The 576,716-nt window shown below is 39.2% G+C and overlaps 2 protein-coding genes and 1 long non-coding RNA gene across 23 annotated transcripts; 1 reads left to right on the top strand and 2 right to left on the bottom strand.

The window, feature by feature from the left end:
- Positions 1-119,285: 119,285 nt before the first annotated feature.
- SNX13 (sorting nexin 13) lies at positions 119,286-192,262 on the bottom strand. 7 transcript variants are annotated; one of them, XM_054190319.1, is made up of 26 exons: positions 192,007-192,261; positions 169,182-169,294; positions 163,125-163,227; positions 158,202-158,291; positions 157,788-157,909; positions 155,247-155,368; positions 154,985-155,086; positions 154,286-154,374; positions 153,767-153,850; positions 151,198-151,336; positions 150,596-150,684; positions 149,648-149,747; positions 148,475-148,668; positions 144,414-144,518; positions 142,724-142,856; positions 141,971-142,008; positions 137,348-137,417; positions 134,495-134,667; positions 132,441-132,548; positions 131,402-131,512; positions 129,912-130,073; positions 128,623-128,694; positions 126,390-126,535; positions 124,577-124,645; positions 123,364-123,476; positions 119,286-122,852 (listed from the first exon to the last, which is right to left on the bottom strand). In XM_054190319.1, the coding sequence occupies exons 1-26, from the start codon at positions 192,016-192,018 to the stop codon at positions 122,605-122,607; spliced, it is 2,907 nt and encodes a 968-aa protein (XP_054046294.1). In that variant the 5' UTR covers positions 192,019-192,261; the 3' UTR covers positions 119,286-122,604. The 7 variants fall into 7 exon arrangements, 6 of the variants coding, with proteins under 6 accessions (XP_054046294.1, XP_054046295.1, XP_054046297.1 ...); XM_054190320.1 differs by having other exon boundaries at positions 134,495-134,634; XM_054190322.1 differs by having other exon boundaries at positions 192,025-192,261.
- Positions 192,263-228,443: 36,181 nt separating this feature from the next.
- LOC128905017 (uncharacterized) lies at positions 228,444-247,957 on the bottom strand. 2 transcript variants are annotated; one of them, XR_008464723.1, is made up of 7 exons: positions 247,640-247,957; positions 246,694-246,852; positions 242,548-242,673; positions 234,580-234,765; positions 233,991-234,111; positions 231,180-231,266; positions 228,444-228,556 (listed from the first exon to the last, which is right to left on the bottom strand). It is a non-coding gene; the product is annotated as an uncharacterized LOC128905017 (long non-coding RNA). The 2 variants fall into 2 exon arrangements; XR_008464722.1 differs by lacking the exons at positions 228,444-228,556; positions 231,180-231,266 and having other exon boundaries at positions 231,411-234,111.
- Positions 247,958-248,141: 184 nt separating this feature from the next.
- LOC128905016 (histone deacetylase 9) lies at positions 248,142-542,087 on the top strand. Of its 14 annotated transcripts, XM_054190338.1 has the most exons (14): positions 248,142-248,318; positions 286,635-286,747; positions 446,501-446,563; positions 499,105-499,346; positions 500,286-500,436; positions 502,608-502,734; positions 504,696-504,817; positions 519,752-519,883; positions 522,509-522,624; positions 528,319-528,441; positions 531,076-531,123; positions 531,565-531,775; positions 532,156-532,373; positions 540,848-542,087. In XM_054190338.1, the coding sequence occupies exons 2-14, from the start codon at positions 286,729-286,731 to the stop codon at positions 541,166-541,168; spliced, it is 1,893 nt and encodes a 630-aa protein (XP_054046313.1). In that variant the 5' UTR covers positions 248,142-248,318; positions 286,635-286,728; the 3' UTR covers positions 541,169-542,087. The 14 variants fall into 14 exon arrangements, with proteins under 14 accessions (XP_054046313.1, XP_054046315.1, XP_054046312.1 ...); XM_054190340.1 differs by lacking the exon at positions 446,501-446,563; XM_054190337.1 differs by lacking the exons at positions 248,142-248,318; positions 286,635-286,747 and adding an exon at positions 310,596-324,607.
- Positions 542,088-576,716: the final 34,629 nt, after the last annotated feature.

The raw sequence follows: 576,716 nt of genomic DNA, 5'->3' as shown, positions 1-576,716 counted from the left end.
TTCATTAGTATTTGTCAAGTGCAAGAAGTTCTGAAAGTCTAACTTCACCCCATTTCATAAAATAAAAGTATTGCAAGTGTACCAACCTGATATTGGTTAGCCATAGTATTGCTAACAGACACCTCATACCTCAAATCTTGGCCAAAGGTTTCTATTTGCACAGAAAAAGACTGGCAGTGCCCATAGGTTTTGCTTTAGGCTCCCAGGTTGTTTTCCATGTTTTTCATCTTTCTAAATGCAGTCTTTTTACAAGGTTCCCTGAATTCATTCTTTCCGTATGTTTCTACTTGGCTTTTGCACAATTCCCTGATGTTGCAGGGCTGGGTTCTGCCCCAGGTGCTGTCAGAGAGAGGGGTGGGCTATGCCCTACCTGGTGCCACCCCCTGGTCCTGGGGCTCCCAAGACTAGGAGAGTGCCCTCTGGGCACTCTACCCCACCCAGGAGGCAGTGTCACCCTTGCTGTCCCTGCCACCTCCAAAGAGCCACTAGAGCCATTCACCCTGCCTCCTGTCTGGCCTGAGCACCTATGGGAGAATTAAGTCACAGTTGCACAAATGGGCAATCCTCAACAGCCAAATTAGTGCCAGGCAACTGACAGAGTGCATTTGAATATCTGGAGCCCAGGAGGCTCAGAAAAGACAGCCAGATGCATGTGAGGCAACTTAAAATGGCCAACAGGGAATTCCCAGGCAAGAGTAGGATTTAGCTCTTTTCTAAAAGGTGATTCATCTGCAAAGTACTGAGTAGAGGGACAGAGGATTCCTTTAATGTATACTTTATAGCCACGAATTATTTTCTGAAGTAAGGTAGATGCAGAAGTGTTGTTATAAAAGCCAAGAGAGGAAGGCTGTCATCGTAGTGAAATAAAAGCATTGAATCCTTAGGTTCAATTCCTCTTTACATGTGATTTAGAGCAAGGCTTTGAAATAAAATTGATTTCTTCCTAAGAGAGCTCCTTTACACTTAAACCATAGAACAAGCTTAGCAAAGTTTTTTTATTTTTGTTGAAGGTGATCCACTTTACACACATTAGTAGCTGTATGAGCAGAGGTTGGGATCTAAATATAGTAATTTTCACACTTTGTCCAAGCTCAATGAATATTTAAGTATTTTTTACACAGTAGGGCAAGGGAGACTGGGAGGATGTTGGAACTGAACATCTCTAGCTTTGCAGTGGTTAGAGGATCTAGTTTTAAATCCCACACACAGCTCAGGCAGAGGAATGATTTGTATTTCGATAGCCCCATCCTGCCTAAGCCCTCTCAACGTGGACTTCTCAGTGATGAAGGACAGAGGAAAACATGGGCTTTAATCAATGTGTTTTTCTTGATAAGCATCACATAGGCTCCTAAAAGGAGTTGAGAGGGAAGGCATACTAACATATTTCTGCAACATGCAGTGCTTAGTCATGAGTTACACACTTGCATGTTTTATGATGTCAGGATTTAGACAGAAACATACAAGAATTTAGGCCCTGAAGATTTTAAGCATCAAAAGTAAGTCAGGAAGGAGTATGAGCTGAATGGACAGAAAGGTAAGTTTAATCAATCTCTCCAAACTTTTGTAGCTTGAGTTTGTAACAGAAGAAAGATGTCTTGATTTGCAGTCACTTGCCCTAGTGAGAAATCTACACTGAAACAAAAATCCATTTAACCTCTGGCAAGAACTCTTGTGGTTTTCAAGGAAGAGTAAAATTCTCAGCAGGTTTATAGGAAGGCTGTATCTCCTCATTTGAACTCTTTGGCTGCCATATGTTAAAACTATACACACAGTCTTGTGTAAAATCTTGAAAAACACAAAATTAAAAGCCACATAATTCAGAAGTTAGAAAACAGAAGACTTAAGGGCTGTCTTTGTGACTATAACCCAGCTGTTTTGTGCGTATGCATTAAGGTAGGATCCCAGACCACCCTTGCGTTGTCCAATGCTCAGCATGGATAAGGTGTCCCTAATAAGTATGCATTCAAATTATTTTTTTCTCCTTGTATTTAGTGTGTAGTCCCCAGATGTATTTACTGCAAACTCTTCAAATGCTAGTCAGGAAAGAACTGATTTTTTTTCCTTGCTTTTTTCTGTGATCCTCAGGACCGTAGTGCCTATGTGGGGTAGTGTCTGTATATTTCCCAGCTCAGTGGAAGGTGGAAGTGCACAGCAGGCTCTAGTGCTGTACCTCCAAGTCTCAACTGACAGGATATTGGAGGACCTGGACTTCTTCAGCAGAGCTGTTTCATCACCATCCTGTACACTTAACAAGTAATCGGGTCTTGGAAGCAATTAAATTAGTTAGTTGAAATCCCTATTGCCATATATACATGGAGGGTGGTGGCTTTTAAGATTACTCTTTTGCATGTTTCAGTTGGCAACCTTAATAACTTCATCGCAGCTCAGCAATTTTCTAGCTTGCATGTTTTTCAGGACAAAACTTTGAGACGTAGCTGGTCCAGGATGATGCCTTCTTTTAGCTATTTGAGGATCCCGTTGGGACAATTTTCAACTCCAAGGTCCCTCGAAGGGAGTGGTCTCCACGTCTTCACATGGATAATGATACTTTCACAGTTGCCTCTTCTGCAACGCTGCCAACAGCAATGGGGACAGACTCTGTACATGATCATCTCGTAGCTGCCACTCATAGCACCTTCCCTCAGCTTCAGCAAAGAAATTGTCGTCATCAAACAAAATACTCATCAAGCGGCAGTTTAAGATCCCAGCACAGATGAATTTTCTTGTCTTTTCATGCTGCTTCAGATCAGCCGCGCCCGTTCCAGCTATTTGATTCTTGTGAAATATTTTTTGTGATCCTTGAGCATGTGATAAAAGTAAACTCGATGGTTTCTTTCGTTTCTGATAAATCTTTTCATGTTTGACCAAAGTACCAGACACATCCTATAAATTTTCCTCACTACTTTCCTTGACAACTGATGAGTGGACTTCAAAAGGCAAAGAGATTTTTTCATCTTTAAGCACCAATCCAAAGTAGAGATGCTCTGAAGAGTCCACAATTTCTTTCTGAAAATTTTTTCTGAAGGCATTTGGGTTTACAAAGCTTAAAAAAAGAGTAGCTAAATTGTCTGGTGCATCTCATTTAAAAACAAAAGCCTGTTGCTTCTTCTTTAGTGTTCTCTCAAAAAAGCATGAAAAGAGTTGCTTCCTCAGGGTAGCTGAGCTCAGAGAACCGCTGGAGTTCCCTCCTCTGCCTGTGGTTTTTGATATCCCCTCTGTTCCTAATACATGGGCAAACTTAAGACAAGGGCACAGTGAATATTGCTTCAGAATCTGCCTTACCCTGCGGAGTAACGGTGTGGTCTGGAGAAGAGGTGGCAGCGTGGCCTAACCAGAGGTGCTTTCTCATTGTATTTGTAGCTCTCTTCTGGCCTGAACTCAGGGACAACAGAGTCATGTAGGAGTTATTAGCATGAGGTTGGAGGGTTTCAGTGTTATTTTCTTCAGGTCAAGGGTTTCACGTATTAACTTCAACTTTTCCTGTGGAAAATCTCGTGCCAATGATTCACCGAACAGAGAGTAAGTAAAGGGACGGATTAAAGGACATATCATGTGAACTGCTTGCTATGTACCTGGGGTCTCCTCTGCCACTGTAATTAATGGTCCTATAATGAAAATGATGGTCAGACTCACATAGGAGAACATCAGTCCTCTGCTTTTACAGGAGGAGGAAGTCAGGTACACTTAGAGGTTATAAAAACTGTCCGTTGCCTGACCCAGTTCTCAGCTCGGCACTGCTAGATCTGTTAGTGCATGTTTTGGTTTCCATTTCTTATTAATTCCCTCTTCCATGTCCTACAATGTATCAGACAGATTGGCCTGAAGTACTGACGATTGCAGCCAGCTGGTTCCTGCATCTGACTGAAGTGGCTCTGAGGGCTGAGTCCTTTCCTCCATCCCCTTGCGGAGGCCCTGAGCACTTGGAGGAGGTTTACCACCCTTACTGAGACTCTTTCCTGAGAGCTGCCATGAAGGGAAAGAACATCTACTGAGGGTCGGGGCCTACAGACCTTATTGGTTAAGGGGGTTAATTCTCTGTGTTGACCATAAATCACTCTGAAGTGCTGCAAATTACTGGCAATTAGAGCTGGAGTCCTGTGTATTCTTGCTTCTTACTATTAAGACCTAATGAAAAATGAAGCCATGTTTCCTTGCAAATGGATGGGGAATGCATACTGAGCCAGACTTTGGGACTGAAACAACTGTGTGTCTTACAACAATTTTGGGAAGCTGGGCTTAATCTGGAATTTTCCCCATAGTAATTAAAATTATTTCTCTAAGTGACTTGAGTGACCCTTTTTGTGGCAACACTTGTGTTGCTACGGCAAGGTTTGTATTAATATTAAAAGGTGCTGTCAGACCGCATGCCTCCACTGAGACATACAAACACTTGGAGGTGGGAAATGTGCCAAGATATTCTACACAGTTAGGAAAAGGAATGTATGGTTAGTCATTGTTTTGCTCAGAAGGAAGCCAGGAGAGATACATTTGTACCTTTTGTATGCACCACTCTTCAAGCAGCAGAACAGAGCAAGGCCCAATACTGCACAGAGTTGTTTGCAAATATTACACAAACATTTGAAAATTCAAATGGTTTGACAGGAATTTTTCATAATTACAAGTGTCTACATTTACTCTCAAAAGAGGGAGCAAGACAAAGCTCAGAAAGGTGTATTTTCAATCTCAGTTATACCTAAGAAACTTCACTGACTTCACCGGGTTTGCAGAACATTTTGAAATGTATCAAAAGCCTATGAAAGCAGAAAATAGGAAAAAAAAATATTTTGTAATTATTCTAGAAGGTTCTTTGCAATATTTGAGGATCAAATACTGCTTTTTTAGCTCTCTATGATCCCACATTTAGGAAGAAATATTTTTCAGCCTTACTGCTCTTTAAGCTGAACACTTTCTGTACTCTACTTTCTTCAGGTTTCCATGAATGCCAGGCAGCATCTGTGGTTCTATCTATGGATACATTTCATATAAGTTCCATAAGCAATAAAGGGTTAAACAAATACCAGATTCAGTTAATTGTTTTTGAGAGGCACGCAACCTGATTTTGAGTTTGGCCTGGAGGCATAAATCTGGGTATTGCCCAGACTAGCGATGTGATGGATGGCAAACACTTCTGTATTTACAGTGGCACAGTGCCCAGCCTTTATACTGTCTGCTTCCTCCTCTTCACAGCCCATGAGGTCTACAGTTATTTTTCAAAATTACAGTCCTCAAATGATACCAGAATGCCAGACTATAGCTGCGACATACACGTCTCCAGCATACCCTCTTATTTTATGGGAAATGTCAGTCTCTAGATAATGAGCCCCAATAAGCTCTAATTAGCAGAAAGCCTCATTATATCCCTAATAACAGAATGGCCAATTGTAAATCAGTAGATGAGGTCATTATTTTCAATCAGACTCTTCCGTCAAACACCAAAACTTCATAGCTAAGATAGCAGAGACTTCTTACAAACCACTAATTCTCGTTCACTTCATAAGTAGTTTAGCAGAGTTCACATGAAGATATGAATCATTCTATTTATCTTCTTTCATCAATTTATTTTATAACTGTTCCAAAGAAAACTCTTTTATAACAGTAATTTACAATGTAATAAACTTTCCAGCATATATTTGTACTATTATTGTTGCAAAATGAAGATCTTGTGTTTTTTTTTTTTTCTTAACTGTTTTTGAGGAAGTGAATATTTGGATCGTGAATAACTATTTCAGTCCCATTAGCAATAAAGTTCAGAATCCCTTTGGCTAATTCAATGAACAATTCAGCAACTTTATGAAACAGTAGTTTCTGCAGATGTACTTCTGGGTGGAACAGAGATGCGGGTAAAAAGAACCTTTTTGTTTAGGTAACAGAGTTTAGCCACTTTTAACACTTACAGAACAGTGAGGCTTTTTTATTTACTTTCCCACTATTGGGTGAGAATGGATTTCCTTAAGAACACATGTCTTTAAAATGTGTACCATCAAAAGCACACTGAGGATTGAAACTCTTTTTAAATGCACAGAACAGATGCAACAGTGCCACTGACTAGTGTGATTCAGCTGTGCTTTGCAGAGAGCCAAATAGGTCTCTGAAAATAGTGCTGTTCCCATGCTTGTCTTGTCCTTGAGATTTCAAATATAAAGGCCTATTGACATCATCTGCTGCATTGGTTTCTGTTCTGCCATGCTAGGAATTGAAGAGAAATCATGACAACGGAGATTTTAAAGTTAGTAGAAGACAATATCAATGAAAGAGACTGGAGGGTGAAGTCTGCTCTTAAGTTTTATGCCTACAGAGTGTGTGTCTGCATACAAAATAATCCTTGCCGTAACAGCATTAATATCAGAGTTTAAGCCCCTTCTTATAAAATTTTTTGACAAACAATAACTTTTGGCTACCCACAACCTGTGAGGAACATATATTCTTTTTATAACTTACAAGGAGATTCAATATGAGATGATTGCTTCTAGTATAGGGTTGGAGGGGGAAGTTCTACATCAGGATTTTGCATCAATGGTTAATAAAAATGCTATTCAATGAAACTTCATTAAAGTGACTTCTGCTGAGTAGAAACCTCTGTTACACATAACTGGAGTTCTTTGTGCATTTCTACTACTGTAATGATGGAGGAAGCAAACTTACAAATTATTTGTTTTCAATAAAAACAACAATAAAAGTAATATGCAGCAACTCTTTAAACTTTCACTTAAAAACTATTTTTAAATTATATACAAAACATCTGTTACAGATATTCAAATATGTGGGACTGTCTTCCAGATGTGAAATGATGTTTATCAAAGGATGGAACAAAAAGCAGTTATCACTGAAGTAGGTCAAGAAGCAGGTCTCTGAATTACACAGATCTACCAGCGCTTCACAATAGGCGAGGGGTTATGAAACAAACATATGATCATGGTCAATATAACTTTATTTGCCTTATGAATAGGGTACTTAAGAGGACACATCACTAACTGAGGCGAGCTGGGATTCAGTGGAGTACGCTGTAAATAACAAGCAGCCTTATCCATACAATTTGCGCTGTGAGTACATTTCACTCGAAGAGTATCTGTCATGTTAACATGGAGATTAATCGCGGTGTTTAGGCACAGCTCCATCTTGAGTCACGTCTTCCCTGAAGGAAGGAGAGATGAAAATCCTTCCCAGGACTTCTGAGCTTGTGATGTGAACTTGGCATATGCACCAGCCGCAAGCCTGTGCTTTGTCCCTCTCGGTGGGCTGGTCCCTTCTCGGTGAGACTATCAACACCTTCTGTGAGCCTAAACCAGTAGACCTCAAGACTGAACACAGCCCCTACTTTATAGCCGTGCTAACTAATGTCACCCTTTCTACAAAGGCTTTCTCTTAAGATTTGGGCTTCCAGCCATGTCTTTAAACTGCTTATGTATCCTCTCCTCTGGAATTAACTGTTGTCCTTTGTTTTCTGATTCACTGACGCATCTGTTTTTTCTGTGCTTCTTTTATGGAATTCCAAGCCGTACGGTATATGCAGTTTTCTCATACTGTGTGTGCAGCCATTTATTTTACTGCCATTATTACAGAGTTTATTTCTCCCAATAAATGGATGTCAGAACTTTAAGAGGGCCACAGCATCAGAGGCATTTTAGGATTCTGAGATCATCCTGATTCAATCTTTTCCTGTTCAGAAGATAGTGCAGACCAGGGCTGTCAACTGACCCACTAAACCTCACAAACCTTTCATAATGTATTGGTGGTCCCAAAAGTCATGTGAAGCTGTAAATATTGTGTGGTTTCAATGTAGCCTTTTCTGATGTTGAAATCGAATGTGAAAGCTAAATGAAAATATCAGGAGCCATGAGGTGAAGGCTCCCTTCGCCAAAGCTAAAGAAAGTGCTTGTGTGGGATCGTGAAAGGAAAACTTCTGACCAGGCACTGTTTAGCAGTGCACTGCAATAACAAGCGATGCTAGAACATTGCATTCCAATCAAAATTACTTTGATCTTTGCTTGCAAGCAGAGATATTCTGTGTCCAGATAGATAACGATGTACTAGAATTCCTACCATGCACCTCCAGAGCTCCTCAGTCGGCATTACAAGCATCTAAACGAAAGAGTCAGCCTTCTGGAATTGCTCACCATTTCACAGCTTCACATCAATTTAATATTTAAATGCCTCTTCTTTTCAGTAAGGTATAACAATGGAGAACCTACTTGACTTCAATCAAGTAGATGTGAGAAAAATAGTGAGACGTTGTCCTTCTGACAGATTAATAGATAATGTGTACATTTTCCCAGTTTGAGGTTTCAAGCTTTACTGCTTCCACCTGTGTTGCCACACGGTTCTTGACTTCACAGCTCCATATTTTTTTATATTCAGCCCGCCTTTAAAGCAACACTGTGTATTTACTCCTGCTTCCCATGGTACTTCAGTAAATCCACTCCATGATTTGGCAGAGTAGGATGATTAGGTATTGTTAGTATATTGAAGCAGTAAGTAGAGTTGATTTTAATGTCTGAACAAATCTGCTTTGGCAGAAAGCCAGAAAAAAAGGGAAGGAAACAAGCTCATGACCTCCAGGCAACTGCTGGCAGCTCTTTGGGGAGGCTGTTGGGTCATGATAGTGAAAAAGTCATCACTATAGGTTGTGGCATTTTGTCTCTGTGAAAAAATTGTATTTTCAATTTATTAAATTGTTTTACATGCAACAAGAATTCAATTACACTTCTAAATATAATTATAAAACAAATTAAAGTCTTGATACATAAAGCAGATATCATCTATATGCCAATTCTTCCCGTGCAGTGATCCTGGTATCTGGATACAGGAAGTATAGGGTATTGCTTCAGATCAAAATGTATGCTACTTTTTCTTATACAGCTATTGAATTTTTAAAGATGACTGATGGACTGTGAAAATACATTCTTGCAAAACAGAATCTGTATACCTTTGCATATAATTAGATAAGCCAAACTCCTATTTACCCAAGGAGAAAGAAAAACACCTCCCAAAAATGTCCTCCCTCCCCAGTTCAAATGAGTCATATGATTTCTAGCAACATCCTGGTTTTATTCAATGTTCCATCTGTGTTGACTAAGGCACCAAGAGGTCAAGTGACTTCAAGGGTGGCTTTCCCATAAAGGCAGAGCCGGCAGCTGTCTAATGGAGAAAAACATAAAAGCAGAATAATATTGCTTGACACTGGAGCACTTAAATAACTTCAGGCTGGGAGGAGATGACATTTTACCATTTCCCCAGAGCAGTTAAGTCTTCAGAGATGTTGCTAGTGAGATGACTACAAGCAGTGGGCTTTTCACTGAGGTGGCAGCAGTAGTTTTGCATTTCCTAGCACGGATCTCTGATCTCTAGGCAACGCAGTTACATCCGTAAACATTTACCTGGTCTGCACCTATCCTCTTGATGCAAAAGAATATCTTCTCTTTAAAATCAGTTTAAAGAGAAGAGAATAGGCTCATCACTCCTCATAAAATGTTAAAATTGCACATAAAATTTAAAAAATCCCAAGATGGAGCCGAAGCCTTTCATTTGGATTATTTTCTCTTTGATTCTTCTAGCAATGCTAGACACATAAAAGTCAATATTTGCCAATATCTACCCCGTGGCAGAGGCTGAGGTAAACAGTAATCCTTTCAGCCTGAACAGAGGCATAATCTCTGTGTGGGTGGTAACGTGCAGAATGTGTTGAATCAGTCCAATGCTTAACTCCGGGCCCGAGGGCGAGTGCTCCTGGCGAGTACAAAGACACTGGCAGCGCTGTTCATACAGACACTGCTCTGCTGCCTTCCTCCACGGACTGCTCTCAGAACAACATCCAATGCTACACAGTGCTTTTATCAACACGGATGAGATAGACACCACCTGAATGAGAGCTTGGAGCAACACTCTCACTGAAGCATCTTGATCTGAACGCGCTTTTTTCTCATGTCCATCAGTTGTGGGTCACATCCTGCTATGTGGCCAAGACAAAGCCAAGAAGCCCAGCAGAGCCTGAGTGGGAACATGCTCTTGGGGCAAAGGTAGGCCAAGTGGCCCTTGCAATAAACCTGGCCTTGTCAGCCAAAAAAGGATGATGACATCCTGAGTTATAAAATTGTTTTGAACAAAGTAGGGAAGAAGGATATCAACTGTTAATATCTCTTGTAAAGGGGACCGGAACCATCATGTGAGCTGTGCCCTTACTCCTGCCGCAGACAGGGCATTGCATGGGAATTCAGCACAGCGCGCTCTGTCTCCTGGCTGAAACAGCTGCTCTTCTGTCAACTGCGAAAACAAAATTTCACACACACAATTTCACTTTCCATAGATTTCTAGAGGTGTTTTTTCTTTTTTAATTTTGGGCATCACTGCACTCCATGCCCAGGCCTCGGTACAGCAACAATATGAGACCGCAGCATGAAGCGAGCAAGAATGCAGATACCAGTGAAAGAAACTTCCCCTTGTAAAACAGAGATAGTGATGGCAATTTATTCAATGGCAACATTACTTAGAAAGTTCCCACTAATTGGGGCAATTACCAACAATATTCGTAGGCATCAGTCCAAGAATAATACTTTTGATCTGGACAATTTCACTTTAAAGGGCCAGGAAGGAAAAAAATATTAGGCAGGACAAAGTGGATCTTTGAAGCAGTGCATGAGAAAGGAACTACGTGACATTCCCTGGCATTTCTAACTCTCGCTCCCTGGCTGCTCTGTTCTGAGACCATTTATATAAATAAGACAGAGTAACTTTCTGAGAAAACTAATTAATGCAGCTGACTTGTCTCCTGGAAGTGTGTCTATGTGCTGCTGTTGCCTTAAGACCAAAAGTTTCTTGGGTCAATGGACTCCTCTACCAATATGGAGTGAACAAAGACAGAGAAGAGGGTACAAGCTTCCTAAGATGGAAGTTTGTACCATTACAGAGTGGTAAGTCCAAGAAGAAAAGGACTCAACATTTTTCAAGGAGGCGTGGATAGAGTTTCAGGACCTATACCCAACATGGCAATCTAGAAAATTCCTCATAAACTTGGCTCTAAATCTGCAAATCCTTTACTCTTTGATTTTGGTGTTCTTCAGACATTTAAAATCCAACTTTGTTCTCTTTTGAAGAGTACTTTGCCAAATTTCTCCTCAAATTAATTATATAAAGATATTTTTCCATGTAATACTCATGAGAAGAATAATTTTCCAGACCTTCTTCTCTGGCAGGAACAGATGCACAAAAAATAGTGGTGATGGCGCCTACTACTAGTTTAGAATGTTTCCCTAAAAAGTGGGAAGAAAGGTTAAAATTTTTACTTAACTTGAGGAGTGACAAAACTGCATCTTCTGCCTCTTATAAAAAGACTATTCAGCAACTTCAGAAGTTTTTAGGCCAGTACATTAAGATACAGTGAAACCAAGGTTTGCTTACACTCATGCTAAACTGAAAAGTGATGTTAGTGCATATGATCAAATATTCTAGTGTAGGGCATTGGGAGGAAATATTCAGTTTTGAGTCCAGAGTATTTGGTTCAAAGATCGCCATCCCTGAAACATAATCCTGGAAACAAAGACTGTTTATGCACACTGAACGTCTCACTATACAAAATGTATATGTAGCTGTATATAAGGGAACCAAAGCGAAGATTCGGTGCCTTAACGTTCTTGCTCATCTTCTTTCCCCATGAAACGGCAATCCTTTCCTGACATTAGCAGGGCACAAAACAAGAGGACTGGAAGTTCCCTCACCCAGAATGTCCCATATCTGTTTGCAAACGTGCTCTCCTGATATGTGGCTTTGAAATCTTTCACTCAGAGAGATCTGATTTACTTCAGTTTTTAGTTCCTCTGTGTAATCTTTAGCTACTGGGTCATTTGACAGGTAGATGTCAAAGGTACCCACTGATCCTTTCAAAGAATACTTTCACTGCCATACTTTTTGGTATCTGCATCTTTCATCAGACTGAGCACAGAATTTTTAACATGAAAGCCTAAGAAATAGTTGTCAACTACTGTTGATGCAACATTCCTTCTGCCACTTCCCTTACCCTCTCTAACAGAGCTTTCTTGTGCTATTAATTAAGAGTTCTGCTTAAAATAGATCCGCTAACCTGAACCAGATGCTTACAACGTGAGGTATTCTGACCAAGAACTATGTGAAAGCTGTGATTTTCATTAAATTGTTCCCGTTTCATTCATTTTATATCTGCTAAATTAATAAAAAATCTGGTAAGGAATATTGCAATATTTTAATTAGCATATAAAATAATCTAAGTTAGACACTGGAGTTAAACACTTAAAATATTTATGAACACATGTTATGATATCACACTTACACAAATAGACAGTCTAGGCACTGAGAATAAGAAGCTTTACTAATTCCCTTCCAAATTCTGTTGCTTATTATATCTGCTCTTGGACACCACAGAGGAAGCTTCCCCTCATTTACAGTTTAATATATAGGAGATTGACCTACAGTAACCAGGTATTATGTAAATGGACAAACCTTGGGAGCTGGAGTGAGATTGTCGATTCAGACTTCGATGGAAGATTTTCTTTCTGTTTCTATTCTCCTTTCTTTTTTTAAAAACGTAAATCACTGGTTAAGAGTCATTCAGCAGTAAAATAACATAATTCGACTACCATTCTTCCTTATTCTGAATGTATCTGTTTCTCAGAAGGGTTGAAATGAAAAATTCTTTAGTTTTTAGAGATTTGGGAAACAGCTTTCTTCGAAGTACTGGTAAACTGGAACACTGGTGAACAGATGTGATATTAACAGCTGGTATTGTTACAAGACATGCAGTGTGGTCAGTCATCAGGGAAAGGGTTAAATGACGTTCAAAATCAAAGTTTTATTGGTTTCTGGTCTGGTTAAGTCACCGTAAATGCCTACATTTAACAGCACCACAAGACAATGAGATCTGAGTATCAGCTGGTGTCTGCGCTTCACCTTCCATATGATGCAAATACACCCCAGAAAACAATTTAGAGCATACTGCATATGGAGAGCCAGAAGTGACATGGGTTTCCAATTACCCTAAAATGAACCATATGTCTAATTAAATATATATGTTTTCTATTGATCTCCACACTAATTGCTGAAAACAGATGCACATGTTTCATCTAAACAGCAATTAGCTATGGGTAGCTATAATCTGTGATTCTCCCCCATACATCTTTTTCTCACCTGCTGCTCATCTTACCCGTTGTGGAAATATTTTTTTTTCAGGCTATAGGTTTCTTTTAACTTGGAATATGCATGAGTTCTCATGCTTGTTCGTATGTCGCATATCATTAGCTTTCCCTGGTAGGAAGAAATAAGTATTTTAAAAAGTAGTGATACGACATTTCTCCAGTTCTGTGGGAGACATCTTAAAGATTTCCTGAGGGTGGTGCTAAGCACATTATGAAAGTCACCCCTGCAAGATCTGCCAAATTAGGAATACACAGAAATGCTGCAGATGTTTGAATGGAATTAATTTTCTTGGGGATTTCTTGATGAGGAAGATTTCTATAAAATTATTTCCCTAAAACTGTACAGAAGTAGGAGCGACAAAAGCTTTCAATGCATTTCCAGTTCTAGCAAAACATTCATAAAATGTTCGTCTTAATAAACTGCCATTTTTTAAAGCAAAAATACAAATACAGCAGCAATTCTTTCTATTAAACTAACCTAAGAAAAGTTATGTCTCACTGGTAGACACAAAATCAACGAAAAACACTTTTCAGGAAGAAATTTTTATAGAATTGAACAAATGAACTCCGAAATCATGCTTCCCAGCTGCATTCTTAAATACACTTGGTTTGCAAATGGAATTTTAAGTGATGTAAATCACATTCTGAATAGCATAGTATCTTTAGCTGCAGTACTCCAGCTTAGAGCAAAGATAACTTGTTAGAGTTTTTCTTCCTTTAAACATGACTGTATATTAGTGATTTGTCATATCCATTTTTCCCCCATAATTTTTAAAATTATCTTTGTAGGTATTGTGCTGTTGAACATCCTCATTCATTGAAAACATTTGGAAAAATGAACAGCATAATTTAAGTCAACTTTTTAAAAAGTTTTCTGTTAAATTTTCAGCGATGTTCTTTTTGTAAGAAAAAAAATGCTGCTTGAAAATATTCCCCCCATAGAAGATTTTTCTTTCAGTGGCCCATGAGATATGTGTGTTGCTTCTTAGTAGTGTACTTTTCCCAAAGGCATTGCTCTGTATTGCTTGTACACTAGGTGTATTTACACATGAACGGGTATTTTTGCCATCTGCGTTGTCTCATTTTAGGCATGTGGTTTAAGTGTGTTTCAATGAACTAACGAGGGGTTTATCTTTTCCTCATAAAGGGAAAGGGGAGAAAGGTGAAAGCCTTCAGGGGGTGGGAGAGGAAAAGGGGGAGGAAGAGAAGCAGTACCTAAGTGAGATGTTTGAAACAATTTAACCAGCGTCAGTGTTCAACATGACGTCAACCACGTTCCCTGTATTTGTAAATATTCCCAAATGTAAAACTTAAATATGGTGAAACACAGATTGAAAATCAATTTAAGTTTATTATGAAAGTAAAACAAAAAGCCATTTTTGAAGGCCTGTAAATTTGCAGGTAACTTGCACGTTTGCTGAGAAGGTTCCTGACCTGAGATCAGAATGTCAAGGAATGATTCACAGAGAGTAAGGACTTCACTTGACGAGTAACCTACGTAACCAGGAATTTGATCAGTTATACAGTTTTCCTTGTCTCTCTTTCAAAACCCACATGTTGTTTTATCCAGTGTAGACAGAGGCGAGCCACACTGTTTTAACCCTGATTTGAATGCAGCTCAGACAACATTCAGTTTCTGGTGTTTGGTTTGGTCTGCTTTTTAGGAATTAATATATTCATAAAATCTCTGTCAGCATTGCTGAAGAGAATGAAAGTCCCAAAGAGTTTCTCTCTCCCGCTCACATGGCCATTCCCCATTGATAATCAGATTTCTTTTTGAATTTTTGAAGAAGGAATGAATTCTACCAGCACCATTATCAGGAGAAGTAGGCACACACATTTCATCAAGTGCGTTCATATAGCAAGACATTTGTAACGTGAGTGAGGATGGTGAAACTAGTCACTAGCCTGGTAAACTAGATTCTTTAATATTACCTTTTTAACCATGATGGAGTATTTTATTTGGCAATGCGTATTCATTTCAATAGCTGAATCTTTTATTACAGCCCTGAGAGATGGAATTGGGAGAGAGCAGCATTCGGCCTGACAGCATGTAGAGAGAACAAATGAAAAAGTAAAAGGTTTAAGTAAACAACCAAAACCACTTCTAAGACATTTCCTTGTGGATAGATTTAATTATGCAAAACCAGCTGGGGGTAAAAGGAATCTCAGTAAAACAAGAATAATTTTTTTTTGGCTGAAACACTTTAATGTTTGATCATGCTGCTATTGTTACTTAAAAAATTATTTGCATTATAATACATTTTACACTTCAAGGAAAGATATGAGTTAAATACAGCACTTGCAATTCATATTTTTTCCAGAAAGCTAGTTTCTTGCTTATGTTATGTAATGCTTTAAGGGATATATTTGAGAACCATTTTTATTTTCCTTTGCCTAACATTCGGAGTGGAATTTCCAAAATGAAAATAGATCGGACTGCTTTGTTACCATACTCTGATGAAGACTTCCTTTTCTGAAACAATTAACTCCCTTTTGTTCTGTTTACATTCATGGGTCATATTGAGTAATGCCATCTGCTGACAGAAATACTGATGAGTGAGTCATACAAAGCAAAAGCTAGGGCAGAAGATAAGAAATACTCATGTTAAAGACAGACTAAAGGCCAAAGATCCTGCCTCTGTCAAAGGACTGAAGCCGATATTTAGAGAAAGAATGCATGAAAATTGTAAGAATATATGTCTCATGTAAATGTAACAGTCTGTCTTTGAGGCCCTTAGTAGTGTTTAATAGTCTTTGATGGATTTTTCTTTCAAATTTATTCTGTAGGATAAATCTTTCTGATTTGGATAAATCTTTCTGATTTAGACAAATCTGGTAGCAATTTAGGATTCCGTACCAAGTATATCTTGTGCTGAGTACCACACTGTAATAGTGTGTGTGAAAAATAATGGCTTTACTTATTTTTACACCTATTGTCTTTTCTTTGAGTGTCCCCACCCCATCCTTTCTTAAGAGAAGCTGTTATTACTGCTCAATTATTTATTAATTTATTAATAAATTATTTATTAAAATTACTTATTGCTCAGTCATTCATGAATTTCCATAACATATGTAAGACTTTTCCCTACCTAGAAGTTATATCCATACTTAGGAAAACCTCCCAAGTCCATCAGTAGAATAACAACTGTTAAAACTACAAATTCAATAATGATCAAAACTGCCCTTTTGCCTTGGGCTAAATGACGATCCTACTTAGATCTCTGCCCATGGGTGGGCAGTGCAAATGAGGCAGTACTGGTGTGAGAAGGATGAGGATAAAAGCAAGTTCAGTAAAACTGAAAAGACTTTTTTTCAGGTCTCTATGAAAATTCGTCATCAGATATACAAGATTTTTTTCAGCAGTGGTTTCCTTATGTCTAACTAGATGTGCAGTCTTGTGTAAGTAAAACAGCAGAGTTTTGGTTGATAACATCTGACCTTAAAAGAATGGTTGGGGTTTTTATTGATTTTTCTGCCTAGACTGCATTTACAGTTGGGATGATTAATTAATTAATTTCTAGTTCCAGAAAGAGATTATTGCTGCTTAAACTGATTAGCACAGAAGTATTTTATGGCTTTCCAGCAATTAATCTTTATAGCTAAACTGACGTAGGAGTATCTTTTTCACTCTAGCATTTCTAGTTTGTACAGAAGCAGTAGCCGACTGTTACTGATGCCAACTAAACAATAATTCAATTGTATCAGAAATGTAGTGTGTAGAATGTCATGGGACATTTCTATCATTTATTGATAGGAAAATATATTAATGGCACTGTGAGTTACTTGTAGACCTCTTTGTCATATACTGTATAGCTACAACTTTGTGCACATTTTTGTGTAGATACTATGGTAGCTTGCTGCCACAATGTCCTCATTTAGAGAGTGAAAACATACTTAACTGAGCTGTAACACACAATCTCCTCATCGTTGAGAAAAACTCCATGGAACCGGTGGTAGCAATACAGAACAAGCATATTTACAAGAAAAAGAAGTTCTTTGGGTCCTGAAAAATAAGAGGAAAAAGAAAAATGGGAGAGACATTGAAATATCACCAGGTTTAGTTTGAATGATCATGACTTGCTGCGGTGCTGTGTTATATACAGATTAAATGTGCATTACACAACATTGTTTGTAGGAACTGTGCTGTATTGGATAACGTCTCTGCATTTAAGAAGGAACAGAAAATTCCAAAAGGCTCAGCTCTTGGGAAACTGCCTTGCACTGACCTAATTACTTCATTAAGCTTGGATTGAATGGTTGATCCTAAAGTAGATAAAGCTGGAAGCAGGAAAACAGAAAATTCTCCCTCTCTCCTTCTGTCTCTCTCTCACTCTGGGAAGAAACTTCATTAGGATTATGCTTTGTATCCCAAAAAAACAATCTTGCCGTGTGTTTCTGTTCAGTAAATTGGCATAGGTAACAAATGCGTTACATTGTGCAGAGCTGTGATAATTCATGAAAAAAGAAACAGACATAATCTTCACTCTGAAGAAGGTGGCTGCAAACAGGAAGAAGGTTTGTGTTTTGTGTTGGGTCTTGCTGTGTTTTTTATTCATGTACAAAGGAAAACGTGGAGAAAAGAAGAGAGATGAATCAGGAGAAAGGGAAAGAGAAGATGGGAGGAAGTGCTCGGGCTGTCAAAAAATGTGAAGTGTGAGGGAAGGTGGGGAGAAACCGTGAGCTTTCAATAAAAAATCGTAACATTTGAACCCCATCATAAATGCCATAGAAAGGCAGTGAACAAATCTGGTGAGAAAAAATGTATTTCCCTCCTTTAGGGGCAAAAATTGAGAAGCAAAGCAGGGAAAGAGCATGATATTTCTGTTGTCACTAATTATAGGGCAAGACAGTCCCCAGTGAAAGCAAATTCTTTCTGTGACCACACCAGTATCCTTTGAGTGATCTGAAATCCCCCATCAATTTTGGGATTAGCAGGATAGCAAAGACTCTCAGCTTTCTCTCAGTGTGCCCGAAATGTACCCAGAGGGTGCAGAGTCTCTTTCAAGAAGATTTCCAAATCTTTTTTAAAGAGTAGTAGGGCACCAAAACCAAAATTGTGCCGGTGAAATAACTAGTCTTAGCTACAAAGTTCTTCGCTTTATCTCTGAATTGTTCAGGTTTCCCCTTGCAGGCATGTGACCTTGATAAGCTTTTGTCAGCTGTATTGGACTGTAAAACCTGATTTTCGCAGACATGTGTAACTAAATGAACGTTAACCTTTGCTTTGAACTAAATCAATAGATTGCTATGATCGTGGTCTTCACAAGAAACACTTTTCTGAACTCTGTCTCATAAGAGATATAAAAACAAAGGCTGTAGCACTGCAGTCCTAATCTTCCTAATACCACAGCAATTTATTATTCCTTTGCCTATGTGTCCTTGTTTGCCCTCTTACCTACAGTGTTGAAGTGGGAGCTGACATTTAGCTGTCTATCTGTTATGATTCCCAACAACACCTGGTCAAAATCTGGATTTTTATCTCATGGGAAATGTTGAAGTTTCTGTAATTTTTGTTCCAAAATTGAGGCTTCATGAGAAATAAGAATACCAAAAATAAGTTTTCACAAGTTTTTTTTTCTGAATATTCTTTTCAGATTCTCTAAATTTCATTTCAGATGCTATTTTTGTTTATGTATTGACAGAAATGTTTTAACTTCACCTCATACCATACTGTATATCTTACAGTCACAGCTTACCACTCCTAATACTGAGATGTTAAAAGATGACACTATATAATAGCTGAAATAGTCTATTCTATCTTTAAAGTCATTAAAGACAGCTGCTATTCAGTGCTGATTGAAACATCTTATCTCCTTTTATAGATCAAAGTGTATAATGTGATACTGACATAGTCTGGCATTTGGATATTCTAAATAGATGGTCTTCAGATGATCCCTATGGATCTCAGATTTAAATTCCACTGGGAAGTAAATCCCATGATCCTGGCTTTTTCTAGTTTTCAAATAATTGTAATATTCCTTTCAGAGGACAGGGTCTTCCAGAGAACTGTGAAGGATTTCAGTGTAAGGGCTTCCTAACACCTGAACTGACATTTTACAGGTAGTTGGAGAGCCCAGTGAAATAACAGCTTGTACATAGCCTTGCAGAAACCTCTCAAATGTGGAGGAAAAATGGACAGTAAATCAAAAGGGCGTTAATCAGTGGCTGAATTTTCATGTAGAGGCTTTGCAACCATAGTCCTCAGGCTGGACAAAACTGCCTTGACTGAATTTCCCCCATAAAAGTGGTACTTTTGAAAGATCCATGAAAAAAGAATTGAAGTTCTACAGGTGGAAAATAAGCTTCGGTTTTGCTTCCAAGTAAAATTAATGTTTTGAAGGCAGGCTGGATTTAGAAAAGTCCATGGGGTTAAAGATTGAAGGAATATCAAAATAGTTTCAAACCATTGCTGTGCTAGCCAGCTTTCTACTGTATTTAGTATACCTAACAAGGACACAGGTAACTGAATAGACTTTAAATCACGTTACTTACATCTCAGATGCAAGTAAAGAGGAATGATACTGTATTTTATTTTTTTTATTCAGGAGTTTTCTTAGGGATCTGCATAAGAAAAAACAGTTACCAGACTCCAGCCTGGCTGGGTGTAATATTGCAAAGGGCTGATGGCTGAAAATGCTCCGGAAGAATGTGAGTAAACAAGCATATTAATTCAACTTGTATAACTGTATATTCAGGATCCAGATGCTTGAGAGTGAACTATTAATGGCCGACTTGGTTTGTATATTTAGTTGTGTGTTGGATGTTTCATTTGCTGTACTCTGCTGTCCACTTGGACTTGAGGCACAAACAAAAATGGGATACTTATTTTAATGTAATAAATGGAGACAATAAATAAAAAACATAGTACAGTCTCCTGCTTCCCTACTGTTTTCCAAGAACAGAAGTCTCCTGAGAGTAGGACACTTTTCTCTAATTTTCTAATCAGCCACATTTGTGGTTAGTTGAGCTGTTTCCATTTGCTACCATTTATTTTTATTATCCTTGCTCGCCCATACAAAAGAGATATTTTGTGGGGAAAGGGCAGGAAAAGAGAAAGAGAGCGTTAAGGGGGAGAGACAGACAGACAAAAGATAGACAATATCATATTGCAGAAATCCTGGCTCCCTGATGTCACAGCTTCAGCTCCAAACGGGTACTATATTCTGAAAACAGACGTACTATTTTTTACTGTATTAAAATTCAATATTCAAAATAAAAATATTCAATATTTACTATATTGAAGTGAACAGATTGTCCTCAAAGAATGTCAGATACAATTGATACAGAGTTGAGTAGAGTAAGGAATTTAGCTCAATTGAGAAACAAAAAACTTTCCACTGTGACAAGCATTAATGTTTCCTTGAAGTATGCACACTGTGTCCAATGCTACTTTATAAGATGAAGGCAGTGTCATCGACACAAGCTTTTGTGTTTCAAAAGTCAAAGAACCACCCTGAAATACGCTTTTAAAATATGCCTTGTAAGATTCATCCACAGAAAGAACATTTAATTGCATTACTTCAGTACAAAAGGACATTAGCCAATGCACTTTCCAGTACTGTGTGTAGACATGGGCATTTGCAGCTTCATAACATTCCAGCTCTTGTAGAAGTAAATAAGTTCTACATGTTCCTTGTATAATTATTTTAGTATTCTGTAGGTAGCAAACATCGTAAATAAATAGCTGTGTAAATTTGGTTGGATACAGGCTGCAATTGAGTCATTTGGACTGAAAGTTGCTTTTCATTCACGTCCTGTGAAACTTCACGTTCATTTTATCTGCGAAGTTATTTATGGGATGAGAAGCTGTCATGATTACGTGCTCACAGAAGTGCTCATGCCAGAGGTATGCAGTGGTCATTAGAAATACTTCTGTGGGTTTGGGAAGCATCCAGTGGGGACAAATAGGTAACTCACAAAGAGAAAATAGAGATAAGTCTGCTGAGTCAATTGCTAGCTAATAATAGTTCTCCCTTTTCCAGTGGCTTATCCCTTGCTTTGCACGTATTGCTGGTTAGGCTTGGGTTACATATAAACACAAATGTCATGACCCATGTGTGTCAAAAAACTGAGAAGATACTATCATTGCAAATGTAGCTTTAAGCTCCTTTTTCATAAATACAGGGAAGCAAAAATAGAATTGCCATGGATAAACACATGGAGATGTGAAATCCTCACTGAGCACAATGGGGCCCCAAGGCTGTAGCATCAGCGAAATCTGCCTCTTGGTGTTTTGATGGGCCCAAAATCCTGTGGCTGCCTGGGCATTTGTGTAGAGATTTTTCTCTAAGGGCGGGCCTGATTGTAACCTGTTTCCGCATGATCTGGTTACATTATCAACGCTCTGGAGAGAGGAGGTGATATATTCGTGCTCCGAATTTCTAGTCAAGGATCACTGTCCAAAAGAATTGGGAATGACTGACAAAAATATAGGTAAGCAGATAGGTAGTTAATGGATAGTTTGACTGATCAATCACTGCTACATCAGAGCACCCAGAGGAAAATCATGCGAGCACCCACTGCATGTATATACAAATACCACACAATTCTAATGATGAGTTCTCTGAAGCAGCAAAATTATTTTAGGTGGCACAAAACAGGGCGCATAACCTGGAGGACAGACAGGTGGAATGGGTGTTTGGGAGGTCAAGAGTAATGACGAAATTAACAGATTGTCCTCAAGGAATGTTAGATACAATTGATACAAACCCAAATAATATAATCTCATGTTGTAAGAAGCACAATAGTCACCTTAGTATACTGTCCTGGTCTGGGGTGAAGCAGAGCCAACTTTCTGTTCATTACAAAAGGCTCTCACTTATGCTTGTTGCTGTGGCAACCAGGGTCACCTGACATCTTCCTAGGAACTTGATCTGGTTTTGTATATATTTATTTATATGGTATCGTTCATTATATCCTTTTTAATTTATTATTAATATTTCATTAAAGTAGTTTAGTTTTTTTCTAAACTCATAAATCTCTTTATACCTCTTCTTCCTCTCCTTGGAGCGAGAGGTAGGGGAGAGCATCTGTTGTCTTCTCGTTGGACAACCTGGCCCAAACTGTGACAGATTAATTGGCCTGCGCTGGAGGGGAAGTGGCTGGCAGATGTTGATGGGGCAGAGGACTGAGGTGTCTGAGGCACAAGTGTTGAACAGAAATTGTGTTCAGCTGATTACTGTTATTGCATCTGCAGAGACATCACTGTTTTCCTTCCAGCTACTACTGTGCAGACAATTGCATAGAGTTTATTAAACAGTGTTCCAACTCAATCCCAATTTACAGGTGTAAACGCTTTCATTTGCATTCTGTTACATTTCATACGGTTCAAAGCAAAACTCTGTGATCTGGGAAAAAGCAACAATTCTCAGAGTGTCAGAACTTTGATCATTGCCATCTTAAATGAGTAGTAGTACTCAATATTGATCTTTTTTTTTTTTTTCAGGAGGCAGCGGTGGGCATGGTGGAAGCTCTACCCTTGAGTTGACATTGAGAGGTACTATTTTATACCATCTTGCTTTCTTTAAAACATACTACTGTAAAAAGAGATGTCTCCGATAGTCCCACAGGCACCTCATGCACAGCAAAGATTGCAATTTATGAGAATATTATCAGAAGTCTCACTGGCTCTTCATTAGATCATCTGTATAATGCTGTTCACATCGCTTCATCCCATTTCTTTTTCTCTTCTGCTGTGATTTTTTTCACCAGTATATTTAGATTGAAAGTACTGATACAGGAATTGTTTAATCATGGGATCCCGGTTACTCCTGGAACTTCACGAATTACTACCACCCTACAGAAAAGTCTCTGCACAAAGCACAACTTAGCTGATAAAAAGGACCACTGGGAAGAAGAAAAGTACCACTGGTACTACAGATCGATAAGTGTGCATCTGTTGAGTAGTTGGTCCCCTCATCTGGTACTAAGGACCTGATGCCCATGTTACGTGTTTTGGGACTTTTTATTTCAGGCTACCTCTAGCCTGGTTCAGTAGACTGAACGACCAGTGATGGTTGGACCATGTCAGCTCCACTGCCAGAGCATGTAATTGTTTAGTTTCATCCAAAGGAATACAGTTTCAGAAGCCCTGGAAACACTGCTCAACAAAGTACGGCAGGAGGGGACAATCAGGAGACTGACTTCAACACTCCCGATCTGAACAAAATTGCTATGTAAACACACATTGTTTCCCCGTTATATTTCAGGTACTGCAAAACCCCCTTAGTTTCTGAAAACATATGCTGGTAAGACAAATGCTGCCAGAGTTGCCATAAATCAACTGTCCATGGCAAAGAATCAAAATAACCTTTTCTAATACCAGAGAAGGCAGACCGCTTTCTGTGTTACTTACTTTTTAGCTTTGAAGAAGAAATAAACAAAGCATTAAACCAGACTACCAGCTGCCCCAAAAGGTCATACCTGCCAGTAACATATCTCGGGGGCGGTAAATTTCTCAGTAGATCATGAGCAAACCTGTGCTATAATCATCAAGGTCTCTTCAGATGTTAAAACCGAAAATTGTTGGGGATTTTGTGGAATTACGAACTCCCAAGAATAAAGTGAATTTTATGCCTGGCAGGTTAACAATGCAGTGTGCTAGTGAGTCTCAGTAACACTGCGCTAATTGTGCTCTCTCTGGTCTATCCCTAAAATTCCAAAGATTTTAAGCTAAGCCCACTCCACCCTGGTCCGTAGGCTGCTTACATAGGCTGCTTGAGAATAGCCATACCACCTCTGCCTGCGATTCTCATACATTAAGCAGAGTCTGGCAGGGCCATAGCTTCAAGAAAAAATATGAAAGCAAATAAATGGTTTGGTGCTGGAGGCCTTAAACAGGAGTTTGGGAATCTGGATTGACGCCCTTGCTCTGCTGCAGGGTTCCATGTGGATCCTGGACCCAAACCCTTAAAGGAGATTTAAGATTTCTTTCATCCTCACACTAGAGCTTTCTTCTCTTTTTGAAGAAAAAGTTAGCAGACTTAGACGTTACCTCCATCATCAATCTCTAGTAGAAATAGGGAAGAAGCAGTGTTAAGGTCTATTTAATGTCATCCCTCCCCAGCAGTCACTTTGTATCTATCCTATCCTGGCTTTTGTCCTTTTTCAGAGGAGATTTTAAGCTGACACTCTAATAGCTCTTGACTTTATGAATTCCATGCATTTTTTACAGGACAAGATGTGTCATTGCTTCATTTGGCTTATTTACAGCTCTGCAATGCTGCACCTGTTGGTGCAAGACACTCATGGCTCCTTCTAACCTTTGAGGAAATTCTCTTCACCAGGACCATAACGGCAACAAGGAGAGAGACTAGAGAAAATACACTGAGTTGCTCAGAAATTTAGTGACATGCAGCATATAAACACATGAAAGGAAGGGAGGTATCAGTTGTCAAGGCTCCGTTATCTGAACTGTCCCTTTCTAAGCTAAGGGTGACAGTTTCATCTTGACCAGCAGACAGTTATTTTATACAAAGCCTGTCTTCTGGTTTGGCTCTGAAAAGTAGAATTTCATTTATTTGTCCATTCAAAATTCTCATAATAAAAAGTTAATGTGATTTACTTTCTTCAACTGTACTGGGTTATTCAAAGACACTTAGGCAACTGCCCCTTTTCCTAGGGTTTCAAGGATGCCTGCAGTTTGCTAGGCACATGGTGAAAGATGTTATGCAAAAGTGTTATTATAAAGCTAGAGCAGTAGCCCTTCTAGCCTGAGTGGCTAACCAATAGTTGTTTTTGCTGGGATATTTCAATTAGAAGAAAAAATGGTGCTAGACTTGGACGTCTTTGAAGGAGCCCTAGTTAGAATAGAAACAATACTACTAAATTCTAGCAGTGGAAAGCACAAATGGAGCAGAAATGTTGCACCTCTAATGTGGTTGGAACAGCAGAAAAAGTCCTTGCCTCCTACCAAGTTCTGAGGCTGAGGCATATGGCAAAAATGTACAAAATCCTTCTCCCTTGGACCTACAACGAAACAAACACTTTCTTAGCCTTCAGCCAACACCTCCGCCCCAAAGCCCACTGTCTCCAGACAGGCTTTTGCAAGCTTTTCTGAAGCTCCCTTCTTTCCCTACTCTGTTCTCCAACTGAGAAACTTCTTTTCTGCATATACAGTTGAGTAAAACAATATTAAGCAATATCGTTCCACACAGATCATCTGAATTGGCACTATACTTGGTATTTTATTTGTGGAAGCATAACCTTAGCTTGCTCTTTCTGCTACCTAAAAAGCAGGTTGAATTCATTAATTCTGGAGAAAGATAAATCCACCTTAGCTTCATGTTTTTTGTTCCAATAGGTCTAAAAGCAACACACCTTGATCATCTATTCAAACAAAGAGAAAGAAAAATAACTTAATAGACTATCAGCGATGAAAAATAAAGCACTGATATATATGCAGTTTTTTCTGGAAGTGTTTCACCTTATCTTAATTCAATTCCTGTACAAATCACTTTTTTGAGTGTGTTCCAAGCCCCATGGTAGTTTTTCTTTTGGTTACCAAGAAAGGGCCACGCTCAGTGTAGTCCTGAGAAGAAACTACAGTTTCTGTAAAATTTGTGAGCTGGAATGTATTCTGTCCCTCCTACTCACTATTTTATGACACTTTCTCTCTTTACTGGAAAATCCTGCAGCAACTCTTCCAATTTTCAGTGGAGAAAAAAATTTAAAAAAAAAGTCTAGAAGCTCTATCCTACAAGCTTCTTAAATTTTGGATTTGTTTCTCTGGAGGCTTTCCAGAAAGAAAATAAGGCAGATATTTTTAGCATATGCCCAAATATAAGTACTGGACTACATTTTATATATCACAGGCCTGTTTTCTATAAACTATCTAGAAAAAAGAGCACAATACTCAACAGGCAGTTAAAACTCTATGATTATGGTTAACGTTTCCACTATCGAAGCAGAGCCTTGCAAATCCAGGATCCATACAACCTCACAGTTTTCAGATCTGTGTTTAAATTTAACTGACATGAGAATCACTGCAGATTTCATTCACTAGTGCCAATGCCATTTCCACAGCCTTTTGGTATCTGAATGGATAAGTAGCAGCCAATATTTGCATGTAGCTACAGTCCAGCACGGCCTTTCTCAAAAATACCTTAGCACTTTGACAGCTACATGTTGCAGTAAAACATTTTAAAATACCACTGTGTATGGGGCCCTCTTTCCTTAAGACAGACTGTCTTTGGCAATGCCAGCACTGCCCTTCCTGCAACAGTAGCTCTATCTGAACCTCTAGGCTTCATACACTATAGATATTTTTCCTTTATTTGGACAAGGTCTTTTATCTAGAAATATCCAAATATTTTACAGCCATCCTAGGAAGAGTATCCCTTTTCATCATCTCAGGTACAACTACCTGATGGTCTGGCTTACTGTTGCTACTTTTGCCTCATTTCTTATAATCTAACTTTAACTCCTTTTTCCCCCAGAAATCCTGAGATCCTGATGGGATGCTGAATTTGATAGCAGTTGCCTTAGTCAAAAAATCTGCTAGTCTCGCACTGTCTGATTAAATATATCACTTTCAAGAAAGTTGTGTGGAAAAAAATCCATTTCATGATACAAGTGCTCTGTCAGAGCATCTTAGATATAACTGATGGCTGAGACGAACTATCTGGTCTTATGCTAGGACCAGTGACAGGTTTTAGCCAAATACAACCACCATACTACGTCCTCACAGTGCTTATAGTGAACACTGGATTTATCTCTGTGAAAGCAACATGAAATACAGGTCATGTCAGGTGCATCTAGGAGTAGCCCTGGATCAGATTGTGAATTTTCAAGGACATCTAAAGAAAACAGCTGCAAAAGCAAGGACATCTGTGAAGTAGATTAGCTGGCTTAGCGCGGGGTGCCTAAACACAAACCTTTCTAACATCCGTACCAGCCATCTGTTACTCAGCCATTCTAGCCTGCTACTGATTGTCGCACACAAAGCTGGATGATAGCCAGTTCTATTTAATCGTGCATTATATCATAAACCTGCTGATCCAGTCTTTTCCCATCTCTGCTAGTGCTTTATAACCTACCACCACCGCACATGTGGTGTGAGCGTATAACAGTCAGCTCTGCAGAGGAAGTCCTGGACTACCATTTTACATGGATCCATCCAGCTCACCCAGACTGCCTCAGGAATCTGTGGAATCTCATTGTTAACAGGAATGGCCTTTATTAGCTATAACTAACTTGTAAGTTTGTTCAGTAGCAAATATAAACCTGATTTTAACCTGCCACATATGGGCCCTGGCAAACAAGTTATGCCAAGGTTGCTGTAGAGCCTACATTTCTACATGGTCCTCTCAAGACTGGTGCCAACGACTACAACAAATTAACAGTCTGTCTTGACAAGACATATATTAATCTAAAAAAGGAGAGAAAGGTTGAAATCACCCCAACCAGTTTCAACAACTCATGGAGAATACCAAATTGCCCATGGCAGGGGGCTTGGAACTAGATGATCTTTAAGGTCCCTTCCAACCCAAGCCATTCTATGATTATACAGTTGTGGCAACTAGTTTCCATTTTCTTTGTTAAAGACTGGGTTTGCTTCCAATGCACTGCTACAGGAGTCCAATCTCTGAAGAATGGTCTGAACTTTTTTTGCAAGCTGCTTGGCTGATGTTGATCCTAGTTACACCAGTGCCATGAACACTAATGGAGACTGATAAAAGGAAATGTTAAAGCAGTTAAACTCAAGTTAAACTCATGTTAAACTCAAGTGCAGCGAGTGTAACGTGTAACCCACTAGTTAGTCAGTGGGTTGTGTAGAGAGCCCCAAAGATTTCCCTTGTACAGGACACAATCTTTACTTTTGGCACCTCTAAATGCTTTTTAGCTGGTAGGGATCTCAAAAAAAAATTGTAATAGAATTGTGCGTGCATGTGTATCATTTAATGAGAATTTAAGAGAACAGTATCACGCAAAGCAATTAGCAATTAGCAAAGCATTAGCAAGGTAGTACAAGACAAGCACATTTAGATCTTATATGTTGGAAAATAGGAAAAAAGGCATTCTGTCTCCTACATGCTCCTTTCTGTGCACAACCTGGGTTGCCACATGCCCGTCTCTGATTTCAGGGCGAGCCAGGGAGCTGCTCGTGTAGGGCTGACGTGCAGGTGCAATATGCTTCCCAGTTCCAGGGCTTGTGGCACCAGACTTGATGTAGGCATATGTACCATCTGCACTTAGGGGAAGAGGGAAGTAAGATCCAGAAAGATTTTACCAAGTTATAAATTTCTGGTGGAAAATGGGCCTCTGTATCCCCAAGGCAAGAACCACAATTGATCCTTGCAATAATAAAGATTTGGAGATAGCACTTCTTTTTGTAGTCAGTCAGCCAAGTTAAGTCTGTAATCAAAATTTATATGCAGTGCCATATGAGCCTTCTCCCATTCTGGGATCTATAAAAAGCATCTCAGTACTATCATCTGTTATGATAATATTAAATCTTTTGGAAAATGGTCTGTGGAGCAGAAGATGTTTCAGAAGAAGGAGAGATGCTTCAGAAGATTGTAGAGGGAGACAATGATCTTTTCTGCTAATCACATTTGCAGATTTGTTTAGTCCTGCTGCATGCTTATTTTGCAAACTGCATGACAGAATACAAAATTGCCTCCCTTATGACAATTCCTTCCCCTCACACACATTCCTTCCCTGACCCAGAGACACCAGTGATCACAGATGTAGAGAAGAGCTAGTCCTCTCCAGCATTTTGCTGGGCAGGGAACGGAGTGCCTTCTAGCGGGGCAGCCAATGGGGGTGTGAGGTCTGCCTCGCAGTGGTGAGCGATGTGTAGAGAGCCCCATCCTTTCCTTGCTCTGGACCAGGGGCAGTGGAGGCTGAGGCATTGCAGGCTGTTGGCGCACAGGCCAGGGCTCTTCTGAAGCACCTGGGTAAGATGGAGACGTGATAGCAGTGAATACCCAGGTGAAACAATTATGGTAGAACTGGCACCTTCAGTTTTTCCCTTTTCAATACTCCCAGCACTGACATACTATCAAACATAACTTATTCTTACTTCATTTAGCCGCTCTCCCATTCATTACAGACACAAGAACAAGATATATGCTTATGTATTTTATTGCAAAGGACTGCAACACCAGCTGAGCATTACAGGAGCCATTACAGTCCACTCGTGTCCTCAGAAACAAAAAAAAAATGCTGTTGGACAACACCACGCTCCTCTTTAAGAAGTGCCTTTATAAATCTACCCTAAAGACTCAGAGGTACAATCAGACCGCTCATTAGACCTTTGACAGACACTGAAAGAACATTTACTGCATACGAAGATTAAGTAAGATGTGCTTTGTCAAGTTTTTTTCTATTTAAGTGGACTGGATGAAAGACAGGAAGTTTCTCCGGTCTTGTATTTTCATACAGTAGATTAGAGAAGAGTTAGTTCCGAATTTCCACTTAAAATGGCCCTTGGAATGCATAGCTAATTTCCTGCAGACATGATTCTTAAGCTTTTATGTAGTGTTGCAATAAATCTTTCAAAAATATGTCCAAATAACTTTCAGGCATAGGGTCTTTTCCTTCCTTTTCTTTTTTGAGTTCTCTTTTTGAATACAGCCATCAAGGTAAAGTCACAATGAGGAACTTACTGTCGTTCTGCTAGATAACCACTTAAAACTTGTTATACAGATTTTCTAAAGAATATTACACAAGACAATGCAGAATAACTGCATGTAGAAGACCTCCATAACAGCACTCAGTAGTACTGAATTTATCAGAAAAGGTAGGAGGGGTTACGTACTAGACAACTGTATTAGAAATTGGGGTGACAGTGATCCTAGACATCTCTGTTTTCTTCTGGATAACCGCAATGTAATAGAGCTACACTATGAAATCTCACGAGCCATTTGCACAGCTTCACTGTGTGAATCCCATGATAGTGTTGCCATGGGATTCCCCAAACTGGATTCCTGCAAACATTACGGTCACTCCTAATTGGGGCTCAGCAATCAAAATGAGTGGAGAATCAGGCACCTTAACACGGGCACTTTCTGTGGTATACCCTTTTCATTTCTCCCTAGCATTCAGAATTGTTGCATTAGCGTGTATCTCTGCCTATTTTTCCTTGGGTATCCACTTCCCTTTCCCTTTACTAGTTATCCTACTCTGCCTTGTCCTTTTACTGTGAGATTTGGTGAAGCACAGTTCCACATTTTGTTTATCTACTCTCTTCACAATTGTATAAACTTTGATCATATCCCGCCCCAACCTTCTGCTCTGAAGGCTGGAATCCCAGATGGCTTAGTCCCTCTGCAGAAGGCAGCTGCTTTATCCCTAAAGCGTTTTAGTTGAAGTCTGCACCTTTGACTTCACTGTCCCAGTATCTTGAAGACCAGAGCTGCAAGTAATAATTAAGACAAGGGTGTACGTGATTTTGTACAGTGACAAAGTTACTTCTCTAGTCTTCATCTCATTACTCAACAACACCTTCTTGGCGTTTTTGACTGCTATTGTAAATTGAACAAAGATTGCTGAGGATTTTAAGTGGTGACTCAAAAACCTCTTTCCTCAGTTCCTGTGCCTTTGGTTCATGTGCCTTCTCTCACTTTTAACAACAATCTTCTGAGTAAAACTGAGCTAAGATGACACAGTTGTGAAACTGCTTCTTCAGTACTCTTTAATGTGGAACCTTTTTGAATATCCAAGTTTTGGATGTCCAGTGGCTTTTCTTTACCCACGTGCTTATTCCGGGAGTGACAACTGGCCGATGTAGTGAAGTTGCCTTTTACACAAACCATGCTGGCTCCTTTCCAACAGCCTCTACTTGTCCATGTGCTCCTTCATCTGATTCTCTGTTATAGATGGTACTGTCTCATCATGGAAGGAAGGCAGACTCACTGGTCTGCAGTTTCCAGGAGCTCCTCCACAGCCTTGTTTCCGGATGGCAAATGCGCAAGCAAGTTGCCAGTGTCTGTCATAGATAGCACAACCTGGCCAGCAGGTCTGAAATTTCACATTTGATTTCCTTCAGTGTTCATCCAGTCCGATTGACATCGAAAGTGTCGATTTCATCTAATAATTCCTGTACCTGAACTTTATACTCCTCTGACCAACCTGCTACAAGAATAAGTATTAAATGTGGGCTTCTCCTCAGATTGTACAGCAGTTAGGTCTGATTCAAAAATTCACTGAGCTTCTCTGTTATGGTCTTCTCATCCCCAAGTACTTCGTTTTAAACCTTTGTTGGCATATGGTTCCACTGATTCCCTAGCTGTTTTTCTTTTCTGATGTAATTAAAGAGATTTTGCTAACAGTTTCAACATCCTTTGAGAGAGCCTCTTCAAACTCTTTTTTTTTTTGCTCTCATAATTTCCTGTTTACATTTGACCTGCCACATTTTACAGGCATTCCTGTTTCCTTCATTTGACAAGATATTCAGTTCTGACACACTGAACTTTTTCCAGTGATAGCCTCCATATCTTTTCCGCTGAGGCACTAAGGTTTTTAATTGGATTTTATTTTTGGATGAGTTTAATTTCCTCTTTAATTATGGCACGCATTTTACCTGTCCTGTTAACATAGTATTAGTAAATCGTCTAGAAGTATATCCCTATCACAAGCAGAGGTCCAGTAGAAGTGAAAGAAAGAATAAAAGAAAGGGAAGGAGGGAAAACATTTAGAATGGTAGCATAATTCTTGCAACACATGCTTTCTTTAAATAGCGTTTATGCAGATGGCAGAGTGAAATATCTAATGGCAACATATTTATTTCTGAGTTCACAGGTCATTATCTAGAAGGCAAGTGTGTCTTCATATAAAAAGGAGTTGAAAAAATAACAGTTGATCTTGAAGGCATATTGAATTTGTTTTATTTTTGTCTAAGCAAAGTTGTTGTTTACAGTAAATCTATATTTTCCACAGGCTGAGGACCATCCATGTTTCTGACAGGTCTCATAGTAAATGGGATGTAATATGCAAATATGTTTAAAAAAAAGGCAATTTATCAAAAAAAGAAAGTTATCCGTTTGTTTTTAATGATAAAATAGCCTTTCTTAAGGATTCTGAAGATCCTAGGTATAGTAACAATAGTAACACAGGATAAAGCCCTTTTTGTTTGTTCTGTGAATGTATTGAATATTCTGATATTACATGACTGTGTAATTTTTTTCTTTCCACACATGCATTCACTTTTTAACTTTTTGTTTCAAATTTTTGACTACTAGGCATGAAGCCGCCTCTTAAAAGCTCCTGTAAGTGTAACTTGTTGCAGAAGTTGACTTCAGGTTACACATTCACGGCTCACAGACTCTTGGTGCTTGAGCTTAGTGAATGTGGTTAGTGATATACTCCATGAACCTTTAAAGATATGTCCATGAGATATGGTTATAACCATTACCATTCAGAATTTGGTGTTTAATGGCCTCTGGATCGGACCCCCTAATTGCAAAGACGATAATCTTTTGGGCATGTCCAAATTGCTGAAATATAAGATGTTCAATATATCTGTTGGTGTCCTGTGGTGTAGATGCAGTAAGTGTCCAACAAGTAACCAGATGTTGAACCTTTCTTATATGCTTCACTAATGACTTGTTTAATTCATGGAAAGCCATATATATGTTATAGTTGCATATAGGCATTTGATGAACTAGGTCTCACTGGGGTGTGAGCTATCTCAAAAATAGATAAAAACTGAACTGCTTTTAGTAATCAGCTTTATTTGATGAGACCAGATGGTCAAAACAATGTTTTCCATAGATAAATGAGGAACTGGCAGAGGTTTTAATGTTTGTTTTGTGGTGGTTTATCATTTGTTATTTTTAAGATTCTGATAGTGTCATTTACATGTAATGGTGGTGATAGAAGAGTATCAGTGACAAAATTTATCCCAGCTGTACTTGACTTCAGAGGAAAATTTGGAAATCTCCTATTTACCGTCTCAACTCTCCAAGCAGTCAACTCATTGTTGCTCAGGTAACAAAGTCCTTCCTCATCTCAGCAGTCTCTAGGTACTAAAAAAGTAACTTGGAGTCACAAGCAGCTGCTTAAATTGGTCAGGAAGGCGTAATTCCATGCAGATGGGACCTGGACTGGAATGGGCAGGCATGGAGAGTTTCTACCCCTGCCCGACCTCCACAGTTATCCCAGTTCCTTTCAAAGCCACAACTTACTGCCTGGTCCTAAATTTTTGTAATCTTCATCGCAACCATCTTACACTGTTCTTTGCACTGTTCTACACAGGCCTTTTCCTGGGGTACTCCTCAAATGGGCTGTTATACTTGCACGCCAGACACTGCTTCATGCTGCTATGCAATGTTTTGTGAGCTCTGCCTTCTCTGTCTGTCCAGGCTGGATTCCTACTACAAATCACCAAATGTCAGAGATGAGGCAGTTACTTGAAACTTAAATGTGGTCCTCATGTGGCCACACATGAATTCTGTAATATTTCCTACCATAAGCTTTTGCCTGAAATGATAATTAATTCAACCTAGCCGCAGAGACATATGATGCACAGACGGAACATACCGGTACTGAACAGAAAAAAGATGCCATTCAATATCATGTCCTTTATGGGCAACTGATAACAATCTACATGATACACTGATAACATGGTCCCTATACAAAACACATGGTGGACTTGACAGCCATTTATCTTGCCACGCTTTTTTAAATCCCTGTCTTGGGATACAGAAGCTTGAAATATCCTCCATTAAGTAAAAATAAGGGAAAAAATACTCTTAAAAGCAAAGAGCCAGGAACTTTACCCTTTATTGGTGACCTTTAAAGACAGAACTAATAAGTGGTTCTGAAAGAGTAGCACTCGGGTAACATCAGTGATCCTTTCTCTTAAATGTCACTTGATGAAAAAAGAATCACAGTATATTTCCAGGTTCATAGAATAACGGTATGACTGTAATAATATGTTCAGGTTAATATGCTGTTACAGAAATATGACACCATATTACAATTATGAAATACACATCTGATTCCAGAAGCCCTCTGTATTTTCTAACTTAGAAGCAATCGCTTCTGTATACTTCTCTACTATATACTTCTATCTTGCTTACATGTTACTTCATTTTGTCCTTGAATAACAATGCTGATTTGATTCTCAGATGGACTTGTTTTAGCAACTGATTTTAGAGTTGATGTTAGAGCTATATAATCTATACATTAACAGTCTAAATATTCACCTGGATGTCCCACGTGAGCGAGGAAGAGACATTTGGATTTTTATGACAATGACAATTTGCTAATGACAATTAATTGGTTTCTCACATTATGTTACACCCAACAAGTCAGTACTCATTGTGTCCCTAAATCCTTCAGAAACAGACCTAGATTTGTATTGATTTCTTTTTCCAGCACCTTCTCTGTATAAATGCATTTCAGCCAAAGAACTGCCAATAAGCTTTTTGATATTCATTATTTGCGGGTTGGATATATGGTTATAGCTACAACAAATGCTCATCCAGTTCAATTTAGATTAGGAATGTGCTTTTTAAATGTCTCGTGCAGTTTCCCCACATTTTGTGCTTTGGTTCACAGTACAGAACCAGAGTTCGTGAGCACATGAGCTTATTGATGAAACTAAATCAGAAGATGATGCAGATGCACAGGAGAGGCAGGCTGGCTATAGTGCAAGAACTACACAGAGAGGCCCATTTTAATTTCCCTCTACAAATGCCCCAGGAAGTGCAGAGCTGTGCCACGTTCTGGGCACTTTCGTCTTCCCTGGCGTCCCCCAGGTCATATGTAGAAGTCACCACGGGGAGATGTCAGATAGAGGCCAGGGGTGGAAGTGTAGGGTAGTTGAAGGGACTTTTTCCACCATCTGAGTAGCTGGGGAGAAAACAGAACAGCACCTTTACCCATTTTAGGCTCTGCAAGTATCAAAGCTACAAATCCTTTAGCCTTGAAGCTGTAGCTACTAACGAAATTTCAGACACATTGGTGAGAGGTAGAGAGATGTCTTTTGTTTGGCAGGAATACCAGCAAGGTCCCTGCTTTACCTAAAAAGAAAGACTTGCATTATTGGGAAAAATTGTTGGCTTAGATCACTTTTGTTTTAAAGGAGTAAGTAGCCCCTCGAGTAAAAGATGTGATAAGAGACTAAATTTGGATCTCCAATTGCAGACAGCTGTTAAATAAGTCACAAGTGAAATGACTTTGGCATTGTTAATTCTTGAAAACAGATACAAGCTGAACATTGAACATGCCTGACTTCAGCACCTAATTTTTCACTCCATCTCTGTTTTCTGGGAGTCCTTAAACAGAGCAACTTCAATTTTAAATTTATAGTCTCCTGCCAAGAATTGATTGAAAAAATATGGTTTACAAATAACACTCCCTAGGTATATTTTAACAGTAAAAACTAACGTTAAAGTAGAATAACTATTATACGACCAATTACATTTTATTAAAATTCCTTTGAATAGTTTCGAAAACTAAAATCTTCATATTCTACAGAAATTATTTTCTGCTAAATTACTTATCATCTATCTCTCTTATTAGATATACTTTGGTCCATTTCTAAGCAGCAAAAATTAAGATTTTAGAACCATACTACAGGATAAACCATAGGTACTTGCAAAGAAAATTATATTTTCATGTACATAGCTTTTTATATCTCAGATTTCTTGAATTATTGCTGGAGCGCAGGCTAGGAGCTTACCACCACCACCACCATTGGCTAGTGACCTTTTATTTGGATTTTCATTTTTCTTTTCTCTTTCCTGTTTTCTCTTACTGACCATGAATACTTCAAGCACCTGTGAACTTGAGTATCTCCTTTCCTTTTCAAGTCCATCTTGGCCAAATCCTTCCCGTGTGCCCTTCTGACAGAAGACAGTTCGGTGTGCAGGGAATTTACCTAGGACCTGGAAGATTTCTGTTCTGCTCATTACTCTGCCCCAAATGGCCAGTGGACAAATTACTTGGACCTGATATGCGAAATGAGGACAATAAGCCTTCCTGCACACCAGGGTACACGCAGAGAGTAAAGACGTTCAAAGACATCTGCCTTCCCAGTCCTTCCCAAACTCAGCTTAGACTCCTTTACCCAACATGGTGCTTATGGTCAGCTGGTAGTCACCAGCTGGAGCAGATAATCCACACTGCAGAAGCCAAGATCCAGTTAATCAATGTCTTTGGAAGGTCAAAATATATTCCAAACCATAAAAAGTGTGAATTTTACTCTTGCACAAGAGGTGGTTTTTAGGACTGTGCACTAACTCAACCAGTGGACCAGCAGTGCTCTCCTCTGAGGAAGCACCTTTCAGAACAAATATCTCTGCAACTAACACCTCTGACAGTGGTTTTACAAAAGGAGACAGATGTGGCCAGATGCCTTTTCTGAGAGAAACCCACTGAGGAGCTGGAAGCCTTATCTCCTTCAGTTGTGCCCACTTGACTCCTTCTTGTCAATGAATCCCTTTCTCTTATCAAGCCTGTTTCGGCTTTCAGGGGATTTGACCTTTCTGAATTATACACAGAGCTCTTGTGTAACAGCCCTTATATCAGTGTGTTTACCATCTGTTCTCCCTTTTCAAATGCAGACATGTGTTACTGTTTATCCACTATGTGTCACCAGTTTACTACAACAAATTCAGTCAAGTGGAAATCAGGTCAAGGTGAAATTTATTTCAGGCACTTTTGTTCCACTTCCTTTTACAGTTTGCCACATGCTAATCATGTGAGTTCTGAACGAGGATCAAAAAATAAATAAAATTATACTCTGGCTTCTGACTGACATTTTCAATGGATTGTTTCATTCACCTTTTGGAAAACCTCATACTGTACTTGGCTTCACTGAAAAATGTAGCTGCTGGAAATTTTTAGCAGATTGTTGGACAATATGGAGGGCGAAAGCTGAACCCTTAATGCAAAGCCAAAAAAAGGAGGTATAGTCTTTGAATTTTAATGCTATACACTGGGGAGAGAAGTTGTATACTTCCCCTCCTTTCTCCATGTGTATTGAATGCGAGAGATGTAATGCCAAATCCTGCAAAAAATGTCCACACCCACTGTGTAAAAAACTTGCCACCACCCTAAAGATAATGCAGATTTTCCTTTCATTCCCTGGAAATACACCTTCGTGTTGCCTTTGTGTTACTGAACAATAAAACATTATTAGCTAGAATTTATATTAATTATAATTCTGGGGTCATGGGGCATAAAGATGGGTTCAGAAGTGATATGAATTCAGAGGATGTGTAAGAGAGGATGCCTATTACCCCTGGCCTCCATGACCACTGCCGGTGGGAGGAGGTATGGTGGGTGTATTCAGCCCTCCATCCCTTGGAGAATACCCCAGAACGTTGACTTGGACTGTGCAAATTGGCCTTAGCTATGGAAATTTCATGAACTGCTTTCCCCAGAAAAAGCAATTTTGCAGACCTTTAAGTACATACCAGAGCTATTACTGCTGTACTTGTGCAAAGAATCCCTTCCTCCTTACATAAACATAAATTACTTGTTTCTGTAGACCCCTGAGAAAGTTTAAATCTAGGCAAGCTTTAAGACATTGAAGTTTAGTCAGCGAACACACTTTTTCCTTAAAACACACAGTTCTTTCACATGATAATACTTCTCAGTATTAGCTTTTCAGCAGTAGTCCCTTTTTATAAAGGAAAAAAAAAAAGGACTCACAAAATGTTTTATTTGCCCCCAAATGGGGACATATTCTGTTCACTTGTTTTATTACCATTTCAGATGTGTTTCATGGCATTTTATTGACAATCATGTTCTAGTCAGCAGGTCAAAGGGCTTTTAGCAGGTAACAGTAAATGCCATCAACCCCAATAACAGCAAATGGAATCCTGAGCCACCAAGACAGCTGTACTTTCCTCTCGCCTCTTCTCCCTCTCTTCTCCACAAAAAGATTGATCTACAGTAAGATTGAGCAAGGATTCATTTCTGTGAGTAACAGACCATGGTTATAGACCATATTGATAAACTTAGTGGGACAAAATGTAAATTAATTGGAAATACGGGTTCATATTATTTGCCCATATTGCATAAAGACTCACATTTTTGATGGTTTGCACCTGCACAAACGCTGAATATTTTCACAGGGCTGCATCCTGCTGCTTGTAGATGTGACCCATGTTGCAGATCATATGTTGCCATTTTTTGAGACACCAACAAAATGCACTTGTAGTTAAACATTATAGCAGACTCGAGTTATTTTTTCTGTTATTAAATATTTACCTTTCAGTAATTTGGAAATGAATCAGCTATCATGGAGTTCCATTGAGCTAGGGAATGTAAAAAAATACAAAGAAATTTTTAGTCCTCATCCGTATGAACATGAGATCTATCTTTATACCATGGGGCCTTTGTAATCCCACCAGGGGGAATGGAGTGCACAGGCTGCATATGGGGTTTTCATGATGCTTCCATTTCAAACAATCAGTATAAGTCTAGAAATCAGCTGATAGTCCCACAGGACACCCTGTGCTGTCAGTGGAGATAAGGTCTCCTACAGGATGATGCAGAATGAGAGCCTACACATCCTCTCTTGATTTCTTAGTGAGACCATCCAGACTTCCTGGTACGCACACATCTTCTGTGTGGTCACAGATCTACTGTCAAGGAGCCTCAAAAAGAAATTTTGGTGCTACTGGAGTCAACAGTTTTGCTACGAATTTCAAGAAGGACAGGACTTCTTTGCAAGCCTTTTCTGCTCCATCTTGTGTTCACAAATTCCAACCTGTGGGCTGGTCTTCAGAGAAAAGCCGCCTGTCATGGTACTGGCTTTAGTACCCATAAGTTGAGGATTTAAATTTTTATTTCCTTTCTCTAGACCCGGTACAACTCTTACTAGATGAGTTTTCTCTTAGCTAGGGAGAACTGAGTAGGAGCTTTTAAACATGTTAAATACATTTTTAGATACTTAGTTATGCTATAAGTTAATTTATGTTTGATGAAGAGCTGCATTTTTATAACTAGAAATTAACTCAATGCGTGGAAGAGTTCTTACAGAACTGTGAAAATCCTGTAGATTTCAGCAATTTTTTTAATCAGAAATAAAGAAATAGCTCTAAGCCCACCACCAGCTCAGGGAGGTCTGATCAACCGTGATAACTAGAATTGATTTCCCCTCTTTTTCCCCAGCACTGCTCACTGCAGTATGGATGTTTAGGTCATAGCTCTGTGTTAGGTTGTTGGGTTGGGAACCCGGCGCTCCTCGAGACTCTAGTATTGTAATGGAGAAACATAAAACAGATCCAAAATCAAAGCACAACTAATATGTATTTCTGCCATTTCCTTATCTAAGCTGGATTCCTAGACTGCCTTCATACGTGGAATAAAGCTGTAAAACGAAAGTGTGCTATTAAATATTTGACCTTTGGAACCTGGTACCAGTCTCTCAGCTCAGTACAAAGGCTCACCTTCCTCTCCCACACCCTCCTCTGCACAAATGGGATCAGCATCCCTCAACTCTGATCAAGACCTCCATAAACCTCAGCTCTGTCAAGTTCCAACCAACTCCAACCATTTATCACCTACCAGGTACCTGACAGAAGAGCTTCTTGCAGTAGTGTCTTCCTTTCTAATATTCGAGCCTTCTATCTGTGGCACTGTGAGTAATGCTCAGATCCCTCATTAAATCCCTTCCGAAGGATTTACAAATTAGTGAATGTTTTCCTAATGAATATGTGTTAAAAATAACAGAAAATATAAACAGCCGCCTTAAAATGTAGATGTGTTTGCAAAGGTTTCTGCACTTCTACGTACTTGATTTTTGCAAAATAGTTACAGGTCCAACCTAGTAAAGAGTCTTTTGGCTCAGCTCCAGAAAGCTGACAGTGTTCCCTTTCAAATGTCAAGAAAAAGCAGTAACTTTACATTATGAGCGCGATAATAATAATTTAAAAAAAAAAAAATATTTAAAAATCCCAAAAGACTGTTTGGATAAAATTGCATGGTCTCTTACACAATAAGAGTACGTAGGTTGGGCTTATACAAAACAGTTCACTGTACAAAAAGTATTTTATTATTGTAATGAATAGAAAGGTTAGAATTATCTATCCCATAGAAATATTTGAAAAATGCCTGTGTTACTTCCATGGTAATGTGGGTAATGCTAAAAACTAATAAAGCTCAAGACACAAATCTCTTATCATAAATGACTGCCAGAATAACTTAACTTGTGCGTTATTTTGTAATATGATATAGAATGACCTTACATAAACCTTGTCATTTATAAGATGACTCATAATAGTTCAGCTGCTTTCAGTAAGTTTTAGCATTGGTTATTTCACTGCATACACTCCCATTTATTAAAATTTATTCCACTGCTCGTTTTGCGGAAGATAATTGCAGATGTGTAGTATAAAACAAATCAGATTCAATGAAACATGAGCAAAATACCCAATGGTGGAACTTAATTTTTTTCAGAGATATAAACATATTCTGAATTTTTTTTCAATCATCCTTTAGTCTGTTTCCCACTTTTCACCTAACACTCCTGGAATTTTAAGGTGATCATTCATCACCTTTTCTTTGTTTTACCTTCAATGTCGCCTCATATCACATTTCTGCGCGACAGAAATAAAATAACTGCAATTACCAGAGAAAAAGATGTTGCCTATTGAACAAATTCATTCTGTGTATGAATTTAGCCTGTTGTTCATCGCTAGAGAGAGACATGGATTATAATAACTTTGTTTAAGAAAGCACAGTCATATCTGGAAGGACTTGGTAAAATGTATTTGGCCATTTCACATTTAATATGCTTCATTACTCTTATCTCTTATGAACATCAGCTACAGTTCTCTCACCTTCATTGCCAGATTTCTCCTCCTGTGGCTGAATATTCCCATCACGTGAATCCTTTCCTCTATTCTTTTTCAAATTATCTGTGTAATCAATCCAAAGCATGAGTTTTCACTTTTCCCTCTACAAAGCACGAAGGCATTTATTGCATGCTCCGAGAATGTGACCCTGGATCAACAGCAGAGCTCACCTAATCAAGACTTCCCCATAAGCAAATTTACTGAATCAGGTCTCTGCATCAGGCCATAACAAAAGTTGGTCAAAACCAATGTTTTCCTTTTCGTGTGCTTCAGTGACTTTCAGCTCGGGTGGTTTGTAGGCGAGAAGGAATGCAGCAGAGATGGCGGTCCTCAGCTAGGGCGTGGGGTTTGCTGATGCAGAGCGGGTGTCTCCGTCCCGACACAGAGTCCCTGTCTGAGTCTGGGGCGGCCAGTCGGAGCACATAATACACCTGCAGGACACCACACAACTCTCAGCAGAGATGTTACCTGAGAGGCTGGAAGCAGTACAGCTGTGCTGGCGTGCAGCGCTGGAGCCGTTCCTGCGGCAGTGTCAGAGCTCTCCTGTTTGAAGTCCCTCGGGTATCCCCGTGTGCCTGCGCTGTGCATCATGTGCTCCCACACAGGTGTCCTGATTTCCTCCTCTGCACTTAGAGGCAGCAATTCCCAACTGCAGCAGAACAGAAGTACATTAAGACTGATGAACTCGCACGCTGTGGTAGTGGAAGCCCAAAGGATAGCTAAGGTAACATATGCACAGCGATACACTGCTATTTTCGCAAAATAAGGACGTTAGAGAGCTAGATAGACGTCAAAGTAGAAAAAAACAAGTGAGCTTAACTATGGTTGATTTGAACAGCAGCTCTGAACTTTTTTTATTTTTTACCGTAACATTCTGTTATATTTTTCAGAACAAGTTCATCCTCCTTGTAAGAGAAAAGAGGAGAACTAAAGGAAACAGAAAACTTCCAAAAAGCCATCGATCAGTCCCAGAAACAATATAGAAATTAAGAAGCAAGCAATACATTCAAATAGAAAAAATGCTAACATAATGAAAATGTCTGTAACTATGGAGATAATATACTTTGAAGCAACCTGCTTATATCAAAGTTTCACTTACTGGATTACTTCAAGTATTTAATAACTTGTAGTACTGCCAAAGCTCAGACTAAACTATAGTTATTTTCCCTGTCAAAAACTATTCAGCTGTGCAATGTCAAGCCACCAGAAGTGTTCTTTATTGCATCCATATGAGAAAACCTAACCGCATTTCATTTTTGTAGACTAACAGTTTTCTTTTTGTTAGCATGCTATGAATGTATTCAGAGATCAAAAAGCAGTTATTTAAAACAAAATGCTAGAATGGTTCAAATTAAAAATAAATCGTATTCATTTGTTTAACTGGGAAGATGATGAGCAATCTAACCATGTGATTGTATATAACTCAAATTAATGACATAGCAAATGAACTTACAAAATATAGGTGTATTTGTAAAGACTTATCTTAATTATATCCATTAATAATAATCTTCCAGCTTTCAGGATGTCCCAAAGCCACTCCAACATGATAAACTGATCACAGAATAATATTGTCTGCAAGTTACTTCGCATAAATATGAAAGGATCATCTGCTTATATGGTCAGGCCACCTTGTGAAAAGAAATATGTCATCTGACTTTCAGAATGCACAAGAAAAGTTTGCATGCGCAGAACGTGAAGTTCTCCTTTTTGAAGTTGTACTTGATTTTTAGCTTCTATGTAGTAACTTATTAAGATGCTTTTGAAAGTGTCTCTAGCCCTGGTAGTTCAGTTCAAAATTAAAATATTGTATTAATGCAACCAATAAAATTAGAAAAACTATGTATTTTAAGATTTTTCTTGCGAGATCTTGATTGAAGGCAGATGAAGCTTTCTGAAAGTATGATCTGTTGTTTAACAAGCTGTTGAAATTATACAGTCCTCTCACCTGCTACTTTGGTCCAATATTTCTCTGTTCACTTAAGAACAGTCTATATTTGCTCTGATATATTAGAAAGCATTAGCACTTATGCATTCCTAATGCCACACTGACAAAGCTGTGGGCTGAATTATGGAAAAAAATATATCTTCAGTTCTGATCCTGCCTACTTTTCTTGTTGTCACTTATTTCATCCACAACTGATGGACAAATGCGTGCACTATCTTCACAGATTCATTTCGGTATCACGATGGAGAACTCTGGACCTCTAGCTACAGAATAAAAATTAGTAGAGGATTGCCACTTTGTTTATGTATGAAAGTCTAAAATACTTTCTAAGAAAACCATGCCTCCACAGACATCCAGATAAAGCATTTTTTTAAATGCCATTCATGTATCTATTACACATTTTCATGCTTTAATGTCATTGCTTAACCTATCTGTCTTTTCTACAGAAATTCCACATGCGGTGGATTACATTTAGCCAACGATAATTAGCACTTTTGTTGTACACAATGTCTTGCACAATAAAAACTCATGGAGAGTGAGGTCTACAGAAAAAAAAGGAACAGAAAACACCTTTAGAGACTGCAGGCAGAGGAGCAGAAGGACCATAAAAAAAGGAAATCTTGAGATAGTAGCTACCAAAAGGTAAAAAAGAACAGGGACTGGTCTGTGTGCTGCCAAATGGAAACCATAGGAAGAAGGCATCAAGAAAAAGTTAACAGCAGCATTTACAAGAAACATATGGCTTGTAGTGAAGGCAACACACAGAAGGAATGCAAAAACTGGTGAAGAAGCTATAACAGCTGATATCACAGAAGTAGACGGAAACTGCCAAAAGAGAAGATGGTACCACTGATATTTGTTGGGACAGACATGCAGAAAAAGACTTGTCAACACGAGGATTTTAGGTAAAAAAAATCTAGCAAACCTTTTACTACATTCATTTGTAATGAAGTTGACAAATAGAATTGTATAGACATTCATCGTTCAGTAGCTATTCATTAGGTTCTCTCACACTTGTGAAAATACAGATACTCCACAGATATCTGGATTTGCCACAAACCTGCTTTTGCATTCAAGTTAGACTTTCCCTGCACAGTTCTCAAGAATTGCTTCTTAAAGTCTACTCTAACTGAATTCAGTGGAGAAAATCACATAAATTTTAATGTGGGGTTTTTTTTCCAATGAGGATATAAAAAATGTCTCTTTCCAGTCCATCTTCTGGAATACATTTATTTTTAAAATGTTTTTTTGGTAGACTATTTTAAACACATGGGCAGCCTATTAGCTTTTTTATCTTGCTGGGTTATTACCACAGAATTAGCAATAGCAGAACCATCTATTGCATATTCAGTATGCAGTACAGACCTCTGCTGAGCCCTAAGGGAATATAATCCAACAAGGAAGGAAAAATATTCCTCTTTTCTTTTTTCCACAGGGTTGTTTTCATTTCCTCCTGCCTTCCACTGGAAGACATCAGACCTTCCCAAGAGAGGACAGCTTCAGAGCGTGAAAGCCAAACGACCTAGAACAGAGAGACCTGTGGTGTTATTCTTTTTCATATCCATTCAACATCTCCTGCATGTAGAAGTTATATACAGGAACGAAGGAGAAGTGTTTATTAATTATTCCACCTAATAGCAGCCAGAAGCTACACTGTGAGATTGTATTTATTTTATTGTACGTGAAGACTTGAGCAAATGAACCAATATTAATGCAGGTAGGCAGGAAACAAAGGCAACCGGCAGGTCAAAAGTGCAGTAGGCTTGCCATGCCTGTCTGCATAGCCTGTCCTCAGCACAGAAGACAGGGAACTGCGATCACTGGCAAGAAACGATAGGAAGCAGCCAGCCCTCAAGTATGATTATAAAATAGCCCGTCTAAATGTTATAACTAAACTTTCAAGTGTCTGAAGTAAATGTTTAGAATAGTTCTGGTTTTCCTCCTTGATATTTCGAAATTCTAGGGTGCTATGCAACTTTATTTTACTTCTACATCCCTATCTCATGAAAGGTCACATTAGCAGTATAGGATTACTTGAATAGTACAGTAAATGAAATTATCACAAGTTATTTTTACATATGCTGTTATTATTTCAGAAAGCAGATGTTAAATTAAAAAACTTTAACAAAGGCAACGCCATGGTCAGGTACAAAAATGCAAATGTTGCATGAGAACAAGGATTTAAGCGATGGTGTTCTGGGGTCACAATTCCCCCAGCATTGGCTTCATAGAAAATAATTCTTGTGCAGCTTCTGCCTTCAGAGCTTGCTGTGGAGAACGGGATTAATTCCATGTAACTTTCACTATTTAAAAATTAACTTTTAGCTCAAATCGCTGTCCTAATTAATGAGGAGCTCCGTACCCCCAAAGGCTTCATCTCAAACTAGGAGCCGTGAGTCACTAATTCCGGAAGCAATGTCATCTGCCTGTTTCCTCCAGTAAGTACCAAGGCAGGACACCTAGACGTGTAGCTCAGGCTACCTATCTAACTTCTGGATGCCCAAAGTGAAGTGAAACAAATCCCCTAATTTAAATATATAAATGCAGTTAAATGGCATGAAACGGCCTCTCCGTCTTATTTTATATTAGGCCTCATGTCAGCAGGATGCAACCGGGCATGCGACTTCACTGTGGCTACTCACCCTTATGGCAGATAAGGGTTTAGTACTGTTTTTAAGGGCTGGGACTTTGATACAGTCTGGGGAAAAGACTATGGCTACAATATGGCTAAATGATTCTGAAATCTGGCCAGAACAAGGCAATTTAATTTCTAGTTTCTAAGAAACAAGCTTTCTTGTTGTTTCCCACAGAAGAACTATCACCTTGAGTGAAAAGTTTCAGAGCTTGTCTATATACAGCTACAAGGAAGAGCCATATAATTTAGAAACAGTCTGACACATGCAATCATCTCCCCTATGGTTGTGCTTTTTCAAGCTGATAAGAGCAAAAGTTATATAGCAAAAGGCTAAAGGTATTTCCTCCCCAAACAAGACAAGATATATTTCAGTTCTACAAGTCTTTGACTTTCCTTAAACTAAGTATGACTTCTGCTAATGATCAGAAGTTTTTTCCTGTAAAGTAGTTTAAAGCTTATCCGTTTCTCAAGCCTCATTTTTTTTTGGGGGGGGGGAAAAGACAGTTAGACTTTAAGAAGATAAATTAGACACATTTTTGAGAAGCCAAGGCAGCTGATTGTAGTTACACTACCACAAACCAGCATTTTCCATTTTATATTCAAAGGCATGAATAATTTACCCAACAGACTTTGATATTTCTTCAGACTATTAATTGTTAGCTGACCAATCTAGATTCCTCTGTATGTTGGGTTTTTTAAAAGTATTTTCAAAATAGCTTACTACAAAAATTAGCCTCAAAATTACTTGGGATCTCTTCTTTCTGTGCTTGTTCTACAGAACTGATTTCAGTAGGGAAGAAGCACGCATTTGAAAATCCAGTGTTGTGTGTATCGTGAGGAAAAAAGCTCTGGATGGAAGACTTAATGGAACTGAAGAACAGAAATGACTCTTAGAGCAACAGAACTAGGAAATTATCAGTGCACCATAAAACCTTAGTGAATTGTTACTAACATTGACTAAATTTTCAGTCTTCGTGGTATTTTAGTGAACAATTAACAGCCATCCAGTTAGTCATAAACTGCAATTATAAGGTATCATAAAAATCCAAACAAACCCAGTATAGTAATTGCTTGTATTTATGAAAATATTTCTGAATCATCTAGGATATCTTGAACCGATAACCACACAACAAACCTTCTTTTTAGAGAGGTTTTTGGCAAAGAAGTTTAATTTCAGAATTACTACTGTTTTCAAGCATCTATCAAATGGATCGAAAGAGAAGAATGCTGCTGAGCAAAATATTAGTATTCATTTTGCCTCAAGAGTTATACTAAGCCATACCTCCTGGGACATTATACCAGTCTGTAGGTCTCTGCAATCAAGCGTTAGCTCGCCCACAAACACAGGAAACTACATAGTGCAAGGCTGGGAAGTTATGAGGGTAAGTGATCCATAAGCAACTGTTGCCCAGAGCACACTACAAGGAAATGCGGATGTTGGCAAGGTGACAAAATTAAATATACAATTTGACTATTCCTGAAATATTACACAGAAAGCACCCAAACTAGGTGCATTTTCTGCATTCTCTAAATTACAACATATTTAAATCTATCAGAAAATTCTCCAGCACTGGTTTCTCTCCCACTGTTATGCATGGCTGTGTAAGTCAAAATGAAGTGTTTAAGAAAGACAGTAATATGCATCTTTATAATATAGTCCATGATATATATGTATACGGACATATATTTATATATTCTAGATATATATATTGTACATAAACCTGCCGTGAATTGTTGAAAAAGTCCGCTGATTCCTTTGTCACAAATATTTGGATCTTTGCTTTTAGCCTGCTCTCGTAGCAGCTGCTTGTCACTTAAGAACTGTTTTGGCAACAGAACCCAGACTGGCCTGAAATCCTCTTCCTGCTGGGAGGAGCGTGATCACCCCTTCTAGCCTGGCAAAGCTGAAATCCCAAAATGTGACAGGGAATCTCTGGAGGGTCAACTGTTCAAGAGTGGCTCACCTCATCTGCAAACGAGAAGGAAGATGAGGAATTCTGCGGAAGGTGCCACAGAGGAGGCAAAGGAGGCTGATGGGTTGAATACCCAGTGCAGGGCACTGGAGCCCTAAGATACATCCGCAGGCCTGTGCTACATCGCTGCTGTTATTGTGTGAGGAGGAGGGGTAGGAGGACAGATTGTTCTCTGGAAATGCTACTGTGTCTGGCTGTTCATCCATCCTACCACTGGCCTGGCTGGCTCTGCTTGCCCATTGCTGGAACAACACCGCCTTGGCACACACATCAACTAACATACCAGAGGTCATAAAGCACAACTTAAACTCTAAAGAACAGTACCCACTCCCACCTGATCTAGATGCAAGGAAGACCTAGGTAGATGAAAATATGACTCTCCTATCAGTGGTAACATCACACAATCAAAGCCTGTTGTGGTTTCCTGCATGTTCACCAGCTGCAGGTAACAAGGGATAACGCACTTCCCAAACAGAAGTCGTCTCTTCAAATACCTTTCTGGTTATCAATCTAACTCCAAAGTGATGATAAATAGATTAATAGAGGTTTGGGTTTTCAGCTTCAGATACTGTCTTCTCAATGCATATTGTGTAAGTTGCTGAAACTTCACTGAGTTTTGGAGAGATTTCCAGAAAATTCTTCTTTCCTGTTCTGAAAACTTTCTTGGCATGTCTTGCACCAGCCTCTTCTTGGAATTTTATGTTCCAGGCTGAGAGGAAACCAGAATTTTCATGTATTCAGCTGGAAGACGCAATTGCGTCTTCTGTATGTGTTTCATAGCAAGGGATGCTTTTAGTTCCCATGCCCCAATTCACCTTAAAAATACTATCCCATTGATAGTATTTTGATGAGCAGATATCATGTTATCCTGCCAATGATGGGATAAAAGTCCCAGACTTTTCTTTTTGAATCCATGCAGGGAAGTGGCTGAAGTTCAAACCATAAGGGTAAGCCTTAAGCAAGCCATCCCAAACCAATCCCATGGTACAACAGAGCGGGCATCCCACAGTTTGCCAGGAGGGCAAGTAGAGAGCCTGGAATTTTTCTGACATGACTCTATCAAATTTGTACTACTAAGAAATCCAGAAAAGTAAAAGGTAATATTACTGACCACAGAACCACGGTCAGGTAGAAATGAAGATCATTGTTAGACTCCATGTTTATAAGAAGAAAACAAAGTTTGATGTACGCTGCTCTGCTTGGAACTTGACACAAAGGTGTTTCTTCTAGACAGGAGGTCTCAGATTGTTCTAAATTATGTTAATGACTTTCCTCCACAAAGACTTTTATATGAGCAAAGCAACAAAAGTTAAACTTTAATAGCTTTTAGTGAGCTGTTGGAGGCCATTGGCAAAGGAGCGCACAGCTGGAAGCACAGAGAATGAGCACAAAGTCTGTACATAATGTGGGGTGGAGCGGATCAGCTGGTCTAAGTCAGTCTAACTCTGACTTTATAGAAGGATTTCAGTTTACACCAGCTGAGGACACAGCTCTAATATCAAGAGGAAAAAAAGAAAAGGAGAGGAAATGCCACCTTCAGAAATTAAGATAAGGAATCAGCAAATTTACTCCTGCAAGTAATGTTTACAACTGCATTTAGCTTTTGGACTTTGATGGGATTACTCACTAATCTTTAAATGAGCAGATCAGGGCTAGTACGTTTTAGATTAATAATTTCCATGATGTTTCCTAGGGTCAGTCCACAGAGCCATACAATTAAATTTGCCCAAAGCTACATAAATGAATGAACTCAGAAAATAAAATCTGTTCTCTGGGTAATGTAAATAAGAGAGGTAAAACCACTGATCACATATGGGGACAGAAGTGTAAGGAAACAATTAAAGATTTAAGAAACACTTTAAGTATGCAAAACATTAATTCTTCCAGGGACTGTCTTCCAAGGACAACTCAAGGAAGCAAGGTCTATTTTCAAAATAAATGTTAGTTCCTTGGCCTGAAGCACAGAAAAACTTTAAAGAAAGAGACAGTCATTGGATTACCACAAATTTTCAGGATTACTGATTTTTTCTGCCAGATAAGTCATTGAAATTAATTATTAGTTGTGACAAGGATGTGATTTTTAAACAGCAATGCCTCAGGATTTCACTTTTTGACCTTTGATTGGCAATGCATTTTTCTATGTTTTCTTCAAGAAAAACAGTTTAAACAAGCGCCTTACCTTCTAGCAGTTCCATCAGGATTGTGAACAGCAATGACTTTACATAAGCAAGATCCAAGAAATCTTGCTGTAGAATGTCATTCGGAAAAATTCTGGTTTTTTCCTTTCATGAACCTGGGGCTTCGTTAAGTTCCCAGTCACACTGGTGAACATACCAAGTTACTCTAAAAAATCCAACCCATGTAAGCACCAGAGAAAAAAGCCACCGGACAGATGTTATATGAATAGTATGTGCTGATGGCATCTGCTAAGCAGGTCACCAGGAGCCTCGCACCCACCTGCTCACAGCTTTTCAGGACACCCTGTTCAGGATCAAGTCCTGATGACAGAGTTGGGATGGGATGGGATGGGATGGGATGGGATGGGATGGGATGGGATGGGATGGGATGAAGAGGCTCAGAAGTCCCTTCCAATCCCTATCATTCTGTGATTCTGTGAAGAGATGGCTGCCAACCCAAAGGGAACCCAATGGATGTAAGGAGGACTCAGCAGCTGACATGCTTTATCCCATGTCATCACAAAGACTCCTAAACAGACCACCTGGATACACATGTCTTAGTGCCTGCATGTTGACCTGTATACACACACCTTGGTGTGGGAGAGATGGACTGAGTATAAATGGGTAAGATTGTTCTTATTTCAGTTTAAATTTTAAATGAAATTATCTTCCCCTCTCACCAGGATTTGCATTGAGCTTTGTTAAAATGTTGCTACCGTAATTCAACAGTATTTCTGATGGCGAGGCCTGGGGCATTCTTATTTCCAAAATTCAGAACCTCAAAACTCACTTTCAGTAGAGACTTGCCTGGGAGGCACCGAGAGTCCACACGTATCTGCATTCCTGCTCGTACGGCTCCCCATACACCTGTGCTTTTTCTGCGCCTGTCCAGGTCTGTGTGACACCTGCACTGCCCATCAGGTTTGATCTGAGACATGTGCTCTGAAGAGAGGAGGAGGCCGTGCTGGGGTGGGACAGCTTTAGGGAATCCTCTCACCGGCGTGGCAGGATTGCATACGAGGTCTGCAGCCTTCCAGGAAGTGTTGGATAGATGAACTAAATCCTGATTTACCCTACACGTGCGTAGCATAGATGTCCATGTCCATGTCCACCATGGATCTAAGACAGCAGTGCGGAGCATCCAGCACGCTCCTGAAGCACAGGACTCAGCCCTGCACTTCTGGTAGAAAACTATTCTGCCACTGCTAGTGCTTCTGAAGTCCTGGGCTGCCCAGCATCCAGACACAAAAATAGCATGTATCTAAAGCTGGATTTGATAATATCAGTCTTTTATCCAACTGCCAAAGGGCTAAATCACTCACCCATGCCGCTGCTCTCCCTACTTTGCCAGAAAGGCATACCTTCTGAGCAAGCACTGTAGCATCCTGGATAGACGTCTTCCTTACGCAGTTTTCTCAGTCCCTGTTTTTGAACCTGTGCCTTCGGGTAGAACTACCTAAATGATTTTTGACAGAGACAACGAAATCCAGATTTCCACTTTCTCTGGGTTTTGTGACATTGAACGTCATTATAGCCGTCACTTTTGTGAGACAACAAATTTTTAATTAAAATAAACCAGCCTCAACCAGGAGAGATATATTCCTTCCAGTCTTTTTCTGTTTCTTCCTCTGCAGTTATGCACGTGGATAGAATTATCATTAAGCTTATTGCATTTGTTTGGAAGATGGCAAAGACTTGAAATTCAGCAAACAAACAGTAGAGGAAATTAATTTGATTATCTCACATTTGCATGAGTGTTCAAATCACTGAATTATTGAATTAAAGATGGGCAGTGTAGTACCACCATGGCAACTACACAGGAAACAGGTAAACATGAAAGGCTATCCAATACTGATCCCCCAGCAAAGCAAGGCATTTCCCTCACCCCATATTAAGCATCTATCTTTGTGAGAGTTTCCTCCTGTCTAGAATAGTCAGTTGTCCACTCCAAGTTTACTCCAGTTCCCACAGTTTCACTACTTCAGGTGCTAAATCTACCCTAGTACATTTCACTAGAAAAACCTAGTGAAGGTTTTTCAGATTTTCATTTATATTTTCCTATGGACCATAGTGTAGATGTACCTGGAGAAGGGACCACACGTCTCTTCAAAAACTTAGGTCCGTGCTTTTACTAAACAGCAGATGGACAAAAAAGTTACAAAGGAAAGCAAAGACAGATCCACCACTGCCAGACAAACTGATCTTGAGGTTAATTAGTTCAGGCATCACATCATGTATATCCAGCTACGTTTCTGCTGACCCCCAAGCTGGTTGCTATTGACAGACCAAGATATGGTATTATGCCACATAAACGTACCAGCTTGTTTGGTGATAGTTTCAGCTTTCTAACATGGCATTGAATTATTTCAGTCTATCCATAACCTTGCTGATGTAATCAAATACCAGAGACTGTGGTATTTGAGACTCTCTTTATCAAATTCATCATCTTTTGAGCAAGTCCCCAAAGCAAAAGTTTGATCCCTTCACTGGTAATACTGCACTACCTGGCTGGAAAATTGCATTTGGCTCCTGCATCATAAGTCAACTTCAATCAGCATAAGCAACAGTCAATCCTAGCATAAGATTACTTTAAAAATCAAATATGAAACCACTCCTCAGGACATAACTGTTTCAGAGAAATGCTGAAGATCTAAATTCTGCACTTACAGAAGTCAGAGGGTTCAATTTTTAAGCCATACATTTCTACTTACTTGGAAATCAGCCTTAAAAACATAAAGATAATAAAAACATAAAAACATAAAGCACAGATTTATAGAATGGCACGGAGCAATTTTTAAGTTAAAGGAGGCAATGCTGATTATCAAGTCTGATCTGCAGGTTTTTTGGGAAGAATGCTTTTTTAATAAAGGTATACTTTGAGCAATCTCAAGCAAATTCAACTTTTTGTTTCACACAGCGGTATTAAAATCCAAGAATAAAGCTAAGAAAATTCATAGTTATAGTTTACATAATTACAGCTTGTGGTTCACAGAAGACCAGAATGATGGCTCTCATGTAAGCTTTTTACATTTTTCCTAATTAAAATGGGTCTAGCTTTCTCATAACTCTCTGCTGGTGGTCTGGTTATGTGACCACAAACCCATTTTATTCCCTTACCTCATTGCTGTGAGTGCCAAGTAAAACTTGTTTGTAGGTCTTCTGGAATGCATATTACAATTACTGCTGGACTGCATAGTTTTTTAGTAATTAAATAGATCTCTCAAAGCTCACTAAACCTGGCTTTGCAGCCAGAGGGAAAGTAAGTGGCTGGCATGTAGCAGAAAATTAGAATGGCATGCAGCAGCCCAAGGAAAGCTACACAGAGGAGGAATGGGAGTAGGGCAAATGTTAGATATGGAGAGAATATCAGAACATCAGCTAGGAGAGGGACTGATCCCAGAAGTCACAGAGCTGGCTGAAGATGATAGAGAAACACATTCCCCTTGTTTTGAAAGACGCGCAAGCAGGAGATCAGACGGACCCAAAACACCTCCTAGATCATCTCAGTAGGTGTGTAAAAGGTGCAATTTTAAAAGAAGTGGAGTAGTGAGAGATTTGTAAAATGGACAGAGAAAAGTTTAAGTCTAAAAATGATTAGCTGCGAGAGAAAGGAACAAGTCTGCTTCAGCTTACTGCCTGCGACCTCCCAAATGCAATATAATCTATAGAAAAATAACATTTGTTATTGGCAATGTAATAAAAGATAGTTCCCTTCCCAAGTTTGCTTTTATTTTCCACCCTCTTTTTTCTAAAGCCACAGGTTTGGAAACATGCAAAGTTGCAAAAAGGGAAGACAAAAGGAAAATGTTAAAGATTATTACTATAATAATAATTATTAAGAAAATAAAGTGCGATGTTAAATAAGCATTAGGAGCATAAAATGAAAACACGCTTTCAGAAAAAATTTTAAATAGTTACTTTGACACAGAAACAATGTAAAATATTTTTTATCCACAGGTCCATTCTTGCTCTTTTCTTTTTTCCTTTTTTTTTTTGAGTGATCTATGAAGGCTCAGAACAATCATAAAATATAAAATAACTGCATGAAGGTGAAAACATTACATTTCTATGATTTAATATGTATTTGTAGACAGAACTGTTGAATCTTTTGGAGTTTATAGCAACGGGTTCAGATACTGTAAAAAGCTGTTTTAGGAGCTCATCAGCTAGAAATTTTTAGATTCAGCGGGTGAGATTCTGGTCAGCTTATTTCTGACATCCAAATCCAAGGACCGGGGGAGCTGCTCTGCAAGGTTCTCTTTGCAGCTGAAAAGCCGTTGTATTAAAAATATTAACATGATGGACATTCCTTCTCCTACGCTGCCACCATTGACAGAATTTTTTGGAGCCAAGCTGTGTAATGCCATCCAGCTAAGTAAATCCATAACCTTTTCATTTTTGTACTGGCTTCTATTCCATGCCATTGCCAAGTCCAAGTGACTTTGGAGTTCTCACTTAAAGCAGAGCACCCTGCTACAGAGAAATAATAGTTCAGTTCAGTAAGTTCGGGACAGGGAAATAAAATAAATAACATAGGACAAGAGCTACCTTTAAGTTGCTGTGTTTTAGACTATTGTTGTTGCAGAAGGTCCATACTTGTTTGATAGCAGGATTAAAAATAACTACAAAATGCTGTGATGCTGAGAAGGCAGTTTGTGTCTTGTTCCATGTCACCTCACATGTACCGCTCTCGAACTGGCAAGAAGAAAGTTTTCACAAAGTAGAAGTAAATGAATTCCCAGGTCAGCTCAATCTCTGCCACCCTTGCACTTTCTCAGATGTCTCTTCTGCCAGTTGACTCTCAACAACTGCTCTCTGACGGATATTTCAGTACTTCCAACCAATCTCAGGATATCTGCGCCTTAAAAATCCGGTGTCCCTTTTTTACATTGGAAGGCGAGAGACGGAGATTTAATTAATTGTGTTTGCAGAAAGTTTCAATGGCAAAACCAGAAGAAAAACACAGTCATAGGTATTTTTAGCCTCCTGCTACTATTAGTGCAAAACACAGCGGCACAGCTTGTGGTACTTTATGGACCTGATCTCCGCAAGGGCTGGTGGCTGCTTCCGGCAGCTGGAGTTCTGGGTGCTCACCGTCTCCCAAAACCAGACCTTTTTTTATGCCTGGAATAGAGAGTCCTCCAAATCAAAACCTTATCTCGGCTCTCTGTGTCCTGATCTCCATCACTGCTTTGCATTGTCACCACTCAAGAAACGGCTTCTTGCTTTTGAGCTTTTGAAACCATTTAAACTTAATTGGGCTTTCATAGAGTGCTTTGACTCTGTGCTGACACTCCAGGCTCAGTTACCTCATGGACATATTAAAACCCAAACAAAAGCACAAATCTTAAACTCTTCAATTGCTAAACAAAACCACTCTCAGAGGAATTTTGAAGATGTTCACAGCCTTTGCAGTTTGGAAAGGATGGACCGCCCATCAGCTTCTCTCAAGCAAGCCTGAATCTCTCTCTGGCTTGAACACATGGGGGCCAGCTGGCTGTCCTTGACAGCAGGAGTTAGTTTGCATCCACTTTCTATAATATTGGTTTAGATATTTGTCTGAAGGACATTTTGGCATCTGCAAATAAACATCACGTTCAGGAAAGCCTGTGTGTACACAGTCTCAGTCGTTTATAGAAGAGCAGGATGCTTCTGAATAAAATGCTAAATTTAGACCGAAACTTCTCATTCACCAAAAAAAATCTGTTTAAATTAAAGCTTTTTCTTTTTTTTTTCCCCAACCATTTTTAAATCTTTCCTTTTGAGTTTACCAAACCTATATGATTTTCTCATTGAGCATAATAGCACAAATTTTTCATCCAGAACCGAAGCGAAGGTAAGCAGTAAACAGATAGATAATTATTCAAATGACTTTTTTTTTCAGCCAAGATGTGTCTTCTGTTAAGTACTTTTAACTTTTCAATTGAATACTGGGTGTTCAGTGTTCTTTGAACTAATTTTGGTGTAACTTTGGGAACAATTAAATGCTTGCTCGCTAAACGGGTCATTCTAATGCCAGACTACAAAAATTAAGAAATAAGTCATTAAATGTACTAGTAGGTGTGCATAGCTGACAAAGCAAAAGAGCTCCTTTCTTTGATGTGAGCTTGTGGTTTTCATTTCTCTGCTGCCCCGAAAATTTGTTTTTTCTCACAAAAAAAAATTTCCAGTTGATGTAACACTATAACTGGATATTATTATGTTATATGGTTATATTATTATAACTGGGTATATTACAGAACGTAAGCATAAATAAGGACAGATTTTGTGAGGAGAAGCAGATGTTGGGATGATAGGAAGAGGATGGGACCAGGTAGGTGTAAAGAACCTCTATACTCTTTACAGAGAGAGTGCTCTTTGGAAGTGGGCTGTTCTGTCAGGAACATTGATTTTAAAATCATGCAAAATGTAAATATTTGACATACCATTGAGAATTTTGAAGTCTTAGCTTCTGTGGTTATGGAGCTGCACAGAAAGAAATTTTACATTTCTGCATGCCAGTAATGAGTTCAAGCACATATGTGTCTTGAAAAGAAGAGAAAGAGCTATTGCAGTGCATAGCATGGAAAACATCAGCCCTGAAGCTGTAATGGGGGAAGAGCTGTCTGCAACCACTATGACCAGTTGTGCTAATGCTACTGTACAATCTTCTCCTCTTCATCTACTTGTTGGACATCTATATGTCCTTATTCCCAATGCAAAGTTCCTTCTTTGGAGTCCCTACACAAGCATGCAAAGTAGAATTAATTTAAGGTATTTGTTGGACCTGGAAACAAAAGGTACCAATGCTGAGAGCGTTCTGAGAGAAGAATTTTTTTTTTTCATCTGTTGCAAGTATCAATGGAAATTTTAAGTGCTTTATGTATGTATAAAATTTCAGATGAGCATAGTCCTTCTGATTTAATACATAGTACGGTGAAATGCCAGACTTTCCCCTTCCACTAGCTCACACAGATATAATCCAGTAAATCAATTTCTTCTTTGCATTAATCATAGAAAATGAAATGGATCAAGAATGTATTGCTGTTTCCGTATTTGAAAGCTGAAGCCAGTGAAGTTATGTAGCACTATAGTCCGAAATGATCATTACAAAAATATAAACCCCCTACGTATTTCTCATTACAAATAATCCAAGTAATACAAATCTGCTTTTCTGGAATGTACCATAGACCAAGAGCCTATCAAGTCTGACTCCAAGAAAAGAAAGCATAGTAGAAATTACAAATAATATTCCTCTGTTACCCCATGGCTTCTTTTTAAAGAGAATTTGTTCTAAATATATATAATAAGATCTCTCAGCAGCTGATGTGGCATTTCACTTCTGAACAGTCAAGCCATCTGTATATTAACGCCCCAGGCAGCAGCTGTAATTTCATTAGGCAAAAAATAATTTGGGTTTGCTGTCACTGATAACTGAGAATAATTCTAAAGAAAGTAAATGGACAAGCTGTATTTGTGTGGTGAAGAGGGTAGAATTAAGCTGACAGATGACATGAAAAATATACTGATTCTTTTGGGCTAGGGCAAAACCTCAGCTACCCTGCCTATTCTTAGTTTTAAAGTGCTGAAAGTTGTAAATAGTGACACTGAATCTTCTCTAACAAAAGTCCTTGGAGTAAAACTTTGTGGTTTTGGTGGTGGGTGAATAGGTAGGATGGTGCCCGCCTCTGCTGACAAGGTGCAGACCTGCAGGCATTGGCATTTCATTGCGCCAGAGCGGTGAGGAGGGAAGGGCGGCCGCTGCTCTTGCTCTCTGTAGCTCGAGTCAAGGAGCGCAATATGTGTTTCTCTACAGCTACATTGTGTTATTGGCCTTGGTGGTCACAGCTTGTTCAAATCCCCGTGCCCTTGATCTCAGAGGAGGAGAGCCACGACTGCGCTGGGCCTGTCTTTGTGGCGTGATGGGCCAGGGAAGAAGAATTCCTTTGCCTTTCCATTTCCACTCCTGTCTTGCACAGTGAGTCTAGAAATAATCTTATTTCTTCCAGGTTTTTTTTCCTTACTCATCCTACTCGGCCACCATAATGGAGATCTGCTGTTATATTCTCAGAGATGACGAACAAAAATTTCCTCTCACTCAAGAAACCATTCACTTTCCCCATAATACCTCTAGAGTCTAGGTAACTTCTGGTTAAAATTAACTCAATTTATTAGATCTAAGGTATAAAAATATAAAGAAGAAAAGACTCAACCAGAATTCTCTTGCTGCTAGTCTCATTTAATGATACTATTAATCATAATACAAAATTTCACAATGTTTTCTTCTTCTGGTGTGTGGGCATGACTCCAGTCCTTGAAGAAATGCTGCGCTGTTTGTAGTTAGGGATGTCAGACTTTTAGGAAAGCCATTGCATGCAGGGGAGTTTGCTTTCTCCTTTCATGTCTGTGACAGGAATTTAACTCTTGAGGCAGAAAGGCTCTCTGTAAGGCAGGCATTCCAATGCAGGATAACATTCCTGAAAAAAAAAAGGATTCCCTCTGTCTGGTTTCACCACTTCTACCTAAGTCAGAGCCTGTATACACATAAAGTAGATGGGGCTGAAATACCTATGCTCGATACCAGTGATTTCTCTTGCAGTGGGAGAATGGACCTCTAGGCCCTTTATAATCTGATGCTGCACAGAAAAGAGGGCCTAGTATAAAGTTTAATTGCTAGTAAAGCCTATAGTAAACATTTGCAATATTATCCAACTCCCTTCCCGCAGTTCTGTACAACAGACAAAACCGTAGCAACTTCAAGTGTCAAACCAAGATGCAGAAATGCTGTCACTGAGGTAAGTTAAATGCTGTGTGTACCTGACATAGCATCACCAGGCTGAAATTCCCTGTTTTAGAGAGAGATGACAAACTCGCAGGTTAGTTCTCTGCTACCTGAATCACAACACACTTTCCTAGTAACTTTGAAAAAAGAAGAGTCTGGCTGTCACAACTTGATTCTGTATTATCTTGAGACCTGGCAACACTATTATCCTCAACATTTCATAGAGATACTTCAGACCTTTAAGAAACTACTCAGCACCTCTTAGAGTCAAGCACGGACATGTTTGTTGGCAGCCACACAGAGAAATCACACATGTGTTAGGAACATATGGCCTTAACGGGTGCATATTTAGCCATTTTCGCTTCCTAGAAATACGAGATTGGTTCTGACCTGGTGAAGCAGTGAGCTGTTCTCTTTCTTTTTCATTTTGACAGACGAGGAGATATCCATGCTCTTCACTGCCTGGCGATATTTGCAGTAACACCTGGATAACACAGGAGCCTTATTCTAGTACAAGCGATACAGATAGATGTTGAAAAGGGTAGTCACATAACAATCAAGGCTTGCAATCCTGCATCCTCAATCTGAAAACTTCTATATGTGCCTTGCCATACTGAGCTTAATGAGACAGCTTACCTAAGCAATGTTACGGACATGCATGTGAGCATGACTCACACCTCTGATAGATATGTAGGTGGAAAAAAAAAGTCCTGAATAAATAAGCTAAAAGGCTTAACAGTCAAAGGCTATAGACCAGCCCATCCTCCAGGCCCTCCTTCTCTTTGAAAAACTGTCATAATTAATTACAACGGAGCGCATGGAGCTTTGTTTGAACGGGCACGGTCACTGGCGTGGAGGGGGAATGACTGGTACCTGGCAGGGCAAAGCAAGGATGTTGTAACTGTGCCAGTCATTAGGAATGAATCAGTAAATGCAAAAGAGAAGAGGCAGCGTGATGGCTTTTTATGCTGTGTGTTTTGGGCACGTACAAGACTCTTTCAATACATCAGTTAAAGGTATGCTCAGATTGCAATATCACCTTTACGACCGCAAATTCCTTCTGACGGCTGAAACTTCACTAAAAGCATTTCATTTAATAAACTCATCAGTAGAAATTCATTTCTTACTGTACTTACACAAGACTTCACAAATACAAGGAATTTTCTTGAAAATGGTGACAAAAAAGTTTTAAGTCATATTTGTACAAAAGCTTCCTTTCTTCATCAAGCATGCCTAACAAAACGGGAAAAAAACATGTCATGGAAGATTTTTTGCAGGGGAAGATGTTAAATAATTGTGAAATAGTCCATTTATGGAACCTTCATTTTCCTTTAAGTAAAGAAACCCAATTTAAAGAGGCCCTGTGTTGATTTGTATACATTGTACAGGAGCCGGAGATTCCTGTGGTGGTGTGTTTTGAGCAGATTCTCATCTCGTGGGTGTTTGTGTGGACGCAATGCAGAAAACAAAGCTGTGGTGATTTATTAAATGTTTTCTGGGTATGCAGGTCTCTCTTCCCTCCCTTCCTCTCCTTCCTCTGACCAGGCAAAGGTCAGGAGGAAAACAAGCATGGGGTGGAAGAAGGAACTGTGGCAGTAGCGGCTGGATCCCCAGACAAAGGCAGAAACACTACCGTTTGCCTCAAAAGACCAAAACAAAGCCAAACCCTCCTCAGATATGCCTCCTCAGCACCCTCCACGCTAAGGGGGTGAGCAGGAGTGTTGTTCGGCTGTTGTTCACTGGGCAGGAAGGGCACTCAGTGAACAAGAGGTTTATTTGCCTCCAAGAGGAAAGCTACTGAAAACAAAAGCACCACTTTGCCACGGAGACTGGCAGACTGCGTCCTTCCCACACCCAGTTTGCCCAGGTACTTACTCATACACATGTACGCTCACATCTGTCCTGGAATATTACTAAAAGAAGGAGGAAAAAAACCAGCCAGCCAAACAAATCCCAGTTCAGCAAAGTGGCAATGTTTAACACCCAGATGATTAAGCCTTCAAAGTAAAACAGGTGAGATGAACAGCCTTCATCAAGGCACAAGCAAAATTTTTTGGTGAAAACAATTAGTTTCAATCAAAAACCATATAATTCTTGGCATAAAAACAAACAGCAGACCGTGATCCTACATTTGAGATATGGGAAATGGAAAAAAAAAAACAACCTACAGGTGATCTTCCCTTTTGCCTTGTGGCAGCTCGCAGGGGAACACAGCGTGTTGCTTTCCCACACTAGCGAGCAGTCCCTCACGCATTTGCTGTACTGGAAGGTCACACAGCACTACCGGAGAGGGAGTAAGCCCATGCTGAGATGTGGCAAGCTTTCAATGATGGACATTTTCCATACAGCCCCATCAGTGACTATAGGGAGCTCAGGTTACTACATTCTCATTTTGATAGGATACATGACACCATTCCTGCTCTAAGTGATACATTGCACGTACCCACGCACTTGGAAGCTCTCTTGAGCTGTCAGTTTGAAGAAAAATGGAAAGTTCATCAATGGTCCAAAAATGCTTTTTGTGGGCCATCGTTGTTTATGTTGGACTGTTCACTCCAGGGGTTATTTTGGAATGTGCTTGCTTTGAGGTTTGAGGTTTTTCAGAAGAAAAACCCTGGTTTATATTTACGTTTAAAATACTCTTTTTTTAGAAAAAACGGCAGAATCATTTGTTTTGTATATTTATCTAAGATGCGCTGTATTGTTGTATTTTCAGTCCTTTATCCTGCTGTGTTATATCTTTTTGTTTAATTCTTTGGTCTAAAACATATGGTATGGGCCACTGAGGGATTCTATTTGTCCCTTTCTCACCTCACTCCCACCCACCCCCCCACCAGAAAATGGAAGTTGTATTGTCTTGAGTAAAGGTCCTAATTTTGAGGAAAATACAGGATAATATGATATAGCCCCAGCCACCTACAGAATTGTTTTGGATCATAAGACTTTAGAAAACAGTGAAATCAAGAATCAAAATAGTTTTCTTTGGAAAAATGAATTATACTAAATACCATAAAAATGTTTGTAACATTTTAAATTATGCCTGTTACCCAAGAGATTATACGTCCCACTTCTTAACTCATGGGCTGGAGTGGTAATTGTAGTTCTCTTGGTAAACAGTAAAGGAGTCAGTGGGCTGTGATTCGATAAAGACTTGTGATCTTGTTTAGCAACAATAAATACAAGACATCTTAGCCACTCTACAGCTTCTGATTCCCTGTGAAACAATTTTATGCATGAATAACATTCATTTACCGATGGATACAAGCTTTTAAGTCTAATATTCATGAATTAATATATCTAGCTACTGTAGAAACACAAATACAGATTTCAGGCAATCAGAGTGCTACAAATAGTCTTAAGAGTCATTGCTAAGTAATTATAGAAAACTGATGACTAAATAACATCCCTACTTGAAAATAAATGTTTCAAATTTCTACTTAAAAGATTAGAACTTAGAAACACAAGGGTTAAATCTGCTATACTACAGCTTGTCTAGCATTTCTGGTGCTGCAAAGGAACAGAATCACAGACAAATAAAAAGGAGCACAATGTCTCTGTGTTGTCCACTTTGCAGCCCCAGCACAGAAGGGATGCAATGATCACGCTTATGGTAGGTACAAAGTGTGAGGGATGTTTCTCTGCTTCAGTCTTCTGGAGAAGACACCGCTAAGCAAAAATTAGCAAAGCCCTGAGTAAGATTGTTCTTACCTGTACTATGGGCAAAAAGGGGGGAAACTAAGTAGACAAAAATATTCTTTCTTTCTACATTCTCTTCCACTTGCCAACAGAAAATGGCTTGGTCAGAGCAGAGGGTCAGGGTCAGTGTATGCTTTTATTTTGACACAAAACACCATGGCCCATTTAAGCTTAGGGGAAAGGCATTGCATTCAGATGGATTTTTAGCACAGACCACAGAGAGGCTATTCTGTACTTTAAATTAACAAGGACATGCATTCCAAATTGTGCTGTGAACAGGATCTGGCTTTGGTGGGGAGGAGAGGTTTGTTGCTCCCACAACAAGGACTTATGAAACATTTTAATAAACAATAAGGCTTTGTCTGAAGAGAGAGCCTTGACAGCCAGTACGCAGAACTCAGATATATGCACAATACATTCAAACTGAACTGCCGTTGTATTCCGAGAAACCATGGCAGACTAGTGGATGAAATCCTTATTTGCACAATTACGCACTTATTGAAGTGGCCTTTCCCATAGTACTTTCACAGGAGGTTTAACTCCATGCCAGTCGTGTTTTCTCCTGTCTTCTACCCTAATGTGAGCATTTTTTCAAACTTTAAGTAACAAGGGATCTTGTGTGGGAAAATGTTTTCTCATTATACCTTGCAAAGAAAGGACCTCGCTCTGAAAGATTATATTGTCATTAACTGCTCTAATCCTAGTTTCTATGTGTATGCCTACTCCAAGGAATACTGTCAAAATTTTATGAACCATAGTTTTAATTTGTTCATGTTACTGAAAAACCTCTTAGGAAAATATTAATAATATAACAACCGTAAATTTTGTTCCTAACTCTTTTAATACAAGTGACAAACAATTTAGACAACCATAAATTAGTTTTACCAAACCTCTGCACCATTCTAGGCTTTGAATACCCACATTTCTGGCCATACATGAGGTACATCAGGCTCAAAAAAGGCTGGAATGCAGAATCAGAACTCTGGGTACAACAGCACGGACATTTGCTTAATGGTTCACATATGGGGACATACTATGCCAGAAGACACTGCTCTCTACCTCAGCATTCTCCTAGAAAAGAAAGAGGCAAAAAAATTCTGCTTTGTACGCTTACATGGAGACTGAAGGACATGGAGACTCCCTTGGAGTTTGATTCCAGATTTCATGACTCACTAATGGTGACTCTTTCAGTTTGTTTTCCAGACTATCTCATTGTTTACTTCCACTGAAGTTGCAGGCAAAATTTCCATTGACTTCAGAGGAAGTCGGATGGCGCCAGTGAGGTTCTTATAGTTTAAGAAAGCTATCCAAATTTGTCACTAGCTTCAAGAATTTGGTTTGAAAAGTCCTTTTATATGTGGGTTGATTACTGTGGTAATAAATACAGCCACTTGTATGTACCAAGATATTTTAGCTTCTCTTCATACTGTAATTATATGTATTATCTTACATCACTAATTAAGTTCAAATGCTCTCTTCTTAACCCTGTCATTAATAAACTGTAAAAAAACTGTCCAGAACAAAAATAAAGAAAAAAATCCACTGTAAAGAGTGTAATCTGGTTTTTTTACTGCTGGCTTTCAGATGATGCCTCAGGGACTTCATTTGGGTGGTCAAGTAATTCTGCCTGATGAGTAATAAACAAATAATTCTACACCCAATTCTGTTTTATTCCCACTGAGTGGTAGCTCCTTGTGCAAGTAGTTCCACTTCAGTATTTAGGCATGCAGTTAATCCTTGTTATTTATATGGATAGATACCACTCCCTGAAACAAGTTATATTAGTATTAGGCCATGTGTAAAAAAGTAGAAAATTGCCCAATAAAATGTGAAAAATCCTATGTTGAAAAGATAGACATTATATTCATGACTCAGACACCAAACTAATTACAATTTTCAGTTAAAAATAAAACTACGCAACATCATGTCTTAATGCGTTGGGTTTTTTTCTAAATTTGAGAGAGACATTCATAAAATTCGCATACCTGTTTTTTGAGTAACAGTGATTTTTTAATAGGTGGATTACCGCTGCTGCCTGGCTCTTTCACATACTCAGGTACTAATTTTAACAAGAGCTTTTTTTGGTACTAAGTATATTTCACTGAATGTTAAATGTTGTTTTATATTATCTTTGACCGGTAGCTGTTTAGCAATACTAACCAATTCTGCTTTACTTTTCTGGCAAAAATCACTCATCAGAGAACTGTTCACATTACTTCTGCTACCAATATCAACCCATAGGAGCCATAGGATACACAGAGCTTTTGGACACAGTGATATTGCTGGACCTGAATATCTTAAAGACCTGTCAGGCTTTGCAATTTCAAGGAAAGAATATTGTTTATTTGGGAGGAAAAAAAAAAAAAAAAACTGAAAAAAAAAGAAGATATTACTGTACCTTCTGGGCATTCACTCCAAAACACTGGTGGAAAAACTAGAAAGAATTCGTTTATTAGTGGTTTAACTAAAAACAGAGTTTGGCAGCTAATCTTCTAGACACCTAAACATCATCAACTACTTTTCTTCTCCTTTGGAGCAAAATGTATGCCATACTGCAGAGAGCAAAATTCAGGATGTGAAATATGTATGCATACATTTTGATCTATGCATACTCAAGGGTTTTTTACAAAAATATCACTGTAGCTCAAATTCAATAGAAAAATGAACAGTTCAGTCTAGGAGTTTTATCTGCTAGTATTTAGGGGTGAGATTTTGACCCCTTTATTGAAGTTATCCCATCAGAGTTAGCAGTGAGGTTTAGTCAGCATTGATGAAAGCTGGAGCAGGCAACAGGGGCTCCTGGGTCAAAGCACCATGGAAAACGTATTGCTTGTGTGTTTTGTTACCCTTGTAACCTGGCTGGGTTATAACTGCAGGTAGGAAACGCAGTCAGCCTCACTTTACCTAAATATTTAAGCATCATAAAAAGTGCTACATCTGAAGATTGTTTCCAAACACTTCCCCATTTCATCGTTCATGCAGGCGTACGCTCGTACACAGCTATACCTCCGTATACGCTGACACGCAGCACAGCCTCAAAGGGTCCTGCTGCAAATTTCCTTTTATTGGGAATTTATATTAGCACCCTTAAGTAGTGTATAATTATTATTACTTTTTCAGATTTCAGTTCACTCAAATCAAAGATAGTTTACCTAAGAAACAAAGATCCTTACTGCCACTTCTGGCAAATTAGTGAACAGCATCTTAACCTCTGATTTCACAATCAGCGTAAGGAATTTTGGTTCAGGCAATTGCCTGTCTTGTTGAACTTCAGAGACTACATTCGCCTCTGCTTATTCTCAGGCACTTTAAAAATTAAATTTGGAAAAGCTCATGCGGCTGTGGCTGGCACAGTTTTGGCTCAGCATTGTGACACTGAGTGCTACCGTCTTGTCTTGGTTGCTTCTAATCAAAAAATTCCCAGAATAAATCTCAAAGACTGCCAGAAAGTATGATTTAAAAGCACAATACGACGTATAATATAAAAGGAAATGAAGTATGTTTTATTGTGCCTTAAGATAACTTTCCATTAGAGTAAAATTTTTAATACTCCTTTATGTTTCAGGGCAGCAGCAACTTTGAAAAATACATTATTTATACTCTTAATAACTCATAATTATAATAATAAAAAGATCAGGAATGAAAATTTTATATCAAAAAGGATAAGGATAATTCCCAGGAATTATATGCATTTGAGGACTACTGTAGTAACTGGCACCTCTGCATTAGCTGTAGAGATGCCATACTCAGGCACAGAAAATACACATTAAGCAGATAATGAAAATCCTGTTTAATACTGCAGTAATAAAGGAAGACAAAGTGAACCAATGGCTCTCCACTGCTTCTGGGCAGGCACTGTCTTTCCACAGCACGATTCTCCTGAAGGGCCCCTTTTTTGTCATCTGACAAATTGTCTCAGTGGAATGGGGGAGAGCACGGTTACCAACCTCTGACACCCACAAAATATACTCCTCGCTTTGCGATCAACCCAACGGCCTGTTAAGCTCTCGTCCTGAAGCTTTGGTAGTTTAATTTATCCAGTGTGATTTCCATCCAATATTTTAAAAGCTTAAAGCACAGACTGTGAGCTATCGGTGGAGGATTTTTTGTTCCTAAGTATGAACCGGGGATGGGTGTGGGGAAAATCTTTTCTTCTCTGGTGCTCTGTTTTCTTGCTGAATTCACTGGGAACAGAAGAAGTTCAGAAACTCTGAAAACAAGCCTCTGTTATTTAAGCCACTTAAACTGTTGCAACTCTGAATCTCGTTGTCAAAGTGCATTAATTCAAATTAGCATAATAAATTGTACGTTTTTGTGTTTGGCCCAAGAGAGCCTTTAAAGTCTATTTGGCCTATGGATTCCTCAGATGCTAACTATTACAGTTTGTTCCTGTAAAGTAGTCTATGAATAGAACAGCAATGAGGAGGGTTTGACAAGAAACAGAAGTATGTAATACAAAACACCAAAACGCTCACATTCTCCCTCACCTCCACCAAGGGTTTCTTCTTTCTTTCTTTTCCCTCACTCAGGAAAGTAGAATTCTGGAGCCAGCACCCACAGCCCTTTACAAGCCTGTCTATAAGGGCAGCAGTTGCTTCATTTAGGACAGAGAGCAGAAAGACTTCTTTTTTCCCAGATATAACCGTAAATCTCAGTAGAAGGCATCAGTTCCAGCTCACTGTGCCACAAGGCTGACTTTTGCATTTCATTGGTTTCTTTGAAGACATCTGAGCAGATGAGGGGAGTGATTTGGGACATAGCTGTGCCCTGTGTTGAAACTCGTTTTTTTGCTAAGAGTTCTGAAGGCATCCTTGCAGACCGTGTGAACCAGTCACACCACACTTCTGGTCATTTTAGATGGTGCTGCTTCTTTTAAAGATGCTACTAACGTCTCGAGTGATCGGTTCTGACCATCTATTATTTTTCCTAAAGAAAACCGTGCAAGGCATGAAATTATTTGAATTTTGATGTCCACAGCTATTATACAGTGCTGCTGTCAGCTCCAATGGGAGTAGAGGCGTTCTATCAAAGAAAGGCAACTCTGCTTTAAGGTCTGTGTGCAGGAACACGAAGGCATGTCAGTACTAAAGAAATAAAGACATTTGAACTAATCAAAACAACATAGTTAAAAGACAGGTACTATGTGGTAGTTTTGTCTCCTGGAGATTCACTTGAGTGCTGCGGAAACTAAAATGTCACAAGATGTGGGTATTAATGGAACAGAACCAATGAGACTGGGAGAGATGCACAGACCCTGAACAACCAGGGGTAAAATGCATAAACGGGCACCCAGCGAGAGAGTTGCTGTCTCCTAATAACCTTCTTTAATAAACAGCAAGAGAACAAGATGCAGCACATGACTAAGGAAATTCCTGTTATATTCTCTGTCCTGGGAAGTGCACAGTATTAAAAGATGCATTTAACTACAAACAGAGCTTTTTAACGCAAGACATTATCCTCAAATAGACACGTCCAGAAAGAAAGATGAAGGAAACATTTGTTCAGCCACTCAGATTATCTGTATGCTTGATAAGGAAGAAAGCCCTGCCATCCTTCACATGAATAAATAACTATCATGATCTGATGCCTAAAATTCTGTCAAAATTATAAATATTTTATATAAAAATGTTTCAAGGCAGGTGGTGCTTCAACTAAAAATACAAAATAAATGTGATTTCATTTCAATGAGACACAACACCATGATTGAAGACATTAAAATGGAAAGTAGAAAATCATTTGGGTAAGCTGGTTCAATGAGAACGACATCAAAGAGCCTATTACTGTATCTCAAGTTAAGAAAGCATGCTGTCACTCTAACAGACTGGTTTTAATTTGTTCAAACCACTCTGTTGGGATGATTTATATTCCAATATTTCTGGCAAACATATTTAGAAGAGTTAATTATCTTTCCTGAAAGGCACAACAGGTTTTCGTTGACTGAACTGAGTTGCAGATTATCTACGTGTATGTTCAATAACTTTGAACAAGCTATTTAAATTGGATATTTTAATTAAGCACCTCCAACCCAAATCAGAATTTACAAATTCCAGTTTAAAAAAGGCCTTTTATCTTTCTTTTTTTCTCATCTTGCATGTTCCATTCACTGCTTAGTTCTGGAGGAAATTTATGGGACAGAATTTATGGGATGGACTGAGAGCCATAGTGACCCCATGGGAACAAATACTCTGCGGTAGTTCGCTGCCCCTTCAGCCACACCAATGCAACCCTTTATTAGAAGGGTTTTTTTTGCTTTGGGTTTTTTGTTGGTTTTTTTTTTTTAAATGTAGATCATTTCAGTAATTCAGCTCACTGAGTAGCCCCACATGCTGCTGCTCTTGTGCAATGAGGATGAGGTTTCTCAACAGCTTAAACCAATCTAAACTGGCTTTGCCGCCATCCTCCCTCCCTCCCTTTCTCTTGCGATCCCCACCCCTCTTACGCCGGCGCTGATGGTTCCCAGTGACTCGGAGCTGGTTCAAAGGCCTTTACAGAAACCTATTAGGGCTTTTCTCTCGGTGCCAGGGGTAGTACAAGAGAGGCGGTGGGGGAGCCAGAGCAAAGTATTAAGATGAGGCCATGGCTGCGCTGACTCAGATTGGTTTAATTTGTCACAGAAGTGCAACCTGAGGGTATGGTAAACACTAGCATGGGGGATACAAGGCGCCAGGGCAGAAGGGGGGAACTGGAAACTTCTGAAGACAGCTTTTCCAGCAATGCCAACGGCTTGAGTAATTTCAGCCACAGGGCTAAGATTGGCATAGGTGGAGCCTGTAGCTGCTCGGAGTATGTCCTGTCACAGCTGGGCCCCCTGCGTGTCCTGCTGCTTATTGCAGTAGGGGAGGGAGTGGTGGGAGGCAGAGGACCGGCGGATTTGCCACAGCTAGGACACTGTCCTCTGAAGGAAATCTCTACAGGCCATGTTCAGACAGTTTTTAGATTCTTTCCCTCTCTGAAGTAACCAACTTATTAAAGACCCTGCCTGTTATATCACTTTATGAGTTGGATTGCTGCTTGTCTTTCTACTCTTCCACCCACTGCATCTGCAGTGTATTAACAAGTACTAACGGCTAACCGTATTACTTGGATTCTTTCTTACTGGGATAGTTTTTGTGCCTTTTGTGAGCAGAACTGCAGATCAGAGTGAACGTTTGGGACCCGCATTCACCCAGTAAAGGGAATTTATGTTCAAGCAGTGAAAAACGCAATCAAGCCGGCAAGGGTAATGTCATATCTGATCACTGGAGGAGGACTGCAGATTCCCTTTACAGACATAGCACTGTTAGAACTGATTCACAATGAGGGTTTTAAACCATCTTTTAAGCACTACATTTGAAAACAGGGATTCCCCCATACTCTGAATTTATGCCTTCAGCGGACAGTGATTTAAGAAGCATTTCAGGATTGAAAGGGATTTTCAGAAATTTCCTAGACAACTCATCAGGGACAAAATCAACAGTATCATGGAGGAATTCAATTATGTTCCGTACAAATTAGTCTAAAAACATAGGGAAGCAAAAAAAAAAAAAAAAAGGCCAACCAAAACACAAAAGGATGGCACTTATATATAAGCTGATTGTTTTGGAAAGCGTCCTCCTCTATGCAACTCCAGAGGAGCTACCAGAGAGTTTATGGAAGGTTCAACATTTTTATTAAAATCCTTTTGGTCCATTTCAGAGGACAGTGACCTCTAGGAATTATTATGGATGCATACTCAGAAAAATGTCTGAAATACCACTGTACACTCCTGCTGCTCAAATAAGAGGGAAGAATGATTTAACTGCTGGCCATGACCAAACGTGGATGACAATAGCTAATGTGGGATTCCCGTCTCAGTAGAAATTTACTTCAGCATCTGCGACATTCAACAATAGAAGGAAATAGTGGAAACCAATAGCAGGATTTCCTTTGACAATTCACTTTTATTCTTTCTTCCCTTAAATCCCTTTATTCTTGCCTAGTAAAAATTGTATACATCAGTAGCAGCTGGAGGGAATGCAACTTCAGGCCTGAAAACACTTCAATCCATCAGCAACGAGGTGTGGCAGCTGGTCAGTCTGCTGTCACGCAGGAAGGAAGCTGTAGCCTTCACTTTGAGTCACGAGAAGCAGCCAAGGAGGGAAACATCCATGCTTAGATGGTGGATACAGTAGGGTCAAGCTCTGGAGGAAAGTTCTGTGTAGAAGATACCATCGTGCAAAGCTGCTCAATCACCAGTTTCCAGCAAACACCAATGTATATCTATGTTCACAACAAAAAACTGAGATACTATCTGTGTCTGCATTTTCAAGTGGTGGATTGTAATAGGAGTGTATCTTTAGAGAGAACATGTTGTTCCTGAGGACCCAGCTTCTCTACTTTCCTCGTTCCAGAGGATTTTGCTGCAGACTAGTTCTAGTCTGACCCAATGGGTCTGAAGTGGTGCAAGCACATGAGGAGCCTGGATTGATCTCATCTTCTGATTCAAAAGCTCTCCATTTTGGTCCACATTGTAACGTGGTCTTGGCAGAAAGGAGATATGCTGACCTTGCAAAGGAATTACCGGCGGTGATCCTTGGAAAGATGGATTCTATCACTCCCACTGGGGTCACATCAGAGGAGTGACTTCTTGTCAGGAGTTGTGAGATCACAGCAAATCTACTGCTGAGAATACACAAGCAGCTACAGCAGGACACAAGCTCTCCGTTACAACCAAACCCACCTGTGTAATGGGGTATATAGTTTAACCACATAATAAGTCTCCAATGAAAGTCTCCCCTATCCATCACCTTTACAAGCTTTTTGAATTTTCTTAAGAATGAAAGCTAAAAAAAAATTTCACCAGACAAAAATATCATGTTCAGAGCTGGTGAAAATAAGTATTCTCTTGCTGTTCCTTTTCTAGTCCAAATTTTATTGTAGTGCACCGTAGTAGTACAAGCTGCCTGGCTTCCTCAGGAAGTTAGCAGCAGGCTCCAAAGAAAACACTTGGAAGAGTTCAGAAAGACTACTGTGAAGAAAACAATCATGTGCAATAGCATCTTCTACCCACTGTCAAACAGTAGTAAGCCCAAACCTTTGGAAATGCAAATCATCATTTATTTTCAGGAGACTGCAGGAGAAGCAGTGCTTTTCAGAGGAAACCTGAAAAAACAACCTGGCAAAACTCATGCCGTGCCCATCCTGCTGGCACATGCCATACAAGAAATAAAAATGAAGAGAGACTGATCTTCTTACACTCTGACCTGGCTATGTTTGACTATATGCTGTACAAAATATAGTCAAATACCCAGAAATGTTATCAAAACAATGTTAATGTTCTTGCTTGTATATACATAGGCAGAGGAAATCTAGAATTATGGCTGAAACTCCAGCCTCAACCCACACAGTGATATTCAAAGACTTCTTTTAGAACACTTTGGATGCTTATATAGTTAGGAATATGTGGGCCTAGTTAATTGTGAGAAATCTGTCCAAATCTGCATTTCCTTATTTACCAAGCTCCTGAAATCATTGGGTGTTTTTAATTTCATTTTTGTGTAAATTTTTTCCACACAGATAATCAGATGACTAATCAACATCAGGGGGTCAGTTGCTGTCATTATTTCTTCACCGAATGCATGTAAAGACACAGATTTAAGTTCTTAATGCATCATACATTGGGGGAAAACAAAACAAAACCAAAAAAAACCCCAAAAAAAACCCAACAGGATCAACTGAATTCAGTACAAAACACCATTGATTTTACTGGAGCTGAGATTTTCTTGTGGTCCAAGAGCAAAACGGGGAATGAGACCAGGTCTTTCTCTTAGTCTTTTCTTTCTTGCTGTGCCAATATCGTGATATTTGACTCTGTTGCTAGTGTCTAATATATTTCAACTAGCATGAGTTTCATTATCATAAAAATTCGTACTTTAAGAGGAGTTATTTATTATTATTATTATTTTAGTAAAAATCCGTTTGTAATGTTTATGAAATTGCATCATGGCTCCCTGGCCCTTCAGACTGCGTGTTACCAAGACAATCCTTGAATGACCATTCTAATTCCTTTTAAACAAGAAATTTTTCTCTGTCATGCTACATCTCTTCCTTTTGATCATTTCCGTAACTGATGACTTTGAAAATTTCCAAAGTAAGATAAAATAACGAAAATGGTGAATATGTGGGTTCAATAGCTATCAAAAGAGAATTTTTTATGCCTTATCAGCTTCAATCTTTTGAACAGAACATGGTGTTCTTTGGTTGGGAGGAAAAACACGGGGAAAATTAGCACACTGGGACTGAAGCATGTGTACGAACATAAGCACATGCTTTACTGTTAAGTCATCTTCTGCAGTCTAGATTTGATTAATGAAAGCTGTTTTCCTCTATCAGTGATCAAAGCTTCCATTAAAACTAAATGGCTTATGTAAAAGTGGATGAAATCGCAATTCATAGCCAGAAAGAAAAACACAACGTGCGCATGCGCACACGCTCGCACACACCACCACCTTTCGAAATCTTTCTAGCTGTCTGATCTCAGAGCAGATCTGTGGATAACTCAGATCTGATATGATTGTGCTGAAATTGGACACTTCATAAAAGGGCTTAGAATGAGCAAAAGGGAACATGTGGCCCAACTCTCCTCTCACACTCATATCAGTGCAAATTAAGACTAATACTGGATTAATTCTTTTGACAAGTTGCAGAAGTTTTATGAAAGAATCCAGTTTCTGGGAAACCCAAGGCTTTTGCAAATTTGTGTTAAGCCTGGCAGAACATTTCGAACTAATTTTTTTTAACATAAAAAAGTGTTAAACAAATCAAAAGTAAACCCAAACTTTATGGATCATTTCTTTGTCCTTTCTGCAAATGGGAAAATCGTACATCAAGTTGTCACTTCCATTTCTGCAGTGAAAATTTAAAAAATGCAAATGGATAATTTAATGTAATGCCGAAGTCAGTTCCACACCATCCTGACTGTACAAAAGTAATAATGCACTCTCTTTCCATGGGTCAATTTTGCTTAAACCGTAAAATTAGTTAATATTTCCAGATTGTTTCATTTCACAGATCAGATATGGCCTCCAGCAAATTACATAAATTCCTTAAATATTTCTTGCACTTATACAAAGGAAATTATAAGGAGCTTTACAAAAATTCATACTCATGAGCCCTGATTAAAGACAACAGATTCCCACTTGCAGTGAGTACACTTTTCATTGCTTGAACAGCACAAAGTATACTCAGTTCATTCCAATTTATCTTCACTTCAATTTTCCATCTCCCTTCTAGGAAGCTTCAAAGGGCTCTTAACATAAACTATGAATCAAAACCTAAGTTATATTGCCATTTATGCTTGCAATAACCTTTCAGTCATGTGGCAGTGAATGTTTTGTTGCAAATAGAGCTCAGTGCGCTCACCCAGACCCTGTTGGCCATCAATTCCATCTCTGACAGACTACCTAATGTTTCACATCTGGCCAAAAGGGAGTTAAAATGGCAATCCTTGAGCTAACTCCTTTTGAGTTGAAATGACATTGCGTTTTCTTTACTTGCGAACAGAAGCAGATGCCTCTACTGAAAACTGTGCTAGCTCTGAGGGCAGGTTTTGGTGATGGGCCCATCTCTGCAAATACCTTTCCACTGCAGACTCAGTTTATTTGCTCCATGTTGACAACTTTCGGGCTTTTTCAGTTTAAGATTGGTGTGAATTGGCAACAAAATAGTGAACTATTTTGGAATAGTTTCCAATAAGCTTTTTAAAATCTTCATAAGACTATAAGTAGTACTAAATTCTAGCCTTAAAATCTTTTCCTCTTTAGCTTAAACTCCAGCTGTGGTAAAATATAATTTTCATACACTGATGGTTTGTTAACAAGAGACTCGCTGTGATGGTCTGACCCTCTTATGAATTATAATAATAATAATAATAGTAATAATAACAACAACAACTTCTTGTAAAAGAAAAACGCCCATCAGCTTACCTGAGAATCACACAACATTCGTGATTGCTGAGGAGCTGTTAACATACAGGATTGATGTTACGTGTATGCATGCACACCCACTTTGCCTTGTTCACTTGAGCGATCTTCAACACTATTATGATTATTTGTTAGTGTCACTTGACAGCCAAGACTGCATGATGTGGCCAGAAAGCTGATCCAGTGTCGTCTAAAGTCAACAGAAATCTTCACACTCTTTAAAGTATTACAACTTGATTTCTTTTTGTCTTTGGAAAATATTTGGAACTTTATCTTCTATGCTTAGTCTTCCCTGGAAGAGACTTTTTAAGTGATATATAGCCCCATGAACTGTAGCGTGGACTGCTCTCTGTGATGTTTTACAAGCTGGTAAAATGGCTGCTCCCACTGTGATTTAATTTTCTTAGTTATCTGTCTATCAGTCGAGGTTAGACTGATAGACAGCTATCCAGATTAGACAAGCAGATATCTAGGATGAGGGGAGGGAGAGAGTAAAAATATCAATCCTAGATGGACGGGATGAATTAATGGCAGCGTTATTAGCTAAAGATTTGTTTAGTTTGGGCACAGGAAAATCACTTAAAAATCCTCTCTGTCTTTGAAGGAAAAGCGGAAGAATGACCACAGCTTCAAGGTGCTAGTTGGATTTTACCAGACAAAATGCCTATTGAATATTGTCGTCACACAGATAAGTCACTGGGAAAAAGCAGGAGTGAGGTCACAAGGATGAATTATGTCTTGCCAGTTCTCATAAGGAGAGAAAGGATATTAAGGATATTGCCAGGCCTCCACTGTTAATGAGTTCTCAGACCTTTCCCGCACACTGTGAAGGGCTAGGTCATTGTGTTGGAGCCGCAGTGCGTTTCCTTCCCAAACCTGAGGCAGGAAACAGGAGCACAAGGGAACAAAAGAAGAAAGAGAAGTCCAGAGATAGTTCCATTATAACCACATGTGACGCTGCAAAATATTTCCCTTCTCTTCCTCCATAAAAAAGTCTAAATTAAACTTAGCTATGAACCTGGACAAGAAGTGGTCTTCAGTCCTCCTTGGAGTTGCCTTCTTTTACTCCACGTTCAAACTTTTGTCATATGATTGGTATTACTTATTCTTTCCTTTCCTGCCCAGCAAAAAGCCTGAAGGGCCTGACAAGCCAGCCAGGAAAAAGACACAGAGAGAGTGGTAAGTTACCAGAAAACCCTCCTGATTAGGTCCCTCTTATTTCAAAGGGGATTCAACTGATTTATTGCTTAAAAATATAATTTTTTAAAAAACCGCTTTTCTTTTCCTCCTTTTCCCTGAGAAAAACACTAGTGCTCATTTTTTCCTGGAAAGATATCCACCCCAGTCTATCAAGTGAAGATTAATAAATCGCTGTTATTGCTAAACCAAAGGCACTGGAAGAATGCTTGCACTCCAAGCCTCCATTGACTCCAGTAGGCTTTGCACTGGGACCTCTAGGGGAAACATAATATGAGACTAAACAGGTTTTCCAGTAATCGCATTTTTTCATTCTTCCTAGTGCAATAAGACACACCAAAGATCACTCATTATGAACCAAGAACATTTTTAGATTTTCAAATATATTTTCCCCAGTTAAATGCATATATAAACAGCTTGAGGATACATTTTAATAGTTCCCCTCAGTATTAGTCATTGAAACACAAAAAAAATTAATTCACACTTTCACTGAAATAGTTAAATGCTGAAATTTAAAAAAGGATCTTTCCATAACAGGATTGGGAGTATTACCTCTGGGCTAATGCATACAGTAAAGGAAATTAAAAGAGGCTGCAAAGCAAAAGTAAAAGTAGAGCTGGCTCTTACTGAAGTGAATGGCAAAATTCCTTTAAACTGCAGTAAGACAAAACCAAGCCCCAGCAGCCTGGATTCGCTACAAAGCCAGGGGAGATTTTAAAACATAAGTAATAAAAATAAGGAACAGCAAAACAATTATTAATACTACGAAGGTAGAAATCACACCTATTCATATTTAAAATACTTCTCCAAATGGCTATATTTTGGTTATTTTTTTTTTAGGATTAGTATGGATGTTATTAATACAAAGCAAGGATCTATTTTCTTAGTCTAATTGTTCTTTTTTTCTTCACAGTACACATGCAGCGTAAATGCATTCATATTTGTATATATCTTTACCATGTGTGCCTGCAGAGAGGGAAGGACCACGGTTACATGGGCAGGAAACAGAAAATGTTCCATTTTCCAAGCTTATCCTTGCCTTCAAATCATTACAATGCCAGATTTTATCAGGAACGCTCCTTTAAAAAAATTAAAGAGAATTTCAGTTCCAGATGGAGTCTACAGTGATGTTACAAAGATAATATAAGGAACAGAAAGTGGAAACAGATGTGTCATTTTTGCAGAGATGGATTACATTAGTGTAAAACTCTCCAAATGTTATGTGAGTTGTGACATCTGCAACAATATTTTCAGACCTGGGTAGATCTCTTCCCCTCCCGCTGTGGATTTCCTGGTTTGGACGGTCACTTCTTTCTTTACAGCTTCATAGATTGCAAGGGACCATCTAGACTGACCCTCTCACAGACTGCAGGACTTCCCAGAATTAATCCCCAAAACAAGCTTGCCTGGAATTGCAGCAATAGACAGCACATGACTCCACTTGCTAGTCATACTAACAAATTTTTAGTTGCTAGACTGAAAAGCTGAAACCAAACTTCTCAGCAGAGCCATCCTCTAAGCCCGCTCGCAGGATTGTCATCACTTTTGCACAGTCATTAGCTCCTCTGTTGCATTGCTGTAACTTTTTATTCTTGGACGAATGACCTTCCTGTATGAAAATAAATGATTCTCTCTCTCTCTTTTCTTCCATCAGTACTCTGAGCCCTTCTCTTCGTATCATTTCCTTCATGCCCAGTCTCAGTGACCTCCAAAAACCCTACCAGAAATAACTTTCATATTTTCTTTTGTATCAGTGATGAAAATGTTAGCAATGTAAAGGCCAAGAACCACCTGTCCTCTTATTAATGACAGCTCCCTGACATGCTTACAATTTGAGACCTCATGCTGAGGTTTTAATCTATGCTACATTACCAATTGTCCTTTTCATGTCTTGACCAGAATGCCAAATGTCAAAATACTTCGGTGCCATTGTCCTTATCAACAAAACTTTTCTCAATTTTTTAAAAATATCAAAAGCTGTTTTCTGCAAACCCATGTCAATTGATGCTGACATTAAGACCATCCCTTCATATTTCATGCAAAAGTTCTTCAGCACCTTCCCACAATTCCTCCAGATATTGTCATCACCCTCTTGATCTTTTAAAATATTGGTACAGGATTAATTTTTCACAGTTCTAGGTGAGAAAAAATATTTAGATGGAGACTTATCAAGTTAGCTAATTTCAAATTACATAGTTTGAATGGTATGTATTCGATGTCCTTAAATACTGGATTACTGCTGTGAATATCTCTCTTGGCTCTTTCCCTGTACTCAGGACATCACCACTTACTGAGCAGTTCTGCCCCTTTGTGTCCTTATAGACAATTCCACCACTTTCTTCCAGCAATGGAGCAATACAATTATAAGATTTCTTAGTATATTTTAAAACTTCCCTCTTACACTCCAGAAGTAATCTGGAGTTGTCTCTTTGTGTGCTTTTATTTTCCCTTAACAAGTGTTGAATGGTTCCTACCTTCTGACTCGTACCACTATCAAATTTGTACTTCTTCCATTTTCATATAAATACGCATTTTTCCTGTTCGTTTTAGGGTTTGGTATTTTTGGTTTGTTTGGGGGTTTTTGGGGGGGTTGGGTTTTGTTGGGGTTTGTGTGTGTGTTTTGTATCTGTTTCTACTTTCCCTTTGAGCAGGGTTTGGTTTTGTTTTGTTTGGGTGGTATTTTTTTAAAAAACAATATGGCCTTCTCTCTCAATTGTGGCTTTTGGAGCATTTGGTAAAATATTCCTAAGCAGCTCCCAATTATCATTCACATTTTTCTGTTTAAATGCTTTCTCCCAAATGATTTAGTTCTTAATTGTTTTCAGCTTCATGAAACCGCTCTTCCAAAGCACTAAGAGAGGGGGTGTGTGAAAATTTTTTTACAGTTTTTGCTAGTTTGAACACTGTTCTAATGTCATATACCTAATATAATATTGCTGAAGATGTATGGGTAAGCATTAACTGTAGTAGTAACACTGTGTTTGAATTTTCCTTTACCTGTCAAGGTAAAGTGCAGTAGAGGTCTCAATATTCCAGAAACATTTTCAGAATTAAGAAATGGGTAAAAGGAAAATCCTACAACTATAATGTTCAAAATAGGCATTTAAAGCACCAGTCATTATGGTCAGTCCTGTCACTTGGTGCTGCAATATTCTTAAAAGAAAAAAAAAACCCAAACAATTAAAAACAGGGTTTGATTCATAATTTGTTACCAGATAAGCAGATGAATGTTCTTCCTGCAGGACTGGTCAGTTCTTTTCAAGAGACGCACTCACCACTGCACTTCAGAGTTCCACCGTTCCTCTGAAATATTTCTCAAGTATCTTTACTTTTGCTGGATGCTCGGTGAAAAGGCAGGCAGGGTTTTCAGTAGAACAACCAGTCTCTTTAGGGAGCTGGGGGGAATGGGGTTTGAGAGAGCAACAGTACACCAGTTGCTATATTCAAAAGCAATCAAGTTTATATATTCAAAAGAACAATAGAATAAAAAGTTTGATTTTTCAAATGCACTTAAGTGCTCAACTACCTCTGATCAGCAGGTCAATAATCAAGCTGTGTTATCAAGCTCAGGTGATGGATGCTTCAGTTTGCTCAGAAAAATTACAAGTGGATGAAAATATATTTTTTTTATCCAATCCCAAATTTTTAAATCAATTCAGTGGTAACATGGGGAAAAATAAGAAACTTGAGAAAGAATAACATCCTTCTTTGTGCTTGTAGTCAAAGTTAAATACATTTGAAGCTGATATTCATTGCTGACCCGCTAGAACAAGCACAAAAATATCTCCCAAGTGTTAAATAGTTCAATTATGGGCTTTGTTTAATGATTCAGAGCACACTTTAGATCATTTTTCCAATGAGCTCCTTAACTAAATAATTACTATTCTCTTTTTAACAGGATTAAAAGATATCTAGTAACTCACATGAATTACAAGAGAATTAGTTGAAGTAGTCACTTGAAGAGATTCAGTGTGGAACAGGCAGAAGTAATTTGGATGCCAAGTTCAATTTCCTTATTATTGTAAGGGAGTTGGTGCTTCTGAAACTAATGACACTGAATTGAAAAACTGTCAAGACTATACTGCCAAAGAGTTAATACATTTTTTTGGAAGGGGTAAGGGATGGTCGCTTGTGAGAGATGTGCCAAAACAAGTAGCATTCAGGTTTAGTGACATATCAAAAGTGTTTCCAGACAACTTTTAGATATGTAGTTTGGATTCCCCTTCTGACATAATCAACCGCATCTCTCAGGGCTGACATGTTTTGTCTGTGCCTGGTCAGTAGTAATGCTCAGGAGGGGACCTGGGTGGTTGGGGGAGGGAGAGCATTTGTTTTAAAGTGTAGGTATGGAGATATTTATTCTTGAGTGGCAAACACATTAACACATCAACCACTGTGCTCAATGCTGCCAGTCAAGAGCTATTTCAAGAATAAGAACAGACTTATTCTGGCCAGCCACTTCCATTTTGTGTACCAGAAGAAAGGCACAAAAGTTTTCCAAGCAATTAGTTTTCATTTGACTTATCATGGCAAGAAGTGAATGATTTAAACAGGTAAGTAGAAAAGTTCAAATAATGGCTTTTCTCAGTTTGATGACTGATTAGAAGGAAAGAAAACAGTGCAGAGTGGTTAGAAATAAAAATGGTGGTTTGGCATTAGTTTATAAAAGAAGGTGTCACAGACTAAAAAGAAAGTTTGATGGAGAGAGTACTTCCTTTGAAGTGTCTGTAGTAAGAGCCTCAGAAAAAAAAATCAGATTTAAGAAGAATAATTAACACTTTCCTCTAATAGCTCAACAAGTACAATAATGCCCACACCTATAGGGACATTGTTTCCATTTATTAATGAGTTTTAAATCTACATGACCCAGTTCCTTAATAGATGTCTGAACAATCAAGCTATAGACTGGTGTTGGAGACGATACCCTCAATCTCTTATTGCTTTTCCTCACTTCATATTAAAATAGAAAGTATTAATGGAAATAATCACAGATCAGAAATCTGCTTTCCCATCTCCCAAGGTGATGGACCTAATTACTAGGCTGGAAAGTAGTTTTCTGAAGCACAGTAGTTTCTGTGCTTCAAAAAATATTTAGATAACTTACATAAAGCAAAACACCACTGATAGAAGAGGACAGCCTGTATCAAGATACTTTAGAGATCACTAGAGTACCCTTCCAAGTGCAGATTATCCATTTCATGTGCACAATGCTGTTAAAACTCTTTAGAGTTGAAAAGTAGGATCAAAATCTCCCACTTTCTAAAAAATTGAAGATGAGTCCTACGCCATTAAGAACCCTAGAAATTACATGCCCAGAAACTAAACTTTCAAAGAACTAAGTCGAGGAGAAGTCTAATTTCTTGACCCCAAACATCATTAAGCAGAAGGCAGACTACTGTCAGGAGTTTAGTCAAACTAGATGAGCTTCTGGTGCACACCCAGTCATCATCTCAGGCAACCGAGAATGCCTTTTTGCCGGTCACCACTGGGGTCTGTTGCATCAGGTACGCTCCCAGAGGCTGCATCAGATTTCTAGCTCTCCATCCTCTACACATGGACCGAAATTGTGACTTAGCTACTATTGCAAATCTTGCCCGCCACACATTTAGCTGAAGCTTTGCAGTTATTAAAGCAAATTACCGGTTCTGCATACTCAGATGTGTTAAGAAAGACCAAGTAAAACGCTGCAATATTCTCCCAGGCTTCTGCTAGATTTCCACATGCCAGATGAACACAGCAGCTTCACCTTATGCTGCGTCTCTCCACTACTGAGGCCAAGTGCAATGGTTGACGGTCTTCTCTTCCTGCAGTGTCTACATTATTAACACCAGCTCAGGAGTTGTGCTCTACGCTGTCTATTTCCATTTTATAGGCATTACTGTGAATCCGCAGCTCCCTGGTGGATTACCTTCCTTCCTCAGCAGCTGCATGCTAGATGGTGGTACTAAGAATCCCAGTTTTTAAAAAAGGAAAAGGATGCAGTTAAGTATATTTTGAGGTTCCAATCACCTCCGCGGTAATAGAGCAGCAGTTTGATTAAGGACAGGATAGATGATAGGGGAGGGAAGGAGATGGAGATGTCTAATGATAGCGAGATACAAGGAGAAAAAAAATATACATACATAGAGATAGATATACATGAGTAAATAAAAATGGAAACCAATAAGAAGACAAAATGAACTGAAAATACAAAGAAACGCTGGTGGGGGGGAAAAAAAGAGCAACAAAGTATAAGAAAACATTCAATCAATCAGATTTTTAGCTGTCAAGCTGAAATTAAATGTGAAAAAAACCTTTTTCAATTAAAAAATTCTGTTTAGATAATGCTTTTCTTGGGAAAAATTACGTTATGAAACTATTTCTTTCTATTGCCTTTAAAAGCTATAAGTTTTTTTCTTCCTTCTTTTTTCTTTTGTCAAAAAAAGGCTCTATCAAAAGATATTACAATTTTTCTATTGGTGCAGGAAAAGAAGAAAAACAATTCTTAGCTTCACTGAAGTGAATGGCAAAACTGTTTATGACCATTGTGGTACATAAAAGTCAACCATGCTTTTACAAAAGGTACAAACAGAACATTTCCAACCTGATCAAGCCACTAAAACCTGAAACATTATAACAAAAGGGGGGAAAAATACAACCGATTGAAAGAGTTTAATTAGGAGATCCTGATGGATTGAGTCAGCTCTCCTTCTATTCAAAATTTAATCTTGTGTAAATCTGAAGCTGACATGGAGAGAGTAATAACGATTAGGAGAAAATATAGACCAAATGCCCTTCTGATTACATTCTCATTTATGTATTGTTATATGAGTCAGCTGGCTCTCAAATGAATTACGCAGTGGGAGAGATTTAAGAGAAGTAGCAACTCATCTGAATGGCAGCATTTTTCCAGAATAAAGAGGAAAATGGATTTTATTTACAAAATCTAAGCTGCTTCAAAGTGGCAGAATATGTCTGCGAGAAAAAAAAATCTATGGTGAATATAGTTAAGACACTGAAGTTTTGCAATTGAAAAAGCCTCCCCTCTAAATGAACAAGACATATAGGAGGTCTCTTTCCTCCACTGGTAATGGGCACAGACAGCAATGCAGTGTCAGAGCTGCCCCTCTCCTCGTGCCAGTGACAGCAGTGATGCTGCTGACGAAAATGAGATTTCCCTGGGTGCACACAGTGTCCAAAAACCAAATAGGAAGGGACAGTGTCAATGAGGTTTTTAGTAATCATAGGAACGCTGAGGAGATTGTCAGGGAAATGAGGGTTGTGGGGAGACAGACTGCGTTGAAGACTGAAGGAGATGTCTGGAATTTTTGGAGTCAAGGGCAAAAATTCTCCTGGCATCTCCAGCGCCAGGAGCTCACCCTCAATGTGTAAAATGGTGAATGTAAAACTTACTGAAGAGAGCAAATCATTTCCATATCAGAAAGAATTCTGTCAAGGCATCACTCCCCCTGATAAACCTACTACGATGATTTAAAAGCAAATCTTCTCATTGACTACTACTGGTGTTGTAAATGAAGGTTAAAATTACCATGAGAAAGAAGCTTTTGAAATTATGAGATGCTTGATACTGTAACATGTTTACTTGTGACAGGAGTCACAAGACTTTTCCCTAAGCTGAATAATTTGAAATAAATTTCAGAGCACAGCAGAGGTATATCAATTCTGGTACATTAAGTTACTATGGAAAACCTCCTTATGCACCAAGGGACCGATATGGATGAGGGTCTTCCTATGATCTAACACAATTGAATAACATATCTGTAGCCGTTCTTGACCAGAATACACACATTAGTCACCCTATTTTACCTAGTAACCAATAAAATCTGTAAGATGGCAGTTAGGAACACCAACAACCCAGAAGAGAATTAGCCTGGATGAAAAGCTTACATCCCGGTTTCCAAAAGCTAAAATCTACGCCAGCTTCTTCCCTCTCTGCTCGTTTTCCTCTGCTGAAAAGTGACAGTGATTGATGTCTTCTCCCACCCAAAGTATGCTGCGGTTATTGCTCCTTATGGTTAGAATTAAGCTAACAGCCCAGCTCAAACACTCACCCATTTAGATGAAGTATTTATTAGCCACGAATCCCTCTGTTCTTACACCACCTCAAAGTTCTTGTGTACGTCACTGAGGAACACAAAGGGAAGGACTCTGGCATTCAGTCGGAGGCTCCAGCACCAAACCCTCTAATAAGGCGAGCAGGCATGGAACGGCTCCGAAGGCCCAGATGTTTAAACCATATGAGGCTGCAGAAGAAAATAAAGAGCAGCTGAATTACAAAGGAGGGAAGGATACAATGTTTGTCTATGGTTAAACTACTGTAAACTTTGAAATCTGTATTATGGAATCCATTAGACAACCCATAACTTTGATTTAAAAGTAATAGTCGTAAGATTCTTACTTTGCCATTATTTATGGTATAATGAGAAGGTACGTTACTAGAATCCCACAGACTAAATAGATGGATTTCATTAAAACTGTCCTGATGGAGAGTAAAATTGAAGGAAAAAGGAAATAACAGTTTTTATTTGATACCAATTTATTTTCATAGAGCACTTTGCACAGCAGAAACCTAAGAAGATGAAAAGACGGGGAAGACTTTTCCCTTTCTTCCATAGTATAGTGGAGCTTTTTAATGGTATTTGAAGGGCGGAAATGACCTACTTCCAGTTGCTTCTATATTAAGAATCTGGCTACATATCCAAGACTTGCCTGAAGAATCAAAGCAATGTACAAATTCAGATCAGGATTGATTTGTCAACACATCGGTTAAATAGAAAATTTGTTGCTAAGAATGTGCTGTAAAAATGAGTACTTGAAAGTCTGCCCTGGTAGGGTCCTTCAGGGACATACCTTCGATGCTTGCTTTGCCTCCCTGCCTGCTCCCTCCTACTGTCCCTTCCTCTCCCTGCTCTGATGGCTCTTCTGAGGAAGCAGAAATCGCAGGAGAATTATGGCTTTGTGCCCTTCTTTCAGGTCAGCTTTTCACTCCAAAGGGCCCACAGACCAAGTCTGCACAAAGTGGAACCAGGACTGCCATGGGCACTGCACTTTTCACGGGGTTGTCTCTCCCCGCTGGCCTCGAAGGAGCCCCATGAACTTACTCACTCACCTCTGTCCCAAAACTTCTCCTGACAGAGTGGGCTCTCACAAGGCAGAGCTCCTCTAGGAAGACTACCACGACCACAGCAAAGAGATTGCCCTATCTTACAGATTCAATTTCAAAATAAGCATCAGGTGAAGTCTGATGGACTGGCAGAAGCCCAGAGATTTTGTCTCCTGGCTGGAAAACCAGCACCACGCCAATGTCTACACAGGGCATGCAGCAGAAAGGCTGATCTCCTCTCCTTCCTCCCCAAAAATGTTTTCTGGTGGTTTATGCTTGTGGTATCAAGACAGATGATATATCACGTAGCATCACTTCTGGGGCTGCACCCACCCCATGCAGAGTGTAGGTGGGAGAGGAGTGAATGATCCAGCATTTGTATATGACTATCTCATGGAGACACAGGAAGGACACAGGCCCTCCTGAACTGTTAACTCCAGTCTCGTATTGTATTAATTGTAAACATAATATAGTCTATAGTTAGTTTTACGGTAAACAGAGGGGGTTCTTTCCCCAAAGTCCATCTGTTTGTTTTCCAGCTAAAATGGCCACTTCCTCCATCCTAGTTCTGTGCTGCCACTTTCCTCCACCTTAGTCATGTTTCTGGCATGCTACAGTTGGCTTCCCCAAGCGTGCTCATGCTTTTTCCACTTCCAGCCCACGCTCACCACCTCCCAAAGCCAAGAACCAGAGCTGGGTGCAGCCTTCGGGTGAATGCTCAGTGCTCAGCCAGCCTCAGGTCAGAGGTGCTAAAGCTCTTCTGGCTTCACTGGAAACAACTCTTCTGTTTTATTCTATGCCATAGTTCCTTTTTTCAATGGCAGATTATATCAGCACCTCATTAGTAACCACCATGACTCAAGTTTTCTTCTCTTCACTTGTTGCCTACCGATGCGCTTCTGGCTTACTGTTCCTAGGTGTGAGCCTTTGCATTTCATTTTAGTATGTCTATCCCCTTCGGATGGTGGAGCCCTCATGTGCGTCCACTCATAGAGCACTACATTCCAGTCCTTAACCGCATCAGAAGCATTTCCCAAATCTATTTCATCCCACTCATTTCGTAATGGCCTCCAGCGCGTTGTGCTGAGACCCACAGCCCAGAGGAGGCTGAAGTCTGCAAACAAACCACATCTCATTGAATACCTGGAAAAGTAAATACTTTTGTTCGCAGCTTTTCATTATGAAGTTGCATCCACTTATGCGCACATGTGCTTCTCAGATGTACCCCTGTGTGCACACACAGAATGTGAGCATTAAAAGAGTAGGCTTTGAAACTGCTCAGTCATTTTGGTAATTTCACACTCTCAGCTATTAAACTAATGGCCTGAGCAGACGAATTTTCTTAGGGATGACATGTTCTCAGACAGACTGTAAATTCAAATTATGAAGAAACTTTGATGCTCCCATTTCTTGTTCCTATTCTAATGTTTTAAACTGTTGATGTTGATTTATTAGGAGTTAAAGAATCATTGCAAGAAAATAAGAGCCATGAAGTCCTTTTCACTAGTCTATTTTTAAATCTACAGACTTCTTGACCACCACTGCCTTACAGTGACACCTTCTGGAAAATCTAGGAGGAGAGGGAAAGCTGCTCTGTAGAGGAAGAGAACTTGTGTGGTGGGACAGGCATGAATCAGCACGGATCAGCTTCAGAGCACTCATTCCTGGCGGACTTCTGATGTTAAAATACCTGTACAGTTTTATAGCCATCCTACAGCTTCAGCACTCTTTAAGAAAATTAATCCATCACTAAGTCCTTCATCTGGTCATATTTGTTTCCTTCCATAAAAGAGTATTCAAGTGTCGGGTGGCAGTAGCATCATGCTCCCCTTAGCATCTCACAGAGATAAAAACAAACAAAACCAGAAGAAATTATTTTTGCTGGATAAAGATTTATTCTGTTTCAAATCCTCTCAAAAATATTGCTGCATGTTGAGAGGGACACTTGTGTTAATACTCAAAGTCTTTAAGGGAGAATAATAGTCAAAGTACACAGATGCAATAGAACAAGAACACTTGGTTAAGCAGGCAAAACGGGAAAAAAACTCAGAAATCCGCGAGAGGAGAGTAGCAGAAGATGTGAAAATATATTTTCCATTTCTAGACTGCAGTTCAGCTGCTGACAATCCACTGTCATGGCACCGCTCCCAGTTTTACCCGCTGTTCCCTCAGCGTTTAACTCAGAAAGGAGTTACGCCAGCACCAACGGTAGTTTCTGAGGCCACTTGCAAGACATTGTCGCAAGAGTGGCTCTGTTGTGCCTCACTAGGCTTACAAACAAGAAAGGCTTTGACGTTGGTTGTCATTTAAGCAAACACAAGTTTTACAAGTCTGGGATGTGGGGATGGCCACATTCAGTTCGTTAGCAGCGCTACGCTGAAGAATAGCCTGTACAGGAATGGCGTAGGAGGACAGTTTATTATAAAAAGCTGAAATCTAACTGAAAGCAGAGCCCTAGGCCCCCACAAAGAGTATGGCAGAGTGATTTTGCAAATTCTCAGCTACGGACGTCACGAGTAGGATCTCCAAAATGTCTCAACATCCTTACTCACGTTGTCGCTGATGACCCCAGTGCCGTGAGCCTCCATCAACTTGTATAACAGTGCTAGCCGTAAATTTCCAGCTCATTAGTTGGTATACGTAAGCATGAAATCAGCACAGCCATAGTAATTTAAACCAGATGAGGGTCTGACCTTTAGTTTGGACACAGGATCATGTGGGAGAGGAAATTGTATCATATGGTAAAGAGCCATTACAGCTATCAAAGCATTAGTCAGGTGAGCTCGGCTGTACTCACAGGGGACTGAACCTTATGCCCAAACCCACCAGGCTGGCTGGAAATGACTCAGCCCAGAGCACAACACGCTGTGTGCTTCTGCCAGCAAGCCCTCACCCTGAGAGACGGGGCAGGCTGGCACCACGGCGTGGCAAACCCTGGCCTCATCTGCCACCTGTGCAGATAGGCTGTGCCCAGAAGTACCTGCTATGGGGACATCCCAGATCTCCAATCTCCAGAGCAGTTCAGGCTGCACAATTGGCCCGTCTGGTCCCAACATGGAACCGGCACATGGCAAAAATCTGCGTTCAGTCTCAAGAAACTGAAAATCGTTCCAGTGCTGCCAGCAAGAGAGGACTTCAGTCTTCCGGAGGCTGCTGAATTCACAACAGAGATCTTCCCAATGCTGATTATCCCAATTATCCATTTATTTCCAATGGTTTCTATTATCCTTCATGTTTTGGTAGTTGCTTTTTCTGATTCCATCTGAAAGAGATCTTTACCAGTCCCAAAAATAAATTGTATTTACAACACAAAAAGGAGTCAGGGAGACTTTGCTATGCAGACACACTTTCCAAAAGAAAAGAGGAGAAAAATGGATGGAGCAATAAAACAAGATCTCATATGATGGGGGCTGATCACAGATTTGGTCTAAAACCCATGAAATTTCCCAACTTGTGATTTCCATTGCTTAGAATCGATTTTGTTAGGTCTCAGCCAGCCTCACCCAGAAGGTGAGGTCCTCAGCGGACAAACCCCAAGCAGCTGGGGATTTCAGAAATACCAGGTACTGTAGGATTTCCAATAAAGTAAAGAGTTGTCAATCCTGATTTTATTTCTATATAAATCTAATCTCATTATGTCTGTGTTGTTATTCCAAAGCACGTGTCCTCTTGTACCGACTCACTATGAAGGAGGTCAGAAGGTTGGGTATGATAGATGTATTATGGACAGCATAAGATGGAAGGAGACGTAACAGGTACTCACTGGAATTCACAGGAGCAAAAAGGGAAGGAGGGAGAAGCAGCAGGAATGATCTGAGAACAGTGAGGAGAGACCAGCACAGTGATTTAAGCGAAAGGGGCTTAGAGCTGGAATGCAAGTAGATGACTATCTTAGAATTTGATTTTCTTTTTTAAAAAAATGGTAATCAGATTTGTCACAATAAGCTCAGACTATTTTTTGAAGACTTGCAATAGCTGCTCTCACTGAGAAACACCACTGCAGTAGAAGCATGAAAGAAGAAAAGGCTTTTTGCGAAGAACAGCTTAAGACAATGACTATGAGGTTTTCTTTTTTCCTCAAGATCTGATGAATGTGAAGCAAAAATTACTCAAGATACAAGGGATGCACATATTTTTCACTGCTAATTCTGAGAGTCACACGGCTATAAGAAGTTTATTTCAGCCTAGATGTAAACCACTGGTCTTGAAACCACAAAATTAGAGAGAAAGAGAGGAAGACTGAGACACAGAGAGAGTGAGCGTGTGCATTTGCAAAAGGACACAATATGCTGGCTGGTATTGCTCGGCAAAGGACAGGGAGCCTTCTGTACTCTATACATCATTATGATAAACTCCCCCTCATAAAATATTTAAATGCAAGTTTCTTTCCAATTCAAGAAGCAATCTTCAAAAGGGACCCTTTTACTGTAATAGTAATCCATATTAATTTACTACAACAATAACAGAAGTCAGTTTGCCAGTTGGTGTTTTGCTTTTACTATAAAGCTTGAAATGGAAACTGTGGCCTTGATGAAAACTGTAAAATTCCAGTAAATGGGATTAGTCATCCTTTTGTGTGCCCCAGTTCCACATATCAAATAACAAGCAGTGACACTCTCAGCTACCAAGTGGAAGCAAACATACTTCAAAAAGGGAAAAAAAGCCACAGAGAGCATGAGTAACATTTGACATTTTCATGTCCGGAATTTCTGTAAATGTCTCTCTCCCAGAGGAGAAATATCTTCCAAAATATTTAGTTCATTGTGGTATTTCTCTTTGATAGAGTACAGTGAAATCCGGAGGGGGAAACCCTTAATGAAAACACCTCAGTATTTAATTGACTCTTTGCAACCTGGGACAGTTCAAGATTAGCATAGCAGATGGCATAAGGGAATGGATTTCAATCTAAAAGATTCCTGATGGTTATGGAGAACTTCACTGCCTGCTTTCTCCCCATCCAATAGAGCCCTGGGGCTTTTCATTTCATCCTCAGGAGAAGAATTATGTTGAACAAGAACCTATTGATCACACCAATATTGTATGCCTAATCACTTTGCTTTTGATGGAATATGAATTGCATTGGTCTCCAGAAAGGATTAATGTTTCCATCACAGAGCTCAATGTCCCCAGTGGAAACCTTATATATTCACATTCTGCACATGTTGGTCACACGGTGTATTGAGTCAAGGCTTGATGCATTCTGCTGCTTGTGCAATCCCAAGCAAGGCAACTGGATTGAAAAGGTTGCATATGTAAGTTTCTGAGTTAGTTGTCTGTTGGTTTTGAGTAAAGCACCCAACTTTCATAAGATTTCAGCACACTGAATGGATCTTAAACAGATTTCCAGTGCAAACATGCTGCCAAGAACGTTGTATAACAGGGTTTTATTATTCTAATCCATGGTCAAATTACAGAACAATAAAAATACATTTAAAAAATGTAGTTACAAATTTCAGCACTTGGCTCAAAATGAAATCAACTGTAGTAAACCTAAATCCTTGCAAGTACTTAGTGCTTTTGTTATTCTAACTTCATGCCATGGATCAGAAATAAAAATCCCAACATAATACCTCACTAACATCAGTTAAATCCTCACAAATACTGATAACTCCACAGCACTGGAAACACCCTAAGTCATTTTCTCTCCATCTTGCAAGAAAGCCACGCTCCACAGCAGTCCCACTCTTCAGCCTGATGAAGAAGGGTCTTCCTCCAGAAAATCAGCCCTGGATGATAATGTTGGTATAAAAGTCAGAATGGGAGAGCTCTGACCTCCAGGATGCCCATGGCCCATTTCTAAGCGGACAAGTGAAGTTCAGAGTGGAATCTCTTCTGCAATGGCAGGATGTGGCCACAAAGGGCCACATCCCAGTCTTCCCACCCTGACTGACTGACCCAACAGTCAGGTGTACAGGTGAAGAACTGACAGAAGCCCTCATAAAAATGACCTGCTCTGCTTCTCTTGGGCACCCACGGCCACAGCAGTAGGTTTACATCTCAAAATGCTTTTTTTTAGAATAATAATCCCAGAAGGGAGACGATCCCGTCTTTATCACTGATATAGATATTGGTTGTGCTACATTACTGTCAGCAGGAATGTGAGTTGCTTTTTGAGATGAAGGGGAGAATCCATAATATATAACCAGGTAATTCTTTGCACATTGCATGTAAGTATTCCCCATTTTTAAAAGGGAAAAACGAGGACCTGGGGAACTACAGGCCAGTCAGTCTCATCCCTGTGCCCAGTAAGATTATGGAGGAGATCATCCTAGAAACTATGCTAAGGCACATGGAAAATAAGGGGGTGATTGGTGAATGCCAACATGGCTTCACTAAGGGCAAATCGCGCCTGAAAAATTTGGTGGCCTTCTACGATGGGGTTACAGCATTGGTGGACAAGGGAAGAGCAACTGATATCACCTACCTGGACTTGTGCAAGGCATTTGACACCATCCCGTGTGACATCCTTGTCTCTAAACTGGACAGACATGGATTCGACAGATGGATCACTCAGTGGATAAGGAATTGGCTGGCGAGCAGTGACAAGTGATGTTCCTCAGGGGTCAGTACTGGGACCAGTACCATTTAACATCTTTGTTGGTGACGTGGACAGTGGGCTTGAGTGTGCTCTCAGCAAGATTGCCAACAACATCAAGCTGTGTGGTGCAGTTGACACACTGGAGGGAAGGGATGCCATCCAGAGGGACCTGGACAGGCTTGAGAGGTGGGTCCGTGCAAACCTCATGAAGTTCAACCAAGCCAAGTGCAAGGTTCTGCACCTGGATCAGGGCAATCCCAAGCACAGATACAGGCTGGGTGGAGAGTGGGTCCAGAGCAGCCCTGCCAAGAAGGACTTGGGGGTGTTGGTTGATGAGAAGCTCAACATGAGCTGGCAATGTGCACTCGAAGCCCAGAAAGTCAACTGCATCCTGGTCTGCATCAAAGGAGGTGATTCTGCCCTTCTACACTGTACTGGTGAGACCCCACCTAGGGTACTGCATCCTTCTCTGGGTCCCCCAACGTAAGAAGGACACGGACCTGTTGGAGCAAGTCCAGAAGAGGGCCATGAAGATGATCAGAGGGCTGGAGCACCTCTCCTGTGAAGACAGGCTGAGAGAGTTGGGGTTGTTCAACCTGGAGAAGAGAAGGCTCCAAGGAGACCTTATAGCAGCCTTCCAGTACCTAAAGGGGGCCTACAGGAAGGATGGGGAGGGATTCTTTATCAGGGAGTGTAATGATAGGACACAGGGCAATGGTTTCAAACTGAAAGTGGGTAGATTTAGATTGGATATTAGGAAGAAATTCTTTATTGTGAGGGTGGCGAGGCACTGGAACAAGTTGCCCAGAGAAGCTGTGGATGCCCCATCCCTGGAAGTGTTCAAGACCAGGCTGGATGGAGCTTTGAGCAGCCTGGTCTAGTGGGAAGTGTCCCTGCCCATGGCAGGGGGGTTGGAACTAGATGATCTTCAAGGTCCCTTCCAACCCAAACCATTCTACGATTCAATGTTTTTGTGGGCTTCAGGTTAAAATTCGCAGTATTTCACTGTTTGGTTTGCAAAATTTTATGTCATACATTTTGTAGACGCTCTTTCCCAAGAAGAACTAAGTTGCATGAAAAAATTAAGGCACCCTTCTCTGCATTCACTCACAGACCATGACAGACAATGCCTGTGGATGAAAGGACAGCTGACACAGTCTGACCAAGGTAGTTTATACAACAGTAAGAAAAGGCTGTGTTCTCCAGGCTCACAGCAATTGCAGCAGAGAGGGCGGAGGGAGCACACACGTGCTGCACAAAGCCCGGCAAACCCGAGTGGGGCTGCAGGCAGAGCTGGCATCGATGCCAGCAGAAAATCCGAAACGCCCTCAAAGTTCTCCTTTTGAGCTACAGATGGCTGCCAACTGTTGAATAGCTGCAGAGAAGAGGAGGAGGAGGAACAGGGAAACTTCATCATTTAACAGCATATAGCTTTGGTAGGAATAATTTCAGGGAGAAAAATGCAGGAAGGAAGAAAATACATGAAACATTTTGCCTTCCCTCCCTATTTTAAAAGGAAAACAACATGGCCATTTACAAACACCAGGTTTCTGTACCAGCTGAAAGACCAGCAGTAACAGAACAGCACAGATTATACCCTTTGTTAGATGGGACAAGGGCTGGAGTTTAACTGCCCTGCAGATATCCAAAGGAGACTCTTCAGAATCTACAAAATACAAATGCACAAACCCCAGAAATGTTGACATTTAAAGAGAGCAAAAGCATACAAACAGATGACTCGAGACACCTGAATCAGAGCACGATTACCAAATGAGACACAAGACCTCTCGGTACACTCCCCTAGGCTCATAGCATCCACTGATGAGAAGATGTATCACCCATTAAGCTAAATTAAGATGCACAAAGGAAGAGTGGCTTCTGGGAAAGAATTTCCAGTAAAGCCACACTGGCATGAGTAGTGCAGACCACGTAGTCTGACACAGAGCAGACCCACCACAGAATAAAAATTAGTATCAGACCTTCATGCTCCCCAGGCTGCCTGCTAAAGGAGGCCAATAGGTATGGCACAGAAGAGAAAACCCTGAGCAGCATGTTGCTGCTTTTCTAAACATGATGATATGGGAGATTTAAACTCATATGCTGATGATTTCCTCATTAGAACAGCGCTATTGCGCTATTTGCAGCCTAAATTACTACTCAGCATGTGCACTATGTCCCTAATCTGGCCCTTAATAGGAACATATTGATACACACTCCACCAGATGGAATGCGTTACACATTAAATATAAAAGTTGTTTTTGTTTTTAGAAGTCTATGTAACTTCACACACACACAAAAAAAAATCCCGCAGACTATATATTAATCATGTTTACTGATCTCTGGAGAGTATTAGTACACTTTGAAGTTAGCCTACTGTGCCAAGCCTCTGTCAGTTGAAGGCATAAATTTTCTTCTTTGCTCCTCGTATAACTTTTTCTTTCTCTTCCCACCACCCCCCAAAATGAAGCAAGGTTAGATTGGAACTAAATGCATTTTTATCTTAGCCTGCAAGAGCTTACTAGATGTGTGAATAGGTGACTTCACTTTGAAGGTACGTGTTCTAGTACCCAAGCCATCTTTTCCACCCAGTAAACTTCTCAAACAGGCATCTTTTCTGAATTGTTCTGCAACAGAATAAAAGCTTTCCAAAAGCACAACTCTACCCATTAGCACATCATTAGATAGCCAAGCTTCAAACCTAAGGCCGCAAGTTACCTTTAGAAAGCAATGATTGTAAATAAAGCATCTGAGATATTGTTTCCCCCACATTGTGAGGCATACTAATAACACACCTCCTTTAACTGAATAGGTATTTTGAGTCAGAATACAGAAAACATAGGTTCCAGTTGAAAAAAAACAGCTGCAAGAATACAATGAAAAGATGAGCGGATAAAACTTAGCACAGAGTCATGCAGCATTTCCTTCCTTAAGACACAATGCCATCTAGCAGCGGAAAAGGAGTTATCTCGCAGCCATCAGCTGGGGCAGGCGTGCATGGACACGGCATCAGCCAGCCAGCTCATGGGTGATGTTCCCAGCTTCTCTCTGCAAATCCTGGCAGAGTGGGAATATCTCTTGAGTGTCTCAACAAGAGTCACTGAGAATCATTATGAATACCGTGTATGAAAGCACTTGCTGGACACCAAAGCATAAGCATAGCTTGATAAGAGCAGCTCAGGAAAGTCAGTCTAAACTATACATGCTTTCACTGTTAACACCATCCTTAGCAGAGCAAACAAGTAAATGCAACACTACAAAAACATAATCCCTTTCCTTCGCTCAGAAAAGAAACATGGACTGCATATAAACAAGAAAGGCACACAGAAATCTCAGCTGTAGCTAGCGTACAAGTCAAAATTAAGGAAGGAAGGCAAATTTGCCTTTCAGTCACATCAGCATAAGTGATTATTTGTGGCTATGCATAATCAATATCTATATCCATCTGCATTGCACTTGAAAATTCAGGCTTCTGATTTTGACCGTCTGAACTGTACTGAAGCAAGCTGCCGGCAGTAGCCTGAAATCAGTGATGAACATACATGACCCTCAGTGTATTTTTCATAGCAAAGAATGACTGCAGTCACTAGTTGCCATCTGACTTCAGTTGTTTAAGATCAAAGATAGCGCTCTCAGCTGGAAAGGACAAAAATCAAATAGCCTTGAAAGCTTATTGAGAGTCTTTTTCCTCTCCCTTCCAAAAAGACAGCCCGCCCACAGCTAATCAAACAGAAATTGAAAGACAGAGCACACAGAAAGCAAAAGTGCCTCTTAAGCTGCCAATAGCACCAAAAATAGCAAAACTGGCAAAACACACTAGTGCATTTCAAACATATTAACTGCTAACTTTATTTATTACTTATTTATTTCAGTATGAAGTGGTTTTTTGCAGAGGCAGTGTTAAAAGCCAACCTGGAACAAGTCCTGGTGAGTGAACTTGCTCCTTCAGGATGGACCCAGGCCACCAAGCAGGGAAGAAGAGCCACTGCTCTGGGTGGAGGAATCACGGAGAGGCTGGTAGTGTCCAAATGAGGTCTTCTCTATGCAGCCACGCATAGAGAAGGCATACGCAGCTGCTCAAATCTGCGTTTCTTGACTGTTAATAGGTTGGGAATGTATAAGACACAAGAATGGGAGCACGGGAGGGGTGTTTAAGACAGGGATGTGACACAAAAGATTGCCTCCGCAGCCCCAGAAAACTATCATTAACTCGACAACACCTGGAAAGTCAGTGGTTTGCCTCACAAATGGGCAAGTAAATGTCTTTTATCTGACCATGCAGCCAAACAAATAGAGCCTTTCTGAGTCTCTGAGTTGTGCGATCCCATGCCAAGACCTGTGCTGGCTCTCAGGAAGAACAGTTTTGAAAGGGATCTATCTCCATCCCCTTGGAGCTGCCTGTTCTCTGCTGTGCTTGTAAACGGTGGGTGCCAAAACCTTACCCCAGCCCCGGTTCCTCACCATTTTCTACTTTGCTTTTTGCTGGCATTGTCTGGGGAGAATAATAATTCAGTAAAGCATTGTTAAAATATTAAAGGAAAATGCTACATTCATTTTGAAACTCTGAATAAATCTTAAGACTTTCTAGCCCACTGTCTTCCCATTACACCCTAAACACACGTGTTGAAGGGGAAAAATTGTATGAGGAGCATACCTGCAAAATATATTAGTAGGTCAGACTAGGCAGTGTTAACACGATCGTGTCATGAAAGATCCTGCTATCAAAACAAATGCACATTATTCACAAGGAAGTATGATTAAGGTAACAACAAGCCACCTGAACTCTAAAATCCAGTGCTTTTTTTATTTCTATCTGAAATTTAACCTAATAGCGGTATGATTTAGTGCATTAAACAGAACAGCCTCTTGGAAAAAAATGTCTGCCAGCGTATTTGCTGTTGCACTGACACAAAATCTCTCTCCCTATTCTTGGCACGTCCAGAGTGCACATGCTCTTTCACCCGCAGCCCAGTATGGATAAAGATAAAAGATCCGAGACACTTTTTAAGGCTTTAGAATTTGTTTCTACTTTGAATGGGTTAGTTATCAGGGCTACAATACAATTCAGAGGCAGTTTTCTGATGAGGCTGAAATGGCCACTCTCCTGGGCTGGGAAAGGATGTTACTTAAAGGGTTCCATTAGTCACCAAAGCGTTTTTCTCTTATATGTGCAAGTTTTTGACCTTGGAGGTCAGCAATGGACTGTGCATCTGTTGTTGGTTGGTTTTCCTGAAGACTCGTGTCTAAGCACTTGGGCTGATGTTTCCCTAATTGCATTTCCTTTCTACAACAATTTGCCATGGCCCCGTTCAAGAAGGGGTTCATCCAGCCTGGAAGTGCTTTTTGAGGCACTGGAGACAAAGTCTGCTCCATTATTTCTGGCTGAGAAAGACCTGCCAAGCAGAGCAATAACAGACCTTCATGCCTCAGTAAAACTAACCAAAGGGATCCATTCAGAGCAGGGGTGGTACAAAAAAGAACAATGATAATATACAACTAAATCAGAGCCACCCCACAACAGGGTCCAGTCAGCATGTACCGGGCCACAAGGGAGCGTTTATTTGCACTCAACTACAGGCAGGGTCCTCCTAGCATATGAACAACGGTATAAGAAGCGAATAACAGCAATGACTACCAAAATCAACAAAAAATGCAAGAAAGAAATGAAGAAAGTTATTTCCTAAATCATTCAAACAGACTACAACTACAAAGAAAAAATTCTTCTTTAAGAATCTCTCTCTCCTTGCAAAAGACAAATACATCAAAGCAGGAAGCAAGCAGTGTGACGCATCAAGGTTATTGATGGTAAGTGTTCTTGTTTCCAGTAACTATTTTGATCTCAAATGTGTGTTTCAGATGGCTTAAACAGAAGAAAGAAAAAAACAAAAATACAAGAAACACTTCATCTAAATACAGAGAGGCAATCTTTTTTTTTTTTCCCTTGTTTTTCCTCCATGTTACTTGATTCACTCTCTTTTTTTTTGCCTCCATATTTTAAAGCAAATACCTTCAGAAACCTGTTTCCATTCACCCGGGTTGTGATGTACAAGAAAGGCAAAACACTGAGTATCCTCTATGTATCTTCTGCAGGGGTGTAAGACCTAAAGCTTTACAGTGCACATCCCTGTGCAAAGTCATATTATCGGGGTACAGCGGAGAAACTCAGTTTCTGCTTACCCCACCAGCTGAGCATGTCACTAGTAGTCAAGATAGTGCCTGAAATCACTCAGGATTTCATCATCTTAACAACAGTCCCTCAAGGAAGATAAAGCAGTCCCCCAGATCACCTTGGAGATGATAGATACAACATAGGGATTAATACTTCCAATCAAAATCTGAGTTTTCAAAGTTCCTTTTCCTTAACAAAAAGAGAAAAAAAAAATCCAGCTGCACTTCATTTCCTGTTGTCATATCCTTAAACCCTGCCAGTGAAAATGTCATTCAGGAACAGCATTAAATGCACATGCTAACCCTGTGTGCATGCTTGAGCATAAAACAAGTTTATACAGAGACTCAGGATGGGAAACTTTTCAAAGAGGTCACAAAAAATAACTCACACTGGCTGTATGAGAAATTGCGTATCTGAAAAAAAACAAGGTCCGTGATGTAATATCTATCACCTTGTGGCAATATTTTGCCAAGTAGCCAAGCCTTTCACAGTAGCATAAATACAGTCTGCTATTTAAAGTCCAAGAATTTCAGACTTGAAATCCAAGGAAAATATATTTACTTCTTAAAGCTACTCTTTTACACTTTATGATATAATTGTAGGTGCTGTAAATTCATCTAGTAGAGGATTGTACAAATTGGCTAATTCTTCCTTGTTCACAAGGTGGCACTATTAGTCCATCAGTACCACGCTAATAAATTTAGAGCTCATCGGCACTTTCTCCTATGGTTGTTGCAGCTGTTTGTCTGAAAAGCAAAGTTATGTTTTTAAGCTTTCTTTAAGAGCTCTTCTGGGTTTTAACTTGGCATGTTTTGTCATCTTAAGCAGGAGAGCAATTTTTGAAAAATGGCTGCAGAAATTAAAGCCGCAAAATGCAGCTCATACATACATCACTTTATATTTGCAATGCTCTGAACGGTGATATGACCACATAAAATGAAAGATCCAGCATGGTGGGGGTAGAGGAACAACTAACGTGTGTCTGAAGCTTCACTTGAAGTGTTTATACTTTGCACAAGTTTCCTGTGAAGAAAATACTGAAGGGGGGGGAGATTTCAGAGGCAGCAGAAAATTTTATCCACTTCTAAACATTCAGTTGTGGAGCTTGAGCTGTAATAATAACACAAGATACTTACTTTTTTTGTAAGCATTTGGTTATTGACTACTAAAACTTAAAGCAATAGCCCACATAGTAGAAGTTTGCGCATCTTTATTGAGAAAACAATGTGAAAATGGGGGGAACTGAAGGTAGACCCTGACTTTTCTTAATCTGAAGAGCTAATAACGTGGGACGCAATGCCTAGAGCTTTCCACCAAGGACCATACGCTAACAGGGAGGGCAGATGTGCCAGCCCAAGGGTTTCTCACTAAAGAGTGCAGTAAGATGCTCTGAAACCCAGTTGGAGCTCTAACATTGGTTTGGTCGGTAAGTCAACAATTCACAAGGCTGATTAGAAAGAGAAAGGCAGAAAGAAAAAGCTGGCTTTGCTGTGATGGCAAAAGAAAGCACAGCCCCTGCTGTATGCCTGTGCTCCAGACCACTTGGTGGATTACTCTTCCTGGAGACTCCTGCAGCTTGTCCACAGGCTGCGGACACGGTGGATGCAGCCAGGAGCTGGCACGGTTGGTCCCCAGAATCAACCCACAGAGAAGAAAGAGGCAAAGGAAAGGCAAAATAAGAAATATCTGGGGCATTGCTCAGTCCAAGTGAAGACTCAACAGTTGCCCGTGAAAGACCGGTCCCTGCTCCCCATGGGAGTCTTCTTGATGTAAACGTCACAGGTTCTGCTATAAAGCTTCTTTCCACTTCCACAGGAGAAAGGGCCTGTATGTGCAAGGAACAGTTTTTTAGAGGTCTGTGGTCTAGCTACGAAATAGAGCTAATGCCAGAGGCTGCTGTAGGGGAGATCTGACGAGGAGAGCCCATAGTGCCAGGGCAGGTCTGACAGCCACCCAGCACCTAGGGAGGAGGTGCACGAGCTCTTGCAAGTGCTTATGAAGGTCATGATTCATGTCTAATCGGTGCATCACAGAAAAGAAAGGTCCATTCACGCATGTGTCCCAGACTTCCCACAGGACAAACTCCAGCCTTGCTTAGAGACTAAATCATGCACCAGGTTTCCGAATGACCAAGAGGCCTTCAGGATTACGTTTTCAAAGGCACTTATCGGTCTGGCTACTTCTGAAAATCTAGATCTTAGGTGATGAAATAGGAGATGGGATAAATCTGACTCTTAGAAGGTGTCAGAATCATAAATATTAGAGATGAAAATCCCTGTTAAATCATCCCTTCTGTATTAAACATAGTTCCAGTGTTTCCATGCAGGGCCTTTTTTTAAAAGCACGTATTAATATTCAGGGGAATGGGCGCTTCTGAGTAGTTCCTGAGGTCCTTTAAAAGTATTTATTTGAATGTTTTTCTTCCTCCAGTTTGTCACTTGCTCACATATCAGAAGTTTAGAAAAAGGCACAGAGGACCACTGTGCTCACAAGCAGCTCCCTGAATAGTCCCTCTGCAGCTGTAACTCAGCAGGAGGGCTAAGCTGCTTGCATGTGTTAATTAGTTGGCAGCTCTCCGCAAATTTTCAGCAGTAACTCTTAGTGCCATAGGTCTGTCTCCAGGCGTACACTTTCATTTTGCTGTTTCACCCAGCAAATCCTGTAAAAGGAAGAAGGAGCGCTGGGTTTAATAGGAGTTAATGCATTACTTTACAAGCTCTTCGTGGTTGGGAGTCTGAAGTCTTCCTTTCAGTGACGTAACTGAGACAGCTGCAAAATGCTAGTAATGACCTCCCCTAAACGAGTCAGTCGGTTCAGTCCAACTCCCAGCGGACAAATATCAGCAGATATATCTACCCGTCAGCTATTTGACTCAGCTTTGGGAAGGAAGCGCCGTATGTGAGCCTTGTCCTGATGTAGCTCCACACAACCAGCTGTACCCGAGTGAGCAAGCGCGAGGTTAACCCCACGACTGCGACCTTGCAGCCGCAGCATGACTCGATGTCCCTGTCACACTAACCACCGGAGAGCCTTAACAGCCTCCGACATGGCATCAGTTCATTAAACGTGGAACCTGGGCAACTTTCTGTTCTGTTTCGTGCTGCGTCAGCAGCTCATTGCATCGCCTCAGCCAAACACATGATCACCCAAAAGTGTAAGAAAGATGGGGATTTTTATTATTTAAATTCAAAGCAGTATCTGCAATGAACAGTTAGCTCAACTGGTTCTTTTTCAAAGCAAGATTTTTAAAAGTGCTTATTTTATACATTACTGCGTTAGTTTAAACACATTTTAGAGTATCATGCTCGATCTCCTCAACACTGAGCGAGCACTTTCAGACAGGTCATTACCCAGCACCTTCCACATGTTATGTGCACTGCAGGAGGCTATCTCAGTTTTCAAAAACAACGTTAGGCAAAACCAGTCACCTCTGAGCACTGGACAGGTCCAGTTTCCAAAATCTTGGGAATTTTCTTTTTCTCTGTTTCATCAATAAGCAGCAAGTAATTAGCGCTCTCAAGATTACTTTTACCTCCCTTTCTTGGATGTCCTTACCAAAGCACACGCTGAAAAGGTTTCTTTCATGAGTAAGTTTTCTTCTGCAGCTTTTCCTTATTGCAAGATAACATCATAAGAGGACTTCAGTCAGTTGTATGTACTAGATATGAGTTCAGTTCACTTGAAGTGACATATTGTAACCATCAATCATATCTAATTATGTGTACTGGTGCAAAATAAATACATGGGGTAAAAATAAAATACAACACACTAACATATTCAGAGGTCAGTTAAAGTAAATGGAGTTTTCCTAGGTTTTTTGGATGATACAGCATTTAGCCACTTCCCACACCTGTTGGATAAGCATGTTTATCCTTAGTTTGGATGTGTGGCTAGACAACTCCCATGCAGTCTGTCTGCTCTTCCCTTACAGTTGAAAAAAATCAATGAAGCAACTTCAGCCGTCATCAACAATTCTGCATTATGATGGTATAGCAAAAGCGCCATTTCAAGTGGCATTTGAACAGCAGAAAAAAGCTGCCAATAAGCTTGGCCCTTCAAGACAACAGGTCAGGAAGATTAATTTATGTGTTTACTCAAACTGTGCAAAAAGTGCAAAGAGCCAAACACATTGCTTATCTCTGTTATTAGCGTCCCAGGGGAGACATCAGTCACAGCGAGAACCAGTAGCCAAGAAACAGCACAAATGTAATTCAGCAAGCAGGGAGAGGACCAGCCAGTGTCACCCGTACACGTGGCCAAGGCAAAGGCACCCACCAATGCAGAGGACCCACAGCGGGGCTCTCCATGCATAGCGGAGCCAGGCAGCATTGAAAAATACTCCCTTTAAAAGTATTAGGGCTATACTTTGTTTATGAAATACTGTGTCACAAGGTCTGTAGCCTCACTTGCTTCAAACTGACTCATGCCAACTATTAAATACATGGCTTTAAAAAGAGTATCTGCCGTAGGAGAGCAAATGTGGCTTTGCTTGCTCCACTGGAAAAATACTGGACTCCCTGATCAGTGAAGTGATTCAGTTCTGATATTGCAGTTTCTGCTTTTTAAGGAAGTGTCCTTTGGTTTGGAGCGGAATAGGACTGCAAGTGTTTACCCATACAGCTATACATGGGGCATTGAGATATTATCACAATACTAAAAGCAATATTTGCTAGAGTCATTTCCAGGCATTAACCTGGGGAATTAAAAAGAAATTCTGAAAACAAAGCCTTACTGGTAGACAGCCACATTGCTCACCATTGGATTTTCCAAGAGATAGATAGTTTAAGGAGATCAAACATGAAATATCTGTCCTTTCTTATCCCCACAGGAATATTCGAGGCACTACAATTATTTTCCAATTTTTAAAACAGCAAAGACAGCTTTAACTGGTTGCACTTCCCACACCTATAATTACTTAATATCTTTAAATTGTTTATTACGTATGCCCCCACATATTCTACGGCTTTCTAGGGAGCTTAGATCTGGCTAAAGGTGATGAACGCCCTCCCTGTGATTGCAGCACCTTCCCTGCACGTCTCTCCCTGGGGTATCATGGACTCATCACAGTGGGGGAACTCAGGCTTTGACCAGCCATACAGTTAGCCCATAGCTGGAAAAGAAGGTATTAATATTTACTGTCATCATAGGTCCGTTTAAAAGAAAAATAATATCCCGAATTGCAACGCATTCCATTCAGCTCAGTTTCCAGGGTCCTTCCAGAAGGTGGCAATCTTGTTCCATATTTGTGCCACTGCCAGCCAGCCTCCTGCAGCAGGACTGTGACCTGTGTGCCTGCAGAATAAAGAAAAAACAACTCAATTTCAAACTGGCAGCTACAGGCTTATCATAGGCACAAAACCAAAAGAAAAGGAAAAAAAAAAACCTCATCCCTAGAGATAAAGATATTATAAAGTTGAGCGTTTTGACTGAAAACAGTATAATTTTAAAAAGATTTTCTTGGTAGGCAGAATTATTTCGGAACTGTCCTCTTATTTATAATTACTTTTCAGGACTGAGAAACTGATCATAGGCCTATTTTTATAGGCAGAACTTTTTAAGTGGAAGTACGTGGAAAGGAAAGCTTTTGTGCCTTTACTGCAGGTGCAATTTGTCTCCCCCAGAAAACGAGCACAGAGGAGCTCTGCACAGGAACGATGGTTTTGCTTCCTGGAAGAACCTGGAATAATACAAAAGTAATACACGTCTGAACACACAAAAAAGTTATTTGAATAGTTATTTTGAAAAAAAATGAACACACCAAATCAGTTCAGCCCTGGTTTGCAGAGAAAATGAGAATAATTTCCCATGAATAAAGGGGAAGGAGTTACTTCTTGCACAGGGCCCAATCCGACCTGCAACACGTTACTCAGTGAAGGAAATGGGAGATTTACCACAGCAAAGTCTGCAATCCCCAGTGAACTGGAGGAAACACGAGTCCAGGATGATTTTTCACTCCTCAGGTCTACTCCTGTCTCACAGCTTTTCTGTGTGTTTTGGGATAATTTGGCCATTCTGCCCTTCCGAGGTCCTGGATGCAGACAGAGACACAAAAGCGTGTCACAGAAAAGAATTTTACTGGGAACTTTTACAGGCATCACAGCCACTGGCCTGGTTATAACTTTTGCCAGTGTGTGCACTCTCTGGAGGGATTACTGTAACACAGGCAATACTTCACATAATTTGGTATTTTGCACCCCGGAAATGTTCTCCAGACTGAGGACCTCTTGAAAAAGAGCTCCCTCTTGCAAGCTGTGTGTAAAACCCAGAGACTGGTCTCTACAGAGGTCTAATCATTAGTAATAAACCATTTCTGATGTTAAAGATTTCAAACTGTTTAATGTTTAACATTAAAGCTTGTCCACAAACAGCACCAGACACTGAGGTTTCTCAGGAGCATCCCATTATGTGCCCAGTGTCAGGATTTCCCATCGCTCTACTTCGGACATGCGCCAAATTGGGCTTTTGGTGCCTTGATGTACTTCTGCAACTGTAGAGGTGGCAGCTGAAGTGGGTTGTGTTTTCTCCGAGACTCAGCTGCGCCTTGCAGAAATGCTTTTTCATCGTCATGTAAATTTTTTCAAAGATTCTCCCTGACACTTTAAGCAGTCACACTTTAAAGGAAATAAGAGCACACAAAAGTAAAAGAAAAGTATTTCTGGTTCTTTGAGGTATCATCCATTCAAGCCATGCTGGGGCTGCTGAACCGCAGGGGTCCTCATCTCCTGGCTCGGAAAATACTGGGTTAATGGTTGACACGCAGAGGACGTGTTTGTGCTAGTGTCTGTAAGAGCATCAATCTCTCGACCCTCGGCAAGTGGCTGTTGTTCCGGGCAGCAGTAAAGCACAGTAACTGTAAAGGACAGAAACAAGAATTGGGGCAATAAATTATATGTTCCAAAGCACAAAAATCATTATGCTGTGCACAGACATTTGCATTTAGTGTAATGAAGTGAGAGTGAAGGCCCCAAGACCAAAGGTTGTGGAAACCTTCAATCCGCAGCCATGTTATTGCAGCAACCACCCAACTCAACATAAGGCTGAAATAAATCACTAAGATAAGAGAAGATTTCTCCAGGAGACTGAAAAACACTGGAACATCTGGAAAGGAAAAAAAAAAAAAAAGATTTAGTTGAATGTGTGTTTTGGATGCTTTGTAGGAAAAATATCTGCAAGAGACTGTCTTGTCTTTAAGCACTGAACATTGAGACCCAGGACATTTCCTGGGGATTAATAACTACCTAGAAGAGTTAATGACGCAGAGAAAAGCTAAGGGTCATTAAAACCAGTCAGTCATCAGCTCATCGGGAAATGCCCTCTGCTGAAGTTTGTTACGGTTGCTGCTATCACCCCTCCTTCTCAGTAAATAGAAGAAAAGAAAAAAAAGTAGCAGCAGATTTCTGTCTGCACAGCCAGAAAGCCCTGCAGCCATGCTTCTGCAAGGGGAAATATTGGGGGGGCACCACCATCGCGCTAGGCTTTCCAAAAAAGACGATAAATATTCTCCCCTTGAATTTAGACTGCACCATATAGGCACTTAAATAAAATAGCACTTTTAAAAAGCATTCAGCTAACAAGGTACCGATGAGGTATCGAGAGGAGAATGTCAGTAACTGGGCAGCACGTTAACGTGTGACAGAAGTGGTCTCTCTCCTCGCTGTTAGAAGAGCCCCAGGGGCTACAGGAAAAGGATGGAGAAAAATCTCTGCCACTTCTCTATGTGTCCCCAAAAGTGAAGACAGCACAATTTAAATTACAGAGGAGTTGGAACTGGACCACAAAAACATTTCTAGGCCTGAGAACATTTTCTCCTTCCCTTACTTTTGCCCAGCAGGCCCCTGCCCCTCTCCCGCTGCAAAGCCCTCCCTGCGCTGAGCTGTGCTGGCCATCAGCCCACACATGGGGGATCAAAGGGACACCCCAGAATCCGGGACACCCCAGAGTCCAGGTCAGCCCCGGTGGCTCCATCTCACCCTGGGATTATGGCACCTGTGTGAAACAGAGACCTGCCATGGCACAGCGGGCACAGCTCGGGCTGGGGCAGCGCCGGTAACGCACCCAGCCCCCAGCCGAGCCTTATGAAAAACAGTGAGAAGGAAGAGTAAAAGCATGACCTAGAATATACAGTGGCAGTGTACATTTCTTGCAAAATTTTGTGTAACCATCGCTTTCTTCTCAGTTCCCTTAAACTCCAGAGTGTGGAGATGCACGAGATGTTACATTGTGAAAGAGATTGGATACACCAAGTCAGGCAACCACGCAAATCTTTGCAAATCAAGTATTTCTTCCATGAAATGAGGTGTGTACAATTTTTAAGGAATTTTACTAGTTTTTAGTTTGGGATGCATACAGTATCTGCACATTTCAAACATGAAAAGTGGTTTTGTTCAGTGCCCTTAGATTAGGTATAGTCACACCTGGAAAGTCTTGGATGTCTTTCAGTAAATGCTAAATATCCATTAGTTTAAGTATTACTTATTTAAGAGGTTCTTTATGTAAAATATTAACTTTATTAATAAGTGCACTTAGAGTTATTAATAGCACTTTTAGCTGAACAAGGACAGAACAGATTTCTGTCTTAAGGCACCCAAATATTATCAGTTATTTGTACTCTCTGATTTGGCAATGAACATTAGGAGAAATGTGCTTATCTGAACATTTCATTTATCTGAGAGTTTGCCAGTAACAAGGGCAAGTACAAGATAGGCAACAGCTATGGTCACATATTTCCTACCTTAGTTATATTCCATGATATTGTTGCAGGAGCCAGCAGCCAAAAGCAAAGTCAGGATTGCTCTAGAAAAGACATTCTTCCAGGGAAATCTGCGTGTGTGTTTAAGTTAAAGTAGTCAGACATAAAAACTTGAGGCAGAAAAGTTTCCTTTAATGAGTAGATATCTAATCTAAAAATGCATTTTTACAAAATCTGAACTGTAAGAGGCGAGGGGGGGTGCGTTTAACAAAGATAGCTTGAACAAATAGCGGGTATCAGTTACGGCCATCAAAGGAACTTAAACATCAATTTTAATTCTCAGCCATGCAGAAAGATCCAAGCAGGCATAGATGGTTGAGGCAGTGAAAAAACCACAGGCACTACATGACCGGGGTCCTCTATATTGTCCTTAAGGCAAGAACAACCAAGGACTGCCCAAGCCATCTCCTTCAGCAGCAGAGGCTTCAGATAATTTTCATAGAATCATTTAGGTTGGAAAAGACCTTTAAGACCATCAAGTCCAATCATTAACCTATTACTCCTTAGTCCACCACTAAACAATGTCCCTAAGCACCACGTCTACCTATCTTTTAAATACTTGCAGGGATGGTGACTCAACCACTTCAGTGGGCAGCCTGTTCCAAGGCTTGACAACCCCTCCAGTGAAGAAATTTTTCCTAATATCCAATCTAAGCCTCCCCTGACGCAACTTGAAGCCATTTCCTCTCATCCTATCACTTGTTACTTGGGAGAAGAGACTGATCCCCACCTCGCCACAACCTCCTTTCAGGTAGCTGTAGAGAGCGATAAGGTCTCCCCTCAGACTCCTTTTCTCCAGGCTAAACAACCCCTGTTCCCTCAGCTGCTCCTCGTTAGACTTGTGCTCTAGACCCTTCACCAGCTTTGTTGCTCTTCTTTTGCTGCATGGTAAAAGGTCTACTGGGTTCTTCCCCCTCCATGCTGGGGTGGGCAGTGGAGCTCTGTATGAGCAATTTAAGAAACACAGGGCAGGAGTTGTTCATCTCAGACAGAAACATTCATTATAGACACTGCAGTATCTATGCAGTAGTGACGTTCTGTAACAGAGAGGCAATTCATTTGGAAGTCTCATTTTATTGATTTATTTGGGTAAATTATTCAGAGCCGATAAAATAAATCTCTGTATTTTCTTCTGTACAAAATCTTGCTGCACTTTCAACTGGGAAGCTTCCTTGCCTCAACATTTGGCTTCTCTCAAGAAAAGTGTTCCACCAAATTTCTCTTCCTCTCCATCCCTCACAGGAAAAGGATGCACCACTTCTCCTTACAGACTTTGTTTAGATGTTACTCCTCATCACTTTTCAAGATGTGCTGGGGCTGAAATACTCAGGATAGCAACTTCTCTCTTACTGCAGGAAAGGGAGAATACTTATTTTTAAATGGTCCTACCTTTGAACCAAGCACCTTAATCTTTGTTTTTAACTACAGAATTTCTCTGCACTTAGAAAAATAAAAGCTTGTCAGGAGACAGAATGATCTTAGGAAGTTCAATCCAGCCCACTCTCACCAGTACTAATTAGGCAAATGTATTTCCCCAGTGCTTACTTCCCTTCCAAGCTTCACTTTTATTTTCTCTCTCTCAGTGTGACAGTCTTCAGCAGATGCAGCAGCATCCTTCCTCAGAGAGAGTGGAAGAGAAATTCAGCAGCCTTCACAGATTAACCCACTCACGATGGAGTTTTACCAGTCATTTCTGTCATCAGCAATAGGCACACAAGTAAAACTATTTGCAGTCTCAGTCCTGTGATACCTTTTGAAGGGGTAGGGTTCAATTTAATGCTTGAAATAAACATGGAAAATTGAGGCAAGTGAGAGGGAAGACTGCCAACAAGTCAGAAATCTCTTCCAACATTTTATACAAACCTTTCGTTTTCCGAGTTTAGCTGGAAATCTGTCAAAATAGGGCCTTACGATCTGCACATTTTTGACTCAAAATAGTGGCAATCAGCACAAAACAAAAGTAAATACAGGTAAACAAACCAAAAAAAAATAGTTCATCTAATAGTTCTATTATGGCAAACCTGCAAGACTTGGAGAGAGGAAAAAGACTATATGGAAATTCAAAACATAGATGCAAAACATAGAGAAGCCTCCAATGTCACTGGCATAATATTTTCAAATATCATGGAGGGTGAATGTCAGCCAAATGAATCTTTGTCGCTCGGAAGATGGATCTCACGCCTCACAGAGGGGCGATCAGGAAGGCAATGTCATGGGCAGACCCAGGTCTCCTTCCAGCTGCAGCAGCAGCCGCCGGGCTTCACCTGGGCACCAGACTCTTTGCACCGTGTTTGCTTGAAGAAACGTTTGCCGTACACAGAAAGTAGGTCTAAGAGGAGTATAAAGCAGTACAGCTGGTACAATTTCTTGAGGGGAAGAAAAAAAGAAAGTCTACTGCAAATCAAAAGGGAGAGGGGTAACATCACATTGCCGAAACTGGCAAAGAGGAATTTGCAGACTTTGTTATGGGATCTCTCTGCAGCTCAATTTTTTCCTGTTGCAGTTACTGCTTCTGCAGGTTCTGGGGGACTAAAAAGACTCTGAAAGCAGCTACAGCAGGAAAGCAGAAAATGATAATAGCCTCAGTTAAAAATATGGTCTTCGTGACAGCACTCTGGAGAAGTAAGATTGCACTTGCCAAGGCCAGGGAAAAAAGCAAGCTACAATAACCTGTATGATGATAGCCTTGACACGCGTTAAGTTTCAAGCTTCAAGCAGTCACCGGCTGTGACAAGAGTGACTTTTCTAAAAATTCCTCTTTAGTCATCATGTGCAAGCAGAGACTAACTAAAAATCAAAACCTTGAAGACTAAAGATTGTTTCTTCTCAAATATCAGCCCTCCATCCATGAAACACGCGCAGAATGAGGGTAACGTTTTAATAGATACCAGTTCTCTTGCCCCCCCAGGAGTTTTTACAGCTACATGGAGGCAAGAAAACGATAGAGAAGGGCAAGAGAGAACAACCTGCTGAAACTAACTAGGATATTGGGCCGTCCTTAATACAAACAAGGCAATTGTTTTGGGGTTGGGAAAAACAAGAAAGGGTTCCTCAAGCTTGCTTACAGAGTCCCTGCGAGCTGACAGGGCTGACAGCGCAGCCACAGCTTCCATCCAGGTCTTTGCCCTTTCCACCTACAAGATCGTGTGCGTGATGCCTGCTCTGCCAACACCATCTGCATCCACAGACTGCACTGACCAAAAGTGCTTCGAAATTAAATGCTTTTCAAGTTTTTCCCATGAAGCCACACACACACAGAAAAAAAAAAAAAAACCAACTTCATGCAGCTTCTCAGTTTAGGACCCATTTTCAGAAATATGTTTTCAATCTAACTTATTATTCAAAGACAACTGTTACCATGTTCACTCTGAAATAACTTACGGAGAGGAAAAGGAGCAGTGTCATTCAGCACAGGGAATGTACTACTATACAGGGCTTTTCCCAAATTAAAATGGCAAAACTTGGTAACAGCAGCCATATTGTTGCAACAATAATAACAAACTAGTAATAGTGATGATGAGTTTTGTAAGACAATGAATTTATCGGGATCTAAATATGCCGAGCTAACAGGTTTCAGTGGTAGTCAGAGCTGGTGACTTAGATTGGCTTCCGTAGAGCAAATTAACAGCCTGTTTAAGAATATGCGCCACCACACGCAAACACCGTAATTTTCAGAAATTCACGGAGCTGACTGAAGACAAGAAACATTTGCTCAGGGATAACAGGGCTGGGCAATTTTTTTTCTTTCTTGACCTGGAACACTGAGATCCTCTACAAAGGGAAGCTCCGGAGATAACACTGGCTTCTGTATCTTGCAAATTCATCATCTTTCAGTCTGTCTGTTAATTTTGCCAGACAGCCATGCATCTTATTTTTGAAGATAGCTGTTCTAGAGAGGAAGGATTAAGCTATCATAGCCTGAGGTCCAAGAAATTAAATTTGCTACTTCTCTGAACGTCACTTGGGGACTGCCTTAAACTTTTCTGGGGCACGGGGGTGAGATGTTGGATTTCTCCAGCCCTGCTGCTTTTTGTGTGCTTGCACATGGGAGGGAAGGAGAATGCAGCCCTTACACGTGACACGCAGCACAACAGCCAGGCAGCCTACCCTTCTGCAAATACCATTAGGAACTTTTCTGTTCAAAAAAACAAACTTAAATCAACATTAGCACCGTAATCATTGCAAAGCTGCTGAATGGGCCACTCTGTTACCTAAAGTCCGTTTTAATCCCAAAACAACATAGTTAGGATGGGAAAGACTTTTTAAAGCTATTCGAAATATGCATACTCCGTTTCAGGCCCAGGGAATCGAATTACCAGCCTGTAAGTGAGATAAGGCAGCGAGAGAGCGCGGAGACCCCGGGCGGCCGCAGGACTCGGGTAATTTGCTCAGCTCAGTCCTTGGTCCCAGCAAAGCCCCCAGTAACACCAGCTGGAACGTGTGCGCTGCAGTCCCGGACAGCTGGGAGGAGAAAAGGCCAGTCACAAATTAAATTAAGAGGTGTAATATGGTGTGAGAAGAAAAACAAATTGAGATCGTGAAAACAGGTGCCAACTGACATTTACTCAATACTCAGTCACACTTTCCTTTCTCTCTATGTGATTAGCAGCTAAGCCGAATTAGGATAGATTTCATGCTTCGGTGACCTTCGAGAACCCCCCTACGGAAAAAGAAAAACACCTGTAGCTAGAAGGGTTTTTTTCCAAAAGGGTAAAAGTGCCCAACTACTGTGGAGCTGGGTTGGCCAGACTCATACACTAAGACAAAAAAATATGTGTATATTACACAACTGCAATCAGTTGAATTTTTTTTTTTTTTTAATTAGTCCAATAAGTAGCACTAAACACAGGGCTTTAAAGTAGCACCAGGTTGGCAAACTAATGGATTTAGTTATCTGCATCATTCAAAGCTGTCTTAATAGTTGTTTGGAGAACAGAGGCTGGTGCTGTTTCTGTGCCTCTGCAAGCAAGACTGTGATTATGTATCACCCGATTTGGGCCTCCGTGAAAGAGAGGGTTTAGCTGGGAGGGAGCAGGAGATCACCCTGATACCACTGCAGCTGAACACCACTCCTCCACCGGAGCTATAGCTGGTCACACCGCACGGTGGGAAACCAAACTCTTCTCCCACTGCCTGGGCAGCTTTTCCACTTAACCATGGAGGCTCCCATGGGCTCCGCACTGAGCCCGGCTGCTCTTGGATGGAGGGCTCACTGTAGGTCTCTCAAGGCTTCTCCTGCTCAATGCAAGCTCCACACAACCAGGTCCTACTCTGAGCTTCTCTCCTAGCAGGGAAGCTACTGCAGATTTTCGGCAAATCGAGCTGCAAACACACCAGTCGTTTCTCTTGAGCCAATTCCGATGACAAGGAGGTCCCTGCCACAAACGAAACCTGCTGGTAGGGTAACATTAAGTAAAAGATGTGCCAGGTCTAACTGCTAAATCCAGGACAACCTCCTCGGACACTCCCAGCCTCGGTAATTTCAGAAAAGTCTCCTTTGAAACAAAAGGATTTACAGATCTGGTAAGCAGGGTCTGTAGCCACAGAGCAACTTTCAAAGCGGACATTTCCCTCTTTCCCAAAAATGCCAGAGTTATCAGAACAAATTATTTTGGTGGAGCTTACCAACTGGCTACATAAGGATATACCCATCCTGATCATGCTTGGAACAAATATTCAGCCCCATCCTGTGGGGCTCAAACACTCTCACTCCTGTGCCCCCAAACCTAACTGTGAAACACGAACCACCCCCAAACAAGCTATGATGCACAGACCCCAAGTGCTTTGGGGGAAAATAATTCAAGCGACACCTTCCGCTCATTTTTAAGCTGACTGAATTTATGTGATAACGTGAAGTTTTGGGGCTCTGTTAAACACAGCAGCGTTGAATTAACATTTTTTTTCCCCCAACTGTCCACAGCTGAACAGATGATGGCAAGCGCGTACCGTAAGACCACTTGACGAAAATGTCAGGGGCTTTAGAAATAGCTCACATTCTCTGGCCTTCAGTTTCATGATCATTATCATAATAAAATGTTTTTGCTTATTCCTTGCACACCTGCTGTGTGTCAGTTTTCCCCCATCGCGGGTCCCTTACTGCACGCGCTGCTCATACTGACGTGTACAGGCATTTTCTTTATGCCAAGCAGGTCTTAGGCGCTATTGGCCCATCACACACTGATAAAAAGGACAGCACATAAAACGCTTTGTAAAGAGAGAGGAATGTAGACTGGGAACACGGTTCAGGGTTAGATTAAATGAGAACAGAGGTCTGGAACTTGCTGTCATGAAGTTTTGGATCAAAATTTGTAAATACTTCTGAAGTATTTGTTTTCATCTCATATGACCAACTATTCTTGTGAAACGTCAGCAGCAAATCAAGCCAAGAGACGGACTCCTTGAATTTTGAAGCCATAAACCATAACCAAAACACTCTGCAGGGAGCGGGAAGGATGGATGGAAGGGGTCTAGATCCAAGAACTCCACCGCCTGACTTCTTTTTAACCTCTACAATTCAAGGGGGGGTTACATTTGGAGTTTCAGCTCCTTTAACCCACTTCTTCCTAATTGCTCTCAGTAACTTCATTGCCTGTCCGTGAGTAGCTTATCACACATGTCATTCAATGTGCACTTGCAGTACGCAATCTCCTCCAAAATAAATTTACTTTTAGAAGCACAATATCCTGGTTGCAACTAAACCAAACCAATCCGAGGCATTAAAAAATGGTTAAATATTGACTATATCATTGAAACAGAACACGCTTTAAATAGTGTTTTATCTGGTTTAAATGTATTTGGAACTGTTTTAAATTTTTGTAAGCTTAGTTAGTTTAACAAAAACCAGTCTCTCATACATATTCCTACACTAAGTAAATAGCTGCTGCAGCAAAACCTACTAAGCTCAAACAAGACTAGAAATGTCTGGTTTGCTTCAAACATGATTTAAAAAAAAAAGAAAAGCAATAGAAGATTTTTTTTTTTTTTAACTTGACATGTTACACTAAGCAAATGCCGAAAATCTCAGGTAATTATCCTTGCAAGATTTTCCTCTTAGGTCCCATGAATTCAAATTGCCTAAAAGATGCAGTAGGCTATTAGCATTCAGCAATGGAATTTATCTAATGTGTGGGATTGTTAAAGAGAATATTCACTGAAACAAAATTCTTCCAGGCCCATAAGAGATAGGCCCAGAAATAGAAGTCTAAATGTGATTTCTTTCCCAATTAACTTAAGGAACTGCCGCCACGTAAAAGGCAAAAGCATACATGGTTGAATCAGGCCCAAAGACAGCAACTCATGAACGCAGGATTTGCATTACTATTTTGTAATCAGCTTCTGTTAGCAAAGATTTCCCTCGGTGTCCTTCCCTGCATTTACACTGAAAAAGCATTTTTTAACAACTCGGGTATTCCCATGCTCTGAACATCTGTGATTCCCACAAAATGCCATTCTTTGCCCACATGTTCCTTACAGACACAACCCCTCTACCTTTAGGCCAGTCCAGTGCTGTTTGAGCAACGCAGGGATCCATGGCACCGCCCACCGTAAAGGTGTTTACACTGTCCATATTCCAAAACCAGCTTCTTGGAAAACATTCTAAGTATCAGAAAACACTCAATATAACTGAAAAAGATACGCAAACGTATGCCAGTCTTTTTTAGCCACTTCTAATATAAGCGTTAGTTGCAAATATAGAAGTACTATGATGAGACTTAAAAAACTCAGGAAAAACAGCCAACCCAAAAGAAGTCTTCAAAGCAGAGGCTAACGTGGTCATGTTTTTTATTTTTAAACAAAAAAACCCCCAAAAGCATAATTCTTTGTTTCCCCATGTTCAATTTAAAAATTGTGAAGTTCCTCAAAAGATTGACAGAAGGATCCATTTGTACTTAATACTTTGCATTGCAACATATACATAAAAAAATTTTATATGAAGTATAAAAACCCTAATGTTATAAAACATAGTAAGGGTGTATATTTTAGAACTCCTTGTTTTGCTTTTCCTTGGAAAAAAGGAACATGGGATTTGCTGAGTGGAAAAAAAATTAATCAGAGAAAAACTGTACATTACCTCTGGCAATTCCCAGTGGTGCTACTTAACCGTCTTCATCTTGTAACAAAAGGACGAACATTTTCTAGCTAAACTGACTAGCCAGCAGAGATTTAACTCATTTTTTGTGGTCAACAAAAGCAGTTTACAAAGACTACACAGTTTCTTTGGAGAGTAACTCTCAATCTACAGTAAAACCTACACGTAGTTTATGGGAAAGGAAACAGGAGCATTTCTTGTGAAATAGTATTTCTCTCATGTGAAATCTTAATGCAAAATGTTTGTCTCAGAACCACACGTGCACACAATATTAGAGATGCACAAAAAAATTAATAGACCAGTAAAGAAACTGCCATTCACAACCTGCAAAGTTCAGTTATTTACAGTGTAAATTGGCATAAGCGGTGTGAAAGCTTAAAAGTGTTAGGGTGGGAAGGGAGGTTGGTGGGGTTTTTTTATTTCATTTAAGCTTCCAAAATAATTCTGAAGTTGAAGGATATTTCTGACCCATCTCAATTTTTCTTCTGCAGTGCTTTCTTTTCAATTTATTCAACTCCCTAAATTAATGGAAGCAGTGAGAATATTGTACTTTACATGCTGCCTCTAGATGGGTACAAAGTTTTACTGTTTGTTTTCTGAAGAAACTGGTTAATGGACCTCTTACAAGAGCACATCTCTGTCAGTTCAGTAAACCATCATTTGACTCAGCATAAATCATCAGTACAATAGTTTTCAGTTAAAATAATTTTTAAAATTAAAATGTAGCTGCTTATGGATTCTTATTAATTCTAGTCCACAATACTAAAAGAAAAATGTTATGGTAGACATAAAAGTGCACAATTTCACGACTGAAAATCAGGTTAAGGATTTTTCTTTTCAACTTGGATAGCTGTAGTTGTGACTATCATTTTATTTACATATAATAGCAATCCAGTTTTCTTAACTATGGAGTTAGTAGATGGTCTTGCATATAGGATATCACCCCATCACATTTTCTTATGCCATTTACAGTGAAGGGTGTAACTATTGTCTTCTCTTTTTGCATAGAAGACATCCCCAGAAAGGATGGAGAATGCCTGGGCAGAGCAAGGTGTGGTAAGAGGAGGACTGTGTGTTCACTAACACCACTTCATCTTCTCTTACACAAGTTTGCAAGAGCTACTCCGGTTCTTCTGTCTCCCCTCAAACAGGTCACTGTGCAGAGAGCAGTACTCTAGCTCTGGATTAGAAGCTAAAAACCAATGCTGATATGATTCTGGGGTGCATCAAGAAAGTGATGCGGCAAGATGGTGTGGCCAGCAGATCGAGGGAGATTATCCTCCTCCTCTACTCTGCCTTGGTGAGGCCACACCTGGAGTACTGTGTCCAGTTCTGGGCTCCCTGGTTCAAGAAGGACAGGGAACTGCTGGAGAGGTTGCAGCAAAGGGCTACAAAGATGATTAGGGGACTGGAGCACCTCTCTTATGAAGAAAGGCTGAGGGATTTGGGTCTCTTCAGTCTGGAAAAAAGATGGCTGAGAGGGGACCTTATCAACACTTATACTTAAAGGGTGGGTGTCAGGAGGATGGGGCCAGGCTCTTTTCAGTGGTGCCCAGGGACAGGACAAGAGGTAATGGGCACAAGCTTGAGCATAGGAAGTTCCATCTAAACATGAGGAGGAACTTCTTTACTTTGAGGGTGGCAGAGCACTGGCACAGGCTGCCCAAGGAGGTGGTGGAGTCTCCATCTCTGGAGACATTCAAACCCACCTGGACGCGTTCCTGTGCAGCCTGCTCTCGGTGACCCTGCTCTGGCAGGGGGGTTGGACTAGGTGATCTCCAGAGGTCCCTTCCAACCCCTACCATTCTGTAATTCTGTGACTTAGCCAGCTGAATTCAGCCATGTTTCTATTTTATTTCCTCTCCAGAAATATTGTAGTGAATTAGAAATGTGTCCCCCTAGTATTATCAAGAAGTGACAGAAATGACACTACTTAAGTCAAATGGACATGCATGCAGTACAACTGATACTGATGCTGTTGTTGAGAACTGTTCAAGATCAATCCTACTGTTTTAAAGATTAGAGTAGGCAAAATCAAAACAAAGCAATCCCTCCTCCCTCACCTTTTGAGACTGCAGTAACCCCCCTACAATTTACACAGGCTCGATTTGTGTTACAACATCCCTCATTATCCAGTGTTCTCAATTCAATATGCTTCGTAGAGTGGAGAGAAAATGACATGGCCCATCCCAGAGACTTCAGATTACACAAATCCCAGAGACACAAGGAATCAGTCAAACTAGTCATATATATAAGACCTCACTTTGGTATCTGCTCATATTGATTCCTTCAAATTCTTCCCTTACCTTGATTAGAAGAAACCCAATTATAAAGAAAATTGCTGAGAGGAGTTTTATGTATGAATTCTACAAATTGTAGTGAATTCCATTTTAAACATTAAATAGTTTGCTATTAATCTTCTACCCAGCAAGTAAATAACGAATCATTTCAACCAGTGCTCAATCAATAGTGGCAGCAATAGCACAGAGAAAAAAACCCACAACTTTTAATACAAGTTTAAAGAGTCAGATGCTTGAGAGTGGCATCTCTTTACATAATACTTTAATCAGGTTTTCTTTTGGTTTCTTTTGGGTTTTTTTATTTATTTTTGGTGGGCTGGATAAAAATGCTGAAGTTTCCCTCTCCCATCACACACATAAAAAATTTGACAAATGTTTTCCTGTCTGGTACCCACCTGCACTCTAGTCCATACCAGCTAGTGATAATCTGTTACGATAACCAGCTGTGATTACCATGCGATTGATTCTAGTGTTTGAATTGTAGTACAGCCTTTGCCACAATACCAAAAGTTTAAATGAAGAAATCAAATGACTGCTCCAGTAATTCTGTTTATGTATTCTTACTTCAATAAATTATTCCGTATTTGGAACAAATACTATTTGATATCCTCTTATAGCATCATCCATGTATTTTACAGCTGTCCCCAATACTGTCAAGCCAAAAGAGTCCACCTACACAAAGAGCTGCCTAGTGAGTTACTACTACACTTATGGCTGAAGACGACACACTCTCTAGAGACTATATTCTTGGTAATATCAGTACTATTGAAAAAAAATAAAATAGGATGGATTCTATAGCAAGTGAAACAGCACAAATGTTTATCTGTGGAATCACTTGGAATCGCTCAGGTACTGCAAGGAAGTTCTTTCACTGGTGAGAGCCCATGCCTTGGTTCTAAAGAACCCTCATCAATAAAACCCACGCTCCTGCAGGCTGCATTTACCTTATTAGCAGAATGGTTGTGCCATCACACGTTCCAAGACATTTTGCACAACTGCTAACTGGAAGCCTCAGCACCACTTAAAACCTATTGGTTTTAATTGGTATATTGGTTTATTGGACATATAAGAAAAATAGTTTTCTTTTCATATATATGACATACATGAGAACCTTGGGCCGATGTTCCCTTTACACAGCACTGCAGAGTCAGCAAAACTGGTGAATTCCAAACGGCAGGACATTTCAGTTCCACTTTGCATGGATACAATTACCCACCACAGCAGAATATTGAATGAAACTCCTATCCTGTTCTGTCCAAAATACCTCTTGTGTTTTTATATTAGGTATAAGCATGCCTTGTCTGTTTTACAAGAACGATGTTAAGGATTACTGGCAAGCCACTGATTTAAATTAACCTAGATAATAGAAAACTGAGCGGGTAAGATGTGAAAGCAATTTTTTAAACATAAAGGAATGTTTTGTATGAAGTCGTGAAAACAAAAAGGAAAACACTGTCTTTGATAATCAAATTCGAACTTCACTTTCAAACTGAAAAATATGAAACCCATAGTTTGAGGTGACTTTGCAAAGAAAGTTTTGTAGCTACCCCAGTACTGACTGGCTATTTTAAGAAAGGGAACAAAAAAAGTTGCTTTCAAATTCTGACTATTCTGTGCATGGATAACCAGGTAACTTGCACAGTCATCTTGCACATGTTCTAAACAAACAAGAGTTTCACCAATTCTCATAATTTTATCAGAATCTCTTAGCTAGTAAGTTGGTAACAGAAAATTCCATCGCTATCTCTTGACTGAATTCAGAATTAGCACATTTTTTAGACCCAACCTGAGAGAATTCAGAACACAAAGATTCAAAAGACTACTTGCTACTCGCTTTTAACACTCTTATGGTAAGAAAGAGCAAGTCCGTTTTTGAAAGCTACATTCCTTACTCCCAACAAATACCTCTTGATTGCCAGCAAATTCAATAGTCTAGTTCTCTACTCAACCCCAACCTCAGAATTAATTTATGTACTATTCCAATTCTAAAATGTCAAAGGAGAATTCCAGTTAGCCCTTGCTGAACTAGATATCAAATAATTTAACTGACCCGTGCAGATTATCTCAACCCCAACATGTCATAGTAATTCAAAGGGACACGGCATGGGAAACAATTATTGGACATATTTGAATATGAAAGTATTCAAACATATTTTGGGGGGGGGGGGGGAGGGGAGTGCAGTGGCATAGATGTTTCCAGTGTTTCATGAAAATAAAGCTTGATTTCTTTCGAAATACATACAAGCGAACACGTTGTTTTCATTATATGATTTCCTTTCTTCCAAGAGATAAGTCATGAAATTTGTAGTTAAATCAATGCAGAGTGATGCTAATTACTAACTTTACAAAAACTTCAGTGAATTTCACACAATCACTAGACATCAAAACAAATATAAACCAGATAATGGGATAGACTGGACAGTTAAGTAAGCCAGAAGCATATTACCCTCACTTAGCAAACTGCAGGTATTTTTAGGACTCTTAAAGGAAGTTTACAATGGAGTGAATTTCTTGCCATTAAGTTTTCCTAGGATAATGGCTTCAACAAATAAGACTTTGCAATCAGCTAGTGAAATTCCTGAGACGTGTCTATATCCTGTGGCAGAAGTGCCTAAGTTAGTGAAAATGGTAAACACTTTACCCTAGGGTCAAAGCACTAACATCTCTGTAGCTCAGGACATCTTTTTGATGAATGTGAAACAGCTGGAATAAATATATCAAGGGTAACAATTGTGCTCCCATGGTAGATCCAGCTGCTGCAAAAATAAACCCAGGGGGAAAAAGCCAAAGAATAAGAAAACCCAACAGTATAAAAAAACCTCCTACACCATACAACCCCACTGTTTTTGCATATGTCCTTTTAAAATACAAGACTCTCTGCAAACAGTGGTTGAAAATGAATGTAGAGATTAATTTGTTAAATGCAAAACCAGTTTATAAACTTTTTTAAAAAGTAATCAAGGAATGACTGTTTTATTTAAACAGCACTTAACAGCAATATTTTTAGCTTTAGTGATTTTTTTTTTCCAGACTTGAGGAGCATTCGTACCTGCTAGAAAGAAAGTTATTTTAAAAATAAGCAGAGACTCATAATAATCCTGTTAATACTTTATTAGTGTAATTTTTTAGCTTTCTATTGGACAAAACATAAATGCAAACTCCAAAAAAAAAAAAATTCAGAGTCCTCTGCCATTGAGTAGAATTGACCATGGCAGCCTGTTTCATGTTCATTCTTTGTTACGGAAACGAGAGGAGGGGGAAGGGAGGGAAAAAGCATCAATAGAACAATTAGGCACACAGCTGACACTTACTGTACAATGATATGCACAAGTAATTTATAACAGCTATATTCATGAGATGTGCTCTTCAGATTTTTCCCTTGTAATATATGAGCTTTGCTCAAATGAGCAAAGATCATTGAGAACAAGGGAATTAACAAAGGAGTAACAAATAAGACTTTTAAAACAAGTCCTTAAATAAACTAACGCAACAACAGAATGCAAAATTGTTCAGCTGAGAAGACATTTTTAACCTAGACTTCAAAATATTAAAAATTCATTTATTTTACAGTTATTCAAATACACATGCATTAAATGAAAATATTGCACAAAATTAAAATTTAGATTGTGGAATTCGTATATTTTTATTTTGGTACACGTTCTGGTAGCACTTAAAATTTACTGTTTAATTCTAGCAAACACCAGCAGCACAAGCTTGAGGATGAACCAAAGGAAAAATTCAATTGCTCCTTTTCTCTTAAAAATAATTAAGGCTAAAACAAGTGCATTTGTTGACAATGGCACAATTTTCAGCGGCCAGTCGCAGCACCCAAAGGCCAGAAGATACACCCAGACACTTAAGTGCTGTATATTAAACATTCAGTTTTGGACATTTGCTAGGATAATAGGCTGCATGGGTTGACAGGGCAGGGATTTTAAATCATCAACATGAAAACCATTTAAATAAAGATACGTACAAACTCTTTTTAACAAAAAATATTCATTTCTGATGATTCTTGCCAGCCAACAGGTACCACTGAATTAGGAAGCCACATTCTGTACTTAAATACAGAAGACAAAACTTCAATACATATATACATATGCACACACACGTATATAAATGTGTGTATAGGTATATATATGTAATAAATTCATTAAGTAAAATGACTAATAAACATGGCATATTATGTTCATTCACATTCCTAGAGATATTATTTTATTTTTGTACAGAAATGTACCAGATAATTAAAAAAAAAGATCCCAAATTTGTACATGATCACTGTTCCCTTGAAATTTTTCATTGGTACCTACAGATAGATAAGAGGTTCCACAGATTTGACGGAACAGCATTTGAACTTCCCACTTTCACACTGCATAACAAATTCAGTGATTTAGAAAGACATAAATTAGATTTGGTAGGATCAATGATATATTTACTATATCGCCAAGAACAATTGATGAACGATCCTTCATCAGTCAGATGTCAGGTAGGCCTGAGCACCCTGACAACGGAGGAAGATACAGGCATGTAAACAATAGGAGCTGGCTATGTTGATTACTTCACACAGAACTCAATAATTTTGTTAAATTCAACAGCACTTAATCAACACGCTTCTACAGAACCTGCAGAGAGGAAGGGGGAAGGGTTCTTACATATTTACCAACTTGTCTTCCTAGAGATTATAAAAGAAAGGGATTTCATTTACAGTATTTAGTTCTGCAATAAAGAAAAAGAAAAACCAAGTGCACTTGAGCCCATGCATACTGTATGAGAATGTTAACAGTACAATATGGTCATCATTAAGTAGTATGATAAAAGGCTACATTGCATTAATAGAGTCCATGAGAAAAAATGATCTATATAGAGGCTTCAGTCAAATTAACTAGGTCCTTTGAGAGCCTTCTATCTTCTCTTAGAACGCTTTCATAAAAGGTCTGTGTTCCTCCCTCACATAAAAGAATCATTTGTTCCCATAAAGACACAAATTACTGTAAGGATCCTTGATCAATAGCTGTATCTTACCCTGCGTTTAGCGTTCAGGAAAAAAAACGGACTCTATAGGATTACTTTCTATTCACCCGGATAGTGGTGCTCAAACAGTAGGGGACTACGAAAAAGAAAACACAAACTGAGATATGCTGTGGCCAAACAGGATTAATCAGTTGTTACTTTATTTTTAATTAGTCAGAAATTCTTCAATGAAACTAAAACAGATGGATGTGGGGGCCTTGATGTCAAATTTTTATTAAAATTTTACACTATGCAAAAAATAAAAAAATTATTTAAAAAAATATTGTAGTTTTATCTCCTTTTTATTTTCATATATACACTGAGATGCATTCAGGAATTTCCAAGTGTTTGTATATGACTAATGAAATCCTTTACCTGTGAGGAACCAACTAATTCTATTATTTTTCCATATGAAGCTTACACACTAAAAGGTAAGGAATCTTTCAATTAAGCAGGACATGGTCTTTTACACCCAAAAAAAGTTTCAAATTTTAATGGGGAGTTGTGTGTAAACTGTGTCTTAGTGCAATTTCCTCATCTTCTAACATGATGTCTATCCTCTTTGAAATATGCACCCCCTTCCTTCTACAACCATCACCTTGATATATGTTCAAATACAGCAATTGAACATAAATATGATGCCCCTTCTCCACTGAAGTTACATGCAAAAATGTATGTCAGGTGCTATAAGAGCAAAATATGGCCCTTAATGCTACAGAATAACCAGAATAAAGGGTTTATTTCTACTGCACCTCTGCCTTTACTAAACCCCCCATTAGATCTAACGTTAGTTTATTTTTCAAAACACGAAAGGTGAAGTAAATGTAGCACAAAAGCTACATTATCTCAACTTTTCTTCAATACATGTACTTTTATGATGGGGCTATAACTGCTTCTCCCCTCTCCTATGAGCCTGCTATTCCAGAGACTGCTTTTCCTTTTAGCTTGGCCTTTACAGGAATGTTAAGAGAGCCTCAACAGCCACAACATAGAACAATTCCACCTGATTCTCACACATTGCACTATCTCCCAGTGCCAAAACACCCTTTTCTTCCATTGTATCACCATGGTTGTGCTTTACTTGAACAGTCTGGCACTTTTCATTGCTGGCAAAACATCGACTCAGGAACGGAAGGAATCAGCGTTCTTATATATTGGGCCAGTATTCTTCTCAATGTTGCATGAAGACGCACCAAATCATTTAAGACACACAAACCCTTCTGGTAGTGGTTGAATTACAAGTGAAGATGAGAAGATCCACAGGTCTTACAGATGCATTAATAATCTAATATGTGACACTAGAAGACTGGTGCAGAAATAACAGCATGTGAGTTTGAAGCCCCAGAGAATCTGCCCAAGAAATTAGTCCTGGACAAACATACACCAGCTTAATAGGTTTGAAGTGTCACCTTTTCTGCAAGGAAGGCGCTTGAGTAGAATGTAGTCTCTGCTTATACCTCTGCATCTGCTTTGACCGTGAATGCAGTTTGTTGAAGAGCTCATGGAACTTATTTTGCGGAAATAAGGTTTCTAAGAATCTCTCCAGAAACACGTACACCATTCTCTTGTTCAGTTGAGCATGCTGGAACATTTCAAAGACCCGAAGAATGCCTTTCCGTGTTGTCTCAGCACCTATGATGTGCTTCAGTTCATCTACAAAAATGAAAGTTACACAGAAGTTTAAGCTAAATTCTGTTTCTGTGTTAAAAATAAACTGAATATTGTCTTTCAAATTATGTAGCTTGAAATTTTAGGTAACAGTGTCTCTATTATACGTAACACAATTAACCTAGGAGTTCTCTTACACCAGAAAGGATTTCTGAAAATTACTTCACTTTTACACTATATATGTGGAATTGTGTTATTTTACATGAAATCATGCTGTATTGGAATATAGGTATTTCATGCACTGAACTTAATCCTCAAGTGAAACAAAATACCGGTTTGGCTCTAAGAGAATTACAGTTACGTTTGTGAATTCCAAGAGAATTCACAATACGTGTGAAAATGTTCAGCGCGTAATAATTAAAAACGTTTTTATTTAAATACACTTCATACGCCAACATTTCTTTTCAACATTTCAACAATCAACAAGAATACTGACATTAATTCCAGTAACAATATATGGTAAGAACTATTAGGCGTCACTCCCAGACTCACTTACCTGGCATTACCTCCAGTAGTTTGGTTTTCCCTGCCACTCTTGTTCTCATTCTAATAGCTTTGTCCCTCCGTGGAACAGTCTCTGCTAGAATGCCGTTGGGCCAAAAAGCATCTCTGCAACAAAAGCAAGTCTGTCAAAATACATTAAAATTTTATCAAGTGAAAGGCTCTTTTTAATCCCTCAAAGCTTTCTCATAAAATAAACTCAAGAAAGTAATTTGCACACAATCTAACACACACTTCAAATATTAGGAAAGGGGGGGGGGAAAAAGGGCAAAAAGAGAAATCAAAAGCAAGAAGCACAATACACTCAATCTACTAGTAGTTACCATATACTTTTTTAGCACAAGAATCAGATGAAAGAAAATTTTAAGAAAATATTACACACCAAAAACATTCAAATACCACACCGTTGTTACGTAAAATATACCTAAGATTTGCTTTTACCTATCAGTCTCTATTGCCAGTGAGAGACTCTAGGTTTAGGTCTTTTAATTGCTTCATTAGATCTCTGACAGTAGTTAAACTATCAACAAGCTAAAGCTGAGATGAAGTAGTTTCAGTGTAGTATAAAGCCCAATGCAAAAGATTAAAAAAGTATTTTGCCTCAGTGAATGACATTCTTTTTCGGAGTAAGAAGCACACATTCTTACTCAGTTTTATTAAAGAATAACACAATATCCGTAGCGTATGACCCTGTGGCTCTTGTATGACCGGGGGTGGCTCTTGCCCAACAATACTGCAGAATCCATTAACAGTTTTAGGCAATGGAATGGACAGAACCTTCAATACTTTCAAACTCGGACTTCATTTCTGTTGTATCTGCCTACATGCAAAACATGTTAGTTTAGACCTAGGGGTTTTTTTAGTAAAAACTGTTTGCCTTTTAAGGCAAGGCATGCACATACCTTCAAGGTAAATAAGACACTTCACGCAGTAAAATGATTAAATTCATAAGTATACCCGTACTCTAGCTCTTCTAGACTGGTTAACAAAAGAACTGTTTAAGGAAGAGGTGAAAATTCAAGAATATGCCTCTTGATGTGACAATTACTTTTTCCTCACTTTACCCACGTAAAAAACAGCATATGGTCCATCTGGAATTCTGTACAGTAGTAATAATTTCCTCACATAAAAACAATAGGAAGGATACAAAGATTTTCGACATCAACTGGCAAGTACTTCGTATTTAACATCTATGATAAAAGACATACCTGAAGCGTTTCACTGCATCGGCTACTTGCTCAGGAGATGTCATCCAATCAACATGATCAACTATTTTTCTAAAAAAATCAAAGCAACAAATCTATCTCATTTAATTTTTAAAACAGAAAACAAATAAGTATAGCATTTTAAAGAGCACTCTAGGGCAAACAAAGTATAACTTCAGCTTTCTCCAACTCCACAAGTGGATTCTATAAAACTGCACACTAGGAAGGCAAACGCCGATTCTCAAGATAAAAATCTAAGCTCACTGATCGCTCCTTTTTATTTTTGAGTAAATGTATGATGACTAAGCAGGCTGGAAAACTGATGTTGCATCTCCCGGCAGCGTTAGATAAATGTTCTGCTTATAGAGTGCTCCTCTTCATGGAGCACTCTTCAAGTTCTGTTTCTGTAAGCAAAGAATCTACTTAAAATCTCAAATTACCATACTTATGTAAGCAATTACTCCATAATCTTTAACAGGGGATACAGACTAATCACAAACTTTGACCTTCATTCATCAACACATACACACAGATCAATATCCAAATCTAGGATGTTTACAGAAATGATACAGACGTATGTGTATCACCATAATGCCCAGGATTCTTTCCTTAAATATAATTTGAATTTAGTTTTCTAAGAAACAGGAAAGCACAATTTTGATGCAGAATGCCATTAAATGCCAAGAATCTGCTAGGACAAGGTATGATTGCTGAACTAGAGGAAGCTGTGAGTATCTGCAAAAGCCTTAAATGCAGAAGCAAAATACTTCTGCACACATCTCTGCAGTAAGAAAGCAGCAGCCTGTGTGCAAACTCATCTAGTTATACTACAATCTGAAAACAGAGTTGTTAAAGAGGGCAGCATGTTTCTGGAAGCACAGGTTCTCAAGATAACTGTCACCCGGCCACAAGGAGTTATTTCAAAAACAACTAGTGCTATTATTAATACATGGCTGCACCACTACTGGTACAACAAGACCTGCCTATAAGTTTAACAGTGCTGATGAAAACATCAAAAATACACTTGTGAAGGGTAAAAAAAGTAATGATACAGTGAGGAATGTCCTGAAAAAATAATAGGAAATTACTTCCCACCTGCCAGAAATTAAGTTTTTGATTCATTGAAATTTAGTGCCCATCCTCTTTCTAGAAATTTTTTTGGTTTATATTTCTCTTTTCATTTCAGGAACAAATTATTAGAAGGGAAAGCCTGGAATCAGTAGATTTCTAAGCTGAGGACAAGAAACATTACTTATTTAGCACTACAAATTGGCTTTGCATTTGCATGAAAAACGGTATATGTGAATTACAGAGAACATGGGGGGCAGAACAGACCCCATAACAGTCCTTCCCCCCCGCCCCAATCTTTTAAAGTGTGAGAGCAAAAACCTAACATGGCAACTCAGTACAGTTCACGTAATTTGACAGTGCCAGTGTTAATGTTTGTGGCATCAGAGAGATGTGAACAGAAATAGCGCAGAAAGTAATAAACAGTATTAACAACAAAAAGTACAGTGTAAAACACGGCAAAAAGCATAGACACCACCAACACTAAGTTACATTCACAGAAATGTGAACTTTTGTTGCTATATGAAAGCTCCTTTGGAAGTTCTCTGGCATGTAAGAGTTACTAAAATTTGTCTTTCAGCAATGTTTTGTTGTTTGTGTCCGTTTTACACCACATTTGTACTTGATTCTCTTCAAAGGGGAATGCATGCAGATCTATACCACAACAATTTAGTAAAACCAAAAAGGATTTATAGACACAGTCTACATAGTATCACTCACACAATCGCTCCACATAAAAAAGCAGTACCTATTAATTGTGTCACCATATGTTGCTCTAATAAGTTGCTGAAGCAGATTTTTTATATTTCTTCTTAACCACTGATTTCTTTCCTTTAAATCAAAGACTTCATCCATAAGGAGGAGCATTACTCTCAGTGGAATATTGTCGTCCACCTGATCAAGTGAGTAAAAGTATAATCAGTAAACTTTTATTTCGGTTCAAGAAAGCTACAGGTTTAGTAGCTACTTCACAGGTCAAATGTTTCAGTACAAGCAGAACAATGTCAGGAACACTTTGCTCTGTATTTTACTGTAAGGTGAAATCTTCCCTAAATCCTCTATGACACCACGAATAGCAAAGAAAGACTGAAAATTAAACTAGGTTTAAATCCACTGAACTTTTAAAATAAGACAAAAAGAAAACAGTTATTTCAACACAGCTGAACACAGTCAATACAACTAAATATGTCCTAAAGAGAGATCATGTCCCTGACTCTTACTTGGGTGGCTGTGCTTCCAACTGCCTAATGTGAACGCTCTGGAAGGCACTGTTCTTTGGCATCTTTTCCTTATGGATGCACTGCACCAAATTCAGAACCTCCTAAGAACAATGACACTTCACTGCAGTGAACTACCTTTTATTTAGATATCGTTCCAATCTGCATGGCTATTAAGTTCTTTTATGCTTGTAGGTTAAGAAAAGCATCATTTTACTATTTAATAGAAGATGTTACACAGATTAGCTTACAAAAAACAACTTTTACGGAAATCCTAAACCAGAGCATTCAGTAACTATGTAAAAGTTTTTTAAAGATGGATCGCGTAGGCTTGCAGTAACTGTCCACATCTTTTCAAATATGAAAATTTGAGGGAGAGTTTACTAAATTCTGTAGAATGAAAGTATTAGATTTTCATCTTAGTTTTTATTAATGTTTCCCTTACAGAAACAACAGCAGCTTCGCATGGCCTGCTTATATGCCAGAATATGAGCCAACATATTGTTATGTTGTGGCATAAAAAGACAGCATTTGGAGTCACAGCTGTATTGCACAAGAGACCACAAATATTTATCTCAAATACAACAAATTAATTTGATTTTTTGACTGACTATTTTTTGTCTGATTGAATGACTGTAGTTTGTGAACAATGCATCTTAAAAAAAGCAGTTGAGAGCTGAAAGGTTTTAAAATATTTGAAATCTGCCTTTCAGAAACACTTGGTATGTTAACTTAGAAGCTATCAAGAATGGTAGCTCCTATTCATTTTACAGAAGATTAGTGAAATATTTGCAGAGACGCTGCTCATATACTTGAATGATATTATTTTGTTTTGCCTGTGCAAAACAGAAGCCTCAGAAGTATCAAAGATATACATTTGTAATTACAAATTTACAGATACAGTCTGATATAGTGAAAAATAATGAGGAAAAAGAAAACGCAGAAGAACTCAAGGCTATGATATTTGAGCAAAAATACATCTACCAAGCCATCACAGCAGTTATGTACAGGAAGACAAACTGGAATGCTTTGATGTAACCAAAAAACCTGAAACGTGAAGGGCAGAACAGGTGCAGATTTATGACCATAGCAAATTGCATTTAATCACTGCTAATCTTATGGCCTTTCTGTCCTACTTAGAGATAAAAGTTTTCTTCCAATTGTTTCCACATATATGATCAACGTTTCAATCACAACAATAGCAAAATACCATAGCTTATGACAACATCAAGAGCTTGAATTTCACTTTCACGTTTCTAATATTACTACTTTAGACATTTTAGGTATCCACACACTAAAAGGTTATTATTTAGGAAAACATTCTGAAGGGTTTTTTCCATAAAAACATAGCAAACACTACTTCTGATCCATTAAAACAAATTCCCGCTGAAAGGTCACATCAGAAATCAGAATCCATAAAATGCCAACGGAAATGATGCTAACAGTCTGGTATCATACTATCTTTGAAGAGACAGAAATTGGAGAGAGGAGGGAAAAAAACCCCAACCAAAAACCCCCACCCACAAAACACATAAGTAGCATGTGCACTCTAAGTTACTCCACTGTTGTGCAACACATTTTAGTACTAACAAAGATGTTAATTTTAGAAGGAAGCATATGAATTTTTTTTAAAAGTTAAAAACTGGTTTTAAGTATAATGGCATAATATCAGAAAACAATAAATACGTAGTTTAACATAAAATTAGTAGCTCATTAATTTGGTTGTAGAGGAGCCCAATTTGAAAGGGCAAATGTCAGACTCACATTGTCATCAATTGGTGCTGCAACACGGCAATGGTCAGGATCTGAATAGGTTTTCTGGATCAAAGGAGGCACCTACAATGAAAAAATGTAATGTTTATGAAGTAAAACTTACTTTAGAACAACAATAAATCAGATCAATTTTCATAATCACTTTGGTTATGAAAATTAAAACCAAACATTTGGTCAAAAGACAGTTGCATACTACCGCAGATAAATATACAGTAATCCTTTCATCTTCCAACAAATCAAGCCTGTAGGGACTCTCCTATAGCTATCAAAGTTATCAACATCTTTAAGACAATCCACATATACTTCCTCAAGTGCCTAACGCTTCAACTGAAAAACACCTAGAAATTCATATGGGACTGATATTTCTTCTGGTATTTCCTTAAGTCATGCCTAGTTACAGACTTCCAGGTCAGTATAACTGCAGATATATTTTTTTGTCACACATCAGGGAAGTTACCAGCAATGAGAAAGTCCAGAGCCAATCATTTTATCTCCTAAGTAATGAGAAAAAACAAACAAACAAAACCACCCACCACAAAAAACCCCATACACCATAGGTTTATTATTCCCTTTCATGGCTTAAAGCTTAGTTGACCTTGGTTGCTGTTCTACATCTGCCACATGTAACTGTTTCGGTAACAGAAAATGGAACAATCCCTGATGACAGACCTTACAGCTACACACAGAAAGAGGAGGGCAAGGGAAAGGAAGGTAAGATGGACATGTTAGGAAGATTACTACTTTCATAGGACTTCTAGATAGCAGGCCATGCTACCATTCCCTACCTCTAAGGTATTACATTTTAGGAATATAGGAGATGAGGAAAGATGGCAGAAGAGACAGCAAGAAAATTTAATTAAAAACAGAATTCAGCAAGGAATAAGCAGAAAAGAAGTTATCTCCTTATTCTAAGTTTCATAATATATGGGTTTTTTTCTAATGAAACCAGCAGATGCAGCAAACTAGCTTTATGAGAATGGGTGGTAAAAAACTAAGAAAATCAGTGACTCTCATTCTTGCCAAGTGGCTGCATTGAATTAAGTGAAGGAGGATTGCTGTAACAGTCTGTAGATGCCAACTTAAAATGCATTACTTAATAGAAAAGAGAACTCCATGTTTGTAATATAATGACTGCTGAACCTTATTAAAAGGGTATAGGTATAAAACAAGATTGCTTTCCTGTCTAACGACTTGACTCTTCATTACAGTATACAATGTGAGTCGATAGCTAATCTCCTATTAATTCACTAGTATGTATTAACTACCAAATATTTTCTTACCTTGAAAAATGATTGCTTTATGTCTTGTCCCAATCTCTCTGACATTTTACCCATGTTGTCTGACATTTTAGTCATTCCCTCTGCCAGGCTGTCAGGGAGAGACTTGACTGCATTTGATACATTTCTCATAGAGTTACGCAGTGGGTTTACAAATGTGTCCATCTGAAGGGGAAGATGTTTAACCAGAACTGTATAATCTATGAGGACACCAGTATATTAATACACTATGAGTGTATTAATACACACTGTTCCAGAGAACAATAATATAAAGCACAACTCAAATTGCTTAACTTCATCACAGAATGCAGAATAAAGTTTTAGCTTCACTTTCATTTATTTTCTCGTTCCTTACAGCCCTACTATAACTATTCACATCTTTCAGCAGATCTTTTTCCTGAGTCATTTCCATTTCTCATCCCTCAGCTTTTTTTAGCTTGAATTTATTTTCCTTTTCTTCTTCATTCAATGCCATTTCTCCCTTCCAAGCTTGCTACTTCCATATGTTTCACTTCTGCTTTCAACTCTTCATCTTTGAAACATGCCTCTTAAACAGCACTGGAGTAATATCCTTTAATATCATGACAAGTATAATTAAAAACATAAAGTAGTTCCATAGAAACTGTTACAATTTCTCTTTCAGTATATAATCTAAATCCAGTCTAGAGGCACAAATACTAGTGTGATGCCCTTACAAATTAAGTTTATGAAGAACCTGATAAACTGGAAAGCAAGTCTCACTCAGTCATTACATAAACCTTGATAAATATTTAACTGTTTCACTGTTCGATATTTAAGGAATATAGGCAGAACAACAACTTGAAGTGACAATACAGTTGCAAATGCTTTTTATACCAAAATCACTAGAAGTTTAGAAATAGCTATATTTGCAAAGCAGATGCCCACACAAACTGGTCAACTGAACAAAAAAAAAAAAAAAAAAAAAAATCACTTGTCTGAAGAGAGTTCTGGTGGCTTAACAGAAAGGATGCACAGCTCAGAGCTCCGAATTTGACCAATGACTCTGTATGGTTACAACAGCTAAATACATAACAGCTGCTTTTGAAGGGAAATGCATTTCATCTTTTGGGCTGAAGAGTGGAGAGCATGGTAACAGCAGCAAATACAGAGTAAAGAACTGAAAAAAGAAATTAGAAGGAACGAGACTACGAAAAAAATAAATCACAGATGTCTGACAGAAAGTAACTTGCAATGAACACGCTTTTAGAGTAGTCTTGGTGCAATACACTGTCTGATTTGAAAATTTTATTTCCTTGTCATACAAATACATTTACCTGTTATAAAACCAGTAAATTTTTCGTTCCGTATGTTCTCAGATACTTTGCCACTCATATAGTATTAAAGCAACTCACTTGCAAGTTGTTTTGAAAGTGCTTTATAGCTGTTTACTATCAGCTCAACATCTTCATTTAATGCAATCATTGCACTAATGAATGCTCTGAAGTTCCCCTGACAGTGCAAAACATTCTTACCTTCCGTGCAAAATCCCCCTTCCCTTTGCTGTAGGCTTTATTCTCCAGGAAGTCATACACATAATGGGCTAAAGCTGGAGAAGCCTTCATCATTTCAGGATTTAACAAGAGCTGAGTGAAATAATTTTTAAAAGGTGTTTTTTAATAAATAATGAAAAAGGCCATACCATCCAGTTTAGTAAAAGTTTATCACGCACAAAGACATTACATCTTGCAATGTATTTTCTCATTCATTCTCTAAATTTTATTGCAACATTACACTATTCTCAAGATGGAAACAACATGCCATAATTTTAACTAGTATGTTAATTATAGCATCTCATAGAAAACCACACACCTTTATGACCACTCATACTACTTCTAAAACTCCATGAAAAAAAAAAAAGTAATGTCTGTGATGGAAAAAAATAATGCTATTAAAAATGGGACATACATCTCAAAGGAAAAAATATTAGCACTCTAAACAGAACAATCAGATTTCACAATGTTTTATTCACTTTCATTATTTATTGTTAGCATGTCCCTTGAGTTGGTCAACATATTTTAGTGCTAAATGACCAGAAAGTCCCTATGAAGTAGGACAACTGAATTTCTTTAGTTGGGCCGATAGAGGCCTTATCTGAATGGAGAAACTGTGTGGTTGTGCTACACCACCGCAGCGGGTGCCATGCCAATTCTTACGCAACAGCACAAGAGAAAGTAACCACAAACATGAGTGTAATGGAAAAAAGCGAAGTGGGATAGAGTTCAAAACCAGCACAGCTGGAACCTTACCAGCTCAGAAGAGCTGGGACAGAACTGGTTGAGAATAAACCAAAACAGCAAAAAAAAAAAAGCAAACTTATTAGAATATACAAAGTTCTTATGGTATACTATTTAGGATTGCATACAGCCTACAACACAGTTTTGGTTTTGGTTTTTTGGGGGGTTTTTTTTGGTTTTTTTTTTTTAAAAAAAAGCATGCTAACAAATTTTCTACCTGAGAAAAAAAAATTCCAACCTAAAACACAATCAAAAAAAAAACCCCACAACAGCTTACCTGCAAATATGCATTTAAATCTTTTTTCCTCTTCTCCAAAAATTCTCTGTCCATATTGTTAAATGTCTTTTTGCCAGGAAGTTTCAGTATATTTGCAAGGTTTTCAAACTATAAAAAAGAGAAGATTTTTTGTTCTGTTCTCAAAAGAGTTTCAAATCATCATATAAGCTCAGAAATGACAGGGGTCATTACATTCACCTATTCTTACCTACCATATCACACCTGACAAATAATTTATGAATCAAGCCCAGAATTCAGATTCCTTGGAGAAGTAAAAATGAAAGATAGGCCATCAAGAACAATTGCACAAAAATTTTCAGGAGACTGTCAAGGGTAAAATTTAATTTCTGAACACACATGCAATACTCACTTTTGAAATACAGACTAGCAAAATGTGCAAATTATTCCTGTCATCACACCTGCTCAAAAAGATTTAGGCTGAATATTTATCATTATTATTTGTGCAAAAGTCAGTACGGTTATGAGACTACATCAAGAGAACTTGCACATCTTTCTAAAACATCTTCCCCTTCCTCTCTTCATCAAACCTACTAAGGAAATAATTAAGTTTTCGTCCCTGGCGTGGACAGCAGCACCCAGTTTACACACAGGTTATCATACCAGGCCATCACCTCTGCCTTTTCTCCAGGTAATGGCACAGTTTGACATGTCTTCCACTGTTCCAGTTTTACAGAAAGAACTAGTGTTCCAAGGAAGCAACAGGGAAAGAAGAGTCCCTAACACTTAAGAAGGCTGAACATATCTGCTACAATGCACAAAAATAAGAAAGCGACAAGAATAAAACTCGAAGAATCAGGATTATCCACATATAGAATCCAGACTTTCTGTAAATAATGAATAATATTCTAAATGGGGTAAAGAAAGAAAGGTATAGTATCTAGGCTTTAAGAAACAACCTGGAAATACTTAATATTTTGAAAAGTTTTTACGTATTTTTTTTTTCCTAGTCATTTACCAGTAAGTCAGTTTTAATGACTGCCGCATATCAGCACAACATTAACTCACTATAAGGTCAGTGACCACACACCTGTTTCAACAGGTTATAGATTCTTCAAAACAGTGAATTAATTTAAAAAATAAAATAAAAAATCAATTTGAAGAGAGTACAAAAATTGGTATTTCAAATTTATTGACAGCACACTAAGATAATCAGAAATTCAAAGGGAAGTCAGACTTTGTTTATGATTAATACAAATATTCAACACAATGTTTGCTTTTTTAATAAAGCCTTTTCCATTTTTCCTCCTGCTGGGACTTTACAATGCTAACCTACCTGCACAGAATTTGTTCTCTGTGCCTCGCTATTAATAACAGAGTTAAGGGATGTAATCCAAGACTTCTGACTAGTTCAAAGGTTATGCAGTCAAATCTGACTTCTCCAAGGGCTTGGTTTAAAAGCGTTTCACCCTCCTCTTTTAAAAGCACTGCATTTTCAACACTTTTTCATGTCAGCAGGTTCTACTGTGTACCAGCTGGTGAATTACAAGTCTATTTTTTCTTCTTTCATTTTAGGAAGGTTAAGAGTCTGAGAATACAAGTACAGCAATAAAAGGCAGATTGTATAGCAGTACACTGAACTGCCAACAGCTGTCCCTTTTGAGACCCCACCGATCCTTAACATTTCGCTTAAAACTTGAATATCTATTTCCCAAACTCAGTTTTTATTTCTTAATCTCTGTGACAAATATAACAAATGAAATATGCCACTGTTTGAGACCAATAGCACTTCCATACAAACATTCTGAAGTAAAATTAAACAAACGTGGGGTAAAAGCTTTCTAAGTTCCATTTCCTTTTGTTAGTGCAATTATATAGCCATCAGGTATTAAACTATATAAACGTGCACCTGTAAACTGCTCAGTACCAATAATGTATAATATAAATGGTAAAAAAGTACACTTTAATGGAAAAAACCTAAGTGCTGTAACTCCACATCTTAAGTCACTTTGAGAAAGCCAATACTCATGCCATCCCATCACACAGAAAAAGCACCTTTCAAAGAAACCTTAGAAGATTTCTATGAGATTAATTACCTGCTCAGTGATCCTCATGTGAAAGTCATGGAAGTCACTGTAGCGTCGGTATGTCTTCCATGTCTCTTCGCTGTTTGGATTTCGCCGATGGACTGTGATAGCATACAGTGCATATGTCTTGCCGTGATCATTACACACTCCTGCCACAGCATATGGGTCATAGTCAGCATAGACTAGTAGTTTAAAAACAAAAATAAAAAAGGAACAAACAGAAAGAAGGAAGACGAAAGGACACAAACATGAAGTGAAGAAATGTCTGGAATGACAGACTTGAGAGACAAAAATGGACATGCAAGCAGAAGAGTAAGCCATCCCTTTATCCAAAACGCCGTATAAGTGATGCCCTCCAGAAACTTATTACGCAAACTGAAATATAGAGATTAAGCAGCCTTAGAGTTAGACAAGTTTCACCGACATGCAAAATATAAAAAAGAATAGAAAAGATTTCTACTGTTAAGAATAGCGAATAGATCTTTTAAAAAAATAATTTTAGCCTAAAGAACTCAAGAATGAAAGACAACTGTGAAACCAGAAGAAATTCCAGTCTGCAAAGTACTCTAATCATATTGCAAAAGTTTATCCATCAAAGAAACTGTAAATACAAAAGACAGTGCCAGAAAGCTTTAAGCATGTGGTTTTGTTATTAACATCAGCAGTTTATTATTAATACAAAAAATACTACCCACACTATTTAAGCCAACAGAAACACTACATACACACACATATATGTATGTATTCTGTATGTGTGTGTACATATGATATATTCTCTGTGTGTACACACACACACATTTTATGGAGAAGTCAATCTACAAGTGGAAAGAACACCACAGATAGTCATCTTAAATAGAAGCAAACAACTTTTTGTTTTACACTGAATATTTAAGTTCTCTTGGACATTCCTCCATCACAGAATTCCTCCCAGTATCAAGTTTGTTTCAAAAACTTCAATTTAATCTACAGAATAAACTAGGACCAATATTGTTTACACTGCACACTGTTTAAATCGGTAACATGTTGGATCTCTATGTATTGAGCCAATACCCAGTAACCACAATTTTCCAGTGGCTAGATGAAAATACTTTTTAATCAAATTCTGTTAATTTCTCAATATACCCAGATTGCATAAAATACGCTTTTCCTGACAAATCATCAGCTGCAACTTCTGTTGCGCTTCCAGCCTTGACTTCTCTCAAGTATAATGCTGAGGTCTAAGCAGCCAGGGAGCACCTCTAAGATAGGGGCAGCTGCTGACAACGTAAGAGTTACACACTAGCAAGGTGCACCATGGGCATGGAGCATCTTTTCTTTGCCATCTACCCCCTAGAAGAACAATGTTAAATGCTGAACCCTGAGATAAAAGAGCAGGCTGCCAAAATACTGTCCAGAGAATGGAGCTGGGAAACCCCACCCCAAAGATGCTCAGCAAGGCCTATTCTCTAAACTCACGTTGATCTACCATGCAGCCACCAGACCACATCTCAGGGGGCTGCTAAGTTGTACCTTTAGGAGTACCACTTAAGGACGGGAGCAGCAGCAGAAGAAAGAAGTTGTCTCTGCCACCTCTTATGTCACAGCTTCTTAATCAGCATTTATTTTACAACAAGGCAAGGTGAATCCTCAAAGACTATAGAGGAGATCTTGTATACATCCCACAAGCACAGTAAAGGGTAGTAATCGGCAGGGGAAAGGAGCCTGTACACAGATGTAAGATGCACCTACTGCCTGTAGCATCCAGAAAGCAGAGACTTTTTTTTTCTAGTTCAAACATGAGGTGAAGAGAAGAATGTCCAGTTTAATCCTTTCTTACAATATGAACGCGTACATATCCCCTGGTTCAACCGGAGTATTATGGATTCACAGGGTCAAGCTGATAGTTATCAATAAACACTTCCATTAAGATTATTAATTTAACATAATTTGTGTGGTTCGAAGTTTACCTTTTTCTTAGATTAAAACAATGAAACTTCTAAGTTTAATTCAGAAAAAAGAATCAAGTGGCATTTTAATTAAAAAGCAAAATCGTGATTCTTAACTTTTAAATGATTTTTTCCCCTCTCTGAAGAGTGACTACACTAGACTTGGGATTGCACCATGCTCTCACACTGTGTTGGAGTAACAGAAATTAATTAAAATATCAAGTAGTTGAATTCTTGCCCACAGCTCATATGTCTGCTATATAAAGGCATAGACTTAAGAGTCTATTACATAGTAAAGTCTACCCAAAAAAAGTATCTGAGGATTCATTCACAATTTAATTACCCAATGCAATCTCATCTAACTGGACTATCTGTCAATACTATTTGAGAAGTTTTTGTTATTTACTCTCAGGTGACATTTTTTTATTACTAGGCAAATTATTTCAAAAGATAACCAAAAACGCCACCACTGTAAAGACTGAAGCCATTACTTTAAATTAAGCTAAGTCAGTAAGGAAGCAGAAAAAAAATAGGGGAGAATATTATAGTAAGAGAAGTAATCAGTCAGGAATTAGAACTGTGTTACTCCAAAAAAAAAAAAAAAGAAATGGCTTTTAGAATTTGTTCTTTAAATACTTTTAAAGATAAATGCTACTCAATGTTAAGTTTAGTGAATGATTCTCCTGAGACAGGAAAAATAATAATACCAAAACCAACAAAAATTAAATCACATTTTAAGTACAGATATATAGCCTACAACCTACGGCACCAATTCTGTAAGGATTTCCATTATAAGGACTTCATGGGAAATACGAATTCAAATGTTTTATGAGGTTAAAAGAGTGAAGGGATTAGGATTTCAAGGGCCTGTTACATCAAAAAACTCAAACTAAATGGTGTAAAACAAGTAAGCAGCCATCATAACAGATTCACTTACCAGTATCTGAGATGTATGCATGGAGTTGAACTGTCTCATCAGAAGGGACATTTGAAAGGTCATCTAAGGACTGCGGGGCAGGGGAGAGAGGGGAGAAAGAAGAAATGGGCGAGAGAGAATAAGATCATAGATACACTTTATTTGAGAGATGCTTTTTGATTAATCTATTTCATTTTCAAACTTTCAATTCCCTACACTAATAGAATAGCTTAATGCACTGTAACGGTGCAAGTAAGTGTTGGTATTACCTGATTACTAAAGCCTTGCTTTTACAGAGTGTAGGGTCCTTCATTTCCCCTACCAGTTTCCCATAGCTCTGTGATCACTTTAACTTATTTGCCACTTTCATTTGATATCTCAGTTCTAACAGAAGTACAGCTACAAATAGTCTTTTACTAAGTATAAAAGAAAAAAAAAAAATCCAAGAAATTCCTAACTGTGGAGATACAGATGTTGTGTAACAGATCTTTTGGTTTTACCTTCATACCACTCTGTTTTCTTTCAACTGACTTAAAGCACTATGCACAAGTTACAGTGCAGTAAAAGTTGAATAATTTCTCTGCTGTATGTAAAAAACTGCAAACACTTTTCTCAGAAATGTTTTCCCTCGTAAAAAAACAAGGGGGTACATCCTCAGCTGGCTAGTGGCCTGTCTCCCCGTTTAGTAATTATTGGGATCAAAAGAAGCCTCATGGGTCTTTTAGAGAAGCTTTGCTGTTACTTAAAATTAATACATCTGACTACTAAGATTTAACATAATAAAGGTCTGCAAGACTGTGGAGTGAAGAACTTGGATACACAACTGAAAAATGGAGGATGGGCCACTACACGCGTGATCCTAATCTTAAATTATCAGGTTTAAAAAAAAAAAAGATAACAGCTATTTAAGTAGAATTCACAGGCACTGGGATCCTAGCTACTTTATATATTTTACCCCAAAATTCTGAAGTTCTTCAAAGATACACATTCAGAATAAATATGCACCGATCAGCTACCTTTTATAATTTAACCAAGCCGGTTTCATAGTGAGTTGCCACAAACAGTTACCAAGAAGGGGATCTACTGGGTAGCAGTGCCATACCTGTGTCAAAATAAAATCTCAATACGTGTCAATCAAGTTTCTGAACTCCTCCGTTTCCTTAAATATAAACCAATCTTATGTGATTACAATCAAAACACAGGTTGGACTTGAAAACTTAAATTATTTAAAGACTGCTCTTGCCCCTTCTTCATCTGAATCTTTATTATCTCCATGATATTTCAACATAATACTCCACTCCTGCCTTCCCAAGCTCTCTAGAAAGAACAGCTTTCCTCTGCCTCAACCATCCCAATCACTGCCTCGCTCCAACCAACCCACTGCCTAAATATCCACCATGGAAGGTGAAGGAATGTCTAGATACTGAATAAATGGCATCATTAAAAAGGTCTGAACACACTAACTATGCTTAAACACGTATTTAACACGTATTAACATTTAGGAGTCTCCTAAATATCTTACAACACAGCTTGTAGACTTAGAGTACAGAAGTCCCAGCTTGAAAAGAGGCAGAAGAAAGACAAGCCCATTTGGGAAATCTGTTTTGCCACAGCATGCTATAGTGCTAAAAGTTTATGTTTGTTCAGTGGTAGAACAGATGAATTAATGCAAAAATATTTTGAGAGCAGACATCATCTTTACCTCAAGAATTCCCAAATCTGCAAGTTACTGAATGCTGGAGAGAATTCTGGTAAAGTATCACCGGAAGTGGACTATTCCTATAACCTTCATTAGACACTTGCTTTTGGTCATTGTTGGATATAGGGCTAGACTTTCGCTGACCTAGTCCATTCTTAAGCAAGTCACCCTTGGAGAGCAATAAGCCTGTAAGGTGTTTATACTGCAGTGTCCAAATTTAAAAGTAGAATATCACCCGAGACAGATGAACTGCAGGAATTTATGGGAACCTGGAAAAGCATTTGATACTCTGAGAGCTCTAGAATTTGGTTATCTGTAAGATGGAAGGGATGTTATTAAAGGAGACAAGTAACAGTCAACTGCTCTAGTATTTTGCTTGCTATGAAATACTTTAAGCTACCGCTGCATTTTTTAAAAGGCACCAATATTTCTCATTTTCCTGCCTCCCTTCATTGCCACCCTGAGAGTTCAGCTTTCTTCTTGATAACTGAATGGGGTTCAAGCTGACATATACTAATGACTTCCAGAAGTTCAACCCAGCCATTTCTGCTGCCATTCAAGGTCATAGATAAGTAAAACCTGTGTAACTCCTACTTACTCAACGCAAAAGCAATATGTAAAGCTCACATTATGGATCCATTTTGATGAAATCTGCAAGAGTCTATAAATATTCTAAAATTGTTTTATAACCCCAAAATATGCCCGACTGGTTTAATATAGACGATTAATGTGTCAAATTAAAAGGCAGAAATTAAGAAGATATTTTTGTAAAGTAATTTTTCCTCAAAATAGTTTTGAGTCTCTCTTCCAAATAATCTTAAAATACATTCTTACAGTGAAAGTATAAACCGCAGGAGATGTATTTTATAATGGAAACTTTAGGAAGCACTCAACTGCTGTGGCAAGGCACTACACAGCAACAATTAATACAAGTAAATTAAATGGTTAAAACTTGAATAGATAACCAACAGACAGTTTGTATTTAATATGATCTAATATCTTTGACATTAGGTGTAGTCACAGGAAGACAAGTTAATTAAAAAGCAAAAATATCACACCACAACCCGATCTTATTTAATGCATTGTCATTAGCTGAAAGTACAGAAATTCCCTGACCTTCAAAGTAACCTTTCCAAGGTCTATTTTTCTTCATGTAACTGACTAACACAAGGGAGCTAAACTATGTGTACTCTTGACATGGAATTCAGCCAGGAAAAACTAATCTACCAATATTCAAACACCTGTAAAAGCACTGACAACCCTGAATAATCTGGACTACAGAAAGCAAAAGTTCTTCTGCATAAACAGAGCTTTATTACACGCTCCTGCAAGAATGTTCTTCATTCTATGAAGATATTAAATGTACTATTCTGCAAATATACTTTTCACAACAATAAAAAAATCAAGACTTTGAAGTATCCCATGCAAATAACTGTATTGCAGCGGTGCTTGATAAAGGCTGTACGACTTTCTACCTCAGTTTAAAAAGGCCACATGAAACTAAGCAGCAGATAACTGCTAGCCAGATGAGCCACTGCAATGACAAATCCCCATCTGTAAAATATGACTTTGATATGTCAAAACATTCTTAGAAAAAGTACTTGAGACACTTGAAAAGTCTTTTTAAGAGATTAGTCAATTAAAAGAATCTCTTGTGAAGTGTTACCAGAATTGTATGTAAGTTTATAAAAATATGGCTAAATTAAGTTTTCCTTCTGCATCTAACAGGAGTTTGTGTAAATTGTATCAGCTGACCACCTCCTTTTTTCTTCCTATTTTAAAATGTAAACAAAAGGAAAACAATAGGGGAAAAAAATTCCCAACTTCAAAAAAAATAATAAACCAACCCCACAAACAAACAAACAACCCCCACATGGAAACACATTTATATTTATTTTAAATGTGTTCCTTTACAAAATAAACCCTCTTCCTCTGCATGCAAGCATGATCTAACCAATGAGCTGGAACTCCTAAGGAGCTACAGCATCTTCCAAAAATGAATTAGAAGGGCCTATGAATCCCATAAGCCAGGAAATTGCATGCAGATTGCAAACATTTCTAAAACTAAAAGATTTGGAAAAATATTCTCATATGCACAATTGAACCTTGCATATCTTTTGCTTTGCTACATATAGTCTGAAGAAACAAGTAAGAGGGAGGGGAGGAAATACATCAGAATTTTTTATGATTTTTCCTTTTTAAATACCTCTGATTTGATTTTCAGTTTAAAACATTTTAAACCTAATAAGATCTATACAGAACAGATTATTTGGAAAGAGTCTGGTAGAAGTATACAGTTCTCTTCCTATGTATGCAGAAACACATTTCAAATATCTAGGTACATTCACGTAACAAAGAAAAGGTTCTGATAAACTGACGCAGTCAAGATCTGCTTAAAGAAAAATACCAAAAATCACTTGAAATTGGTCAGACAAGAAAACAAAGATTCATATTTTGTATAGATAAACTCAAGATACTTTTATCTTTCCAAATCAAGTCCTAACTAAAAAAAATAAAAAAAAAAATCAACCTATAAAAATCTAATTAAATGTTTCATTTTACCCTCTACTTGAATTTTATCCTTTGTGATTTCAAAGGATTTGCTTTCACCTATCATTACCTAACTCCAAATTTATTCCTATTTAAAAAAAACATGCAGGGATAAGAAAGTATGCTTTGCACAAATTAACTATAGATTATTACTTTTCTGTGAGAAACAATGCAACATTCCATTAAACATAGCGGAAAGTACAAAAGGGACGGTTTTATCTTACAGACTGATTGATACCTTCTGTGTGTTTCAATTTGATTATAGAACTTTTTTCAGAAATTAAGCTGCAGTGAGGTAAAACCTCTAGTTTACATTATTTAAACTATTTTATAAAACTCTCCCTATGGCTGAAGGAAAAAATTAATAATAATTAAAAAAAAATACAAGCACTTACCAGATTAATGCTGCCAGTAGGAGACCCATTAAAAGATTCTGGGAGCAGTGAGGAAGGGAAAAGGAAAAAACAGGTCAGAAGATTTTCTTGAACACAGGGCCACACACAAGAAATTAAAAATGCAGAGACAAACCGCTATGGAAAATAACGCACAACTGTGGCATTGGGCAAAATGTTGCACCCAACATGTAAGTACTCCAAGTTTCCAATAAAGACACCTGAAGGAAAACATTTGTAAGTTTATACACCTATAGATATGAATTAAATACACCTGAGATCATTCCTTTTTAAGCTTCATGAAATCACTTCAATAAGGAGTCAGTTTAATATTTAAATAATTTGTACTTCAGCTAATAAGAATGCTTCAGTTGCTTTGAAAAGCCGTATCTCCAATGTACTTTCTCTTTCCAGATGAAGAATAGTTATGTACTAGAACAACCCAACAGGTTGAAGAACCACAAATATTTTTGAATAAAAAATAAGAATGAAAGTGTTACATGCTTATTTTAGCGACACATTTGTTACCAAGACTTGACAAAAAATTTACTTGAGATTAATCAAGTTACTACAGAAAAAAATGACTCCCAACACAATTTACAAAAAAAGCACAAGGAGGAAACATTAACTTAGAAACTAGAGGTACTACAGGAACTTTTTGATTTCTCAAAACCAGTGTGAATAATTTTCTTATTTTTATTTTAAAGCAGAAAAAGAATGGTCCCAGGAAATCCCCCTTACAGATAAAGAGCTCACCTCCTTCACCATCATCTGATCCTCTGAAACTAGGATCCTTCAGCATATCCAGCTCAGCTAACATACGCACATACAACACATTCTGCTTGAATGAAGGGTAGAATCTTTCATCTCGTAGCATCAATTCATACACCTTATTGAAATATAAACGGCAAATTTAGAAGTACTTACTACATTTTTTTAATTAATCAGACAAGCTTTCATAAATTCTACTTGACCAACATGTATCTGTGCATTCAATTATGTAGCTCTGGGTTTCCTTTAAAATCCTAACGCAAGTTCGTGAAATTTCAATTCAGGCTTACTCTTAACACAAAGGTTATGAGAACTAATTGTGCTAGAAATATAACACGGTCTCAGAAAACACCTTTCTAACTAGTGAGACATGGACGTATAGGAAGGAAAGTAGCATGTTCGCTGAAAATGTTTCCTTCCTCTCCTCATAACCCTTCCAATTGCTCTATAAACATATTTGGTCTTCACCTATTTCACAACAGATTCTCTCTGAGAGTCCTTGTTTGCTGATAAACTATAAATGCAGACCTGCAAACACTTAGGGGGAGAGGCGAGAAGAGGGAAAGGAAGGGAGGGAAGACACTGCATACTACTTTCCTGAAAATTTCCACTTCAGCCAATACAGTATAAGCCTACGTCATAAAGATTCAACCGCACCACCTCAAAAAGTTATCTATATAGCCTATGCAGTGGCAGTATATATACATATACACACATGCATCTACATGTAGTGGGAATTAATTCGTAATATGTTTGGATATTCATGTCAACTCTAGAATATTTTAACTATTTTTTTTTCATGGAACGCTTTGTACAAGTGCTATCACCTGGTATGAATAGAAAAAAAATCATGCAGGTCTGAGGAAACCAATTTATTTTATAACACATGAGAAATTTATGCTCTTCAGCAGAAATCACATGCAAGACCCCTGTAACCTACTTCAAGCAATACAGATTTCACAAGGTGTTTTCATTAGTCTTACATGTGGGCCTCAAGTACAACGCAGTGATTTTAAGTTCATATCACTAATTTTTAGCAAGAATAAGAACATTAAGTTAATGACCTAAAATAAAACCTCTCAGACTGGGTATATAATTTAGTGCCAGAGTATTAATCATTCACTTTTTTTTTTTTAACATATATATTAGGCTTCACTGATAAAGTCTATGTATGCAGGTAGTAAAAAGTCTGTTTTATTTTCAGTACTTGCTGCTTCTGAGTGCCACACTGTGCAGACTTGAAGAAACAGAACAGTCAAATTAACTTCCAGAAAGAGACATAGAATTTAACATGGGAACATGCTTACATCCACCTTTGAAAAAAAAAAAAAAAAAAAAAAAAAAAAAAAAAGAGCTAAAACCGGACCAAAACTGCACCACTCAGTTATTTCCACACAGGCACATTTTCTTAAATTGGTGCATAAACACAAATAAGAATCCCATAATTCTAAATTTTGCTTCATAATTAATTTCATACAGGACACCTACTCTTCCTGTCTTTGGCTAAACAGAAGTTGGCAATTTAGAGTATGATTTTTGTAGAATAGAAAAATGGTAAAACCGGTTTTAGGTTTCAGATATTTGAGTTCCTTCCTCCTTTATCAATGGCTGTAGTGAAGTTTAGTACTCCATAGCATTAACAGTTCTTATGAAATACAGGATGAATAGAGTATACCTTTCTCTGAATGTCATCAAAGATTTCAGGTGTTGGATCCTCATGGTTCAGTGTTTCTGCCAGTTTTGCTACTAAGTTGTCATCAATATTAACTCTGGGAGATGCCTGTCATAGAGATCTAAGTCAACTTTTGCAGTATAAAAGAAAGCTTCTATTTTCACAAATAAAATCCAATACAATTCTAAGTAAACTAAATTCCTTCTTAATTAGTGTCTCTAAAACTGTCTAGAGCACAACAAAGTCAGACCCTCTCCCCACCAAATTAAGTTCAGAGTTCATATTAAAACTCAGAAGTTTCAGGATTAAATACCAAAAATCACCTCAAAAACAATTTATGCACAATATTTTGAAGCAATATCTAAGGCAGATTCACTCAGACTTAAAAATAGATTTTATTTATTTATGAATAGAAAGACCTAGATTTGGTAATGAAGATTAAGTAAAAAGACTAAATGGATGAAGTCCTGAAGCATCTGAGGAAAGGCTAACAGTTGGCAAACTCTGCCAGTTTCTAGACCGATTACCAGTAGCTGTAATCGTGGTAGCTTTTTATGCAGACTCTATTACAGCTACCAGCATACTAACTATATCAGCCATCAGATTCCCAGTCATCCTATTACAGCTACCAGCATACTAACTATATCAGCCATCAGATTCCCAGTCATCCCTTGGTATGACATATTGCAAACCACAGCTTATTAAGCATTCCTGTAGATAGGCCCAAGTTCACACACTTTCCCCTTTTTCAGTAACAGAGAGCCAGCGCTGCACCAGATCCAACATAGCTCACAATCTATTCAGCACAGTTGAGGCTGAATTTATCAGCTTTGGAATAGCTCTGGTGTTAGATGGCTTCCGACTTCAAACTGGTGAGCATTTTGTCAGCCCAAGAACCCATCAGAGCAAGCCTTGCACAGTTTAAAGACGACTACGTCGATAGATTATTGAGGTGAAAAACCAAAGTGAAAGAAAAGATGCAAAAAGAGAAGCATCCTGTAGGCAATCTAGGAGACTCCTGGAATGCACTGAGGATAACTTCTTAAGCCAGGTAATAGACAGCCCTACCACAGGGGATGCAATTCTGGACCTGTTGGTCACAAATGCAAGTGAGCTGTCAGTGAGGTCAAGGCTGGAGGCAGCTTGGGCTGCAGTGATCATACACTGGTGGAGTTCACAGTCCTAAGGGATATGGTCAGGTGAAGAGTAAAGTCAGGACTCTCAATTTTAGGAAAGCAAAATTCCATCTGTTCAAGGAGTTAGTCAATAGGAACCCCGGAAAACCGTCCTCATGGACAAGGGAGCAGAAAAGAACTGGCAGGTCTTTAAGGGCACTTTCCACACAGTGCAAGAGCTCTCGATCCCCAGGCAAGAAAGGATCGCAAGAGACCTGCACAGCTGAGTCAAGGCCTGCTAGCCAAACTAAAAGGTAAGAAGGAAATGCACAGGCAGTGGAAGCAGGGACAGGTATCCTGGGAAGAGTATAAGGACACTGTCTGGTTGCGTAGGGATGAGGTCAGGAAGTCCAAGGTGCAGCTAGAGCTGAACTTGGCAAAAGATGCAAAGAATAAAAAGAAGGGCTTCTACAGGTACATCAGCCAGAAAAGGAAGGTCAAGAAAGAAAGCAAGCGTATCCCCCTGCTAAAAAAGAACGGCAAACTGGTAGCAACAGACAAGGAGAAGGCTGAGGTACTCAACAACACTTTTGCTTCAGTCTTCGCTAGCAAGCTCTCTTTCCACACCTCTCAAGTGGATGGACCACAACACAGGGACTGGGGGAGCAAAATCCCTCCCACTGTAAGAGAAGATCAAGTTCATGACCACCTGAGGAACCTGAACATACATAAGTCTACGGGACTTGACGAGATGCATCCCAGAGACCTGAGGGAATTGGCTAATGCAGTTGCCAACCCACTCTCTGTGATATTTGAAAAGTCATGGCAATCAGGTGAATGACTGGAAAAAGGGAAACATTGCACCCATTTTTAAAGAGGGCAGAAAGGAGAACCTTGGTAACTACTGACCTGTCAGCCCCACCTCTGTGCTCGGGAAGATCGTGGAACAGATCCTCTTAGAAGCTATGCTAGGTCACATGGTGATTCAAGACAGCCAGCATTGCTTCACCAAAAGAAGGCCTGCCTGACCAACCTACTTGCCTCCTATCATGGAGTGACTACATCAGTGGAAGAGGGAAGAGCTACAGATGTCATCTGGGCTTCTGTAAGGCCTTTGACAGTCCCCCACAATATCCTCTTCCCTAAATTGGGGAGATATGGATTTGATGGGTGGACTGTTCAGTGGATGAGGAATTAATTGGTCACATCCAGCGGGTAGTGGTGAATGGCTCAATGTCCAGAAGGAGATCAGTGATGAATGGCGTCCCTCAGGGGTTCAGTATTGGGACCAGTACTGTTCAATGTCTTCATCAATGACATAGACAGTGGGATGGAGTGCATCCTCAGCAAGTTTGCAGACAACAGCAAGCTGAGTGGTGCAGCTGACACACCTGAGGGACAGGATACCATCCAGAGGGACCTGGGCAGGCTCAAGAAGTGAGTCCGTGTGAACCTCATAAGGTTCAACAACGCCAAGTGCAGGGTCCTGCACATGGGTCGTGGCAATCCCTGGTATCAGTACAGGCTGGGGGACAAAGGGATTGAGAGCAGCCCTGCTGAGAAGGACTTGGGGGTACTGGTGGATGAAAAGTCAGACATGAGCTGGCAATCTGTGCGCACAGCCCAGAAAGCCAACCATATCCTGGGCTGCATCAAAAGAATTGTGGCCACCAGGCCAAGGGAGGTGATTCTGCCCCTCTACTCCACTCTGGTGAGACCCCACCTGGAGTACTACACCCAGCTCTGGAGTCCTCAGTGTAGGAAAGACATGTGCCTGCTGGAGCAGGTCCAGAGGAGGGCCACAAAGATGAGCAGAGGGCTGGAGCACCTCTGCTATGAGGACAGGCTGAGAGAGTTGGGGTTGTTCAGCCTGAAGTGAAACCTTATTGTGGTCTTTCAGTACTTAAAGGGGGCCTACAGGAAAGAGGGGAACAAACTTTTTAGCAGGGCCTGTTGTGATAGGACAAGGCATAATGGCTTTAAACTAAAAGAGGGAAGATTTAGACTTGATATAAGGAAGACGTTTTTTTACAATGAGGGTGGTGAAACACTGGCACAGGTTGCCCAGAGAGGTAGCAGATGTGCCATCCCTGGAAACATTCAAGGTCAGGTTGAACAGGGCTCTGTACAACCTGATCTAGTTGAAGATGTCCCTGCCCATTGCCAGGGGTTGGACTAGATGACCTTTAAAGGTCCCTTCCAACCCAAACTATTGTATGATTACAAGAGATTTGAGGGATAAGTTGTTAAGGGAAGCTTTTCAGTGACGTCAAAAGGGGATTTTTATGCATACACAAATTCAGAACAAAGATGTTAACACAAATTGACAAGTGTTTTCTGCCACAGAAGACACTGTTATTACAAGACCATTGGAAGCATTCAAGCTTAGCCTATTGAAAGATACCCAATGGTGATATTTGAGCAATTTATACAGACAATTGTAGAGAGGCACGGGAGGTTATTTCGTTTGAAAACCCAGTCTTGGTTCCAAGTTTGTACAAATATTGCATTGCATCTTTTTGAAAACATTTCTTTCAGGGAACAGGTGGAAGGCAGGGTGAAAGGAAAAGAAAGGGGAAGGGACAGCATATTGAGGGACCAAATTTCTTATTCTGTCTTCACATTTTCTCTAGTTTTTCTCTATTCTAGAAAGTCAGCTTCTGAGGGACACATGAAGTGCATTTGACAGGATAGTTAGTGCCAGTATGAGCCATTTTAAACGGAGAGAAAAAAAACAAACACAAAAAAACACAGAGGAAAACATTTTCTTACTGCTTCACATAAGGAGAGAGAAGATACACAAGTAATAGGTTAAGTGTCAACTTATAGACCACTTGTGCTACATCACATCCATTTCATATTAATGTAGCCATAACTACCAAAGAAACATCTGTACAAAGAATAAATTCCAAACAAATTCCAAACAATGCAGAAATAAGTTATGTCTACCTTTTCTGATAAATATTGCTCATAAACTCCAAATGCAGCTGCTCTTAATAGACCCTTGGTTTGATTAGTCTGATGTTTTCCATCTTTCTGCCGGCTTTGAAGTACCTCCAGCTGTTGCTGTGCCGTAACCCTGTATCCTTCTACTGTCATCCAGAAAAACAGATGTGCTTGGCCACCAGTCTGCTGCATGTAATCTACAGAAAACAGCCACCACACAACCACAGTTATTGTTCTGCATCTCAGAGTAAGAATTCTCTATGATGTTAACCACATGGAACTCCAGGATCTGGTTATACATCTGGAATACTTGTCATCTAAACTCAAAAAATAAGAAGTACTGTATACATATCAGTGATAATCGGTAAACAGAATTGGAAGCAAATTCTAGGAACTAAGCACCAAATCCTAAAACGCACATGTAAAAAGTGAATCCATCATTACTGTCTGGATGTAACGGGTTTGTACAGCATGATAAAAGTTGAGAGGAAGTTCAAATTGGAATTCTAACAAATCATGTGCATCTACAGCATCAAAAGGACTATCATCACCACCAAGACTGATCAATATTCTTAATAATGACCATCAGCAGCCCAATTAATTCACAGAATACAATCAAGCATTAGAAAGTATTAAAAATCAATTATACAACTGTAATCCATCTCTCAATGTCTTGATTATATGATAAGCCTAAAATAGTACACGAATTACTGCTGTATTTTAGCTTCTCAAATAGACAACCTTCAGTACCCTTGTAATTCCCTAAACTTCAATCTAACATCTATAGTCATTAGTTCCACAAGCTTCAGTGAGACCGGCAAAAGACTAACAACTGCAAGAAGTTTCAGAGTCATTCCAATTATAAACCTCTAAGCAATTCTTGCAATGATTCTGTTCTAAACAGAACAAACCTGTTACGTGACAGACCAAGACACATTGCAAGGAGAGTCTTAGAGTATTGAAACAAGCTTAATACAAGCTTTTGGAAGTACTGAGTATGGTGTTCTGAACAGTTAATTATGGACTGATTTGCAAAAAAGTTTTGGTTCCCTCTGGGAAGGGGCCTATACACACTTAGCTCTCAATACACACCTATATTCAGTGTTTTCAAGTGTACAATCCTGTGAGTTAGCATATTCTTTATAAATAAAAAAGATCAGATAAATTAACACTTACCCATAAAAAATTGTAGTGCAACATTGTCTACCAGAATATGGTCCAGAGGGACTGTGCAAAGTTTTCCAAAGTTTGCTGCCAGTTTCACAGTATCTATTTCCTGTAAGACACAGTGCAGTGTGTTCACAGGTGTTATTTTTTTAAATCACCTTTTAAAACTTCTGCTTACCACAAAGCAGACGTAATAAAAAAATATTTTACATTCTAGATAATAAAGAAGCCTCTCAATGGTTAGTTATTTTCACAATCACTAATAAGTGAAGATCTAGACCATAAGGTCATGGTCGCATAACTGTTTGTCTTCAACATAGATGATTTCTGCTGCATGGGAAGCTGGCTTTTAACACTGCTGTTCATGTAATACTATACAGGTCAAATTAATCCCAAATCCCTCACCAACTGTGATAGTAGCATGAAAATGAATTATAAGGATGAACTAATTTCAGAATTTGATGGGGTGCAGATCACCACAACTTAAATTCATCTCTGCCCAACTTTCTTCTGTTAATATGCCATTTCTTGGTACCTTTATCAACAAGAAAAGAGATCTCTGACAAAGAATAAGCTTGAGGCACACCAGGTATGCAGCGGAGCAGCAAAACAGAACTGAATCTAGGTGTATAAATACAAAGATGCTTTGCATCTGTGTAACATTTTGGTTTAACTTGTGTATTGAGAAGGTAATAATAGTTTTAAGATGTACTGACATATCTGAAGTGCTAAAGACAGAATTGAAAAAACTCCAAACATCTGAACCTTTAGAAATTCTTTCCACACTTAAACCACAAATATAAGACTGACTTCACTTGTATATGTATTCCTCTAACTGCATACTCCAAGTTGTGTTTCAAAATGCAAGAATTAAAAAGCTAGACCAAACTAGTTAGCCATTTGCAACTTCACTCTTTTGGAACTAAAAAAAAAAAAAAATAATTCTAAAACACTTACTTTTCCTGACTGCAACCTCTGAATTCTTGAATCACATACTTTAATAACATATAATAAACTGTTTATTTGATTTTTAATAGTGTTGATATCTGAAAGCAAAAACAAAGAGGATTAAGCAATGCAGATAAGCAAATAAACTCTTCTTCTGAAATGTTCTAAAAGTATCATTCAAAAAGGGACATACCACCTACAAAATACATCAGCTTTGTACAGGAGGGTTTTTTCCCCCCCCCGTTTAAATACCTTACTGACAGAAGTGAACAGGAAAAAAAATATTTTTCTCTTTCCTTTTTCAGATTAACTGTTAATTGACCACCCATTAATACCTAAAGTATTACTGAAATTCAGAACCACCAGCCAGGCAAGTTTCAATTCAGTAGAAGTATACATACCTAACCAATTAGTCTATATTTTTTTTTAAAAAAACACACATATGAAGACTACAGTTTTAACACATCACTTATAAATTATTTATTTTTAAAATAACAAAAGACTTCATACCATGCTGCATCAGAATTTTTATTTTCTAAAGTTTTGGAATATTCTTTGGAGATCACGCTGGTAAATGCATTTCATATTTTGTAAAACAACACAGCACTAACCATCTCCCGCTGTATCTAGAGATCGAAGATACTGCAGTTCTTCACTTGCTTTATCTTTCACTGCTTCCAACTCTCCAATATTATCACTTAATTTAATAATATTCATAAAGGCCTCATAGTTACAGTTGGAATCACGAATCTGAAACAGAAAGTTTTACAGTGTGAATAATGCAAAACAGGTAAAAGCACATGACCTGATTTTTCACAAATGAATTATTTGTGCAACATTTTGGAAACACTTTGATGTTTCTAAACCTTCCTTTCAATACCAAAATTTTACATGGACCAAGAAAGAGGATCCATGAACACAGTCAAAACCTATTTCAGACTGACATTTTCTGTTTTCAAGAAGTATAAAGACACATGGGAAGTGTGTCAACCTCCTTAATGAAGACCTTATCCAAAAGCCAATCAACCTCCTGCTATTACCCATCTCCTTAGCTAAGTAGGCAGAAACTGGTGAGACCACTGAACTGGTTTCAGCTTTGCCAAGGTCTCCTGCAAGTATACATTCTTCCAATGTAATGGTTTCTCAAGATACAGAATCACTAAAAGAATTAAAGCATTCTCCAATGTAACCATAACCTACTGGGCGAAAAAAAAAAATAGGAAGTGACTGAATTAATTTCCTCTCTGAAAACCTAATTCAGATACCCTTGTAAATACAATTAAGCTATTTCAATATATACTCTTTTCCCAGTATTGGCACAGGGTGAACCTGCTCTAGAGACTCAAAGGAATTTGTGAAAGTGACAAAAGCCTGCTGTGCTGCTGAGATCACTGGAAACTGTGTTGTGAACCCAGCACGGAGATCAGGGGAAGGTTGGCAGCTTTACAGCATGTGCACGCAGGTGAAGTGGGTTGAGTTCTAGCGATGGCCGTCTTTACCATCTCAAACCAAAAAAGTCACTTCACCCACATCCTTCATAAACGCTCGCTTTGAGATGGAAATGTAATACTTGGTCTGTACCGCAGAAGTGCACTGACATGAGCTGCATGAGCAAAGACAATGAGAAAAGTGTAAACCTCTGACCAAAGTTAATAGAAAATCTTCCTACAAATCTGCTTTTAAAAAAGTAATAGTAGCAGCAACACTTGAACTTCAAACATTTTGTAAATATGTGAATTTCACAGTGAGGAGACAAGTTTGAAATAACTTATAATTTTATATTGAAGCTTTACATTTTATTGCAAGAGAATTACTATCAAACTAAGGTGTGCCTAGGAACATGGAATTAAGCTTCTCATTTTCAGAAATCAAGCTTTTTTCTTCAAATCTGATTTTATGTCAAAGGTTCCAAAAGGAACCAGAATTTGTGTCATCTCTACTTCTGTCTCTAATTTCTGCAACAATTCTCATTTCATAAGACTTGTATTAAGTTTTTGCAAGCGTTTATTCTTCCTTATCTTTCCCCCAGCACATTTACTTCCTCATCTCAGAAAGCAATTACGAAGATTAATATTTGGGACATCACCATCATAACAGAAAGCTTTATAAAAACCACAGAATGCTATCTTTGGATGCAGCCGGGGGCAGTGCTCAGTAAATAAAGAATGAGGCCAAGTTACAAATAAAGAACATGCGTAGGAGGAAAGGGGAAACAAAAATTGAAACGCTTGGTCCATATGAGCAGCAGTATTTTTCATGTTAAAGTTAGGTCCTGTAAGAAAAGCAGCGTGCAAACTTTTACAGAAGTGGAAATGGCTGGAGTAAAGGAAATACTGTACATGTACACTCGAATTTATTCCGTATGTAAGAATTTTTACTGTGAACTCTGAGGGTGTTTTCAGCATAGTACTTGAATGCACACTCTAAGACTAAAATATATGGATAAATGTAGAGAGAACATGGCGAAAGAAAAATTAAAACTTGACTCATGACCTACAAACGATAATAAACCATAAGTTTCAACTTGCATTGCAAAAAAAAATACAAGTAAAATTAATTAAAGTGTGAATATTCTATTTATTTTAGTTTTACTATACGTATTTGTTTAAAGGTTTGTTGGGGTTTTTTGCAGGTGCATTAGAGAGATATGGAAGTAAAGATTCTGTTTCTTCCCATTCAGTTAAATTATTAAGGGTTACCGCAAATATCCCTAAAAGCCCCCACCCTGAAATTCCTTAGCAGAGGCAAAAAAAAAAAAAAAAGAGTCTTATTACTTGTCATTGTGGAGGCCTCTTAAGCTTTAAAGGACACACTGAAAAAAGAGAGTCAATGAAAAGTCTTCCAAGGTTACTGCCATACTTCCTGAACAGCTAAGTAAAACAGTCAGAGGACTCAACTTTACACTTTGCCATACATCTGTCATCAGTCAGCCTACTTTTGCCAAACCGCAACGCAGAGCACATATAATACAGATAGAATACGTGTGTGTGTTTATGTATGTGTGTGTGTATATACATAAAAAATTTAGTATAGCAGCCGTAAGTTTACTATCTCTGGCAATATGTCCACTGGTAACTTTTCTACCAGGTATCTGTCTGCTATGATTACAGGAAACACAAGTAAAGCTTTATATGAATGTATTTGGGAATTATCTCTCATTTTAAACATTAGAAATCTTACCATCCATATGACATACTGATTAATATAATCAGGATCACTGAGCTGGTTTATTAATGGAAGAAGAATTCCTCGGGAGAGGATTTCCTGCAAAAAAATATAATAAATCATTTTTATATGTTTATTCATAAAGCTAATATAATTGCAACAATTTAGAAATCATTGTGTAGAGGCTAAACAAAAAAATGTTTAGCTACAGGAGGGAAGAAAAAAAAAAAAAAATCAACAGGCACTAACACATTCCCTTCCCAATTAATGTTAGAAGATGTTAATATCTCAAGAAAAACAACACCCATCTTATCAGGCTTTTCTAATGTTGCTAGAGCAAAAAGAAACTTCAAAAATGTTTCACACAAACTGTTCTCTGCTATTAAATACTTTTCAAGATTGTAGTGCATTTAAAATAACCTAATATTAAATTAGATCAATTTCACAAAATAAAATAAGAAGAGCAGCTCAGATCCGAAATTTATGATGGCATTAAAACAAAGAATTGGGATGGCCTTTAGAGTCTGTACTTACCCTGACAAAGTATCGCATGATCTTGTTCTGGAAGTCTCCAGGAGGTAGCAATATATACAGTAAAACCTCACACAGATCCCTTAGGAATCCTAGGGAGGAGAAAAAACAAAACCAAAAAAACGCTTAACACAATTTTATATTACTTCCCATTTTACCTGATGTCATAAAAACTAACAGATAAATCCAAAAAATGAAATTCAAATATATATTCTTATAGTCCAAACATCACTGTAACACCTTTCAGACCAAAAATACGCAGCACTGACGTAAACCTGAGACAGATCTAGAGTCTCAAAACGAAGAAAAAAGAAAGCCAAATTCCAAGAACAAAAAAAACTAATTCCAACGTATTTTCCTTATTTAACACATACAGGGCTTTGTTCCCCTCCTTCACACTTTGTCCAAAAAGATAAAACTGATTTTTTTTAATGAAGGCTATGGAGTAGTGGTAAGAAAGGCAGATCTAACAAAAAAAATCAGTAAAAATTTGCAAAGCCATCCCCTGCCTCCCAGAAAACATATTTCTACTTTAAAATTCTTGCAATGAAAAGAGGAATAACTAAATACGTACATAGTTACAGTATAGCTTTGAAAATTACATGCTAAGATTTCAGTATATTTCATATTGTTAACACAATTGTTAGTATTTTAATTTAGACTGCTATACTAAAATCACTTCAGAAGATAATATTGACAGACCTTCTTCATCTTTGGGAGAAGTGCAGACTAGATCACGACAGACTTCTTTTTCCATTTCAACTTCAACCTCAAAGAATGTATCTACAAGGTCCTCAGCTTGGTCTATACAAAAGAAAATAAAAAGAAACATACTTTTTTGTAAAGATCAGAACCTTGAGAGTAAATTTGAATTATAAAATAAAGATAACTATATTTCACATATCTAGATACCTGCCTACTCAAATCCAAAAAAACCCCAAACCTATTTAAATCATTACATTACCTTTCATCTGATCACCTTTCTCTGCTATTCTTTGCTGAGCTTTTCTGAAAACTCGAAGATGAGTGCCAAAGTCATCAACAAGTCGTGTAGTGAAATAAGGCTGCCAGTCTGTTTCCTTTGACCTACCAGAAAAGAACCGCCATGAAAAGTAATTATTTTATCCTAAATACAAAGAGCAATAATAAATTTCTACTTCTCCTTCATCCCTGCCAATAGCCATACTGATAGTAAACATTGAAAAGCAAAGAAATAAATCTCCTAATCACCTATTCACTGAAAACAAATAAAATGTTGAAAAAACACCACTGTAACAACACATTAATATTTATGCTTTATAGACTTTAAGGTCAACACTAATATCTGGAAATAGTGTTCTGATTCATGATATTGACAAATATCTGTGAAAAACACTGATATAAACAGCCTATGAACACCTACAACCTAAAACTAAAATACACTCCAGATCTTTTCCAGCCATACTTTCTATCATTTCAGAAGGCTCCAAACCAAAACAATTTTCTTCTGAATTTGTAGTATACGCATGAATGAGAAAACGCGCATTTCATTTGAAACTACAGCAACATAATATCATCAACAACTGATTTCACAGCTTGTATGAGAAGTAGATAGTGCGACTCTCCAGTAGTGTACGTAGATTTGCATCAGAACACTGTCACTGTTAGATTTGCATAAAACCATTTCATTAGTGGCATGAAACAGATGCAGAGATATTCTTGTGATGGCCTTACTAGCAAAACTGAAACGGCACTTGTGCGTTATAGGTTTAACAAGCTAGATGTTAGTGATGGCTTTTACTCTGCATTAAGTACTCCACTACCTGAATTCTGTCAGATATCTACTTTGTTATAGCGGAATCCTTCTACAACACTTCCTTTTCTGTGTTTATTCTCTCACCTGCTCTTTCTTCCCTCAAAATGGGAGAAAGAGATAAGGAACTCTGGAAGAGAGGGAAGCCTACTGCAAGATCTAGATGTGGAAATAAGAAGCAGAGCTGTCTCAAAAGGCAGTCAACCAAAACCATCAACCAAAACCATCAATAATCCAGATCCACCATCGGCACAGTCAGCAAATCATACAAAAAACACTAGGTGGCAGCCTTACATCAGTCTTCCAAACGGGCAGCTCTCAAGGAAAAAAAAAAAAAAAAAAAAATAGCTCACTGTACTCATTCTCTCCAGAAGCTCACAGGATATATGAAATTAGAGATCACGGTACTAATCTAAGACTTCTACAGCTATATCCAGCTACATTTATGATAAATACACTAGATCATTTAATAATAACAAACAACCGCAGCTCCCTGTGAAACTGATTTGATTTGTACAGAAGAACACAACTGCACAAGAGTGGTAGCTATTTTTGAAGAGCCGGAGTACTGTAGGAAAAAAATAAATTTGCTATAACTTGGCTTGCTTTGACACAAACTCAGTGCCTGATATTGTTTAATGAAGTAATATTGCCAAATAGACAAAAACACTGAAGTTGGGTAGCCAGGTCCATTTCACATAAGCACAGGATTGCTTGCTGTAACATACAGCTATATTTAGCCTAGTGTTCACTATTTCCAATGCCGTTTCCTAGGATTTCCATTATTTCACACTCAATCAGATTTTATTGTAATGAATTTTTCCTAGCATTAAACTTAGCTCTCCATCTTTGGCGTTTCTTGCCAGCAAAGCACACTGGCCTACATTTTCAAGTCAACAGAGGGAGGAGATAACACCACCTCAAAATTGCTAAGTTTTGTATTGTATTTAGGTGACCCACAACCCCTTCTGAAGAGAAAACAGGTAACAGTCAGCACAGTGGGATGAATACCTGAAATCATTACTTAACAAAGAAGCAGATGGATATAAAGGCGTGCGGTAGCTGGGATGAGAAATAAGATGATCCCTAATTTCCCAAATTCCCTGACTTACTCCTACTTGATTAGCCAACAGCAGAAAAGACATAGGACAATCAGCAAACTAGCCATTTGTTCTGAATCAAACCTATTTTTAAAAAAGATTTACACGTGTCACATTATTTCATTCCCCAGATAACCATTCCTTAAAAAAAAAAAAAACAAACCCTCACTGTTCTTACATATTGAAGAGCAATACCACTTTTAAAAATTATCTGAGCTGATACAGATATTTGAATTAAAAGCTTTCAAATTGACTCACCTTGGAAACAGCCCTGCTGCTTATATGAAAACAAACCTGCATATAAAAAGGTGATGATTTATGCAACTCAATGCTTAAGTTGCAGAAAAAAAAATATAAAATCTATTCGGCAACATTAGACGTTAATCTGAATTTTGAAGAGGCCATTTTGCAAAAGACCATGACTACAAACGTTAACTCCACTCATTCCTTAAGAGATCAGCAAAGGCTGTAGTTCTTAGATTATTCTTTCTGTAAACATGCACTGAACTATGCCAACAGATAAACTTAATCATTTATCTACTACCACACAACCCACAAAGGTATTTGTCCACTTGCTTAGGCAGTGTATTGATGTAAATACAAATAATCTTACCTGGCAGAAAACTGAACAAGTGCATACTGAAGAGCCTGCCTGATTTCCAGAAGAAATGATTCATCATCACTTAGCGTGTAATACCAATACTGCACATAGTCTCTCAGGGAAAACTGGATTACCTGAAATTGGAAAGTAAAAAATAAAGATAAACTAATGAATGAAACACAGCAAAATATAAAATAGCTTTTTGTGGATGATAATGCAACAGCAGTTATCTTAAAAGGTTAACATAATGAACCCTACTCCCCTACCATTATGCAATATCCTGGCCCACCCTCGGTGTTTTTTCACTTACCACTCTCAAATACGATAAAATTTCTCAACCTCTATTTGTCTCTTAAGTCCTTAGATATTACATAGTCAATACATGCAAAAATAAAAGTAGGTTAAATAGTCCTGGTTAGAACTTACCTGTTGCAAAGGCTCATCAATTATATTCGCACCTGTCAGTCTTCTGTCAATCTTAATAGGTCTGGCTTCACGTTTCATTTCTTCTATGCACTTGAAAGAGATTAGGAAACGTAACTTTGTAGGTTTTAACTATAATTAAAAATCAGCTCCACTGTTTATAATATATGTATCCTTCCAGTAAAAACTTTATACAACATTTCCCCTATTATTATGATTTATAGAGTAGATAAGATATAATCATAGAATCACAGAATGGTTTGGGTTGGAAGGGAGCATTAAAGGTCATCTAGTCCAACCCACTCTACAATGGGCTGGGTATCTTCAACTACATCAGGTTGCTCAGAGCCCTGTCCAGCCTGAACTTGAACGTTTCCAGGGATGGGACATACAGAACCTCTCTGGGCAACAATAATATCTGTATTTTTCATTATATAGTAAATAATGGTGAGGAATTAATCTGAAAACCTACTTCTTGCTTACTGTAAAGGAGCAGGTTTGCTAAAATACTTGATCAGAAGGAAGTAAATAGTTATAAAAGGAGGGAGGGGGGACACACGACAGCAGCACAAGATAGTTTGCGGGTAAGACCCCAGTTCCACACTTGATTATGAACTTCCTGTGTGACCTCAGGCAGGTAACTGTTCTGTTTTTTTTTTCCTCTACGCTTCTTTATCCATCTTAGTTTATTCTATATGTCAGAAGAGAAATTACTTTTTGTACCATCACTACTTGACAGATGAATCTTTAAAAAGTAATTGATAAGGGGGTAAAAAAATATTTTATAGAAGGACTCGCAGCTCAGAGCAGTCAACTCCAACGATGACTTCATCAGAGCTGACTTTTGGCCAATGACATACTGAAAAAGAACACCCGTTACCAGTGCTTCTCCGAGTGAACTAATACAGTGTCTTTGTACAAACTTAACTTGAAATCTGCAATAAACCTCTTTATTTTCACATAAATAACAATCCAACAACCTACACCATTGTTCAAAAAAATCAGGTTATTTTATTCTTTGATCGAGAAAGTGATGACTGTATTGTAAAGATAGAAGAACTAACAAAAACCATGAATGAAAAAAATTATAACCGCGTGGTCCAGTGTTTCTATTCTACGTGGCTCTCCCTAAGTATCTCTCATTCAAACCAGTTAACAGTGAATGGCAGTGAAATACCCGATGCCAGAAAACAATTCTCCTCCTACTTAAACAACTCTGTAACACAACAAAAAAGTATTTTGTTGCAAAATTCTGTATACTTTTTAACTTTCAAGACAAGGGAACAGTTCAATGCTACTTGAATACGAATAAAATTGATTTACATTCAAACAATACTACAGCTACATAGGAATGAATTTGCAAAATATTTTTTGTCTCGACGGTGTCAAAAATACAAAAAAAATACAGAATGGAATGATTAAATATTTTTACTAAGCACAGCACAATTCAAATTGCCAAACAAAATTGTTAAAAGAGAGTTTTGAAGTTTGAGGACTACATGCATAAAACCACATTTGGAAAACAGAGAAGAAAAAGCAGCAGCAAAAAAAGCAGCAGACAGAAGAAGGAGAAAGGGATACAGAGAGAATATGCAAGGTTATGTGGTAAAAATCTGAATGTTCATCGGCTCATAGGTTTCAGGTTTGGGTCTGGACTTCAGGAAGTCATCCTGTCCAACCTCCTGCTCAAAGCAGAGCCAACTATGGGGTTAGACCATTCTTTCGTATTTTTTTCCCTAGTGAAATATTTATGTACATGCAGTGACTGAGTAGACTTCATACTTTTTCTTCGCTGCACTAACAGATGTTTTTGAAGTCCTTTTTTGAAACTACGCTAGTTAACCTAAAGATGAAAAACGCCTTATTTGGACTGTGCTGCTATTTCCCAAATCACATATTTGCCATCACAGGCTTTCATGAATGGACAAGACACGGGATTTACAAATCTGCATCTAATCCATAACATAGTATATGACCAACTGACTCAAAATAAAGACTCGGGGACAAGTCAGGGATCAAATATGCAACTAGCACTTAGAACAGTGATAACAACTTACAGTAATTTGACAATATTGTATCCAGCCTACAGAAACTCCCTGTCTTTTGCATGAAGCATGAGACGTCAATGATGATAACAACTGGACATTCCACATTTCTGGTAAAATTGGACAGAATCTATAATTTTTATGGAAAATGGCATTCCAGTTGACAGTTCAGAAGGCTCTAAACTTGCCTTTTACTCAACATTATTTTAATACAAACCTGCAGGCAATTGTGTATCTTACAGATACAGTACATTATGACATCAAGTACATTCCTGAGTTATACAGAAGGCTTGCAAAATAATAATCTTTATGTATGTATGTAAAGAAAAAAATATAGCAGAAAGGTAAATAATTTTCCAAACTTACATATATTTCTCCCTAATATTGAAGCATTCATCATATATTTGCTAATAAGTATAGTAAGTGACAACTCAGGAAACTGATCTGCACTAAATCCTTTGTTGGAGCTGGTACATTCTACACATTATTTCCACCCACAATCTTGGTGCCCTGAATTATAACTTATTTCTTTAAAATCAAGCATTTGAATATTCATCTTTAGCCTAAAAAAAAAAAAAATAATCCACAAACAAACAAAAAGCCCTCAAAACAATCAATAACACTCTGACTGCCCTTGGGGAAAAGAGTTTCTTAAACAGAACATATTCTCAAAATACAGTATCACAAATTCAATTTATACTTGGTTCACAAAAGAAGCATAACCCATGCACTTGCCACTTGAATGAATACTAATTGTTCAAGACCACTTAGGGCCACAATGGTTTTAAACATGAAAACAATTTCAAGTTAAAAACATTACTTTCCAATAAGGATAAGTCAGCAGAAATTTAATACAGAAATTGCAAATAGGAATCCCAAGCAAACCACACATTTGGTTTTGGTTAGGACTCATCTCTTCTTGCACTGCTACTGAAAAGCTCAGCTAAACTAGCTAATGCTCTTTTAATACAGTGGCAAAAAAGAAATACAAAACACTATCGCAGAAGGCAAACAGATTTTAGTTGATGAACAACTTCAAACAACATTTGGTAAGCCAGCTAAAAACAAACACTTTCATACTCAAAACTTAAATCCAGAGGTTAGTCTAAGACAGGTCAGTTGAGAAAAGTAATGTGTCAATAATCCACACTCAAACCAGAAGTCAAACTATGGAATTTTTAAGGGTTACACAATAAAAACCCCCAACATTTTATTCTTTTATAAGGCAACCAGAGCATACATATGCACTGAGCTCAAAGAAGTAACATGAATGTAGAAGTTTCAGCAATGTAGAGGAAATTTAAAAGACAGAAAAACTTCTTGTAAATATGCTCTCAAAACATGAGACATAAGCAACACTCCACAATCCATATCATACAGAATCACAGAACGGTAGGGGTTGGAAGGGACCTCTGGAGATCACCTAGTCCAACCCCCCTGCCAGAGCAGGGTCACCGAGAGCAGGCTGCACAGGAACGCGTCCAGGTGGGTTTGAATGTCTCCAGAGACAGAGACTCCACCACCTCCTTGGGCGGCCTGTTCCAGTGCTCTGCCACCCTCAAAGTAAAGAAGTTCATATAAGCACTAAAGTCTGCATAGCACCAAGAACTTTAGTCTCCTAAAATGAGGTTTCATTAACAGAACAGAATCATTAGTTCATTGCTGATTTGCCCTTTTTCAACCTTAAACTTCGTATTTTTCATTTGGTCCAATGACGTTACTTTATGGTTTACAATATACTGAAGTTCCTGCTTTATCTCAACAGATTCAAAGACTTAAGGGAAAAGGTCACTTACGAGTCACAAAAAAAAGTTTTGTGATTAGAAGACATACCGCTGAATCACGAAATATGTTTATTTCTATATGCTACTGATAAGAAAGTTGAACCACTCTCCCTGCTTTCACAGATAACATGAAGTGTGACCTTACAGCTAAGAAAGGGCAGGATGTTTCAGTCAAAACAGCTGTAAGATTAAATATAACATAACTAGTAATCTTTGGGTTAAAGTGTTTTCTCTATTCTGATGAGTGCAAACTGATTAGGCCAAGATATTTCTAAATTTCTGAGCTGCCAAAATGTATCAGTTCATAAACCAGAAATTCCTATAAATTCTACCTCTTGGCTATTAAGAATTTATTCTGTACTAAACAGATGCAGACTTATCCAATTAGGAATCCTGAATTTAGGTCCATCAACCAAAATGATGTGTCTGTTCACAATTAAGGAAAAAAAAAAAAAAAAAAAAAGAAGAGCACTGAAAAGGGGATCCCACTGCTGCTCCATATTTCTATATACATTTCCAAGATTTTCACTTGGTCTTAAAGACAATCAAAGACAGCAACTTCTACATCCCTGAAGTACTGTAAATCTAGACTTAATAACAGCTCAATCTTAATTAGGCAAGCAACTTTCTGACCACAAACAATCAAAAGAATCACAACTGGAGAGACCAGTGAAGGAGACTGGAGATCCAGTGAAGGAAGAATCCTAAATAGTCGTGACAATTGTGCAAGAAAAAGCATGAAGGAGCTACCATTCCCCCCCAAAAAAAAACCCAATACACATAAGCAGTGTAGAAAGGAACGGTTTAGTAAGTCCCTCACAGACAGTATTAGCCAGTTATATCTTACTCATTTCTTATAATGAAGCCAGAAACAATACTTGAAACAAACTTTCCATAAATGCTTAAAAAGCTTGTATTTCAAAAAGGAAGTGTCTTGCACTTCACTTGCACATTGCAGCTGACTAAAAATATAAAAGCAGGCTTTTTTACTTTGGGAAAAGGGACAATTCTTAGATTAAAAGTGATTATTAGTGTTACTCTAATTTTCAAAGTTATAAAATATGATCTAGAAGTTGAGACCAGTAAACTCTCCTTACCTTAGGGATCCCAACTGATGTACAAGGAAGAAACGAATGTTCACACTGCTCAAGGTATTTTTCTGAGTTGCTTTTTCCAAATAAAAGAGTAACCACAAACCCCCTAAAATAGAAAAAGAAAGACCAGCTAGAACAAGTCATCCTTTTCCCCCCCGCTCTAGAAAATATTTTACAAGTTATAAAAATGACAATATATGAAAGTTCTCACTGTTTACTCTTGTGGTGCTCTTTCAGAGTGTAGCACGCTGCTCAAGATAACTGACACAGTACTAAGTATAAAATTTCACAGTCTTGTATTATAAGTCTTGATACACTCTTATCACATAGCAGACCTATATAGCAGAGTCTATACTACACAGCCCTGCTGCATGAGGTGAACCTGTGTCAGTATGTTATCTACGACCACAAATATCAGTACATGGAAAGAGGGGACATAAGCTGCTCTGGTTGTATTTATATAAAGATTCTTTTACTTCAACACTATGAAGAAATAGATACATTTAGACCATTGCATTGTGGCATAAGACACAAAAACACAGACCAAGAAGAAACTGATGTGTAGTAAGTGCAGTAAGCAACTACTGACTGTATACATTTAAACAAGAAGTAAGAAAATTTTCAACTGGGACCTTATTTTAAGCTGTAAAAGAAAATAAATAAATAAATAAACCAACAAAAAAAGAAACCCCAAACAAAACCCCAAAACCAAAAAAACCCAAAAAAAAACCCACAAAAAACCAAACCAGCAGTCCTGCCAGGCTGCATAAGAACAGAGTCGAGAAAAAAACTCAACACTAGGTGTTGTGGTTTTGGGGTGCTGTGAGGTTTTTGGGGTTTTTTTTGCTTTGTGTTTTGTTTTTAATTAATTCATCATGTAAAATCTAAATAAATGCACTCCTGGACCATTTAGAATGTTAGATCACAAATTCATTACCTTCTTCCTTCACAATTCTACAATGACATTTAAATTATGACTTATAGTTAAGCAGGACAGGAGTTAATTTTATTATTGTTTTCTTTATGATATAATGAAGGCATAAGGGGAAAAAGCAACCATTACAAAAACTTCAACCTTGCTACAACAGCAGTAATTTATTTACAGCTTATGACACTAGGGCACAAAAACACATAAACATAAAGCTGGTTTTACTAAGAAATAAATGAAAACCTAGAGGCTGTGCCAATTATAGCATAACCAAAGTATGTAGTCTTTGAAAAGTCAAGCATAAAAAAAATAAATGAGCATATGAAGTTACTGCTGCTCAGACTAGCCTTGGAATGGCTAAACACGCATAGTTTCTAACCCAAATTTCAAAGCATTCAGTTTAAAGGCCAGGTGACCAACATTTGTGACCAGAGGAACTCACAAAGTTATTGCAGGCTTGAAACGTGCTGAAGTAATACATTCTATTAATATAGATTGCTGTTGACATGTGATATTCTTACTTATAGGATCAGAATAAAATTCCTAACCAAGGTAAAATACGCCATTTGAAGGTTTTAATTCCCGAACTGTGAACCTTTCTTTTTAAGTACTCTAGAGGCTCAGTAACTCAAAAGCAGGGAGGTGGTTATTATCAGTAGCGTGATAATGCATAAGAAAGTTTCACTTGATACTCTGATTCTCTTACAGTTATCTGTCTGCCAAACACGTGTACTTTCTACATCCGAGGACAAAAAATAAAAGCAGGTCTAATTGCTCTTCTGCTCCAGATATTTCCAGACAGCTTTAAAATCATAATACCAATGGTGCTAGTAGCATTATAATTCAGTTCAAGGACAAAAACTTGCTTAGAAAAATCTCAATATTAGTTTAATATGCTTAAAATAATATGCTTAAAAGTTAACTAATGTTTTGGTTTGGGGAAGGGGGGGTATTTTGTTGGGGGTTTTTATTTATTATAAGGTTCGGATTTTCTTTTTATTATCTACCACTTTTCTATTAGAAACCCCAGTCATCTTTTAAAGAAAGCAGCATACTCAAAATGCCTTTTTATTGGGCAAAAATCAGTTTTAACTTCAAGCATGTATGAGCAACCTGGGGGGAGATGGGGTAAGGAGGACGGAGATCCTTCTTTTTTTTATTCAAAAGGATTGAAGCCTTGGAAATAACTACCTATGTATTATATATCTGTTGCCTCTCAAATGTTACGACATTTCTAAAGTTAATGATTTATTAAAAAAAAAATAATCACAGATTCATAGAATGGTTCGGGTTGGAAGGGACCTTAAAGATCATCTAGTTCCAACCCCCTGCCATGGGCAGGGGCACCTCCCACCAGACCACGCTGCTCAAAGCCCCATCCAGCCTGGCCTTGAACACTTCCAGGGATGGCGCATCCACAACTTCCCTGGGCAACCTGTTCCAGTGTCTCACTGCCCACAGAGTAAAGAATTTTTTTCTAATATCTTATCTGAATCTACCCTCTTTCAGTTTAAAACTGTTACCTCTCGTCCTATCGCTCCACTCCCTCTTAAAGAGTCCCTCTCCATGTTTCCTGTGGGCCCCCTTTAAGTACTGAAAGGCTGCTATAAGGTCTCCCTGGAGCCTTCTCTGCTCCAGGCTGAGCAACCCCAACTCTCTCAGCCTGTCTTCATAGGACAGGTGCTCCAGCCCTCTGATCATCTTCATGGCCCTCCTCTGGACTTGCTCCAATAGGTCCATGTTTTTCTTACAGTAAGGGGCCCAGAGCTAGACGCAATACTACTATGCTACCAAAATAGTTTAAGTATATGCTCATTTTCTTAGATACCTCTAAGTACTTTCATTTTTAAGCTAGAAATGTTAGGAGCTTCTGCCTCTATAGCAGAAATTAATATATTTTATTCTCTAATTTAAAATCTTGTGTGCATTAGAGAGGTATACGTAAGCCTGACCATTCAGCACAAATGCTCCTCTAATTCAGAATATTTAATGCAGTAAATGAGAAATCATTTTAGTCTTTTGTCTATATGAACAGAACAGAAAAAGGAAAAGACTGTATTTTGCTTAAATTTTTGTTGCTAAATTTTCCCAAAGATTATTGGGAGACCAGTTTTTCACAGGGAGAGATTAACAACAGAACAAAGGTGACAGAAGGAAAAATAAAGTCCACAGATTTATCTTTTTCCCCATCAAGTCTGAAAAATAACAGCCTCAACTGAATGCTTTGTGAAAGTCAAAAAGCAGCTTCAGAACCATTCCTGATTTGGTTAGCAGTTAGAATCATCGGTGTAGGCAGCCAGTCACATATATATGGATGTGACGAAGTATCAATAATTATGTTTTTTGACAACAGAGCAAATTCCTTTAAATGGCAAAGCAATTGATGGTCCAAGAAATTTCAATTCTCATAACATCAGAACTATAATGCTGTTGGCAAAGCCACAATTCACATTATTTTTATTTTACTTCCTTAGGATTGAAAGGGGGAAGGTGAGAAAGTAAGGTAAGAAATGTACATGGTACAAAGGAAAGGCAGACAGTAAGACAGGCGCAGCACTCAGGTTAAAGGTTTTGCACCAATACTTGAAGCAAAAAATATTTCATGAAAATTAACACTTTCTCTTGGCTACACAGGTTAAAGAAACAACATCTATCTTTTGCCTCCTGCTTTTGGTGGCAAGAGCTCAGTTCCCTAACTGATGAGTTACCAGATCCTGAATTGAAGAGGGATGTACTAGAAAACAAAAAAAAGCTAACATTTTATAAATCAGTCTTGAAACAAAACAAAATTAAACAAAGACAACTTTTGATTTAAAGCTTTTATTAACACACACAAATGGTTTCAGTATCCTTCCATGAACACAACAATACACTTACTACAAGCTATCGGTGTAAGAGGAAACTCACAGTTAAGAGCAAATCAAAAAGAAATAATTAGATAGCACATAACAGAAGTGAAATTGTACAAACAGATTAATTATGTTGATACACCTATGGCATCAACATTGTTTTCCTGCACAACTCACTGGTCTATACTTTACTAGGGGTGCAACCAGCTATGAGTCAACATTTTATTTTGTAAAACTGCAAAAGGGGACAGAAGTGAACTCTCAGCTACTCGGAGTCAGAAACTATTGATACAGGCCACTGGTTTTTGAGCAAGTATAAAAAGTTAGAAAACTGCATGCCAAACTTGATAAGAACTCCAAGTTTCAACATGAAGTTCTACCACAAAAATCCATGTCCAAAATTGTTATTTTGCTCCAGATAAGGGTACAGTAAGTATTAAGGAAACTACTATAATCATGAACCAAAATAATTTTTTTTCTTAATTTATATAAATGATGTTATGATATATAATTGCTAATCCAAAGTGAAGCAGCTACTTCATAACATTAATTTCTGTTGGTTTCCAAGAGAAAAAGGACGAAGTATTTTGCGTAACTTCACAGGAATAAATTCAAAAAGAAAAAGCAGGCAAGAATAATTTACACATAAATCTATTTGACCTAGTTAGCACTCACAGATCTGTATGCTGAATGTTAAAATTAAAGTAGGTGTGTCACTGAAAAAGATTAACAGTGTAAAAAAGGGCCAGATCACAGCCTTAGCCAAGAAGACGTGTATATTAAAGTAATGAAATAATGACATTCTACTGGAAGGGCTGAGACTTCATATCTATCTCCATAAGTAAACACGTAATAGGAAGATGGGATACAAATTCTGCTTTAACAGATACACCACCACAAGATTAATTTATTCTTAAGATCAATGTTCACTGACTACCTATGAAAATGAACCAAAGCAGCAAAAGAATCACAGCAAAGAGATATCAGAGCTGACTTGAGCGTGAGTGAGCATGGCAAACCGTAGCTGACTTCAGACGTGCCCCATGAGAGACTGCTTTGACTGACAGCTTTGAAAAGCCAAACAACTGAAACTGAGCAAGAAGAAAGGATAAGCTTCTAAGAAATTATTATATCTCACATTATTTTTCATACTGCAAATACTAAGGAAGTGTTAATACAAAACAGTAAGTGGATGAACTCTTGCCCTTTGGACGAACTTTTTGCCTTCTGCCCTGAACAAACAGACAGCAAAATATGCCATTTAAACATGTATCGAGACTCAGCACGACAAAAGCACTTACTTAAAAGTTAGTTTTACTTCAACTAAATCCTTGCTCTAATAGACTGACTGATTCCTCAGAGATGGAATTCCAAGTTTAATATAGCTGAAGCCCGAGCACATCAGCTCTAATTCTAGCCACTAAACTCTTGTTACTTTTTTTTTTTTGAGACTTACAGGAATATACGTACTGTACTGTATCCAATAAGAAGGTTAAAAGCGTGTTTCAAAAGAAGGGAAAAAATTAAATAATATTAAAGATAGCCGAACCACCCCATTATAAGTCAAGCACATCTTGGAGAGTCTAGAAATGTTACTGTCCTGCATGTTAGTCTTATGAGTGAGAGGAAGGAGGAATATCCCACTAATAAATTTACACTTGGCATTAAAAATAAAAGTTGTAATGGCTACAAGGCAGACATCATAATATACAATGTAATAATGGTGCTAAAGACTACAAAAACCATCATCTGTTTGCTCCCTTCCTGTCTATAGATAAAATATGAAATGCATGCAGCTGCCGAACTGATCTACTCGTTCAAGATGTAGCATCATTTCCACACACCTCATGAATGAAGTACCTTAGGCAGGGAAATGAGACAGTGATAAAGAAAGGGGACATAATTACTTATAAAGTACCTGGGAAAAGAATTTACATAGTAATAGGAAGTATGAACTGCAGTTAACATTGGTTTTGTGTGAGTATTTGTCCTCCAACACCTGTTATAAATAGCTACTTTTTTTTTTTTTAGTATCAGAAATCTTTTTCTTTTGCCTGGGCAAAAGTAGTATAAGGACCATTCAACACCCAAAAAAAAATTACTTTTGATAAAACTAAGATTTCAAGAAAAAAAAAAAACTGGGCTTATAAAGAGCTGCTCAAATGTGGAAATATGCACTACACAGAAGTCACTTCAGATTTTCAGAGCAAACTATTTGCTAATATACACATTAAAATTTTACTTGCATAGTAAATTATACAAAACACAAAGTAGTATACTTACCCACCCACAAAGCAGAGGATATAAAATGCAAAGTAAAATATAGCGAAGGGTCCAAAAGTTACTAGAAAAAGCACAACGCCAAGACTTCCCCATCCCCATATGGAAAGACTGGTCTGTAAACAAGAACACATGGAAAAGGGATAATTAATATGACATTCGTACAACTTTAAGTCTCTAAAGCAATATTTGTAGTTTCTACAAAGCTTGGTATATTTTAACTAGATACGAAATAAGCTTTGCTTGATGAAATAAAAGTTATCTTTATTTTTTAAAAGCCTATTGCTATCAAGTTATATTGCGGGCTGGTAGTCCAGTTTAACTAATATTAGAGCACTTTTCTTTCAAATATTGTTAGTCATCTCCCACTTCAGATACAACTATAACCCTCTAAAGTATCATTTCTTTTTCTTCTCTATTCTCATTTTGTTGTTTCTTGAGATCCCCTTTTCCCCACCCGCCGTGAAATTCTCCACTACTTCCAAGAAAAATGCAGGCTTTGTAACAGAAGAGGGAGAGGTGAATACAACCTCATTTTACACAACTGAACATATAATTTTCCACAGCCAACCACCACTATGTGTCCTTTTCTCCAGGCAAGTCACACATGGGTCAGCAAGTACACCAAATATTTGGTACAAGTTTACTATTACTCTTTCCTTAAAATAAAAGAAAGGGAAACTTAAGGAACCAGTTACTGTATCTAACAATTTTTATCACAGAAATCAAGAGCATTCAAACAGTTTTCCAATATACCTAAATACAATTCTGTTTTAAAAATCAGGAAATTTAATATATATTTAATAAAAAAAAAAAAAGAGGGAGAGATCACAGATGAGCATTTTGTCCACGCAGGCATTATCGCATTCCTAGAAGAGACCTGGCTTAGCAGGCAGGACAGACACTTTGGCAGTGGGGGGAGACAAAGGTTGTTTGGGAAGCCCATGGTGCAGCTGAATTCAGCCACAAGAGCATCATCAGTGGGGCTGGTGGGATTTTGGGGCTGATTGCTCACCTAACACAGCAGGCAGAACTAACTGCACCTGCGCTAGCAGATTCACCAGGAGTACAAAAAGAGCAGCTAGATTCAGGTTATTATGTCAATGTAAGTTACAGTATAAATGCATTCATATACACATACACACTTGACCTAGCTCTCTAGATAGATGTGTGTATGTACGTATATATACATATATGCGGGATGATCTAAAAAGCAAGGCAGTGAAAACCTATCTGAACTGAGCTACAATAGTTTTGGACCTTCACAATACTGCAATGCGGTCAACGAAGATGATACAAACTTAATTCAATCTAGTCTCTAGTTCAATATGGAAAACATGTTTCAGTCAAGTCCCAAGAGTGTGAAACCGATGATGACAAGTATTTATAGGCCACCAAAACTGTTCCAGCTCTAAGGTTATCAACTTTGCTTTTTTTGTTGTCTAATTTACACCTTTCCTGCCAGTGATCAAATGACACCCTGATGGGAACTCAGACAACTGCTATGTCAACAAGTAACACTAAGAAAGTATTTAAATAAACCCGTCTTGCAGTTTGACATTTAGAAAACAAGCAGAGATCGAACACCATATTTGCAAAGAGCCCTTTTTTAGCTTTTAATATGGAGGACAGGAGAAGCTTGCTTACAGCTCCTATTTCTCTACAAGGACTATTTAGATTTCATCTTTCCACCTTCGGCATGGGATTCATAAAAATCAACTTCTTGGCAAAAAAGCTTTTAAAATCCTATAAAACATGAAAAATAATATAAAACAAGGCTCCTACATAAAGCAGCTTCATTTCTTTTCTGAGAGCAAGACATCAGACTGCCCAAAAGCAAAATCATAGCTCTAAGGAGAGACTGTTTCATAGACGTAAATTGTAATCATCAGAATAATTTAATTCTTCCTAATTTATTATAAGTTTAATGGAACATTGAAATGAAATTCTATTTTCTTCCTCGTTAAAGTTTCATAGCAAGAGATGGAGAAGCTATACTGGCTTTTTTCATGGTGTTTAAGGCTGGAAAAAATTACACTCTTCTGCATATTTATATGTTCAATTAAAGTGCTGCAATTCAAAAACTGGATTGCAAGTGATTCAATTCTCTTTAAGCTGAAAGAGTGCTTTATTAGATGATATGAACCATACAATCCACACATCTAAAATGCTGAAGATCAGTGCCACAATAAATAAATAAAAATTTGTCCACAGCTGAGTGTGATTTTGTTGACTCATAATAAGTAAATACAGTAGATAAACTGTCTGGGGGGTGGGAATGAGAGAGAAGGACAGGGACACCAATCTAAAAAAAACTGGCAAATACAACTAAAAAAGACATGAGCTCTCATTATACATTTACATTTCAATACACAAAGAAGATTCCTCGTACTCACCCTCAGAAATACATTTTATCACTTCTGCAGGGCACTACAAGCAACAGGAAGATATGTATGCAGAAGATAACATTTAATCGTGGGGGGTTTTTGTCAGAAAAATCAGTATGCTTAATGGCATTATCCAAAAAAGTTTAAGTTCTAAATATGGGATAAGCAGTCCAAATGACTTAACAAAACTTAATTAAACTAGATAGCAGGATGCGTATTCAGAGTTGGATGAATGCATAATTAACAAAGAAAGTTCTATAACTCCAATAGATAGAACAGCGACCTTTTGTCCTATGCTCTAGTTTTGCAATTTAGCATATGGCTAGAGAGATTCAAATCTCATTTGGTATTTTAATAGGATTTCTTAAAACTCGCACAACTTGGTACACTGCAGTAAGTACAACAGATACTGGCCCAATTCTTGTACACTTTAGATGGGTGGTTTATAGCCTTATGGATTTTGAGACATTCAAAGGGATCTAATCATCAGCATGGTTCCATTTAGGCTGACTGCAAATAAAATTTCCCGGAACTTCACACTTCTTAAAAGGACTTCAGCAGTATGACTCCCAGACAAAACCATAAACTTTGTTTATAAAGTTCCTTTACCGTGTCAAAAATCAACTATTAAAAGGAAAAAAAAAAGTCCAACTGTTACATAAGTTTAAGGCTATGCAGCTGGTCAGTACTGTGGAACTAGCTCAAGTACTTAAATCCGAACCTCACTACTTACAAGTTAGTTTTACTTTATTTTTAGAATAGTCACAGATTTACTCAAGCTCTTCCTAGCCTTACTAAAGTTAACTGGCAGGAGTGAATGCTCTTGACAGAAAGAACAAGCCAGTCTTCTGCAGAGATGGTATAATGCTGGCATTTAAGTAGCAACTACCCAGACCCTTTAAAAGAAGCTGACATGCCCTATGCTGGGAGGGCAAACTTCCAAACTGAACTGCCATAGTACTATTACCGAATTTCAAGTAACTAGGGACAGTAACCTAAATGCTAAAGGAGGAATATAGGCCTTAATCCTGTGGTGGGCATGTATGGGTACATACTGTATGCATACACACACATATGAAAGATCTTTACTCCAGATCAACCACCATTCCACCTCATCATTTTGTCCACTTTTGCTTACCATCACTACAGACGCCATACGTTAGTCCCACCATCACCACTTCTTATCTTTCACGTCTGAATTCTTACAAGGAAAGAGTTGTGCAGTGTACTATTAAGGTCACATACACAAGGGGATAACATAGCATCATATTCACACACAGTTATTTTCTTCCCATAGTATGGAACTGCTTTAGCAAAATGAACTACAACTGCAGTAAAGGGCAGCCTGTAAGCCCAAACAGTGCACTGAAGGGACACACCAAGGTGAATATTCACATGAGCTTGATTCAGCTCTTACAGATAACAAGGCTATGACCTCTCAATGACACTTGCTTTTTTTTTTTTGACTAGGCTTTGTCCATTTTTCCCACAGTATACAGCCAACTACTAGAAGTACTACATAAAGAACTTGCTTTCTTATATACATCATCTTTTCCTTTCTTTGGCTTCTGCCTTATAATTAACGCAACATTTTGATGATCCTTGTTGCACACTGTTACGGCTAACAGTACTGAGGGAAGACTGACTACGCAACTTAACGCGACCATTCGCCCGGAAGCTTATGTAAATCCACAAGATTCACTGCCTAGAAACTGTGTACTAAGGCCACACAGTCTGAAAACAAAAGTTTAAGAGAAGAAAAATCCCACTGTAATTTAGTATGCATGCAGTTACGCATAATATAATTTACTAGTTATGAATTAGCTAGGGTATTTTGCAGATGAATCACAGAATCACAGGGTTGGAAGGGACTTCTGGAGATCATCTAGTCCAACCCTCCTGCCAGAGCAGGGTCACCGAGAGCAGGCTGCATAGGAACGAGTCCAGGTGGGTTTTGAATGTCTCCAGAGACGGAGACCCCACCACCTCCCTGGGCAGCCTGTGCCAGGGCTCTGCCACCCTCAAAGTAAAGAAGTTCCTCCTTATGTTTAGATGGAACTTCTTATGTTCAAGCTTGTGCCCATTACCTCTTGTCCTGTCGCTGGGCACCACTGAAAAGAGCCTGGCCCCATCCTCCTGACACCCACCCTTTAAGTATTTATAAGTGTTGATAAGGTCCCCCCTTGGTCGTCTTTTTTCCAGGCTGAAGAGACCTAAATCCCTCAGCCTTTCTTCATAAGAGAGGTGTTCCAGTCCCCTAATCATCTTTGTAGCCTTTGCTGCATCCTCTCCAGCAGTTCCCTATCCCTCTTGAACTGGGGAGCTCAGAAGTGGACACAGTACTCCAGGTGTGGCCTCACCAAGGCAGAGCAGAGGGGGAGGATGATCTCCCTCGATCTGCTGGCCACACTCTTCTTGATGCACCCCAGGATGCCATTGGCCTTCTTGGCCAATCAATGGGAACGTGGCAAAGATTTAATGTACCAACCACAACAGCAACGATCTACTCCAGTAACAAAAACAACTATGTCTTACTATAGAGTAGCTTCAATAGATTTCTTTTTTGCTTAATCCAGCTGACCTGCTTTCAGAGCTTTCTCCGAGATCTCATCTTTAAGCAAAATCCTCAGCCTTGATGACTCACCAAGGTAAGTATAGGTTTGTTGCTTGGATTTCAACCAATGCTGTCAATTTTAGCTTGCAACTGGCAGTAAGGTACGTGTGTTTTTCCCGTTCAGTGCAAAACCACTGCTACTCCAGAAGCCCGGCCGACAGGTAGCCCTTTTCTTCCTATTGTCCCCTTTGCCACCAAACAGCAGACACGTGCATACCCTCTCACAAGGCTCTGTGTGCCACCATCCTCCTACTGCAGGCAGTAGCTCCTGTTCCAGGGACTCTGCTCTCTCCACCATTCCCCCACAGGCTCAGAGTAATTGTGGTGTCAAGTCTGGAGAAGACAGGGCCGGAGGGGAAACAAGGAACATTCCTACGGGAAGGCTGGGCTCTGGAACATCCACTCGTCAGTCTTCAGCAGCACACTACTTAAACCTTACAGCTCTAGCATTCAAAGGGCCCATACCGCTTCTGATAGTTGCCATTTGTGATTATTTTCAAATTTAATAGTTACAAAAGAATAATTTGAGCTTTGAAAGAACAGCGTCATTTAGAAAACAAAACCATGCTTGTTTGCCCACAATTCTTCTACTGTGTATATCTGGTTACATTCGTCCATTAATATTTTAAAAGTGACAGCAGCTGACCTGTCTCTAACTAGAGAGTGATAAGCAAATTGTTCTTTGCCATTTGGGTAGTTTAAACTAGTTTCTTTTTTAAATATGATGTTTTGCCAAATGTATTTAATGCCACCTCAGGGCTCACATTGAAAAAAGTCGTCAAGGATTGCATATACGGTAGATGTCAAGTTTAATTTTGTTAATTCTACACATGTGCCTTTTAATTTGACTTCCATTTTGAGCGTAAATGGGACATGTTAATGTAGAAACCTTTCTATAATTAAGGTGAGTGTCATTTTTGTCAAGTGATTAAAAACATTATTTTAGGATTCAAATTACTGTCTCTTCACTAGCATGACAAGTAAAATTGGAAAGCTGTATCAACTGGAGTGCCAATTTCATCTGCAGTGAAATTGTTATGTTATAGTACTACAAGAAATATTTAACAATTGTGAAATAAACCATTAACATCTTTGTAGTCACATTCTCCTATCTGCCAAAGTTATCGCAATCAAGTGAAAGACATGTCAAGCGGGGTTTTGAAAAGAGTTCTATATGTCCTTGTTTCCTAACATCATCTAAGGTCTCTTTTTAACCTCTTCCTTCTTATCTTTTTGCTGCTTTTCTTTCCTTAGCCCAAACAGGCAATGCAAAGGAACACCCTAAGCTCCATTCCTACTTCAGACTACATAAAAATAATTGTAGTGAATCTACACAAATTACTTCAGTACTTACAAGAAAACTTTGGTTTTTTTTTTTTAAAAGGAATTTTATACAGTCTATTTTGGTTTTATTGTTCGAAGTTTAGATATTTTTTTTCCCCAAAGCAAGCCTAAAATATTGAAGTGTATAAATACATACTAATCAACCTTAAAATAAATAAAAAAAAATTTACACAATTAATGTCAAGTTTTAAGAAGTCCGGCCAACAAAGTTTCTTCTGGATAAATGCAGTATTTCTGCTGATCCCTCCTGGTTACAGAGGCTGGAAACCCTCCTCTCCTCTGCTAAGCAAGAGTCTGGCTGTCCCCTCTGTCTCACCTCCTCCTTCTCAGCTCGATGCACACCTTGTACGTCACATGGCTTAACTGGTTAACGGTTGGATTAATTCAAGCGCAGTCACGTCTAACTGTATTTAATTTAGATTTTTCTGCTGCTTCTCACACCGCAAGGGACAGAAAAGCTTTGGGGATCATTTTCCCCTACGCTCCCCCACAGTTACACAAGGTGGTATAACAAAGCTATAATGGACAGGCAATAACTTTTCATTTATATTCTAAAACCACAATTACTGCACTGTGTCAACAATTCATGAATCAAATAATGAATTCATTTTTAAGAGTGCAAAGCTTTAAATGAAAATATATGCTAACATTTTCTTAAAGTACATAACATTAAAGTACTCTATGTAACCAAAGAGTTTAAAAGCTATTGTGTTCATGCTACTTCAAATCCAGTATTTATCCAGAGAGCAAAAAATTCCACTACCAAAATAAAACCTGCCTGCTTGCTATAGTCAGAATATTACTATTAAAATAAAAACAGAAAAAATATGTTCCATATTTTGATACAATTGGTTTGTGGAATAAAACTGATGAAGAAAAATAACAGTCTTCTGATTAACACTGATAATTGTTCTATTAGAAGCAGTAAATATTTTCAACAAACTTTCTTTTCAAGCAAAAAAACAGAGTAAAATTCAGCCTGGATTCAAGAGTCAAGGTATTTCCCCCCCCACACACACACCTGCTCTGCCAGCATTGCTGATCACAACACAAAGTCAGGAAGTGGATTTTTTCATTTTAAACCAACCTTCATTTTATTAACATTTATTTTCAGCACTAACAGCTATTTTATTATACAACAGAACTATAAGCAAGAGACAGAACGGGACTCATTTAACATAACCTTAATTTGAAAGTGGAATCTTACTATGAAAAACAAGAGGCTACCTTCACAGACACATGCACTCTTTCTGATAACACGCTTGCACTAAAACCCACTCTGAACTGTATTCTAGTTTAAAAGGATATGGAGTTTTGGTCAAGTTTAAAAGAAGCACTTGAGCATCTTGGATAATAATGGGAAATAGAAGACACAAGCCCACTTTAAACTACTTTCTTAAATACAGAAGTGACATAGTTATAACTCATTTTTGATACAATTTCAAAGGAAGTGATACTTTTCCTTTGTAACAATCCATATTGACTTTTATCTAAGATAGTTTAGCCATGTGGACAGAAAACAGACAAAAAGAATTAAAGCATTTTGGATCACCTTAGGCGATCTAAACAGGGTCAGGATTATTGCTTGACAGGATCACATAAAGCGATCCAAAATGAGAAAATAAAGTAATCCCTCTAACTTTAGCTTGAATTCAAGCCAAGGAGATAATCTAGACTGTTCTATGTTCAGCCTCTGGATAAACAGATTATGTCTATTTCAATTTTTGCTAGTGCAAAAGACTGACAAAGGGGAAACAGGGGGAAGTCCCCAGAAGCTTTATCAAGTAAAAAAACCAGTCTGTTCTCCTAAATGGCTAAAAATAATGAATCACATGTTCTTTAGTCAAGAAACTGCTTTTGCATATTTCATTTGTGATTACCACTTAAGAACATTTTAAACTTTTTACTTGCTTGCATAAAACTGCAGCAAGGAGTTACTCAGAAGTTCCTTTCATCACTATTTTCTTTCTTTTGCTACTAAAGAAACCTGATCCCACTAAATGAATTTGAAGAATCATCAACTTTGCTTCTAGAACAGTTTCTACCACTTAAGACTCCCAGTACTTATCTCGACAGAAAAACATTCAGTCTCCTGCCATAACAGTCAGGTCTAGTATGCCATCTCTTTATGTTCCATCTAACTAAAACCTTGGAGGCAGAGCTCAGGGCTACTGCAGAAACAGTCACACAAGACATGTTTCTAAAAAGGTTTCTTCATACCTTAACAACTACGCATTTTGAAGGTAGAAAAGGAATTTCTTTAGTTTTAAGCTCATGTTCCATGCTAGTGGTAACTTCAACTGAGCATCCTTTCTGCCAAGCAATAAGCAGATGCCTATTCCTTGAATTCAAGTCTCCACTATACCGCCTAATTTATGCCATTACCTATATCAGCTCATACTTAGTAAGAAAACACATATCAAGATTTTATAAATATATAAATGGTTTGGGACACAGACTTCTGTTCAAAGGCAACCTATCTTGTCCATGATCTTTAGAGGGAGGAGAGAGTGCAAAAAGATGGGTTATAAGAGGCCTGATGAACAATGATCACTTTTCTTAAAATAAATCCATTATTTCTTCCATGGAGATACCACACTCTTTCAAAGCTGTTGCTGTGTGCAAAATAGTTTGCACAATCTGAAACTGATAGAATTAGCTAAAAAAGAAAGGGGAAAAAAAAAAAAAAAAAGAGACACACAGACACATAATACAGTATTTACTTTAGGAAACCTCAGAAACTTCAAACAGTAAGAGCCTCACAAAAATAGAAAGTGAAATGCTCAGTTCTTGCAAATAAAGAACTGTCAAAGATATGAAAGTATAAAATAAATTCCATAAAATTATGAACATTTTAGAATTGCACACTGCAGCAGCAGTTATTGTGCTTTGTTTTTTCCTAAACAACTTAAAACATGTGAAGCAGCAGACAAGAACTTCAAATTTTATCCTGAAAAAGAATAAAATTTGTTTCCACCACTTGAATACTTGCTTAGAAGCATCTATAAGCAAATAAGTATGTTCAAGCCAACTCCTTAAAACCAGTAGTTTCTTCTAAAAAGACTGATAAACCATATATTTCAATGACATATCTGCAAGATGTGCGTGATTTTTTTACTGAGAACTGAACGTATTATGTGTTTATATATATTTCATATATACGTAAATACTATATATACACACACACACTCCAGTACTTAACGTAGAAAGACTTAGTCATTAACTTCTGAATAATCTTTTAGGACCTTGGCTTCCTCAGGCTACAAAATTAGTCACCTGAGAGCTTTGTTTATTTCTGTAATCCACTGGTAATATTATATCTGCTATTTGCTACTTGCAGCACAATTTTCAGAGTCCTCTGAACCACAACATCATCCCACTAGCTTTAAGATTAAACTGCTCTGATGGCAGTATAGTATTTCACTGTGGCACATACTTTTACATTAATAAAATACCACAATTTAAGAGTTCACAAATAAGAATACCCCTCATGTAGATGAAAAAGTTACTTTAAAAATATTAAGTTTGCAACATAACTTCAGAATATTTTTATCTGAGACTGGACATAAAGAGACACTCTAATGGCCTTACTAGGTGAGGTTACGAGTGTGAAGGAATACAAGTGGAAGAAGCTAATTCACATTATCTATCATAATTGTCAGAAGAATTGTCATACTCCTCCAGTAACAGACACACTCAACAAGACTAAAAATTAATTTCCACATTGTCCCTAGCGATCAAGGCTGTTGGCTCTAACTACAGTCAGTCACATTACATATCTTTGTGGAGTTATTTTGGTAAATGAAATAATGTGGTTAGAAGATCCCCATCTCTCTCCACCCCTGAGAAAAGTAAATTTTTTTCTTTATTAAAAAGGAGGTGAAAAAACAACAACATAGAGCTCAGTAAGGAAAACCACACTGAGTTTTTCTGCTGTAATGTCAAGTGGCACCTTGACTGCAGACAGTCCTGCAACCAGTATTATGGAATCCGGAAAGCCAAACCTCAACAGAAAGCCAATATAAATGATTTCTCAAATTATACTGGCAATAGAAGAGAATCTGCAAGAAGGAAGGTCCAGGTCAGGAAGGAAGGAAAATACATGCCAGTCAGCCTTACCTCAGTCCCTATGAAAGTTGTGAGCAACCAAAATAGATTTACCAAGTGCAAATCATGTCTGACCAAACCAATTGCTTTCTATGATGAGGTGACTGATTTTAAGGACAATGAGGAGGGCTTAGATGTTGTGTACCTTGCCTTTAGCAAGGCCTTTGACGCAACATTCCCCAGTCTCCTTATTACAAAATTGGTGAAGTATGGGCTGAATAAGAAAAAAAGATAAGTGAAAAATTGACTGTATTGCTGGACACAGAGACACCATCAGTGGTGCAAAGCTCAGCAGGCAGCCAGTAACTAGGTGGGAACCTTCAAGGATCAATACAGGCACTGATGCTGTTTAATGTCTTCATTAATGACCTGGGTGATGGGACAGAATGCATTCTCAGGAAGTTTGCACAGAATACCGAACCAGGGAGAGGCAGAGCTACTGTTCAGAAGGATGCCAACAGGCTAGAGAAACGGGTTGACAGGAACCTCATGAAGTTCAACTAAGACAAGTATAGGCTTACATCTGGAGTAGAATAACCCCGGGCCACAATACAGTCTGGGAGCCAACACTCTGGGAAGAAGCTCTACAGAAAGGGACCCAGGGGTCCTCATGGGCAGTAAGATGAACACAAGTTGGCAGTGTGCCCTTGTAGTAAAGGCAGCGAACAGCATCCTACCCTGTATCAGCAGTGTCACCAGCAGGTCCAGCAAAGTGATCCTTCTTCTCTGTTTGGACATATAAGACTATCCCTGGAGTCCTGTGCCCGGTTTTGTTGTTCTCATTACAATACAAATCCATCTGGAAACCACTGTACAGTACCCAATTCCACCACAAGGGTTTTTATGCCAAAATAAAATAAATCCATATACTAAAGCCACATACTGGCTACACTGGCTGGCAAAGGAACGGCAGATTTACGTTTATTGGTGCTCCCAATTAATATTCTGACACCCTTTACGTGACTGGGAAGTAACACAACTTTTAAAAGTATTACCCCTCTCCTCCATGCCCTGGTGCTCACCTTTATCTTCAAAAATAAGCAAGAGCAATAGTCTCCCACACACCTACCACCAACATAATAAAGGGCAACTACTGCCTAAGCACTGGAATCCAAAGAAACATCTACTGACATTATATACATGGAGTTGCCTAGGTTGGAACAGACCTTTCAGATCATCGAGTCCAACCATCAACCTAACACTGATAAAAACCATCACTAAACCGTATCTCTAAGCACTATGTCTATCTGTCTTTTACATACCTCCATGGATGATGCCTCAACCACTTCCCTGTTCCAATGCTTAATAACCCTTTCATTTATTTCAATACTTTGAGGGGTTGTTTTGTTCTTTTCATTCCAAGACCTCAACCAGTGCCACTACCATGAATGTAGTTTCAGTGCTTGCAATGATCACTCCTTCACTATATCAGATTTCTCTCCTCAAAAATTTACTGAGAGTTCCTCAACATATTTAAACGCATCATAATTAACAAACTACAAAATGAAATGGATGTAAAAGTAGAGGAACCTCAAAGATCAGAGTATGCACCACAAAGCAGCAGTCTTCAGTAGCCAAATAACAAGTAGATCCCAAGTTGCAAATACAGTGCATTTTCAAGAAGAAAGCTACATCCACTGATGGAATAATAGCACCTTCCTCTAAAGGCTGTTTCCTCCTTAAGTTTAAACTTGCTGCAGTTATTTTAAGTGCTGTAAGTCTTCTCCAGTCACAAAATACATGAACTCTGATACAACCACTATTTCACTACAAATTCCCAGTAGTATCTGAGAGTACATCTGAACTCCTAGAAGGCCAAATTTCCTATGAAGCATGCTGACTGGATGAAGACAAAATAACATGAAAACAGATGTTAGACAAAATGACGAAGACCTTTAAAAAGCTAGAGCAAGCCTCAAAACTTCCAGTTCCCTGCAACTATTTTTCTGGACAGAATATCATCCAGCTGCATAAAATAAAGCAGATTAGTTCAGTGTCTCCAAATTATTCAGTAGTCCACAAAGACCATAACTTCTTTCACGAGCAGTTGATGCCTAACTCTTGGCAGAACGGACAGTGACAACAAAAAAAGCAGCACTTTGAAGCTATGGCACAAAATGCCTTTACTTAGGAGGAGAAAAAGTGTTTAAATATTACTGCTTTTTTCCAGTGGGATAAATGTAATGGGAATATTAATAAAACATTCCAAATCTTTCCCCTTCATACGTTTAACATCCCCTTTCCCAGTCCCTCCTTCAGTCCTTATTTCTTGTCTGCTTTTCCCACTCACTTCGAAGAGATCTTTGGTTCACCATTCCTTTTGGGAAAGCATGGTTACTGTGTGCATCTCTTTCGTGGTCCTCTGTGCTCTTTTGCCTTTTCCTCAATACTTTTACTGAGGAAACCATTCTGCCTGCTGCCTCCGCAACCCCTAAGAAACTTCAGTTCTATCCAAGTGATCTGCTACACAATGCTGCTGACAGGGGCTGCAGCATGTAGCTCAGAAGCAAACACATTTCTGTAAGTAGAGTGGAGCCTTCTACAATTTCTTCTAAGCCTCTGCTCCATAACCTCTGCCCATCTGCCCTCTCTATGGAAGCCAAGAGCCTGTTGAGTATCCCAGATGAATCTTTTAGCCTCGAGTAGTCTTCCTCTCCTTCCTCACAAAAAATCTGGGCCAAGAGTTACTGTGCCAACTACGTCCTGGATATCCAAGAATGATGATGAGAAGCTCAACATGAGCTGGCAACACGCACCTGCAGCCCAGAATGCCAACCACATCCTGGACTCCATCAAAAGAAGCATGGCCAGCAGGTCGAGGAAGGTGATTCTGCCCCTCTTTTCCACTCTTGTGAGACCCCATCTAGAGTACTGTGTCCAGTTCTGGGGCCCCCAACATAAGGGGAACACGGAGCTCCTGTTGGAGCGGGTCCAGCAAGCCATGAAGATGATCAAAGGGCTAGAGCACCTTCTATGAAGACAGGCTGAGAGAGCTGGGTTGTTCAGCCTGGAGCAGAGAAGGCTCTGGGAAGACCTTACAGCAGCCTTCCAGTACCTAAAGGGGGCCTACAGGAAAGACAGAGAGGGACTCTTTATCAGGGAGTGTAGCGATAAGACAAAGGGTAATGGTTTTAAACTGAAAGAGGGCAGATTTAGATATTAGGAAGAAATTCTTTGCTGTGAGGGTGGTGAGACACTGGAACAGGTTTCCCAGGGAAGTTGTGGACTTCCCATCCTTTGAAGTGTTCATGGCCAGGTTGGATGGGGCTCTGGGCAACCTGGTCTAGTGGAAGGTGTCCCTGCCCATGGCAGGGGAGTTGGAACTAGATGATCTTTAAAGGCCTTCCAACTCTAACCATTCTATGATCTCACAGATGCATATACGACATCCTGCCCACTGCGACACTGAAGAGGGAAAGCAAGCACAAACACCTGCAAATGAATTTTACATAGAGGGACAGTTCTATGAACTCGGTGGAACACCGAATTCTCAGACATCAGGGCATGGAATATTTCCAACAAATTTCAATGAATTTGGAGAGGGTAGGAAACCACAGAAACAGTGCATCAATTCCTGCCACTAATACTTCAAGATTACACACTGAAACTAATTATAGATTAAACTAATTAAGTCATTTGAGTATCCAGCTCTCAGGGCAAGTTTACAGAAGATATCTAAAAACCTCAATCATTGCCACTTGCTCAAGAACATCAAGAACAAAAAAAGCTAGCTTTTTTTAGCTTTTACTAGCTTTTACTTTTTCTGGAGGCACAGATGCATTCAGAAGTCACAGAAGGAATGATGACATTCCCTGTTTTCAAAAGGACAGGAATTATTTTGGATATTGATTCACTTTAGATCTAAAGAGAAGGAAATGCAGGAGAGCACTATGCACATCCCTCACATGCAGCTGTTGACTTGGCAACTTCTCCTGAGTTCCCACCCTCACACCTCTCCAGAAGGCTGGTTCACCAAGACTAAACAATTCCTCATGCAGTTGCGGCTTAGCTGCTAGACCTGATACAAGAAGCAGCGTCACACCAGTTGTGTCTGGTGGGAGGGAGAAAACCTCTTTAGTAGCAGCCCAAACTAGATCCAGTTAAGTCAAACGTCCCTTAATTCCTTTATGCATGTAGGAAACCTAAAGAAAAAATATAGGGCCAACCCAGTGGCAGCAGCAGGAAAGCAAAGATAAAGATATAAGGAAGAAAAGTAAAGAGGAAGGAAACACATAAGAGTAACAAGTAATAAACAAAAGAAGAACCATACAGACAGCAAGGTCTGCATTCATAGACTGACTTAGGTACACTATTCCACACAGCAGCAACGCAGTTATTTTCATCACTGGAAAACAGAAAAGTGCCTTGCATAATGCATCAAAATACAGAGAACAGTTATGGGGCAAATCTCGAGAAATCCAGAAAAAAACTAAGAGTGCAAGTATAACATTATATTGAGATTATTAAAACAGAAAAATAATTTCAAATAGAAAACAAAAGAAAAGAGGATATTGGTAAAATAAAGCACAATTAAATAGTAATGGGCAACAGCAGACCATCATTAATTTAAGTATTCAATAAAGGAAAATACCCATAAAGCAATACACGAACTTAGAAACATTCATAGAAACATGAAGTTTGCCTTTGGTCTCACTATTGCTAACTTGTAATCTTCTCAAGAATTCTTTAAGAAGCTACAGCAGGACAACTGCCAACTGAAAGACACAGGACTAATACTATTTAAAGTCCAGACCTTAAAACCAACAAAGAAATAAATAAGATTTATTTCAAAGTTTTAGTCACACGTGCAAGTTGAATTAATGCAAGCATGAAGCACAAAAGAAAAGGCAGTGTAAGACCATAAGGCAAGGTGTTAGTACTAAATGCTTGTACACACACCCAGCAAGGGTGAATTATGTTTAACACAACTACTACAGAGTACTCGATTTAGAATAAAATATTGACTGTGAAAAGGAAAACTGTGGTAAGAGTGAAAATTTAAAATACAGCCTTATTCTCCTAGTCTAGCGTTATAAAGAAATACCATCTTATCAAAACAATTAAAGTTATATTCACACAAAACAATTTGTTTTCCACAAGAATTTTAAAGTTATATGTAAGTAATAAAGAAACCGTAATAACTAATTCCCATTTCATTATATGTGCCATCGGATTAAATCTGTTGAGACATTAAATCACAAGATTTAAAGTTTCCATAGTACATGATTTTACTTTACAAAGTTAATGAAATTTCAATTTGTTAGCATTGTGATCAGAAATATTAATTTGAGTATATAAACTATGAAAAAAGTGTTTTTCTTCCAGGTACGTTGTAAGAGCTTAGCTACCTCAATCAAACATAGATTTCATTAAATATTAAGGTATCTATCAGTACCAAATATGCCAAGATATAATGGGGAAAAAAACCCAACACTCAGCATAGCATTTTAGGGAAAAAATTAAAAAAAATTGCACACCAAAATACAGATGCAATTTCAAGCACAAATACTTCGTTCAGTGGATAAGAAATACACATCATTATTACTGATCCTATTATTTTCAAAATATCACAAAAATCATTACCTGTGCTTCAGAAAAGTGGGGCGATACGATTTTATAAAATAATACAACATTTGGGAAAACTGAAAATAAACAGAGTTTTGAGTTATTAAAAAGGACACAGAATGCAAAGGTTTAAGTGAAGAGGTGCCAGGCCTCACTTAGAAGAAAGGACACGAGACTCTGAGACATGTCTCCTCGTTGTTAGAATAGCAGCACGGCAACGAGCAAGGCTTCATCACGTCAAAGATCATTTTGATGATCAGCAAAACTTTAAAGCAATCACTCTTTCTACAGTTACACAGGTTGGATACTTATTCCCTAAAGCATGTACACCACCAGATTTTTAACTCACCCGTGCAGTCTGAAATGCCAAATGCTGAATACAGGATGACTGGGAACATCAGGCAGATTCTTTCCCATTGCTTTCGGTACTGATTAAGAGCTACAAGAGAAAGTATCCCAAGTCCAAGGCACTGTTTCATCATCACTTGTTTAGCTCTGGCAAGAATTTCATGGTGAATTTCTAGAGAATTTTCTACTTGGCCTTGTCTGACAGGACAGGAAGAGTAGAAACACAGAGCATCCTACAGGATATGTAGCAATTGAAACTTCCTGCTCAAATTCGTTGCCTTATATCACAAGAGACAGCCTAACCTACACTGCATCAGAGGCACCAGCAGAAGGGCTGAGTACAGTTATTTCTTAGAATTACAGAAATATACTGAAGAACAGGAATATGTGATCTTAAAATAGCGATATTTATGAAATAATAGCATTCTGACACAAATAGATTTGATTAAAATAGAACTGGGATCACCTCGTTCCTCCCAGAAGCATGGGATTAAGGGAAGAAAGGCAGAGGAACAGACATTAAAAATAAAAAAAAATTGCATTGTAACAGAAGCACACCTGCATTTAAGCAGCTAATACTCTTCAAGGTAAGCCCCCAAATTCATGAACACTCTTAGGAAAAAAAAAAAAATATGTAAAGCTCATCTTCCTACCCAAAACTCCGTCTGCAACTGGATACTGAATTAAGCATTTTAGACATCAGTGTTACAGAAAACAGGTACCTGTGAACTTTTAATTAGGCCTTATTACCCCTCACTTGAATAAACACAGCGCTATTTCTATCTGTGAAATAAAAAGCGGTTCTTGATATTTAATATTTCTGATTGTCAAAAATTCTTCTAGCCAAGTCAAGGCACAGAAAGGACATCATACAGGCCATTTGATGAAGGAAGGGACTTAATGGAAAGTAAGCAAGCAGAGACAGGTTTCCCTCCTTCTCCTGCTGGCAGCTGGTGGATTGACTAACTGGTGAGGTTCAAATCAAATTGGTCTTAATGAATCCCGTACCGACGGTCCAAGAAAACACGTACAGCAGCAGGACTCAAGAAGGCCCACTGGTGAAATAGATTCAAAATAAACTACTGAACTAACCACTATGGTCCAACTCTGGGAAATCCTGGGATTTTCAGAGAATCCCACTAGAACGAAACTAGTTAAAAATTTGTGCGGCTTTTTAAATGTTTGTAAAATGCCAATGTTAAAATAAAAGAATAAATTTGACTCGTGATGTTTTAACTGCAACACTGAGATCACGCTCCCTTCCATAAAGAAAACAGAAAGCCAATCAACACTGTAACTTCTTCAGGAATACACCTCCCCTCTCTGAGGATTTTACAGCTACTTCTGCTTAAGAGCAAGAATAAAATCTTTAACAGGTATTCCCAAACTCTGACAGGGTAGGAATTGACCCCTCTTCCAAAATAAACAGTAGTTATAATGAGAGTCCCTTAGCTGGACATACCTAGATCTATGCTTACTTATATTAAAAGTGCCTGTTTCACCTCATATATATCCTCACAATTACAGAGTCATCATTTTAAAGTGTAATACTACAGAAATTCTGTAAACAAGGTTAGAGTGCTCTTGTTAAAACATTTCAATCTGTTTACATGATGAGATAATGCCTCATTTTTTCAATTCAGAAATCAGACATTACTTATTGGGGTAGGGGAGGGAGAGAACAAGCAATTAAACCCAAGATCACAATGCCTTCTACTTCTTGAAGTTTCTCTCCCATGTAACTGCAAGTGCCAATTGCAATTGATTTTCTATTATTCCAGCCTTGGTACTCTCAGCCAAGCAATGGTGAAAAGTGCTAATGGGACTTCAAAATATTAATTCTTTAAGCATTGCCATACAACACCAGTGGTTTCTTGTTTCTAATAATAGCAACCCTCCTAATGCTAGTTCAAATGCTTTGTCATCTTCATAAGGGTGGGGAGAAAGGGACAAACATATTTAAAACAGAGATAATTCCCTAGAGTGCAACCAGACAGAGGAAACCAACATTTGGAACTCCTTCAGCTATCTAACCAGGCGACCTATTACTGTTTTTATTGAACCAAGGAACTTTATACTTTTCTTCTTCCACGCTGTTTTGGGGAATGGTCCAGACTGACATTTTAGAGTTGTTGCAGAACTCTGCATTCAGCCTCAGCAGTTTAGGCACAACTGTAAAATCTAAGAATAGTCGTGAGCATTTAGACACTAGCTTTTACTAATAGCCAGCAAAATATTTAAAAACAAATACTAGGAACACATGATATCCATTCTTTGTAAAAGGTTAATTTTCCTAATTTTTCCATTCCTCACATAATTTTAACTGACACTCCACAGAATATAGAGTCATTAAAAGAGCTGCCATAGCACCAATTACAGACACAAAGCAGACCAGTGACAGCGTAGGCTCCATTTACAGAATATATTGAAGGAGAAAAAGAGGCTTTTTACCTCCCAAGGGCTTGCAACTGATCCTCCAGCTAGATCTCATCTGGCAAAACAATGGCACCAAGGCAAAGCCCCAGCATACAAGTTACACAAAAGGACAGAAAACTAATTTCTTTCCACACCCTGACTAATTGTCTACACACTTGAAGCTGTCTCTACCAGCAAAACATAGTTCAGTCACATGAAGCATCAAAGCAACCTTCCACAGCCATGTATCAAGCAACAGAAAAAATTTAACAATGCTATAGTATATGAAGCAGCTAACTGTGCCCTGCATCTTTCAGAGCTGGACTGACATATACATTACAATGTGCTACTGTTTCAGTAAGGCTAATTCATTATTATTCTAAAGCAAGTTAAAACAAGCTGCTGAGTCAACCTTTATTCTTAAAAAACAGGCTAATTGGCTTGGTTTTGCTCAAAACCAATTCTCAATGGTTAGCAATTATCAAAGTTTAACAAAAGAGTTTGTTAAACATCTCTCATTAAATAAATTAAAAAAAAAAAAGTAGGCTGTTTAACAGAAAGGAAATACAACATGTAGTTAGTGAGTTATCTTGACCAGTTGCAATAATGATAAATACCAACATGTCAGAGCTCATTTTGTATGGCGCGTTTTAATTGTGGACAAGGGGAAAAAAGTCTTCCTACTTTGTCAAATTTTAAAAGCCTTCTCAACTGTCACCTGTCACTAGTACTGCAACAAAGTGCTCTTGCTAAGCTGAGAATTAAGTTGTCGAAAATTTAGCTGCTGATAAATTCAGAATGAAGGCCTCAATAAGCATCTCAAAGCAATTTAATAAGCAACTGAGGGGGGAAAATGGAAAAAGAAGTCTACTCCTCACTTTAGAAAAAGTGCCTTCTTTAGAAGCAACGCAGGCTGCAAATGCAGACGGAGCCCAGGCCATCAATTTGAAAGACATTCTAAAACCTCTTGTAAACTATGTCCCATCAAAATCCTGTTTAATGTTTGTTCCCATTAGAATTTAAGACGCTACTGAGCAGCGAGACACAGTTGTAAAACACCAGCTGCCTCGCCGTGGTCAGGGCAGTACAGTTGCTACCACACAAGAGTCAAGAATGGTAAAGACAGCTGCCTGAAAACACAAGAGGTGGACGTTGCAATTTGTGTCCGTCATGGCCTCACCAGACGAGAAAGTGCTGAAACAGTAAGTTGCATGGAAACAGGCCGCACTGAGTCTTGAAAAGCAAAGGAGACATCTGATGAACAAGAAAAGGGGAACAAGTGAAAAGATACAGAAAGGCCAACCCAGCAGACTAGGGAAATGATCACTGCAGCAGGACTCTGAACACACGCAGACAGAATGTATTCAGCATGGCTGCAGAAATAAGTTCCCACAATCAAGATGATGAAAAATTGGGGAATGGTGTTTGCTAAGTAGGTAAATAAGTATATGTGCTTGGCACCCAGCAGCATGATTTCTGATGCAACTAAAATAAGACGACCCGCAGTAAGGGCCAAATAAAAACCACACGGTATTTTTTCCTGACGGGAAGTGCGATCTTCCCCTGAAATTACTGATTACAAGGTCCTAATCCTAACTGCAACCACACAATACTGGACTGAATCTGCTGGGTTCTGCATATATGGATACAGTCAAAGGGTGTAGGAAACTGAGAAACTATGTTATGTTTTAACTGCATGATAACGATACATGTAGAACCAGATTCTGCCTTTCCCTTAAGAATAATATTGTCAATATTGTTAAATTATAAAACTAACAGTTATAGTGGAGGGAATGTTTCTACATTTTTAATGGCTAAAATAACCAAAGTGACAGTGATCGTGGCTGTTCTAGACAGTAGCAAACTACACAAGTCTACAAATATGTAGCACTTTTTTTAATCTCATTTTACTGTATGTTCTTAAATAAAATAGTTACTTTGAGAGAGGGAAAGAAAACAACAGACTTACTGGTTGTCTAGTGTTTTCCCTACTCAAAGTTATAAAGATAAATTCAGGCAGCCTACAGACACACGCATTTTTCACCATTGCCCTACTCTAGTGTCAGTCTGCCATACATTGCAATTCAATTTTCACATACAAATAAAAAAAAAAAAGAGAGAGAGATTTAGGTGTTTATAGAATACTATACATATATCACCAGGCTTGGAGCAAACTGCATCTTCCTGCAAAGTGTGGAAAGGGTTCATGGGTGCAACTGCACGTGGTTTTCACAACGTGTTTCAGCCAGCAAGTCACCATTGGAACACCCAAAAAGCATGCTGGAAAGGACTCCTCCTAGTTCCCATGCCAGGTGGGTCCTCTGACAGCCAAGAGCTGTCTGGCTGTTTGGAGAACTCCCCACAACTGCCTTTCAGGCACACAAGCAAAGACTGCAACTTTGCTAGACCCCTCCAAAACTTAAAGGGATCTCCTTGGCAGAGACCAAGCCTGGAATACTTCACCCTGAAGCATCTTATCTACAAATATTTTTATACACAGGAACTAGAAGTAAAGCACATCAGAACCCAGTCCTCCAGACACCAAGGCTAAGTACCATAACTGTTCACTCGCATAAGCGCCAGGTTTTACCTCAAAAAGCCAACAGAGCAAGTGTCATCCACACTGCTACACCAGTGCTACTAGAAAAAAAAAAATTAATTCCAAGACAATAAAGTGTCTTGGATAGGCACACACAGCCATCATCAAACAGAACAAACAGTCCAGTATGAGGCACCGACCCGGAATGTTCCATGCCACCCTTAAAATAATCTAAATTACTACGGTTAATGCTTACCCATCACACTCACCAACCCTATTTAATGGAGATTATCAACCCTGATCACCCACCAAATACCCTTCATGCAAAAATAGGTCATGTATTTTTACGGGTTTAACTCACTCTGCAAATTTTACCCTCCACGGGAAATCTGAGAGCTCACAGCACCACAGAACCACCTTCCCTATGCCAACTTCGAACTGATGCAAAATGAAAGCTTCAGGATGCTTTTTTAGCTACCATTCAGGAAAGCAAAGCTTAAATTTTTCATGTGTCAGTAAGCAAGCCTTCACCTTTCAAGATTTAAGGCAATTCAGTTTTGGACAAATAACCTTCAGCACAGGATGAAATGACAAATTATAAAACACAGGTAACGCAATCATCATGTTGGAGAAGCATCCGTATGCCAGACACCTTGCTGACATAGTAAAAATAGAAAATCAATCGGTCTTTGTAGAGAAAACTGAGTACAGGAGAAAGTCTCATCTCCAGCAACTAGAACAGACCTCCAGTTTCCCCCCTTGAGAGCACCTTTGGCCACCGTAGCCATTTCTCGCCCACACTCACCCTCAAATACCTGCTTGCCTCACGGCTTAGCTCTCCAGCTGCTTTGGGACAGAGACCCCCTCCCAGGGAGAGGCGAATGCAGGCGGCCAACTTCTACCAGTTACCTACAACCACAAATTCCTGCAACAGCAAAACTGTTCGGTTTAAGCCCGTTTAAGAAGAAAGCGAACACGGAGCCCTGACGGAGCCACCGCCGATGAGGAGGCCGGAGGGGCTGAGGTCGGAGCCGGCGTTCAGGGCCCGGGCGCGGACATCTCTCCACCGAGGCCTAGGGCGGCGGCGGGCCCCTTCCTCACCAGGTGTGCTCCGCCGGGGCCGGGGCCGGACGCGGAGGAGCGGCCCCAGCGGCCCCTGGCCGGGCAGACGGCGGGCCCGCCCCGCCCGGCTGTAACACGGAGCAGGCACGGCCGGGCCGGGCTCCGCCGCGGCCGCTGGAGCGTCCCCTCCCGTCCTGCCCTGCCCCGCCGGGGAGACAGCGCCGGGCCCAGGGAGGAGGGAGGGGTGATAAGAGGGGCGCGGCGCTGGCCTCCCCGGCCAAGGGGGGAGGCTGCCCGCTGCCTCGGCAGGTCGGAGGCCCCGGCGGAGGGCACAGCCTCCTCCCCGCCGCGGGCCGCGGCGCGCAGCCGCCCGCCGGTGAGGACGGAGAGCCGCTCCCTCCCCTGCGCTCCCCTCCCGCACCCCGCCGGCCGCGGCGGGGCTCTTACCTCTGCTAACATTATTACCCCGCTGCGCTGCGGCGCCTCGGTGGCTCTAGCCCCGCAGCATGGTGAAGCCTCGGCGGCCGCGCGGAAAGCTTCCCGCCCCTACTCTGCGGGGAGGCGAGGCGAGCGCCGCCAGCCCCCTGCCGCCTCCCTCAGCGGCCGCCCGCTGCCCCCAGCCCCGCAGCCGCTCTGGCAGCTGGCTCGGGAGAGGCCGCCATCTTGGGGAAGCTACGTGCCGCCGCCGCTCCCCGCCCGGCGCGGCCGCCCATTGGGGTTGCGGGACGCGGAGCCGCCCCTGCCGGGGCCGGCTCCCTCCTCTCCCCGCCCCGCCGCGGCCCGGCCCGCTCCGCCGCCGCCTACCTGGGCCGGGGGGACCATGGGCAGCACCCTCTGCCAGGGTCCGGCGCCGGGGCTGCGGTGGGGCGGGCGGGAAGGCGCCGGGGTCCCACGGTGGGGTCTGGTTTGGGGGGTGGGGGCCGGAGCCGGAGCCCGTCCCGCCCTGCAGCGGCCCGAAGGGAGAAGTTGAGGGCAGCAGAACTTGAAACGTTGTTGTCAAAGCCGCTCGGCTGTGGGGTTTTTGGTTGGGTTTGCTGGTGTGTCCTCTCTGAGCTCTTCAGTGCCAGGCAGCTGTTCTGAGGACGCTAAATGAAGTATTTTTAAAAAAATTCTGACCAAGCAGCATGCCTCTCATCCACCAAGAAATGTATGCAGTGCTGCGTGTCTTTCCCTCTTCTAGGTGTGAAGAAAGACATAATCTATGAGTCTGTTACCTACAGTGTTGTTAAGTAGTGGCGTAAATTGTGGAACCGAAACACATCTCCTCAGGAAACCGGAGCCACGTCCGCACCAGCCCTTCTCACCAGGCCACGTACCCCCACAGCTCGGTATTTGGGTACACAGAAAGGATTCCTGCCTTTTCCCTCTGTTTTCCTTTAAACACTGTTCTGTGGGGGTTGGTTTGCTTGCTTGCCTTTTTAACTAGACTTTAAAGTTAAAAAGTTAACCTTAAATGCATTAGGAGAGTAGAAACAAGATGGGATTTTTTTCTGCGTTGCCAATACCAGAAAACACATACCAACAAAGTAGTAATGTTTAGAAGTGACGATAGAGGAAAAGGAACACTATTATAAGGCTAAGAAACCTAACCTTCTTTAATTACAGTGTTTTTTCTCCCTGAGTAAAAGCAAAGCCCCTTTTCTCGCAGAGGTGCAAAGGGTGTTAGGCAGACCTTAAGGCTGGTGGGTTTTGTAGAAGTTCTCTAATTTTCCCAGGGATTGTTAAATACTTAGCACTTCAAGGTTGCCCACTTCTTAGTTTTATTTGTGAGTATTACCGAGTTTCAGTTTTACTCATACAACTGTTTTTCCCCTGTCAGAGACCCAGCTGTTAGTCATGTGGATTGCCCTTTCAGAAAAGCAGACCCTCAATATTCATAACCGTTTATTCGCCTTTTCTAAATAATCAAAAAATATTAACTTTTTAAAGTATCTAGTAAGCTTTGTACTTCTGAGTCTGTGTTTTTCAATGTTTCATGCTAGCATTACTCTTTCCGCCAAGCTGATCCGTCAGAGAAAATCCAAATCTCACAGCGCACAACTCTATTTTAAACAACAGGTTTAACAATAACAGAACCATGCAGTGTTCTTGCACATGGTATTTCAGCATCTTGATAGATTAAAAATTGTTTAAAAACATTGAGCAATGGGAGTTGTGAAACACCAATTCCATTGTATTGCTTTGGTCCCCTAATATTTATTTACAGAATTCTGTAGGGGCTTATTTGGGAGACTGTCATACGTGTATACACAGCTGTGGTTCTCCGTTCATAGCTTTCATCACACTTAATTTAGCCACATAGTGCCCTGTGCTCAGGTCTGTGGTAGAGGAAACCCTGAAGGGACCCATAATATAACAAAGTGCTCAGTAAATCATCAGTTGTGCAATTACGCAAAAACATCAACACATACTTGGCTAGGTAGAAAATGGAATCAAAATACTTAAAACATCTCCTTTTTGCCACTTCACTTAGTCATAAATACATTCTCTGGGCAAGGCACAGTATCATGCACTGATAAGCTAAATTACTTAGCTTATAAAATGTAAGGGTTGAACAGGAGGTAAAAGTCTCATGATGTTTATGAACATATATAAACTACAGTAGTTGAAGCAAGATGATGGCCTAGCAAAAGAAACTGTCTCTTGGAAGCATATTTCTTTACTTTGTATGTTTAGGCACATCAGGAAAGGTTTTCAAAAGAAGTAATCACCTTTGAAAACTTGCTGCAAAACTGTATATATCCTAAGTGTTTTAGATGTAAAAGAAGAGCAAATCTTAGGCAAATCTCATAGCAAGATGAAGTCACAATTAGTACTTTCTACTTGAATTTGAATTTGCCTCTACTTCTGCTTAGGATTTGGCAGCCCAACCAGCGTACTAGTCAGGGAAGCACCTTCCGTTCTTGTACTGCTCGAATAAACAAACGTACCAATACTTTTGCTAAAAACTGTTCTCTGATTTTACACCTGTCAACATAGCCTTAATATTGTTGCAAAACAGTTATTCATATTATAGTCCATTGTTCTAGTTTTTGGTTAGTACCATCTCAACGTCAAAAGGGAAAGTTAGTATAAACGTAACAGCAGGAATGAGGCTGTGAGGAAGAACTGAACCACACAAAAGTAGACTCAAGGCAGAAGAGGAGGCAGCATCGTAAAGTAGAGGTGAGAAGAGGCAGCAGCTTGGAAGGAGGATGATATGAGGGACTTCTTGAAAAACTAGTCTGCTGGTAGTAGCACAAAGGAGGAAGAGAAAAGAAAGCTGCCCATCACTGAGGAATTAAAGAGTTATGTTGCCCGTTCCCGTTCTTGGAATAAACTGAAAAAATGCAGGTACAAATTCTTTTTGTTTCTCTGTGGAGAAGCGTGTTTCTAAATGAGTATGAGCAGGTCTGGAAACAAGGCTTCAACTGTGATTGAAAGGTTTATCAATGGTAGGCCAGAACCACTTGAACACTTACTTGTTTCCCTGAGGCTGTCTTCAAGTGACAATAACGCTATTATATTTGGTGAGTCATCCATAAGAGAGTCATATTCCTTACGTTTTATCCTTGTGCATGCATTACACGTACAGCTTGGGACAAGCGGTGCAAAGAGCATCCGTACTCTACAGAAGCGGTGCAGCCACCTCAGCACCATGCTCACCCAGGCAGAGCAGCAGGCTCGTTATTTTCTTGTCGCTTCCACAAACCCACAAACACTCTGCGAAGAACTGTGTTAGGGTCAGGTATATATATCTGTAGTCAAATGCAAACCTGGCATTTTTGCACCCAGTCCTTAAAATGCTCTGAGAATTTTCTTTCTCATAGGCCTAGACAAATGCTTAATTCAACTAGGAGTACCTTAACACTGATGGCTGTAAATACCTTCATATTTCTAAGACATTTCCTTCCTGTTGCCATGTTTTAGTGTTCTTTGCATTTATTACAGTTTTCACTGACTATAAGCAAAGAAAGTTGTCTGGTGGTCTAGAACCACATTTTGAAATCCCACTGCACTGGAAGTGTGGCGGGGGTATCTACTGAAATTATGGATGAATGCAGCATCAAAATCTGAAATAGAGCAGGAGGAGGTAGGGATAGCACGGGCAGGCTCTCCATCTAGAAGTTTATAAAAATTTTTGTAAAGTGAAGCATAGTGAGTGCACTAAGTTAAGAGGCAGAGACAAAAATATAGTTGTGAGGGGGCGGATGCAGCACACACAGAAGAAGGGGGACAGGCAAGATTTAGCAATAAAAGAACAACTGTGCCAACTTTCAGTGAAGCACAAAAGAGAGCAAATTATTTTCCAGCCCTGAAAGGAGGGCCGTCCCACAACCTAAATAACTGTTAGCTCACAAGTTTATGAAAAATTAAATTGGTGACCCTAATTGCCATCACGATAACCTCCGAAACAGCAGTAACCTGCATTTGCAGAGCAAAAGTATACGTTCTCTTGATGTATACAAGAAGACAAGGGAAGACTAAGGAAAAGGGAAACAGACTGAGTTGGGGGAGGGACAGACTGAATGAACAACAGATTAATTTTGCTTTACTAAGCAGTTTCACTGGAATGGCTTTGAGAGTGTTTCTAACTTCATCAGCAAGCCTTAACTTTTGTGCCTTTCTTTACAGTCTAGAAAAGATCTTTTACAGAATTATTTCTGTGTACTATAAGTTAGCTCTGATTGTCCATAACCAACCGACATAAACCAAAATTTGGTTTCTGTTCTCTTGTTTAAGTTGTTCGTAGCTTACGCTGGCAGTATGGTTGGAGTTCGCTTAAGGTTGTTTAGTTTGGGATTCGTTTGGGGGGGCGGAAGAAGATGAGGTGAAGGAGGTCTGAAGAATTTGTAGTCATTAAATGTTTCAAGTGTTAAGCCTTATTGTTAAAAAAACAATTCTCTATGATTGCATTCCATTACATTTCAAGTAAGATCAGATGACCCAAAAAGTCTACATAGCAACATGACTGAAAGGGGAACTCAGAGCATCTTTTATGCGTGAAATTTGAATATTCTGTTATTTCAGGATGTTGCCTGTTCTAAAGTCTTTGGTCCGAGCTGCCCGATCAGAAGTATCACGACTCTATAATTTACAATTAAAGATCTCATTCACTTTCTGCTTTCACAGCATTCACCTGAGATGCAGCAGAGACAGAAAATGCAAGGGTGTCGGTAAAGGGGCCACTGTAGACAATATGATGTGAATGTTGGGCTTCAGATAAATGATTACTGAAGAAGCATCAGGTGTAATTCCTGCTTCATCCTTTGCAATAAGGATTCAATATCTGCCCGGTGTTCATGGTCTCAGAATCATTTATTGGAGGCTGAAATTTCTTTTAAAGCTGTTGCTGGCTCACATGTCTTCACTGTAGTGAACTTTCCGCTATGCAAACACCTGTCTCCGGCTACGACAGAGTTTGCTTTAGCAGCTTAATCCTAGTTGTCTAAGCAAGTACTAGAATAAAGATAAACTATATTTCTTAATACAAAGGAAAGTCTCTCAAAATTATACTGATGTCTCTTCCAGAAGTCTATAATGACATGACTAGAGTCATCTCAGAATTGTAACATAGATGTTAGTCATCAGCTGCTTAACTTCTGACCGTGGAATTTCTGTGACAATAACACACAAAACCAGAAGGCTTCCTATATTATTTGCACACTGCTGCTACAGAGGGGAGCAAGGTAGGATACAAAACTGTTTAAAAAAGTCACCATAATTCTTAAAATTCCTTTTGAAGCAACGAATGCAATTCTTTATCTGAATGATACACTAATTTGGAGATAAAACTGTTAAACGGAATTTTTATTCTGCATGGTACGTTTTTATTCTGTATGGTACATGATCCCATTCCCTCCTTTCAAGTGGGTCAGGAGTCATGAGAACGTATCTGTGGTTTGAAGACATTTCTGTTGCTCTTTAGCAACATTACCCATGCTTGACCTGATGACAGCAACTACCTGTTGCAAAAGGGTTTGGATGGTTTCTCTTTGGAGATTTGAACTCCTGAATGTGTCTGGCAGGTAGATCAGCCTATGTGACGGGCCTACAGGTCTGAAAAGCACCTCCTTTTCCTGTCTTCTTGAGCATACATATGGCCATTTTTGGAACATATTGTAAACAATTTGTGTACATGGGTTTGAGTTTTGTTTGGGGACAGAGACCCAGTGGATTCAGTTTACTTTTCTGGTAAGAAGAATTTGTTTGCATCATTATATCGTGGTTATCCTTCCAGACATTAGGTGTATGCGACATGCAGATGAAGTTTGGGCCTGAATTTTCAGGTTACATGCTGCTTTAATAGTGATTACAGTGATACTGATACTGTGATAAAGTGTTACGGTGATACTGAACTTTGCCAGTGACTTAAGACCAAAATGAAGATATTCAATGGCATGGAGAATGCAAAATGGGTTATATCGAAAACATTTTGGTAGAAAATGCCCATTTAGTAAGGCTAACAGGTAGCAAAAGAAGGACGAGTAGGAAGCAAAGCTTTTCGCTATGCATTAAAAAATTTAGCTTTATTTACCATATTGGTATTCTGCAAAGTTGGTGTCTTTACATAAACTCAGATGAAGATATCATCCTGAGAAGTCTGAGAAATATGACTAACTGTACTGCAGTTAACACATGATATGGGAGGTTCTTTAGTTAGGAAATACATTTAAAAACCAAAAGCTGAGCAGAGGCGAATTAGAAGTGATTCTAAAACTTTTTCCTTTTTTTTTTTCTTGTCTTTAAGTGATGTTTTCCACTGATTCCAAAATGCCTAATCCATCATCAACAAATTTTCTAAGACAGTTAATCTGTTTATGGGGGGTGAATGGTAGAGAGGGGAGAAGATGAGAAGAACGGAATAGCACTGAGTTAAATAACTATTCTGTCTGCAGTATCAGCAATCCCAGGTGTTCAGAACCATTAGCCAAGCTCTAAAAATCATGACATTGGAAATGAAAGTTGTTTACATTTTCCCTGTTTCCTGAACCTCTAAGAAGCAGTCAAGTCATATTTTCAGGCTTTGCTTTGCAATCAAAAAGGCTGCAAACTCTTTTTAAAGCTTATTTTTTCCTGCATTGAATGTCATGGCTCCGCAAACTTTAAGAAAGAAGCCAAATATTGTAAGTTATAATAAATTTGTAGGACTTGGCAAAAATTGTGTGGATACTGGAGGGCTTATTATACTTTTATTCCATTGTGCATCACTGATGTTTGTGTCTTCTCTCAGGGTGAAGGAGTTTATTAGTATTGTATATGCTGTCAAAGCTGAAGCTCTCACTGCTTAGACCTTTGAGGTCACTTTGCAAATTGGCTTCATTCTTCTGGTCGTTTGTTTTGCTTCCCACTTACAGCAGTTTGTTCATAACAAAGACTGATGCAAAAAACCTCTACAAAATGTAGAGACTTAGTTTAGTCATTGAGAAGAGAGACAGGAAATCCAAACTCCTGAAATGAAATGCTGCTTGTAGTGCATTAGGAAGAGGACAATACAGAGGAGTACAACAATCACTGCTTATTTGAATGACAACGTTTTCCCTGGATTTGTTAAAAACAGACCCAGAATACACTCCCCTATGTACTTTTCAACACAAGTCAGTTGCTGTTCCCCTGAAGGAGGATTAAAAACTGGTCCTATGTCAACCTCAAATTGCTTTTCATGTATTATGAGGACTACCAGGTCCCTCCTTCACCAGAAAAACCTGTTCCTCAGGCACTCCTCTTCCTCATAGTTAGACGCATAGTCAGAGAGGCCATTATGAAGACTCTTTAACCAAGTGGGTTTTATGTACAAAATATGTCCTTGACTAAAGATTTGGTACTTCTGACTGTTCCTATGGTTTGTTTGGTTTGTCTTTGAGATTCTGTTTTTCTTCTCAAGTTTTTCACAAGATTTTTTTTTAGTGTTACTTTCTGAAAGAATTATTATTTCTGATTGTAACAATCCCTTTACAAAGTAGGGGACCTTCTGCAAGACCACTGCAAGCAATTTAGGATTAAATTAAGGATGATTACATTCTTAACTTCAACTCCTACTCACATGTTGCCGGTATGCCCCTTTGCCTTAACACACAAGAATGTCTCATCTGTCAACCTGAGACACCTAGACAGGGAGTTGTGAGGTGGAGCCCCACTTTCCTGTGTGGGTTCTTCCTTCACTTATCTGGGAGGACTAATTGCCACTTGTCCGTTCTCATAATTTGCATCCAGTTCTCAGAAAGACAGACAGGTTTCTCCACAGTTTATTGTGAAAGAATTGTGACAACATATGCCACTGCTGCAGACATGAGGACATCAGCAACACATCTAAGGTCATGAAGGATCAGTAAAGGTATAATCTTAGATAGGCCTTTGCGGAGTGACTCACACAACTGAGTATTAATCTCTGCAGCAAAGGCATATTCTAAAGTAGGACAGTGAAATTCTCCATATTAAATCCCATAATTTCTTGATAATTCCCATTCTCTCTTGAAACAGTTCCTCTAGAAATGCCAACTTGAAAAAGGATTTGTAAGCCGAAAATGCATGTTTTGTCTTTCCCTTCCTCCTTGATGTCAGTGAATTTAACAAAGGATAACACTTTTTGTTCAGGCTGAGCATGCAGTACTTCAGGCTTATTTATGCCTCATATTACAAGCAGTATAGGTGCTGCAGTCAAATTATATCCTCCCATTAAACCAACAACACAATCACATAGATCTTATTTAGAAACACTGAATATAAATATCACTTGACCCAGACTACTCTGGAGTCAAAGTTGAGATTGCGAAGTTACAGACTAAGCTAAATTCTCTCAAACAGCTATGCACAGGAGTCTGCAATGCAGTTTTGAGTTGAAATTCAGATCTGCTTAGTCATCATACTGATAAGAGATTTTGGATTTATGCAGATTGATTAACAGCCTTTTATAAACCTGTTCTTGCTAGATTCCCACAAGGATCACCATTTCGCTTTTGAGGTATGAAATAACTGCCAGTAAAAGCCTGATTTACTCCAAACTCACCAGTGCTTTGGAGGTAAAAAAACAAAAGGAGAAGCGAAAAGAAAAGATGTATTCTGTCCAACTCTGATACATGACTGCTTTTAACATTCTTATGTTGAATTTTTATTCATCTATTCAATTAAAAACTTGCCAGTCAAGAACAGTATTAGCTACATCAAGTTCTTCCTCAATACAAGATGCAATTAAAAACTTATTTAATATCTGCAAGTGTTTTCAGAGTTAAAACCCAAACAGCAGATAATTCTTTAATCTAAGCTCAAAATTATCAGATGACAGTGACAAAGAGCAAGGCTGGAACAGAGATTTTCCAGTTATGAAACATGAATCAACTGCACTAGATCTTTTCTTGCACCTTTCTGGAGCCATCCAATAAATACACAGTTAGAAAATGTATCGGGGAAAGAATCAAAACCAAGTTAGAATAATATATTTATTGTGCAATTTTAAGGTTTTTTTTTTTTTAAAAAGAAGATCACAGTCCCGTCTACAGCCAGCTGTGGAAAATAAACATCTGCCCTACAAAGTTTCCTAGTATTCACCTTCATCCATCTGTATTCTCTCTGCTCATCCAGTGCCATTTTTTCTGTTGTTCCTTACCCTACGATATCTGGGCTTAATACTTCTTTACTTCTATTCCTCCATTTTTATACTGGGAATATGCTTCTCTCCTCCTTTCTGCTCCTAGCCCCCTAGTGTGGCAACATCTCCACATTCCTTACAGAAATACGTCTCTTTCTCATGGCTGAGCATGGATATGGGCTGATGTCTCCTGCTTTGCACCTGGGGAGGGTATGGTCCCAGGGAAGTGAGCAAGCTGCCAGGCTTCATCCATCTTCTCTTCTCCCTCACGCCAGAGGGAGTCTGTCTCCAAGAGGAAAGGCACTGTGGGATAAGGCTGATGGTACCTACCAAAAGTACTTCTGGATCTTATATACAGTTATTCTCACTAGTGGGGAAAGGAAATGTCTGCTCTGTAACTTTAAACTGTAGAGCTTTTCAGTAAAGGTGAAATAGCTTTAAATAGACATATCGAATATATGTTGCAGTTCATTATTCTAGCAGGTCCTGTGGTTGGTTTTGTTGTTTCACCAAAAGCTGAGATCTGTGGAGTCATGTGTCTGAGCCACATGATGATGAAAGATTCTGCTCTGGGCGAGCAAGTTTTCAACCTTCCTCTTGACAAAGAATTGCTTACGTATGTGAATCCTAAAGCCTTAGAAAACCAGGGGAGTACAGAAGATACATTTCTGATCTGTGATACAGACGCCCCTTGATTCAAAACCCTCCATCTTTGCTGCTCCTAAAGCTTTAAGCCTTTGAAAATTTATGTATCTCTTAACTTCATTACTAGAGTAACTTTTCTAATCACTCTACACACAGAACTCAAGCAAAAGTGTTTAAGTCTCCCTAGGATTGTGACCAAAACACATTTAGACATCTTCTGACACCTGCCTACTGATTGGGATTGGGTAGCTTTATTCCAAACAGCGCTCCACAAGCAGATTAATATTTCAAAAGACAAGTCATGAGTATTCTGCTCCGAAATCTGGAGATTTCCAGAACTCAGAAGACCTCTTTATCACTTTAGCATTCTGTACCCAAAAATAACTATAAAGAGACAGAGCTTTGTTCCCCAAGGACATTTATTTCTGGGATAAGGAAAAATACTTTTCTTCTCTTTCCTTAGGTAAGAGCTGTGAGTAGAATTGAATTAATTCATTGGGATGCACATAGCTAGGACTGGGCTAGTTACACAGAAGCTGTCACAGCTTTGTAAACTCCTTCTTAAATCTTTATATTAAATGTCCAGAGAAGGTTCAATTGTGGAATGAATTACAATGAATTGGAATGAATCTAGAACAAATTGGTTTGCTGCACTGGAGCTAGAGAAAGCAAAATTACATCTATTTCCACAGAACATTTTTCTTTTTTTCTCCTTTGTACTTAACATTCTCATCATGAATGTAAAGTACATAGCTGCTGATTAAAAGATTGCAAAAGGGATGTGGAAAAAAATCTTTTAAACATACAGAATGAAATAGTTTGAGTGGCACTTTGTGATTTGTTTTCCAATTAGGAATGACATTTAATTTTAAGAGTTGAGCTGTCTTTAAGGTAACATTTTGTTGGTTCAGGTGCATATGGCTGCTACTGTGATTACTAACTATAATTTTCAGGATTTTAGGCACAGAGTAGGCTGCATGCTCCCTTGTATCTTTTTACAGTAGTCTCAGTTTTAATGTACAAGACTATACTTACTGTTGTGAGTGACACAACCCCAAATTTCTTTTTGGTTCCAGTTCTTATGTATTTCTAGATTGTTAAGAAAGCTGTAAGTTTTAGCTCTTCACTGATTTCACAGGTGTTTGGGGTATAACAAGAGAAAACACAGTTCCTTATGCATATTAAAAATTGTCCTAAGGTAGGTTTTGAGGTGTATAGGTTTTTAGCATTGTTTTGACAGTTTTCGCCTTAAAATCCAATGGTCAAACTTTCTTCATAATGAATATTTGTAAGTTGTTTAGTTAAAAATGACAACAGTTACACGGAAAATACACTTTTTTAAAGTTCCCCAGCTGGATGAAATGCTTCATATAAACAAGTAAAACTACATCTCTACTGCTAACTTGCAAACAAGAGGCCTGCAGTGATGGCTACATGCTCACGTTGACCTGACACAAATTGACTCTGTCTTCCCAGTTGCTCACTCCCATCGTCTTCCTGGTGCTGGTACAAGCACTGAGGCTTTCAAGAGGGCGCAGTCAGGCAAGTTCAGGAGCATATGCCGCACATTTGGCAGCAGCATTTAATCAGCAGGATTTAATCACGTTAAACTGACTGTATAATCATGACCTGATTCTGCAAAACCGTAAGTTCGAGTTTTGCATCTTAAAAGGCTGCACATTTTAATCATGTTATAACTTACATGGGTACTTATATGGGTAAGCACATAGCAGGAGACTTATGGAAAAGAAATCTATTTCCACTTCAATATGATAAAGCTGACAGTAGTACTGAAGGAAAACTGTGATGAGTGAATTAGTAGGCTGGATATGTGCTTTTTATACAATATCAAAAATAGGTGTGCCATGAAGTAAAAAGAGGAAGGACAGGGAACCTGATTATTTCCTGTTTTGCTTTCAGAAAATTGTTTACTTTGAAATGCTTGCGTGTCTTTAAAAAATGCTTTAAACAAACTGCCTGGGTTAAATCAAAACAGTAATTATGATTTCGTGAGTTATTCTGTGTCTTTTAGGACTGAGGCTTTGATCTCTGACATGCGGTATCATATTAGTTAGTACAGGCCACCATGATGTTACTTGACAAACAGGGAATCTTTCATTATGCTAGGACGTGCACATCGTTAAAGTATCTTGCTGAGTATAAAAATAATCGTTTTTCCTATATAAGCTTAATGCTGTATTTAAATTTTGTTTTTCATGAGCAATAGGGAAATTTTCTGAACAAAATAAATAGCGAGCTGTTCTTTATGTATCTGCTGTTGTATAACACGCAGATTAGCGATGAAGGGTTTGTTTTAAATTGTATTTTCGGACTGATTTTTCTAAGATAACAAAGTTGCGTGTGTGGGCGCATATGTATGTGTGTGAGCATGCATGCATGCACGCATGCATGTTTATTTCTCTGTTTTCCATTAGTACCTTTGAGCCCTTTGGCTAATTCCAACCAAACTAACTTAGGACCAGAGTTCTAAAAATAAATATGTTCCTACAAGGCTTGGAAAACGGCCAAGTAAAATAAGGAAATCTTATCAGTGTCCTGATTAAACGAAAGGTTGTAGTGTAGGTGCGTATGTTATTAGACACTAGAGAATCTACCTTGAGGACACCCTGTATTAATATCTCAGATGTGGAAAAAAGGGACTTTCTTGGCTTACGCCTAAACTGGATGGTGCACGTTGTGGTATGTTCAACATTTATAGCTGCCTGGTTTTATGTCTTCTTTCTTTACCAACCTTGGGAGTATTTCCAACTCCTCCATTCAGCTGCAGCCTTTGATGTTACAGACCTAAGTCCCTAGAATACCCGGCTTCATGAAACTACTTGTTGAAGAGTTTTAAGGGATACCCGATGCCGCCATCCAGCCGGTGAAGATGTTTGTTGCCTGCAGACAGCAGTGCCAAGCAGACAGAGCCTGGTACAGGAACGTACATCCAGCCCTGCTACCCTGTCTTCCACCCTCTGGGATCCCCCTGTGCTTCATGGAAATACTCTGCAATCAGATAGCTAACTGAAACGTCTAAAGATAGGTTTGCAAAAGCTTCTCACCCCGTTTTCACCCATGAAGTCGTAGGCCAATCTCCATGGACTAGCAGAGACTTAGTGCTGCCTGCCACTTTCAAAAGTCTCCAGAACACTAGATCACGTAGCTTACAGGAACTGAAAGTGCATGAAACTTTGCAAGATGTGCCCCACTTGGTATTTTACAATGTTTGGGGTTTTTTTTTCCCATTTGTCAGATACTTCCAAGCAAAATACTATATGGCAATATAAAAGTTTATGCTTTCTCTTGAGTCTCATATGTGTCTCAGGTACTTTTGTCAAAGCTCTTAAACTTACTAATTCTTATATGATCTTGATTTTCTTTAAAAACAAACAAACAAACCACAAAACTTAAGTTTCTTAATTTTGTGGTTGAAGAGAAAACTTTAAGAAGTGATGTAATGACAAAAAAGCAAATCAAAAGAAATAAAAAAAAAAATCCCACAACCCCACATTTAGAAAAATAATCTCAGATTGTTTGTAGACTGGTCTCATGATTTTGACTCATGATTTTGAATGTCCTTGTATATTAATAGTGTATCTTAACTGGACAAAGAAGTCAAAGGGGACAAAGGGGACATGCAGAACGCTCATAGCAACAGCAGTACTATGTTGTTTTACTATGTAAAAGTACATACTACTTTTAGATTTTTTTGTTTGCTGTAGCCTAGAAAAGGCGCTCTCCGTTTGGCATAGGATAGAACTCTTCTATAAAAATGTGTTGTAAGTTGTAATTTGGTCTTTTCTGGTTATTCTATATGCAAATATATTCAAAATGTTTGATGAAGAACTAAAGTTTTCTTCTCTGTGAAACCGCATGTAGTATAAAAACTGGGAGGAGAAGAGACGCGTTTATTGTTACTCTTATTTTAATAGACGAGCATTTGATTTGGCAATGGATTTTCCAGGTTCTAAAAGGCTAAGAAAATATAAGGACAAATATTTACCTCTTTTAAATTAATTATGGAGGAAATTTTGGGAAATAATCATCATCCCTGCATGAAACTATTGCTTTAAAGGCAAACAGCAGTCAAAAATAAGTGGGTTATGTAGCTTGTTTGTATAGTGTTGTACATATATGGTAAGAATTTAGAAGCTTTTATGGGGTTTATGATCTTCTATGGAGCTTTTTGGGAATGCTGCTATTTCTAAAATATTTTGCTATAGAAACTCACGTGGAAGACCAATGATGATATATAAAACAAACTCTAAAAACTTTAAGTATCTGTGAATGTATTCCATAGTTTAATAATAAAACATATTTATAACCAAGGTGTTTTATAACTAAATATGTATTTAGTTAAATCCAAAGGCTAAAAAGCACAATGGAGGAAAGTTATCTTATTAAAGATATAGCTTCTTGCTATTTCAGGTAAGGTATGAGATCTCAAAATAAAAGGGTCGAGGCTCCTGTAATGTCTTTCCACAAGACCTAGAATTACAAAACTTAATATTCTTGATAATGTTAATTTAAAAAAATACTTTCAAACCCTAGTTATGAATGATAAGGAGTAAAATAAGCTGTTTTTAAAACTGGAAATTAATATTAAAGTTTGGTTTCGTGTGGATTTATGACCTAGTCTTTCATACACTCTCGCAATGATTCCAGGTTGCCCCAGGTCCATATAGCACACCCACTGCAGAACTCTGGTCTTCTCCAAGACCTTTGCTGACCTCCTCCCTAGCAATATTTCCAATGTCCACCATGATTTGCAAATATAACCCAAATACCCCAACACCCAGCGTATCCTAAATCTATCTTATCTTACCTGCTGGCTGTACATGGTATGGCTAGCTCAGTTACGCATGTGCTGGCCAGCTGGCCAGTGTCTGTAGAGCAGCCAAGCACTTCTGTTAAGTAGGATGTAAAATATCTGCACTCTTCATGTCTTTCTTTTAATGAACATTAGTAGCAGCTCTCTTCTCTCCCTAGGTGTCATTTTTTTTTCACTTGAGGACGTATGCCAACTGTGAAACCTCAGTGCTTTTGTTGTCACTGATGCTACTAGGTTCCAAGTTACCAAATGGGGAGCTTGCAGAAGCATATATTTACTTACACTTACTTTACTTATATAGCCATTTCATAACCATCATGTTCTGAGGAAAGCACGTGAAAAAGAGCCAAATTCAAGTTTAAAAAGTCACATTACCTTCTGACTCTTGTCCGCATTTTTTCATAGTGGTTTTAATACAAAAACCACGACCAATTATGATATACAAGTAATTCTGAGCATGTGCTTTTTGAGGCCTGTGCATTTCAGCATAATGCATTGGCTCCTAATGTGATTTTGGGTTAATTATATGATTCTGAGCTACTACTAGTGGAAGACTAACAAATGCCGAAGAAGAATGAGCCTCTGAATCAGTATGTCTTGTGCGAAGTCCATATTCCCTGGATATATATTCAGGGATGACCTTTTAATGTATGGCTCCACGCATATAATACACTAGGTCTGCCACATTTCGTGCCACAGTAGTTTTGCCATCCCTGGATTTTGAGTACAGGGTGTCACTGATGAGCATTTCAGTTGTGAGGCTTGTTCTACATTGTCTCTGACAATCCAATTATAATTATGTTTATTCATGAAAATCTGTAGTAGTTTCTGATGCTCTCTCAAGCTTCTAACATTAGTGCAGTTATACCTTAAGATTCTTTATTTTGCCAGCTTTATAACAACCTGTCTGAATTTCCTGTTAGTCACATTATCTTCTTTGTTTTTCCCGTATAAGCCCCAGGAGACATAATTTAGTGTATTTTATCTTCCATGGTGGGGGCTCTACCTTTATGTTTAGCTGAAGAATTGACTAAAAATTAAAAATAAAAACCTCTACAATCAAATGAGGAAGCTACTACTAGGCGTATAAATTTAAAAAATTATTTATAAGTCAGAAAGGATACCTAATACAGTTGCTGTCTGTCAGACAGACAACAATGCCAAAACCCACACTTATTGTAAAATTTGTGGCAAAATGTTTTCAAGAATTACTGTCTTTTATTCATCACCACAATCGTTTGGTACAAAGTCTCTTGAAGACTAAAAATTGCATTCTCTGCTCATAACTAATGGGAAATCAATGAGTATTTTCTCCACAGTCTTTGTCCTAGCTGGTGTTGCTAATGTTCATAAACGTATACCCATGTTCAATTATTTTTTCAGGATAGTTCTGTTTCTGAGAGGAAGTTGGAGGCTGTCTAGTTGTTTAATTGTATCAGTTGAGCCGTTCAAGGCAATATTTTTGAGTTACTTTTTTTCAGCAGGATAACTGTAATTCGCTAACCAGAGGAATTCTCCTGGTGAATGAAGACAGATGGTTCATGTCAAGGCCCCGAGTTCACAAAGTGGCTGCAGCTGCTGTGAGAGGACTTACCTGGGACCTTCACACGCACAGCTGCTGCCACTGGCCCAAGACCTCCATTTAAGCTCTGGCCCAGGCCATCAACCTCTGAGCTCTGCTTTAAGTGTACTTCTTTCTAGCCCTATTTGTTGGGGTGTTGTTTGGTTTACATTTTGTGGGTTAAACTTGGATTTGTTACCTTGCTTTTGCCTGATGATGGCTGGGTAGTTGGTGGGACCTGTGGCGTGACTGTCCCTGCTCTGCTTGCCCTGATGTGGTGTGGTGGGACTGTGCTCTGTTGGTGAGGTCCTGCCTATGCTGTGCTCATCCTCAGCTCCTCATTAGGCAGCCTGGCTCTTGTTGCTCTGTTGCAACTTCTGACTCAGTCTGCTGGCCACCTTAACTTCCTGGCGTGGATTTTCTTTCACTTCTTCAAATACAAAGTCCCTCTATAAAAGGAGAAACATGGTGAGTCTTCATCTTAGAATTCATTGTACCAATTAATAATTGGAAGAGGGATGTGCTCTTAATTTTGGAATAGTATTGGGAAATCTCTGCTCATCTGAAAAGTTGCTGATACATACAGAAATCTTAACAAACTTCTTTCCTGGCTGTAACTATTAGTCATTTATTTACTTAAGTGTCAGCTTAATATACTGAGTGTTGCTCTTTAAAGCCCATTACCATATATTAAACAAACTGGAAAGTGTTTTGTAGTCCAGGATTGCATATTCCTATATGCCAGAAGCAACAAATGTTCAGTTTGGCCTGCTGAGTTTTATTAAGAGTATAACACCAAAGAAAAACTTGGCATAACCTTGTCTTGTCTCATTTAAAATTTAAGTCCCTTACCATTGACTGTAATTGATGCAGAGCTATGCCAAACCCATCAGTTTTCCCAGCGTGCTACCAGCCTATTTCTTCTGAAGCCCTCTTGCTTGACACCTCAGACTAGAGCAAATAAAACCAGTTCCCCGTCTAGAAGTCTGCAACTAATTTATTGCATGATCTAAGTTTCTACAGTAGCATATGAGAAAATGGAGGAAGGAGGGGTGGGGAAAGCAGTATGAGTGAAATAACCAAGAACATGCTTTGCTAGGAGATCCAAAGATGATTCTCCTTGTATTTTAAAAGGTCTGGTAGTTTTTCACTCCTCTGACAGATGATGTTGGTTTTATAGTGGGGCTGTGAATTGTCATGCTGATCTGTTTACCATGTGTAATTCTGCAAGAAGTGTTGCAAAGCCTGGTGCAGTGTTTTGGTTTGGAACGTGCTAGAACATAAGATGAATTTTCCTCTTCAGTAGAGCAAGTCAGGTTGCAGAACCTAATTACCCATTCCGAGACTAGAGCTCCGCTTCCTGCAGAAGTGCTTTGTGACTGCCAAAGGTATTTTGGGTTAGCAAAACTAACTTCTGTCAATGAGGGATCGTTTCAGTATGAAACCTATGGGTTACAAGACAAGCATGAAAGGAATGGTCTCATGGGGAGCAGCTGAGAACTGCAGCTGCATAACCAAGAAGTTTAAAGTATTTTACACATCATTCTCCACTGACAAGTGTAACTCCAGATCAGAGCTTCATTTTTGTTTGCTTAGCGGCAGTTCTATGCAGCAGCTCTAAACCTATGAAATGCCAGACAAGGGCAGGAAAACATGGTTGCTCCGTTTCTAAGACATCTAGATTGAATTATTGCTAAGCACTCGTTCCAAAAGCTATTTCCCCTCCTGCCGCACGTGCTGGTGCTGTGGTCTCTGCTAGCACCCTGTGGTGATGCTCAGCAGGGCCAGGAGCACCCAAGCGTGGCTGCAGGGCTAGGAAATGGGGCTGTGACTCAGCCTGCTCCTTCCAGTCCTCTTTTACCCCAATTCGGTGCCAGCTCAGGCACTCTTTATTGAGATTGTTTATTAGTTTTAGTTTCTTTTTGTTGCAAGATACAACTTTTACTGAATCAAAACATGAGCTATTAGCTGATAACAGTTTACTGATGGGTGCTTGGAGAAACAGGACTTGACTTGGTTTGTGAAATTTAGACATAAGAACTTCTTTCCTCAAGCAAGGACTTTATCCAAACTAATCCTGCATCTCTCTCAGTATTTGGTGTATGCATTAAAAGTATTAGAATTTCTGAAGAAGGACTGTAAGGAAAGCTTGGTATGCGTTTGGGTATGTGTGTTCTTCATTGTAAACTTACCTTTATCTCTTCGCCTATTCAGTGACAACAGAAATAAGAGCAGGTTATTAACTGCTGCTTTTAGCTAAGCTCTGCAATTTGACTTTCAAATTGCAATACAGAGGGTTTCTGCTGCCAGAGGCACATTCAAAGTGAAGCGTCATCTCTCTTCAGTGCAGCACTATCTCCAGTGTCACTTGTGTGATTGCTAACTTCATCTAGGACCACTGAAATGTACGTGACTTGTGGATAAACTCAACTGCAGCAAAGCAAATAGTGTTTGGCAGGTAGAGACATGGATACTTCACCCCTTCTCTTGTCTTCCAAGATGGGACTGAGTTTCAAAATTCCAGACTGGGGAGGTTATAGGTTGTGTTTGTTTGCATTAGAATTGGGTCATTAGTTTATTTCTATACCTCCTGTTTCTTGTCTTGCAAGTATTTGGGCTGCTTATTGAACAAAGGCTGCCTGGGCTACTAATGGAGTTAGAACCCAGCCTCTGCATAATTTAAAAAAAAAAAAAAGGCAATCAGTTAGAAATTTAAATTTTGAAGAAATTCACTTGTCTGAAGAAAAAAGTATGCTTTTCTATAATACTTTTCAGTACTTTGACAGTTGCCCATCATTGAACTTTAGAGGTGCACAAGTATTTGAAGAAGCTTGTCTGTAAATACTGTAGGTGGAAGCAGTTCTGCAGCTGAGAATTTTATAATGACCTGCTTCTAGGGAAGAATCATGCATTTATGGGTTGTCCAGATAACACTGCTTATTCCAGGTATCTGAAGTCTTCAAGACTGACTGCTATGATAAATATAATTTTTGTAACTAATCAAGGTATTGACTTGGACCTCATGCTGTGGATCATCTACAAAGATAAATGTACTTTTAATACAAAGTATGTATTTGTGACTCTCTGGAAAGTATCACATACTGCATCCCTTTCAAATAATACCAAATGATGATTCTGAATATCCCAGGTACACTCAGAAGGTAGAACAGATTCCTTTAATTACTGCAGAAAAGAAATATCCCTTATAATATTGCCTCTTTGTCTTCTATATTTAAAGAATGCCAGTGATAATGAAACTAAACAAACCCTTCTAAATGTGTGAAATGGGTTACCTGCCATTACTGTGTGTCCGAATCTTCTTTTCAGCCTGGTCAGGATGATAGACAGGTGTTAAGCAGAGGGGTACAGACAGTCAAACAGTATTTAGCACTTCTCAGAAGAAGCTGGAGGAAAACAGAAAGTTTGATGTATTTGAGAAAGGGATCATACCCTGTCTGTGTATCTTAGTGGCAACTTAGAGTGAGGCTGCTAGGTGCTTCGTCAATACAAACATGAAAGCTTCTAAATGAATATATGTGACTAATTTTTTTTTTTAAAGGAAAAATGTCTTCTATAACTGACACTTTTATGCAAGGAAAAAGTGTTTTCACTGACATGAATGTTTCTTGCATTTCATTTTGGATGGTGAACTAGAAGGCCAAATTTCAAAGACAGTAAGTTTGAATATAAAATTCATTCCAGAGAGGTCCATTCCAGAAGAACTTAAGTATTCTTGCTGAAATTAAGAAGACCTTGAACCCTCATGTGCAGGTCTGCTGGTATGTAGTTTTACCATAATATAACTTGCTCAAATGTGACTTTTTGGGACACAAACACCAAGAAAATGCAAAAAAGTAAAACTTACTAGTTACGAGAGAATGCCATAATTATTTTGGATCCTCTGTATCTGACTATGAAGTATACTTGACAGGTTTATTAATGGGATTGTTATTAAAATTAATGCAGTAGCTTGCCTTTACCAATAAGAGAGACCAAGCCTTCAAAACTAAGATTTCTTTACTATGTTTGCCAACAGCTCTGCCTCTGCACATCCCTAATAACTTAGATGCCATTTAACACCTTAAACACATTTGACTCTTGATAAAGGTGGAAGTCTAACTAGCATGGTCATTTTCCCCATTATACTATTAAACAGGAGCACATGCTGATAAGATGCCCTTGAGCATTCTCTTCTCCAGGTTGAACAGTCACAGATCTACGTCTCCCATGTGAGGTGCTCCAGTCCCTCCATTTTTGTGGTCCTTCACTGGACTTGCTCCAGTGTGTCCATGTCTCTCCTTTACTGGAGAGTCTTGTCCCCAGAACTGGACATTAGGTGTGTGTGCATCACCAGTGCAGAGCGGAGGGTGAGGATCACTGGACACTGTCCAGCTACCTCAGCACTCCTGGGTGCATCCCATCAGGTCCCATGGACTTCTGTATGTCCAATTTATTTAAATGTTCCCTAACCTGGATGGATGGTCAATTGTCATTGCTCTAAATTTTCCCACTGTCCTGGGCAGACAGACAGGGATTTCTGTGAACAAGTCTTACCTGTGAAGAAGGCATTTAGTACCTTGGCCTTTTCAACGTCTTTTGATATTAGGTCCCCATTCCATTCAGCAAGAGGCCCACACTTTTTCAAGTCTTTCTGTTGTGGCTGCTATCTTGGCAGAAGCTCTTCTGGTTGCCCTCAGATTCAACTCCAGATGGGCTTTGGCTATCTTAACCCCATCTGTGCATGCTTGAATAGTGTTTCTGTATTCCTCCAGGGTGTCCTGTCCCTGCTTTCACCCCTGGTTTACGTCCTTTTACATGTTTGAGTTTTGTCAGGAGCTCCCTGGCAAAGGCCATGCAGGCCTTTGCTTGACCTCCTGCCTCTCAGCTGGAGACATCCTTGAAAATCAACCAGCTCTCTTCAATGCCTCTTTCTGCTGGGACTACCTCATGGGATTCTTCCAGGCAACCCCCTGAACAGGCCAAACAGGCCTGTTTGAGAACCAACAGGTTCTCCTTTGTCCAGGTGATTCTGCTTATTTGCCTTGTTCCCTCTTCTCAGGATCCTGAACTCCATAATGTCATGGTCACTGCAGCCAAAGCTACCCACAACCTTCACATTCCCAACCAGTTTCTCCTTGTTTGTCCAGCAGAGCACCCGCCTTTGTTCATTCCTCAGTTGCCTGTGTCAGGAAGTGACTACCAGTCCCCTCCGGAAACCTCATGGATTGCTTGTGCCCTGCTGTGTTGTCTGTTCAGCAGATAATGGGTTGTTAGCCCTTCCTGATGAACATTAGGGACTGCAAATGTGAAGCTGCTTCAGTTGTCTGAAGACGCCTCATCTGCTTCCTGAGCAGATCTGCTTCCCAACACAACATCGCCCATGCTGGCCTGCCCTCCCTCCCTGGGCCATAAGCTTTAAGGTGACTCATTGTCCATCCCAGGGCAGAGCTCTGGGCATCCCGGCTGCTCTCCCACATGAAGGGCAGTTCCGCCTCCTGGGCCTGTCCTTCCTAAAAAAGCCTGCATCCACCTATGACAGCTCTCCAGTCATGTGAGCTATCTACCATATCTCTGTGGTCCCGATGAGACTTTATTCCTGCAGCTGCACACAGACTTCTGCTTCCTCCTGTTTGTTCCCCATACTGCATGCGTGTTAATGTTTAGGCACTTGGGAAGTGCCCGGTTGAGCTGCTTTCCAAGAAAAGGTGTAAGAGCATTCCTAATCATGCTTCTCCCCATGTTGGTTCTTATTTCCCTCTTCTGCCCCGTTTTGTTGTTTTGAAGGTCTGTCTCATTCATGTCCTCCTGCAACCTTTGCTTGACAAACCTGGTCCACCACTTCCTCACCTGATTGTTGGTTGTCAACTCCCTGGTTTAAATGTCTCCTCACCAGGCTGGGCAGCCTGTTAATGAAGATCCTTTTTTTTTTTTTTTTTTTTTCCTTTCTACCCATCCTTGAGAGGCTCCCGTCAGTTGTTGACCCACAACATGAGTAAGTGCAATTCAATTTGCATGCCAAACCTGGGGGCGTACCCACCTTTATTTGCCAGAAATGAGGTCTCAGAGGAAGTCTCTAGAGTGTCAACACAGTCTTGGCTGTTTTTTCAGCCTTTGCTTACATGCTTGCTACCAAGAGCGCTTCAGATTCAGTTAGTTGAAATTTACTGCTTTCTGGTACAAAGTTTCTGGATTCTTCTCTGTTGGAGTGAATTTCTTACAGATAACTATTTTTATTGGATGTTTAGTCATTTTAAAAAAACCATTGTGCACACTGGATTTTTCAAAGTGCATATATTTTCTAATAACTTAGAGATGAGGATTTTCATGATTGGATTTCATTTTAATAGGTCATCTGAGTGGCCACAATCTCTTAATTTAAAAGGAGGCAAGGATTAGGAAAGAAATACCAAACAAATTTCTGTTGAGGGCAGAAGTAATCATCTCTAGTTTGTTATAGATTTGCCTCTTATTCCTAATGCCTCCCTCCACTGCAACAGCCCCAATTATCTCTGATATTCCTTTGAACCTTACCCTCCATACGGCAAAACAGACAAAATCTAGTATGTGTTTTTTCTAATGTAGAGTTATGCACGAGCTGATCAGTTGGCTGTAAAAGCTGAGGGGTGTGTGTGTGTAAAATGGCGTAATTTTCTTGGCTTTTCCTTCATAGGTGGCTATTAATTTAGGTTTATTCCCTTTACTGAATCATAGATTTCTTCGAAGCTTGTAGGAATTGAAATTTTCTTTCCAGTTTGGTTTGTAGTGCCCAATGCAGTAAAATCTTACTGGGGGCAGGCTTCCAGACTTGTGAACGTACAGCATGATTTAGTTAACCTGGGTGTATCAGAAAACCAGCTTTCAGCTAGGATACGTAACAGTCCTGTCCTACGTGAAAGTAGAGACAGGTGTTAGTGTAAGGGAGGGTATCAAAGTGGACTAAGTTCCGCTTTCTTTTCTGCCATAGAGTTGTATGCATCTGTAATGTACTTCTTGTTGTGTATCTCTAATGGGGAGATAATTTTTTTAATATAAAATCTGCGTAAACTGCTATAGGAAGTCAGATTACGGAAATCATCAGTGTCTGCAGAAGCTAGGCATTCACAGGACAGGACACTGGGCAATGACCACCTGCGGGATTCACTGCTGTCCTCAGCTGTCACAAGTACTCTCACGCAGAGATTACTCTTCTACAGCAAAACACAAGACCTCTCAGCATTTTAAAGGTACTTGTTGTACCGTGTCTGGCTGGGATGGAATTAGCTTCCCCGTAGCAGCCCCTACAGCGCTGTGCTTTGTATTTGTAGCCAGCACGGGGTTGATAACACAGCGGTGTTTTGGCTGTTGCTGCGCAGTGCTCGTGCAACATCAAGGCTGTCTCTCCATCCCCCTGCCAAAAGGCCAGCGGGCTGGGGGTGGGCAAGGGGGTGGGAGAGGACATAGCTGGGACAGCAGTCCCGGTCTGACTAAAGAGGTATTCCATACTATATGACGTCATGCTCAGCTATAAAAGTTAAGGGGTGGGAGAGTGGGGGAATGTGGTGATTTGGGCTGGACTGGCCACTGAAATGAACGACAGATGCTCTTTTACTTCTCTCCCCTTTAGAGAAGGGAAAACATCTCCCTTCAGGGAGAGAAGGATGAGAGAGAAAAGAGACTTAGGAGTTTAAAAAAGAAACTAAACTACTTTAATGAAAATATTAATAAAATAATAAAAAGGAGGTAGCAAAATATATACAATATATACAAAACCAGTATTGAGCTCCCATGCTCATGATCACATCACTGGCAGGCACTGGGAAGGTCCCGGATGGGACTCACCAACGGATGGGAACTGGATTCTGGAATGCACAGATCAGGATCAAAGGCAGATGAACAGAGTCCTCCTTGAACACCGGCCATTGAAGAAAGAGGGCTGACCCTTTGATCTCTCAGCTTGTATACTGAGCGTGATGCAGATGGGATGGAATACCCTGTTGGCCAGTTCTGGGTCACCTGTCCTCTCTGCTCCTCCCCGCAGATGCAACCACTCTACGCTTTTTTTTTTTTGCTTCCGACCCTGCAATGGGGCAAATAACAACTGAGGTCAGCTAACTTTGTTATCGCAATAAATATAAGCAAGAGTGTCTCTCCATACCATTCCTTGGTATAAAATATAAATTTATATTTATTTATTTAGGTCTTATCACTGCTAGAAGCCAATGGTGTCTATAAAATATGCTGTTAATTTCAGACAGTTCAGTTAGTTAGAAGAATTTTCAGTAAAATTACTGAGAAGAAAATTGGTTCTGTTTTACCTCAAACCAGGACAGGCAGGTGGACGTGGGGCACTTGTTATGAAGGTATTTGTCTTCTGGAGAAACTGCTGCGTATACTGAGGCCCTGCTTCCCTGGGAGTGGCTGGACATTGCCTGCTGATGGGAAGTAGAGAGTAAATCTTCTCTTTTTTTCGCTTTGCTTCCATGTGTAGCCTATGCTTCTTTCATTAAAGCACCTTTATCTTGACCCACAAATTTTTCATCTTCTTTTCTCCCCCGTCCTGTTGAGGAGGGGATGCGAGAGAGCAGCTTGGAGGGCACCTGGCAGCCACCACACTTACTAAATATAATTAATGATAGTTTAAATTGAAATGTGAAAATAAAGTTCAGAATTCTTACAGCAGGTATAGAGAACAGAAGATATTTATTGGCTTTATAATGTGTCTATGATGAAACGAATGACCTAATGAATTTGTGCAGACTTGCTAATACGTATGCAGTCCCAATGGACTGAAAGTGACCGTCAAGGAAAAAAAAAAGGCACCTTGTTTTCAATAATACTTGCTCAGTCTATTGATCACCATTAATAGCACGAGAATAACATATGCTAGTAATGATCTCTAGTTCCTTAGGGATTTTTAAATAGATTGATACCCGTCAAGGCATTAAGCACATCATCACATTCAATTTGTAAGCTATGACAAATCTGTATTCATTTTATCAGTATTCAAAGACTATACTCACTAGTGATACTTGGGTCCTGAATATTGTAATATTAAAGCTGTCTATCTTGCATATAAATATAACCAATATTAACATCAAGGATTTAACTCTAGGTGGCAGTTTTATTCCATCGTTTTTTTAAAAAATACAGGCTTAGCAGCAGCATATTTATCAGCAAGCTTTTGTAAATGTAACATAAATGCTGAAAGAGGCAGCAAATCAAGCTGTGACAACAGCTATTCTGAATTTTTTAAATATATTTATTTCTTTAGCCAGGTCACAGTGTAAATGGGTTTTAGAGTATATGACTCCTATATACCTTCCTGAAGGTTAGTCTTTTCGATAAATCTGACATGGTTTGGAAGGGCTTGATCCTAACTCCCAAAACCCTCTGCCAGTTCTTCTTTTACCAAATTTGGGGTCTAACCAGTTGGTAGCTACTGAATAAATTGTCTCTATTTTTGCTATTGCTACTTCAAGTATTTGATGTTGGCTGCTGCTGCGGAGCAGCCGGCACTTGTGTCTGTAGCCCCTTTTGTTCTGGCTTTCTGCAAGCCATTTGCACCAACGCTGTGGGGTCACAGTGAACGGTTTTGTCTCCTTGCACTTTGTGGTGGGTTGACCCTGCCAGGACGTCAGGTGCCCACCAAAGCCTCTCTTTTCACTCCCCTCCTCAGCTGGGCAGGGGAGAGAAAATATAATGAAAGGCTCGTGGGTTGAGATAAGGACAGGGAGATTGCTCAGCAATTACTGTCACGAGCAAAACAGACTCAACTTGGGCAAAAAATAATTTATTACCAATCAAATCAGAGTAGGGTAATGAGAAATAAAAACTAAATCTTAAAACACCTTCCCCCCACCCCTCCCTTCTTCCCAGGCTCAACTTTATTCCCTATTTATCTACCTCCTCACCCACAGTGGTGCAGGGGGACGGGGAACGGAGGTTGTGGTCAGTTCATCACACATTGTCTCTGCTGCTCCTTCATCCTTGGAGGGGAGGACTCCTCATGCTCTTCCCCTGCCCCAGCGTGGGGTCCCTCCCATGGGAGATAGTCCTCCATGAACTTCTCCAATGTGAATCCTTCCCACAGGCTGCAGTTCTTCACAAACTGCTGCAGCATGGGTCCCTTCCATGGGACACAGTCCTTCAGAAAGAGACCGCTCCAGCATGAGTCCTCCACGGGGTCACAAGTCCTGCCAGAAAATCTGCTCCAGCATGTGTTTCTCTCTCTCCGTGGGTCCATAGGCCTGCTCCAGCACAGGCTCTCCATGGGCTCACAGCCTCCTTTGGGAATCTACCTGCTCTGGCGTGGGGTCCTCCATGGGCTGCAGGTGGATATCTGCTCCACCATTAACATCCATGGGTTGCAGGAGGACAGCCTGCCGTGCCATGGTTTTCACCATGGACTTCAGGGGATCTCTGCTCCAGTGCCTGGACCACCTCCTCCCCCTCTTTCTTCACTGACCTTGGTCCCTGCGGAGTTGTTGCTCTCACATGTTCTTGCTCCTCTCTCTGGCTGCTGTTGTGCAGCAGGTTTTCCCCCTCTTAAATATGTTACCCCAGAGGTGCTACCACCGTCACTGATGGGCTCAGCCTTGGCCAGCCGTGGGTCTGTCTTGGAGCCCGCTGGCACTGGCTCTATCGGACATGGGGGAAGCTTCTAGCAGCTTCTCACAGAAGCCACCCCTGTAGCCCCCTGTGTAGCTACCAAAATCTTGCCACGCACACCCAATATACACTTGCTGAACTCCTTGTGAAACTGCTTCTTTTTTAAGACACAGGAATTATAAACAATTAATTTAGGAGGAATGAAGAATCACTGAGTGATTGTGTAATAACGCTGCCTTGGTCCCAGATCCAGGCAGTGCAATTCTGGAGGGACTCTTATCAGGCCACTGACATTTTAAAGCAAAAATAACCTAAAAAAAAAAAAGATTGGAGCAGCTAGGAGTGGTCCAATATGTAGGCACTATGACGAAAAGTTACTGGCAGATTTCTCTGCACTAGAATTGCTAAAGATAATGAGCGTTCAGCATCATTTTGGCTCTTTCAATTTTGCTCTTTGCCTTTTGTAGTGGTGAACATTTGTCATGTAACAGGCAGAGTCCTCACGGCCCAGATACACCCACCTCAAGAATGGTATCATGAGATAAGCAATGCTGCTACACTGACATAGATGATGAAAGCCAGACTCCAGTTTCTTCTAGAGGTCAGGTTTACTGCAGATACCACTAAATGCAGTTACATATTTGGGGAGGCGATCTGTCTGAGCTACGTAATTGAAATAAGGCTTGTCCTAAGCAAAGTATATTCCCAACTTATTCCCGACTGAGCTCCACAACCCTGCACACAGATTGCTCAGCTCATTCTCATAGAGGTTTGCCACCAAAGTGGTTTCAGATGGGCCTGATAAGATGAAAAACATAAGCATCAGTGGATTGATGGATGTAAAAAAGACTTTTTCATGTGAAGAAGAAAATCACAGGCCCATAATATAATTCAGGCTGTAGGAGAAGAACCCTGCAGGGTTCTAGTCCTACCTCCTGCTCAAAGCAGGGTGAGCCAGGAATCAGCCCAGGTTGCGCCGCTCTCTGCCGAGAGGTTCATTTCACAGACTGATGAATGGTGTTGGGTTGCACGTGCAAAGGAAGCCAAAGGAGAGGAATGGACATCCTTCATGTTAACAGGAAGTAATTTCTGAGACTGACAGTATAATTTATAATTGAGAGAGTCGGTGGATATTATTAGGTGTTAGTCACAAGGAAAATTTCCCTCTTAACAGATTTTCCCTTTCCTCCTACATACACCTGAACTCCATGAAGAATTTCAATGACAGTCTCAAATGATGTACTGTGATACTGCAGGCATATGCATTTACAATGCAGCAATGAACAAGAATTGTGATTTGCAGTTGGAAAATTAAAATTTTAAACCAAATGACCTGGGGACGTCACTACAGAACTTCTTTGCAAAACCATCTACATTGGGAAACATCAATTAAAAATAAACATAAAGACAGGCAGGTACAGAGGAAGGGCATATCCTGTCGCAAACAAAACTCCAGCAGTTATTGCTGATGGACCAAACTCTGGTCTATCTGCTAAGCTGGATATTTAATACATGAACTAAAACAAAATTTAGGCCAAGAAACTGCCTGGTCACAGAAAGTGTGTTTTGTGACACATGGCTAAAATAAGATTAGGCAATCTAATGTTCCCTTCTAGGTAGAAAAAGATAAATCAGTGAATGCTTCAGATTTCATCTACTCACTTTGGAGGGAAGTCAATACAGAGTATGATATATTCTCAAGCACTAAGCATTTGGTAACTGGAAAAGATATAGATCAGCCTGGTCAATTCTTTCTTGTGTGTGAAGCTATAGATGATTATACACTACTTTCACAGAAATTACTACATAAATAGTCAAAGTCTTGGTATGATATGGTTCACCAAAGGAAATAATCTAAATAGATGACACCTGAGGAAGAATAAGAAATGCATAGTATGGAGCTTAGAAAGAAGAATGAATAAGAAGGCAAGAAGTAAAATTAAAAGAAAATGTTTGAAGTTAAGTTGTGGGGTATTAACTTGGTATGCTTTGAAAGTAGAAGCTGGAGGAGGAATTAAAAATATCAAGAAGGAAACTGGGTAAACTTTTAAAATTTTGCTTTTAACTGATTCAATAGCAAACAAACCTGTCCTTCTGTAACTGATGCCAGCGACAAAACATTTAGTGACATAAGCAGTGGCCAGATTAGTCTCGCTGACTCCAGCACCTTTAACTGAGGTTGGAGCAAATGTGTGTATGCTCCACCTAATCCATATGCAGGGTGTACCATATGCTAGCTGTTTGGTTCAGAGTCGATTGGGAAAAGTCCCCAGCTTAGACTGAAATCTTATTTTCTTGCTTGTCATAAACTCCTTGTGGGACAGTAATTCAGACCTAATATACTTTGGATGGTGTTCAGTATTGCTAAAATTAGCTAAATATTCAAAAGCTAAATATTGCTTTCAAAAGCGACTAAACGTTTAGGGGTTAGCAGAGAGTCTGAAGAACAGTGTCCCTGTCTGCGTTGCAGCTGAGCCAATCCTGTTACACAACATGGGTTTTGCTGATAAGACTGGCAGTTTCTAATTTTTAACTTAAATAGCTTTACAAAGACAATTTAAGTTTTGGGGAAGCTATAGCTATCGTTTCAAAATACGGTGTTGCGTATTCATAGATGTCCAACCCATAACCATTGCCTAATTGAGGTGAGTGTGATGACTAAGGAATATAATAGATTGCTGCAAGAGAATATGGGAAGTAGTCCCAGGAATTTACGTATGTGATTTTCGCTTTACGAATCAGAAATACACTGAAATCCTTGCACATAATATAAGTGCTTTAAATAAAGTAAGGAAATTTTCTATTAAACAAGTACTTGTACGGTAATATGTGTTTTCATTTTAAGTATTGCTCTACTTGAAGGCATATTAGACTGTACACAATCTAGATGGACTAGAGAGACCTGGGAACCAAACTGACACATTGAGTACCTAAAATCTAACCTAATTTACAGTGTTTCTGTAACTCTTGGTTGGATGCATGCAGTCAGCAAAGTCCAGAGAGTGGAGATTTGGTAACTAAATCCTGATGGATCTGCAAAACATGCTTTATTCTCCCAAACACAGCCTAAGAAACCCAGTTCAGATGTTTACAGAATGTTCCCATTTATTAGCTTCTTTCTCTGAAGGTTCTCACCCACACAGCAGACGGCAGCGTGCTTGGCTGTTCACCGATGTGACGCTGCTGACCACGAGGGCTTAAGCTACATCGATGGGCTTTGTACAGAAGCAACCGAGACCCACGCGCATACGCTGCTCCACGACACTTCCACCGTGGGGGAAGAGTAGCAGGACACGAGGTCTAACAGACAGCTGAAGGAGCAGGGATGTCTCTGTTTTCACAGCAATTTGCTAAGCAAAAATGTATCACTGTTTAAATTATAGCTTAAAATCCTAAATTATGCTTAAAGTCTTTCCCTATTCTTTATAAGCACATATCAGTTCTTAAGAATGCATGTAACTGGACTTTGTCTCAAACAAGACAGTTAAGTAAAAGGACATCTTCCAATAGGTGAAGGTCTTCCACCAATTCTGCCCAAAACAAGCTCCAGCAAGTCTAAAACAAGCTTTCCTATCTTTTTTTTTCTCACTTAAGGTGATTTAAGTCAAGGCAAGATATACAATCTACTTTTATCATTAACTCTTCACGTGCAATCATTATCTCTCTTTTCAAAATCCCCATTCTCTTCCATTACAACCAACTGAAATACCAGACGTCGAGAACTGTGAGTGTGGCCCTGGAGGGCTGCTCTGGTGCCTCCTGAGCACTGACAGCACCACCGCCTCTCGTAATGGTGTCATTAAAAAAGGTTGGCACTTTGGCTCCAATGCTTTTAAAAGCTTTCCATGTGGTATGGCACCCTCCTGAGGTTCAGTGACTGCTCCTTTTTTGTTGTAATTTTTGTTGTGAAAATATCAAAATGCTGAACTCAAAGGCTTCTGCCTCAAAAGGACTTTGTTACCAGAGCTTCTTCCATCTCTTTTTCCAGATGCAGAAATTGAGTTAACTCCCTTAGATGAATGCCTTCTTACATGGGTATATATACTGTCATCTAATTTTTTTCCTCAAAAAGACATGCTCTGAAAAAGACTATGGGACAGTTTAGGCTGCTGAGTGCAGGCTCAAGGTGGTGCTTTTTCAGTTTTGGCGGGTGTGCGTCTACATGGGAACGTGCTAGAAACTTCATCCCTGTAGCAGAAAGCAGCACGGTAAAGCATGATTTGCCACGGACTGGATTTCCCTGCAATTATCTTCACAGAGAAGGGCCCGGAGCTGGTTTAGTTTAATGAATGCACTCTCATTTGAAAGCACTTTAAGTTACAGGTCACAGCCACTCTAAACATTAATATTCATTACAATTATTTTATTGTTTTATCACTATTATGACTCCTCAAAGCAATGTGAAATTAATTCTGTTGATTTCAGTGCTGAAGTTGCAGTATTTCTATTGCTAGATGAAGAACAGAGTGATTTTTATTTTTTTTTTTAAAAAAGAGGCTAGCTAGGAAAGGCACAAAACTCCATGGAAAAATTAATTGTTTTTAAAGTAACTTGGGTAATTATTTGTATACTCGTCTGTATTTTAAACCGCCTTGCTTTTTCCCTACATCTTACATTCCGTTAACATGGGAACTCCCTGACTTCACACTCCTGTATAAGCACACATTAGGAACTTGTCATCGATACCCAGAAATAAATAGTCAGTAAGGTAAACTCAGCTCAAATCAACAAAACAAGTCTCCCTCTTTCTCCCCCGTACTTGACATATTTACTATAGCTACCACTGTACCTTTTCCCAGGCTGCAGAAGTCTTCCAGAGGTGCACATCCTCCAAGAGATTTCCAGATGTGCTAATGAGAAACCTCATTCTTTGAGCAGACTCATTTTCCATGGCTCTGAATGAAATTTAGAAAAAAAATTGTCTGTGTTCTACAAGAACAACAAAGTGCATAGCCTGAGACAGCTTTCTCTTCTCTTGTTTAAACTTGAGGACAGAAATGCTACGCTACGAAACAGTAGTCTTCTGTCCTGACCACCACTCTTATCATTAGGCTGTCTGTTGCATGTAATCCCGTGTTCTCTATGATGAACACAAGAAACTGTAATAGACGTAATCTGCCCATTAGATGAAAATATTCTAAGTCAAATAAAGCTTGTCATAGTTTTCTAGATTGATTCTCCTTTTTTTTTTTGTTACTCTTCTAATATAAATTAATAACTTGTATTTCATGATTCTTATGGAATGTGGCTATGTTCCTCACAAGCTTAAGCTCTTACTGGTCTCAGGGCTATCTTGAAGACAGAAAAGCTTCTAAGAATATATTTTTTTAAAAGTTTAATTCCAAACTATTCTTTCTTTGAACAGTAAATAATGACATTCTAAAAATGAGACATCAGCTGTTTTAATAAAGATGGCCTTGGGCATTTCCTAACTCTTGTTACAGATACAGACGATAAGGAGGAAATGTCTCTGAAGCAGTGGAAGTTATTGGAGAAATACAGGCTTTAAGCAAAGAAAAGCTTGATCAAAATGTAGTAGTTGTTATCCTTACAGAAAAGCAAAAGTGGATTCCCAAAAGAGAAAAGTCTGGGATGTGAATTGGGCTACAGGAATATATCAGAAATAGTACTAATTAAGAAAAAATACCTGAGATAATTCAAGTGTTAGGTATCAAAACATTTTGACTCACTTTTAAAAATTACCTCCGCCCCCCGCCCTCCCCCAGGAATTATTCATCCAGTAGTTTCTCAAGCATCCCGGGAACTGCTCAGTAATCATCAGCACCCAAAGCCTTAGGAGTTCTCTAGTACTTGGGTACTTAGGCCTTTCTGAAAATTTCGGCCTTAAATCAACATCTCAAAGATTTAAAGGGAAGTTATTTTGCTGAAATAAAGCAGATACGGTAACAGTGCTCCTGGCAGTGTTATAAAGAGGAATAGAGGCAACCTTGGGAGGCGATTTAATCAATCTATCTGAGCAGAGAAGGAATATTATGCCAGGTCTCCTGCAGTCTCTATTGCTGTTAATTGATTCCAGTGTGATGTTTGGCTTTTTCATAGCAGCATGAAATTGCTAACTCATGTTCACCTTCTAATAGGATATATCTCGTAGCTCTTGTTTCAAAGTAACTTTGCCTAAACATCCCATATTTTTGCACTCTTTTTGCCCAAACATAATATTTTCCCTTTTGTAATTGTATTTTTTTTTATTTATTTTTTCCCCAGGTTTCCCTGATAATTTCTCAATATAATTTTGGGTTATGCTCTTCTCCTCCAGCATACTTATGGTTCCTTGTAGGTCTGTCTTTTCTTCAGGTATAATAACTGCACTCTCTATTCCACCATCCAAACCGGGAAAGACATAGACTAGAGCATGAGACAGGCCACCTTTACATCTGCTACGTCCCTTCATCTTGCCAGTGAATCAGTGAAAATGCATTTTTAGGTATTTTACCACAGTTTGCATCAGCTTCTGGCATTTTCACCAGAGGACTGATGAAAATGTCTCCCCTCATTCTATAAAAAAGTACGCTGGACAGTGTGATTACATTATTACATCAAGATTTAGGAAACCAGTTTCATATAAGAGCAAGGCCTGTTGTAAAGGAAAACAGATGGGTTGGTCCAAAAATGTAATTTGCTTGTAAAAATTTCAGTTGTCTGCAATTTGTTTTGTTTTGGTTGTTGTTTTTTTTTTTAATATACAGTTCTGGGTCATAAATAGCTGCTTCTTTGCTTTATTTTGTAATTATTCTGAACAGTGAAGTTAATTTAACAGCTCTAGAGTTTATCAGCCCTTCTTTCATTTTTTTTTTAAACATAGGCATTGCACATATCTTTTTTTACAGTACTCTAGATATAGTCTAGTATATCTAGATAGATATATCTATATCTATAGATATGTATATATACTAGAATATATCATAGATATCACATCTAGATATATCATAGGTATATTCTAGTATACTTCATCCTTCATGAATTCCTAAACACACTTAAAAGTTTTGCAATTGTGTTGATTAGATACTTATGTATGTGAGGAAGTTCATCAGCTTGAGAAAATCTGAAAATTTTTATGTTACCTAAGTACTTTCTTACCGATTCTTTCCCTACGCTAAAGCAGAAAACTTACTCCTCTGTTATTGGTATTAATTTTCTAGGCCTTTGCTATCAGTTGGTCTTAGTAAAGACATTTAATTAAAAAAGACTTAAAGCACGTTGACCTTCTTTGTTCAGGAGCAGACCAATGCTCGGTCATCACCTTATTATTGCTTATAAAATTATTTCTCATGGCCTTTGGTTTCTCTTTTTATTTGCATCTGTGTTGTGTTCCTAATTTTTGCACTACATATTTGTGCTTTTCTGTTCTGATAATTACAAATTAGCCTAGTTGTCACTTTCTCCCTTTCTTATATTTGTATTTGATATACATTATCTGAGAAAACACCTGTTCTGTTTAAGTTTGGTTGGTTGGTTGTTTTTTTTTTAAATGCATCTTGGATTGGTCTTTTTTTCCTTAGATTGATTTTTTCCTTACATTTCCTTAGCTCACTGTGATTTTATCAATCCATCTCTGAGTCTACTGAAGTGTACCCTCTTTTGTTGTTAGTTTCCATCCTTCACTTTCCAAGGATTGTGAACTCTCTAATTTCACCATTTTCACCCAACTTGACACAAACAGAAACCTTGATATTCTTATTAGTTACTCTTTACTGCTCTGCATTAAATTTGGAAGCATCAGCCTTTTGGCTGTCTTCTCCATTTTCTGGGAAAAAAAAAATAATAAATGTAGACACACATTCCATTAACTTACTAGGAAACCTGTGTTTTGCTATCCTAAAATAACCTCTAAAACGCATAGTTCTTCCTTGTGAATATGAGTAACAGGTTACCTGTATCACAGCAATAGTTATATTTTGGTAAAGCTACTTTCGTGTTAGATTCCTTCATGGTAAGCGTTATCGTAAAAAAAAAAAAATGCAAAACAGGTCTGTCCAGTGATTTGAGTTTGTTTCACTCCAGTGTGCAATTTGACTTACTTCTGGGCAAAAGACTCGCAATAATATTTTTTAAAAGATAGCGGTGTTATATTCATGTGGAAAAAGCATCCCCCACCCAACTCATTTAACTACTTATTTAAAAAGCCTTAGCCATAAGAACTGAACTGCTAGCGTACTTCTCACCGCATCACTTATTCATGTGTGTGAAATACAATCTTTAGACAGATCTAATGGCTTGTGGAAAACGAGCATTGAATTACTGGGCAGTGTTGCTACATTACTGTAGTGTTCATTTCAGAACATGTTTTACTTTAGGTAAACTTGCATATCCTGAGCTGTTTTGTTCATGGAGCTGAACGTTACAGAAGAAGCCTTATGAGAAAACAACAATGAACAGCACCATTTAGGCAAATGGTTAATTTTATCTTTGTTTTGCCAAGTCACAATTCATTGTCCTTCTTGATGGTGCAAAACTAATTGGCTCTTATCACAGTTACATTACCTCCAAAGGCAGATAAAATTAATGCAAAGTAAACATCACCATGATCAGCGACTGACTGATTAAAAGGGAAATAGACTTGCATGAAGTTGATGCTGTAACCCACAACAGGCGCTATCAGAATTATAAATCAAGAAGTTCTCCAGGTTATCAGCTACTGCTCCAGTTCATTATTTTGTATTCTTTGCTTTACCCTTGGGTCACCCTTAATACATCTGCTCTGCAGTCATTAATACGGCTGATGAAAATAAACTATGGAAGAGCAATGCTGTATTGCATGACTAATTACTCTATCAGGTTACTTGTTTACAGCTTGTAAAAAATGTTTTTGTTCATATAAATAAATCAAAGCCTGCTAAGCTCTGTGCTGTATGTGAAACACTATCTATCTGACTGTGGAACTTCCAAGGGGAGTCCTTCACTTTCAAGAAATTGTACGTTGAACTGCAAACTCTCCAGCCTTTATTTTCTTCCATTCAATCCCTTTAATATTTGCCACGTTTACAGGAAGGATTATTTGCCATGTTTGCATCTGGGAATTATGTTATTTCTTTCCTCAGAGAGTTCACACTTGAACAAATCTAGATACTAAATTCCGTCTCAGAAATCTCAAATAACTTTGGCAACAGGCAATCGCTGTTGAGTTTGAATGGATCAAGGAGCACAGGGCATGACCACTGAGGGGTCAGAACCATCCTTTGCCTTTTTAAGTTTAAAAATGAAAATTCCAGTGACTTTATTTAACCCCAGTCTTCAAAAGAGAGTGCAGAAACATTCTTGGAAAAACACACATTTCAACCCAAAGAGAACACGTTACATGTAATCAAAAGTTGCAGTTAGTTTATGTGAAGCAAGTAAAATTCTAGAAAAGATCAAGGAAGATTTATATTTACATGGGATTTGTGTTATTCTGTACAAGAGAACTGATTTGGGGGAATACGATTCTTAATTAAACTGAATGGCTTAGAGTCTCTTTTGGGGAAAACTGTCTAAGAGTTGTTAAAACCCACACAGAAGCAGGAAGAGTTCAGAAATTGTGGTCTACAAGCCCATGCACTGACATTTATCAACTGGACAAATATGTAGAAGACTACTCTAAAGAGGAAAGAAATGACTTCCCCATGCACGCTGATGATTGTACAAGTCTGGAGCTTAAACTGTGAGAGAGGGTGCTCATATGAATGTGTACATACCTGGAGGACAGGGGAAAGAGGAGCTTCTCTTCAAATTATTCCTGGACAAGACAAAGCCTGTCTCTTTCTCATAAGCTTCATCACAGAGGATCCAAACAAGACATGTTTGTTCTCTAGCAAAGAATACACCGGAGATGACAGGCTTAATTAGATGTATCTATAATTAATATTTTCTGTTATATTTAATATGTGGAATATTAAATACCTCAAAGGGGAAGTATTCAGGCACTGATGTGGGAGCCTGAGTGAATATAAAACATTAGGCAAAGTGGGAATTGGGAGCCTCCATTCTATATGTGAATATATGGAGCAACAGAGAGAAAGACAGAATCTAGAGTATGAAGTTACTTGAGGAACACAATGAAATATCCGCATGCAGCTTTCCAAAGGAACAGTCTGTAATGACTGCAGGTGACACTGTTTATTTTACAAGCAATTTTTCATTTCCAGTCCTTCAAACCACAATCTGAGTCTCTCAATTTCTTAAAAAAATAAAAGGTATGTAATTTTTTACAATGTTTTACCAAAACATCTTTGTCTATTCTCGTGTAACACGGTGGGTGGGTTATGTTGCCCCCAGTAAACTAATTGTGTTGTGTCTCGTCAAAGGCAGAGAATTAGTATATAAATGGGGTGCAGGCAATCTGGAAGCAACTAAACTGTAGGGGTTATGTTTTGTAATCTGAGGGTCTGCACAGTGTTGGGTGATAGTTCCCAGAAGCTCACCGTGGAGGCTATGTTGTCAGATACTGGCTTTGAGATTTTTTTGCTAGGCATAGGGAAATCTCCCTCTTGTAGATGGCACTGAGTCACCGAACTGCCTTGGCCCTTCTGCAAAGCAGCAGAGGAAAGTTTAAATTAGACAAGTTCACTCCGGGGGTAAGGATTACTAAGTACTGGAATAGATGCCATGGGAGGTTGTGTGATCATCGTCTTTAAAGGTTTGAGAGCAACAGTAAGACAAAACCTCTCTCAGGGGACGACAAGGCACAGCTGATCTATTTTTCTGTGATACATATTGTACTTTCTAAAATCCAGCACCCAACAGCATTTTACAGAAAAGAAATTTCATTCCACTTAACATTGTTGACACGCGGTGTCAGAATATTCACTTCCAGTTTACTGCTTTTCACATAAAAACCTGAGCCTGTGATAACAATGAACTGAATTCTGCTATCCATGAAACTATTTTTCAATTAAACAGTTTCACCTTAGAGAGAACAACTGCAGAACAGAATTCAAAACAAATTCGTTGCCAGTGTATTTGCATAGTCATCTTTTCATAGTCACAGAGCACCATCGTCACTGTGTTTAAGAGCAATAAACAACCACAGCTGCATTCCCAGCACTTGAATGGGTAAACAGAAGGTGAAACTTTTTTTCAAACAGCAGCTAAGTCATCCTGTAATGAGGGGATGAACGTGGGGCAAACATATTTGAGAAACATAGACATTTCAGATAAACTCGTTCTAGTTTAAATGCAATTTCCTACTTGTTAATCCATTATTGGCCCATTCTGAATTTGAAAATCTTATTGGTGTCCTTTTTATGTATTTCCCACTTCCTTTGCTCTTCTGCAGGGGATTAGAGTGTGAGTCTCTTTCTCTCCCTTTCCATCAAGATCAGCTTTTTTATCTCACACGGAGAAGCTCTCTTGCAAGGACGTTTAGCTGCGGCCTCTGACAAGCACCAAACCAGAGCTGCCCACAGAGCTCCTAACAGAGAGCTAACGCCGGGCCCTGTGTGCCGCTCTGATGGCCATTAGCATGCTGGCTCCATTTCATTTAAAGTTAGCATCTTTGTATCATAGCAACACAACAGAATGCTAAGCACGGATAATACAGCGGTGTTTTGTTCCAAAGAACAATTGGAAAATTCCTGAATTGACTTTATGTTTGAATGATCTTTATGTGCAAATTCACGTAGCAGCTTTCCCCCATCAGATACATAAATAACAGTAGTCTAGCATTAAGCCAGTTTCTAGATGAGCAAAATGACCTCCTTCTGTCTTAAAATGTGCGACTGTATCACCCGCTCTTCAATCATGCGAGGAGGAACAAGTTCCACGATGTTATTGTGATGGGGGCAGGTCAGCTGGTTATTTTTAGCTGGAGCTAGCACATTTAGCAAACTCCCACAAGAGGAAACATTCTTTACCTGCAGCTGATTAGCATTCAGGGCTGCACAACTCCATCCATTTAAGCGTCAAAACAGCTATTTTAGTCTTATTTTTACAAGCAAATGCTTGCTGCTCAGTATTAGGAGAAAGGTGCACTCAGAAGAAATGGCATAATATGTTTCTGATTGCAAGAGCTAAATGCAAATACTGATGACTAAAGACTCTACCATTGGAGTAATAAGCACATAAACATTTGCACATCTACCCTCTGTCGTTAATGGCTGTAGCCATTAAAACTCTCCTGCAGTAGGGAATGGAATTTTCACCGTATTTTTTAAGGTTTCTTTTAAATTTTTCTTACCTACATATTTAAAATTTAAGAGAAGCTCCCATTCAAGTTCAAGCCCCTTTATTTAGCCGTAGTTAGGATGATATTTTAGGATAGGCAGGTTGTCTTCTAATTGTGCTCCTTGACCTGGCTGCATAGGTTCACACAGCAAAGAGTTCATCTGTCTCCATACTTAGCTAACCAGACACAGGTACCCCAGGGGAGAATCCCAAATTAGCATCTGGAAAAGCACGGAAATATGATCTACAGTTTAATATTAATCACATACCTCAACAGAGTCATGTGGGGGAACACTCTCAGAAGGAACCTCACAAAAACTCCTTCTGGTCGCTGTCATTTCCTGGATTTATTCCCACTGCAGGGTGAGATTCTGTCTGAATTAGTAGATAAATCATAAGGAATAAGGTAATAAGGAATAAGATAAATCATAAGGAATCATAAAAACAAAAAGACAGAGGGAAAACCCAATGCTTCATTTAATTGCTATACTGCACAGGTGTTACAGTTGATTGGAAAGGTAAACTTTAGGCAAATTTTAAAATTGTTTGTTGTTTACTAATAAAAGATCAGAACTTTCTTTCCTTCCCTTCAAAAGAAAGGCAACCTACTTAGAATTTGTAAAATATCTTTCAATTTCTCCCTGTAGATACTCACTGATAATACTTATGACCATAAATTCTGAGTTTTTGAAACCTGCCATCAAAGGGGTTCTGCCATTCACTTTGCAGTTGTTGAAGGTGCTGAGCATTGCATTGCATTTATTAGAGACTTCCTGAGGTCCCAGCATGCCATTTTCCATTCCCATCCCATTTTAAGATTTCCTGAAATCTCCTGCCTCTTTCTGTTCACTTCCCTGTCATGAACTCGCTTCCCTTTTCCTAGAATCCCAGCCCAGTATCCTTTTTTTTTCCCTTGCCAAGGTTTCTGCATGCATTCCAGGTTCTTCTTTCTTACCCTCACTCCCGCACAAACTACTTCCATTCCCTCCTCTTGTGCCAGCATTTCTCTATTCCAACTTCCCTCTGCCATAGGGGTTTTTTTAGGTCATTCAGAATGCTAGTGTTTAAAAACCACATAGTGCAGATCAATAGAGAGACAATGAAACTATTGTTTCTCTGGAAGGCGTCACTAGCTGGCAAAACCTGAGACATCCATCTGTCTTCAGATAGAAGCCAATGGATATCAGAAGCTAACCACAACGTCAGCATCTAATTTGTCCTATATTTCTAATATTTTCTCCTCCAGCTTCCATTGACCCCAGTAGCCACTTAAGGGTAGAACTCAGAAGTTCTACTGTGTTATATAAAACAGAGGAATAAAAGCATGTAGGCAGGAGACTAGCTTTGCTAAGTAAGCAATATCTCTGAAACATGAGAATGTTGGAAAGTTCTTAACAGATAAGGGATATATAATCTGAGACAGACGCAAAGAAACCCCACCCAACCCCCTCATTATTAGTTGCCCCAACTAACTGACTCCAATTTTTGGGCAGATATTAACTTTAAATGAATCTAAATGGAGCAGTAGTAGTAATTTCATGTGCCCAGATAACTAATTCAGGTCTCTGATCCATTTATTTACTTGCTTCCTGAAATAAGTTTTCCATTGTTTAAGTATACTCCCAACAACATATACTGGTTGCCAGTATCTCGGTGTAAACGTATAAAAGCTGACAGATATATAAACTGGTTCTATTCCCTCAAGCATCTTCTGATGTCTTATTGAACGCCATGCAACATTCATGGATGTTGAACTGTCCTTTTCAGTTATATTTAAGGAAATGTATTTGACTAATGGCAGTCATTAGTTTGTGAGACTCTTCCTGGTTCCAAACTGGCTATTTGGTGGGGGTCAGATTATTATTTTATGACTTACTCTTTGAGCTGAAACTGAGCTTTGGACTGACTGCAGAGTGTGGCCATCCTATCTGACATCAGGTTTGTAGTGTGGCAGCGCTACAGGCTTGGGGAAGGCTGGCTGAAAAGCTGCCCCACAGAAAAGGACCTGGGCATGTTGATCGACAGCTAGCTGAATATGAGCCAGCAGTGTGCCCAGGTGGCCAAGGTGGCCAACAGCATCCTGGCCCCTATTGGCAATAGTGTGGCCAGCACAACTAAGGAAGGGATCGTCCCCCTATACTCAGCACCGGTGAGGCTGCACCTGGAGTACTGTGTCCAGTTTTGGGCCCCGCACTGCAAGAAGGACATTGAGGTGCTGGAGCGTGTTCAGAGAAGGGCAACAAAGCTGGTGAGGGGTCTGGAGAACAAGTCTTATGAGGAGTGGCTGAGGGAGCTGGGGTTGTTTTGCCTGGAGAAAAGGAAGCTGAGAGGAGACCTTATCGCTCTCTATGACTACCTGGAAGGAGGCTGTAGAGAGGTGGGGGTCCATCTCTTCTCCCAAGTGACGGGCAATAGGACAAGAGGAAATGGCCTCAAGTTGCGCCAGGGGAGGTTTAGACTGGATATTAGGAAAAATTTCTTTACTGAAAGGCTTATCAAGCATTGGAACAGCCTGCCCAGGGAAGTGGTGGAATGGCCATCCCTGGAGGAATTTAAAAGATGGGTAGATGTGGTGCTTAGGGATATAGTTTAGTGGTGGTTTTGGCAGTGTTATGTTGATGGTTGGACTCGATGATCTTAAAGGTCCCTTCCAACCTAGATGATTCTATGATCACCGTGGGCACCCATTATGGGCAATTGTTTGTGTGAGAAGGAATCAGCAATGATTGTAATTTGAGCCTTAACTGGCAGTTAAATAAAGAATATAGTGTATAGGAGTCTTGCAATTAGGACTCAACAGGTGGAGAAAGTTACTTAATGAAAACTTGTGCTCTCACTTGTACAGCAAATCTTTTTCTTTTGGCTACCTAGGTCATTTCCCAATCAAACTCCAGTCAGGAGGAAAAGTTTAGTACATTTACTGATGCCTCTAGCCAACAGAGGAATAGTTTGCTATGTTCTTCCTCAAAAGCAAGATGTCAGTACAGTACAGATACATCAGGTGGCAAACACTTCTCGCCAATAGTGCAGCTGGCAAGGGCAGGCCAGGCAAGCAGGAGGACATCTGGATCCGGAGACACCTTCTATTTGCATGCAGTCCTGCTTCCGTGTCCCTGCTGCATCCATCACATATGAAAAAGTACCGGTTCTAGTACCAAAGCTCTCCAAAGCGCAGATTGTTGTTTCATTTTGTGAACATTCCTGTGAATAAAATTTGATTGCTGGGTTGTTTTTGGTAAATAAACACAGAAGAACCATGAACGCTGCCAGAGTGAATGAAAGGAATGCTGCTGGGGCGTTTGCTCTAGTAGGGGTGACTTTTAGTGCTCAGTACTTCAAGAAAGCAATTAAGACATAAACTCTTAGGCCTGGTGAGAGTTTGTGTACTTCTGAACCATCAGGAGAGTTAATCGGTTATGCATTAGTTGCAGTCCCAGATACACAGACTGTTATTGCCCAACAGACAGGTCTTATTTCCCTCATCCAAAACATTCTTTCTGCTCTCAAGCCAACAGCTCCCATCCCATGACGACCAACAGCTCCCATCTCCATCCTGCAGCAACATTTATGGTTGCATCAGGATGACCATACGCACCAGACTAAAACTACATAATATTTATTCAGAGTAACAAAACGGTAAAACCCAGGATACCCTTCACACTTTTTCACCTTGATTCCTGTTGTGATATTCAGCGGAGTGCCCAACAAAACCAGCTCGACATTTAGAAATTTTCAGTGGTGTCAGTATTTTGGTAGACGTCCTTACAGTGTTTCTGTTAAATCGCTATTGGTTTCCTCAAGCTAATCATTCTTCTTTTAATCTGAAAAGTTCCAACTTCTGTCACTGGAAAAATACTGAAAAGAAAAACAGAACAAAAAAAAATCCTTAAATCTGACTCGCAACCCCTAATGAGAAAAGAAAAAAAAAAAAAAATCTGTCATCTCATTCAGAAGAAAGAAAAAATGCTAGGTTTTTTTAAGTGAAATAAATGCTTTCCCTAAACATGATCGCAGTTGACAAAATGCTGAATGTTTAGGTGGCAATTATAGCTCTTTCAGAGACTGTCAAATCTTGTCACAACACATGTTATAAATGAGGACAGATTTAGACATCCTTTCTGACAGTTATGTGTAGGATGTGGATGGTTGGCAGTTAAATTTCAAATGCAGGGAAATTTTCCTTCCAATAGATCTTTGCTTGTTTATTAAGAGGGAGTTACCGTGCGCTGAATCTTGTATCTACCATGTGCAGCTTTTCATCCTTACAGCTTTTGACATTTCACTTTAACTTTCTTTGTGACAGCCATCTGAACATTGTTTTAGGTGAAAAGTAACCTACGGTGCTCTGGAGATGTATGAAATTTTTAAAGCTCTTGGTGTTTTCATACGGAGACTGGAGTAGGAAATGTGTCATATTATACATGGATGGATAAATAGCAAGAAAGCAAATAACAGAGACTGCAACAACACTGACTGAAGGGAGCAGCTTCATGATGCACACAGAAAATGGGATAATGCGCTAGCCCACGTTCACCATGTGAGACGTGCAAAATGTCGATGAAGTATTAGCAATAATAACGTGCATCACAAAGCGCAATTCATGTGATGATAAACTACTTGTGTGTCATTAAAGGCCAAACCTAACATGAATTTCGAACAGAGGTCAAATGGTATGGGGAGAAGAGAAAGAAGAGGAATCGCACCACCATGCACAAGAGTCCCGGCTGGGTCAGACACAACTTTTTTGGAAGCTCCGAGGTCAAGCATGCTGGAGCAGCCTTGATCTCACATTTTATGAGGGCGGCGTAAGCCTTTTCGACTGCACCAGCCTCAATCTGCTAACGAGCACAGGCAGTGACAAGCTTTGCATTCAGCCTTTCTGCAAAGGTCAATAAAGAGGTGGGAAAGGGAGAGGCAGCATCTCCCGGTTAGGTGACATGCTATAGCTCCTTTAGCCCCTGCTCCAAATTCTAATAATCCCTTCAAGCTACTGGAAACATCTCCCGGAAGAAACTGGTAAGAGGGGAAAAAAAATGTTTACCCATTTTGTAGTCCTTTTACACTTGAACATGGCAGGCTATAGACTAACTTTTATGAATGGTGGTGTATAAAACCCCAGTGAATTAGCTAAGTGTAACGCTAACATTTCAGAGAGATAGTAAAGAAGAGATGTCATCCACGATATCAGGACCTTGTGACTCTTCTATTTAGCTACAGTAGTAGTTTAGCATAACAGTCATTCACGTGCATGCTGTTAAGCAGATATTTGCGTAGTTTGCTGGACTGGGACCAAACTGCTCGTTGCGTTGGAGGACTGAACCCATAAACTGGAACACTGTGGGCAGCTATACCTTTTGCAGAGCTGAAGTTTTTGTGCTTTCTATTTGCGTAAGAGTGACAGTGTTACATAACTAGCAGATAGATGAACTTGTGCTCATTCCTAAAGATCATAAAATATGCAGAAATATTTGTGAAATTCTGTCTTGAGTAATAGAGCTTAAGCCCTTGAATTCTGAATGGGTAGCTCTCCTGTTTCTGTCTGGTTACAGACCATTCACTTAGCCCTAATGACATGCATCCAAATAAATGCTTGCTATTTCACAAATGCGAAAATAAATGTACTGTTTCTATGCTCCAAGACATCAGCATTTATTGCCTCATTTGGGAAAACAACAGACTTATTTGGTTCATTTATACTCTATTCAAATACTGTTTTGAGAACAGGGACCAGCATCTTGCATCTCAGAACTCTTCATGAATAGGGCTATCGATTCCCAGACATCCCCCTTTCTACCCACTTGTATGAAAAATATTAAAGATTACACGATGTCTCAGGTACACACAATTAATTTGCCCATAAGCTACTAAAATGCAACATATCCACAATTTTTTTTTATTTATTCAATCCCATTCTGAGCTGAGTTTTTATGTCTCTTCTTGACTTTAGAGGTTGATTATTATGTGTGAATAAATTCTACCTGACAGTGTCTCTCCTTTTCAATCATTTAACCAATGAAATACTGGTAATAAAATATTAAATGTTTGTCTATTTGAGAAGTATTTTTGAGTATTTTTAACTTTAAGGAAGTGTCATATTTGCACGTATGCATTCAGAATAAAAAAAGATTTAGCTACTTCAGAAGTAATCTTCACATTATTGGTTTGTAATGGGAGTACATGATCTAATTTTACAGCTTTAGGCAATACTGATTGTGATGGAGCCTATCAAAAAATTAGGAGTACCAACAATTTCATCCCTTTTTAGTGTCAGAAAACTAATCTTTAGGATTATAATTGTTGAGTATAATTGTTTGAGGTTTTGTCAGACTTGTTCTCCTATTTGTATTCACATATTTCTAATTACAGGAAAAAAAGGAAAGATATCTCCCATAAGAATAAATAAGCAACGTATTGTCAGATAATATTTGTAAGGGAGCCATTGACTGAACTTGAGAAACATTAAAATGCAATAGCAAAACATCCATGTTTAGATAGAAGCACTTTAAGGCTTCTTTCGATAAATGGCTTTCCTTCAGGGCAAATACATCTTGTGATGCCCAGAGATATAGGTATTTCTAAACTCTACCAGTTCAAAATCCTGACATCCAAATTCTTACATTAAAGAGATCCATATGTCCTGGATAATGGCACTGCCTTTGATGGTGGGCAGGGGAAAGGCTATCATGCCGTTATTTCACTATTTCTGGTTTTGGTGTCAGGGCAGTGACAGAGACCATCTGGATAAAAGCAGTATTCTTCAACACGAAGGAGAAATTTAACCCCTGCAGGTACAAGTTCCTTGACTAAAGTGAAGACACAGATAGGCATCTGGAAGCCCTTTTATATTGTCAGGGTGCTGGGGGCCCTGCCAAGCCTTACTGGCCCTGCCTGCTCTCCCTCGGAGCAACCCCCACCCCGACCAGAACCCCATCACAGCCCCCCCTGGGGCTGGCAGTCCCTGCCCCAGCGAGACGGTAGGATGCAGAGCTGCCACAGCCCTGCCCTGCCACCCCCTGCCGAGTCCCTGCTGTCCCAGCCCCAGGCAGACCCCAGCCCCATATATCTGGAAGGTGTCCTCCATTAGGTAAAGAAGTCTTCAGACTTCTTCAATTCACCTTTCAAGGTGAATTAACAGCAGCATGAGGAATCACATCTCCAGCAACTGCATCTGCTCTCTGGAAAGCTCTACGTGAATTACATTGTGAAACCAGAGCAAAAATGACCTGATCTAAAGTTGCTGAATTTCACTGAAGTCAGACAGAAAAACACGTAACTGTAGGTTTGGGTACTTAATTCTACGTACCTGTATTTGAAAGGACTTGGTGTAAACCACCACTCTAGCATTCCATACTGAAGAAATGACTGTGTAACTCTTTACCCGCCAGCTGCCCACAGCTGGGATCTGGAGGTTCCTTTGTATTTCAGCTTCTCAGCCTGCCATTAAAAACTATCTGCAGTTGCTGATAATCTGCTTCCGTGTCACTGGCCAAAGCACTGGCCCAAAAATCCACAGGGTGGTTTTAAGATACTCATGCTCACTATGCAACCAAATCCTGACAAGTTGCTTGTTTTCTTCAGGATCTGTGTGAAAATATAACAGCCATTCCTAAACTGAGCAGTGTATTGGGACAGGTTGACAACTTAAACTTAACATGACGCCAGGTGATCTCAGTGAGAAGGAAAAGAGCGATAGACAAAACAGTGGAAAAATGTATTTAGGAAGTTTGGTTTTAGACAGAACAACAGAAAAAAGCAAATTCACCAAACCTAATGATTGCCAAAGATAACCATGTTTGAACTGTTTTGTTCAGTCATTGTCTGAGGAGTCAGAGCAGACCCGACATATTCTGGATGTTTTTACAGGGACTATTATTGATCACTTTCGCATTGAGATAGTCAGAGGTAGCGACCGGTCAATAATGTGCAGAAGCACTGAGATGCTAAACTTGATACCAGTCCTCAGTTTCTGCTAAAAAAAGGACTTTTCTGCTTTCAGAATGCCCGTGAATGGACCAAAATAATCCTTATTCAGACAGTTTTATTGGCACTGATGGGCTTCTAAAGGAAATTATTTTTCCATGGACTGATAATAAGGATTTCCCATTCTTTATCATCCAACATGGAAAAATGCTTCTTCATTCTGTTTCAGCAGTTCTGGCAATATCCAGCTTTGCACTACAGCCTGTCAGGCATCAGCCACGGGTACAGGCACAGGCACAAGTGTAACAGCATGACAATTTTTATAGGATACAATACTGAAAAAAACTTTTAATTCAAGATTACCAAATATTCGGTCATCACTGACCAGTACAGCAATCCACAACATCAGCTTTGAAGACGAAATAATGGGTTTGAGTCATCATCATGAAGTAGTTTCTTCATAGATTCTTTTATTATGCCAAGAACTGTCTGTACTCTAAAATTTTACTGGTATCATGCTGTCAGAACATAAAAATAAAACTACTATAAAACAAATGTGCAAATACCTCTATAAGGCTTTGGCAATTGGCCAAAATGTGGCTTGCTAGAGAATGGACAATTGTCCTTCCTAGTCAAGAAACTGTACAAATCCAGACTTATTTGGGAAGGTGTGGAGGAAAAAACTGAGAACTGGAGTGCTTTTATTTTCTCTTACATATATGCCACTGACAAACAAGTAAGATAATAATTGTTATATTTAGCTATAGCTTTGACAGCTTATGTGACATATAGGCTGAACACTCACATAGAAAAGTGTATGTATTGGGCTTTTACAAATTGCAGTAAATAAACAGAAACTTTCCAATCAATAAATCCTTGCATAATATGAAACTTTACAGGTAAGTTTAAGATTTTCTGGAGTTTTAGTTACAGGGATTACTTAAGTTGCATGGTTGTATTCCTTATTTCATTTATTTCATTTGAATAGACTTAAACAAATAAATGTGTGTTGCATGAATTCTGTAACAAATAATGCTACTGGTATTTCATTAGTCTTACTTTTTTTAAAGACCTGAATGTTCTCTAGTAGCTACATTGTATGCAGAAAAGATTTAGGGCAGAGATCATAGTTCATCTGTCTTACATACAAAGACAGAAATATAGAAAGAACTGGCTTCCTATATTTTTCTTCTTACATAATTCTAGTGCTGTGACTCGGTGGAATAGGAGGAATTTTAAAGGTTACGTACAGGTGAATTTTTTTATACTCCTGAATTCCTTTTTTTCGAGGAAAAAGACTGCAGGAAGTTGAGATAAACTTTCTCACTTCGTGCAATGAGAGAGAAGCTCTCTCTCCAGCTCTCAGCTGTAACCTGGAATATATCTGTATGTGCATGCTTAAAAAATATTACAGACACATTTATATATACTTATGTATAAATATGACATACATATATATGATATACCTATATGATCGAGATCATATATATGATATATCATACATATGTGTGATATGTGATACATATATATCATATATATGTGATATATATTATAAATTTTATATATGTAAGATTTTATGCTGTACTGCATAATTCTTCAATAATCATTAGCACAAAAATACATAAGCCTCCAAACCCCAGAATATTTTACTCCTCCAGAATAGGTGGTATTCAGTGAACAAGTACATTTTTCTCTTTGGTGTACAATACACTGAGTGAAATCTTTCAGAAACTGGGCATTCATGCAGTACAGCAAGTATGTGTGACCTCTACACAGTTATTCCATTACATGCAAAAGAAACAGTAGGCTGGTAAGTTAAACATGGGCCTCTTGTCAGCAACAGTTCCTCAATATCTTTAGCTGAGAGATAATAATTGTGGTAAACAACCAAAAAGAAAGAATGAAACACAGTAGAGGACACTAAAAATTAGAGTGGAATATTTAAAAGAGGCTAATTACTAATGTGGTTTTTTTTTTGTATGTAAAAGACATCACTTGCTAATTCCCCTTTCTGACTTTCCCCTGAAATCATTTTGGCATTCTCAGATTTGTCAGGAGCCTCTCAACGTGTCTAAATCGAATGCATTAGTGTTGTCAGTGTCCAATTCATCCTGCAGTGCTAAAATTGCAAAACACTGCAATTTTAGAAAGAGTAACCATTTGATAGTCTTGCACACAATACATTGCCTTGATGGCATATGCATTTGTAAATGGATACTGTCTTTACAAATCTAGAATTTATGTAAGAGTAGTCATGTCTCTCCTCGGTGGGCTGTAAATGAGATGGGCTTTTTTCTGTCAACTTGACTGATAAAAATTCCCCTGTAAGACTTCATGTAATAAAAAGAAACCTTGTAAAGAATGAATGTAATACATTGGACACCCCAGGGGATCAATCCCACCTAATTTTCAGCACCTACATTTGAATGAAGAGTTGCTCTCTGGAGGTATTTCTTTCTATTACTGAGGGTAATGCGGTCACCCAAGTTAGGGCAAATGAGTTTCACATTTCGTGTGAGCACAGGATGCCGTACAGATTGCTGTTTGTAGGATGCGTCTGTTGGAGGATGCTGGTACAACACGAGACAGAAAGAAACATTTGTTGACATTGATTGGAGAAGGGAAGGCTTGATGCTGCAGGCACTGAGGCTCTCTGACTCCCGTTGGCTTGGACAAGTACTGATGGTGCTCTGTACCTCAAGTGACTGCAAGTTTAGCATGTCGCCTTCCTCCTGTGTGCTGAGCGCCTGCTGCGAGGTGCTGAGCAACCTCAAACCTCATTAAAGTCGTTCGATAGAGCCCTGAGATATCTCATGAGATGAAGTTGCACTATTTATACTCCGAGAACATATGCATACTGTACTATTAGTGCTAATATTTTTGTCAGAACACTTTTTTAAAGCAAAATGTGAGAACATTTGTGGGCAGTAATCGCAAAACACGGTTGACAGCTCCTTCCTTCTCTTACTCAGTCACAAACGTTTTTCCTTTCAACAGATTATGAAATGTAAATGGAACTGGTCATTTTCAGAAACTAGTGTTATTTGGTTGATAATACGTGAATACCAAAAGGGTGCTGACAAGGTTATCAGCAAGTAGAAACTGACAATAACAGGGCGCCTGCAGCCCTACCTTAAACTGAAAGAGGAGCTTTGCTGCCCAACAGCAATACCTGTGAGCGGGAGTGCATTCTGCATTTGCAAAAGTTCATAAAAGACATGGGGGACTAAGCCCCCCTTTTCCATCACCACCTGCCTAGGGAGTTATACATCAATTTTTATTTCACCAGTAGCCTTCCATAGTCACGGAAGTCAATCAATAATAAGAAATACATATTTTAATGTTAATATCAAATGTTATTACAAAATATCCTCTGTCTGTTTCATTATCTGTTTAACAGTGGCACGGCCACGGCAATGGAATCTATCTTTAAGTCCAAGACAACAGAAACATCTACAGCACACCTCATCTACCCCAGCTGGAAAAGCCAAGACCAAGTCAATGATAACCTTTCCTCACAGCTGAGAACTGTGAAGGAAAATCTCTCTTTCCATGGACATCATGGTCCATACTGCCCTGGTACTAAGCTATGGGATTTCAGGCAAGAAAAACTACTGGATATTGACATTCAGAACATGAAGTAAGAAATTACAGGAAGGACTAATAATGTCACCAAATTGCTTTGTCCCCCAGAAAATGACTTGCTCAGATACTCACATGGAGCTGTTCATTGCACTTGATCATCAATGAATCATCATCAGGCCCAAGCTGCCAGCATCGAGCTTGTCAACAGAGGCTCCCAGCACCAACTTCTGCCTGTTCTCCATCACAACTCTGTCATCACTACAGAGCGTGGGATAATAAAAAAAAGAGATAAAGCAGAAAGCTGAAACAAATCCTACCTAATGAATCATTATAGTGAGAAAGATTTGTGTAATTTCAGGCTCATGCTTTCATTCAGAATCACATATTATCTGCTAATGCAGTTAACTGTAATAAGTGTATGACCAAACCAGATTCAGTCGTCCACCCGAACAAGCACGATCTGGTCAGGTTTAATGACAGGGTGTTCCTCTGAGAGTTCCTCTTCTCAGCTTAAGCACAGCGTGTTTTTAAAAGAGTAGTGCAGTTAGGAGCTCAAGAAATTCACCTATAACATTCTTTACCTTCTAACAATGATTATGAGCAACGAATCAGACACACAAAGTGCAAAGGCCAGGCATTTTATTTTTGGAATTATTAAGCACTTTTACAAAGACTAATGCATTTGGAATTTTGTAAGCTAGATATATTTATGATCTGTGGGCAGTTGTTGATATAGTTATGATCTATCCTTGTTTGGATAAAATCCATTTTCTATTCAGGGTAAGTGAAGGAATACTTTAATGCCTGCTAACTTAGTAGTGGCAAAGAATAGAAACTACCTTCCAAATTGTGGATCAGCATGACAAGGCTGAAAAAGTGCTCAGTCCTGTGAGCTGAGATTTGTACAATGAGGTGTGAATACAAATGCACTCCTTTGGTGGAACTGTACGTCACATGCCAGAAGAAACAAGGACATCAGAAAATCAAGGAGACAGCAAGAAAACACTGGGAATATGTGAACAGGGCACAGAGTGACAGAACTTGCTGCCTGACTTGAACGAGACTCTGGATATGGCAGTCGCTGGAGTCTCTCATCAGATGACTTTGGGAAAGACACCTGGTTCAGAAGGAGCAAAGGACAAGGTCAGAGATCGGAGCAGGGTTAGGACACCTGAGGGGTCACTTGCACCAGTATAACGGGACATACCAATGCCTTCAACACAAAGTTTAGAAAATTTGGCACCCCAGCAGCAGAAAAAAATGGGGAAAAAAGGATCCGGATAAAACGCAGGCAAGACCGCAACAGAGGTGTTTAGGATGAGGCCAGAAGAAGACCCAGGATCAAGAGTGAAGGGCAGTACAGGAAAGCAAGGACAGGGCTTGGCTTCAGCTCCAGTTAGTCCAAAGCTAATGGGAAATCCTTCAACAGACATCCATCTATCATATTTCTGAGAAACAGCCCACAAATTTCCAAATACTGGCTAACCACTGGCACTAAAAAAAAGGGGTAATAAGATGTTTATTTTTAACCACCTGAATAGTCCTATCTAATGTGTGTATCTACACATTCCTGAAAGCCCAGTCTCTGAAAGAGCTAATGACACATTAAATTATCTCCAGTGTGCAGGAAATATATTTTCATAAGACACTTAAGTCTATATAAAACTATTTTTTTTTAATGTTAGTACAAAACTCCCTGTTATCTTTCAATTGTGTTGATTTATTTAGATTGCCTGCTTCTGTAGCAGTTAAGTGGTTATTTACAAATTGCGCAAACCTGTCTGATCAGCTAAACCGCTGATCTTTTTTCAGGAAAAAAGCAAACACTCTGTAAACAAAATCAACAATTATACCCAATCTCAGACATGTAAAATTTTAATGTTTATGAGCCACTGAAGAAGATACTTACTAAAAGGCTAGCAGTGTTACCCAAAAGACCTTTTAACTAATTCTCAGTCAAACTAACAGACATCACAAAGAAGTTACACACCTTCCCACCACCAAATTTCAATGTTTTTCTTAGAGAAGACAAATCTTAACATTTTAGAGAAGGACTTAATGCAAGCATTCTTAGTAAAATACAAATAATTGCAACAGCAGATACTCTTGTGAGCATTAATACATATATAAAGCATACATAGAGAACTGCACAACACTGTTTAGAAGGGACACATTTTTTAGGGACGTGCTGCATGGATGATCTGTGCAACATGCTAGGTATCAGTTTGTTAATGCCATTAAAAAAAAAAAAGTGATCTGAAGCATCAGAAGGATCTAGCCCTATAAGGTGACAGATGAGAGGTAGCTGGTATTGATTCTTACAGAGGAGTACACCATGACTTGAACTTCTCTGAAATTTGAAGATAAAAAGCAGAGCCGTAAGTTCCACTGAAAACTGGACAAGAAATTAAGGAACAGACACCGGCTAAGTTTTGGGGCGTTTATTCATCTTCCTCAGCAAGTAGATGGCTGCCTCCTTGAACTTCAAGCTGAATTTAAGAATCATCTCTGTAAAGTACGTCTTGTCACTCTGCTTTGGATGTGACTAGAAGCATAGGTGTGTTGCAAGATTACACCCGAGAAGAATAATTGAAGCTTCTTGACTGCCAGACATAATGAAAAGGATGTGCTGTCTGGCAGTTGACGAACAGAAATACATCCAAAAGGACTGATCATTTCAGCAAAGAACTGGCATATAACATCAACTAATGGGGCAGACTTTGCTTTTTTTCATTCCTCAATGGTTTTCATGGACCACAAGTTAACAAGCACGTGTAAGCTGGAAGTACAGTTTGGTCTTGTTAAATGTTCAGGATTTTTTTCTGTTCATCTCGATGGGTTTCACTTTTTGTGAAACAGTGGTTTATAAGCTGGATTGGAAAGGGACATAGCCAAGCATCATCTTAATTTTCATGGTCACACGGTACAGAACATCCTACACATTTCCTTTCACTATCATAGTTAGGGAATTGCACACTGCTTGATGAGCCTTAAGTACTGCTTGATGAGCTGTTATACCTCAGTGCCTCTTTTATACCTAAGGTAGTTTCCAGTGAAGACATGGAACTTCCGAAAGCTATTTTTCCACAGTATTAATGATACTAAAATACTTGTCAATGTGAGAAACGGTTTACTGAATGCTACAGAATTTTGTATGTATTAGTTTTTTCAATGTTCTCAATATTTTCAGTGTTTGTATTTGACTGGGAAAAAAAATAAAAAATGTTTTTTCTCCTAGTGCCTTCACTAGACACTACCTTAAGTGAGGAACCATGGGGAAGACAATTTTTCTGTTCCAGTGTGGTTTCCAAAACCTTTTGTGACCCTCACAGAAATTACCTTACTGATCTTATGTGTAATAAATATGCAAGCTTTTTCCATTCAAAAATCCAGTTATTGTAAATTAGAGTGTATGTGAAGGGCATCATAGCCCTAATGGTCAGCAGACACCAGTTCACAATGCGGCAGAGATGAAGCTGCAAGAATGATGCAAGTCTCTTTTTAGGGATAAAAAAAAGTTTTAAGGATTTCATCTCAGGTTTTATAAATTAAATTTATAAATTATATTGCACATTCTTTTCTCACCTCCATGACTTTTCAGTAAATATTTGTAATCACTCAGAAAGACAGTGATAAAATGGGGAATTCTGTATTTGAAAGAACAGCTACACATATTCACTCCAGCAAGTCAGTCAACTTTGTAACATTTTTGGTCAGTAGGCTTAGGAGTAGATAATGTAGTAGAGGAACAGCAATAGTAGATATTGCAAAAGCAAGATAAAGGCTGATTGAATATTACCACCATGCTCCCCTTCATTGTATTTACTAGCACTGAGTGGAAATGCCTAGGGCAAGCACAGCAGTAACCAAAAACATAGAAATGTCTCAGAGTTGCCCGTTTTTTCCCAGTATAAATTTATCAGTTCCCAACACAGCACTGGGACAGTGACTAGCCTTTTAGAATATAATTATAATGCCGATGCTTCCTTTCAGTAGACAGAGGACAAGAGCACATAATGAAACAAAAGTATGTATCAGTTTGAAGTGTATCGATCTGTCAGAGAAACTGCTGTGTGATTTCATTAGCCAATTTGGACTTAGATCTGTCACGTGGCACTCCATGACTTAACATCTAGCAATGCCACTGAAACGAATTCCCAAACTAAAACACTAAAATTAATGAGATTCCTCTCCAAGCCGAAACATATGCAGGCACGGTTTTATTTCTAATTTTGAGAAGTGAGATTTATTTTGAGGGTCACAAAAAACACTGCTTACCACAGTTGAGTTTTCATCTGTCGTATCCCTTGAGCAATAAATGACATCCAGGCCCAAGTTCCACACCTTTAGCTACCAGCTTTACCTTCTAGTCTTAACTAGTTCTTCACCAGTATTGGAAGCAACAATTCTAAATATTTGTTTCAGAAAAGTTAAGATCTGAAAACAATATAGTGGAAAGAGTAAGCACAATCAATCTTAAAAAATGTAAAAAAAAAAAAAAAAAGAGAATAAAACACAGCATGAAACTTCTACGGTAATAAGTGCAATATATATAAATACAAATCCAAATTTCAAAGCCATTAGGCAGAGGATAGCTAATGGGTTTTTTTGATTGCTTATATTTCCAAGACCTAAACTGCTCTGAGGCTAACCTTTACCTGGAAGGGGAGAAAAAAGAGAAGACATTCCCTTCTCTCACAGGTAATGAAAAAATCTACCCATAAATTTACATTATAAATAAATGTGGTTAAGGCAGATTCCATAAACTAAAGTGCTTCATATGCCGTATAAAACAGCATTAGGAAAAGGGAATTCTGGAGACTGTTAATCATTACCAAAGACACCTAAGGTGGGTTCAGAAAGATGGGCACCCTCTGGTTGAAGATACCAAGAAATACGCAGACTGATGAAGACCAGGCAGGGAAAGCAGCACCGGAGGAACGCGCGGTCCTCAGAACGTGACAGCCCGAGGACACAGACAGACCGACCCCCGCCAGGACCTCACAGCAGCTCCTACGCCTTCTCCCCGTGGCGAATGGCCACAGACCCGCTGGCCGCAGCGGCCCGTGCCGTCCCCGACACCAGCCCTCCCTCCTCCCCGCCGGGCCCCGCACGCCTCTCCCTGCGCTGAGGGGAGCCGGCTGAGGGGCAGGTGCATCCCCTCCCCTGCGGGCCGAGAGAGGCTACCGGCACAACGGGTGGCAAGGGGCTCCGAGTAACGCACCGGCTCCTCCGCCAGCCAGGCCCCGCGGGGAAGCGGTGAAACCCCCGCGGGGCTTAGGCCCGTCCCGGCGGGAGCGACATGCGGGCCCTGCCTTCCCAGGCCGGCGGCGAACCCCTTCCGGCCGCCGCGCAGGGCCGCGCTCCGGCGGCTGCCGGCCCCCGCAGAGCCCCGAGGCGGAGCGGAGAGGCTGGGCTCAGGCGGGGGGTCCGTGCACCGGTGCGACCGCAGCGCTGCCTGACCCCGCTCGCCCCGGGAAACCGCGAAGTCCCTTCGGTTTCGTGCCGGGGACCCTCCCTGTCCCTCTGCCGGGCCAGGCGCCCCGCGGCGCTGCCCGGCCCCCAGCGGCCGCAGCGGGGAGCGCGGCGCAGCCCGGCGGCCTCCCCCCGCCGTCCCCCCCCGCCGAGCCGAGCCGCTATTTTTAGTAAATCCTCCTCGCGTCGCCACACGGGCTGCCATCGCAGCTGCCGCCGCCGCCGCCCCGCCCCGCCGCGCACGGCACAGGCTCGGCCCCGCCGCCCGCCGGCGCTGTGGCCACCTAATCCCCGCGGCAGCCGCCGTCGCCGCAACTTTTCCTCCCCGCTCCGCTCCTTCCCCCGGCGCTCTGGTGGAAGATGGCAGTTGTGGGAAAGACTGGAAGTTGCAGCCCGCGAGCGAAGGGATAAGGCGGAGGCGCGGGAAGGTGAGTGGCACCGGCCGGCTGCCGCTCCGATCCGCCCGGCGGCGGGCGCGGAGCCGTGGGGGCCGCCCGGTCCCGCCGCCCGGCCGTTTGCCCTTGACTGGGGGTGGTGGGGGGGGATTTTTTTGGGAAGGTTTCGGGAAGTTGGGCCGTGTCAGAGCGGGCAGGGAAGGTGGCGGTTCGTGGGGAGGTGGCGGCCGCCCCCTGGCAAGTTTTGTTTGGCGGGAGCGCGGAGTGGAAGAGGAGTTTTCCGTGCTCCTGCCCTGCCGGGCGTACGGCTGTGAGGGGGGTCCCTTTGCCGCCCCTTCCTCCTGTGGGGCCGGGGCCGTGTCGCGGGGTGCCGGGGGCACCCAGGGCGGCTCGGGGGCTGGATGGAGCCTCTGCGGGCTGAGAGGACGGGGCGGGCTCCCCACGGCCGGCCGGGGAGCTGGGGGAGGGCGTCGGGGGAAGCTGCCCCGCTGGGGGCCGGAGAGCGGGACCGGGGGGCTCCCCTCAGGCACCCGGGGGCTGCTCTCGGGCATCGGGGGTCTCCTCTCGGGCGCCGGCGGGCTCCCCTCAGGTACCAGCAGGCTCCCCTCAGCCACGGGGGGCCCTCCCCGTGGGGGCCGCCGGGAGCAGCGGGCGGCCGGCGGGCAGGTAGGGCTGCATCCCGCCCCGGCTGCCGTGGCCAAGAGTTCCGTGTGACTGTATTTTTGGGTGGCGGAGTGGCGTGTCTGCATCCCGGCGAAGCGACTTGCAGGTTAGCGCGGCCGGGCGTGGGACGGGCAATTTGCAATAAGGCTTACAGTTGTTTTGGCACACCTAAAATGCCTGAATTTTCATCTGGAATGGAACGCAATCGGTAATCGTTCGTGCTTATCGCTGTTCAAGAAAAAAAAGCAGGTGTTACTTGTATCTCACAAAATGCGTATTCATCTTCCATAGATTTCCACTGAGCCCATGGCAGTTTGTATTTTTAAGTGCTCCAAAGAGGTCTAAACTCACTGTTAAACTACGTGAGAATTTAAGAGGGGAGAAATAGTTAAAACAAGCTGAACGTTGGGAAAGAAGTAGCTAAGCGAATTGTGGAGACCTTTTGACATATGAAAATGCATGAATGTTCTTTTCTGATGCAAAAGCTGTTGAGAATCTCTGTCACAAACAGCACAGAACAAGCCCCGACAGGGAAACTGAGGAATTTTAAACATACTTGTCTTTCAACATTGTCAGCTTTAGTTCCTTGACATTTTGTTTTCTGTGACAGAGGAATAGTTCTGTGACAGTTACTCGGGATTTAATTCGCAAGCTCACAAAGGCCTGTAAGCTCTGCCGAGAACTCCTGAAAAAAAAAGGAAGGTATTTCACATTAAGGTTTTTTAAATGCCCTCTCCTGTCTCCCCTAGCTCATCTCTCTCCCCACCCCTGTCTCTCCAACAGCTTCCCTAGATCTGTTGAAGATATTTAAAGTGATATTTTTATTGAATTTTTCTAAATTTTCTCTCATGTCCAATGCATTTCTGTATCAGTGGCCCCAGCCCACGTGTGTTTTGTGCCCAGAGCACCTACTTTGTCCAGAGAGAAATGGAGGCTTGTCCTCTGTCATAATACCGTAGCAGTCTTGGACGGCAGTTCCATCCCTTCATACACTTAAGTTGCATGGTTATTTGTATAAAATAGATAGGTCTCAACTATAGATAACTTTCCACTGTCAATGATGCAAATAATACACATCAATAATAATACAAATAATTATGAAAGCAGAGATGTGATCCAAAACACTGCGGAAAAAAACATGTCATGGCCCCAGAGAAATGCTGCAGTCACTCATATTTACCTACCACTGGTGCCAGCTTCTTCATATAAATATTGAAATAGCTCTCTTTTGTATGAAAATGTCATTGTCAGTTCAGAATTCCGAAAAAGAGAAAAACACACTGTTATACTTCTTGGCAACAAAGTTGATGCAAGTACAGCACCATGGTTAAGCCTGCCCAAACCACTGTTCTCGGTGTCAGATTCCTTTGTATTTTGGTATCAAAGTCTTATGTGAATATTTAATAAACCCAAATATTTTCAACCTGACAATAAAAGGCCGGTTTTGAAAACAGTAGTGTTTGGTTTTCCATTAATCTGTTTTTCCGCAAATAAAGAGCAGTCTGCAGGATGAAATGGGAATAGTAGTTTGTAAGCTGTTGTGTATCTTCTGTTTACCACCAGTTACCAGTTTAAAAACAAAAGTGAAATAGTGTCTTCACTACTGGAAGTCACAGTACATGCTTCGTTTGGTGCAGTTGTTCCTATTAGAATTTTTCTGGGGAAAAAAATGATATTGTGATTGAGTGGCATATATATTTTCTAATTTTTAATAGAATATAACATTAAGAAGAGATTCAGTTACAAAAACTATGTACTTTCTAAAAAGCATTTAAAGTGGAAAATAATTTTCATTTGTTCATCTCACTACCAGAGATAGTCCCATAGTAGTTGCTGTTAGAAATGTAATTTGCCTCCTGAAAACATTGATCAAATTCATGTTTACCCATCATGAAAATGATATGAATCCTGGTATAGATTACCATGAATACTGAGTAGTTGGAATAGTAGTTTCTTAGTATTCAAATAAGGCTTAGTAGGAGAAATGTAGTTTTGAAAATAATCAACTCCTGTTGTGTAAGATCAACTATAACCAATGAAAAATGACAAAAAAAGTTAGGATGTAGCCTAGTCATCTCCAAAACGGTACATTAAGCACATATTTACGAGACTGCATGTACCATTGTCATTTTATATTCATCAGTATTCAGACTAGCTAATTTAAAGCTACTTAGGGGTGTGTATATACAAACTGCAATAGAAAGTACTTCTGGTTTACAGTGTAGTCATAGCTGAATCATGTCGCTGACAGAGCTTAGTATGTTTCAGGAGTGAGGGTTTTTTACCTTTTACCAGAAGAGTTTTGGGCCAGATTTGCTGAGGACTATATGCTATGTCCTGTATGCATACTGTTAGGTGAAATTAACTTTCCATAGAGATCGAAGTTAAAAGAATGAGTATGTATCAGAGTTTTACAGTCACTTCAAGAGTGTATAAGAAAATGTTCTTTCTGTGGCTGCATTTAAGTAGGAAGGTACATAATACATTTGATGAGTTAAATTAGAGATAACTGTCATGTAAAGACACAACATTGGACTGTTCTATGATAAAAGGTATTTGTCATTCTTCACGGTTTCAGTAATGATTTCCAGAGAAGTAAGCATTTTTTTCAGAGGAAGTTGCATTGCTGAATCACTTAAGGTTAGATTGTTTATTGAAACTGATATGTGGGTAAGGCATTTTAGAGCTAACATTACTCGATGAAATCACCCTTCATTTGCTCCTTTTGGTTTTGAGGTTTTAGATTAGGATGATCATGTATGACCAAAGAATTTATCCCTTATTTGATGTAATTTACTTGGAATGAATGCATTATATTGTGAACGACAGCACATGCTGGGTAAGGCTGCACTAGTGTTGACTTTATTTTTACAACTTTTATAATATTATGAAGTTTATTTGTACATCCTAATCCATAGCTTGATCTTCAAGCAGGTTAAAAATTACAGCAAAGCAGTGCTTAACTACTGCTCAAAAGCAATGTTTCAATATTTTGAGGCCATCTTAAAATCCTTTCAGCTACCAGGTATGATGTGACTCTCCTGTGAGGACATACTCAAACTCTTCCATGCTTCTCAATTTTTATACAATATATAGTTATGTAACTTTTTCCAAAGAAGTTTGTCAATGAAAAAAGTTAACATGAGTTCAGAATGATTCAGACAAATTCCTAGATGAAAAACGTATCAAAGGCTAGAAAGCAGAGAGATAATGGTTGTGGATCAGAATGTTCCCAACCTGCAAATATTCTGGAGACTTCAGAGTCTTCCAAGGAGGTACCATCACATGGTTGCATTGTGGTTCCTCACTTCTCCTTACTCATCTGCTGTTGGGCATCTGGGGACAGGATATTGGGCTAAACAGATTTTTGGTTTGATTAGGTTTTACTGTTCATATATTCTTACACAATCAAGATCAGCAAGGTGAAATTATGCAATTCTGAAATTCCTTTATGGGGAAAAGTGATGGAAAACTTTTGTTACACAACCTTCAAGATAAGATGTTTACTTGTCTTTAGCACTAATTCAATGTATTACGTAGATTATGAGCTGGGAAGGTAGTAGGAAGCAAGTATTTTTATTATTATTTTTTTATTTTCCAGTAATTTCTTGTTCATGGTCTTTGTTAACATTTATCACTCACAAATCATAATACATTGTTGCAGTTTCTTTATAATGTCAAATAGCTATCAGGATAGTTTGGTTTTAAAGCTGTTGCATAAATGTAAACTATTTAAGGAAATAAAATGGTCTTCAGTGAAGGTAGCGCAGAACTGCTTGTGAGAAGATGACTACTTACAGTATATCTTTTATTTGTCCCTAGTTCTTCAATCTTGGAGTAGAAGATGCTGGATTCTGTATATCTTCTTTCAGTTTCTGCTCTGAGACTCAGTCTTTGTTTTAAGTTCATTTCTGTTCAAGATACAGAGCGCTCTTTCTCTAGAATGGATGTCTGTCACTCCTGGGACTTCGTTCAGACTCGTCTTGTATCTGGCTCAGGCTTGAGCGTGTGTGAGTCTCTACCATCATGTTGACTGAGTCCAGCTTTTGTTGCCATGCTGTTTGAACCTGGAATAGAAAAGGCAGCCTTGTTTAATGAGCATCTTGAAAAGGCAGTGGCCGGTCCACTAGAGAAGTCCACTTATCCTGAAGGATAAGTCAGTCTTGTGTGCATGCAGTATATGAGAAGGCTTGACCCTGAATTTATTCATAGAGAAGGTGGTGTGCTGCACAGTGCCTTTGGTGCCTCAACCTTTTGCAATGCCAACGGTCTTCCATTTGCAGCTCTGCACTCTGCTTTTGCCTTGCAGCTTGGTAACATTTCACCAAAGCTGCTGGGTCAGTGCTTCCCCTGCTGTCCTCGTGCTGTTGGTCTGGTACTGTTGGTCTCATGGCCTTGCACCTGCACATACTGGTAATACTGTTATGTCTGGCTTCCCATGGGAAGTGATTGCCACTGGTGTAAGAGTCACTTTTTCACCATCTTTTCTTGCACTGTTTTTTGCAGCTTTTATTTGGTAAGGAAAAAGACAAGTATCTGAGAAGTGTTACCCACTAATGCACACAAAGCTTAAAGCCAGTTAGCTTGCAACACCAGCCTCTGATCAAAGACTACTCCAATCAGTGCTAATAGCATCGTAAGTGGGGACAGGAAATAGGAAATTTGAACAAATCATGAGGAAATCTATAGAGTTTCTATGGGAAAAGTAGTATGGTGGTCCACCTGATGCACTGGAGAGTACACATGACATTTGGTATGTCTAGGCTTTTAATTATACAAAACTCTAATTATTCAAGTTTTTGACAGTTATCATTAAGTCTCTAGGGTGCCTAACTATTAAACTGAAACCTTGCTTTGACAAGAGGTGGGTGAACTGCACGCGTGAATGCAATATTTCCAAGGAAAAAAATTGAAACACTAAATTCCAAATGGAAGATAAGCAGCATGCACATAGTAATTGTGTTCAGTGTGTAAAATGTATAAATTATTGGCATTTTACCTGAGTCATAGATAGATAGCTATTCAGTTGTTCGTATATGGCTTAAAATTAGAGGAATATGCTGACAATATACAATAGGTACAGCTATCACTTTAATCTTTTGTTTCCTCTTTTCATAGACAGTATAACCAACATTGATTAATAAGCCATGCTATTAATTAAGTGGAATTTTGATATTTTGTATTGGAGTTGAAGCTGTTTTATTTGGGATATAAATGGTTACTCTATATGTTCTCTGAAAACATATTGTAAATTTAAAGATCACTGAGTTGAAGTGGAAAGTAATAGTCAATAGCTAAAACAGATCATAAAGAGTCTTCTAATGCGGGTTAGGTCTGCCCTGCCAACCTCCATCATCCACACCAGGGATCTAGCTGGAGGTTGCCATAGGATCCTTTTTGGCCTCAGTGTACTCAGTTTTCCTTCCATAAGAATCAAAGTAGAGAGCAGCAAGGAACTGATGTTCACTCTCATTTACGGCAACAGAGTGAAGACATGGTCAAGATGCAATCCTGTGGCAATCAGGGCCACAGAGATGACAAGGGTGAGTAGTTTGGAGGGGAACCCAAACCAAGATATGAGTCAGAGAAAGGTATTTTCATTTATAAATGATACATCTAGGTTTAATTTATGGATACCGTCTGTAGTAGCAGCCTAGCAATTCCTTCTTCTTGCATGTATACCTTCCTTGCTTGAAGGTGGATGATTTGCACTGAACACTGAGTACTGTGGAATATAACGTAACAAAGAAAAGCTGAGTAAAACCTTTTAGAGATGCTGGTTCTCCTATTTTGAACATATTAGTCTGTGAATGAAGTAGGCATCAAAGAGTATTCAGCTGCTCTTAATAAATTCAGGTTTCTTACACAAAGTCTCTTGGAAGAATGTGAAGTATCTATATCTGTTGTATGCTGTCACATACACCTTGTCTCCCACTTTTTTTTTTTCTCTCTCCCCCCAAAAAAGAAGTTAGAGTTAGAAGTTAGAGCGTGTTATTGAATATTAATCATTTGGAACAAAAGACTTCAAAGCTTCCTTTTGATTGGAAAATGAAGTTAATAAGTGCTTTTTTGGTCAAGAAGCTTTCATCAGAAACTAGTGAAAAAGATATAGGATTTATGTGATAAATGGGTTTGTAATCCTAGGCTTTTACTGCATTTCAGTGAAATATGTATGACTGGAGTAATACCAGCCTATTAATGTGATGAGACTTCTTTTAGGACTTCTAAGAGCTTATCAGCCATTCTTTTTCCTTGTGCTAACGCATGTCATTGGTACTGATTCAGATTATGAAGAAAATGAAGATTTCACAGAAGGTGATAGGAACGGGCATCTTCTAAACAATTTGCTGAGGTGAACACTGATATTAACAGTGTCAGAAGCTTGATTGAAAAGGCCAAGCATTTTACTTACCTGTGAGGAGTTTTGCCATTGACTATAATGAGGTCAGGATGTCACCTTTGCATGTGAAATTTTCACCTCTTGATGGGCTATTTGTATTGGGAGAAACAGATAAGATTACAAGGAGAGCTTGTGAAAGGGTTCACATCTGCTGAAGACATGCATTGAGGAAGGCTGCAGTATAGTTATCTCTTTCCCAGCCAGAAGCAGAAATGGCAGGGAGTATGGAAGTTGGGATTGCAGCTAGCAGCAGTTAAGTGCTCATTTAGTCATTAGGGCAACCCAGAGAGGCTGATAAAATTTAGACAGACCATCAAAGCAGTGCAGGAGCTACAGAAGTGTATCAGAAATAATTCTTGATGATTCTTCTTTGCCATTTGTCAATTACCTTTAAATAATTTTAATAGATTTTGTCATGCACTCTGGGCTCATTTTCCCTATGTTACAATATCTGCATGCTTCTGCCCTCCCCATCACTAGTTTTCCTAAGTGATACCTAAATATAAGTTTGTAGCTTCTTCAGTGTATTCTGATTACATGCAAACAGAGTGTGCTGGTATGTGTAGGAGATTTTTTTGGGCGTCTGGCAAATTAAATCCTTTTTCTCTAGGCCACAAAGTAGCAACAAAGCTGCTTCCACAATTTCATTGCAGTTATAGAGAGTCTGTATATGTTGCATGTGAGAATTGTGGAAGCACTGATTGACTTTGTAGTGACAAATCAGGTGTCATTTCTGACCCTGGTTCCCGTTTACTTACCCTCAGAATGGTCATGCATACTTTTGGAGTGAGCTGCTGGGATGTTTGTCGCCTGTGAAGTCTGTATGCATCATCACTCCTTTTATTTCTGTGGAGTATTTGTATTGCCGTCTTTGTAAGAAGAGACTGGGCTGGGAAAGAGAACAGGAGGCACAATTGAGAGTCTGTCTTTTTCAGGTGACATTTGTGCCATAACTTAGGTTTTATGCATAGAAATGTCAGAAAGATTAAAATATACTTCTGTATAGATAATAAAGCAACATAATAAATCCATTATCGTGTTAAGAAAAAAAGATATGCATTCTTTGCAGTGACTTCAGTCTAAGCTTTTTAGGAGAGCGGACGAAAAGGCATATTTTTCATATTTTAAGGCCACAGAAATATAATTAATACAAATGAAAAGTAAGTTAGATTAAAAAATACTTTAAATTCTGCTTGCTTACTCTAATGGAGAGCAATTTTTCTTGCATGAAATTGATTAACTATGTGATATGTAAGCTAAAGTATTTCTCTTAAAGTATATGATTCTTTTTCAGGTCTGTATTGCTGGGGTATGTATATGGTGATTTTATATTACTCTTTTTTGTGAAAAAGAACACTATATAGCTTCCTGCTCCAGATATGTTAAGATAGTGAAAAGACCAAAATCTGTCATTTAAGGTATGTAGTTTTATTCTAAAGTGAACGGGAGCTGCATAGATTGCCAAGGCCAGAACTGGGGTCTAACCTGTTTGTCTTGTTTTGTTTGTATTTGTTTGGCTTTTTTTTAAGTCATACATGGCAAAGGGATGTGGAGTATGTGCTGAACACACATAAATCAGAGCAAAGGCAATGACTCTTCATCCTTAAAGTGGTTGCTGAACATCAGGGCAATGATCCATCAGATTTTCATATACAAGCTATTATTCTCTTATCCACAGACTTTTTCCACTAATGTTGCTGCTTCAGTTAAGCAAAGGAATAATTAACTATACTGATATTAATGGAGCTGATATTACTGACACATATCAAGGTAAATAAAATGAGAATCTGACTTACATCAGGTTGAAAATGTGTTACCTAGCGATGTGGTCTAATTATACTGAATTAAAAATAATGTGTATTGTCATCCAGTCCCCTGAATTTTAATAGTAATTGGATTCTCATACTTTGTGTGATTTTTAAAAATCTGAAGCATAATGTAAATTCTGTGGAACTTTTTCTGTAAAATGTAAGTTCTGCAAAAACTAAGCACTGTTTAAAGAAAATTACCCAAGAAGCTTTTGTCAGAAACTACTAATAATGTGAATAATCGGTGTATAACTCTAGGTTTTTCACCTGTTTTATTTTATTATGTATTGCAATACTTCATTATGTAATACAGAATTACAGAAGTTTCATATTTTGTTATGAAAAGAGGGTATTAATAATAATATTTCTGTTTTGAAAGATGACTGCTACATCTGAATTCTCTAGGGTTACCCTGGTGTAGAATAGCGTTGCCTGTGGCATCACTAGAACTACAAATTTAGGTATAATTTTTCTGTAGAAGATAGCTGAAGAAATAATTGTCTCTGAATGAGGAATTCATGTGGTTCTAACCATTTTCCAGCTGGTTAATTGTTTAAAGTCAAAGTAATGCTGTTCATATGGGCAGTAAGCATTGATACTACATAGCAAATGGTACTTCAAACCAGTTATGTTTCATTCTGCATCCATCGTTAAAACTGTATTGATTAGACACTAAGAAGAGTGCTCCCAGAAGAAATAATGGGAACTGTAAGGGAGTGAAAAATATTTTTTTTTAATCTGCAATAGATGAAGAAGCTCTTGGGTTTAATAACTGCAAGGTTACTCAGTGCTGTGGTTCCCGTTTCCTAAGAGTAATAAATTGGAATTCTGTCATTTCACTTTACATTGATTTTTCTTTTGCAATGCATCCGAAAATTAATAGAAGCCTTGCTTATTTTATTGCAGTTCTGTAGTAAAAAGAGAAAAAATAACTTTCATCCTAAGAATTGCATGTGAGAATAAAGCCAGTAAAATCTTAATGATTTAAATGGAAGTGAATATTTCTGTGAAGCAAATGGAGGCTTTGGACTTCGATATAAAGGCCAACACAGGCAACTGGATTAGTCAAGATCACGTTGGCTGATGATAACTAGAAAATACTCAGAGCCAACCAACGTCGCTGACAAAGAAGTATTGCCTGGGAGCAATAGGAAGTGAATATGAAATCAAAGAATTTTTCATCTCCATCCTGCCTCTAACCTCAGCCTGGAAGCTGCAAGAAGAGGTCACTACAGAACTGTTCTCCACAGTGTGGTATCTTGGATCTATTCCAGGGAGTCTCATTTTTTTTTTTCTCTCTCACTTGATGAGGAGTCATAGCAAGGGTCGTACCAACACCTTATATACCGCAGAAGGAAAACATCCCTTTCACATAGCTATAGCATGTATCATGAGTCTCATAAATATTGAAAGAACTAATGAAGAGAGTCTCAAATTGAAACAAAAAAACCCCACATTTTTTTATTTGAATACCTGTATTCCCATTGTGCTGGAAATGTATAGGATGTACAGAGTTGAATAATTTATGCCTCTATGGGCAATAGCATCAAATAATAGTGAAGCCTGATTGTTTGTTGATTTATTTTTTTTTCAAGGCCCACTATATTTTGATGCTGAGTTCCTGCTTAGAAAGAGTCATCTTCCATGTCTCGATGGAAGTAAACTAGACTTAATAATATAATTGAATTTATTCAGTCTTCAGTTCATAATTCCTGGAACAAAAAAGGATCAATGGAAGAGCCCTCCATTCTGTGTAAGGTTGTAAAATCTGCCATTTTGTTATAGAATGGGGTGTATTTTCTCTTTTTGCTTATTACTGGCACACAGAAAGTAATTACAGCTTTGTGTATAAGCACTGGAGACAATTTGGAGTCAATTGAGTAACTGAAGTAAAGAAGCTGAAGGAAAGAAGGCACTTTCAACACCTCAGTTTTTAGAATAATGAACTGTGAAGAAACTGTGGCCTCACCTATAAGAGAAAGAGCTGAATTCTGCATTCCTCTCTGCAATAAGGTTAAATGGAGTCAATTTCAATCTGCTGTTTCAGTAGCAAAGGAGGACATTTTCTGCATGATTCATACAGAAAGAATGTTTGTTTCTTTATAATCTTATTCACATTTCAGTAACCCCTAATTACTGTGTCCAGTGGGCATAAATACTATTTAGATAAAGCAGAATGCTGTGACTATGTCTAAGCACGTAGAGTTTTATCCATGATTGCTCATGAAGGCTGGGATTTGTCTTCCTGCACAGAGAAACATTAGATGCCACTCTAAAACTATTAATTTGAATTTTGTTGTGGCGAAATTGCTCTTGATTATAGGAGTAATTTCCCTACATGTACAGCTTTATATCCTCTAGATGCCCAGGCTTATATCCCAAGCCATTGCATCTCTCTGTAGGCTCATCTAGATGTCTGAGCATTCTTAAACATGCAAGGTGCTGGCAATAGTGTCCAGCAATCCAGTTCATTTTCTACTTTTTTTCCACGCATCTTCTGACTACTGCACTGCACCATATCCCATAGAGAATAGTCTGGAGTCCAGGAATATTGCAAGATGCCTGTGTGCATTGTCTCTTCTCAAACCCATTGCAGACTGGCTGGTTAAAACAACGATGAGAGGAAGCATCTTACCCAGGGAAAACAGCTGGCCAGTATATTGGCCTAGTGGCTATGTAGTCATGGGTAATCACAATGATATTACCTATACACACTAAAGGGCACACACTGAGCCAATATTGATACATTCTGTGCCTTCTTAAGCATGATGGTGCATCCTCTTGTGAGTAAGGGTGTTTTCTTTCCGTGTATTTTTCCCCACAGCTTTTTCCCAGTCTCCATGGCAGCCTGAGTCCCAGCCTGTCTCACAGCTCTAAACACAAAGCTCTCTACCAGCCATAGACAACCATCGCTTTATCCTAATTTTTTTCCCTCTTCCTGTCCTGAACAATGCAGAATTTCGATTACAGACCTCTTAGTGACTCAGAATCAAGAGGGACAACTTGTCCATGGGAGGAGAAGGAAAAAGAATCATAGAGTCATAGAATACTAGGTTGGAAGGGACCTCAGGGATCACCTGGTCCAACCTTTCTTGGCAACAGAAGAGCTCATCTTTTCCTGAGCCAAGTCCTGCTATGCTCACATTCAAATCACAGAAACCCTCTGGATTCTTCCAACTCACAGGACATGCAACAGCCACCATTCAGCTCTGCCTGCAACTTCTAATGCGTCTTGTCCAGTTTTCATGAAATTCTAGCTACAGGCCAGGAGAATGTCTGCATGTAGCCAACCTTTGATAGCAGAAGGGAGGTGCCAACCAAAGCACCACAGGCTTGACAGACTGAAAACAGTGAAGCTTGAGCAGCATCCCACCGTTTTTTAGCATACAAGTGATTACTAGCACACAGCACACAATTATGGACAGGCTGTGTACAAAACCTGGAGACAACAGAGAGGCATGAGTGCCTTCTCAAGTGTCTTCAACACTGGGTGCTCCAAGCCTAACTAGAGATATCAGTGGAGTATGCTTCAGCAGCATGAGTGTGTGCTCCTAGCATGGACAGTCAGCAGTTTTGGCTAGGTCCCACCATTCAAAACCATACATTCAAAACCAGCTTAGATTTACTATTTATTCCTTAAGTCTCTGGTTCTCCAGACTGGTGACTTCCCACATGATTCTGATTCTTTGCCTGCTGATGGCCAGGAGAATAGTTCTAAACAATGTCTGGTGTGTTTAAGATACAGGGGAGTGAGCAAGTGTCTGGAGACAGTAGTTGTCTTGGCTTTGCAGACTGTGAAATACATTCTGGATTGTGGACTTAGTGAAAAACATGGTTTAAAGCAGCTTGGTAATGCGTTTTTACTTTTGTGTGTTTCTAGACTGAGCTGAATAAGACACTCTTTATTCAAGTCCCCCTCCTTCAGACTGGAGTAGACACTAGAAACTAGCAGTCATGTGCTCTCTCTGTTTATGATAACGCTGCTTCATTTGATGATCTCTCTCAGTCATATCCAGGAGAGAGCTGACATAGCAATGCTAGAAGTGGGACAGCTGTGTTTGGTCTGAAATGAGGCCTGGAGGTCCTGCTGTGTAAGAAGTTTTCCTGTTTTGCATTTCTTAAGTAGTTAGGTGTCTACTGAGCTGCAGGTAGGCTGTTCCAGTAGAGAACAAGAATGCTCTGAGAACTGGAGGCTCTAGAGCAGTACTCAAGAGGTCATGGTGGTACTTCAGTGCAGAGATTTGTTGCCTGCCTTGCATGGTGGAGTTACAAGTCCTTGTTTCTGTCTTGTTCTGCAGCTGGGGGATGGCTGTATGTAAAAGCTAACATGTTCTCCTCTTGTCAGATATGGATGGTAAGATAGGTCTTAATTCCCCCAATTCAGGGGTCTGCCAGTTGGATAGGATGTATAGCCTATCACATCTGGCTTTCACTTCTCCTGAATCAGATTAAGTTATCAGTCCATCTGTCTAGCCTAGAACTTCGGCTTCTCTGAGGTGATTTTCATGTAAGAGTAAGTTTTGGGGTGATGAGTGGGAAGGGGCAGTTCTGATTTCTTTAAGTGTCAGCTTCCATGTTTTTACTGCTTGGGCAGGTTGTCTGGCAAATAGCTAAAAGAGCATGTGTCCTCTAGGCAGTTTATCCTTGAACTTCATTTCTGTCCAACAGGCAAAATGAGTAGCCGTTGACACAAACTTAATCTAGTTCTTCCTCAGTACTGTAGGGGAAGTCAGTGAGATCCAGGAAACTTGTCTGAAGGATCTGAGGATTTATTTCTAGGGTGTGCCTCTGGTATGGGCCTGGGAGAAGGTCCTAAGGCGGGAGAGGTTGCCTGGAGATTATTCTGGTGCTACAGTGAGGGTGCCCCTAGGATACACTACCAGGGGTGGTGGCAGCCTGTGAATGTTTATGTAGAGCTTCATGGAAGGGGCAGATGTTGTATGAAGCCCAGGATAATGCTCACAATTTCTGGATACTGAAGTTTAAAAAAACTTCAACTTAGAATTTTTCCTTCTCCTGGAGTACCTGACATTATTCATGGTCCTGACATATGACCATGAAATTTTATTCGTGGCGCAGGTATACATCTACATGTGCCCTTCCAAATGTGGTCACATATGGTTCCCAGATCTCCGCGTTGCTATATGATCTGTACTGCCCTGCCTTGTGCCAAGGGATTTCCTTCAGAAGTGAAATCGCTGTTTCTCTGATTTTCACACACAAGCTTTGGTAGAGGCTTGCTCAGGGGAGGGTGAGAGATGATAGTTTGGCAATGTGTCAACAAACTTTTTTTAGCTTGTTCCTTGAATGTTTTTCCTAGAAAGTTGCCTTTTAAATGATACCAACGTATTTCTTCCCGAATTGAACATTTGAAAAGTAGGTGAACACAGAGTATTCAGCAAGTGCTACAGAAAGTCTCACATCCATAAAAACATTAGTGAAGACCTTGTTAATAGCAGGGCTGCTTCTCCACAGCTCTAAGGGGAAGTAAGCTGCTGTCGCTTGGAGGTCACTTCTTTTCTCTGTTCAGAGTTATCATAACAATTCATCCTTCCTCCTGGGTCGTTTATGGATCCCTTCTGTCAGATCTCATTTAGATTAGATGCACCATCAAATGTAGATATGAAGACAGGTTATAATATGAAAAAGGACCTCGGTTCAGCTTTTAAAATTGGCATAGATAAGTCACAGCCCAAAGCTTTCTGGGCTTAAGTCAGGCTTATGCATCTAAATTATTTAAGACTCTTAAACAGTAATTCGTGGTTCTTCTTAACTGTTTTCACACATTCATAATGAAAAAGTCACCTACAGTTGCTATGAAATTAACAATAAGAATACAACCAGATGAAGGAAAAAAAAAAAAAAAAGTGGTTCTTTACCTCTTTCCTCCAAGTGAGCTTTGAGTTTTCTGGATGAATGCTTTTTCAAAAATACAGCTTTCAAATTCCTCTGTCAGACTACCTGTTTTAGAAATTCTTCTGTTTCTCCCAACTCGTTTTTCCCAACTCATTTCTCCTTCCTGCTGTGTAGTTTCTTGAATGGATTGTAAAAGCACTCATGCTGTGGTCACTCTTCTCTAGAGTAGTTTCCACGGCATTTTGTCTTTATGTCACGGTCGTACCTCTACTGAGTCCTTGTCGCACGGAGCAGGATTGCTTTTTCAGTGCTTTTGGCTTAAATTCTTATAGAGATTTCACTTTGCTCTCCAGGTTCTTCTGTAGGATTTTTAAACACAGTATTTTGTGTAGAAATGTTTAGATACCAGCAATTTTGAATATTGCACCTTTTTCATTTGATTTTTTTCACAGGGCTTTAAACTGAACTTCATTCTTTCTAAAATACATGTCATACTCTTTTAAAAGTAATGAAAGTAACGGACTCAGTAGTACAGTATACTTAAAACGGTGTTCAGCAAAGCCACTTTTGCTAAATACAAATTTTGTTGCTTTTTATTAAAGCATGTGGTGTGACAATTTTGTGAAAAGAATCAAATACGTTATTATACATACATGCAATACGTTATTATACATACATGCAATATTATTAAATACAATATATTTGTACATACATACGGTGTGTGCAGAACTTAATTTCTTGTCTGTACAATTTATTTTTCATTTATTTTCACATTTATTTTAAATGCTGACTAACATAGAGGAAAGGTGTCACACATCTAGCACCAGCAAATGGAATGCAGTAAGCAAGTTATAGGGAGTAACTAAATGTCATATATAAATCCATACAGTCAGATGATGTTATCAGAAATACATGTGTCTGTTAAATCTAGTCTTATACTTTGAAGTTTGTTCCTCTCAAATTTCAATTTCATAATTTAGAACTTGGTCCTGCAAAACATACTCTGAAGTACTCCAAGTGAAACCAAGGACTGATACTTCTCAAAGTAACTGTGACAGATGCAAGACTGCAGCGCTCTATAGAAGTAGTACTGTACCTGCCGAAATTTAAAGATGCTTGCATGTTGTTTTTGATCTTTTTCTGTCAGCTTGATTATCGTAGTATTCTTTGAACACTTACTTGGTGATTTTTATTTTTTTTTAATGTAGAGAGGTTAAATACGTTTTCTTGGATAATCTTGGTAGAAAGCTAAGGTTTTTAGCTCAAAGCAATGATTGCACAGATTGAGAATTTTATCTGTTTTCCATCCAAAAAGACCTTTTGAAGAAAACAATGATGACACATTACCTAGATAGCAAAGCTTTTAGATTTATTTTGTGAGTTTCAGTTTTCTTTTATGCCTTTTCTTAGTGATGAATATGACTCATATGAGATGAAGGATCCCTTTGACATTCTCATGTTTCATGAACAGTGTAAGTGCTGTAGTGAAAGGAAAAGAACCATAGATGGGGGAAGGAAAATCATAGAATTTGGTGACATCAGTGGGCAGTGTTGAAAAGAGAGTATTTTTAAAAAACAGAATAATTGGATTGATGGCTGGGGAGCACATCTAAACAGGACCATCTTTGTAATTTTATTAGCAAATACAAATAAGTATATAGACAGATATCTGAAGAGAAATTCTAGGGATACAGAGATTAATTCCTATGCCATAGATTGCCATAGGTTGACGTAGATAAACAGGGAAAATATTATCTTTATCTAAGCTGATTAGAGAAGCTCAGGTTAACGGTGGTGCTGGCTGAACACCTGGGACACTCAACCAGTTGGATGCCTATCATCTGGGAGAGGGAGTGTGCCAGTAAGAAAGGAATTATAGAAAGTTGTTAAAGGTTGATCTGAGGAAGAAAAATAACGAAATTAATTGATTGCGGGTAGCACTAAAGTTGTGTAAACAGAGATGTACATTGGCAAGGTAGTTGCCGAGGCTGTGTAATGAGATCGGAGAAAATGGTTATGATATGGGGAAATCTGTAAGTTTAGAGGGAAAGCTGATTGGTGATAATATTGGCACCTGGGGAGAAAGGCACGATGAGTAGACAGGCAAATTAAGGTGATGAGAGGGAGTATCTGAGTAGTGATAATAACTTGTATAGAAGAAGGGCTGAGTTGATGGTAGCCAGCCTGGGGGCTGTTTTGAGAGGAGTTGTCTAAAATGAGCATGAAAATGTAAGTTTTGAGAGAGAGCCTAATTTTTTCCTTAATTAAGTTTGAAGAATGTTCTGATAGATATTATCGTGGAGTTGACAAGCTATGACACGCTGGAAGAATCTGGTTTAGGTGTCAAGACTTAGTACAGGCTCTTAGCAGGAGAGTTACTTTGGTGTAAGATAGGGTGTGCAGAAAGCTCTTGAATTTGGAGATGTTAGCAATTCAAGCTAGCTCTTACCTGAAAAGACTACGTTTTAGCCTTATATATGTTTGAAATACATATTGGAGTATAAGACCTGATCTTGAGCATTTTGATATTTGACAGCTGAATTTGTTTTCTTTTTTCTCCCCTCTTGTTTTTCGTCATAATGTTAACTTAGAAGTTTTTGAGCTTGATACAACCCTGATATACTGATTAAATCTTTAATGATGTTGATAGTAACAGGCTCAGGTTTATTCTATGTTCTGAATATATCCTTCAAGCATTCATTATTAACCTAGTCAGATTATTTGTAACAGTTTGTTTACAAACTATGATTTTATATGCCAGCAAGATGGAGTTCCATTTAAGTATGAGTTTGGGTAGCTTTTTTTGGGTGGAGTTGTTGTTGGGTTTTTTTTTTGAGACTAAATCAGTTCCTTTTTTGGCGTTGTTAGCCAGTGCATTTCTGATATTAAACATGTCCTTCCTTTTTTTATGTAACACAGGTGTGTCAGCAATTACTCTTCTGGTGTTTTTTTTAGAAGCACTTAAGGGTAAAATGAGGGTCAAATACTGCACTGTAATTGAATAAGAGCCTGGCTTTTTTTCTTTTCTGTGATTATGCTGCACTTTTTTTTTTTTTTTTGGTGAAGAGTAAGGTATGTGCCTAACTTCATGTTTGTGATTAGTTTTGTTGATTTTTTTTTTTTTTTTTTTTGATGACTTGGAACAAAGTTTGTCCTTGTTAGATCAGGTCTTTAAATCTTACAAAGAACTTGCATTGTAAATGTGTTCACAGTTGCATAAATGCAGCTAATGAGTCTCGAGAGGCAGATAAAGACCACAGCATTGTGAATGGAATAACCTGTAACGAGCACACTGACCTTTTCCAAAAATTAGTGAAGTTTGCGTTAATAGTAGGCAAACTCCTTTGAAGGGCTAAAGTAAGTCAACGCAACAGGCAGTATGTATAGTATGAAAGAAGATGTGGGAGATGCAGAAGAATGGAATATAATATGGAATATAAAGAGATTGAGTTTCACGTACTGCTGCAAAAGGTTGGAGCTTGTAAGAGCAATGTAATTAACCAGTAAGGTATGAAAAATGGATTTAGTGTGTCTGAACAGGGGAAGCAGAGTACATTCTTTCATTCCAAGCTGCTGCACTGTTTATGCTTTTGGCATGATTTTAGTCCGACTGTCTGCTTGTCTACCATAATCCTACCTGGATGACCAACCCAGCATTCAGTCGAGTGATGTAGCAATCGCAGGCAGAGTGGGTTTGATCACTGGAAGAAGTGGTATTGAAAAAAGCTTTGGAACTGTTGATAGCAGTTGCTGAGTACCAGCTACACGTCGGATTGTTAGTCATAGTTCTGACTTCTGGAGTACCTGTGGCCAGTGAAAGGACCTCGGAGATCTCTATAAGCTATTGGTTAGTCATAGTTGTGCAGATACTCCACAGAATATTCCTAATGGTATTTTCAGGAGAATTGGAGGTTGGAAGAGGGCTGTGACTGCAGCAGGTTATCATGTAAGTGACAAGAGACAAGGAGGTATGGGATAAATGAAGAGGACTGAGGATTAAAAAGCCACTATGATTTTACAGTGAGTGAATTGGAGAGGAGACAATGCTATAGAAGAACAGATAGTGAAGAAAAACTCCCTAAAAGTGGGCCTAACTATGGCCAGTATTCTGTTGTGTCTTAATCTCAAAAGAGCTTTTACATGGGAAACTTGAAATGGCGTTAGAACTATTTTTGGTTTCAAAATAAAAGGATTGTTTCTGAAGAAGTGAAAGTGATACGAAGGCAATGTGTTGCTGAAGACTAAAGGCTGCTATTCCCTGTAACTGGTTTTTCTCTCTCTCTCTCTCTTTTTTTTTTTTTTTTTTTTAAAGAAAACCTGTGTACAATACTCATTTTCCTTGAAGGCTTGAGTTCATCTTCCACTCCCCAAGTTAATTAGGTATTGGCTTGATGTAATGATAGACTAAGAAGTTTTGGATTTCAGATAGTTGACCCAAACCACAAGATGCTTTCCAAAATACTGACAGTAAAATTTAACTTATTCGGTGTATGGAAGAACGGCCTTAGTGGTAAAAGTGTCTGAACAAGAGATGGCTTTACTGGTGTAAATGCTACTTGCTTAGTGCTGCTTGTGTATTTAAAGGGAAGGGAACAGGCTGTAGCACAGGTGGAGGAATGGAGCCACACAGTGTCTAGATTAACCTAGAAAGCAAAAATCTAAATGCGTTTTTTTCTGGACCAGGTTGTCCAAGAATGGTTTGCAGACCACAAAGAGAATAGTTTTTCTTTTTGTCTTTCTAGATGGAAGACAGAAGTCTGTTAGACACGTGCTGAAGGTTGAGTTCCTTTGTGTGTCCAGTTCTTGCATTCTGCTACTGCATAGCTTAACTGTCCCGGCCTGCTTCTTTCACCTGACCAAAATTAAATGACCAGCCTTCTTCATGTTATGGGCTGTGCACCAAAATGTTCGTGTCCCTAACAAGCTCAAGATCTAGGCCAGGGGTACTCTGGGAGTGGTTTGCAGGCAGGAGACAATGCTGGTTACCTTGGGTACCACCTACCACTTTGCTATAGAATGTGGCTGATTTGGAGAGGGCGTGCAGCTAGACTGCAAGCTCTCTGTCAGCAAACTGTGCTGTTCTGCTTGCTTCTAGAGCTGGAGGATTCTGCTTGTGGGCACAAGGACTTCTAGAAAACATTAGAAGAGTTTTTTCTATTTTTTTTTTCTCCCCACCCCACAACTTTTTCACAGTGGGAGCCTAGTGTCAGTGAAGCCTTGTCTTGATGTAAGGCATGGTGTTAATTAATTCAAGTTTCCCAACTTTATTTTTTTTTGTCTTAGTATTTCACAGATTGATTTCACATAAGATGTGTTTGCAGGTTGTATTTTATATCTTTTATCAGCAGGAATCCTTAATTTCCTTCTTTCTTAAGTGTTACTGTAGTATTTTTTTCCTTGTGCCATCAGTAAATGATATTGCAGATCAGTTCTGACATAGTGCATGGATTAGATTTCTGATATGGGGAGAACGCTCCACCCCCAACAACATGGTCTTTGGAATTGCGTATTCTTAGTGTGCAACCTTAAAACAATTCTTAGTTTTGCTGTTTTGCTGAATGCACCTAAAAGTAATGTGTAGATGCAGCTTTTTGGTTTTATTGCTAGTACCCGCACACTCTATTATCCCTGAGAGAACAGCGAGGGAAGAAAAGTAGAAAAAATAGAGCAAGCATGTGAGAGAAGTAGACCGTTGCAAACACTCATTGAACGATGCTTAGCTGTCCACCAGAATTGCTGTGATAGTCCCTTCTCCATTTGTACAGGCATAAAAAGTAGTCTTTTGTCCTGCTAAGCAGTAGGAAGAAAGAGAGCTTTTGCTCCCTGATCTTTCATTTACCAGGAGGTGAAGAGACAATATAGTTTGTCCATCAAAGTTATTAATAGTAACAAGTCTTTTGTGGTGATTGGTTTATGTTAGTGTGTATTGATAGGGTTCAAGTCTTGCACTCTGGAAATCTGAAGTAGCGTACATTCAGGTGTGCATCCACTAACACACATTAAACACAACTTTTGGGGTGAGGTTGAGAAGAGCCTATCTCCTTCAGCCAACATATGTCTCTGACTGAAGTTTAATGTCCTCATTTGTAGGAAGAGAAGGGATTTACACACATCAAAAAATGGCTTTTTTGACTTTTTTCAGTGTGTCATTCAGTGATGAAAGCTATAACCAAAAGAAAATCTTTTAAGGTCTACTTAGTGCAAGAGACTTCTGGCTTGGGAAATCCATAAACTGTAAATCACTGGAAGACTAAACTTGGGAGATGTCAGTGTGTGCTTTTTGTGGTTTTGTATACTTCATGTAAACATCAGATGTTGTGGGAGGTGCAGTTCTGGCTAAGATAGACCTGCAGCATTTTCCTTTGTATAAAGAATGATTTAGAATGAAGAACTTGATGGGAATCTATGAAGCTGTAGATCTACCTGAAATAAAATTGTGGTGTTACTTTTACTTTTCCATCCTGAGTACGCAGAGTGGCTCTGTGTATTCAAGACCTACAGTTTAATATAAGGTAAGATGCAAATGCCCTCTGAACAATGTGGTTTTTAGAGTGAGGTACCGATACAGAGACAGCAGAGACAATTGATGTCTTTCAATAGCATACATTGTAGTAGAATCAGAAAGAGGTTTTTTCTTACTCTAATATCCTAGACGTTAAGAGTGGATATAACATTTCCACCAGTGAAATAAGATGGAGAATTCTGTATTTTATTTATTATGTGACTGACTGATCTCATTTTGAGAAAGCAGAGCTGTTGCTTTAAATGCCTCTCTTCCTGAACTGAGCTTTTGCTGTGGCAGGGAAACAGTAATAGTACATATTTTTCATCAAAGCAGCTGCTGTAGTCTGTAATGCATTTGCTTTGGCAGATGCCCACATTTAATTGTGACTTCCGTGCCTAAACATAGGTAACAAAACCCTCTCCATCCTGAGGAAAAGGTGTCTTTTCTCACTGACAGTATTAACAGATATTCCTGACTTGAAAAAGGTATTGCATTATTTGAGACAAGCCTATAATTTTTCTTTCTGAACCTCTTACGTAGTTCTTCTGCCATATGAAATGCATCATGAAAAAAAAATATGTTTTTAGTGAGTTATCAGTATCTGTTATTTTTCCCTTCCACAGTTAGTCATAAGACTAGAAAAAGAGCAAAGACAGTCAGAACTTTTTCCTGGGTCTTGGGACATTGACTTTTTTGTCTGCATGTGAAGATCCACACCCTGCCCCTGCTGATGCTCTCATACCTCCATTTATTTCTGAATGGAATTTCTGCTTTTCTGAACACCATTATAACTTTTATTTACTCCTGCTTTTTCTTGTCTCTTTATCATAATAATTGGCTATTTCAACGGAAGGCATATCTTGGGATAAAACTCAGTTTCTTACATCATCTTCTTGCAGCCTAGCAAATTCTCTTAACCTTTTCCACAACCTCTTCTGTCTCCTGGTCTTTTTCTCAGCTTCGGGGTTATTTTTTCTCGACTGGCTGCAACTGGGTCTTCTTACCTGCCTCTAAGAAATTGAGCTTCTTCCTAGTTACACTAAAACAAAAAAAGAGGGTTGAAAATGTAGCATGCCAGCTTTATAAGGCGCTGTCAGTGATGAGGAGATGCATCTTTTTGATCTTTCTAGGCATTAAAAAATAAAAGCTTTATAAGGTGATTCAACTGAACAATGTTAATGGACTAATGCAATACATGTGTAGCTGCAGCATCTGCAGTGCTATTTCTTAGCCCTGAAAAGTTAAAAGGCTGTGTGCCGTTAACTTCTGCCAGCATAGGTTCAGTTGTGTGCTTGCTGTATTATTTATGGAGGGTTTTTTGTAGTAGTGTTAGAAATACTATAAATTACTGATAAGGCTTTTCTTCGGTTCACACTGGTAGCAGTTTCATCACTATTTAGCTGTTTCGTCAGTATTAAACTTTACGTTAACGTCTATAACAACTTCAGTTTTTTTTTTAGGAGAAGCATCAACTAATATTTATTTTAGCATACTCAAATTAAAAAAATATGTAAATGTGGACTTAGGATCATTGAATAGTTCGGGTCAGAAGGGACCTTTACAATTCACCTACTCCAACCCCCTGCCATGGACAGGGACATCTTCCACGAGACAAGGTTGCTCAAAGCCCCATTCAACCTGAATTTGAACACTACCAATGATGGGGCATCCACAGCTTCCCTGGGCGACCTGTTCATCACCCTCATCATAAAAAAATTTCTTCCTTATGTCCAATCTAAACTTACCTTCTTCCAGTTTAAAACCATTGCCCCTTGTTCTGTTGCTATAGGTCTTGGTAAAAAGCCTCTCTCGTCTTTCTTATAAGCCTCCCTTATATATATTGAAGAGCTGCAATAAGGTCTCTCTTAGCTTATTTGTACAAGATAATATCAATTCCATCAAACCAATTCTTCATTTTACTGGGAAGTCAGGTTGTGGACTAATGCTGAAATAGCTGAATACTTAATAGCTGTCTTTCTGCGGGGAAGTAGGTTACTTTTTATTATTATTTTGTTTTCAATCAGTTACCTATGTCACTTATTTTCTTAAATTTTATAATTGACGTATTAATCAGAAGAATCTTTAGTTACAAATCCTGGATATTGCCTCTTAGTCTTACTCAATCTTTAGCTAGACTAGAGATCCCTGAAAAGAAGACTTACGCTACATTCGCCTGGCTCTTGTTTTTTGAGCCTGAAATGACCAGAGATTTGGCTCGCTCAGAATTTGAGTGGGTTTTGAAAGGAGATGACGTCACTACACTCATTTCTCGGGAGACCTCATCCGCTTTTACGCAGGCTATTTTAGCCACAGGTTTATGGTTAGGGATGTTTATGTTCATGAGGAAAACAGCTTCTTCCAGCTGTGAGACAATGTAGTTGTTCTGCAATTACTAGTTTGTAATTCTGTGTTGCCAATAAAGCATAGTTGAACCAAGAACTTTCTCATTGTGAATGTCTCTGCCTTTATTAAAGGTGTTTATGTCTTTATTAAATGATTTTAATTATTTAGTAATTAATTGGGTTAGGCATTTTCCCCTAGTTAGATCATATTTTTTTGCCATTCTGCTTGCTTTCAAATTTTGTATTGGGTTTTGCTTTGCTGTAACTCTGTTTGGATGTATCTAACCATGGAGTTGTACGTGTGTCCTAAAGTCAAGAGGAATTTTATTACCATGCTATTAAAGTTTAAAAATAAAATAAAACAATACAGTAATATCCTTAAGTCAAAAAAACCTGGATATACTGGAAAATATTTCAATGTAATGTTTATTTACTAGTTTGTGGTATGGCATGCATAATATCCTGGAAAATAATGATGCAGCTTCTGTTGAAACTTGTTTCTAGTTGAATTTGCAATATGGTTGGTGTTGTAAGAAAACAAAAGGAGCTGGGTATCTGCTGCGAGGAGTCTGCTGCAGGAAATCTGCAGCTGCATGAGCTGTGGCGGGCTGCAGACAGGTTGCTGGAGCTCTGCCAGTGAAAATAACATAAAATCTATTCCTGTTTGTGCATGTGGATTTACTTGCTACAGGAGTTTGGCAGTTAAATCCAAACGTAACACTATAGTTTTAATTACTTTCTCTTATGCTTCTTGCCTGTTGTGGGAAAAAAATCTAGGACTGTTTTCATTAACTTCTCTTTTTTTCTAGAAATAGAGTTACGAAAGTGACTTATGCTTGAATGGCAAGTGACAGTTCATTTGGATACGCATGTAATTTTTATACAGGGGGAAAAAAAGGTGAAAATTATATTTCTATCAGTTTAAAACCTGAGTTTTCCTAAAAGTGAACTGTTAAATTCTGCATTGAATATCTTGTAAACTCCTAAACCCCCTCCCCTTTCTGGTGTACTCACAAACCCTGTATCTGTGCTTTTATCTTAATTCCAGTTTGTTCAGAACGTACCAATATATGCGTTAGGAATTACAATTTGTAACTCTGGTTTTGGATTTATTTTTTTTTCTTGCTACTGGGAGATCCATCTTGCTGAAGTTTACATCGAAAAGTTGCTTGTCATGCTTCCTCCAGAAGTATGCTGGAAACCTGCTTCTGTTCCACCTCCCCCATTTAGTGTGTCCCTTCCTGCTTCCGTGCCTTTGCTTATCCGTCTGTGCACTTCTCTTTTGAGTCCCAAAGGCTTAACAAATGCCCTATTTTGTTGGACATTAGTTTTGTTTACATTAGTTTGACAGGTGATGGTTTGATTTAGAATTGCTTCTGCAACCTGAAAATCTTTTTTGAACAATGCCATATTTCCCTTTCAGTTTTAAATTCTACTGACCTCTTAAAGTTATGCATCAGCAATTAAGATCATTACATTATCTAATAGTTATTAACATAGTCTGTGATTTATCCAAATCTATCATAGTGCTGCGTTGCATACCAGGTAAGACAGGGATGAATTCTCTTTTTTTTTTTTTTTTTTGCGTAAGAAAAAGCTTTTGCTATTCTTTTACCTATTTTAGAAGCAGCAGGAAGAGCAATACAGTCTCATTGAAGCATAAAATGAATTCTGTGATTCTCTTTGACTGGTGACATCTGCATACCTGTTCACTGCTACAGAATAACAACAAAAAGAAAACCCCAAGACCCCCAAAACTTCTTCCACATCTGAGCACTCTACTTTCATATCCTTAAGAAACTGAACCAACTGAATTTAACATATCTCTTCACAGATACAGCATCTTCCATGGATATTCAGGTTGCCAATTATGAAAGAATGAGAAGAAAAAAACCCGAACTTTTAATCTATTTAAAATCATCTTTTTTTATATATATATATTTATATTTTTTTTTAATAATGGCAGGTGCAGTGTTCTGCAGTGCTGCTTCAGAGGTGTTTGCAAAAACCATAAGTTTTAATTCAAACTCTTTATCCAGTCAGGGTTGCTTGATTAAGTGTGAACAAGTGTTGAGTTATCTTTAGCCCTGGTTTTGCTTGTTGGGCTTTTGTTTTCACCTGAATCAGGTGGGATTTTCTTGCATGTGCATAGGCATGGTTTTGGAGGGATTTTTTTTGTTGTGTGTGTGCTTTTTTTTTGTTTTCCTCCACATCTTCATGAAACTTGGTGGGTTTAGCTGCAGTTTTTCTTGAGGTCTTGAGGATGTTAAATCTGCAATTCAGACCTGAATTCTAGTGTTGAAAGAACAAGACGGCATGGTTGAAACTGAGATGACTGCATGTGAAATCTGTCAAATTAGAGTACATGCCAAAGTAATCCTAACAAGAAGGGAAACTGTGTCACTTGGTAAGAAGTCCATTATTTTTTGTGTGTGTACGTAATTAGTTGCAAAAGTGGATACAGGTTTCATTGTCTTAAATGAGGAGATTTACCTGTAGCTTGTTGCTAGATAAAATTTTTAAACCTTTTTCTTAGAACTGATATCTGAGTTGATACTTACTCAGACCTTAGACACTGAGTGAGAGTGGACAAGAACTTGGTCAGTATGGGAGTTGTGTTCGGGTTTTTTCCCTGTCCTGCACAACACTCACTCACTTCCCACGACCTTTATGAATGTTGTTAGCTTTCCTGTTATTCTCCCTTAGCATTATTGCTAAATGACAACACGCACTGGCAGCAGAGGTCAGAATTTTCTCCAGAGTTCTGCTTTATAAGTTCTGTTTGTCAACCAGGTGCATTAATAAGCCTCTTGTATTGTGGCTGACAAGTTCCTGTGTGAAGGATGTGCTGTAATACTAACTTCTAAATTATCAAAGATAATGTTTTTTGTTTGTTTTTTTTTTTTCCCCAGTGACATTGGTAAAATCATAGAAAACTAATCATGCATGAAAAGAATTTTCAGACTTCTACCTACGATCCGGTTTAACTGCCTGATGCAGAATGTCTCTTTTCTTGGTTTGTATTCCACTGCTGGAAATGCCAAAGTATTAGTCAAACTTACATGTATCATTTATTCCTTGCTGAACCATACTCTTAACAAATGTCAGTTTTAATCCTAAACTCGTCTTGTGACGACAAGTAAAGCTCTACTGCAAAGAAATCCACTGTCAAAGGATATTCAATGTAAGTGCTCTTCAAATCATCAGCTTTAGCGAAAGGTTTATTTTTTTTTGTAATACAAGCTCTACAAAATTGTCAAACAATGGAAATAACTGCTTAAACGAATAAAGACTTTATGGTAATAGTTCTTTAGACATTGAAAAGCCAAAATTGAAGCCTAATTTATTTAGAAAAACTAGTGTAAAAAAATTTGTCCAAGTTATGATAATATTCAGTGACAGAAAATATAAATTTTTTTTATGGTAAGTTTGTATACAAAATCTCAGCTTAAATGTTCTCTGGCCGTCCATATGCTTTTCCTGAGGAAAATTTGACTGCAACTTGTTTTCGATGAACAGAAAAATGCTTGGCTGTAATTAAACAACAAAAGCTGAAGGAGTCTTGATGGCAAAACCAACAAAAATCCTTTTGCTGCGAAGCCACTTTTCCATCATAGATTTAAATGGAAAAATTTGACTCAGCTACTTTTAATGCATGAAATAACATTGGACAACATCTCACAACATGTATCACAACCATGAAAAAATTCCCCACAGAGGTTGCCTCTACTTCCTACTAAGCTTCCTAACAACTCTTATGCACCTGTAGCCTCTCTCTTATGTTGATTCTCTCGTTAGTCTGATTTTATGACTTTATAAAAATCTTTCTTAGAGTAAAGGTGTCAATTGTCACTCATCGTTGTGCTTGGTGCCCGTACTAAGCCCTGTTGTCCCCCTCTGCCTGGTGTGCTGGCACAGATTCCATGTTCCTTGCAGGAGGAACTCCGTTAGGCGCTACATAAACACAAGATGGTCTTGTTCTCACCCGGCACCTCTGTGTGCCACGTAATGGAAGTAGCTGACTGCTTTCTGGAGGTGATTACCTTGGTTCTTGGCTTGTGTTTACCTATTTGTAGGTGCTTTTCTTTCTTTATATTCCTGGGACTCTTGACCTACAATGAAGTTGTCATGTGTTTGTATTTTGCATGCCTTACTCTTGTGTCATGGTTATTTTTCTGGAAAAATTTCTGCCCAGTGGGAAGTCAGAATTACCAAAGATCCAAATATGCCTGTGGATTTGAAGTTCTCTGCTTTATATGTTTTTTCAGATACTAATTTCTCAGGTTAATATTTTAAGGCCGATAAGCGATAGAATTCAGAAACCTTTTCCTAAAATGATGTCTTGTATCATAAGTGGCATAGACCTTCTCAAAATCAGAAGTATCCGTAAGTACAGAAGAGGACAGTAATTTAACTGTAAATGAGGTAACACTTACACAGCTTTTTGAATGTGCCTGAATGGAATGCATCCAAGACTGGATACTATTTCCATAGGGCCAAAGGCAGTACGCATGAGACATCAGAAGGTCACGTTTGAGACCTGTGTTCCACAGTCCACATGTATGTACTAAATTCAAGACCATTGAAGCGTGGTATAAGAGCACTTTTCCATCTCCTGACATTTCAGAAAGGTTTTGTTAACTTTTAAAAGTCCATTAAATAACAGACTACTGAATGGCTTACAAAGTGAGCTTGGGTGAATCCTGGATGGGACATCTGTGTCCTAATTTAATGGAAGTAGCAACAGTGGTTCTGATGAAACCATGGACGGCTTTGTAGCCTCTGGAAGAGCTGGAGAGCAGCAGAATATTATGATGATTTACCTGGAGGCTTCTCTGGATTCATCCAAACCAAGTGTCGAAGCAAAGCTCACAGAAACATATTGTGCTCTAAAAATATGAACTGTTTGCTAATCAGGTTCTGTGCTAATATCTATACATAAACATACCTAACATGAATTTGGATTTTTCAAGGGTATTTAGCTGTAACTTCACTCTAGCTTTTCTGAAGGCAGTGGTGATAATCCCAAGTGTTTATGATCACATCAAAGTGTTTAATTGTTACATATTGAGGAAGGTTTCAGTGAGGGAGAGAATGTCCTCTTGTCTTAAAAACAGAAAAACTTTGTTGCAATATGCTTAATTGAAATGAATCCAAACAATTTTACTGAAAGTAAATTTTTGGTGGTTCAATATAAATTTTTTATAACGTTAAGGAAGTTTATACATGAAGCTGCTCTTTTAAACTTTTTTTTTTCCCTTTTTACTTAACCAGCACATACCCTCATGCTTCCTTTAAGAGCTGAGAGGGAAAGCAAAACTGATTCCTTCAGAGGGTAATTCAGAACCCAGGTCAGCTGATTGAGATTCCCTTTGGAGGCTTTCTCTTCTAGATAAGTAGTCTCTTCCTGTAGAGCCTGTCTAAGACAGGCAGACTCCCATAGGGAGGCTAATAATTCTTCTTGTTTCATGAGATGCCTTCTGTTATTTTAAGTAAGCATGACATTGCAGAAATGCAAAAGTGCATTTCTATATGAAGCTTTGATGTTCTGATACATTCTAATTACAAGGTCCCCCTGCTGTGAATATTCAGGTGCTGTGCATCTCAGATTAAATTTAAAACATGATAAACTAGTTGTTATGCTGCCCTTTACTTGAAAAGATAGAGTAAATAAAGAATAGGAGAAAACTGTGTCAGTACATAGTGTTCTTTATTGGTAGCTGTATGTTAGCTACCACACTGTGCAAAAGGTTCAATAGCAGCTGACATACGATTCGGTTTCAGAAAAAAGGAAGAGGAGTGGTTGAGAGAAGTTTAGTTTTCAACTGGTGAAAAGACAAATATAAACCAAAAGCTGAAATACTGTGGACTACATATTATAGGCTCAAAGGGTTTCACAGGTGCTCTATTTACTGTGTATTTCTTGTTCTTTTGAAGGATTGTTTCTAGTTCTAGTGCTCTGAACTCGGTTGGGTTACCTGAACCACAGGAAAAGTCATATTTTAATGACATGAACTGCAAAAGTTTACATGTTTGCTTTCTTCTTTTTGTGTAAGACCATTTATTAAGAATGTGTATTGGAGTGGTGTTTTTTATTTTATGTGTATGCGTATTTGGAATAAACAGCCATATGTCCATCCGTAACCAGTTGTTAATCGTTTTTGTGGGTTAAAATTACATTTAATCTCATGTATTTTTAGAGAAACGGATTTTCTCGGACACACAGTAGGCAGAGATGGGTAAGAGTTTGCCCTTTTGGTTTCAGCAGAGTTGTTTCCTTTCACATAATGCAAAAGGATTTTTCGTGTGTGTTTGTTTTTGTTTTTTTTTTTTTAATTATCAGGGAATAAGTTACTGATGATGACCGACAATAAATTATTGATTAAAGAAGTCTTGCCTCCCTCAAATATCTCCTGAATTAAACACAGTTTAGGTCAGTAGTGCAGAGCTCAAAGTGCTCATGTAAGTCAGTCTTTGTACTTCTGCTGTCATTTAAATTTGCCTTTGCTCTCCACAAAGGTCCGCTTAAAATTTTTCATCGGCAAATTTAAGAATGTTCTTATAGTCTGATACAAAGCATTTCTAAATTATGTGCTTGATTTCTGTCAGAGGCTTCCTTCCCAGGAGCCTGGATAATTAGTTTTTGGCAGTGCTGGGGAAGAGGGGCAGAATAAGAAAAATTTAGAATTTGAGATTTCCTTCAAAATAATCTGTGTTCTATTATGTCTTGTAGTGGCTCACTGTGTCCAGTTTTTTGAGGAAAAGAAAAAATTGTAAGAGACAGATGCTTTCCTTCAGTTATATTCATGTGGTGGAGATTTCTCCACACCCTTGTGTGTGAGAGGACTATACCCACTTTAGAACTACCAACAAGGGCTGTTCTTTGTGTGTCTTGGAGCTGCTTGCAGAATGGGTGAGGCTGAAAGTATCTCTAGAGATTGTACGTTGTGCATTGGGTTTGAATGAAACCATCAGCTAGAGTAGGCTGATCAAGGCCATGCCCACTTGGGTTTTGAGTATCTCCAAGGATGGAGACTATACAGATACCTTGGGCAACCTGTTCCAGTGGAAAAGGTTTTTGTTTATTTCTTGCTTTCTTTCCTTATGTTTAACTGGATTTCTTCAGGTCTCTGGTATTTTTTTTTTTTCATTGCTAGCCACTAGACTTCAGTTCAGAAGTTTGTGAGCTCACAATCTTCCCTTGTGAGCTACCATTAGGGCATAGAGAAGCATTAACTTCTGATACTTCCATCCCTCTTTTTCATCAGGTTTTGTGAAGAGTCTGAGAAGTCCATTATGCTTCCCTGGGTCCAGCAGGGTCCATTGGCAGGACCCTGCGAATGCAAGAGAGAGCTCTCTCTCTCTGGAAGTGCCTGTGTATGTCCGTTAGTAATACAGTCTCAGCTGTAGTTATGTTTCACAATGCTTCAAGTGGCAGAAGTGACAGAAGTCAAATCTGTGCTTGTGACCACCTAATTTTATGCTTCATTTTTCCCCAGCAGGAGTTCTTTTTGTTTCCAAAATATTTTTAAGCAATACTGACTAAAATCTGGCATAACAAAAAACAAACAAACAAAAAACCCAACCAAACAAATAAAAAACCCCCCAAAACAAACAAACAAACAAACAAAAAATGAATCAAAATGTGGACGTGAAGAGGCTAGCCCATCTCATGTTTTATTTCTGCTATGAAAGAATCATGCAGGCCAGTGCCTCACCTGGTGAGGTCCCAGGATGAATCTCGTACCTTGCTTCTACTTTGTGATGGCATAGCTTGATGTGCACCTCTCTTGGCCCAGCCAAGGGGCTGGCGTGGAGAGGGGGGGGCAGGACAGCTTAAGCTGCGGTAGAAGTATTTCTGCAGCTGTGTGGTGAACAAGTTCAAAAGACCTGATGAGGCTGAAAAAAATAGTTGTTTTTAGCTAGATCATATTTCTAACTGGCTTCACTGGGAAACAGAGCAGAAGCTTGTGCCAGTTTGCTGTAATGGGCATAGCAGAAGTCCAGCCAGCTGTTTAGCAGCACATTATTTAATCTTGATGATTGAGGCCTAAGACTCATTTTTAACAGAAGGCATCATCTCATCTTGCTTTTTAGAAACCTTATTTGCTTCATCTCTGTAGTAGATCCTCAGTGTAAAAGAGATTGACCAAATGGCTGTATGGCTCCTTTGCTTGCTTAAGAGAGCTTCAGAAAGGAGTATTTGTCTTAATAGACAGAAGTGTGAGCTTCCCACTTACAGCTACATTAAGTAGTATGCTCACAGTATGCATGAGGTATAAAACTACTTAATATTGCATATGAGTTATTGAAAAAGTACAGTGATGTAACTTACTCTTCAAAAGAAATAACATGAATTTCTTGACTCTTTAATTTCTGCATCCATCTGCAGCCCAGTTCAGATGGGTAGGAAAAGGGGTCGGTGGCTTTGCAGTTATGCAGCTGATGCCAAGACACTGCAAGATCCAGCCAGTGGGGTCCTGGGGAGAAATGGAGGGACAGCATTATCCTAATTGCCTTTCTGCACAACATTATGCGTCTCCTGCCACCCAGTATACTTCAATGTTTCTGGTTTCAAACTAGCTACATGTTAGTAGTATAGCTGAGGATTCCTTACAGACTGTGTAAGGCATTTCTGTTACCCGCTATGTGTGTCAAAAATGACTTTGGTGGGGAAGTACAAAGAGCCTGATAGTCCTGAACTTTCTGCTAGAGTAGTTCTTTAATACCAAACCCACAAGGATATGTACTGCAAAATTGCTACAGATTTTATTAAGTAGCTACCTCATTAAGAATAAGGTACCCAAACACCTTATTGTAAAAATACTAATCCTGCACTGAGCTCTGGACAGTGAAAGCATTGCTCTTCTTGTGGAACCATGAAATTCTCTCTGAAAGCAGTTATATACCCCAAATATCTGTTGGACTGGACTTTGATAAAGCTGCTAGTAAATCTGGACTGTACTTGCATATAAAGGTCACTGGCTAGTAGTGTTATTCTGCATAATATCCTGGGTTTAGCCTACCTCGTTCTTATGTTTGTTAACCAAATACAATAGAAAGGCAATAAAAGACGATATAGACATTTGCTCTTTGAGCTGATGTCTTTAAGTCCTTAGTGTTTAGAATTCACACCAATGTTTCTTAACACGTGATCTTGGTTTTTTTTCCTTTTCCATACGCCAGCTCACTTCCTGATCAAATTTTGAAGGTTCATGTAAGATTAGAAGGATTGGATTTGGCACTCTGGATTTGGCTTACGTGGGTGAAATTCATTTTAGTAAAAGTTCAGTGTAATTTGTCTTCCAGCCTTTATATTGACATGCTTTTTTTTTTTAAAGATCTTCAGCTTGATCTCTCTTTTTTTTTTCCCTCTGATTTTCATTATATACAGTATGAATACTTATTCAAGATTTTTGTGTAAAATATCAGTGGTTTGGAAGAAGTGGGTTGTTTTGTTTTTTTTTTTTGTTTTAACCATCAAGTTTTTCATGCCCTCTAGAGAAAAAGTGTTGTTGGTGGGTTGGTTTATTTATTTTTTTTTTGTTGTTTCAATCTTTCAGATGTGTTCTAGTTTGCTTTTTACTAAACTGCTTGTTGGACAACAGAATTTGTACTAATTCTGACAGCTGTTTCAGATGCTTAGTTTTTTAACACACGAGCTGTTGTGAGGAGTTAGGGATTACTGTTCCTTTCTTGTGACACTTGAGGTGAATGGCCTACAGGATTTTGTTCTCAAGTACAAGACAACAATTTTGTTGATAAGTAACTGTAAGCTATTTTAAAATAATATATCCAGCAGCAAATCAAATAGATGTGTTATTAGGGGTGCCAGCCTGTCATGTTCAGAATATAATGAAGTGTACCATTCTATATTTTTATCCACGAAACCTTTGCGCAGTGATTTTTCTAAACCCCTTTACAAATAGAGATATTTTGGAGTAGGATAAAAAATTCTCCTGGAAGATACCTCCGGGATGTAGTTTTGAAAACCTTGTGCTTATGGATTCATTTCAAAAGCGCTCATGAAAAATTCATCTTGGAGAAGGGGGAAATAGAAGTAGAAATATCTATTTAATCTGAATTCTGTTAATTTGTATTCACTGCATCCTATTTCAGAAAGCCAATTCCCAAAATAATTTTGAAGTATAGGCACAAGATAGAAAAAAAGGTAGTTAGTGAATATAGTCTTGGGACAGCGCAGTGAGAGATGACAGTTTAAAGGAATGGTATTAACTTGAAGTGCTTACTTTTGTTTGAAAATGTGGTACCTATTTATAGTCATGAGAAACATAAGCTTTATGGTGGCCACTGGGCATGAAGACCTACATTCCATCTTGTGCTGTGCTTCTGTAGCAGTTTCACAGCTGCATCAGTCCTTGGAGCACATGAACTACTGAATTCCCTTTGAAGGAAAAAGAGCACGTTCGTTGTTCCTGGGTGAGCAAATGGAAGTCACTGATGAGCAGCGTCACTGCCAGGGATATATCTGAAGGTAGATGCTAATTTGCTGTGTATTGTGCTACAGTCTAATATTGCAAGTTGATAACTTGTTTAACAAATTATCATCCAGTTTAAGTGGATTGCATTACGAAATGCAGATAATCTATACTGAGTCCTGGAGCCACTTGCTGTACCTTAGTATCTTCAAGATTTGACCATTAGGAGCTGTGTGCTGTTTTTTGTGGGTGGAGGTGGACTATAAATGCATCTCCCAAGGACAATAGTACCCTGCATAAAGTTACAATGTACCGTGGCCGGCACTATGCTTTTTTCATTTGGTTCAGTGCTAACAAAAAATATGTGTCACTGCAGTTCATACTGTCTAATTTACACTATGACATTCCTTCAGTAAAGGGAAAGAAATGAAGCATGTCGGCTTATCAGTAGAAGTCTGTTTGAATGAGTGTGTCTGCGTGGTGGATATAATTCTGCATACGATGATGTGGAATTTTTCATGGTTCTAAATGTGAGCTTTGACAATGTGAGCCTTGTATCATATTTGCAGGGAGTTGTTAAAACTGAACCTGAACAACAACATTCAGCTACTGAAAGCTTTGCATTTACAAGAAATATATGGAAATAGAGTATCAGGCAGGATGCCAACCAGCACTTCATAAAATCTAAGACTACCAGTGCCGTTGAATTTGCAAAATTCCTTAACAGAAATCTTTTTATGGGGATCCCAGCAGAATGCTTTTTTATATGGGAGTTACTCTCAGTAGGTTTAACAGCAATGAATATTCAGTGCTGATGCTGTCTATGTTGATCTTGAGAGGGAAAAATCCTTAACTTCCGCATCATGGAATCACAGGGTAGCTGAGGTTGGAAGGGACCTCTTCCTCAAGTCCACCTCCTCCTCAAGGCTGGGTCAAATGCAGCAGGTTGCCCAAGATGGTGTACAATCTCCAAGGATGGAGACTCAGCAGACTTGCTGGGCAGTCTCTTCCTGAGGTGTTTGGCCTCACTAACAGTGGGAAAGTGCCTTCTAATGTTTAAATGGAATTTCCCATAGTTCTGTTTGTACACATTGCCACTTACTCTGTCACTAGGCGTCACTGAGAGGAGTCTGGATCCGTCTTCTTCACTACTCTTTACATAGCTGCTCTGTGATGGAGCACCTTCTTTTCCTCTGACCTTGGTTTTCTTTCTGTTTCTCACTTTTCTTTCCCCCTTATCTCTCCATCTGGTGTTTTCTGCACTTAAGTATTTTTTCCACAGAGGCTCCACAAAATTTGGTGATGGGCTAAGCTTTGGCCTGTGGTGGGTCTGTTGCAGGGCCAGCTGGACCAACTGTGACTGGCACAGGAGAGCTCTCTACTTTCTTCCCCCACCGTCCACCCCTGCAGCCCCCCGACCCATCCCAAACCTTGCCACATACATTGAGTGGATCCATTTTCTCTAGCCTGTTGTGGTCCCTCTGCATGGCAGCACAACCATCTGCTCTGTCAACCTCTCCTCCCAGTTTTGAATCATCTGTAGAATTGCTGAGGGTATACTCTGTACCATCAGCCAGGTCCTTAATGAAAAGCAGTTCTGACACCAGTATTGACCCCCAGGTGCTCCATTAAGGTACTTGGCCTCCAGCTGGACTTTGGACTGCAGATCACAACCCTTTAAGCCTAGCTCAGCCAGATTTCAGCCACCCTGCTGTCTACTTATCTATCTGTATTTCACAATTTGTCTGTGAGGATGTTATGGGAGACAGTGCTGAAAGCCTTTCTAATTTCAAGATAAACAACATCCACTGCTCTCCCCTCACCTGTTTTGCTAGTCATTTCACTGTAGAAGGCTATCAGGTTGTCCAAGCATGATTCTCCTTCATATATATATATGCTGACTATTTCCCATCACCTTCGCGTATTTGGAAATTATTTCCAGGATTATTCTCTCCATCACCTTCCTAGAAATTGGGGTGAGGCTGACTGGCCTGTAATTCTCTGTATTCTCCTTCTTGTCCTTCCTGAAGACAGGAGTAACATTTACTTTCTTATGGTCTTTGTGAACCTCCCTTGATGGTCATGACCTTTCAAAGGCAATTGGAGAGTGGCTTTACAGTGATATTAGCCAGCTCCCTCAGCATCCATCCCATCAGGTCACATGAACTTCTGTATGTCTAGCTTGTTTCAGTCTTCCCTGACTTGATTCTCCTCCAAGGGTAAGTGTTCCTTGTTCCAGAAAAGCATGGAAGAGCTGTGAAGCAGCTTCTTTCTATAGAGTTTCAGCAAAGCTGGTATCCTAATGCAGTGGTTCAGGATGGTTGGGACCATGGTTGGGACCATTATATTGATGGAGTGTCAAATCTTGATATTTGCACTGACAGGAGCATGCCAAGCCTATCTGCTGATTTCTCACTATCTCATACAACTATCCCAAATTACTTGCAGTTATTTTTAAATGGGAAGAAATGGAAATTTGTTCACGTGAGGTGAAAGCTTAGCCATTTGAGAGTGCAGTCTGAACGGACTGCATGTTCTCTGGTCATACTAGCTTCAAGTATCCGCGTAGATGGGAGGGTCTACATGAAGTGGAATCGGACGAAATAGTAGCTTTAGTTATGGTTTACTTATTATAAAAGTATTTTCATTGGAATATTTTCAAATCCTAATGTCCCGACTTTTCTATTATGTTTAGTTTAAATGTCTACTGAAAATTCACTCTAGTAATGTGCATAGTTAAGCATTAATATCCATTACTTTACTTTGTGAGATATCAGTTACTCACATCTGGGGCTGGATACTGAGTGAATGGATGTTGGATTCACTGGAAAATGTTTTTCATTATATGTGTAGCTGCTAAAATAGTAATGAGCTCTCTGAAATTAAATAATAATCTTAGAACTTGCCTAGCCTGAATTGTGCATTTGTTGTACTTATATTGACACATCTTGGAGCTACATGGGGAAGTAACTTGCCTGCCTCAATCAAGGTAAAGACGTGCCCAAATAGAGGTTTTTGATTAGATTAACAGTAGAGGCTGTTCAGTTTAATAGCAGTTCCGTCTGATATTTGATGAAATTTGATGCATGAGGTAAGCAAGAGAAAGAAGTTAGGATATTCATGAAGTATTATGAATTTTGGTTTTACAGATGCTGTCTGCTGGAGTATTGGATGTGTCCAAATATCATGCCTGTTTGAGCAAGCTACTTTAGTGAGCATAAAAGCAGAAGTTACTTATCTAAATGTGTGATTTCCCTTTCTTGAAAGATAATGATGCTAAACTTAAATGATTATACTTGGTTAAAATGTAATTTACTATCTGAAATTTGGCGGAGCTCAGCTTGAAACTAAATGTGCAGTTGGTGGTTTAAAAAAAGTGACAAAAGCTGCTAAAATATTCAGCACTAAGAATATCTTTGACTACTTAGATGCTTCAGGAGCAGTGGCTGAATAGGATAGTCACAGTCGTTTTAATGCACTACAACCTTCTTCTCTCTCCTGTTATGCTGTTTGTATCATGCTTGAATGAAAATATATTTTAGTTCCCTGAAAGCCTCTTCTCTGCAGCTTTAAACTTTCAGCAGATGGGAATATTAGAGGAATGCTTTTGCCTCTGTTTCTGCATTGAAGTGAGAATGCCACAAGGCTCTGAAAGGATCCAGCCAAATTGCAGAACTGTCCTTGCCCTGCTCTCAAGCAGCCCATGCTATTAGCAACTATCTTGGTGGTGTCGGAGATGCCATCGACTAGTAGTGGGAGATCCATTAAACTATGCTAATAATTTCAGCAAGTTCTATTCTGAATTATGTAAACATTTGAGGTTAAGGAAGTAGTAGATATTCCAGAAAGGCTTTTGAATGCAAATCTGTTTCTGCATATTCATGTTTCAATGCTGACTGCAAGTGTCTACAGTAGGAGTAAAACTATGAATTGGCCACTGCTTAGCCAAAGGGATATAATCCGGCTATTTTTTCCTTAAGTCTTTCAAACTCTAGTTCATGTAATTCCCTGATCTTAGTGGAAAGAGAAAGGACCAGTTAATCATTTACTTTCTAATATTGTTATGTGACTATAGATGGGCTGTAACTCAAATTTGTATCTGAGTCTGAACTGCCTTGAGGATTTTTAGCTTGAGGATTTTTAGCTTTAGTCTTGTTTTCGTTGGTCATCAGCTCTCGAATTTACAGCAAAAAATGTACATGAAAGAATGAACCTTTAGTTTGAGAAGATTTCAGGTGCTCTTTTGTTTAAGAGTGGTTGACATAACTATCATCTCTTTAAAAATAGTATGCCATTAATGTATAGGTCAAAGGCGTTTTTTCTGTATTTTATTTAGATTCTACCCACTTCTGGAAGAACCTCAAAATCTGAAGAACTTTTGCCACAGTTTGGCTTTAGACTGTCAACAAACTACCATTCCATCAAGAGCAATGAGCTCCACAACACCAGGTCAGTTTGTTTGTTTATTTTTATACCTCACTCCTGCAGAACAGTGTCCTCTGTTAGGATGTATGGAATTCTTTGTGTTGATGCAATGGATTCAACAAGTGACTGATGTGCCAGCTGCACTTCATAAGATACGACTGTCTTATAAAACAGGATAAAGGCTATACAGGCAAAACCAGCTATTTTGGGGATACCTTATCCTAGCTGAATTATAAAGCTGGTATAACCATATAGTGCTTTTAAAACATTTTTGTAGAGTTTATTAAGAAAATCTATATTATGACTGGACATGAATAGGCATCTTAAAACATTTTAATTCTTAATATTTGTATTTAGTCATTAAATGGTTATCTGCCTTTGCATGATTGCCCTGTTTAAAGAAAGTGCAAATGGTATTCTGTTATTTTTCTTCTTAGCCCTAAAGTCATATTTGCTGACATTGGGCATTCTCTGTAGAGCTTCCTCCTTTTAAGGATGTGTAATTAACAATGAACCCGCTTTATCCGATATCTGCAAAATGAGTTACTGCAGGTTCACCTCATAGAAAAGGAACTGTTAGTAGCTGAAGACCCAGTGTTCAAACTTCCAAAGAAACAGAATGCTGCATATGGAACATGCCTTGACTTCAGTTCTTTTGAGGAGTGAGAGTCCCCAACTCAAATCTGTGCAATGTTCCATATGGTTCGCACTTTGTTCACCCACACTTGAAGTATCTATTTCTAGTACTGTTGATAAAATAACCCTTTACAGGTGGCTTATTTTATGACTGCTTTGGTTTTGTGCAAACAGCCTATAAAAGCATCAGGGAAAACACTGTAATAGTTAGCAAGCTGTATTTATCTGCTAGATGCCCAATCTCATAGAAATGTAATTCACTGAGGATTTTTGGAGAATTGTTGACTGTAGTGTTGAAAACTGGCAATAACTGCTTTTACATTAAATGGAGTCAAGCATAGCTGGGTTTCATACTTGCCCTCTTTTTCTTACAGTACAATTTAGTGCATGCAGTGCATGCATCCATACAAAGCATGACAGGGCATTCAGCAGAAAGGCATGTCTTTGTTTTATCTGTATCCCAGTGGTGACTAATAGGAAATAAGCTTGTACTTTCCTAAACACGCAGTTAAAATTCCAAGATACTCCAGTTAATTTACTATCTTTCTAACGTTTCTTATCTTGCATTAGATAAGTCTGTGGAAATAGCCAAAAATGAAATTGGCTCTCACAAAAGGAAAGTAATTTTTCCAATATTCTTATTGCTATGAAGAAACATACTGTAAATAGGCATTCATGTTTGCTGTCTTTCCAAATCAAATAAAGCAGAAAAATTCAATATAATCAGATTACCCGTAATCTGATAAAGTAGATACTTGATAAAGTATTTAGACACTTTAGAAACATTGCTTTCAGTAGGAGTGAGATGCCTAAATATCTTCAAATCTAGGCCTTAGTGTCCCCCATCATTAGAGTTTGCCTGTGAAAACTCTGAGCTGCTTCACCAACCATGTCAAAACACCTCTGTGGCACACTGCAGAGTTGCAGTATTGAAGGGCAACATCACCCACGGGATCCTCATTTTTCTTTCCCTCAGCGAAAGGGAAATGTGGCAGGATTTATTTGGACTTCGGTCCTGCTTGAAGTGAATGCTGTGGACTAAAGGACGAAAATTAAGAAAAATGGATTGGCACTGATGCGAGCAGCTTGTTTCTGTTATGGTTAGCCTGTGGAGGGCAGTTCATGCATTTATGGCACATAGTTTAAATGGCAAAAGCCTGCTGGAGATGGGTCTAGTAGTGTTAGAGTACAGGGTTTTGTGCTCTCGCTTTTTTTTATTCCTGAGAATCTTGTGTTTCTTCAGGGAGTAAGTTGCTATATTCAGTTACAGCCAATGGTTAGGGCAGTTTTAAATAATTTCGAAGCAGGAAACTTTAAACGTTCCAATTTAATACAGACAGCATTTAAAAACTACCTTTTTCTATTGTGTATGTTGTGATGCTGCCTCATTTGAATACAAATCTGTGTGTCTTCTGTATAAGATCTGTGAAAATTTCCATAATATATTGTAAATATTGTAAATATCCTCCATATTTTAGGTCATTGTTGTTGGTTACAACAGAATGGTAGTTGTATTTTTTCATTTTACACGTTATCTAGCCCACATATATATAGCTTATGTATGCACATTCATACATACTGTTTACACAGAAGATAAGTATACTTAAAAAAAAAAAAAAGAAGAGAAGAAAAAAACAAGACGCAAACTGGTAAAGCAGTACTACTCTGTAAATAAATGGTATAGGCTAACACACTTCATGGGTGGCTTGTTCTGTCAATGAAAAAATCTGAAATGCTATAGAAAGCTTCGAGTGTTGTGCGCTATGCTAAATTTCTCTGTATTTTTACAACGTGATATGTTATGCGGAAGAAATACTTATTTCTTTAGAATTGCTTTCCCTTCATACCTGAATTGTCAGAAAGTGCATTGAAAGACCCAATGTGGAACAAGCAACAATTACGCATGTTTTATTGAAGTATTTATCTGAGGAACCTCTTGCGATAGGGTTTGTTCGCAGCACCCGCGCACGTAAGTATTTCCTTACATGATGCAATGAACAGGTCTCCAGTGTAGCAACATCTACTTGCAACAACACTGTAACCTGTTAAATTGATCTCAGCTCTTTGAACCCAAAGGGAGCAGGCTTTTGCTAATCTGTAGAGCTATAAAGTAAATGCTGAATCCCAACAGGGGAAGGTGCTGATGTTTGCTTCGCTTGTTATAAATTGTAAGATCATTAAGGAAATGTTTACATCCTGTTGCCATTGCCTGTTCAAAACTGATTTGTGTGCATAAAAAGCATTGGACAGAAAAAGAAAATACTTATTTGCTCTTATAGGGAATAGTTAACATATTGTTTTGAGAGAGACTCCTTTTTTTTCTTAATAGTTTTTTTTAAAAATACAGTGGTGAAGTGGTGAATTAATGCTCACAGATGTATTTTGGATTTATTTGGCTCTAACTGTCTAATACTTTGAAAAAGATCTTCTGTTAACATGGTGGTGTCGTCGGGGATTGTGTCTGTTGTGTGCCCACCAGCTCAGTTTCCAAGGATTCTAACCCTTGCAAAGGCCGTTACTTTTCTGAACAGGAGATCATTTAAAGCATTTGTTGACTTAATACAGTATTTCTTACCCAGTTTTTTTCAAAGAACAGCCCTATGGGGAAGGGTGGACTATAGGTATTTCTCTAAAGGTAAAGATCATGGAGGCATGATGATCTTAGGTTTTATTTTTGTACCCTGAGAAGGGGAGTAAGTCTGGAGAGATGTCATCTCTTCTCCCCTTTCCCTCTCCTGTCACCCACATCTTTCAGATTTTGTGCTTTGCTTTTCACCTTGAAATTAGAAGTAACATTGGAATAGTTAAATTAAGTAAATTCTACCAAATAACCCAAAACACCAAACCCCCTGAAGTCGTTAATGGAATCACTGGGGTAGACTAACTTCTGTTAGGGAAGAGGGGCAAGTAATGTTAATAGATGATACTAATAGATGATGAAGGAAGATACCTGGAACTCTAAACTGTCTATCCAGTTTCCAGATGCTACAAACTATTGCTAAATGGGCATCGTTCAGTATCGCAGTCCCACAGTGTTTAAAACACATACGCAGTTTATCCGCTTTCTTCCTTTTACTGTTGCAAACAGGCAAAATGCTGCTGTGGAAAGCTGGTCATTGATTAAAGCGAGAGAGCTTTTCAGCATCCTGGGGATCGTGCTGGTTTTCAAAAGCATAACAACGTGCGCCTGCTGCTAAGAACAAGTTCAGAATATGTACAGTTTACTTGCACGTAGGTGAAATCAGCTCTTTCATATATTTGTAATTACTGAATTAAAATCCTGGTCTGATATATAATATTTTGGAAATCCCTGTTCAAACTTCTTCCTGCTCTTCAAAAACATTGCTTATTTTTCCAGGTCTTAAGTATCATGCAAGAGCTGCCTGTTGCTGTAGTCAGTTGGAAAGTGATTTTTCTTTTCTTAATGAACTGAGTGGGAAGACAGAGAAGCTGTGTGCTGAATTCTGCCAGTTTCTACTTTTGGATCACTTTTCTGTCATTTTGATTCTGAATTTCTTTAACAGACGTTTGTTTGTTCCTCTTGGGGAATAGCTTGTTCTTTCTCTCTGCGAAGCTGACTCCCCCTGTTTTCTTGTTCTGCTTTGCTCCACTTTTTCATAAATCATTTTCCTTATATTAGTAAAGACTAAGTATAGAAAATGCTACAAAATGATAATTCTACTACTGTTTTAAAATAAAATGCAGTGAAAGGTTATGTTGCAGTCCAGTAACCATCTCTGCGCCAGCAGTAGATACCATGAACAGATGAGTATTTTGATGAATGACTGCGTATGTAGTTACTCTAAAATACATTTTTTCAGTCTTTTTGTAAAAATATCTAAGAGAACTTTGAGTCCAAAACAAAGAAGCAAATGAAATACTAGAAAGTTAAAACCTCTGCTTCATACAGAAACAGGTGTGTTTCGGCAGGTGTTTAAGTCCAATTGAAGCTGAGTACATGGATGTTTTTCAGACCTCTGACTGTAGACTGAAGGAATCAAATGCATTTTTTCCTTACGATGACTTTGTTATGATTTTTCCTTTGATTTTAAAAAAATAATTAACAATTCACTTACAGAAAGGCTGGATTAGATATGTTTAGTGAATTCACCGGGATTCACTGAATGATATGTTATCATAGAATACTTTGGTTTGGAAGGGACCTTTAAAGATCATCTAGTTAAGCCTCCCTTGCAACGAGCAGGGACATCTTCACTGTAGCAGGTTGCTAAGAGCCCCGCCCAACCTGACCTTGAATGTCTCCAGGGATGGCGCATCTCCCACCTCTCTGGCCAACCTGTGCCAGTGTTTCACCACTCTCATTGTAAAAAATGTCTTCCTTATATCTAGTCTAAGTCTTCCCTCTTTTAGTTTAAAGCCATTATGTCTTGTCCTGTCACAACAGGCCCTGCTAAAACGTTTGGGCCATCTTTCCTGTAGGCCCCCTTTAAGTACCGGAAGGCTGCAATAAGGTCTTCCTGGAGTCTTCTCTTCTCCAGGCTGAACAACACCAACTCTCTCAGCCTGTCCTCACAGCAGAGGTGCTACAGCCCTCTGATCATCTCTGTGGCCTTCCTTTGGACCTGCTCCAACAGGTCCCGTGTCTTTCCTGTGCTGAGGGCTCCAGAGCTGGATGAGAAATATACACCACTCCAGGTTGGGGCTCACCAGGGCATAGGGGCAGAATCACCTCCTTCGACCTGCTGGCTGTGCTTCTTTTGATGCAGCCCAGGTTATGGTTAGCTTTCTGGGCTGCAAGTGCACATTGTTGGCTCATGTCCAGCTTTTCATCCACCAGTACCCCCAAGTCCTTCTCAGCAGGGCTGCTCTCAATCCCTTCATCCCCTGCCTGTATTGATGCCGGGAGTTGCCCCAACCCTGGTGCAGGACCCTGCACTTGGTCTCGTTGAACCTCATGAGGTTCACCCTGGCCCACTTCTCAAGCCTGTCCAAGTCCCTCTGGATGGCATCCTGTCCCTCAGGCGTGTCAACTGCACCACTCAGCTTGGTGTTGTCTGCAAACTTGCTGAGGATGCACTCCATCCCACTGTCTATGTCGTTGATGAAGACATTGAACAGTACTGGTCCCAATACTGAACCCCTGAGGGGCACCACTCATCACTGATCTCCTTCTGGACATTGAGCCATTCATCACTACCCTCTGGATGCGACCATCCAACCAATTAATTCCTCATCCACTGAACAGTCCACCCATCAAATCCATACCTCTCCAATTTAGAGAAGGATGTTGTCGGGGACTGTGTCAAAGGCCTTACAGAAATCCAGACAGATGACATCCGAAGCTCTTCTCTTGTCCACTGATGTAGTCATTCTGTCATGGAAGCCCAACAGGTTGGTCAGGCAGGACTTGCCCTTGGTGAAGCTATGCCAGCTGCCTCGAATCACCTCCCTGTCCTCCACGTGCCTTAGCATAGCTTCTCAGAGGATCTGTTCCACAGTCTTCCCGGGCACAGAGGTGAGGCTGACAGTTTTGTAGTTCCCAAGGTCCTCCTTTCTACCCTTTTAAAAAATGGGTGCAATGCTTCCCTTTTTCCAGTCACCGCTAACAACTATATATAATAATAGAGACCTATTAATAGGTAAGTTATCTATCTGTCTATTGATGTGTGACAGAGCACTGCAGCTCTTTAAGATATCAAAAAGGAAAAAATAAAATCTATAAGCTCAGCCTTAACAAAATGTGTAAAAGAAGCATTCTTCCCCCACTGCACCCCCTGCTTTTCTTTAACTTTCAATGCAAAGCATGACTCAGATGCGCAGCTCAGATTTTGACCTCTTGATACTCCTTGCAGAAGTCCAAAATGGCCTGTCTGATATAAATCTTACTTTTGCCCTTAAGAAATATAAAAGTTGCTGTTTATAGACTCTTTTTCTGTCTCTCTGTATATTTCTCATAATAGTTTAAGCCTGACATCCTTATCTAGGTGTTTCTAGGTAAAATCCCAATAATTCACAAACATGAATGAAAATTTTGGATCCAAAACATGTTCTGCCACTGGGGATTTAATATACAAGACAACCAAATAATGAACAAAATGCTCTGTGTATGCATTAGATAAGAAGGCATCATCTTGTTTACTTGCCAGTAATTAAAGTTTGTAAATACATTCAGCTACCTCCTGTGTTTGTTTTTTTTTTTTCCCTTTTAGAATTGATTTATGCCATTTGTCATTAAAATTGATGGTCAAAGCATTAAAGTGTCATGGTCCTGCTCTCATTTGTGCGTTTACACTTGTGTGCGTTCATGGAGGTTTGTCATTTTGTGTGCTAACTCTCAAGTTTTAAGTAAATAAATAATGACAGCGCAAGTCAACTAGCCAGTGTGCTGTGGGATTAGTTACTGTTTTTTGCAGATTCAGGTTAACTGAAGAAATCAACTCTGGAGAATGTTTTTTGATATAACTTTGTGGTGCTTTAACATGATGTATGCATACAAACTTTAACTTGTACATACATAAAATAATTCCTATCTCTTCAAACAGATACTGTCCTTGAAAATTACTATTGTATTGATTTTTCCTTTCAGGAATCGCTTGTTAATATCGGCCACCAGATGTTTTTGTCTGGGAATTTGTCTTTCAAAATAACTGTTTTGTTGGCCTGTGTAGCCAAAACATGTCTTATGTTTTGAGCAGTATCTCTTTTAACAGCGAAATTAGCTCTCTGGGAACAAATTTTGAAAGGTTTTTCAATATGGTTTATAAAGCTTGTAAGGATTCTTCAGGAGGACATTCTAAGTATATAATTTCTCCTTAGTGTTCACTTAGACAGTTAGAACATGCACCTCTAGAAATAGCAATCCAATTTATTGTCCATCAACAAAACTCAGTATTTCACTGTCCTTTTAGACTTGTCAGAATTTTTGCTCTGATTAGTTCATTAAACCAAGATGGCACAGTTACACTTTCACTGGAGTCTAGCAAACAAGCACAACTAAATTTAATTTAAATCAATGTGGCAATATGAATTGAATAAATTAACCACACAGTCATGCTTATCACCTTCAGGATCATTACTTAAATGGCTTTTGGGTCCCCAGCTAGTGTGCTTTGGTATATCCTGAATAAAACCCAGAGTTTAGTAACAGAAAAAACCTGCTCTGAGCAGCTCTCTTGCTATGACAGTGCTGGGCTTTCAATGCAGAAGTATTCTGTAAATCATTTTCCATGCTTTAATTTTTTCTGTATGCCGAAGGCTGTATCTTCAGGGTATGTAAACTGAGACCGTGCTGAATTTTGCTAGGTATCAGGATATAACTGGTTCTGGGTAAGCATCTGCTTGGGCATGAGTGCAGGACAGATTGTACAGAAGGACAGTTCCAGGTTGAAAGAATCATCCTCAATGAAATGTTTATTCCCAGTGGTATCTTTTCAATGGAATTAGCCTGTGGTGGTGTTTAGTGTGCATAAAGGTGTTAACAGTATGGAAGGGGCAGCAAATACTTCTGTTAGCTGTTGGGGAAGTTAGGGTTTTGATTTTGCGTCTCAGAGCAACACAAAAATAAGTTGTATCTACTCGGATATTAAGTATCAGGTTTTTGTTAACACCTTATTATATATCAATATTCTTGTATGCAAGTTATCCATTCCTGTATGCTTAGCATTACACCAGATATAATCTGCTAAAAATTTTTTTAAATGTTCTAGAAGAGATTTCAGAATTCTATAAAATAAAGCTAATGCCATATTTTATGTTTTAAGTAGATATATATATATGCTTTCAATAGATAAATATATACTTTCAATAGGTAAAGATATATATTTATATTTGAGTGACCTTAGTAGAATGCAAATCAGAAGATTGCATTCTATAGAGTGAAAACATGGTGTTACAACTTAAGTCAGCTAATATGGTTCTAAGAAAAAAAGTTTTCAAACAAATGGTTAATGGTTTTGATGATAGAAATCTTGCTCGATAAGGATAATTGTTGAGGAATATAATTAGGCTTCTGTGGTATGTGACAATCTGTTAAAAATAACACTATCCAAAATTATTACAGCATTAAATGAAACAAAAACTGGCGAACAGATCTCAGAAAGCATTGTGCACAGGGAAAACTGTTATCCCCTGAAGGTTTTCCTAGTAGATTTCTGTAGGAATTTATTATTAGTTTAACATTATTCAGTATTTTTATCAGTTATCTAGAGGAAAAGAAGTATTAATTCTGGTAAAACTAAGATCAGTTATACTAGAATAAATTTGATTATATAAGGTTATATAATCCCACTTGATAAAGTAAATTCTTTTGAAAAATATGCATTTTAATAAAAAAAAAAAGTAACAAAGTATGTAGCATTTAAGAAGAGGAGAATCATAGAATATTGATTAGAAGAGACCTCTAGAGGTCCTGGAGGGCTATTGCCAACACCAGATCAGGTTAGGCTGACTGTAGATGAGCCTGGAGAATACTGAGGGCTGGAGATTTGAGAGTTTCCCAGGGCATCTTGCTCGAGTACTGCATGGTCTTTCTGGAGAGAAGCCTGAGCCTCCCAAGTTAGAATTTGCGGCCCTTGAGCCCTTCACTGTCATCTAACAGCACTGAGAAAAATGTGCCTGCATGATCTTTGTAGCACCCCTCCAAGCAGTTGCAGGTAGCTCTTAAACCAGCGCCATAGTCATCTTCTCGCCAGACTCCGCTGCCTCAGCTTCCCCTTGCAGGTCGTGCGCTCTGGGTCCCTGACTTGATAGTCCTCTCTTGATAGCTCTCCACTAAAGTTTTTCACTGTCTCTCTGTACACAGGAGACATGGTAAACACCCTGAGTGACGAAAAGGGAAGCTACTACCCTGCAGTAGTTAATAAAGCACGCGGGCTTTGTTATGTCGTGGGAGCTGAATGCTGCGAGTAATGCTACTGCTTTGGTGGCCAGGTCGAGTGTTGGGGATGGAGTAGGCAGAACCTTTGGGTAAATCAGAAATGAGTATGTCTGAGTTTCCTTTTCAACACAGAAAAGAGACCTGGGTAGGGTGAAGCAAAATTTTCTTTCACCCTTCATTTAGACTAAGTGAAGAAAGCTGTTCTTGGAGTACTGGTTCTAATTCTGATAGTGACACCACAGAAAAGGCTTTGAAGAAGAGTTTACAGAAATAGTGCAAGGTGTGGAAAATATACTTTAATTAAAGAAGCTTCAGGAGTTCAGTCATCCATTCTGTTTTCTTTCGCTGATTTTTTTTTTTCTTTTGCTGCTTTGTGACTGATGATTCTTTTTATATATATGAATGCCAATGTGCTACATAAGATGCTTATTCCTAACAGGAAGATTTAATGATATCATATGCCTTTAGCCTGGAAGCTGAAGCTAGACAAATTCAGATTAGTAATGGGCTCCTTTTTTCAACAGTGTTGGTAATTCACCATTGGAATATGCTGGATAATGACGGGAGCCTAATTCCTTGTGGCTCATTCTTACAAGCTGTAAATCCCAACAAGCCACCTAGAAGTTGCTTCGATTGTCACTAAATATATGACAAAATATTCATGTGTTTTTGCTGAATAGAAATCTGCTGTCACTCTGAGTAAGTCTGGAAAGCCTCCAAACTTAGAAGTTTGGATTCCAGTCTCCCAGGAAATATTTAACCAACTCTGCTTATACTACGTTATTGCCTGTATTTCTAAAATCATTGTGCTTTCTGGAAGTTTACGCAATGGGAGCATCCTACATTGCCTTAGAAAAGCTCGGCTTCACTTGGTGCAAACTCTTTAGTGTAAACTGTAAAGCCATCCCTAGGTGTATGAATTTGCTCTGGGAACAAAAATACTGTGTAATTCCAAAGCGAGTCAAGATCTGAAGCCGCTCAACGAAAAGAAATGTCTCTGCTCCATCTAATTTCAGCAGGTGCCATGTGTCATCCTGTATTCCAGTTCCACACAGCCCAGGGCCTAGATATTCTTTTTTGGGGGATCACTACCATCTTTAAACTTCCTGCTTATATAGCTGGACCATCACATAGTCCAAGGAATACAATGTATGTACCAAGTTTGAGAAATCCTGATGCCTCAGAGGGTGGACCAGTCCTGGCTAAGTGCAATGTCTGCCTCTACTCTTCGTGTTCATTTGTTCCTTTTTCCCCTTTTTTTTTTTTCCCCCCTCCTTTTTCTTTTCTTTTCTTTGATCTGCCCCCAGCGTCTGAATTTCATTCTCAGTCTTGGCATACCCAGTAATCTGTTTGATCTCCTACAAACATGGCTTGTCTAGCATGCTGTTTGGGGGGCAGTTTGGGGTGTTGCTTTCTTAAAAAGACTTGACTAATTATCTCTCAGAGGCTATAAAGTAAAGTTTAGGCTCTCCAGGTGCTTCTTTGCCATATTCTATTTGGCAGGTAAGTTGCTGTCAATCCTCACATTTCAATTTGGAGAACTGCTTCTGTGGTATCCAGATAAACAAAAAAAATAATCCTTTTCCGATGTCATTATTAGCAGGGTTCTTTATATCTGAAAACACAAATATTGTGGAAAGTGCTCGTGGTTCCCTGCATCGTTGCAGACTTGCTTTACCTCCTGAGTGATTTTACTCATCAGATAGCTGTCTCACTTCAGTCATTTACTAAACAATTCAGTGTCAAGACTTAATGCTGCGTGTCTGTCGTAGTGGGGGGAGAGGGCAGGACAGAGTCACCTCTAGGGCAGGGGAGCAGGCAGGAGCCTGGGGGCAGGGCAACTGCAGGATTCAAAAAGCCCCCAAGGGGAAGGTTACATTTTGAGAAATTACTTTTTCACTGGTGGTGCCAGAATAAGCAGCTCTAGTGACTGCCTGCATGTTTCCACTATTCTTATTGACTGCTTGGTCCTGCCAGGTATATTTATTTGTGCGGCTGCAGGATAAAACAGGTTTGGGAACTGATCCAGGCTCAGCTGTTCCTGAGAAACAGCCTGGATTGGTTCCTCATTGTGGTTTACTACATAGCCACACAATCAATGGTATGGGCAAGGTGAGGAAGGAAGAGGAAAAGAGTGTTTAACTCATGTATTTCCTTTGAAAGAAATGATCACGAGTGATCCTTGAGCAGGAGAAGCATGGTCGGCCTCCAGAACTGTGGGATTACCTAGCCTTAGGTAAAGCTGGAGAGAAATAGTAAGGACGTTTTCGCATGTCTTCACTTTACTGGTCATTTCTGGTTTCGAAACTTAAATTAAGAGTTCCCAGTTCTGTCCATGCCGAAGTTGGAGGCTCAGTGAACATTCTTGGTTTTCAGCTCTGTAGCTGAAAGGGATGACCAGCATGGTCACATCCTCTGTCATACAGTATACCACTTTTAAAGTGATACTTCAGCATCTGACTGGTAGATATTCTTTCATATTTATTAAGATAAATGCAATACAAAGCAGTTAGAAGTACATGAAATATGCTTTGTTGAAAGATCGTGCAATTAGTATTTTCCTGTGTGAATTTATAACATCTACATTTTTTGTGATAATCTGTTCTAAAATGTTACATTATGCAGAAAGTTAGATAAGACACCATGAACAAAAACTTTTCTTTTAGTTTCTTCATTCATTAGATTAGCTGCTTGAATGTTGATAATATTGAATACCCTAAAAAAAGGTGTGTTTGCCAACCCTTAATTTTTTCCCACCCACACACTGCCTCCTAATTTTGTCTCTAGCAGCCCAGATGTGTTTCTGCAGAATAAGTGTTTCTGCAGTGATAATTATAACACTTATAACAGGTAATTTGCAGATTAGGTAACTCACAAAAAGTGGGACTGTTTTGTAGCACCTTAATTTTGAAGCTGGTGACAATTACAAAACTTCATTACAAAGTCTGAAATTTTATAGTGTGTGCAACATCTTAATCTATAAATTAAGTACCACTTTGTAGCATTTAGCAAATGAAGGTCTAAAGGGACCTCAAGGTATGATTTAGTTTGGGGGAGAGGGGCAGACTTTACTCCAGGCAATGATGTGCATGTTGTGGGGTAGATCCAAGTTCTGCTGAACCAATGAAACTCATGGTTTCAACCTGCTTCAGGGCATATTTAAAAAGAAATAATTATCATCAGGTGGAGGGAGGGCATCTTCCCCCTCTACTGTGCCTTGGTGAGGCCACACCTGGAGTACTGTGTCCAGTTCTGGGCTCCCCAGTTCACGAGGGATAGGGAACTGCTGGAGAGGGTGCAGCAAAGGGCTACCAAGAGGATTAGGGGACTGGAACATCTCTTTTATGAAGAAAGGCTGAGGGATTTGGGTCTCTTCAGCCTGGAAAAAAGACGACCAAGGGGGGACCTTATCAACACTTATAAATACTTAAAGGGTGGGTGTCAGGAGGATGGGGCCAGGCTCTTTTCAGTGATGCCCAGTGACAGGACAAGAGGTAATGGGCACAAGCTTGAACACAGGAAGTTCCATCTAAACATGAGGAGGAACTTCTTTACTCTGAGGGTGGCAGAGCACTGCCACAGGCTGCCCAGGGAGGTGGTGGAGTCTCTGTCTCTGGAGACATTCAAAACCCACCTGGACGCGTTCCTGTGCAGCCTGTTCTCGGTGACCCTGCTCTGGCAGGGGGGTTGGACTAGATGATCTCCAGAGGTCCCTTCCAACCTCTGCCATTCTGTGATGTCCAAGATAGACAAATGCTTGTATTAAAAGCTAACAATACAATGAGTTCCACAGTCCCCCTCGATGACCTGTTTCCATGTGTGATTATACCTAGAAACATATGGTTCCTATTGTTTCTATTTATATTTCTACTAGTTATATCTATTTCTGTTTAACATTGCAGTTTAGATATGCAAGATTTGTAAACTCTGAGAATTTTGGTCAAAGTTTTAATGTGGTCTGAAACAGATCAACACAAAAGATCTTATTTTGGACTGTTGCTCACTCTGAGGGAGGATTTTGAAATCATATAATCCCTAGATAATGCTTTTTCTCTGTCTTTTTAATTTTTTTTTTTTTTTATATTTTATTAGTTACGACAAAGCTGAGCAGCTGTCGGGGGCCCTAGGATAATGCCTAATTTTGGTGGGGGTTGTAGTTCTTGGGGCTGTGATGTGCGGTGTTGCTGTTGTCAATCTCAGTGTCTGTTCAGAGTTGTCTCCCTTACAGGTGCTGGCCTCTGGCTGGGAATTCTGGCAGAAAGGGAGGCGACCTGAGAGACGGTTTGACAGAACTATTCATTAAACATGGGATATTTTGAGTTTAAAGTTTTTGGTTTAACACTTTGGCATCTTCTGCCAAAACAAAGCATTGAGCTATTTTAGTATTTCTGAATTCCTACCCAAAGTGCCCTTTGTTATGAATTATAGTTACTGGCTGTTTGATCTGATGACGTGAGAGCTAGTGACTGCTGCCATGCTATTTTCCCCCCTCAGTTGTTCAATGTTCTTCTCCTAGGATAGCATTTGCTAGTGTTTTTTTCCAGTCTTCTCTTTACTAGATTGCAAAAATCCATTTCTTTTACATTTTTGCATAGATCACACTTCTACATCTCTTCATATTTTCAGTTTTCTCTTAGATTCTTAAGGTGCCACCTGGAAGTGACAGGAAAATTTCTGTTGTATGAAATTAAAATTATTGTTTGTTACTCTCTCATTGCTTAATAACCCTCAATTTGCAGACACAGTCACTCTCAAGTGTCTGGATTATGGATTAACCATAATGGTTCTGTGCCCCTCAATTACTGACTGTAAGACATTGCCATGGCAGGAGTGATGTGGATGACAACGGCTCACACGTGGCTTCCTTTCTGTACTGCTGTTTAAGGCTGCATCTGTGCTCTACAGAAATTTCAAAAAAGCCTCTGCAGGTTTTTCAAAATTGAATGTCCATATCACCCATTTATGGAAGTTACACATTGTCTGTATTCTTCATTCTTCCTACACTGCGAATGGGGAATGATCTGGCATGAGTGGGAAATTCATGGAGGATTACTGATCTGGGGCATGGTGGAGGAAAAAGGTATTTTCTGTAAGTATGGAGACCTGTGAGATACTGTGTGTGTTCTGTGTTGTGTAACTCGCATCACTTGCTAATCAGAGGGGGAGAAAAAGATACGACCATTTCAGGAAATGGTCAGCTCTGGCTCGGGAACAGCCTTAGCAATCCTGTGTCTTGTAGAACACGCAGCCCATGCTGCCTGCATTTAAACAGATCTTCTTGTTAAGTATAAGAGGGGGTTGTGATGCCAGCACTGTATTTCTAGATAAACTAATTAATAGGAAGAAGCATGGCAGAACCCCTGCTTTAAAAAAAAAAAAAAAAAAAAAAAAAAAAAAAGCATAAACCAGTTTGAGAAACACAGCTACTCTGTACTTTGAGTCAGTACTACTTTGAGGCAGTACCCTGCAGTAAAGGCCAGTGCACAACAGACAGACTTTCAGCTGCAGGAAGAAAACAGACATCAGCTATCTTTCACAGCTTCTCCTATGGTGCTTGTAGCTGTTCCTCTGGCCTTGAAGTGTATCTTTAGTGACTTCAAGTGAATACAGCTCATTTAGTTATCCCAAACCCAGCTTTCAGTAGTTGCTGTGGGTGCAGAGAGTACTCTTACATTGCTCAAAAGCTGCCGCAGATCCAGATGAATATCCTTTTTCTGTATTGAAACATTCAGCAGTTGCCCTAGACAATTTTTGTGGACAAATTTACAAGTAAGTGTAAGCTAAGACAGGAGAATCCTGAAATAGCCATGACCGCTTTGTCTTTTCTGTTCAGCTATTTCGTGAAGAGCAGGAGGAGGGAGGAACTCAAAACATAGTGCTCCTATATGAAATACTATGTCACCTTTCCCCTGTGTGGTTTCTTTGACTTCATAAATGTTTTACCTTTCCAAAGTGGTATATTAGGACATGCCTTTCATGCAGTGTCCTTGGATGCACTTGAGGGGCCTACTTGCCCTCTATCACCAAACACACAGGTGCTCTTGTGAGCGCTCCTCAATCCATTACCATCCAAGGAATCTGCAATAGATGACAAATAATGTTTTGATTTCAATTAGCTGATTAGGAGTACCATTCATTAGGAGGCACCATTCGTTTCTGTGGTGGGGAGATGCTAAGAAATGACTGCAGTAAGAAATGGGGTGTAGATCTGTCTATACATGGGAATTTAATAGTAGAGTTCTTCCACTAATACTAAGAAACTCCCCAACCAATCAGCTGAATAGTGAAACAAAACCAGTGTTTGCATGTAGAGGAGGATTAGGAAGAACAACGCTGACACAGTGAATTGAAAGCAACATAGAGAAGGGAAAACAAGATAGAGTGGAGACTTAAAAGCTGTGGAGGAGGGAGCTGTGAATACTGGGCTTGGCTGAAAAGAATAAGGAACAAGGACATAAGAAAAAAGGTATGGAGGGAAGGCATAGGCAGAAACATAAGAATACATGAGCATAAGTGTGTCTAAAGTGTGAGTAAGGAAAAGAAATTTTTTAAAAGAACTTCCTGGGGAAATAGCCTCCCTTCCGCTTGGCACTGGTCCTCAGTGTCACAAGGGAACTGGGACCAGCTTCTCTGGTGCTCTGCGTGCCTAGCTGCTGAAATGGAGATTTGTTTCAGAGTTGGCTAACGCTTTACAGCTAGTCAGTACTTTATGGTGCTGAAAACATTCCCACTGATGGGATTCTAAGGTGTTTAGCTGCCACTGGTTTCAAAGTGTTGTATTACTGAGGTAGCTCAGTGGATGTGGACTGGAAGAGCAAATTCGCTTAATCACTTGTTAAAGGGATACCTGGATTACTTTTGTTATGTTTTGTATTTTCTTACCTCTGGGAGGTGTTTCTGGAAGCAGTAGAAACTTTTTACTTTCCGGATTAATAGTCTTTAACTTTATCGAGAACCAAACTCTGGGAACATACCCTCTCTCAGAGCACTGGCAGCTCCCTGCCTGGTGCAGCTGCCTGCTTTGGTTTGGAAAAGTAAGGGATCAGAGGTGGAGGAGGTTGCACGTACTGGGCACGGTGGTCTATGCAATAGAATAGGTTGCAAATCCATGCAAAGTGGAGCAGTATTCTGAAATTGTGGCATGGATTAACTTTAGCTTAACTATGTTTAACTTCATTATAGCTGGTTGTCTTTTTTTTTTTTCCTGTTCCCCCCAAAAATATGATGATGTAGTTTAGTTGTACGATGGAATGAAAAAATACAGACTTTTTTTTTTAAAAAAAAGCAAAACCAAACCCCCCTGCCAAAACCATACCCCCAAATGTGTCCTATGTTGAACCTTTCTGGTGCATGTATTTATTATCCTTGTGAAAGGGATGTTTTGATGGTACAGGAATGCGCTGGTATTTTACAATCAAAAATCATGTTGAAAACACTGTGTATGTGTGTGTCTCTATGAAAACCCCCCTGCAAATAGGTCTGCTAGTGCTTCCTGGACTTGCAGCATCCACTGTTCTGACAGTTTCAGGGCTTTAGGAGCGGCTTTCACTCGTAAATTGCACATCGTTTTCCTGTTCAGCGTTAATGTTCTTAGATGGCAAGGAGAGTATTTCCACTGCTTTATACATGTGGCTGTATAACATACAGAGATAAGTTGTCTGGGCAATTTACAGACTCCAAGTGAAAAAAAAGAGACTTTTGTGGCGAGGGGTTGCGCCAGGAGATATGTACTCTCTTCCTAGGACATGCCACCCAGTGTTACTTCTGAAGTACATCATCCTGTTGTCTACCACCTTCTTCCTGCCATTCAAGCTCTCCAGTGATGCTTTCTGCAATCCTGTGAAGAGCTGGGAGATGGGCAAGGTCTCTTTAATTAGTACACATGATGTTTTATTTAACCATCCATCTATGTTGCACAGTGACTGCGCCACAAGAATTGCACAAAGCTTTTCTTAACTGTAGGCGGTTGTTCATTTATTAATGTAAACACCATGTGCCTTGGATGTGTGAGCCCTAAAAATAAACTCGCAGAGTTAAAAATAGATCTCTGGGAGTACTGAGATGCTGCTTAATCAGAACCAGCTGCAAGCTGTCTAGAAAATGTAAGTTATATGGAGCCAGATGGCTTTTGCCCTTTTTGCTTTAGACAGCATGTAATTTGGGTAACTACAGCTACAGTAATGTATTTTCCCAGTCAAACTGTTTGATAAACATATTTGTTTCGAGCAGACACTTCCAATTAGAAAGCCAGTAAAATGTTAATTTATTTTAATATTTCTCCACGTGGGTAAGCCAAAGGAAAGTTGCATAATACCAAAAGGCACGCACAATAACTGCTCACAGCTGTGTTCGGCACGAACCAGATTATGACTATGCATCTTTGTACAACGGGGCTCTCGTTCTGGGAACAATCCCACTGTACGCGAGGGAAGATTGATTTAAATTAAATTAATGGCATAATGACCAGTGGGACTTGTGTTGAGTAAGTTTGTAGGGGTAAAACTTTACACAAAATAGAGGAATTGTGTCAGAATGATACTTGGCAAGTCTACATCAAAACGACATCCTATAGGAAGGGTTTCAGGAAGGGTTCCTTACAGCACTTTGGCTTAACTGATGGTATTAAACCCCAAACCTGTTCTCAGGCTTGGCAGTTTCCACAGTTCACCAGCTTGCTGTTGGGGACCTGTGTTCAAACCGTATTTAGGAGTCTCGGTGACTAGTCTGGGAAGTGGAAAACTGAAGCTCAAAGCCTACTTTATTAGATTTGGAACCACCTGGGACAAGGAATTTTGCTTTGATTGAGAGGCTTGAAGGTGAATATCTCAACCTACAGCATCATCTTGAATCCATTTATGAGGTCGACTGATCTGCATCTGGGGGAATGTGGTGTGAAATTGCACAGCCTCCAGATCGTGCTAGCTGTGTGCGTATAAATGCTATTCAACCTAGTACTTACCTAACTAGACTTGTCTTATGATTATATGAAAACCTGGAGGAAGGAGGTGGAATGTATTTGAGGAAGCAGCCTCTTTTAGGAATTGTCGTAACAAAAGCCAAGCTGTACAAACCCAACAAGCAGTGACTGGGTTTTCAAGCAACGATGTCAGATGAAGATTGTTGTGCAGAAGATCCAGAAATGAGTCTTGGTTTAAGCTTTTGAAAACCAGGATTGATTAAGGTGCCTACTTTACAGACAGACGATACAAATTACATACAGCTGGCATGAGGCAATCGTATTGAATGATTAAATGTCTCCACATCCTTCTCCCATCAGTGTTTTACATTTTTTTATAACTGGATTTAGGTAAGATCTTGATGTTCTATTGATGTTTTAGCTTCTTTTTAGCCTTAGCACTATTTGCTTTAATTACATCATTTTCTCTGCTTCATCCAATATCCCAGAATTCCTTAACTTCAATGCCTACTATGCAAATTGTCATCATATAAATTTAAGCCTCCTATGAGAAACCGCATAAAAATTGCAGCCTGTCTCTGAAGGTAGCACTAGCTATCTGAACTAGCTCAGTGATGGGCGGGTAAGATAAATATTATTTATTTTTTCTAAATGCTTATATTTAAATGTATCTACAATGCAAAGCTTTCTGAAATTGGTAGTGTGGCATTCTCTCTGACTTTTACTTCTTTTGCACCTGTCATGCTCATGAGTCATGAGATTTTTTTGAACTGCAAGAAGTAGATTAATGAGTCTTTTTGTGGCCTGTAATTTTTTATACTAATTGATGCCAAGCAGAGTTTTAGGTTACAAGATTTTTTAGAAGCATTTCAGTATGAAAATAACTTTCAAAAGTGCTTTGAAAATGTGTTAATTTACATTTTTTAAAAATTGCACTTGTTTGGGCTGTTTGATCATTTGCTGAAACAACTAGTGATTTAAGAACTTGCAAATCTGTCCTTGCCTGAACATGATTGCAGTTTCAATTTACAAGTGGATCTTAAAATAGTAACACTTGTAGTCAGGTTCTAAGATGTTTTAGGTTGAAATCAAATTATAGGAATTTACTAGTTTTTGACAGCAGAAGTGATAAAGCTGTGCAGATGAATTTTTAAGTAGCTGTATACATGACATGCAGTCTTAAACTGGTGAGTGTCTGGATTTAGATCATCCCAGCTGTAGGAAAAGCTCTGTGATGATTTGATTGCTCCAGGCTTTCTCACTTAAATATTTTGTCAGTGACCTAAAAATGGTTCCCAGCCTTTTTACCATGGGATAATTATGACCCACTCCTAAACAGGAGAGCAAGAAAGGAAGGGGAAATGAGATCCCTTGAGCTCTTTGGTTGAGATTTCAGCATTTCCTCTATTAAGACTCTGGTAGAGGAGAGAAGTAATGCATTGCATATCTACTCCTTATCTTCCTTTTCCACTTATCTGATGAGAAGATTAAGATTAGACATAGAATTAGCTTTATGGTGATTGTGCTGTTCAACAGATCTGAATGGGTACAAGCAAAGAAGTGTGCTGTACCAGTAAAGATATCTGTAGTAAATTATTTGTGCCACAGGAGCTGGTTTCTTTTAGGGGAAGGAAGAGCAAGAAGGGATGATTTTGACCAGATTTAGAGCAAAAAGTTGACTTCTGAATTTAGTGATTGTACTCTAACTTTTAAAAAATTCAAGTAACTTCCTTTTCAAATGCCACGTGAAGTATCTAAATGTTTCACTTAAAAGGCATCACAAAAAAGAATTTCTCATTCCAATGTTTTTAGCATATGTTTTTGCTGGAACAACTCAGTTTCATTAAAGTTGAGAAATACTTTTTGATTCAAGTGGTTCTCAGGTGTTTGAAACCTGTTTAGTTTTTGCTTGAATCCAGGTCTAGCACTGATCACGTTAAGGTGTGGACTGAGGTGCATCCAGCAGGAAGCTGTGCTTGAAGAACCTGCTCTCTCTTATCACTGAGTCTTCAACTCAGTGTTTGTTTCTCTCTGCCAGAGATCTCTGAGCATAGCAGCGCCTGAAGTGCCTTCTCTGCATGCACTGCGGTCTGTTACAGAAATCAGATTGCTAGCAGTAGTTTAACTATTAGGGCTTTGCTAATCTGGTACATTTTGGCTGCAATACCCTTGGAAGCATTTGCAGGAGCAGCTCAACGGGAGCCTTGCAGGGGATGGAAGTTGTGTAAGTTGTGCTGAGGCACAAGCGAAGACATGCTAGGTGTTGCTGCCCTCGCTTGCAGCATTTCTTGTTAACTGAATTAAATGAGTTTATTACCAAATTCAAGAGATTATGGACTTGCTTACTGAAAAGTAATCAATATCTCCAAGTATTTAGTTACCCGTTCAGGATTCTTCTTTGTTCCGTTGTAGCAGAGCCTCCTTTCCTGTTCCTCCTTTCCTTCTGTCTGTGTACAGCCTGAGAATTATTACAAGCAAGGTAGTCTTGGTGTTTCCTGTAAGCAATAGATAATTTTAGAATATTTCACTACCTGCTCGAGTTTGTATGTGAAAGTAAATTAGCATATTTCTTTGTAATGTTTAAGATTGGTTTATGAGTGTATGTACATAGATAAGGGTTAAACACTGAAAATAGCAAAATGACCACAGATTTCACATAGTGCAATACTTCTTTTTAGATTTTAAGAATAAAAACTGGTGTTGTTCTGGAAAACGCTAAATTTCTTTCCTATATAAAAATAAATATTCACATATGTGACTGTTTCTAAAGTTAGCTGGAAAATCTCCCTCTGTGTTTACTTTAATTATTAGTCTGAAAATACATCCTTGTCCCCATTCTAACACCACCACCAGAAAAGGGAAATTGCTTTATTAAAGAAAAAAAAATTCCAAATTTAATAATTTAAATGCAAATGCTCCCTTTTAAAACAAAATTAAGCAGGAAAAAAGAGAAAGCTGTAATAAAGGCTAATACTTTTTATAGAGGGCCTTACGTACATGATAGTGTGTGCTCTTAAAACTGTCCAGGTTTTTCTGCATTATAGCATTTCCAAGATCTTTGGGATTGTTTACACAAGGACACTCAAAAAATTAATCTGCACTAACTGGAGTTGAAGTGGATTAGTTAAATTGCATTAAATTCTTGCTCAGAATGCTTTCAGAATTAGTTTCCTTAATTTAATTTATATTAATTTATTTTGGAAGTGAACTAAGCTGCATGGAATTAATTTAATCCTGAATGTGTATCCATAATACAGTTGAACTAGCTTAACCACTCTTTTTTAAATCTGGATTGTTTTCATATGTTTTGATTTTTTCCTATGAATTTCTTCTTCATTTAAGATGAAATTTCTAAAAATGCTATTATACATGGCTTGTTTGGGTTTGGGTTGTTTGGATTTTTTTGGGTTCTTTTTAAACTCGCTATGTTACCGTAAGCAAAACCATTTGCTTGCCCAAGTTTGGCTCTTACTCATGTCTCAGGAAATCCACAATAACTGAAACCGGTAAAATTACTCTGTTGTAGCATCACTACAGAATCATCCTAAGCCACTTGAACTGATTATTTGTAATTCATAATGTGAATAAATTGTAGAACAGTCTGTAAGTACAATTAAGAGCTGCCAAGTCTTTGCATTTTTTGTCAACAGGAAGTTAAGCCAAAGTGCTCCAAAACCCCCCATTTTTCACTGTCTGAATAGACACAGCAGAGCACAGGGAATATCTGGGCTTGCTTAAGGTGCTTCTTTCATTGGGACTATGTGAGATCTGACTCCTTCTTTTCAATTTCCCAAAAAGGGTCTCATTTGAATTGCACAGCCCTCCCCTATGTGCTTTTATTGACCGTTATTTTTCAGTTCCTTTGAAGTGATTTGCGTTTTCCTTGGAGATGTATCTTTGTGAGGTAGACTGCAATCATGACATTTGTGAAATGCTGAAGAGCTGGATCCTTTTGGATCCCTTTGGATCTGGATCCTCTTGGATCGCCTACCCTTGTAGCTGAACACAGAGCAGTTTCATAACCTCTCTTAAAGCTGACTGTTCAATCTGAAAATCACTATCAGACCTTGTATATCACCCTCTTCATGAATGTCAGCTCTGCTTTATGTTCACTTGAGTAGTTTGTGCCGCTCATGCCTTGAAAGTTGTAGGCATTACAGCTCTTCCACGTTACTATTCCTTTTGGTGGTAGATGTGGTAGAAGAAGGTGCAAAAGAAGAGGATGTGGCAGAAGGGGATCTTCCACTGTTGGAAGTTGTCTCCTCTCAGATATATTTACTTTTCCAGGTAGCTGTATTTTAAACCAGAATTGTGTTTGGTTGGTTTGTTTTAACAAAAGCCAACGTTTTGTGTCAAACAGTTTCCAAACCCCTGATCGTTTTGACGACCGTGAGGAGGCAGGATGAGCCAGAACAACTGAGGGAGTGGAACTGTCTAGTGGTGGTTGGGGGAATAACAGATCCCTGGGAATTGTGGGGAGAAGTGTATCTCTCTCAGCAGATCGACCACTGATGGAATGGTAAATATGAACTTTAATATTTTCCTAAAAATTTAACTGGGTATGGATTTACTTCCCATACAGACCTGCTTTCTCTCATCAAATTTGGGCTTGTCTATTGTACAAGCAGAAGAATATCATGATACAACTTTAACGTGTTCCCTTAGGTTCCTTTCATGATGACTGTCACATTAAGCCTTTCAAAAGAGTACTGTCATGTCACACCCAGCCATTCTGCATTTTAGAGTAAATATGACTCAAATTAAAGACATTTTGGCTTTACAAGAAGGTAAAAATCAGATATGGTGTTCTCTTTGGAATACTTTTCTGATTTAAAGTATGTTGGTACTTTTAAGGGAGAGGACCCATTCTATCTGTTCATGGTTAGCGGACAGAAACCAGATTAAATGGTCTCAGGTGAGCTCTTAGAAAAGAGGTGAAATTTTATACTATTTGGTAATATATTCCCTCCTGTGTGGTGTATCTTTTGAAGTGTACTGTTATCTGGTTGCTTTTTTCTAGCCTTCCACACAACCTTTAAAGTGATATGTGTTCCTTTTTATATTTGAAAGGATGTTGATCTTAGGGAAGAGTTTGCTGAGGGATTTCCATATCATTTGCTACAATCAATTAATATTAAGGAAAAGAAGAAAAAACTCTGTGAGGTTCAGTAGATGAAACCATTTTAATATTAATTAGGGTGGAGGTATAGCTATTAATTATTTTCCAAAGTAATCAGTATTGGAATAAATTTTTAATGTAATTTGAGTTTTCTTCAAAAACACACTTTTTATGAATATAAAAATAACTTTCTCCATAGTTCTCTAATAATGTTAAATATTTTAAATAACAAAATGTCAGAAAATAAAACAAAAAAAGAAATATGTGCAGACTGTTTCTTGGTTACCTCTGAGAATCGTGGAATTATGATGACAACGGAAATGGAAGAAGAAACTGTCATCTCTTTCCTGGTCTTTTTTTTTTTTTTTTTTTAATACATGCTAAAGAATTAAATTTCTTAGTAATTTTATTTAGGTGGGTATCTAGGTAATTTCAGTAACCATAATGGCCTGTGTGAACATATTCATTGTGTGTGTATTCTGCAATGGTTTTTAATGCTGTATCTGATTATAAGTGTGCTTCTCCACCATCCATATATGTACATAAAGGTTAACATGTTTGAATAAATAAGGATTTATTGTCACTTTTCCTCCCAGAAAGAAGTAAAATGCTTGATGCACCTGATAGATCTCTTTCTTACATTTACATAGAATATCATTAGGAGGAAGGAGAGAGAAGCAAAAGGAGTGGGTGAGAGAGATGGTACGGTTGTAGCCAACACAAGGTCTTCTCAGCCTCAAGTAACAATAAGACATACCAGCTGCTCTCATCTTCACAGAATGGTAGGGTTGGAAGGGACCTCTGGAGATCATCTAGTCCAAACCCCCTGCCAGAGCAGGCTGCACAGGAACGCGTCCAGGCGGGTTTTGAATGTCTCCAGAGATGTGGAGACTCCACCACCTCCCTGGGCAGCCTGTGCCAGTGCTCTGCCACCCTCAGAGTAAAGAAGTTCCTCCTCATGTTTAGATGGAACTTCCTATGTTCAAGCTTGTGCCCATTACCCCTTGTCCTGTCACTGGGCACCACTGAAAAAAGCCTGGCCCCATCCTCCTGACACCCACCCTTTAAGTATTTGTAAGTGTTGATAAGGTCCCCCCTCGGTCGTCTTTTTTCCAGGCTGAAGAGACCTAAATCCCTCAGCCTTTCTTCATAAGAGAGGTGTTCCAGTCCCCTAATCATCTTTCTTACATTAAAAATAGTTTGTTTGTTTGTTTGTTTGTCTTTTAACTAACCTATGTTATTGTACATTGGGGGTTCAATGAAAGAGTTGTATTATTTTGCTGGATTTTCTGATATTAGTTTAAAAATTATTATTGCTGCTCATTGATTGAAAGGCAGTGTGAGCCCTGTTAGTGCTTCTCTGCTGGCTGTATCCTTAGAAGGACTCTATTTCAAGCTGCCAGACTAATACTTCTCTTCGAACTGTTATGGGAACTATAACTCTTCCCATGTTATAATAATTATATTGAAGTCTCATTGCAGTCTTCTGTGCTCACTGTGTGTTCAAAGGATTTATTTGCATTTCTATCCTGAATAAATTAAAATAATTTTGCTGAAAATGGCTTCACAAGGCTTGAGTTTCCATATCTTTCAATTCCTGCATACTTATATTCTAATCTACTGCAAAAGCTAACAATTTGAAGGTAAAAGAAATGCAAATACTTCTTATGCATGCATTCAGCATGTCTCCTGGATGCTTGAAGGGATACAACTACTTAGTAGCTTCTATGAACTTAATAATATTCTGAATCAAAATTCTGGATTTTTGTTCACTAGCATACTTTATTTTTTATTGATAGAATATATCTTTACCAGAAATGCAAGACTGGCAGGACTTAACAATATTGATCAGGGTTATATAACAGTAGGCTGAATATGAATTTACAAAAAGTTAGTTTTCTTGTAGCTGGAAAACTAAATCTGGTTTGTGATGTAGAAATATGCACTTAAAATAATTCATATTTTGCCAATAAATGTGTCATTCAGACTCCTAACACTTCTTTGCATTTCAAACTTTCTGGTATCTGCTGAATAGTCTGTGATTGACAAATTCTTGGGTTATTTCAATGGGAATGTAGGACTGTGAGAAAGATGCTTTCCTTAATAAGCAATATTAATTTCTTGAAGCATTTCTTTTAATCATATGCTCTTTTAAAATATGTGCAAGTAATGTAATGTATTCTGGGTTTGGAGGTTTGTTTTTTTTTTTTACAGTATATGAGATGCAATCACAACAATATGTGACATGGGAATTGAAGAGCACACATTTTAGACGGGTAAATATACAAGGTTCTCATCCAAAGTATGGTTCCTTTTCATGGTGGGCCTAAGTTTAAGTAAACTCAATGAGCCTGAAGTTGTGTTTTACAAGAATCCGGAAGTTTGTCTGAATTTTAAAGATCCAGCAGAGCTGGAAACAAACACAATGGGAATCTAGGAAACCAGGAGAGCGCAGTCCCAGACATTTAAGTTGAATAATGATTCAAATATTCTAGTAGGGTGGTTCTTGTTGGTTTGGTTTTTGTTTTTTTGTGGTTTTTTTTTTTTGGTGATAATTCAAATGCGTGGTGTTAGTTAGCTCTGCTGGGACCTGTGCTGCTCAGCATTTTATAGTTAACCCTGGAAGGGGATGAGCTGTAAGGTAGGAAAGTTTGTTGTTTAAGCTAGGAAAAAGCTGTTTAAGTTAGTAAGGATGAGAGACAGCTGTAAAGAATTGGACAAAACCCTTTTGACTTTGAACAATGAAGTGGTAAATAAAATTCAATGTAGATAGATGTGAAGTGATGCCCATGAGAAACAGCGGTTTTAACTTCATATAGCGTGTGCTGTGCTCCAGAAATACTACAGTCACTCAGGAGTGAGATTGGGAGGTTTTAATATTCCCATGCAAATTCCTAATGGCTAGCACTTGGTCAAGTGACTTTAGTGTGTGGAATTATTAGGAAAGAAATAAATAACCCCCCCCTTACCCTGAAGACATGATATATAAATCTAAGGTTAGAAGTTTTATAAGTTTTAAGAATAAATCTAAGGTTTTCCTACACCTTGATACGGTGTGTGTCTTTATTTCTTTCAGAAAGAATTCTGAAATCTCAGAAATAATTTTAGTAAAAATTAGAAGAATTTGAGCAGGGCAGGACCGTGATCTGTGTTGTGGAATCTGGGTCTAAGGGGAGTCTGGACAAGTACATGGGGAGAAATGAAGTGAAGGTTTCCTAGTATACAGTGATCATACCTGCCTCAGAAAGTTCCTTGAGTGGAAAGGGTTTGGAGTCTGGAAGAGTATTCAGGGGAGTATCATATGTCCTATTCTTTCTTTCCCTCGACATCTGCTTGTGAATACTGATGAAGACAAGATGCAGGCCTTATCTTATACTTCATCTAACAATCAATTTAAATTGTCACATATTATCTTTGTTGATTTCCTAATTCTTAAATTCAGAGATTTTGTAGTTCATTCCTGTTTAAAAAGAAAGAAATTATAATCCGAGCTCAGCTCATCATCACTTAATGGAGAGAAACTGACAAATTAGTATCTAGGAATCTGAAGGCTCTCTTAGATGTACAGCTGTATTACTCTTGAATAATGAATAGTTTCAATAACTGAATGTTAGCTTTTTCAAACTGTGGACCGGAACACCTTTAAAAAAACACGCAGTCTGAAATTTCAGTCCAGAATTTCTGTTGATTATGTTTTGAGGTTTTTTTGATCAAATGCACTAAATTCAAACCAATCTTTGATTCAAACATGTCTGATGTATATAGAGGTCAGATTGCTTAATTGTTTTCCCTATTGCTTTCTCTTCTGTTATTTGTTAATTTACAGTTAATTTCAGGCTACAAGATCATTCATATATATTTAGACAAGCATCATGCTTTTGTCTTGCTGATAACTGGATTTTTGTTGGAGTTCCCTTTTGGTTGGTAAAGTATTTCTTCATCAGGATACACCCAGCAAAGACGCTACAATCTTAAAGAAATTTTTTCTTAACTATCGGTTAAAGTCTAATATTGAAAAGAATGGTTCTGCTAGCCAACAGTACTATGGCAGCAGAAACATCTTGTGTAGACTTGACTTTAGTTTGCAATTTGTGATTATATTACACTTCTGTGAAAATAGAATGTGTTAGTTTCCCAGCATGAGATAGTGGTACAGAATACCCCAGGGGCAAAGAATACTCCCGATTAGCCATGTCTGTGTGGCTGCAGGTGGGTTAATGATCGTGATTAAGTGATAGTGGCCCTGCTGTGCTGTGCTGTGAGGCAGTTATCTGACTCCCAAGCAGATGAACTATGGGGCTAACTTGGTAAGAGACGGGTGGATTTCTAATGACTAAACCAGCATGGCAATTACACTTTTTTGCTTTTGTTCTGCTAGTTTTAAATAAGCCGAGTAATTTACTTACCAGTAGCACATGGAATGCAGTAGAATGTGGAAAAGTGAAAACAGAAGGTCAGTATGTTACTGATGTCCCCTCCCTGCCTCTCAGTCAACAGCCTCAACTTCCTCCTTAGGACTTTTTGCCGAGTTGTGTAACGTGGAATGGTCCTTAGCAGGAGTTGTGTAACAAATACAGAAAACTCTGCTAGAGCAGCTTGCAGGGTAGTTAATGTTCATGGGGCAATTAATAGTAATATATTTATAAAAGAAGAGTTACATTTCTTTTAGCTAAATGTGGGGCTAACACCCTGAACTGGTCAGACCTTCTCTTTTGGTTCTGCCTGTAGCAGTTGAAGATGGTTTTCCCCTTCTCAGTTCTTTCAGTGTTCTCCAGCTGCAGGTTGCTTTCCTCGCAACTCGTGTGTCCTGGCAGTTTTATGTATGATCACAAATAGCTTAGGATAACTTTTCTGAGGGTAATAATTGTCAGCTCTGAGGACCGTAGGGAAAACAGATTAAAACCCCACTGAAATTAAAAAGTGATAAGATGCATGTAAGAGAAAGTAAGTTCAGAAAATTTTATAGAATATTTATTCATGTTGGATGTCCAGAAACTACCCAATGAACTAGGGCTCCACTTGACTGGAGCTGTGCAACCAGCTTATGAGACAATCGCTGTACGATGAAGCAACCTCATTTGCAATCAATTTTCAGAATTCTTGCGTCCAAAACATTTTTTTGCTGTAGCTTCAACCAGTTATTGAAAGCAGTGTGTTTTTCTCTCAGAACATCCCCAAACTAATGGAAACTTTCTGGTTCTTTAAATGCTAGTTCTTCAAAACACATTGAAGATCTATCAGGACAGAGATTTAATAGCTTCCTCAGGGAGGAGTTACAGAGGAAGGTCACTGGCCCAAAGTGACTAAATTTAGCAAGGCCTTTTTAGGCTTAACATTATAAAATCAGGATTCAGTAAATTTCTTGCGTCAAAATTGGTTTAAGTTATAGAATATATTTTTTTAGGTAAGAAACTCTTTATATGCCTGTATAATATGTTTCCGGTTCTAGAGACTTTAGCGATACTAGGTAGAATATGTATGAATGATGTGATTGAACAAATGAGATTTTTTTGCATAAGGACGTATTCTTTATATGATTAAACTCCACATAATGCGGTAAAAAATAGTTATGTAAGACAGAAAAAGCATATAGTTGGTAAGAAATGTATGCATACTTAGAATGGAAGACAAACATGTTTTAGCTAGTAGTATGGTGTCATGCTAAATTCCTATTTTTTTCCATATCTGTACAAATTTGAATCTATTGTGATGATCAAAATGGAAAGGGAGATTGTCAATTTGTTTATCAAATCCTGAGGGAAACAAGCTGCTACTTCCTTTAGAAGAATGCTGAAATACTTTATTTCTATATGAAGTTTGTGGGGTATCTATATTTCAAAAAATACATAGCAAAAATAATGAATCTCTATGACTGCAATAAATTCCTTCTAGAGATAAAGGAAGACTTTTTGATGCTGAAATATAAGTCTTACACAGCCGTATTTGTGACTGGAGGGGGGGAAATGGCATTGGTGTGCTAATGATGACAGCTGATGCAAAAATGTCCTGGAAGAGGTAGGATGTAGTATGGCTGTTAAATTCACAGATTGGGTAGCATCTGAACAGCGATCAGTGAGGCAAAGGTAATTTATCCAAAACATTTGAAATTGTAAGCTGCTGTAGCTGAATGTGTCAAATAAAAGATTTAGAAAGATGCTTATCGGATTTGTGAAGAGTTTTGTTAAATCGTGTGGATGTTTAGCATTCTTTCATCCACGCTTTAATGAGATAATCTTACAATTTGGACTGCTACTATTTTCCATTCAGAAACACTTACAATAGCAGAAAAAAAAAATCATATGGGTTACGACGAGATAGGATATGATACCATTCCTGTCTGAAGGACTTCTACCAGAGGGGAAACGTGCAAGAACGTGTCCTTTTTCTTCCCCTCCATCCCCGCCAGTCCACTGGGGACTGATTAACAACTGGCTTCGTTGCCCTCACTTAAGGCAAACTCAAGTTTGGTGGAGGGGGTACAGGAGCATACTTCACTTGGTAGTCTTTTTTTCTGTCATTAAAGTAACATGGAAACTAGCCAAAAAGCTGCTAAGTTTATCTGAAGTAACACTTGCAGCTTTGTGGAAGTATGTGGCTGAGTAATAGTACAAAAATAGCAAGTTATTCTGAGGAAGAGCATATGTTCTGTAACAATGAGAAATTGGTATACAGATAAAAGAAGTTGCAGATCTAAATATAAATTTCAGATGAGAAAGATCTGTGGCTTAGTGCCACAAAGTCCTCTGCAGACGCAGCCATTAAAAGTTGTTTAATGCTTATTCTTCTAGCATAGTTATTTAAAGAAGCACCATCATTGATAAATTGCTGTGCTGCCTTAAAGGTGCACATTTTGCAGTCTGTAACAGTACAGATAATAGGCACTTTTTATACTGGAGTGCACACTGATACACAGGGTACCATACAGTGATAATTGCAGGCTCTTTTTTTTTTTTTCTTGCAAGAAAGGTATACGGCAGAGCCGTACTGTTTGCTTACTATTTAAAGACACTGACAACCAAATGCAGCTATCTCTTGTTAGAATTCAAAATGAAGACAACACTGGAAGAGGTTCTCAGGTTACTTGAGAAAGTAGTTAGGTATATGTCCTTAGACACTGGAAAAGCATTCCAGGACAATCACTTGTGAAATATTGTTCAAAATTCTCCATGCTTCAGCAGACAATAGCAAAGTTTGTTTGCTTTGAGGATTAAAACTTTCCCCCATAGAAGTTGCTCTATTTCATGGAAGAGATTAGTTTCTTTACAAAAATATGAAGAGTGCAAGTTGGCACCAAGTCCCTCAAAATCTCTACCTTTAAATGTTTCTCCCGTCTTTTTTCTTTTTTTAAGCTTCTTTTTAAACAATTAGAGATTGGCATAAGTAAAAGTCATACTGATGAGCAGAACAAGAGATTAGAAGATTAAGCTGCAGTTAGATTTGGAATAACTAGAACCTACAGCGTTACCACATCAAATCCATAGAGAGCTGTGCTGTTCATCAAGCTCCTCATAGTCAGTGTAAAGCTCACTGAGCTGACTGAGCTTTGAAAGCTTCAAGCGTAATTATGTAAAATAAAATCTTTATTGTTAAAATTTTACTTTTCAGGAGGTCCCAGTTTGAAAATATTAGACCTTAGGACAGTCTTGGCAAAGCAAAAATCAGTTATTTGATTTGTGAGTAAATCTTTTTCTTCTTTTCTGAACTACTTGCACTTCGAAAATCTGCACGCCCCTTGCCGTCACTTGCTTTCTATAAGAAAGATGTGATCATGCAGGACTTTTCTTTCTGGAGGGGAAGAAATGTTGACAAAGGAGAGACACACAGAGTTTAGGAGGAAAAAGCCAAGGGAAGGTTGAAGAATTCAGCTAGCATTAGGCATATAATCACTGAATATTGTGTATTTTTTCACTATTTCTCTCTCTCTTCTTCTCTCTTAATCATTGAGCAATCAGCCTGGTCTGATTAGTGTCTATATAAACAACCTGTGTTGATATTGCTGGGAAGAAGGTAAGGTTCCAAAAGTGAGATAGAAAACTATTGAGAAATCAGGAGAAGAGACCAGAAAAAGAACCCTTATGGGGTTTTTCTCCTCTGTTCTTTTCAGGTGTTTTCTCTGTAATGCTGAAAGTATGAGACAAAGTAAATTTAGTAGCTTTAGCTCTTGCATTTACAATTCCCTGAAAAAGGGAGGTCACTTTCCTCTGAGCCAGCAGTCATCTCTGTATCTAAAGTCATGCCAAAAAAGGGAAGTATAGGAGGTAAGATAGTGTTTCTACTGTTAAAACTTTAATGTGCAAGTGTGTATTTGGTGTTCGGAGTTGTCTTCTAGTGATAAAAGCTAAAGTTTAAAAAAAAAAAAATCCTAGTGAATTTAATGATCTTTCTGTATATCCAGGATCTGTTCTATGGGTACTTACTGGTACGTGCTGCAGTTCCTGGCTGGGCTACGTATCCAGTTTTATTTCCAGTGAAAATAAGTATGCAGAGGAAGAGCTGATACCTGTCCGGAACTCATCCTACTACAGATTTCACATGCAGCCTGGAAACTTAAATGATAGGTAAATTATTGGCAAAAAGGCAGGAGAATACAAAAGTATAGCTAGCCACTATAGCTGTGAAATCTGGGGCAGTTTGGGAATAATCCTGTTGAGGATTGAGTTCTGGCCAAAATCAACAGTTGGAATATGCTCTCTGACCATTTTGGAGAGAAAGTGGAATATACTTTTCTTTCATAAGGGGGAGCAAAGAGTTTTATATGGTGTTCGTCTGCAGAGATGCTTCTAGTACTCTATTTCACTTGTTTATTCTTACGATTTTAAAAAAAGCTCCATCCAAAATGCTCCTCATTTGGAGCTTTGTGCATCCATGCCATATGTTAAAAACATGATGAAGATCAGTTGTAGAATCTATGCAGCAACACTTGTCCTTTATCTCCCTCCCCACCCACACTGAAATAACAAACTTGGAGCCTGTTATCCTCTGCACCATTTTTTCCTTCTGCAAATGTAAATTTTTCCAGCTATACCAGGTCAATGTTCTTCAAATTGACCAGGGATTTTATATTTCTTTTTTCATTTTTCTGACTCACATTTTGAGGGTCTGTTTTTAGGTTCTTTAAAACACTGGACTGGTTTATCTGGAATACGTAAGCTAAAAATCGAAATCTTAAAACCGACTAAAAGTGAATGCAAAAAATCACTGAGTTTTTTTGAAGTCCTGCTGCAAGTACTTTATATACCAAATCTGTAACACATTTTTTACCATTTTTGATATTTTCAGTATGTCAGCTAGAAGTTAAAGGAGATTTTAAAAGGGTCTTGGAAGCCAACTTTGGTATTTTTGACCTCGTTTGAAACGTATAGTCTTCAATGAGAAATTATGTCCAGTTTGACTTGTACATGCTAGTATTTTGGCTTTTTTCCATAGTTGCTGCGTACTCTGAAATGTGCGGAGGGAGAGGGCAAAAGAGCTCATCCTGTCTGATCTAATCTTGTTTAAAGTTTTTTCACTCTTAGCATCCTGCTACAGTCATTTTTAGCAGGGAGATCATAACAGCCTTTAGTGCTTGGTTTGTCGTCTTTCTCACTGCGAGTAAAGGAAGCGTCTAGAATGTATGATGAAGTACGTGTGTGTAAGCATGGAGAACACAGAGCCGTTGGAAGAAATGTTACAAAAGGTGATATTACCATTTCATACCAAATGTGGACAGACATGAGACTGATGATTTTCACTGCGTAAGCATTTTCCAAATGAAATACCGCTGCATGTTAGATAGAAAATCATTACGCTTTTTGTAATTAGTTGTTATCAGTTGTCTTGTGTATAAGGTGCTGATCTCTGTGTGTTTTGATGGGTATATGTAAGAAAATCTGCAAAAAGGTATGTTTTAAAATGCATAATAAATCTCACTTCAAGAGTTTCACTTCAAATGCCCAGTCCTTTGTGACAGCTTGCCATATGATGCTTTCGTCATCTGTTTTCTCAAGTTCAACTGTGAACAATGGCCCAGATCACATAATCAAGGGTAACTGGGGTACTGGAGCACAAGACAAAACATTATGTAGGAAAATGAACTAAAATAGGTTTGAAAGTTCCAGCGTGCTCAGGGTCTTTTCCACACAGTGAGCGTCGAGGATATAAGAACAAATATCTACAAAATACGGTTTCTTTTCTGTCTGCGGAATACGAGTAACGTAAGAACAGAGAGAGATGCTCGTTTGTGACTATCGTTCATGGAGGAGGCAGTGCTGAACCTTCTTGGAGTGACTCCATCCAGGAACAGCTCGAGGGCCCCGTACCAACAGGGATCCAGACACAAGTCACATGTGTCTTCTAGACTCTGAAAGTAAAGTACATTCTAAAGTAAATTTCTAAAGTAAATTTACTCTTGCATAACCTGAAACAGGAAAAAGAGGGTTCTCATTTAATCTAGTGCTTATTTGGTCTCGGGGTCTTTGTCTGTTAGAGAAACTTCAAGGTGGTCCTAAAAAGGACACCTGGGCTTGATACTTGGTATCTTGAATAATTCTCAAGCTTTCGTCTGACAAGAGCTCTCGGCCTTGGGAAGGGCTATAGCAGGCAGCAGTGTGGGGCTCTGGCAACAGAAGACTGGAAGAGGTTTGCTATTCAAAAAAAATTCCCAGAAAAACCAAAGTCCTCTGACTAGCCAAGGGCTACGCTGTAGCACATGCTACACGCTTCGGGATGTGCAGCCCTGGCACTGTGGAATTAATTAGGAGATTTTTCAGTCCGTAGTATGGATCAAAACTTTTAGTAATAAAAGGTCAATTTTAAAAAGACACCATTTCTCTTTTGTCCATACAAACACCTTTTTTTAGATTATGCAGTTTTTATCCCCCCCCGCCCTTTAGGCAAAAATATTATAAAGAAACAGCTTAGGGAAATGAAACAAGCTGTCCAAATTTGTAAAAGTTGCACTTCCTCAAGGAATTTCAGTAATGCATAACAACTGGTCTAAATGGGGCTTGGAACAGTTCAGATATTTTTATTTGTTTTTATTTTAAATAAGAAGGAGAACTAAAATGATTTCTCAAGAGAGCAAGGATGATTTTTAGAAATTGGCTTGATAATTGCATTGTTAACGGTTATGCTGGAAGAAAAATAGATATTTAATATATAAAACAAAAATTTTCCTACTTTATCATTTTGTCTTTCAAAATGAAGCACATCATAGCTATCTTTTTCTGCTGCGGTGGTGTTAACCTAGTAGAAACGTCTGAGAAAACACAGCAGCGTTTGCACATGTAGAAGCAGAATGAGTAGAGTAGTAGACACTATAGTTAACTATAGCAAAATGTGTGATGTGCCCTGGTGGTTGGCATGTTTGCCATGTGGCATACATATTAGTTATGTGTATTGTGACTAATGAAGAAAGCTTTGTGCTCCGGCACTATGTCCAGTACAGTAACCTATATCTGCTATCAGTTTTAAAAGTTTACTATTTCTTGATAAGCCACTTTACAAATGAATCCTGAGATTTCAGCAGATATTGAAAGGATTTTTAAATTGTTCCTTCTAGAACAGAAGGTAGTATCCTCTTTATACGATGTAATCCCTAGCACCAGTAATTTAGCTCTGTTCTTGTTATTGAAATAACTGCTCTATCTCATGCTGTCTTATAATCTGTAGAAAGGCAGAAGCAGATACAGAGGAGAGTCACACGCAGGACTGATAGGATCTCCAGCTTTGTTTCTCTGATGAGCTCCAGAGATCTCAGATTTGTAGATCTTCAGGAAAAATGTTGAAAGCTTTTCATGGAAGTTTGAATAATAATTTGTTTAGTAACTAGAGATAATTTGAGAGCTACTTTTTGGGGGGCAGTAAGTGTAGTTTTTTTTTTCTTCTGGAATGTAGCTAGCATGCATGAAGCACTGCTCCCCTTTTATGTCTATAGGAATGTTTCACTTGACACTCTGATTTGTTTGAATAAATGTATCTTGAAAGCGTGAAGGTAGTGATGATGACAATGTGGGTAAGCACTTATGTGGTGATTCCTCAGTTTTCTCCACCTAACACCTATTTTGACTTAACTTGGGTGGGTTAATGTCTGGTTCTAAAAGCTACAGAATATTATGCTGGCTAGTGAGTAGGTGAAAGTACTGTAAGAGGTCATCTTCCCTATGCTTTGTCAATGAGGCTGAATCAGCGTGGTGCTACTGAAGTCAGTAGAGGAGTACACATCTGCTCTAGCTAAGGGTCTTATCCTTTGTTTAAACTGAATTCTGTTCCAGGTTTTACTATAAACAACTTTCTGTGATACATTACAGCTGAAATTTCTGGATCACCCACAGCTGGAAGTCCAGGGGAGACTGTAAGGGTGCCTAGATGATCTTATGAAGTAGAAAACTTCTGATTTCCTTTACTATGGATGCTATTGCAATTGTCACCGAATCACAGAATCGTAGGGGTTGGAAGCAACCTCTGGAGATCATCTAGTCCAACCCCCCTGCCAACGCAGGTTCACCCAGAGCAGGTTGCACAGGAACACATCCAGGCGGGTTTTGAATGTCTTCAAAGAAGGAGACTCGACAACCTCTCTGGCAGTCTGTTCAGTGCTTTGGCACCCTCAAAGTAAAGAAGTTTTTCCTCGTGTTGAGATGGAACTTCCTGTGTTCCAGTTTGTGCCTGTTGCCCCTTGTCCTGTCCCCAGGCACCAATGAAAAGAGTCTGGCCCCGTCCTCTTGACACCTGCCCGTTAGATATTTGTAAGCATTGATGAGATCCCCTCACAGTCTTTTCTCCTCCAGGCTAAGCAGACTCAGGTATCTCAGCCTTTCCTCATCAGAGAGGTGCTCCAGTCCCTTGTCCTGCCATGAAAGAGGAAGGTGATGTATGCGTGACAGACTTCTGTTGGGTACAGTGAAAATTCTCACAAAATGTAGCTTTTCCATTGTGGTAGATGGGCAATCCTTATCATTGGAAGAAAGAAAGAAACAAATGTGAGAGAAAGTGAAGTATGACAGCATCTCTGCTGGGTGATGGAGAGAGAAACAAATGTGGGAGGAAGTGAAGTACGACAGTGTCTCTGCTGGGTGGTGGCAAGGTCATTCTTTCAAAAAGGTAAGAGAGCTTCCGTAGGCTGCTAGTTTGGGCGAGTGCACGTGTTGCAGAGGGAGGGACACAAAGTGCAGTTCCTTGTGGCCTCGCTTAAATGTTGGTTTTTGGGCGTGAGGGTGTTTTTGGTAGGGAGAGAAGTTGAACATTGATGCAGTTTATGATTTATCCGAAGTACTCAAAACACCCAACCCCCTGGATTGTTTAGGCAGTAAAACTTTGACGTACTTTACAAATGCCAAAGGAAAGCATTGAGTAAAACCATGAGACCGCAAATGTAAAGATAAACTTGGGCTATTTCTGTTGCTTAGCTTTAGCCAACTTTTCTTAATCTGTTTTACATTATTTTAATGCAGAAAAATAAAGGGAGATGTCCAAATACTGTTGCTAAAAGTGGAAGTTCTTCGTGTTTAAAGGAGGTTACTAAATCAGGACACTGAGATTGTGTTAATTCTTTCAGATTTCCTTTTACATGTGGTGTTAAACACCGAGTATTAGAAAGAAGCATGTCTCAGCAGTGAAACTGTAATTTGAAATAAATTCCAGAGAACCAGATTGTTACCTGAAATGAAGAAACATACAGTGCATCTATGAGAACACATTAACAAATGTGGCTTTCAGGCGAAAATGAAACATATTAATTAAAAAATAATGACGTAATTTTTATTTCTTTTCTGTCTCTCATTACCCTTCACCACTTTCACATGTATGAAGTTATTACAAAATACTAATATTTTGTTAGGTAGCATCCCCTGTTCATGTACAGATGTATAAAATCCTGCATAAAAATTCCTGTCCATTGTCTCCAAAGTCAGCTAGGTCAAGTCTGTAAGGTAGCTTGACTAATGATATATACAGCTAATTCCATCCTCACTAATGCAGAATGGTTTGTATTTTATGAGCTTCATTTCAAAGCAGCAATGAAAAGAAACTACTCTTAGGTAGATTTTTGGTTCTTTTATTTTTTTTTTTCCTCCAAGTAAGCACAGATTATTACTGCTTAGACGTATCTAGCATCTTATGGCTCTAGGTATTTGATTTGAACCACTGTAACAATCCTGCGAAACTGGTGTAGTGCTTCTTTTATTATTAGCTTTTTTATAAACAAAAGGAAGAGCTGGGATGGCAAACTGAATTATAAGCCCACAGAGTTAGGTACTGCTGTAAGAAGTGGGAGGGAATAACAGAACCAGCTAGTTGACTAACCACTTCCCTTCATTGTTGCTTTTAATACCAGAACGGACTTGCTAGCTTTCTAAACCACCATGAGTTACATAAACAAGACCATGTACGCTCTAGCTGGTAAGTTCCTTTCATTTAAGATCTAAAATGAAAATTGAATTGGAAGTGATCCTCAGTGATTAAAATTTGAATAAGATTTACTGGTTTGTGTTATTTTTTCATAGTTTAAAAAACAAAAAACAAAAAACCCTATGTGTTGTTTCTAGTAAACAAATCTATTACATTCCTGCCTTGGCAACAAACTTCATGAAGGGTCAGAAGTGTATACTCCCTTGACAAATTACAAGCTAACTACCAAAATAGTAATAACAGTTAAAAAAAAAAAAAATACAAGCCCATAAGGTCTGAAAGGTGGTTTAATTTATGTTTTTTGAATGAGTTAAAAAATGAACTTCCATGTCTCTCACAAGTATTGTATCTTATGCTGTGCTGTCCTTCACAAGCTGAAGCCATCTATGTTGGTTGCTATTACTGTTTGATCATTGGAAAATTCTTGTTTCATGGTTTCTGTTGCAGGTCCTGTTAGTAATAATTATTATCATTCAAAATCCTAAATAATAAGCTAAATAAACAAGCAAATACTCTTCAGTAGTTTCACTTCTAAATACTCTCGATAACTTGAAGCGAAGTAGTCTTACAATGGATGCGTAGTTAAGGCTAAAATAAGCTGGTTTTACGTTTGCTGTGCTCAAAAAACCTGTCAATCAACCATAAAGTCTGTATGAAGTTCAATCCTGGTGTCTCAGCAGTAGTACAATAGAAGGTTCTAGCCTGTTTTTACTGGTCTGAATGGGAGTTAGATTGGATTCTTAGTATGCAGCCAAAAGTTGTAATAGGGGTTTCAGCTGTTATAGCTATTTCTTTTTGTCTTATCAAGAATGTGTCTGAGATGTTGCTAAATATACCCAAATACTAGGGAAGGGCACATCAGTTCAGAATCTATTTTATAGCATTGTTCATATAGTGGGATGTGCTAACTTCTTTTGTCAATATATTTCTTTACTTAATAGCTTTACTTGAACTGTATTAACAGCTTTTTAATGATACTTTTCCTAGCAAAGAAAACCCCAAACACAAACCAAACCAACCAACCAAACAAAAAACCTCACCAAAAAAAACCAAAACAAAAAACCCCAGTAATGGGTGCTTTTCCTAGGGAAGGCATCATTAAAAAGTTGACAATACGTTTTAGGCTCTTCATTCAAGACATTATATCAACACCTTAATTCCTTTTATTTTATTGCAAGCTGTCTATTCACATTGATACTTAATAGTTTCTACAAAATGTATTTGCAAAGTGACTTCTATGTTTTCTGCTCGTATTTGGATATTTGCTTTTGAAAGACAAAAATATTAAGCCAAATGTTTCATGAGTTAGATGAGGTTGACAAAAACAAGGTTTTGAAATTACTATAGTTTTATTTATATTTTCATACTGAAAAACAGTAGAAGTAATTCCATTTGAACCTCACACAAGAAAACACGGTGGACCATGGAAGGTTCAGCTAGGAGACATCTTGTGCTTGCCAGCCACTCTTGCCCAAAATACGGGTGTACTGTAATGAAAAGGCTTTCACATAATTTATCTTTATTTGGAGAGCCATCAAGGAAAACACCCAGTAAGTACCATAAGGAAAAAAAATTATAATCTAACAGTAGTGAATAAGTTACAGAATAATAATAGCTGCAGAATGTGTTGCTTTTTGAGGCCATCCATATCCCTCATCGGAGCAACATGAAGGTAATTAGCAAGTAATTTGTTCTTACTGAAGTGACAAAAAAAATACGCTTGTTTAGCAGATATCTTAACCCTTAATATGGTCCTCTGCTTCTTTACACCAAAGTTTATTATTATTCTTTTACCAAGTTCTCCAGCTGCAGGAGATCCTCCTGGAATTCTTCAAATTTTTCCCTCATTCATGTCACCAACAAATTTCACCACTTCAGTCTTTGCTGCATTGCAGTGTCTGATGCTGGATCTTCTGTTCTTAAAAGTTTTGGTGGACCTGTGACAAGATATATGTGAGTGAGGGATTTGGTCAATGCTATTTTCATTTGCAACTGAACTGGAATTATGCAAATGTATGATCATCCCAGCTTTCATTAAAGCAAACAAGCCAATGAAACAAAACCAGCCTTATCCTTTCCCCCTGCCTCCACCTAGACCCCCGAGCAACACACCTACAAGGAGCAGCCTCCTCTCCGAGACTCCGGGAGAAGCTCCCAGGTGTTCTCCCTGATGCCTAGCAAAGGCAACACCACAGCGGGAGCGCTAGTTAAAATCTCTTTCCTCTCCCAGCTGCCATTTTTTGGAAAATAACATGTTTTACACCCTGTCAGAGCTGGCAGAAATCATTCTATGAATTCAAAAGTTATTGTGATGAGGGCCTAACGGATAAGTTTCATTTCCTTAGGAAACCAGGCTAAAAATAAGTTTTCTGCTCTTCTATGTGCAGAGGAAAATTTTTTTAAGCATTAGTACCAAATTTGTCACAAAATGGGAGGCAAAAAGTGATTGTTTTAAAAATATATCATTTTAACCAAATAGTATGGGGAACCTGTTGTTTAATTTTTAAAGTATTGAATTATCAATTCTTTTTCGTCTTCTCTCTAGCACCCAGATACGCTTAGTGCTATTCCTGAGGCCATCTCTTTTTGGCCTTAGAAATACAGTATTTCATCTCAAAGCAATTGCTACATTATCCATTCCAAAATTTGTGGTGTTAATAGTTGTAACAAGTGTAGACTTACTGTTCAATTGACTATCACTGAAATTAATCAGCTTTATTGGATTCTGAATATTGGGCGGGGAGGAATTCTTTCAAACCAAGAAACCTACTTTAGTGAGATCTGTCGCCAAGTACAGCTTGCTGTTAGACAGTTTTCCTCCTCTAGTTCATTTTTTTTTCTCTTGCAGTTAGTTGTAAGCAAAAGGGTGTGCAAACAAATGTAACGCAATTCCAGGGTGACTTTTTCTGTGCCATTTCTGTGCTATGGGGTGTTGATGTTAGGGAAAAGGTTGCTGCAGACCCGCCACCCCCTCCCAAATACATTTTTCCAGTTTAAAACAGTACCGTTTCTGTATCCATAACATAGACAAAATAAGCAATGTTACAAAAAGGCAGGTCAGGTCTTAAAATCAAACTTCTGACTAGCAAATAGGTAGCACTCAAAGTAGTCTTCAGTTACTGTTTTTTCTTTTAATACATTAAACGTAAGGCAAGTCAGCATACTGTATATGACCGCTGCTCTGAGTGGGAGGGTACCTAGGATATTTTAAATAATGTTTCTAAAATCTGATCGTGTAATACTTCTGTAGGGTGGGAGGAGGTCAGAAGGAGGAATGATGAGGGGAGGTCTTTAATACTGCACTATCTATGTAGATGTTTCTGGAGGCATGTGGAAGAAATGAAGCTAACTAGGATTTCAGAGTTTATAGAAGATACTTGGGAGCTCTATCGGAATGTCTCTGTGGCAATTACACATTCGTTTGCTTCATCTGTCTGTAATCGCCTTCCCTGTCATAGGTATTTGGAAGGTCCAGGCTGTGTTTGTCATTTTCCATGTTACTGTGGAAAGTAAATGACATGTGGGCCATGATTAGAATTTTATATCGTTTCCATGGCGCGCTCCCACCTTCACTGTCAGAGCGCTTATAGGAAATGTAACTTCAGTCGAGTTTAGAATAAAGGTGAAGTTTAGTATTTCCCAGCACTTTTTTTTAATCCAAAAGGAAGATACTGGTTATGAAGCCCAAATTAGTCAGATTTGGAGGGTTTGTAGCTTGTAGGAAGTAGTAACATTTTAAAGCTTCTCTGAACCTTCTGAGTTCCTTCCTCCGTATCCCAAATAACGTCAGCAGATCATTCTGGCAGTATAAGTTTCAAGACTTAATAAAGAACTTTCAGTAATACAATTCACTGAGTAGTATGATTGATTTTATTGATCCAGATTTCTACCTAATGTTGCTGGAAGATGAAATGGAACAGAATCAGTTTGAATAGTCTACAGGAATTCCATAGGAAGAGAGTTATTTTTTTCAAATAATGTCGTGAGAATATTTTAATAGAGGCTGGAAAACATTTGTCCTGTTTGAGTTTCTCTCTAGAATGGCACCTCTTGTGTCATAAATATTGGTAAGTCATTTTATTCTCAATCACAATTTTTTCATCCAGTATTCTTGTATGAGGCACGATCATTGCATGTCTGTATTTGAAAGCAGGGGAAGCAGGAGAGTTTCCAACTTGGTGAGAAAGCTTAGGCCCCCCCCTATATTTACAATTGGATTCGATATACGATTGCAGTGAAATAGCAGATGCTGACAATTATTATCACTCTGACCGCTCTTTAGTGCTGTTACATTTTTTAAATTATGCTCAGCTCGCTAATTTGATACTCTTAACCAAGGCAGTTACTAGAGCTCTCTTATTTCATTACTTATAATTACTTTTGGCTTCGTAAATGAAAACAATCCTGCTGTTGATTCAGTAATTTATAATCCTGGTAATGGTAGATTTTCATTAACTCATTATTATTTGTCAAATCTTTGTCATGCCAAAGATTGTTATTGCTGCTGTTTATTTAAGAAATTGTTGTACGACTCAGGAGACTTCTTTTTCTTTATTTCACATGAGATCTATTTGCAAATTCTACAGATTTTGTACAAATGAGACACAAAGATTGCAGGACTTAATGCATTGATTTCATAAGCAGAAAATATTAACTGAATAAATAACTTGGAAATAAATAGTACAGTTTGTTGAATAACTGTGAACAGCATTATTCGTTTCATGTTTGGTATTGTGTTTCCCATTCCTTTCATGTCTGTCTTCATAGGGCAAGAAGTGAAGAAAAGAGGTCCATAACCAAACTACTTCAGGGAGACGAAGACAGTATTTAAGAATAAACAAAATTTTGAATTTTAAGATGTGAGGTCATAAGCATGTTTTGCAATTCACAACCATTTTTTTATTCTCTCGCAGATTTCTGTTTGCAGATATTCTAGCAAGATTGCTAGCTTAGTCTAACATGATGATTTGAAAGGATGAACTTTTGTATCAAAACGTATAGCAAAGTGGGAGTAAAGTTTTGAAGTTATGCCAGGAGAATCTTTCACTGACAGATGAAGATTTTTCTTCCGAATTTTTTTCCCTGTTGTAGTGTTTTCCCAGACTGTGAAGAAGATTTTGGACTGCGTAAACCAGATTTATCCTTTTATGTACTCACTTACTCTGAATTGCTGCATTTAGAAATGTTACGTACAGTTGAATGCTGTTTAATAATAAATTGGCACAAATTCTAAATAATATAATCTTTTCTCAGACGTATTTGTCTGAAAAGGCTATGCAATAGTTCCTTAGTGAATATTTATGGTTTATAACGAAAACCACCTCTCTCTAATGTCGTGCATGTCTACTAAGAACACTTAGTGTGGAGATTGAATTAGAAGAGCTACTTTATTTTCCGTGAAGGCATGACAAAACTTGGAGTATGTCTGCTGAAGACTGTTCAGCCTTAAGTTAGTTATTTGCTAATTAACTGAGGTTATTTTTCATGCTTGAACACCTACATGTAGACCAGAACAAATGTGCAGAAGCCTACATACTATTTTACAAAACCATGTTTGGTGCCTTGAATTAACTCACAATAAATTAACTTGAGGGGGGAAATATGGAATCATTCCAGAATTTGACTTGGGCTTAAAAATGACATTTTATGTTATTACTGTGTGACTCTTAGACACATAGCCAGTAGTCATGTATAGCCCACAGGTTATGTGTGTGAAGAAAGTAAACAAACCAAACCTTTGCTTGGACAGTAATGTTGTGTTGTGTATGTAGGTAGGATCTTCTCATTTTCAACGAACCCTCTTCCTTCAGGTACTCTTCACTCTGATAATCTGTTCCTTCTGCAAGATAGCATCCTGGACTCTGTCCTTGGTTCTATGTGATTATATGAGGATCTTGGTTACCTACTATCTCATTTGCAAGGAATTACATTAACAGGGATGCAGGCTGTATGCATGCAAGTATAGTATTTTACTACATTCTACATAAGACAGTAGTTTGTCTTGAGAAACTATTTTCTTGTACAGAAGTTTTCTTTATTCCCATATAAATCAAAACACCCCTCCATCATTATAGACCAAAACCTCCCTATTATAGACCAAAAAAACCCCTCAAACTCATGAACAATTAAAAAAAAAATACCCTTCATTTATGTGAAGCTCTTGCTGAAGCATAGTTTGTGGCAGTTTGGGTATAGTGCCATTACTAGGCTGCTTTCTTGGGTGGAAAAGCTGCAACTTCCCCTTGGGCCTTTCTAAATGTCACCATGTTTGGGAAGCTACTTTGGCTCTATTTACAAGACCAAAGTAGAGTGCTGTACTCCTCAGCAAGTTACCCGCTTCTTTCCATCCCATTTTAATGAAAATAAGTCATATTTTACATGTTTTATCTGTTTTCAGGTTTGATTAATCTGTTTCCAGTCATCATTCCCCGATACTTCAGCAAAAATTCATAATCCTAATTCTGCACTTAGAGCTCTAGCATAAGTAAGTCAATATATCCTTTTCAGACAGATGCGAATTTACTGTTTCCGTGCTGCAAACAGCTGGAAGATGATTCTTTCTGCATCCTGAGATTTCAGAAAGCTGTGTTGGTACGATGCCCAAGCTAATAGAGCCTATTTCTTAGCAGCAAGGGTTCAGTGCTGTCCTAATTGCAGTTAAACAGCTTTCAGTTAGCCCAGGAGGCAGGCAGAGCTTTATTGCATATGCCTTCAGAGAGGTTAATGGTATTTCCATTTAAATCCATGGCAACTCCTCCCTTCTGTACTCATCCACAAACATGTATGTACTTTGTTTCTGAATTTTGAAAGAAGGCAAGAAAATAATAATAGATAATCTTCAATTAAGCTTTACAATAATGGCTAGAAAACATACTGTACTAAAGAGATTTTTAGTTTGTGAATTTGCAGTTACGTGCAGTACAGGACAGTACATGTAAATGGTGTTTGCTTGGAATCTGAAGTCAGAATTGTCTCTTCTGAAGTTCAGCAGCAAAGCTATTTCTCCTTCAGTTTTGTTAGTATCTTTGCTGTCCTTCCCCATGATCTCTCATTCTCAGTCACAGTTATTCAAAGATATAATATGCCCCTTGTAAATAAAAACAGAAAAAAACCCTATCTTGCCTTAGTCATTTTCTTCTAAACAAAGAACATGTTGGTAAAGTCTAAATATGCCTGACCATTTGGAACTGGGGATGTTTTGATGTCAGAAAAAAATTAAATGTTAAACAAGTCAATCTTTGTGAAGTTAAAGAACTATATATGCAAATAAAGTCATTCATCTAATTAAAATTCAGTTGGTTATTAGAAACTGAATTAAAATGACAGTGGAAGAACAGCCTCAGGTGTATGACTGTGCATTTTAAAGTGCTACATTTAATGTTTATGCAGAAGGTTTTTATATTTTAGAAAGTGATTAGCACCTTGGCTGTACTGCTTTCAGGAGAATTTTTTTTTTTTTAACAGTGCATAAGATTTCAAGATTTTGTTTCAACATTTGACCTAATTAGAAAAAAAGTTCTGATTAGTGCCATGTAATACACTCCCTCAGTTTTGGAAGTGCCTTTGGGTAATGCATTGTAGAGAAAAGTAATCTCATCTAGGAGCGTAAATGGACCCTATCACATTTTAAGATATAGATTCCTCCTCCCTCCCCCCATTCCCTATGCCTAATTTAGTCCTCAGATACAGCCCTGTTTAATGATTCCACTTTCAACTGGCATGCTTTACCGATGGCTTAATTCTGTTTGCATACAAATTCTTTTCTTTCTTGGTTGATTAAAAAGAATCCCTCCCTTTGAAGTCAGGTGGCACACACAGAGCCGAACAAGTTGTTTGTTACGAGATTAAGCTTTTGATTATTACTCATCTTCTGAGTTCTGTAAAGCAGTTCATACTTTAGCAGGGCATCCAACTGTGTCCCCCCCAAAAGGCGGAGGTGACTGATTACTATGGGTGATGCTTCTAGTTAGGGAAAACCTGTGGGCAAGCAGAACACAAATAAGCAGCAGTCTTCCATCCAGACTGCAGTGAGACCGTGATAGTGTGGAAGGACTCCACACTTCCCATTTCCGTCTTTACTTGACTTCCCATGAAGTGGAGCATTTGTTAATGGGATAATATTGCATTTATCTGGGAATTGTTGAGGGAGTTCCTAAATATTTCTCATTCTAAGTAGTCAATAGCTGCAGGAAAGATAGTGCTTCCCTGAAGATAAATTTCAGCAGCAGCAGTTGGCAGTTATTGCATTTCTTGCCTTGAATTTCAGGGCTGACGAAGAATAAATAATGTCTTAAAAAAAAAAAAAAGTGGGAAAAAAGAAATCTTCTGCACTGCTTCAGCTGGGACTTACAGACTGGCATCGGTGGGTAAGACCTGTGTATAGACCTGTGTATTACCACCATAATTTGCCTGAGATGAGGATGGATAAATTCCAGTTGGTGGGTAGATCATGTAAAGAGCCATAAAGATTTACATCATAAATTCTTGATGGTGTATTTTGTAATTAAAAATAACCTTCATGGCTTTGTGGGTTTAGAAGCTAGTGAAGTTACAAAAGTATGAACTAATTTTTAATGGTTTGGGATTCTGCCCAACCCCTTTCTGAATTTAGGTGCCAGACTTGCTTCTAGCCATATGATGTAAGCGTAGGATGTAGTAAAGGATGAACATGTTTAATACCAAAGATACAGTGAAGGCTTGGTAAAATTGAATAAGGCGAGGTTAATGAAGTAAAATAAAGTGCTATACACATAGAATAATACTATCACTTCAGTCTAGTCTGTTTAGAGTAATGGTTCCCAATTTTCCCTGAATCGTAAGTAACAATTCTGAATGAATAAAGCACCGTGGGCAGCCCTGTGCTTTGTTCTCTGTGTTAAACTGATGCATAACTTTGCCATTTCCCCTGGGCACCCACAGGTCTTGGGTTTGTGTCCTGCTCACTGGGGTCTGGGGTCTGTTTCTTTCCTTTGCAGCATCTACTTAAATATATTTTCTAACATATTCTGTGCAGCACGTACAAAATTTTTCCGTATGTATTTTAATGACAAGAAATACCTTTTTAATGAGACATTAATTGTAATTTTGTAACAGTTAGGAAAGTATTTTCCAGTATTGCATACAACAGATTTTTTTATTATGGAGTCAGAAAATTCAAAGTTAATTTATTTGTACTTTTAGTATAGCTGCTATTTGTATGTGATGGAGAACTACTTTTAAAGGTTTCTAGATCATGTTCCCTATATGATGTTTCTGAGTGCTGTTTTTCGGGTTTTTAAAAGACGGTTGATGGCAATCATACATAGATGTATTTTGCATTTTTTCCTCAAGATTATTTTTTGCACTACTGTGAACGGAGTCAGATGGCCAGTGTTTGGGATGTGTATTATCAGTCCTTGTGAGAGCTGTCTTAATCATGCTGAATGACTAGAAGCTTGCAGAGAGGGGGGTTTATTTTTTGTTTGCCCTTTTTCTCCTTCATTCCTCTTCATGTATTAATGTAGATAAGGAATGCAATACTGGATTACAGTTATTCATACATTTTAATATGTGACATCTGTGTTTGACAAATACTTGTCTGCACTGCGTTTTATCTGCTCTGAAATCCCAGAACAGTATTACAAATTCCGTCATTCACACCATAGACCCATTCCCTGCTTGGTAATGACAAAGAATGGAACGCTCTTTCCTAAATAGGCCCATTCTATAATTTCACTTTGTCTTAATCATTTTTACCATACTTAAAACCACCACTTCAAGCATAACTACTTATGTTTTCTTCCCAAATCTAATTGCCTTTAATGAGAATTGATATTGTAAATGACTCTCATTTGTTCATAAACTTGACAGTGAGCAACAAAAAAATCTTACCTGATTTGGAGGAGTAAATGAGCACAATGCCTAAGCATTTAAAATAATATCGATTGCTTCATATTTCTATTAAAAAAATATTCTGAACAATGCAGCTATTTTCTGGGTTTTCCAAGAAGGTTACTTTGGCAAAATAATTTGTCATTTAGTAAAACTGTGCATTTTCCTTAATAGATTAACTCAGTTCCAGCCAACAGCAATGAAATATGTGAATTGGTGTCCAGGCCTCGTAGTACATCTGAAGGACTAGCTAATTAAATCCTGACCCTTGTAAAATCATCTTCAGTAATAAATGTCTAAGTGTTAGGCTTTATCAGAGACAATTTTTGTTTTCATGCTGTAGGTAGAGATTTTTCTAAATGTGGATCCATGCAGCTATTGCAGCGATTTGTTTAAAAAATACTGACAAAAGACTAGCACACAAATTCCATAATTATATATTATAATTCCATTTCAACATTCAGAGTTGCAGTTTCATAACATAAAGCGATTAGCACAATTGAAGAAGAGTTGAAATATTGCAAAAACCATCTCAATGCTGTCAAAACCACTTATTTTTGAGGTATTGGGGTTGTATAGTACAACATAAAGATTATGGTGGAAGCAGGTAAAGGAACTGGTATTTACATAAAGATTTTCTTTACATTGACTGTATCAAATTTCTGCATCTCTGCGTTCAGTGTATGTGAACAGTCATTTTTACTCCCCATAGTATTTCATGATGTAGCTAGTTTTACTTTTTTACATAGTTTTTTCTGTCTATAATTTCTCTTGAATTCAACTTTGTAAAAGAAATGTTAAATTGATACTAAATCATTTCAGTGAATATAATAATATTATCAAAAATAGATTACTACAATAACACTCTCCTCAATTGTTTTGTAAACTAATTTATTACTTACATATTTATTTGTCAGAATTGGAGACCTGAGTTTTGTACAGAGGGCTTTTCAATAACTTAAAATTTACTAAAAGTGAAATAAACCAAATAGGAAAGTCTAAACGACCACCTGTGGCAACCCATGTTGAAATCTGTCTATGTACTCTGCTATCTTTTAAAAATACATGTGGAATGTTTACAGAATTACTTATTACAGAACTTACTTTTGTGACAGCATTGTCAGGAATAGAGAACGAAAAAGGCTGAAAAGATGCATTCATAAAAAAAGGGCATTGTTTGCAGAACTATGTATGTTTTATGTACATATTTGTGTAATGATTACAGTGTTCCAATTAATTAGTTTCTCCATGTAGTCTCAGATTAATCAAGTTGTCATTCCTGTCTTAACACAGAAGCCAAACTGGTGGCTATCTGCGAGGGTTTTTATAAAGGCAATGATCTGCTTCTGTCCCTTCAATGCAAAATGAGATTTGAAGTATTTGGTTGTAAGTGTATGCGTAAAGTACTTTGTATGCATACCTTATCATATTCATTTTTCAGATCATCATAATAGTGTAGTAGCATAAGTGTGTAATGCAGAGAGAAATTTTACTTTAGAAGCAAGAACGCAATTCATTCATTATATATGCAGATTTTGATCACGTTATTTCCTTGGTGTGGTTTACTGACTGCACCTGTAGCATATGCTAGCAATAACAGTTCCTATATCAAGTGTCTGTATTTAATTTTCGACATTGACATTTCAGGTGTTTACAAAGTCCTGATACTGGTAAATAAACAGAAATCATAAATTATGAAGGATTTGTGACTGATGATGGCTTTTCAAGTCATGGACTCGCACAGTGAAAAGAAACAAATGCAGTACTGGAGTGTCCCATAGGAGAAGTGTGTTGTACAGACTTCCGCAATAATCAGATCTCTTGAACAGCGCAATCAGTTGCTGGTCTGGATGGTGAGTCCTTGCAACAGCGTCTTCAGCTGGATTGTGTGAGACTCCCCAAAACATGAGTCCACTGAATTCCTGTAACCCAGCCCAGTTGTGGTCCTGTGAGACCTCTCTAGCATGTGCATGATCCATTGCTGCAGAATATCTTCAACTACGTACAGATCATCTCTAAATAATCTTAAAAACAAAGGCTGTTGTATGTGACCGTTTCTGTATCCATAGGAACAGTTTACTATTTGCAAGTGTCTAATCTATATACAATTTTGTTAATTCTGCTGCAGAAACTGCCTGTGTGTCTCTCTGGAATGGCCAGAGACTCCATTCAAAATGTTAATCAGCGCATTGAAGCAGATGAGTTTGTCAAGGCACAGCAGGACCTGCCTGGGGGAATCATTAGAACTGTCCAAAATTCCCACATGGTACACTCCTTGCAAATACATCCTTTTATCTCATCTCTGTAGAGAACTACCTGGGGAGTTCCTGGGAGACCCAGGGAATTAATGACTTCTGTGCACTGGGTGTGCACACAGGCACAGCCCTGATACCAAGCTATACCACAATTAAAATAGATGCAGTCCTGGAGAGAAGAAGGGTCAAGAAAAGCTGGTTGATTTTTCAAGGATCTCCTCTTCCAACCTCAGCACAATCCATCCTGATGTCTAGACACATCATCAGTGCTGGGAGGCCTACAGGAATGAACAAGGAGCTCTTAACAAAAATCAGACTTAAAAGGAAGCATACAAGAGGTCAAGGCAGGGACAGATGACTTCGGAGGAATAGGGAGATACCGAGTTAGGAAAGCGCCAAAGCTCACTTGGAGTTGAATCTGGCAAGAGCAATGAAAAGAGCTTCTGCAGGTATATCGGCCGCAAAACGAAGACCAGGGAAAATGTTAGCCAGCTACTGAATTGGTGCAGGGACTCTGGTAACAGGCAACATGTAAGAATCTGAGATACTCAATACCTTCTTCACCTCTGTCTTTATTGATAAGGAAAACCAGGCCCATGGGACCAGTAGGAAGGTCTGGAGCACTGAAGGCTAACCCTCGGTAGAGGAGGATCAGGGAACGCTTGAACAAACTGGACACATAAAAGTCCATGGGAGCAGAAGGAATGCACCCATAAGTGTTAAGCGGGCTGGCCAGTGTCGTTATGAAGGCCACTGCTGCTTATCCTTGAAAGGCTGTGGTATTTGGGAGAGGTTCCTGAGGACTAGGAGAAAGCAAATGTCCTTTCTGTCTTCACAAAGGGCAAGGAGGAGAATACAGAGACCTACAGGCTGGTCATCTTCAGCTTGATCCTGAGGAGGGTGATGGAGCAAATAATCCTTGGAAATCACTTCTAAACGTACGAAGGAAAGGAAGGTGATTGGGAGTAGCCAGCATGGATTTATGAAGGAGACTCATGCTTGACCATCCTTCTTGATCAGCCTTCTGCAATGAAATGACTAGCTAAATGGATGAGGGGAGAGCAAGAGATGTTGTTCATCTCTGCTTCAGTAAGGCTTTCAGCACTGTCTCCTATAACATTGTCATGAATGAACTGATAAAGTATGGATGGATACGTGAACAGGGAGGTGGACTGAAAACTGGCTAAGCTGCCGGGCTCAGAGTGTTGTAATCTGCAGCCCACCGTCCAGCTTGGAAGCAAGTAACTAGTATAGTGCCACAGAGGTTGATAATTGGTGCCAGTATTACTTAAAAGATTCATTATGGGTTGGAGAAATGGACCAACAGGAACGTCATGCAGGACTTTGCATTTCTCTGCTGAAATTCAGTTTGTGGAGGAATAACCACTGGTGACAGGCCAACTCTGCTGGAAAGCAGCTTTGCAGAAAAGGACCAAGGGGTCCTGGTGGACAAGTTGGAGAGGAGCCAGCAATGCGCCCTTGCAGCAAGGAAGGCCAACAGCATTTTAGGCTGAATTAGGCAGTTTGTTGTTCAGATATGCGGCTCTGTTTTGAGAACAGTTCAATATATGGTATTTTGAAAAACATTTAATACATGGTAGCCTGTACGTTGTTTTAGTCCCTTTAGCTGCCTTTTTTTTTTTTTTTAATTTAAATGAAATATATAGCTATAAGCAGCTTTTGCAAGAGCTTAAAAATCTGACCGTTTTCAGGGAAATTAAGCTTTTTGATTCAGTCAGTTATATTTACCATTTCTCTTTCTCCCTCAAATATGATTCTCAGAAATTAATGTGTAAGAATGAATAGGTTTAACAGAAAAACAGTATTTGTTGGAAGTTGCAAAAACAGATTAGCTTTATTAAGTGTGTCTTTCAAAATCTGCTGTATTAGGCAAGTTACAGTTCAGTGGCAAAACCCATGTCATTTCTTGTACTGTCTATTACAGTGATATCTTGGGATAAGGCTCATCTAAAATACAGCTTCCAGAGCTTGAAGGTCAAGTCCTGCTTCCATTGACCTTATGGCGTGTACTACAGATTCTTTCTTTCTGCAGTTATTGCATGTACTACTTTCTGGGGTTCTCAGAGTACCTATTTCATGTGAATAACCTAAGCCTTGTTTTGGCTGTCTTAACATCCTTCCCCAACTCTCCCCAAAGGAAAAAACCAAAAACCAACCCCCACCCCTTGCACAGAGATTTAATGGAACATTGCATGTGGAGTCATACACCATTAGAAGTGCTTCTGAAGAACGGCAATACATAAGCTGTATCATCTCAGAAGCTTTTTTTCGATACTGCAATTAAAAAGAGAATTTCTTCTCATTAATCATTCTTAAAGCCAAACCTGAGAGTCCAACCTTTTTTGTTGGCAGATATTTCTTTACCCTTCAGGTGCTTTCATGGGAGCTTGTTAGAGACTCTGGGCATGTAAATACAGTAGGAAAATACAGGGAAAGTTAAAAAAACCCAAACAACTATGCTTTTAAAAAGAAGAAAAAGATCATATGGGAAACCTCATATTGTATGAAATGGCTGAGAGCTGTCTGCATGGAGGTTCAGGAAATGACGTTTATGTCTACCCTGCCCTCTGACACAAGGTAGAAGCTTTTGCAAAGCCCAAACTTAAAGGAATGACTGAGGATTTGTCTTTTACAATGCAAAAAGCAGTTCTTCAAGTACTTTTTCAAGCTCCAGTTTAGTTCTGAGGTGAACTGAGGTGAGGCATACAGATGGAAAAGTGCTTTGAGAGGATCCGATACAGGACTCTCATACAATTCTAAGATCTGTGAAACAAACTGGGAAGGTTTCTATAGCTTGGAAAGGCTCTTGAGGCTCCTTTAAATTGTATGGAATAACTCCCAGCCCTGCAGTTCTGTGCAGATGCGGAAAAGTTCCTGCAGAACGCCAGGGTCCACACAGCACCTGCCTTAGGCAAGCTGGGCAGAATCTGAGCTGGGGGCCAGATCCAACCCAGAGTTCATAAGGCAATATCATGGTGATGAAACACGTCCTAGTTTTAGGGCTTTTGTTTTTCTTTTTTGAAATGGGTAGTATTTCCCAGATCAGAACTGACTTGCTATTTGGAAAAGCAGTAGTCTAGGTTCAGTAAAATTTTATTGAAACACTGGCAGGTACAGACATGGTATATTAACTATACACACTAATAAAGCATCCACAGGGAACTGAAGCAATACTAGACATTACTAGGGGTGTTGGGTTTGGGAGTTGGACTGGTAGAGGGGCTGGCTAGGCATGGGGATTGGCACAGGGGAGCAGTGTGGTGAAACTGGGGCTCGGGGTGAGGGGACCTTAGGTGCGAAAGGCCAGACTGGGACAAATCTGGTCTGCAAGGGAAGCTTGTGACTCCACTCGACATCTGTAGCGTAGAGGATTCTCTTGTACTGGAGGGATGTTGAAAAGGTAAAATGTGTTTCAAAGTGATTTTCTTGAACATTTTAGGGAGCTCATTGAAGAAGCGAATGATTTTGTTTTCAAAGGAGGCTGTAGATAATGTTCCATAAACTGCGTTTGGAACCTTAATCACTGAATAGAGGAAAAAAAGAGATCATAAAAGCTTTTTGTTAAATGAGTAACATTCATCCCTGATACAAGGATCCTAAGTAGCATATGAACACTTAATTAAAATTTTTGCCATACTGTGTGTAAGAACAGCAGCCAAATTCAGATGTCAAAGACAATCCTAATCCAAAGTTTTGTAATTTCAAAGTGCTTAACTTTGTAGCCTTAATGTTCTTTTAAGAGTTTTATGTTTGTAAAATAATTATATCAAAAGCATGAAAATAGAGTAATGAAACAGTGTATTTCTGATTTCTGCGTTTTCCTGGTGGATAGCTATTGAAAATCTTAATGGATAAGTGTTTTTATTTGTTTTGTTTTGTGGGGCTTTTTGTTTGTTTTGTTGGGTTGTTTTGCTGTTTTTTGTTGTTTCCTTTTTTTTGCTGTTTTTTTGTATTTTTTCCTAAGGAGATGTAAATGAAGAGAAGAAGCTTGCCTAGTGGTATGCATAGTTTCTCTGGAGCACCTACTGTAATTTTCATTATCTAAATTATATATGGTAAAATGTAGCTTTAGGCAAAAATGGAAACTTGGTTTTCATTGTCTATATATTTTCCTACTTGCATTAGTCTTTTGCTTAAACGCTTTTATCATGAATATAGCAAAATCCTTCAAACTCTTCTGGAAACATTTTGTCTCTTTGACAGCTTATTCTAAGTAGCTCAAGGAGTTGGGCTACATTTTAAGATCGTTTTTTTGCAATTAAATATTTTGACAAATTACTACCAGCTTTATTCTGCTGGCAATATTTTGACAGATGGGAGAAAATGTTTCAGTCTCAAAAAAGTATTTTAAGGTAATAAAAAAATTAAAGACTTAGAGGTAACATCTTTGAAAATACCACATTCGGACTCCTCTAATACTGGAATGAATTGTAACTAGGACTCAATGTGCTTATTGTGTTGTAGGCATATTTCATTTATTCAGGATAATTTAAAAAGTGAGAATAAAAAAAATAGGTTTTAAAACCTTAGGTTTATGTGAACAACTTCAGGATTTATAAAATCCACTATACTTGTTGTTTTATGTCTTTCTATTTGCTTTTATGTTACTTGAGCTAGATAGTTTCACTATCTATAGTTTCACTATCTGTACTGCCCTAGAAGCACTGTTCTCATGCACATATTAATTATAGATCACACAATTTTATTAAAGAATCCTATTACTCTAATATACCACTATTGAAAGCTATGCTGAATTTGTGTCTAAAAGTTCTGTGAAGATGTCTAAAGCAGCTTCTGCAGACTGTTTTTTTTTGTTGTTGTTGTGGTTGGTTGGTTGGTTTGTTTTTAGACTTACGGTCATATCTAGTGACCCTTACAAAGACTTTTGAGGAACTGTAGGGAATAGCCTGCACAAACAGAAATAAGCAATGTATTCTGATTTGTCATGTTTGTGACATGTTTTGTTGTGTGCCGTTATTTCACTGATGGAAAACATATTTAATGCTTCAAAAGATATACAGTTGCACTACAAAACACACCAGTTTACCTACAGAAAGAGTAGCTTCAAATTGGTCTTAATTACAATCTATTAGTTTAATTGGAATTATACTAGACATAAATTTACACTATGGAAAGGTTGTTTGCTAAAGGACCATGTAGTAGAATCAAAATCCTTTGATATTTGGTCCTTATCAAGATAGGTTTTGAATACGAAGAAACGCAAATCTTTTAAACAGTTGTATTTCAAAGCCCAACTGATAACACAGATAAGATGAATATCGTCACTGGAAGATAGAAGTAAGAAAGACTGATTTCATGTAAGAAAGACTGATTTCTCTTTGTGTTTATGTATGTGCACACACATGTTTTCTCTATTCATAAGCAATATTTTGAGGAATCCCTGCTGGACAGGGATTCTTTCCCTAGGTAAATATCATGCCTGAGGAACATGGTGGTCTCACCATTAACTATGAGTGAATCCAGAAATACTTGCCTTAAAACTTGTTTATATACTTCAAAGCCTGAAACGCATTTGACACAGGTGTTTTTAGATAAATTAATGGAGAAAGGGCAGGCAGGAGGTTGGACATGGTCTTTAAGAATGAAATATATTCAACAAACACCAGAGGAAATGATTTGATATAGTGGGCTCAATGGGCAGTTGTCTGATGTGAGTGAGGAAGCTCTTGGTGCAGTGGATTAGAGGACAAAACTGGTAGCCAGTGCTGTTGTAGTATGTGTCAAAAAAATCCAATTTTAAGTTGTTATAGAAGAATCTGAAAGGATGATATTGGAGACTCCTCAGATTACCAAAGATTCTGATTTATTTTTTTGTGTCTGGTACTTAGAAATGTGTAAAATATAACCTCTGTGACAAGTTTAAGGAAAAATTGTGGGGTGTGCTGTGGGGTGCATAAACTTCTATTTGCTTTAGCATTGCTTGAAGCAAAGCCCACTGTGTTGTGGCATTTTGCTACAGGCTGTGAGCATTAGTTATCTTTTCTCAGGTGGTAGCTGTATTAAACCACACAGTGAAAACAAGTTCAAAAGAGGCAAAGAAGCCTATGTCTCTTTGTGGAACTGCTGTTGCTGACAGAGCGGGCTTCCTGCTTGTGAAAGGTAGGTGTGTATAAGATTCTGCTAAATAAATACCTCTATTACAGGGAAAAGGGCCACATTGTTGTCTCATTACCGCTTCACAGCTTGCTTTGCAAGGCACTAAAATAAGCTTTTTAAAATGGCCAGTTCTGCATGGGAACTGATGAAGAGAAGTCTCTCCTAAGCAGTATTGCTACGGTCGATAACAAAATGCAGTCCCATCATTTTCAAGATTAAATATTTCTTAACTGGAAATACACAGATTCGAATCCTGAATCAGTGTGGATAACAGTTAGTAGAAGGCTTTTCACTGGCTCTTATGAACAATGTAGGAGCTGATAGGCTGTAGGCATAACCAGCCTTTCAGAGGGCATTGGGGAGGGGCTGTTTGCAGGGGCATGTAGCGATAGGACGAGGGGCAATGGTTTTAAACTAGAGCAGGGTAGGTTTAGATTAGGCATTAGGAAGAAGTTCTTTACAATGAGGGTGGTGAGACACTGGAACAGGCTGCCCAGAGAGGTGGTGGAGGCCCCATCCCTGGAGACATTCAAGGCCAGGCTGGATGAGGCTCTGAGCAACCTGATCTAGTTAAAGATGTCCCTGCTTACTGCAGGGGGGTTGGAATAGATGGCCTTTAAAGGTCCCGTCCAACCCAACACATTCTGTGATTCTATGATTCTGTCCCTGGGTTAGGAGAGCAAAGCCGAGTGGGAGATTGTAGAAGGCTCCTGAGACGTTCAGGTTCTCACATCACCACTTCCTCAAAAATCCACCTACTCCGTCATCTTCAGCAATGAAGATCTCTTTGCAGCATCTGTTTTGTACGCTGTATTTTTGTTTCCTGAACTAAAAGATTGTCTTACACCAGAAAATAATAATTACTCATCCACATTAAGCAAATTGCTTTCCTCTTTAAACAACTTTTTTTTTTTTGTTTTTTTTTTTTTCCCTCCCTGTTTGATCACATTCTGTTTATGTAGAACTTTAGACCTTTTAGAGTAGGCCTCAAACAAATGATTGAGGCCTACTCTAAAAGGTCTAAAGTTCTACATAAACTATGTCTACTCCCAGTTCCTGAATCTGTAATGCTGTTCTCCAGCAACAGTTCTTTCAAGCTTTTTTGCAGCATTTTGATTTGGAGCTGTGAGTGGGTGTCTGAAGTAGGGTTGTTCAGTACTGCTCTGTTTTACCTGATGTTTTTTTGCTGTTCTGTGTCCAGCTTCATAATGGGCAGACTCTGGTTCCTCCTGAAATAAAGGGGTGTTCCTGTGATATTTTGGAAGTGAAGACAGTGTTTGTGCCTTTGTAATGGGGTTTCTTTGGAACTTCTGGGTGCGATCGGGGTCAGGGTCAGGATCAGCCCCAGTGAGGGACAGGGCCGTGGCAACAGTTCCTGTCAGAATTAGGCAGATATCCCTTCAGAGAGCGGATGTTCTGTAAATACTATGTCTGCAGCAGCCCTTATGCTATCAGGAGAGCCTGAAAAACTCCCCAGCAGGCAGCATTCAGCCTCCTCCACCCCATTGGTTTCGTCTGGGCTTGGGCCTGCCCTGGCCACCCAGGCTGAGGCTGGGCCAGGAGGTGGGCTGCAGGTGGGCCCGGCTCGGCTGGGCCCATAGCTGGGCAGGGCTGTGGGGAGCTGGAGACCGGCCCTGCTGTGGCATGGCTGGGGCAGGGAGCGAGGGCCCTGGCAGGGGCTGACATGGGGTCCTGGGCCATGGGCAGGGTGGGAGAGGCCAGTCATGGACAGCAGCTGCTCCAGAGCAGAGCTCCTCGCAGTTACATGCCTAAATTCTTCATGGCTTCACGTTCCCCAGCTACAACAGGAGTAAGTAGTCTGAATCTACCTCAGGCTTCTGTGTGCAAAGTGTATTCATACATTATTTGTCATTAGAATGAGTACTCTGGTAAAGCGTGTTCCCTGTTGCCAAGCCCCAAGTATAAATATGCAAACTTAAAATGTTAATGCCACTTAAATTTTATTTGGCACAGTGACACCTCAGACAGCATGCACGGAATCAGATTAAAGAGAGAGAAATAAATCGTTCATGCACTTCTGATGAGGATAGATGGTCTAGCTGCTTTATATATGATTAGCTGCTGGTACTTTTAACTATAAAGAGCAAGAAGACATGACCTACTATAATTTAATTTCCTGGATATTCTGAGGAATGAGAAAATCCAACTTTTTTTCCTGTTTGTTTTTTATTTGTTCTGACTGGGTAGTGTCTTGCTCAGGTGCAGTGCTTTGGCTCCAGTGAAGTTACTCGCTGCCACCAGCACGTGGCTCAACCTGACGAAGGGTGTTGGATCTTTGCCCTGTTCTCTCGAGTCTCCCTTGTTTGATCTGACAGTAATTCTCTTCAGTTGGCTGTCCTGCTGCTCTGAAGCATGCTGTCCTGACACCCTTCTCAGATACGGAGAAAGAGAGTCTCCAGTCTAATTCGGTTCCCTTAATGCTGCTGTACTTTGAAAAGCACAGGAGTCATACCAGCACACTGCTCTGAATGGGATCAGGGTGTGCCATTTCTCTCAGAACTTTTCAAAACTGGCAAAAAAATCCCAGCCAGATCTTTTTTTCGATACTATATTATTGGGATGAAAGACTGATGTGGGCAAAGCAGAGGAAGGAGAGTTTATTGCTTTATAAAGCGTTGAAACTTCTTTCTTCCTACTCGAACTGATCTTCGCTTACTTCAAAAAAAATAAAAAATGACCACTGCAGCTGAAGTAATAGCACAGTAAATGCCCTTATCTGTGTGTTCTAACTTGTGAATGTTTTTTCCTGTTTGCTAAAAATATTAGGCTAAAGATGAGATTTAGTTATGCGAAAATGCTGAACAAATACCAATAATAGTAATTGAATAAAAGAAATTCTGAGGAAACTGGCTCAAAATACTTAATTTTAAACTGCTTTATTCCCCATAGTTTATTGTGCAGCTATATTTCTGTTGCATGCGTTAGAGCATCCAATGCAGTAATTGGAGTTGTATTGATTTGTTGTATACATTTTTTCCTTTTTTTTTTTTCCATCCCCTTCTCCCCCATGTGAAGCTATCAGTATTTTGTTGTAATAGGAAACTTTAGAAACTACACCTGACTTTAATTGCATGGATCCAAGGGAAGGTACAAGCTTGCGGTGAAACATTCTCTCTCTCTCTGTCAATGAGAGATGCTGCCATATGGTGACTGCCCAGCAAAGGGGCCATGTTGCAAATGGTGGCTCAGACAGCAGTTGTTCTGCTCTGGAGATGTATAAACCTAGTTGTGAAGTGCAAGCATCCTCTCCGTACATCTGGTAGATTTGCACAGCTGAGTCCCTTGTCTGAAGCATGCAAATATTTGCTTGTAGAACCAACCAACTCTGATACTCCTAGAGTAAGTCCTGAATGGAAACGGTCCCATGTTGTGTGTGTGGCTGGGGAAGATGTGTTTTGAGTGACGAATGAAAGTGTTTTGAGGATCAGTGTTTTAGTTACGTACATTTGTGGAAATCGAGTAATTTAAGTTTGTTAAACTTCTATGATTTTAAATCCATGAACACAAGAAAAGGAGTCTGCCTGCAAAACCCCTTGACCTAAAATATTTATTTTTTTTTAAAAAAGACTATAGTTTTTTTTAATTGGAAGTTTGTTAGTAAAAAGAAAAAATGATGAATGCATTTTTACAGTTTTGAATCTCCTTTTATGTAGGATTCATCAAAAAGTAGGGTTTATGTGTAAACACTCCATTTCCAAGGGGTATTAGCCTAGTTAGCCTAGTTTTTAAAGAGGAATTTAACTTTTCCAGCTGGTAAGATTAGCTTGTGTGTGTCTTTACACCTTTTCAGAGACTACAATTTCTTCTCGAGTTTTTGTTTGAAAACAGCATTTAACTTTTGGCTTTGTGCACTGTCTTCAAGAATTGCAAGGCACCTACATGCTTTTAATTACCAAAATGATCAACTTTCATTAAACAAAGAGATGCTTTCCTGGCAGCAAGATGATTAAAAAGAAAAAACCAACAGACTAAGCATCTTAAGAGCAGCCATGGTAGTAATTCTCCAGCCACTTCCCTGCCTAATTCGAGCTTAGTATAATTAAACAAGTATGCAGGTAGTGGTGGTTAGCTGTATTTCAGTTGCACCTAAAGGTTTCAGTGACAAGCCAGAGCTTCATTATGCATGGTGTTAGGTGAATGTAGAAATGAATGGTTTCCAAACAGTGAGCTTTATAGGCACCTCTGGGCCACGCAGGTCTGTAAGGGACGGCTGGAATTGCCATGTTGTCAGTGTTCCTATTTACTAATGTTTGCTATAGTGTAGAATAAGGAATCTGAAAATGGTGTAAACGTACTACTGCTCTTCGATAAAAGTATTTGATGTATTTCTTGCAGACATATGCTATATAAATAGTTGCTATACCTACTGCTTTCTCATTCATGCTAGATATGTGGTCAAATACTGAAGTGAAAAGAATTCATGCTTTCCATCGTTTATATATACTTCTCACTTATGTTGCAAAAAATAGCTGGAAGGAACCAAAGTTTTCTGATATCACTCCACACTATGTCCCATTGAGAGGGAAGACTTTTTAGGGCGCAAACTGGAACAATGCTAGGAGCAGCAGAGCTCAGCAGTGCCAGCATTTTCCTTTAACAGAGAACATGAGAAGGAAGAGTTTGCATCCCATGCTCTGTATCGGATGCTTGCTCTGGACAGCTCTGAGAAATCACCAAAACAAACAGAAATCCCAGTGTTTTGTATCCTTATCTATTACTACCTTCAAGCAAGAGCACGGCTACCGTATTTGTTACCGTGTGATGACATAGTATGGAAGTCTTGGGGCTATAGCACTCACTTTTCCACGGCCTAGACAACCTGGGAATAGTAGCACAGATGTTCATGTGTGAGGTACATTAGCCCATGTGAATATCCTCCAGCAAGTGAATAATTCAGCAGATATTAGATGACAAAGACAAATCTGTACTCTTTTGGTCTTCCACTTGAAATTGTAGTCTCTAGTGGTGATGACAGTATAACAAAGATTAAAAGCAGAACAAAGACAGTAAAAGCATATTTTTTGGGATGTCAACAGTGGAGACACCGTGCAGTACTCAAATATGTCTGTCTGTATGTCTTGTGTTATTCAAAACATTTTTTCCACAAGTGCCATATATGTCAGCCACTTATAAGGACTTTTCAGATACACGCTTTTGTTACTATGTCCAGCACAACTTTTTCAGAGGAAGAATCATTTTGTTACTACATGAAGAAACTCCTTTGCATATAAGCTTGTAAAATATTTGGAGTTACAAGGATCATATGAATTTTTACCTTTCCAGATCCCAGCCTCATACTGACTTACTCTGTGTTATGGGGGGAGAGACAGGCAGACCTTGGAATATTTGTAACTGGCGACTGTTTCTCCTTATAGTTTCTCTGAATCTGTTGGCTGTTTTACTATCAACCTTCATGTCCCAAATGTTTGCAAAATAATAATAATAATGAGACTATTATGAAATTTCAGCTTTTTTTTTCTTTTGTTGTGTTGTTCTGATTCTGCAAGGAATGATTAAAGAAAAAGATGCCCCTCTGAAGAAATATAGATTGCAGATGATAATGGAAGTTGTTGTGGACACATGTATAGATCAGACACAAAAAAACATTCCTTTTCTGCTCTTCACGCTGGTATGGCTATAGAAATTTTATTCGTTTCCGCAGGTATTTGGTACACTGCTTCTATTATTAGAGCTGTCTTTTTATGTAGCGTGTGGATTTTAACACTATTCTGTAAGCAATCAGCTTGTGTAACAAAAGGCAGATTGGAATATTGTCTTTGAGTAAATTCCCTTTGCTCTGAAGGGAGACTTTTGCCAACTTCTAACCCTGAATTCAAGAGTCCTTTGAGTCTCAGTTCTAATTGTTGCCGTGTTCTTGAACTTGCTCTGTTCTTTGTTTTGAGATTCAGCAACAATGTTAAGACACAAGATAATAGTTGAAAAATCTGTTTTCGTTGTCATATCTAACTAGATAGAGCTTGTCAGCTTTTGCTGAAAATTGTGAAGTACCTTGAGATTGTAACGTGACAGGTTCTACTTGAGTTGTACTATATTAAAGAAGCATTGTTTAAAAAAAATAATTAAAGAAAATCACATTTTTATTCCAGATCTGTTTGAATGCTTTTTTAGCAGAAAGCAGACTAGAATTTTCTTAAATTTATTTACTAGTTTAAAAAGTCATCATTCATAAGCATTCAGTGCTGTCAAAAGACGTGCACGTTCTAGGAAGAATCAATACTACTGAATGTGTCTCTGCCTCTGATGCGTGCTGTAGAAATATGTTGTAGTCATGGGAGTCCACAGGATGATAATAGGAAAAAACAAGTGGATTATGAGTTTTGAGATGGAGATAGGAGATAGTAGTGAGATCTGATAACTTGAGAGTAGCATATTAGAATAGAAAACCGAAATGACTTTACAGAATAAAGACTGGGAAATCATCTTGGTGTGCTTGGTGTTTCTGGGTTTTAGTAAGGTCTTTAGTTTTGGACTGGATTATCTTTAATCTCTAATTTCCTTCAGCAGTATTTTCAGTGTTTTATCAAAGAGTACAATTTAACAGAAATGTACTGTACTGTATGTGTGTACTTCACTGTATGTGTGATAAAGCTACATCAGGTTTCTATATTGATTTCTGCCTTGGGCAGAAACAATTTGCCATAGTTTACAATCATTCACTAACCTCAGAAAACAGAAAAAACCCACCCAAAACAGACTGACAGCTGTCAACTTTTACTTTCAACTTTCTCAAAGGGATTATTTAGTTTAGTTTTTTTTTGTTTTTTTTTTTTTTTGTTTTTCTGGAAACCGGGCTTTTAATTGCTGTAAATTTCATGCAGTTTAAGATAACTTGGCAAAATGAATCACTTTCATGTTACAGCTTTAGACTAGAAACCCATGTGACTTTTTTGCATTATCATTCTATCAAAGCACATTGCTTGTAGGACGAAGATTCTATGCACCCACGTGAAATCTAAAACAAAAAGACAGTTTTTGTAATTTGCTAATTTGTTAAATGTAGGATAATTTTTCCTAACTTGAAGTTTTCATTTGAGATTCTTTTTGAAATTAGTTAAGTACTAGGCAAAAAATATAATAAACATTATTGTAAAAATAATAAAATGTTATGCTTCATTTGGAGCACTAAGAAATATAATCTGTCACTCTAAAATGCAGAAGAAAGCAAATTAATTGGCTAAAGGAAATATTTTAAAGCTTTGTTTTAAAGATAATTCTAATAATATCAATAAAAATAATAGTGAACTTCATAACTTAACCTGAGCATTTGAAATAATGAGAGAAAATTAAACTACAACATAGTATTAGTAACACTCAGATTATATGCTCTATATTGATGCCTTTTAAAATTAGAGTAAGAGCGTACTAGATTTCTTCCAAAAATCCTCCCAGAACTGAAGCTCTCTTCCTGAGACCATACCGGGAAACTGGACCTAAATATTAGTGTAGCCTTAACGCCTAACTAATTTCTTACTTTTGCTTGGACCCTTGCTTCTAATACCAGTGTAACCCTTACATGTTAAGCTTTAGTTGCTGAGAATGGCAAAACCATTTTTCACTAGCTCAGATGAACCAGTAGGAGCAGGAGTAGATGTGTACAAGTTTATTTCTTTGTTTATTAAAGTTGTGCCCAGTTGTACTGCCATACTTAGGGAGGTTATACCTTGCTTGCATTTTAGTTTTTAGTTTTAAATGTTTTTCAGATCAGTTCCAAAGACTTCAATTGAGTTCACTCCTGCAAGGTAGGCTGTATCACAGCTCCCTGAAATTTATTTTAATGTTAAAACCTTTTAGACTTTGACAGTTTAAGTCTGTTATCAGGAAAAGACATTAATGTGTTTGTGCAAAGACCTCAGTCCTGCATTTTTTCAAAGACTCGGGAACTTTTCTGTCCTCATTGTTACAGTACCAGTGGCTAAGCAGTATATTCAGAAATCTGTAAATCTGCGATCTAGCTTACCCTGCTATGGCATGCACGTATGCCTGACTACCTAGAAACTGGCAGTTCCTTTGTGCCATTAAATATTTGAGGATTTTCCCTTGGGTATTTGCTTTTAATCTTTCCGGCCTGAGGCTTTCCCATGTTCTGTTAGCTTTCCAGCAAATACGCAACTGAAATCAGTATGAGCTTTTCAGTTGCTTCCTTGGGCTAAGCACAACCCCAGAAATACCAATAGGTAAGTAGGTGGGTTGGCATGTAAACATTTATTCACAGGATGTTTTGCAGTCCATGTGAGCTATGAATATTTTTCTCTAATATTGAAGAATTCTACAGTTTACCCATTAATGGTTACTTTCTTCACCACCACCCCCCCCCCCCCCCCCCCGCGACTTTATTTGGGAGCTTAAATTAAATATTTGTGAGAAAGTGGGTGCACAAAATTTAGTGTTTAGTTGTCTGCATATCTGCTGTACTATTAGATTAACTGAGGAGACATACAGTTATTTTGTATGAAGCTACAATACAGTCTTGCTCTCCTTATGCAGAGAGATGTATCTTGAGTCCCAGGTAGGTGTTATAAAATACCATTTTCTTCACTTTTTTTGTTTGTTTCCAATGAAGTTTTTATTTGGTATGAGGAATCAAAATTCTTTGAACAAAATTAATTGTCGTCTTCCTGTCATCAAAACAGAGAACCTCCATTGATATGGAAATCCTACCAAGAGGTTCCCTTGTACAAAGATAAGGAAGAACGAATTCTTTGTGAGGAAAAATTGGTCAATAAAAATGGAATACACCAAAGCATGGAAACAAACATTACAAAACTACGCATGCACGAGGAAATACAAAGGAAGAGAGTTGTGCAATACTAATTTCAAACTTTGGCTTCAACCATGAACAGCCATAAAATTTATTTAGCTTTTTCTTAATATATTATGCTGCCAAATTACATAAAGTTATTTGGTTCTCAGAGAATCAGATATATTCCACTAACTGGTCTCAGTGGGATGGGGTGGTGAGTCTCATTCTTTACAGCACTTTCTTTCTTATGTTTGATATGCTAAACTCTTGCTGTTAAATAACTTTGTACTATGTTTTTCATACCTTTAGCATTAGGTTACATTTAAAACCTCCTTACGAAGGTGCTGCCAGTGAGAAGGCTATTTGCAAAAGATGTGGGAATTGTATTTAAAACCTGAGTTGGCAAACTTGCTTGCCAAATTTTAAGTAATACACTGTCTTAAAAAAGTCAGTTGTTATCTCAGGCTTGACGTAGTTCAGAAGCAGGGCAAGAAGGAGGCTGGTCCATATTATGCCATGTGAATGTAGCCTAGGATTGTAATGGAAACACTTGTATCTTTGTAGTATTTTAATTATACATTCTAAATGTGGCAATTGCAATCATATCTGAATTATTTACATCACATTTCTTTCAGCTTTCCCACTTTTTCCCTGTATGTACAACAAAATTGGTAATTAAAGCACACTTATTTTCTTTTTGCCTTAGATACAGAGCTAGATCAAAGCTTATGAAAACCATAAGCAAAATTTAACTTTGCACCCTTGAGGTTGAGGGAGAGTAAGCATTTTATTTAGTCTTTCTCAGTGATAGAAAATGTCGGGGCCCTGAGCTCATTGCCCTCTCCTGGGGTCTGCCTGCCTGGGCTCAGTGCCAGTTCTGGTAATGCAGTTGTCCAGTCTTGAGAGGTGTTAGTGAGTCTGGAAACCTTACGAGATGTGGAAGGAAGGTGAGGTTGGTTGGTTCTCAAGGATTCTTTCTGGGCATCTTTCCTCTTCATCAATGCCCCTTGCTTTCAGTGGCAGCACTGGCCTGGGATCAGCGTGGACCAACTTCTTAGCAGAAGACCTTTGGGGGCTGATCAAGAATTAAGGGGCCCAAACCACTTAAACCAGGTGAAAAAAAGAGTTTTCGCATTTTAATCAGCAGGAGTTATTCGCCCTGTGTATTAAGTCTCAGTTTCCCCAGTATTGAAGAAACACTTTTAAGGATTTTGAGGCATGAAGCTAATTCAGAAAGGGGCAGCATATAAGAGAGAAACAATCTATAGGTCCTTGCTCAGGTAGAGTGTTGGGCAATGAGGTCAGAAAGTATTGTTGCGACATTGATAATATTTTAGATTTTATAATCTCGTTAACAGGTGATCCTTGTGCTAGCAGCTCTGAAAACTAGCAGTTTTTTTGAAGGGACAAAACCCTATAAAATAGGCTCAATTATTTAAAAAAATATATAAACACAATATTAATTATCAATTTCAGTTTGTAATTCTTAAGCATCCCAAACCCAAAGGCAGAATTCTACATGCATTGGCACCCTAAAAATAAGCAAAACAAAACAACAGATTCTTAAGCACTAAGAAATGCTCTAAAAATCTCTATCTTTTATTTGTTTTGCATTCCTGTAGGTTAATATGGCCAAACTGATTTTCCTTCTGACATTCTGTGAACTGAATTTCCTTGGAGGCATTGTTTTGTGATATATGCCATATTTTAGCTCAGAGTAGATTTTTATATGCAAACCATAACTCTCAGAAGCACACTCTGTTGTCACCACTTTAAGTACAGTTGCACTGGCAGTAATATATCTGCATGGAAAGAATCCGCTAAACAATGAAATTATGTAAATTAGACTATAGGAAGATTATTCATAAGCAAATGCCTAGATATAAGCTTAGCATCTCCTGTGTGGATCATGGATTTTGTTAAAATATGACAAACAATCCTGGCAGAAATCACATGAGAAATTAAGATCAAAGCCTAAACATAAACTAAAAGAAATGAAGTCTTTTCTGCTGATCAATTAACGATGTACTTTGCTGCCAGCCTGCAGTCATAAACCAAATCGGAAATCACATTAGGCTGCTTTTATAATCAGGAATAGAAATGGCACTTACGGCTAAAAAAAGAAAACTCATTGCATTTATCTCTGTATTGTTTTTTAATTGTTTTTTTTCATCATTGTTATTTTTCATCATTCATATTCAGATTACTTACCTAATTTTAGATGGGCAACCAAGTGTGTAATAAATGCATGAATTCTATTTGGTTTAAACATCCCCTTCTAATTATCTTGTGGTTTTGTTATCAATCTCAGATGTTAACAGCCTAATGGCAAAAAGAGTTTTTAGTAATTAAATTGTTACTAGAATTATTGTAGAGCACATGGACATACCAAACACACTTAATTATAACTATAAATAGTCTGTAAAGGCTCTTAGTAGGAATGAGATTAAACAGTAAGAGAGTAACGATCTAAAATTGTATTTCCTGTCCTCTCTCTATAGTTGGAACTGTCTTATTCTTGTCTCCAGCATTGTTTGCCATTTTTTAGAGTATTGAGCTTTTCCTTTTCTGAACTTTGTCAGCTTCTCTTAGTTGGCGAGGGACAGTACAGTAACCGGTGGAAATCACATAGCAGAGCATAGAAGACTTTTTCCTGTTTGCTCCCGTGAACCGAGGCTGCAGTAGTGGCAAATGCAAGTAGTAAATGGCAGTTGCTTTCAAATTATTGCCTTTTCCTTTCTTACAAGGTATTTCATTAAAAGAAAGATGTGGGAAGCGATGCTATTGAAAGGACAGCCATGGTGTTCTTCCAGGTAGGACAGTAAGGTCAGTACGGGTTTTGAATGAGATGTGTGGAGTCACACTTAGTTATAAACTGTTGTGTTGATTTCCATAGCAGCAGGGACGGGTGAATAGTGGACAACAACATTCTTCCTCATCTTCAGAATTAATACAGTGAGTTGCTCTGTGTCTTCGTTTTTCAAGTAGGAGGTGTATGGAAGGAGAAATGAATTGTTTGAGTGTCTTCAGGCCAAGGCAATTGGAAAGATATATATTTTTTTTTTTGCCTCTTGCTGGGCTACAGGCTGGCTTTTCTGCCCTTCCCGTGGTTATAACTGAATGAGAGGAAGGGAGAAAAAGGGTAAACTATAAGTGTCCGTGGTTCAACATGGTATAAAGCAACTTCCCCATTGCTGCTGCTCCTTTGCCGTGTAAAAGTTCTGTAGGTGAAACTGGATGTCATCTTGAAGTGCAGTCTCGCTGATGGCATTTTCTTCTCCCCCATCCTGCCACTGCCTGTGTGCCCTGTGCCTCTTGCGCAGCTTTTTGTCCAAGGGCTATTGCCTCCTTGCGTCCCTTGCCCCTGACTCCCCTTGCTCTGACCTCAGCCACTTCTGCCCAAGTCAGAAAGCCCAGCTTAGCTGGCACACTGCTTGGCATCAGAACTGGTTAGGAGAGGTTAACACCTAGGTTTTGTGCTGTGCTGTGTTTCGCTAGATGGGAACTGATGGTGTCAATCATCTGAGATCCAGAAACATGGCGATGGTTTGAGGCCCACCGAAGCAGATGCTCCGAGGTGCTTTGCTGAAGCAGGGGAGGGGAGGAAAGGGCAGGATCTGAAGAGACTTGGCTGAGTGGCACGTAGTGCGTGCACATTCAGGTTAGACTAATGGTTTGATTTTTAGGGGAGGAAGGAATTTTCCTCTGAGTCATACTGGCAGGAACGAATGTGGTTCTTTTTCCTTCCTTTACAGCATAGAGCCTTGTTCATTTGCAAGGATCACCAAGCATGTTTCACCTAATAAATTTTCTGCAAGGCTACTGCAACACATTTGTTTTTTCTCTGCCCCCTCCCCCCCCCCCATCTCCCTCTTGCCCCATCTCTTTCTCCTACTTCTGTCTTTCCAGTGTACTGCTGCTTTCGAGGCTCAGTTTTAAATACTTTGAAGAATATGCTGGAAAAATTTAGAAGAAATTAGAATTTTTTGGCTATTGACATTCTGAAGGGCTAGTATCGATTTTGATGTGCACCTCCCTGGAATTAAACTTTTGTTAAGTCGATCTTTTTAATTCTGGAGTCCTGAGCCATGTGACCCAGGCAGTGTCTGTCTGTCCTGGATTCCTGTTAGCTACTTTTAGGCTGTTTCTTGGTCTCTGCACCAGTTTTGTGGTTTGTCCTCTGAAGTGACTAATTTTTCCATGACCTGGAATGCCCTATAATGGGAGCAGAGGTGCTTAACGTTGTGTTTTGCATTTGAGTCTGTTTACCACACAAAATTTAGCTGTTACAGCATTAATTTCCTTACTGAGTTAGTCCTTGAATTCACCTGTTTTCTAAAATGCATGTGTAAAGTAAAATGGGAGAGAGGCTGCTAAATTACATATCAGAAATTGAAGACTTTTGATTTTGAAGATTTTGTTCAAAAAAGGAATGCAAGGGTTGTATTCTCTCCCCCCCCCCCCTTTTCTTTCCAATTTAGAAAAATATGGTGTATATTGTAGGAGTTGCTTGTGGGTATGTAGGAAATATACTATAACATACACCAAGTCATAAATCTGTCATAAATCCTAAAATCACAACAGCTGTTGTAGTTGACCATAATATTCACTCAGTTTATTAAAACTTTGAATTTTATATTTCCTAATTGTTCATCACTAATGAGGTTCCCACGTCTTGTATGGGTCACTTCCATGCCTGTATCAGGAGATATTCAAATGGAGTTTGATCATGCTTGTCAGTGGGCTTTGAAACCTAATTAGGCAATTATAGCTTAAATTCCACAGCTCAAAATAAATGGAGCTCCATCTTTTCTGTGAGCTATTTTCTAACAATGAAACCTGCTGAGTGCAGACGAACTACAACGGGCAACGCACAGATTTTGTTCATCAAGAATAAAAGTGATGCTGAAGTATGCTGTTACACTCTGAGAAATGTTACGGGCCATGTTGTGAAAAATCAGCATCTAGCAGTAAAATGTACTGCATATTTGCAGTGTATATGGAAGCCACCTATTTTGTGCAGACTGCCATTTATACTTGCAGGTGAATTATTGTTTGTCATGAAGAATGCACCTACAAGTTTAAAAGGGTGTTTTGCGTGCTTCAGGCAGGTTTTCAGAGAGGTTTTCTTAAGAAGTTAACTGCTTTAAATGGAACAATCTGTCCTTCAGAAATGTGAAATAGTTGATTGCCATGCCTCAACCTATAAATACCCATAAACTTTTGCCTCTAACAATACTTCTCAGCATTTTTTTAAAGCTTACATAGGTGCCAGGATAGACACTGGTGTTTTGGCAAATGGAAGGTCTTTTAGGGTATGTTAGCACTTGCGTATGTATGGATTGCGTGGAAGCGCTGTTGAACCTTTGCTGGTTGCTGACTGTATGGTCATAGGCAAGTTTCACTTACGATGAGCCTAAAAATTCTTGCTTACATTTTGTACACACACAGAGACCTGTAGATGAAAAGACATGTGCTAAACACTGCGTTACAGGAGTGGGTCTATCTGTATCACGTCCACTCAAAATGACTGCTCAGCAGTGAGGACACACTGGTATAGGGTTGTAAAATATTCAAGCGGCACCTGGGTGCCAGCTGCAGTTCCGTGTGGCAACACAAAGCTGGGCATGCTCATCTGTTGAGAAGCAATAGCCTTTGATACTTCCAAGCTGCTAATGAGATCAGCCATTGCAATGGAATGGTTTTTCAAATAGAAATTTCCCCTCACCCTTTTGAATCTAGCATAATTTCAAGCTGCGCAGCATTACCATCAAAATTGAACTTGGTGGATAAATCACTTAAGTCTAGACTAGAGTTGCATCGGCCCTGAAAAATAAAATAAATACATCCTCAGACTTTTTTCCAGATGATGTGCAAATTTTGAAGAGGAATGGTTAACACAGACAGCTTTCAAGTGTCCACTTTTTCATATTTCTGTAATGAATTTATAAAGTCATTCTTCACTTGTACCTTTGCTGGTGGGTGACACTGAAAATGACCAAAACCAACTCGGTGTGATTTTTTGCTGCTTCTAATCATGCAATCTCTCTCTTCTCCTGACAGTTCATTTTAGATTCATCTGAATGGGTTACAAAAGCATATTTATTTCTAAAAAAAAAAGAAGTATAAAGAAGAACAGATATTATCCAATTCCGTGTTTCAATATACTGCAAAGCAATGCCACTCTGAATAACTGCATTACCTCAGAGAAAGTAAAGTTGTGGTTTGTTATATTGCTTCTTAAGGTGCTCTATACATTTTAGTTACATAAAAGTGGCTTGGCCTTTCTAAGTGCTCTGGTCACATGAACGACCTATTCCTTTTGAGTGTAATAGCTTTTAAGCAGAAACTCTTCACATTTCTACACTCACCTGCAACTTTTGACCACCTTTCTCTTTCCCATCTGTATTTTCTTTGATTTTTGTTTTCTATGGTATGTCAAGCTGTTATTGAATTACCTGGGATGTCAAAGAGGCTCTGCCTCTTGATTCATTTTTAGACCATGTTGGTCTAGTGTGAGAAATTAGCATTTCATCCCAAATTTCTGATTGTTGACTATGTTCAGGTGTTACATCATGTTGGATATAGTTGTGTAGATGACCGATTGGGAATGAACGCTTCTTCAACCTTCAGCAAAATCACCAAATAATAGAAAGAAACCTACAGACGGCGCTTTAAATTATATTGATATGATATTGCAAAAAAAAAATCTGGAGCACTGAGATTATTTTTGGATTAGTCCTTCTTACAGTATTAGTTTATCATGTATGTGTTACTTCAGTTATTCTGATAGACTAAGTTAAGTATTTTGGTGATGGCATTTCTTAAGCTTCTTAAGAATGAGTGAGATGATGTTTACTAACTAGGATCTCTCCTGCTTAGCTTGAAGCCCACAGTGCACTGTAATCAGAGATACAGTTTCTTATATGCTAAACTGAACAACTGTCTCCTGAGAAAATTCACAAACACTTTTCTCTTTTTAAGTAGCTTTTCATATCCTACTGAAATTTTGACTACCTCTGAAATGACTACTGTGGAGATAAATTCTTAGCATATCTCATCTTGCTTTGTTTAAAAAAGCTTAATGTATGGGGGGGGGGGAAGAAGAAAGAAGTCCTGAAGTTTCGTGAAGACTCTTACAGTAACTTTTAAATCCCTTTTCAAAATAAAGTCATAATATGTTAGTAATAAATTAAGAAAGTGCCTGTTCTTTATGAGACTGTATGTTTTGGCATATTTACATTTGAAAAATGTTTGCTGCATTATATGTTGTTGAAAATAAAATTAGTTCCCCAGCTTTTTTAAGATCAGCTCACTGAAACCTATTGCTGCCAATACCAAGGTGTGTGTTCGTTTGTTTGTTTGTTTATTTAGTAGCTGCATCTCTTTGGCTTTTAGGATAGAGAGTTACTGTCAGGCCTTATGCTCTCTGGTTATTACATTACACATTTAAGACTCCCCGCCCCTGCCCCAGAGAACCTGTTTTTGCCTGCAGGGCTCTGGCTGCTTGAGCCAGCGGTTAAGACAAGGGGTGGCAGCACTCTGCCACAGTGGTAGGCACTATTTTGAGAAGAAAAGCAAAGTTATGATGGGCAGAGAGTGTTTGATGTCTTCCTGTTCATTTTGGAATATATTTGCTCTAGAAAAACTTGCCAGGCCTTGCAGCTGACTGCTTATTCCCTGTTTTTATTTCCATTGTTAAGTTTTTATCCTCTGCTGAGGTCTTAACATCCTAAAAGACAGATGAGATCCAGTCTTCTCTTTTCATCCCTCTTACGTTTTTCTTTCCGCATATCTTTACTTTCCAGCCGCTTTGGAAGATCTTTTCCTGAACTGATTTCCAGACGCTCCCCTGTGGTCTATACGTCTCCTGTCTTGTCCCTCTTTATAGCCCAGCCTAAACTGCCTCCCTCATCTTAACTTGCTTTCTCTCTTTTTCTATCTTTAGGCATTTTTTGATGTATGTATAAGTATTACTCAAGATTTCTGTATATTAAATAAAACAAAGCAAAACAAAATACTGCCCTCATTGAAAGACTTCTCTGTTATCCCAATGGTCAAGTGCCATTCTGGTTTTCATCTTCCTTTGGTTGTTATTTGTTTCAATAGATCTATGGCAAATACCATAATGTGGGCTTTTTTCCCCTAGCATCTCCAAAATCTCTTCTAATACAGACTCCATCCATGCCATAGCTTCTTTTAAGGAAGGTCTCTTCGTAGTACCAGAAGTCTTTCACTTCCTTACTCTTCTGCCCTGCTTTTTGATGCTGTCATTACTTGTTTGGAATTCATTCTAATGTGTTTGTATGCAATATTTTTTATTTTTTCTCCCTTCATTTTTTAAAATGTCATTGAATAGTCACTGAATATTTATATTTTATTATACCCGGTTTTCCTCCAAAAGAAAATGGGTTAGATGCAACCACAAGTCAGAAAATGGCATAAGTAGCATTGGATGGAAGTGTTTTACTGGTGAGAACCCACTTCAGGTTGTGCATTTTCAGTAGAGGCCATCCCCCTTTGCCACCTCCCTGACAGCAAGGTCAAGCAAAGTGGCAGCAGCCTTAGCTGTGGTAACAGCACTGCCAGGTACTTATTCCAGAGAAGAGATAACACAGCTACACGAGGAGTCCTGGTACTGTTTAGCCAGTCTGAAGAGTAGTATGATAGACTTCCGAGGGACCTCAATGAAGAAGAAAAGAAAGAGGGATAAGAGGGAGGGACTGTACTGTTCTTTAAAATAAAAATTAAAGAATTCCTTGCTTGTGCACTAAATGGCATGAAGGCAGCTTGTAAAATGACAGCCACGCTTACTATCTAGTAGTCATAGATTGATTGCCATAGGAACCGTAAGTGTATCATCTCTTCTGTTAATTGTAATTGCCATTCATAGTGTTGAATTAACAGGGAGCATCAGAAACCACAAACGTATTATTTCAATGCAACTGTAAATACTGTGACCTTGAAAAATGCTTCTTCCCCCCCACTCCCCCAGTTTTTCTATATTTTTGTTAATGTTGACCTTAGGACCGCGAGAGCATATACACTAAATGAATGAGGGGATCACTGCAATCGTTCTGCCTACTGCTGCCATCTCCCGGCTGGAGCTGGCCCCACATATGGACAGGTTGCTTTTCCTTCTGTAGTGAGAGAAAGCTCAGACAGTACAGACCCATGTGTCTGAGGAACTAAAGGCTGTACGGTATTTCAATACCATATGTATGTGGGCAGTTGATGATCATGGTGTAAGTACAGCCACAGATAGTTAAATTACATTGCTTTACACACAGACGGCACAATCCTGTATTTTATTAAATATCCAAATGAAGAAAAAAAAAAAGCCAGATCCTTCCAGTATGTTTGCATTGCTGTAGTCCTTTCTTTATACATAAGCCCTGATCTAACAAAATGCTGTCTGCACCCTTTTTCATTTCCACAGTTCACGTTCCCACCAACAGTCTTTTCCAATTCATTCTACAGAGAAGGTCATCTTCATCAAATATATGTTTCTAGAATAAATATATATAACCTTCTGTATATTTATAACTGGTATGTAGGAGTGGCTTTTTTGAACAAAATCCTGTTGAGGCAGATGTCTGGAACTTTCTTTAGTTTTATGTCAAAGACACATGGCTCATATCTCATCTAAATTTGCTCAATCCAATTTACATTGAGCAAGGATCTGGTCAGAAGTGGTTAGCTGCTAGAACTCACAGTGGCATTACTATGGGAAGTTGCTGATGGGTGTTAGTCACAGGATCACTATGGTGATTTAAGGCAGCCAGATAGATGTTACAGAAAAAAATACAAATTAATTTCCGAACTGGCGGTGTTGCTTTAAAAAGGAATTAAGTTATATATTATTTACAGGTTGTACCAGGGAATGTTTAATATTAAACTCCAGTAATGCTTGTGACAGTAAAAATGGTAAGAGCAAATTACCAGTCAGTTGCAACAGGTTAAAATCACAAAGTAGCCTGTACATCATTGCTATCCTCTCTTTGTTATTTATCCCTCTTTTGCGTGAAACGGCAGAGTTTTCTCTAGTGCATCCCAAAAGTTCAAAATTCCTTTGAACTTGCTGTCAGGTGCCTTAGTATTTGGAGGTGTTTTGAAGCACTTTGTGCATGGCTATTTGCATAGATACCAGTGTCCAGGTAAATTCCAGTGCTGGGTACTGTTTATGGTTGGTATTAGTTAAACTAAATCTTCTTACTAAGAAGTGATATTTTCCTGAGATTAGAAGCTGTATTTTTTAATACTGTGAAGATGTCATTGTTTTAGAAGAGGAGCAGTGTGGTCTGGGCTGTACTTGCAAGTAGGCAGCTAAAAAGTCCATTCTGCCTTCATAAGACTCCTTTCCTTAAACTCACGTAATGATTTCATAGTTTTATCAGCTAGCTTGTTATAAGCATAATATTTGGTTCTCATTCAGCATAAATATCTATGAACATAATTGCTTTGACAGTGATTATTAAATGATTTTTCTATTGCTTTTCAACGGTGTTCTAAGTCAAGAGTGCTATGAACTGAATATCATACCAGAACAGAAGAATAGTAATTATGGGTACTCTATGTAAAGTGCTGATATTTTTTTTTCTCCTAGCTGTGGTTATGTGAATAACATTGAAATAAGAAGAAAAGAATGCATTTGTTGAGTGTCTCAGGATTCAAGTGTTTTATTTTGGTGGCGAGATGGTTTCTATGCTTACCTGATAATTCTGTTGAACAGAGGATTGCTAGATATTAAGGAACACCGTTTTCCAGGCCTATGAAATTGTGGTTATGATTGTCAGATAATGAACTGCATATTTATGATTTTGTTTGTTTGTTTGAGGGGGTTTGGGGCATTTTATTGTGAATAAAGGAGGCAGTGTTGATCCTGATTTGTAAAAGGTACCAGTACTATAAAATTAAGGCATGTTAATAACATTGAGGGGTGCAAGCTGAGAACGGAAGCAAAAAATGTTACCTAATGCCTTGCACTGAATTTGTCACAGTGAGGTGACAGGTCTCGTAGTGTAGCTGGAAGGGCAGATTTTTGCCCTTTGTTATCATAAAGTAAGGGAGTATTGAGTTCTTCCCTGTGCTTACCAGGATGTCTTTATAGCTTGATCTGATCAGTTGTGGCTTTGGCTCGACTGGCTTGTTGAGTCTTTCTGCTGTGTTTTTTGCTTTCTCATTTCCTATGATGCTACTGCGAACGCATCAGGAGAAGGCTGCTGCCTTGTGAGACTGATGTTATGCAGTGGCTCTCCTGCATTGACCTGTGATTGAGGAACACCGGGGTTTATCAACGCAGGTAACACTAGTTAAATTTTGTCATCCTTTCAAAAGCAGTTTGAATGTAGCCATTTCAGAGTAGGTGACCGACTGCCTGATCTCTCATCTTGTACAAGCCAGCCTGTGGGAGCACAGGCACTTCATCTTGCTGCCAAAACTGCCAAAGGACAGCAAGCTCACCCTCCAGCCCCCCCAGCCTGGTTCCCAGCCTGGCTGGTTAAGCAGCAGTGGCAGCAGCGAGTGAGAAGAACGAAAAAAAGCCAACCCTCTTCAGCAGAAAATACAGCACAAGATCTCTGTGCTGGGCAGTGCACTTAAGGATCTGCACGCAGTCTGTGGGAAGCCCTTGGGAAGGGGACACACAGTGCAAAACTCTCCGTAACCATCCCCAGACTACCCTCTGAGTAGAAATTTCTTGCGACTGCACAGCTGCACGACAGTTTCTGCCCTACGGGTCCCTCTGCTGGCCTTACTACTCGATTGAGTACTTTCTAATAAAGTTCCAGTTTGTCCTTCTGTGTGTAATAATCATTAGTGCTGCAGGTGTGGTGAGAACAAACCCCAACTTGCAGCTCCCTAGTCCCTTCTCCGGGTTTGGATCCCTGGTTGTACTGCAGAGCCTTTCGGAATCGGGGAGGAAACAGCAGGTCTGAACTGGTCAGAATGGTTAAGGGATGGAGATAACTAAACACATGAGGCTTTATTTAAATACTTCTGTGTGTTAGGCCAGGAAGAAGATACAGTTTTCTCAAAGCAGTCCGAAGGAGTTTTTCTACTATTTAGAAAAAAAAAAAGTTAAATACATTAGAGTTATTGTTTATTATAGTTTAAGCTTATCATGTTTGCCAAATACCTATCTATGTGAATGCCCAGACAGTGTGTATGGCAGAGAGGATGGGAGTATTCTTTTTGGGCTAATTAAATTCTGAAGATGAAGAAATGCGGTATGCAATCTGTAGTGCTTCTGGTAGGTTTAGGTAGGGATTTTTTTTTTATTTTTTTACTTCCTTCTGTCCTTTTTTTGTATTGATGATTATTGGCTTGGCATCTCAGTTCAGGAGTTGTAATGCTTCTTAATTTTTTTTTTTTTTTTAACAAGTTTATATCTAAAGTGAGTGTCATAAATTCCATAAGCGACAGTTTATGGAGTTTTGTTTACTCTTTTTCACCATCAACCTGGATTGCATTCCTCCTTTCTACAGCTGAACAAGCAGAAGGCTGTATCCATCAAAAATGTAGTCTTGAACCAAGTGAGCTCATACAAACTACATCCCTGAACAGTACTGAATTAAAATTGATAAATTGATTTGTACTTAACGGGACAAGAAGTCATCTCAGATTTTCTGCTTATCTTCTACGTTAGTTTATTCGTTACCTAAATTTAGCTTGTATGAGAATGGACTTAGCAAACTAAGTTCTAAACAAGAAACTCCTGCCAGAAATAGTCGTCTTGGGGTTTTGGAGGTTTTTGCTTGTGGTTTTTTTTTAGGGGTGTTGTTTCTTATTTTTTATTTATTTTGTTTTGTTTTTTCTTTTAAATCTTTCTATAAAGCTGGGGTGAGGGAATTCTCTCAGATTTATCTTCAAGTAAATGTATTGGGAAAAATACGGTACTCAGTCCCACTACTTTTGCCTTAGAAAACCTTTTGTGTGTCTATTGCTCTTTTCATTTTTATCAGTAAAACCACCATCTGAGCTGATTCATACAGACTGCTGCACATACATTTCAGTTGCCAAATTCTGATTAAAACCCACTCATGCCTGAAGCTAGCTTTAGATTTTCAGGTTATCAGGTATCCTTGTGCTTTTCATTGTGCTAAACCAGATTTTTGTGTCAAGTCTTTGCTTTAAATCTAATTTAAAGGAAATTATGCAGAAGGAAAGTAGGAAAAAAAAGGCGTGTGACATTAAGTTGATTTTGAGCAAAGTAGGTTTTAGTAATGAAAGGTCATATTTTACATATACTGTTTATCTATCTAATAAAATAGGAAAAACCCCACAACCTTGTGTTTAAATCCAAAAGTTGCATTTGTGTTCCCAAGAATGCTGCAGTGTGGTAGGATCTCAGACAAGTCATTTTACCTCTTCATGTCAAATCTCTCAGGATTCTGCATCACGCCCAGGTTTGTGCTCCCCTCCTTTGTTCTGCTTGCAGAGAGGATCTGGTCCCTTCCTATAAGCCGTACGCTGTCTGCTGCTCCTCTAAACCAAGGTATTGTGCAAGGGAGCATTGATAGTCCTGGAATACAGTGTGCATTACTAAACTTCAAAGTGGAATTAAATCCCATGCACAAAAGAAACCTGGATATATTTTATTCCAGTCTTGTTTCACAGCTGTATTTTCATAAGAAAGCTGAATTCTTATTGGTTGAGACGGACAGTCAAATGCATTGGTTTTGAAATTAATTATAATAGTTCTACATTCGCCTTTGTGGTACTTTGTGCAGTTTATGCAGTTTCATTTATATAATTACATAGCACATCCAATATCTAATTTTTACAGAAATTTGCACATCATTATGTAGAAGTAATAAAAGATATTTCTTTCTTAATAGGTATTTTTGTCAGTTTGAAAAGAAGCTAGAATTATTGTTTTAAAATAGCCTTTTGATTTCTAATTCTTAAATAATGTTATTCAGTTACTTAATATAATGTATTAAATATTTTCTATTATTTATAATATATTGCCATAAATATTCTGACTATGTGAGAAACACACTTTCATCAAAACATAGTATATTTTTATTACACATCAAAAGAATTGATTATTACAGTTGATGGATTTTTTTTTTCCTGGCTAGATTGTCAGAATCTCTTAATATCTGAGGTTGTTTAAAATCCCTTAGATGTCATAAAAGGATTCCACAATTAGCTAGGGCATTATCATATCCCTACACTACATTACAGTACAAATAACAGAAAAATAACAGAATAGGTACTTTGTGTGCATACACCCGATTTTTGTGTGGTTTCTTGAAAATGCAAAAAACCCCAACCCACTACCATCCCTGTCCCCCATCCCTCCCAGCCCAACGAGCTGTTTTTCTAGAGGTTTGGTTCAGAAGATACTGACTTACAGGATCTATTGTAAAATTAGACTTCAAAGAAAACAGATTATTTCAATATGATTTGTTTGTTCTATACTCCCGATATTAAGTATTTCGTACCTTCTTAGCTTCTCTCCTTAGGGTATTGTTATTTAAGAAACTATTGCCATTTTCAAGATCTGGTAAATATTAGCTCTAGAAACAGTTCTATCTGGTTAATATTATTCCATATGTTACAAATATTATTATTGTGCAAATGTCTATATATTTGATATTTGCAAGTTTCTGGTAAAGAATAAATAACGCTTTTTATAGTGTTTTGCATACAGACAGAACCTGTAATTGGGATCTGACCCTGAATTTCAATGAAACATTAAGTAGACTATAGTAGCTGTGCCAGTGAAAAATTCATTCATCTCTCTCCTCGTATTATGAAATAGGATCATAAGCTCATATGCTTCCTGAATCGGATTTATGGTTTGGGCTTTTTTCTTTTTAGATATTATACCATAAACATCATATGAGGGGTTTCTTACTGTAGTTCTCGCTGTATAGTCCACACATGTGGTCTACTCTATTTTTTTTTTTTTTAAATTTCCTTATTTCACACTTTTTAAAGTCCCTTCCACTTCTTAAGGATTAAAAACGGGTATCGCCGCTTTGAATTTCATTTCTACTTACACAGTCGAACAAGGCCCTGCCAGCAGTGCTTAGCTGAGTGTAGTCTCTTGCCATAAAGATAAACTGCATAGGTTTCCCAGCAATGAAGGTCAAAGGACACAGGCCCAGCTATTTATTTGCTTTTAAAACAGAAGGAATATGATTTATGCAGGATATTAGCTAATGTCATAGTGTTGAGCTTTGCAGGTGTGGTCATGGGAGCCTGACCCCCCGCTAATCCCCCTAAGTGCAGCGGGCACGCAGGCAATGGCTTTGTTGTTGCCGTGCTGCTGCTTGCGACTCCGTTTGTGCAGTGGTTTGAGAGGTCAGGCTGCCTTTCCCTGGACAGGCTTCCAAACTTTTGATTACATTCAAATTATGCAAGTTACAGGCATTTGGGCAATGCATTTGGATGGAATTACCCATGCCCGGAGTTGCTTGGGTTGCTAGTTTTGCTTAGTTTTTATTAAACTTTTTCTGGTAGTTCTTCCTAGCCTCTCGCCCATCTGCCCACGCAAAGCATGCGGAACTCCAGGGATCGACTCTTCAAGGGATTCATACAAATGGGCCGGGCTTGAGCCACACACAGTCTTCAGGGGAAATGAGCTGACATTTCCGAGATCTGACTGGAATTGTTAAAAGGCCCTAATAATGCGTCTTCATAGTTCTTCTAATGATGCCCTGTTTTACCCTGTCTGTAAGAGGCACAATATGGATGACCTGCCCAGTAAAGGAAAGAGGCACACTGATTTTTTGGGCTTGTTACCTTGCTTTGCGTATGTGTAGAGAGCAGAAGATTGCAAACAGCAACCTTATTGCTTTTCTTTCTTACTATCTTTCCTTATGTTACTGTTTGGCTTAATTTGAAGTGGGCAGGTTATTGCTTGTGTGCTACCAGCGTGTAAGCTCCAGCTGAGATGTAACTAGATCACAATCTTTAGAGTAAGATTTACAGCAAAGTCATTAATTCCTTTGCTTGATGTTGTTTGATAGGTTCCAAACGCAAATATAGGCTGTAATTTTAAAATTAAAAAAATAAAAATTAAAAAACGGTGTTTTAACACTATGCAGAATAATAGTGAGAACAAAACCTGGAAGTGATGAAGTGCATAAATATGACAGATGATTGTACTTGAAGAAAAAATAATTAGTGATGGTTCACATCAGAGTTTGGCTGTGAGATTATTAACTGTAAAGATGAGGTAATAATTGATTTGATTTGAAATATTTTCTCACAAACAGTTAGGAGATTGTGGCAATTTAAGAACAAATGAATGTGGAATTTTTGCTCTAGGGTAAAGAAAAGGAGGGCTTATTAAACCTGTTACATTTTCCACACGGGAGCAAAAAAGGCATCTCTTCCGCAAAACTGTAAAATGTATTATTGGCATGTCTAGTTATATCAGAATCCTACAGTTCTTCTCCCTTACCAGGATATGGGAGAGAGAAATATATTTATAGGGTATGTTAAAAAAATACATTTTGTGAAGGGGCAGATAGAAACCCCTAGAGGGAGCCAGAAGTCTGCCTTACAACTGCAGCGGCAAACTTTTGCATGGAATTGCAACTGTTTCCTAGAATAAATTACTCCTTTCCCCTCTGATAGGGTATTTACTCCCACTTTTTTAGTTTGAGCTTTAGACATACTGCCGTCTGTACTACTGAAAAAGGTATTTCGCAATTTACATGTTGAACTTCATAGCTATTGACCATGATGTTTCATGGAGGGGAGCATGCAGCGGCGGTACGTGCTGGATGATGGAGGGGGCTGTGAGTGTGTCCTGCTGCACTGGCCCAGCACTTTGGGAGGGTGTGGGGGTGTGTGTGTGCGCGCGTTGCTTTGGGTAGTGCTCAAGGGAATGAGGGGATGTTCCCCTCCCTACCGCAAATCACAGCTGCTTCAGTTTTGAAATACAGCAGTAACAATTTCCTTGATGCCTTACATCTTTTTGAAAGCTAAAGATAAATTTCTAACTGTTTATATTTTCTGTTTAGTCCAGCAAAGGAGGAAAAATCCTACTTTTCATCTTTTTCCCTCTCTCTACAAGTAAAAGCAGAGGGTGAGAAAGCAGCTTCATCCTTCTACTCCTCTCCACCCTTCCTCTTCTAGTCTTAGCACCTCAATCCCTGCAACCTGTTCATGCACCCTTCACTTTGTAAGTGCCAACCTTTTATCCCACGAGCAAATTTGTTGACAACTTTACTATAAAATATATCTCCTTCTGGGAATGTCATGCTACGCACTCAGCAAAATGCCTCCCAATACCTTAGCAAATCAGCAAAATATTTTAAGAAACGCTTTATTTCTATGAACCAAATACCCCGATGGTTATTGGATTTGTCACGGCATATAGGGTTTCTCCTGTAGCCGTACTGACCTTCATATGCTATTGTGTTGCAAACCAACTCTTCATATAATCAAATAAGGAAAAGAATGCTTAATGAACAATAAATGATCCTATTTTAAAAAACAGCAAGTAACTAATTTTGTGGACCATCATTAAAGCTTACATTTTAAAATTCAGGTGGTTTAGCATTTTGACCCATAGTTTGAAAACACAGCAGAACATAGAACTATTTTTAATCAAAAGGCTATCAAACCACTTTCAGCAGGACAACACATTTATGAGTGGACTTGGATCTCGTAACTCCTGAGTGCCAGAGAAATAAGCAGGTTATGAAAGGCATTTCTCTCGAAAAAAATATATGTGCCATTTAGCCATAAATCATTATATACTCTCATTATACCACAAAGAATTAAAGAACGCTAAGTAAATTACTTTTTCCCTCCTCCCATGTGCTCCTGAGTCATGTTGTAAATGCTGGATTCTGTTGTTGAGTGATGCAAAAGCTACCGTCACAACCTTTTATTCCCTGGGTGCAAATTAATCCTTTGTAATGTAATTGAAGGAAATCGATGACATTATTTGCTGTATCTTGGGTATTGAGAGTATGCAAGCAGGGGGGAGTGCAGAACCGGTCACCACTCTGAACTACCATTGTGTGAAGGCTCAGGGCAGCAAAGACTTAAGTAATTATTTAGTTTGTGAACTCCCTTGCACTTTTTTAGTATTCTTCTAATTATCTTCATATGTTTTTCTTGACGTTATACAGTGAGCTTCTGTGCTATGCAAAGTGAAAGAAGAAAAGTTATCCTAGCAGTTACTACTAGTGCTATGATACAGTTAACATGTAGAAGTGAGCCAGAGTAATATAAATTCAGTGTACACTTCATTAAGTGTAAACTTTATCATGGCTTTCAGTATGAGAGAACTATTTGTAATAATCTCTGTACCTGATGTTCTCCCTTTTGCATAAATTTCTTCAAATGTTTGATACCAGGTCTGAATAAATACTGCCTTTTTTAGTGGCCAGGTTCTGCTCTTCAGCAAACACGTTAGAGGGGAAATAGTCAAATTTGGAGTGTGGAGATATGTTAGTCTGCATTCCAACTATATAAATTACACTTTTAGCTTGAAAGTACTGTATAAATGTACATCTTATGAAGGCAGATTAAAACCCACCAGATAGCAAGAAAAAAACCCACACAACCCCAAATGAGAACAAAATACTGTGTTTTATAAAGTATGCTTCTAATAGCAGCATTTCTGAGTTTCATGTGCTGAACACCTACTCTTGACCTTGAATTGACCTTAAAGTTTATGAGCTAAAGGTAACAATTATGCAACAGCTAAAATATGCAGACAGGACTTTACTGCCTAAAAAGAACTGCTGTCCTGTGTTTTGTTTGAATTAACACACTTTGCTGTTTATGAAACTTAACTTTGTCCTATTGAAAAGCAGGAGGAAAGGAGCGCCGGTAGCTAATGTGCAGAAATCTCAGAACAAAGTGGGGGGCGAGCGTAGGAGGGTGGCGGATGCATCGTGTTAGGTCAGTTCTACAGGAGAAGTTACCAGCTCTTTCTTTGTGCTGTTTCGGAATGAAACAAGTTTGCCCAGTGAATGTCTCCAGCTGGAGATTTAATGCTGAGGAGGCTCAGTTGCAATATAAACTTTCAAGGAGGGTGAAATGAACCTTTGTCTTCTGAAACACTCATTCAAAGTAAAGCCGCCTTGTCACAGACTTCGTTTTATTAATTTTTGTCGTGTTATAGCCTCTGCAAGGTGTCATCAAACTTTAACCTTCCAGTCGTGGTGCATTCACGGGGCAGTAAGGTGACTGTATTGCATCTTCTGTACATTACAGCTCTTTTTCTAAAGACAGAAATTAAATGTGAGAAATAATGTGTTTAGACTGTAACTTGAACAGTGATCACAGGTATCCCTTTTAATTTAAGTTGATATCTCCATTTCTTATCCTTCTGTAAACAAAAGGCTTGTTTGTCTGTTTAAAAAGAAAAAAAACAACAAACCCAAACCCAACTAAAAAACTCCAAAATCTATTGCATTGTTCTTCTATTCTACTGAATGATGCAATAGACAATAAATTCCAGTGCATAAGGACATTTTCAAAGTAGAGGCAGCCAGGCATACACATATAGTCTTACAAAAATACTTTTTTGTTGTTCATACTTTCTAGTGACACGGAATATCAAAGCAATGCAGGCGTTTTGTGACATACATGTGGATCACTAATTTTGGCAATAAATGAAGGATCTCTTGGGTCCTGTTTTACCCTTTGTGTTGGCCACAACCACCTGCTTTTTCATGAGAGGACTGACAAAGGTGTAGTTTCAATTTTCCTACAGTTTTTAGTACTCTAAGACCTTGGAACAAGTCACACAATGCACAGTGATATTTATATCTACTCATCTCACAGATTTGTTTAGGGAAGATGCTGATATTTGCAGAGTATTTTTAAAAAAAAAGGCTGGAACCCTAAGGTCCGTTCCTCTCAGGCAAAATCAAATGTGCTATCTGTTGTGCTGTCCTCTCTCTGCAACAAGGACTGAGAAAACTAGTGAAATTCCAGGGCATTGCTTTGAAGAGCAAGTGTTAGGTTGCCATGTCTTTCACAAACAGATGTTTTAGCTTCAGAAGAAACAGACCAAATGCACATACCCCAACTCTGGAAATGTTTAAATCTAAATGTTCAAACGCACGGACATGTTTCCATTATATTAAAACTGCAACAGTATCATCATTAAAATATTAGCTAATGATAAAATTGTTGTTTGGATGCTTTTTCACAACATAGAGATAATGAATATGAATATCCCGTAAAAATGGAGCACAGTTTCACTTGAGAACTAATCGTTACAGATGCTATGAACTCTCTTGGGCATAATAGACATCTTTGGTGACAAACTGTCCTAAAAGCAACAGAAAATGTTTTTCATATTTATGCTTTAATGGAGAGGTTTCTAATGGCTGCAAAATCCTCATAAGTAATAACGAAACACTGTCACTTTATATTTTCTCAAAAATCAGGTGTGAATTCTATTCTTCTTTTGGAAATTATAATAAAATGAGTCCCTTTGCCCAGCTGGCTGTCCTGGGAACTACAGGGGTTTTTTTTAGGCAGAATAAAATCGATCTCTTCAGTACTGCCAGTGTGAAATGCGGGTTGTCCTTCTTGCTACCTTAAGAATTTGTTACACTGCTGTTCTAGGCTTCATGGACCTTAAGGTAAATTATGACATCTCAGATATGATTCCTTTTCACAATTTCTATAAAAATAGCTAGTTATCTATGCATGAAACAATCTCCAATGGGAAAAAAGAGAAACTTTCTCCCCAAGGCTCGTGTTGCAGTGTATTCTAATGAGCTGAGAGACCATCCCTGGCCTTTGCAGGTTGAAGAGACTCCTCACAGTACAATGGGCATGCTTTAAGTCATGCACTGTGTATCAGCTTTGCTGTATGGAGTACCTAGGAAATAATTTTCTTATTACGTGATAGGTACCTAAATGCTATGATGATTCCCTGTGTGGTTTTCATGACTTTCTGCCTGCTCCCTCATTTGGAAGATCCAATAGGAGACTTTCCTTTGGAGCTTCAGAAGGTGCTTTCAGTGGATCCAATAAAAAAACTTTTTATTGCAAAACCCCTAATTTTACTAACCCAAAGCAAAAAAACTGGAAAGGTTTATGTAGCCTAGAGGAAAGCTGACACCTCCTGGAGCATTCAGGACCCCATCTTTCCCTGACTCAGCTTTGGCCCCAGATTACTTCTGGGGCTGACACCAGTGTCCAGCTGTGCAGCTACTCGACAGTTTGAAGACGAGTCTCTTTCTTGTTTTCCTTTCAAATGCATCCATTTCATCCCCAGAACAAAGTGGGAAGTTTTTTGAAGTCTAATTATTTGGCAGTATGGCAAAAAAATCTTTTTCCCTAGGAGAAGCTCTTCTGTTTGGAAAGGAACTGTCTTTCAGAGAGGACCCCAGAGCCCTTTGCTCAGCAGCATCTGGTAGGCTTCAGTGAGGTTCAGAAGCCATTCATCTGAGCCTCAGTCCTGTAATGCGTCACTCATGCTCTTTAAGGCAGTCCCAGAAATTAATAATCCACTGCATGATATGGTGTTTCTTGTCCCTGAATCTTTAGGTCACTTACTGTACAGGCTCTGCAGAACACATTGCAGTTGAGAGTGGGAAACATAGACACGATGTCAGTATGTTGTGCTGAGTTTTATTAATATTGAAAAATTGACATATGACTTGGACTAATATTTTAAATTAGTACTACCTACAGTAAAATGCAGAGAGCAGGAATTAGAGTTGTTGCGTATATACTTTCTATGTGAATGCTGCAACCTTGTCTTCACAAGGTCACAAGAAAATCTTTTCTGGCCCTGGGGGTAACTATGTCAGTTTGCTGGGCATAATGACAATGAAACACAACCTGCTATTCCTTATTCAGAGTACTGCCTCTTAGAGGAAGGTGCTAGGCAGTGGGATTTAAGATTATGCATGGTGTATGAAAAAGATACCATGGGCTGAATGAGGCATTGCCTTGCAATGCATCACCTACTCCAAGGTAAATTATAGTGGTGTACGCTTTTCCTCGGTAGCAAAGGCAAGAAAGTGCATGTCAGGACACCACTGGGTAAGAACGTGTGCACAGGTGAGTAACATATAGTAGCTGTGGGGTTTTGCTCTCATGCCCTGTGTTTTTCATAGTAATGTTTTCATCTGCCAAAGAGCAATAATCTCAGTGCTTAAAATGGCATTTATGATGATGTATATAGTTGAGGATTCTTTTTCTTTTTTTGCTGTGTATGTCAACTTGTTTTCTCAGCTTCACATATGATATGGTCTTAGTTTGTACTGCATATTAGTATCACCATATGTGAAAAATAAAAGCCAGAGAAAGGATAAGTGCCTTTTCCAAGACCACACAACAAGTCAGTAGCAGAATTGGAATGAAACCACAAGAATTCCTGGCTCCTTGTTAGATTTTAAGGCACTTTGGAGGGCCTCATCCAGTCATATAGAGAATAGTTTCTGTAAAAAAGTAAATTTTAAACATGTCTGAAGGGTGATTTACACTAAGCTGTGTTCTATAGTACAGTGTAAACAGGTGTTTGGTGGCACTGTCTACCTGCTGGCATTCTTCTGATTGATTTTTCCAGCCATTTGGTGGTACTGTGCTTCTGATAATAAAGAAGAGCTAAGGTAAGGAGGTCAACGGTAGCTACAGCAGATGGTTAAACCACATGTCTTGTCCTTAGTAGCATTCTCACAATTTGGTCCTTTAAGGGAGCGACTGTGAAAGATAAGACAAAAACCCCAACCATATGCAGTCCAGTAGTACTGAGTAGGTGGTATAGATAAAGAGTTCTTTTGTAACTAAATTCAGCAAGTAATGGGCATTGTCTCTCAGAGGCTGAACTGAACATAAACGTTGCAGTGGGTACAGTTGCTCATTGAGACAAAAGGTGATAAAAAAAATTGTTGAAAAGTTTCTATCAGTTCCTATCTCCTTGAATGGGTATAATAGATTTGGGGGGGAGGGGGGAGTGGAAATAAGTGCTCAGCATCATATGCTTTCAGAAAAATATTTATAATGTCTTTAAAAGCCTGTTTATCTTTAACCTGAAACATTTGTATCCATTTCCATCAGTACAAAATCATATAAAAGTGGCTGTCTTTTACATTTACTCTTAAATGGTGTAAATGACAAACAAAGGAGAATTAGCCCTATTATTGCTTTCTTTTCAATAAGTTCTTATAGCAATGTATACGGTAGACTTCCCTAATTAAAAGCAAATAAATACACAGAGAACTGAATTGATGGCATCGTTTAGAGTACCCATGTGATTTGGAGAGCAGATTGTTCGGAACCTAATGGAAAGTTTAACAAGGTGGCCTCTTCCTCGGTCTACTGCACAAGCAGCCTGGGAACTGGCGGGCTGTCACGACAGAACCTGGCACTGTTGAATGCTTGGCCAGTTTCATTGAATATTGAATTTATACCTTACAGCAAATTTTTATTTTTTTTTTTTGTGTAACAGCAGCAAATTTAAACTGCATCTTTAAGTTCAAGACGCTCAAGCATGAGATTCTTCCTGCTGCACCTTTTGCAGGCTCTTAACTTGGATTCCTTTGAACTGGGAAAAGGAAATCGCATGTTTTTTCTGGCCTGGCCTACCTGGCAGCAATCAAAATGAGGTCAGAGAACTCAACATTTATAATAATAGATGGATTTTAAGTAGTTGATACCTACTTTTTGCTTTTTAGCTGAGTTTTGATTGTTAATAGAGCAAAAGAATTTACTCAAGCTACTACAAGCAATACTGCCTCCAGGATTTTTAGTTATCTGTATTTCACATGGGCATTTTAATGTGCCATTTCTTTTGCTTTGCGGAGCGAGAGGATTTTTTCATCTGTGCCAGTCCTTTACTGGGAGAACTCCTAGCCAACTTCTCTTTATTCTTGAAAGACTGATTCCCTTCCCCAGCTGCTTTGATCCGAGTGCAAATGCTAACTCAGCGCTGGCAGGCTCCCCTTAGCGGGAATGCATTCCTTCCTTTGCAGGATTCGACACCAGGAGAGCCACTGGCGCTCCGGGCAAGTCCCAGAGGATCGATAGCTCTTTCAGTGGGATGTACTTTGATGGTGAGAAAGTAGCCTGCTTTGTTAAGCCGTCCAGATGATCAGGTCATAGTCTGGACTGCACAGCCCACTGTTCGCCAGGCCAAATACCTGTTTCTCAAGACCCTGACCAACAAAATTTAAGGATTTTTCCTATCAGAAAAAAAAAATAGAGTTACGGAAAAGTTTGCAATGAGAAATAATTTGGTATTGGTATGCATAAACCTGAGCTTTATCAGTCTCTCTTCAGGAGTTGGTTTTTTTTTGGTGAGAAAAGCTGAACTTTTACAATGTTGAGATTTTGTGGTTATTGTCCTTTTTAAAACACAAACAGGAAATACTGTGAACTTAATGCTGGAGATAAGGAACTGTGTAGTCATTGAAATGACAAGGAGTTTGCTTTCATGAATTTGTGAAGTTTTTATCTAATTTAATCTAGAAATGAAAGGAAATTATAGGAAATACAAGGAACTGCCGGGGCTAACATGTTGGTAGTTCCAATTACTTCATTTTAGAAGAAGGAAATTTTGTGCACCCTTGACTTAATACCAAGGTATGGCTCTGAAATGTTTTTTCTGTCACTTCTTTTTTTAATTGGAATGTTAGGACAAGAGTCCTGTATAACTGGAACAAACTGTTTTAGTATAATCACCTTGCAAGCTATATTTATCAGCTTCTTTGACTGCTGAGATTTTATAGCAACCAAAGTTTCCCAGCCCAGAGCCCTAACACATGCTCAGAAGATGTATGATACAACTGAAGAGTTTAAATTTGTGTGGTAATTTATTTTTTTAAAAAAAGAAACCCCCAAAACCTCTAATAGGGCTATGAGTCTGGTTTTGAACTTCCTGTGAAACAGTAAAAGTAAGAATAATCTTGAGGGTAGGCATCAGGACCTAGATCTTCCCTCACTGCTAAACCAGAGCAAGGTACTTTTTTGCTTGCTTTTTACCTTGTACGTTTACCTCGACTGTCCAACTGTCTGAATTCAGATACCTTCTTGAAAAGCAGAAGTTGCACTTGGGACCTCCTCCAGCTCAGAAGTGAACTGGATCTAGGTCTGCCACTTCCTGCGAAACTGGGCTTTCAGGGGAGAGTTGACTGGGATGCTTGAAGCAATGCTACTTTTCTGGGACAGCTGTGCTTTAAAACGAAAGCCGCTCTGACTGCATTTTGAGAGAAACCAATTTTGTTGCATGTTAGCTATGTACAGAGCACAGCCATCGTTAGGGTGATCGGGATGCCACTCTGCCTAGTTTCTAGGCTAGTCAGGGGTCAGGCTCAAGCGAAGCTCTGCATAGCTTGGACGAAAGAAGTTGTGGTTTATACAAAGACTTTTAGGCACCTACAGCACCCTCAGTCCCAAAGGAAGGTGTTTGGTGAGTTTTGTTGCTGCTTAGGCTGTAGGGGAGTTCAGGAAAGATTTGGAGTTAGGAAAACTCTTTGGAGATTTGGAGTTTGAAAAACTTTAGTTATTTATATTCTGGTTTGGATCTGGTCTGTGATATGACTGAGTATTGGATTCCCCGTGTTGAGCAGAATTACTCATGTAAGTATTTCCTGAAGTCCTACATACTTCTTTAACTCTTAAGTAGCTCTTATATCAGCCTGGGCATCAGTGGCTGCAATCACTGTCTCTTCATGACCTAATGTCCTTTACAACAATATCATCTACAGGAACTGTGACTACTGAGTTCAGAAGTTGTGCTGTGCCGCTGGAGTTGCTTTTTGAAGCAGACTTGAAAATGCGTTATATGATTACCGCAACTTCAATTAATGCTAATATTTGGGATATTTTTGTTCCATTCCTCATTTTCTATGGATTCATGGAATTTAAGACTAGAAGGGGCAAGCTGATCATCACATTCAACTGCAGGAATATGAGAGTCAATAAATGTTGCTCTAAAGCATTTTCTTCAGCATTCCTATCATTTTCGGCACATATTGTGCACATATTACCTTTCATCATGAGCTAATGCTGGTTTTGCTGTAAGGAAATTATGTGACTGTGAAATAGAAACAGACGTAATCATTAGATCGAGGACAGGTGGTCTGTTTCATAGGATGATCTCTGCCAGTATATTATGTACCTTTTTAGAAGGAGAAGAACATGGAAAATCAGTGAGTAATTCCATCTCATTCTACACACAGCAGTCCTGCAGCTATCTGTGCTTAGCAAACCTTGGACTGGGGTATTCTTAGCTTTAGAAAAGTATTTCAGTTTTTCTGAGCAGCCTTCACTGGGTTTCCTAGTGAGAAATGCAGAGCACTTGTGCACAAATTCAAGCTATTTTTCTTTTCCTTGATCCTGGTGTTCCAGGAGAGCCAGTTTTGCCAAAGTCATATAGGTAATTTGCCTCCTGTAATCTCTCAGTAAGTCAGTGTGCGTCATGCTAGTTAGGAGATGATAAGTCACTACTGAAAGAAAAACCTTGGTCAGGTTTTAATTCATGGCACGCCTCTGCGTTGTGGTCTCTAATGCTACTGTAAACAAGAATTGAGAAGGCTGGCTTGACTGTAGTGGGCTTTCTTGCATGCAGAGTTGCTTTGATATTTCTTTCTAGAGCAAAGCACGCACAGAATTGCACTCTTGGTTTTTGTATCTAAGATAGGCTTGCTTTTCCAAAGCAAGCAGAAGACCTTCTCTTACGATCTGTTGGTAAGCGAGAGACGTGGGCCGAGCTGCTGGCTGTGCTGGATGGGCGTGCATTGCTTGACTTTTATTTTGTCCTTGCTGGCAATGTACCTGAATGTTTTTTTGGCACATTTTGCCTAAAGATTGTATTTAGCTCATAACAGTTTGCCTAATGAACCATCTGCCCTCTAGTAGGTAACGCTTTAAAACCTTTAATGAGATGTCAGGTGAATTGCAGTGGTTGGCACTGATGGACAGGGATACCGAAGCAGTGCCGAAGTGCTGGTGCAGGGGTACTAAGGTAAAGGCCTTGTTCAGAGCTTCCTATCGTTTAAGCACCAAAGCTGTAATTACATAAACAGAACCTCTTCAGCCAGCCCAACGTGTCACTATGGATTTTCCAGCTAATCTGTCCATTCATCTTAATGGTGCAGAACTTGTGCTTTGTGTCACTCTCTGCCTTTGTTCCACTCCTTCATCTCTTGAAACGTCTGTCATGAAGAAAGTGTTTATCTTGAATTATGTGTTGAAGAAGGTTAGAGTGCACACTTCTGAAGCTTGGCATGAAATTTCCTAAACAAACCTTGCCGGTTGTTTCGTGAAAATGACTGAGGTATGGATTTCAGATTAACATTGTGCATTAATGTTTTTGGAAGCACTTTAAAATAACAGCCGTGGTGTTGGTGAATAAAGGAATCTTGTTGAAGTGCATGTGACATCCGCATTATTAACAAATCAGCTTATTCATTGTAATGAATATTATTATGATAAATATTATCTTAATGCACAATGATTAACCGTTATTACAGAGACTTTTTATTAACTGAAACATTTACTTGTGTTTTATTTTAACTTAATACAGCACAAGATTTAAACACTTTTCTGCTTGAATGTTTTTGTATTGGGCTAATGCTAGTATTGTGTTGCTGTACAAACACTTGTGGGACAGACGTACGTGGGGAAGTGGAGAGAGAAGTGGACGTGAGTGAAGGCTCAGGGACCTGCCGGAGCTTGAGGCACAAAAAGGATTAAACTAGGAACTGTGCAGAGCCTCTGAGTCACAAGCAGCTCACTGCTGTGGAATGAAATGATTTCACTTCAGCCTCTCTGCTTCTCTTTTTCCAATGACTATCTTTAATTAAAGCTGTGATCTTTTCCTTACCCTTTAGTAGAGATGGTCTCTGCTGGATTTCTTCAAGTTATACGTAATACTCCAATTCTCTTTCTGTAGTTAGTTGTGCCTATTCTTATGTGGAGGTTGTTTTTCTGAATTTAATCTTTTTTATTTTTTTTAATCAGTATTAGCTACAGTTTTGTGTCTTTTTCTATATATTTTGTATTAAGACGCCTGGAAAATTTGTTAGGGGGAATGAACAAACAAGTGAAGTACATTTTTAAGAAACCAGATATGTTCAGGAAACTGCTCGGGCTCTCAAGGTTTGTTTTCCCTAAATTCACATGTAGAAACAAATAAAAGAGAACAAGTTTATTAAACATATCTTTGTGTTCTTAGAACTTTGCTTTCTTATTTTGCTTTCTTAGAAGTGAGGATGCTGCTTCTCCACTTCACTTAAGATCTTTGCTGTTCAATTTTCAGCAATTTATGGAGGTATATACTAAATCTTAAGAATGTGGATACTTCTGTACAAATCAATAGGATTACTCATGCTCAAACTGAAACTTTGTCTATGCAGTATTCTTACTGAAGCCTAAAATGTGTTTTGTAATCCAGTTAACAATCCTCTGCTTTTCCCCCCCACACTTCTTTTTTGTATTTCAACAATAGCACATTTTTATTTTTCCTGTGGATTAAGGATTTCTGAATGGCTGGTATCACTACTAAGGTGAATTTGGAAATGCAGGTAGTACTCAGTAATGCAGCTAGACATGATGAAATTAGTTTCCGTAATTAAAACAATACTTCCAGTTTAAATTCAGTTAAAATCCAGTTGGTGATTTCTGCTTTCAAATGAAATTCTTGCAATCCTGTTAAGCTCAGTGGAATTGACAGCTTGTATTTGAACTCAGGACTGATTTCCTTTAGGGTCCAATATTAAATCGAGCAGAGTGTGTGGGTACTGCACCTACTCTAGAAGTAATGTCAAGGTCTTACAAAGCCTCAGTAAAAGTAAGTATAAACCAAAAGAATTGAACAAGAGATCTGTGGGCTTTGAAATGTCAGCATTCTTTTCCAATCTTGAAATGTATTGTATTTAGTAGAGCTTATATTTATTCAAAGTGTGGAGTAGGACCAACTATTTTAAATCAACTTCCTCTTTATATATAACTAAACTGCATAAACAACAGTGGAAGACACAAATAATTACATTCCTTTTTGTCAAAGAAACGGGATTAAGGAAGACAGAACCAGAATGGTTGTCAGTAATAGAGATTAATTAATATAATACCTAACAGCAGCATTGCCAGTATCTAGATCTACTTAGGAAGGATAATGGCATACCAATTTGGGAGGTTCAGGTTTATACAAATGCTAACAGGTGGCTTCTGCTTTAGGAACATAGAAGGGCAGGAACAGATTATTTATATGATGCTCTGGTGCCAGTATGTGTTGAGAGATTTTGTAAAAAGATTAAATTTCTCACCAAAATTAGTAGATATTTTTCTTGTGCTGTGTGATTTCTTTTGTTTATTACTTCTTTGAGGAGATCAGTGCATCTTATAATTGCTTAGGAAATAAACTGCTGCTATGGTATTTGAAATGTCAATTTTTTTGTTGCACTAAACCTCTCATAAGTGAAAAGGAAGAGAGAAACCGGGTGCCACAAATGACATTTCAATTATCTAGGTCACTGACACAAAATTAGCTCTGAAAGGGATGTATTTAGTACCGCTCCCAAACTTTGAACTGTTCAAGTAAATCTCTTTTATTGATCATTAACATTCCTCAGCTGTTCTTGAAATTCCAGTTATCTTTAGGTGAGAATGTTAGGAAATACATTATTTCTATTTTAGGACCATGGAACTGGCAAATAAACTTCTAAAATTGTTAACAGAATTATTCCTACTGTTACTGTTTTCTGCTGAGATCCACTGGGCTACATTTTGGAATGGAATTTATTTTTCCTTTAAAAAAGTGTGAAAAACTTCCTGGAATTTGACACTTATAGGTTCCTCTCTTATTCTTAGTATGAAAATCATGCTAAATAGTTACAAATCTGATTTGTACTAATTTAGAATTAAAAACAATGTAAGGTTTTGGCAGACATAACGCTGCAGAATTCTCTGTTCTGTCTGCGTGTTGCAGCTTTTATCACTGAAATCCTTCTCTTGGCTGCTGTTGCACACCACACTAGATCCTCAACGTAGCCCTGAATTCAGTGATTATTAGACTAGGTTTTCCCCCAGTCAATTAAGCATTTGAGATGAAATCTTGACTTTGTTATTTTGAGTACATTTTAGAGTTATTAGGGTTTTTTTCTTTCTGTTTTAGTCCATTTATTTGTGATATAATCACAGTAAATATGCTGGTGACAAGTGCCAAGTCTCTGTCATGAGGACCAGATGATAGAAGTGCTAAGTCCATGATGCTTGTTTATTAAATATTAAATAATATTGTATTATTATCACTACATATGAAAACAGTTCTGTTGAAAGCTAGATTATTAATAAGATCAACTTTGTTTATAACAGGTTGCTGGCACTGGCCTTGCTACACCCTTGCCCAGTGCCGGTGACTTCACTGACTCTTGTGGATGGGGAGTTCCTGTGTGTTTAGGAGTGTATTTGAATAGACACTCCTGTCTTTACTGCTCATAATCCTGTCAATTTAAAAGCTGTCCCATTTTTGACCCAGACTGATCATGCTCATTTAATTAACTATTGTTGTAATTTTTTTAAAAATATAATTATATTTCACCAAAAGGTGAACGTTCAATTTACTTTATGTTTTATCACAGGACAACAGATCATACCACCTGAAATGGATGTCAAGTTTTTTAATGATTTTGTTCATGAAATGAAATCACTTTTGAAAAGGATCATTACGCAGGTACTTGTTGGGTGCAGCGAGCAGAGGCTGAGCAGAGGGAACACAAAGGCACAGCAGTCGGGGGACCGCTGGTAGTGACAGTAACACAAGCACTGCCTAATGCTGTGAAGGTCCCTGGGTGAAAGCCACCAAAGGAAAGCTCTTCCCAGGATGCCAAGAGATCTTAATGAGGTTATTGCCTTGAAGGGTCACAGGACTTTAGTGGATTCCTGCAGCCAGAGTATTTTGGGATTGTATAAAACTTGTTAAGGGGTATTTTAATGGGATTGTGGGAAAGTGCAAGATTTGGTATGGGATATTTGGGGGAAGGATCAAAGGTTGATGAAGGTGGCTCAGAGCGGAGAAAGCATGGGAAGACGGAAGGAAAAGGGCATAGAAGCAGCTTGTCACTTGTAAGTGGCTTGCTGGTCATTACGCTCGTCTGACTGAGCGCTACGCCTGATTGCTGCAGTCAATGTGCTTATAACTTCCTATTTCCAGCCATCCCCTATGTACCCCCTCTGCCCTCAGCCTGCCTGGATGAACCCTAAAAAACTTGGAGCTGGGCTAGCGGGCCTGAGTGACAACCTCTGGCGCGCGAGTCTGCGGACCTGGGGGCTCCCGGGTGCCAGGGAGGGGGAGCTGGGCTCCGAGGGGCAGCTGCTGGACCCACCGCACATCTGGGCCAGTCCGGCTGCTGCTCTTCTCAGGACTTTGAATGTTTGTGTTGTGGCTGGTTCATATTTAGTGTTTGGAAGTCAGGGATTACAATTAAAACTGTATGGTTAAAGACAGTTTAGTTTTTGCACGTTTAATGTATGAAAGTAACTAGCAGGTGACTCGTAAGAAAGCATTTTGTTCTGTCCCTCACCTTAAGTTGATTTACTATTATGAAAGCAAACACAGATTTCCTCTCTCGTAGACTGGGTGCTTGAGACTGCACACAGGGTTTTGTACAACATTCCTGAGATGCCTGAATAAGCGTGTGGACTCTCTTATATAAATAATACTGCACATACAGTAATATATATGTGTATATGAGAATATTATTTTTTTCGGTTTAATTCTACATGGATTTTGTGAAAGACAAGTACAACACAATACAAACAACAGGTGGAGAACTTTGCTTTTTGATGAAAGATTTTAAGAGCAAGAAAGATAAAAGGGTGTCTAATCATAATAGGAAAAACTTGTTGACAGTTTCTTCCCACAATGGAGTTTGCTAAAAGATAAAGTATCTATCTACAGATACACGATCAAATAACTATTCGTAGATATGTGTAGTATTTTCCTTACATTGTTAACAACTAATGAATCGATAAAGATTCCCACAGTAATTAGAAATATTTGTTTGAGGCACTGCATTTACCAACTTAGGAGTGTGAGTCAAAATGCAGTAGGTTGTTGTCGAGTGTCTTTTGTGCCTGGAAAAGGTGAACTATAACATCTATCAGTCATTCACTTATGTCAATGAGGAAAAGGTTGTTTCTTAACTGCACTTAAAATTGGAGATTTTCAAATGGTATGGTTTTAGCCACATCGTAGCATCAATCAAAAATGTCGCGTGAGTTGAATGAGAAATATTAAGTTACAAAAAGTCTCTGACGTAGAGCTCCATGAATATGCTGCAATATGTTGCTCTTCAGAGAAAAGAAAAAAAAAAGAAGTAAAAATGGGATCTATTCAACTGTGCCTTCTCTCTCTGAGATCACTACATTGAACACCATGCTTGTGGTTTTGCTGGGATGTGCTTGTAATGGCAGTGGTGCCTTGCACGTGCGTGGGAACCTGGGAGTTGGTTCCTTTATGGTTATAAATATTATAATTTTTAATATATTTTAGTTTATAGTTATGTATATTATATACATCGGTCTACGTTGTATAGAAATGGCGTGTGGCAGAAACTCTGAATCTGGAATCCAGCATATACAAGGGTTGTTTTGGAGCTCAGGTTTCAGGTATAGGTATGCTTTTTACAAGAGCAAAAGCAACAAACAAATTATGCAGGTTTTTCCTTCTAGAGAGCTATTGAAAGCCCTAAATCACTCAATTTCACAACTGAGTATTTTATATCCTCACCAAGTATTAGGGAAACCAATAAACATTTTAGAGGGCTTTAAATGGTATTAGAGGTATTATTTTTTGTGCTTATATAAGGTATAAGTACCTTAGTTCAAAGGTAGGGCTTAGAGAGTGTCATAAACATAATCCTAAATGAACTAAAATAGATTTCTGACTCATAAGAATATCACAGCTTTTAGGATCCACATAGTGGATCTTCTTATGTATTCAAAATATATATTTACGTGTTTCACGGGGAATTTGGGGGATCTCGCATTTTCAGATGTGAAATTCATGTTCTAAGCCTGCTGGTCTTACACTGTACTGTTAATGTATCCTGTAGAGTCAGGGGATGTAGCCTTATGTAGGTGGACAAGGGAAACGGTGGAAAGCAGAGGAAAACATTTTGATTAAACATTTTAAGTGTTTTGTAGGTTGTTGATTTTTTTTGTTTTGTGGTGTGGTTTGTTTTTTTTTAAGGAAGGAAAGCAAATGGCTATTTGAAGCTGCTCAGAATGTTGTAAACTGTTTCAGAACTGAAAACCAGTGCACAAATCACAGTTGAAATGCCTTCCAAATAAGAGGTGCCCTATTGCTGTGCTGGCTAGATATGTGTGCACAAGACAAGTAGATTTATCTATATACTGTGTAACATGCGTAAGCCAACTGGGATGTTTGGAGATGTCTATGTGATTGATCACATAGCCTCATGATAAATGAGTTCATTCCGTGTGTGTATCTGAATACAAACAATCTGTGTGTTGTGTGTCCAAAAAACCATTGTAAGTTGCCCTTGAGACGTACTGTTAGTTAAAAGGTTTTCACAAAGGTATAAATATAAGTGGGAATAGCAGCCTTCTGATATATCTAAGAGGAGGTTGCCATGAAGGTGGAGCTAGGCTTTTTATGGAGATGCCCAGCAAGATAAGAAACAGTTCTTGTAAATGGGAAATAAAAGGGGAAAAAAATAACTATGTGAGGATAATTAAGCAAACAGATACTTGGGGAGGTTGTGGAGCCTCCGCCCTTGGAGGTTTTCAGTGCCCAATGGGATAAAGCCATAAACAACATGATCCAAATTCTGTGTTGATCCATCAGAGCAGGAGGTTTGACTGGAGAGATGTCCCAAGGTCCCTTTGAACCTGAGTGCTTCTGCGAGTCGGCAATGAACTCAGTAAATTTCTGCCTCTAAATGTAAGCCATTTCCTACTGCAGAAGTTGATGACTGTCTGTCCAACACAGCTGTAGTAAAATTTACCTCTCGTTTTTTAAAACAAAATAGAAACCCTTTATGTAATGTTGTGTTGTGTAGCTTTTAACATGGCATTACAGTTAAGTACAGTATTTTTTCAGTGACTTCTAAGATGCACTCTGTTGAGGCATCGTCTGTGGTATAAAGTTCCTTGTCATCACAAAGCTCTGAGCATGAGGCTCTGCACTTGTACTAAAATTTTCCTGCTATCACTGGAAAACTCATCTTTTAGTTCACAGTGCCTTTCAATCCTAAACAACTTCACTTTTTGCTTCTCTTGATCCTCTTTGAATTGGCTGGTAGGGGGAGCTGTTGCTTGGAGTTTGGTCCATCCAGTTAATATTGTTTTCCTTTTTTATTATTATTCACTAGAGGACTGACTGTTTAAATGCTTGAGTGAAAAGACTGTTTTTTCCAGTTACTATGTTCAGAAAATATTTATTTGGGTACAGAAAAGGAGAAACCAGGAAGCATGAACAAGAATCTCTGATGTTCAGCTCCAAACTGCAACAACTTGATCCTTGGGAAGCAGTAATTAGTAGCATGTATTTACCTCGTATTGCCACAGCTCTTTAAAGGTTTTAGTGCTGTATTTGTAAATGGGATGCTGCCTTGAAATGATACATCGATAAACTTCATTGTGCACATCATAAAACCAGCAGGGTTCATTTGTATTTAGGATTGTACTCTATTCCAGCATTTGGAAAGTGTTTGATTTGGCTGCAGTATCCTTCCCAGCTCCCACCCTGATTCAGATTGTGCTTTTTCTCTTTTCCTTTTCCGAGCTGGATGGTGCGGCTGAAGCAATCCTTCACTTTCCATGCTGGGCTAGGAGCAGAATGACAGAGTTGTTTCTTCCCTGGGGGCTGGTGTGGGAAGGAGTCAGAAATGTCTTTCAAAGGGTCTTTCAAAGTCGGGAGTAATTGATGCTTTTTGAACTCTCCAGACTGTGGTCTGTAGCTTACCAGTAGACATGTTATGTGGTTTTGTCCCCATCTGCTTGTTCCTGGCAATTTCTAGGAGTTCATAGGATCTTCACCGCCAAGAAGAGTCTGATGTCTTTTATGAGGACCTGGAAACCATGAGAAGAAGACCAAGTAATGTCAATATTCAGAACTTGTAATATAAAACTCTCATTCAGCTTCTGTTCTGGTGGTGTTTGTAGTGTCTCTTGTGATTTAAAGGCAGGTCTGGAAGAAGCCCAAGAGCAATACCTGAGGAACGCATCTAAACATGTGTGATGTGCCTCACCAGGCTTGTGCTGCGGAGCACAAAGTGGGAACAACTGATTTTCAGGAGTGCTGTTGAAGGGACCCTAGCTTATTTGGTCACGAACTGCTCATGCCATAGTCAAACCACCAACCTTTGTTTCAGAGTGCAGATACTTCTTAACGTACTGTGTCTTCTTTATGGCAAGGCTCCAAACTGCATCCACACTTAGACACTCAAAGCGTAGGCTATTGAGTTCAGATACTACACCTAGGTTCAAAAAAAAAAAAAAAAAAGTGATCTGCCCACTTGTGCATTTATTTGTCACCCAGACAGAGAAATTATGTGCAGTGAGCTCCACGGGTGAATTCTTCTCGCCAGGATTGCGGCCTGACCCCTGCAGAGGGAGCTGGCGCAGAGGAGATCCCGCACTTTCTTCCCTGCTGCCTTGGGCTGCTGGAAAGATTTGGTCTGTGTACAGATGAGCCTTTTCTGTTCCTATTTCCTCAGTTTGAAATGTTGACTCTTCGCTTGCAGATAATCTTTTGATCCTTCTTTGTCTGGGCCACAAACTTGTAAATCATGTCATTCATGTCCTCATGGTTGCCAACCGTATTAATGTTTAAAAATAAAGCAAGCCAGTATATTTTCTTATGGCAGACATCCTGGAGCCCTCTGTTTTGGATGTTATAGGCATCATGCTACATAAGGGCCAACAGAAAATTCCTGAGCATAAAGTGATGGAAACAAATTTATACATAAGATATCCAGTTTAAAAAAAAAAAAAAAGAAAAAGAAAAAAAGAAGGGTTTTGCAAGTTAGGAAACATTTTGGGGCAGCAGATTTTCAAATAAATGGCCCTGATTCAACCAAAACTGCAATGACTCATAATCGTATCAGTATAACATTTCTCCCTCCCACTGGGCTGTTTTGGCTTTTCCAGCTGACTAATAAGAGTATCTGACAGTCGTCTGTATTTCTGATATACTGGAAATGTACTCAAGGATTTACAAAAACATTTTTAATACAGGCATAGTATTATTGAAGAGCTCATGGGATCCAGGTGCTATTTGCTAAATGAGTTCTTTTTCCCCACTATTTAAAAAAAACCCAACAAAGTATTTGAAATTAATTTCCATCACTTAAAAGGATTTGACAGGCACTCTGCTGGTGAGACTCGGCTAATTAGTGATGATTTATTTTCAAGGGATTGTTTCTTTTCAATTTGGCAACAGAGATATAAAAAAACCTATAATCATGGTAGCACATTTCTGTGTGCATACCCGAATAGACACACATGGTTTTAGATGTGTGGTTCTGGAGTGAACTGGTTGCAGCCTCTGCTGTTGGGTTGCCATGCTCTTTCTGTTGTACACGATTCCACAATTATGTTTTGCTTTGAGAAGCTCATATACTTCCCTTGCTTTTAATGTACTTTAAGCTGTGCCAGAGACAAAGATTCTTGTTTTTCTTTAGCATTATTGGAACTGTAAAGTACTAAAAAATTACCACTTGCTTTAAGCCAGCTGTATGGGTGCTTGATTAAATGATAATTGCATGTGAGCATTCCAGAAGCTGAAGCCTAAACTGCTCAAGCAGCAGCAGAAAGAGCAATAGGAAGGCAACACCCGGGAAACACCTGTGAGCTCAGAGCAGCAGAAATGCTTGAGGAATGGGAAAAGCAGCTGGACAGCCCGCTTCTCTGACCAGCCTCAATACCCGAATATCTTGGGGGTCTACCTCGTCTTAGAGAGGACCACTTGGGGCATGAACTTTCCTGATTTCTAGAACGTGAACCGAAAGCTATAATAGGCTTCTTGCTAATTGTCCCTCCAAATGCAGCATGTCACAGCCGTGGTGCATCCTCTCAGCCCTGTCAAGGTACAGTTTTCAGTTGCAGGCCAGTTTTCTGTTCAGCCGCAGTGCTGCTGCTTGGCACTGCAGTGAAGGGCTGAGTAATGGTTCTTCGTTCAGCTGTGGCGGTGTTTGATGGCTGCACAAAACAGGATTTATCTTTCCTTTTATTTCTTTAAACCCATTCTTACACACTTCATTTTGCTGCTTTAAAATTGTGATGTTTGCATTGTGAACTCATGCGTGCAAATTCAGGTTATGCAAGTTTTCAGTATCTTGCAGAACCTTATATATGTTTGTATATTAGATTGATCTTTAAATGCACAAATACACACTAAGATTTCCAGAAGAATTTGCTCTGTTCAGAGCACAGAGGAATGTAAATAGCTGTTATGCATCTTTGCATGTCCCGCTAATTTCACTTGCGTAAATATCTAGCAATGAACTCATAATTACCAAGCTAAACTTTCCAGAGTGTGCAAGCTGTTCCTGCACAAGTAAATAATTGCAGAGCAAACTTACTAAATGTGCATTTAATTTAACCGCTATACCGTATGTGCATAATTGAGAATTACAGGAGAGTGGAATATCCCTGTGAAAGTTGGTTTCAGCAAGCTGGATTTGAAGGATAGTTCCTTAGTTGAATCAGTCATGAGTTCATCAGATCAAAACCATACTTGTAGGATGTTTTGATTGAAAGAACACATAGTCGTGTGCAGCACAGGCTGGAAAAAAAACCCCAAACTAAATTTACTGCAGTTTTGGTTTTTATAGTAGCTTGCATTTGGATTTTGGACTTCATTTCGTGTACCCAGAACAATCAGAAAACTTTACATCTAGGGAAGTTTTTACACAGCTGTTAAAAGGTGCTTTTTCTAAAGCAGTATCTTCCTGTCTGTGACACTGTGATATGATGTTTGGTTAAAGATGATTGAAAAGCAAAGGTTATTGAGTGCGATATTCAAATTAAAGCAAGAACATAGTCTAGGAGCACTTCTGGTTCCAGGTTCTTTCCCTGGCATCAGCTGAAAACTTGGTCTGGCCCTTGGCGTAAGTTCAGTGCTTCTTTGCCTGCTGTAGATATGTGGTACTACTGTAGACAAGTCACCTCATCTCAGTGTTTCAGTTCTTTATTTATGTTACAGAGCTAATATGCTGCCTCTCCCCTTCATTGACTTTCACATCTGTTTTATCTCCACCCAACAGAACCCTGAGTTGGTCTTTTTTCCCGTCTGTGTTTTAAAAAGAGCCCTGCTTGGTGGTGGTCCCATCTCAGGTGGTGCCCCTAACCATTGCCATAATAAATCGATCTAACAATAAATAATCATATTTTAAACCCACAATCCCCCATATTTCTAGAGGATTTTACACTGTATCTGTGCACTCAATAGTGAAAAAAAGATTCTGCCTGCAATATTTCAACTGACTCATAAACATTTAATCAAAATTTATGGCGATAACCATAACCCTGATGTAGTCTGAGGCCTTTCTGCTGTGAATTCATTCAGTTCAGTAGTATTGCAATGTATGTTTTGCAGAAGTTTTATAGTCTTTAAAAATGGAGGGTTTAAATTAAGTATGAAAACCAGAATATGTTCAACATGTTATATTCAGTTTATTTTTTTAGTTTGTTGGGTTTTTTTTTTACTGCCCATGCAGTTTCTGTTTCCAGTATGTCGGTCTTTTCTGTAACTGTGCGTAAGTACTTCATATGTGTTGTCAGGAGGCTGGATGCTTTGATGTTGTTGACAAAGCCTTGAGCCATGGACCAGCATCTGATCGGGTATGGTGACTGGGGCTGAGTGTGTCGGACGAAGCGGAGCAAGGGGGGCAGGTCTGTTGCCGCTGGCCACTTGTCTTGGCACCACGTCTGCCCCAATGGCCCCTGAGGGCAGCATTGCAATGACAGCAGCTGCCAGGGCAGCTCACGTGCTCAAGAACATGCCGGGGAATTTCCAGCAAGCTTTGAATAGGTGGGGAGAGTCGGCAAGTTAAAAATATTTATGTTTTTGGTTGAACTCTGCATGGACTGATGTGTCAGGTAGAGAATCCTGCCCACTGGCAGGGCTTTCCCCAGAGGAGACCAACAGAGTGCATGAGTGAAGGCAGGAGCTGAAGTACAGCAGATACACGAGCTTTGTCCTCCCATGGAGAAGGACAGCATGTCCTTCGCCTGAGCTGGTTGTTACCCATGTGACTCCTGGTCGGTCCCAGGAGTCTGATGGGCCAAGCTGGGGACCTTGTGTAGATTCAGGATTCTTTGCTGGTCCAAAAGTGCTGTGTTATCAGGACTCTGAAGGTGTCTAGAGACTCCTTCTCCTCCTGCCATCAAAGCGGTTTGGTTCCTCCTGAGATTGAACCAGGGAGTAGTGTTACCCCTGCTCCCTGCAGCAGTACTTAGAGTTGTGGCTTGATGGGGTTGACAATTTTACTGAGGCAATTCTGTGTGGGTTGATTTTTAAAAACTTTCTTCTCTGGTATTACTTGCTGGGTACGTGTTGATTTCAGAGCACCCTGATGTTGGCAGGTTGCATTTTTACCAGTGCAAATCATAGAATCATGTTTAATAGTGCAGCCTTCTGAAAGGTGTGTGGTGAAAAATAGTATGATCCCATCATCAAGGTTTGTTTGTTATTATCACTACATAAATGAAAGAACGGCAAAATATATATTTTTTTTAAATTAATGATAATTTTTTTTTCCACAAGCTTAATTAACTGATCAAATTTAACTGCCTTTTCACTTGTTGTTTAACCCCAAAGAGTGACATGCAGATGCAATCTGTAGGATAGATGAATTCTGTTTTCCACTGGCATCAGTGAAACTTTTACTAATTTAGTGAAGATACCATATGGTCCATAGCTCTTTGCTTTCCATCTTACATAGAATAATGTCATTTCACAAGAACAATGGGATTTCAAATGGATGGAAGACAGCTTAGAGAACTGAAGGAGTGAAGTGTTAAATGAATTGTAATGTAAACCTGAAGAAAAATAGTAAGTTGAGCTTGCATTGTATATGAAATGACTTTAAAAAATATATGTTTTCCTAAATGGTATCAAAAATGTATCACGACGCTTAAAAACCTGTAATCCTGTATTGTCAAGATTTGTATGGCAATCAAACTACCAGACTTTTGGCCTTCGTTCCTGAAGCAGCGAGGCTAAAATGATAATACTCTCTGCCTTTCCTCCTCAGGCTTTAAAACACATTCGAAAATTTCAGCCAGATTTAGCAGAAGAGCAGAAGTTTGGAATTCATGACAGAAAGTCTGCAGCACAGGCAGTGACTGTGTGATAGCTTGGCTTGCTAATTGCTTACTGAAAGCATTAGCGTTTGTAAAGCTATTAAGTGTTAATTTTGCTTTATTATTTCAATATGTGTTCCATTTTTCGAACAGAAATTAATTTTCCCTGGTCTTTTTTATAGTACATAGGTACGCACAAGCCAAAGTAGTGTGTACTGTTTGCTACAATTAGAATAGAAACTAACCTTGGAAAAAAATGTATTTTTTGTTTTTTTTTTTTTTTATATATATACACACATATATATATAAAAAAAAATATATTCTTACAAGGTGGGACCTCTGTTCCTGTTTGCTCTCGGTATTGGGAATATGTATATTTTAAAAGCTAAAAAAAAAATACTGTGAGGAGTCATATGTATGAAGAAAGTACTAATTCTGTCAATTTATTTTCTTGAATCTTTGGTAGAGAATCATCATGCCCTCTGTTCACTCTGAAGTACACTGCAAACTCAGAAATTTATACCAGTTAACAACCTGAATTAATCTTGCTTGCCTATTTAAGTTCCCTCCTGCTACTTTCTGCTGCTGAGAGCAGAGTGCAGATGTTCTTTCATGCTAATCATTAAAGAGAAAAAAAATGCTTAATTTCTTCTCACCTAGGCATTACTCAGTTTGAATAGCAAATCACTATTGCATGCCTAGTTCCTAATTCCATTTCAAGTGCTTCTCATTCTCATCCGTAACACATTGCTTTTTTTCTGGAAGAGCATTGTTTAGGTATTTGTTTCTAATGTAGTGCAGTACCTCAGTCTGCAAGGAGTTAGTTTTAATGCCATGATGAACAAATACTTTGAAACACAGGTTTTGAAGTCTTTTTCTCAGATTTTAATAATTTGCTGTTTTATTAAAAAAAGTTGGGTTTTGTTTTTTTTACACAATAGGCATTCCACACAGCATTTCTGTCATAAATATATACCGGTACCTCTACACAGACAGTCCCAGTCACTGATTTGCATAGTTGCAGCCAAAACATTTCCAATTTGGTACCGATATTACTAAGTGGTATCACTCTCTCTTACAAAAATATTTTGTTACTCCCAACTGACATACTCCTTATGCTGCACAGTTTCCTCGTGGAAGCTTCCGTCCTTCCTACTCTTAATTGTATGATGGGTTTTCTAAACCATTGCTGATAAACTGGACAGTACTGAAAGATTTAATGACTGACATATATAGTAAGATACAAAATTACTTTATGTTGATGTATTTTAAACTAGATTGTACATGTAAATTTTTAATACAAATAATGAACCACAGGATAATTAGACTGATGCAAAACAATATACAGTATGAGGAAGTACTTACACTTTATTTTTACTTCTTACACGTGTTTCTCTAAAGCTCAAATTATCCCTTGACTAGTGGTAGACAATCTGTTAATTGAAACCTAGGCTACTTTTTTCTTTCTCAAGGCCCAATTTAGACTAGATTTCAAAAGCTAAATAAACAACAGTCTGCCTGCCTAATAAAAAGGAGTGTGTCAGGTTTCTGTGTATTTAAGTCTTTTAAATAATCTCCACTTAACTGTTCACAAGGGGCCATGTAATCTTTAAGGACTTACATTGCCCTTGCCTTTTGGCCCAGAATGATGGGGATGTGCTTGGGTGTTGCGGGGTGGGAAGGATTTACTCACTGAAGTACAGCTGCAGGTAAATCGTCAGCGTGTGCTCTATGCCACCGGCACGATGTGCAATACGTATATTTAAAAATGGCGAGGGAAAGGTTTTGCCTACGCTGACACTTTAGTTAATACGAAACCCATAACAGATGCGCTTACTATTTAAATACAGGTTTTAAGTGGAATAAGCTGTCCTGCTACAATTTGTCTGTATTACAAAGTTTACTTTAGTAAAGGCATTGCAAGGGTTGGTGTATAGAAGATGTGTGTGACCCCTATGTGTTACAGCTTTGCACCGCTCTCTTCCCTGAACCCCGGAGAGGGCCGGGCAGGACTCTCCTGCAGTTGTGCTCCTGCTGCCTGTGGTGGCCACTCCGGGTCGTCTGGGTGAAAACTGTCACTACAGGTTTACAGGTAGAAAAACCTGTACAGGAGGGGGGTTCCGAGTGTGCTGGGACTAGAAACCGAGAGAGTTGAATGTGGCAAGGGAGGTGTTGAAGGAGGGGACCTACGTAACGGAGGTGTCACAATGATCTCCTGGGCAAGGACACTGGCACTGTGACTGGAAGCTGTAAGGTTGCAGCTTGGGGCTGGCTAGACGAGGAGACTGGGACAGGAGAGAAAGCCACCGCAGCACTTCACTGCAAGTGGAACATGGAGTACCCGTGCTTGGACTGCTGTAAGTGCTGTGCAATGCTTTAGGACCAAGGTCATGTCACAGGTAACGTCCCACATCATCAACCAAGAGGAGTGGCTCCTCTTTACTTTCAGTCTTCTTGCACTGCACTTCTGCTTTGGTGGGTCAGTAACCTGCTGCACGTCTTCCCTGAGTTGGCAAAACTCAGAATCGAGCATGTGGCTGCAGTGTGAATCAGAGGAAAACCTGTAAGGAAAAAACCTGGAAAGAAAGGTCTTTATCTGTGTTGCTGTTCTGTGTGAGTGAAGTCTACATAACGGTCAAAGAGGAGAGAATAAAAGATGTAACAGAGCAATGACCGCTGTGAGCAAATGTGTCATAAGTTCTGTAGAAAGAAACAGCGTGTAGAGGTGTGGTTAAAGATTCAGTTACAGCAGCCACGCACAAAGGTATTAAAATGAAAGTTGCGCTGTTGAGATTAATCTGGTATTTCCTGCCTTTTTCATCAGACCTTTTAAAGTTTGTTTGAGTTGCTGTGTATGTGTGGTCATGTACTGGTGCGCAGGCGTGTGTCATTGTGTCACTATATCTGTATTGAATCACTGTAAAACATTAGCTTTTTATGTGCTAAAACCAAAGAATATTCAAAGACTCAAAATCTCCAGAGAAAAGTACAGAATTTTTACATGAAGTTTTTACTCTTGCAATGGGTTAAATATGGCAGAAGACGCATCTGGCTTGAGATGTTGTTGAGCTGAAAATAGTTGGAGGCTGGGAAAACAGTATGTTTATTCTGTTACTATTTCTTAGGTACCTGCGCATGAGTCACTGCATCAGGCTGGGTACAGGGCTAAATGAACCTGTACTCTGACCCAGGGCATTCATTCCTATGTCACCGTAAATAATAGCTGGTGAAGTAAATAAAGGCAAATTCATTGAAATATTTTTGAAGTTTTAGTGCCAGCACTACTGATACCTTAAAAATAAAAAATGCGCATATAAAATACCTATTTATGCTTGTCAAAGTGAAGTGGAGCATCTTGCATTTCTTTTTCAGGACTCAAATAAGAAAATTATGTTTTAATTTAATTGCGGTTTTGAAAAAGATAACCTAAAAGGAGGAAGATCTGAGAGAGTGTTCAAATATTCACGAAAGGGTCTGTAAATAGCAGTCCGTGAAGACAGTGCTGCAGTGCTTAGGCTGCCCTGTTGGTATTCCTGGCTCTGGTTTGCCATGGGGCAGTATTTGGCTTGGTCAGGAAGGTGGTCACTGAAGAGACTATTTTTGGCTTTTGGGGCCAGTACTTCAGATCCAGACTCAAATCTTTGCAGGTGTGGAATTTCTTTGAATGTTTGGCACTTTACTAATTTAAAAATAGCTAAACTGAGGGTTGGTTTGTTTTGTGTGTTTTTTTTTTTTTTTTCTTAAATGTTCATTGAAAAAATTGCTGCTGAACTGAGTCTTTACATGCCGTATTTCAGCCCCAAGCAGATTTTTACGGCTGAGTAATAAACCCCTGGAAATGGGGTTTTATAATGGAAAATGCAACTTAAACTTAAGTAGAACGGCACCTTACAATAACACATATTTGGAACCTACAAAATCCCTTGCTCCCAAGGGTGGTGTTATAGTGTAAGGAGTGTATAAGGAGTATAGTAAAGGAGTGTAATAACAGTTTAATTTATCATAAATACATAACATATTTTATGATGATTTGATTGTGTTGAAAAATTTCACCTTATAGATTTTAATGAAGCAACCTACTGGTAAACTTATTGCAGTTGGCTTTCTTTTCCTTTGACTAGGGGTCTCGGCAGAGTGAAGCATAAATGACTTAGTTTTAGAAGCTGGTTAATAAAAAATAGATTTCCTTTCCCTTTGAGTTGTTTATGAAGCTGAAAAACGACTGGGCAGGTCACTGGTGTGTGGCAGAGCTAATTTCTACAGTTCTTCAACTGGCAATGAGTAAAGTGTTATGGTTAAGCTGAATAATCCATTTTCCTTCGTGAACATGAAATGCAATAAATGATCTAAGACACATATATCAAAACCAGGAAAAGTCTCATCTTCTGTAAAACAGGAGAAACTGATAAATGTGGACTGTGCTACCTTTTGGGCAAATGGGTCACCAGGAGTGCCCCATACCAGGGACAGGTCGGTCTTACTTTCTTAGTTTGCAGTCGTGTGGTGAGACCTTTGTTTCTTGGCTGTACTCTGCCTAAATTGAAGTGGCATCAAGGACTGCCACAAATCAAAGCAGAATTCATGTAGACACTTTCCTTGCCCAGTGACCAACCTAACATTCATGATACCTTCCTAATGAAATAAGGCTATTGAATTTTCAGCTTTGTTTGCCTTCCCATCCTCTACAATTTATAACTTAGAAATTAAGAAACAGAAGTTCAGTTTTTATTGTATTCTGCCTTCTTGTGTTTCACTATTATGTTGGTCTTATCTAAATTACAATAATTTAGAGGGGGAAAAAAGGTGTTATTTGACTTAATTTTTTGTTTGGGAACCATTAGGATTGTTTTAATTAAACTTGGGAGGACTTTTGTATCAAGCGTGTGTTGTATGATACACTATACTGATAATAATAATTAAAAAAATACTTTTTATGTAAAGTTATGGTGCTTACAGGTGAAACTTAATACTCTATGCCAAGCCCTTAAATCTTGGAAAAGTTATCTAAAATCACTTGATTAAACACAATAGTTCTGAATTAAAACGCCTATTGAACATCTAGAGAACCAGAAATAAATGGTATTGCTTGTTCCTTTTCAACCATTCTTCTGAGAGCCCTTTCCTAAGAAGCCAGGAACCTCTCCAAGAGATTCTTAAAATGCCATTCCTACAAAATGTGAAAGCAAACTGATTTTCATTGTTTTTACTGGAATATGAATTGGATTGATGACTAGTAATAGAGGATGTGCTTGATGTTATAGTATAGATCTAGAACCAAGTGAATGATTAATTAGATATTACGAGAATGTTACATCCTTGCATTTTTGTTGTAAAATATTGTTTTAGTCTGCACTTGTAAATGATTTTGATCCCTTTTCCTCTATGATAATGAAATGAAAATTACAGTAGATAAAAATAACATGAAGTCAGAATGTTTGCAATTAGGGTTTATAGCCTATGTCTGAAAACGTTTGGCTTATGGGCTTTCATAGTGGTTTTTTGGTTTGTTTTGGTTGGTGTTTTTTTTTCAGTACGGTAATCGCTTCCTTTCTCCGTTGACTCCTACAAATATTGATTTTATTGTAATTCTCACAAATAGACACAAGGAATTTACCAAGAAAACTGAGTGACTAGGCAGAAGCTAGGTTTTTTTGGTTTTTTTTTTTAATATTCTGGAAAATCCTTTGAGTGTGCCATAAAACCCACAGCTATTTCTTCACTCAGCCTGTGATCAGATAAGGTAGCACAAATGAGTTGCTGAGCAATGTTGATCCTTTAGAAGACAGTGCACAGTAAACCTGCAGACCTAAATTGTGACTTGGCCTGACAAATATTACAGCAGTTTGAAAAATGCTAATAATGATTCTTTGAAATTGCTTGATAGTTCATCACTGCCTAATGCTTAGCAAGTTTTAAAGCTTTTTGTTGCAGATTGCAAAGGCAGAAGGATGGGGAAAAAAGGGATAGAAAGGGGAAGAAAAAAAGTTGAGATTCCGGTACAGTAGAATCAGTTCAAAGCTAAGACTCTAAGAAAACTGCTTACCCTTGTCCTGATACCAGACTTTGTGGTACAAAAATTTGCTCTTCTTTTATCATAAAAAATTTGATATCTTTTGATCAATAATTTTTATATAAAATAAAAACTATTAGCTCTGAATTCAGTGTACCTTCTCTTCATCAAGTGGACTGGAGCATTAGAAATAAGCTGAAACTGCATTCAGTGTGTTTCCAGGACTTATGTAGGAATATTAATTAGCTCCTGTAAATTGTGTACACTCATTTTGCATAATACCAGTATTTTTTAATACTCAGGATTCAAATAGTTTTTGACCTGAAGGCAAGGTTTAACTCTAGTAGTCGAGCTGCACTGTGCCTTGAATATTCCCTGTGAACTCAGCTGTAACCCTGCAGTGCCAGGGTTTAGGTTATTCTGCAGCATCTGCATCCCTATGACAGAAAGATGTCACGTCAACCCAAACTGTTTTCTGTCTGTCGTTTAGTTTCATCCCATTGCCTGTAGGCCCTCTTTTTCCTTTTTTTTCCACTTATGCCCTAAGCAATTTATTACTTCTTTTCTTGCTCTTAGCTCCCTTTTTCTCATTTGCTCTCATCCTCTTCAGCCTGGACATCTCTCCTCTTCAGACTGGGCATCTCTCCAAATAATTTGTTTGCTTTAATTCCATGAAGTTCCAGGCTTGCAGTTCTAGCGATATCCCACTACTTTGGACTTTCTCCTTCTGTTTTCTTCCACTTCTTCGTGGCGTCTGCTATCCAGTAGGAAAGATGTCTCACGTTTGCTCAACAGCTTTCTTTACCAACTTGTTACACTTTCAGGTGGACATCATTAGGCTTTCTCATCATGTTTCTCATATTTAGGAGATCCTGTATTACCTGCAAAACTGCGTGGTGCCTACAAGAACTTAGCACTGGTTAGTTTGATGGCTATGAGTTGGTGCCTATTACAGTTGACGATCGATATTGACTATTGATTTCTTTCCTGCCAATATACATTCGACTTTCTTGCTTTATAAATAAATCTCAGCTCTCAGAGGTGGATATGTTTTTACTGTTCTTTTTTTTTGTTCAAGCCTTAATGGGAGTGTTGGTCAGTGGTTAGGATCTGTGATAATCTATGGTAATGCCAAAAAGATTTATACTTTGGTATGTACCTCCCAGTTCATATCTACATAAATGTAATTATTTTGCACTTTGATTTGTGTATTCCTGAAAATGGTTTGAAAGCTGATACATTCTTATTTAGCTTTTAAAGAATGTTATGTGACCTCCTTATTTCTTTGATGCAGCATCATGAAATAAATTGAAACCTATTGCATCGTTCTTCTTACCTTTATTAACCTATATTGAATAGCTGAACTCTGCCCTTACTTTCTATGTCCCCTTTGAGAGGAAATATTAGAATGAAAGGTTTTGTTTGGGATTTTTCCCCTTTATTTCCCCAACCCTTCCCTTAACAAATAAGTGCTTTTTATCCAGAGTTGGCTTTGGCAGGTCTACTGTCATGTATAAAAATTGATGAGTTTTTTTCATACATAATACATTTATTTTTTTCTCCTACTACTCAACTTTTAATAGATCAGATCAAAACTCTGGGTAGCAATTTTTGTGGAAATATTTTCTGTATTTTGTGAAAACCTCTTGGAAGCAATCAAAATATTGTACAAGGCTGGAACTTTACCTAGTTGTTAATTGGCAGGTTAAACTTTTATGGGTTTCTGGTACCCTGGCGGTACATGACTATTAAAAATTGCAGGTGGTTCAGGGTAAAGGGGGAGGTGAGTTCCTGTGCTAGTAATATATCATAAAACTATATATTTCATGCGCCTGTTGTGAAAGTGGAGACTTTAATACTTTTTCACAATATAAGCTGATTAAAGAATCTTTATGGATCTCATTAACTAAAGTTTTCTTTGTGAACGTTAAAAAATGTAATGCTTATGGATAAGAACAGCAAAAATAATTAGCCTCTGTGGTGCCTCCTTTGGTTTAACAAAAGCAGTGTGGTACAAAATGTGCTTATTCTTTCTGAGCTTAAGTTTGTCCTTTTGCACAAAATTCTCTCACTGAATTGGCCATTTTCCTTAATTCTGACATGATCGAGCATAGGAAGTGAAAGGGTAGGATTGTTGCATGCTCCAACTACAACCAAATACTACAATGTGTTTCACAGAGTCACAAAATCATGGAATTGTTGAGATTGGAAAAGACCTGGAGACTGTATACTCTCACCTCCGTGCTCAAAGCAGGGTCAGCTACTGCAGGTTGGTCTGGGCCAAGTCCAATCCGGTTTTGAATATGTCCAGAGATGAGGACTCCACAACCTCTGTGGGCACCATGTTCCAGTGTTTGACCATCCTCACAGTGAAAAAAGTCTTTTCTTACATTTAAATGGAACTTCCTGTACTTCAATTTGTGCCTGTTGTCTCTTGTCCTTTCACTGGATACTATTGAGAAGAGTCTGTCTCCATCTTCTTTACAACACCATCCCCTGTCAGACATTTGTACCCATTGATAAGATTTCCCTGAGCCATCTCATCTCCAGGCTGAACAGTCCCAGCCCTCTCAGCCTCTCATACGAGAGGCTCCAGTCCCTTCATTGTCTTTTGTAGACTTTTGCTGGGCTTGCTCTGGTATGTCCATGTCTCTCTTGTACTGATGAGCTTTATCACCAGAACTCAATGCAGCCTGACAGAGGTGTCAAGTGTGGAGAAGAGCAAAAGGATCACCTCCTTCAACATTGCCCAGCTCCCACATCACTCCTGGGTGCATCCTGTCAGGTCTTATGTTTAACCTTTCCCTAACCTGATCCTCCTCTATGGATGGTCAGTCTTCAGTGCTTCAGACTTTCCCACTGGTCTCAGTGGCCTGAGATTCTTGCAGACAAATCTTACTGGTGAAGACAGAGGTGAAGTAGGCATTGAGTACCTTGGCCTTTTCCATGTCCTTTGATATCAGGTCTCCTGCACCATTCAGCCATGGGCCTACATCTTGCCAAATCTTCCTTTAGTGACTCATATATTGCCTTTCACGTACCATGCCAGATTCATCTCCAGGTGGGCTTTGGCTTTCTGAACCCCACCTGTGCATGTTTGGATAGTGTCGCAGTATTCCTACAGTCTCCTGTCTCTGCTTCCACCTCTGTTATGCTTCCTTTTTATGTTTGAGTTTTGCCAGGAGCTCCTTGTTCATCCATGCAGGCCTCCTCCTGCCTTTGCTTGGCCTCCTGCCCCTCAGTTGGACTGTTTCTGAGCACGGATCCTTGGAAATCAACCAGCTCCCTTGGACCCCTTTTCTCTTCAGGACCATGTCCCATGGGATTCTTACAGACAACCCTCTGAACAGGCCAAAGTCTTTTCTGAAGTCCAGGGATGTGATTCTGCTTATTTACCATGTTCCCTTCTCTCAGACTCCTGAACTCTAAAATGTCATGGTCAAGGCTGCCCATGACCTTCACCTTCCTGACCAGTTCCTTCTTGTTTGTAAGTATGAGGTCCAGCAGAGAGCCTGCCTTTGTTCATTTCTCAATTGCCTGTGTTAGGAAGTGACCACCAAGGCCCTTCAGAAACCTCCTGGATTGCTTGTGGTCTGCTGTATTGTCTTTCCAGCAGATAACCGGCAGTTGAAGTCTTCCCCTTGAGGATCAGGGACTATGAATTTGAGGCTTCTTTGGTTGTCCAAAGAAGGACTTATCTACTTCTTCAGCTGATGATTTTAGAACTTATTTTTTTCTGCTTGAAACTGACAGAGCCTTAACGCTTCATTCAGCTTTGTCATTCAGATTTTACATCATGTGCAGTGTTAAATGAAGAATAAAAATATTAAATAGTATTTGGTATGACCTTACTGAACCCTCCTCCGAATAAAATGTTTCTTAATACTGTTTAATAACAACAATTTCCCATTAAGAGATAGTTTTGTGTCTGTTGCACAGTGTTGGAATTCACTAAATATGTGCTTTATTAGTAACAAAATAATGGCATTGAGTCAGATGTATTGATTTTAATTAAGATAGAACCAGGGTAGGCTTTCAAATACTTTCAAATATAAGGATTTTTCCACCTGTGATTCCATTTTATCTAGTATGTGAGTGGTAGATTTCATTCTCTTCTAAGGTAAATATCCTTAGAGGTATTTCCTCTATTATGTATCATATATCAGTGAGAAATATCCCACGCTTTTTTTTTGTACTTTTTTTTATTATTTTCTGATAATGATTTTCTTCTGCTGGTTTTGATACCAGGAGCGTCATGTGGAGGCTTGTGAGGAATGGTCCACAAAGGCCAGAATGGTCTTTCTAGTATTAGCCAGACTTCAGAGGAAAGGTAGGTGGTTACTGGCAAAGGCAGAGAGGTTTATGGTTGGAATGTTAGCACATTCTCGTTCTGTTGTGTTAGTCCTGAGGCTGCACAGCCTCTTTTGCAGAGCACAGGATGTTTCTCCTTGTGAAGAAGGTGCACCAGAAAGTGAAACACAGCACCGAGCTTTGAAACTCAAAGCAGTCAAGTCTGGTGAGGGCTGTGCTGAGCCCTGCTCATCTAACTTGATCAGTTTCTGAAAACCGGGGCTGGACCTCCCTAAACTTTTTCACTGAGATGTCTTGGTCTTCTTGGCGTCCCTTCAGGGCTCTTTGGGTGTAGAAGTACCCCACGTGTCTGAGATGGCTGAAAGAAAAGCAGTCTAGAGAAGTACATGAAGTGTTTGACTTTATCTCCTTGTATAGTGAAGAAGTCTTCAAAGTCAGGAAAAGTGTTTCATACGTATGTGTATAGATATGCATGCATATTTATCAGGACAGCCTTTTAAAAAAAAAAAGTGAGATTTGTACATGTATTTCTTTCTTCCCTTCCTAATGACATTGTAATAAGCACCCAAAAATCCTTACATGAAAACTTGAAATCCTGGTTGTTGCTTGTACGCGTCATTCTGCCTGTCATTTCTATGAATTAATTCACTTTTCTGATCACTCCAGAGACAGTGACATTGTAAGTTTCTTGCTGGGAATACTTTTCATGTCACTGGGCAGCTATGAAATTCAATCTGTTCCTTCTTGTCTGTACTGAGATTCTAATGATGAATATTGGAAACAACTAGGCAGGAACCTGGAATGTGAAGCGTGGTATTCAAGAATGAAATAAAAATATTTTGATAGAACTATCAAGGTAATTTTGGTTATTGGAAAGATCTTGATTTTTCTCTCCTTTTGAAATATTTTATTATTACAAATAATAGCAAGGACTTAAACTGTATGTCTCCAAATGCCCTTTGAAAACAAAAAAATGATCATTTACATTTAACAAATAGATTTATTGATAAAGCATAACTTTATCTCTCATACATTTCAAATGCAAGATCAAGATCTTACATTCATCATTTTAATGTTGCTTAGTAATTTAAAATTCAATGGCTACACACCAAAAAGCAAAAAATTGCTTGAAACGTATCTGTAAGCTGTCACTGTACTGGAAAAAAGATGAATTCTCATGCATTAGCACAAAGAATTTATACAAAACATATCTATGTATTATTTCTTGCTCTATGATAGCCACAGAACTCCAGAAAAGAAAATGCAAGGAATACAATTTACAAAAATACAAAAAATTAAGTTAGAAAACCAACATTTCAATATAGAATAATATGCTTGTGAACTACCGTGAAGATAAAAAATATACAGAATTATCACCCTGAAACAGAAGGATTAGTTGCAAGGATGGCCCCCAAAGGTACGTGTTTCTTCATGCAAATAGAAATTTCAGCATATTCTTTTCCCTTCAGTAAGAAATTTTATACTTTTCGTGGCATGGAAATAAGAACAACTCCCAATATTACATGAATGAGTTCCAGAAATTTCAAAGCGTGCCACCAACGAAGCACTGGCTTTCAGACACAGAAAGAATAAAATGGCTATTCAAAAACTGCACACTCCTCAGCTATATTTAATACTAGAAAACAGAGTACCACTTTTACATGTATTCCATGGGGCCTCATTCCAGAAAGCTCTTCCGTGAATAGAACTCACAGGCACTGCTTATATGCATAAAGGTGCTTAAAGGCGAGAGTGTTGCCAAGAAGACTTGTGTTTGCTCTCTCTGTGTTTGAAAAGAGTTTAATTTATTCAGTTTTAAAAGCCATGCAAATGCACCTAAAGCCTGCTTAGCTTAATTAAATAATTATCGATGCAATTTTAATTGTTATACAAGAACTTTAAAGTGGGCATTAAATTAATATTTTATTTCAACAATTCAAGTAATTACCAAACAAGTATTAAGTGAGAATGTGTTATCTCTGTTATTTGCATGAGTTCCCCGAGATTTGTTTGTTTGTTTGTTTGTTTTTTTTTCTCCTTTGTAACTAGTTATTTCTGATAAAATCCAGGATTTACTAAAATAAACATGTATTCCTTTTATGCTCACTTTCACTTAATATATGTTGAAATTATAAGGGCTGTAAAAGAAATGTTGAGAATTTCAGATATGGCTGGTGTTGAAACGGGAGTTAAAGATCTAGGATCCTTATAAATGTTATTATTTGAGCAGTAAAATTTGCTCCTTGAATGATAAATAGCTGCGTAGAATAGGAAGAATGAATGTTTTCAGATGTTGTTCTTACAGTAATAGCTTTCAGCTTGTTGTCCTTCAGGTTCCCTGCAGCCGCATCATTATAATTTTAATAATATGTAAAATCAGTCCTTCATGACAAGAAAGCTCTTAGGCAAGTGCAATGACATCTGCACGTTACCAGCAACGAACACCAAGCAAATTTGTAATGAAGGAGAACTTCACATGCTACCACACATCAACGATCCTGGCTTGTTTCCCTGATTTGTTTTGGTGTTTAAATTTTCATCATCAAGTCCTTATCGCTCTTGTTTTCTCATGCCTGTACAGAAACAACTGTTGATGTTTCGCATATAAATGCTGTGAATTTAAATGGGCTGTGAACTAAGATCTTAGCTCCTTTGTCAGGTTATTCCATCCTGTTCATAGTTTCTACTTGGTGGACTGCAATACTGGGACACCAGGGGAAAAATCACAACAGTCATCAGGGTTTTCTGTCTCCTCTGTTCTGTCCGGCAGCGTGTAAGAGTTGTGTACACAACCGGTTGTGCACCTCGCTTGTACATCTGCTGATCCACCCAAGGAATATGCACAATTTTTGCTGAGACCTTATTACATCCATGCTGCCCGCTGTTCCATCCTCTGCTTAAGTGTCGGAAATCCAGAGTCATGATTCTCCTCTCCTTTGAGAAAAGCTGGAATAAGTAGACACATAAGACACAGCCGCCAGACAGCTCCTGTCACTAGGGTAGGCTCAGTTTGAGTGAACATGCATTCATCACGTGCAGTGTCTTTAACGCTGGCTAGTTTTGTTTTTAATGTGGCTAGAAAGCAGAATATGTCTAGCTAGTGACAACTTTGTCTCCTGAGTCAGAAGAATGAGTTAAATAAAGTGGCATTAAGATGCATAGAGCCCAGTTCATCTCATGTCACTTTTATCTATCTGAAAAGTAGGCATCTGCTCCAGGATAGTCCTCTATGTTTTCTGTCGCTACTCAATTGAAATTGGTGTTCTGGATCACACTGATGGTGCCCACTTCAGCTGCTTTTCTGCTAACTGGTGGAGGCATGCAGCCAGCTCTATGGTCACCCTTTTAAATTATAAAGTCTGTGTGTAATCCTCTGTTAATATCACTATAATTGTCCTATGATATGCTTTCATTCCCTTAATATTCTGACAGTTCTTTGTTCTGACATGGTTCTTTGTTACAGCACAACAGATACTCAGATACTGACTCTAGAGATCAGTGTTTTAATTCTATGCAATTCATTAATAAACGCTGGCATTTCTGTGAAGAAAGTAAAGAAATTCCACACATTAACTGTAGCAGTGCTAGGTCCTTAACAAGATTTTTCCAGCAGATTGGACTGTGGTCTGCTGAGAAAAGGCAAAGGACCTCTGCATCATAGGTATGTTTGTTAGGGAGCACTTTGACCAGAAGAACACTTTGCAGGGACATGACTGTGATGGAGATCTTAGTCCTGAGTCTTCAGAGACTCAAGATTTTCCCAATAAACTCATGTCTGGCATTCCTATTTGTGTCTTTAGAAAACCACCCTTCAATTGCTGCCTGTATTTTGGTACCTCTAGGCAGTTGTGTATTATATTAAATGTTAGAACAAATGCTGGATAAAGCTATTGACATTCTGACAATCTTGGAAGAGGAGAGCTCTTATGAAATTTAATATCCTCACCACAGAACAGGAAAAATAATCTTACAGGTTTCAGTAGATGGATGGATGTATACACTATTTTGTTTTTCTACATCAAGCTCAACAGTCCTAACTGTCATTAATCATTTCAGAATCTCTCCATTGCTATTTTTAGGAGCATAAAGAATTTCAGTATTATAACATGATCTGTGCTAGAAAGAGGTCAAATAAATGGTCTGCAGTGGAGATTTGCTGCTAGAAATACATTGGTATAAAGTTGAAAGTAACTTTATAGCGCAGGACTACTGGGTGGGTGTACCATAATTTACTAAATTACAACAGATTTAAGCTGCTGGAACATTTTTATTAATACTCCTATTTGTTTTTACAATCCAGTTACCTCAGAACACAGCAGTTTATTCAAAATAGGTATCTCGGATTTCATTTCTAAAAATATTTTGATATTTTTTTTGGATGTTTAAAACCCAGAGGCTCTGTGTGCTTAAAACAAAACATAGACGTTTTACGGCTTTCTCAATTTTTGTCAGCTATTGTAAGACTGCGCGTATTGTGCCAGATCACCAAATGGAGGCAGCTCTGAGTAGGAGCTGAGGGACCTACTGCTTCTTCATCTGTGGGAACTGGTCTTTGCAGGACCATGTACAAGATGCGAGCAGCTCAACTGATGCCCCTCATTTGCATGCAGATGTGTACGTTTCTTAAGAAATGAGCATCATCCAGAGACAAATTTAGAGCTCTTGCTTTTATGAACTTACTGAAGAGTGTCATGTATGTAAAACACATTATATATAATATGGTGAGACTAAACATGTTCTGACAGTGTCTTAAGGCCAAGGGTAGTTTGTTAAAAACACGACTGGAGCTTAAGTTTGGGGATAAAGGCATCTTTGCAATGCAGAGCTTCACTGCAGAAAACCTGTTTTTAACCAAAACATTGCAAGTTTACTACATCTCCAGGTGCTGTTTGTGCAGTTTAACAGTCAGCAAATAAAAAAACATCTCATAGAAATACTATTATTTTTATCATCTTTACTATAAGGATGGAAGTTAAGCATATAGATGCACCTATTTTCTTTATTAAGTAAGTCAAAGTCATTTACTCCTTGAACACAGTCCGTGGAGAATCTGTGTCTTTTTGCTAATGTAATGAAAAACGGAACAATACTGGAAAGGTGGCAGATAAACTTGCACATGGGTATAAATAGATCTTTAACATATCCCATGTGTTAGAAGAGCATTTTCTTGACCACTGTATATTCATAACAACTGTGTAAAATATAAGTAAAATAAAATGCAGCAATACGCACTTGGGCTGTGATGCTGTTAGATGTTGTAAGTGAATATGGCTTGGCCTTGTGCACAAATTAAGGGTTTGATTTAGGAATTGTTCTTCTGGAAGATGGTATTTTTTTCTTTTGAGTCCTCGCTAGAGCGAGCAGTGTTTGGTCACAGCATTATGGCTCCAGCTCTTCTGGACATGCTTTTAGCTGTGCTGTAAAACAGAAACAAGGTGATAAACGTTTGGGACAATTAAACGATCTCAGGAGTTGAAATCCTGACATAATAAAGTCAATAGCAGAACTCCCATTAACTGTAATGGGGCCAGGGGTCTGAATCATCATCTTGGGACTTTGATCAAGAGTCGTGACATTTAACCCTGTTTTCATAGTAGGTAGAGCTACCAAGAAAGAAGGTGATTCCTTGTCATTAATTGTTTGGAGCACTGTTCAGTTACTTATAGCTTGGAAAAGTAACATATGTAGTTGTTTCAAGGATCTCACTGAAGTCTTTATGTATGTCACATTTTGAGATCTTCTGCTGAAGTGTCTCACAAGGGAAGAGACAGAAAGTTGTTCATTGTTCGCCATATTGTTAGCAGCCTATATCCGCTACGATATGTATTCACAAACATACAGAAGTAGTATTTTATACTTAAATGGATATGTTGGGTTTTTTTCCCTACTAGAATCTCATGTATTAGTGCTTCCAAGCTCAGATATTTTCACAGAATCACAGAATGGTTCGGGTTGGGAGGGACCTTAAAGATCATCTAGCTTCAACCCCCCTGCCATGGGCAGGGACACCTCCCACTAGACCAGACTGCTCAAAGCCCCATCCAGCCTGGCCTCGAACACTTCCAGGGATGGGGCATTTCAGTGGACAAATAAAAGTGCGTCACCAAATGCTACTGAAATTCCAAATCATATGCTGCTAGGAGATTAAGAAGCTGGGAAATTTAGTTCTAAAAACAGTAGAAAAAGTCTTGCTGTTCCCTTTGTTTACCATCCTTGTCTTTATTTCAAGCATATACTTTGTGAATCTACAAATTATTGCCTTTATTTAAAAGTTTGTGTGTTATTCAAGATGACTTGTAAACTCGATGCAATCTTCCCTAGCAAGGGAAACAGGAAATACCAGAGAACACTAGACTCAGTAAACCTATAAAATTTGAGAATGCAGCCCATTATTTCTAGAGACTTTTCACATAACACTTTGGGAAGCAATGACTAATTAGTTTTTGGCTTTAACAATAACAATGTGAGGGGTTTTTTTGTTTTGTTTTTTTTTTTTTTTTTTTTTTTATAGCTTTCATATTAGGTAGAGCAGGGAAAGTGACTCTGAATGATGAAATATTGGCAGTGTACATTTACTTCTCAGTAGGAGCTCAGCTCTTTGATCCCTAGTACAATTACATTCATTGCCCAAGTTTTATTGCCGTGCCAGAGAGTTAACAAGCAGCCGCTACACTCACGACAGCATCCTAATAGAATTTTTTTCAATAGGTAATTGAATATTTAAAATTAATGTCTCAGATTCTCTGGATTCTTGGTAATAATTAAATGTTCACAGCATTTTTCCTTGACTACTTCACAGCAGTAAATAGAATATTTACGTTCATCTGACCTATGCAACACTGCAACAACGCTTCTGAGTGTTAACTGTAGCTAGAGCAATATTTTAGTTATTGTTCCTTTTTTCTGCCTGAATACTTGGTTGAGTGTTATTTTCTGAATTCAGAAAATGGCAAAGCTCAACTGGCAGAAAGCTCCACAGCTTCCTGATGAATATTTAAATTTGTACTCACTTCGGGTTCTTACCATAAGAATGGACTTCTTATCAAGTACTAATGAAATTTAGAAGTTGCAAATGTGATGGAGGCATATGTTAAAATAACATTGCTTATCTTCTTTTTTTTTTATTCACTGTTGTTACGAGCATGTTCCTTAATGATCCTTCAAGATTCTAGCTGATATTTTAGCTAACTATACGAAGGATATATTCCATGCATAACTTTCTGAAACGGATCTGGGGAAGATGCTATTAACCAGTGATTAGAACAGAAGACTGGAAATCAGAATGACCTGACTTCATTTGCATTTCCTTCTCTTTTGTGAAGTGGCCTTGAAAAAGCGAGTCTACACATAAGTCATTTAAGTCTTTCTCTTTACCCTTCTATGTTCTCTTTTTAGATTTAGGGTCTGACCTTTTATGTGTGAAAGGTGTATCCACCTATCACTAGTAGGAGAAGTACAAGCTACAGCAGTCAAACTACAGTCATCATGCAGTACTTTTTTTAGTATAGCTTCACATCCCAGAATATGTTAAAAAGTTTTAATGATTTTGATTTCTATTACCAGTTCTTAGTGGGATAGTGTAAAAACGTGGGCATGAACTAAAATAGAAATAATTAAGGATGAACCTGAGGCATTCCTGTCTTCCAAGTAAATGCAACGTCATGTAACATCATGCAGAATAAGGTGCTAGAATTTATGCCACAAGTCATAAATTGTGCCATAAGTAGAAATGCAAAGAAATACCTTTGTGACAGTAGGTTTTCATATCATCCTAAATGTACAACCCTTTCTTGTTTCCGTGTTCAGCGAGCCTCACTGGAATAACCTTCTCTGCAGATGGTTTTCATTTTCAGTGTTAACTGGTAGTCTGATACATTGCACTTCTCTGTGTTCTCCACATCATCCCAGCATGATTATCATAGCTCTTGGGAAATAAATAAATAAATAATTTTGTCTGTGTAAAAAGACAACACTTTCTATTAAAAACCTAAACCAAGATAAACAAAAACTGAGTATTATTCCATATGTTCTATTTGATCAAGATTTGTTTGATCAGTTGACAATAACAAATTCAAGGAAGGCATATTAGCATCAGTACAAATTACTTTCTCCCAGGGCAAAAGAGATTGCATACTGGCATTTTTTTTGTGTGTGTTTTGATTATACAGAAAATGGTTGCTTGATTATGACAATAGAAGTATAAAAGAAGTTTAAAAAAGACCTCTTAGAGCATGGTCTCTACCTGTCTTAACAGTGGGAGGCACCAGCACCTCTAGCCATACTGGTGACCTTCATTTTGGCAAGTGAGGAGGATCACTCCATACTTTTGGATATAGTAGAGATCTCAACAGGCACAAGAAGATGTGAACTCAGGCTAATTAGCTTGGTGGCTAATCAACCATTTAAGCCTAGGTAGGTTTTAAAACTAGTTTCTGATCAGTACCTAAATCGTTGACTTTAGTGCTGTTTTATACAGTGGTTGCAGCAAAGCCTACCGGTTATGGATGCCCTAAATCAGTGGTACATAACTTCTGGTCACCGGCAGACCAGTAGCACACAGGTAATGGGCTCAGGCTATCACAGTTTCCTCTTCCTGTTGGCTTTCATTTTAAGGTCTTGAGTTTCTATGGTTACAAACAGATTTAAGCAATTTCTCAGTCAAGATTTTGGCCACGTACTATGACTGAGTGGGATAACCACCCGAGTTGTCTAAAATTCCCTGACAGTAGCACTGTGACAGGCCATATCAGAATTAATGTGGTCAGACTTGATGGTTGATATCTACCTTACACTTATTCCATTCCTGTATTTCACCTGTATTAAAAGTAAACATTTTGAGTGCAGTCCAAGTAAGTTTTGTCCTGATTGCTGATATGAGTAAGGTTGTTATGAATTCCAAATATTTTGTTAAGTTTGATAGTCATCTGGCATAGAAACATAGAAATAACAACTTTTGTTGATGAAATATTTTCTGATTTAGGATATTGCCAAAATTAGGTTCTCTGGGTAACAACAGAGGTAACTAAAGCAGTAATAAAACTTAATATTGCCTGTTGAGAAGAACACTGTGGGAGAAAAATTATTAAAAAGCATTAGTTCTTTAAAGGATTTCTCTGTCTATCGTTGTAATTTGCCTATAGAATTATAGGAGCAAGAGTACAGGATACTTGAAAAGTAAATATTTTTTTTTAGCTTCTTTATGTTTGCAAGGGTGAGGTTTTCCCAGTCCTGAGAGTAGGTCTGTCTTGTAATTCAAAACCTAAGTGGTTGAGTTTGGTCTATGGATGTTGTCTAAAAAACCCTTCCAGTTTGCTGTATAAACATGTTGAACTGCAGTATGTTATTATGAAACCTGCTATATATATAGCAGTTTACTTGGGAAGCTAGCAGGGTTGGTTTGCAGTATTTGTTTTTCTGGAAGGTGAGAGGTAAAGCTGATGTGATGGAAATGACTGGCTCCCTCATCCTGAAACCTTAGACCAGTTTGCGCTAATTCACTGACGTATGTGCCTAAACACATTAATAAGGCTAAAATAGACAGGGGCACCTAATGACGCATGCTGGGCTGGGGATAATGGACTAGCAGAGGGGTTTACTGAGGATCTGCTCCACTGGGAACAGAGCCTTTATATCCTAATTAAAGCCCTGTAAACCTTCATTTAGTACTGGAAATCCAGTATCAGGTTTACTGAGCTGATTTTAATTAAAGCTGATGTTAGCCTCAACTTAATGTGGGTTTCTGACCAAAATAATCTTTCGTAAGTAACATGTATGTGCATATGTATGTAGGTACCTACACATCTATCTGTTGGAGTGTACTTGTGCATGTGTTTGTATTCTGTTGTATTTAAATCTTCTGTAATTAAGAACAGATCATCCCTATGTTTAAACTAGTAATTGTCTGTCTTTGAAGGGAATACTGACAAGTTATTTTTACTTCTGTGTTAACACCTGTCATCTTAAATCTAGTACCAGGTGAGGGCTCTGTGACCCTTATACGGGGGGAGGTGGGAGGGACGTTTGTGCTTCCCTGGTCTATAAATAACCATCTTTGTGTAACCATTGCAGAACCAGATGTCATGTTGTAGTGGAATAATGCACTACTCCTACGTATAAATAGGACTGTAATAGTCCAGCAAAGGAAAGGGGGATTTTATTATTTTTTTTAGTTTGATTTTAGAAATCTGGTGTATTTTTAAAAAAGGAGTGCACTATAAAATCAGAGAGAGGACAGCCTTCTATTTTCTGGTCAGGTGGATAGGGATACTCTTAATTAGAAAGCATATTACATATTTTACTGTATTTAAAGTGTGTGTTTGTGTGTGAGATGATACCCATGCAAAATTGGAAAAAAAGGGAGCGAGAAAGTGAGGTAAATATTGGAATGCTAAAGCAGAGGAATTAAACAGCAATTAGGTTGTCCATATACCCTTAATTTTTTTCCTTTCCTCTTATGCATAGCCATTTCACTTTCATTACCATGACTTTTCCCCACCCCCTACAGAATCTGGCTTGTTTGGTAATACTTGATAGATGGTCTAGCTGTATAAGTCGCTTTGTAAAGATGGCTTATTCTTTCTCTTTTCAGTAAAGCTCTAACTTTATTTACTACCTGCCCTCCAACCCTGCACTGGATACAGAATATTTTGTGTCCTGTAGGATTTTTGATACTGGTTATTGACTATTTTATCTAAGCGTTTCACAGATTAATTTTTTCTCATAATGTCCTTACAAGATGAGATGGTGTTATTTTTATTTTATAACAACTCAAACTCAGGGCACTGCTGTGCTGGCTTACTTTAGCTAGTTCTGGTTGAGCTAGGTAGTCTACCAGAAGCTGCATAATAAGACGTTCTGCATTGTGCTTCCCAGATTAGCCTGAGTGAAACACTGTGGTTGTGCTATATTAAGACAGGATATCTCTGACTTGCAGAGCATTCTGCTGTTTAGACGTATCCTCAGAGGTTATCTAAAATATAGCCACCCAACTTTAAAAATTCTGTTTCTCAAGTACTTAGTAATAGCTGTGTATCACATCCAGAGGGTAGTGGTCAACAGTTCAATTCTGGATGGAGATTGGTGACAACTGGTGTCCCTCAGGGGTCTGTATTAGGACCAGTACTGTTTAATATCTTCATCAGTGACACAGACAGTGGAATCGAGTGCATCCACAGCAAGTTTGCGGACGACACCAAGCTGAATGGTGCAGTTGACACGCCTGAGGGACGGGATGCCATCCAGAGGGACCTGGACAGACTTGAGAAGTGGGCCAGGGTGAACCTCATGAGGTTCCACAAGACCAAGTTGCAGGGTCCTGCACCTGGGTTGGGGCAGCCCCCGATATCAACATAGGCTGGGGGATGAAGGGATTGAGAGCAGTCCTGCCGAGAAGGACTTGGGGTACTGGTGGATGAAAAGCTAGATATGAGCTGATAATGTGCACTGGCAGCCCAGAAGGCCAACTGTATCCTCGGCTGGATCAAAAGCAGTGTGGCCAGCAGGTCGAGGGAGGTGATTCTGCCCCTCTACTGCGCTCTCGTAAGACCCCACGTGGAGCATTGTGTCCAGCTTTGGAGTCCTGAGCACAGGAAAGACATGGACCTGTTGGAACGGGTCCAGAGGAGGGCCGCAAAGATGATCAGAGGGCTGGAACACCTCTGCTGTGAGGACAAGCTGAGAGAGTTGGAGTTGTTCAGTCTGGAGAAGTGAAGGCTCTGGAGAAATCTTTTTGCGGCCTTTCAATACTTAAAGGGGGCCTGCAGGAAAGAGGGGAACAAACTTTTTAGGAGGGCCTGTTGCGATAGGACAAGGGGTAATGGCTTTAAACTAAATTAGGGAAGATTTAGACTAGACAGAAGGAAGAAATTTTTTATAATGAGAGTGGTGAAACACTGGCCCAAGTTGCCCAGAGAGGTGGTAGATGTGCCATCCTTGGAAACATTCAAGGTCAGGTTGGACAGGGCTCTGGGCAACCTGATCTAGGTGAAGATGTCCCTGCTCATTGCAGGGGGTGTAGACTAGGTGAACTTTAAAGTTCTCTTCAAACCCAAACTGTTCTATTCTATGATTCCATTGGGTAAGATCCATTCAACTTCGGTTGAAGGAGACAGCTCAGGTCTTGGGAAGTGTGCAGTTTCTGTTTTCAAGAGGAAAACTTTTCTCTACTTGCAGTTTTGTTCCTCATTCACGGAAAACTTCCTAACCCTGTAAAAAACCCAAGGAAGTAGTCCTGCGGGTGACAGTCTCCAGGCTGAGCTGGCGTAATTTTGAATTTGGAAAAGAAAAATATCGTCTGGCACAACGCCCGTGGCTTTAGAGTCCCTAGACCCTGCCAGGGTCAACCCCCTTAACTACACTAATTCACCCATGCGCAATTCCACCAGTTGACAGCCAGTAGACGTTCTCATGGGCTCGTTCACATTTTTGGCAGAAATTTCTGTCATTGCCAAATAGTAAGCTCAAGGACAGTCTCAGTCAGCTGTGTGCTAGATTGGCCTTTTTCAGATAACAGAGCAGTGAAAAACATAGGTTGGAAGGGACCTCTAGAGGTCTTTTGGGCCAATACCCTTCTTAAATCAGGTCTACCTTGGTATATGATCAACAAAGAATTTTCCTATTATTTCCAGAAAACATTTGGGTTTTTTTTCTTGCACATTTTTAAATGTGCATAATTCAACATTATGATCCATAATTCAACAAAAGATTTATTAGGTGGGAAGAGTAAAAAGTTCTTCTCTGGTCAAGTGATACCTTCTCTGGCAACTTCTGACACCTATCTAAGATTTCGGGAGTGTGGATTCTAAGATACTGCAGGTGTTAGTGATAGGAATTTTACATGGACAAAACAATGTTTCCTTCTGCCCAGGTCTCCTCTTCAGATGATTTGTCTTAGCTGGCTCAGTTGTTTTACCTACAACTTTGCTCACCCACACCTTGAAAATGATGGAAGGCAAACAGCTGAGCTAGGGAAATGATTAAGTTATTTTGCAACTATAAGGAGCCAAATACAGGATAATATAATGAAATGAGTGGGCAACGTGAATGGTAAGTTCTTTACTTGCTCGGTCCCTGTTCTGAAACGTGGAAAATCATGGTTTAATTGGAGATGTAGTCAGTCTCCATTAAAGTTACTGGGAGCTGAAGGGGCTGAAGCCTGTGTTGGTTGATATGGGATAATTTCTGAAGTTTTCAAGGAAAAAATAAAATCTGGCACCCCGTTTCTCAGATGAGACCAACAGCATTAAGAAGCTTCTCCCACGTTGTCTCAGGAGTAGTAGTCTCAGCTGTGGATGATGAATCACCTTCCCTCATCGTGGCTTCTTCCGGACAGCTTTGCTCCGGGAGGTCTGGCGTGCTGAGGTTGAGGAGGTCAATTTGCCCATGCAGAAGTTTTGTCCATTTTTGCCTTTTCTAGTCCTGCCAGTGACAATTCATCAGTGAGCAGCCTGGCTGGGCACCAGGAGTGACACATTGGCAGGTTTGGTAAAGGACAGGTCTGGTTTAGTTTACTGCAATATGCATTGAGCCTGTAAACACGATCCTGAAATGTATGGCTCAAAATGCATTTTCATGTTACACCAGCATGTACAGACTCTTTTACAGGAGTCTGCAATGCATGTGAGTAGTATGCAAGTCTCATACTCTGAAACTTGTTTTTGACACTTGTTTTAAAAACACAGAGGAAAGTAATACAACAATCTGGACTCATTACCATTGGATACTCAGGGAACTTTATGAACTACATTGGAAAAACTGGCTATATATTGTGAGAAAAACTAGAGTTTGGACCAATAGCTTTTACTTCAATGCTTATTTATTTGAAGGGCCTGGAAGAATATTACTTATTTGATACGGGATGCTGACCTAACTGTTATATGCAAGATCAAAGGTTGCTTGCTGTACTAGATCAACCTCATAAGGGTACAGTATTTGTCATGATTATCTGATTATCCACATAGTTTATACTACCTAATAGTAATAGTTTCCTTATGGCAGATTTCAAGTGTTACAGTATGGTATGTCAGGGTTTATATTGTAGGGCTCCAGCAGATGGCAGAGGAGGCAGGTTTTGAACAGGTGAAGTTTTCAGGTACTCTGTTAAATTAGTACAAGAAAATAAGTTTTGTTTGAGCTTCAGCAAACCTGCCAGTTTCACTTGACTCGGTTTCATTGAAGTGGAACCTGTGTGTAGGGTTTATGGGGGCTCACATGCTCTTCATGGTTGTTGGGCCTTAGTTTGTGAAAATAAAACATGCCGTAATAGAGGTTGTCCATTTGGGATCTGAAAAGATTACAAAGGTCTTTTTCTCCTGTAAATTCAGTGCCTGAGGGGAAAGCAACCTATGGGGACAGTCCTGTTCTCTAACTTAAAAATACTTCATGAAAGAGGCATAAACATAAAGGGCTCTGATATTTGTAGGTATGAGCCAAGGTCTGTCTCTGTTCTCATTTACATCACAGTAAACCCCAAATAATAAAACTGACATAGTCCATATGCATTATTAAGAGTCTCGGTTTGGATCAAGATCCCCTGTGTAATCCCATAGAACACTCAATAAAGCCAGCTGTAGAAATCTCTAGGTAAGTAAGAAAAAGGCACGTAAACTAATAAGCTGTACACAGCCCTAGGTAAAGCATAGCGAAGCATGCTGAAACAGATGCTTTCTTCTCTTCCAAAATGGTTTTGCAGTGTGCTCTGTGCTCATCTGAATGAGAACTGCAAACCTCTCAGCTGTACGCAGAACAGCATAGGCATAGGTGTGAACATACAGGTTGTGAACTGTGGTCTAAATTCACGATCTAAATTCACTGAAACTTAACATGAGGAGATGTGAAAAAGAGGAACAGACAGAGGGAAAAGGAACAATATTGCAACAATTACTTTCATTGTATTTTTTTGGAAGGGAAGTGAACATTTGTTGGTGAGGTAGGAGGACTCATATTAGGACATGCTGATAGGGGAATTTACAGCTTCGGTGCATCCCCTGATGTACCCCCCCTTTCTCTTTAAGCTTCCTCCAAACTATAAACGATTCTGGATCTCCTGTGATCCCTTTTGCAAAGCAACGTCAGTAGCTGCAGCAGTGTTTCTCTGGCGGGCACTCGCTGCCTGGGGAAATTTCTTTATGCTTTACAGTATAAAGAAATTGCTTTTGCTTTACAGCAAAGTTGGTAAGTTTGTCCCTTAGAAGTTCTGTGCTACTTTAAGAGGAGATACCACAACAACTCTGTCCATCGAATTCTTTTAGGGACCATGAACAACCATAGTGAAATAGGAAGCTCTGTTGAAGAGAGCAGAATTGCACCCACTTATGTCAAGAGCTGAAATGAATTTTATTATTTGATGCTACTGCTAGACATTGTTAACTTATGAATGAACAAACAGGGGACTACATTTTTCTGGTGCACGCTGCAACAAACAAGGCAGAGGTTGCTAATACTAACCCTACCTTAACAGTAGAGAATTCATGAGAATGTTTATCTGAAGAAATAGATGTGCTGCCGGTCACCATGTACTGAAAAAATGTATGTATAAGTGCAGAATTTGGTCAAAAGAACAACAGCTACCACCTCCTTTAATAGCATAATATCTCAGTTTCTGAACTATTTCAAGTCTTTCTTTTCTCTGTTACCTCTGTCCAAACAAGCAAGGACAAATGCTAAGTTACTAGATTTTTGCTAAATTTATGAAGTGTATATGAAAATAAATAATTTTTTTTATATACCCTTTGTGATATAGCAGGATAAAGAAAAGATTTTTCACTTTTTAATTATGATGAGATTTCATTTATTATTTCTCAGAAGGGCAAAATCTGACTCTCTTCCCTTGAAATAATAGGACCTATCACTAACATTTATCCATTCCAGAATGGCACTACTTGACAAATCACAGTATTCAAATAGATGTTTCAGGTCATGTTGTACTTCTTTTACCAGGTATTTTACAGTTCATATTCAGTTAGTGAGACCATTTGTGAGGCACTTTGTCGCATGTTCTTAATGAGGAATTGCTGTCTAGCTGCTGTGGGATGCCAGGCGTTTGTTGAGATCCATTGGACAGTAGACATCTTGTCAACGCCTCCTGCACTGCTCTAAATATCCAGCTGTCTTCTGTATCTTTCTGCTGTGTCTAATCTTGATTCACATTTCAGTCTGAGCAATCAAATAATTTGTCAGGTGAGTAAATGAAATTAAATGGGAACTGTGGCTACCATTCACCATTACCATGTTTACCTACACCTTTCACAATGTCTCAGTATCAACAGAAGCCTGTGAAAGTTTTAACTTCCATGTATTTTTTGCTTTTGCGTGGCATTGACTGGGACTGTGAGAAATGTGAGTTCACTTTGTAGTTACATCTCTCTTATCTCTGAGAACATATATCCGTATGGTTTCTCAGCCCCTCAGAATTCAGTCCATACTGAATAATGACAAAAGCTCCTGAATTCTACGCAAGAGCTTTGCACATTATAGGAGAGCTTAATAATATATGAGTAGTAGCATAGTTAAAGTGTTGCTGAGCATACCTGTTACAGAGAAATTTGTAGCTGCAGCAAAACTAATAAGGCATTTTTTGTAAGACAATAATGTCAGAGCCAGCAGATAACATACTTAATTCTAATCAGCTTTCACTAATCACGGAAGGTAAAATTAGTTATTAGTGTTGAGTCACAACTTTCTTTAAGTAGCAGTTTAAATCCAATTAGCATAAGTAACTTTACTTTCCACTTAATACTTTATTGTTGTCCACAAAGGTTTTGGTGAACCGGAGGCTATTTATACCTGAGTTGATGATGCGCTGTCTTTTTCTTCAGTTTATTTGTATGATTGATGTAGAGTGATCAGATGCTAACTCAGAAACTGATTTTGCTGCTGAAAAGTTCATGACTCTTGTTAGAGCGAAATCTGGTGTCTTGATTAATCACGTGATGTATTTTGAAGCTGGTTTCAAATTTGTGTAAACTGGCATGACTTCGTGACCTTCCAAAATCAATAAAACTCATGTTTGTGATTGTAGGAAAAGACGGTTAAGAGAAAAGGGAGGGAAAATAATTTATTCTCAAAGAAGGTTGTTAAAATTAGATTGGTTTATATTTTAATAAAATGTAGCTAATTTTTTAAAAATCAAGGTGCCACAGCATAAGAGAGTATGTCAACCAGGTTCCCGTTGGCTTAAATAATAGTATGACTGTAGAGTCTGTAGAATAGTAGAACTGAAATCAGTGGGAACAGAATTAGACCAATGCTGAAAGCTTCCAAAAATTATGTCCTAAAAATACATGTGCTGTCTTATGAGTTCATTCATGTGGTGAGGTCATACATTTGAACTTGAACTCATTGCTCGATGCTTTTAACTCTTTAACTGGGACCATCTGAGGCCCCAGCAAGTGGCTTGCTAATGCAGCTGCTGATCTCCACCAGACACACAGCCTGTAGGATGGGTGCCTTGCTCTGACCTGGAGAAGCCACCATAGCTGCAGTATGGAGACTCCAGCGTGGAGATCGCGAAGCAGCATGAAAGGGCTTGGGCTTGGGTTATGCTATCCCTGCCAGGATCTGGCGGTCAGCTGTAGTGATAAAGGCAGCTTTGCTGTCTTGGGTGCTGCAGTGTTTGTGTTGGACTCCAAGTGGCATCCAAAGCCTGTAATCCCAGGGAGTGGAATCCAAATAGACGTGTCCGCTGCCAGGTCTATGTTGGGGATGGAGAGCAGCTCTGGACCTTTCAGCCATGGTGGCTCTGGAGCAAAGTCAAGATCCCTAATGTGTAACAGAGCCAGGGCCTTGCATAACTCTGCTCCTGACACGTTTGGACACAGTGAACGGGTCCAATTCTGACACCGAGGGGCGGGAGGGCCAAGGGGCATGACCGCAATACTGATGTTTTCAGTCTTCTCCCAACTTTCATCTCATCTGTGTCCCCTTGAAGTAACTTTGTATAGATCTGTAGTCCTGGCAGCACATGCATAATTTATCCCTAGATGTTGCAATGCTATAAAGTAAATAAATCAAAACAATTTTCTGTCTCTTAGGATGACTATAGTAAATATTTGCTATGCAAAATGTAGCAAGAAATGTAAAATCTTAGAGAACTAATTTTCTCTCCCCAAAATTGTGTATAGAGTATAGAAGTTCCAAACCAATTTTAAAATTTTTCTGAAGTATTTAATTGACATTTGTTGGGTTTTGATTTGTGGTTTTGTTGTGGTTTTTTTTTTCCCCAAAAGCAGTTTCCCCTTTATGTTTGAAAAGTATTGGTGCCAGCACTTCTATAAATGAGGGCTAATATGGCTTGTGAGACATGAGAGCAGATTCCCTGCATCGGTTCAGAAAAACACCAAGCTTTTTTTCTCCAGTTTTTATGCATTTTACTTTGGTCAGGTAAGATAGCAAGCTCTGATCCCCACATGCAGTTTATAAAAGTGTGCTTCCACCCAACTCTGCTTAGAGGACAAGGACTTGCTATATAAAAGTATTGCATTTAGTCAAAATAATTCACATTCTTTGAAGAGCAGAAAACAGTGTCTGTGCTATTACTTCGGTCAAGGTTTTTTTGGTTTTGTGTTGTTTTTTAAAGTTTATTATTTCATCTAGCTTTACCCATTGGTAAAAATCTGCACTACATGGCCGGAAATTGTGCCTGTTTTCCTAGCCCTCACCCTTCATTCCTGGAAAAGTATGAGAGTATCTTACGTTGCTCAGCTCTGACTTCATAGGCCAGTTAAGGAAATGCATGAGAGACAGGGAGGCTCTATTGCCAACCCAGAATAAAAGTCGTGAGTCAGTCCTCAAAAACCAGTAAGCTCAGAAGCTATTTACTGAATAATTATATATTGTTTAAGTATCTTTAGGACAGTCCTATGTTTGTCTGTTGTTTGGTTCTTTTTTAGTCTGAAGATTTATGTCACATTCTCAAGCTTTTATTTGAACCTTGTGGGATAAAAATACTTGTATAGATTAAAAAACAAGTTTTATAAGCATTTAATTTTTTAATTTTATATATATATATACACACGTACATATGTATGTGCATATGAAAAGGTAAATTCTTAACTAAAGCTCTAACTGTTGAATTTAGATATATAGAGAAAGCCAAAGGGAGTGTGAAAGGGAACTATGATAAGCTTGTATGACAAATTAGGTACTGCACGACAGGTACAATTCCATCAGCCAAAGACAATAGCCAGTTGTAATTATTTGCTTGGAGGTTATTTGTGATGGGCCATGCTGTGGAAATTATCTTTGTCTCCACTGTGGATTCAGTAATGCAGTAAGTACAGTTTTGTGGACTTCAGTCTTTGAGAAGAGTTTTGTTTACTTCCATGTTTCTTATAATTGATTATGTACAGGTGCATGTGAGGCACAATTCGTCTCTCCAAACTCACTAGTAAAACAGCAGAATAAAAAGAAATGGTTTCTCTATCATAATCTGCACTCATATCTCCTTATCTCACCTCAGAATATTAGAAACCACGCTAATACTATACAACAAAGAAATGCAGTGTAAGGAGGTAATTCTTTACTACCATCCTGTAGAAATCGAACAAGTTTCTAAATTACATTTAAAGGAGTACAAAGGGCTTTTTTTTGTTTCACTTTTCTCTGCTCTCTAATGTTTTCCCTGTAATTATTTTGCAGCAGGTATGAGCATCCTTGCTACCAGGCAACTACTTTCCTGGCTAAAATGTAAATACATGATTCATTGTCCCTCTGGACCCCTAAGCACAGGACTTTAATGGCATCACAGTTAATTATTAGTATAAAGTTATGGGGACATATTTTTCCTTTAGCTGGCTGGGGATGCTATTAAATGAATGGGGATGATTTGCTTAGCAAAACTTGTTAACTGTTAGCTTACTGTGTCTCAAGGTATACCTTGTCTGGAAGAGGGCATTGTGGGCATTTCATTCAGATTACATTAGACTTATTATGTCCATACAGTTTTGAAACTCTTGGAGATTTACAAATATTTACAAATACGTTGAACAATGTCATAGATAGCTGATTTTCAGAAAAACTGCATATTCATTTCTCTTTTTCTTGGTATACAATATATTTAAGAGTTTACATTTTTTATCACACTGTAAATATTAGGTCATCGGTCCAGATGCTTTTGTTTTTCAGCAGCAGCAGTGTGTTCCCTGCTGCCCTATGGCCTTTGTGATAGTGCCTGCGGGGTCTCGTTCTGTGTGTTAGACTGGCACTTCCATGAAGTGGTTTGTGCAGTGATGGGGCATTTCAGCTATGATCCTCATGTGCTGTAGATTTATTTTCTTGGCTCTACCAGATTTTGCTGTGCTTAGACCTGTCCAGAGCCCACTGCCTACCTGCAAACAAGAAAATTTGGCAGGTGGGAGTGAGCAGTCTCTAATGGAGTAAGTTATCTATTGCGAGGAGCTGCAAAGAGCTCCTGGGATGGAGAGAGGCTGAGCATATCTGACTTGGGCTGTGTTGTGTCTGTCTTTGCTTTCTTTGGTTGTTCTGAGGCACTGAAGCAGACGCCCTAAAATAAGACATGTAAGGAAGATAAGATTTCTGTTTATTTTTGGCTAAATGCAAAACCAGTAAACTCCACCTGTGTTTCAACAAGATTCTTTGAACAGATATAAGGTGGCCTTGTCTGAAGGTCTTTAAATGCCTGATTCACTTATCTGAGTGACGGCACCCATCTGAGACAACACTTTCCAAAATGGTGTGGGTGAAAGTGTCATACACAGCTTCCTTACTATGCCATGATGGTACACCACCATGAAGAAATACGTATCCTGTCTCCAGGACTGTGAACAGGTGTCTGGGATGAACTTCTATGATATTCCTCTTCAGTGATCTCACAACCTGCAGATGTTTTCACCTCAGGGGACTTGTTTTGGCATCCATAACATCCTTTTTCAGGGAGTTCCGTGGGCCTGAGGGATGGGATGCCATACAGAGGGACCTGGACAGGCTCAAGAAGTGGGCCAGAGTGAACCTCATGAGGTTCCACAAGACAGCAGGTCGAGGGAGGTGATTCTGCCGCTCTACTGTGCTCTCATAAGACCCCACGTGGAGCATTGTGTCCAGCTTTGGAGTCCTGAGCACAGGAAAGACATGGACCTGTTGGAACGGGTCCAGAGGAGGGCCACAAAGATGATCAGAGGGCTGGAACACCTCTGCTGTGAGGACAGGCTGAGAGAGTTGGGGTAGTTTGGCCTGGAGAAGAGAAGGCTCTGGAGAGGTCTTTTTGTGGCCTTTCAGTACTTAAAAAGGGCTTATAAGAAAGATGGGGACAGACATTTTAGGAGGGCCTGTTGCAATAGGACAAGAGGTAATGACTTTAAACTAAATTAGGGAAGATTTAGACTAGACAGAAGGAAGAAATTTTTTACAACGAGGGTGGTGAAACACTGGCACAGGTTGCCCAGAGAGGTGGTAGATGCGCCATCCTTGGGAACATTCCAGGTCAGGTTGGACAGGGCTCTGGGCAACCTGATCTAGGTGAAGATATCCCTGCTTATTGCAGGAGGGTTGAACTAGAGGATCTTTAAAGGTCCCTTCCAACCCAAACCATTCTATGATTCTGTGATTATCTAGTGAAAAACTGCATTGTTTTTCTTCATTTCAAATTACTTTCTATGACTTTCTTTTGATGACATTTAGCTTTTGTACTTAAAGACACTGAACAATTGGTTCCTATCCACCATCTTGATACTACTTATGAATTTGCAAACCTTTATCATATCCTTCCTAGTACATGATATCCTTTTTATCCAGACTGAAGAGTTCTAACTTACTTAGTAGTTCCTCATCCAGAAGTCATTTTATATCCTTGCTGCCCTCCTTAAACCTTTCCCAATTATACTATAGCCTTTCTGAAAAGAGGGGACCTAAACTGTACCGGGTGTCAAGGTAAGCTGGGGATTTATTCCGTGGGGTGATGATGCTTTCAATTTTGTTCCCTGTTCCTTTCCTAATATCCTTTTCAATTATTTGATATCCTTTTTCTGACTTCTGCTGGGCACTCACAAGCTGTTTTCTTGTGGAACTATTTACAAGTCTAATATTTCACTCCTGAGTGCTTGTGGTTGTAAAATGCCAGTTTATATTGAAGCTAGATTTGCTGTACTTATGCACATCACTTTCCCTTTTCCTTTCTTGATTTATGTTATTGCTCCTTCAGTTTCAGAAATCTCTTTTGCAGCCCTGCATGGTTAGCTCTTGTCTTTACTATTGCAGATTTACCATTTCACTGCTTACCTCTGAGTGAGCCAGCGTTCACTATGTGTGCACAGTATTCATTTAGCCTCGCTGCAACGGCCTTGTCTTCTCTGGGTGCTGTTACCGCGTCCTAAACACTAACTGGACCTACAGAGTTGCTCTGATAGTCCTTTTGCACCTCATGTATTTGAAGGCAGAATTATTAATCAATTTGCTAGCCGATCCTTATACTTTTTAGGGTATGATGGGGGGGTTATTCTGTTCCCGTATTTAATTTACTCCTCTCTATGATTTTCATCTGGGCACAACTTCAGCTGTTTGAAAGACATTGTCTTGTTCTTAAGCTCTCCTTACTAGGTGAGATTCATTAGTCCTGTGTTTTCAGTTGGGTGTTTTTCCACATAATCTCTCTGCAGCCTCTGAGGATTTATCACATTTTAGTGTTTCATTTCTGTTGCAGGTGTTCTCATCCTTTAACTTAAATATAACTTTGAAAGTAAACTAAGAAAGAGAGAGAGAAAAAAAAGAAATGTACCTTGTTGCCTTTGGCAGTAGTCTCGCTGGATCAGGGCCAGCCAGGACCTGGCCGCTCAAGTCAGACAATTACTGTTTGTAGTTACATCCACTTTTGTGAAGTTACAGTGTATCGGAGTTTATGCTTCTGAGTTTGCAAAAGCCACAGCTTTTTATATTTAAGAGTTCATAATATCCTTACATGGTGTTCTTCAGTGAGGGATTTCCCTGCAATGAAACAGTTCATACGTGTAAGCTCCAGTGGGATGTTTTTATGAGAGGTGAACTCCTGCATTACCGGAGTGAAAGACGGTGGTTTTCTGCAACACCAGTTAAGATGGTGTGACACCAGTTCCTACTTCACATTCACAGCTACGCTGCTTGCTACGCAGGACTGAGAAAATAAACAATGCTTGCAAGAAGTGCTAGAAATAGAGTATTTAATTCGCATTATCATTAGGAATAGGGGAAGACGTAATTCAACAGACTGCAGCTAGTAAAACATTGATTTATTTTAATTCGGTAAACATTAAAGTTGCTTGGAAAAGGTGAAAACAGAAAATAACGAGATCAAAAGACTAAAATATCCTTATTGCCACTGTCAATAATAAATGCACCATAGACAGTGAAATGGATGAGTCAAATGGGGAGTAGTTTGTGCACCTACTACTTGGGTTTAGAGGTCCTTTTCTTATACATGGTTGGGGAAAACTGAGAACCTTTTGTGAAATTAGGGACTGCATTCTAAAAATACGAAGAAGATCTAGTTCTGCGGTTTGGCAGGTGCTATGGGTCTTTGTCTCCTTTTCCCAGCATCAGGGATTCACCTGGTACTGAACTCATGATACTGAGGTTTGGTCACTGGCTGTAGGTGACTTCCTTGTCTTCCACCGCACATGGCGCCTACACGTCTATCTATCCAACCATGTAGCCAGCCTTGAATTCAAGGCTGCAGGGCTTTGTACCTGAGCGGGTGTCACAGCTCCCAGCAGTGTGACACTAGGTGCACGGTCACTTTGGCCACTTGGTAACGGAGCTCTGTGCGCTCCCTACGAGGGCCAACCTGGCACTCCCCTGCGTGGTAGCACTGTTACACAAATGGAGCACGAGCACTCAAGGGACGTGACACCTTCATGTTTTTTCTCCAGTAGAGCAGAATCAGCCTAGTATTGCATTGCTATTAGCACTAAGAAAAAATACATAATGAAATAACTTATGGCTTGTAGAGCAGTACAGTTGCAATTACAAAAACAATGTAAAGACCTGTTACACCAAACGGAAAAGGAAATAAAAATCTGTTAGGTCAGAAGACTAGAATATGCTCATTAGGTTAATTTTAGATTGCATAAATAACTGATTATAGCTGGGATATAATGACTGAAATCATAAATTCAGTACTAATTCTCTGCCAAATAATAAAAACTATTTTCCGAGACAGTGATGTAGATGTTGATGCTTCTCTCTGGCTTGAGGCAATGCTGCAGAAAATGGTGAATATCACTTTAAGAAAATAATACATATTTGGGAGTATATTTGTTTCACATAATAAAGGAGCGTTATGCCTCATGTTTGTGTTATACTTTCTTACAGTAAGAAGGCGACACAAATATATACCTGACACAAACAGCTGTTTCTACCCAGATGCATACTTTCCCCATGGAGTCTTTTGTGGGATTTTAACATGTCATAGCATGGTAAAACCAGGCTCATATATGCTTTCCAATTAATTGTGAAATAAGTTGCCAAGCCGTGACCCTTAATTTAGTACAATGGAATTGGGTTTTAGTGGTTTTGATAAGATTTTGAAACAGTAATAGACAATACACATTTTTTTATTTATAACTGAACTGTTTATGGTGGCAGATTTTTATAGAAGCAGTAATTCTGCTAACAATTGCACTGTCAACTCTTATCTCCAGGTGGGAAAACAAAAACATCTGTATTGAACACATATTTCACTGCTAAGTGATATGGGAATTTTAATTTATAACCTTTCAAAGAAAGTAAATAACTTTTTTTCCCCTTTCTGTTTAATGATTTTTTTCCCCCTTCCTAATCAATCCATTTTTCCCTTTGAGATCAATTTTATTCTATTTTTGGAGCTTATCAGTTGTAGTTGACAGCAGGCAATCTCATATGGATTGGACAGACATGAAGTAAAGTCTTTATCCTTCAAGTCAGATTGCAGGTCAGGGGAGGGGACATGCTCTGAAGACTTTGCACCTTCACCTTGGGAAAGCTCTGATACTTGATGTTCGATTCTTCACTCGCTCTTGTCTGTGCCACTTCTAGGCTGGAACAGAAATCCCTCCGCCAAAGCTTCTCTCCTGCAGGTGTTTCTTCCATAGCAGTGAACGCCATGATTTCAGATAGCTTCCTGACCGCAGTACCAGAAGCTTAGTAGTTTGAATGAAAGCTCAGATCTTGCCATACCTGGGAGCCAGATTCTTTGGAGAATATGTTTCATAGAACATATTTATATGAAATATATATTCTCATAAGTAAGTTTGTTGATTTTCCAAGTTTTCATGCTTAATCTGTACGGTCATTGCCCCGACTTTTAGGCACTTGTCTCTGTTTACCATGATAATGGTTATCCTAAATGGTTCACTAAGGTAAAATAAATAAGGAAAAGGTCTACTGGTCTTTTCACTGTACCTTATGCTTTGAGACAAACATATATATTTCACTTGGCTGTATTTTCTATGTGCTCTTTTGGACGAGGTACAGGGGTGGATTTCAGAGCTGCTTGGGCCAGTGGCAGAAAATCCCCTTGGCTCCACCAGGAAAAACAACTTAGCCCACATGTTTTACTCTTTAGAGAAATGTGATACACCTTTGCAGGTTTCACAGTCCCTCTTGGAAGTCAGACATTCTGAGCTTTGGACACTTAATGTTCAGCATCTTGTCAGAAAGTCTATAATAATTAAATTTTAAAGGTTTTGATGCAATGTAATCTGAAGAAAACAAGCTTTTAAAAAAGAGAGATGATAAAACATATATTGTGCATGTTATATGGTAGAAATATTGTCTGTCATAATTGCTCCATTGATCTGATATATTTTCAACAGAAATTTCATACTTCATGCAACCACGTATCTTTGCCACGTGTTTCCCAACTTAAACAGAAACAAATCAAATTTTGTCTTCCAAATAGCAGTAGACAAACTAACTTGCATAAAAATGGATACTGTTAATGATTTAAATTTAGAATGACATACCAGTCTTCCTTGATTCATGACATTGTTATAAATGACTATAATAATTTTTAATTTCGTATATTGACCATACTGAGTAATTTACAAGTGGGGTTAGTTACTGAGCTGGAAAGTTTGCACTTGAAGTGGAAAGGACAACAGAAAAGAATGTGAAGTGTAATTCAATAGATTGCGAAGTAGCAGGATTTAGGAAGTGTTGTGTTTGCTTCATAGTTTTAGCTTTGTTATTTTTTCATATTGTAATGTCTTTCGCCCCCCACACACACACTTTTGTGCTCTGGGGTAATTTAGAAATAGCTAGTGATCTCATTGAGCCTGTCAGGTGGTATACTGAAGTAAATAGGGTCATTTAAGGCTTCTCTTTAATATGCAATGTCATTATTTTTTTCTGTGGGTCAAATGGCCCACAAACCTCCAGGGCTTAATATAATTTGAAGCAGATTTAGTCCCATCAGCCACTAACTTAGATTTTGAATTGAACCTTAAAAATTAAAGAGCACGTTAGTCTTTAGAAAAACATTCCCCAACTATTATATATAAATGGATAGCACTAATCCTGCCACTTTCTACTCTGTTTTCCTGCAGTACCTATTCCAAATCTATCTCTATTTCTCTTTTTTTTTTCCCCTATTTTACTGTTGTCTTTTGATTTGCCGTTCTGCAATCAAAATCTGTATGTTGCTGAGAACTCTTTAAATCTGTTTTCCTGTACCTCTTGGAAGGTGCTCAGCATTTCTCAAGGTTAGGCTCCATGTTAAAATCATCACAGTTGAGATTTGTTTCTAATTTTAGATGCAACACCATCTTTTGTGATATGATATGACCATGTATGTGAGGAAGGTGTTAGGACAACAGTCATATCTTTAGCCACGTATTTTACGTAAGAGCAACAAAGGTGAGGAAATCTTGAGGGGTTGATTTTGCTGGACTACAGTCTTGTCACTCTTGTATAAATAAGAAAATAAAAAGCAAACCAAGAACTTTTTCAACTGAACTGTCAGGAGTTTCTTAAGGATGGAGTGGAAAATTGACATAATATTTATTAACATTTATCAAATATGGAAAAAAAAGAAACAGCTGGCTTGATGCAAGGTTTACTGCTGATGCTCTTCTCAACAGCTCTGCTAGTGTGTTTGTAGAGCTCATAAAGGTGATCTCAGAGCTGAAAATAATATGTTGTAAATGTGACCTAACCTAGTTCATTGCATACCTCTAACATTAGCTCACAATGGTTATTTTAAGTTCTTCTTTTAATATAACCTAGTAATTTCTTAGCTATTTTTGGCTTAGTTGGTATAAGGCACCTGTAAACATCAGGGTTGAATGTCTTGGTAGAATGACAGACCTCACTCCCTTTTGTTATTGTTACTTCTAGAAAGTTTGTTCTGTCATGAAAACAGACTGAGTCACTCAGATGAGCTTTTTTCTTTTTCTTTTTTTTTTTTTTTAAATTTGTGTGCTACTGTTATATCTTCTTTTTGAGTAGCTTAGCTTTCTACCGTTTGGCATAACGCTTGATGATTTCGCTCTCTACAACTACCTGAAAAGGAGGTTGTAGAGAGGTGGAGGTTGGTCTCTTCTCCCAAGTAACAGGCAGTAGGACAAGAGGAAATGGCCTCAAATTGCAGCAGGGGAGGTTTAGACTGGATATTAGGAAAGTTTTTTACACTAAAAGAGTTGTTAAGCCAGGGCTGGAGAACCTCTCCTATGAAGACAGGCTGAGAGAGCTGGGGTTGTTCAGCCTGAAGAAGAGAAGGCTCCAGGGAGACCTTATAGCGGCCTTCCAGTACCTGAAGGGGGTCTACAAGAAGGCTGGGGAGGGGCAGTTTGCAAGGGCATGTAGCGATGGGATGAGGGGTAATGGCTTTAAACTAGAGCAGGGTAGGTTTAGATTACTCATTAGGAAGAAGTTCTTTACAATGAGGGTGGTAAGACACTGGAACAGGCTGCCCAGAGAGGTGGTGGAGGCCCCATCCCTGGAGACATTCAAGGCCAGGCTGGATGAGGCTCTGAGCAACCTGATCTAGTTAAAGATGTCCCTGCTTACTGCAGGGGGGTTGGACTAGATGGCCTTTAAAGGTCCCGTCCAACCCAACACATTCTGTGATTCTATGATTGGAACAGGCTGCCCAGGGCAGTGGTTGAGGCACCATCCCTGGAGGTATTTAAAAGACGGGTAGACATAGTGCTTAGAGTTGTGGTTTATTTTTGTCAGAGTTAGGTTGATGGTTTGACTAGATGATCTGAAAGGTCCCTTCCAACCAAGGCAATTTTATGGTTCTATGTTACTTATCAATATTCAACTAATAAAGGAGGACTGGTGCCAGTCTGGCAGATGATGAATTTTGTGAGATCAGTTCAGTCCTATGTGAGTGGAAATGCAAGGCTGTAAGGTGCATCAATATAAAGTCTCCTATTGTTTCCGTAGCACCATCCGTGTGCATCGTTCTTTAAGAATATGAAGCGCCCACCCCCATGAGAACACACTTTTGAAATGAAAATGTAAGGATTTAGTAGATCCTTATCAGATTTAGCAGGTAAGACTGTCAAGGCAGGACACACATGACTGAAATGTATGTGGTCTGCACAGCACGATGCAGACTGAGGGGAAAGAGGAATGGTGAAAGGGTGGTAGTGAATTTGCAGACACTATCCTGCTGATAGGCAGAAGATACGCTGAATTGGCTAAATGAACAGTGTCACTGTATGCCAAGTTTATTTGCTTGCCTTGAGCATGCTTTAAACCAGGCATAGGAAAGTATCCATAGAGAGATGAAGAAATGCTAGAAATTTGGACATCTCTAATTTTATTTTTTTTTAATAGATCCTAGACGTATTTTCAAAGCGTTGCTGTATGCTTTGTAAGCTCATCCTGTTTGGTGACATTGAACATATGCTTTTAAGTTATTGTATCTTGGTCAGTCTCAGACTGATAAACAATGTGGTTTTTCCCAAACTGTCACTTTTATGTGTTTGTTTTTCTAGCAGGCTTCCAAGTTGCATAGTAACTATCCCTCTTCTGCAGCCACCTCCCCACTCCTCCTCCTTTTCTATTCAGGATGCAACTCCCTTTCTGTGCACTGTGGGAAAACAGTGTTTTCTCTCACGGACTAAAAAAACTAATTTTGTTTCATGTTGGCCAAAAATAGGGCTTTATACCTCTCTGTTTTCCATATAACAAAGGATAAAACTGGCTCTGGAGGGACGATTACAAATGATTAATATTAAGTATACAAGACTCATAGTATGTTGCCAGTGTTCTTACTCAGTTTTGACAAGATGAGTCTTTATAATCAAAGGAGAATGATGTTTTTTGGATGCTTCCCCTTTCAGCTGTCCATCCATTGGTGTTGCACCAATTTATAACATAAAAATGTTTAAATCAAGAGTTGCCTCTGCTATTTGACTTGGTGGCAAAACAGGAGAGGTCTCTCCCCTTTCACTGGCTTTTAAAGAGCTAGACATTTCCAGGAGGAAAGAGACACAATGTTAGCAGCAACGAAACCTAAACCTGATGTGGGTTGATTTCTGAATGCTATAACCAACATTGTCCTCTCCAAAAAAAATGGAATGAGACGTGACAAAATTGTCTGTGTTTGATGTTTTCTTTGAATTTGAGGACTCAAAGGAAGAATTTCAGTAGCTGAGAAAACAATTTCTGCAGCATCTCTATAGATGGAGGAAAGATGAAAGTATGCAAGTACAATAAGAAAACAAGTGGTAAGGAATGCTTTCTGAATTGTATTTGATGAAGAATGTTCAGGCTGTGAATAAGAATAAAGAAACTGCAGGGTTCGATGTCTATTAAAGGATCAAAGAGCAGAGACTAAGTTGTGAAATATAGTGATAAATATAGACAGAAGAAGATTAAAACAGAGAATTAGTGATCCGAAGCTTCTGGGAGGAGAGATTGTGGAGCACTCTGTGTAGAAATTATAGAAAGCAAATACAAAAGAGAAAACATTAAAAGAGAGGGGCATTTATTTATGCACGAAAAGAATGGGAGACCTGATAAATGTTTGACGTGAGCTGTTCTTTGAGGAATGCTTTGCAGCTGCTTTTTGAGTTCAACATTCAGCAAAAATTATGGCAGTTAAAATCCTGTGAAATGAGGTCTGAATTAATGAGTTTGGAATAAATATGACTTCTGATGATTGTGTGTCAGTGGAAGGTGTTTTCTTGCAGAACGAGGCAGGCAGCAAGTCTGTGGTGGGTCCAAGCCCCTGGAAGAACAGGAAAGTAGCAATGGTAGTACAATTTCAGTACGAAGCCACAACCTCTTCTTTTATCTGGTGGAGTCAGACACTTTATGTTCATCATCACAACAATGAGGCCTCTTCCAAATAATTTTTTCAACCTGGATGGAAATATCTTGTCTCTATGTATAATCTTCAGATGTGAAAGAAATGAACAGTATTGCCTGGTAAATTCAGTGTTTTTCTGAACCGAAGATCTCAATTCCTTGTGTTGACCTAAGGAGGAGAATTTTAAGCTGGTGGAAGAACAGCCAGGTATTTGGGAAAAAAAAAAAAAAGAGAGAGTAGCATGGGAGAAACCTCAGAAATGTGTTTTGTCTGAGATTTTAGTAAGTGAAGCATGGAGGAAGTCAGCATTTCAGTATTGAATGAAAGGTGGAGTTACAGGAGGAGAGCAGGACAGACAGTCGTGTGTCTGCAATAACTGAAGAGAGACTAACAGCAAGAAAGGAAAGACATAGAAAAAAATGGTCATCCGTTACTAATTTTCTCTTGGAAAACATCAACCTTTTTGATGATGCAGAAGGAAAAGATGACATTTATAAACATGGGCCCCACGACAATACAAAGACTGTTCTTCTGTTCAGTTTAAAAAGGAAAATCCTACAGAAACGTTTACCTCTATTTGCAAGTGAGGTTTCCAGACTCATGGGAAGGGTATAAAGAGGACTGGCTAGTCTAATGTTGACTAGAGCAGAGGCAGTTTATCATGGTCAATCATTGTTCAAATATCCTCATACCCAAAATAGACTGAAAACTAAGTGCCTGTGCCAGGTCTGTGCTGGAGATGAAATAAAGGGAGCAGGTGTGTATGACCACAGCTTCAGCTGAGTGGAGAAAAAAAGTCCTTCAGTTGATCTCATTATTTCATCAATGTACAACAAATTCAAAGACAGAAATGTTTGCCCAAAGGCATGTGTTTGGTTTTTAGATTATTTTTTTTTTTAAAACGCATTATCTTGAGCTAAAGTAGACAATTTTTTTTGTAGACATCAGGCATTTAGTGTCTACATGAGTTTCACTCCTTGCCACAGCTGTTGCTAAGCCGTCTTGTTTCTCCTTGTGAATAGAAATATCTCTTAAGCTGTAAGCCTGGGAACCTAGAGAGAGACATAAGAAACTTCTTTTTAGCTGTGTTTTTTTGCAAGTGGCAGTGTTCTGTTTACAGAACTACATAAAATGTTCTGAAGAGAAGAACAAGTTAAGGGAACACAGGTAAAAACAAAATGCTTTTGAAATAAAAAAAGCACAGCCTTTTTGTGCTTGTCTCTAACTTTTGAGGAAAAAACAGCTTTTCCTGTGGTTCAGGGAAATCACATGCAATTTTATTTTGGTAATAATCAGCTATCTGAAATGATACAGGCTTTAAAAAGCATTGATAGTCATGAACAGTAATCAGAGCCTTGCCAGCTCCCTGTGGAATGACACAGATTACCATTTCTTAACTGACTGTGCGCTGTAGAAGTAGTCTGGCAAAAATACTTTGGCCGAATGAAAGTGTATGCTCTTCACTTCCATGATGTTTGAGCACCCTTAAAGCACTTGTCCTCTAAATAGTAATGATGTGGAATATACTGCTATTTGTTCCTGTTTGACCAATGGGGACGTGCAACACAAAGCATCATGGCATGTCTGATCACTGGAAATCTGTGATTGGTGACTTCAGCTCAAGGGTGCTAAAACCTGAGTGCCCTAACAACCAACTAGACCATCATTTTCTTTTTTAAACATTCATTAAACATACCCCATGGGAACTTTTAAGAAATATATGATAAATACACAGATGTAAAAAATTTCACATGATCTTCTTCAGTGTTAACACAGGAAAAGTAGGAAACTATAAGAAAAAAAAAAAATCAAACAAAAAAGTCCACTAGGGTTTTGTATATATCTAGCAGGTATTTCCTTTCTGTATGTGAATGAAATGCAAATTTCCTTCTTGGTACTGCCAGACGAAGACTTTTGGAGGTATCACTTTCTGCCAGTGAAGAATTACGTTGCTCCAGGTAGAGGGACAAATGTTACCTTGTCAAATATGGGAACAGGCCACCCGTGTGAGTCAGAAATAGATTATTGGCTCCACATGACAGTGAACGGCACGAGACGTGCTCAGGCTGGTTTGCTGGGTTGTATGTGAAATCATGTAATGATGCCACACTTTCCAAGAGGATAAGGATTCAATCCTTTTTCAGATCAGAAAGGATATTGTCATATCTTGTCTCCAAAATGAAAATTTGAAAACTGTATTATTAATTGTAATGATGGACAAAATTAGTTCTCTGCAAGTCTGTGTGTCGAGCAGAGTAACATATAACAAGCCTTATTGTGTATCGCTTTTCTCTTGTGCAGATGACAAAAATAAATGTAAAGCTTATCAAATGGGGTGGCCAAATGATATGGATTGTTTATCAGCCTCTCCTATGACGCCAGCAGAGTCGTGAACGTCCCTTTGCCCTCTCAGTGCACAAATGACACGTTCTGATTGCTGCCTCCTCTAGGACAGGAAAATTATGCACTGGTGGGGGAGTTTTACACATGGGCATTGAAAGATGGGGAGGAAACAGTCTAAGTCTTAAGGGAGCCTAAATTTAGTCTGAAATTTTATGAAAAGTAAAGGCATCAGCCGAAGTCGTGTGGAAGTTACTTAACCCAATATTCCATTTTCTGCATCTTCAGAAAATGCAGTTTGTACTGTATAGAAAGTAATTGAAGAATACTGTTCTCCTTTTCAAAGGAGACCTTAATTGTTTATTAACTAATGCAATTTAGATCTATACCATCATGACCACAAATTGTTAGAAACTTGGGTTTTTAAAAAAACTTTGGACTTCTAAACTTTTTTTTTAATCCCCATAGTGTTCAAAATACATCTGCTGTTGACTTTGTGCATACCTTTAAAGGTGTTGGCTAGTGTGGGTAGTCATTTATGATGATTATATATATTGGCTTGTCTGCAAAGATTTTATGTGATTTATCAATCTCTTCAAGATGCAAGTCCTCTTGAATCCCGGTCATGCCACTGGTGGAGTTCTGGGGTAGTACAGCACTGTCAGGAGTACTTTGAACTCCTGTCACTGTCCTTGTGGCTTGATGAGGCAGAGGACCTGGTGACAATAAAAAGTTCTTGTGCTTGTGTTTTTGGGATCTTGCTCTTGTTGCCTGTGCTTTTTGAGCTGCATTGGAAAACTGATCTGTTTTCCTTTGGAATGAATGAATGAATGAATGAATGGATACATGTAAAACCTTGCCATGCTGGATAAGGACAGGAGAGGAGTGGGACCACATAGGGAATTCCTTGACATGGTGTTGCCAGTGGGGCCCCCGTGTCCCATCCAGGCAAACATCATTCTACTGTTTGTTCGCAGTGCAGCGGCGCTAAGACTGCTGCAGTAGCTGGTTTGATTTAGATGTTCCTTAAATATGTTGTTTAGTACACATGGTCTTATCTAGGACACAGTCTTACTTAGGGCACATGTCCTAAATAAGAGCATTTGTGCTGGAGAAGTGGCTGTCCTTGGAATCATACACTGCCTAGAAACACAGTAGTTCCCAATGCCACTTGAGAAGAAGTGGCTGAAGGAGTTACCATGATCATTCAGTCCAACCCTCCACAGCTGCTCCACTCCTCTGTAGGGGTTATGTAGCCACTAAGGGTCTTCTGACAATCTCTACGCCTTCTTTCTCTCCTCCCACCGCAAGAGTACAACGCACATCCTTAGCATCCTGTGACAAGCTTATGGTCTTTGGATCAGAAGACAAAGTATCACAAAACAGCTGAATGCCAGAAAAAGGGAGGAATTAAAGCAGTTACCAAACGTGTTGGTTGCTGGTGTCTGCAGTGCTAAATAACTTGGCACAATTGAGATGGGAGCCACAGTACTGCAAAAGACTGACTGATGAAATATTTCTGTTGGCAACCATCCTAGTGTATTTCTAGCCTGAAATTCTTGTTGGTAGGTATGCCTTGGAGATTTCCCCTTGCAAATATAGTTAGTTGCTCAACTTCTCAACTCATTCATTTTCTGATGGGTCCCAGAATAGCATGCTGCCTCTCTGAATTGCTGGAGGCTTTCTGCTGCATCTGAGAGGACACTAAATGAACAAAAGTGAATGTAATGATTTAGGCCCCAAGTCAATAAAATACTCAATCATCACATGTTTTAAGCTAGACACTTGCTTATGTACCTTTCAGCTTTATTTTTTTGTTTACGTCAATGTATGTGCCCTTTAGTATTTCAGCTGTGGTGTGTGCCACCAGTAGCTGAAAGCACATTGTTCATATTTTTATACACACACACACGACTTACACGTATAAGGTCTCTAAGAGATATGCACTTTGTATGCCTGTGAGTATTGATCGAAAGAAAATGTTGTGATTAGATAGCTAACAGTAGCATGTTCTTTGAAGTTGTCTAAAAAAAACCAGCTCTGCTGTGTTACTTCAAGTACATTACTTCTTAAATGCAAAGTTGTCACATTTGTGTATAGTCCGAAAAAGGAGAAAAGCATTTTTTAGAATGGTAAACAAATTAATATCGTAAAGCACAAGGATGCTATTTTTAGAAGTATTCTTACTGGCAATTAAAAAGAAAACATAAAGCCTGACCAAGCTTAAGCCTGTTTCATCACACTGGTAATTTACTTATGTGGGGTTTTTTCAGCCTTATAATTACAGTTATTTTTAGTTAAGGCGGTGCCCAATTTTGCTGCACTCCTTTATCAGATAACAGAAAACCAGACTCATAGCTTTAGTTATCTTCCTTTGTCTTCTGAGACATAGAAAGCTTCCTTAGTTACGGCAAGTAAACCATTTGCGAACCATATATGCACTTTTTAGTTGTCTGAGTTTTCTGTCTCCACCTTTTTAGCTTTTCTTTTTTGCTGGAATACTGGCAGAGGTGAGGAGAGAAGATGGAGAATACAATTAAGGTTTAAGAGAATCTAGGTTGTAATTTATTTATTCATTCCTGTGGACGTAGTCCATGGGTGATACCTGCTATGTTGAACAGTCCAGCTTTTGTCGCTCGTTACTTTTAGACAAAACTGTGACTTAGCCTGTGTACAGCATTATATTGTGGGCTGCTGAAAACACACTCAATTTTTCATAGACTGATGATAACCCTTTAATTGCATTAATTTCAGATTTAAAATTAAAAAAAAAATCTATTCCAAACCTCAGGGAAATGTTCTTAGCAGCTATTTCATTGGCAACTGCTTTAACAAGCAGGGAAAAGGGCTGGAAGTGCAATCATAACGTACACAGGCCGGTCCATCCATGACTAATGACGTACGTGAGACCTGTCTTGTGATGGTGTAGAACCTCTGATTTGTTGACTGAAAGATTTTGTTTTCCTGCCATTGTCACCTATCCTGCCATCCTGATCTCGACTACCAATTGACCGAATATGAAATGCGTAGATGGCTGCTATAGAGCTGTGCTATTTTTAGAACAGGCCCTGAGCCCAAGTTTGATCCTATTTTTTGACCGCTCAGAAGCTCAAGCTCATCTAAAACAGTCTGTCATCTCTGCTTGTAGCATTGGGATTCCAGCATTTGCGAATTACTTTTAATTTATTAATTCATTTTTGGATTGCCCTTTCCCAGCAGCACTTCAGATTGAAGTGAATATAAGAGCTTTCCCCTCCCAGACTCTTTGCAAGATATAAATATACCTGATTAGAGTTGATTAGAATGGGACTGTTGTCTGAACATGGACTCAATGTGTGTTCATCCTGGTTCCCCATGCTTTCAATGCAAATTATCAGTTCTGTCCTGTGCATTTTTTTAGCCATTGCATAGTGGTTTAAGGCTCAGAACAACTGTTCTTTTGTGAACAGTTCTCCTTCCAGAAAACTGGAAGGAGACCTCAGTTCTCCTTCCAGAACACTTGGGATGTCTTGCACCTTTGTCCTAGAGAGCTTGAGCACTTGCCTCTGGCTACCAAGAAACAGAGTCAGGGTGGATGAGGGACACGTGGAAGCACCAGCTGCAGCTGCTCGCATGCATCTGCCTGCTGAGTGGTGGCTTTGCTGGGCACTTGCTGTACCCTCCATCTCCATTTGTTTCATCCTGTCCATGGGACAGACTGCCCAGCAAATCAAAGGTTGCATGATTTGTCTAAATGAGCTTGAAGTATGGATAAAAGCCTTCTTGGGGCTGATTCTGGCCGTAGGAATACCAGTTGGATACTTGTATTTACAAAAGTCAAGTTTGTGACACATTTTGGCAGTATCATAGTGTATTATAAAGTTATTTTCAGTTGCAGTAAGTAGCTGTATGAAGATTTTCAAGGCGGTTTACATAGCTAAAGAGAGAAGTTATATTTAGTTGAAATGTGTTTCCTTTCAGAATTGTGAAACCTTGCTTTCAATAGTATTTTGATTTATTTTCTCTTTTGCAGCCTATAAATTTGTTGCTTCCGCAAGGAAAATTAAGATCATATTGCTCTTTGGGAGAAATCCTGCTTCTACTGAAGTCAGGCAAAACAATTACAGTTCACCCACTAAAGTCACAGCTTTGTCCTTTTAGCATTGCTCCAAATTCACCAGCACAGTAAAAACAGCTCCCAAGCTGGTGTACTGATAACGTTTTGGTTTGCAGTTCTGTTCCTTATCAGAGTTCAAGGCAAGGAAGAAAGTTAAATGAAAACTGCATCTGGGTTCACTGAAATATTTTGAAAACAACAGGAGAGAACCGGCACTGAACTTTGCTGCCTTCCTGGTCCGGCTAACCAGGAGGGTTTCGTGTGGTTTCATAACTACATTATTGACCGGCAGGAGATGTGACCTTTTCATAGCACAGTAGCAGTCAATTTGTTACTGCTCTCAGAGGCGTGTTTGTGCGTGTAGCGCTGTTTCTCCATGTGTTTGAATGCTCCCAAGTTCAGGGATAGAGGAGGTGGGAGAGGAAGTAGCTCCCAAGTTCAGGGGTAGCGCAGCGGCAGAGACTGGCATGTGCCCACAGCCCAACGCCTGGCCTGACATCTCAGGTCCATTCCTCAGCCCACACGTTAAAGCGGGACCTTTTTAATGCTTTATGTAAAATATTTTTTCTTGGCTAAGCCTCCAATGGCTTGTAGTGGCAGTTCTCTAATTGCTTGATATTTAAGAAAAACTCTGACTTGCTTCAAAATTTAACAGAGAAATTGTTGTCCCAATCCACATAGGTAGCTTTATAGTGAGGTTGTAGCATGTAATGTAAAAGTCACCTCATCCCTCCATGAATCCAAGCCTGGATTTAGAAAGACTCTACTTTAGAGATCTAATTCTTTGACTTAAAAGGGCATCTTTGAACAGCAAAGCAGCGCAAACACATTTAGTTTTTTTTTTCACGAAGGTTCTCTTTTTTTTCCAAGTTGTTTAGAGTCCACTGCATTGTCCTACTTTTGTAAAAATTATAAACCTGCTTTTCAGGAGAGGGTGATTTGAAAGAAGAAAATTACTTCTGGTGTAGGAAAAATTATTCTGTTTACTTCTTATTATTCCTATCAGTTAAGTAGTAATTCTTACTAGTTCTTAGTAGCTTTGAAGGTACCCCTGTGATCACCAGGTCTGTCCTGTGTAACTTGGAGTCCTACAACAAAACCTACCTTAAGTTTGTGCTACAGAAGTGTTAGAGCTTTCTTTCCACGGACATGGCTGCTACTGATGTAAAGCTCATTTATAAATTGCTGCAGTGGTTAAAACGTGTTTAAAATGTGTGCCCACTTCGGGATTGAATTTTCTAATCAATGGCTTTTTCTTAAAGCCTTGCTTCTTAAAATGGAGAGCATTTTACTACACCACTGCACACCTTGTCCTGTGCATATACAGACAGTGCCAAGACACCCCTGAACTTCTTCACTAAACTTAGTATCTCAGGTCTTTGAGATTCCAATTTCCAATGGTTTTCCAAACTTATTTTGTTCTTGTGGCATGGCTACCCATCCTTAGTTTTTCAAGTTACAGTATCCCAAGAATATACTCTTTGGTATATGCCTATCACCTCCCTACTGTTACTCAGTATAACCTTGTTGTTACATCCAAGGATTTTATTATCCTTTTTAGTCCCAGTGACATCCTAGGAGCTCATATTTAGTTGGCTGTCTTCTGCTGTGATCCTAAATCCTTCGCATAGCCATTGGTTTTCACAGTGCAGTTCTCCAGGCAGCAAGCATGGCCTACATTTCTTGGCTTAAATCCCCAAAACCACTTTAACCAGGCATATATTACAAGCTGGAGGTGGCGTTTCTCTTGGTTCTCCAGCCATAGGGACTTAGTAGCGTGTCGTCCAGGAACTCTCAGTGTCCAGGCTGGTTGACCTGCCCTGCTCGGCTACCCACCATCAGGAAATCTTAGGCAAAACGCTGTATGGCGGTACAGATTATCTGCTCACTAGATGTGAAACAAGCTTGAAATGCCTCAAGTACCCTGAACATGCTGCAAGCTGCTACGGGTTATGTATTGCAAGCTGCCATAGGTTATGTGCTCTAAGGTTGCTTTATGTATGTCCATCCCTGTGTGTCTAGTGCTATACGTGACAGACGCAGTCCACGTACGCACTAGCGTCTCTCTAAGAAAGCTGGGCATCAATGTGGAAGACCTGGCAAATCTCATACTGCTCATATCTCTACTTGCCTCATGTAATGGCATAAAAGGGGCAAAGTGCTTTGCTGGTCTGAGGCATTTGTCAATATCTGACATTGCTTTTGGCTACATGGCCTGTACTGGCTGTATGCAATTTACCTCCGCCTTGACGCAAAATATGGAGATTTTAGTTCCAACCTGATAACTAACTGTGTCAGCAGAATAATTGCATCATGTATGTATTTCCAAACCTAAATATTATTTATTTATTTGACAGCTCTCTCTGTTTTGTGGAGTTTTTTTTAATTATTTGAACTTTGTGATTCAGGAAAGTACCCTTGAATTTATGAAGCTCTTAAGCATATGCTTAACTTCAGCCTTGTGCTTATAATCAAGCGTGTGTTGTTGAGGTGTTGTTCTGAATCTAGGACTTAATTTCTAGTAGACTTATTTATGTGAATGGAAAGACATATTTTAAGAGGAGAAAGAAGTGATAAGTCATCAGCTAGTTCCAGAAACCCTGAGCTAATTTGCATGAGAAAGCTGCAAGGCTCTCTGAATTGTTACACGAGAGACGGTAGAGACCCATACATTTGTCTAGTGTAACGCTCCTTATCCTCAAAACTTTGTAAAGTTTTATTCTCCCATTGTCTGTCACGAAATCCCCTAAAGCTAGAGATACGTCTTTCTTTGTCCCAGAAAATTCCTTTGAAGCTTGAATTGAGTTTAAGCACGAGTAGAATCGCATTTTCGTCCTCACTTGAAAAATGCCCGTCCCGTGGGTTCACAGCACTGCAGAGAAAAAGCAACACGTATTCCTGCACAGGCAACGCCAAAGGCTTGCTACACAGAAAACTAATCAGAGACGTTCCCGCTCTACATCTTTCCAAGCAGAGTACATGGATTAAGTTATTCATTTTTACTCCCTCAGGGGTTTGGAATACGATGCCTTAGTTCCAGGAGGGAGCAGAACCAGAACGCTTGAGCATCTCCCCTGATTTCTTTCTGCTCCCAAACCATCTGCTTCTCTGTGGTAATAGTCTTCTGCTGTTCGTTAGCCTAGTTAATCCTCTAGCATAAGCTGTAGTAATTTATGCTGGATGTTTGGGTTTCACATGGTACTAATGGTATCTAATGAACTGTGGCTACAGAAACATCTGTTCTATACAATAGTTAATTTTTTTCTTTTTTTTTTTTTTTAAATCCTGGTGATTAGATATACAAAAAATAGTTAGGACCTCTTTAGGCTGCAGAGATTAGAACTTAAAACTCGAGTACTGAAATAGGCCAGATTTAATATTACCCATGCAACCTTAATTTAGCTCCCACTTGTTTATGCATTGTTGGATGTTGATGCATGTTATTACTCAATGCCTTTTCACAGAAAACTTGCCGAATGAAATAAGGGGCTGAAGGAAGGTTGAATGAGACACCTGTAAGACTGTGGTATCCTTATTTAAGCATAGGACTAGAAGCTAGAGAACATCTCTTTATTTCATTTTGTATGTAATATTTATATGATACCATTGCGCAATGTGGCAGGAGAATCTATGCAAGGATTCATTTACAAGTAAGAGAACTGCACAAGTTGAAACTAAGCTATTAATATTAATGAAGGCTATGCTCCAGAATAACGTGAGTGAGAAATGGGATATGCTAAAAACAAACAGTAATATACTGTTTGTACTTAACAAGGAAAGTAAGAAAAGTGCTACTTAATTATAATGTTGCAGAGTTAATAATGCAGTAGAAATCTTAGCTCTTTCTAATTTGAGTGCTTAATTTCTCAGTCTTAATGTTGCAGTAACACGGTTTCCAGATTTAATTTCCTTATATTTATTTGTTTTTAGCAACTCAGAAGGCAAATAAGAGAAACACATTGTGAAACCCTCGTAATGAGATCTTAGTGCTACTAACATGCCTTACATTTTCTATAAAGTTGCTGATTGCATTTAGCGTCACCTCAGCAGCGCTAAATCATTTCAACAGTTTACTCTTACCTACAGTGTCATTAAAGTTCTCCAAGGTTAGGAAATGCATTTGAAAAAACAGAACAAAACCCCTCATGTTCCTGTATGAAAATGTCACCTTATAACATCCATAGCTTTAAAAATAAAAACCAGATTTTCTTCAGGCATGAACCCTTTATCCTTCCCCTGTGGGACTCTAAAGGAGCTATTTAAACTTACGTGATCATGCAGTTAAAGGCTGGGCTGACTCAGCAAAGTGTTTAACTATGTGTTTAAATTCTGTTGCGATCAATAGAATTTGAGCATGTGCTTAAATGTTGTGTTGAAAAGGGATGGATTTACACACGTGTTTTAAAGCTAAGCGTGTACCAAAGAAGGCCCACAGTACATCGAAGCGAGTCGGAAGAATTCAGGTTGTAAAAGCCCTACCTTTGGGGTAGCTGACTTCATAAGTAAAATATTTTGATACAATTTTTATATATAATCTAAAATATAAAGCACAGTGCTGTAGTTACTATGGTCTGTGAATTAGCTAACATAAGATAGTTTATATGTCTGTCCGTTTAAAATACGTACGCCAAAATTAAGAACAGTTGCAGCTAAATATCTGAACGTACGTTTTCTGCTCTTGAAAACAGTTGGCTTTTATTTAGTTACTGAAATATTTGAAGTCAGTTAGAGCTGTGAATGCTATCTTTAAAAATGCAGCTGCATATAGAAGAAGTTATAAACATGTATGGGTACCTAATACCAGGATCCCACACTCCAGCATTTTCCGTGTTCTGACCTGTTTTTAACTTATTCCTCCAGCGTTTCCCTGTAATACGAGACTTGATTATTTTGAGGTGCTGAATCACTAAACAGGGTCATGTTCTGGTTGTCTCAAGGGCATAAGCAATTCTACTTTTTTATTTACTTCTGTCTATAAAAAGCTTTTTTCTATGCTAGAGAAGATTTCTGTTTCTACTGGTGGTGCCCCTTGCATTCGTGTTGAACATCTTCTGCCCTGGACCGTCAGTACCTATGTATTTCCCACAAAACATTTGGGTATTTTTATTTTCAAGAGAAGACTGTTCACAATACCCAATTGTCAGCTGTCACTAGTACGATGGTATGTGTGATGTTCATGCCCTGTCTCGCACTGTAACGCCCTACCTGTCGCTGTGCTGCCACTGCCTGTGTCTGCGCCCAGAGCTGTCTGCAGAGCTTCGCTGCTGCCCCAGGAGGAGTCCTCCCGGGGAAAACTGGGGGTAGGGGGGACAGAAGGCAAGGAGATGGGACTGTCGAGCAGTGATAGGTGCTAACTTGAGGATCCTGTATGGAAAACCTCCTTGTCAGCTGCTGCGGTCTCCATCTGTCCAGGGGATGGATCCTGACTCTCAGTAGGACCAGGTCATTTGGCACATGGAGGAAGCAAAGACTTTGGATGATGGAGGAGACTTGAGCCACAGACGTACCAGGTGCCGCCATCAAGTATCCAGACATCACAGGAGTGGCACAATACTTTGTTATTGTGAATCTTTTCTTTGGTAACACAATTGTGAGAAGTTTAAAAAAAAAAAATGCCCTTGGCTGTGATCTGTTGTGTTAATTGAAGAGCGGACAGACGATCCTTTGCCAAAAGGCAGAACCGAGCCTCAAGTATTGGGTGGATTCTTGAGTCTTTACTAGCAAAAGGTGCTGGAGGTAGTTGAGAATTTGGTGGATTTCTGGAAAGCTCTGAGGCAACCTCTGTATAGGCTTCTTGATTACAGTGAGGAATCGTGTCGGTGGCCATTATTGCTCCCCTAGACCAGGGACGTGGAAGTGGACTCGTAATTTTGGTAGGTGGGTGGTCAGGCTGCTGTGTCATATGCATAGGTAGTGACGGGCTTTGGTCACCTGTGTAAGTGCTGTAAGGCAGAGCAGGAGCCAGAGAAGTAGAGTACCATCTGTAAAAGTGAAATGAGACTTATCTACGTGTAGGTGTATTAATCAGCAAACAAGATACGCAACTTTTGAGATATCATTATGAAAAATACACTGCACATAGCATGCATGAAACCTGCCGAGACGCAGAGGAGCACGGTGCTCTTGTCTGATACGCTGTCAAACGCTGCTCTCCTGAAACCACATCATCTTGTAAGACTCAGAAAGATGCCGCACAAATTGCCTAATGCTTCTAAAAATAAGCGCGAGCCGCTCAGCCCCTCTCCAAATTTTAGCAAGTCAACCGAATAGCGCCTTGTCGGTAAGCGTGTCTAACATGCTGTGCCACAACTGGTGACTTACTATAAGAATTATATCAAGCGTGCTAAATACGGAAGGGCTGCTTATAACCGCGCACACAAAGCCTGGTCCCTCGTTAACATCTGCCCCCACCTTCTGCTCCCGCCCCCCCTTCCCGGCCCTGTTAGCTTCAGAAATGTCCTCTGCCGAGGCGGCCGCGGGTCCCGCAGCCAGCAGGCAGCAGCCCGGCTCCCCCGCCGAAGCCAACTGCGGCGTAGCCAGAGAAACGGGCAGCAAAAATAGAACAGCAGGATGGCTGCGCGTGGGCGAGGCAGAAACCACACTCTGCCAGCAGAACCTCCCGGCGTTATTTTAGGACCGATACAGCGGCCGCGGCGTTTTTGCTCGCTTTTCCCAAAATACTCCCCAGGGGGAGGGCAGGGAGGGAGAGGGGATAGTGCCGGGCGAGGAGCGGGGTCTGTCCCGCTGCCTGCCTTCCCTTCCCTCCCTCGCTGGCTTCTCCCCACCGAGACGGGCCGGGCAGGGGGAAGGGGTTAACGGCGCTCGAGGCCGAGCGGCGGAGGGAGGACGATGGGGGCCGGCGGTTTGAAAGACAGAGACCGGACAGCTGTGTTTGCTGTGGTATTTTTAAACGCATTAATGCAGGCTCCAATCACCCGGCCGTGCTTGACCTATTTTTGGCTCAGGCCGGCCATTGTTCTATTTCTGCCGCCGCTGGGCCACGCGGGTGTCGATTCAAATGCAAATGAGTTATCGCCGCTGCCGCTCCCGCCAACTTGTACCGCCCGCCCGCAGCCCGGCGCGGAGAGGAGAGGAGCGGGGCGCGGGGGGCAGCCGCGCTGCTGCGGCCTGGGGTAATTCACGCTCCCCGTCCCTGGAAAAAGGGCTTACGCCGCTTTTGATGGTTTTTAAGAGACTGTGTTTCCCACCCGCCCACCAACCTCCGCCCCCCCCCACCCCCCCCCGCCAGAGAGCCCTGAAGCGCAGAGAGATATTTCTTCATTTCTTCTTCCACCTGCCGTTGGCTGCCCGAGGGCAACTGCTCCAACTCGGCGGCACGCAGCCCCCCGCGCTCTGACGGCTCCCTTCCAGCAGGCGGGGGCTGCCAAGAGGGGATTCGGGGTGGTGTGTCCCCCCCCCCGCCCCGATAGATGCTTGTGCAAATGCTTAAACATTGCTAATTGCCGAAGCGTATTCTCTTACAACCCTCGCTGGAGGAGGTAGGACCGCAGAGGGTCGTGCCCGACGCCCCTGTGCAAGTGCAGTGATGAATCTGTCGTGTAGCTGAAGTGCAGACTGGTCGGAATATGCTGCAGACAATTTACGAGAGTGAATCGTGTTTTTCCTCAGATGGGGTTTCTGGACGCGAACAGCTCTTGGCTCAGCAAAGAATGCACAGTATGATCAGCTCAGGTAAGAGACAGCTCCCTACCTCGGACTTCAGTGGCTGGCCGGGAAAATACAGCCTAGCACGACAAGAAAACACCCCTCCTTTAAAGAAGTGACTTTATTTTTGTGGGCTTTATGTAAGTTGTTGTTAAATAATTATCTCTGGGATAGCATGTCAGATAGCAGCTGCTGCTTTTGCGGGGAGTTTGCCTCCTTCAGTCTGCTGCTTTCCAGACAGAGCAGAACGCTCCCAACCGAAATCTAGTTTGGGATTCCTTGTTTGTTTTGTTGCGTGGTTGCAAAATGGGGCTCGCGGCTTATTCACAGAGAGAGGCTTCCTCAGACAGCCCTTGTCAGGAGGCTGCCGTTACAGCCCCTCATAGGCAGGTCTGGTCATATGTCTGTTGTAAACAGGATTTGCTCTTTCTGCGAGTTTTCTTTTCTCCAATTTGCATACAAAGGGAGTTTAACACTAATCCCTTTCTCTTTTCATTACAGTGTTACTTTAAAATGTCTTTAACATGCATGGCTTATTTTGTTACTTTAAAAATATCTGGGAACGTGGCAATGATAGTCATATGTAATGACTCACTGAGATGTAAATTGGATGTGTTTTTTAATTAAGGTATTTCAATGCTGAGCTGAAAGAACAGTGGCTGTTTCCTCATGTATTTGAAGCTACCCTTGTATTTTCTAGTTTCTTTGATAGCTGTGTTTGAGACCCACAAGTGATGTACTGAGGATGAATTAAGTTGGAACAATTGTTGCCATTCAGATACAATGTCATTTTGGACAGGCTAAAAAAGTCAAAATTTCAGGTTACTCTGGCCCATTCTCTCTTAAGCTCTGTGAATTCCAGTTCTGTTTCTATTGGGCTGAAACTCTTGTCTTTTGGGGCACAATGTTACATGTTTTATATCTTTCTATTCCTAGGTTTCTGACTTTGTTTTTCATAAAGTTGGCTTTATAGAGCACCTATATGTAGAATGCAGGCTGAACTGTTTACATGTACTTCAGTCTTAGTTTACCTCCTTTTTTCTTTCTTTTTCTTCTTTTTTCTTTTTCTTTTTCTTTTTCTTTTTCTTTTTCTTTTTCTTTTTCTTTTTCTTTTTCTTTTTCTTTTTCTTTTTCTTTTTCTTTTTCTTTTTCTTTCACAAAACTTGGAAGTTCTTCTCAGTTTTTAAGATTAATTATGTGTGTAGACCACAACTCTCTTCACATTTTTTGGTACACCTGTTGAGCCCTTGTTTGTTTGTTGTTTGTTTGTTTTAAAATAACTATTTGCTTTCCTGCTTTATAGAAAGAGAACTTAAAGTTTTAATTGTTTCTTTCTTATATACAATTTTAGAGAAGACTTTTAATTTCAGATTTGAAAGTAAATTTTGAGAGATTGTGTCAAATGGTAATATCTTTCCTGTTAGAAAAGACATAGATAAGTCTTAACCTCATGATTATTGTTTTTCAATATAGAATGCCAAGGCTACCTCATAATGATTATAGACTGAAGAAAGGAATGAGAGATTGAAAAGTTATTATGTGTAGGTTAAAATAATGAGAATACCTAAGGGGAATGGAGACTTCCAACTGGTAATGTTGAAGATTGGCAATTTTTGTATTCCTTTGTAAAGCTGCTGGATTGGTTTGTTTCTTTTTGGGTCTCTCAAAGAATTTACTATTTCTCTAATTTCTTAGAAGAGATGTTGATCACCAATTACAGTTCCTTTGTCAAGCACAGAAATCAGGTGAAACACTTGTTTACGAATATGGACAACAAAGCTCTAGCAAAGACAGTGGATAAAAGCAGAAGTTTCTCTGAAAGAGTTACAGTTCTGCAAAACCATATACAGTGTCGACCTCTTGTTGAAGAATTACAGCTTTTCTTTGGTTTTCCTGAACAGCTCAGCAGGTGTCCACTGCTTTTGTATTGGTCAAAGAGATGACTGACTGCTCTCCTCCCCCTCCCCCCCCCCCAGGTTGAAGTTAACTGTACACAAGTAAAAATCTATTTTTTTAGCTTACCATGTTATCTTGTAACTGCCAACTAATGTTGCTTGAGCAAGAGCAATTTTCTCATTTGAAACACAAGAAAGGGAGGTAATTTTCTGTAAGTTTATAGCTCTGCTTTTCTTCACTGGAGACAAGAATATCATGTAACAGTTGATTTTCAACTGATATTACATTAGGCCAAATAACATATACAATTTCCCCTGTAGTACCAAGTAGAATAGGGTGGGGTTTTAGACTTTAAACAAACCCAAAACCTTAGTTGAGAACATTATCCAGGTGAAAGATATTTAAGTATATATCCTGTAGAACAAAAAACATTCCTCAGTGTTTCTGTTGGTCTTTAAAATACACAACCAGACAGCAAGTAGTTGACATTGTACATAGTCTGCAGTTTAATTCATGTCACATGAATTTTGTGCTGCTGTCAATTACCTTCAGTTCCCTCAAGTTCAGGTTCTTGGAGGATCAGGCCTGGTAACTTTTCAGGTATTGTCTCCCTCTATGCTGCATATAGGGGAGAAAGACATAGACAGGTTATGATGATCTGCTCTAGTGTTTGGAGTAGCTAGAATCAGTCATTTGAATTTTGCTTATCACAGTGTCCTTACTTTAAAGTTATCTCCATTTACATGTATGTGATTTTTGCTCAGGTTAAAAAGTTGCACATATTAAAGAAAAGAGCAGATCCCTGAACATTTACAGCTGGCACCCTTGATATTCTTGAAGTCTTTGAAACAAGCACAAACACTCAATGGATTTTTAGGTTTGATAGTTTCCAGATGCAGTGGGCATGTATTATGCAAATCTGCTTTTAAACTGGGCTGGACCCATCCCTGAAGAGGACAGATTCAAGGGCCAATGGATATGTATTTGCAGAGCAAACTGTCTAAGGAATTTCTGACAATAGCAGGCATAGGATATACTTCTGTCATATGAAGCAGTTCTTCTGGTATTCCCTCAATTACTGCTTTGCCTGTCTGTCTCCATCCCTGCTTGTAAATCATACTATGAATGAGATGATCTGGATAGGTACCAATCAAAAGTCTAATTATGAATGGAGCGATCTAGATCGGCACTGACTCAAGAAGCTGTGTAATTTGCAGACACCTACACCTTACTGCAGAGAGCAGTTTCAGCTATCTTGAGAAGACTGAACTACATTCTCCCATCTGGTGCTGTTGCTCTAAAATGCAGCAGTAAGTGCTGTGCATCTTTATTTAAGAAAACAATGCTGATGCATTCTTACTTGATACCATCATTATTTTATAGTTTACAAAGTAGATCTGGAGTCTAAAGACTCTTATTTAGCTGGAAGTGCTATTTAATTGCGCTGTTGCTTTTATTTTACCCCAAAAAGTCTCACCTTCCATGTGCGTACAATGCCACAGTGTACCCTAGCATTCAGGTGGACTCTTACCTTAGCAGAATATCAGTAATAAAATATATGTCCTTGAAAAAAAGCATTTGGTGAAGCATCGTCTGTAGGAAGAACACTCGTTAAAATGCAGTCAATAAATAACTAATGCAGGGTCACATTACTCATATAGATGTTAGTTGTGTGAAGGAGAAGAAGGAACCTACCCAGCCATGGTATCTTTAGGTGGTAGAAGAAGAAGTAACGCCGAGTTCCTTAACTTCTGGTGATTTAATATACTGTGTGGTTTTTCCAAAGGGTGAAGTTGCTACATTTGGTTCACTGGCCATACTTTGACGTACATCCTTGCACTGGCCTGCCTAGATGCACCTTGGCTTTTACTGGATAAGGCATCCTCTGCTTCCTGCTCAAAGCTGTTGTGTTGAAAAATCAGGAGTTCAAGGAGATCGTGAGCTTAAAGCCTTGGCTCGTCACTGAGTTGACAGGTGACCTGAACAAGTTACGCAATCCTGCGTATGTCAGCTAACCCTTCCATCAAATACAGAAAATGATACCTGTCAGGCCCAGGAGTATATAGAACAAAACTATTCTAAGGGGAATATAATAATTCAGAGTGATTCATTTGATTGACTTCATCTACCTACAGGCTTGCAAAACACCTGCGATTTCACAAATGTAGTAACTGAATGTAGTCACAGTACTTTGTTCTATCCACTAGTCAGGAAATTCAAGCTGTGTCACTTGAATATAAATGACAGAATCAATGCTACATGCATCATGTTGCACGTGGGTTGGCAGGTCTTCATGAGCGATCATCCCTCAGTAAACCCCTATGTAAAAAATTTATCTCATATGTTGTATCTTGTTGTGTGGCCGCATGACCACGTATATACGTTTCTACACCTGCATTTATATTGTCTTCAGGGAAAATTCTTTGGTATTTGCTCTCTGTTTTTTTCTGGCCAAACAAAACTTTCACCTGTTCAACTGTTGCTGTGGAGAGGCTGCAGAAAGCAAATTCATTTAAAGCTTTGCTCTGATATCCATGAAAAGCTTGACATATTTGCATATCTGAATCAAGTAACATTAACTTCTTACCACGTATGCAGCATTTTTTATCTCTGTATCTCAAGCAATAACTCTTCAGAGAAAACAAGAATAGATATGCTGAGCTTTTACTTTGTGATTCTCTTCAGAGTAATGAAAAAAAGTAGAGTGTGAAAATTCAGTTCTCGATAACAGCTGGAGAGGCTTTTTCAATGCCTGCCCTAAAGGGCAGAGGTAGAAAAAAAAAATCTAGTGCTTCATAGTAGCAGCTGGAGTATTTGAATTAATTGTTACAGAAGAGTAAGGCCTTAGCCTTAACAATTAATACAATGAGAAGAGATGAGCGACACAGACCTGCTGGTCTTACCTAGTTAAAATCTCACTGATTTTGAGTAGAGGCTCTGCCCAGTAATGTATGCTGGACAACACATTGGTTATAAATTCAGTTGAACAAAAATGGAGTAAAATGGAATGAAGCAGCTTTTTCTCTTTTTTATTATTGAGAAGACATTGAGTACAGACCAATGTTTCCAACTTCATGTGTCCTCTAACGCTGTAACATTGCCTTTTCTTTCTTTTTTTTTACTTAAGTCCCAGCTTCTGGGGATATGTGATTACCTGACAGTCTTACTTTGTATTAGAAGATATATTTATAGGTTGTGGCAAAAGCCTGGAATAAGAATTTCAAAGTACAAGATTGACAAGAATAGCAAGCTACAAAAGCTGGAAAGTAAATAAAAAAGAATGCAGAACATAATTTCAAAACCCCTTTGAGCATCTTTCCTGATACCATTAAACAGTGCATTTAGTAGATTCACTAGTACTGGCACTAGGACACTAGCTCCCCTGTCTTTGCTGCGTTGAGCTAAATCACTTCATTGTAAAAGTTTTTTACTTCATCCGTTTATTATTTTAGCTGTTCAGCTTTATAACACGTGTTGGTTGGCACTGCACTGAAACGCGCATGGTTTCAGCCAGAGTCTTCCCTCCTGCGAAACTGCGTACAGAATCCATTTAGTTCATTAAGGTTTGTGTTGGATGTGAGGAATACTTGTAACTCTTCCTACTGCCAGAGCTTTAACCAGACATCTGTTTCTGTATTGACTGCCCGGCCCCTTTCTTGTCTTTGCAGAGAAAGCGGAATAGATACACGGCCTGCAAACATATCTGTATAAACACGTTAATTTCAGGTTTTGGTATAGATGATGGAGAAGGTTTCAGGTGTCATTGCATTTTAACCTTTCCCAACTACTCTTGTGGGTGGGGTTTGTATATGGTAGAGAATATTGTAGAGAAACTAATTGACAGTTGTTATTGTCAAACACATGAAAATCTAAAATGTCCTGTTCTGTGGATCCCTTTAACAGGCTGACTTCTCTGGGTCAGTTATTCTTAGCCTAGTTATTTTCATCTTATGGCATTACAGGTCTAAGATTAGCCTGTTAGGCGTTATCATGCCATCTGAGTTACCTCCTAATATAACTGTACACCGGAATGATTATTTATAGACAGAGCATTCTGTCATTTTTGCTTTATTTCTGGTAGTTTAAATAAAGAAGAGCAACATTGAAGAAAAACCACAGATTCCTTCCTGCTGCCAAAACAACATGATAACTGCCTGCTGAGGGGCAGGGATATTGTTTAAACCGTGTGCTTGCAGCAGCGGCAAACATCCTCTTTATCTCCCCCACTTCGACTAAAACGAGGTACCTCAGGGTACCACGGCTCCCATCTCCTCTGGAGGAGGGAGAGGGCTGACGGATCGATGCACCGAGCGACGGAGGAGACGGGGCTGTGGTCGCTGATGAGAACAAGGATATCCAGGTGCTATTTTTAGGGGCTGGCACTGTCAACCTCCATGTTCAGTGTGAACATGTCACATATGCACACAGCTTCTCCAAAATGGACCCGTCTCGTTTTGTTATATAAAAGTAATGTCTGCTGTTCAATAAGCCCTCTCCGTGCTTTTCACAGGCATAACAGGAAGCTTCAGCAAACCGACACATTTTTAGCAGACCGTTCTTTATGGCTGCTTCACAAACATTTCTGCTCACTAGAAAAACTTGCAATCCTAAAGGAGGACTGTCATTCAGAAACGCAGCAAGGCACGTTCTCCCCTAAGGAAGTTCCCCAGGATCTTTGGGCTCGCATGTGTTTAACTAGGAGCAAGCTTTTAATGACAGTTTAGTTAAGAGCAACAAAAATAGTGAAGTGGCAGATCTTCAGCTGGGTGTTGGTGCAGCCTCTGACTGGAGTTGTTGCTCAGGAAGCTGGCAATTTATAAAATAGTGAAATATTAATGGATTTTAATTATCTGATGAACTCTATCTTTTCTTTTTTTTACTTTTTTTCCCTCTAAATAAATGACGTGTTCTATCCTTGTGCACATTCTGGGCACCTGATTTGTTTTACTCTAAAATGTTACCGGTGTAAAAAGGGTTGCAAAATAGGTGGAAGCCTTTGCATGGTTGAATGATACGGTGGTGGTTTAACTCCCATTCTATAATAAGCAGCTCGTTTCTTTTAGTCAGACTGGCAGTTCTGTGCATGACTGTAAAGGTACTTTGGCATTTAGTATAATCTGGACATAGCCAGCACATCTGTTTTATTTGGTTTTGTCTCCTGATTGATTGTAAACTCCTTCCAGCTTGTGGAGTGTACAAACACGACAAGAGCTCCAAGAATTCAAGCCCTTTGTGGATGAATGTGCTTGAAGTGTAGGATGCTTTATTCTAATGATAACACATTCCTTCTAGTAATGAAACGGAGTATCATCAAAGAGAAGGATGGGAATGAATGCTTTGAAAATGCCAAATATATAAATCATGTTTTTACAATCAAAGACTATTGTTCTCTTTCATGATCCCTGTGGCTGAAGGTATTCATGCCACAGGGAGGAATTGCAGCTATTCAATTCCAGTGAAGTCTAGAATGGAATAATGAGGAAGCTTAATGTTAATTTAATAATTTCCCCCAATTGTTCTGTTCTTAATCCAAGTTCCCTTTTTCTTTCTTGGTGCCCAAGGCCACCACCTTGTTGGTGTTGCGCAGTAACAGTATGAGAGGGAGTAGGGAAAACAGGCTGTTAGTCTTACATACAGACTCTTTTTGGTGTCTGCTACTCCTGTTTACATTTAGTAAAATGTAAACTTTACATTTAGTAATGTAAAGTTTATACATTTACATAAAATGTAAAATTTTACATTTAGTAAAATGTAAACACATGTTAATGTGGCCTTTTAGTTACCTGTTCACAACTCTTTTTCTTGTAGAGACAGTAAGTTCTTAGTTCTCTTCATCTACTTGTTTGATCTCTAGATCAACATCCGTATTAAAAAACATGTATTTTTCCTAAGTCATGTGATTTTTTTTTTCCTATGGATGCAAAAGAAGTAAAACTCCTGGACTGTTCAAGTGTTTGGTATTCTAATTTGAATCTGACCTTGAAGTTTTAAAATGCATAAAAGAATACACATATTACAATATCACCAAGAAACATAAAATATCTAGATTTTTTGACATTTCATGCTGACATGAATAGTGATGGAATTAGCATGAGGCATAGAATGTAAGAAATAGCAAAAGGAAAATCATCAGTATGAGTCTCTATATCAACATATCTGCTTTCACATGTAGATGCATATTGTTAAAGGACTTTATAGACATTAATTAGATGCCTCAAAATGCTCATCATAAAAATCCTTGCACAGCAGCTGCTGAAATCTAGTGGGACCTAAGTTCAGGAGAGCACTGTACCTCGGGAGTCCGGTAGGTGCTCACCAGCCTGTGTTGTGCATATGCTCAAAACTGTTCCAGGCTCCAAAGACAGATCCACTTGTTCCCACACACACATCAGAAAGTTGGTATCCTTTTATTTGCTGTCACTGTTTTTCCTACAGGATCTGTTTCAGAAGAAGAAAGTTTTACTCTATGGTTTATTTTGAGAATTGGCAATAGTTATCATAGAAGGAATTCCATAGGAAACAGTAAGTCTTACCTAGGTTTCTTTAAGGAGTATGAGGGAAGGACTGGCAGGAGGGAAAGAAGTTTGAAGAAAATATGAGAGAATTTTATAAATGGGGTAGTAGTGCAGAGATGAGCTATACAAGCACTTCCTATGTTAAAATGCTGTTGTGAGGGTGGGTGGGCAAGGCACTGAAGATGCGAAAGAACTATGTGGGAAGTGGAAACCAGGGGAGTTTGAAGTGCAGTTCTAACTGTCCATGAACAGAGGAAAAATGTTGGTGAAAACAGTAATGAAAACAATCAACTTCCACTGAGACAAGGGAAGTTTCTGTCAAAAAACCCTCCAAAGTCAGAAGGAAGAATACGTGTGGAAGTAGGAATATTTTAGAATCAACAATAGTTGTTAAAAACAACGCCAGGTCTGTGTTACTCTTGTAATCACACAGTAAGCTAGTATCAAGGGATTTCCCTCACCATCGTACAGACTATCTTTCTGGGCTTTTTTTGTCCGAGAATGCGTAATTTGTTTGGGAGAGGGAGAGTTGTAGGACACTGGGCCTGTTTACACACACACGACAAATTCTGCTGCATCTCACCATCCTGAACTCTCCCTCCCAAATGTAGCTTAGCTTTCCTGGAGAACCTGCAAAGCAATCTCACCAGAGCTTTGCCATCAATTCCCATCACTGTGCCATCTACACCATCCCTGTCTTACCTTTTCTGCTTGGCCTAGTAGGCAGTTTTCTGAGCTGTGTGCTTATTTTCTGGGGTTTTTTTGGCAGTTTGTTTTTTTTTTTTTTCCCCTCTCATGCCAATGCATACAGGGTGATAATGGGGCAGCTGAAGAACTTACTGGGGAAAGAAGGGAAATTACAAATGACAACATCAAAGGGCTATAAGCAAAGAAATAAAGAAGGAATGCTAATGCAGCTGAATTAAATAATGGTGATGCTATGGTTGATTATACGCAGCTATTTTGTTTAGAAAATAAATGGTTAGAAATGGGAATATTTAGAAAAAATTACCCTTGGACTAAAATTCTCAAACCTCGTCTAAGAGTGAATGCCTCTCTCTGGTCACTGGTCATGCACGTATGCTTGTCACTGGTATGCCTATACAATTACAGAAGATACATATACATAGACTTATCAACAATCTTACTCCATGCCCCCTCAATGGGGACATTTTGGTATGGCTATTAAAACCTGTCAGAAATTTCAGGAACTCTGGGTTTCACAAGTTAATTCGGGTAAGCTGGAATGAGTGCCTAAGGCAAAGGGCTTTTCCTCCTCCTGCAAGACAGGCAGCCCACAGGAAGTGGACGCGCATCCCATAAACCTCCCCGTCTGTCTGCCGTTCTTCATGGGCAGATATCCAGAGGTCTGCAGCAGCACACGTTTATTCCCAAAGACCTCAAAAATCATTCTTAAGGACCTCTTTTTGTTATTTCCACTAGGGAATACTATCGTAGGCCTGTTCTGATAGTGACTAGGAGCTCCAGGTGGAGGGCAGATTATAAAACATTTAGCAACCAAATAGGCTTTAGTGTTTTCCTGCAGATTCAGAGAGACGTGAGCGAGCGAGTGAGTGAGTGTAGAAATCTGGACTATTCCTTTCTTCATTTTCCTCTTTCTCCTTTTTTTTTTTTTATTTTTTTTATATTTTTGTAATCTGCGAATACTATGTTTGTGGTTATACAGATGTGAGGCCTCAGTACCTAGGAGTGAGGGAGGTCTGTAGAGGTGGCAGCTGGCGTTGCTGGGAAGGAAGAGGAGTGGTCCCATCCTCTCCCTGCTCCTGGGCTCTCATTCCTCTGCTGAACAGTCACGTCCCTTGTACTGACACAGGCGTTCACGTGTCCATTGGGACTGATGGAGTGAATAGCTGACCCCGGTTAAAACGTGCTCCCTCCTGGTTCCCTGTGCCACTGCCGGTGTGTGCTGCGGTGTGGGGAAGGAGGGCGTCATCCTCGAGGGCAGAGGGGACATGAGCCAGGAAGGGAGGCACAACCATGTCTCTCAACTTCAGCTGTGGCATATGGTGGCCCCAAATACATGTCAAACTGCTGCCTGGGAAATCTTTTGCATACAGAGAATACACTCCTTGCTCCTCTCAACATTTAAAGGACAGAGCCTAAAATTTCACACCCAATTAGCACCTTGTTAGACTCCAGTTAACTATATAGCACTTTACTGTTAAGTAGAATTTATGCTAATACTGTCCCTATGAAGCTGTCAATAATTACCTTTTATCATCCATAGGGAACATTTCATCTGTTAGTACGAAAGGAAAATACCCTACAAATGTACGTTGTTTCGTGTTAAGTAGGAAATTGTATCTGTGTTGGCTTCAGCAACCACCACCGAAATTGAACATGCTGGAAGCAGTAGCCATCTGCACCTCTGAACCAGCCCTGGTGCGGTGCCACGTGAAGAGTCTGCTCCAGGAACGTCTTCATGGTTCTTGCCTTCAGCTTCTGCTTCATTCTTTTTTTAATCTTTGTGGGGAAAAGTTTTTTGCCAGACATTCTCCCACTGTAATCCTCCTATCCTCCTTTATTTTTATAACCTAAAAGTGTTCCGGTATGCCCTTATCCCTCCTAAGCAACATGGAAATCAGTAGAATTCAGGTTATGGGAGGAAAATTTTCCTTCGTGGGATTCAGTTCCCTGGTTGCTACTTAAGTATTGGAATCAAATACTTCCCTGTGTAAACCAAAACCATAAAGTAACTCTAATTGATGCTGATGTGTTGGCAAATGCAGGTCAAAAGGACCATATCGCTGTCACGGTTGTTGCTGTTCATGTCTTACTGAGTACAGTTTCAAGTTGAAGGCACAGTGTGACTCTTGTGTCTGGCGCTGGGCTGTGCTGAGCCTGGCGACATGAAATGCACACGTTTTTTGGATCAGAACCTTTCAAAATGACTGTGCTCTCCACAGCAACACCCCAAGCAGAAGATGCCAGGTCTGAAAAGAGAGAGATTTTCATTGCTGTTCCTTTGCTGTGCGTCTGAACCGGGGACAGCCACAGATCGTGTCCCCAGTGGGACGGACTGGAAAACCAGAAGCATTAGTTAGTAACATTTATGTAGGAAATAATGTGTTGTGTCCAGCTGTTAGGACTTGGTGTTTGACTAATTGTCCACACCCTCAGTAGAGTGAAGAAAACTCAGATGTCTCCTTAGATAACGTGTTCAGATGTTTGAACTTCGTGATTATGAACGCAATTATAAAGTCTGCCCGGAAGACAGTAGTTGCTTTCTGCAAAAGGGAAAGGCTGTATAGATTAATCTTACATTTCTGCACTAAATCTACTTTGTTGTTATGTAACCCTTACTTGTACTCCCCAGAAGGCCCGCAGTTATGCAAATAATTCTCATTTATAATATGGTTTTCCTCTTCCAATATAGATGGATGGATGCTTAGGTGGATATAAATAGTACGTGTTCCATGCAAAAAAAGCGTAGTAGTGCAAAATGAAAATCAGACTCTTTCTACTTATGGAAGTCTTTCCAAGCTCTTAATCATCTTAAATCCAATTAGTCTTTTCCTGTTTCTGACATGGCTCCCTTTGAGATAGGATAACCGAACTGGAGTATTCCTGATGACAAAGCCTCGTTGATGAATACGAAAACTTCCTTTCATCCTGCTTTCTGTACTTCCTGCTTTCATTTTTGAAACTTGGTGTACATTGACCACATGTTGTCACTGAGCTGTCTACAATGACAGCCATCTGTTTTTAAGGTTATATTAAGGTTAATGAAGCACAGTAAGGTATATCCCACTCATTCCTCCCGGTAGAAATTACTGTGCACATACAAAAAATGAGTGAACTCTTCTATTTTGTTTTCCAATCACAAAGCTTTATGAGGACTTCTGGCATTCCTCAGAGCCTTCCATGAAATATCCTGAAGAGATTTGTTTCATCTGTGGTTTTAACCCAATCAATCTTTTTTCCATTATTCTTCTTTCCAGACCTCTATTAAAATAGCAATTACTGTTGCCTCACTGCACTATCAACCTTTTCTTAAATTCAAAAAGAATATTTATTTCCCTTCTGCTTTTTATCTTTGAAACTGTTTCTGATCAGCAATAGAGTTCTTGTAACGTCACATAAAGGCCAGAGCAGGACACAAACTCCAGTGAGACACCTTGCGAAGGACATTTTGCAAGTCCAGATAAGTTTGTGGGCCAGATCCTTAACAGGTACCAAGTGTCACGGCCCCACTGAAATCCAGACCCCTTTTTAAAAAGTCGCCATTTTTTTAACCCTTTGAAAGAATTTATTACGCTTCTGTGTCTTGAAATATGCATGCAATTATAACTCATAGCTCATAACTGCATCCTACAAAGTCAGTTTGCATCAAACTTGATTTGTTCCCTAAATGTCTGTGAGATTAAAACAAGTCAAATTTTAAAAAAAATTGTCTCCGTTGCGGCTGTTAACAGAGGATATAGTTTCTGGGACAACATATGGGGAAAGAATGTCTCTTTCCCTTTCTTCTTTTAAAATTACATACATGACTTGTTGGCTAAAAGTTTTTGCTAAGTCTTTTGTAAGATTAATCTGTAAACTCAGACAAAACATTACAAATTATAAATTCAAAACAACTTGTTTTAAAAATATCAGGAGATTAAAGCAATTACAGTAGTTTACGCATTTCAACCTTGACTAGTGTGTTCACAGTTATAGGGGTATAAACAGATCATATTTAAAATGAACAAAGTATTTTTGCTTCACCACTCATTTGCAATACTGTCTGTAGTTGTGGTCCAAAGAGTTTAAAATGAAAAGAAAATAAAAAGATTACAAATCTGATATAAATACTAGAGGATAAAACATATGAAGAGGGATTAAGGGAGCTATATTTATAGTCTATAACAGAGAGAGCTCGAGGGACATGGGCACAAGCTATAAATAACTTCAAGGTAGCAATATAAATGAAGGAAGGGAATTATTTGTTCTCAAAAGATGGTGAAGCATGGAATAATAGCCTGAAGCAAAGAAAAGAAAAGTTTAGGTTAAATGTTAGAACTTTTTCTAGCAATAAGAGCTGCGGAGAGCAGAGACATAAATAACTAAGATAGGAGGCCGAAGAAGTACCTAAAGCACCAACTACGGATATTTGGCTACAGATTAAAATTACTCGTAGATGGAGGCGTGTTACAAAATTCACAGGGCTACTTAGTGATGCAAACTTTTTTTTTTTTTTATTTTCTTACCTATTATATTTTGTAATGCCCACATTTCATGGTATGCATTAATTTCCCACAAAGTCTACATGCATACAACATTTCTTCCAAGATTATTGTGCAACTTTAACCAGATTAAGGGTAAAAAAATAACATTATTAGTCAATTATAACCTCATTTAGTGGGGGGATTATAAAGTCATATTATTTTAATGGAACTGGTGGAGTCTCCAGCTATTATTTGTTCTGGTGAGAAGGAAGAAGCCCTCTGTTCACATCAGTCCCTAGATGAGATGGTGGCTTTTGAGCGCCGTAACTTTAGGTTGCTGGTAAGCAAAATAGCTTGTGTGAATCGTACATGGTGATGTCAGAACGCTGGCCGTTTGCTGGGTGCTGCTGACTTCACTGGAATGAAATGACTTATGTAGGTTGGGTGCTGGCCTGCTTCAAAATGAACCCTGATACGTCCATGACAGAAGGAAAAGTTGGGAGAAAGGGCACAAACCCCAGAATGAATTGGAGTGTTGTAACATTCCACTGCCCCCAACTGCAGACCTTGCAAAACAATGTGGTTCAAGTCTAAAACTCATCACTTTTACATGTTTTGCTTTGTTCCTCCTTTATTTCAGTGTATCTGGGGGGGGCTTCCTAATGCTGGGAATTTTATTTTGCAGTTTAAATTTATAGACAAGATGTAACCCAACTAAGAGAGGTCATGTCACACCATGCCATTGAGAACAACAGAGAAGGTTTGAAAGACCAGAGTTCTTTCAAGGTGGTGTCAAATATGTTTGAGAGTGTGTGTGTGAGAGAGAGGGAGAAATCAATTGAGTAAGGGTGAAAAACTGCACAGATATATTTGGACCTGTACAAATGACTTATCACTTACTTGATCATTCAGCAGATATATGTCTTTTCCAGTACTCATGGGCTTTTTATATGTCATGAAAGCGATGCAACAAAATATCGCAATATGACAGTGCAAATGTTGCAATATTAAATTAATACGACAAATGTTTTGCCTTTGCTTGTCTAGCACACAATCCATTAGGTAATAATAGTTTTGAGGGGCTTTCGGCTTTAGTTGTTACATGCAATATCCATCGTAAATGTTGTTTGAGTTAACATTGATCAAAGCATGTAGAAGCGTTCGGCTTACATAGCTTCAAGAAGTATGTGTATTTGTACAAGGAGAGGAATATAATTTCTGCTCATTTCTGCCCAAGATTTCATGCTCAGTAGCCTCATACGCTTGAGTTACTAGCACCATCAGATATCTCTGCCGCTGTTAAATCAGGCGGGGTCTGCTCTTGAATTAGAGTCTTTTGGACACACCTGAACCTGATATTTTTAACCAGTATTGGATTGGATGCACTGCATAATCGCTCAGAACATGGGCCGTTAATCTCTCAGGCATTTAGTTAATACTTGGCTCTTTTCCCTGTCTTTCCTCTGTACCTCTTAGCTGTTAAATTTCTCAGCTTTCAACAATCTCTGTCTTAACAACATAGTTAATAATATTATTTCATGTGGGTAACAGGGAAAAAATTAAAACCCTGTATGGCAGAGGGCAGCTGTGGCAGGAATTTGATTTTATACTCACCACCTCTTTTTGTCATCCTTCTTGGCCACGCTCAATGGCCATCCTTTGAAATACGGACTGCCCCCCGTGCAAGGTGGCTCTGATGGTATGGTGCTGGTAGGTAGACAGGATACCTCTGGTCCTCATAGATTTGAGATAAGCTTTTGAGAGAGTGCTGGTCGTAGCCTTAGAAATCAGTGGTAACTGCCTGTCGTCTCTCTCTGTGGAGCAGACACCAGTTACCTCCTGGAGTAATTTGCTTCATTTCGCTCCACAATCTTCAGATCTTACGTGTTGGTGTCCAAATACTGACAATTTTCTGGGTACTGATAATCTCACTCACACGAAACAAAAGTGATTTGGGAAAGCTCCAGCCTTGAAGAGATTAGACTCATAGGAAATGAGAGATCTAGTTTAATTTATGAAAACTTTAGTACAGAGCTGTATATTTGCAGCCTGTATAAAGTGTAGCGTTTCTTAATTTTAATTTCTTCACAGGGCTTGCCATGATCTTTTTCTCTGTCACCTGTGAGCCTGTTTTCCTCTAAGCTGGGAAGGTTGTATCTCATCTGCCATGAAAGGTGGTTCTCATGGGTTTCTTTTTGGGATGACCCATACAGTATACAGCAGAGCTTGCTGATGCCTGTTCTTGGACTTCCCTGAATTGTACTGCTTTACTGGCAGAAAAAAAAAAGGGTGTTGGGACATCATAGTAGCTACACTTGTACACACAAATGTACTGCTCCCATCACAAAGGAAATAAGGTGAAAGTGTTTATAGTCTGGATGGTTTGGGATTCTTTGGACTGAAGGATGTATTACATGTGTAAGATTTGTTTATGTTAGTTGTAAGACCCCTATGCATTAAAAGAAAAAAGAACCTTGGGGCATGCTGAAAATTAGAATCACCTAAATTTAATTAAGAAAAAATAACTGTTAATTTCCCAAGATTCTTAAGATGGCACTTGCATGTCTGCTATGACTTTTTAGATCAAAGAATAAAAAAAAAAAAGACAATCTGCAGCCCATCAGATGATTGTAAATGAGTGAAAATGGCACTAAGCTGAAGTGTCTAGTTATTTGGCATGCACAGTGGCACATTTCAGTATTTAATGTTTGTTATATTTTGAATGAGCTGTCCATAAATACTTTAATATATTTTTCTGCCAAGAGGCATCTGTCTTATACTGTAAAAGTCCTTATCACTTTATTTATTTCACCTTCTTGACTGGCAGTATCCTTGTCTCATATCGACCTTTTCCAAAGTTAAAATAGAGAGAGTCAACTTTTTAATTAATTTTTATTTCTATTGGCGTTTTCCCCTTGTTCTTTGTCAATTCACGCAAAGCTATGGATTTAATCATAACATCTTTGGAATGCTTGGGCTCTCCCTTGGTGTGGTGAAACCTGTACTTGTGAGGGGAAGAAATCACTAAATAAGAAAATCCAAAGACTTTAGAAAATAATTTATAATTTGAAAAAAAAAATTGCATTTTGTCTATGCAGATTTTAGAATTCGTTCAAATTATTTGGATAAATTATCACAAAAGAGGAACAGCTCTTGGTTATACTGGTAGCAGTCATTTTCTTGCAGGGTTCCTTATGGCATGTTTGCTTATTTGACAAAATGCATAGAAAAAACTGTCTGTCTAATAGGTGCTGGTTCCTGTCCACGTCATGTTGTAACTTTGTCTCTTAATGCAAAATGTTGATCAGTTATTCACAGTGATATGAATAGATATCCAACTTGTCCAAAATCTAAAAATTTGTTGCTGTTCCAAAATTAATGATCTTAATTTCTGTCTGATGCCAACTGGCAAAGTCTGTGATTAAACTGACATTTTATTTCAATCACTTGTCTTTATGTGTGGAAAAATATTCAGAAAAAGTTACCCTCTGATTTGAAATTACATTTGCTTGTGCTTAGGCCAAAAGCAAAGGTTGTGCATGGGTGAAGGCTTACAGACTTTTACAAACTTGAAAAGGGAAGCATGAAATTAAGTGTTATTCTTACTTATTATAGAAAGAACAAAATCATGTGCTGATGTTCTTCGGTCTTTCAGGAAATATTTTATCTTTAGAACGGAGGCTCCAGGGCTGCTGTGCACAGCTGAGCCTGAAGCCTCTGCAAAACTACGTATTCTTCCTCATTTATTCTGGCACCTGTGCCTACACTGCCATTGTTGTTGCTTGAGAAGTGAGAAAATATATAGGTGTTTAGGCTATGCTGAACTCCCTACTGCTGAAGCTACTTTGCTGTAGGCAGAAAAGTAAATGAAAGCTATTGTCCCTGTTTTATTACTGCACTGTGATCACACCATTGGTAAGAGCCCCAGGACATGCACAGAGGTCATTATGGGGAAAGGGCCGGAGTTTACTCAGTTTTCTAAGTCTGGGAATAAATTCTTCATAAATAAAGTTAGAAATAAAATAATGTGTTATGCCCATTTAGTACTATATGGACTTTCTCCTGCAAGCTGTTGGGTATTCTCGTTCTGATCCAAGAAGGCAAGTACCCAATGTTTAAAGCTATGGTGTTTAGAGACCCATAAATTCTTCATCAATCTGAAATAGTACGTATTATACCTGGACCTCACTCCATAAATCTATTATACGGAAAAACTTTTGTTTACAGATTCTTAGAACATCAGGTCAAGAAAAAGCTCCTTATTTTTAAAGAGTTAGGTGTAATTAAAAGACTGTATAATCAATTTTTAATAATTACTTTCTAAGAGTGTTTACAGTTGCTATGGTAAAATGATGAAGTCCTACACTTTTTGCTATCATAATAAACGTCACCAGATCCTTGACTCAGAAGAATGAAAGGTTCTGTGTGGTCATAAGTATTCAAGACTTCAAATTAATACGGACTTTTTCCAGTGGCATTGCTTACTTGGTTGGATGGTCATCGTCATCATAAACTTGGCTGCAGCCTTTGAAAGTGGTTTTAAAAATGATGTTCCTTAAAGCAGAGGCAAATGTTTTGAGGAAGTACCTTCAGTAGGAGGGGAAATTAATTTCTGCTTTCATGCCTACAAAGAATTTGGTGAAATTATTTTAGTGTTTAGGAAACAACAAGACTCACAAGTTTATATGCGGCCTTATGTTGGGTAGACTAATTGTCAGTTAACTGCAGTTGTATTACCCAAGCTTTTCAAGCATTTTCAAGGGAAAATGCATTTTAGGATAGCAAACTGGAATGCTTATCAAGTCCCATAAGTTACATGTTACCCTTTATTTTTAACCATCTCTTAACAGGAAAGAACTGTTAAGTCTTTTCTTCCATTGCCAATAACTGTTTCATTCTTATCATCCAGTTTATCAGTGTATTGGTTTTTCTTGTCTGTTAAAGGGACATTTTTTTACCAGATTAGGACAGAATCATCATGGTAGCAATGGTCAAAAATGATGAGGCTCACTTGTAAACAAGTTTATCTTTGAGATTTTCCGGCTATTGCAATGTGCTACTAACATTTATGGTTTAGAAGGAAATGACACTAAATATTTGTGAGGCTTGTGAAGGTGCCATTCAGCTGTCTGCTAAGATGTGGCTTCTTTTTTTTTTCCACGTTATTTTTGGCTAAAACATTTCAACCATTTTTGAGAAAGGAGCTAGACAAAAATAAACTATTCTGTCCTTGAAAAGTTCCATCAGTCTGCCTTATTCTAGAGCATGAAACTCTGGTGCTTTCTGTGCTTTAGATCAGGAACTTGGCATGTGATATTTGTGGCTGGAAGGCGACTTCTTACTTTCTCTGTGCAAATCTATTTTTGTTGGCCAAATTTAAATTGCAGATCAAGTTTTACTATTGTGTTGCTGATAAAATGTCAAGGTGTTCTGCCTTCAATTAGCATGTTGTATTCTTGTCCTGTTTAGGAGTCTTGTTTCTCAAGGCAGGGCAGCTGAAAGCAGCCCTGGTGCAATTCCAGGTGCCTGAATTGAAGGCAGGAGCCTGTTGTATCCTCAGCTGTCTTGCAGACCCCTCCACCTCCATCACCAAACGTGGTAAGGAGTAGACTTTGATGAAAGGCTGTTTGGAAACTGGAATCATAAGGGAAAGAAGAAAAAGAAAAAAAAAAGAAAAAAAGTTTTCTTTTTAAAAAGAAAACTGAATGGAGAGGTGACCAAGTGGTTAGTCAAAGAGACTGAGTGTGCTTGAGGACTACTGAGAAGACAGGGCATGGTGGGGAGGATGGGACTGGGTGAATGATAGAAGCCAGGAGCAGCCTGTATGGAAGCAGCAAAGAATGAATAAAGAACCTGAGAAGCAAGAAAAGTGCAAGAAGCCTGTAGGAATAAGAACTGAGTAATCACATCACATCTTCTTCCTATAGGACTTCTGCCTTATCTATGTCCAGAATGGATGAAAGATGAAATGTTTCTATAACTTCATTGTTCCGTGCCTGGCTGCAGGCATTATTAACTTCACCCCATTTATACCCTACTTAGTATGCAAAATTTATTAATTTCTTCACCAGGTCACCTTTTGCAACTTTCCTAAATATTAATAAAACCACACAACACCTTTTGTGAAATGCGGGAGGTTGTTGTTGCTGTGTTATGGATGGGGACTAAAGCACAGAACATTTTGAATACCAACATTCCAAATATCTATGAATTCACGGTGCCCTCATTAAACAGATAAGGGCTTACGGTGTCAGCGTGCTTACTTTATATAGTACTGTTATTTATGGCAGAGTTTGGGGGCTTAATGTTGCAGTCTAAATAGAGTTCTATTAACATAATCAGTTAATATAAAAAATGTTTAATTCATCTTATTCATCTTTAAAAAGCCAAACACTTTTGTGAGGCAAAAGTTGATTTATCTTTATCCAGGGTGAAGTGAGCTTTACTACAGGCAAGGAATAATTACCTGAGCCTTCTGCCCTGCTTCATGAAAATGTTATCTATCATTTCTCAGAGTCATAACATTTTCTTCCAGCACATCATTGGTCTGGATTTTGCTAAAGCCTGTTTAGGTAAGAATTGCTGAGAGTGAGTGACTGATACAAAATAAGTGCATAATATAATTATTCTAAGAAATGCTGTCAGTTCTTGTGAGCTATCTTTAGTGGTGGTTCTTTGTTTCCAGTGGCTTTTCTACAACAGGAAAGCCATTATTTTGCTGACTCACTGTTATGTTTTCAGAAAAATCCTGGAAATAAATAGTACCCCTCTGTATTCTTTAGCATGTTCTCCATTGTTTTAGATTAACTTTGGATACATTATCAAAATGTCTATGGATATTTTACCTTTGAAGCCATAATTAGCTGGCAATGGCAGTTAAAACACCTAAAAAGCGTTCTTTGAGCTTATGAAGATTGGGCAAAATTGGGAACTTAGGGTATGTCAGAATTAAGCTACTTATGCAGGTGTTTATAAAATCATACACCACTTCTAGGGAACATCTAGAGCTTGTGTAAGGAGAGAAAGCATTTACTGTGCAGTCTGGGGAACACTTTGCACTCTGATTACAATGACCACAGGCTTATTCCAAACCTGCTACCTTAGGATAACAAAATCTGTCCTTTCCTGTGGTTTTGGGGTGATCACCATGTCTCTCGATCTTTCTACAAAAATCTGGGAATTGCAGAATTCCAGTCTCTTAGTGGCACACCTTGGTGGCTTCTTAAGTTGGGACAAGAAGGAAAAGCAGCAGCCGCTTAAGTACAGTATCTTGCCAGCTGACACCAATACCCACCTGGACAGAGCTGTAATGAACAGGGTAACACTGAAATGGGATGGATGAGGAAGGGAGGAAAGGAGGAGGAGGAAGCTGTAATGTTTCCCCTGGGAGTCTTTGGTGAAAACTTCCAGACAGTCAGGAGGAAGTGATTTACTGTCAGCCCCTCTCCAGTTGATGGGCTTGGTTTTCAATGGAAGCCTGATTGTGTCCATAACCATACATGGTTCATGTTGCTCATAGTCAGGAAAGCTGAGAAACAGTGCTTCCCTGTATGTGCAGTTCTGACAGGTAGAAGAATATTTTTGTTCTTTATTAAGTGCATTGGCGGTTGTCTGTGTTATGAAGATGTAGATACTGTTTGTACATCTTAGTTATAATCCCTAATTAGTGGAAGTTGGACCTTCTTGAGATCTTCCTCTGCTGCTCTGCAGTCACTTTTACAGTGAGGCAGAGCGGAGGAACTGGGAGTGCTTCAGCGCTCCTCCTGAACGCGCCAAGCTGACACCTCGCCATGCATCTCGTCCTGAGTGCTGTGGCAAGATCAGGCTTTCTTGCAGCCAAAACACTGGGTACATTTAGTCTTGCACGTATAAATGTTAAAGTGTTAAGGAGGGGAAAGGATAGAGAGAGGTGCATCCTGATTTTGCTTAGCTGTTTCTTTTTAAATACTCCTGCTCTGTCTCCTTACTTTCTGTCTAGGAAGCAGAACCGACCAATTTCTCATTGCCTTCAGCAATTATGTTCCCATGCAGAACATCGAAGCTTTGGGCTTATACATGGCTTACCTAGAGCCAGGAATATACACCTTTCAATGGGCTTGGGTCAGTGGAAACTCAGCGAAATGTTTGCTGCTGGTAATGCTTGGGTCAGGGATGACAAATCCATTTCCTTTATGGCCACAGTTTCTCTGTTGTGGTCACTGTTCGGAGCTGCTTTGCTTTCTGAATTAAAATGAGGCATGCAGTGAAGTTACCGGATTAAATTCACCCCTCTAAACTCTGTGCTCACCTACTAAAAGCATTAACCGAACATAGTGAAAATAAGATTAACCAAGTATATAATTTGCTGATATGTGAAAGAGCCTTGGCTCACTCTTTGTGCTTGCTCATTCTTAAAACATTTGCATTGACACAGGGATTACCATAAGGGGAGTGACATAAGAATGGCTATTCTAGATAACAAGCCGGGAATCAATGTAATATGTAAGTCTACATCTGACTTAAGCGCACAAATAAGCAATTTTGCAGCCCATGTCCTGAAGTGTCTTTCTGACACTTGGACTGTCTTTTGTGGGATATCTCGTAGCCTTACATAGGTCGGCTTCATTTATGGAGCATGCTACTCTTTTAAAGTAAAGCTATCCTACTGATATAGATGCTTTTTGTAAGCCAGAGCTGGAATCATTTATGACTCAGGGGAATATATTCCTACCTTTATACCCTGTCTTATTAGATTTAATATTTTTCATTTTTGTAAGTCCCTGATTTTTGTGATTTTAAAGGAAGTATTTAAAATGTCGGCACCAATTTGAGTTCATGATATGAACCACAGTCACAATTCCTTATGATGCCGACAGCTTCTGAGCTGCAACGGAAGGGCAAGCCGTATGGAGAGAAGGAAGCTCCATTTTGTTCTTTTCCTCCCTTTCACGTTCAGGTAACTCCCACTAGGGACATAATCTAGGTACTCATTTATAAAGCTTTAGGAATATGCAGCTATTTATTATTATTAATAATAATAGTAACCACCACAATAGTAATAGAAGTAATAATAAATTTGGACTATGTTGTTTATCGCAGTGTTGCAGTAATAAGCCACAGGTGAGAAAGCTAGATAGAAAGCCAGGAGAAAAGCATGGGTGGATTGTGACGGGGAGGTCTTGTTTCAGAGCAGTGTTTTATTCCCAGAGCAGTAAGCAGCTCTGTTGTTAGCATCAGTTCTTTTTTGTGTGCTTCTTGTTACACAGTGCAGGATGGAAAGGGAGCATGAAAGACATTAAAGGAAAAAAGATAAGAGATAGGTTTCATTAGCGGGGAAAAACGAGACGGGGAGTGGAGAGAAAGGGACAGTGCAGACAGTGATGTGGTGTAGGTGGAGGTAACTGGTTAATAGTGTGAGCAACCTCAAGCTCTTTTGAGGTGGATGAGAAGACATTAAAGAAAAGCAGAAATTATATTCTATTCAGTTACAAACAGCAAACAGGCAAAAAAGAGTTAATTAAGTTATATCCTGGCAATAGAAAATCAAATATGAGATGACATTTTGGCTGTGAGGCCCACTTTAGGCTGTTGAAAAGTAGTGGAGTACTAACCATGTTCTATTTTTTCCACAGCCTCAAGAAAACCTCATGGCTGCAGTGTCGCTGCTAATTTGCTTTTACATTTCATCACACATTAGTTTTCTAAAGTTCATTGTATGTCTTCTCAAAGCTTTTGTTACGTGTTTTTTACATTTTAAAGGTAGATAGTCCTGAAGGATGATTGCACCTTCTTTATAGTATTAGTGTAACAGCTTACATCATGACTAAGTGTCTTAGCAGAATTAGGAGTAAATAGTCTGCCTCCGTAGAATTCATTCTATAATTTACTGCAATTTTACTGAAAAAAATGCCACTAACAAAGCTGAAGAGCTAAGTGGAAACACATGCTCTGAGCTCGCTGTTAGGTAGTTTGAGGGCATATCTCTGCTGTTATGTTCTCTCTTCTCTTTCATTTAGGTACAGGATTGTTTTCCTTACTCATTTAAAAATGAGTGAGAGGGAGAAGGAAGTGGCCATACTGAGCCTATATTGTTTCTACAAGGGTAGCTTATAAACAGATTATCAAAACAAACATTTGTGCCACTCTTCATTCCATGAATAGAGAGCTATCTGATAGTAGTCAGCATGGTGTATCTCGTAGAGAACTTGAATTTAATACCAGTGTTAGGCTTTATGTAAGAAGATAGCCTATAAAACTGGAGCCCTGCTTTGCTGTGTCGACATGTCTGGAGCTCAGAATAAAATTGAGTTTCCTGCTTTAGCTGTAGCTTGGTCTTAAAATAACCTGAAGAAATTATAGTTCTGATTACAGAGAAAGTGAAGGACTTAGAACATTCTCCTAATAAAGCCACAGGATGACACAAGGCTTAGTCATCTGTAGTCTGTCTGTAACGGGCATTTCAGAGAGGGAAACAAGCCTTTGAAATTGGATAATTTGATTTGCAATCAGGCCTAATTATTTTAAGAACATAGAAAACCTTTGTTTTTGGCAAAAATAATCATCTGGAATCCAATTTGAGGAGAACAAGCCATTTTAAATATAAAGGATACCACACAGCATCCATAGGAAAACAGATGTCTCAGGGGAGAGAGCTATGAGAGCTGTGTTTGAAATGAACTCCACCTCTCGTTTTTCTTATTGCCATTTCTGAAATAAACAATTGTGCTCAAAGGACACATCACCCTAAAGGATAAATAAAATGCTTGTGACTGAAAGTATGTTCAAACCCAGTCCATGATAGACAGTAATTTAAAAGTCCTAGGGAAGTCTTTCTATCATCTTCTGAGTATTATGTAACTTTACAGCATCAGAAAATACTTCAGGAAAGTAAATAACACTAGAAGAAAATGTGTCCATCCTCATAAAAAATGCAGATTTGAGAGCACCACCTGTGAACTAAAGGAAAAAAAATGTATAGTTTGCAATTAAGACAGTTTAGGTTAGCTAATGTTATTAAAGGTCCTTCGGCTCTTCTCTGGGGTTTCTTTTTGCACGCTACAATTCTGGTCAATCTTTATAAATCTTTATAGATTACTAGTGGTATTTAAAGGCGTTGTCATTTAGCATGTTGAGCTTATATATGAGTGTATGTAATATGGAGAAGCGAGCCAATGAACTGGTCAATCGATACTGTTCTTCCTACAGATTCACCATGAGAGAAAGCCAGTGCCTCTTTGTGCCTATATAAGAATCAAAGAGTATCCAGTGTGAGTCTAAAGGTTTGTTGGCGATATAGTTTTGCTGGAGGGGGGCCAAAGGCATACTGTATTATTTACACAGTGAATAAGCTTTCCCCATTTACTCCACTAAATGTGGATAATTATCACTCATTTTAGGTTTTTCTGTATAAATGACACAGATGTCCAGACAACATATTTATAGTTTCAACCCATCTGTGCTAATTTTTCTATAAATGTCCTTTTAGTGCAGCAATCATCCTGTTTTATCAACATTATCCGCAGTGTTGAACAACATGCAAAGATGTGACTAATATTCAGCCCTCATTGAAGAAAACATACCCACTCCCACCGCATCCCAGTGTCAAGGCATAGTTGTAAATTTTCTGGAGTGTCTTGGTTGGCTTTGCTTTGGTGGGTTTCTGGGGCTGGCTTCCTTCAGCCTCAGACATCCAAGACACCACTGTGGTGCTGGAGGGCAACGGACAACAAATCCCCCCAGCCTGTGTTCAAGGTGTTATGCAGCTACCTGTATCTGGTTATCCATAAAGAAAGAATGCACAGAAATAATTATTTATTTCTTCTGAAATTAAGGGCTTTGCTTTAGAGCCCTTAATTAGAGCTCCCTCCTCTCTACATTGCTGGGTGGAGCGAGATAGATAACTAGACTTTTTTTTCCTAAGTCCTCAAACTGGGGCCCAACTTTGTATGGTACCAACAGGAAAAGAACGTAGTGTATGGGGGTGCTCTACTGTAGTTTGCGTCTGATGTGCTGTTGGTGGTTGGTTTTCCCCTCTTCTCGCTCTTCTCTTCTTTCCACAACTCACCACTGCAGAGGCAAGTTTGCATTGGAAAAGACAGTGCGGTGTTTAGCGTAAAACCTTTTTGCGGTCTGTTTCAATAAATCGCCTCAAATTCATCAACCATGCTGAGACTCACTCATACAGACATGTATATATAATTACTAGGATATTTATGTGGGAAGTAATTAATGGTCATTCAGAGAAAGGATATTTCTAAATGAGACAACTTGGTCATTAATAATTTGTCCCATCGTGTCCCCAAGTTCCTGAAAGCCACCACTGGAATTTACAGTTTAATGACCTGGAAAAAAATATTTCCAGAAGCACGGCCATATTAAATGATAGGAGCAAAAGAAAATAATCCAGAATCATAAAACAGCTAGGTATTTCCAGTCCCAACCTCAAAACCGTTAAATTAGCAAAAGCAATTGAGAAAATGGGGTCAAGACCTCCAAATTCAGTCTTATTTAAGAGCAAAACATTACAGCAGTGGAAATTCTAAATAGGGTAGAGTTTAAAATGGAAGCAGTGTTATCAAAATCACAGGCTTCTGAATGTCCTCCCGCTTAAAGGCGTATTGAAGTACTTGAAAGTAGTGTTAAAGTACACTTTTGAAGAGAAGTAGTATCAAGCTTCATATGGTAAATTTCTTCTGCTTCTGCAGGTTTTTAAGTTATTTCATCGATTATGTATACAAGCAGGTTCACTAGCAGTAACTCCTGTTTCCTCAGGCAAGAGTAAACTGTATATGATAGTGTAGTTCAATCTGGTAAATAATGGCAACATGTAAATGAAGCAGTAGTGAAGAAACCACTGACGTTTTTCCAGTTTCAGAACTAGGGCTGTGCTTGCATGTTTCCAGTGTAATCTGAGCACTCACAGAAGAACTGTGCCTATACCACCTTTTAACAGTCCCTATGGAAATGGAAGACCATAAAAATTCCTCCTCTAGATGTATAGGCAAGTGAACAGCTGATCTTGTTGAGGTAAATAGCACTTAAACTCTGCAGTTTCTCCATTACTTAAGATCCACATTTCAAAATTATTTAGGCATGAAGGAACTGTGCAAGAAGGAACTTAGGATTTGCAAAAGCACTTGGAAGGCCGATGGCTGCTGAGACCTGACACTGGGCATCAAAGGTCTTTCTTAAGGGACTAAATGTTTTTAACACCATCTCCAAATTCTAATATATTTTCTCTGTGTTACTTCGAGTGAGTTAAAAGTCTCACTTTGGAGAATCAAACTTTTCCTACTAGTTTTTTGTATCCTGGTAGGATTCCTGTATGCTGGTGTTTGTAAGATATGCAGCTTCTGCTCGATCTGAGTGCTAGAAGCATATTGCTGGAAGGGCAAAACTGCTTCTTCCCATTGTATCAAAAAAATCCTTTCCATCAAAAAGTTTTGGTCTGTAACGGGGTCAGATGAAATTAAAGTAGCCTTTCATTCTGTGTTATAGGAACTTCCTCTGAAGTTTCAGACTACCAGACTAGCAGGCTAAATTCAGCAGCAGGGATGCCTTCAATTAACTGTATCTGTTCTATTTGTAGTACAAAGGATATGAACGGCCTACATAGCTTAAAAGAAAGGAGGCTAAATAGAACTTAAAGAGGTACCCTGCATATAGCGCTCTCAAAGGAAACCAATGGGATCACTGCCAGTCAGCAGTTTAGGATCATAGCTAGTGCAAAGACTTGTATCGAATTTCTACAGGTGTGCTGTCTAGTCAATAAGACATCCAGGAAGAATTTCTGTAGAGGAGGTTGCTCATAATGTAAAGCACTCTGCTGAAAACAGTGGAAAAGTGAGCAATGCAAATGAGTTTTAGGCAGAATTAGCAAGTTCATTTTAGAGGAATGCATGGTTAGCTCAGGGGATTGGTAATAATCGTGAGATATTCATCTCTAGAGCACCCGTTTGAATTTAACCTGGTTGTTGATGCCAATCAAAATACATTGTCCTTGTTATTGATCTCTGTGAATTGACTTTCCAATATCCTTGGAAGAAAACCCAGAACCTGCAGTTGGCACATTAAAAAAACTGAGATGAAAGAATTTGACATTAAAATAATTGGCATAAAAGAATTGAATGAGTGTGGTGATTAACTTACTATTTACCTTCTGCAGACTGACTCAGCTGGACTTCTGTCAGAGAGCATGGGGAATATCATGTTCCTTGCCTTTCTCAACTGGCATAGGTCTTCAAGCTGTAGTGTGGCAGTGGAGGGAAGTAACTGGTGAGTTCTCAATAAAAGAAAAAGGAAAATGAACGACAGGAGTGGCTGGTGTATATTGTCATTGTTAAAATACCTGGAATCATCAAGAAGTGTGGAACTTCACTACATTTCCCTATAGGCTGGATTTGATCATCTCAGGATATGCTATTTTACAAGGCCAGATTCCTGAAGAATTAAATGACTGGGATGTGCTTCCATGAGACTGAACAGACAGCATCATCATCCCAGCCACATTATTTACACAATCTCTGTTTTTAGCAATCAGTCTGCCTATCCCGCCTACGTGCACAGTTATTTACTCCCCATATGCAGCAGACGTGAGGAGACTTAATGAAGTATCTACTCAAAAACCATAGATGATTTGCACAGAGAAGCAGTGGAACCACCTTTCCTGCTGTGCCTGGATTTGGCTTTCAGTGACTTTTCAAAATCCCCTTGAAAGGAGCTGTAAATTTGGGACTCTGGGGGACTCTATCACTTTTCATATCAAGAGTGATTATTAAAACAAGGTTCCTTGGCTTCAAGTGGCATTAATACTTAGTATACTAAGTATATAGGTGCTGGACTGTCATCTAGCTTTCTTAAGAACGTGGCAGGAGTAATTTTTTCATGATTTAGTGATGTTTGCTGGTGGTAAATGTAGATATGGAAGACAAAGAAATAAATTTATTTTCCTTGGTCACTATACCCCAGGAGGTCCAAAGAACAAGGAGAACTCTTGATTCAGAAAGCTGAGGAAAGGCTGGCATACAGTCAAAGTGAAAAAGAGGACTGTAGTACCCAAGTTTTGAATTGGTTACATATTGTTCGGAAACCACGCATCAGCACTAGTGATTTCACAATCCATTTAATAGTGCCGGAAAGTGGAGGGATTGTGGATTACAGTTTGTTTTGCTTTATCTATGTTAAAGGTAGCACAGATTGTCAAAGTTTCCATTTCAGCCAGTGGAGCTACCCTGTCATCTGGCTCTAGGCAACTAGCTACTCACTGATGTCATTAGTTCAGACACATGATAAATATGCAGTAAATTTTCTGCGTATTCAGTAACAGAGTTAGGTAGGGTTTCACTCCAGGGGAGAATGAGACAAAATCAAATCAACTCTCTATCAGGAAAGGTAAAACACTTAGAATTTCTATTAAAACAGATTAATATGACTACATTTAAAGTAATTTTGCGTAGTACAAATTTTGGGAGTGTATTCTAAGCATAGTATCACAAAGAAAAACCAACATTGACTGTCTCCTTGGTAGGGAAACTCCCTTGCATAAATTTTGTCTGTAGAGGATGCTTACTCATTCCAAATAAAACAATAATCTTCAGTGGATTTTACTGGATTGAAGAGTAAAGGACTTCTCCCAGATTCTGGTTTTCACTAGATCTCTGTTTTTCAAAAGTGCAGGACTTCCAATTGGAGTACCCATATCTGCTGAAAATGCAACCTCTTACTGTCAGCATCTTGAGATGAAAAGCACTGATGCTGTGAACTGTCAAATTTCATCTGATACAGACTAATTCTAAAGATACATGCCAGCTAAATTCTCAGTAGAAAAAATGAGAACTTTGGCATCATACATTGCCAGACATTTCATTCTTAGAAACAAGATTGTGTGTGAGAACATTTCATAACTTAATTCCATGTATCAACTGTTATATCCACAGAGATCCTATAAATGTTTTATAAGAGCAGCATTGCTTTAGTTGTGTTACCAGTAGAATCCATCTCCTCTGTTTTTTTTAGTGTTAATGTTTGCTTTAGGAAAAAAAGAACTTAGTTTTTCAGCTGAGAATATTTGAAGGATTTAATTACGTTCTAATTTTGTTCCAGAATAAATAATAATATTAAGGGAGAATATCCATTGAGATTTTAAAAATATTGGATTGTGTTTCTCTGTATCACGTAGCAATTATGATTTTTTTTTAATCAATGTCAAAGATTTGCCCAAAGGTATAAATTTATGTGTGTTTCAAGACACTTTCAGGAAACATGCAAATCAGATTTTCATCTAGATTAAGCACATCTACCTCCATATAAAAATTACAAAATTCTGCAAAAACCCTCAGATATACCTCTTGGGTGTTCCCGTCTCACCCTACTGCACAATTCATTTCCTCCAGTGAAGGGATTTCACTGAATTCCATGAAGTATGAGTTTTATAAACTGCATCCTTGCCAAACTGAAATCTCTGTGACATCTGAATTATATTCTCTGCTCAGTTACTCTGGGCTTTCCATATTTTTTTCTCTATTCCTTGATTTCAGATCATCTGCTTAGTCAAAGACTCTTCTTCACGTCTGTCTTCACCAGCAGTGTTGGGCCCAGGCCTTGGGAAGAAAAATCCAGGTTGATGGAAACACAAACCCACCATCAGTGAAGACGCATGTGGTGTTACACATATTCAGGAGCAAAAGTTTTGGAATTTGTCACGGCAGAGAAATGTACTGTCATACTAGGAAAATGCAGTTTATTTACTTATTTTTGTAAACATCTGGCCGATATAAAGCCTTTGGTAAAACCACAGCTTCTGCCTGATGAGTTGTAGAACCGTGCAGGTTTCATCTGCAGTGAAAGTGCTCCATTTCAGAGCTCAGCTGGTTTAGTTCTTGGCTGCCGTAGGCTGAATCTGAACCTGGATCCAAGTACTGAAAGGACATCTGTCATTCCTGTGCTCGGTTACTCTTCTTGCTTTCCCTGGGTAGGAAAGAGAAAGACCTGACAGGATAAACTGGAATGCTGAGCTTGTGTTGACGGCCAGGAACTGAGAATTAGAAGCTGAGTGTAGGGAATGTGGCGGGAAGCTGGAGAACAGATGAGAGGAAAAAGCCCTTTGGAAAAAACAAGCATTTGTGATTCAATGTTTGATGTAGACTAACAGCCATAAAACTACTTTTTCCTATTCTTGAGCGTTAACTTGAAGTTAGTGCCAATTTAAAACCTAATTCAGTAACTGTATGCTATTTAAAAATACATCTATGCAGTTGATTAACATTTTCTCTTAAATTCTGTGGACCAGTTCACTTCTTAGGAAATAAAACATTAAGACGATTAGCAGAGTTGAGTACTTAGTAGCAAGAGCCAAAAAAGCCAATGTATTGCATTAAATGGAATTATTACCGATGTCTAAGAATTCTGTTGAGGAAGAGGCTTTTAAAGGACATCAGTTAGATTCTGTATGAATGAACAAACATTTTTGAAGGAATAGATGGTCTTTGCAACGGTTTTCAACTAGTAATTATCTCTGGTAATATTTATGATTTCTGCATTCCCCTGCATCGTTTCCTGCTGAAGAATGTGGCCTCCTGGCCAGTGACTGAAAACCACCTGGGGAATCTTTTTACTACTTTAAGAGGTGCCTAATGGGGGCCTTTCTGTGGATGCATATGAATCTTTAGGTATAGAAATCAATGTTGAACTGATTTTAACTGTCCGTTAACAATTTAGGCTGTCCATTAGAAGTCTGTGACATTTATTTTTCCACAGAACACTGATTTCTTGATATTCTCCATATTCTCTCTGTATTTTCTTCCTGACAAATAGCACAGGGGAATTAAGTTATGTTATACTTTGAGTCCTTATTTGAACTTCAGTTTCGCCTCTGTAAATCCATCTATGGATGCTCACACTGGACATGTTACAATGGTGGCAAATGCTGTTAGGACAGGTTTTCCACTCTTCTCCCTTTTTTTCTGCCTCATGGGCAGGACAGAAAGCAAAAGCAGAAGGAATGAGGAATAAATTGCTAGTTGCAAAGGAAAAGCTATTGTTTTGAAACTATATGACTGAGAGAAGCAAGGGTTAGATATATGTCACATTTTCCGTAATAATCAATATATATAATTTTATAAGATGGTAAGATTTTATTAAAGTATTAAAGAAAGTGTGACAAGTATGTGTCTGCTTTCTTGTTGTAGATCTGGGGCCATGGTCTCCTTTCTTATGTTTCCTTTAAAGAGAACTAGCAAGACAAGGTCAGAAAAATGATGTGTCTAAAAGCTGTATCTTGGGAGGAGGCAGACAGCCAGGGTGGTTCTTATTCTGTGCCTTTTAGGAAAGCGGTTAGGATTCTTGGGTGGACAGTGAGGTGGCCATAACCTGTCTGGTGCCAATCCCACTCCAGATGGATGAGGAAAAACTGTGCATCTAGGGTTTTCAAGAGCAATAAACCATACTGTGCTCTTTGCCATTCATAAACAAGGTTTCCCTGGGGAAATTAGCCTGAGAGGCATTGTTATACCTGAATTGTCCTAGCTGTGACGGTGTTTTCTAGGAATTTTCTGTGTTTTTCTACTTTTCTGTGTAATTCTCTGTAGCGTCTCACCCTTTTACCAGCAACAATCAGAAATTAGCAATCTTATTTTATTAGAGGCACACATCGCAGGACTATTCACGCAACCCACGTTAAAAATGTTTCTGTTTTCTGACTTTTTACTCCCTTGAGATATAGAAATATCTTACAGAAGGCAGTAGAGCTGTGTCAAAGATTCACGCTGTGCTCTGCAATGACATGAGTTCATTCAGCACTGATGGCAGCTGATTTGCGCTGATGGAGACTTCCCACATGTTGAACACAGACGTAATCTGTGCTTGTGCCAGAAATCATTGTTTCCCACCTGTATAGTATAATCTGCTCCTAATGCCTATGACCTATTTTTAAATCTTTGTCTTTATAGCTGCTTCTGTGCAATATTTATAGAAACACCACTGAAATGGTCAGTAGCAGAAGTGTAGGTAACAGCCGTGTAGCTCTCCCCATTTTGCGGTATATTCTTAAAATAAACAGTGGTGCAGCTGTTTGTTATGCATGCTTGCTATTCACTGGGAGAAATCATATCTTTCATCACTTATCCCCGAAGAGCTGTTGTGCTCTGAATTGTACATAGCTTCTACTGTCTTTTGCATACCTGTCCGAGCAAATGGTACCTGCTCTCTGTCTTTACTTTCACAGTAAAGCTGACTAGTCTGCTGTCTATAGTTTGCCATCAAAACTGCAAACAAAAATGTGGTGGGAAAATATACTGTCTACAGATAAAAGTGTTTATGGATTAAAGATGCCATGCAAAGGACATTCAGGTTACAGACCATTTTTTAAGCTTTAAAAGGGTTCTGTAATGTTGAGTTGCACACAAACTACACTGAAATTAGTAAGACCCAGCTGTTTGCTAACAGTGTAACAAATATTAAACCATAGCAGTTTAATCCAATGAGGGATTAATTAATATGATTTGAAAAGCAAGTCATATGGTGGTTTTCAGAAAGGAAACTGGCATTGGAGAAGACTTGTGTATGTATAACGCTGTAGCACTGTAGCATTTCTGACCAACGCATTATGCAATCGTCAAAAAAACTGCTGAGGTATCGCGTTAGTAGATTAAACTAGTAATTGAAAGGTGCAGTTTAAAACCCAGACAGACATTTCGTAAGATTGTTTCCAGAGACCGCGAATTCTTATCAATCCAAATGTTAAGATGTAATCCCAGGGAAATTTCCAGTGTTTTCATTCAGTTTTTAGTTTGTATATGCACTAATATGTATGCCCATGTAAGACAGAGGTTGCACAATACCCATACGAGGGAGGTTGCGCTCTCAGTGTGAATAAATACAGCATCTGCTGGTAATGATTTTTCACTGCCATTGCTCTGCCCTGTCCCTGTAGGGAGAGGGAGAGCAGAAGAGAGGCTTGGCCATGTGCTATATGCCAGTCCTCCTTTTCTGAAGGTGCAGAGTTGAGTTACTTTCAGGGGATGCCGTAGCCTCGAAGTACTGGCAGGCTGACTCTAAGCAGGATTCTTTGCTGGGACCATGGGCCAAAGGGGGCAGGAGAAATATTAGGGATTAACATAAAAGGCACAGATTTTCTTTCGAATGCCTTTTATCTCTGTAAATACTATAATTGCAGAACTTTGCACATCTGTTTGACTGCAGGCCTGCCCCATTTTTACATGAGATGGGGTTAAACGCATGACTTCCCTCCACGCCTTTTCACCCATTTAAGCCTTTCTGAAGAAATTTTCTGTCTTATGAGAATATGCTTCTCATAGTAGAATCATAGACTAGCAAAATAGTGTGAAATGGTTATTGGATTAAGAGAGGTGTTATACTAGTGAGTACTCTGGTAAGGGTTAATAGACAGCTGAAGTTGGCCAAAAAGAAATTTCAAGTGAAAGCAGTTATGTATTTACTTGTGATCCTTATTTACATCTTCAGGTTGAAGAGGGACTTAAAACTCATTGTCCTTTAGGAAGTTTAACTATCACGTCAGAAGGATACTGGCCACTGGCACATCGCTACAGAGAAACAGTTGGCAGACATGGATTACTTCAGTCCAGTTTACCCAAACTTCAAAGTCTACCGTTGTGGTTCATTAAAGCCACCAGCCTTACACCAGCAGTTTGTAGTCCTTTTCCATTACGCTGTCTTAAATTCTGGGAAGTTCTCATGCTCTGTCCCTTCTTCTCCAGCCCACTTAGAAGCTCTTCTACTATGTACTCCTTATGGATCACGAAGGAAGAAATTATTTCAGTTATTCCCCTGTTTTACCATGCCTGCTGGTGCCATGAAGCCAGCTGAGAGAGCACCCCAACCAATGGCCAAAAGCACAACTTCACTTCTCTGTCCTTACCTGGCTGTTCCTGCTCTGTACTGTGCCAACTCATCCAGTGGGGAATGGCAGAAAAGAAAGTACAACAGGGAAATTGGTGTTCTCAGTGGGGGAGCAGAGGTTTGTCTAGCAGTGAGGCATCAATGTCTGTGCAGACCCCCTCCTCACCCCGTTGCGCCCAGTACTCAACCCCAGGGGCAGCCGGCCTAAACTTAGCAAAGCAGTTTAACAGCCCCGTGGCTGGCTGGCTGAGATTTCTTGCCAGATGGTTTTCTTTACTTAGACTGAAACTAGCTAAAGACTATTAGCTTCATATTGGTGGCTCTGTCTTTAACAGGCTGGAAAAGCGGTCACTGGAATGGCTGGGAGGTTGCTACTGGGACTTGTCAACATCAGTTATCATGGGCTATTTTTTGATCTCAAGTGGTGCTCCTGTGCTGTAAGAGTTCTGCCTAATGTAAGAGTGGTTTTATCATTGCTGAATGAAGGCTGTTCCCAAGGCACTAGGCTACCCAACTCAACAAGTTTTAAAATAGTATTCATATGGTGTTAATTGGCTTAATCATATTAAATACAGGTTTACGATTTACTCGCTAAGTGTGGGATGTAGGATTCATACTCATCTGTGAAGAAATAAGTCCTTGTGCTTGCTGCTTACGCAGCTCCTGCTTGTTTCACAGCGCTCACACTTGCTTCTTACAGGCTCTGATAATACATATTGGTTTATTAAAGCAGTCGGGGCTATCACTAGGTGTATCTCATCTGACTGTCATTAGGACTCACACCACACATACTCAGAGTGACTTCAGCCAGTGTCTCGCCTCCTTTCGTAAAGCAAGAGCAGGGAGCTCCTCCTTTTCCCGGGGGAGAGGGTTGTGACAGCAGAGCCATTATGGTCTGCACCCTGCTTGGGAGGGCTGGCGAGAACTGCCGGGAGAGGAGACGTGCGGCTTATGCACAGCGTGAAGCAGTTTAGCTCCTCAAGGTGTCAGTGTAAACTCTTCTCAGAGTTAGGAATAATGGTTACACTTGAGCCGTTTTTCTCTAGCTTTCCATACTAACCATTAGCTGAAACGTTACAGAAGAAGAGATACCCATATTTTAGTATGATCAAATGGTTCTTTGTTTTGCAGCTCTTACAGTGTCCATTTCTTAATCCAGCTCTCTTTATATATATGTATATCAAGTTCAAATGTAAACTTCAAATAAAGTTGGTGTTACTTTTTTCTTGGTTGCTCTTCCTTTTTAGCTTGCTTGTTTTATGATAGCAGACCCCAGTGCTTCTGCGGCTTTCGACTGAACTGTGTGTGTTTGTGGCATGTTTTAATAGTAAAATAAAATAAAAATTCTTAACATTGATATAAAATTGTATGTATATTTATGAAATACAAATTTAAATGTAACAAAATGTCAAGAATTTCACTTTTAAGGATACTTTTGAAATGATACTACTTTCAAGTAGATCACTCGTTTTAATGGAATACAGAGACACGGTGGAGTTTATGTTACGGCAAAAAAAAGGTGTTTTGAGAGGAAACCTTCATGGGTTTGTGTTTTTATTTTATTCTTTTGTGGTGGTGCAAGCTACAGATTCCAAAAAGCCTAAGAAAACGGTATAAAAACCTACCGTGCTAGCAAATACAGGTATTGCGATGCATTAATCATTTTACTCAGCAGCTCCAGTAGCATGTTGATACTTCTGCACTCGGGAGACTGTGGTCAGTCCCTGGTGCCCAAGGTCGGGCTGAGGACTGGAACCGCAGTCATTTAGCAGGAAGTTTATACTGGTTCAGACTGTGCCTTGGAATATTGGGTAGCTTACTGTGGAAAAGGAAACCACAGGGAAGGGATGAAAACAGCTCTGCGTGCCCATGCCAGCGTATACCACTGGTTCAGTGACCCTGCCAGTAAGGTTTCACGGTGGGAGCTGCCAGCGAAGGTAACATAGTCAAGAGCAGTACCTGGAGGTGACAGTGAAGAGCTTATAAATATCATGGGAGGGGAGCAAAATACACAGTATCTGTTCAAAACACACAAAAAAATCCTCTGCATTTCACTACATAATCTCCTTAAATGGTTGTGTTTGGTTTTCTTTCGCCGCAGTTCCTTTGCTCTTTTTGCTGTCTGTGCTGTGGTTCTCTGTATTCTCTCTGTATTCTTTCAGAAAGTTTATACTTACGTGAACTTATTTTTTGCTGTAAATACTGTGGTATGAGATAGGACATAGGTGGTTTAGTTTGAGCAAAAAATACTTAACTTTCATGATAAGACAAGAGTAATAAGTATTCATGGAGGGAATTTGTGGGAAGTGGATTCCCTTCACTCTGGTTTTGATTGTACAATGTATCATCTCGAAGTTACTTTAACACCGAGTCAACTGTATTATGGGAAGGGAGAATTGCTTGTAATCTGATGTGACAATAATAGGTGAACGGACAACCATTTGTCATGAGATAGATGCAGATCTGTTTCTTGGAAGAAGGTCAGTTTTGACATTTACTGATGAATGGTAAATTTGAAACTGTTTATAGTGTAATACAGTTATCTCCATTTTTTTATTTTGTCTTAAACACGTTTTTACTTTCTCCTCTCCATCAAGTTCATGGTAGGATCACTAGGTCTTGAAAGGCTAACTGCGTTGATGTCTGTCTTTGAAGGTTTTGGGTTTTTTTTCTCTTCTGCAAAAAACACTTTACATACATTATAGATATCAGTCTTGCTTTCCTGAGACATGTTTGTGTCTTTCTACCCTTTGTTAATAGGATTCTCATTTAGAAACAGGAACTGTGAAATGTGCTGGGGAATAAATAGATGTCTTCTAAATAGACATTGTCAAGGAAGAGCAAAGGAAGTGAATAGTGCAAATTCTTAGAACCGAGTAACGTTTATTTCAGAAAAAGACATACTTCTCAGGTCAGAATGGCTTTTGCTTTACGAGTAAGTTACTTTTTCTCTCTCTTTGTAGTAATGGTAATGGGGAAATTTGTGATGGCAGTTTCTACAGATGGGAGGTTGCAGAAGGTAGCTATTTGAGTGTAACCACCAGCTTGATATCAAAATTGGAAGAGCCGGCAGGGTTTTAAGCCTGGGTGGGCACTGTGTTGAACCTTGTGTCATGTGAGCCTGCCTGGCATTATCAGGATAATCTGCTTGGTGTAGCGGTGTTTTGAACTCGGAAACATGTGGAACTGAACGCACACATGGGGAAAACATGCCCTGTAAGGTCTCCGCAGAGGGCTTTATTTAAAGGGCTGGAAAGTTTAGTGGGTGATTTACCATCTAGCCTCCCTCCTTCATTTGAGGGAAAGATGATCAGCAGGTCCACACTGGAAAGCTCTGAAGAGGGTTAATGTCGCTCTGAGATCTCAGAAATAATTGAAGGGAGCACTAGTTTCTCTACCTGCCGTTCTCTGGAGTAGTTCCCTGTGGGCAACCATTTTTCAGGAACCAAATTCTGAAGATCTTTTGTGTATTTTGCACACAGGTGCTTTCTTAGGACATTTAGACTGTAGCAGATAACTGTGTATTGAGCTGCAGGATTTTCACTCAGTTCTGGAAGTTTGGAGCCTTTAGCCAGATTTCTGAGTGATTGGCAAGATTTTGTCTGTGTCTCCAGATGCTTGAAAAGCCATAATTGGATGAAAGCCATAAGGTGCTGTTTCAGTGGGTTTTGTTGAGGGTCTGAATGCCAGAAGGGACAAAGTTTACTGATTTTTTTCATTTATTTATTTCATTAACTGTGGTATTAAACTGTGTATCTGGATATGTATGCTGTGTCCTTTGGCTGGCATAAAGGAAACAAAAGCTGAATGTCCTGTTGCCAGACATAATTAATCCGATCAAAAATTACATTTTTCAATATGCCAAATTTCAAGTGGATGGCAGTAAAAATTATGTCAGATGGTTCAAAAAAAAGGATTTCAAATGGTCCCTAATGACTTTCATGTTGACTGTTCACTGTAATAATTTGCCTTGGTCAAGAGAAAGGGTAATCCCACCCAGTGGCGTTGGTGAGATCTTCACTTTATGCCACAATAACATGCTGTCAGTGTAAATGTATTTGCACAAAATTGTATGTCATTGTTGACTAACAAAGAATCCTTGGTCTCCTTGTTCCAAAGAGTGCAGGACCTACAGTTGTTCAGCCTTGTGACCCCGAGTCATGCAGCTTTATGGCATTTGATTTCGATACCTTTTTAGAAGTGGGTGATAAATATAGCATGGCACTGTCTGAAGTCAGCCTCCTTGTAATTAGTGGTGAGATCTCAGCAACTTCATCCCAGCCTGGAACTAGTCTCCTCTTAGCAGAATGTCCTTTAACATAAGGTGAAGCAAACTGTAAAAAAGATGGTGCAAGTTCTGGAAATGGATGAATTAAGAGGGTAGTAGAGAGTCACATTTGGTCAGTTCCCATTTTTTAAGGAAGACCATATGCTAGTTTTTTATCATCTCTGGCACGGAAGGTGAGCCATTCCTTTTACCAATATTGAAAAGGCATTTAAGGTGAATCCTTGAGAAGCCCTTTTGCATGTGTGTTGGCTATCAATTTCATTTTTCTTTTATTCTCTGGCAGATGTGGGTGTGATTGGAAATGAAATGGAATTTTATGGGCGCATAAGTGAGCTCTCTCTGAACCAAGAGCTAGTCAGTTTGTCACTTTGGGACTCTGGAGAAAGTGAAAGGTAATAATATTGGGTGTGAGCTTTGCTTTGTGGTGTTTCATCAGGTGCATAGCTCTCAATTGACAGAATAGTACTTGGATTGAGTGAAATCAATGATGTCTTCATTGTCGGTATTTCCAGACCTCCTTTCCTTCAGGTAGACTGACTCTTGGTCATTCTCTCCGTATTTATGCTATGTCCAGACCCTGTTATTCCTCTACTTTCTGCAGAGTGCTTCTGTCCACAACGAGTGGCGAGTGGTTGTGTAGATTTTGTAGTAGCTCTAGGAAATGGTGTTTTGTGTTGGTGACTGGGGGGAAGTCAGCTTCATGTGGTATACTCATCACCTTCAGTTCCTAAGACATGGCATGAAACATGCTTTATGGATATAGTATCATTTCAGTGATCATTTAATTAATCAAACTTTTACAGTCAGCAGAGAGAGTGATGGGCCAAGGTTGGCTACAGGGAAATCCATATCAATGTAGAAATTTCAGTTCACATATTCACTATCTGATCCTAATTAATGGAAAAAAAACAAACACAAGCATATCTAGAAATTGGTGTAAATGACCTCATTAGCCAAAATAAATTCCTGTTTCTTAGCAGCATAACTCTAAGAAATATAAATATGCGTGGCATTAATATAGAAAGCCATAGAAAGTGAAGCTGTACTTTCTGGACACATCAGAAATTATTTACATTTTGTTCTTAATCCCTTTAATATGCTTCATTATAATATTTTCAATAAACTAAAACTATTGCAAGTAACTTCCTGGTAGCTTTTTAAATACTTCAGATTACCCTGGTCAGGAAGAATTTTTAAATTTCTGAGAAAGAAATCAAATTATACTGAACAGCAGAACTTGGTAAAGCATGCTGCGGCTGCAACTAAGATGCTCTGTTGAAAATCACGAGATCCAGCCTTCTGCAGCGCATTGATGAGGAGGTTTCAGGCTAGATTCCAGTTTGTCTCTTGTTAAAGTGAATGTGTTAATGACTGTATAGTACCAAGCTCTCGGTGCTTTGCCTTAAAATCGGTATTGCAGCCTTTCCTTGGCAAACCTTAAATCAGTGGCACTGCCTTCTTCTCCCAGTCCTTAATATGCAATGCCTGATGGAATAATTCCGTAACATACTGTTAATGCTATTTCATTGATCACAAAATGTTCTTCTTAAAGTGCAGAAACTGAGCACTTAACTTTCATGTTGTCTCTTGTATTGCAGAATTTTAGTTTCTAATGATATTTCCAGCCAGGTTCAAAAGCTCAGTCAACAGGACTAAATGTGCTGCTTATTGCAATCTGCTAAGATCTGTTCATCTTAGGTCTGATGAGAGGGAACTTCTCCTCTGAATGATTAATTTGTTAAGTGAGGGGTGAGGGTTTCAATATGACTAGGGTTTATTTAAATGATTAGGCTGAAATTCTCAAAGGACCCAAAGAGTTTCTTGAAGAGTAATTTTGAGTGCCTGACTCCATTCAAGCAGTCAGTCTAATGTGCGTGTTCCAGGCCTGATCTGCGCATTTCTAAAATTTGAGTTTTGAAATTTGAGGAGTTCCCACTGATTTTTGTAGACTTCTTAATAAGAAATTTAATTTCTGGAAGAACGTGCTTGAGAAAGAATCTGTCATTTGAGACTGAAGAAATGCCCACTGGCTTGTGTGGTTTTCTGTATGTCAGATGAGTTGAGATGAAGAGAGAAACAACTAACCCACTAATAAGAAATGGAGCTACTGAAATGCAGAAAACCAAAAATGGGTAATAACTTTTGGATTTCAAGTTTTCTGAAGTGCGCTTGCTAAGTAGCATCAGAATTGTGTAGAGTTTTTCTATGGCTGTTGTTTCTTTTGACATAACAGATGAATTTCTTAGAAGTGTTTAATTTCATTAGTTTCTGGAATATTACAGAACGCAGAACCATTTTTCAGTATTTATTTAGAATAATAATAATAATGGAAATTATCTTCAGCTAATATACTGAGAAAGTTGCTATCATCTTAATAATTCCTATAGTTTTGCTTTTCAAGTGCTGAAAAATTGCAAAGACAAATGTTTGGCAGACTGAGTAGAAATATCAGTTTCTTTTCTATGCTCACCATCATGAGTCCATAACTCTACTTGCTAATTAAGGTGACTAAATCATAAATAAATTGTAGAAAACTCATCTTTGAGTTGAGCCAGCATATGTCTGAAACAGACTTGCAAGTATGGTAGTGACTTGAACCCAAATAAAGAAAAATTAGTAAGTTGGATAGAAATATAAATATAATTCTGATTATGCCAATTTATTTTTTTATAATTCCTTAAAATCTTATTAATATGAAGTCACACAGGAAAAGTATACTAATGGGAATTTTGGTAATAAGCACAAAACAAAAAATGTGATTTTCTTATCTCAATCACCAAAATCCCAATAAAGCTTTGTTTTCATTATGTTTGGTATCCACATGTATCTGGATATAAGCTACGCTGTTTGTTAGTGATTTCTTCCCTTCTCTTTTTTCTGATCATTCTAATTTTTTAGTTTACCTGAAAAATCAGATTTACTCCCTCTGGTGGCTGAAATCGTGTCTCTGCATTCCGGAGAGTGCCTTCCGGAGATCTTAGTCTGGAGAGCACAAATCATAAATAATATTTTCTAAGTTTAGTGTTACATCGTTATAAAAATAGCAATAGCTTTTCTTTCTGTTATACATAGGGCAAAGTTAGTGGTAAGTTATTTTTGCTATCTGAAATCTTTTGAATTTAGGGCAGACATTTACAGGACGTGTTTTCAAGGAATCGAAGTAGATAGTCAAAATAAAGTAAACATAGATATGGACACAGTAGGATTGAAATAATTGGCTGTGGTGAAAAGAGAATAGGAAAGGAGGAATTTAGATAAGTAGTGTAATAGCAATGATAAGTATGTCACCGAATTACATTAACAAGATGTTATATATCTAGTTTGGGATTTTTTTCAGCTCAAGAACATTATTTGATTTTAGAAGTAAACATCTAAAAGTTTGCTGGTGACAAGACACCCTTTTTTTATAAAATGGAAGATTTCTGCAATATTTAGATAACAGTTGTGAACCTGAGATGTCTGTTTCCTTTTTTCAAGAAATTCCCCCAAATCCCAAATAGCAGAATATGTGAGACTTCTTGTGATTCCTTACTGCAAATAACTATGGTTTGGATCTATATGCGATAAAACTGCAACTTTCTTCATATTAATGAGGTGAAAATATAAGAAAGCATCCTGAAAGATTGGCATTTCCTTGCTTGCGAGTTCATAATGCTTTTTGTCTGTTTTATGTAATCTCTTTTACTGGAGTGCCTGCCTTATGTAATGTCTTAGTAATGGAAATGAGGCCATCTGCATGGTAGTCAAGGTTGTTCCCTGAAAGACATACTCTGTCTGCAGCAGAAAATAGATTAAATCAAGACCTTTAAAACTTTCACAACCCTTTCATCACAGTGAGAGGGATCTTCCTCAGAAACTCCTTCTTACTTTCTTTAGAGCAGCCCGTCTTCTCTGCCTATTGTGGTCGTTATCCATCCAACTTTGGGTCTTGGCTGCTGCATAATATGCCCATCAGCTGTATTGCCATTGTTTGTCCCTTTTCATATTCTGCCAGTCCTAATTAAGTTCTGCAGCCTGATAAACTCTACCTTCTTTCCTTTGCTTTGCATCATCATTGGGACCGTATTTCATTTTCTTTCTTTCATTCATATTTCATTTCACCATATTCATTGGGACCCTTTCATTTTCTCTGCCTTACCCACAGTGTTTTCTCTATGCATGCTATAATCCCTTCTGCTGCTAGGTATCAGTAATCCAACAGGTGGACTTCTGAAACAGGGCAAGCCAGTGATCCGGTATTATTTATTCATTCTACTTCAGTCACTATGCAAATATACTAGGCATTTTATGAGAGCAGAGGAAGACAGACAAGACAGTGCGGTACAAAGGGGAGCAGAGTAGGAAAAAATATATAATACAAACAAATACACCATTGCTAATAAACATCTGCAATTGTTAAATTTGCACAGGATACAGACGAGTGTTATTTCTGAGCCAACATAGTAAGTAGTATTGTGTTGCCAGTCTCTGACTGGTATTTCTTTTACTCCCTCATTAGAAGGATTCATGGCAATCCCAGGCACAAATACAGGCTGGGCGGAGAATGGCTTGAAAGCAGCCCTGGGAGAAGGACTTAGGGGTGCTGGTGGACGAGAAGCTCAACATGAGCTGGCAATGCACACTTGCAGCCCAGAAAGCCAACTGCATCCTGGGCTGCATCAAAAGCAATGTCACCAGCAGGTTGAGGGAGGTGATCCTGCCCCTCTACTCTGCTCTGGTGAGATCCCACCTCGGGTACTGTGTCCAGCTCTGGAGTCCTCAACACAAGAAGGACATGGACCTGTTGGAATGGGTCCAGAGGAGGGACACAAAGATGATCAGAGGGCTGGAGCACCTCTGATATGAAGACAGGCTGAGAGAGTTGGGGTTGTTCAGCCTGGAGAAGAGAAGGCTCCAAGGAGACCTTATAGCAGCCTTCCAGTACCTAAAGGGGGCCTACAGGAAGGATGAGGAGGGACTCTTCATCAGGGAGTGTAATGATAGGACACGGGGTAACGGCCTCAAACTGAAAGTGGGTAGATTTAGATTGGATATCGAGAAGAAATTCTTTATTGTGAGGGTGGTGAGGCACTGGAACAGGTTGCCCAGGGAAGTTGTGGATGCCCCATCCCTGGAAGTGTTCAAGGCCAGGCTGGATGGGGCTTTGAGAAACCTGGTCAGTGAGAGGTGTCCCTGCCCATTTCAGTGGGGTTGGAACTAGATGATCTTTAAGGTCCCTTCCAAACCGAACCATTCTGTGATTGTGTGTAGTATTATCCTTCTGTTGGATTTTCCCTCTCCTCTATGGGAGATTTCAGTTCAGTCCTCACTTTTTCTGTGCTTGGGATCAAAACGATTTTTAGCACCATGCTTGTCAAGGATCAGGATGTTCCATAAATATTTATTAAAAACATTGGAGTAACAGAAGGTCTTTTTTGACCTTCTTGCCTTAATTTTTAGCCTAGTAAGTTACAAGTACATGATAGTTTTTGCTATGCAGTAAAAAAAAAAAAGAAAAAGAAAACCCTAAATATTGTAGCATCTTGGGGAGCACTTACAGCTACAAAAATAAAAAAAAACTAGCAATGGGAAAATACTGTTTGCAATGCATTTTTGGGGTCAGTCATCTTTTTCCCTAAAATACAAAGTTGCCAACAGTTCCTTGAAAGATTTGCACTGCATCTTGCCTTCCAAGGGTTTCATTTGGAGCACTGTCTGTCACACCCCTGAAATAGCAAAGCTGTTTGGGGATACTTGTTCGGCAAACCTCCACCCACTGTCTAATTTGCTGCCATGTGATACTTCAGGATGTACCTGCGCTCGTGCCCAAATGGCAGCTGTTTACCTTTGATATCCTCACTTCAAGGAAGAGCTTTTTCCCCTCTCCTCTTTCTGTATGTCACCCACTTGGGGTTAGAATAATGGTATCCCCCCTGTTGGGAATTATTCAGCAAGCATAAACTCGACATTGCCACCAATGTCCCTGCAGCATTCACAGGTGAAGAAGAGATGAAAGAAAAGTAAGGGAAAATGATATGTTCTGGTTGTATTTGGTACCACTTGTACCAGCCTCATATTGTCCCTGGAGAGGGGATGAGACAAAGGCTGTAGCAGGTCTCTAGAACCGCTCATGGTACCCTTACAGTCAACCGTAGCAATCTGGGGGACTTTGTACACTGTCTTTTAATGTATGATAATATTCACACAATTAAAAGCATATTGCCTTTCTCATGTCTATGTAGGATCTATTATTATACCTGTTTTAAAAAGGGAGGTGAGAGGAATCCATTGTATCATGTCTGCTCTTGGCTTTTTCTCAGCATTTCAGGATACGATGCAAGAATTACATATGTGTGCAGGTGCCCACAGATTTATATCACGCATGCTTTCGTTTTAATTAATTAATTTAAAGGCTTTAATGAAGTGACCAGCAGATAGTGATAAGCTGGCACCTGCTGATTTGGAGACGTTGTACCTACTTAGTTCTGCAGCCGCTAAGTGGTGCTGCCACCAAATCAAACCTTATTTGCCTTCTTCAATATGATCTCGCGGACAGTGGTACTGATCCACGCACAGAAGATACACAGCCAAAAGAACGCTGTTCTGCATTCTTCCCTGTCATTTCTTGTGCCGTGGGGTGGGCACATTATGGTCAAATAGGCTAACCTGATACCATGTATCAACAGCATAATTAACACTGATATATTATCATTATTTAATAGTATCACCAGTATGTCATAGACTGGAACTGAGAAGAAAGTTACATAGAAATTTTACATTTTAAACTATATGTACATTTATCTTTGTCCTGTTTTATCTTGCCTGCAGCAGCGGTATCTAGAGTTTAGGATATTTGCATTCCTTATACCAAAAGGGCATTTTCTGGAAAGTGAAAGTATGCCTGGCTGCTGATGGGTGTAGAGAACGCATGTGTAAGAGTTCTGCTAGCTGAAATATACGTAAAGTAACTCAGAAACCCAAATATAGCTCAGCTTGGATTTCTTGATAACAGATCATCCCAGGTTTGAGTTTAAAAAGCGTTTCGCATTCTGATGTGATTTACGCGGCGCATTTGCCTTTATTCCTCCAACAGAAGTGGTTGGCCTGATATTTGCATGAACTCTGGCAGGCTCATAAGTGGAACTTTGGCTCGTGTATTCAGTAGAGAAGAAACAGTGAACACTGTAACGGTTAAAAACTTCTTGGCTATAACAAATTAGAGGCATTTATGTTTGTGTTTGTTACGACTGTTTGACTCAAAAGCCTATTTGCAGAGAAGGAATCTGATTTTAGTAAATCAATATAATAAAGCCTTTGATTTTTTACAAAAGCCAGCCAGCTGTAACTTCAGTGTTGGTATTTCAAGGCCTCTCACTGATATTTTAGAAGTTTGTGGTTGTTTGAGCTTCCTTTCCAGGCCCTGGGGAAATGAGAGAATGGTAAATCAAAGCCCAGATCGCTGTTTGCATTTATTTTACTTCTCATTATGACATGTATGCAAACACTTAAAAGAAATAGAGAAAAGGTATAATCATGATAAGATCCCTTTTATAGAACAAAGGGAAATACATTGCTAGTCTAATTTATTACACTTCTCCTTAATACTATAAACTCAATTGTGTGCCTCATCAGGTTTGACAGTTCACTTATACTTCTAATTCAGTGATAGTACTGCTTAAAATAATTACTGACTCTTGAAGGATAATCCAACAAAATAAGTGGAAAGTATTTTTTCTGATCTGAAACGTATCTTAATTTCTTGTACTTTTCCTTTCCAAGCGAGGAAGTTTTAAAAGTACAAATTGCAGTCGAGTACTTAACTGCCATAAAAAGTCATCGTGCTGCCTTTGAAAGAAATCTTCCATTTGCTTTTGCTGTCTTCTTTCTTCATTCCTTGCCTGCGACAACCAAAATCCAGAGTATGATTGAGGATTTAATAACATTCAGTGAAATCTAAGTGAAACTTTTTTCAGTTCAGATGCATCCTTTAGTGTAATTGTGAGAGCGGAGAAAAAATTCTCCTGATTTTAACTGTTGGAAAAAAGTTTTATAAGTTTTATAAATCTGGATGCTTTTGTCCCCATATTAAAATGAGGTGCTCTCAAGGCTGTCTTCTTTCACCCCTGTACTCCTGAGAGAGATTCTGGGTCAAGCTTCTCAGGTGGCATAACGAAGCTGTGCCTATATTGAAGTTAACAGAGGAATGACAGATTACGCCAGCTGAGAATTGAGATACAAGATTTTAGCCACCAGAGCTGGGATGATAAAAGCATGCCATGGGAGGCGACCTAACCTTTCACAGTTTATTGATCACCTGACTTGTACTTCTGATATCACTAGTTATTCTTAAAATTTCATCTTCTCGCTCCCGCAGTCTGCTGCGCAGGTCTGGCCGTGGCACAGCTTCCCCCAAAAAGCCGTGAGCCACATCTCCTACAGGGAACGGGCTCCAGATTAGGACATTTTTCGGCAAGTTTGAGGATTGAACACTTGCTGTAGTAGTTTTCGTGCCAGACTCCATCCTCTTTAGTCATGGCTGCTCAAAACCGCGTTGCCTGCTTGATTTCCCAGCATCCTCACAACGGACACGTTGCTCCTCTATTAGCTCTTTATTTACACTGGCAGTGAGGCCAAGCACTGCCGCCTTATCAGTGTGCCAGGGCTGCTCTTAGATTACAGAGCGAGCAATGCTCCTATAATGCTGCTTCTCAGTGCAGAAAGCTCAGAAATTTTAACTCCTTTTCCTGAGCTCCGTTTCTGGTCTGCTGTTCATGTCGTATTGCCTGGCCAGTCCTTTTCTGCCCCATCTCCTGCCGGTTACTTTGTGTCTCACCTTCCTGCCAAAGTTCTCCTGCTGCCCTCTGTTCCTTATTCCTGCAACTTTCAGCCTCCTACAGTATTTCGTTTTTTCAATCTTTTCAAAGATTTTTTCAATCTATGTTCAAAGACGCGGTTATGGCTTTTCAGGTACCGGTGCTTTTCAAGTCCTGAATGAGGTGGCACATAAGTCTGCAGAATTCTAGGTTTAAAGTGGAGAGTGAATTTAAGTATTGTCTTTATTGGGGGGTTGGATCTTCCACTCTTTCCTCCATTTAGAGCTCTTTTGTGTAAATTCTTCAGTGCTCTGTTTGTGTCACGATTGACTGATGTCTAATCCTTCAAAAGAAAGGTTTTTCACTTTCTTTGAATAAAGAGGCCAAATGGAGGCAGTTTCTTTTACACTAAAATGTGCAAAACTGTTCTGGTTTGGTTTTATTTTATGGAAAGCATATGAAATCTATGAAAAATACTGTACAAGTTAATAATAATTCTAGGTGGGCGCTGTTTTGTAGAGCGGAGTTCAAAAGAGTACCACTAGTATAAACAGCTCTCCCATTCTCTCCTCTCTCAGTAATAGCCACTGGAGTTGATGTCTGGGGTAAGGTGTGGCTGTTTCTTGGCAGAATTATTCTTCTAGATTTTACTTTTTTTGGTGTGTTTTCAGGAATATGCTTTTATTGCCTAATACTGAAATTGCTAGTTGGAGGAGCTTGTCATCTGTCTTTTGTCACATGTAATTTTAATTTAGCATTCCAACTTTTGTAGTCCTCCTTCCTATTCCAACTTTTGTAGTCCTTCTTCCTCACTTCATAAACCTTAACTGCTTCTCCAGTAAAAGGCTGCCTTGGATGACCAAGGCAGGAGAAAAACCCCCACCAGCTTCATAGCCCATTCCTCTCTCCAGCCTTCCTTACTGTTCCAGCCCAACAGCATAACTGAGAAATTCCTTTGGGAAATGGTTAGGTTGAATCCCTGCAGTCCCAGCAAATCCACATGGTTCCTCTAATGTAACAATCATAAATGTACTAGACAAGATGTTCTGATAAGCAAGTCTACTAGAATTCTTCTTCATTGCATCTCAAAGAATGGCAACTGTTCAGCTGACGGCAGCAAACCTTGTTTAAGTTCCTGTTTTTAAAGATGTCTGCCAAGAAAGGTAACTGCCAACAAAAAAAAAGATTGCCCCTCTTGGGAGATGATGATAAGAAAGTGGGCTGTTTTATTTTCTGATATTTTCCTTTAGCACTTGTGATTTGGAAGATTTGTGTATTCTAGTCCACCAGAAATTGAAACTGGTCATGAGAAACAAAGCTTGAAATTCCATCTCTTAGTGAAAAACTTTATCAGTGATTCCCATTTTAAGGAGGGGTTTCAGAAAGCAAAGCCTCAGACTTAAAACAAGCTCTTTTACCTCTTTTTACCTATGCTCCAATCATCTAAATTGACTCAACAAGCATGCCATTTTGCAAGTATCTTCTTTCCACAGAATGTCAGAAGCACTGCAGGAGGTGCCATCTATGGAATATGATGGATATGGACACTCTTCTGAGACTATTTTTGTTGATATGTTTCAAGATAAAGGCAATTCGGTATTTATAGGAAAAATACATATGCTTTTTGCAGTGTGTTGTAGCTGAAAATTGAGTGTTTTTCTACTCAAACTTTGGCATGTTTCCTGGAATCACCAAGCTTTCAGTAACGTTTTTAGTTAATATTCGGCAGCCTGCAATTGTGTTCACCGCAGCTGACGTGAGCTCAGAGAGTTTGTCTTTATTTAACCTTAGCGAGGAATCCCAGGCTTGCTCTGTAGTCGGCAGAGCAGTTGGGAAGGATCTGCTCCAGACCGCAGTGGAGAGAGTGCGGGCAGGGTCCCGCTCTGAATCGTGCCTGCTACAACATCATTCCATTGGTGATACTGGAAATCTGCAAAACAAGGCTCCTTAAAGCGAAGACAGCCTTTATCAAGCTCTGATTAATATTTTCTTTCGTTATCCATCCTTTTCCTTCTTTGGCTAGTATCTTGATGAATCACGTTGTTGAAGTCCTGCATCCCACTGCTTCTCGTGATGTTTGGAAGTTGAGAGCGCTGATTAGGACATTCCTCTTCTACGTGAAAAATCCATATATCCTCGTGAAAAAAACATAAAAAGCCTGGATGGGAATAAACATCCTGCATCACCTTTGCTCTTTTGAGACTTAAAATTGTGCTGGGGTGGTGAAGGGGGAAGATGCTTTAGTTAAAATCAAAGATTTTAAAGACACCAATCCTGATTCTCTGCTCTATTACCCTTTTTTCACACTGATGGAGCTCCTTGGGGCGCTTTGTCTCTTTCTTGTCAGCTGGTAACAAAGAAGGAGAATGTAAATGGCCTGGGGCATGAGGAGCACCTAACAGACAGTAGCAAACCACTCAGTTTGGTTGGTGATTTTATAGTTACTTCTTTAGACTAATTTCATTGGTGAGGTTGACTATTGTCCAGCTAACTATTAACCTTTACAGTTTTAAGACAGCAGTTACCCACCTAAGCTGGTATTTGCTATGTCAACACTTAGTAGTAGTATTGGCGGTAACCTTATTGTTAGCAATATTTATGGCAGGAAATAAATGCTTGTCTTTATTTGTCAGTAAACTTTGGCATTTAAATGACATGAAAGATTATGTATTGATTTCTCTGGATTCAAGTCTCTAGAACTACCTTAATGTTTATTTTCCCCCACGTTAAGGAATGAGGTGAAGTTGAACTTGATGAAATAGATATTCCAGTGCTAGATTTATTATTTGTGTGAAAATTCTTGAAAATGTGTACCTTATCAAAATGATCCTGATTTCAGTCGTACATTTTACCAATAGCGGAGGGACATTTCCATTGTTAGAAAAATCTGGAGGCCTCCCCTCATGAGAAGTGCTCTGAAAGCGAAGAAGGGGGATGCTCATCCGAGACGGGAAGTATAATCAGCCTGAATCGCCGTGCAGACCTGTAGGGATTGATTTGTAGCCAGTATCTGCAAAATAAACTGTGGGATTCGGTTTGCAAACACGATTGTGAACCAAACCCCGCAGGGTTCAGTTTGCAAACACTATTGTGAACCAAACCCTGCAGGGTTTGCCGAGCTCCGGTTACTATTATTGCTCCTAGTAAGGCTTATTATCCTGTCACAGAAGATGTAAGAAAATCCATCTCTCCACTTTAAACATGATAAGCCTTTGTCACCTACAATGCAATTAATGTTAAAAATAGAAGAGCGCCGCCGATAAGATTGTGACTTGGAGGCAATGAGCCATTGTCCAAGTACCGGAGACTTATCTGGAGGGCCAGTCAGCCTACACGGGTTGCTGTCAGTTTGCTGATTGCCATTTCTCTCCGAGTTTGATGAAATATTCATGTCTTTGCTCTGCTCTCTGCAAGCACTATTGATTTCTTGTCTAAACGCGGCTATATTTAGTCTAGACAAATGGAATGTGGATTGCTGCTGAATAAATGGGATGAAAGGCTGGGGGGGGGGGGTTGCCTGTCCGTTTCTCTTGGTCTGTGGCAATTATTTATAATCAAGAGTAGTTTTTGTAAGTTAAAGGTGATTTTTTATAATTTAGTGATTAGTCTCAGAACAAAAGTAAGCACTTAGACACAATCATTCTGCTGGGATAGCTGGTTAAGGAGGCAAATTACGCTCTGAGATTTACAGTCACAGTTACGAGGATTTTTTAAAAAAAGGCCCAGAAAATTCCATGATTTTAAGAAGAAAAAAATACGGCCAGTAGAAGAGATTTTGTGCCTTGTCTCTTCTTTTTTTATAAAGCGCTTTGGTAATAGATCTTATTATACAGTTAGAATTCAATTCGGTGCGTTTCCTGCATTTCAACTTCTGCTGCTTGAACTTTACCGCCCCTCCTTGCTAGAATATTTCTCTGTTTCATTTTGATTTTCTCCTTGGAAACAAATACAACTGTAGGAGAGCAAAAAGGGGAAATATAATTTAAGGCTTGTTCTCTGTTCATTTCGGACAGCGTGTTTGTTTTCAGTAAACACTCTTATTTTCCTATGAAGATAGTGGAGCAGCAGGAACAGGAATGAATGTGTTTGTGTTCCACTGTCCTCTCGTGGAGGGAATCAGAACTGCTGAGCTCGAGCAGACACCCTCTGATACTATTCATTTTCCTCTTGAAGAAATGTTACGTACTAGTTTTTTGTTCTTTTGAAAAAGATAAAGTTACACTCTGAGTTTTACAAGTATTGTAGTGAAAATCATCAAATCTCTCTCTCTTCGTCTGCTTTTTAGTCCCTTCAGTTTAAATCAAGAGATGGAAAAACACAGGGTTCTTCATTAACTACTTTAGTGCTCATTTAGCAGTATATACCATTACTACAACAAATTAGAATAAACCAAGATGTTTTCATTTTCTTAAAGATCATATATAGTGTATTAGGTATGCCTAATCCACTCCAAGCACAGTGCTCATTTTTCGAAAAGCTGGATTAAAACTTCTTGTTTTGTGTGTCGAATTATTTTTCCTGTAGTTCTATCTATGTTATTCCTGTGTGTTTGCCAGGTATATTTACATGCAGTAGCTATGTAGCATTGCGGAGCCGTTCATGTGTACCAGCACCCTCAGAAAATCTACACGCTGGCTTTGGAAAATCCCTTGCAATGCAGCGAGAACTGGAAGGCCTTCATCTTACACTGAAGAAGTGCCCTGAGTGTTTATCGTTAAGCATTAATAGTGCCTAGGAGATTCTCACTAAATATTGATCGTTAGGCTGTGACATGGTTTTAGCACTGGGTTACTTGTTAGTCTAGTTAGCAGAATATTAATCTGGGAGTTTTTTTGCAGAGAATGGAAGGAAAGGGACAAAATAATTTGTAAAATCTCCCGTTGCTAGGAGGAATGTCTGAAGTTTGCCTACAGCGTAGATTGCATTAGTGTTTTGTTAGGTCTGCACGCTGAAGCAGTCTTTGAGTGAAATTGGTCTTTTCCCCAGAGGAATGATCTCTATTCTCCTTCTCTGGTTATATTTAATATATATACGTTTTGTTGTTTTCCTTCCACAGTGGATGTAAAGTCGGAGGTTCCCGTGGGATTAGAGCCTATCTCACCATTAGACTTGCGAACTGATCTCAGGATGATGGTTCCCATGGTGGACCCAATTATGCGTGAAAAGCAGCTACAGCAGGAACTACTTCTGATCCAGCAGCAGCAGCAAATTCAGAAACAACTGCTGATTGCAGAGTTTCAGAAGCAGCATGAAAACCTGACCCGCCAGCATCAGGCCCAGCTCCAGGAGCACATAAAGGTAGCAACATTTTTCATTTATTCCTCACTTAATCTGCAAACTGAATGTGCTTAGGCAGACATGAAAAGGGAACATGCCTGAAAGATTCGTTCTGACTGAGAGATGATGTTTGAGTGCTTATTTCTCTGTATTTGGGTGATAAAAGCCTTTTAAATTAAAACTCCTAGCAGTTACTATCGAGTTGCTCACAGCAGACCAAGGCAGTACTATGAGAATTATCAAGCTTACGAAAACCAAGCGATCAATTTTACCAAGCTGGATTTTCAACCAGGCTTCAATATGGCTGTCTTTTCTGTATATGGAGTTTTGAGTACATTAGAAGACTGCTTTTTTTGAGCTGCTGTTGATGAGTTTGTGCTCACAAATCAAATTGATAGGCAAGTGCATAATATTTGCATTTGTAAAACGAAGGCAGGCCCTGAGTATTGTGTTTTCACTCTTCTCTGAGTGAAAGCTGCCTCATGTAATGTAAAAAGAAAATTATTTATGGTATTACATGCACTATGGTAGGATTGCTATAATGGATTTTCACCGGGAATTTATGATCTTGCCTCTCTTTTCATTTTTTCCTTCTGATCTACTTGCCATCATGCTACTGTGCTCAGCTTCCCCTTGATGGAGCTGACAAATGCAGCGGAGCACAGCAGCCGGAGTTGGGTGAGCAAGAACCCTGTGCAATTTCCAGGCATTTTTGCCAAAAGAGAAAAAAGTGAAACCAAAGCAGCAGGCTACTACCTGGCATTAGAGTTCATTGTAATGACAGCCAGTAACCCACTGTCCTGCTTAAAAGACTGGGGAAAGTTGGTTAAAAGGTGAAAAGAAGTATAAGCATAAAAGAAAGCGCTGATACTCATTTATTCAAGGGTGTTGTTTTAGCCAGGACTGACCTAAAAAAACAATGCAAACTGCACTTTCTCATGTCTTTTTGTTCTGTGCAAGTTACAACAGGAACTCCTAGCCATTAAACAACAGCAAGAACTCCTTGAAAAAGAGCAGAAACTGGAGCAGCAGAGACAAGAGCAGGAACTGGAGAGGCATCGCAGGGAACAACAGCTTCCTCCCCTCCGAGGCAAAGAAAGAGGCCGAGAAAGTAAGAGTCAGTGTACCATGAATGCTAATAAGAAATTTATCTATTCCCCTTTGCCTTCTCCCAGCCAAAACAGACGATGAACAGGAACCTGAAGCAAGCCTATTACTGTGTGAAATATGCAACTGGAGCAGTCAAGGCTGTGCTTGCAGAAAGGCAGAGCCACCTGCTGCACCCACAGAAACACGTTGCTGGTTTGTGTGGAGCAGTGTAGGAGCACTTGGAGCACTGTAGGAAAGCACATTTTGACAGACCTGTGTATAGGCCTTTCAAGAATCTAGCTCTTTTTATAAAAAAGGAGGGAATTTCAAAGCCTAAAGCTTCACTTGAGAACTTCTTTCTGAAGAGCTTATTTCCCAATACAGAAAGCACTACAAAACAGCAAAAAATCAAATTACTTGCTGATTAACTAAATTGAGCACTGTTTCAAGATTGAAAATATAACGACATATTTAAGAATACCTTTGGCTGAGACTTCTGAACATTTTTGCTAGTACTTTTTCAAACTGCCTTGTGTTTGTTCTTGACGTCATTTTGTGAGGCCCAACCAAGAGTTATTTCTATCTCATATGTAGCTCTAAGGCAAATGAGATAAAAGGATACTGTTGGAATTTGGTGCTCACTAGAGGGAGACAGATACAAATAATTCTCTTTAGTGAGATCAGTTTAAAAATCAGGTTGTAGAAGTACATTGTGAAGGTATTCAAAATGAAGCTGCCATGAGCGGTTATTGTTACTTGCCCTGTTAAATAAGCACAAGAATTAACTGACAAAGACTGAAGCAGAAAAGAGCTGTTCATTATGCTCATGGGGATCGTATCCTCCTGCCTTTTTTCTCGGTGGAAAAATGTATCAACAGTTGGAGGTGTACCATATTGTAGACTTCAGATAATAAGGTGCCCACGGTGCTTCCAGTGCTTTGGTGAATGATGAATCCATGAAAGCATCACCAGCCACTTGACCCAGCAGTGGGAGGGTGACAGAAGCCACAGGAACAAAAGGTTCCCATAAGTGGTATGAAAAAACAGCCTCCATTTACACAGTTGAGCTTTATTAGCGCTCCCACCAAAGGAACAGGAACAATGTGAACTCAGTGGTTCCCTTCTCAGTTTGGCTTGCTGGGTGCCTGTTCAGTATGTGACCCCCCAGGCCCAGCACCAGCATTTGCTGCTGATGATCTACCTAACGAGCAGAGGAGGGAAGGAAGGTGCGAGGAGGAGTGTTAGGGTCTGAATCTGAGGGGTAGCAGAGGTATTTTATGGGAACTGGGTCACAGGGAGAAACGCTCGTCAGGCAGCTGTGCTGCATCAGGGTTGGGTAACCAAATACTTAAGAGTGTCGGAATACCTTAGTGCTGCTACGTTCAAGGAAATATTTTTTCTCCCCTTTTTTTCCACTATTTATGGAAAACTGAAAGAAGATTAATTTTTTTTTATGAAGAGTATTAGGACTGTGAGTGAAAAAGCATGCCCCATGGTGGAAGTAGGAATCGGCAACTTACTTGACGTAGACTTGCCCTACTTACTGTACCTTATTGAGCTGTCCACCAAGAGAGGTCAAAATGCACTGTGTCTTCCTGGTATTTTGGTCTTTCCGTCATTTTTTGTCACAAGAATAGAGTTATCAACTACGACTCATGTTTCAGGCTGTGGTCCGTCTTCCAGACATCACAGGTACAGGCTCCTAAGTGGCTTAAATAAAAAGACTCACTGGTGGCTCTTTCTGCCGCGTTCTGCTCATAACCGAGACAGTGTTCAGAGGGCAGTTTTGCTGTGCTGGTGCTATTACTTTACTAAAGGAAAAAACATTATTCACCACAAACTCAAAGTGACCTTTTGTCACTATCTTTTTAGTTCTATCCTTGGTTTTGTATTTGGGAATTATTAGGAAATAATTTAAATTCTTTAGATACATCTGGCCCTGGATAAATGGCCTCATCTGCTGTTGAAATATTCCTTATGACTTCACTGGATTTCTGGGTTATGGCCAACCTCAGTCTTCTACAAGCATTTAATCTGAATGTTACCTCATTTTGACTGATTTCCACCAATTTTTTTATAGTTTGCAACGCTTCTAGCGGCAAGACACAGGCTCTTTTTTGTGTTTTGTTTTTTTCTTTAAAAATGTATTTTTTTAAAGTAAAGATAAGATATATTTAATTCTCTGTGTCTTAGGGGCAGTGGCCAGTACAGAAGTGAAGCAGAAACTTCAAGAGTTCCTGTTGAGTAAATCGGCAACAAAAGACTCTCCAGCAAATGGGAAGAATCATTCCATGAGCCGCCACCCCAAGCTCTGGTACACGTATGTTCACTATTAAGCTGTTTCCTTGCCTCATCGAGGTACCTGCTAAAACTTGCCAGAATGCTTCTCCAGCAGGGATATTGTGAGTCTGCCTCTAGAATAAGATAGACGTTCAACCAAGAAGTTAGCAAAAACCTATAAGCTTAATATTTCTGGCTGAATTGAAGAGTACTTGGTGGTCAGTGATGAGATAAGGGCAAGTACAGAACATAAGCTTGTACAGAACAAGATGATGTCAGAGATTTGCATAAACTTTTTTTTTTCAGCTGCTTCATCTCTTGATGCTGTCACAAATTTTCCAACTTCACCTGTCATATTTCCAAGTCTCTTCAATTTTTGCACTAAGAACAACTTTGTGTTTGATTTACTTGGTTTTTGAATCAATCACAAAACTTGCCTCACTTTGAAGAGATGCTGTTTTCCAGCGAAGTTTGGATGGTGTAAATAACTTGCAATGATTTTGGGAAGGACAATGGTAATTTCACTTTTCTTACCCTGACGGATTTCAGTATCCCAAACTGCATATTCTGGTGATGCCCTGGCCTTGATAAGAGTCTGCTTAGACCATTGAAGCAAGTGATTTTGTTGAGTCCTGTACTGAGTGTATTAATGTTTTAAGAGTTTACAGTTTTTACAGTTTTTAACCTTTTTTTTTAACTAATTAATTCTTTTTCACTTCCTATTACAACAGACACATAAGTCACTCCAACAGAATGAACTCTGGATGCATTTCTGAAAGATTTCAATATTGTCCCCAAATTGATCTTCAATAGGACAAACAGAAATGCATATGATACACTACATTTTCATGTAGTACTTGTTCTTCCTGAAAAGAATTACTGAAGGCCTGCCCTTGGAGTTTCCATTCTGAGCTAATTAGAGCGTTGTGGTAACATGATTTAATATGTAGTTACATTGTTTCTGGTAGAGATATTTTTTTTCCAAATACTGTGTAAAATTCTCTTGAGTATGTAAAATTTCTGGGCTAATAATCTGAGTTTAGTTCTGAGTCTCCAGATGAGTGAGAACGAGGATCTCTGCAGAGGGATGTCTTCTCCTACACTAGGGAAAGGAGTACTTCCTCTCATGGTAGTGCGTCTTTTGATGGAAACGTATTATTGATTAATCACGCTACATTGGAAAGATAGGGAGAGACTCTATAAAAGGCCAAGTAAAATTATGTTTAGATAAACACAAAGTCTGAAAGTTTCCCTTCTTTCCCTCTATCCCCTTTTAAATAGAAAAGTCAAGCAAACAAAAAAATCAACCCAGTCTCTGGGCCAAATGATGCAATTTCTTTGCAATTTGCAGTTTCCGTGTACAGAAAGATCTGCCCACACTGTTTCTTTCATCCAGCAGTTATCAGAAAGCACTCTTCAGCTTGGAGCTTCTCTGCTGATGCGAGGGCTACGTGCTGCAGAGCTCATAAAACTTACAAACTGAACTTAAACGCAAGGTTTTGTCTACCTCATCCTCTAAATAGTTTGTTGGGTTTTTTTCAACAGATAATAATAACTCAATATTTCTGGTTAGTTTTATACAAGCCCCCCTGCCCTGAACGTCCCCCACATTCCGATAGAAGAGGCTGGATCAATGTACATCTATTCCTATGTAATAAACAAGACCTAAATGGCTTTTGCTGTGCGTCAGCTGGTTCATATTAAAATGCAACAATCTAAAGTGGTCAATTCCCCAAACTGGTGACAGATCCTGTCTGTAGGTCAACGTGACTCTTATCCTTTGTGACTTTTATAATGAGTGCAAAAAGCGCGTTCTTGGGAATCCCAAGGAGTTCCATAGCTTACTGTAAAAGTGAAATTGGTTACATGAGCCTGTGGTTTGTGCACACTTAGAGGAACAAGAACATAAACACAGCTGAGACATGTGTACAGCATGTGTAGATAGTTACTGCTGGTCACCTCGGTGACTGCTAATTTGTGACCTCTCTGTGTCTGCTGCAGGGCTGCCCACCATACCTCACTGGATCAAAGCTCTCCACCCCTGAGCGGGGCCTCGCCACCATACAAATACACTTTACCAGGAGCGCAGGATGCCAAGGATGATTTTCCACTTCGTAAAACGGGTGAGTTAGCGTAGTTTATTCGAGCCCCTTACCCAGCAATTCTCCCACCCTTTATATTAACCAGGCTGTCCAGGAGCAAGGCATATATCATAAACCACAATGCCTATTCAGGATAATACTATGGTTAAGTTCAAAGATCCTGACTGCATCTCTACGAGGTCAGACTGACCACATGCTATCAAGAGTCGGTGTTTCCCAACGCTAACAGCTAGTGCAAGCTTCACTGATAAATTTAGTTTCAAAAAAGACCATCATTTCATGGATCTTTTATGGCATTATTTTCTTTGTCTCAATATTACTTCTGTGTTTAATGGCTCGCTCTCTTTTGCATGGTAGATACAGTATCTGTCTTCAGTGAGTGTGCTGCCTTTAGACAATGCTTTTCAGGACATTTTGAGGGGAATTCATGGAAAGAGGACGAATTGGATTAGTATTATATTTTCTGTCATTGGTTGTCAAAGTTTGTATGCATGTGTGCATACACATGCATACACACGCACACATTTGTGTGTGTTTTTTACACATAGGGATGTATAATATTGTTCAAGAAAGTGTTCATTTGATCATTTCAGAATGTTTCAGAGGATTTAGCAACTGAACCTTTTGTCTTGACAGCAGGTGAACTGAAAGATAGAAGGATGGTGGTGCAGTCCGTGTGGCTATTGCCTCAGGTCCTTGGTGCAGTGACCGGTGTCCAGGAATGCAGGGGGACACTAAGAGAAGGGGGAAAAAAAAGAAAAGAAAACATTAGATTGCTTATTGCATGAGTCTGCTGTTGAGTGATACAGTTACATTCAGAGAGAAAGTCTGACCCCCTACTGTGCTTAACAGCCTTTGAATGTGATTTAGCCACTGGGAGACTGAAAACTAACTGCAAAACTGGTACTGACTTGAAAAGAAGTGGCATTTGGAACCAGCATACATTCAGAAAGAAAATGCAGTCTGTATCTAATACTTTGAGGCAGACTCTCTAAGCTCATATTATATCCCCAAATATTTTCAAAGGAGTGGAAGCATGAAAAGCAAAATGCTAATTTATTCTAGCTGAATTACTCTTTGTACAATATGGTGGCAATATAACAAGATTCAATAAAATCTTGTTTAGGCTATTCAGTCACAATAACCCCTTATGTGGTTCTCTGCTTAATACCACTGTACAACATATATTTTCTGTGCCAATAGAATACACATTTTCATTTTTTAAACAAAAGGACATATTCTACATCTTCTAAATGCTGTGATTTCATCTACATGTTTCTGAAATGCAAGTTTTAATTTTTCTTCCGTGTTTATATATCTTAAATGTTATGATTGATATTTATGATGTGTCAGACTGTTGATCTGTAAAACAAAACATTTTCAAACATTGTAACAGTAAAGTTCTCGTGCAGCTGCTAATACTTTTATATCTCTGTGGGGGTTTCAAAATATTCCTTAATTCAATTCCCATTGTCTGCATAAGAGGACTATAATATAATTAAATCCAGATGTTTTCTATATGTTATTCCAAATATTTGGGCATGCAATGCGTCAGTTCCAAAACTGAACAAAGGACATGATGACTCTCTGAAAGGATATCTACAGAATAAATAGACAAATACTAATATAACCATTAGCATAGCCATTTCTATGACATTTACATAGTGATTCTGATAAGCAAATACGAATGAAGTGTACAACATGTTGCATGTTACCAAGGGAGTATATTTGATAGCTCTCCACATCCGTGAAAATAGCAACTGTTAAATATTGTGTTTACACCTCCCATCTCTCTGTATACTAGAGTTGTTTAATTCCAGCCTTCAGCAACATCCCCACAAAGGTTCCAATGACTGTTCATAGGGTTGAGAGCAAAAGCAACAGGAACCAGATCAACACAAGTCAAATGACCCTAAACTGATCTGGGTGGTTACAGGGCCATCCTCCAGGCAGAGGGGACATTGTGGAGCCTGTGTCATCCTCATGGGACCTTACTAGACAAAGATGTCCCATGAACACTCATGTATATGGATAGGCTATAAGCCTGCAGAAATCTGACCTTTGCCATGAGGGGGGAACCTCTTTTCCTTTCCTTCAGGCTATGAACGCTTATTGCCACTGGCTCCTGGTAAACCCTCTGTGGCGCTGAACCTGCATGAAGTCAGCAATTCATATGAAAGCGAACCTCACATTCCTGTCAGCCTTAAGAAAGGAATACCTGTTGTGGGCTTAAATCGCAGCTTTGTTTTGCTTCCCAATTTTATTTTCCATTTTCATAATATAAATAAAGAGGTATCTTTCTTTTCTCCAACCTTAATATAATACCATTGGAAGATAATTGTGATTGAATTGGTTACTCTAAGATCGGATTTATTGGGCAGCAAAGCTGAATGAATCTCTCCTGACATCCTAATGTGTTTTTCAGTTCTAAGGGAACACCGAGTGTCACACGGGCATTGTAAATCATGAGTCTTGCTTGCTCAGTTTCTTGTTCGGTAATATATTTAACCTTTGCTTAATTTGTCCTGAAGTGGCATCTCCTTATTAATCTTTTAAAAATGAATTCAGAGAGACTACAGTAAAGAGGAAAATACTCTGTGCAACCCTTCTAACATCTGAAGTAATGGGATATATAGATAGATAGGTAGGGAAACACAGTCTTGCTGCGTGTATGTTTACAGTTAGGTACCAGAGTTAACATCCTAGCGCAGTGACTATGGTTACTCTGTAAGTCTCTTGGCCATGTGGATTGTTCCTTTCCGTACAAGATGCAGCAGAACTTGTCAGCAGTAGGCTTCACACAGCTTAGCTGCATGGAGGATTGGGACTGTCCTAGGGGCTAGAGGCCAGGATGTGCAGCTCTTTGCACAGCTGCATTCAGATGCTCTGCGTTGACAGACTTTCAGAAGAGCAGAGCAAGGGGAGCTATTGCTTCATTGGACAGATAAATATACCATAAGGAGAAGCTACACATCTGTAGCTGAGAGTAGAATTTAGCCTAAACAGCGTAAGATCACATTTTAAAAATGCCCGCAACTTTCACCATGGATACCAGTCGTAACATGTGTTTCCTGCAAAGCACCCAAAAGCCCGAGCAGCATATGGCTCATTAACTTTCAATGAGACTAATGCGTCTAAATTACCCAGAGAGGTTTGAAAATTCCTCCCCATTACCGAACACTTCTGAAATTCGTACTGACTGGTGTGAGAGCTCTGACGGGAGCTGTGCGCTTTGGAAAACCTGATCATTTGATATGGGCAACTTTTGATTGCTGATATCCATAATTCTATGTCTGTCTATCCGGGAAAATATTATCTGCTTGACGAGGTTGCTGTAAAACTAGTAAAAACGTAGCAAACCCCATGGGTTTGATAGGATAGAAGTTCTTTTCAAAGAAAGTTTTTTTGGGTTTTTTTACCCTGTTGAAATAAATGCAGAAATTCTGGCAAGTGGCCATAACATTTGCATTTTCTTCAATCTGTAACATTTCATTTTCTGTGTGCAAGTGTTGATGCAAACCAGCAAAAGCCAGTAAATTCCAGTAAAGGTTAGGTCTCTAACCAAAGCTGCATGTTTTTTTAAAATGTTACGATAGATGGAATTTCTGCATTTTGCCTCATGTTTTGGCTTTTGTTGGAAGAAATTCCCGGGGACGTCAGCATAACAAGTATAAACAGTTTTTTCTTTCCCGAGTTTAGCATAATCATGGCAGAATGGGAATGTCCCTCAATATTTCTATATATTTTGGGTTTATGCCAGTTGAATCTTTCCTTGCTGATGGAGTTGCAAGCTTACAACTTGCGTTTTGCTTACGGATCTGAAGATCACTCACAATAGTACTATTTGAGAAGTTGTTTGTAGCTTGCTTTGCAAAAAATGAAGCATGCTTAATGGAAATACAGTTGTTGTTTTTTTAAATACTGAACAGTACAAGGTTCTTGCTTGGGGGGTGAAATTATGTCATTTCATACAGGAAAAAAAGAGGAGATGAAGGATTGTTTAATATAGTGATGAAAGAGAGGAAGAAGGCTGTGCTGCACAGTCATGAAGATCACTTTGTAAAAACCATATTAAGTTAACCTGATTAGGCAGTAGAATAACAGCATAGCTCTTGTGTAATGAGAGTGAAAGATTCCTGAATGAGAACACGGCCGATGTAATTTTTTTTAAAAATAAATTAATTACAATATTTCCTTTCCATTATACTTTCTGCACTTAGTGACTCAGTAATTTACTGGAGCAGTTGAAACAGAGAAGAAAAACATTTCATGTGTGAAAGTTTTTCTCCCCTTCCCTTTCGTGCCACCAAATTCCATTTCTGTTTGCATTTTCTAGGAAAACGCTCTCCTGTGAAGTAACAGTGTATGAAAAAGCTGGATTTCTTTTGAACTTCATTTAAAAAAAAAAGGCTCACAAACCTTCTATTACCATGTCTGCTAAAATGAAGAAGTCAAGCTCAGTAGAGAGAAGCATTATTTTTCTCTGAGTTTATGAGCAAGCACTTTGTTTATCAAAGCAGAAAAACAAGGCAAACATGATATGATTTTCTTCATTTTATCCCATTTTTCAGGGATGCTAAGCGTTCCTGCCTCACAGAGTCCTTGTTTCCTTGGCTAATGAACAGTCTTGATAAATTTGGACTAGGTGATTTAGCCCAAAGGAAATCACCAGTGCTTATTGCGGAGTGGGAAAAGAAAAAAAAAGAAAGAAAGAAAAAAAAAAAAGAAAGAAAAAAAGAAATACCCTGATTGCCAGCCCTTCTTGTTCTTGACTTCTCTTCCCATTAATCACCATATTTTTTTTAGCCTTCCTAAATTCACTATCAATACATTAGTAGTAAGAGGTTTTAGAAAGAGAAAAAAATTTTAGTTGTAATTGAAGAGTGAATCTGAAGCGAACTGTTATTAACAGCTTCTTCCCGGTTCGTGTAATGAACAGGCCAAACCAGAATTCAGCTCCTGGGAGCCAGCGGCTCTAAGGAAATGTAATACCGTCGTAGCTACTGTGTGAGCAGCAGTCATCTCGGGTCCATCGGGGTTCTGCAGCCTCCTGAGCTAGGGGTGAGGAGGGATGCTCCATCACTCTAATTTACTCAAGTTAAAGGGGAAATTTTTATGAGATAGCTTAAAACTAAATGAAAATGAATGCTAAGGCAGGCTTAATGACACCGTCAGAGAGTAAAGGACTTGTGTAGGTATGCCTTGGTATCATGAAAGCTGCCAAGGCCTGCACCAGGATTTAACAGGAGTCATCACCAGGATGATTCCCATAAAGACTACCATAGTCTTCCCATCACTGCAAGATTGTTCCTCTAATATACTCTATTTAACACTTACATTTCATTGCAGGAAGTGAAGGTGTTACGCGTGGGTGATTCTTGCTTAGTTTCAAGATGACCTGGATAAAGTTTTTTCACTGTATTTCTTCTGTTTTAGCAAAAACTACTTGTATATACATCGCTTTCTCTCTTACCAGTAATTACTCTGTTGTGCTAGATACTGAACCTTCTTGATGGCTAGACTAATTATACAATCTTGGTCTAACTACTATCTTAGTTCTCCTTTTACTGCCCAATGCCCCTAGCCAAAATTGAATTACAAAGTTCTGCTTCGTGTGGTTACATAAAGTTTTTATTACACAAACTGTGTATGTTTTAAGAAATGTTTTATAAATTAGCATTAACGAGGAGCTTGCATAACTTTTTGATAAGGAGGTAATCAGATACCAGACACCTTTTGACTTTCAAACCTAAAGGAAACAGCTTGAATAAGGAGCAGGGAGCAGTCCTAAAATCTAAAGCATTTTAAGAACATAATGTCCATTGAAAATGAAGTTGAATGGTTTTCATGGGCATTTCAAAGTCTATTCCTTCTGGATAAATAAGTTACAAAATATTGCATATAAAATCTGAGACTCTTTGAAGTCATTAGAAACTGTCCTGTTTGATTTCAGTGGGACTAGGATTTTTCTTCCACTGCATCTAGGGCAGGGATAGTTGAAAACTTTTAGAAAAGTAAACAAGAACATCTAAAAGATGGCAAAAAGAGAGAAACAGAGAGAGAAGTGAAAAGTGGAAATCACATGGTATCAAATCACCCAAAATAGAAGACATTGGTTAGTAAAGATTACACTTCTCCAAACTCCTGCAAAACATAGTTTCACTGAAAAATCTGTTCAAACCCACAACTCTAATTAAGGGTTTTAGCTGCCAAATAACATGTTCTGGCTAAAGCCAAGTAAGCATTACAGAGCCATTCATGAACAACGGCAGAAGCTTTGTACTTTGCTTTTGATTTTCTCATGGGAAAGTAATATAAATGAGAATGATACCTCCCTGTTGGCTTTAACTGTTAGAAATGCAAAGCATGCTGAAATTGTACATAATTCTCTTCCAAAGGAAAGGAAATAGCATTTCAATGGTTTTCCTCAGTGTCTCGTTGAGTTATGGTGGTGCACAATTATTCCTGTTAAATTACTCTACCAGATGGAAGGTTACATTGTATATTTAGCTAATTAAGTTGTAGGGGACTGGAATTATATCCCAGAGCATAAAGTATCTAAAAGTAAACTTGTTTTAATTCAGTTTTGCTGTGAAGGTGCAGTGGCAATGTCTAATTAAGACTTTAAACAGGTGGGGGTTTTCTCTTCACTTTGCTTAACATGGAGAGATCCTTTCACAAAGTCAGCCTTGCCTACGGAAGTTAGACAGATTTTGAAAGCCCAAACAATTAGTGGGCCAATTTTATCTTCATTTGTCTTCAGTGGAGCTGAAGTTCCTTCCTACTCTAGAGCTGAATTTGGCCCATAGTTCTCATCTGCTAGGAAAGCAAGATATATTGCGTTTTGGTTGCTTTTGTTTTCCTGGCATCCTCTACTCCGTGTTGTCTTTGTACAACTCTAAAGAGTATGGTTCAGAAACCTAGACCTGCCCACCTCTCATCTACTGATGACATTGATGCCCAGTTAAACTGGGGGAAATGGTGATGGTGGTTCATCATGAATTTCTGAAGGCTGATGAAATACTAGATTATACTTTTTGCCTGCCATCAATGAGTTATCACTGCTGGATATTTTCCTAGATTGAAATCTGTGGGATTTAATCACCCTATTAACTAATTCCTTCTTGTGTGGGGCTTGGGGAACAACATTATCGTGATCATGATTATTCTATAAAAAATAAATCATTTATCTAGGGGTCAAATTGTGACCCCACAAAAGCCTCAGCTGCTGGGGCTAGGGGATTATCTCTGGCACTTCTTCACTGAAGAAAATAATTCTTCTTGTGCAAAATTAGTGATTCAATGGATGTTGGAGGAGGATTTAGGCTGAAGAGTGGGATTTGCTATATTTGCAGAAAGTATAGTATTATATTCCCGTTATTTCTTCCCAGCTAGACTGGTGTATATGGTCAGAAGTGGGGGTGAGAATAACAAGTGGAGACCTAACCAGAAGGACTGCCAGTCATGCGTATCAAAATTTGGTTATTACCATTCAAATGAGGGATGTCCTCTGTTGAATGACCCGCTTCAACTTCTTCTCTCTCCTCTACACCTCCTGAGAACTCAGCTGCGATTTGGCTTCCGTAAGCGCAAAAAAATTACAGAATTTAAAGATGTGCAGGGAAGATGAGAATTAATTTTAAAATATCCTTGTTCTTTTATTCTGTGTTTTAAGACAGTAACATATTATTTGCTTTTTAATCCCCTATTTATTATTGCAAAAGAATATTAATTTGCATGGAAGAAGATTAAGATGGACCTGACATAGCAATAATATGCCATGGTTTCAGCAGACTTGACGTGTAATGAGGACTCAAGAAGCCCAGGGAAACCATGGCCTCATTGAAACCGCTATAGAGCCCAGTTGGTCCAAATGCAAGGAGATGCTGTTTCTGTGCTAAGGAATGGAAATTATTAAGAATTCTATCAAGAGACCTGTGCTTTTGCCTCACAGTATACATGCAGAACAGATATCAACAGAACATATATCACATTGATCGGCCTTTCCTGAAAAATATAAAGATCTCTAATTATGGCTAAATGCAAGCAGTGCACTAAGTAATTCCTACACCTAACTCAATAAATCATTCCTAGGAAGATAATACTTGTTTGTGCGGATAATAAAACAGAAATTTTAGGTTTCATACAGACCGCAGTGAATAACAAGGAAAAGTTAGATATTTAAAACAGCTTCAGGGAATATTTCATTTTTTAGCCATCTTTAGGAAATCAATGAGAAATTGCTAATCTTGTTAATTTGGCTTCCTTAGCCTGAAGAGAGCTGAAGGGCTGAGAGATCCCCCCTAATCTAATTAGCTCTTTTACCATGTGTTTCACTAAACCTGTTTTTTTATTTAGGGAATGGATATTTACCTTAGTCTAAATAAATAAAGCATTCTACCTTTTACAAAAGTAAAATAAAGCAAAGGACTAAAGGGTTTCACATATGACCAGCACTCACCCTGAAGCGAATGGTTGTACAGGAAACAGTTTCAGTATACGCTGAAAACACATTAGGTGATGCAAGCCAGAAAAACAAAGTGTCTCCATCCTGTACCGCTGTATCTGGTGCTCCCGCCTCGTTGGGACCACCCAGCGGTCAGGTCCATGTAGTTCTTGGAAGAGCTTTAGAGGGCATGTGGAAATAGCTTTCAGTCTCGTGAAACTAATTTAAAACTCTTTCAGAAATGGTATTTTAAATTACCAGAATTTAGAAGTCATTGCACCTACAGAATTGTACTACATGCTGGTGTCTCCTAGTCTGTCAGCCAGTGGGAAGGATGTCCCACATGTTCAGTGTCCGGTGTTGTATAGGGACGTGGCCTTCTACAGCAAATGTCAGTCAGTCATGTATGAAAAAAAAAAAGCCACTGCTCATCTTGCCTGTGCCTCACATGTTCAGCTATGTGGAGGTGGATGAAAGAGTCTGTGGCTGCCTACAGGAAGCCAGAGCAGAAGTCAGAAACTCTATGCAGAGCAGAGCCTATTTACATGTCTGCAAGAACCACGTGTGGCAGAGGAAAGGCTGTGAGACCACCAGGTCTCTCAGAAGGACAAACTCATTCATAGCTCTCCACAAAGTGGCTCAGGAAGCTGGAAGCAGTTTTGGTCCCTGACCTGTGTTCTCTTCCTCTCTAGTCTTCTGTCTGACTTTGGGTGCATTCATAGTTTTGGAGAGGAAGCCCAGATTATCTTCTCATTTATCCTTTCTGATAGGGTGCATAGAGGTGCCTTTCATTCTGCCTGCATCACTGAGGGGGAAACTGGGAAGTTTCTCCCTAGCCCACTACCCTCAGGCTGGCTTCTTAGGAACCTTAGATACGTCTCTTTTGGCTATATTTGTTGGAGCAGTAGTAAGGTGGGACTTGACTTTCTCCTTGATCTCCCAGTCCTGGCATGGCACAGACAGGCAGGCTGCTTTATTACTTATGTCTATTACCACGGTGACTGGGAGCCCATGGCTTGGACCAGGAACCTGTTGTGCTATGCAATGAACCCAACGAAATGAGGATCTCTTCACAGTGTGTTTTCTCCCATTCTGCTCCTCCCGCTTCAATCACCAAAAAGATCTCAAAGTTATCTCACGATCCACATTCAGTATCTTCTTGAAAATTCTCAATTGCCACAGTACTAGAAAGAAACTTGACAAAGAGTAAGCCATTCGTATGCTGACAATGCCACTGTCATGCTAATGAGTACCATCTCGTTACTTTCTCTTGTACCTCTGATGATCTATACCTATACATCATCCTCTTGTCTTATAACTTTGCCTGTAAGCTATCTCAGGCACGGACTGTCATGGTTGTGTCTTGTAAAGCATATAGTGCTTATCTGTGCACGGATGTCTAGTACAGTAGTATGAAAAATAACAACCTATGTAGTGTGAAAAAAGAAAAAAGGTTCCTTGGCCATGTATTCTTTTATTGATGCTTGTTAGATATAAGGCAGGAAAAAAACAATAACTCTTGCATGGAGTACAGCATAGAATATATTCAAATTATATATATGACCCTTCACAGCTTAAAAAAAAAAAAGTCAGGTAACGAAATAGAGAATACCAGTGAAGATTTACTTCAAGATCCCAAAGTCTTTGTTTTTAGCTGTTTCTGTTGACTCAAATCCTTTAGAGAAGTCCAGGTTATTGTTCCAAAACAATCTTAGTGATAACAGCTGATGCCTGGGCAATAGGGAACAATTCATCTTTCTCAAGTAAGATGTGAATTTTGCTGCTGTTCCTCGTGCTGTTGTTGGAATCTTTGTAGCCAAATTTAGCATCATTTACCTCCACTGCCCCACAGCTTTTCTCAGCCAGCCTGCCAGCGAGGAAAAGGAAATGCTTTCACTTTAGAGCCTTTCGAAGTCTGGACAAAAGCTCACTTTCTGTTCTTCAGGTTTCCTATATATGGCTTTAGCCTCGAGATGAGGACCTGCTCGCTATGCACCATCTCCCATCCCCCATTTCCTGCCTGGGTTCATTAAATGCTGATTTGAAGTTGGCACACGCTCTTCTGATACAAAAGTAGTACTGTGTTCCAGGAACCATCAGAAAGTAGTGCGTTATTATCTTTTACATTCCCTTCATATATATGTCCTCTCCCCGTGCGTAGAAAGGATTTTTATCCCTTCTTCTTAAATATCTCTGTGTGTTTAATAAAAAGAAACAGTGAAGCAAAGCCCTGTCAAAAACCCCTCAGCTCATTTGGGAGCAATCTGGCCCCAGGCTATATTCTTTAATGCTAGTATCTGCAAATTGCTAATATTAAGCAAAGTGGAGTATAGAACATAATGAATTCACCAAATCATTTTCCTATCTCTCATGCTTGTGTTTCAGTATCATGTTTCTCAGGAGAGAATAGTTTTCTTTTACCGGAGCAATGAAGGTTGTTGTGGTGAAATTGATGTGTATATAGAAGCCTGTTCCATTTTTAACAGTACCGTTGTTTACTTCTTTTCTGCTATATGAAGTCACCATAAAAGGTGAGAAGAATCATTGAGATGCTCTCTTTCTTCTTCACCTAGAACAAAGTTCTCAGTTCTGTAGAGATAATTACAAGCCATGCCAAGGAATTAGGTAACCAATCCTTGGGTTGCCTGTGATATCTTCTGTTCTTTAAACTAATACTTTCTGTATCTTTCATACCTGTTTCCCACTTACAGTCATTTAAAGAGTAATACCAGCATTAAAAAGAGAATAAGCCAGGTAATAGCAATGAGACTGAACAAGCCGTAGTGCTGTAACATCTCATTATTCCAAATTATCCTGCAGTTACATAAACAAAGTCATTTTCAGGCTAGGCTTTCTCAAATCCACTCAAGTGAATTGCTCAATTTGGTATCAACTGATTCCCATCAAGATTAATGACGTGGGCTTTGATGGCCTTCAGAGAAAATAGCTGTGTCTTTTTGTTTGCTTTGCAACAAAACACTCTCGAATAATATATTTTCCCTTTCTCCAAGTGGGAACTGATTATTACTCATTCCAAAGTGATAGACGCAGTAGAAGTGCAAAGATTTGTGGAGCAAAGAGGCTAGGCTAATAGTGACCAATTCGACCAATAACAGATGTATACTGGTTCTTAGCAGGATCGTAGATGAATAGCCCAACCTACCAGCCTGCTGCCATGAAAACGTGCAGTCCTGTTTCCCTCATCTGCCACACTCCTGGCCACGTGCTCTTGTTTTTCTCTTGTCTCTGGCATTCCGGCTCCTTGGTCAGATGATTCAGCCCAGTACGGTTGCAGGCATCTAACCTGGCAAAGCCCACCTCATTCAGTACCTCCAGCGCTTTAGAGAGACCCTGTTTCCTTAGGAAGGAGAGATACAGGACGTATCCTGTATGGGGTAGAATTAATCTAGTGTGGAGTCCTGGACCCCGGTGGGATGCTCGGTGTACAGAAAGTTAGCCACATGCATTAATTATCTTGCTGAGTCAGTGTCTTGGTTTATGGTTGAATCCCCGCATAAAGTAATAGACTGCATGAAGGTCTTTTCGCTTGTTTTGTGGTATTAATGAAGCAAAAAAAGGTTAATTCTTAGGGGCTTGTATCTGCATGAGGAAGCTACTCTGCAGCAAGCTGGTGAGTAAACCTTTAGCCTCAGATGTTATTTGGCACTGGCTCCCCATGTGACACTTCTTTTCCACATGGAGAATGCCTTTCAGTGATGAACATAGTCGGCTTCAGCAGCGGATTAATTAAGCTGAGCAAAGGTACTAATAATGTGCAGTAGAAATACTCATGGGGTGGATAATGCAAAACAGTTATTTTGAGCGTTATCCCTCTATAGACCACTTCTAAGAAGCACTAAAGTATTGAACCAAATACTCATTTGAAACATAAGGCAGATGAATAATTCTTCACCATTTGCCGCTAAGGCTTTCAAGTGCCTTGCAAATCCTAGGGGAACAATTTAATTTAAAGAAAAATAAAAGTTTGAAAAATTTATTTTCACTTTTTTATCACTTGTTTGCATTTCAGAGTTTAAAGGACTAAAATAATTTCTAGATAATCTCATGTATGTGCTTTGGGGCAGTCTGCATGTATGTATATGTATATACATTTATAACTTTAATCCGCAGCTCTATCCTTGAAGCTGAAAATACTTAATTTTACCTTTTTAACTATCAGAAGAGAGTTGACAATTATAGATGTGTTATTACTGCTTTCCTGTAGGAGTGCACTGAGGCACATAGGATTGCTGTTGTGATCCATACCCGTTGCAGTGAAAAATAATTCAGCTACAAGGCAGGGTGGTACGGTGACCTCTACAGTCACGCACCCAGTCAATGCCTCAGCCACAGATGAGTATCAGAAAACCACTTAGCAGTTTTGCATTTTTCCCATTGGAGCAGACGTGTTCAAATTGATTAAATTTATATATTTAGTGCACTGAAACCTGAATTCTAGTTGCCAGCCGTCAAGTCCTAGCTGCTACCATGTTAGGAGCTGGCAGTGTCTCATGGGAGGCATTCAAGAAAGCCAGTATTTGAAGCAAACACTCTTCAAACCTTGGCTTTGTTTTTTTATTGGGAGGTTTATTTTATTATTGAAAAACCACTCTTCTTCATGCCTTTTCATTTTAAAATTGATTATTTCCATTTAAAAATGATCTTCATCTTTCACGCAAGGGCTATCTTCTCAGATGGCTCATAAATTCAGACATTGACATCAAAGTCTGCTTTCTTTGCTTACATGATTGATTCAGACGCAGAATATGGTGGGATTGTGGTAAAAATAGAAAGGCAATCACTGTGACTGAGCGTGAAACAGTCATATAGAAGTGGAGCATTTCTCCAGTGAGTGTTGCAGAGGATTTATATCACATCAGTCTGTCTCGGGTATAGAAATATTCTCCTAAATGTTAAGAGTACAGGATAGTGTAAATCAAAATAACCAAGTGCAAAAGGAGTGAGCACCTTTTTTTCCAAATGTCATCATACCTGGTGAGATCTGTGGTGAAAACATGTAGTGTAATCTTAGCCCATTGTTATATTTTACATTTTCAGTTTCGTAGCAAATGGTATCTTAGAGAGCAAACAAGTCATATCTACTCCATCACTAGGCCTTAATTGATAATAAGAACTGATAATAAGGAAATTTCTTGTTAATATTGTTATTATTAAAGATTTTCCAGTGTTGCCCTTGACTGTGTATCTTGGCCCGAAACGCGCTGAAGGCACAGGCCACTTGGAAGGAGGCGCTTGCCAAGAGCGATGTAGTAGGTGACAAAGGCGGGGGCGCGACTGTGGGCACTGCAGGTTACAGCAGCGCTTCAGCGGGGGTGCAGCCCCTTTGCTCTCAAGTGAGCATTTCTAATGTCCCTGTCCCTGAGGAAACGAGTGGGAGAGCAGGACACAGATGTGCGATGTTACATGCTGGGCAGGGACTGGAATTAGAAGTGTAGGAATGAATTCCTGCCCCAGAGTGACAAATGGTATAATGCTGAATTGAATGAAGATTTCATTTATTTTGTTTTTCTTCTGACTCTTGCTCCTTCTTTGGGACTGGACTTAGGTCTGTGCATAGGAGAGAGAACTCATCCTGGTGTCCAGCTCTCTATTTTGAGATATTGCTTAGCCAAGCCTTGGTTCCAGAAAGGGAAATATAAACAAATACTATTCCACAATTATCTTTCACTAGCCCTTAGCAGTCTGTTTGATAGAGGGTTTACTTAGAAGAACAGATAAACGAGTACACGAAACATTTTATCATGCTAAAAATATCAGAAAATAAAAAACACAGCAGAGCTTCATGTCTGGCCTTCGTATGAAAAGACTGTGTCCATTTAGGAAACAAAGGTGGAACTTGCCCAAGGTGCATTAAATATAATCCTAGGTTTTCTGGGAATCAATCGTACTTCTTCATTTTCAGAGCATATATTTTTCTGTGTAAATGTTCTTAGGACACTGTCATAAATCTGGTTGTTTGGTGTGTTACTCAGAAAACACTGAAATTCTGGGCCTAAAATTGCTGACCAAGAAATGTTCTGCCAGCAAGGCTTCTCGTAATTTATATTTCTAAGAGAAATCAAAAGGCACCAGTGGAGGTTTCTCTCTATTTCTGTCATCAGACCATAATCCGATTATAAGGTTCCAAGTTCCAAGCAGTATTTCCATCCAACTTTTCACCTACAAGATAGATAAAAATTATGTAGAATAAAAGTTGCATTCATGTCTAATTAGTACTTATGACATTAACAAAAATTAATGGGTACCTTCAGAGTTGAAATAGGATGAGAAAAATCCTGGGATCCGAAGCTTTTCAGCTCTCTACCACTCTTCCCTAGCCTCCAGTCTGAATCGGAGTTGTATGAGGAACAGCAGGAAGGCTGGGGAGGATGGACAGTAAAATCTCGGCCTCCAAGCCCCCCTTGGATGAGATGGTGGGACCTCAGTGGTGTCTGACAAAAAGCAGTAGTTTGATTTGTAATAATTTATTTTCTTCCTTTCATTTCCAGCTTCAGAGCCCAATTTGAAGGTACGTTCACGGTTAAAACAAAAGGTGACAGAAAGGAGGAGCAGTCCTTTACTCAGGAGGAAGGATGGAAATGTTGTCAGTTCATTCAAGAAGCGACTTTTTGAGGTGACAGGTAATTAAGAATGGAGAAATTTTTTATCAGCTGTGACTGCTTACAGAATTGTAGTGGTGTTTTGGAATTGAAACTGTTTGCTAAACAACAGGTTGTATTTTTTTTTCTGCTGCTGAAAAGAAAACCATGTTAAATAAATGGTTGTGTATAAATAGCTTGTAATCTACATCTCTCTACCACTTACTAAAAAGTCATTGTCAATTTGAAAGCCTTACTTTCAAACCAGCTTGGGAACCAGTACAACAGCAAGTACAAGAACAAATGTTAGACTTTTGGTGGCAAGGGACATCAAAGGACATCTTCCCTTAATTTGTGTCTTCTGTACGTGGACAACATTTTGGGTCTTGCATCTCCCACTTCCCATCTCCCATGGAAAATACAGATGCTAGTAACAGGTGCATAAACACCTATCTGGTATTACTTAGGGTAATCAAGGACATTTTGGAGTCTTGTGTTTGGCCCTATCCCTCTGGTTTCTCTTGTTTGAAAATGTCAAGATTAGTCGGTTTTGATGCAAGGGCTCACTAAAATTTGTCATCAAATAGTATTTATTTTCAATATTTTTCCTGCCCTTGAACTTAAAAAGCGACAGGGTGAATGAACCACGGGTGCTAAGGCTTTCTTTCATATGTTTGCTGTTGCAGAGTGGTAAATTCTGTTACTTATATTATTTTGTTCCCAAACAGCGTAAAGTCCTCTCATTTTTAGTCCTTAGGATTAATATGCTGCCAAGGCCCTATCGGTTGTTTTGAAAGAAAAGAGCATTTAGAGTATTTGTCCTCATTCTGACATTTCTTGCTTTGACTTTGCATCAATATTTGGTAGCTTCATGGCTTGTTCGAATGATGTTACAATCAGGCCATGTGTTTATGCAAGCAGCTGCTACTGGTCTGTCAGACATGGAGCTGAATTCACTTGGTATATCAGAATTATATCACACCAAGATGGAAATATAAAATTCAGGTCTCCATGCATGCAGTTCTTGTGACAGCTTTTCGCAGTATGTGTAAAACAGGGACATGGATGTGAGTGTATGTATGAAAGTACCTAAATAAGGTAATTTCCCTATAAATTATTTCCAGATTAGAATTTTTCACAGCTAAATTATTATTTTAATTTGTCAAAGCTCTTATGAGATTCTTGATCTCCGCTTCCATAGCCTTAGGTGATTTCTTTATATATTGTACGCTCACAAGTAGCTTATAAAGCAAACTGCTTATCCCAGGAATTTTTTTTTTCTGCAGCGATTTAATGAGCAGAACCCTGAAAATAAATGTGTTCTCTTCCTAGCTCTAACAATAATTTGGAGCCTTACAGATTCCCATTATAATTATTAATATAGGCTATATGACATATTGCACCTTTCATGATCTGATCTTCCCTGATCAAACATTTCTGTCTGACACCTTTTTCTACTTTTTTTTTATCCTTTTAACTGACAATAGCCCTTTCTTTAAATGTCTATTTATACAAAAAGTGCTGTTGTAATTTTTTAAAAAGTGAGAAAAAAGAATAAGTTTGTGCTTCTGCTCTTCTATGAAAACTAGTGAGACTACTATGCAAGAACTTCACCTGGCCAGTTAGCATAGCTGGGTATGGATTCACTTCAGTAAATCGAGGTCAACTCTGGTCAGAAAGAGCAACAGGTCCAAGAAACAGCTAGGAAATTTCCCGGTAACTTCGGTCAAAGTGAGGATATATTTTTTGCATGTGAAGTGAGGCAGAAAGAGCAAAGAAGCAAAGTGGCTATAGAATATTTACTGCCACATTTAGATATTATTTTAACTTCTCGAGTACTTTAATTTGAAAGCTATCCCATGAAATAGGCTTACCTCTACTAATGCTGTCCTCTTCCGTCTTTAACCTTGTTAACTGTTTCCATTACATAAATTTAATTTATATCAGTGTAGGATTAGAATAACTCAATACAACAACACACAATGAGATCATCCTCTTTCCCCTTTATCTTAGACAGAGCTTGGGAAACTTTAAATCAAGATAACATACAGCCTTTCAAATGCTGTTTTGGGATTTTTGGATGCTGTAAATATTTCTTCGTATTTGTGCCAAAGATGTAGTGAAAGCGGTGTGTATTTTGCCATTGTTACTTGCGTATGTAATGATTAGTCCGCAATGGGCTCAACCCCTTTCTCAACAGAAGGGGGATGGCAGTAGGCCTCATGGATTGACGACATGTTATCATGACCTTTGCAAGCCTCCTATCTCTGTCATTTTGATCTCTTACAGAGGCAGGACTCTTTGCAATTAAGAAGAAAAGACTTACTTTCCTTTTTACTCATTACGAGTTGTATGTCTGTATCTCTGCCTGATACTGAGGATCATAGCATCTTTGTGGAAAAAATAAATAGTAAATTCTTCCTTTGTGAAGCAGGCACATCAGAAGGGGAAAGACAAAGAGTATCTTTCCTCATTAGCACCGCAAAAGGAAAACCAAAAGGAAGGGAGGGTGAATTAAAAATCTTTGATGTAAGTAAATAGCTCATTCATAACCAATAGATACTTTTCAACAGCAAAAACCACCTGCGCCATAAGGAGTATACAATTAATCAAGATCATGTGTTCCTTTGCAGTGTGAAATTCATGTATGCTTTATCTGTTTTTCAGAATCCTCAGTCAGTAGCAGCTCCCCTGGATCAGGTCCCAGTTCCCCAAGCAATGGTCCAACCAGCAGTATAACAGACAACGAAACCTCAGTTTTGCCATCTAACATTCAAGCTGAGGTAAGACGCTTTCTCCTCATTGCATAGGTAATTGCTCAGATTTCTAGACTGGAGCAATTTGAAACTTCAATTTGATCATACTCACAAGCAGAGTAATTGCAGAATATGTAATTATCAGGGATTCCAGGACATTGCAGGCTGACATCAGATGTGTAAGATACATCTTCATATATGAGGAGCATATTCAGGAAACTCTTTGGTAACAAAAGTCTGAACAAAAGCAGCAGTGATGCTGCTGGAAGAGTGTGAGGGAGCTATAGAAGGAACTTGGAAGCATCTGTGTTGCAGAACATTACCTCCTGGGATAACCTGAAGAGGTGCACAGTGTTGAATGCTGATGAAGAACTTTCGCATGCAAAAGAGTGATTTAGGCATTGGTGATCCTAACACGTATAAGTTAAGGTGGTCACAGGTTCAGATGGCTGCTGAAGTAGATTTTTTTAATTACAGTATCGAAGTTAGGTGACTAAATCCTTTTTCACACCTGCGTTTTGTTTTACTGTACCTCAGTTTCCTTATCAGGGCAGTACTTCAACATAACCGAGATGCCAGGAGTCTGGGATACTTGTTTTGTAAAGGGAGATTGTACACAGAAGGAATCTTATCTACTTCTTATTCTGTTTCATACATACGTGCCTATAACAACAGGAATGCAGATGGCAAATCAGTTGTGATAAACCTCATTTAGCATAGACGACATGCCTAAGTCATGCTTTCCATGGCGATATTGTAAAGGGACAATAAACTAATGCAACTAAGAGAGAAGCAAGTTCCACAATATTATGTATCCAGTGCCTATACTTACAGCAATTCCTGCTTCGGTGGCAAAGTTTTCTATTAATTGTTGGTTTATACTCATTATGTTAGAAAAATCGCATAAGAAAGTGTGATTTAACAGAGTTTTAGCTAATGGAGCTATTTCTCCAGGTCAGTGACAGGACATTCACCTCAAAAAAACCTGGAATGGGCAGTTCAACCTCCAGCAGTGACTTTTGCCCATAATGAATTAATTGTGTGTGTGAACTATGATCCAGGGGGCAGGTGGGTGACCTCTGCGCACTGATTAGTAGCCTCTCTCTGGCCCGTAACCAAAAAGAAAAAAAAAATGCATTGATGGCTAACATGTGGTCTTGCCTCATAGCCCCCCTGTATGTGATTGCAAAAAAATTTAAATGATGCGGAGTAAGATCCATCATTTGGATTAGATCAGATCCTAGTTCAGTGGAATTAAATGGTATATTTTAATATTGGAAATGTTTTAGATAGAAGTTTGTAATATATGGGCGTTAGTGCTGTGTTAAACAGGAAATCTTGTCCAATTGGATCTTGTATTGACCTTGAGGATACTACAAAATGCAAAGTGAATAATCTCTCAGACTGATAAACGGTGCTTATTACTTTGCATGTTATAGTTTCTGGACACTTGCCTACAGTGTTGAACCACCATCAGAAATGCATACAATCTGGTCAAGCTGGCAATCTCTCTCTGGGGAGATTTGGAAAGGTTGTAGCAAGAACCAGCAGAATTATATTCTGTTTATTAATAGAACATTGCATTACGTATCATTTGCTGTTACGATGCCAGAGATCAGAAGTTATAGCCCCGCCATACAATCACAGATGCTCAAATGAGCCTAAAAAGTTCCTTTAGAAGTTGGGCTCTGCGTGCTGGAGTTGGTCACTTAGCTCGCTGGAAGAGTGCTGAAGCTGAAACTACTGATTTCCATTTCCGGATCCAGTCAGGGATTTCTTTGCCTCTCTGGTTACTTGCCTGTTAGTACTGTGGTCCTGTGGGCTCAAAAATTTTTCCATAAATCTCAACTTCAGTGCATTTTGATTTCAGTGGGGTTTTCTTTGGTAGTTTAATAGCAGCCAAACTCCTACGTATCTCTTCTCTAGTTTAGCATTAGCTGCCAGCTCTCAAAAGCTATATATCTAATCAATTTTTCATCAGATACACAGAGTACAGAAGTTTCTAATAATAGGATAAGTGTTCCAAAATCACCCAAAATATCACTTGTTTTGCTCTAATCCTGCATGACTCACGTTGCTGTTGTTTCATAATCGTTGTTGTGACATTTGCAGTAAGTGTTGTGCTCATATCTGAGTGGGTGGATAGCCACGGTTTTCATGGCAGCAAATAAAACACTTTTTGCTGGGGGAAAACAGGTTGCTATGACAGAGAGCCATTTACCAGTAAAACATGAGTCAATACCGTAAATGATTACACTCTAGTGCATAGACAAAATTAGAGCATTATCAGTAATGAAACAGACTTTTGGAGTATTTTTGCCATATCCATTTGAATAGCGAGGCTTTTAAGTGGTTTACCCTCTGGAGCAGACAGTCTGGTGGGCAGACATTTACATTTTTTTGAATGAACAAAGGTGCTCTGGAAACGCTATATTTTTGCAGATAATCTTTTACTATCACAGTTCCCTTAATGGTACTTCCAGTACCATTTGTTAAAACACTGGTCTCATTATATGAAACTTGAAAGTTAAACTCAAGATTTTAATTGCACCTTATAAATAAAATGCTGTTTTTATTAGGCCCGGTTGTCTCCAGTATCATCAAGGTTCACCGCAGTAGCTATTTGTCTCTTGTAGCACGCTGTATACTTTCAGGACACCTGCTGTGCTGAGACTAAATCTTACTTGCATGAGAAATGCAAGCAGGATTGAGCCCCTGCACAACACGTCCCTGGAGTTCAGAGGGACAGCCTCCCTTAGTCATGCCAAGTGATTAATTTTAGGCATTCACGGCCTGGTCCAAAGCCGTTGAAGGCAATGGAAAGTTTCCAGTTGGTGTAAGCGGGCTTCAGATCATTTTCTTTCTTTCATTTGCGCTTTGGAGAGCAGCATTTCCTAGAATATCACCCGATTATACAGGAGACATAAATGACATGCATGGCAGATAAACCCGTGCTTGATTTGTGCAACTCCACAGCTCTACGTTTCTGATACTCAGCTCCTTGTGGTGCTCTTTGCAAGTGGCTAGTGGCAAATTGCGTAGGCTTCTGACCAGCTGATGAGGTTGCTTCAAGGGTCTGTGAACAAAGCCTAGTTAATTACAAAAAAACCCACCCCAAAAGCATTAGGAAATAAGAGTGTAAGTAACTGTGGTTATTCAAAGCTCTGACAGCATTACTGTAGCTCCGCGACTGAGAAGTGTTAAGGCCAAACCATTTCCCCTTCCCCTACTGATGTATAAATGTACATGTAAACATGCACGTATGAAATAGGTATTCCTGCTTCTCAGCATTTCCTGATAGCACAACAGAAGTACAACAACAACTAAACATGGTTACTTGCTGATCATTTTGCACTGTTACATTTAGTTATTGTGCCCTATTTTGAGAAAGAGGGTAACTCTGTGGACAGGCCATTTTAAGCGTCAGGAAGCAGGATCCACGAACCCAGTGAGTGCACGTATAGGGGAGCAAGTAGGGAAAGTTGCTCTTTGGGGTAATTTAGGTGCCAATCCAAACCATCAAGTCCGCATGTAGGTCGAGGACCACGGCTTAGCCGTTGTGATGCTGGCGGCAGCTCCAGCTTCTGCCACCGTTTCCAGGTACGGTCAACTGTGTACAAAGAGAAGCTGCAGGTGGGGTCACGCAGTTGTGCCTCAGCATACGCAGGACCTTAATGTATGCAGGTGGACTACTAAACTGATTTTGGGAGGTGAGGTTTAACTGGTGTTTAGGCTAACATTGCCTGAAAATATGTTTAAAAATCGTTACTTACCAAAATGAAAATGACTGATTATTCGCGGTATTGGAAATTGGATGGAAATACACTTACTAATAAATTTGTGTTTTCAACAATAAACTCCCATGGTACATAACATGATTGATTCTGCCTCATGAAACAATCATGCCTGACCTTAATGTGGGAATATGTTTTACTGCTATACGCCCTGTCACTGTTACGTTTTTTGATTCAAATCTTAGAAGTTAATAGTGGCATACTGAAAACCAAAAAGGAAATGTGCACTTTTGAAGTGGCTTTGTATAGATGCTGCAATTGCTACGAATTTGATTATATTCTAGGAGGCACATTAGGGCTGCTGTAGTGTCCTTTTTCTGTTAAATCTTTGTAGTCTCCCTGAGTAATATCTCCATAGTCTTGACATACTTGGTTTTATTCACGGTCAAAGGTGGATGTTATCAAGGCAAGGCACTTTTAGCTGGGAATTAATGTAATACACAAGTGAAGCTTCTTTGTTTCGTGTGCTATCTGTTGACATTCCCAAGGTACCAAAAGAAAATTACAGAGATAGACTTCTACTGTTATTGTCTCAGTGATAGGTCGTATCTCCAAACAAACTGTATGAGGAAGGTTATGTTTTGGAATAACATCCTGTGTTTTTGTGCTTAACCACTTTTCATTGATGGTCTGAAGTTGCATTGTATTAGCACAAAGTATTTTACAGAGTTAATTGATATTCCAGGTTTGTCCAGGGGAAAATCTACAGCTCCCCGCAACATGCTTGACAAGTTATTATATTTACTTTAGTCAAAGCCCGAGTGTGCAGTATCCCTCTTGGAGGTGGTCTATTATTGGAGTCCCATATGCTTTTTGTTTGGGAAGAAAGCAGTCACTGTGTCATACTGTTACACAGGGTATTCTTTTTCAAGGATGTTGTTCCCTTGGGGACCATATCATGCCAGAGTTCCTAAGTCTAATAAGACCTTTGTAGCTCTTATTGTGTTAAAGTTCTGGGAGGGAAGCAAGAGTTAAACAGAAAATGTAATTCAAGCGACTATACTAGACCACATGTTGAAAAACATGACTGTTAAAGCAGAAAGGCAAAGGCTTCAAAAAGATTCCTGTTGTGGTAATGTAACTTTTTATGTTTCTTCCCAATGAATCTAGAATGGAAGGCAGAGGGTGATCTTTGTAGAATGTCTGGTTTTACTTGACAGTAATTAAAAATATATCAGCAATTCCATGTTCTTGAAAATTATATCACAAGGCTTCAAAAGAAGTGTTAAAGATTTTAGCTTGAAGGGAATCAGGAAGGTTGTGAGGGGTATCCCACCATCAGAGGATGACAGGATTCTGGTTTTGTTTATATGCATATATAGAGAAACAAAGTACATGTTTTAAATGGCAGATGTGGCAATCTGCCTCACTTCCTTCACAAAATTCCCATGTCGATGGAAGTAAAGAATGTGGCTGAAACGTCCCCATATCGCAACCTGTGTAAGCAAATACATGGACTAGGTAGGAACCACGTATTTTACCTTACAACAACAATTCTAATAACCATGGTAAAGTAAACATACACATTCATGACACCTTTCATTCAGCTAGATCTACTCCTTAATTCATTGGCTAAGTTCCCACTGAGGTTCTGGTAGTGAAAGTGTAGTTGATGAGAAGAACTGATGTTGAGCTGATGAGAAGATGATGAGAAGGGATGGTCTAGGAATCCTCAAGATTTTCGTTTTGCATGGAAATTTGACTTACTAACCAGGCATAATCCCAGACATGTATCAGTTGCTTTCTTAAGAAAGGCAATAACAGCCTTTTCACAGGGACAGTACTTTTCCTAATCCAGAACCCCGTTGGGACGCAAACCAATGCATGATACATAATTGGCTTTCAATGTAGCGGGGTAATAAGGGTAAAGTAACCAAGATAAAAAGCTTGGAGATTATACATCTGTTGTCTTTCCCCTTTATTCCAGCAACTGGTTTCACAGCAACGCCTGTTGGTACAGGATGAATCAGTGAACTTGTTGAGTCTGTACACATCCCCTTCTCTGCCCAACATTACTTTGGGACTTCCAGCAGTACAACCTCAAATCAGTGTAAGTGACCAGTCTCAAGCCTTCCTGTCTACTTTTGTTTCTAGAAAACCTACTTTCTGCCTATTCTCTTTTTTTTTTTTGCATTTTGGACCGTAAGTGATTCGGAGTAGGAGCCAGACCTTTCTTTGCATTGGACAACATCTAAATGTTTAAAGGCACGACTTGAAAGCAATAATCACTCTTAATCACAAATAAACAAGTGACCACGTGTAGCAGTTGGGTCACCACAACCTCATGCAGTGCTACAGGCTTGGGGAAGAGTGGCTGGAAAGCTGCCCGTCAGAAAAGAACCTGGGGGTATTGGTGGACAGACAGCTGAATATGAGCCAGCAGTGTGTCCAGGTGGCCAAGAAAGCCAAAAGTATCCTGGCTTGTATCAGAAATAGCATGACCAGCAGGACTAGGGAAGTGATCATCCCCCTGTACCCAGCGCTGGTAAGGCCCCACCTCGAACACTGTGTCCAGTTTTGGGCCCCTCACTACAAGAAAGACATTGAGGTGCTGGAACATGTGCAGAGAAGGGCAACGAAGCTGGGGAGGGCTCTAGAGCACGAGTCTTATGAGGAGCGGCTGAGGGAACTGGGGTTGTTTAGTCTGGAGAAAAGGAGGCTGAGGGGAGACCTTATCGCTCTCTACCTGAAAGGAGGATGTGGAGGGGTTGGACTCCTCTCCCAAGGAACAGGCGATAAGACAAGAGGAAACGGCCTCAAGTTGCGCCAGGGGAGATTTAGGATAAAATTAGAAAAAATTTCTTCACCAAAAGGGTTGTCAAGCATTGGAACAGGCTGCCCAGGGAAGTGGTTGAGTGACCATCCCTGGAGGTATTTAAAAGACATGTAGATGTGGTGCGTAGGGACATGGTTTAGTGATGGACTTGGCAGTGCTAGGTTAACAGTTGGACTCGGTGACCTTAAAGGTCTTTTCTAACCTAAATGATTCTATGATTCTGTATTGCATTTATGTATGCAAATCAGGTAACAGATTTTGGACATGTCGAGAAGTATGTGAGGAGGTGATTTAGTATAAAAGTTCAAATTATATGATCACCCCTACCTGGTAAAGTACAACAACTGTAACTTTTTATGAGATTCCATTGGCAACCTAAACTGGTCTGGAGGATAGTAGGGGAAGAATCTAGTATTCCTGCAGCTAGGTTTGTTATTTGAAGGGTGTGCTATTAATCAGACAAATAAAATCAGTGAATATGTGACGTTATTATATATGCCCTTTTTTCAGTCTGCAGCAATCACCTTTATTTAGAGCTAAATGGTAAATTAATATGTGAAATGTATGAAAACACAGACTTGGTATGTATGGAAATCCATGCTGATGGATAAGGATCTTTAGATCTATACCAAGTAACAGAAACCTAGAGGTGAAATATGAGGGCCAGTAAAATATCTGAAAATTTTGCCACTGGTAAAAACTTACCCTTTCTGATTTACAGCAAAAATATGTAAAAATACTAATATAAGTTATATAGTGGTTCTATACAAAGTGTATAAATTCTGCAGAAATTGTAGCAATTTAAATTCCTTAGAACATGAATTGGTAACTTCTATACAAATTCTGGGGGTGTAAGTACCCGTTTCCATGATGGAATAAAAATAAATCTATACAATCTACTATGATTTGTTATAAGCGCCACTTAATTCCAGTGCTACTCTTAGTTTCAAGTTAAAGTTTCATGTTATTTTATGGCTTTTTCAGTACATTTAATGTTCTCACCAATAATATATTGCTGCAATCCAACATTTTAACATCAGATATAGAACGTTGCAAAGAAAATTATGTAAGCTTTAAATCAGTTCTCTAGAAGCCTTTCATGAGATATTTATAAGCAAATTATTGTTTTTAAGGGATGGGAAAATAGAACTGATCATGAAAAGTAGTTCTTACTTTTCCAGATGATTTCCTAAAAAAATTCTTAGCTATTTCACAAAAAAATATAACTATCTTCAAAGTAATTTTATAACATTAAAATGGAAATGAAAATATCTTTCATTTTCTCACTCAAATCATAAGAACTTTTGATGTGGCCAACTAGCACCAAATATTAGTTTTGGCATTAGAAAAAACAAAGGGGTTGATTTGTGAAAGTAATGTTTATTTCTGTTACCAGAATAAGCAGTTGCAAATTGAATGTAAAGTTTACTTGGGTGTATATTTTTCAGAGAAGGATGATAACAGAGTGTAAAGTAACCATACACCCAAAAAATAGTAGTGAAAACTTTGGTTTGCCTCATTAGAATTTATGGAATTCAGATTATCAGAGATACTGTTTTTACCATAAGTGCTTATCTGAAAGCCTCAACATGCTTGTTTCTCTTAGGTTTTTGTTCTTGCTGTAAAAAATGTTATGCTTTTTTAACTGCTCTTTTAAGAAATAATTTTCGTTTTAAACTAGACAATGAAAAAAGAAATATAATAATAATAAAAGAAATATATATTGTGCATTTGCAATCCTGAAGGGCCAAAACTTCCAAAACCTTTAAATCAATAACTGTGCTATTTATAAGGGCACTTTAAAATGCCACACATATACAACAGCTCTTGATGATTCTGTAGGTGAGAGTTTAACTGTACAAATTTACTTTGCAAAGGTGTAAAACTTACATTTGTGCTGTCCTTCAGGGAGTCAGGGAGTGCTCCAGGAAAAGTAATAGCTTCCCACTACTACAGGTAATTACTTTGTTTTGGCGATTGGCTTGCTGTCTGATGGAAAGTTATGTGAAAAACCAAGGCTTGCCTATTCCAAACTCAATGGAAACTATTTCCTCTGATCCCCTGTTTTCCTGCACAGGAGGCTGTGGGAAGGTCGTTAGGACTTTTAAGGATAGGCCCCGTCTTTTCATTAATAATGTTCTAACTAATAGTTCCTTGTGCTTTGGCTTTTATTACTGATTTTTCAAGTGGTTTCGTTACTCAGTTTCTCACAGTGTTACATTTAACTGGCATGTTTTTCCTACCTTTTCATCTCACAGTCAAGGCGTAAGATAGGGTTGGTTGTTAACCTTTTCTTCTGTATGTATTCATAAAGTATGCCATAAGACCATCTAATCAAGTAGATATAAACGGCCAGGTCTATGAAAAGCAGTTACCAGTGCCATTGTCCTTTGACAGGCTTCATCGTCATTCAAAGAAAAGCAGAAGGGAGAGACCCAGTCGCTCAGACAAGGAGTGGCCTTGGCTGGACAGTATGGGGGGAACATTCCTCCATCCTCAACTCATCCGCACGTTGCTTTGGAAGGAAAGCCAAATAGCAGCCACCAAGCTCTCTTGCAGCATCTGTTACTGAAAGAACAAATGAGACAGCAAAAACTTCTTGTGACTGGTAATGATCAAAACTTCAACACAATAATGATTTGGTTTTAATGACATTTGTATTCACATTAGACTAAATGTGGTAATACAGATACTATACATCCTAACCGTTGGGAAAATGGAAGGGTGGGAGAAAAGACGACAGCATCTTTGTTTTCCCCCTTCAGTGATTCTGCTCCGTTAGCCTGAAAGAATTCGATGATTACGGAAAAGAGAAAATGATTACTTCATCACATTCTTTTGCAGCTGCTGAACGGTACACGTCCCACTGCATCAGCGCTGATGCATAGTTCTGCAACATACACCCTCTTCTCGCCAAAAGCTTTCTCTCCTATTAGAACTATTAGTTTGTTGTTCTTCACACAGGAGTGAAATGTCCCTGTTTTGCAGGAGCGGTTCCTCTTCATCCACAGTCTCCTTTAGCAACGAAGGAGAGAGTCTCACCTGGCATAAGAGCTGCCCACAAACTGCCTCGGCACAGGCCCCTGAATCGAACCCAGTCAGCTCCTCTTCCTCAGAGCACTTTGGCCCAGCTGGTCATCCAGCAGCAGCATCAACAATTTTTGGAGAAGCAGAAACAGTACCAGCAGCAGATCCACATGAATAAGGTGAGTTCCCAAAGAAAGGGATTTCCAATAAACGTAAAGGTTGAAAACTAATAAGGAAGTTTAGGTACTGGTGCCATGTGGTCGTGGACAGGAGACAGCTTCTTGCGTGGGTATCTCGTTTATGCACAGTTGGCATAAACATTTGTGTAGATCTTCATTTTCAGCTTTCTGAAATATGCTGCAAAGGTAATTTGTGGTTCTTGACATCAGTAAGAATACAATTCAGCAAAATAGGGTTCAAAGCATCATACAGGTTTAAATTGCAGGTGGTTTCCTGTTGAATGGTAAAGGATGCCTTAAAGATTACTAGATTTCTATCAAAGTTTTTAGTGCGCACTTTCAAGTTTCAGCACTAATTCCATTCAGCTGCCTTTAAATTGTATTTTAAACTTTCTCATTGTGGATTAGCATTTGGAGTAAATGTATATAACTCATTTGATCTCAATCGGCTGCTTAAATTGATCTTTTTTGTGTAAGAAACTTATTAAGCATCTGGAGAAATTTTTAATCAGCTTTTATCAATCCAACTTTTTCTCTGTAAGTCAATTAGTATCATGAAAGTTTGTTTTCTATATGGCGATAAAAAATTACCATATAAGGAGAAAGAGAAGAATGTGCAATTGCTAATATCAGATAGAGAACTGAGTTGTGCCCCTCTTTCACTGTAGAGTAATGCCTTATTCTGAGGGAGGAAAAAGAATAAAAGGGACCATCCATTGATAAACAAAGAGCAGCAGAATCTAAATAGAAGCTAATGCTTCTACAACAAATGTGATGCTGTTCCCTGCTCTAAAAGGAAGATATGCAAGTAATTAAATGCTTTTATCTGGAGAACTTTTTTCTGCTCTTACTACATAGCTTTCCAAAAGTTGTTTGCTGGAACTCCTCTATCCTTCAAAGATATTAATCGTGCATCTATAGTTTTCTTCTTTTGTTCAAGGGTTACTTAATAACTATATATAAGAGGTAATGGCAAAGAAAAACAGATTAAAAGTGGGCATTCAGCCCCTGTACCTAAGAGAAATGAAAAAAAATCCACCTTACTGGGTGAACTTCCCAGGGGGTACTGATTCTTTGGAAGCTACTAAGAATTCCCAACAAAATTAGAAACAAACCTAGAGTTTAAGTACATAGTTTGTACAGTGGTTTGGTTATTAAATCTTGTCTTAATTAGGAAAAATGAAGACCAGAAAACTTCAAAGTTCAGAGCTGATCCTTGCACGTTAACCCCTCTCAGCTTGGGTGTTTTGATTACTCAACTAGGACTCCAGTTGGCTTTTCTTTGAGTATGCATTCCATATGTTTAATCAAGATGGCATATGTATATCTTGTAGCCTCAGGTTTTGAAAATATTTCACCTGCCCTCAATTGTCTGAAAAGAAAAGAATTTTTACTGATAAAGTACTGAGTCTTTGTGCTCTTTGTAGATATTCACTACAAACCGATCAGTTCATGCATTCCTTACAACGCAAAGCACCCCACTAACATGTTTTTGTTAGATCATCTGCTTATTGACGTAAATTCTACCATAGCATTGGAGGATATGTGTTGTGCCATATAGGTACATTTGTCCTGAAAGTGAAAATTAAACTGGAGTCGCATAAACATATTTCTAGTCATATAGGACAAGGAATGCATTGTACCTCACAAGAAGGTGGGCTTGGGATAATGCTTGTTTCAGTAACTTCTGTTTTTTGCTGAGTTAAACTGCAATGAAAATATATGTTAAGGAGAATATTTCCCTCTCATACTTGAAATATGCTTTCATTTTGACATGGTTATTTATGATAAAGAGACAAAATAATTCCTTCCTTTAAAACCTAGTGAACCTGGCTTTTATTGTGTATGTAGGCTATGCACATATGCAAATAGAAATTTAAGTTTATCCTAGCGCATTTTGCTGCCTCGAACCTCCATACCCTACTTCCTTTGCCCCGGTAGCTTCTCAGTCTCCTTTATCCCTCCTCCTAGAGCAGCTAGCCTTCGTCAGGAGCACAGTAACTCATCGGAGCAGCAAACACCTTAGGAGGAATAGGATCATGCTGTAGCCACAGCAGCAGTGGATTATCTGAGGATGTGGGTGGTTTATCAGACTTTACAGTTCTCAGCATCTAGGTTCTGCCACAGCGCCGTTCTCAGAAGAACCATGTCAATGAATTGTACTGAAAAATGTCAGTTCTCTAATCAGGTTTCTGTCCTCTGCGAGTATACAGAAAGCCAGGGGGTTTTCTTACATACTTAAAAGATGAAACCTGATTTTTGAAAATTGGAATTTAAGGGTAGCCCATACAGACAGTGAGAAAAGATCAAATCAGGGAGTGGCTTTTATGTACTGAATTTTAAAATATATTCTTTACCCCTTTAACTTAAATGTTCAGATTGAACACCTGTGGCCTACCTAAGGTTTTTGAACTCTGCTAGCACAGTGGAATATGCTTTGTTCGTTCTTAAAACTTGCCTCTATTTACAGTTGAAGTTAATTCTATAATTTCATGGCTTTAAAATCAAACTTAAACTCTGCAAAGCAGGGTTATTTGAGCCTTAAAACAGCAGATATTCTAGGTCATGTGGCAAAGCAACCCAATATATTCTCATTTCTTAGGACAAGTTTGGGCCTGTATCAGGTGAATGCATGCACTTGTTTCCATTGTTCTGTCTCTTCTGTTCATAGGCTGTATAATGAAATCTACAGAGAGGTATAATTCCCTCCTTTTCAGTAATTTTGTAGGGTTTTTTAGTAAGGAATACTCAAACATTCTCTTAAACATTTTGGTGAGAAAGACCAGAACCATTTTAAGCTGACAAAATTATTAAATGCCAGTTGATCAAGAGCTTAGAACTAGCTAATACCTTCTTTTTCTTTTCCATTTCTCTTTCCTTTTTCCCTTATGTTTAGGACTTAGGTACTTAAGGCTTTAATATATTTCAACTGAACCCAGTATTTGAATGTTTGCCCTGAACTAAGATGATATAACATGTGTCAGCACTCCTTGAAAAATGTTTTTGGTCAGGTCTTTTTGGCGGACATATGGGTGAATCTTACTGTAACAACAAAAAGAGGAAGAGAGCAACCCACCCCATTGATCTTGTATTTATTTTGTATTAAAAAACCATTTCTCTTCTTTGAGAAAAGAATATACTTCAGCACCAAGCCGGTGCTGCTGTGAGGGTGATAACAAGCAAAATCTCACGCAGGTCAGAGGTAAAGAATTCCCCTGGATCATTTCCATTCTGAAAAGAAACAAATCATTGCCAAGAGGTGTGCCTCTGTCCTTAATAACAAAGAGAAGATCCCCTATGGATTATTTCTGGTCAGCTGTCAGATGCCAGGCTTTTGATGTGGGAAAGGGTATATGTCTCCACTGAAGTCTGACATTTATACCTGCGGGATCTAGTACGCTGACCTTCGGAAAACATTCTGCAAATGTTGACATCCCATCCAAAAGTAGGTAGAAACCCTCATCCCAAGTTTCTGGGGAAAAAAATAATAATGAATTTGCAGTAACCTGAACTCCGCTTGTCTTAGGGAAGATCAGCTTTGCCGTTGTCAGCTTTAATATACTTCTGTCCAAATGACAGCTTATTTCCTCATAAGGCCCTTTGATCACCATTGCAGATCTTCATTTTGCTCAATAAAGGGAGTCCAAAGTCTGAAACCCCCAGTTAAAATTGTTAAACGGGTACCAAAAGACCACTACTACAATAAAAACATTAAAATCTTGATGTTATTTGTGTATCTCTGTATCTAGAAAGCTTTGACCGTGCCACTTGGAGAAAAAAAGGTGCTTTTGTTGTAACTAATGTAAGTGCAAAGCCCCTAGCAGAAGTCTGCGTTCAAGAAAATCTCAGAAATCATAATGTGAAGAGTACATGAACAAAGTCTCCTGTCTTTAAATGGTATTTTTGTCACGTATGGTGAATAAAGGCCTGCCTTCGCTGAAGCTAAACTTGCACTGTCTTCACTGGGACCAAGCTTTTATTTGATCACTGTGAGAACCCTACAGTTGTTCTTAAGATAATGTATTCGTAGCATTTTGACTGTTTATTTTCAATGGTAAAATCCTCCTCTGTGTCGGAGTAGTAAAGGTTAAAATAATGGGGCAGTTGGTAGTGTGCACTGAAGTATGGGAGCAGTATGGATAATGTTAAAGCTTAGATAAGGAGTACCTGAATTTCAGTTTTCATTCCAGGATGTTAATTGGTTTAAAGCATCTTTGTCTAGAGAACCAGTGATTGGGCAAGACTGTGAGGTAAAAGATCCATGACGAAAAATATATAGGAAGCAAAAATTCATTAGTGCTTTGGGTGGTGGTCATAATTGACTGATATCTGTTAATAAAAAATGAAAAAAAAAATGGAATTTTCTGTTGATTTATTGATGGAAAAAAATAGGAAGATTATTCGTTGTCAAAGGGAATATTGAAAAGATACAGTTAACCCCATATTAATCATTCACATCTCTGAATGATATTTAATGAAATATGGAAGACTGGATCAATCTTTACTCGCTGGAGTAAATGAACGTAGTTTCATTAAACATATTACAACTGAGGTTTTGGCTTTCCAGCTTACACCTCTGACTAGCATCTTCTGAAGGTGAGAGGTAGCACATTTCTTCTTTCAAATATTGCTTGCAGCAGGGGATTATTTGGACAGAACTATAGCAACAGTTGACTGTGTTTGGAACTCAAAAAGGCCCCGAGCATTTTCTCCATTATTGAGAACCAATGTTTAAGCCATAATCCAGAAGAATGATTTTGAAAGATAAATACATTCCTTAGAAATGTTGTACTACATAAATAACAGAGACAACAGTGAGCAGGTGCCAAATTGTTTCAGTACAGCTCAGCACATACATAGCTGGTCAAAGTAATCTCATAGCCGTAGGAGAGAAGGAGAAAAAGTGAGTTCCATAAGTGTATACATACGTTCTTAGAAAGGACTGCCATGTATTTAAAATGAACAATTAATTCAGGAAAGAAATGTGTGGGGTGGCTGTTGCAGGATTTTGTGCTGTGTCTCTTTGTAAAGACATTTTATTTGAAATACCGTATTTTACAAAAGCTTACCATTACAAAGGAGAAACAAAGGCAGGGGCTGTGACTGAAGGGCCTATAAAATGGTCCATTGCAATGTCCAGGTTATTTAAACTTAGTCTTCCATTTTTTGGCACAAGCAAGCATGTTAGATTGTGTTTGATGTCTTTTTTTGGTTGCACTATTGCAGTTATACAATGGAGTTGATGTCTGTAAATGCTTCCTGTCCTGCTGCCACTATTTACTTTGGCTCATGCATATCCTTTACAGTTTAATTTCCTGAAAATAAAAGGAAAACAAGTATAGGTTACATTATCATGAAACCATTTTTTTAGTGACTCCTTTAGTTGGAATGGCGATAACAGTAAAGTGTACTGGTTAAAGAAGACCAATCTGTACAATTCTAATTCATTGGTGAAATAAGCCATGGTCTTACTGTTTTTAAATGTAGTCTTATTAAAATTCAGGTTAAGCCATCACTTTTTCAAAGTCAAAAAAATGCATTAAAGTGAAGAGAAAGTCCTGACGTACCTACAGATAAATATAGAAAAAAAAAAAAGCAGGGATTTAAAGTGAAAGCTTTAAACATTAAGTTTAGCAGAAGTATCCAGCTGCACAGTGAAAGGACTTGAGCAGTGGTTCATTCAGGACTCATTTTCAGCTATATAATCCAGCGTTAGATAGATAAGATAGAAATATTGACTCTAAACTGATATCTTTGCGTGTCTCCACATACGTAATTTTCCATGGTAGTACCAGGAGATAGAATATAAAATAAAATGTTTCTGACTTAGGAGAAGTGAACAGTCTCCTGGTAATGCTACTAATGTAATTACTGGGATAAGATGGGGCCAAGCTGCCTTTAAAAACCACTTTAACAAATATGGAAGCGTGGTGGTGATACAGAGAAAGCAGTCAGCTGTAGCTTAGCAGACTGAGCGGCAGGAGTGGTTTTCAGGTGCTGGGTCCCCCGTTGTACCATGCCATCCGCTTTTTATGTCATGCTCCGTCATATGAGAGGACATGACTGTAGTGCCTCGTAGCCCTTTGCCTCAAAAAGGTCACAGTGTAAAGGATGTTTTTAATAAGATTTTGTAGTAAAGACATAAAGACTTTCATTTCACAGAGTTTTAGAAAATTTAATTTGTTTAGCTCCTCCTGTTGCTGAAGTCTGGAGCAAATCCCCTGCTGACTTCCACGGCGTGGGATCAGACCCCAAAACAGGAACACCGCAAATGGAAATGCACACAAATACCACTGGAGTCCCCGCAGCCCCCTTACATGTGCTTGCTGATTACACTGTGACTTACTCCACTGATTACATGCAAAAAGCATTTGAAGGTGTTCCGCGTATAGATTATGTACTGCAGGCCATCATGTGTTGCCTCAGAAAGCCCAGCAGCGTATCTGTGCCACACAGCAGCATGAAGAAGAAAGAGCCTGACATAAAAGTGAAAAAGCATAAAAGAAAAGAGAGCAGTAATGAGCTAAATATGTGTCTGAACTTTGCTGTGGACATGCAATCATTTTCTCTTGGTTTCCCCTCCACAAGAACCCACCTGATGTCAAGCAACTGGCACACGGAATGGTTTACAGATGGATCAGCATCAGTGACTCTCGTAGCTGTATATGATTATCTGTCACACAGATGTTTCAGCTTGTATTTGCTTGCTAGCAGCCAGCCGAGCAGCCGGACCTGCCTTTCTTTCCTTGCTTGAGGAGTGGAGAGGGCTCGCCCACAGATGTTTAACAAAGCGCCAGAGAGGAGCGTACCCGGGCTGAATACACGGAGTTAGCTCCAGTGCCTTCTTGCTCAGCGTCATCCCCTGAGGAGCAACCGGAAAAGATTTATGGGTTTGGTCTGAGAAATTGTCCAGATGCTGCTTAATAAAAGAAGACACTCTGCATTAGCTGCAGTAGTAAGGATTCCCCAGCTTAGAGCGTGCCACCTGCAGCATGCAGGATACACATGTTGTGATTTGCCAGTTACTGCGGTAATGAAAAGGGATATTTTGTTTGCTTCCTTTTAGTAAGCCATTAAACTTCCATCACTGCCCTGAAAATGAAGGTTTGCTGTGACCGAAACCTGTAGATATCCACTGTGGAATTTGTTTCTCCACTGGTGCGGGGCTTATGCGTCAGAGCATCAACTGGAACTGTACAAACACATCTTTCAACTCTTCTTGTTGACTTTGTGGGAGTTCCTGAATCCAGCTGTAGCTTCTTGATCATAGTTTACATGACAGCCCTGCCCTTCACTAGGGTGGCAGTTTTCTTTATGCATTTGCGAGCCGAATGAAACCAGACTGTCCATGGTTTGTGACAAACTAGCTCTGCTGAAGCCATCCAGTAACTCAGTGTATAGCACTAGCTAAAACTCAGTTTGAAAGAGTTGATAGGTATGGGGGGAGGCAGATGGGAAGAGGGAAGTTTGTGTGGTAAAAGGTGGTTTTTTTCCCCTCTCAGTATATTTGACCTTGGTGATACGAATCAGTATTTGCTTGAAATCAAGTAGGCAAGTTGAATAAATGATAATTACTCAACTTGACCCTGCAGATGCTTACTCACATGGCTGATCTGTGTCTCTTTCAACAAATAGGGTTGGGTTTTTTTCAGTTTTGGCTTTTTTGGATTACACTTGGGCTATTTGGGAATACATTTGCTGCATCTTAAATAGTAAAACATAAACTATACTTGATTGCAGTGCTCAAGCATCTGGCACCTCAGCAAAGCTTTATAATGGCAGTTAATGGTTGTAAAAGCGGTATTGTCTGGGTAGCTGTGTTGTATCATCACTGCTGAAACAGGGATACCTGTAACGTGCACAGCAAAAGCTTTAGTCTTCCCAGTCAGGGGCAGACGTGCTTGTAGTGTGGCATCTTTGTGCCACAGGAGAGGTGGCTGACACCAGCTCTTCGTCACCGCTCCTTTGTTGACTTTTAGTGCCTTCATGCTTTAATTGATAGAAAAGCTTGTGTGAATGTTCCCTCACTTGCTTATAACAAAATATTAACCAGATTACTAATTTTGTTATATCTTAGAGGTCCTTTATAATTTCGTGTTGTGGAAAATGAACTGTAATATAGTAAAATAAATGTCTGCTTTTATGGTTGAAGAGTATGAAAGCAGACTAATTTCTTTTGATTACCAGCTGTAAGAGTGTAACAGATGTGTAATGTTTTCAGTATTCTGCCTTGTTTTTAGTTTAGTGTTACTGTGTAGCTGTCTCTCCGTACACGATATTTTCTGCTGCAGAATAACAAGTGGACTTTTTGCTTAGGAACTTTGGTTCTTTTTTATTTTCGCTGTACATTAATATTTTAGCGATGCGTAGCTAGCTGGGTTTGCTGCGGCAGCTTTGATTTTGTCAGTGCAAATCTAGTACTTCTCGGCATCAGTGAAAGGAGTCAATAGCTGTTCCCCTCTTTCTCTTTCCAGATGCTCTCTAAGTCCATTGAGCAGCTCAAGCAGCCTGGCAGTCACCTGGAGGAAGCTGAGGAAGAGCTTCACGGCGATCACGCCATGCAGGAGGAGCGAGCTCCCGCCAGCGGTGCCAGCGTTAGGGCCGAGAGCAGCAGTGCTGGTGTGGATGACAGAATAGGACAGCAGGTGGGGGCTGTGAAAGTCAAAGAGGAGCCACCGGACAGTGATGAGGATGTTCAAACCCAGCAAATGGAATCTGGGGAGCAAGCTGCTTTTATGCAACAGGTAATAGGCAAAGATTTAGCTCCAGGATTTGTAATCAAGGTTATTATCTGAACATCACGTGCATTTTCCAGGCTTTGATAAGCATTTGTGTTTTGATTCACTGATCTAGCAAATCCTGATTTACCGCTCAAAGAATCTAACAAAGGCAGAAGTGTTGTATGCACACTTGGAAACATAGTGAAGCTCATCCTAATGGCCACTAATTGAGAAAATACCTGTTGCAATCAATTATTCTACATAAATCTTTGCGTAATAGCTGATAGACTTTGTATTAGCCCAGGATTACATTACATCGCTTAGTTCTAGTGAAAGAGAACTCGTATCACCTAGCTTGTTGAGATCAGCAATTGCTGGAATTAGTTTTCCAGACCTGATTGATGAAACGTTCTTCTTCGCTGATTTTGAATCCTCTGACTTTTGCTTTCAGCTGTCTGTATATACTGTATCATACTGTAGTCTCGAACACTGTTAACGTTAGGGTATTTTTTCCCCAGTGGACAGGTACTGACTGCTATATCGGTGGTCCCAGGCTGGTGTATAAAGTATAATTTAGAGAAGAATACAAGGTGGATGTAAAGAGGCAAGGCAAGGCACTGTTTAAAAATGGCATTGTTTTCTTATTTTGCACTGCTTAGTTAATTTTTCATTCTGTCTTATTTGATGATACTGTCCACAGAGACATCCTTAAATGAAGCAGATGCAAGTACTGGTGAGAAGCAAAACGCAGCATTAGGTTCCAGTCAGTTATTAGGATATTGCAGGAACAGCACAGAGATGTTACCACTATCATCTGATATCCAGTCACTCGTTTTTTGTTGTTGTTTTTGGTTTTTTTTTTAAATAAAGACAAGTTGTACAATACCACATAACTTTTACTGCTAGGTCTCATGGACGCATCCTAAAACAACGCCTGTGCCTAAAATGCCAACTTGGCAAAAGGCAAGTTCAGATTGCCGGCAGGCGTTTTCACCCAAGCTGGCGAGCGCGGCGCGTGTGTGCAGCCGGCGTCCCTCTCCCTCGCTGTAGGATCAGGCAGAGGAAGGCTGGATGCAGGGGAAGGCCCTGTTTATTTAAGTCAATACTCTGTCAGGTCCCTGCTGTTCTCCTGCAGAAAAGTGATTTTGGGAGGGGGGACAGGAAATGCCTTATGGAAACAGGAAGCCCAAGTGATTCATGTGCTGAGGAATGCGGGGCTGGCTGCGGGGGGGTGGGGGGGACGGGGCAGCGCTCCCTCTGTTTTTAAAGGCGCTCTATGAATTGATTTATTGTCAAAGAAAATAACAAAGCGAGTAGGGAAATTGTTAAGGAAGCTTTCCAGTGAAACATTTCCTTCATATTCCCTTTTGATATGTTTACCTTGTTTTATAGGTTTACTTTTGTTAAGCTAGTTAAAGATTCATTGTATTAAGATCCCCTTTAATATGGATAATCCCAAACTGACCTGGAATCCTTGTCAGGTTTTTTTTCTATTAAAAATATTTATATTTCTAAAGCTGAGGTATTTTAAGGTGCAGTATCCTGTTTCAAAAGAGATAGATGTTTTGCCAAATGTAGAAATTGTTCTAAAATATGTTATTAGCATGTGTTGTTTACATTATGCTCTAATACTATTAAATCTCTTATAAAATGTTGCAACTTCTAAAGATACATTATCCTTTTTCCTAGAAGGTCTCCAAACACATGGACTATATCGTTCCTATAAAATGAAAGACCTCCTGAAACATAAAGATCATCTTAGATAGGAATTGAGAAATTACAGGTGATTTTTATTTGTGCTTCATATTTGAACAGAAATCTTTCTCCATTTTGGATGAAAAAAATGACATTCACATTCAAAAAGTGAAGCATATAAAAATGAAATTACATGTTTTTCTCATTCTGTATAAGTTTAATTTTCTTCGAAACCTGACTTCAGCCTCATCAAAAAGGGATAGTGCATCTTTTAAAATACATTTTATTTGGGGAGAAACTTGCAAATGAGAAGACTTTTGTACAATATCACTTCAAAGACATGTATTCACAAAGGACAAAAGATATTTTTATAATGTCATTCAGGTGAGAAACCCCAATACATTAGTGGACTTTAATCTCAGAATCTTTCAAATTTGGATAAAATTTAAATAGAGAAACTACCTGGAACCAGTGAAAAGGAAAACTGGGTTTAAACAACCACATTTCTAATTGATAATTGTCTCTTACATTTTAAATCTACTGTATTTATTATAATTTACACCCTTAGAGGTGATCTCTTGTTTTGTGTTGTAAATATATTCTGTTTGTATGTTCCCTTTTTTTGCCTTCTGATATAAGTCTCTTCCTTTCTCAAATAAAGTTTTTTTTTAAAAGATCCCCTTTCAGATATCTGACTTTGTGTAAAGTTGATAACTTAGTTGTGCTTTTGCTTTGTATAACCAAATATGTTTGCTACACGTTGTTGAAACAATTCAGGCTTTCAGGAGCAAGGTTTTTATTACACGATTCTTACAATGATTACACAAAGTCTTTTTTTTTGGTCTCTTGTTTTATCCTGCATCAGCCATTATAAGTTTTAGTGAATGTGGAAATAGTATTGATGCATGCTCATTTTCCCATCATGGCATCTGTCTTGAACGTGTGATCATATATTGTACCATACAGGAAAAGTAAAGGTGAATCCCAGCTTCTTGGCTCCTAATTATCCAAAATTCAGATGAACTGAAATAATTTCCATGACATTTCTAAAATCTGCCTAGAACCCAAAAGGTATTGATCTGAAACTGAGCTTATACTGACCTCTTCGGTGTTCCTCAAGGCCTTTGCAAAACTAGAGTCCGCCTGTAAATATGCTGGGGAGGGAGGGAATCCACAAACTTTGCAGATTTTAAAGCAATTGTGTAAGACAGTCAAGTCCTGCTTTGGAAGCACCTCAGCACTTCCATCAAGACATTAAATGCTTTACTGGTTTGTGATATTTCCTGAAGCTTGCTTCAGATCTACAGAGAGAAATAGTTTGTAGTGCAAACCTATCTATCTCTGTTGCTGAAATACATGAATTATTACTACCAAAAGAGTTCAGATAATCACTGCGTTCTGGCTCTTCTAACCCTTCATCTGAATTGCAAAGGCTTTTAACAACTTCCACTCCGGTATAATTTTAACTAAAATAAAATGCTTTCTGCAACATAAGCATGTTAAGAATAAATATTTCCGTAAATCAAATTTAACTACTTTCAGTGATATAACAGCAAAGTAATGTTTCGTCAGTCACACACACAAAAATATTAGATAAAAACTCAAGTTTTAGGTTAGGAAACTTAACTAGCATTAACAGTACAACATTCATACTGCTTGCCCTGTTGATTATTATGTATTTAGAGTTTTGTGCCGCTAAGTAAATCATGTTTTCAACAGCGGTTTTATTGAGATGCCTTTTGTTTAAATACTCATGTCGGAATTAGAAGAGCAGCCATAAATGTTTTCAATTTACAGCATTCCAGTTTTGGAGGCTACACCTAGATTTTTTTCTAAATTATTTGTTTACCATGCATCAAAGCACCCATAATGAAGAAGGCAATCATAATTCAATACAATTCACAATTCCTTTTCCAGGAATGATGCGCATCTCTTTTTTTTTTTTTTGGAACAACAGATGTTTATTCTGTCTTGTTTTCCAAAAGCTAACGCCAGCATACCTGCCAATTTAGAAGTAATTACTACTAAATGAGGGAAAACGCTTCAGAATATTTATATGCTCAAGACAGACACACATTACTGGAATGTAGGTACTGTAACATTAGCTTTTTTTCATCTTCCGGCATTAACAAAATAGGATTAAAAGCTGAATGCCTCAGCAAAGCAGGAGCACTCCAGGCACTACCACCGCTCATCCTTTCTATTCAGCAGTTCATTCATGCACTGTCTTCATTCCATCTTCATTATCATCAGGATCACTAAGACTTATTCCATGTTACTTAAGCCAACTATATATACCCTGTTTTTATCTTCACTGGCATTCTGAGGTAAAAAATTCTATAAACATTAGTTCCAAGCACCAATCTAAAAATGTTTACTTATTTCTCCCCCTTATGAACACTTCACAATTTGCGGCCAAAATTAGCTAAGCCAAGTTAATTTCCTTATTGTATTCTTTCCTACTAGCAGCATGTCCTACTTATCCACTTAAGAGATGTTTGTTTGCTTTTCATTTATTTGTTTAGTTTCTGATTTCCTTATGCAGTTCCCATCATCTGGGTGGCAGCGGGGCTTCTGTACCTCATTTCTCAGTGGAGGAATACAAGTTTAGAACATCATATACTGAATTACTGTTCAGGCAAACAGAAGAGGAGCATCCTGGATAAAGTTATCTTTCCTATTGCGCAATCCCAGTGATTTTTGTGGCATTTTACCATGCCATTAGGTAGCTGCTGTGCTTTGAATTTGGTAGGCTTTGTGCTTTGCATTTGTTTTTTGCTCTTTTAACTCGGCTTAATTTGGAATTAGCTTTAAAGGTAAAAATTACAATTAGCCAGCAGAAAGACTGGGTTTCTTGGCCACGTTCACACACTGACACACACAACAGGACTGGGAAGGGGCATCCTTCAGGCATGTCCTAGTTTCTGGTCCCCATTTACTAAGCTCAACTGTCACACTCCTTTTGCTTATTTTGCTTCTGTCCCCGTAACTCATCCAGCCTGTACAGGATGACGTCCTTGGCTGCCCGTGGCTACGCACAGCCAGGGGAGACCCCCAAGGGTTACTTCAGCAGCAGCTGACAGTTAAAAAGGTACTAGCTTAGTAACTTGAAATCATTCTTCAGCAATGTCTAGTTCTCTACCTGGGGGCCTCAGTCACTAAAGTTGTTCCGACAGACCAGATACTTACTTTTAAGCGATTCAGTGCTTTAATTAGCTGATTAAATGAGATGTTTTGAAACTGGCTGTGGAGCCGTTGTGGCATTTGCTTTACTTCGCATTTCCATCGTTGCCTTGAAGTGACTGTATTGACTCTTAAGTTAATTCAGGGCCCATAGCCCTGAAATACAAGGGAGGCTGGTTGGAGGATACACTGTACCTCTCTGCATTCTTGCTCCTTCCAAGGTGGTAGCACATTACAACATTTTCTATGTTTCTATTAACATTTTCGTTCTATGATTTGTGGCCTTGAGAAGTGCTGTGAGGAACAGGAGAAATGGAAATGTAAGTTTTGGACAATGTTAGACTTCCAAACAAACCTTCCACCACCTCGTGTCCCTCCATGAGGTTTTACCCCCCGCTTTTACATCTACTAGCTCAACGCACCTTTTTTTTTTTTTTTTTTTTTTTTTTTTTTGTAGCCTACCTTAGTTGTCTCCTTTCACTGTGCAGCCAGTTTGATAGGCACTAACCTTATACCTTTCTGCCCTTCCCCAGGTCTCTGAGTGCACAATCCTCCCAGTACAACCCCTGCGTAGTGCGAGCTCTGCGCTGTGATCTCTGGGATCAAACTTGAGCCACAGGCTGTCAGGATGGAGCGAGGGGGCAGAGCGCTGTGTAGTTGGGCTTGTTTTGTGAAAATTTTTCATTCATCTACATGAGGGGACGCTCCACCTGAATACTTAGTCAGCTTTATCTCATCTTTACTCTTAAGGTCCTGTCCATCTGTATAAAGTTTTTAACTGTAGTCTTTAAAAATGTAGTTTTTTAGCAAATGCTGCAGGAAGAATGATTTTTTTTTTTTTTATACCACTTCTATGTGAAAATGCTTAATAATGATAATATTTACAACTAATTTTTCTTTCCCGGTTGGATTTGAAAAGGATCCATTTTTTGAGAAAGTATCAAATCTACTTTCTTAATAATCACCAAGGAGATTATTATTTTTGTTTGGCTTTCCCATTGCAAACTTGTAAACTTTCAGTTGCAGAGGCAATAAGACTTATTTTATCACAAAATTAAATCAAGAACTGAGTTGTCCGACCAACCACATGGTGTTACGAAATGGCAAAATTATTTGATGTCACTGATGCCTGCACAGAATAATGTTGAGAGCGCATTTCTCTTTTTGTTCCAGATTTTTTTTACACTTCTTTTCCTCCTTCGGATAGTTATGATACAGCACCTCCGTATGTCTGTTACTGCTCCCTTTTGTTAGAGAAAGCAGCGTGTGAGGAGACCGCTGGGGCAACACTAGGTAAAATTACTTAATCAGGGGTACCTAACTAGCAGGAATTGAAAGTCTGTAAGTCCAGATCCCAGTAATTATCACTTCACATTTTGACAGTCAGATGATACTACTTCCATACCACCGGGCAATTTATTATTTCCTGTATCAGACGGCACGAGGTTTTATTATTATTGTCATTGAGGAGGATTATGTGTTCTTGGAACGCTGCTTCTTTAAATGCTTCACTTTTGGAAGGATTCTGGTTTGACCTCTGAATGTCTGTCTCTCTGTCAGACACACGTGCGTGCGCGCACACACACGTTTTCATTTTCTTCCCTTAAAATATGAGAGTGAACAAATGCCCGCCTCAGTATACTGCTGGCTAAATCTTCATAAAGCTCTGTTGTTTAGGGGCAGCTCAGACCGAATGCCTTTGAGACGTAGGTGCTCTAATGCAGAAAGCAGCGCATAATCTGTCTCCTCTCATGTTCTGGCCCGTGACCTTTGGATCCCCAGGAGACCAAGGAGGTCTTTCTGTTCATACTGCCTGTATTTCCTCAGCAAAGGCTCCTGTGAAAATTACAGCTCTGAGATCACAGCAGCACAGCGATGCCTTAAGATGGCTTTGCTCAGGTTCGCTGTAAAGCAGCTATGAAGCGTGGAGGATTCACTCTCCAACCCTTTCCAACAGTGATAGTTTTTAGGTGGCAGCTTGCAGATTCTTAAAGCGGATCTCTATTATTGAACGGACCCGAAAGGAGCACAGGGCAGAAACTGGGCCATGCTCATCCCTGTGCGCAGAGGGATAACTACTGAGACGAGCTGCGTCTAAGGCTTGCTCTCCTAGATCTTTCTTTACTGAAAATGCAAGTTGAAGAGTTTCTACACAACCGAGAGCATGGCTCTGTCACTCAGTTACCTGACTGCACGCAGGGACAGGCGATGGTCAGGTTTCCTCATTTCTCACCTGTTTTGATACATTTTGACACCGTGCCTTGGGGCATTAAAGGCTCCCAAGCCCAACAGCACATCCCTTGGCATCTTCCTTTTTTTGTAGAACTTTCTGGTTCTCACCATTTACCTACATTTGTACATGTCTTCTGTCATAGTTTCCCAATAGTCTCTGCATCTCAAACCAGGACAATTTTAGTTTTCTGAAGCTACTTGCAGAGAGCCTCACAGCTTCCCTCTTAGTGTTTCTGACAGAAAAACAAAAATGGCAGCAGTGAGTACAGGTGCCATCACCACAGTCTCAGTCCAGGGACACCTCACTTGAATAGCTCTGGTTTGGCCATTTCTGCAGGTATTTAGGCCTTGCTAAGAATGCTAATGATTTCAGTTAAAATACATGCAGCATTATACCGTATGTGAGCGGGGTTTTTTCTTAAGAATCTCAGGCAACACAAACATAGGCAGCACAGGACCAGCAAGAATAAAAGGGACAGGAGCAAGATTCGTTCCTGCAGCAAGAGCTTGCGGATGAGCGTGGGGGCTGTTACTTGTCCTTGTTGATGGATAACGCACTAACCAAGCAAGCTGCTCATTTTCCCAAGTCCTCTCTGAGAAGCTGGATTTCAATCGGCTGTTTTCAAGTTAAGTTAGTTAGGTACTATTATATGTCACTATTATAGTAGTTTGGACCTTCCTGTAAAAGAAGCAATCCTTTCTTTCACCTCTCTGGCCCTTTGCCTCCAGCTTTTAATGAAAGAAAAAAGACTCAAAGCACATAAACTCAGTTTCATTTTCAAGTTCTGCTTTCGTGCGAGGACCTGTAATTTGGGAAGAAGCTGCATCAGGGATGAGCTGAGTGGGAGGAGTTTCGCAGTTGGCACACTGAAGCCCATGCCCGTTCCCAGCTCCATCTGGGTCCAGCTCTGTGAGCGATCCAGTAGCCTCACTGTCAGGCCTTGCACAGTGTCATTGGCAAGTGGTTCCTGCAGCCATTGACCACCAAAATGCTTTCAGGCTGTGAAACTGGTCGGTATAAAACACATGCAGTCAGGGAAGAGGCAGTGGGTTCAGTCTGGTGGGACGCCATAACGACAGGAGCACAGCATTTGTGAAGCTGCTGTTGTAAAGGTGAGCTGCAGGTGGTCACCACAGAGAGAAAGTTTCATAACACAGCTTCCTTCATAGATTTGGTTTTCAGTCCCCATGACTAAGCGGGTCATTTCAGCCTGAAAGGATACTGAGAACTTAGCTGGTCAATGATAGGAAGAAGTCGGTGTTTGCTTCACTTTCTTCCTGTCACGGCCACCTGCACACTTAGTCTCATTGCAAAAGGGTGAATAATAACTTATAGACAGGTACTCAAAGGGCGTTAGATACATTAGAGAAGAAAAATTTTTTGAAGCTCTTTACATTTTACCAGGACCACCTCTACTGTGCCTACCTGTTCTCTGCATGACTGAGTACTTCGGCTAGTGATTAAGGAAATCACAAGACAAGATACTTAATGTTTGATGTGTAGCAAGTTATTATTCATGTAGTGCTGGTATTTCCTATTTTTAATTTCTTCTGCTTTAATATGGATCTTAAGTATTGAAAAGAAGGAAAAAAAAAAAAAGACTTTTCAGGTGAGGGGTTTAGAAATGCAGGAGGATTTGGCGAGTTGGAAAGGAGGGATACAATCCCACTGAGGTAGTTACATTCAGGCTGCAGAATCCTGTAAATGCAACAGTAGCCTAGGTCAAGAAAGACCAATATATATCTGTATTTTGCTCTTCCGTTACAAAGTTCATCCACTGAACTGAGAGCTTGGGCCTAACAAAACCTGGAGATTCAAGCCCTGCAGCTGTCTACACGGCCGAGATACTCTATGCAAAATATGAAGCTGGAAAATACTGTCTCACAACTTGACCCCTACCAAAATACAGACCCAGTCCTCAGCTATTGCCTTCTCCACGAATCACTGTTGCAGTGGTGCTGCATCAGCAATGAACAACTACCAGTCACCACTGCTGCTGTACTCCATCCCTGTGTTGCTTCTCAGAAGCTACGACTGAGGGGGGACCTTATCAACACTTACAAATACTTAAAGGGTGGGTGTCAGGAGGATGGGGCCAGGCTCTTTTCAGTGGTGCCCAGGGACAGGACAAGAGGTAATGGGCACAAACTTGAGCACAGGAAGTTCCATCTAAACATGAGAAGGAACTTCTTTACTTTGAAGGTGGCAGAGCACTGGAACAGGCTGCCCAGAGAGGTGGTGGAGTCTCCGCATCTCTGGAGACATTCAAACCCACCTGGACGCGTTCCTGTGCAGCCTGCTCTCGGTGACCCTGCTCTGGCAGGGGGGTTGGACTAGGTGATCTCCAGAGGTCCCTTCCAACCCCTACCGTTCTGTGATACATTCTGTGAATCTGTGAAGTGCTGTGCTGGAGGAGGTCCTTAGGGCTTATAGCAGGTCTTTGGAATGAGGAATGGGAACCAGGACATGAAAAATAAAACTGTGCAAGTCCTTTGGTCTGAGTAATTCACCAAGGGCATCACTGATGGCAAAACTGAATTACTGTAATATTGGCAGAAGCCACTGGACTGAATTTCACGTGCTTTCATAAGCCTAAGTACATGACAGCATTAAAAGAGCAAAGAAATGCTACCAAGTTCACTCTATGGGCTAAGCCTCCTGCGTGACACTGAAGCAGCTGTGGTGGTTCACAGGGATGGAGGCTTCTCACAGCATACAACTTGTGTCCCTAAAATGGGTAATGTCGGAGAAGCACCAAAAGGTGGAAGGCAGAGCTGCTTTCCAAGAACACATTTTGCAAAATCAGAACAATTATGCCCAAAGCTACCACAGTGTTTCTTCCCTTTATCTATGGTGAGAAGTGAATGACTCCTCACCAGAAGCTTCCCCAGCCCTTTCTCCCACCCATGGCTGTCCTGTGGGTGTCTGCTGGTGTGCCACCCGCTCTGCCAGGCTCTCCAGATTTGACCCATTCCTGATGATCAGAAGGCATAAGAGATCCTCTTGGGAAGGGCCACGAGCCTTTAATTACTGCCACTTCACACACACGCTTGGCCTCCCCATGGCGGTGTTGGCTCCTGTTAGGGAGGGGACAGTGGCTGGAGGCCAAGGCCAGCCGGGGAGCAGGGAGAGCGGACGGGGAGGCATCCTCCTCCTTCCTGCACTGCTGTGGGACGTAATGGTGAGGCAGGTGAAGCAGCAGCCATAAAACATCTTACAGGACACCTTGTAGTTAGGCTTGAGAGCCCGCCTTGGCTCGCGGAGCAGCTCCATTTCTTCCTGAGAATGACAACATTACTGCAGCCAGAGGCTCCGGATCTCTACCTGCTGCAAAGAACTTACTTTCACTATTGTTTTTGTTCTCAGAAGACGAGATTGTAAGGAGGGGTTAAGTGCTTTGCCTTTTAACTGATCGTTTTAGCCCATTTTATAGAAAGTTAAGGCTAAAGTTAAGTCGAAATGCACTGATCCTTCCAGGGAATCGAAGAGTTCAGACAATTAAAGAAATGTTAAAAAAAAAACCCAAAACCAAGAACTCTAAAAGACCTCTGCCAGCTACGACCAACATGAGTCGTTGGTTTCCATTTTCCTGTCATTGTTGTCTCCTTTAATTATCTTAGATTCACTGTTAAATACAAGTTTTCTTGATCAAATAATGAAGATTAGTTAGTAAAGAAAGTAGTCAAAGGAGTAGAAGAAAAAGGTCGCTAATTCTCCATGCTGACTACATCTTGAGTCTTACTTGAGAAATACTATAACCGCTAAAGATTCAGCCAAGAGTATCAGTGTTCTATCGTCTTTGTTACACTACTTTTAAAGGATAAATTTACTTTTATTTTTTTCCAGCCAGAAGCTTGTACTTTGATTTCATTGAATTATTATCAATGATTAAACTTAATACTGTAGTTCAGTGCTGGACCTGAAATCAGAAGCACTGAAGTTTCTGTTGCTTCTTATCTGGGCATTCTGGGGCAAGGAGATAGATAAAGTGAGGATGGAATATCTCAAATGCTTATGAAATTGTCCGATATATATTTCAACAGAAAACAGTGAGATACATTTTTAATTTGCTTTCACGGACAGGTTTTCACGTGCTGAGATGGTTTCCCCAAAATTCTTAACTCTTTTCACGTTAAGAGCATTTTGCAGTTTTCAGAACTTACCATTTATAGGAAATGTTCATGTATGTCATCTCCCAAAAATTTCAAGGACTGGACATTCAAATCAGTGACCTCTCTGATTAATAGCTCCTTCCAAACTGACTTGCAGCCTTTTTCCTATTGTGCAAAACCATAACAAAACAGAAATACCAGTGATTTCATTTGGCATCATCAACCACTGAAAGATGAGTCGGAAATAGATTAGCAAGTGTTCTAGTTGATCTTAATAGTGCAGTGACAAGTAAATTCAAGGATGACAGATGATCCCTCTGACTAGCAGTTTTTCTGACTGTATTATGGCCTGGATAAACGTGTTGTCTTTTCTAACAGCTGGCCATGAAAACAAACACATTTGAGTTCATATTGCTGCGGAAAACATAACTGAAACAAAAAGTCCTTTCTAATACGTGTTTGGAGGGCCTGAATATTGCAAAAGACTGACAGAAATGTGTGAGGATCGCAGTTTGTAAGACACCCAAGATGTGTCTCTTAACATTACTGGAAGGATTTTATTTTTTTCCTCTGAATGGGAGCATCAGCACTACCCTCCAGTGTAAACGCAGTAACGCTTCCTGAATGTTCACATGCTCAGGGCATTTTGAGCTGCACCTTTAAACATAAATAAATAAGGAACGAACTTGTTTGGCATTTCAGGCCAATGACCAAAGCCAGGGAGCCTGGTGAGTCTGCTACTCTATTCCCTTTAACTTTATTTTTGTGGGCATCATGCATTTTTAAAATGGCTATACATTTCCCTGAACCAATGTAATATAAAAGATTTACTGTTACAGTTTGTGTGTGGCCAGGCAATGGCATATGGAAAACATGTTTCCTGCTATTTAATTTAATTACTCTAATCACGTGCCAGCCCCGGGCATGTCATTCTGGACCTCTGAGGCTCTTTGTCTGTCAAAGAGATGGACAATATCTTGGCTTTGTTTAGTTGCTCTGCAGGCTGCAGATAAAACCACTGAAATACTGACTGTTTGTTTAACCAAAACTTTGCATTTTAACCATTTGGCTTTGATTTTTTGTTTTACAAGAAAAGATGACATTTTGGCCTTGGTGAGCTGAAAAGGAAATATTAGGGATATGAAGAAGAACTGTCACTTTCGGGGCTTAATAGATGAAAAAGAATACTCTAGCCTTCTGGTCAGAAATCAGCTTTGTTAGCAGAAACTTAAGACATGCATCGCTGTTATTTTAGAGTTGCCTGTTAGCAAGGGCAGCTGGAAAAGTCGGGTTTATAACAGCTCCATTCTAATACGGTTAGCTCTTCATTCAGCAGTTTCAGATTTGAGTTTCTTTAATTTCAATAGGTGAAACTGTAATGGGTGAAACTAATTACGAATCCATAGCAAATAATTGTACCGGTAGTGTTGCGTCCTGGTATAAGGTAGCTTTTATGTTAACACCCCAAAGGTATTTTTATATAAGAAATACCTGCAAATTACAGCTTTAAGTCTTTGGACAAAAATTTAAGAGCAGATAGGCAGATTACAGTACTTCATTCATGTTATAAACCCCAAATCTACAGAGAAATTAATCACACACTTAGCTTTAAGTATGTGCTTAACACCACCACTTCCTTCACTTGTAAGCAAGTGCTCAAGTCCATGTTTTCCTGCGTCCCGAAGTGATATTAAAGAGTACTTTAGACTGTATGAGGATATAATTTCTAACAATCATGTTGTCAGAGGAGGAAAGAATAAGAACCAGCTTTTAATCAAATTAGTTCCACCTTATAAAGAATTACTACACATGGAAAGACTTGTCTATTCTTACATTTTTGGAAACTGAATGAACTTCAGTTGCTGTAAGTTTCAACAGTAGATTAATCTACCTCTTTACATGGTGGCGTGCCAGTGTCCTGCCACAGTGGTTTTCAGGCTACATGGTATGGAAGAGGGTGGGCAGAAGGTCTATGAATATGCTTTCAAGAGGTCTGCACTGTCAGAGGAAAACTTTGGATGGGATGGGATGCAAAAAAGGAAAGCGTCCATTTGAGCAGAGTTTACATATTTCTGGTATTTCAATGTATGGTTCTCCAACTGGCTTTATTTCCCCCTGTTTTCTAGCTGGATCAATAAGATACAAAGAAATAAAAATTATTTCCTCTAAGTTGTACAGTACAGCAGTGCAAGAATGAAAAATGTGGTTACTATATACTGAATAGCAGCTCCTGTCCCATTTAGCTTTGAGCTAACCACTAGATGACACTACTTCCCACTGACTTAACAGGTGGGGTATATGCTCCCATCTTTCTATATACCAGTTCATGTATTTACATGCTGCTTGACTAAAGAACTTAAAAAAAAGAGTACAGGAACTACCTTCGCCACTATACATTTTGATGAATTTTGTATTTTGTGTATATACACATAGGTGTTTAGGTGTATGCATGAAGGCGTACACAAGCATTACACGTGTGTCTTTGCATGATTTATAGAAAACATGTATTATAACTCACTATGTGAGTCTTTAGGGTGTTGTAACTTAGCAAGTGTTGATGACAGCTCTACTTAAAAGAAACCAGAGGAACTCCAAGAAAAACTTAATAGGCTGGAGTTTGTGGAGAACATTCCCCTTGTCCCCTACCTCCCCCACGCCCTCCAAAAAAAGGGATACTATATTGGCTTCTGTAGTGTGATTCTGGAAAGACTGGGCATAGGGAAAAATATCGGGCTGAGGAGTCAGGCAAGAGCAGGCTGCACTATTCAAGTCCAAAAATGACAAACAGTGAGGAGAAGGAGAAAGACAGAGAAGTGCATATCCATAAGGCGTCTGCCGCTGCTGTGGTTTTTAAATTAGGAACAATGAACTTTCCAGAAGGGTGTGTGGAAAGAATCCCATGTTTCTAAAAGCCTGATTTTCAGAAATCCAGAAGCTCCAGATTACTTGAAAAACAGCTCCTCCAAAGCTATATTTATGCTACTAAATTGCACGAGCAAGGTCATGAGGACATGGAAGTGGAGGAATAGCACCTTCCACACACTTTTATTTTTGCCTATGTCAACAAGTATCTTGCTTTGTTAAGATTCGTCTTGATGATTTGTGACACATTTGCTCTATATGAGCTATAACTGTAATGCACAGGTTGTGTGATATACTGCATTTAAACAGTATTTTAAATGTCCATACTAAAACATGTCCTTAAAATCTGCCCGTCATCTGGTAGTGTGACAATACGCTACCCGTAGCCAAAGCAAAATGAAGAATCACTTTTTGGTTTTTGGTCACACCAGTACCTTAGTCCTTCTGTCCTCCTGCCGAAGGGAGCTGCGAGCAGGGAGGGTGACCTTGCCTCGGCAGGGTGCTCTGCTCTGTTTACATTTCACATTCTGTCACAACCCATCATTTTAGCATTATTTCTTCTGTTTTAATGCAAAGAGCTGCTACTAAGACGCAGTAAAGCTTTACAGTCATGTAATATGAAGTCCATATAGGTGTCAGTGTTAAACTAGATTAGCGAGCAAGGTATTTCCACTAATAAGCTATTTTTGTTATACCAAGTTTGTCATAAGATACAAGCTCAATTGCTGATTTGTAGTACTTCAAGAAATTACGTTGCCTGAACAGTGTCAGCTTTGCTGTATCTATGTGACAGTTCAGTTAATGTAATGTTTCCCGTAGTTCTGTTGAATATTTGGAAATTGTATTTACAGGTAAAATCTATCCCTTTCGCAAATAAATTCTTCCAGGTTATAGCAGTGTAAGTCCTTAGTCACTATAAAAGAGCAGTGATACACCACAGAGCGAGCAATGTGTTTGCAAAATTATGTTGCTAAGTCATTTGACAACAAAAAGAGATATGTTTATCTGTCTGCAACCAACAACTTCGCTAGATCCATGTCATAAGAGATTAAAGAGAGATAATAATAGAGATCCATGTAATAACTGAGATTTTCTCAGCAGTTTAAGGGTGCCTAAGTCCCCAAAAACAACTGTGGCTGGAATCAAGGCTACCTAAATTGCAACCATAAGCAAGGTAATCAAAATCAAAGGTAAAGTTTTATCCTGTCCATGTGTTATTTGGACAGGTTAATTTATTGGGGATTATGGATCTAAGCAGAAAAGACATCTAGTTTTAAACATAAAATAAGAGAAAGGATGAGAAATAACATGTTAGCCAGAGGTTTTGCCTGTTTATTAAAATGCTGTCTTGTATTTAATCTAAACAAGTGTAATTACTTTTTCAGACTTTGATTTCCTCTGCAAATCTTGTGCTTTTACATTGCATTTACACACGACATTTACGCAAATGGCTTCTTTTTCACCAATTTCCTACAGTTTCTTAAATTTGTCAGCAAACTTGCTTGTGCCCCCCTCCAGAGGCTGCTTAGGAAGGGAAAAAGCTCTCCGCTCTATTTGTGGCTAAGCGTGAGTTGTGGGAAGGTTAGCTAGGGTATACAACAGCAGCAAGACAAGAAAGCAGTTTAAGAGCTGAATCTGGGACTTGCTGCAGGTAAGAATACCCTGTTGATGCACGTGCTACGTGGGTAGGGACAAGTTCCCTGCTCAACCCGATTGTAAAAGCATACAGTGCTTGCATTGCTTTTGAAGGGAAAGCGATAAAAAAAAACCAAAACCCAACAAAAAAACCCAAACAGAAATAAGTTTTAAGTCATTTTTGTTCTCTCCCTCTGACAAAAGGACTTTCCTCTAAGTTATAGCGAGCCCAGAAATGCAGTCCTTTGGGGCTGGCCTCTTCCCTTTCTCAGGAGAAAAGCAGCTTGGTTATACCTGCTACGCTCGTGGAAAAGAAATTATGACTTAATGGTGTTTCACTCTTGCCCTGTAGCAAAGGACTTCTTGTTAGCTGGATCTGAGGTGGCAGCAGGAAAAAAAAAATAATCTTTCCCCGAGTAATTTGGAAGGCAGCAAAACTACCTCAAAGTACAAAGCATTTGAGCAATCGAATGGATGCGAACCAAATTCAGAAGGTGGAAAGTAACATACGCAGCTTTGCACAGCGCTGGAGATGAAGTATTTATAAGCAAATTCTTCAGAGTCCTCCCTCCTCTCACTCCCACGTATTGCCGAGCCATTTTGGAGTGCTGCAAATGGTGACTGAGGTAGCACGCAGCCAAATACAGCCTTTGGGGTGAAGCTGCCTTGGGGTCTGCCTGGGACACACATGTGCCTTTTGACAACTGCTGTTTGGATTATCATTTTGAGTGCCTTGCTGGAACTTTTAGTTCTGTACTAAACTGGGATTGGATTAGAATAACCTCCTATGTTACAGACTACATCAAACTCTCAATTGCAGTGCATAGTATGGAGCAGTGCTGCTCAAAACGTGTTTTAAACTGAGCATATACCAACGGAGCAGAAAAAATTTTATTTTCAATAAGGAGAAAAAAAAAAAAAAGTACCCTTCCATGCATAGCTCTCCAAGCAGTTCATAGTGAGGAGCTGTTAGGAGAGTTACTGCTTCCCCACACCTTCAACAGCATCAAGAATTCCTTTTACGCTAATCTGAAGACAAAACCATTCAGTGTTAAACAAAGTCCTATGACAATGCAATGAGATTCTGATCGTGACAGATATGGATTTTTTCTGGCGCTTTTAAATCTACATTTTACCTAAGGCAGCAATGGTGAGATTCTTCCTTACATAGAATCCTATGTGGTGATGGTTCCTGCAAATGGTAAGGTATGTTTCTGAGCTCACAAGGAATGCAAGAGACCACACAGGCAAAGAAAGAAAAAAAAACAACACCCAAACAAAACAAAACAAAAAAGAAAAAATCCAAGAGACAGGAAAAAAAAAAGAAAGAAAAAAGCACCAGCACATAGAGAAAAGAAATGCCTTCAAGCTTGCTAGAGGGAAGATTTTGAATTTTGAAAAATAAAAGTTGTAGCTGTATGAAACTATCTCTGTGAAATGTGTTACACCTACAGCACACTCCCTTTGTAGCAGTTGATCATTTTACTAAAATCGTTGTAATAGCTAGTTTTATGCGCTTGAGGTAGCGAGTAGTGTCCAAGGCAAAAGATTTATAGTTTGCTCCGGGTATAATGGTATGAGAGGAACCGGCTGCCAAACGGGACTGTGATTTGAAGAGGGCGCCTTTGGTTTGGTAGGTGGTGTATTTGTTCTGTGGCTGGAGTTCACTAGAAGAAGTTGTTTGATGCACTGGCCAACGATAACTATCTTGGGAGAGGGAGAAACCCAAATCCTCCAAGTTTCACAGGGAGAACAGAATGAAATACTTGGGTATGTGGAAAAAAACGAAGATGACAAACTCCATGGCGACATGAAGTAGATCAAGTCATGGGGCACTTTGTGGTTTATCACTTAAAAAAAGAGATTTATTGACCCCCAAATCATGGTAATTTTTAGTATTAAGTGGACCTCTTTTGAAGACTAAGCTGCTTGAGAAGAGGAGACAGTAGTTTTGGAATGGAGCCCTCAGCCTTAGAAATAACACTGCTGGTTTGGCTCTGCTTCCGATATTGTTGCCTAGTTTTAAAGCTTTTCAGCAGGACTTCGCTCCAGTCTGGTGACCAGCATGAATCACTGTGGAGTAGATTAACACAGTGTTTTCCCAAGTGTCTAATCTCATTTTAGGATCAGAATACAAACAGCAGCAAAACATCCTTAAGACCCAAGGAGTCCTAGGAGCAAGCCCACAATTCAGCCCCGGTCAGTGTTTGCGTTAACTCGGGCCCCACAGCATCCCTTGGAGTATCCAGAATTCTTCGAAAGTTCTTCCATTTCTGCTCTGACCTAAAGCTTTACCTTTGCACGCTGAGTGCAGCTCTTGGCTTGCCTGTGAGAATGGTGTTATATGTATAACATCCTCTAAATCCTGCCAGCTGAGTGGATTCTTCCTTTCAAGCTCGCTTTTTATTGCTAGAGGGAGAGATTTTGGAGGAGCTGTGTCTGTATTCCTTCTCTTTTGCTTGATGGTTTTTTCCGCTATTTTAACACTCCTGAAATCAGGGAAGATCTTTGCATTTTTGAACCAGCTTCAGTCCTTCCAAGAGGCAATGGCTGAGAGACACTGATTGAAAGTTTGCTAAAGTGTTTGCATACACCTACAAGAAGGAGACCGAGCTAGTCAAATGCAGATTAAGGTCTTTTCAAGTTGTTAACCAGAAAATTCCTTTATTGCTGCTGGATTTGTCATTTTGACATCAAGAGATTGATCAATATAATTTAAAAAAATAAATAAATAAATAAAAATCTGTGGCCCATGTATGAAGATTAGCAAGTATAAAAAGAATTAGGAAATGGAGCAATAAGTGATTCCAAGTCACTGATGCCAAAAGGAACGTGGGCAAGAAGGGACAACGGTAAAAGATGTGACCAGGATCAGTAAAGCATGCGTAGAAATGAAGAAGGACAAGTTAGGCATTAGGCGTGCTTCAGCCCAGTTCAGGCCATTGGCTATTACAATGTATATGGACTTCTGTGAAGTTATTTGAAGTAAAACCACTGAAGTGCTTAGGCACCTAATTTGAAGATGCCTACTTGCCTGTAAGTGTGTGGGCAACTTCCTCACAGGTCCATGCAAGTAATGCGAGTGTGTCCTCTGCTATCTAATGAAAACATTTGTCTATTTACTTATGTACGCAAAACCAACAACAAAAACGAGCTCACGTGTGAGAGGAGCCTATATAACTAATGGTGGAGACGGCGGGCCCATAGACAGTCCCCTCAGGAGGTAGGAGATGTGTCACAATCTCAGAGTCACTTTATATACCCTTACATACTTCTCTGTGATTAAAGGGTGATAGGTTTGTTTAAACAAAAAGCAACAACAACAAAATTTGTATGTAAGATTCCTCGCTTTCTGAAATAAAAGACTGAAGTGAGGGTTCCTTACAAACATATAACATGAAAAAATACCAACAATATCTTGAATATATTACCAATTAAAATAAGCACACATTTTTGCATATGACTCCACTGCCTTTTTTCGTGTTAGAGTTAGGTCAGAACTAAAAAAAAAAAAAAAAAAAAAAAAAAAAAATGCGGGGACTGCAGTAAGTACCATAATATAAAATTATATGTTGATTTTTCCATGGGCTATTAATATCTTGTTACTGTGAGACTGTACTGGTTGGTGGTTTCTGGCTTAGTGGTGTTTGGCTTGTAGGTAAAGGAAAAAAGAAAAAAAAAATAGAACAAGACCACCTCTGACATGAATACTGACCTACAACTGCTATTTTATGTAACTTATTTTGGTTATTTCCACATCTTCACCTTTAATAGAAATTAAATAGCATTTTGTCTTAGCATGTACACATTTTTGTGCATGCTCAAATAATACGTGTGGAAATACTTTTATCTTGCTTTACAAGTTTCACTAGTATCAAGATCAAGACTCTCTTAACTTCTGGGTCCTGGGTGGAATTCCAAGGGACATTCCAGTGGGTAATAGAGTAGAAGATGTAAAATTGCCAGTAAGGGGGAGAGGAGAATTTTCCCTCGCAATCAGTCACAGGAGAGGGTGGGAAAAGCAGCGTGGGAGTGGTGCCTAATGCGCTCTCCTAGGGCAATGCCTTTTAGACACCCCTAAACACACCGAGTCGTAATCCAACCTGCTTTCCTTCTCCCCCTCTTTCAAGTATAATTGTATTCCTAAATAGCTAATAACAAAAGGTTGAAGAAGTTCCATTTATATCTCTAAGACGAACTCGAATTTCCCTTTGCTTGTGAAATGACTCAGAATTAGGAGACTGCAAATGTTACCACATAGCTTGTAAAGGTTAGTGGTATTTAGTTATTGATATAAAAACCTCGGTGAGGGACTGCATTTGTAGGGGGTTGCTAATGGAATACAGAACCTTTCGCCTTTGGGTCACTGGATCAAATCTGTCCCTTGTGGATAGTGACCAGAGTTTGCTACAATTTAAGTTTTCAGTGCCCTATATAAATTAAATATGTAGAAATTAGAGATGGAAAAGACCTGTTACAGCTTGCAGCCTATCCCCCGACCAGCATGGATTTGTTCTCTCTAGCGTATTTCCCGATTACAGATTTTCCAGTTCCTAGCAGGTCCTGTCCACCCTGCAGAGCAAAGCAGATGGTATTAATTGATGTCTGAGTTTAACTGGGTCCTCGTGAACACCCCGCGCTGGCTCCGGAGCTGTAGGAGGGATTCGGCAGACACCTCTCCGCCTCCGCGGGGGGCATGGAGCGGGCAGCAGCCCAGGCAGCGCCCGCCTCCCCCTACTCCTGCCTGGGATGGGGGAGCAAGAAAAAGTCCCAGCTCCTTCCCACCCTGTGCAAAGTATCTTCTAATACAGGGGGATTACTGAATCTCATTTTCACTGCCTCGCTTATCCCCCTTTAAAGTCCTACCAATGTCCCTTCCATAACCAAACAGCTGCAGGTCATAGTTCTAAATTGTAGGTCTGATGGATTAGTTCAGGTAGCTAAAGAGAAGGCCAGATATTAGTTCAGACATTGATACGGACTAAAATTTTCCCAAAGTTTGGAAGAGATTTGGAAGCTTGCTTGGGGCTTCTTTTTGATTTGAATGAAAAGGTTTGAACCCTGTTATCTTTTAAAACTTCCATTTGCAAGTAATTAACTATGTTGCAGAATGCCCATTATTAAGTGCTAGGAACTGCATACTGACAATATTAAAGTTAGTCTTGTAAGGTATTTAACGACTACTGCTGGCTACAGTGCTATAGGTACTCATGGGCTTTGTAGGCTTAAAAAAAAAATAATAAAAATAACAGCAAAAAAAACCCCCCACACCACCAAAACCCAAACCAGTAACAGTGGCCCATTTCAAAGTAACATAAACACGTAATAGTTAAACCAGTTCTCATCCCTAGAAAGGAGCCCGAGCGGGGCTACTTTAACTTACCCACCTTTCAGTGCCTCAAGGTGCAAGTTACAACACTGAGGCAGTGCAGAGTCTAAGTGGGATTTCCTCAGCACTTCTGATTTTGGCTGTACGTGCCTGTCCCACAGGCTTTATAATCCAACTCTTCCCGCTCAAAACGCTAGAAAGACAAATGCAGCCTTCAAATTATCAGAGCATTTTTAGAAAGAAAACTGAACTTTGGTGCTGCTGCTCCTCCTCCTTTGCTGCACCAAAACCTGAGGTGCCACGGAGGGTGGTGTGTGGGAGCCGCCCCCCGCACCCCGACTCGCCGCTGGCAGGTGGTGCTGGAGAAGCAGAGCTGGCTTCTGCATGGCCGCAGCCCTGGGGCTCCCAGGTACCCCATAAAACACAAGTCTCTCCATTCCCAGTGCGGCTAACGACTGCTGCGTTACTGGAGTTCACTTATTTCTGATATTCGCGGTGCCAAAGTTTCATCTGTTGAAAAATTTGAGCGATCATAAACGAAGACCCTGTGGGATTCAGAAATATTATAATCAGGTGGTTTAAAAAAAAAAAAAAAGGAAAGAATTAAAAATGAAAGAACACCAAACAGGAACACAAGCAGTACAAAAAAATTGCAGGGAATCTGCAAAGGGGACACTCCACGCTTTTTTTCCAAGGTAAAAAAAACTCCACAACCCTGTGTTGTGAAATATCTTTTTAAACACAGATTTAGAGAATGAAATTGCGGGTTATAAACTAGTAGCCAACAAAAGCAAGAAAGGCTGGAATGTTGGTAACCAATTGCAAGCACAGGATCCAAGCAAAACATCTTGAATTGCTAGTACTGTAATAAATTACAGTTTTCACTTTTGTATTCTGCAAGTGAAAACAGCACTAAGTCAAGCTTGAGAGAAGGAGAGCAAAGGATGACCTTTTTAATTCACCCGCACCCATTACAAGTTGAGGAACGGTGAAAAATGAAAATACAACACCCATCATTGTGTGAAGGGACAGACCTGCTCCATAAAACGGGGTTCCTGTGTCACTGAAGAGTTAATTGTCAGGTAGCAATAGATGAAAGCCAAACCAGACTCTGGGATGGCCTGCTATGGTGGCTGTTATCTCATTTTCTTCAATGGATTAATTTTCCCCTCTTTAACTTTAATTAGATAAAAGTCGAGGGGCGGGAGGTGGCCCTGGAGTGCTCAAAGGGCAAGAAGTGGTCAAGAGCTGGTTTCTCTCAAACTTTGATTAGCCTATTTGATAAGTGATACTAAGCACCCCAATTGGTTAATGAATGAGGGGTTCCCGTGAGGTAAGTGGCTGGGAAATTTAGCCTCCCCCACAAGGACAGCAAATATGTAAACTTCTGTCCTTCAGTTAGGTGTCTACTGTGGTTAGGAGTAAGGGTGATTTATACCCTGTCTGGGTCCTGGAGTGTATCTACATTGATTGACTCCCTTGATCTTGACATCAGTCACTTGGGCTTTCAGAGAAAGGGGGAACATAGGAGATAATGAAAGCTACATTAAAGAAGACCTTAACATTTATGTAAACGTTATTCTATCTTCAAAGGCAGAACTATCTTTCAACAGAAAGGAGATTTATTTCCTACTTGAAAATATTAGAAAGAGAACGTTGCAATATATTTAATACCAAACCTCTAGCTTCGGTGCTGGTCTCAGCCTTTGGGTTTTGTCTCTTATTTCTTGACTAAATTGCATTATAGTTAAAAATTTTACTGACTATTGCTTGCAAACACTGATGCAGACACGCTAATGTCTTGTTCAAAGAGACATCATCCTCTCACAGTGGGAAGAGGAGAGAGAAAGATGGAAGGAAAAGTTTGGAGAGTAGAAGCAGAACTACAGAGAAAACATTTGGAAAGCTCATGTATTGCTATCTATTAAATGTGGGGCTTTTATACATGTAAATCCATGGCAGTAGAAACCAGAACATTTAAATAAAACTGAAATGCACCTCTCAAATGCTTCCCTAGTGAATATCACCTACATAATAAGATTTCCCCGGCTGGCTGCCAGGCTCTCCTTGGCCTGGAGAACGGGGAGCAGATTTGGGGCATGCTGGGGCCAGGATGGAGCCTGGCGGGAGACGGCAGTACCCTCACTCCGCTCAGCGGGTGACCCACCAGGCCAGCAGCAGCACAAACATCAATTAAAGCAGTGTTTTCAACAATGCTGAGCAGAAAGGTAATTTGTACAACTGAGAAGCAGGGCCACGTTATCACCCATGGAAGGCACAGACTTTCCTAGGTAAAGATCTCTAATTCTGCTATGGAATACCTGCCCTCAGAGAGACATTTACAAAATCATGAGGGCAGCAGGCAAAGTAGATGAAGAACTGTCATTCACCAAATCCTACAGTATTAGATTGGGGAGCTTTTACTGAAGTTGTGAGAAGGTCAGTTTAAAAGAGGCAAGAGGGTTTTTTTTCTTTGCACCATGAGTAGTGAACTTCTGGAATTTGTTGCCACGGGAGGTTGTAGAACCGTCCATTCTAAACAGGATTAGAGAAATTAATGGACAACAGGGTCATGAGCAAATACTAAGGGAAAGAGACGGGGAGGTACCTCCAACATCTATAATGCAAAAATTCTGAACGCCTGCAGAGCACGCGGGGAATGAATTGCGGAGCATAGCCATGCTTCTGTGCTCCCGCTAAATAACATCTCCTATTGCCACAGTCTGAGCCAGTATCGGGCATGATGAGCTGGCCTGATGCAGTAAGGCATTTCTTACGTTCTTATCTTCTAAAGTCTGACTTGGGCCTATCTAGTCCTTCAGTCATAGCCAAACTTAGATTCTTCTGTTAAATTTCTGTATTTTTTCTGTCTAGCTTCAGGGTAAAGCACATTTATTCTTTCTTTTTCTTAAATGACAAATTATGCTCCTCAAGACACGTAGTCAACAATACAAGCCTTTTTCCTTCTTAGCTTTGTCTCCCAAAAAGCTTCAAATCTGTCTTCTCAACATGCAAAATGCAGTAGTCGTATTTCTGAGTAAAAGACTAACTGTTGTTAAAGACAGCCTAAAAACGCAATGAAGTGGTAACTCACAAATTGCGAGGTAGAGAGTTTATAGTCCAGAATAATCTTATTAAATATGTCCAGTATGTAAGACTAAGTAATTAAGCTAAAAAAAAAATAGCTGTGGCAAGTCTTTGTATTAGCTAGTACGTTTTTAGGCAGAAGACATGCAAATAAAGTCTTACTTGCTAAGTCCTATATGGCATGTTTGGTAGCTAGTAGACATAACATTTGCACTTCTAAATGGAATATGATCCTCTGTCTGGGAGAACTAGTCATTAATATGTAACCTGCAGAGCTGGGATATTCCTGTGGTAATGAATAATTTCTTTGCAGTGAAAATGTTAGCACAAAAAATATATAGCAAGGAGAGAGGGAGAGGAAGCTTTCTTCCTTTTCATCTCACGCTGAAGATTTTTCCTCGTATGAACATAGAAATGTAGAATTTCACAATTTGATAGAAAAACTTTATTTTATGAGGGCACTGAAGCGTAACTATGCTAATCAAGAGAAGCACCATAACTCAATGGTCTTTATGGTCTTAGATCATAGAATTGTTTGGGTTGGAAGGGACCTTAAAGATCATCTAGTTCCAACCCCCTGCCATGGGCAGGGACACCTTCCACTGACCAGGTTACTCAAAGCTCCATCTAACCTGGCCTTGAACACTTCCAAAGATGGGGCATCCACAAATTCTCTGGGCAACCCGTTCCAGTGTCTCGCCGCCCTCACAGTAAAGAATTTCTTACTAATATCTAATCTAAATCTGCCCTCTTTTAGTTTAAAGCCATTACCCTATCACTACACTCCATGTAGTGGAGTGTAGGCCCTTTCCTGTAGGCCCCCTTTAGGTACTGGAAGGCTGCTATAAGGTCTCCCCAGAGCCTTTTGTCCAGGCTGAACAACCCCAACTCTCTCAGCCTGTCTTCATAGGAGAGGTGCTCCAGCCCTCTGATCACCTTCATAGCTCTCATCTGGACCCGCTCCAACAGAAACAGAGTAGTGGGGCGGAATCACCTCCCTTGACCTGCTGGCCACGCTTCTTTTGATGCAGCCCAGGATGTGGTTGGCTTTCTCGGCTGCGAACGCACATTGCCGGCTCATGTTGAGCTTCTCATCCACCAACACCCCCAAGTCCTTCTCCTCAGGGCTGCTCTCAATCCATTCTCTGCCCTGCCTGTATTTGCGCTTGGGATTGCCCCAACCCAGATGCAGGATCTTGCACTTGGCCTTGTTGAACTTCATGAAGTTTGCATGGGCCCACCTCTCAAGCCTGTCCAGGTCCCTCTGGATGGCATCCCTTCCCTCCAGCATGTCGACAACATCACATGGCTTGGTGTTGTCAGCAAACTTGCTGAGGGTGCACTCGATCCCACTGTCCACGATGCCAACAGACAAACACGTTGAACATCATCAGTCCCAATACCAACTCCTGAGGAGTGCCACTCACCACTGGCCACCACTTGGACATCAAGCTGTTGACTGCAACTCTTTCAGTGCAATCATCCAGCCAATTCCTTATCCACTGAGTGGTTCATCCATCAAATCCATGTCTCTCCAATTTAGAGACAAGGATGTCATGCAGGACAGTGTCAAATGCCTCGCCCAAGTCCAGGTAGGTGATGTCAGTTGCTCTTCCCTTATCTGCCAACACTGTAACCTTGTCATAGAAGGCCACCAAATTTGCAAGACACGATGTGCCTTTAGTGAAGCCATGTTGGCTGTCACCAATCATCTCCTTATTTTCCATGTGCCTTAGCAGAATTTCCAGGAGGATCTGCTCCATGATCTTGCCAGGCAGAGGTGAGATTGACCAGAATGTAGTTCCCTGGATCTTGTTTTTTTTCTCCTTTTTAAAAACAGGGATTATGTTTCCCCTTTTCAAAAACGGGGATTATGTTTCCCCTTTTCCAGTCAGCAGGAACTTCACCGGACTGCCATGACTTCTCAAATATGATGGATAGTGGTTTAGCAACTTCATTTGCCAGTTCCCTCAGGACCCGTGGATGCGTCTCATCAGGTCCCATGGATTTGTGCACCTTCAAGTTCCTCGGATGGTCTCAAACGCGATCTTCTACAGGGGACAGTTCTTCATTCTCCTAGTCCCTGCCTTTGCCTTGTGTGACTTGGGCGGTATGGCTAGAGCACTTGCTGGTGAAGACTGAGGTAAAAGAGTTGTTGAGTACCTCATCCTTGTCCATATCCCAGGTAACGTGGTCTCCTGTTTCCTTCCAGACAGGGCCCACATTTTCCCTGGTCTTCCTTTTATCACTGACATACCCGTGGAAGATTTTCTTGTTGCCCTTGATGTCCCTGGCCAGATTTAAAACTATCAGGGTTTTAACTTTCCTAACCTGATCCCTGGCTGCTTGAACAATTTCTCTGTATGCCTGCCAGGCTACCTGTCCTTTCTTCCATCCTCTCTAGGCTTCATTTTTGTGTTTGAGATTTTCCAAGAGCTCCTTGATCATCCATGCAGGCCTCCTGGCGTTTTTGCCTGATTTCCTCTTTTTTGTGATGCATCACTCCTGAACTTGGAGGAGGTGATCCATGAATATTAATCAGCTTTCTTGGACCCCTCTTCCCTCCAGGGCTTTTACCCCACAGTACTCTGCCAAACAGATCCCTGAAGAGGCCAAAATCTGCTCTCCTGAAGTTCAGGGTAGCGAGCTTGCTGTGTGCTCTCCTTGCTGCCCTAAGGATCTTGAACTCCACCATTTCATGGTCACTGTAGCCAAGTCTATCCCTTGTTTTCTATTGAGACAAAAGGAAATGGAAGGGCTGGCATCTTGCCTAGGTCCAAACCAAAGTGACATTAATACACCTGATCAGAGCAACGTAGTAGGAAGTACAAATTGTTTCTTGGACAGTATCTCTGGAGAGATAAGATCTACAGAGTGATATCTGTAACATTATGCTAATTCTGCTATATTCCTTGAGCCCTTTTTCTGCAGTACTTCAAACAAACCAACCAACCTATAAGTGCTAACCTCTCACCTAAAAACACCATGAAAAAATATATCTATTAATCAAAGCAGAGTCAAGATGTCATGAAAAAACGCCTCTGCAAGGAGCTGTTGTTGAGGTGTCTCCCCTGTGTGGTGAGGGGTTGTGCTGTACTTGACTTTGAGGTTTCAGCTCTCCCACTTCCCCACTCTTAAGTAAACAGTAATTTCTGGCAAATCAAAGAAAACCACACCTGACCTTACATTTATACCTGTGATTTCCTCCAGTCTGCAGTGTTATTCTGAGAGAATAGGGAACGCATGGGCAGAATTCCCCCATGGATTTATTGGCTGCTTCTTACAGAAATAAACAAGCATGACTCCTGCACTGGAGCTGCTGAGCTGTGGGATAATATCTGTGCTGATAGTCAGCCTCTAGATCCAATGTTGAACTCTTTACTTAGAGACGAAAAATGCAGACCCATAGAGCTATTCCTAAATTACAGTCCCAAAGACTCTTAATTGCTCACTACAGGGCAGGCAAATCCCTGTCACCAGCCATCAGAACATCCACCGGGCAAACAGCCCAGCTAAGCAAATAGTTTGGCCCAACTTACACACAAGCCCACAGCCTTAGATGAGAATCACACATGTGCATAAAATCTGCTCTAGACAAAAACATTGTCTACAGAAAACTGCATTCATGCTTTGTCAGGGTGTAGCATACACTCAAGGTGATAAATCACCTCTGTTTCTCCACACTCCCTCCCCCAGCTGCATAGTGACTAAATACCTCCATCAACCAAGTATTTTAAGTCAAATCAACCTTTTAAAAATTCCTCTTTCTTAACGCTTTAACATGCATGGGTTCACAAAATTAAATTACAATATTTTTATCTGTTTGGGATCAGTACTGTTTCCTCCTCCTCGTGTTTACTTTCCTCAGTAGCTGACATCAAAATGTTTTCTGGAATGCTGGGACTAAATAAGTTATGCTTAACTCAATATCTAATACAAATAGCCCTGGGGAAGCTCCAGCAACACAATCATAAAAGCTACAGTTTCTTTTAATAGCTTGCCACACTTTGCTGATATAGTATTTCTCTAATCGCCAATCTTTACGTGCCTTCCTGACCTTGGAGCTCTCTGTCCAAATGACTTTGTGGTATCAAAGGCTTGTGTCATTGGAAGAGTGAATGGCTTTCATTTTTCTCCCTGAAACTTCCGGCTCCTGGCATCTGCAAAGAATTATTCCAAGCAGTGTTTTGCTGCCTCGCGGCCACTGCCCTGCAGTGGCCTGACTGATGGAAGTGACTTTTCCCAAAAAGGTTATTGTGGTCAGCGGTGGGCGGGTGCTGCAGTTGGTGCACAACCAGCCCTGCTTTCTCAGCTGATTTTGTCCGACCATTGGGATACCACAACCATACGCTACAGCAATTAATTACTGTGGTTTTTTTGGAAGGCATCAAATAAATAGGGTATATACTGTTTTTATAGTACAACAGAGCAGTAAACAAACCCCCTCCATAACAACCACAGATTTGGAAGCCTTAGTATTACAACAGAGGTGAAGTCCTCGTTTAAAAGCTTTTAAAGTATTAATCATTGCAGGGGGACCTAGGGGATCAGGGGTCACTCAACAGAACCTCATACTGTATGAATGTCCAAAAATCACAGTTGGGATGCTCTGACCATTTCCAGACAACAAGAAAGTCTCAGTAATTTAGCCTACGTGATTTGTCTCTATTAAAGCTGGATTCTTGTTGTCTCCACCCCACTCCCATATAATTTCTCTTTTCTCACTTTTTGTTCTTTTGCTCTAGTTCCTTATATTTGCATCTCTTTTTTTTGTTGTTGTTGGTTTGGTTTTTTTTAATATGAAATGTAAATGGACCTATATGAGTAGTTACTATACTGAAACAAACTAAATGAAACTCATAGCTTTTTACCTTTTTCCTTACCTTTTTAGTAAGGAAGAGGATTTTCAAGATAGTTTTTCATCATTTTAAATGTTTTACTGCCTTAGCTCCACAACCGAAGTCAAGCAACCTTAGTGTTGAGCACTGAACCATCACATTGCAGAGGACAAACTATTTGAAATCTCTGTAGTTAGGATAGATAAAGCCAGGATGAGACAAGGTGGCACAAAAGCTCAGAGAGGTTAGAAGACTGTTGTAAGCTCATACAGCTGATCAGTAACAGATAAAATATAAAAATCCTGCTTTTTCTTCTAAGAGACAAGATTAAGACAACATTCCTCAGAGATGGATTATGTATTTCAATTACTTAAATTAAATTTTAATTCAAAGAATGAAAACAAAACATCTTCAGAGATCCAAATCCTCCCAAAGCAACCTAACTTGACCCAAACCTCTCTTGGGGCTTTCAGCCCCTGATGGAGTTCGTTCGGCAGCATGGCCCTGTAACCCTTTCTTAAATGAAAAGGAGTGGCTCTTCTACCCATTCTACCCCTGAGGAGAAGACAGCCAGCAGCCACACAAATATTTCACAGCCGGAGGGAGCCAGCCGTGGCCCCCTGCTCACGGCTTCTCACTTCCTCCTTTCTCATTAAAATACAAAGATTAGGTGAGACAACTCACACCTCTGGTTTAGGCACCAAGTACGTGCACTGGTCACCCCAAGCTTCCTCCAGAGGAATGCATCGCCTACAGCAGGACCCACACCCTGCATTCCCTCTCTTGGCCAGGTTACGTAGGCACAAATAGATGCTGTGATACGAATGCCTAATAGCAGCAGAGGTGAATTTACCAACTAACTTTTGTCTCGGGTGTTCCCCAGGTCTTTTTGCTTAAGATTCGATGGGCCTAAAATCTTAAAGCCTTCAGATGGCAGCTACTCATAAGTTAGTGCAGTGTTTTTCCTCCTGCCACGTGAAGCTGGAGCGTGTTATTTCCACTGTAACAGGATGAATTTTGCTCTCCGCAATCATTGTGTGAGTAGCAAAACTTTGTTTTCAAAAGAGTTTGGCCTGATTAGCTTAGATAACTTTTTGTAATATTTTTTGTGCTGAAATAATATGTTGAATCTCCAGGTGTTACAGATATTACACCAGAAATACGGCCAGCTCTGAAAGGGAGCTTAGTAACTGTTTACTGTCACACACACAAGTATGCTACAGATTAGATGAGGTAACAGATGTTTCCATCTGAAGTTATACTGAACTCACATTTTCAAAGCATTATTCGGCGTTCTGTATCAGGACTAATTCCTGGATGAACTTAAAAACAGGAGGATTCTCCAGCTAATTAAAAAGTTTATATAAAATTCACAAGCAGACTTACAACTTTGTGATCCCTCCCTCCAAAAAGAATAAAACCCCAGAACTTCTTTAGAATGTAACATATAGGATGTACCGTATTGCAACACTGAAGAATACTGCTGTATGACAGCAACAATCATCAGGGCTTAAATTCAGGTTAAAATAAAAGAAAAAAAATAAAGGGCCTGGTCGTAGCTTAGATTGATGCCTCACAACGCACGTGAGGAAAACTGAAAAACAATCCTGTCTCCTATTTACAACTGTATAGTAACAGATAGGCTTCTAAGTTCTCCATAGACTAACTAAAAGTAAGCATAAAAGGCCAGGTAGCAGCAGTCAGATTCTTCTGAATTAAATGTTATCCATGTGTATAGCACATTTCAATGTCCAAAGAGCAACTTGGATGTGCGAATCTGAGCTTTTATGATGAAAAGGGATATTTCTAAAATTGTCAGTAAAAGTCAGAAGCTTGGACACAGTCTCACATATTTTTTCCCCTTTTCAAATGTCACTACCAAGTGTTTAATTGCTTTAATTAGGTTTGTCTACTGAGACTAGCAAGGAGAAACCCCAATACCCATAGCCAGAGGAGGATTTGGGAAAGGAGTGAGGGAAGGAGCCAAGAAGCTGATTGCCTGAGGCTGGGCCTCTAGATAGCGTTAGCTCTCTGATTGGGCTCAGGGCTAAATCTGCCATGTTTTAACATATCTGTTGGTATTGCAATCAGATCAGGTTTAATTCCCTGTGAGTCCCATGAAGAAACTTTCCAATGCATCCTGTCTCAGAGTCCCGACAGGAATGCACTTTGCTGGGCTGGCAGGACCCAATGCTTTGAACCCAGGCCCCAAGCTTTCAGCCCACCTTGGCACCTCTGCAAGGGTCTGAGATAAGTTTCACAACATCCATTCTTCTTCAAAAGCTTCCCCATGGCTAGCAGGTTTTGCAGGCCATCCCTGTAGGTGGTGGCATGGGCACGGGGTGCTGGCTATTGGGACTGCTTCAGCACTGCCTGGCTTACAGTGCTGTTGGCATGGCTCTTGGGACTCACGGTGGTCCTGAGGGTTGGCTGTGTGCACCACGTGTACGCTACATACCACATTATGGGACCACCTTTCCTCCTGGTTTCTCTGAATAGATTTAATTCTTCCAGAAGCTGGAAAGAAAACAGACTGGATTTTCCCAGCAAGACTGAGGACTCCAAAGACAAAAGAGCTGAGAAGTTTCTGGGGCTTCTTCACCACAATGGCTCTGAGTGGGTCACAGGGATGGTCAGCCTTCCTTTAATCACCCAGTCTGTCCAGAGCCTTTTTGCACCCAGCTTAAAGCTATGGAGTATGGGTGCTTTAATTTGTCTGTGCAGTGCCTAAAAGCTCTGACGTTTTAGAGTGCCCATTGCTCTGACTTCTTTCTCCTACCCTTTTCCAAATCCAGCACAAACCAAAAAAACTTCTGACTGTAGCTCTACTATGATCTGTCGTAAAAAGAAACACTGAAAGCCAGAGTGCTGCATTATTTCCCAATTAAAACCACCAGAAGAGGAGAATATTATTGATGTAATGCAACTACTACTGATGTAGTGGTTAAAAGAAGGACTTAGAAATCAGCATTTCTAATCACTGTTTACTTTGGAATCATAATTCATAGCCTTTCTACACCTTGGTTTCTCCACACAAAAATACTCTCTATGTAGTAGATGAATTACAGATTATTTTCATGATAGCCTTTAATGGGATGGCATCATGCAAGGGGTAAATATGCATCATATACATAGAAGTTGTGACAGAGGAAGAAAGATGACATTCCTAGCAAAAAAGAAAAGCAACGACTGCAATAGTATATGTAAATGCACACATATATTTAAAAAAAACCCAACCAAACCCAAACCATACCATGTGACATTACATTATATACCTATCTGAAGACAAAAAGGACATCTAAGAAATTATGTCTGTGAAAAGATTTTAAAAACTAATAATCCATTGTCAGACAATAAGCAAGCACAGCCTTGTTTTCAGCATATTAGTAGCTACAGTTCTGCAACACAGAGAAAAACAAATAAATTCCAAGCACTAAAAGATTTCTTTTTTCTCAGGCCCCAAATCTAGAGCATTTAGGGACAGCTATAATGTTATCTTGAGTGAACACAGGGCCAACGTAATTAGGAATAAAGAGGTAAGAAGCAAGGGGAATTGCCTGCATAACTTCACTTTGTAAAATCCTCCCATGGAAGGTGGCAGGTAGGAAATCTGCATAATAACAAACTTGTCACAAGACAAGGCCAACTAAATACAACAATTAGAATTAACATTTTGCTTTGACTGGTTCTCAGGATTCCCCCTCTCCCTCCTCCCAGGTTTCATCAGATGAAGTTAAAGTTGTGGCTATTGATTTGGTGCAATATTTTCCAGTACATATTTTTTCCAAGTGTTGTGTGGCTGCAAGAAGACCAGCTCTCTTCTTTGTGGGCATCGCTTTAAGAGGCAGCTATTCAAGTGCCAAACGCTCCTCTCAGATTTCACAGTGAAAACCCAGAATAAATTTCTTGGTTACACTCTAGTCTATCTAGACTTAGATCTGTGTAAATAATCCAGTCTGCCCCCAAAACAGAGCTACGATGTGTTATAAATTATAACTTATTATTTGAGGAGACCTTCTCCACTAACTGTCAGGCCCTTTCTTTAGAGGATTACTGGAAGCACCCGCACAGCTCTTGGGAGAGTGGATTTGTGCTTCCCAACTGTCTCACTGCCACTTTCCAATTGCTTGTGGTCTTTCTGCGCAGCCACCGACTCTGAGACAATCCCCAGCATGTGGATGCCCTCCCAAGGTGCCACCAAGCTACGCCTGGAGATGCACACCAGCAACGGAGCTGATCTCCAGGGCTGCCTTCCCCAACACACAAACTGAAACACCACTATCTTAGCTGGCCTTTAAAACAAAGAGATAGTGATTCTGAATACTATGCAGCCATCCTCTGAAAAATAAGCCATTTTCTAAATTAGAAAGTGATTTTTGTTCCACATTTTGGCAGTTTTGAAAATTTTAATCAATATTCCTACAATTGTTATGTTTTCTCTGGTTGCAGGAAGGAAATAGATCATAGTAAGGAGTAACAGATCCCAGACGAACAATATAGACTAGGGTTTTCTCTCTAATTTTATGTCCTTTGGTCTCTTAAGCATTCAGACTTTTCCTGTAAGTTACTCTTGTTTTGTTCAGATGTAGATCTCTTCTAGATAGAGAAAAGTATCATATCGGATAATGCAATGATAGGATCCTTATGTAGTGGGATCAAATCAATGAACCACCCTTCAGAAGCGCTATACTGGCACATGTGTTCTTATTGGCCCCACTTCTCCTCCCCGGTTAGTATTCTTTTTACTTTTTCTTACTGTTTCCGTTTCTTGTATTTGTTGTAATATCTTATAATATTTGAGGATTCTGAAGATGTGAATACATGGAAGACTCATCTTTTGTTGGAAAAAGAATAAAGGCAAGAAAGGACTGGAAGACTGTTGAACGTATAAGCAAAATAGCTTTCAAATTTTAAAAACAGAAAGAAAATGGAGAGCATTATCATGAAGAAGAGAGGGTGAGAAGGGAAGAGGTTGGAGCTTATTATATTCAGTTGTTCGTATTTTGTAATACTACTCCCTCGCTTTTCTACTTTTTAGTCCCATCTAGTGTTCCACATCCCCCCTTATGACAGCAGTCTATCCCCTAACTACTGTTTTAGAGGGGTTATTTTAAGTACATTGTGATGAAAAAAATTCAAGTTCAAATAAATTCATGCATCCTTCCCATGAAACGTAACAAGCATTATGGTCTTTTCTGAACCGTACTTTGCATTTTGAGGGCCAAGATTTGCTCAAGGAATGAGAAATTGGAGAATTTATTTTGCAGTCCGCATTATACAATTAGGGCTATGCTAGCACATACTATTTTCCATGTTTCTTTTTAACCTTCTAGTTTTTCATAAATCAGCAAACATAAGGATTTCCCCTCCATTTTCAATTTGCCTATTCTGACAGGTCTCCCACTTGTTAAAAGCAGCAAACCCTATGCTGAGAAGCACATTGTAGGAAGGTCTCTGGTTTCAAGAAATATTTAAAAGTAATCTTTAGGTGCACAGTTCAAACTACAAATAATTTGGTCTTATTCCAAATAAATAATAAAAAAAGAACTACAAGCTGTACTTGTTTGTTGCAGAAATAGGTTTATTCTATAAAAATATAAAGCATTCTGAAAATATATAGAATATTTTATAGGTGTATAGAACAGATCTGAAAAGATTTATTTTGTGATAGTTTCTCCTTTTTTTTTTTTTTTTGGCATCCACAGCATCCTTTCTATATTCAAATCCTATATTTTTTAGCATCTCAAATTATATCACAATTTCACTACATATTCCTACCCCGTGTGCCAAAATCAAAGTGAAGAGCTGAGCACTGGAGAGATAAAAATAATTTTTCAAATACTTTTTATATTTGCAAATGTGTACATATATATATATTTATTTTTTTTTTTCAAGAAACTGTATAAGTCTTACTAAACATTGGAGAAAGGAAACGTTGACATTGTAACCACACTGAAGTAAGGGGTGAGATTTGGTAATATATCTCCTGAATATATCTCCTGAGAGGGGCAGAAGTCCTCCAGCAAAGGACTGCAACCCGGTATCCATCAGGTTACAACTCTGCTGTCACACAGGTGACAGCAGAAACGGATGGTTTGTACAGAAGAGCTCTGGTGTGGGCAATGGCAACACGCACACCTGTCGGGGTTTGTGCGTTAGGTACAGGGCTCTGTGGCCGTGATCTACAGAGAGAGAACAGAGCTGATAAAATAACTTGGTTATGGCTCTTATATTTACTGACTCTATGGTCCATTGATGCTCCCTGTTCTGACCTCACATACCTTCATACAAGATAGAAGGCATCCGCAGAGGGCTTCTGTACACCCTCATGATTCTATGCTGAGACACCGATGGGTTAGTGACTGTATATCGAAGAGCAGGGTTTTCCAAGGTTTTCTCTTTATATGTCAGACCCAAGTAATTTCCATTAATTCTACAACAAATCCTGAACCCAGCAGAGTAGCCTACAAAACCAAAGAAGAATCTGTTAAAGTATACAGAAAACACAGATCTTCAGCAGGGCTGCTGCTGAACTTAACCAGAGATTATTATTTCTCTGTGTGAAGGCCAAACTAATGATTCTTCACTTAAAAAGAAACTGTACAAGTCTGCTAAGAAAATTAGTTCCCATGAACAACAGAGAAATGGA

The sequence above is a fragment of the Rissa tridactyla genome, chromosome 2 (genome assembly GCF_028500815.1).
Source record: "Rissa tridactyla isolate bRisTri1 chromosome 2, bRisTri1.patW.cur.20221130, whole genome shotgun sequence".
In the NCBI taxonomy this organism is placed as follows: domain Eukaryota; kingdom Metazoa; phylum Chordata; class Aves; order Charadriiformes; family Laridae; genus Rissa; species Rissa tridactyla.
This window is presented reverse-complemented; position numbering and strand designations above follow the sequence as displayed.

What these genes read in the sequence shown, in the direction of transcription:
- SNX13 (XM_054190319.1), bottom strand. An exon ending in TCATGCGATACTTTGTCAGG is followed by an intron (nt 153,851 to 154,285) that starts GTAAGTACAGAC and finishes ATTTTTTTGCAG; the next exon opens with GAAATCCTCTCCCGAGGAAT. An exon ending in TCTAGATACAGCGGGAGATG is followed by an intron (nt 150,685 to 151,197) that starts GTTAGTGCTGTG and finishes TTTTGCTTTCAG; the next exon opens with ATATCAACACTATTAAAAAT.
- LOC128905016 (XM_054190327.1), top strand. Translation starts at nt 445,890, where the DNA reads ATGCAAATGAGTTATCGCCGCTGCCGCTCCCGCCAACTTGTACCGCCC. An exon ending in GCGACTTTTTGAGGTGACAG is followed by an intron (nt 519,884 to 522,508) that starts GTAATTAAGAAT and finishes TCTGTTTTTCAG; the next exon opens with AATCCTCAGTCAGTAGCAGC. An exon ending in AGCAGATCCACATGAATAAG is followed by an intron (nt 532,374 to 540,847) that starts GTGAGTTCCCAA and finishes TTCTCTTTCCAG; the next exon opens with ATGCTCTCTAAGTCCATTGA.